The following is a 576,716-nucleotide window of genomic DNA, read 5'->3' as shown; positions in this document are numbered from 1 at the left end:
CACGATCACCCATCAGTCTCCTACATGTGCTGCTGAGGAGAGTGTTAATGAGGTTGGGTTTATTAGAGAGCGCCTCACGCTCACCCAGCAGTCTCCTACATGTGCTGCTGAGGAGAGTGTAAATGAGATTGGGTTCATTAGAGCGCCTCACGCTCACCCATCAGTCTCCTACATGTGCTGCTGAGGAGAGTGTAAATGAGGTTGGGTTTATTAAAGAGCGCCTCACGCTCACCCAGCAGTCTCCTACATGTGCTGCTGGAGCGTGTAAATGAGGTTGAGTTTATTAGAGTGCCTCACGCTTACCCAGCAGTCTTCTACATGTGCTGCTGAGGAGAGTCTAAAAGACTTTGGGTTTATTAGAGAGTGCCTCACGCTTACCCAGCAGTCTCCTACATGTGCTGCTGAGGAGAGTGTAAATGAGGTTGGGTTTATTAGAGAGCGCCTCACACTCACCCAGCAGTCTCCTACATGTGCTGCTGAGGAGAGTGTAAATGAGGTTGGGTTTATTAGAGATCACCTCATGCTTACCCAGGAGTCTCCTACATGTGCTGCTGAGGAGAGTGTAAATGAGGTTGGGTTTATTAGAGAGCGCCTCACGTTCACCCAGCAGTCTCCTACATGTGCTGCTGAGGAGAGTGTAAATGAGGTTGGGTTTATTAGAGAGCGCCTCACACTTACCCAGGAGTCTCCTACATGTGCTGCTGAGAAGAGTGTAAATGAGGTTGGGTTTATTAGAGAGCACCTCACGCTTACCCAGCAGTCTTCTACATGTGCTGCTGAGGAGAGTGTAAATGAGGTTGGGTTTATTAGAGAGTGCCTCACGCTTACCCAGGAGTCTCCTACATGTGCTGCTGAGGAGAGTGTAAATGAGGTTGGGTTTATTAGAGAGCACCTCACGCTTACACAGCAGTCTCCTACATGTGCTGCTGAGGAGAGTGTAAATGAGGTTGGGCTTATTAGAGAGCACCTCACGCTTACCCAGCAGTGTTCTACATGTGCTGCTGAGGAGAGTGTAAAAGAGTTTGGGTTTATTAGAGAGCACCTCCCGCTTACCCAGCAGTCTCCTACATGTGCTGCTGAGGAGAGTGTAAATGAGGTTGGGTTTATTAGAGAGCACCTCACGCTTACCCAGCAGTCTCCTACATGTGCTGCTGAGGAGAGTGTAAATGAGGTTGCTTTATTAGAGAGCGCCCCACGCTTACCCAGCAGCCTCCTACATGTGCTGCTGAGGAGAGTGTAAATGAGGTTGGGTTTATTAGAGAGCGCCTCACCCTTACCCAGCAGTCTCCTACATGTGCTGCTGAGGAGAGTGTAAATGAGGTTGGGTTTATTAGAGAGTGTCTCACGCTTACCCAGCAGTCTCCTACATGTGCTGCTGAGGAGAGTGTAACTGAGGTTGGGTTTATTAGAGAGTGCCTCACGCTCACCCATCAGTCTTCTACATGTGCTGCTGAGGAGAGTGTAAAAGACTTTGGGTTTATTAGAGGGTGCCTCACGTTCACCCATCAGTCTCCTACATGTGCTGCTGAGAAGAGTGTAAATGAGGTTGGGTTTATTAGAGAACGCCTCACGCTCACCCAGCAGTCTCCTACATGTGCTGCTGAGGAGAGTGTAAATAAGGTTGGGTTTATTAGAGAGCACCTCACGCTCACCCAGCAGTCTCCTACATGTGCTGCTGAGGAGAGTGTAAAAGACTTTGGGTTTATTAGAGGGTGCCTCACGTTCACCCATCAGTCTCCTACATGTGCTGCTGCGGAGAGTGTAAAAGACTTTGGGTTTATTAGAGAGTGCCTCACGTTCACCCATCAGTCTCCTACATGTGCTGCTGAGGAGAGTGTAAATGAGGTTGGGTTTATTAGAGAGCGCCTCACGCTCACCCAGCAGTCTCCTACATGTGCTGCTGAGGAGAGTGTAAATGAGGTTGGGTTTATTAGAGAGCGCCTCACGATCACCCATCAGTCTCCTACATGTGCTGCTGAGGAGAGTGTTAATGAGGTTGGGTTTATTAGAGAGCGCCTCACGCTCACCCAGCAGTCTCGTACATGTGCTGCTGAGGAGAGTGTAAATGAGATTTTGTTCATTAGAGCGCCTCACGCTCACCCATCAGTCTCCTACATGTGCTGCTGAGGAGAGTGTAAATGAGGTTGGGTTTATTAGAGAGCGCCTCACGCTCACCCAGCAGTCTCCTACATGTGCTGCTGGAGCGTGTAAATGAGGTTGAGTTTATTAGAGAGCACCTCACGCTCACCCAGCAGTCTCCTACATGTGCTGCTGCGGAGAGTGTAAAAGACTTTGGGTTTATTAGAGAGTGCCTCACGTTCACCCATCAGTCTCCTACATGTGCTGCTGAGGAGAGTGTAAATGAGGTTGGGTTTATTAGAGAGCACCTCACGCTTACCCAGCAGTCTCCTACATGTGCTGCTGAGGAGAGTGTAAATGAGGTTGGGTTTATTAGAGAGCGCCTCACGCTTACCCAGCAGTCTCCTACATGTGCTGCTGAGGAAAGTGTAAATGAGGTTGGTTTATTAGGGAGCACCTCACGCTTACCCAGCAGTCTCCTACATGTGCTGCTGAGGAGAGTGTTAATGAGGTTGGGTTTATTAGAGAGCGCCTCACGCTCACCCAGCAGTCTCGTACATGTGCTGCTGAGGAGAGTGTAAATGAGATTGGGTTCATTAGAGCACCTCACGCTTACCCAGCAGTCTCCTACATGTGCTGCTGAGGAGAGTGTAAAAGACTTTGGGTTTATTAGAGGGTGCCTCACGTTCACCCATCAGTCTCCTACATGTGCTGCTGCGGAGAGTGTAAAAGACTTTGGGTTTATTAGAGAGTGCCTCACGTTCACCCATCAGTCTCCTACATGTGCTGCTGCGGAGAGTGTAAAAGAGTTCGGGTTTATTAGAGAGCACCTCGTGCTTACCCAGGAGTCTCCTACATGTGCTGCTGAGGAGAGTGTAAATGAGGTTGGGTTTCTTAGAGAGCGCCTCACGCTCACCCAGCAGTCTCCTACATGTGCTGCTGAGGAGAGTGTAAATGAGGTTGGGTTTATTAGAGAGCGCCTCACGATCACCCATCAGTCTCCTACATGTGCTGCTGAGGAGAGTGTTAATGAGGTTGGGTTTATTAGAGAGCGCCTCACGCTCACCCAGCAGTCTCCTACATGTGCTGCTGAGGAGAGTGTAAATGAGATTGGGTTCATTAGAGCGCCTCACGCTCACCCATCAGTCTCCTACATGTGCTGCTGAGGAGAGTGTAAATGAGGTTGGGTTTATTAGAGAGCGCCTCACGCTCACCCAGCAGTCTCCTACATGTGCTGCTGGAGCGTGTAAATGAGGTTGAGTTTATTAGAGAGTGCCTCACGCTTACCCAGCAGTCTTCTACATGTGCTGCTGAGGAGAGTCTAAAAGACTTTGGGTTTATTAGAGAGTGCCTCACGCTTACCCAGCAGTCTCCTACATGTGCTGCTGAGGAGAGTGTAAATGAGGTTGGGTTTATTAGAGAGCGCCTCACACTCACCCAGCAGTCTCCTACATGTGCTGCTGAAGAGAGTGTAAATGAGGTTGGGTTTATTAGAGATCACCTCATGCTTACCCAGAAGTCTCCTACATGTGCTGCTGAGGAAAGTGTAAATGAGGTTGGGTTTATTAGAGAGCGCCTCACGTTCACCCAGCAGTCTCCTACATGTGCTGCTGAGGAGAGTGTAAATGAGGTTGGGTTTATTAGAGAGCGCCTCACACTTACCCAGGAGTCTCCTACATGTGCTGCTGAGAAGAGTGTAAATGAGGTTGGGTTTATTAGAGAGCACCTCACGCTTACCCAGCAGTCTTCTACATGTGCTGCTGAGGAGAGTGTAAATGAGGTTGGGTTTATTAGAGAGCGCCTCACGCTTACCCAGGAGTCTCCTACATGTGCTGCTGAGGAGAGTGTAAATGAGGTTGGGTTTATTAGAGAGCACCTCACGCTTACCCAGCAGTCTCCTACATGTGCTGCTGAGGAGAGTGTAAATGAGGTTGCTTTATTAGAGAGCGCCCCACGCTTACCCAGCAGCCTCCTACATGTGCTGCTGAGGAGAGTGTAAATGAGGTTGGGTTTATTAGAGAGCGCCTCACCCTTACCCAGCAGTCTCCTACATGTGCTGCTGAGGAGAGTGTAAATGAGGTTGGGTTTATTAGAGAGTGTCTCACGCTTACCCAGCAGCCTCCTACATGTGCTGCTGAGGAGAGTGTAACTGAGGTTGGGTTTATTAGAGAGTGCCTCACGCTCACCCATCAGTCTTCTACATGTGCTGCTGAGGAGAGTGTAAAAGACTTTGGGTTTATTAGAGGGTGCCTCACGTTCACCCATCAGTCTCCTACATGTGCTGCTGAGGAGAGTGTAAATGAGGTTGGGTTTATTAGAGAGCACCTCACGCTCACCCAGCAGTCTCCTGCATGTGCTGCTGAGGAGAGTGTAAATGAGGTTGGGTTTATTAGAGAGCGCCTCACGATCACCCATCAGTCTCCTACATGTGCTGCTGAGGAGAGTGTTAATGAGGTTGGGTTTATTAGAGAGCGCCTCACGCTCACCCAGCAGTCTCGTACATGTGCTGCTGAGGAGAGTGTAAATGAGATTGGGTTCATTAGAGTGCCTCACGCTCACCCATCAGTCTCCTACATGTGCTGCTGAGGAGAGTGTAAATGAGGTTGGGTTTATTAGAGAGCGCCTCACGCTCACCCAGCAGTCTCCTACATGTGCTGCTGGAGCGTGTAAATGAGGTTGAGTTTATTAGAGAGCACCTCGCGCTCACCCAGCAGTCTCCTACATGTGCTGCTGCGGAGAGTGTAAAAGACTTTGGGTTTATTAGAGAGTGCCTCACGTTCACCCATCAGTCTCCTACATGTGCTGCTGAGGAGAGTGTAAATGAGGTTTGGTTTATTAGAGAGCACCTCACGCTTACCCAGCAGTCTCCTACATGTGCTGCTGAGGAGAGTGTAAATCAGGTTGGGTTTATTAGAGAGCGCCTCACGCTTACCCAGCAGTCTCCTACATGTGCTGCTGAGGAGAGTGTAAATGAGGTTGGTTTATTAGAGAGCACCTCACGCTTACCCAGCAGTCTCCTACATGTGCTGCTGAGGAGAGTGTAAATGAGGTTGGGTTTATTAGAGAGCGCCTCACGCTCACCCAGCAGTCTCCTACATGTGCTGCTGAGGAGAGTGTAAAAGAGTTCGGGTTTATTAGAGAGCACCTCACGCTTACCCAGCAGTCTTCTACATGTGCTGCTGAGGAGTGTGTAAAAGAGTTCTGGTTTATTAGAGAGCACCTCACGCTTACCCAGCAGTCTTCTACATGTGCTGCTGAGGAGAGTGTAAAAGAGTTCGGGTTTATTAGAGAGCACCTCACGCTTACCCAGCAGTCTCCTACATGTGCTGCTGAGGAGAGTGTATATGAGGTTGGGTTTATTAGAGAGCACCTCACGCTTACCCAGCAGTCTCCTACATGTGCTGCTGAGGAGAGTGTAAATGAGGTTGGGTTTATTAGAGAGCACCTCACGCTTACCCAGCAGTCTCCTACATGTGCTGCTGAGGAGAGTGTAAAAGACTTTGGGTTTATTAGAGGGTGCCTCACGTTCACCCATCAGTCTCCTACATGTGCTGCTGTGGAGAGTGTAAAAGACTTTGGGTTTATTAGAGAGTGCCTCACGTTCACCCATCAGTCTCCTACATGTGCTGCTGCGGAGAGTGTAAAAGAGTTCGGGTTTATTAGAGAGCACCTCACGCTTACCCAGGAGTCTCCTACATGTGCTGCTGAGGAGAGTGTAAATGAGGTTGGGTTTATTAGAGAGCGCCTCACGCTCACCCAGCAGTCTCCTACATGTGCTGCTGAGGAGAGTGTAAATGAGATTGGGTTCATTAGAGCGCCTCACGCTCACCCATCAGTCTCCTACATGTGCTGCTGAGGAGAGTGTAAATGAGGTTGGGTTTATTAGAGAGCGCCTCACGCTCACCCAGCAGTCTCCTACATGTGCTGCTGGAGCGTGTAAATGAGGTTGAGTTTATTAGAGAGCGCCTCACGCTTACCCAGCAGTCTTCTACATGTGCTGCTGAGGAGAGTCTAAAAGACTTTGGGTTTATTAGAGAGTGCCTCACGCTTACCCAGCAGTCTCCTACATGTGCTGCTGAGGAGAGTGTAAATGAGGTTGGGTTTATTAGAGAGCGCCTCACACTCACCCAGCAGTCTCCTACATGTGCTGCTGAGGAGAGTGTAAATGAGGTTGGGTTTATTAGAGAGCGCCTCACGCTCACCCATCAGTCTCCTACATTGACTGCTGAGGAGAGTGTAAAAGACTTTGGGTTTATTAGAGAGCGCCTCACGTTCACCCATCAGTCTCCTACATGTGCTGCTGAGGAGAGTGTAAATGAGGTTGGGTTTATTAGAGAGCGCCTCACGTTCACCCATCAGTCTCCTACATGTGTTGCTGAGGAGAGTTTAAATGAGGTTGGGATTATTAGAGAGTGCCTCACACTCACCCAGCAGTCTACTACATGTGCTGCTGGAGCGTGTAAATTAGGTTGAGTTTATTAGAGAGTGCCTCACGCTTACCCAGCAGTCTTCTACATGTGCTGCTGAGGAGAGTCTAAAAGACTTTAGGTTTATTAGAGAGTGCCTCACGCTTACCCAGCAGTCTCCTACATGTGCTGCTGAGGAGAGTGTAAATGAGGTTGGGTTTATTAGAGAGCGCCTCACACTCACCCAGCAGTCTCCTACATGTGCTGCTGAGGAGAGTGTAAATGAGGTTGGGTTTATTAGAGATCACCTCATGCTTACCCAGGAGTCTCCTACATGTGCTGCTGAGGAGAGTGTAAATGAGGTTGGGTTTATTAGAGAGTGCTCACGTTCACCCAGCAGTCTCCTACATGTGCTGCTGAGGAGAGTGTAAATGAGGTTGGGTTTATTAGAGAGCACCTCACGCTTACCCAGCAGTCTTCTACATGTGCTGCTGAGGAGAGTGTAAATGAGGTTGGGTTTATTAGAGAGCGCCTCACGCTTACCCAGGAGTCTCCTACATGTGCTGCTGAGAAGAGTGTAAATGAGGTTGGGTTTATTAGAGAGCACCTCACGCTTACCCAGCAGTCTTCTACATGTGCTGCTGAGGAGAGTGTAAATGAGGTTGGGTTTATTAGAGAGCGCCTCACGCTTACCCAGGAGTCTCCTACATGTGCTGCTGAGGAGAGTGTAAATGAGGTTGGGTTTATTAGAGAGCACCTCACGCTTACACAGCAGTCTCCTACATGTGCTGCTGAGGAGAGTGTAAATGAGGTTGGGCTTATTAGAGAGCACCTCACGCTTACCCAGCAGTGTTCTACATGTGCTGCTGAGGAGAGTGTAAAAGAGTTTGGGTTTATTAGAGAGCACCTCCCGCTTACCCAGCAGTCTCCTACATGTGCTGCTGAGGAGAGTGTAAATGAGGTTGGGTTTATTAGAGAGCACCTCACGCTTACCCAGCAGTCTCCTACATGTGCTGCTGAGGAGAGTGTAAATGAGGTTGCTTTATTAGAGAGCGCCCCACGCTTACCCAGCAGCCTCCTACATGTGCTGCTGAGGAGAGTGTAAATGAGGTTGGGTTTATTAGAGAGCGCCTCACCCTTACCCAGCAGTCTCCTACATGTGCTGCTGAGGAGAGTGTAAATGAGGTTGGGTTTATTAGAGAGTGTCTCACGCTTACCCAGCAGTCTCCTACATGTGCTGCTGAGGAGAGTGTAACTGAGGTTGGGTTTATTAGAGAGTGCCTCACGCTCACCCATCAGTCTTCTACATGTGCTGCTGAGGAGAGTGTAAAAGACTTTGGGTTTATTAGAGGGTGCCTCACGTTCACCCATCAGTCTCCTACATGTGCTGCTGCGGAGAGTGTAAAAGACTTTGGGTTTATTAGAGAGTGCCTCACGTTCACCCATCAGTCTCCTACATGTGCTGCTGAGGAGAGTGTAAATGAGGTTGGGTTTATTAGAGAGCGCCTCACGCTCACCCAGCAGTCTCCTACATGTGCTGCTGAGGAGAGTGTAAATGAGGTTGGGTTTATTAGAGAGCACCTCACGATCACCCATCAGTCTCCTACATGTGCTGCTGAGGAGAGTGTTAATGAGGTTGGGTTTATTAGAGAGCGCCTCACGCTCACCCAGCAGTCTCGTACATGTGCTGCTGAGGAGAGTGTAAATGAGGTTGGGTTTATTAGAGAGCGCCTCACACTTACCCAGGAGTCTCCTACATGTGCTGCTGAGAAGAGTGTAAATGAGGTTGGGTTTATTAGAGAGCACCTCACGCTTACCCAGCAGTCTTCTACATGTGCTGCTGAGGAGAGTGTAAATGAGGTTGGGTTTATTAGAGAGCGCCTCACGCTTACCCAGGAGTCTCCTACATGTGCTGCTGAGGAGAGTGTAAATGAGGTTGGGTTTATTAGAGAGCACCTCACGCTTACACAGCAGTCTCCTACATGTGCTGCTGAGGAGAGTGTAAATGAGGTTGGGCTTATTAGAGAGCACCTCACGCTTACCCAGCAGTGTTCTACATGTGCTGCTGAGGAGAGTGTAAAAGAGTTTGGGTTTATTAGAGAGCACCTCCCGCTTACCCAGCAGTCTCCTACATGTGCTGCTGAGGAGAGTGTAAATGAGGTTGGGTTTATTAGAGAGCACCTCACGCTTACCCAGCAGTCTCCTACATGTGCTGCTGAGGAGAGTGTAAATGAGGTTGCTTTATTAGAGAGCGCCCCACGCTTACCCAGCAGCCTCCTACATGTGCTGCTGAGGAGAGTGTAAATGAGGTTGGGTTTATTAGAGAGCGCCTCACCCTTACCCAGCAGTCTCCTACATGTGCTGCTGAGGAGAGTGTAAATGAGGTTGGGTTTATTAGAGAGTGTCTCACGCTTACCCAGCAGTCTCCTACATGTGCTGCTGAGGAGAGTGTAACTGAGGTTGGGTTTATTAGAGAGTGCCTCACCCTCACCCATCAGTCTTCTACATGTGCTGCTGAGGAGAGTGTAAAAGACTTTGGGTTTATTAGAGGGTGCCTCACGTTCACCCATCAGTCTCCTACATGTGCTGCTGCGGAGAGTGTAAAAGACTTTGGGTTTATTAGAGAGTGCCTCACGTTCACCCATCAGTCTCCTACATGTGCTGCTGAGGAGAGTGTAAATGAGGTTGGGTTTATTAGAGAGCGCCTCACGCTCACCCAGCAGTCTCCTACATGTGCTGCTGAGGAGAGTGTAAATGAGGTTGGGTTTATTAGAGAGCACCTCACGATCACCCATCAGTCTCCTACATGTGCTGCTGAGGAGAGTGTTAATGAGGTTGGGTTTATTAGAGAGCGCCTCACGCTCACCCAGCAGTCTCGTACATGTGCTGCTGAGGAGAGTGTAAATGAGATTGGGTTCATTAGAGCGCCTCACGCTCACCCATCAGTCTCCTACATGTGCTGCTGAGGAGAGTGTAAATGAGGTTGGGTTTATTAGAGAGCGCCTCACGCTCACCCAGCAGTCTCCTACATGTGCTGCTGGAGCGTGTAAATGAGGTTGAGTTTATTAGAGAGCACCTCACGCTCACCCAGCAGTCTCCTACATGTGCTGCTGCGGAGAGTGTAAAACACTTTGGGTTTATTAGAGAGTGCCTCACGTTCACCCATCAGTCTCCTACATGTGCTGCTGAGGAGAGTGTAAATGAGGTTGGGTTTATTAGAGAGCACCTCACGCTTACCCAGCAGTCTCCTACATGTGCTGCTGAGGAGAGTGTAAATGAGGTTGGGTTTATTAGAGAGCGCCTCACGCTTACCCAGCAGTCTCCTACATGTGCTGCTGAGGAGAGTGTAAATGAGGTTGGTTTATTAGAGAGCACCTCACGCTTACCTAGCAGTCTCCTACATGTGCTGCTGAGGAGAGTGTAAATGAGGTTGGGTTTATTAGAGAGCGCCTCACGCTCACCCAGCAGTCTCCTACATGTGCTGCTGAGGAGAGTGTAAAAGAGTTCGGGTTTATTAGAGAGCACCTCACGCTTACCCAGCAGTCTTCTACATGTGCTGCTGAGGAGTGTGTAAAAGAGTTCGGGTTTATTAGAGAGCACCTCACGCTTACTTGTTGCACCAGTGCTGCTTCGGCTGCACCAGTGCTGCTTCGGCTGCACTGGTGCAGCTTCTCAGACTTGAGGCGTTGCACCAGTGCAGCATAGAAAAGAAACTTTTTAAGAAAAGGATTTAAAACTAATTCAAGATATACATTATCTAAGGAATGTTATAAAAACTCAGATATGGAGAATATTTTTCATTTTCGTCCATTTTTGACCGTTTTGGAGCACTTTGAAGCACTGATGCAGCTTTGGGATTTTTATGGTTATTTTGATCAGAGATGCTCCTAATGTGTTTAAAATTCATGTGGGATGTATCCAAGACACTGCCATCACACCTATATAGTTTTTAAATGATTTTGATGTATTACAATTTTGACCTCCATAAGGGGGGAAAGGTTGAACTTTTACCCCGCTCGGAGTTCCATGACTTTCGTGACCTTGTCCCCCTGAAATTTAAAATTGCATTTTCAAAGTAATGTGTACAACTATTCATTCTGTGTCATTCATTGTGTGTTTAGCATGCTATTGGGCCACTGTAGCACTTGTTTTTTTTCGTTTTTATGCATTTTTGACCGTTTTTGAACACTTTGATGCTCCAAATGGTCTTTGGACTTAGTCACTTTTTGCTTCATGGAGATTTCAAAAGTGTTAGAAAGTCACTTTGGAGGCACACAGGACAGTGCAAATGCACCTATATAGCAATCAGGACACTCCAATCACACCTATATAGTTTTTAAATGATTTTGATGAATTAAACATTTTGACCTCCATGAGGGGTGGAAAGTTTGAACTTTTACCACGCTCGGAGTTCCATGACTTCTGTGACCTCGTCCCCCTGAAATTTAAAATAGCATTTTCCAAGTAATTTGTAAATATATTCATTCTGGGTCATTCATTGTGTGTTTAGCATGCTATTGGGCCAGTGTAGCACTTTGTTTTTTTCATTTTTATGCATTTGTGACCGTTTTTAAACACTTTCATGCACCAATGATGTCTTTGTACTTCGTCATTTTTCACTTCATGGGGACTTCAAAAGTGTTAGAAATTCATTTTGGAGGCACACAGAACAGTGCAAATGCAGTTACATAGCATTCAGGAGACTGCAATTACACCTATATAGTTTTTAAAAGATTTTGATGTAATAACATTTTTGACCTCCATGGGGAGGGCCCTTAAGCTGAACTTTTACCCAGCTCGGAGTTCCATGACCTTGTCCCCCTGAAATTGAAAATCGAATTTTCAAAGTGTTTAGTAAAACTGTTCATTCTGTGTCATTCATTATGTCTTTAGCCTGCTATTGGACCACTGCAGCACTATGTTTTGTTAATTTTAACCCAATGTTGACCTTTTTTGACCACTTTGATGCACCAGTGAAGTTTTCGGACTTAGTCATTTTTCACTTTATGGTGACTTCAAAAGTGTTAGAAATTCATTTTGTAAATACCTAGAACGGTGCAAATGCAGCCATATAGCATTCAGGGCACAACAATTACACCTATATAGTTTTTAAATGATTTTGATGCAATAACATTTTTGACCTCCATGGGGAGGGCACTCAAGCTAAACTTTTACCTAGCTCCGAGTTCCACGACCTCGGGTGGAAAAAGTGACTTTGCCCCCTTAAACCCAAAAACTTCAAAAAGTCACCCCTGGAGGCCAGAAATGGGTCTTAGACACTCTTGGTATGTCATCTGAGGTATACTATGGTGTTCTTGGGTCCAGAACTAGAAATGTGATGTGACTCTGATATCTAGGGCCTATAATGGAAAAAATGAATTTGACACCAAACACCTCAAAATGTCTGAAATAGGACTCAGACATGTACTTGGAGGCTGGAAATGAGCCCTAGACACTCTTGCTATATCACCTGAGATATAATATAGGGTCCTGGTGGCCACAGGGACCCAAAAACAGTCAGGTGGGTTGATACTGAAAATTAGCAAAAATCGTCCCAAAAATTTTTTTGACAAGATTTGCTAATTTTCCAAATAGCTCAGAATGGATATCAGAGACACTGTCTGAGTGCGCAAGATATGAATACACTTGTCAGAAAGGTCAGCTCTGATGCTTTCATGTGATATATATAACTTTGATATTATATAAAGTTTTTTTTCCGCTACCAACCAAGGGAAACACCTGATATCGTACCCGATTTTGAGAACATTGGGCTGGGTGGAAAAAGTCACTTTGCCCCCTTAAACCCAAAAACTTCAAAAGGTCACCCCTGGAGGCCAGAAATGGGTCTTAGACACTCTTGGTATGTCATCTGAGGTATACTATGGTCTTCTTGGGTCCAGAACTAGAAATCTGATGTGACTCTGATATCTAGGAGCTATAATGGAAAAAAATGAATTTGACACCAAACACCTCAAAATGTCACAAATAGGAGTCAGACATGTACCTGGAGGCTGGAAATGAGCCCTAGCCACTCTTGTTATATAATCTGAGATATATTATGGGGTCCTGGTGGCTACAGGGACCTGAAAACAGTCATGAGGGTTGATACCGAAAATTAGCAAAAATCGTCAAAAAAAGTTTTTTTGACAAGATTTGCTAATTTTCCAAATAGCTCAGAATGGATATCACAGTCACTTTGTGAGTACCCAGGACCTAAATATACTTGTTAGAAAGCTCAGATCTGATGCTTTCATTTGATCTATCTACCTTTGCTATTATCTGAAGTTTTTTTTTCAGCTTCCAGCCATGGGAAAAACCTGACATTGTACCCGATTTTGAGCACCTTAGGCTGGATGGAAGAAGTGACTTTGCCCCCTTAAACCCCAAAACTTCAAAAAGTCATCCCTGGATGCCAGAAATGGGTCTTAGACACTCCTGGTATGTCATCTGAGGTATACTAAGGGGTCCTTAGGTCCAGAACTAGAAATTTGATGTGACTCTGAGCTCAATGTGATGTGACTCTGAGCTATATGGCCTATAATGGAAAAAATGAGTTTGACCCCAAACACCTCGAAATGTCACAAATAGGAGTCAGACATGTACCTGGAGGCTGGAAATGAGCCCTAGCCACTCTTGTTATATCATCTGAGATATATTATGGGGTCCTGGTGGCTACAGGGACCCGAAAACAGTCATGAGGGTTGATACCGAAAATTAGCAAAAATCGTCAAAAAAAGTTTTTTTGACAAGATTTGCTAATTTTCCAAATAGCTCAGAATGGATATCACAGTCACTTTGTGAGTACCCATGACCTAAATATACTTGTTAGAAAGCTCAGATCTGATGCTTTCATTTGATCTATCTACCTTTGCTATTATCTGAAGGTTTTTTTTCAGCTTCCAGCCAACGGAAGAACCTGACATCGTACCCGATTTTGAGCAACGTAGCCTGGATGGAAGAAGTGACTATGCCCCCTTAAACCCCAAAACTTCAAAAAGTCATCCCTGGAGGCCAGAAATGGGTCTTAGACACTCCTGGTATGTCATCTGAGGTATACTAAGGGGTCCTTAGGTCCAGAACTAGAAATTTGATGTGACTCTGAGCTCAATGTGATGTGACTCTGAGCTCTATGGCCTATATTGGGAAAAATGAGTTTGATCCCAAACACCTCGAAATGTCACAAATAGGAGTCAGACATGTACCTGGAGGCTGGAAATGAGCCCTAGCCACTCTTGTTATATCATCTGAGATATATTATGGGGTCCTGGTGGCTACAGGGACCTGAAAACAGTCATACAAAGCAATTTGAATCCATACGAGGCAATTTTTAATTTGCGGCCATCTGGTCACCCTTTGAAATGGATAGGATATACTACAGAGGATGTAGTGCACTCTATTTCTTGAAGCATATGATGTACTGACTTAATTTCAATTGCAGTATGTAGCTAAGACATTTACAATTCATAGTGGTAACTCTCATGGTTGTGGCTTATAGGGACAAGGTACAAATCAAGTGTAACCTTCAGGTAAGTTTTTATTTTTCACTTTCATGTGTGTTGTAGAACACTTTATACTTTTGGCTATAATTCATAGTCTGTACATTATAGAGACATAATTTAAACAGCACTTTGTTCCTAGTGATGTGCATCTTACCCATGTGAATTATTATGTGTGTGGCGTATTGTAAAGTTGTCAAAATTTGAGGTTGAATGTATGACGTTTTTCAATACCGTCGCATGTACGAAAAAGTATGCCTTACATTTTGTCCCATACTTCTAAAACCATACAATCTGGATCCATAATTGGAAGTGCAGCATTAAGCTAACATGATGCCACTGTCCTGTGTTCATTTTCATGCATGTGGAAAGCTTCAAAGTGGTGTGAATCTTTCAGCGATTAAACACATATTTTTTTAAAAATTCCTCCAGCTTTTGCAAAATGTGTCACGTATGTTATGTCATCAGTCAAGATCCATATTAGATAGAGCTTGATTTCCAACTGCAACACATTCTATAACATAGCCTACTACAGTGTGCCATTTTATATGCATGTGGCTCACACACAAGGTGCATACAAAGCAATTTGAATCCATACGAGGCGATTTTTAATTTGCGGCCATCTGGTCACCCATTGAAATGGATAGGATATATTACATAGTATGTGGTGCACTATAAATCTTGAACCATATGAGGTACTGACCTAATTTCAATCACAGTATGTAGCTAAGACATCTACACTTTATAGTGGTAACTCTCATATTTGTGGCTTATAGGGACAAGGTACAAATCAAGTGTAATCTTCAGGAAAAGTTTTTATTTTTCACTTTCATGTGTGTTGAAGAACACTTTATGCTTTTGGCTACTAAATGTGAAGTTGAATGTATGATGTTTTTCAATAACGTCACATGTGTGAAAAAATATGCCTTACGTTGTGGCCCATAATTCTAAAACCATACAATCTGGATCCATAATTCTGAGTGCAGCATACAGTTACCATCATGCCACTGCCCTGTGGTCATTGTCATGCCTGTGCCATGCTTAGAAGTGGTGAGAATCATTCAGTGATTAAACGCATGTTTTATAAAATTTGCCTCCATTTTTTGCAAAATGAGTCACGTATATTGTGTCATCAGTCATGATCCATACTAGATAGAGCTTGATTTCCAACTGCAACACATTCTATAGCATACCCTACTACATTGTGTCATTTTAAATGCATGTGGCTTACACGTAAGGTACATACAACGCAATATGAATCCATACGACGCGATTTTCAATTTGCGGCCATCTGGTCGTCCCATTGAAATGGATAGGATATTATACATAGCAGAATGTGCCCTATAATTCTTGAAGCATATAAGTTAAAGACTTAATTTCAATTGCAGATTCTAGCTAAGATTCGTATGCATTATTGTACCAATTCTTATGCATGTGGCCCACATAGAAAGTGCACGAAATGGAAGTTGAATCCATACGAGGCGATTTTCGATTTCCGGCCATCTGGTCACCCAAATCTCAAAGATTATTGTTAATAATTCAGTGTGTTTTTATGCTATTTAGCTAATAATGCATGAACCTGTTTATTAACATGTGCATAATGAGATACCAAAGAGAAAATAATGAAAATGTATTGGTAAACCGTATTTTGGTAGACTTTAAAAAACCCCATTGAAAAACACATGCATCACCAATGCTGCTTTTTGCTTGTGCCTAAAACGAAAATGTGTTATTAAAAAGTGAATATAACACATAGAGATGTTTTTTCTTTTGTTTATGAAGCCTAATGTGAAGGCAGGTCACACCTATGTTTTACTTTGAAAAAATCTCTTTTCTAAAATTTACGGCGTTACCTTGTTTTTTAATACAGCTAAAAAAACAATTGTTAAAGTCGCTTATAAAAAAGTGATCGTAAATGCTATTTTGTTTTTTTTTTCAGCTTGAGGTTCAGTTTAATTTGAGTCTTAATTTGATGTATCACTTGCCCTAGTAAACAATCCCCAAAGTCTATTTTTTTTCAATTTTCCCAAGCTCAATGTTAAACACATGCATCACCAATGATGCAAAAAGTGAAGTCAGAAATTTCAAACAGCAATAAAAAAGTGAGAAAAACAGATATTTGAAAAATTCCTTTTGTTTATGCGGCCTTATGTCCAAAGCCATCCAACAAGAGCATTTTTTTTTTATTCGGTCGATTTAAAAAAAATCTGCGAACTATTTTATTTCTCTCAAAAAAGTGCCAAAAAGTGACTTTTTGTGCAAAAAAGTGCCCGTACAATATTTTTTCATCTAATAAACTTTTTATGACTCAGAATACACTTAGGCTTCAGGTCAATGTGTTTTCGTTTGGGGGAGGGGCCCAGGGAAAAAAACACCTTTTTTTCTCGGATTGGTCAAAGGTCTGCTTCGGCTGCACCAGTGCTGCTTCGGCTGCACTGGTGCAGCTTCTCAGACTTGAGGCGTTGCACCAGTGCAGCATAGAAAAGAAACTTTTTAATAAAAGGATTTAAAACTAATTCAAGATATACATTATCTAAGGAATGTTATAAAAACTCAGATATGGAGAATATTTTTCATTTTCGTCCATTTTTGACCGTTTTGGAGCACTTTGAAGCACTGATGCAGCTTTGGGATTTTTATGGTTATTTTGATCAGAGATGCTCCTAATGTGTTTAAAATTCATGTGGGATGTATCCAAGACACTGCCATCACACCTATATAGTTTTTAAATGATTTTGATGTATTAAAATTTTGACCTCCATAAGGGGGGAAAGGTTGAACTTTTACCCCGCTCGGAGTTCCATGACTTTCGTGACCTTGTCCCCCTGAAATTTAAAATTGCATTTTCAAAGTAATGTGTACAACTATTCATTCTGTGTCATTCATTGTGTGTTTAGCATGCTATTGGGCCACTGTAGCACTTGTTTTTTTTTTCGTTTTTATGCATTTTTGACCGTTTTTGAACACTTTGATGCTCCAAATGGTCTTTGGACTTAGTCACTTTTTGCTTCATGGAGATTTCAAAAGTGTTAAAAAGTCACTTTGGAGGCACACAGGACAGTGCAAATGCACCTATATAGCAATCAGGACACTCCAATCACACCTATATAGTTTTTAAATGATTTTGATGAATTAAACATTTTGACCTCCATGAGGGGTGGAAAGTTTGAACTTTTACCCCACTCGGAGTTCCATGACTTCTGTGACCTCGTCCCCCTGAAATTTAAAATAGCATTTTCCAAGTAATTTGTAAATATATTCATTCTGGGTCATTCATTGTGTGTTTAGCTTGCTATTGGGCCAGTGTAGCACTTTGTTTTTTTTTCATTTTTATGCATTTGTGACCGTTTTTAAACACTTTCATGCACCAATGATGTCTTTGTACTTCGTCATTTTTCACTTCATGGGGACTTCAAAAGTGTTAGAAATTCATTTTGGAGGCACACAGAACAGTGCAAATGCAGTTACATAGCATTCAGGAGACTGCAATTACACCTATATAGTTTTTAAAAGATTTTGATGTAATAACATTTTTGACCTCCATGGGGAGGGCCCTTAAGCTGAACTTTTACCCAGCTCGGAGTTCCATGACCTTGTCCCCCTGAAATTGAAAATCGAATTTTCAAAGTGTTTAGTAAAACTGTTCATTCTGTGTCATTCATTATGTCTTTAGCCTGCTATTGGACCACTGCAGCACTATGTTTTGTTAATTTTAACCCAATGTTGACCTTTTTTGACCACTTTGATGCACCAGTGAAGTTTTTGGACTTAGTCATTTTTCACTTCATGGAGACTTCAAAAGTGTTAGAAATTCATTTTGTAAATACCTAGAACGGTGCAAATGCAGCCATATAGCATTCAGGGCACTACAATTACACCTATATAGTTTTTAAATGATTTTGATGCAATAACATTTTTGACCTCGATGGGGAGGGCACTCAAGCTAAACTTTTACCCAGCTCCGAGTTCCACGACCTCGGGTGGAAAAAGTGACTTTGCCCCCTTAAACCCAAAAACTTCAAAAAGTCACCCCTGGAGGCCAGAAACGGGTCTTAGACACTCTTGGTATGTCATCTGAGGTATACTATGGTGTTCTTGGGTCCAGAACTAGAAATGTGATGTGACTCTGATATCTAGGGCCTATAATGGAAAAAATGAATTTGACACCAAACACCTCAAAATGTCTGAAATAGGACTCAGACATGTACCTGGAGGCTGGAAATGAGCCCTAGACACTCTTGCTATATCACCTGAGATATAATATAGGGTCCTGGTGGCCACAGGGACCCAAAAACAGTCAGGTGGGTTGATACTGAAAATTAGCAAAAATCGTCCCAAAATTTTTTTTGAGAAGATTTGCTAATTTTCCAAATAGCTCAGAATGGATATCAGAGACACTGTTTGAGTGCGCAAGATATGAATACACTTGTTAGAAAGGTCAGCTCTGATGCTTTCATGTGATATATATAACTTTGATATTATATAAAGTTTTTTTTCCGCTACCAACCAAGGGAAACACCTGATATCGTACCCGATTTTGAGAACATTGGGCTGGGTGGAAAAAGTCACTTTGCCCCCTTAAACCCAAAAACTTCAAAAAGTCACCCCTGGAGGCCAGAAATGGGTCTTAGACACTCTTGGTATGTCATCTGAGGTATACTATGGTCTTCTTGGGTCCAGAACTAGAAATCTGATGTGACTCTGATATCTAGGAGCTATAATGGAAAAAAATGAATTTGACACCAAACACCTCAAAATGTCACAAATAGGAGTCAGACATGTACCTGGAGGCTGGAAATGAGCCCTAGCCACTCTTGTTATATAATCTGAGATATATTATGGGGTCCTGGTGGCTACAGGGACCTGAAAACAGTCATGAGGGTTGATACCGAAAATTAGCAAAAATCGTCAAAAAAAGTTTTTTTGACAAGATTTGCTAATTTTCCAAATAGCTCAGAATGGATATCACAGTCACTTTGTGAGTACCCAGGACCTAAATATACTTGTTAGAAAGCTCAGATCTGATGCTTTCATTTGATCTATCTACCTTTGCTATTATCTGAAGTTTTTTTTTCAGCTTCCAGCCATGGGAAAAACCTGACATTGTACCCGATTTTGAGCACCTTAGGCTGGATGGAAGAAGTGACTTTGCCCCCTTAAACCCCAAAACTTCAAAAAGTCATCCCTGGATGCCAGAAATGGGTCTTAGACACTCCTGGTATGTCATCTGAGGTATACTAAGGGGTCCTTAGGTCCAGAACTAGAAATTTGATGTGACTCTGAGCTCAATGTGATGTGACTCTGAGCTATATGGCCTATAATGGAAAAAATGAGTTTGACCCCAAACACCTCGAAATGTCACAAATAGGAGTCAGACATGTACCTGGAAGCTGGAAATGAGCCCTAGCCACTCTTGTTATATCATCTGAGATATATTATGGGGTCCTGGTGGCTACAGGGACCCGAAAACAGCCATGAGGGTTGATACCGAAAATTAGCAAAAATCGTCAAAAAAAGTTTTTTTGACAAGATTTGCTAATTTAACAAATAGCTCAGAATGGATATCACAGTCACTTCGTGAGTACCCATGACCTAAATATACTTGTTAGAAAGCTCAGATCTGATGCTTTCATTTGATCTATCTACCTTTGCTATTATCTGAAGTTTTTTTTTCAGCTTCCAGCCAAGGGAAGAACCTGACATCGTACCCGATTTTGAGCAACGTAGCCTGGATGGAAGAAGTGACTATGCCCCCTTAAACCCCAAAACTTCAAAAAGTCATCCCAGGAGGCCAGAAGTCATCCCTGGACTGCGGCCTTATGTCCAAAGCCATCCAACAAGAGCATTTTTTTTTTAATTCGGTCGATTTAAAAAAAATCTGCGAACTATTTTATTTCTCTCAAAAAAGTGCCAAAAAGTGACTTTTTGTGCAAAAAAGTGCCCGTACAATATTTTTTCATCTAATAAACTTTTTATGACTCAGAATACACTTAGGCTTCAGGTCAATGTGTTTTCGTTTGGGGGAGGGGCCCAGGGAAAAAAACACCTTTTTTTTCTCGGATTGGTCAAACCTCGTTTTTACTACCTTTAAAAAATATCAAAACCATAAACCAGGAGCCCTAATTATATTCTTGATACTGAGCGGCAGGCAGGCAACTAGAGCTACATTTCAGGGGGGGGCTAATTCTTCCAACCATAGACAGAGTGACTGAAAGAAGGGGCGAAAACACAACAAAAGCCTCATTTACAAGTAAATGGTCTTTTAAAGACCTGTTAAGTCCTCGGGTGCGGCTGCAACGAGATGGTCACCAGCCCCCGAAGCTGTCTCTGCCCGGGCTGACAGACACGACGGGGGGGGCTGAAGCCCCGTGAGCCCAATGGATGTTGCATAGACCCTAAACCTTATCTGCAGATGAACAGTACCACTCAGTGAGGGGTCCCGTTCATCTGCAGATAAGGTTTAGGGTCTATGAAATACTGCTGTTGTCTTGCGTACATTCTGAGTTCCATTGCAGGGGCCTCATTTATGAGAAATGACGCAACGCTGCGTGAAAGCAGCGATGCGTCACTTTTCAGTGCGCACTCCTTGCGACATTCCTGATGCGTCATATTTAATGTATGATGCATCATGTCGCAAGGAGTTACAGATACGTCAGTATTTCTGACGTATCTGTAAGCGCAAAAGTGAAGCATTGCTAGAGTGTGTCACAAAAGTGACGCAACTCCAGCAATGCGTCCTTTCACATGGGGCAAACCCCATGTGAAAGGGCCTGCGTCAGTCTTACGCCTGCTGTGAGGCAGGCTCAAGAATTTGACGCAACGGTGTCCTAAAAGTGACGCAGTGAAATCTCATAATTTCACTGCGTCACTTTTACGACCCTTCCTTGCGTCAATACACCACCCTTGCATACATATACCTGGCGCAGGTATAATGTGGCGCAGGGGTTTACAAAGAGACGATTCTACCTAGATGCGTCTCTTTGTAAATATGACTCAACAAGGCGCATTTTTTATGCCACTGGTGCGTCACAAAAAGTGACGCATCGGTGGCGTAAAAGTGAGGCATAGCCTTATAAATGAGACCCCAAGTACTTGCCTTCTCGTGGAGTCAAGTGAGCTGAAACCTTTGGCCAGACCAATTTTAAGATCTTCGAGAACAGTACTTGCCAGGAGCATCTTTGAATAATAAAACAACTTCTTTGAAGTCAGCCTTCTCATCCAGATTACCACATACCCTTTTGAGCGAGGATCGCTAAGACTAAAACACAACACGACTGTGTGAAACATTACGCGTTCCTTATTATTTTGTATTAATATGTCTATATCACAAAAGACGGGGACTGCGTAGCTGTGCCCTCAGCTGATAAAGTGACAAACTTGAACACTGTTTTTTTCTAAGACTTCAACCACAGACATTCAAAAGCAAATTATACATACACAGTGCAAGTTTATAAAATATTACAATTGATTGCGTTAATTGACTCGTTCACAAATAATGTCTTATTCAATCAGGTGAGGAGTTCTGATGGAGGGAGTATCATGCAACCCTTTCCCTACCCCTTATCCGAAATCCCACGTGTGCAGTACTGTCCCTGTGTTTCACAGTCTCTCTGCCTGAAGAGGAAGCTTCCATCTTTCCTTATGTCATTAAAGCTTGCAGGTTTAATGACGTTAGACTTCGCAAAGTATAAACTTGTATGTTTGCTTTTGGGGAAGACTTAGACCATGCAACACAGGAACATATTTTACAAAAGTTTGGATTGAATTCCATTATATCCGTTGGCAAGATGTCTAAAATCCCAAAAAATATATTAATATATTTTTACATCCTTGACTTCCAGTGATCAGTTACATCTGCTGACCAGTTTAATCACCAATGCCCCCAAATAAAATCTTAGATATTCTCTCTGCTTTAGTCGCTTCTGGACAGGTTCATTGAACATATTATTTTGTCAAACATTCTAGCCTCTAACATGTGTTTGGCAAGACTGATTTGCATATGTGTGGTCTCTGTCTGGAATGGCATAGTGTGTGAAAAACAATGACCTGGAATGCAGTCTAAGCAAAGGCAAGAAACTGGAATTAATAATATCATTCCCTTCATCGTATTGTCCCTTTGAAGGTTTGACCTGTGCGTGTTTTGTAAAGAAGTCTTCCCTTTAAAAACTTAGGCCCCCATTTCTGAAAGTCTGTGGTGTGCAGAACACTTCGTGCTGGAACAGTTACTGCTGGTGGTAGCAAACTCCACTTGGCTTGTGAAATACATTAGCATCGTTTTGCTTTTTGTGTAATAATGAAAATGAGCAAACATATTTTTTTGTTTCAGTCCATGCTACAGCAAGATTGTTGCACAATTGCAAAAATGAACAAGCTGGCTCCGTGGAGCCGACAGGGGGAGGGAACAGGAGATGTGCATGCGTACAGAGTGCACATCTCCTGTCCGTACACGTGCACATCTCCTGTCCGCGGAATTCAAGCTTTATTTCAGCAAGTAGGAAGAATCTTGCACAGGCCACCAGCCCCATGATTGTGGCCAGTCAGAGTGCGTCACAATGTGAAACTAATCTCATAAATATTAATGAGGTAGGCAGGATTGGGACCTACTCCAAATTAGCATTTTGTGAACTAACCTATTAGTATGTAAACAAGATGATATAAATCAACACTGGTATCAAACTGCAAGCAGTTTTTACTGCCAGTGTTACTGCATCGCTGGCCCGTAGTCACATACTCTGTAGCACCTCTTTTTCGGATGAGTCCCCCCACTTCTTTTTTTAGGACTTGAGCCCTGGTGAAGGGTCTCAAAATCCAGCAATAAAGGGAATGTGTGAAGCTAATTTAATAGTGACAAAAAGTAATCCTGCTGAAATAAACAAAACAAGCATTGGCATAGCCAATAGGTCTTGCCTTTGGGAACTAATAAGTGTTAAGGCAGAGATATTGAGTTTGTGTTTGTTTTTAAGCTGTGTTGTGCAGAAGTCTGCAGTATGCTGAAATGTTATAATAAAGAAGTGTGAGAAGCATTTTTGTTACTTATGATGTATAATGTACAACAAAATGACGATGATAAAAAACTATTAATTAGAAGTAATGATTTGTGTTTTTTTATGTTTGAATGCTGGCACCTTGTATCTGCCTGTTCTAATCGTTGCCTTTTTATGGTGTTTATTGTTAAAGGTGTGGTAAATAAATAATTAATTACCGGTTCTATTTTTCGGGATACTCATACAAACAGATAGCTCAATAAATAAGAGTCAAGATTCGAGGTAGCTAGAGTGTACAGGCTTTAATCAGGCATAAAAGGACAGGAACAGGACAGCCTGCATGGGAATGGGATGGCAGGGCCCGACAGCTGCCGGGGGCAGGATCTGGGAATGATGCGCATAACTTTTAATAACAGAACATTAGTATATATAGTTAAACAAAATACATTGCATTCAATACAGTAGGCGTAGCAGTAGGCGGAGTTTGTAGCAGTCGCGAAAGATAAGGGCAAAATGAGGTAACAAGAAGGCGTGTACAGGGCGTATACACAGACATGTGATGTAAACGTAACAGAATATGTCATAAACGGGGCGGAAACATGGAGGGGGCTACCTGAGCAGCTGGGACCTCTAACCTAGTGGTGCGCGCAAACTGACAATGACGTGTTACCAGGGAGAACTGGGGGGCTATGACTTCTGCGCTAGAAGAGGAGACTAAAGTCTGGAGTGTCAGAGCGACATGTACCCAGGCATATCTAGTATCTGGTGTTTAGAGTACATGTTGATAGAATCCAAAAGTTATCAGAGTAAAGGCTAACAGACATTAAGACTGGTGCATGCATAATTCTACATGTAGTGCGTGTGCGGGGAATATTCTATAAATATTAATACAGTATTTCTCTTACATGGAGACATAAAGGCTAGACCATGACGGAAACTATTGATGCGATTCAGTAGCTTAGGAATGCAGAGAAGGAGGGCTGGACTGATAACTAGAAACATAACATATTCTTGGCAGACTGGGAGGCAGAGCCAGGCCGAGCCGGGCACTGCGAGGCATGAAAGTAAGCTAAGAGTCAGGGATACAGGTGGGGGCTGTATCGCTCCTTGGAGAGGGTTCAGAAAACAGGAGCTGAATCTAAGTCCGGGCCCTTTTGAGGCCTAGAAACGGGGATAATTCAATGAATTAACGTGCACACTGTAAAACGTGGCAACGTAGCTTTACATAGGCCCGATATTCGTTGTATTCACGAAAACTGGAAACTGGCATACTAGAGATGGACACAACTATAATTGCGTCTTTAATCGATCATAGGGGAATACATGCATATCGATCATGCACATATAACATAACATAGGGAACACGTAGGCACATACAACATGGCAAAATTTACTTTTCCACATTCCCTCCTTGTGCCCTACGTTTCCATCAGGAAACATCTATATTCATGATACCATCTATCATTTCATACAGCATCATTTGCTCGTCTCGAATTGTCCTGGAACGGGACTTAGGACTAGGAATACAAGAGGTAGCACAAATGCCGCAAATCGCAGGGCCACATTGTATACAGAGGCAGCAACTGAATATGATCATTACTGCAATACCTAGGAATGACAATACTTTCCATCCCCAGGCAGATATGATACTCCAGAGCCAACCGGACCATGTCCAGGAGCCTGGATTCTGGTGTAACTGATGGGCACTTTTATGAAGTCTGGTTATAGCTGAATAAACAGACGGCGCGTTATTAGGAATGAAAATGCAGCAACTAGATCCGATGACTCTACATGCTCCTCCTCTATCGGCCAGTATGACGTCAAGAACGAGACGATTTTGGAGCACGACAAATCTCATAGCAGATTGCTCTTCGGTTAAGTTACCTAGAGCAGAAGTAGTCTCATTCACTACTGCTTCAAGGGTTCTGGTTAACCTACGGATTGACTTACTATTCTGGACAGGTCCTATAAAGAAAAAGAAACCTCTATTGAAATCTGTATACTGTTCTAGAGCAGTTTCAGTTTGATCGACAATTGGGGACTCAATCTCCCGTCTATTTCTGACGTGTACTAGATGTGTGTTTCTGTGATAATCAGATGGGGCTAGAAAAACTGGTGGCAGTAGGAAGGCAATATAACATGTTCCATCCCAATCGAGGGGCAGACGAACATATGCGGTCTGACCACAAACAAAATAAGAATGACGTGAAGCTTTGAAAATAGATTTCCCACTGTCACTATACTCGACAGTAGTAGTACAATCACTATGTCCTACATGTGCGGAACCATTCTTTCGGACACATAATTCGCCTTTGACTGGTAGTACTGAAATAGCAGGTAAGTCTGGAGTAGTATCAGACTGAACATTCAGGACCATAACATTCGAAGAATAATTACCTAAATTGTAAACTTCATTTTCTAGATCTAACCCTGTTCTATGGGGGAGACCTTGCTTGTCTGGAAAACATGTTCTATTCAGAAGGGACACATCATTTGAAGATGACGTTAACATGGACCATGCTCCACACGAACCATTATGTGAAAACGGATAAGGAAAGAGTGGCAGAACTCCCTTCGGTGTCTGGAAAGGGGGGAGTCGACCACACACCCAACAATTAGTAGCATTGCTGGTCTGGTGTGAATAGTGCAACATTCTTACAAATGTGTTATTTCTCATAGCAAGACGATAGGATAACTCGTGAGGAGGCAGATCACTAAATGTGTGCTCTACTGTAGCATTAGAAAACTTATTTACATGAGAAATTGGAAAACATAAATGCAATGCATAACTTGTGCAGGTAACCATCAAACTTAGAAACAATAGAAAACTTAGAAAAACGATACATCGGATAGAGTTTTGACTAACTCTCTCACTATGGGGGTCTATCTCATACATGTCAGATACCTGTCTAACCGTTTCACCCGAGAGGGACTTAGACAATTAAACTGGCTGACTTATTTTACTAGACCGGAGCTTTAACTTATACTCCTGTTGCGGAGTTTTCTCTAACAGAGGAACTTTCAGTTCAGGATTCAGATCAATGTCTGGTTTCAGGCAGTCTTTCAGACAGTCTTTAGAAATGTCCTTTAAAAATGTCTTTTTCCGGACTCCATGGAACTTCTTGATATGGGACAGATGGACCCAACCCTTGCGGCCCTCCAACTTCACGGCCGTACGGGTGGTCAGAAGGACAAGTCGTGGCTCCTTCCAACGAGGCTCCAGCGGACTTGAACGATCAAAATTCCTTACAAGGACGAGGTCGCCTGGAATGACCTCATGCGGTTTCACTTCAGTATTGTCTGGGAATGTAGCGGCAACCTGTGAACGACAAGAGTGTAGGGCAGACATCAAGGAAGCTAGGTAATCTGTCAACATATTACTGGAAACATCTGTAATACTGCGGGGTCTAGGTGTACCCCACATGTTTGGGGGGCGGCCGAATACGACCTCATAAGGGGACAGACCTGATCTGGAGTGTGCGACCATTCGCATAAAGAATAAAGCAACTGGCAGGGCAACTAGCCAGTCTACACCTTTCTCTTTACATGTCTTGGCAATACGGATTTTCAGGGTCTGATTATGTCTCTCTACGAGACCGGCTGCTTCAGGATGGCGCACACAATGGAACTTCCACTGGTACCCTAACAAGAGGGAAACATGTTTCATTAACTCGGATGAGAATGGCTGGCCGTTATCAGAATACACGACCCTAGGGAGTCCATAACGGGGGAAGAATTCACGAACCAACTGCTTGGCAGTGGTCGCTGCTGTGTAATCTGGAACTGGATATGCTTCTGTCCACCTGGACAAAGCGCATACAACTACAAGGACATACTTGAAACCTCGACATCGCTCCATCTGAATATAATCCATCTGGAGGACTTCGAAAGGGTGGTCAGGAGGTTGGAATCCACCTTGTTCCACCGGGACACTTTTACCTGGATTGAATTGACAACATATCATACAAGTACGGACTTTCTGCTTGGCTGCAGCTCGTAAGTGCTTGTTAAACCAAAGGTTCTGAATACTGTCTAACATGGCTTTTTCTCCTAGGTGTGCTGGACTATGTGCGGTATTGATAATGACTTGAACCATAGAGTCGGGGAGAAACCATGTGGCTTTTCCCTTCGTCAACCATCCCTGATCTGTCTGGACCCCTCCTTGTTCGGACCATTTCTTGATTTCTTCAGGAGTAGCATGTAACTGTATGTCTATGACATCTTGTGTAGGGTCCTTAACTGTCATACAAGTAATCTGTTCTGGAGTGGATGTCTGTGTCTTGTTAACTGGAATGTCTGGTGTCTGAGCTGTAAGCTTGGCTGTTCGGTCTGCTAGATCATTACCTTGGGAAATGATGTCAGTAACTTTCGTATGTGCCTTGCACTTCATGATAGCGATAGCTGTCGGTAAATGTATTGCATCTAACAGAGCTTGAATGAGGAGACCATGCTGAATCTTGGTTCCATGAGAAGTCATGAAACCTCTCTCCTGCCAGAGCACTCCGAAGTCGTGTACAACTCCGAATGCGTAACGTGAATCTGTATATATGTTTACTTTCAGGTTCTTGGCACGTATGCAGGCTTGGGTCAGAGCAACTAGCTCTGCTGCTTGAGCAGACAGTGTGTCAATACGGTGTGTTTCAATAACGTCAGTGTCAGTAGTCACTGCATACGCGGCTACTAGTTCTCCTGTACTCGTTCTCATACATGAACCATCCACATAAAGTGTCAGGTCGGGATCAGGTAATGCAATGTCTGTCAGGTCTTGTCTTGGCTTAGTCATAGTGTTAATGACTTCCACACAGTCATGTGTGGCAGGATTTTAAGTAACTGACGGTAACAGAGTAGCAGGATTTAGAACGTTGCAGCGTCTGATTTCTATGTGTGGCTGGAACAGTGTCAGTTCATAACCTGTTAAACGTGCAATGGTCAAGTGCTGAGTCTGTGTTCGGTTTAAAAGAACTTCCACGGAGTGTGGAACTTGTACTGTCAGGGAGTGTCCTAATACTATGGAATCACTTTGTCTGATTGCTAGAGCTGTGGCTGCAACTGACTTGAGGCACGCAGGCAAAGTCTGGGCTACTGGATCTAATGTGCTCGAAAAAAAAGCACAAGGCTTGTACTGTCCGGCTTGATCTTGTGTGAGAACAGATAATGCAGTACCATCACGTTCTGTGACAAAAAGTGTAAAAGGCTTACTGTAGTTCGGTGTAGCTAGAACAGGTGCTTGGCATAAAGCTTTCTTTAACTCATTAAAACTAAGTGTATGTTCAGATGTCCAAGGGAGGACAGTCGATATGGCTGCCTCCTGTGTCGTTAACTGTATCAGTGGCTTTGCTAGAAATGCATACTGAGGAATCCATTGTCTGCAATAAGAAGTGAGGCCAATAAAAGCACGTACCTCCTTCTGTGTCTTGGGCTGTGGAAGACTCGCTATTAACTGGATACGGTCTGGTGTCAACTGCCTACCCCACTTGGACAGTAAGTGGCCTAAGTAGATCACTTGCTGGACACAGAATTGAAGCTTCGAAGGGGACACCTTGTGCCCCATCTCGGCTAGGAAATACAGAACTGTAAGTGACGCTCGCTCGCAGTCACGTTCAGAACGGGCTGTGATCAGTAGATCATCTACATACTGGAGCAGGGCAGTGTCAGTTGGCATGTGAATATTGTCTAGTTGTCTTTTAAGTGCTTGACTGTAAATACTAGGGCTTTCTGTGAAACCTTGAGGAGCTCGTGTGAATTTATAGCTCCTTCCATTTAAACAAAAACCGAAAAGGTACTGGCTGTCTGGATGAATCGGGACACTGAAAAATGCATTCTTGAGGTCTATAACAGTAAAAAATGTAGCTTCAGAATCAATAGCTGTCAATAGAGATGAAATATCTGGGACTACTGGATACTGGGGTATGATACATTTATTAAGTTCTCGAAGGTCAATCACTAATCGATATACTGGAGGTGCATTTGGATCAGTACGTTTCATGACTGGAATGATAGGATAAATACATACATTGGAGTCAGTTTCTACGACTACTCCTTGAGCAATGAGCTCGTCAATAATTTTGGATAAGGCTGCTACAGCCTCAGGTGGCAATCTGTACTGTCTGATCCGTGGCAAGACTATACCTTGCTTGAGGGTCACACGATGGGGTGTGATTCGCATAAAACCTACATCAGTTGGACCTTGCGCCCATAAATGCTGTGGAACATTGGACAATCTTGGATCAAAATCACGTAATACATAATGACCTTTAAAGTCTCTTAAAAACAATCGTATTCCTTCTGGAGAGCAGCAAATAACTGCACCTAATTCTTTTAATGTTTTAATGCCTAACAAATTTTCTGGACATGACTTCGTAAGTAACAAATCAGTAGTTCGGGACAATGGACCAACTTCTAGAGTAACTGGCTTTGAAATCTCGTTAACAATAGGCTTTCCTGAAAATCCAAGGGAAACATTTCTAGAGCCTGAGAGCGGAGCCCCTGGAACCTCGTCATGACTGATAGTAGTCCTACTTGCCCCTGTATCAATCAAAAACTTTCTGTCTTTCCCCAATACTTGACTATGTACATAGGGACCCTCTTGATCTACAGGTATCTCGATGAGAGGCAAGCCTACCTCCCTCTCTAGGCTGTTTCATGAATACGGTTGATACTCTGGATACTCTGTCTGGGCATACTGGTACATCTGCTGTGTAACATGCTGTGTTGCAGCAATAGGCTGCGGTGCTGGAACTGTCTGTTGTGCATTCTGTGGTGTCTGGGAAGTCTGTGAAACTTGTTCTTGTCTAGGCGGACGTGGTCTTTCTTTAGTCTTACCAGTTGCTATGTTGTGTTTCAGAACTGCACACTCGTTTATAAAATGACCTGGTTGTTTACAATAATTGCATGTCCCTTTAACGGGAGCTGCAGGATGACTGGCTTGATTCGGACCCCTCTTCTGACTGTCTTGTGGAACAGATTGTGCAACTAGTACTTTCATTTTCGTGTCTTTCATACGTCTCCTTTCGTGTTCTTGCTCTTCCCTGATTCTATTCTGGTGATACTGGAGCATCTGTAACATTTGTGACGGGGTACTAGCTTGCCAGGTACTTTCGACTTTCAAAACTCGATTTTTAACTTGTGGGCTTGAATTCTCGACTAGTTTAGTAACAAAAAGATGAGGGTATGACTCGCTACCTGTCTTCAAACCACTGTTAATAATAAAACATTTTTCAAATCTAGAATAAAAATCACTAGTATCTTCATCCTGTTTCTGTTTACATGCTGAGATTGCATCCCAATCTTCCTTTTTCGTGGCTAATAACCTTGGCAAAACTTGTATCAATAACTCGGGCAATTCTTTACATTTGTCCCCAAGACCGGTACCTGGTACTCGTATTTTATCTTCAGCTTCTAGAGCTGTCCAATCAATCTTTTTCTCTCCCACCTCCCATTCCTTTTCCTTGAGTTTTTCATATACCCCTGCGGGCAACAGGACCTTTAACATTTTAATGATATCTGGATAAGTGTATTCTCCCATACGGAGCATGTCTTTTAATTCTCGATGGAACCCTGCTGGATCTTTGTCGTGACAGGGAATTAATTTCTTCATCTCTAAGAGTTCCATCTATGTGATAGGGGTGTAAACAAATACTCGTTGCATTTCACCACCCGGTGTCCTAACTGGGTGTACTTCTCGTAACGGATGCTGTCTATCTATGTAAAATGGTTTACTTTCTGGAGGTGAGACATGAACAAAATGCGGGTTCAGAAACGTTCTATATTTGTGGCGCTGTTCTAGAATGACACTACTTAAATCGGTACCTAAACCTTTCCATTTATACTGGAGTAACTCGTTCAGAATATCATGTAACGGATCTGGATCAGAATGTTGTCCTTCATATAGTGTAATGAGGTGCTGGATCATATACATACCCACCAGTCGTTGCTCGGCTGGGGGCAGTTTCAGAAACATTTGTGCCACTATTTCGTCTGGAAAAGTGGTAGAATCAGTAATCCATCGGACTGCTGATCGGGCTAGTTCTTGTTCATGCATGGTACTAAGTTCACTATAACCGATTCGTGATTTCAGAATGTGATCGGTAGCTTGAAATACTTGTTCTAGAGAATATTGTTCTGGTGCTGGAAGATGAAAGACTTTCTTGTGTTCTAGGCGTGAATGTCGGTCTGGAAATCTAGATTTACCTACATACGCTATTCTGCCGGTATTCTCGTCTTCTACTTCTTCAGTATCAGAGTTATCTTCTTTCTCGCTTACTTGTGCTGTTTTGCGTTTCTCGTGTAACCTTATTATTTCCTTACGAATTTTCTTGTACATACTGTCTATACTACTGAGTGTCTTGTGTCTTCCCTCGGCTATATGATCACTCCACTTTGTCAGGACTTTCATTTCGATTGGATCTTTGTCTGGATAATCTTGTTCCCTTATTAAACAATTGATTAGAAACTTTAATAGCATGAGCTGAGTCTCAGCTTTCCTTAGAGACATGATTTCGCCAATACTTTCTGGATCTTCTCCTGTACGGATGAAACGATATATTCTGTCTAGATCTTCTTTCATATTCGGTAGGGTGTCCAAATACTCGGTCACCCGTCTTGCGCGCAATGAATATATAACCATATTATCATCGCCTGGGACTGGATCATAACGGCATTCGGTGAGAGCTCGCCTGATATCTGCAACGGACTGATGTTTGGGCGTACGCTGTAACGCACGTTCATGTAACTCGACTAACGTTATACGTTTGTGTGGCGGCGGGGTACCCGGAGGACCTCCTCCCGCGGCCCCTAAACTGGAATCGTCGACTGATACTCTTCGTGCTGGCAGAGTGACCGATGTAGCGGGAACTTGTACTATGGACTGGACCGGGGGTACCGTAACAGGTGCTGTAACAGGTGCCCCGGTGGCTGGAGGAACAGGAATTACATTATTTACCGGAGCTGGCGGAGCAGGATTCGCATATTCTGGGACTGTGTCGTCCAAATAGGACGAGAGAAAAATATCAGCTGCGGTCGGTTTGTGACGTAGCTTAATCGGAACTAATGGCGGCGGAAAATTACATGGTGCTTCCGGGGTTGCTTTTGGCAAACCCTCGGCAAGAAGAGGATACATACCCTTAATGAGGGCATTTCTCTGTCTGTCTGACTGTTCGGCTTTAACTCGTTCACCTACTTCAATTAATTCCCTTTCTTGGGCTCTTTCTGAGGATTCTCTACTTAATTCAGACTTTATGATTTCTTTTTCTGTTCTTTTATGAGATTCTTTGCGCCATAACTCGATGGCATCTCTCTGGGACTGTCTGGCTTTCTTTTTCCATAATGCTTCTTCTACTCGCATGATGCACTCGGCATCCCACGTACCTGATACGGGCCATCTATACTTTTCCTCTAATTCCTTGGTGTACTCCACCCATAAATCTAGATATAATATGGCACTTATGCCATGCTTTTGATACATAAAATGACCTGGACTGTCCCTAGGCGGGACAGGAACTGCTTCCTCGAGCAGACCTTTTCTAGTTTTTAACTGACGTAACTTTGAGAACAGAGGCATAACTAGGCTGGAGTCTGGACACAATACAATACACGATAAACACAATAATAACTGAAAAACGAATCATTCATACCACGACATTGAAAACACATGAAATAACATTTTGGACAGAATATTACCTGAAATACTGAAAACAGAATACATGAATTTCTCAAAAACAGAACTTACTGGAACAGAAACTTACTAGAATGACTAGATGCACTGCTAAAACAGTACGAAACTTACCGGTCCCATAAAGAGACACGTCAGGACCCGCATCCACCTAAGTGGACACTTCGTGTTGGATCTGTGTACCCAAACCCACGGACCAGAGACAAATCAATTGACCCTGTCTAGATACTACCCCAGCAATGGTACTCACCGGGCAGCAAGAACGGAAGGCCTCGGACTGGACTGGACTGCTACGACGACGGACGGACGAACCTCGGACTTTAGTTACAGGTGGGCCTCCGGATACCTCGGACCTTGGACTCTCGGCTTGGGCTCTGGTCGGGACTCGCCGCGTTCCTCCACCACCTCGTCTGGACGCTGGACCGCAACCTCCGTCTCCTCCGTGGGCCTGAGGGATACTTGAAGCAGACATATCTGCACGTGCACGGTATGGTTCCGTCACGGCTGCAGAGGATCAGGGGGCCTGCGTGGCTTCTCCGGCGCGTGGGGAAAGGGCAAGTCCCTATTCGGGCGCCATTATGTGGTAAATAAATAATTAATTACCGGTTCTATTTTTCGGGATACTCATACAAACAGATAGCTCAATAAATAAGAGTCAAGATTCGAGGTAGCTAGAGTGTACAGGCTTTAATCAGGCATAAAAGGACAGGAACAGGACAGCCTGCATGGGAATGGGATGGCAGGGCCCGACAGCTGCCGGGGGCAGGATCTGGGAATGATGCGCATAACTTTTAATAACAGAACATTAGTATATATAGTTAAACAAAATACATTGCATTCAATACAGTAGGCGTAGCAGTAGGCGGAGTTTGTAGCAGTCGCGAAAGATAAGGGCAAAATGAGGTAACAAGAAGGCGTGTACAGGGCGTATACACAGACATGTGATGTAAACGTAACAGAATATGTCATAAACGGGGCGGAAACATGGAGGGGGCTACCTGAGCAGCTGGGACCTCTAACCTAGTGGTGCGCGCAAACTGACAATGACGTGTTACCAGGGAGAACTGGGGGGCTATGACTTCTGCGCTAGAAGAGGAGACTAAAGTCTGGAGTGTCAGAGCGACATGTACCCAGGCATATCTAGTATCTGGTGTTTAGAGTACATGTTGATAGAATCCAAAAGTTATCAGAGTAAAGGCTAACAGACATTAAGACTGGTGCATGCATAATTCTACATGTAGTGCGTGTGCGGGGAATATTCTATAAATATTAATACAGTATTTCTCTTACATGGAGACATAAAGGCTAGACCATGACGGAAACTATTGATGCGATTCAGTAGCTTAGGAATGCAGAGAAGGAGGGCTGGACTGATAACTAGAAACATAACATATTCTTGGCAGACTGGGAGGCAGAGCCAGGCCGAGCCGGGCACTGCGAGGCATGAAAGTAAGCTAAGAGTCAGGGATACAGGTGGGGGCTGTATCGCTCCTTGGAGAGGGTTCAGAAAACAGGCGCTGAATCTAAGTCCGGGCCCTTTTGAGGCCTAGAAACGGGGATAATTCAATGAATTAACGTGCACACTGTAAAACGTGGCAACGTAGCTTTACATAGGCACGATATTCGTTGTATTCACGAAAACTGGAAACTGGCATACTAGAGATGGACACAACTATAATTGCGTCTTTAATCGATCATAGGGGAATACATGCATATCGATCATGCACATATAACATAACATAGGGAACACGTAGGCACATACAACATGGCAAAATTTACTTTTCCACAAAGGGGTGGGTATAAATAACAGGAGAGTGAAGGTTACTTACTTTGTTATTGAGAGTGATAGATTTAGTGAGTTAATTAGTGGGAGATAGTTAGTGAGAGATTGAGAGAGTTAGTAAGAGTGATGAAATTAGTGAGAGAGTTAGTGAGAGTGAGAGAGTTAGCGAGTGAGTTAGTTAGTGAGAGAGAGTTATTGAGTTAGTGAGAGTGAGTGAGATTTAGTTAGTGAGAGTGAGAGAGTTAGCGAGTGAGTTATTGAGAGTGAGTTAGTTATGATCACCAATTATAAGTGAAATGGGAATGTCAGAATTTCATTGCTCCGGTTTACTCCACCCAGGAGTAAAGAAAAAACAACAACTCCACTAACCCATGTCATACACTAACTACAGACAGCCAGTAAAGTTGTACCGGGGCCACACCGGCGTGACGGTGAAGCACCCTCTACAGGGACAGGCTACAGACGGTAAATTCTCTACTCTGTCCACCCAACGGCAAGGACAGGATACAGCATCCAAGGCCGAGTCTACTCAGGACAGAGGTGAGGGACCCGAAGGCATGCACAAAATACAGCAATTTGTTAACATGCTTTGTAAGGTCCACCCCGGAGCAACAGGAGCTCCCCTAGCAGGGGTGGATAGCAGACCCTGCTCTGGGAGGAGTAAAGTTTAATAGATGACTGACTTGGAAGAGGGGTGCAGAGAAGGATCTGCTTTATTCCAAGCCCCATCCAGCGAAGATGTAATGGCAAGAAGAGGAATTTGCCTTTCTGCCATTCAACAGACACCAGAGCTCAACGCCCTGGCAGTGGCGGGCAGGTAGGGGCAGTGCAAGGATTTCAGTGGTGCAGGCGCGTAGTGCAAACAGTATGCATGGGAGGGGGTGGGCCAGGTGGATAGAAGGGACACCAGCAGGTAGCTACAAGGCCTTCAACACCCACTCCACTCAAAAACAGCCGGTGTGGAAGGAAAAAGCAGGATGCACCGCACAGCACACACGGACTACAACTCCCACTCCACTCAAAAGCAGCCGGTGTGAAGGAAAAAGCAGGATGCACCGCACAGCACACACGGACTACAACTCCCACTCCACTCAAAAGCAGCCGGTGTGGAAGGAAAAAGCAGGATGCACTGCACAGTACACACGGACTACAACTCCCCCTCTACTCAAAAGCAGCCGGTGTGGAAGGAAAAAGCAGGATGCACTGCACAGCACACACGGACTACAACTCCCACTCCACTCAAAAACAGCCGGTGTGGAAGGAAAAAGCAGGATGCACTGCACAGCACACACGGACTACAACTCCCACTCCACTGAAAAGCAGCGGGTGTGGAAGGACAAAGCAGGATGCACCGTACAATACACACAGACTACAACTCCCAATCCACTCAAAAAGAGCCGGTGTGGAAGGAAAAAGCAGGATGCACTGCACAGCACACACGGCCTACAACTCCCACTCCACTCAAAACAGCCAGTGGGGAAGGAAAAAGCAGGATGCACCGCACAGCACACACGGCCTACAACTCCCACTCCACTCAAAAACAGCCGGTGGGGAAGGAAAAAGCAGGATGCACCGTACAGCACGCACGGCCTACAACTCCCACTCCTTTCAAAAACAGCCAGTGTGAAAGGAAAAAGCAGGATGCACCGCACATCACACATGGACTACAACTCCCACTCCACTCAAAAACAGCCGGTGTGGAAGGAAAAAGCAGGATGCACCGCACAGCAAACACGGACTACAACTCCAACTCCACTCAAAAACAGCCGGTGTGGAAGGAAAAAGCAGGATGCACCGCACAGCACACACGGACTACAACTCCACTGTACATGTCGAAGTGACCGGTCACCTGTGGACTGCGGCAGCGCAAGCAAGCAGCATCTCGCCAACCTCTTAAGACACAGCAGAAGCCTTTCATGATCGTGGCCTCCACATAGCATGCACCTCACCCGATGAACAGCGCCTAGACGCCGGCGTAGCACTTCATAAAGGTTATTATTGTAGCAGACGAGACAGCTCTCGTGGTCTCACTTCACCAGATGGTGAATAGTGAGACTAGTACAATATAAGGCAAGGGAGACACTTCTAGGCATGGCTGGTCCCAAACAGATACTCTTGATGTTGAGGTTCAGTCTGCTGCCGGTGCTCGCCAGGTAGAGAGCGAGAGGTGCAGGACGAGACATTCGTGTCACAGGTTCATGCAATCGTGGTCAAGTGGGGAAGCCAAGGTTACGATCACACCCTTCAGACATCATCTCATCAACATCGCCTTTTACTGATCACCTTGAATGATGTACATTTAGGGGTCACCTGGGGTGGGGATTACCATCCACAGTGCCCCCTGAGAGCCCCCCCATGCAGGCCGAAGCAACAAACTCTGAGTTCCAGAAACAAAGTGGGGACTATAGGAAAAGCGCCACCTCGAGTCTGCATAAACATGCCACAGGCTGGCCAGCACAGACTTCATTGCACGTCTACAAATAACAAATCCCTCGATTCATGCCGCCCTTCGAGGCTCTAGCTTGCTGCAGGAGTTCTTACCAACAGTAGCTAATAACAAGATCAAGCAAGCATTTGCAAAACCAATGGTGCTAGTGTAGAAACTAAGGTCGGGGACAATCGGTATTTGCCCGGCGGTATCGCCTCTTTAACCCACGAAACATTAATCAATGAAGAGGCAGGCGCTGGAGACTGGAAGGCAGGAAACAAGGTTTATTCTCTCCGGAGGAGAACACGACAAATCAGACAGCAGGTATCGTCATGAGGTGCTCTAACTTATTTCTGAGGCCTGGCCCCTTATATACAGGTTTTTGTGGCTTTATTACAGTTTACATATTCATGGCAATGCTTTGATGTACGGAAAGACATTCCCGGAATCTCCCCTTCGGGCCCGTTCCCACACACATTTACAGTAGAAGTCCCCACCCCGGTCACAACAGGTGATGGTTATCGCGCAGCTGGATATTCCGCCGATTCATGGAGTGTGGGGGGTTCGATCGGATCTCGTGGGGTGGGGGCTCTGATCAACTCGGGGGTCCTTTGATGAGGGAAGCTTTCAACTGTACGGGGAGGGGCAAGGAATAGTATCGGCAGAGCTAGGTGTCGGCCTGGGAACAAGGAAGACAAACGGGCACAGGAAAAGGGGTTTTTTTTGTATCAAAGGGCCGGGGACTATGAAAAGAATGAAGGGAGGGGTCGCGCTGGGAACAGGATGGGGCTTTGAGGCAGAACTGCGCTGAAGAGGGGTTTATGACTCAAAGCATGTGCGAGCGAGGGGGGGTTGGTCAGCGTGCAGGCTTGGCGAGGGCGAAGGGCTATGTTGGGGGCCAGTGGCGTGCAAAAGGGATGGTCCTGATCGAGGCACCTAAAAAAATGGCGGGCGCGCACGACAAAAGTGTGGCATCAGGGGAAAAGGCAAGATGGCGCAGATAATGTTTACCAAACCGTACTAATTTTCCACAGTCCTCCCTTTAACATATTCAAGACATCTTGCTGATCTATTTCCTATTCAAGTCTATTATGGTGGGCATAAGAAAAAGCAGTAGGACCCCAGGTGAAGGAGTCGTAAACACTACATTTAAGATCTCTAGTTTTAGGAGGCGGGCCTATTGAAAAACTTTGATAAACTTGTTAGCAGGAAAGTCATAGTAAGGTAATACAAAAAATGATTCTGTAGCGAGCAGTCAGTACATTGCATACAGGTTATTATATACAGGCTCCGTATATATTTGGTTGGAGCATAATCAATACAATGGTGGCTGGGAGAGAAACGAGACGTAGCAGAAACGATGATTGAGGGTGTCAATGTTCGAAGTTACTGAGTTCTCAGTCCTTTGTTGGCGCTGTGGAGCACCGGCGGTGGAGCTAAGGGTCCAGCTCTATTCTAGGTCCCGTGTTGCAGGGCACGACCTTTTCCTCGCGTTTCTGGTCGAAAAGGTCTTTTTCGCCCTGTGTCTTTCGGAGTCGATAGTCAAAAAGTTCAGGTGGAAGAAGAGTGTACAAATAGTCCATAGGGTAGGTCGGAGAAAAAGGGGGGTGGAGCAATGGCCAGGTCGGGAACAAACTAGGGGAACGAGAGATTTCAGGTAGGCGGGCTTATGACCGAGTTTAGGGAGCGGGGACCTTTCGGCACACATTTGAACATTGGACAGGGGCATCAGGTCAGCCCTCTCCTCTTGTTTTGTCGGAAATAGTGCCTCGTCCTGCAGCTCCGTTCTGTCGCGGTCTCGCCTTGGCCCATGCCGCAGACGTTCCATAGTCTGTAGTCAGGCCACGTGCTCCCACATCCGGTCCTTCTTTCCTCCGACAGCTGTACCCTTGAAGGAGTTTGAAAAGACAGTCTTTAGAGAATGGGCAGAGGAAGGTAATCACACAAGTCTATTTCTCTCCCAGCTCCAGGTAAATGACAATAGAAACGTCCGTTATATTAGGGTTCACAACTGACATATAAATGATCGATGGTGGGCCTGCTGGATTTACTATGACTTTCCTTCACAACTGTTTACTATAGTCACGACAGTTCATCTGATGGAGACCCACCTTCGTAATACAAGCCTGACAAAGCTATACCGTTCTCTAGGGGTTTATATTTACAAAAGGGTGTTGTGAGCTATCAACATGGTACTAATAGGTATCTCGCTGAGGGACGAACATAGGCTAAACATCTTTCATTTTATCAATGCATCCTGCCTTTTAACTAAACATTTTCGCTTTCGACAAGGTTCATTGTAATGGTTTTCTTCGCTTCGGTCTAATCTTTAACTTTGTAAAACATCATTCTGGTTCCTATGCAGCCTCTCGCGGCCTGATTACTAAATTAGAAAAGACAGGGGTCTCATGGGAAAATAACTAGGGACATAGAAAACTGTGATGGGGGGGCATCATCTTACTTTGGGTTATAAGGGTACTATCGGCAGAAGGCCACAGTTCAGTTGGTGAGCGTTCAGTGGCATTTCTCGAATTCCAAACTCTGAAATTTGCCTATCGAAAAAATCATTTCTAGGGACCACAGCTGGCCTGCGTTAGTCGCAAGTCGACCCATCTCTTACGATCGGGGGGTGAAGGATAGTTAAAAACTCTTATCGGGGGCAACTGAACGCAATACTGGGTGCGTCCTGGGAAGATGGGGAGGTTTCGATTACCTTTACGGTTTGGGTATTGCGACAATTCGGAACGGGGAAGGTCGCGTCATCTGAGGCATTTTATCTCATAATAGGAGCCGCTGACATGTAGTTCCCTCATTACGGGTCAGATTAGGGAACCTCAGTCGTCTTACCTGTCCTTTCCCTTATGGCCAATTCTCGGTTTCGTCAATTTAGCAGAAAGGAGAGGTAGTGACACGGTCTCATGGTGATTTTATTAAAGACAAGTTTTGTGCAAATACTGGCGGTATTTGGAGCCAATTGGGTGGTGCGCTAGGGGTGGCAGTCTGCCAATTTCGGAGCTAATCGCTCGGAAGAGTGGGAGTGTGAAGGAGAGAGAGAGAGAGAGAGAGAGTGCAACAGCAGGCAAAATAGTACACGTGCGACATGGAGAGTGGCAGTGTATTTAAGAAAGGCTATTTAGTGCATTACACAGCAAAGGACATTTACGGGTCTGCGTTAGAATCTTGAAAGCATGCAGTTTGAGGTGGACGAGCATTAGACAGGGTAGAGGGGACATGCTTTGAGAAAAAGGAAAACGGGTACCACTGTGTCGCACTTTCTTGCATTCTTGGTCCTTCGACCAGTTGAGTCAACGCTTCAGTCACACACACACATTCTCTCATAGTTTCGAATCATACGTGACATGGGTTCATTCGTGCAGCATGGGTTAAGGGTGATCATTTTTCATCAGATCATACTAAATTTATGGGCTTGTTTGCTACGTGAGTAGTTTGTGGGCGTGCTTAGGCGCCACCTTGCAGCGTTGGTCCGCTTCGCGTATCAGACGGGGCAAGGCTTCAGATCTTCGCCATACCTCGGTTGCGGCCCCTGATGTAACCTGTAGAGGGAGGGAAAAGAGGGGAAGGGAGGGGGACAACATTCGCGCATATCAAATACATGGATTCGAGAGTCCTTTACTTACCTCATACTCGTCTTTCCTCCTCGGGGTAGAATCCCTGGGCTATGGTTTCTGGAGTCGGGGGGGGGCAGTGTGTCCTTATAGGTCGTGTGCAGGGAAACGTAAAAAGGAAACCAGAGGTACCTAGTGCGAGGTATCTAGTTAGTAGATGTATCTCACTATCGGGATCCTTAAATCTCCTTCAATGCTGTGACGTTCTAAGGTTCTTCAGTTCTTTGGTCAGCTCTGTTCCCTAATACCTTTGAGCGTCGTACTTTATAACATTTACATCGTTTTATTTTACCCTTCTTTTACATTCCATTATTTATACCGTTTCGTTTTACCCATCCTCAGAAGTCGAGGTCTTTTCTCCACGCGAGAGTTCATGAGTCAGTCGCGTACCTTGAAGGCAGAGTATCGTGTCGTAGATCCGATCCTTCCTCCGGGGCTGGGCAACCATCTTCTAATAACCTTAAAGAGAGAGCAGGGTAGGGTGCACAGAAAAGAACTCTCCCGCCGATCCCATATTTCAAATAAAGCATGCAATACCCGTTCATAATTTCGAAAACCTTTATTTTTGCAAAATCATAGTACGTGGATTTATGAGGGTGCAGTCGTATTTGGCCGGACACGGCAATGGCTAAAGTGCGTACAGTGGGGGGTGTTGTTTTGCAGCAATAAAAAACATTAGAAAGTTTTATCAATTCATTTGTAGCAAACTAAAACGTCTATCAACTGGCTGGGGGGGTTCGGGGGCATTTATTTCATAATTTAGAAGCATAGTCAGACTAGTTGCAATCAGATTTCCTATATGCATACCGTGTGCGTGCGTCATAAGCGAGGTTATACATCAGCTATATATATATAAAAAATATAATACATTGTACATTTGTAATCATCATTTTTAACGGGATCCTTTTTACATGTTCGTCGAGTGAGCTCTCCTTTCTTCTTGTCAAGTGTACAAAGGATCATATACATGTCTCAGAACATCAAGTTTTTTTTTATTTAGCAAAAAGAAACACCACGAGGTGTTCGTAAGTTCCTATTGATACCGGCGCCATTTTGGGCGGGGCCGGATCAGTCCGGAAGTAGCATCAGGAAAAAGTTTCCTACAACCGGCAGTTGGACCAGAGTCCTTTTCGGCAGTTCAAGAATTCATGCTAACAGAAGGAGTGGCAATGTCATGTTTATTTTGTTGGCGATCAAGGCAGTTGTCCCTTACCGGAAGCCTGCAGGGGCCGAGGGCTCCGCCGGGTACCTTTGCAGACTCTTCAAGGCTGTGGAGATGTTGTCGGAGGTGGGGGCTCGTGTCCCGGTGGGCAAGCGACCGAGTTACATTGCTGTTCAAAGTTACTCTAGCGGCCGAGACCCGCCTTCCAGCGGACCCAGACGCCATTTTGAGGCCCTGCAGCAGTCCCCTCTCATCGAGTCTGCAAGAGTGGAAGAGACCTTTCTGAGGACAAAATAGGGAGCAGAACTCTGTGTTGTGGAAGCGGGACATTCGGCTGGGGTGCGGCTGTGATGCCCCCGCCTGGGGGGGGCAAGGGAGACTCGTTCGCGCCGTCTCCTTCTCCCGGTGCACTCTAGGCCGTTCTCTTTCATGGGCATGCACGATGGTCTCTCCACACCCTGTGCTCCACAAGGCCCATGCCCAGTGCTACGGAGGTATGGCCACCTGCGGCGCACGTTCGGTGCTGCGCAAGTATCGGTGCAGTCATTGCATATTCGGTGCTCCGAAAATATGGGCACCGTTGCACGTTCGGTGCTGCGCAAGTACTGGGGCACCACCATGGTATGTTCGGTGCTACGAAAATATGGCACCACCGCCTGGCTGGGGGAGTTCGGCGTTGGGCCGGGGGCTGGGAGACCTCCTATCCGTGGAGGTGGGAGAGGCTCGTCCGCGTCGCCTCTCCCTCCCAGCCCAACTTGGACAAATTTCTGCAGAGGTATGGACAGGACATCCCGCCGCCCAGAGCTGCTGCGGCTGTCACGGAGGGGAAAAGGAAGAGGTGTCTCGTTCTTCTCTGGACCGGGCTTCCTTAGGTTATCGGCTGCAGCCGGCCTCAGTTGGCCCCCCGTCGGTCCCTGGCCATGGGTGGTCGGACCGGGTGGACATGTGGCGGGACTACCTGCAACTACCCAGGGCCGCTGCGGCTGGACTCCGCTGGCCCCTGCCTCTCCTCCGGCTCCCCCATATGTTAAGATTTCCTGACCAAGTGTTGGCAGCAGGGCCTGCCTTATATGGGTTGCCGCCAGTTGGGCGTAGCCGTAACCCTGCCCTACTTTGGAAGGTTCCAGAATGTGGGGGGGGGGGTGGGGGGGGGGAGGAATGTTCTGTTGACTTTCATTTTCTACAGTTTACCGTTCTTGTTTCTAGCGTTATTGTTCCTTGCTTGTTATGTTAATTAAAAGTTTGTGTTCATCAGTGGCTTACTGATTTCGTTTCCCATTCCTTTCTTTCCAGGTTGTTTCAAGCTAAATTTTCTTTCCATACAACGCGATTTTCAATTTGAGGCCATCTGGTCGTCCCATTGAAATGGATAGGATATTATACATAGCAGAATGTGCCCTATAATTCTTGAAGCATATAAGTTAAAGACTTAATTTCAATTGCAGATTCTAGCTAAGATTCGTATGCATTATTGTACCAATTCTTATGCATGTGGCCCACATAGAAAGTGCACGAAATGGAAGTTGAATCCATACGAGGCGATTTTCGATTTCCGGCCATCTGGTCACCCGAATCTCAAAGATTATTGTTAATAATTCAGTGTGTTTTTATGCTATTTAGCTAATAATGCATGAACCTGTTTATTAACATGTGCATAATGAGATACCAAAGAGAAAATAATGAAAATGTATTGGTAAACCGTATTTTGGTAGACTTTAAAAAACCCCATTGAAAAACACATGCATCACCAATGCTGCTTTTTGCTTGTGCCTAAAACGAAAATGTGTTATTAAAAAGTGAATATAACACATAGAGATGTTTTTTCTTTTGTTTATGAAGCCTAATGTGAAGGCAGGTCACACCTATGTTTTACTTTGAAAAAATCTCTTTTCTAAAATTTACGGCGTTACCTTGTTTTTTAATATAGCTAAAAAACAATTGTTAAAGTCGCTTATAAAAAAGTGATCGTAAATGCTATTTTGTTTTTTTTTTCAGCTTGAGGTTCAGTTTAATATGAGTCTTAATTTGATGTATCACTTGCCCTAGTAAACAATCCCCAAAGTCTATTTTTTTTTCAATTTTCCCAAGCTCAATGTTAAACACATGCATCACCAATGATGCAAAAAGTCAAGTCAGAAATTTCAAACAGCAATAAAAAAGTGAGAAAAACAGATATTTGAAAAATTCCTTTTGTTTATGCGGCCTTATGTCCAAAGCCATCCAACAAGAGCATTTTTTTTTAATTCGGTCGATTTAAAAAAAATCTGCGAACTATTTTATTTCTCTCAAAAAAGTGCCAAAAAGTGACTTTTTGTGCAAAAAAGTGCCTGTACAATATTTTTTCATCTAATAAACTTTTTATGACTCAGAATACACTTAGGCTTCAGGTCAATGTGTTTTCGTTTGGGGGAGGGGCCCAGGGAAAAAAACACCTTTTTTTTTCTCGGATTGGTCAAAGGTCAGGCTACCAGCTTGACTCTTGTTGCACCAGTGCTGCTTCGGCTGCACCAGTGCTGCTTCGGCTGCACTGGTGCAGCTTCTCAGACTTGAGGCGTTGCACCAGTGCAGCATAGAAAAGAAACTTTTTAATAAAAGGATTTAAAACTAATTCAAGATATACATTATCTAAGGAATGTTATAAAAACTCAGATATGGAGAATATTTTTCATTTTCGTCCATTTTTGACCGTTTTGGAGCACTTTGAAGCACTGATGCAGCTTTGGGATTTTTATGGTTATTTTGATCAGAGATGCTCCTAATGTGTTTAAAATTCATGTGGGATGTATCCAAGACACTGCCATCACACCTATATAGTTTTTAAATGATTTTGATGTATTAAAATTTTGACCTCCATAAGGGGGGAAAGGTTGAACTTTTACCCCGCTCGGAGTTCCATGACTTTCGTGACCTTGTCCCCCTGAAATTTAAAATTGCATTTTCAAAGTAATGTGTACAACTATTCATTCTGTGTCATTCATTGTGTGTTTAGCATGCTATTGGGCCACTGTAGCACTTGTTTTTTTTTTCGTTTTTATGCATTTTTGACCGTTTTTGAACACTTTGATGCTCCAAATGGTCTTTGGACTTAGTCACTTTTTGCTTCATGGAGATTTCAAAAGTGTTAGAAAGTCACTTTGGAGGCACACAGGACAGTGCAAATGCACCTATATAGCAATCAGGACACTCCAATCACACCTATATAGTTTTTAAATGATTTTGATGAATTAAAAATTTTGACCTCCGTGAGGGGTGGAAAGTTTGAACTTTTACCCCGCTCGGAGTTCCATGACTTCTGTGACCTCGTCCCCCTGAAATTTAAAATAGCATTTTCCAAGTAATTTGTAAATATATTCATTCTGGGTCATTCATTGTGTGTTTAGCTTGCTATTGGGCCAGTGTAGCACTTTGTTTTTTTCATTTTTATGCATTTGTGACCGTTTTTAAACACTTTCATGCACCAATGATGTCTTTGTACTTCGTCATTTTTCACTTCATGGGGACTTCAAAAGTGTTAGAAATTCATTTTGGAGGCACACAGAACAGTGCAAATGCAGTTACATAGCATTCAGGACACTGCAATTACACCTATATAGTTTTTAAAAGATTTTGATGTAATAACATTTTTGACCTCCATGGGGAGGGCCCTTAAGCTGAACTTTTACCCAGCTCGGAGTTCCATGACCTTGTCCCCCTGAAATTGAAAATCGAATTTTCAAAGTGTTTAGTAAAACTGTTCATTCTGTGTCATTCATTATGTCTTTAGCCTGCTATTGGACCACTGCAGCACTATGTTTTGTTAATTTTAACCCAATGTTGACCTTTTTTGACCACTTTGATGCACCAGTGAAGTTTTTGGACTTAGTCATTTTTCACTTCATGGAGACTTCAAAAGTGTTAGAAATTCATTTTTTAAATACCTAGAACGGTGCAAATGCAGCCATATAGCATTCAGGGCACTACAATTACACCTATATAGTTTTTAAATGATTTTGATGCAATAACATTTTTGACCTCCATGGGGAGGGCACTCAAGCTAAACTTTTACCGAGCTCCGAGTTCCACGACCTCGGGTGGAAAAGTGACTTTGCCCCCTTAAACCCCAAAACTTCAAAAAGTCACCCCTGGAGGCCAGAAATGGGTCTTAGACACTCTTGGTATGTCATCTGAGGTATACTATGGTGTTCTTGGGTCCAGAACTAGAAATGTGATGTGACTCTGATATCTAGGGCCTATAATGGAAAAAATTAATTTGACACCAAACACCTCAAAATGTCTGAAATAGGACTCAGACATGTACCTGGAGGCTGGAAATGAGCCCTAGACACTCTTGCTATATCACCTGAGATATAATATAGGGTCCTGGTGGCCACAGGGACCCAAAAACAGTCAGGTGGGTTGATACTGAAAATTAGCAAAAATCGTCCCAAAATATTTTTTTACAAGATTTGCTAATTTTCCAAATAGCTCAGAATGGATATCAGAGACACTGTTTGAGTGCGCAAGATATGAATACACTTGTTAGAAAGGTCAGCTCTGATGCTCTCATGTGATATATATAACTTTGATATTATATAAAGTTTTTTTTCCGCTACCAACCAAGGGAAACACCTGATATCGTACCCGATTTTGAGAACATTGGGCTGGGTGGAAAAAGTCACTTTGCCCCCTTAAAGCCAAAAACTTCAAAAAGTCACCCCTGGAGGCCAGAAATGGGTCTTAGACACTCTTGGTATGTCATCTGAGGTATACTATGGTCTTCTTGGGTCCAGAACTAGAAATCTGATGTGACTCTGATATCTAGGAGCTATAATGGAAAAAAATGAATTTGACACCAAACACCTCAAAATGTCACAAATAGGAGTCAGACATGTACCTGGAGGCTGGAAATGAGCCCTAGCCACTCTTGTTATATAATCTGAGATATATTATGGGGTCCTGGTGGCTACAGGGACCTGAAAACAGTCATGAGGGTTGAAACCGAAAATTAGCAAAAATCGTCAAAAAAAGTTTTTTTGACAAGATTTGCTAATTTTCCAAATAGCTCAGAATGGATATCACAGTCACTTTGTGAGTACCCAGGACCTAAATATACTTGTTAGAAAGCTCAGATCTGATGCTTTCATTTGATCTATCTACCTTTGCTATTATCTGAAGTTTTTTTCTTCAGCTTCCAGCCATGGGAAAAACCTGACATTGTACCCGATTTTGAGCACCTTAGGCTGGATGGAAGAAGTGACTTTGCCCCCTTAAACCCCAAAACTTCAAAAAGTCATCCCTGGAGGTCAGAAATGGGTCTTAGACACTCCTGGTATGTCATCTGAGGTATACTAAGGGGTCCTTAGGTCCAGAACTAGAAATTTGATGTGACTCTGAGCTCAATGTGATGTGACTCTGAGCTATATGGCCTATAATGGAAAAAATGAGTTTGACCCCAAACACCTCGAAATGTCACAAATAGGAGTCAGACATGTACCTGGAGGCTGGAAATGAGCCCTAGCCACTCTTGTTATATCATCTGAGATATATTATGGGGTCCTGGTGGCTACAGGGACCCGAAAACAGTCATGAGGGTTGATACCGAAAATTAGCAAAAATCGTTAAAAAAAGTTTTTTTGACAAGATTTGCTAATTTTCCAAATAGCTCAGAATGGATATCACAGTCACTTTGTGAGTACCCAGGACCTAAATATACTTGTTAGAAAGCTCAGATCTGATGCTTTCATTTGATCTATCTACCTTTGCTATTATCTGAAGTTTTTTTTTCAGCTTCCAGCCATGGGAAAAACCTGACATTGTACCCGATTTTGAGCACCTTAGGCTGGATGGAAGAAGTGACTTTGCCCCCTTAAACCCCAAAACTTCAAAAAGTCATCCCTGGAGGCCACAAATGGGTCTTAGACACTCCTGGTATGTCATCTGAGGTATACTAAGGGGTCCTTAGGTCCAGAACTAGAAATTTGATGTGACTCTGAGCTCAATGTGATGTGACTCTGAGCTATATGGCCTATAATGGAAAAAATGAGTTTGACCCCAAACACCTCGAAATGTCACAAATAGGAGTCAGACATGTACCTGGAGGCTGGAAATGAGCCCTAGCCACTCTTGTTATATCATCTGAGATATATTATGGGGTCCTGGTGGCTACAGGGACCCGAAAACAGTCATGAGGGTTGATACCGAAAATTAGCAAAAATCGTCAAAAAAAGTTTTTTTGACAAGATTTGCTAATTTTCCAAATAGCTCAGAATGGATATCACAGTCACTTTGTGAGTACCCATGACCTAAATATACTGGTTAGAAAGCTCAGATCTGATGCTTTCATTTGATCTATCTACCTTTGCTATTATCTGAAGTTTTTTTTTCAGCTTCCAGCCAAGGGAAGAACCTGACATCGTACCCGATTTTGAGCAACGTAGCCTGGATGGAAGAAGTGACTATGCCCCCTTAAACCCCAAAACTTCAAAAAGTCATCCCTGGAGGCCAGAAATGGGTCTTAGACACTCCTGGTATGTCATCTGAGGTATACTAAGGGGTCCTTAGGTCCAGAACTAGAAATTTGATGTGACTCTGAGCTCAATGTGATGTGACTCTGAGCTCTATGGCCTATATTGGGAAAAATGAGTTTGATCCCAAACACCTCGAAATGTCACAAATAAGAGTCAGACATGTACCTGGAGGCTGGAAATGAGCCCTAGCCACTCTTGTTATATCATCTGAGATATATTATGGGGTCCTGGTGGCTACAGGGACCTGAAAACAGTCATATAAAGCAATTTGAATCCATACGAGGCAATTTTTAATTTGCGGCCATCTGGTCACCCTTTGAAATGGATAGGATATACTACAGAGGATGTATTGCACTCTATTTCTTGAAGCATATGATGTACTGACTTAATTTCAATTGCAGTATGTAGCTAAGACATTTACAATTCATAGTGGTAACTCTCTTGGTTGTGGCTTATAGGGACAAGGTACAAATCAAGTGTAACCTTCAGGTAAGTTTTTATTTTTCACTTTCATGTGTGTTGTAGAACACTTTATACTTTTGGCTATAATTCATAGTCTGTACATTATAGAGACATAATTTAAACAGCACTTTGTTCCTAGTGATGTGCATCTTACCCATGTGAATTATTATGTGTGTGGCGTATTGTAAAGTTGTCAAAATTTGAGGTTGAATGTATGACGTTTTTCAATACCGTCGCATGTACGAAAAAGTATGCCTTACATTTTGTCCCATACTTCTAAAACCATACAATCTGGATCCATAATTGGAAGTGCAGCATTAAGCTAACATGATGCCACTGTCCTGTGTTCATTTTCATGCATGTGGAAAGCTTCAAAGTGGTGTGAATCTTTCAGCGATTAAACACATATTTTTAAAAAAATTCCTTCAGCTTTTGCAAAATGTGTCACGTATGTTATGTCATCAGTCAAGATCCATATTAGATAGAGCTTGATTTCCAACTGCAACACATTCTATAACATAGCCTACTACAGTGTGCCATTTTATATGCATGTGGCTCACACACAAGGTGCATACAAAGCAATTTGAATCCATACGAGGCGATTTTTAATTTGCGGCTGTAGGAGAGTAGGGTCTGCTATCCTATGGTCACCCCAAATTTTTGCTTTTTGCTTCACTGGTTTTCGACTACTGAGGCTGTGGGCCTGCTGATCAGACCCCCAGCCTGCTGTTCTCTCACTAAATTAATGACACATGTGCTATAGGCACATACCAATTGGAAATGGACTCCTTGTCAGCCCCTGTAGAATGCACTATAGGTGCACAGGGCACAGGAGCCACTAAGGCCTACCAGGGGCTGCAGCATATCTTTTGCCACCCCTGGCTGGTTCTTAAATTGACACAACTGGCTGATCACTCAGCTGGGGTAAGGTGGTGTACACACCCCTTGCTTAGATATAGTATACCTATGTCTAAAACCTATATCTGGACACATGTAAACCTGTGAGCCACTCCTATAGTCAGGCCTCACCAATCCTGGAGGCTGGGTGCATGGATTTTATGTGAGATGGAGCTCTAGCATGAGCTGAGCCTGTCTGCAGCCGTCGGGAACAAATCCCTAAGCTGTTTCAGGATAATGCCATACCATATACTATTAAGTGCCTTATAATCCTCGCGGTTATTTAGCAACTTTGGTTTGGCTTTATCAAAACATGTCGTGTAAGGTGTCATACGCTTTGGAATACCATCCCCTCGCCAGTTCTGGCAACGGGGATGGCATTCCACCCCTCTAGAGGGGTAAGACATGTTACTTCACTTTAATGCGGTTGATTTCGCCAAAGGCCTTAAGATCCACAAAATGGATGCCTCTGCCACAGACAAATGTCTGGACCCCTGGAGCTGACCGAAACTCAGTCAAGGGGGTCCTGGACAAAGGGTTTCCTGTCACAGGAGGGTGTCACCGCCCTCCAGACAGGAGATAGTGTATTGTAGCAGGGAGGTTTGAAAGAAACCAGACACTGCCTGGGGCGCACAAGGCTGCCCCTTGCATAATCCGGCCAAACCGGTTCTGGGGCACTCCAGCCCTCGTGCCAGGGCGGCCTGGATCAAAGGAAGGGGGTGTATCCACCCACTTCCTGGGTCCCACCCATAGGAGGGGACCTAGCAGGTAATCACGCCCACCAGATTCGAATAAGAGTGGGAGCAGTGCCAATGCACATCAGATTTCCTGGAAGAAACATTTGAAATGATATTCTGGACCCTTCGCCCTCCATCTCAACGTGGAAGCCCGAAGAATCTCCCTTGTGGTCAAGGAGTGACCACCCTGCAGCAGCAGGCACCATCCAGCCCTCGACAACTACTTAGTTGCAGTTCCCGCCGGAACTCGAGCGACTGAGATCGACGAGATCAAGCCTGCCCAGCTTCTAACAGCCCGATCCACAGTCCCTGCAAAGCTGAGACCCGTGGAGGCGACCGGAAGCGTGGGGCACGCCATCTTGAAGTGACCACGAGACGCTGACCGTGCAGCCCACGAGTGATCCTCGAAGCTGTGCACCGGGGTTTGAGAAGCCCCCACCCAGAGCTACTCCTGAGCCGAAGTTCAGCCCTCCACACTCGACGAGTGCTGCGTGGGGCCCTTTGGCACGATTTGGCTCAACGCGTTGGCCCGGTCACTTGCCAGCTGGCTTGTGGTCCCTGTGCCGACGAACTACCTAAGAAGACTTGTGATTCTGGTTGCTCTAGATCCACACCAGCTCCCCTGAAAAGGAGCCCCGACTTTGACCTTCCTGGTCCGAGTGAGAAGCCATCTTCCGATCCTGCGTGGATTGCTCTTACCAAGGCTTGTTTGCTCCAAACTTGAAGCCGACTGCACCGACGGTAAGAGCCTGCGTGGGACAGATCGTGACCTGCTCCTGGACGTCGCAGATGCCCCAGAGCCCACGTGACAGCGGAGAGAAGCTCCTCGACGACCACCTGATTGCGCCCGACATTGCCTGGTTCCGTCCTGGTTCCACCCTGGTCACTGCTGAGTGACCCAGACTCTGTCCCCTCTGCTTTCAGGTACTCTACAACTTGAGTCCACCCTTGGACTCCACCGGACACTTCATCTTTAACCCGCCTGCAGCCCTTTCAGGTCCAAGCACCAAGAGCCTGCGTGTCAAAACCCGACGCCACTTCGACCCTGTGCACCCACTTCCTGTGGGTGAGGTAACTTTGCTCCGCCGGTGTTCCCACACTGGTGCACACCTCTAGGGTCTGTGTGTTAAGTTTTGTTCCTCTAGGTTCAGCGGAAGTGTCCTTAAACTTTAACTCTTTGACTTTTACGCACCATTGGTTAACATTGGTGCATGCGTGCGCTTTCCGCACATCTCCCGAATCCCGAGGGCCATTCCCGACTTCAGCATTGCTTGTCCTGACTGCTCCCAGCGATTCCCTAGGCCCTAGGCCTAACCACTGTTCGAGTGGCCTCTCTTATACCACTTGTTTAGTATATGGTTTGAGTGGCCACCCGCCCTCTTCCATAATTGTGCAACTTGTATGTTTAAACAGTGCTTTTGATTTAACGCTTGTGCCCCTTTATTCATAAAGAATACTGGGGATTGTTTTTAGTAATAAACACATATATTTTTATAATATATACTTGTGTGGTGTCCTTTCATTTGGTATTACAGGATTGTATGAGGTAAAACAGCTCGCTTAACACGACCTCTTAAGTTAAGCCTTTAGGCTGCTTAGTCCATGCTACCCCTAGGATAGCTTGTCTAATAAGGTTGACTTACAACCAGACACCATAAGGGATTGTTTGGTCAGGTAGTAGGTGGTTCCAGAATTGGAAACATCCCCTACCAGGCCAACTTCTCACATTGGTGAGCAGCGGTGCGGATTTGAGCTTGCTGTTGTTTTACCATTGCAATCTTTATATCAAATTGAAAGATCACATCAAGTACCTCTAGGTACATATAAAATCAAAAGCTTAGCATATTAAGTTCTATTGAACTTAGTAGTTGTAGGTTGAAGGGAGTAGCACACCCCTGACTACAACTCACTAGCAAGGTCCAGTAGGAAAACACTTAGTGTAGGTAAGTGCACCACTTACACCTCACTAGTAACCATGTCCGACACAGGAAAGGCCTCAGGGTCTAGTCCTGTGACAGTTGACCCTACCCAGGCAACTTTTGGATATGACAAACTAACCCGCAGAGACTTGATTGCCTTGTGCAAAGCAAGAGGGTTAAAAAGGGGCAGAAGCCCCACCTGCCTAATCCTGGTAGAAATCCTAGAACAGGATGACTTAGAGAAGGCTAAAGCAGCTTCCCTAGACACAGGAAATGGAGAGAACCCCCCTGTAGTTGATCCCCTTGAAGAGGAGGATGATGATGACTTGGATGAGGACTCAGATGTTGAGGACTTAGGAGTACAGGATCAGGGTAGCCAGGTTCCAGTTGGTAGGCTTAGCCAGGCCAACTTGGACCTACTGGGGAATGGAGAGGGCCAGCACCTCCCCAGAACCCAACATGTGATTCTCCCAGGCAACAGAAGAGTGAGATCTCCCTCAGGGGACTCTCATCTTTCTAGTGCCTCCAGAGAATCAGAGAGAGGCATGAGTGCTTCTCAAAAAGCTGAACATAGGGCTAGAATGAGGGCTGTCAGACTCCAGATAGAGAGAGAGGAGGTAGCCCTGAGTCAAGCTAAGCTTACCTTAGCTCAAGCTAAACTTGCCTTGGCAAGAGAGCAGAAATTAAGTGGCTTAGATGTCACTGGTGGCAGCAATTTTCCAAGAGAAAAAGACAGGGCCTATGACAATAGAAACCTGACCAAAATTGTGCCCCCCTTTAAAGAAGGGGATGACATCCACAAATGGATGACTGCTCTTGAGAGAGCCTGCATGGTACAGCAGGTTCCTGAGGATCAGTGGGCTGCAATTTTGTGGTACTCCTTTTCTGAGAAAGGGAGGGACAGGCTCCTCACAGTTAGACCTGAGGATGCCAAAAACTACTCTGTTTTGAAGAGTGCTCTCATTGAAGGGTATGGCCTAACCACTGAGCAATACAGGTTGTTGTTCAGAGACACCCAGAAAGCACAGACTCAAGACTGGACTGATTTTGTGGAGTGTGCCACTAAGGCTTTGGAGGGTTGGTTGCAGGGAAGTAAAGTTTCAGACTATACAGGATTGTACAATCTTATGATGAGAGAACAGATCCTTAATAACTGTACAAACCAGCTGTTGCATCAATACCTTATTGACTCTGATCTGACCTCTCCCCAAGAATTGGGAAAGAAGGCAGACAAATGGGTCAGAACAAGGATTAAGCAGAAACCCCAGAACCAAGGTGGTGACCAGAAGAAAACAGACCAGAAGGGTGGTAATCAGAATCAGAAAGATAAAGAAAAAGACCAGAAGTCTTCAGGCCCCCAAACTAATAGTAAGGAGGGTGGTTCCCAAACTGGTAACAAGAAGAAGAAGAACAAAGGTCCAAAGACACCTTGGTGTAATACCTGCAAATCAGTTTCACACTGGGGCAGTGAGTGCACCAAGGCAAATCCAGTTCCCACCACTACAGCTCCTAAAGCAACTGCAACCCCAAGTACAGTAAGCAGTGGTGGAACACAGTCCAAGGGTGTAGCTGGGTTGACCCTGGGTATTGAAGTAGGATCTGGCCTAGTCAGAGTCCCTACACAGGCAGTTCCCCTGTATGATGTGGACATTGAGTTGCTCACTGCAGTAAGCCCCACTAACCTGGGCAAATACAGGCAGACTCCCTTAATAAATGAGAAACTGGCTCAAGCTTACAGGGACACATGTGCTAGTGTCACCATGGTGACCCCTGGCTTTGTGGACCCTGGACAGTTTGTACTAGGAGAGAGCTACCTAGTAACCAATGCAAGCAACTCCACTACCTCCCATAGTGTGGCAGTTGTGAACTTCTCCTGGGGAGGGGTTGATGGCCTAAAGAAAGTTGTGGTGAGTGCAGACCTACCAGTAGACTGTCTGTTAGGCAATGACCTTGAAAGCTCAGCATGGTCAGAAGTGGAGTACAGGACTCATGCAGAAATGCTAGGGATTTCAGAGCATGTCCTTGCCATGACAAGGGCTCAGGCTAAGAAGTGCCTTCCTGAACCAGTGGTGGATCTTGAGACAATAGACCAGCCACAACCCAAGAGAAGGAGCAAGAGAGGAAAGGCCTCGCCTTCCACCTTGCCCCAGGTTGAGGATCAGGTTTCAGAGGAAACTGATTCTGCAGTCCAAGAGGAGACTGTCTCTGAGGAGCTTGAACCTGACCAGGTTGAGTTTCTGGGGACAGGGGGACCCTCAAGGGCAGACCTGAGGCAGGCTCAATTAGATTGCCCTTCCCTTGAACCCCTCAGACAGCAGGCTGCTGCTGAGGCTGCTGGGGATGCTAAAGGTACCCATACTGTGTATTGGGATGAGGGACTCCTTTACTCAGAGGCTAGAGACCCCAAGCCTGGCATGACCAGGAGGTTGGTCATACCTCTGCAGTTTAGGGGGTTCCTTCTTACCTTGGCCCATGATATTCCCCTTGCAGGACACTTAGGCCAGAACAAGACGTGGGACAGGCTTGTTCCACACTTTCACTGGCCTCACATGTCAGAGGATGTCAAGGAGTTTTGTCGCTCCTGTGTCACTTGCCAAGCCAGTGGTAAGTCAGGTGGCACAACAAAGGCCCCCCTAATACCACTACCTGTGGTGGGGGTCCCCTTTGAGAGAGTTGGAATTGATATTGTGGGTCCAATGGACCCCCAAACAGCATCTGGGAACAGATTCATACTGGTGGTAGTGGATCATGCCACCAGATACCCAGAGGCTATTCCCCTAAGGACCACCACAGCACCTGTGGTGGCAAAAGCCCTCATTGCAGTTTTCTCAAGAGTGGGCTTTCCTAAGGAGGTACTATCAGATAGAGGGACGAATTTTATGTCCAGCTATCTAAAAGCAACGTGGAAGGAATGTGGAGTAAACTATAAGTTTACCACCCCATATCATCCACAATGCAATGGGCTTGTGGAGAGATTTAACAAGACCCTTAAAGGCATGATAAAAGGATTACCAGAGAAGCTCAGGCGGAAATGGGACATTCTTTTACCCTGCCTGCTCTTTGCTTACAGAGAGGTCCCACAGAAGGGGGTTGGCTACAGCCCTTTTGAACTTTTGTTTGGCCACCCTGTGAGAGGTCCATTGTGTTTGGTGAAGGAAGGATGGGAGTTACCTCTCAAAAAGCCCAAACTAGACATAGTGGACTATGTACTTTGTCTCCGCTCCAGGATGGCTGAGTACATGGAAAGAGCATCCAAAAACCTGGAGGCCAGCCAAGAATTGCAGAAAGCTTGGCATGACCAAAAGGCTGTGCTGGTAGAGTTCCAACCAGGACAGAAGGTATGGGTACTGGAGCCAGTGGCTCCAGCAGCACTCCAAGACAAATGGAGTGGACCCTATCCTATTATTGAGAAGAAAGGGGAAGTCACCTACTTGGTAGACTTTGGAACACCCAGGAGCCCTCACAGGGTAATCCATGTGAACCGCTTGAAAGCATTTGTGGACAGGGAGGACATGAGCTTGCTCATGGCCACAGATGGGGAACAGGAGGAAGAGAGTGACCCTCTCCCAGACCTGCTTTCTCAGAACCCTGATGATGGTTCAGTTGATGGAGTAGCCTTGGCAGGCAGCCTCACTGACCAGCAACAGAGGGACTGCAGACAAGTTTTGCAGGCTCACAGGCAAATGTTTTCACTCACACCCAGCCAAACTGACTGGTGTACCCATGTTGTGGACACTGGTGACAGTCTGCCTGTCAAGAATAAGATCTACAGGCAACCTGATCATGTCAGGGATTGCATCAAGGCTGAGGTGCAAAAGATGTTGGAGCTTGGAGTGATTGAGCCATCAGAGAGCCCATGGGCCAGCCCAGTAGTCCTGGTGCCAAAACCTCATACCCAAGATGGTAAGAGAGAAATGAGGTTTTGCGTGGATTACAGGGGTCTCAATGCTGTCACTAGGACAGATGCTCACCCCATTCCAAGAGCAGATGAGCTCATTGACAGATTGGCTTCTGCCAAGTTTCTGAGCACATTTGATCTGACAGCTGGCTACTGGCAAATCAGACTAGCTGAGGAGTCAAAAGCCAAAACAGCATTCTCTACCCCTAGTGGACATTATCAGTTTGTGGTAATGCCCTTTGGGTTGAAGAATGCACCTGCCACTTTCCAAAGGTTGGTGAACCAAGTCCTTACTGGGTTGGATGACTTTTGTGCAGCTTATCTAGATGATATTGCTGTCTTTAGCTCCACCTGGGAGGATCACCTGATCCACCTGAAGAAAGTTTTGGAGGCCCTGCAAAAGGCAGGCCTAACTATCAAGGCCACAAAGTGCCAGATAGGGCAGAGTAAGGTTGTATACCTGGGCCACCTAGTAGGTGGAGGCCAGGTTCAGCCACTGGAAAGCAAAATCCAGGCCATACAGGACTGGGCTCCTCCAGTTACCCAGACACAAGTCAGAGCCTTCTTGGGCCTGACTGGGTATTACAGAAAGTTTGTGAAAAACTATGGGTCTATAGTGACACCATTAAATGACTTGACATCCAAGAAGATGCCAAAAAAGGTTCAGTGGACAGTTAGCTGTCAGAAGGCATTTGAAGACCTGAAGAAGGCCATGTGCTCTGCTCCTATCCTAAAGAGTCCTGACTACTCCAAACAGTTCATTGTTCAGACAGATGCTTCTGAGTTGGGGGTGGGAGCTGTACTCTCACAACTTAATCAAGATGGTCAAGACCAGCCAATTGCTTTCATTAGCAGGAGGCTAACCCCAAGAGAAAAACGTTGGTCAGCCATTGAGAGGGAGGCCTTTGCTGTGGTTTGGGCATTAAAGAAGTTGAGGTCCTACTTGTTTGGAACTCACTTCCTGGTGCAAACAGACCATAAGCCCCTCTTGTGGCTTAATCAGATGAAGGGTGAAAATCCCAAACTGCTCAGGTGGTCCATTTCCCTACAGGGGATGGACTTTACAGTGGAGCACCGCCCAGGGACTGACCATGGTAATGCAGATGGTCTCTCCAGGTACTTCCACTTAGAACATGAAGACTTATCTGGTCAAGGTTAGTTTAATGTCCCTGCGTTTGGGGGGGGGTTGTGTAGGAGAGTAGGGTCTGCTATCCTATGGTCACCCCAAATTTTTGCTTTTTGCTTCACTGGTTTTCGACTACTGAGCCTGTGGGCCTGCTGATCAGACCCCCAGCCTGCTGTTCTCTCACTAAATTACTGACACATGTGCTATAGGCACATACCAATTGGAAATGGACTCCTTGTCAGCCCCTGTATAATGCACTATAGGTGCCCAGGGCATAGGGGCCACCAAGGCCTACCAGGGGCTGCAGCATATCTTTTGCCACCCCTGGCTGGTTCTTAAATTGACACAACTGGCTGATCACTCAGCTGGGGTAAGGTGGTGTACACACCCCTTGCTTAGATATAGTATACCTATGTCTAAAACCTATATCTGGACACATGTAAACCTGTGAGCCACTCCTATAGTCAGGCCTCACCAATCCTGGAGGCTGGGTGCATGGTTTTTATGTGAGATGGAGCTCTAGCATGAGCTGAGCCTGTCTGCAGCCGTCGGGAACAAATCCCTAAGCTGTTTCAGGATAATGCCATACCATATACTATTAAGTGCCTTATAATCCTCGCGGTTATTTAGCAACTTTGGTTTGGCTTTATCAAAACATGTCGTGTAAGGTGTCATACGCTTTGGAATACCATCCCCTCGCCAGTTCTGGCGACGGGGATGGCATTCCACCCCTCTAGAGGGGTAAGACATGTTACTTCACTTTAATGCGGTTGATTTCGCCAAAGGCCTTAAGATCCACAAAATGGATGCCTCTGCCACAGACAAATGTCTGGACCCCTGGAGCTGACCGAAACTCAGTCAAGGGGGTCCTGGACAAAGGGTTTCCTGTCACAGGAGGGTGTCACCGCCCTCCAGACAGGAGATAGTGTATTGTAGCAGGGAGGTTTGAAAGAAACCAGACACTGCCTGGGGCGCACAAGGCTGCCCCTTGCATAATCCGGCCAAACCGGTTCTGGGGCACTCCAGCCCTCGTGCCAGGGCGGCCTGGATCAAAGGAAGGGGGTGTATCCACCCACTTCCTGGGTCCCACCCATAGGAGGGGACCTAGCAGGTAATCACGCCCACCAGATTCGAATAAGAGTGGGAGCAGTGCCAATGCACATCAGATTTCCTGGAAGAAACATTTGAAACGATATTCTGGACCCTTCGCCCTCCATCTCAACGTGGAAGCCCGAAGAATCTCCCTTGTGGTCAAGGAGTGACCACCCTGCAGCAGCAGGCACCATCCAGCCCTCGACATCTACTTAGTTGCAGTTCCTGCCGGAACTCGAGCGACTGAGATCGACGAGATCAAGCCTGCCTAGCTTCTAACAGCCCGATCCACAGTCCCTGCAAAGCTGAGACCCGTGGAGGCGACCAGAAGCGTGGGGCACGCCATCTTGAAGTGACCACGAGACGCTGACCGTGCAGCCCACGAGTGATCCTCGAAGCTGTGCACCGGGGTTTGAGAAGCCCCCACCCTGAGCTACTCCTGAGCCAAAGTTCAGCCCTCCACACTCGACGAGTGCTGCGTGGGGCCCTTTGGCACGATTTGGCTCAACGCGTTGGCCCGGTCACTTGCCAGCTGGCTTGTGGTCCCTGTGCCGACGAACTACCTAAGAAGACTTGTGATTCTGGTTGCTCCAGATACACACCAGCTCCCCTGAAAAGGAGCCCCGACTCTGACCTTCCTGGTCCGAGTGAGAAGCCATCTTCCGATCCTGCGTGGATTGCTCTTACCAAGGCTTGTTTGCTCCAAACTTGAAGCCGACTGCACCGACGGTGAGAGCCTGCGTGGGACAGATCGTGACCTGCTCCTGGACGTCGCAGATGCCCCAGAGCCCACGTGACAGCGGAGAGAAGCTCCTCGACGACCACCTGATTGCGCCCGACATTGCCTGGTTCCGTCCTGGTTCCACCCTGGTCACTGCTGAGTGACCCAGACTCTGTCCCCTCTGCTTTCAGGTACTCTACAACTTGAGTCCACCCTTGGACTCCACCGGACACTTCATCTTTAACCCGCCTGCAGCCCTTTCAGCTCCAAGCACCAAGAGCCTGCGTGTCAAAACCCGACGCCACTTCGACCCTGTGCACCCACTTCCTGTGGGTGAGGTAACTTTGCTCCGCCGGTGTTCCCACACTGGTGCACACCTCTAGGGTCTGTGTGTTAAGTTTTGTTCCTCTAGGTTCAGCAGAAGTGTCCTTAAACTTTAACTCTTTGACTTTTACGCACCATTGGTTAACATTGGTGCATGCGTGCGCTTTCCGCACATCTCCCGAATCCCGAGGGCCATTCCCGACTTCAGCATTGCTTGTCCTGACTGCTCCCAGCGATTCCCTAGGCCCTAGGCCTAACCACTGTTCGAGTGGCCTCTCTTATACCACTTGTTTAGTATATGGTTTGAGTGGCCACCCGCCCTCATCCATAATTGTGCAACTTGTATGTTTAAACAGTGCTTTTGATTTAACGCTTGTGCCCCTTTATTCATAAAGAATACTGGGGATTGTTTTTAGTAATAAACACATATATTTTTATAATATATACTTGTGTGGTGTCCTTTCATTTGGTATTACAGGATTGTATGTGGTAAAACAGCTCGCTTAACACGACCTCTTAAGTTAAGCCTTTAGGCTGCTTAGTCCATGCTACCCCTAGGATAGCTTGTCTAATAAGGTTGACTTACAACCAGACACCATAAGGGATTGTTTGGTCAGGTAGTAGGTGGTTCCAGAATTGGAAACATCCCCTACCAGGGCAACTTCTCACAGCGGCCATCTGGTCACCCATTGAAATGGATAGGATATATTACATAGTATGTGGTGCACTATAAATCTTGAACCATATGAGGTACCGACCTAATTTCAATCACAGTATGTAGCTAAGACATCTACACTTTATAGTGGTAACTCTCATATTTGTGGCTTATAGGGACAAGGTACAAATCAAGTGTAATCTTCAGGAAAAGTTTTTATTTTTCACTTTCATGTGTGTTGAAGAACACTTTATGCTTTTGGCTACAAAATGTGAAGTTGAATGTATGATGTTTTTCAATAACGTCACATGTGTGAAAAAATATGCCTTACGTTGTGGCCCATAATTCTAAAACCATACAATCTGGATCCATAATTCTGAGTGCAGCATACAGTTACCATCATGCCACTGCCCTGTGGTCATTGTCATGCCTGTGCCATGCTTAGAAGTGGTGAGAATCATTCAGTGATTAAACGCATGTTTTATAAAATTTGCCTCCATTTTTTGCAAAATGAGTCACGTATATTGTGTCATCAGTCATGATCCATACTAGATAGAGCTTGATTTCCAACTGCAACACATTCTATAGCATACCCTACTACATTGTGTCATTTTAAATGCATGTGGCTTACACGTAAGGTACATACAACGCAATATGAATCCATACGACGCGATTTTCAATTTGCGGCCATCTGGTCGTCCCATTGAAATGGATAGGATATTATACATAGCAGAATGTGCCCTATAATTCTTGAAGCATATAAGTTAAAGACTTAATTTCAATTGCAGATTCTAGCTAAGATTCGTATGCATTATTGTACCAATTCTTATGCATGTGGCCCACATAGAACCTCAGATGACATACCAGGAGTGTCTGTTTGACCAATCCGAGAAAAAAAAAGGTGTTTTTGGGTCCCTGTGGCCACCAGGACCCTATATTATATCTCAGGTGATATAGCAAGAGTGTCATGAGGTATACTAAGGGGTCCTTAGGTCCAGAACTAGAAATTTGATGTGACTCTGAGCTCAATGTGATGTGACTCTGAGCTCTATGGCCTATATTGGGAAAAATGAGTTTGATCCCAAACACCTCGAAATGTCACAAATAAGAGTCAGACATGTACCTGGAGGCTGGAAATGAGCCCTAGCCACTCTTGTTATATCATCTGAGATATATTATGGGGTCCTGGTGGCTACAGGGACCTGAAAACAGTCATACAAAGCAATTTGAATCCATACGAGGCAATTTTTAATTTGCGGCCATCTGGTCACCCTTTGAAATGGATAGGATATACTACAGAGGATGTAGTGCACTCTATTTCTTGAAGCATATGATGTACTGACTTAATTTCAATTGCAGTATGTAGCTAAGACATTTACAATTCATAGTGGTAACTCTCATGGTTGTGGCTTATAGGGACAAGGTACAAATCAAGTGTAACCTTCAGGTAAGTTTTTATTTTTCACTTTCATGTGTGTTGTAGAACACTTTATACTTTTGGCTATAATTCATAGTCTGTACATTATAGAGACATAATTTAAACAGCACTTTGTTCCTAGTGATGTGCATCTTACCCATGTGAATTATTATGTGTGTGGCGTATTGTAAAGTTGTCAAAATTTGAGGTTGAATGTATGACGTTTTTCAATACCGTCGCATGTACGAAAAAGTATGCCTTACATTTTGTCCCATACTTCTAAAACCATACAATCTGGATCCATAATTGGAAGTGCAGCATTAAGCTAACATGATGCCACTGTCCTGTGTTCATTTTCATGCATGTGGAAAGCTTCAAAGTGGTGTGAATCTTTCAGCGATTAAACACATATTTTTAAAAAAATTCCTTCAGCTTTTGCAAAATGTGTCACGTATGTTATGTCATCAGTCAAGATCCATATTAGATAGAGCTTGATTTCCAACTGCAACACATTCTATAACATAGCCTACTACAGTGTGCCATTTTATATGCATGTGGCTCACACACAAGGTGCATACAAAGCAATTTGAATCCATACGAGGCGATTTTTAATTTGCGGCCATCTGGTCACCCATTGAAATGGATAGGATATATTACATAGTATGTGGTGCACTATAAATCTTGAACCATATGAGGTACCGACCTAATTTCAATCACAGTATGTAGCTAAGACATCTACACTTTATAGTGGTAACTCTCATATTTGTGGCTTATAGGGACAAGGTACAAATCAAGTGTAATCTTCAGGAAAAGTTTTTATTTTTCACTTTCATGTGTGTTGAAGAACACTTTATGCTTTTGGCTACAAAATGTGAAGTTGAATGTATGATGTTTTTCAATAACGTCACATGTGTGAAAAAATATGCCTTACATTGTGGCCCATAATTCTGAAACCATACAATCTGGATCCATAATTCTGAGTGCAGCATACAGTTACCATCATGCCACTGCCCTGTGGTCATTGTCATGCCTGTGCCATGCTTAGAAGTGGTGAGAATCATTCAGTGATTAAACGCATGTTTTATAAAATTTGCCTCCATTTTTTGCAAAATGAGTCACGTATATTGTGTCATCAGTCATGATCCATACTAGATAGAGCTTGATTTCCAACTGCAACACATTCTATAGCATACCCTACTACATTGTGTCATTTTAAATGCATGTGGCTTACACGTAAGGTACATACAACGCAATATGAATCCATACGACGCGATTTTCAATTTGCGGCCATCTGGTCGTCCCATTGAAATGGATAGGATATTATACATAGCAGAATGTGCCCTATAATTCTTGAAGCATATAAGTTAAAGACTTAATTTCAATTGCAGATTCTAGCTAAGATTCGTATGCATTTTGTACCAATTCTTATGCATGTGGCCCACATAGAAAGTGCACGAAATGGAAGTTGAATCCATACGAGGCGATTTTCGATTTCCGGCCATCTGGTCACCCAAATCTCAAAGATTATTGTTAATAATTCAGTGTGTTTTTATGCTATTTAGCTAATAATGCATGAACCTGTTTATTAACATGTGCATAATGAGATACCAAAGAGAAAATAATGAAAATGTATTGGTAAACCGTATTTTGGTAGACTTTAAAAAACCCCATTGAAAAACACATGCATCACCAATGCTGCTTTTTGCTTGTGCCTAAAACGAAAATGTGTTATTAAAAAGTGAATATAACACATAGAGATGTTTTTTCTTTTGTTTATGAAGCCTAATGTGAAGGCAGGTCACACCTATGTTTTACTTTGAAAAAATCTCTTTTCTAAAATTTACGGCGTTACCTTGTTTTTTAATATAGCTAAAAAAACAATTGTTAAAGTCGCTTATAAAAAAGTGATCGTAAATGCTATTTTGTTTTTTTTTTCAGCTTGAGGTTCAGTTTAATATGAGTCTTAATTTGATGTATCACTTGCCCTAGTAAACAATCCCCAAAGTCTATTTTTTTTCAATTTTCCCAAGCTCAATGTTAAACACATGCATCACCAATGATGCAAAAAGTCAAGTCAGAAATTTCAAACAGCAATAAAAAAGTGAGAAAAACAGATATTTGAAAAATTCCTTTTGTTTATGCGGCCTTATGTCCAAAGCCATCCAACAAGAGCATTTTTTTTTAATTCGGTCGATTTAAAAAAAATCTGCGAACTATTTTATTTCTCTCAAAAAAGTGCCAAAAAGTGACTTTTTGTGCAAAAAAGTGCCCGTACAATATTTTTTCATCTAATAAACTTTTTATGACTCAGAATACACTTAGGCTTCAGGTCAATGTGTTTTCGTTTGGGGGAGGGGCCCAGGGAAAAAAACACCTTTTTTTTTCTCGGATTGGTCAAAGGTCAGGCTACCAGCTTGACTCTTGTTGCACCAGTGCTGCTTCGGCTGCACCAGTGCTGCTTCGGCTGCACTGGTGCAGCTTCTCAGACTTGAGGCGTTGCACCAGTGCAGCATAGAAAATAAACTTTTTAATAAAAGGATTTAAAACTAATTCAAGATATACATTATCTAAGGAATGTTATAAAAACTCAGATATGGAGAATATTTTTCATTTTCGTCCATTTTTGACCGTTTTGGAGCACTTTGAAGCACTGATGCAGCTTTGGGATTTTTATGGTTATTTTGATCAGAGATGCTCCTAATGTGTTTAAAATTCATGTGGGATGTATCCAAGACACTGCCATCACACCTATATAGTTTTTAAATGATTTTGATGTATTAAAATTTTGACCTCCATAAGGGGGGAAAGGTTGAACTTTTACCCCGCTCGGAGTTCCATGACTTTCGTGACCTTGTCCCCCTGAAATTTAAAATTGCATTTTCAAAGTAATGTGTACAACTATTCATTCTGTGTCATTCATTGTGTGTTTAGCATGCTATTGGGCCACTGTAGCACTTGTTTTTTTTCGTTTTTATGCATTTTTGACCGTTTTTGAACACTTTGATGCTCCAAATGGTCTTTGGACTTAGTCACTTTTTGCTTCATGGAGATTTCAAAAGTGTTAGAAAGTCACTTTGGAGGCACACAGGACAGTGCAAATGCACCTATATAGCAATCAGGACACTCCAATCACACCTATATAGTTTTTAAATGATTTTGATGAATTAAAAATTTTGACCTCCATGAGGGGTGGAAAGTTTGAACTTTTACCACGCTCGGAGTTCCATGACTTCTGTGACCTCGTCCCCCTGAAATTTAAAATAGCATTTTCCAAGTAATTTGTAAATATATTCATTCTGGGTCATTCATTGTGTGTTTAGCTTGCTATTGGGCCAGTGTAGCACTTTGTTTTTTTCATTTTTATGCATTTGTGACCGTTTTTAAACACTTTCATGCACCAATGATGTCTTTGTACTTCGTCATTTTTCACTTCATGAGGACTTCAAAAGTGTTAGAAATTCATTTTGGAGGCACACAGAACAGTGCAAATGCAGTTACATAGCATTCAGGACACTGCAATTACACCTATATAGTTTTTAAAAGATTTTGATGTAATAACATTTTTGACCTCCATGGGGAGGGCCCTTAAGCTGAACTTTTACCCAGCTCGGAGTTCCATGACCTTGTCCCCCTGAAATTGAAAATCGAATTTTCAAAGTGTTTAGTAAAACTGTTCATTCTGTGTCATTCATTATGTCTTTAGCCTGCTATTGGACCACTGCAGCACTATGTTTTGTTAATTTTAACCCAATGTTGACCTTTTTTGACCACTTTGATGCACCAGTGAAGTTTTTGGACTTAGTCATTTTTCACTTCATGGAGACTTCAAAAGTGTTAGAAATTCATTTTGTAAATACCTAGAACGGTGCAAATGCAGCCATATAGCATTCAGGGCACTACAATTACACCTATATAGTTTTTAAATGATTTTGATGCAATAACATTTTTGACCTCCATGGGGAGGGCACTCAAGCTAAACTTTTACCGAGCTCCGAGTTCCACGACCTCGGGTGGAAAAAGTGACTTTGCCCCCTTAAACCCAAAAACTTCAAAAAGTCACCCCTGGAGGCCAGAAATGGGTCTTAGACACTCTTGGTATGTCATCTGAGGTATACTATGGTGTTCTTGGGTCCAGAACTAGAAATGTGATGTGACTCTGATATCTAGGGCCTATAATGGAAAAAATGAATTTGACACCAAACACCTCAAAATGTCTGAAATAGGACTCAGACATGTACCTGGAGGCTGGAAATGAGCCCTAGACACTCTTGCTATATCACCTGAGATATAATATAGGGTCCTGGTGGCCACAGGGACCCAAAAACAGTCAGGTGGGTTGATACTGAAAATTAGCAAAAATCGTCCCAATTTTTTTTTTTACAAGATTTGCTAATTTTCCAAATAGCTCAGAATGGATATCAGAGACACTGTTTGAGTGCGCAAGATATGAATACACTTGTTAGAAAGGTCAGCTCTGATGCTTTCATGTGATATATATAACTTTGATATTATATAAAGTTTTTTTTCCGCTACCAACCAAGGGAAACACCTGATATCGTACCCGATTTTGAGAACATTGGGCTGGGTGGAAAAAGTCAATTTGCCCCCTTAAAGCCAAAAACTTCAAAAAGTCACCCCTGGAGACCAGAAATGGGTCTTAGACACTCTTGGTATGTCATCTGAGGTATACTATGGTCTTCTTGTGTCCAGAACTAGAAATCTGATGTGACTCTGATATCTAGGAGCTATAATGGAAAAAAATGAATTTGACACCAAACACCTCAAAATGTCACAAATAGGAGTCAGACATGTACCTGGAGGCTGGAAATGAGCCCTAGCCGCCACTCTTGTTATATAATCTGAGATATATTATGGGGTCCTGGTGGCTACAGGGACCTGAAAACAGTCATGAGGGTTGATACCGAAAATTAGCAAAAATCGTCAAAAAAAGTTTTTTTGACAAGATTTGCTAATTTTCCAAATAGCTCAGAATGGATATCACAGTCACTTTGTGAGTACCCAGGACCTAAATATACTTGTTAGAAAGCTCAGATCTGATGCTTTCATTTGATCTATCTACCTTTGCTATTATCTGAAGTTTTTTTCTTCAGCTTCCAGCCATGGGAAAAACCTGACATTGTACCCGATTTTGAGCACCTTAGGCTGGATGGAAGAAGTGACTTTGCCCCCTTAAACCCCAAAACTTCAAAAAGTCATCCCTGGAGGCCAGAAATGGGTCTTAGACACTCCTGGTATGTCATCTGAGGTATACTAAGGGGTCCTTAGGTCCAGAACTAGAAATTTGATGTGACTCTGAGCTCAATGTGATGTGACTCTGAGCTATATGGCCTATAATGGAAAAAATGAGTTTGACCCCAAACACCTCGAAATGTCACAAATAGGAGTCAGACATGTACCTGGAGGCTGGAAATGAGCCCTAGCCACTCTTGTTATATCATCTGAGATATATTATGGGGTCCTGGTGGCTACAGGGACCCGAAAACAGTCATGAGGGTTGATACCGAAAATTAGCAAAAATCGTTAAAAAAAGTTTTTTTGACAAGATTTGCTAATTTTCCAAATAGCTCAGAATGGATATCACAGTCACTTTGTGAGTACCCAGGACCTAAATATACTTGTTAGAAAGCTCAGATCTGATGCTTTCATTTGATCTATCTACCTTTGCTATTATCTGAAGTTTTTTTTTCAGCTTCCAGCCATGGGAAAAACCTGACATTGTACCCGATTTTGAGCACCTTAGGCTGGATGGAAGAAGTGACTTTGCCCCTTTAAACCCCAAAACTTCAAAAAGTCATCCCTGGAGGCCAGAAATGGGTCTTAGACACTCCTGGTATGTCATCTGAGGTATACTAAGGGGTCCTTAGGTCCAGAACTAGAAATTTGATGTGACTCTGAGCTCAATGTGATGTGACTCTGAGCTATATGGCCTATAATGGAAAAAATGAGTTTGACCCCAAACACCTCGAAATGTCACAAATAGGAGTCAGACATGTACCTGGAGGCTGGAAATGAGCCCTAGCCACTCTTGGTATATCATCTGAGATATATTATGGGGTCCTGGTGGCTACAGGGACCCGAAAACAGTCATGAGGGTTGATACCGAAAATTAGCAAAAATCGTCAAAAAAAGTTTTTTTGACAAGATTTGCTAATTTTCCAAATAGCTCAGAATGGATATCACAGTCACTTTGTGAGTACCCATGACCTAAATATACTGGTTAGAAAGCTCAGATCTGATGCTTTCATTTGATCTATCTACCTTTGCTATTATCTGAAGTTTTTTTTTCAGCTTCCAGCCAAGGGAAGAACCTGACATCGTACCCGATTTTGAGCAACGTAGCCTGGATGGAAGAAGTGACTATGCCCCCTTAAACCCCAAAACTTCAAAAAGTCATCCCTGGAGGCCAGAAATGGGTCTTAGACACTCCTGGTATGTCATCTGAGGTATACTAAGGGGTCCTTAGGTCCAGAACTAGAAATTTGATGTGACTCTGAGCTCAATGTGATGTGACTCTGAGCTCTATGGCCTATATTGGGAAAAATGAGTTTGATCCCAAACACCTCGAAATGTCACAAATAAGAGTCAGACATGTACCTGGAGGCTGGAAATGAGCCCTAGCCACTCTTGTTATATCATCTGAGATATATTATGGGGTCCTGGTGGCTACAGGGACCTGAAAACAGTCATATAAAGCAATTTGAATCCATACGAGGCAATTTTTAATTTGCGGCCATCTGGTCACCCTTTGAAATGGATAGGATATACTACAGAGGATGTAGTGCACTCTATTTCTTGAAGCATATGATGTACTGACTTAATTTCAATTGCAGTATGTAGCTAAGACATTTACAATTCATAGTGGTAACTCTCATGGTTGTGGCTTATAGGGACAAGGTACAAATCAAGTGTAACCTTCAGGTAAGTTTTTATTTTTCACTTTCATGTGTGTTGTAGAACACTTTATACTTTTGGCTATAATTCATAGTCTGTACATTATAGAGACATAATTTAAACAGCACTTTGTTCCTAGTGATGTGCATCTTACCCATGTGAATTATTATGTGTGTGGCGTATTGTAAAGTTGTCAAAATTTGAGGTTGAATGTATGACGTTTTTCAATACCGTCGCATGTACGAAAAAGTATGCCTTACATTTTGTCCCATACTTCTAAAACCATACAATCTGGATCCATAATTGGAAGTGCAGCATTAAGCTAACATGATGCCACTGTCCTGTGTTCATTTTCATGCATGTGGAAAGCTTCAAAGTGGTGTGAATCTTTCAGCGATTAAACACATATTTTTAAAAAAATTCCTTCAGCTTTTGCAAAATGTGTCACGTATGTTATGTCATCAGTCTATCCATATTAGATAGAGCTTGATTTCCAACTGCAACACATTCTATAACATAGCCTACTACAGTGTGCCATTTTATATGCATGTGGCTCACACACAAGGTGCATACAAAGCAATTTGAATCCATACGAGGCGATTTTTAATTTGCGGCCATCTGGTCACCCATTGAAATGGATAGGATATATTACATAGTATGTGGTGCACTATAAATCTTGAACCATATGAGGTACCGACCTAATTTCAATCACAGTATGTAGCTAAGACATCTACACTTTATAGTGGTAACTCTCATATTTGTGGCTTATAGGGACAAGGTACAAATCAAGTGTAATCTTCAGGAAAAGTTTTTATTTTTCACTTTCATGTGTGTTGAAGAACACTTTATGCTTTTGGCTACAAAATGTGAAGTTGAATGTATGATGTTTTTCAATAACGTCACATGTGTGAAAAAATATGCCTTACGTTGTGGCCCATAATTCTAAAACCATACAATCTGGATCCATAATTCTGAGTGCAGCATACAGTTACCATCATGCCACTGCCCTGTGGTCATTGTCATGCCTGTGCCATGCTTAGAAGTGGTGAGAATCATTCAGTGATTAAACGCATGTTTTATAAAATTTGCCTCCATTTTTTGCAAAATGAGTCACGTATATTGTGTCATCAGTCATGATCCATACTAGATAGAGCTTGATTTCCAACTGCAACACATTCTATAGCATACCCTACTACATTGTGTCATTTTAAATGCATGTGGCTTACACGTAAGGTACATACAACGCAATATGAATCCATACGACGCGATTTTCAATTTGCGGCCATCTGGTCGTCCCATTGAAATGGATAGGATATTATAGATAGCAGAATGTGCCCTATAATTCTTGAAGCATATAAGTTAAAGACTTAATTTCAATTGCAGATTCTAGCTAAGATTCGTATGCATTATTGTACCAATTCTTATGCATGTGGCCCACATAGAAAGTGCACGAAATGGAAGTTGAATCCATACGAGGCGATTTTCGATTTCCGGCCATCTGGTCACCCAAATCTCAAAGATTATTGTTAATAATTCAGTGTGTTTTTATGCTATTTAGCTAATAATGCATGAACCTGTTTATTAACATGTGCATAATGAGATACCAAAGAGAAAATAATGAAAATGTATTGGTAAACCGTATTTTGGTAGACTTTAAAAAACCCCATTGAAAAACACATGCATCACCAATGCTGCTTTTTGCTTGTGCCTAAAACGAAAATGTGTTATTAAAAAGTGAATATAACACATAGAGATGTTTTTTCTTTTGTTTATGAAGCCTAATGTAGGCAGGTCACACCTATGTTTTACTTTGAAAAAATCTCTTTTCTAAAATTTACGGCGTTACCTTGTTTTTTAATATAGCTAAAAAAGCAATTGTTAAAGTCGCTTATAAAAAAGTGATCGTAAATGCTATTTTGTTTTTTTTTTCAGCTTGAGGTTCAGTTTAATATGAGTCTTAATTTGATGTATCACTTGCCCTAGTAAACAATCCCCAAAGTCTATTTTTTTTCAATTTTCCCAAGCTCAATGTTAAACACATGCATCACCAATGATGCAAAAAGTCAAGTCAGAAATTTCAAACAGCAATAAAAAAGTGAGAAAAACAGATTTTTTTTAACAACTGCTCCCGGCACTGGATGGTGCTGGGAGTGGAGACAGCTGCGGAACAGGTAGTCTCCTTAAGTAAGGAAATTGCGGACTTAAAAGCTGAAATCCTGGGAGATAACACACTCACCAAAGCCAAGGAAGCCCTAGATAGCTTGGAAGTAACCATTAAAGATTTTGACACCACAGCTCAAACAAAAAAATTGGAAAAATTAGCTCGAGATCTCAGACTCTTTGATAAAAAACTGGTCTATCCATACTTACAACCAGATTACTTTAAACAGGACAATCAAGGCCGTTTCACCAACCGCGGCCGCGGGGGGTACAGAGGACGACAGAATTACACCACTTTTTCGGACTCCTCGTATAGTTCTGGAAGTGAGGTGGAGGCAGGACCCAGCACTTCATATTCATACCCACCGTATCCCCCTCAAGATACAACCTACCAACAATATCCTCCTCAATTTCCACCCCATTTTTTAGATCAAGGTCGGGGGCAATGGCGCCCTCCACGTGGTCGGGGCAACAACTGGCCCAGAGGCCAATCAAGAGGACAGCAACAGCAACAGAATCAGGCAGGCTGGGAAGGGGGTCGGGGCAAACAACAGAAACGGGTAACCTTTCGACCAGAGGTGCACGGGGAGATCTCCACCCGCAGGAACACATACAGATGGTAGATACATCTGCAATACAAGATCCTATTCTACCAACCTCCAATAGTCCGGTGATCAATATTTCCAAACACCAACTTCAGGAGGAAGAACTTAAAGTCCTCGGCCGAGGTCTCTCCTATGTTCCCACTGCTCATGTCAATAAATTCCTGTTGAAAACAGAACTGTACAGTTTTTTCAGGAGGATAAGGTTGCGCTATTTCTTTCGAAATCAAACCACTAGACCACAGAGTTCGGTCACTGGCCTTAGGGTACCCTCAAGCTTCTTTCCACCTACATATGCTATGAGCAGCCGGATCCTTGCTTTTGAGGAAATTGTCACCTCTGCTATAGACCAATCTCTTAAACAACCAAAATTCTCAAGGCTCAATTTACCAAAAACTGAGAAGAAGGCTTTGGTGGATCTATGTAACAACAAGGAGATCATCATAAAGCCTGCGGACAAAGGCGGAGCCATTGTTGTACAAGATCTTCCAGATTACAAGGCAGAAATCCACAGACAACTGTCTGATGGTGTTAGCTACCGCCTTTTACCTAGTGACCCTTCACACGATTTGGCCAGCACTATCCTCAGAATTACCCAGAATGGTTTGGATACTGGTTTTTTGAGCAAACAGGAATTCGATTTCCTGAACCAAAAGTTCCCAAGACTCGCCACAATTTATACCTTACCTAAGGTACACAAGAACCTTAGTAAGCCTCCCGGACGACCGATCGTGTCCGGGTGTGGATCACTTTTAGAGCCCCTGTGCCAATACGTGGATTTTTTCCTAAAACCCATAGCCCTTAACACCAAGGCCTACCTAAGAGACACTACCCAAGTGATTAATCTGATTGATGGAACCCCTTTTAACCCAGAACGCACACTTCTAGTTACATGCGACATCATATCGCTCTATACTAGTATCCCCCAGCAAGATGCTTTGGACGTCATGAGAGTCGCTTTGGATACTCGACCTGGCCCGGTTCAGGTCCCCACTGAATTCATTATCGAACTTCTGGAAATAGCAATGATGCACAATTTCTTTATTTTTCAAGAATGTTTTTATTTGCAGACCCAGGGCGTAGCGATGGGGGCCACCTTCGCTCCCAATTTGGCTATCATTTATATGGATCATTTTGAACACCAGCATATTTTTCCATCCACTAATCCATTCAAGGCCAATCTGCCCCTATGGGTCCGATACATCGACGACGTCCTCTGCATCTGGGAAGGTGATGTTGAACAACTTAAAGTGTTCCACTCCTGGCTCAATTCTAGAAACCCTCACATCCAGTTCACGATGGAATCTAGTAACGACACAATACCCTTTTTAGACATTTCGATCTATGTTGAAATAGACCATCTACAGACAACTCTGTTTAGGAAGCCAACTGAGCGAAACTCCTTATTACAATACCAGAGCCATCACCCACGGGGGCTCAAGGACAACCTCCCAGTTGGTCAATTCTTCCGCATCAGGAGGAATTGTTCCACACGGGCTGATTATTTCAAAGAGTCTGAAATTTTGAGTGAACGCCTCATATCACGGGGGTACCCGACCAGGTTGGTGAAACGAGCCAGAAAACGGGCGTGGTACAACCCCCGAGAATCCCTATTGAACCCAGAAAACTCAGCACGGGCCAGCACCGACCGTGTCATCTGCGTCACTACTTTCTCCACACGCAGTAATGATATAAAGAGGATTATCAACCATAATTGGCCTCTTGTTGCTGATGTCATAAACCAAACAGAGCTGCCTCTCCACTCTTTCAAAAGGGCAAAAAATATAAGGGACATGGTGGTCCATTCATACTTGGAACCATTGTGTCAACCAACCCTTACATCACTCTGGAATTTTCCCCCTATAATTGGTCATTACAGGTGTGGTACGTGTACTGCATGTGAGACGACTATGCAGATAAAAACATTTGCCCACAATGGACGTACATTTCATCTGAAACACCATTCCAACTGTAACTCCACCGGAGTTATCTACATCATCCAGTGCCCATGCAGACAACTATATGTAGGGCAAACGCAACAGAAAATCAAGTCAAGAATATCTTCCCACTGCAGTAGGTTAAGATGCAAAGTGGCAGGTGCACCGCTGGTAGATCATTGGCAAACCGCGGGTCATTTGGTCACGGATTTGCGTTGGTTCGTTATTGAAAAGATCACTCTGGGGAGACGAGGAGGTAACCTCTTAACAATCCTTAACACACGTGAGTCCAAATGGATGTCACTTCTGGACTCCATAAAAAATGGGTTGAATGAGCAGGACAGTAGTCTTGCACAACTGGCAGCATTGGGTTAGAAGTGTAGCCCCCTTATATTATTCTGTAGTCTGAGATAAGAGGCCTTGTTCATTGCTGAGTTTGGACACAACAACCTTGTGGGAAACAATGTCTTTTGAGGATTGTTCTTTAATGTATGTCAATGTTCCATAACTAACTTTGAATTTGGGCAAATGCAATTGGTTTACATCCTCCTGCGAGAGAGATGCACCATCCTTCTGTGATTTGTTATTCTGTGTAGCACAACTTACATCACTTGCCAATTGTCTTGTATTTGATAATCTTACGGTTTGGTTACATCCCCCTGTGTGGGAGATGCACCAACGACTGTTTTTCGATCTGTGACTTGGTTTGCAAATAAGCAAAAGTTTTTTTGTATATACCCAAAGTTTAATACTGCGGCCAATTTTTCCCAAATATGGTAATTTAACTTTGGTTTTCTTAACTTTGCTCCAATTTGCCTTGTACCTAATGTAATTCTCCCAATTGTGGCTCCCATATCTTATTTGGTCGCGCTTCGCGCCCTCTAGAGAGTATGTCTTCTATTTCCTTGGGAATCGACATATGCTTTGGCTCCTCCCCCCCTCCTCCGCATTGCAGCCGCTGCGGAGTGTGACGAACAGCCTGACTAAGACAGCACCTTTCCCCGCCTTTTGTAAGTACGACTTAGACAGGGTGGGCTGTGCTAGTGGGGTCCAGGTCCCCTTGTAACTCTTGGATGTATTTACCCTAGATCATATGGATTGACGAGTCTTTGCAAAATCGACCTCGCTTCTGACCTCTTTTGAATTTCGCGCTCCACGCCACTGACGCGATGGAGCCTGCCGGAGCTTCCGCATAGATAGCGTGAACAGCTTCCAATTTTTCCGTGAGTAATTGCTATCTGGTTTGCAACTATTCGCGTACTGTGGGTTATCTGCTACTTCAGGCATTATAAATCAGCACATTGAGTTGTCTTCCCTTGTTACCCCCAGGTTTTGCGACTAACGAATGTGTGAATTCGTGGGTTCCAAGTGAGAAGTCACTGGATTCATCGCCGTATGCGATTGATGTGGCAGAGTTCCCCTCTCGCTTTCTCCCGTTTTTAAGAACAAGATTCCATATAAAACGTTTCTGTCTACAATCTCTTGTGAGTAATCTTTTACCGCCCAATCAAAATCCCTGAAGCCAATTTGCTTGCGAAAACTCCCAAACATGCAATTTATTTATTTATTTCAGCTCCTCGCCAGGGGAACTCCAGCAGTATTCTCTGCATTTTCTTTAATTACCCACCTACTCGTGACGTTCCTTCTGACCTCAGAGGTACTACTCTATTTTACCGTAACTACCCTCTCATGAGGTTATTTTGGCAGTAAGGCCCTAGGACCCTCTCAGGGCTCTGCCTTATTTTCCAAGAGATGGTTTTATATTCTGTTGTATAAACCCTTGGGACATATCAGTCAGCTGACACCTTTGTTTTTATCTCCTCTGTAGCGTAGTTCTTTGCCACTGACGACAGACCACGACTCCCTAGCGTGGCGTCTCATCCATGTACCGAGCCAGTCTTGGCCGTACCCCATGGTAATTTATTTTAATTATCATTCCACTCGTTGTTATAGTTTTTAGGATGATTTGCCGTCCTTACTATATACTAAAGTGAAACATTCTTCTTCACAGAACTGGCCCCCCTCCCTCACTTTCCCAGTGTGACGTCCTGATGAAGACCCCGTGAAAGGACTTTAATGAGCCTGTTGATAGGGGTCGAAACGTCGACTTTTCTCTGTTTGTATTCCGGCACATCCCCGATCAAATCTAGCAATCAGAAGTGCCTTGCGAATATGATTTATTGTAATGGTGTAATTTTGGTCTGATTGTTTGGCCATGATATTTTGAATTATCCTTACATTGTCAAGAAAACTGGAATGCTGTGTTATTCTTGTATATTGTGTTAATCTTCTAATTCTTATCACTCCTTTTGAGCACTCTCTCCTTCCCTTCCCCCCTTCGGGGCTTTTTCGCAAAATATTAATTGATACAACTGTTATTAATTTTGAAAACAACGCTTTGTTTGGTAATAAATCATTATTACCACTCCAATAAGTTTGTGAAAAATTTTGTTTAATTGTTCTTAGTAATTTGTGTATGCTTCTGACAATACACCTTCCTTACGGGGACCCTCCCTCATATGTACCGCATAGCGCCCAGGTCCCCGTGACTTTATGGGTTTAACCCCCTTTTCTGTAACACTTTCTGAGCAGGTGTTGACCTGCGAGGTTTTCCTAAATCAAGTTTACTTATACCATGGTGGAATCAGAATTACTTTCATATACAGAGGAGTATATAAATCAGCTCACAAAGGATTTGTCAACTACTTTTCTCTCTACTTCTGTCCCCCCAATTGACATCACCCTAAATGATAAGATAGCTCGTCTTGAAAGATTAGAGAAGAAACTTATCAGAACACGACTCCATGGGCACCTCTTCACGAGGTATTTGCAAGAGAACATAATCCCGGTGGGATTGCAAATTAAAATCGAGCCTGTGATATTTGTTGACGTGCCAAAATTTAAAGAGGGTTTCAGCTACGTGGCAAACAACTGCTCCCGGCACTGGATGGTGCTGGGAGTGAAGACAGCTGCGGAACAGGTAGTCTCCTTAAGTAAGGAAATTGCGGACTTAAAAGCTGAAATCCTGGGAGATAACACACTCACCAAAGCCAAGGAAGCCCTAGATAGCTTGGAAGTAACCATTAAAGATTTTGACACCACAGCTCAAACAAAAAAATTGGAAAAATTAGCTCGAGATCTCAGACTCTTTGATAAAAAACTGGTCTATCCATACTTACAACCAGATTACTTTAAACAGGACAATCAAGGCCGTTTCACCAACCGCGGCCGCGGGGGGTACAGAGGACGACAGAATTACACCACTTTTTCGGACTCCTCGTATAGTTCTGGAAGTGAGGTTGAGGCAGGACCCAGCACTTCATATTCATACCCACCGTATCCCCCTCAAGATACAACCTACCAACAATATCCTCCTCAATTTCCACCCCATTTTTTAGATCAAGGTCGGGGGCAATGGCGCCCTCCACGTGGTCGGGGCAACAACTGGCCCAGAGGCCAATCAAGAGGACAGCAACAGCAACAGAATCAGGCAGGCTGGGAAGGGGGTCGGGGCAAACAACAGAAACGGGTAACCTTTCGACCAGAGGTGCACGGGGAGATCTCCACCCGCAGGAACACATACAGATGGTAGATACATCTGCAATACAAGATCCTATTCTACCAACCTCCAATAGTCCGGTGATCAATATTTCCAAACACCAACTTCAGGAGGAAGAACTTAAAGTCCTCTGCCGAGGTCTCTCCTATGTTCCCACTGCTCATGTCAATAAATTCCTGTTGAAAACAGAACTGTACAGTTTTTTCAGGAGGATAAGGTTGCGCTATTTCTTTCGAAATCAAACCACTAGACCACAGAGTTCGGTCACTGGCCTTAGGGTACCCTCAAGCTTCTTTCCACCTACATATGCTATGAGCAGCCGGATCCTTGCTTTTGAGGAAATTGTCACCTCTGCTATAGACCAATCTCTTAAACAACCAAAATTCTCAAGGCTCAATTTACCAAAAACTGAGAAGAAGGCTTTGGTGGATCTATGTAACAACAAGGAGATCATCATAAAGCCTGCGGACAAAGGCGGAGCCATTGTTGTACAAGATCTTCCAGATTACAAGGCAGAAATCCACAGACAACTGTCTGATGGTGTTAGCTACCGCCTTTTACCTAGTGACCCTTCACACGATTTGGCCAGCACTATCCTCAGAATTACCCAGAATGGTTTGGATACTGTTTTTTTGAGCAAACAGGAATTCGATTTCCTGAACCAAAAGTTCCCAAGACTCGCCACAATTTATACCTTACCTAAGGTACACAAGAACCTTAGTAAGCCTCCCGGACGACCGATCGTGTCCGGGTGTGGATCACTTTTAGAGCCCCTGTGCCAATACGTGGATTTTTTCCTAAAACCCATAGCCCTTAACACCAAGGCCTACCTAAGAGACACTACCCAAGTGATTAATCTGATTGATGGAACCCCTTTTAACCCAGAACGCACACTTCTAGTTACATGCGACATCATATCGCTCTATACTAGTATCCCCCAGCAAGATGCTTTGGACGTCATGAGAGTGGCTTTGGATACTCGACCTGGCCCGGTTCAGGTCCCCACTGAATTCATTATCGAACTTCTGGAAATAGCAATGATGCACAATTTCTTTATTTTTCAAGAATGTTTTTATTTGCAGACCCAGGGCGTAGCGATGGGGGCCACCTTCGCTCCCAATTTGGCTATAATTTATATGGATCATTTTGAACACCAGCATATTTTTCCATCCACTAATCCATTCAAGGCCAATCTGCCCCTATGGGTCCGATACATCGACGACGTCCTCTGCATCTGGGAAGGTGATGTTGAACAACTTAAAGTGTTCCACTCCTGGCTCAATTCTAGAAACCCTCACATCCAGTTCACGATGGAATCTAGTAACAACACAATACCCTTTTTAGACATTTCGATCTATGTTGAAATAGACCATCTACAGACAACTCTGTTTAGGAAGCCAACTGAGCGAAACTCCTTATTACAATACCAGAGCCATCACCCACGGGGGCTCAAGGACAACCTCCCAGTTGGTCAATTCTTCCGCATCAGGAGGAATTGTTCCACACGGGCTGATTATTTCAAAGAGTCTGAAATTTTGAGTGAACGCCTCATATCACGGGGGTACCCGACCAGGTTGGTGAAACGAGCCAGAAAACGGGCGTGGTACAACCCCCGAGAATCCCTATTGAACCCAGAAAACTCAGCACGGGCCAGCACCGACCGTGTCATCTGCGTCACTACTTTCTCCACACGCAGTAATGATATAAAGAGGATTATCAACCATAATTGGCCTCTTGTTGCTGATGTCATAAACCAAACAGAGCTGCCTCTCCACTCTTTCAAAAGGGCAAAAAATATAAGGGACATGGTGGTCCATTCATACTTGGAACCATTGTGTCAACCAACCCTTACATCACTCTGGAATTTGCCCCCTATAATTGGTCATTACAGGTGTGGTACGTGCACTGCATGTGAGACGACTATGCAGATAAAAACATTTGCCCACAATGGACGTACATTTCATCTGAAACACCATTCCAACTGTAACTCCACCGGAGTTATCTACATCATCCAGTGCCCATGCAGACAACTATATGTAGGGCAAACGCAACAGAAAATCAAGTCAAGAATATCTTCCCACTGCAGTAGGTTAAGATGCAAAGTGGCAGGTGCACCGCTGGTAGATCATTGGCAAACCGCGGGTCATTTGGTCACGGATTTGCGTTGTTTCGTTATTGAAAAGATCACTCTGGGGAGACGAGGAGGTAACCTCTTAACAATCCTTAACACACGTGAGTCCAAATGGATGTCACTTCTGGACTCCATAAAAAATGGGTTGAATGAGCAGGACAGTAGTCTTGCACAACTGGCAGCATTGGGTTAGAAGTGTAGCCCCCTTATATTATTCTGTAGTCTGAGATAAGAGGCCTTGTTCATTGCTGAGTTTGGACACAACAACCTTGTGGGAAACAACGTCTTTTGAGGATTGTTCTTCAATGTATGTCAATGTTCCATAACTAACTTTGAATTTGGGCAAATGCAATTGGTTTACATCCTCCTGCGAGAGAGATGCACCATCCTTCTGTGATTTGTTATTCTGTGTAGCACAACTTACATCACTTGCCAATTGTCTTGTATTTAATAATCTTACGGTTTGGTTACATCCCCCTGTGTGGGAGATGCACCAACGACTGTTTTTCGATCTGTGACTTGGTTTGCAAATAAGCAAAAGTTTTTTTGTATATACCCAAAGTTTAATACTGCGGCCAATTTTTCCCAAATATGGTAATTTAACTTTGGTTTTCTTAACTTTGCTCCAATTTGCCTTGTACCTAATGTAATTCTCCCAATTGTGGCTCCCATATCTTATTTGGTCGCGCTTCGCGCCCTCTAGAGAGTATGTCTTCTATTTCCTTGGGAATCGACATATGCTTTGGCTCCTCCCCCCCTCCTCCGCATTGCAGCCGCTGCGGAGTGTGACGAACAGCCTGACTAAGACAGCACCTTTCCCCGCCTTTTGTAAGTACGACTTAGACAGGGTGGGCTGTGCTAGTGGGGTCCAGGTCCCCTTGTAACTCTTGGATGTATTTACCCTAGATCATATGGATTGACGAGTCTTTGCAAAATCGACCTCGCTTCTGACCTCTTTTGAATTTCGCGCTCCACGCCACTGACGCGATGGAGCCTGCCGGAGCTTCCGCATAGATAGCGTGAACAGCTTCCAATTTTTCCGTGAGTAATTGCTATCTGGTTTGCAACTATTCGCGTACTGTGGGTTATCTGCTACTTCAGGCATTATAAATCAGCACATTGAGTTGTCTTCCCTTGTTACCCCCAGGTTTTGCGACTAACGAATGTGTGAATTCGTGGGTTCCAAGTGAGAAGTCACTGGATTCATCGCCGTATGCGATTGATGTGGCAGAGTTCCCCTCTCGCTTTCTCCCGTTTTTAAGAACAAGATTCCATATAAAACGTTTCTGTCTACAATCTCTTGTGAGTAATCTTTTACCGCCCAATCAAAATCCCTGAAGCCAATTTGCTTGCGAAAACTCCCAAACATGCAATTTATTTATTTATTTCAGCTCCTCGCCAGGGGAACTCCAGCAGTATTCTCTGCATTTTCTTTAATTACCCACCAACTCGTGACGTTCCTTCTGACCTCAGAGGTACTACTCTATTTTACCGTAACTACCCTCTCATGAGGTTATTTTGGCAGTAAGGCCCTAGGACCCTCTCAGGGCTCTGCCTTATTTTCCAAGAGATGGTTTTATATTCTGTTGTATAAACCCTTGGGACATATCAGTCCGCTGACACCTTTGTTTTTATCTCCTCTGTAGCGTAGTTCTTTGCCACTGACGACAGACCACGACTCCCTAGCGTGGCGTCTCATCCATGTACCGAGCCAGTCTTGGCCGTACCCCATGGTAATTTATTTTAATTATCATTCCACTCGTTGTTATAGTTTTTAGGATGATTTGCCGTCCTTACTATATACTAAAGTGAAACATTCTTCTTCACAGAACTGGCCCCCCCTCCCTCACTTTCCCAGTGTGACGTCCTGATGAAGACCCCGTGAAAGGACTTTAATGAGCCTGTTGATAGGGGTCGAAACGTCGACTTTTCTCTGTTTGTATTCCGGCACATCCCCGATCAAATCTAGCAATCAGAAGTGCCTTGCGAATATGATTTATTGTAATGGTGTAATTTTGGTCTGATTGTTTGGCCATGATATTTTGAATTATCCTTACATTGTCAAGAAAACTGGAATGCTGTGTTATTCTTGTATATTGTGTTAATCTTCTAATTCTTATCACTCCTTTTGAGCACTCTCTCCTTCCCTTCCCCCCTTCGGGGCTTTTTCGCAAAATATTAATTGATACAACTGTTATTAATTTTGAAAACAACGCTTTGTTTGGTATTAAATCATTATTACCACTCCAATAAGTTTGTGAAAAATTTTGTTTAATTGTTCTTAGTAATTTGTGTATGCTTCTGACAATACACCTTCCTTACGGGGACCCTCCCTCATATGTACCGCATAGCGCCCAGGTCCCCGTGACTTTATGGGTTTAACCCCCTTTTCTGTAACACTCAGAATACACTTAGGCTTCAGGTCAATGTGTTTTCGTTTGGGGGAGGGGCCCAGGGAAAAAAACACCTTTTTTTTTCTCGGATTGGTCAAAGGTCAGGCTACCAGCTTGACTCTTGTTGCACCAGTGCTGCTTCGGCTGCACCAGTGCTGCTTCGGCTGCACTGGTGCAGCTTCTCAGACTTGAGGCGTTGCACCAGTGCAGCATAGAAAAGAAACTTTTTAATAAAAGGATTTAAAACTAATTCAAGATATACATTATCTAAGGAATGTTATAAAAACTCAGATATGGAGAATATTTTTCATTTTCGTCCATTTTTGACCGTTTTGGAGCACTTTGAAGCACTGATGCAGCTTTGGGATTTTTATGGTTATTTTGATCAGAGATGCTCCTAATGTGTTTAAAATTCATGTGGGATGTATCCAAGACACTGCCATCACACCTATATAGTTTTTAAATGATTTTGATGTATTAAAATTTTTACCTCCATAAGGGGGGAAAGGTTGAACTTTTACCCCGCTCGGAGTTCCATGACTTTCGTGACCTTGTCCCCCTGAAATTTAAAATTGCATTTTCAAAGTAATGTGTACAACTATTCATTCTGTGTCATTCATTGTGTGTTTAGCATGCTATTGGGCCACTGTAGCACTTGTTTTTTTTTCGTTTTTATGCATTTTTGACCGTTTTTGAACACTTTGATGCTCCAAATGGTCTTTGGACTTAGTCACTTTTTGCTTCATGGAGATTTCAAAAGTGTTAGAAAGTCACTTTGGAGGCACACAGGACAGTGCAAATGCAGTTACATAGCATTCAGGACACTGCAATTACACCTATATAGTTTTTAAAAGATTTTGATGTAATAACATTTTTGACCTCCATGGGGAGGGCCCTTAAGCTGAACTTTTACCCAGCTCGGAGTTCCATGACCTTGTCCCCCTGAAATTGAAAATCGAATTTTCAAAGTGTTTAGTAAAACTGTTCATTCTGTGTCATTCATTATGTCTTTAGCCTGCTATTGGACCACTGCAGCACTATGTTTTGTTAATTTTAACCCAATGTTGACCTTTTTTGACCACTTTGATGCACCAGTGAAGTTTTTGGACTTAGTCATTTTTCACTTCATGGAGACTTCAAAAGTGTTAGAAATTCATTTTGTAAATACCTAGAACGGTGCAAATGCAGCCATATAGCATTCAGGGCACTACAATTACACCTATATAGTTTTTAAATGATTTTGATGCAATAACATTTTTGACCTCCATGGGGAGGGCACTCAAGCTAAACTTTTACACAGCTCCGAGTTCCACGACCTCGGGTGGAAAAAGTGACTTTGCCCCCTTAAACCCAAAAACTTCAAAAAGTCACCCCTGGAGGCCAGAAATGGGTCTTAGACACTCTTGGTATGTCATCTGAGGTATACTATGGTGTTCTTGGGTCCAGAACTAGAAATGTGATGTGACTCTGAGCTCTATGGCCTATATTGGGAAAAATGAGTTTGATCCCAAACACCTCGAAATGTCACAAATAGGAGTCAGACATGTACCTGGAGGCTGGAAATGAGCCCTAGCCACTCTTGTTATATCATCTGAGATATATTATGGGGTCCTGGTGGCTACAGGGACCTGAAAACAGTCATACAAAGCAATTTGAATCCATACGAGGCAATTTTTAATTTGCGGCCATCTGGTCACCCTTTGAAATGGATAGGATATACTACAGAGGATGTAGTGCACTCTATTTCTTGAAGCATATGATGTACTGACTTAATTTCAATTGCAGTATGTAGCTAAGACATTTACAATTCATAGTGGTAACTCTCATGGTTGTGGCTTATAGGGACAAGGTACAAATCAAGTGTAACCTTCAGGTAAGTTTTTATTTTTCACTTTCATGTGTGTTGTAGAACACTTTATACTTTTGGCTATAATTCATAGTCTGTACATTATAGAGACATAATTTAAACAGCACTTTGTTCCTAGTGATGTGCATCTTACCCATGTGAATTATTATGTGTGTGGCGTATTGTAAAGTTGTCAAAATTTGAATGACCCAGCCCTCAGACTTGCATGTGCGGCAAGGGTCCCAGCGCCTCGGACTGGAGAATACATGAATGACCCAAGCCCTCAGACTTGCGTGTGCGGCAAGGGTCCCAACGCCTCACACTGGAGAATACATGAATGACCCAGCCCTCAGACTTGCCTGTGCGTCAAGGGTCCCAGCGCCTCAGACTGGAGAATACATGAATGACCCAGCCCTCAGACTTGCGTGTGCGGCAAGGGTCCCAGCGCCTGAGACTGGAGAATACATGAATGACCCAGCCCTCAGACTTGTGTGTGCTGCAAGGGTCCCAGCGCCTCAGACTGTAGAATACATGAATGACCCAACCCTCAGACTTGCGTGTGCGGCAAGGGTCCCAGCGCCTCAGACTGTAGAATACATGAATGACCCAGCCCTCAGACTTGCGTGTGCGGCAAGGGTCCCAGTGCCTCAGACTGGAGAATACATGAATGACCCAGCACTCAGACTTGCGTGACCGGCAAGGGTCACAGCGCCTCAGACTGGAGAATACATGAATGACCCAGCCCTCAGACTTGCGTGTGCGGCAAGGGTCACAGCGCCTCAGACTGGAGAACACATGAATGACCCAGCCCTCAGACTTGCGTGTGCGGCAAGGGTCACAGCGCCTCAGACTGGAGAACACATGAATGACCCAGCCCTCAGACTTGCGTGTGCGGCAAGGGTCACAGCGCCTCAGACTGGAGAACACATGAATGACCCAGCCCTCAGACTTGCGTGTGCGGCAAGGGTCACAGCGCCTCAGGCTGGAGAACACATGAATGAGCCAGCCCTCAGACTTGCATGTGCTGCAAGGGTCTCAGCGCCTCGGACTGGAGAACACATGAATGACCCAGCCCTCAGACTTGCGTGACGGCAAGGGTCACAGTGCCTCAGACTGGAGAATACATGAATGACCCAACCCTCAGACTTGCGTTTGCGGCAAGGGTCCCAGCGCCTCAGACTGGAGAATACATGAAAGACCCAGTCCTCAGACTTGCGTGTGCGGCTAGGGTCCCAGCGCCTCAGACTGGAGAATACATGAATGACCCAGCACTCAGACTTGCGTGAGCGGCAAGGGTCACAGCGCCTCAGACTGGAGAATACATGAATGACCCAGCCCTCAGACTTGCGTGTGCGGCAAGGGTCACAGCGCCTCAGACTGGAGAATACATGAATGACCCAGCCCTCAGACTTGCGTGTGCGGCAAGGGTCACAGCGCCTCAGACTGGAGAACACATGAATGACCCAGCCCTCAGACTTGCTTGTGCGGCAAGGGTCACAGCGCCTCAGGCTGGAGAACAACAGAATGACCCAGCCCTCAGACTTGCGTGTGCGGCAAGGGCCCCAGCGCCTCAGACTGGAGAACACAGAATGACCCAGCCCTCAGACTTGCGTGTGCGGCAAGGGTCCCAGCGCCTCGGGCTGGAGAACACATGAATGACCCAGCCCTCAGACTTGCGTGTGCGGCAAGGGTCACAGCGCCTCGGACTGGAGAATACATGAATGACCCAAGCCCTCAGACTTGCGTGTGCGGCAAGGGTCACAGCGCCTCGGACTGGAGAATACATGAATGACCCAAGCCCTCAGACTTGCATGTGGGGCAAGGGTCACAGCGCCTCGGACAGGAGAATACATGAATGACCCAAGCCCTCAGACTTGTGTGTGCGGCAAGGGTCACAGCGCCTCAGACTGGAGAACACATGAATGACCCAAGCCCTCAGACTTGCGTGTGCGGCAAGGGTCACAGCGCCTCGGACTGGAGAATACATGAATGACCCAAGAGGAGGGCACTATTTTACTCAGGTTTCTAGTATCAAAACCCCTTTCTCTATCCCTAGGGATATTGCTGCCACCAGTGGGGACTACCCCACTCAACTGTTGCTCTCTAGCAAAGGCAAGCTTCTCCTTGGCAAGGGCAAGTTCTTCCCTTTGGATCCTCAGATTAGCCTCCCTCATCTTTGCTTCATGCTCTCTCCTCTGAGGGGAAGTCATTCTCCTCTGAGCAGATGCATGAGAGTGCACAGATCTGTTGGAGTCCCTAGAATGAGATCTATCTCTTCTAACTCCAAAGTTAGGCCTGCTTAGGGTCACCAGTCCCTTCCCTATGCATGTCTAAGTTGGCCCTGGTTGGTCTGCTGACTACTACAGGACCTTTGTATGCCTCATCCCCAGAGGGTTCCTCATCCTCCTCCTCCTCATCTACATTCTCTGTTTCAGGGAGGTCTGGATCACCACGAGTACCTTCTAAGGCTGGCATGCTCCTATCTGGATTAGAGGGGTCTGTATCAGCAGCCCTTCTGGCATCATATGTCTCTAAAAGACCTAACAGAAAAGGAGTTGTAGGGTTAGAACCCTGTTTCAATTTCCTGAAGGTACACAATTGTCTCATCTCCTGGAGAGCTGCATATCTGGAATGGAAAGGACCTGTGGAGGGTCACTAACCACTAGGGGAGTCTCTGAAGTCTCTCAATGGGTGGACATGCTTCTAGTGTGGTGTAAGTGATGCACCTACCTACACTATGGGTTTTCCTACTGATCCCTTGCTAAGAGTTGTAGTCAGGGTGTGCTAGGCCCTTTCTACTACAACAGCTGGTTCAGTAGAACTCAGAGTATTTCTAAGCTTGTTATATGTACCTAGAGTACCTTATGTGATCTTTCAAATGATATTTCAAGATTATATGTGGTAAAAACAACAGCAAGCTCAAATCCCAACCGCTGCACACCAATGTGAGAAGTTGGCCTGATATATGATGCTCACTAGTTCTAGTGATCACCTTGTATCAGTCCAAACAACCCTTATGGTGATTGGTTGTAAATCAACTTTATAGACCAGCTATCCTAATGGTAGCATGGACAAAGCAGTCTTAGGCTAAACTCTTTTGGCATGTGAAGCCAGCTGTTTTACCACAATATAACCCCTTGAATACCAGATGAAAGGACACCACACAGGTTGTTATGAAAATAAACAGTATATTTATTAATAACACCACCTCTGAACTCTTTATGAGGTCAGAGGGCTAAGCACATGACAATATCTTAAGAAAAATACGACAAGTTGCACAAAATTACAATGGTGCCCTAGAGGCACGACAAACCATATACTAAGTAAGTGGAATGTGAAAGTCGATAGAAATAATAGAGCTGTCCAGAGGCTGTAGGATCGATGGGACCACGCTACACTAACTCTAGGTAAGTAATAGAAGGCCCACAGAACGCGTGTGCAGAGTGTGAACTCACACGCGAGATGCGAAACAACGTCTATGGACAGTACAGTTCAAGTTAAAGGTGAGTACGGACAATCCTGACTAGGTAGGACTAAAACGACTGTGGAACTGGGCACTAGGACAGTTAAACTACCCTTGAGCACCGAAATGCTCTTGTTACCTCACCCACGGACTGCGGGTGCATAGGTGCCAAAGTGTGTCGGGTTCTCGCGTTGAAGTCAATGGAGCCTGAAAGAAAAGATGCTGCAGGCGACCAGGAGGAAGATGTCCGGGGCGATCAAAGGGTGAATCGGTGAAGAAGAGGACCTGAAAGCAGAGGGGACAATGTTCACAGTCACTAGCCAGTGACTGGAGTGGAACCAGGAAGGAACCAGATGTCATCATCGCGATCAGGTGAAGAGTGTATGCTTGACCCTGCAGCCACGTAGACCAGGAGGTGTCTTCGATGACCAGGATGGAAGCACGAGCTGTCCCACGCAGGCTCTTGCTGTCGGCGGTGTTGGATCCGGAATCGGCGTCAACAGGCCTTGGCAAATGCAACGCACGAGTTGAGTGGTGAAGGCGTCTGGTGCGGACTAGGAGAGTCCGGGGTGCCCCTCTTTTGGAAGGGAGCAAGGGCCAGTCTGGAGCAACCAGACCAGCAGCAAAGATTCAAAGGTTCGTCATCTAGGAGGCCACTAGCCAGCCGGCAAGTGTCCAGACAACGTGTCGAGCAGCAAACAAGCAGAAGGGCCCCACGCAGATCTCGTGGATGCTGGAGGGCTGATCTTTGGTGCAGGGGCTGCCCGGGGCTGGGGCTTCTCAGTCCCCAAAGCACTTGGTCGAGTTTACCTCGGGAGTCGTGCTGGAAGCGAAGTGCAGGTTCGTTCAAGATGGCCGGTCCCACGAGTCTCGTCGCACCCACGGGTCTCAGCTGTGCTGCAGATGTAGGTAGAGGTCGGAGAGGTCTGGGAATCCATGTCTCGTTGGGCTCTGAAGTCTGGATCCTCAAGGGAAGACGACAAAGTGAAGCCGCTGGATGCTTGATGGTGCCTGCAGTTGCAGGGTGGACACTTCTTGCCCACAACTGAGATTTTCTTCAGTCTTCTGTGGAGCAGAACGTCGAAGTCCAGAGTTTTCTCTCGTAGAGTATGTAAGAAATGGGGTTATAAATGGGGTGGGGTCGCACACTACTCACGCACCGGCGGTGTCGCCCCTATGGACTCTGGTCAATGTAGTAAAGTGTTCGTGATGCATCATCTTTCGATCTTCTGCTATCTTCGCTGTCTTCGCGATCCCTGGACACGTGTTTCGGGGTATTACCCCTCATCAGCAGGGATAGGCCGTGTACTGGGGTTGCCGATGGCTGCCAATATCTGCCAGGTATAGTACCACTCAGGCGCGTATGTGCGGGATCCCAGGCTCGTCAGCCCGCTGCTCAAGGGAGCTTTAAAGTTACAAATGGGGGTGGGGTCGCACACTACTCACACACCGGCGGTGTCGCCCCTAAGGACTCTGGTCAATGTAGTAAAGTGTTCGCGATACATCATCTTTTGATCTTCTGCTATCTTCGCTGTCTTCGCCATCCCTGGACACGTGTTTAGGGGTATTACCCCTTATCAGCAGGGATAGGCCGTGTACTGGGGTTGCCGATGGCTGCCAATATCTGCCAGGTATAGTACCACTCAGGCGCGTAGGTGCGGGATCCCAGGCTCGTCAGCCTGCTGCTCAAGGGAGCTTTAAAGTTACAAATGGGGGTGGGGTCGCACACTACTCACACACCGGCGGTGTCGCCCCTAAGGACTCTGGTCAATGTAGTAAAGTGTTCGCGATGCATCATCTTTCGATCTTCTGCTATCTTCGCTGTCTTCGCCATCCCTGGACACGTGTTTCGGGGTATTACCCCTCATCAGCAGGGATAGGCCGTGTACTGGGGTTGCCATCGCGGAACACATAACTACATTAACCAGAGTCCTTAGGGGCGATACAGCCGGTGTGTGAGTAGTGTGCGACCCCACCCCCTCTTTGTAACTTTAAGCTCCCTTGAGCCGCCGGCTGACGAGCCTGGGATCCCGCACCTACGCGCCTGAGTGGTACTATACCTGGCAGATATTTGGCAGCCATCGGCAACCCCTGTACACGGCCTATCCCTGCTGACGAGGGGTAATACCCCGAAACACGTGTCCAGGGATGGCGAAGACAGCAGAAGATCGAAAGATGATGCATCCCGGAACACATAACTACATTAACCAGAGTCCTTAGGGGCGATACCGCCAGTGTGTGAGTAGTGTGCGACCCCACCCCCTTTTTGTAACTTTGAGCTCCCTTGAGCCGCCGGCTGACGAGCCTGGGATCCCGCACCTACGCGCCTGAGTGGTACTATACCTGGCAGATATTTGGCAGCCATCGGCAACCCCAGTACACGGCCTATCCCTGCTGACGAGGGGTAATACCCCGAAACACGTGTCCAGGGATGGCGAAGACAGCAGAAGATCGAAAGATGATGCATCGCGGAACACATAACTACATTAACCAGAGTCCTTAGGGGCGATACCGCCGGTGTGTGAGTAGTGTGCGACCCCACCCCCTTTTTGTAAGAAATGGGGTTACCCAAATCTCCAAGGGGGTAGCATGGAACCAAGCGGGCAGGCCAAACTTCGAAGGACATGTGAAGCACTCACACAGTACCCACAGTCAACACACCAGGCACACCACAAAAGAGGCAGGACACCAGTTTGAGTTGGAAAATTAAGAAGTTTAGTATCTCCAACCTGCAAAAGCAAAAATGCATAACAGTGGCATCGTAACACGGCGCCAACTGGCACCAGAGCCAAGTGTATCAAGGGGGATTATTTACGGGCGTGTCCCGACCTCCTTCGCTCTTGGTAGGGGAACGCGCCAGGGCTGCCCTTTGTCCCCTCTCTTGTTTGCCCTTGCTTTGGAGCCGCTGGCGGCCTGGCTGAGATGGGAGCCATCTCTGAAGGGCATTAGATGGTCTCCGGAGTTTGAAGATCGTATATCACTATACGCAGACGATCAGCTCTTGTACCTTACGTCGCCTCGGAAGTCGTTGATCATCTTTTTCGACGTTTTGACTTCTTTCCGTAAAACTCCGGTCTTGTCATCAACTGGTCGAACTCTTGCGTCTATGTCCTCTCCGGCGAGGCTCCTCTCCTGCCTCGTGACTGTCCTATCTCGGTGGAGCTGGAGGGATTCAACTACCTGGGAATCTTTATCACATTGGACCCTGTGCTTTGTTATGAACGCAATTTGCTGCTCCCTCTTCAGCGCCTCCGTGCTGATGTGACTGCGTGGGGTAGGCTCCCTCACTCGCCTCTGGGAAGAGCAGCGCTATTTAAGATGATGTCGCTCCCACGGTTTCTTTATGCGCTTCAAAACACACTTGACATTATACCAGCCAGTTACTTTCGGGAGATTGAAAGTCTACAGAGACAATTGATATGGGGGGGCCGTTCTCGTATTGCCCTTTCGAAGCTGACGCTCCCTTGGTACGACGGGGGCATCGCCCTCCCGGACATTCGTCGCTACTATTGGGCCTCTCAGCTGGGGGCTATCAACCACGGCACTTACGCTCCTCCGCCGAACCCGGCCTTTGAGATGGATAAATGGCTACTGCCCGGTAGAGATTACAACAGGGCTCTATACGCAAAATCTGCCGGCCGATCTCTCACGGGCCCCACTAAGACAGTGGTGCAGGTGTGGTATTGTGCTACAGCGGCTATGGGATGGGCTGACAAGCTGACCCGTGCTACTCCGCTTTATGCGTCGGAAAAACTTGGCTCCCTCTGGATGTCGAAGGGTTTTGATAGGTGGGACGAGATCGGTATCAGCAGGGTTAATGATGTATGGATCAAGGGTAGAGTCAAGACATTTGAGGAGCTGAAAGTTGAGTACGACCTGAATGATAGAGAATCCTTTCGGTATGCGCAAATCCGAAATGCGGTTCTGTCTGTTTTTCCCCTGGGCTCGGATATTCCGGAGGCGTCCCCGCTTGAAGATCGGATACTGGATGGGCACGTCCCTGATAGCACGATCTCGCTCATATATAAAAAGTTAATTAATACCAGACTTGACCTATTGGATAACCTTCGAGAGTTATGGACTAGTGATGGTCTGGAACTCTATGACGAAGACTGGCAGGCTGCGATCTTTTCCCCGAAGGAGGTGGCTATCCCGGCACGCCTCCGGTTTGTCCAGCTCAAAATTCTTCATAGGGTATACGTGACTGGTCCTCGTCTGGTACGCATGGGATTCTCAGCGGATGGATTGTGCAGGCGTGGCTGTGGTATGGTGGGCACGTTTCTCCATATTATTTGGGAATGTCCTGCTGTGTTACGCTATTGGACTCGCGTGCATGAAGGTATGAGTGAGGTCACGGGTGTGCAATCAATGCCTGAGGCGCGGAGGTGTCTGTTGAATGTCTGGGAGCCGAATGATTATGACCAGGCGCAGCTTCGATGGGTGACCTTGGGTAATATGATTGCCAAGAGAGACATTGCCCAGTTATGGGGCGCCCAGAGGCCTCCGACAGTTCTGGTGTGGCAACAAAACATGGACTGGTGCATGTTTAGAGAAAAGACTGTTTATGTTTCCCGTGGCACGCCCCGCAAATGGGGGAAAACTTGGACTCAATGGAACACATATTGTGGTAATATATGTACTCCCCCCCTTCCGGACCTGAATACTGACCTGTCATCCTCCCAACCTGATGTTTCCTCCGCAGGTGTTTAGATATTTTGTTTGCTTCTGGTCTCCTCCCCCCCCCCCAATCTCATCGAATACTTCTGACATTTGATTTGTGTATGTACCCCCCCCAGCAACGAAGTGACATATTTGTATTGTACTGCCTTGCTTTTGTTTTATTTCTATGTTTCTTGTTATTTGAATTCAATAAAAAGATTTTTTTTTAAAAAGGGGGATTATTTACATGGAAAGTAGGGGCTGAGTCTGTAAGTCCATCTGAAATAAAGAAGAATCAATTAACATTGAACCTGGGGCCAATATGGCGGGGCCAACTCAGGCTCTCATCCTTAGTAATAGACTGTAATGCAAAATACCATTAGTATGAGTACACATAACCTGCATTATCACTCCACCACAACCCCTGTAAGGGAAACTTCAGGGCATCACAGTAAATCCCAACATACAGGAACACCTGCAATAAATCAGCATGGGGATATCAAACATCAGGCGGGAAGCATTAATATGCATTGGCATCAGTAACCTCATATAACTGTAGGCCGTAAGTCAGCAGGTTCCTTTAGGCAGGCCTAAACACTTTAGTGAAAATCAGATAACCTCGTGCCATCCTAATCCTTTAGCATTCCTGTAACATCTCATTAGGAGAACAAACGCTGCATTAACATCAGGCAGGGGCCTGGTATTCAATCAAACCTTAGATATGCGCGCTAGGCATCAAAGGTAACCTGGGGAACATGACTCCTTAGCCCCCCAACCTGCAACACAAATATCAGGCAGTACATTGACATCAATAACATATGCACCAGGCCTGTATCACATTTTCCATGAGCACCCCTGAATATCTCCTCGGGCAAGCAACACTTCCTTAGAGGGGGGCAGTCAGCCTCATCAGCATAGCGCCTGGGGATGCCCACCACTAACAGGGGCATTAACTTCCAGGCCTAAGAACCTCAACCTAGGGCAAACCCTCCTCTGGCATACACATATAACTGGTGTGAGAAGTTGGCCTGGTAGGGGATGTTTCCAATTCTGGAACCACCTACTACCTGACCAAACAATCCCTTATGGTGTCTGGTTGTAAGTCAACCTTATTAGACAAGCTATCCTAGGGGTAGCATGGACTAAGCAGCCTAAAGGCTTAACTTAGGAGGTCGTGTTAAGCGAGCTGTTTTACCACATACAATCCTGTAATACCAAATGAAAGGACACCACACAAGTATATATTATAAAAATATATGTGTTTATTACTAAAAACAATCCCCAGTATTCTTTATGAATAAAGGGGCACAAGCGTTAAATCAAAAGCACTGTTTAAACATACAAGTTGCACAATTATGGATGAGGGCGGGTGGCCACTCAAACCATATACTAAACAAGTGGTATAAGAGAGGCCACTCGAACAGTGGTTAGGCCTAGGGCCTAGGGAATCGCTGGGAGCAGTCAGGACAAGCAATGCTGAAGTCGGGAATGGCCCTCGGGATTCGGGAGATGTGCGGAAAGCGCACGCATGTACCAATGTTAACCAATGGTGCGTAAAAGTCATAGAGTTAAAGTTTAAGGACACTTCCGCTGAACCTAGAGGAACAAAACTTAACACACAGACCCTAGAGGTGTGCACCAGTGTGGGAACACCGGCGGAGCAAAGTTACCTCACCCACAGGAAGTGGGTGCACAGGGTCGAAGTGGCGTCGGGTTTTGACACGCAGGCTCTTGGTGCTTGAAGCTGAAAGGGCTGCAGGCGGGTTAAAGATGAAGTGTCCGGTGGAGTCCAAGGGTGGACTCAAGTTGTAGAGTACCTGAAAGCAGAGGGGACAGAGTCTGGGTCACTCAGCAGTGACCAGGGTGGAACCAGGACGGAACCAGGCAATGTCGGGCGCAATCAGGTGGTCGTTGAGGAGCTTCTCTCCGCTGTCACGTGGGCTCGGGGGCATCTGCGATGTCCAGGAGCAGGTCACGATCTGTCCCACGCAGGCTCTCACCGTCAGTGCAGTCGGCTTCAAGTTTGGAGCAAACAAGCCTTGGCAAGAGCAATCCACTCGGGATCGGAAGATTGCTTCTCACTCGGACCAGGAAGGTCAGAGTCGGGGCTCCTTTTCAGGGGAGCTGGTGTGGATCTGGAGCAACCAGATTCACGAGTCTTCTTTGTAGTTTCGTCGGCACAGGGACCACTAGCTAGCTGGCAAGTGACCGGGCCAACGCGTTGAGCCAAATAGAGCCAAAGGGCCCCACGCAGCACTCGTCGAGTGTGGAGGGCTGAACTTCGGCTCAGGAGCAGCTCAGGGTGGGGGCTTCTCAAACCCCGGTGCACAGCTTCGAGGGTCACTCGTGGGCTGCACGGTCAGCGTCTCGTGGTCAATTCAAGATGGCGTGCCCCACGCTTCCGGTCGCCTCCACGGGTCTCAGCTCTGCAGGGACTGTGGATCGGGCTGTTGGAAGGCAGGCAAGCTTGATCTCGTTGATCTCAGTCGCTCGAGTTCCGGCGGGAACTGCAACCAAGTAGACGTCGAGGGCTGGATGGTGCCTGCTGCTGCAGGGTGGTCACTCCTTGACCACAAGGGAGATTCTTCGGGCTTCCACGTTGAGAAGGAGGTCCAAGGGTCCAGAGTTTCGTTTCTAATGTTTCTTCCAGGAAATCTGATGTGCATTGGCACTGCTCCCACTCTTATTCCAATCTGGGGGGCGTGATTACCTGCTAGGTCCCCTCCTATGGGTGGGACCCAGGAAGTGGGTGGATACACCCCTTTCCTTTGATCCAGGCCGCCCTGGCACGAGGGCTGGAGTGCCCCAGAATCGGTTTGGCCGGATTATGCAAGGGGCAGCCTTGTGCGCCCCAGGCAGTGTCTGGTTTCTTTCAAACCTCCCTGCTACAATCCACTATCTCCTGTCTGGAGGGTGGTGACACCCTCCTGTGACAGGAAACCCTTTTTCCAGGCCCCATCTGCTGAGTTTCGGTCAACTGCAGGGGTCCAGACATTTGTCTGTGGCAGAGGCATCCATTTTGTGGATCTAAGGTCTTTGGAGAAATCAACCGCATTTAAGCAAAGTAACATGTCTTACCCCTCTAGAGGGGTGGAATGCTATCTCCGTCGCCAGAACTGGCGAGGGGATAGTATTCCAAATCGTATGACACCTTACACGACATGTTTTGATAAAGCCAAACCAGAGTTGCTATATAACCGCGAGGATTATAAGGCACTTAAGAGTATATGGTATGGCATTATCCTGAAACAGCTTAGGGAGTTGTTCCCGACAGCTGCAGACAGGCTCAGCTCATGCTAGAGCTCCATCTCACATAAAACCACGCACTCTGCCTCCAGGATTGATGAGGCCTTCCATAGGAGTGGCTCACAGGTTTACATGTGTCCAGATATAGGTTTAGATATAGGTATACTATATCTAAGCAAGGGGTGCTTACACCACCTTACCCCAGCTGAGTGATCAGCCAGTTGTGTCAATTTAAGAACCAGCCAGGGGTGGCAAAATATATGCTGCAGCCCCTGGTAGGCCTTGGTGGCTCCTATGCCCTGAGCACCTATAGTGCATTATACAGGGGCTGACAAGGAGTCCATTTCCAATTGTGGTATGTACCTAAGGTACATGGAATCCATTTTACAGAGAGAGCAGATGGCCTGGGGCCCTGATTAGCAGGGAACCAGGTCAACTAAGTCAAAAAACCAGCTAAACACAGGCAAAAAATCCGGGGTAACCATAGTCAGGTAGCCACCTTCCTACATAACCCCCCCCCAAACGAAAGGAGATAAGGCTATCCTTGGCCAGGTAAGCCTATATTGCCTGAGTGGCCATATAAGGAAGTACCTGCACTAGCATGGGTACCCCCTGTCTCATGGTCCACTAAGCAGTCCCTCACCCTTTGGGTATTAGAGGGTCTCCACCATAGGGAATTACTACCTTGGGTGTGTTTATGCAAAGTTAAAGGCTGGTTTGGATATGGAGTATTGAAGTGAGGCTCTACTAAGTTAGGGCTTGGCTTCCTATAATTATCTTCCACCATGTGTGCCTTTCTTTCTTTAACTGAGTTGCACTGTGCTCTCAGGGTCAACCTCTGGCTACCTAAAGCTGGAGGCTGGGTCCCTCTGTTTGGCTTGCTGGAGGGACAGTTCAGGTTTGGGCCCCTTGGGTCCCAGGTTTGGCTGTGCCCAACAGAATCCATCTGTGGGAGGTCCCTAACTGTTTTTAAGGGGGCTCCCTCAGGAGTATTTAAAGTTTTCACCTTACTAGGGCTACTAGTTTTGGTGCACCTAATCTTTTGATGGGGGTGCTTTATTTGACAGGGGGCCCTCTGGGTCTCACTGTCCTTCTTGTCCTCTGCAGCCCTGGGCTGGCTAAGGAAAGGGAGAGAGGGGCAGGTTACCTGCTCCAGACTGGGTCCCACCTCCGAAGGGTCCACTGACATCAGGGGTTCTGTCAGGCTAGGCCCAACCACCTCTGGGGCAGTTTCTTCATCAGGGGTAAGATCAGTTCCCTGAGGAGGCTGATCCTGTCCTAAAGTCTGGTGAGGGGGAGATTTCTCTTCCTCCTCCATGCTCTCAGTTTGTGTGGAGTTATCCATCATTTCAGGTTTCACAACACACATTTCAGTTTGAGTTTGGGCTGTGGCCATCACAGCCCCACCAACCTTTTCAGGAGGAGACTCAGTTTGGGTTTCTGCTGTTACCATAACAGCTTTGCTATTCTGTTCAGGAAGAGCTTTTGCTAAAGATGGGGCAGAGAGTTTCTCAGCCCTACCAACCTTTTCAGGAAGGACATCTTCCATTGGGGCTGTAGCCATTACAGCCCCACTAACCTTTCCATTGGAATTTACCATTCTAGAATGGGTTTCCTGTTCAACCTCAGCCCAGGCTGAGATCTCCAAATCATTACCAAGTAGGCAGTCTACAGGCAAGTTTGGTGACACTGCCACTCTCTTTGGGCCAATGACACCTCCCCAGCTGAGACTTACTACTGCCATGGGATGATTTGTTTGGATTCCATCAATGTTTGTAACCTGGTATGTGGCACCAGGTAAAAGTTGCTTAGAGGGGACTATGCCATCAGCCACCATGGTGATGCTAGCCCCAGTGTCTCTAAAAGCTTCAACTTTCAAACCATTGATGATGGGTTCTTGTCTATACTTGCTCAAAGTATTTGGGCAAGCAGAGAAGTTGGCAAACCCCATGCCAGTCTCATAAACAAGATCATTGGGTGATGGGGACCTGGATAGGCCAGGGTCCACCTGAGCTCCAACAGTAAACCCACCCAGATTCCTGGGTGTGCTTCCACTTCCTGGGGGATTACTGCTGACAGTAACAGGAGGTGTTGAAGCTGGCTTTGGAGGTATATTTTCTTTATTGTTATTCTTGGGACAACAGTTGTCTGTTTTGTAATGCCCCACCTGTTTACAGGCATAACAATAAGGCTTTTTCTCAGTTGAAGAAGTGTCTTGGGACCCACCCCCATCCTTGGAGTTTTGGGGCCCTGGGGAAGTCTTTTCTTTATTTTTATCCCCACCCTTATCTTGAGGCTTGGTAGACTCCTTCTTCTGGTTACTGTCCTGATTCTTAGGCCTAATCCTGGTTCTGACCCATTTGTCTGCCTTCTTTCCCAATTCTTGGGGAGAGGTCAGATCAGAGTCCACCAGGTGCTGGTGTAAGAGCTGGTTCTGACAATTACTTAGGATCTGCTCCCTCATAATCAAATTATACAATCCTGTAAAGTCATGTACTTTGCTGCCATGTAGCCAACCCTCCAGAGCCTTAGTAGCACAATCTACAAAATCAGTCCAGTCCTGTGTCTGTGTCTTCTGGGTGTCTCTGAACTTCAACCTGTACTGTTCAGTGGTTAAGCCAAACCCATCTATTAGGACACTCTTCAGGACTTTGTAATTGTTTGCATCCTCATGTCTGACAGTGAGGAGCTTATCTCTCCCTTTCTCTGAAAAGGAGTACCATAAGATTGCTGCCCACTGTTCCTCAGGAACCTGCTGTACCATGCAGGCTCTCTCAAGAGCAGTTATCCACTTGTGGATGTCATCCCCTTCCTTGTAGGGGGGCACAATCTTTGTCAGGTTTCTACTATCATAGGACCTGGGTTTCTCTTTAGGAATATTGCTGCCACCAGTGGCATCTAAGCCACACAATTTCTGCTCGCTTGCCAAGGCAAGTCTAGCTTGAGCTAAGGTAAGTTTAGCTTGACTCAGGGCTACCTCCTCTCTCTCTATCTGGAGTCTGACAGCCCTCATCCTAGCCCTATGCTCAGCTTTCTGAGAAGCAGTCCTGCCTGTCTCTGATTCTCTGGAGGCACTAGAAATATGAGAGTCCCCTGAGGGAGATCTCACTCTTCTGTTGCCTGGGAGAATCCCATGTGGGGTTCTGAGGAGGTGCTGGCCCTCTCCATTCCCCAGTAGGTCCAAGTTGGCCTGGCTAAGCCTGCCAACTGGAACCTGGCTACCCTGATCCTGAACTTCTAAGTCCTCAACATCTGAGTCCTCATCTAAGTCATCATCATCCTCCTCCTCCTGAGGGGGATCAGTTTCAGGGGGGTTCCCTCCACTTCCTGTGTCTAGGGAAGCTGCTTTAGCCTTCTCTAAGTCATCCTGTTCTAGGATTTCTACCAGGATTAGGCAGGTGGGGCTTCTGCCCCTTTTTAACCCTCTTGCTTTGCACAAGGCAATCAAGTCTCTGCGGGTTAGTTTGTCATATCCAAAAGTTGCCTGGGTAGGGTCAACTGTCACAGGAGCAGACCCTGAGGCTTTTCCTGTGTCAGACATGGTTACTAGTGAGGTGTAAGTGGTGCACTTACCTACACTAAGTGTTTTCCTACTGTACCTTGCTAGTTAGTTGTAGTCAGGGTGTGCTAATCCCTTCAACCTACAACTACTAAGTTCAGTAGAACTTAATATGCTAAGCTTTTGATTTATATGTACCTAGAGGTACTTGATGTGATCTTTCAATTTGATATAAAGATTGCAATGGTAAAACAACAGCAAGCTCAAATCCGCACCGCTGCTCACCAATGTGAGAAGTTGGCCTGGTAGGGGATGTTTCCAATTCTGGAACCACCTACTACCTGACCAAACAATCCCTTATGGTGTCTGGTTGTAAGTCAACCTTATTAGACAAGCTATCCTAGGGGTAGCATGGACTAAGCAGCCTAAAGGCTTAACTTAAGAGGTCGTGTTAAGCGAGCTGTTTTACCACATACAATCCTGTAATACCAAATGAAAGGACACCACACAATTATATATTATAAAAATATATGTGTTTATTACTAAAAACAATCCCCAGTATTCTTTATGAATAAAGGGGCACAAGCGTTAAATCAAAAGCACTGTTTAAACATACAAGTTGCACAATTATGGATGAGGGCGGGTGGCCACTCAAACCATATACTAAACAAGTGGTATAAGAGAGGCCACTCGAACAGTGGTTAGGCCTAGGGCCTAGGGAATCGCTGGGAGCAGTCAGGACAAGCAATGCTGAAGTCGGGAATGGCCCTCGGGATTCGGGAGATGTGCGGAAAGCGCACGCATGTACCAATGTTAACCAATGGTGCGTAAAAGTCATAGAGTTAAAGTTTAAGGACACTTCCGCTGAACCTAGAGGAACAAAACTTAACACACAGACCCTAGAGGTGTGCACCAGTGTGGGAACACCGGCGGAGCAAAGTTACCTCACCCACAGGAAGTGGGTGCACAGGGTCGAAGTGGCGTCGGGTTTTGACACGCAGGCTCTTGGTGCTTGAAGCTGAAAGGGCTGCAGGCGGGTTAAAGATGAAGTGTCCGGTGGAGTCCAAGGGTGGACTCAAGTTGTAGAGTACCTGAAAGCAGAGGGGACAGAGTCTGGGTCACTCAGCAGTGACCAGGGTGGAACCAGGACGGAACCAGGCAATGTTGGGCGCAATCAGGTGGTCATTGAGGAGCTTCTCTCCGCTGTCACGTGGGATCGGGGGCATCTGCGACGTCCAGGAGCAGGTCACGATCTGTCCCACGCAGGCTCTCACCGTCGGTGCAGTCGGCTTCAAGTTTGGAGCAAACAAGCCTTGGCAAGAGCAATCCACGCGGGATCGGAAGATTGCTTCTCACTCGGACCAGGAAGGTCAGAGTCGGGGCTCCTTTTCAGGGGAGCTGGTGTGGGTCTGGAGCAACCAGATTCACGAGTCTTCTTTGTAGTTTCGTCGGCACAGGGACCACTAGCTAGCTGGCAAGTGACCGGGCCAACGCGTTGAGCCAAATAGAGCCAAAGGGCCCCACGCAGCACTCGTCGAGTGTGGAGGGCTGAACTTCGGCTCAGGAGCAGCTCAGGGTGGGGGCTTCTCAAACCCCGGTGCACAGCTTCGAGGGTCACTCGTGGGCTGCACGGTCAGCGTCTCGTGGTCAATTCAAGATGGCGTGCCCCACGCTTCCGGTCGCCTCCACGGTTCTCAGCTCTGCAAGGACTGTGGATCGGGCTGTTGGAAGGCAGGCAAGCTTGATCTCGTTGATCTCAGTCGCTCGAGTTCCGGCGGGAACTGCAACCAAGTAGACGTCGAGGGCTGGATGGTGCCTGCTGCTGCAGGGTGGTCACTCCTTGACCACAAGGGAGATTCTTCGGGCTTCCACGTTGAGATGGAGGTCCAAGGGTCCAGAGTTTCGTTTCTAATGTTTCTTCCAGGAAATCTGATGTGCATTGGCACTGCTCCCACTCTTATTCCAATCTGGGGGGCGTGATTACCTGCTAGGTCCCATCCTATGGGTGGGACCCAGGAAGTGGGTGGATACACCCCCTTCCTTTGATCCAGGCCGCCCTGGCACGAGGGCTGGAGTGCCCCAGAATCGGTTTGGCCGGATTATGCAAGGGGCAGCCTTGTGCGCCCCAGGCAGTGTCTGGTTTCTTTCAAACCTCCCTGCTACAATCCACTATCTCCTGTCTGGAGGGTGGTGACACCCTCCTGTGACAGGAAACCCTTTTTCCAGGCCCCATCTGCTGAGTTTCGGTCAACTGCAGGGGTCCAGACATTTGTCTGTGGCAGAGGCATCCATTTTGTGGATCTAAGGTCTTTGGAGAAATCAACCGCATTTAAGCAAAGTAACATGTCTTACCCCTCTAGAGGGGTGGAATGCTATCCCCGTCGCCAGAACTGGCGAGGGGATAGTATTCCAAATCGTATGACACCTTACACGACATGTTTTGATAAAGCCAAACCAGAGTTGCTATATAACCGCGAGGATTATAAGGCACTTAAGAGTATATGGTATGGCATTATCCTGAAACAGCTTAGGGAGTTGTTCCCGACAGCTGCAGACAGGCTCAGCTCATGCTAGAGCTCCATCTCACATAAAACCACGCACTCTGCCTCCAGGATTGATGAGGCCTTCCATAGGAGTGGCTCACAGGTTTACATGTGTCCAGATATAGGTTTAGATATAGGTATACTATATCTAAGCAAGGGGTGCTTACACCACCTTACCCCAGCTGAGTGATCAGCCAGTTGTGTCAATTTAAGAACCAGCCAGGGGTGGCAAAATATATGCTGCAGCCCCTGGTAGGCCTTGGTGGCTCCTATGCCCTGAGCACCTATAGTGCATTATACAGGGGCTGACAAGGAGTCCATTTCCAATTGTGGTATGTACCTAAGGTACATGGAATCCATTTTACAGAGAGAGCAGATGGCCTGGGGCCCTGATTAGCAGGGAACCAGGTCAACTAAGTCAAAAAACCAGCTAAACACAGGCAAAAAATCCGGGGTAACCATAGTCAGGTAGCCACCTTCCTACAACTGGGATGTCAGGCCTAAGTCCTTCCAGGAAAATCAGGCAGCAGGCAAAAATGTGCATGTCAATGAGCATCCCACTTGGCTATGCATATCAAACCGTTCCTCTGTGACTTCTAGGATGAGCAGGGGCTTCTGTAGGCAGTTCAGTAGGCCTTACTGGTATCCTGGGATTCTGAGGCAGCAGTCGCTAGGAGCCTTTACCCGGTTTCTGGGCACTTGGGCCCCACTCAGTCAACAGAGGGGATGGGGCGGACACCGACCCTGTGTCCCGTGGCCCTCTCCACCCTCCACACCGTATATTGTCGCCCGCACTCACCGGGCTGTCCAGGGGCTCCTTGGCAGTAGGGGCAGGCACCGACAATGTGCCTCGAGGCCCCTGCTGCACCGCGCTTCACTCGCGCCCCTCCCAGCGGGTTCTTCCTGCTTCTCCCAGGCCCCTCTGCCTCACGGGGACCCGGGGCTTCAATGCGGCGGGGGGAGGCACCAGCAATATGCCTCGAGGCCGGCCCCGCCGCGCAGCACTCTCCACACGGAGCTCTCCTCACAACCGAGGGCTCCCTCCAGATGGCCAGCCGCGCTTCTCTTGGGGCACAGACCGGCGGGGTCGGCTCCCACTCCGGTCGTTCTCTCGGCGGGGCTCCCCCTCGACCACGGGGGCCCGCACTGGTGCTTCACCCGGGTCCCCCCTTCCTCACGGGGACCCGGGGCTTAGGGTCGGCCTGTCCTTCACTGGCTGCCCGGCCGGCAGCCAATCCCTGTGCTCCCTTTCCGGGGGCACGGCCGCGCGGGCCAATCAGTGTGCGGCGTTGGCGGGGGGGCGGGCCGATGACGTGGCCGGTCGCCCCCGTCACGTGACGCGGGCCCTGACGGCCTCAGGGCCTAGCGCGGCCCTCTCTTCACCTCGGTGGCCCTCTCCTGGCACCGGGGGCCGCCGCAACGAGGCTCACCACAGCGGGGGTCCCTCCCTTACAGCGCCGGCCCGCGGCAGTGATTTTCGGCGATATCCCACCGGCGCAAGGCAGCGCCAAAACTCCTCGGGCTGCGGCGGTGAGGACGGCCACAATAAGGGGTAGGCTCCCTTTTATTAATTATTAATAATGCAGCAAGCGCGCCGCAACGAGGGTAGGCTCCTCCAGCGCTCTTTCCCTTCACAGTTCCTTCAGGCCACCCAGCCCCAGCGCTTAGTAGGCAGTCCAGGGGCAATTTTCTGAGGCAGGTCAGCAAGACACAGTTCCTCTGGGGCACAATTCTCCCCGGGCAGCTCCTCCCAGTCCAGCGCTTCCACAGGGACCACAACTTACTAAGGGGGGTAGACAGTCCCACTCCTCACCTCCTGGGCGCTTCTTCCTCGCAGCGCTGGCGTAATTCCCGGTCCCCACAGTGTCAGGGACCTGGGTGGGCCCTCCTAATTCAGGGGCCCAAGGGACAGCAGAGTAGGGGTGTTTTAGGGGTACAGGGCCCAGCTCACAGGCCCATGTGGCGTTAGCACCTCGCAGCAGGTCCCCTCTCTTTCTTGTCCCAGCTCTGCCTGACTCTCTGGTGGCACATCCCCCTTACTTATACCCTCCTCCCAGACAGTGCCAGAACCTTCTAGAATGTTGGCAAAACTGGCCTAAACTGGCTCAAGGGGAGGGGGTGAGCACCCTGGGTGCCAGGCTTTCCCTCCAAAAGCTAGGGGTAGCTGGGTAATAATAACTAGACCGCTGACCTATGGCAGTACAGTGGCAAAACAACCCATGGCCATGGCATCCATCTTACATACAGTACAGTTAGTCAGGTGCATTTCTAAAATGGGGAAATTTACAAGTGCTCACACCATTACTTGACGTTACATTTTTAACAAGGGGTCTCACACCACTCATGGCATATACAGGTTTAATCCCATGGGGGAGACATTTCAAATTAGGGGGGGAAAAGCGAAAAATTTGGGGGGAAAAGGCCAAGTCCAACACTTAGCTCTCTCAGTGGTTGCCCAGGGAGCATCCCCTGTCTGGATTTTAGAAATATGGGTCTTGGCTTGTTGATGGTATAGTTTGCGGGCTAGAAATGAGCAAACCTTGCTCTTCCCCTAATAATACTTCTGTTTTAAGGCCAGTGGAGAGCGTTCAGCCTTGTTGGTCCTATGCACTCTCAACTGTCCCCACAGGATTGCAAGTTGTCCTTTGATGTGTCTGGTGAGGGTGATTTGCTCAAGCATCTCAAGGGCCTTAACGTCTGCTGATATGTCCATTTCTACCAGTCCGGCCTCCCTCACTCTGGCTTTGGTAATAGAAGAAATAACCCTCCTAATGGGAGCCTTGTACATGCTCCAAAGCATCTGATGCAGTGTGTCCAGGAGGGCATTGAGATCAAAAGACTTTATAATCCCTTTTTGGATCTTTTCTGTGTCTACCGGGTCAGTAAGTAGATGCGGGGGAAGCTCCATTATGACGGTCACCTATGGGAGCTCGAGCCACTAGTCCATACCAGCTCCACTTGACCATAATCTGAGATTGAGATGTATGAGATGGTTGCGGTATCGAGATCCCGGAGTAAGGAGTATGTATGAAAGACATAATCAATAGGGGAGTAGGGGGCATGTACATGAGAGTAAAATGAGTAATCTTGCAAGACAGGATATCTATAACACCAAGCGTCTACTAACACCAGATCTGCTATGCCACGCTTCAGCTTAGCTGACTTTGTGACGGTGCCATGATATGAAGCCATGCTACAGACCAAGCTACAGACCAAGATAAGTCTCCTTCCACTATACCATCACCCACCACTTCTGCTTGTTGATCCCAAACGATGCTCCTAATGTAAATGTTAAACATTTGATTGGGGGAGTAAATGTTAGGCAAGGTGAGAGGGCGTGTGCCCCTTAAGATACTCAACTTTAAAAGGCGTCCTTCCTTATCCTTGACACCCTTGAAGGTTGTGGAGCTGGATCACCCCTTGCACAGTGTGTCCACTCACCACTCCCAGCGTTTCAGTAGGGGCATGTGCCCAGTAACAAAGGAGATATTTTGGGTGTGACATTTGGTGATTGTCTTCCCTCAGGAGATGTGTCTCTTGGAGAAGGATGATGTCCAGATCATGTCTCAGGAGGTATCGCCAAACCTGCTTACATTTGTTAGGCGACTTTAAGGCGCAAATGTTTGGGAGAGCAGTTTATTGTGTGGGACTGTCCCCAAGGCAGGGGTCAGTGCCCACAGCCACTAGAACAGAAGGTGGGCCCCTGTTATGGCTTGACAGGGGTAGGGCAAGGTGGCACAGGCAAGGGAATGCCATATTCCAAGGGTTTAATAACCAAGATGCTGCTGGTCTCGTGAACATTGTGTCTGTGGGCGGAGGGAGCGGGACAGGGAATCAAGGAGTGAATCACGAGCCGAAGTGTGGTTGTGTATAATTCAGACCATTAGAGAACTGAACATAGGCTCAGCAGTGCGCATGTGACCTAAGAAAGTAGGAAACAAACAGAGAAAACAAATAACAGAGGTCCCACAGTCCCCAACATCTCCAGCAAAGATCGGCGTGTAAGCGCACAGATCCCACTAGAGGTGTCAGGGATATTTTATTATAAGGGCAAACTCAGGTGATTTTCTACAACCTGCTCCTTCAAGAGTGTTTCTCAATGGTCACAAGAGCAGACGCCAGGTGTCTCCCAGGTGCACGCGGGTGTTGAAGGTGGTTTGGGTGGAAGGACGGAGGGAATTGCAGTTCAAGCAACAGTCCAGGTATTGCGCCGGCTCCTCAACCTCAAGGTGCGACTCTACACACACTGAAGGAGTCTTGTTACCAGCAGTCCTCCCAGCATCGGAGGCAGGTGAGGACCAGTTCAAGGCTGGAAGAGGCGACCTCCAGGGGCCCTAACGTGGGTGGTCCCGTGCAGGTGGGGCTGGTGATGCTGATTCTTGGCACTAGGTGAGATGCTTTCCAGTTACTACAGGGGGCCAATGCAAAACGTGACACAGACCACAAGAATTAAGAGGGGGGCCTCAGAAGTTTACAGGTCCCAGAGTTGCCCACAGGCCTGTCACAGTTTCACGGGCCAGCAAGCACTGTTGTTGCAACATGCGGGTGGGCAGCAACTGCTTCTCTCCTCTCAGGGCTTGCAGACGTAACCCTATGTCAGGGCCTTGATGTTGGCATTTACCAGCACCCTCTGTGTCGGCACAGCTACTCACTGTTGGGGTGGTCAGCAATTGATGCCTCACACTTTCCACTGGGTTTTATGCTGCAGGTCCAAGCCACCCATAGGCACACCCCCGGGATCAAACAGAGACCAGGGGCACCCAATTCCATGCAGGTCTGTATCCGCCCATCCCCCACATGGCGTAGCCATGTCGGATGAGCCCTGATGATCAGGCATTCACTCTCAGCAGGGCCTGAGGCGTCTCGCACAGCCCAGTCGCTCCCGCAAGATGGCAGACCTTGATAAACCCACCAGCTTCCAGGATCCGCGATCACCCTCGGGGGATCCCCTCTCGTCTGGCCCACAGAGCTGCCCCGCCTATGGAGGTGTCCAGGAAGATGCCCATGGGGAACTGCACAAACAAGCAGGTCCCGGTGCTTCAATACTGCATGAAAGGCCCACGGGGATCCAGAGCAGAGACAAAACATGTCACACTCCATTTCCGTCTTCGCCACGGCCCCTGGGAGGCTTCTTTTAGTGGTTGTCTCAGGACTCGGGTGTGAATTGTTACCACCACCAATGCCGCTATCATTTGTACTACACCCACAACCATTACTTCTCCTGTTACCATCTCCACCAACATCACCGTTACCAACCACGATTAAAATCATCAAAATATTAACCACTTGAAAGCCAGGCCTATTCTCTTTGCATTGATTGTTTGGTTTCTATTCAAAATATTTGGTAACTGTATTGATTGTTCTTCTTTATTGTTGCCCTTTTTGGGTTTCACCTGCCGAAGGCTGCGCTCTGCGCAGCTCTTCAGCGCAGGTGAAATCCTATGTCGTCAATAAGGACTCCTGGAACGTCCCCCGGCTCTCATTGGTTAGCTCCATAAATGGAGGCTAGCCATTGAGTGCCGGATCTGTCCGTCAAGGCCGGACCAGATTCGGGGGCGTTCCCGAGATTTTTTCCCAGGGCGGAGTTACGTTTTTTCCCGTTCCCTCCCCTTTCACTGAAAGTGAATTCAGATGCGCTGTCCATTCCCGCCCCCTCTGCTGCTGTCCTGCCTTGTGTCCCTCCTCCCGCCGTCCCCCCTCCCCCCTCCTCGCTGTCCCCCCTCCTCGCTGTCCTGTTATGGCCCGATCGAGTGGCCACCTCGACCCGGCATTGCCCCGTGTTCTCACCGCTGCGGCCCGGGGGCCTGAAAGTGATCAGAAGCTGAAGCGAGAGAAACGAAGGGGCCGCGACCTGATTGGTCCTCTGTTTACAGGAGGCGCGCTCTGATTGGCCGTTTGCAGTAGGCCTGTCCCGAGAGCCGCGCTCTCATTCGATGCCTTGCCCGCAGAAGCTGGGCGTGTATGGAGGCTCGCAGAGCCGCGACCGGATTGGGCCGCAGCAGTGGAGCCGCCCCAGCGAGGATCCGGAAGCCGAGTCAGCCGTTCGACCCCGTCCTCGCCGAGGGAATCTCCGAAGTGCCGGGTAATCACCGCCGGGTCCGGGGAGAAGAGGAAGAGTGATGGCAGCTGGACTGCAGGGCCCCCGTGAGCGGAGGGAGCCCTGCGGCGAGAGGAGCGGCCTTCAGAAGCGAGCGGAGGGGGCGCAAAGCACATTGCCGGTGCTTGCCCCCTCCCCCCCCCCTGAGGCTCCCCGACTGGAGGGAGAGCCCCGAGTGAAGACAGAGCCGCCGGCCGGTGAGTGAGCCGACGAAAGGGAGGGGCGCCGGGAGACATGACAACTTCCTGCAACCCATGAGCATCTATCACAAACCATGCTTAGGTGTGCATGTTTGAAAAACTTCATTGGGTCATCATGGCTCCTGCTCAAGAGACTATTGGGGGATGGAGGATGGGCCTCTCTGTGAATGGATGTGCAGGGGCTGGCCCTATAAAGTCTCACAAAGCACCCCTTGCAGGCATCCTTAGACTGGTGAGCCTTCTTTTACTCCCACACTCAGGCCACAGACAGGAGCATTGCTCTGGGTCCCCCCTTCTGATTCCAAATGCCCTCCAGTCTTATCGTTTCCCACCAGAGGGACAAATACACGATGCCCTTCACTTTAGCTGTGCCCAGGAACCCTTACTCGCCCACACTAATGGTAAAGGAAGGGAACTGAAACCCTAATAGGTGCCGCTCAGCATGCCTGCCTCATTAGTAACACAGCTGCCAGCATACAGTGAATATCAAACCCTTTAAGCACAGATTTCCTACATTTTTGTCACAGCTTTCCTGTTCATTCCACTCCAACAACCTCAAGAATCATCAGACAACCTGTGGCCCCAGTTTACCCATCACCACCTATCATGGTTAGCATAAGGACCGTTCAATAGTGGGCCTATAATGCACTTTCTGTATGATTTTAATGTTTGGCAATATATGGGGAGATAAAGCCAAATGTACAAATATGGTTTTCATCTGTATTGTGGCAGACATGTTAATAAATTCTCTTTGTGTGAAGGAGGTCATGGGCCTACATAGTTCCTAAATGGAACTTATGCTATGTGGATGGTCACCTATATCAGTACGTGACTGTAAAAAAGACTTTGCAGTGAATCGATTGTAGGGGCCTGATCAGAACAGGATCTGGGATGATGTCTTCTGGCATCCAGGGATCTTCACCTGGCAGAACAGCTGAGTTTGGCCTCTGCACAGCTGGGAAGGCCTGGGAGAGTTTAGGTACTGGACTCAATAAACCACTTTCCTGCCCAGATGGAGGCTCTGAAAGTACTTGGCCAATATGGTTATAGAAGTATCTGGAGGCTGCATACACTCATCAGCGACTAATAAAAGAAGAAATCCACACTGCGCAACATTGGTTGCCACATTTTACAGCTGGGTGGCCACACAACACTGACATAAAGGGTCAAACTCATGCTGTGAGATATAACTATCTTTCACGCTACTTAATCGGCATGTGCCTTGTGCAGGGTTGAGTTCTTCTAATAAACTTACTTGATAAGTGCTTTTGCACTTTGGTGTGACAGAAAGTTTACAATTCAGAGGCCAAGCGGTCGTAGCTCAAACTTTAATCAGTGATAGCCCTGTTGAATAACTACACCACCTTCCAAACAAAGTGTGCATTCTCCGTTAACTTCACTCTTAAATGCCTGATCTCACCCACATGTGTTCCCATACCTGGCGTGTCACGTAGTTTGATGCTTACTTCCCTCCATATTGAAAAACGGTAGATGTTTCAGCACCCAGGCTAATATGCTGCATTCCTAAATACATATAACGTCCCAAAGGTGAAACCGATGCATTGCAAATGCTTGTTCAACATGTTCTCTCTGGTTTTGCTCCTGCCTGCCCCTATGCATCTTTTCAGTCTTTGTGCTTTTGTCTTCGCCCCCAGGAAGATCCCCATTTTTTGTTGATTTCTACAGTTTTTCTCAGAGTTCCTTCATGTAAGTTTCCATTCTATACTCCTGCAAATCTTCTTATTAGCAGGATTATTGCCCTCTGTGAGAACCTATCATGGGCATATGGATTTTCGTCTAAAAATCCTTAGGGTTTCAACAAATAGAGGAGCAGGGATTCAGATTACACCCTACTGCACAGGGTAATTGGGGTGTTTGACGACTCTGTACCTCTTTCCAAAGTTGTGCCTCAGGGGGGCAAACTGATTGTACCTCACCTAATGTGTGTTGTCCTATCACTGCACCTACCAATGGCTTATCTGTCCTTGCTCCCACCTTTGTAATATCCCTTGGAGTACATGCAATAGGTTCCTTCAATTTCATGGGTCACATGCAGTTCAAATGAGGGGATACCTGCTAGTGACTGCACCAGCAGAAGACACGCACCAGCACAATTCATATTAAAGGGGCTACACAAGTGTCTCTGGCTCCTTCTGTAATACCATATTTCGCTCCGCACAAAGGCGTGCAGCATCATAAAGCACTATCTAAAACAAGACCACTGGATGAATAAAAAATGCTAGGAAAGGACTAGTCATTCTACAGAGACAGATTTCTCTTTTATCATTGTAAATGTAAATGTAGTTGAGCTTATATAGCGCACAGCTACCCGCAGTGGGTTTCCCGGCGCTTGCTTAGGGAACCCTTCCTGATATTCCCCTGTGAGATAGCAGGGTATCCACAAGGTGAAAGTCAGGCATCCCGCCGCGAGGGGCCGTTGTGGAGATTAAGCAAGCTGTTGCCCAGAGTCGCAGAGTGTGAACCCGTGAGTCGAGGAGGCACCGGGGCGAGAATTGTCGAGTCCGTGGAATTTTTAGCCCAAGACCCGCCGAGGCGGGGAATTGAACCCTGGTCCAGGACCGATCTCAGCTTCCGGGTCTGCCGCCTCTAACACCTGAGCCACACTTCTCCACGTTCACATTACTTTGCCAGTTATACCCCTTCTCTAGAAATGACATTTCCATTTTGATAAATGCCAATTCTCCAAACCTAAAGCCTGAACCAACTTACTTGCACTTTGGAAAAAATCTGATAATTGTGGGAAATGTTGCAATTTTTCTCAAGTGAAGAGCGCTCTGCGATGGTTGCTGTGATGAATAAGAGAATTGGGTCTGCCCGAAGATTACTCTAACTTGCGCCTCCATCATGTGTTGGTTTTCTGGTCCAGCCTTCTACAACTCTAATTTCTACTCTGATAATTAGCAAACGTTCATTTCCTTTACGTTCTTTTCTCAAATACTTCAGTCTGAAACAACAGTTCTTAACCTGTTGTCTACAACCCCTACTCATGGGAATTGTGACTATTTTGAAAATTAAATTAAAATACCAGATTAATAAAGTGCATTAACATAAAAAAGAAACATGTAAAATCGTTTTCTTTAAATGGTATATACATGTGAAGAAATTTGAAAAAGAGGGCTAATATTTGAGATGGTACCCACAGTCCCTATATCATTCTGTCCCCCAGGTAGCATCCCATTCTCCCTTGCCCCTCCTATGGATCAGTTAATGGCCCTGGATCTGTCCATCCTCTTCTTGGGTGGAGCAGTTGACTGGGAGAACATTGTGATTGTGTGCTGGTTCATTGACTGGCTAATGCTATAATGTGCACGAACACTCATGTGACAGCGGTGCTCTCGCACCATGTCGCTGATCTCATAATGACCAGTGCTGTGCCGATACCGCATCAGAAATTTCATAACTTCAATCGACGATACTGTAGTGTTTAAACATTCTACGATGCAGAATATTGCAATGCTAGGCACTTTCCTCTCAGCACGGGAGAATTATAGCTGATGTCCACCTTTCTGCCCAGATTTTGTTGGGTTTTTCCCAAGCACAGAGCTGTTTTCCATGGACAAGTTCCATAAAGTTTTACCTGACCAAATGTGTCCATGAGAAACCCACAAAGTGCAGTACTGTTACTCTTTTTGCAACACCCCTTAGATCAGAAACTCCAGTTTCAGCGCAAAATCGAATTTACAAACTTGTAATGAAGGTGTTTTTGGTGTCACAATGAAGGCATGATGTAATGTCAAGGCTTTCTGCTCAAATAACATTTGAGTTCTAAGATTGACAGTTCTATTTTGTAAAGGATGTTCTAAGTTTGGAATGAGAGTTCTAATTTGGAATTGAAAGAATTCCTTTAGAATGTAGATTGGAACAACGCTTCTAATTTGGAACGTTCGAACTATGTATGGAATGCAAATTCTACATTTGGAATGCTTCTTGCACAAAACATTCATTTTTTTAAGGTTGAAGCAGCCAGCAGCTTTGTGTGGTATCTTGATTTTGGGAGTAGAAAACAGTACATCCCAAGACTACAGATTCCTTGGGCACCTTGACGCCCCAGGGTACCCAGAACTACCTTCTATTGAATGCATGTGTGTGTGTGCTCTTGAAGCTGTGTGCAGTTACACAAGAAGGAGTCTATGGGAGGCCAGGCCAGCAGACAGGCTAACACAGACGAAGACTCAGAGCCCAGCCATAAGACCTCTGCCAGGCTCTGCTAGTCAGTGCAGAAGACTGATGTAAGGTGTCTTCTAACCCTTAGATCCCACCCTGCCATTTGAATACCTGAATCACACCTGTGAAATGGGCAGAGCAGATAGGAAGAAACAGAATGACAAGCTGTGCATTCCTGTGCAGTACACTAGGCCCATCTCACCATCGCCTTTACAGATTCTGTTAACATGTATGCAATAAAGAGAAAACAGGAAACCTTAATAATACGATTATTGTAACTGACTTCCTTCGCTCAATCTTCTGCTTCCGTGATGTTATGCGAAAGATGGACCTATATCTACCAACATAATGTATCACTGGTCCCCAAAGGCAGCCTTGAGTGTTATCAGCATTTCCCATCAATCGGTTGTGATGTCATCTCCTACACCACACCCCTGACCCTGGCAGGTTTGTGACATCATGTACTACATCACACCCCTGGGTCTGGCAGGCTTTATGACATCATTCACCTCTTTGGTATATATAGAGTTAATGAAGGTGTTTTTGGTGTCACAATGAAGGCATGATGTAATGTCCAGGCTTTTTGCTCAAATAACATTTGAGTTCTAAGATTGACAGTTCTATTTTGTAAAGGATGTTCTAAGTTTGGAATGAGAGTTCTAATTTGGAATTGAAAGAATTCCTTTAGAATGTAGATTGGAACAGCGCTTCTAATTTGGAACGTTCGAACTATGTATGGAATGCAAATTCTACATTTGGAATGCCTCTTGCACAAAACATTCATTTTTTTAAGGTTGAAGCAGCCAGCAGCTTTGTGTGGTATCTTGATTTTGGGAGTAGAAAACAGTACATCCCAAGACTACATATTCCTTGGGCACCATGACCCCCAGGGTATCCAGAACTACCTTCTATTGAATGCATGTGTGTGTGCAATGCTCTTGAAGCCGTGCATAGTTACACAAGAAGGAGTCTATGGGAGGCCAGGCCAGCAGACAGGCTAACACAGACGAAGACTCAGAGCCCAGCCATAAGACCGCTGCCAGGCTCTGCTAGTCAGTGCAGAAGACTGATGTAAGGTGTCTTCTAACCCTTAGATGCCACCCTGCCATTTGAATACCTGAATCACACCTGTGAAATGGGCAGAGCAGATAGGAAGAAACAGAATGACAAGCTGTGCATTCCTGTGCAGTACACTAGGCCCATCTCACCATCGCCTTTACAGATTCTGTTAACATGTATGCAATAAAGAGAAAACAGGAAACCTTAATAATAAGATTATTGTAACTGACTTCCTTCGCTCAATCTTCTGCTTCCGTGATGTTATGCGAAAGATGGACCTATATCTACCAACATAATGTATCACTGGTCCCCAAAGGCAGCCTTGAGTGTTATCAGCATTTCCCATCAATCGGTTGTGATGTCATCTCCTACACCACACCCCTGACCCTGGCAGGTTTGTGACATCATGTACTACATCACACCCCTGGGTCTCGCAGGCTTTATGACATCATTCACCTCTTTGCTATATATAGAGGCATAGTCGGGGATGCCTGCAGTGTGTGTGCAGTCTGTGGACTGGGCTATGAATGGTGTGAAAGACGGGTGAATGGGGGACTTGGGGGCACCGAGCTAACATCAGACTCACAGGATGGCCGCGGCAGTTTTGCTTCTCGTGGCCTCTGCCATGTGTTGTTTGGTCGTTCAGTGGGAGAAAACAGGCAGCACCTCGCAGACCGCCAGAGAGATGCACTTTGAGGTGGGGGCGGAGCCTTCCATAAGGTGTGGTAAGGGCTTATGAGGTTCCTTGTCGTTGCAGTAAACAGCTTTTAATAGCAATTCCTGGGGTTCTCTTTGCAGGTGAATTGAATTTTGCCTTGAGCGCCAGGAACTTTGGCACCGCCCCTATCTGGAGCTGGGTGCGGAATGTCTGTGGGTCTAATGGGAAGCACGGTAGTATGAATGAAGGTGTGAATGGGGGACTTGGGGGCACTGAGCTAACATCAGACTCACAGGATGGCCGCGGCAGTTCTGCCTCTCAAGGCCTCTGCCATGTGTTGTTTGGTTGTTCAGTGGGAGAAAACAGGCAGCACCTCGCAGACCACCAGAGAGATGCACTTTGAGGTGGGGGGGGACGGAGCTTTCCATAAGGTGTGGGAAGGCCTTATGAGGTTCCGTGTAGTTGCAGTAAACAACTTTTAATAGCAATTCCTGGGGTTCTCTTTGCAGGCAAATTGAATTTTGCCTTTCGCTCCAAGAACTCTGGCACCGCCCCTATCTGGAGCGGGGTGCGGAATGTCTGTGAGTCTAATGGGAAGCACGGTAGTATGAATGAAGGTGTGAATGGGGGACTTGACCAGATCAGATGCAATTTGTTTCCCTGACATAATTTTAGATTGAGTACAAAGAAATCAAATATTTCCCAAAAAACAATCATCCATGTTGTGTTTCATTATTTCATGATCACCAGGACCTCCCAGGGGCAAGGCGACGGCGACAGAGACTCCGGTGGCAGAAGGTGAACAGGAGCAGTCCCTTGCAGGCTCTTCTGCTGGCCCCAGTAAGTTGTTCTATTGTTATATTAATACTTATACTTCCCTAACTTTTACAGCTCCTATTCATTACAAACTGGTTCCTAATAATTCTATGTTTTACAAAATAGTCTTTGATCTTCTTCTAATGTGGACTACTTTCTACATTCTTATCCTGCCTCTACCATCACTCTCTGTGCTACTACTATTTACAATTATGAGTCGGTCTGTGTAGGTAGCTAAGCTTGTCCATTCGGCAAACGGTGTGAAACAAAACTCTGATACAGCAATAGCTCTAGGCACTGAGTGCAGTCCTCTGGGTTGCCCTTGCTGTCTATTCCAGTCTTCTTAATGTAAGTGCTTTGACAATTTCCAACAACAAAATGTCATTGTTTACACCAAGTAAAAGGTAGCAGTTGCCTTTTTGATTTGAGAGGAGCACATCCCATACCGCTACTGTTTCAGGGACTATTCTTCACACAAAGAAGTATGAACAAGATAAATAGGACATTGTTGATGATAGGTGCAGTTCGACTTTCGACATACCTCAGTCCGAACAGAAGTTGAACCCCCATTCCCCTGACCGACTATCTAGAATGTCTGACCAATGATTTTACGACCCAGAAGAACAGAAGAAGAGAGACTACCTCCGAGTCCTGGCCTATCTGAGTTACTGAAACATGACTGCCAAGTGCAGTAGTTCAAACCATTCCGCTCACTCACTCGTGAACAAAAACCACACAGTGTTTGTTAGTTTTTAATTTTTATTTTCAATTGAGAAATGAAAACATTATTTCTTTATTTTTAATAGCGTAGTATTCTTATGGATGAAGATGACGTTAAAGTTTACTTTAAACAACATTCCCATGAATGAAATTAGTATGACTCAAACTTAAAAATAGTTAACACTAACAGACACAGGAAATTAGTAGAATAACTGTGTGTGAGCCCCCACCTTCTTTAAAGTACTTAAGTACTGCTGGTGGTGACTCAGTAGTAGTTGGTGAATCGTCTGGCTGAAGGGCAATGGAATCTTCTTTCTGTAATGAGAAAAATGGTGCACGTTAAGCAAGCATTAATCAGTTGTCAAAAGAAGAAGTGTAGCATTTAATGGAATAAGCATCTAAAAGGTTAACACCCTCCCCAAAACCGTAACATTTTTTCAATCCCAGTAATACAAAATGTGTTATGTAACATTTCCTTCCATTACGAGACAAAATAGGGGGTTGTGTATGGCATCTGAAAATATGACATGTTTTTCCTAGACGTCACAACATCTGATGCGGCACAGATGACCATCCGTGCTGGGGCCAGCAGTGCGGAGGGGTCCACTCTGGATGCGGCGGTGCCAACAGGAGGAGCTGGGGGGGAAGGCTCAGCGGCGGCGGATGGTGGTAAGTTATTATACTACTTACTTATTATATTTTTTTTGAGTAGGCTCGTAAAGGAGTGTATGATGTACTGTACAGTAGTACACAGTACACTAGTATAAGTACACTGTACTGTCAAGAACATTTACTAATTTATAACTACTTTTTGGGCTATCACGGAGAAGACAGTCAACCTTGACTTGTAATAGCATTAGTGGCTGTACTTCTCTGGTAACCAATGGTCCCCTCTATTTCACTTGAACTCAGCTGGCCAATTTTTATTTTAAAGCCAAGTCATATCAGATCAGATGTAGTTTAGGGATGTGAAGAACGAAAAGCTAAAGAAGAGTGAAACGAAGGACGAGCGAGTCTTAATATTTATTTATGACTGTAAAAATGGTTTTGTTGAATGCAATTCAACATAAGAAAGAATACAGCGGTTTCCAAAACATAATGAAAAGGGTGTAAGTTGGTTGTTAACAAAAAGAAATTTTGGTATATTTGAGACATTAAGAAGAATCATAGACGTACTTTGTAAGCCTGGATGTTATCTTCTTTATCCTCCTCGTCGATAGCAGAGGTGTATGATGTAGTAGCGCAGACGCTGAGTGGATGAAGTATGGCCAGTGGCAGTGCCACCCCTATAGAAAAGTAAGACATTCCTATTCCCACCTGCATGTACTGCTTAAAGTACTGCGAGTCTGCATCATCATGGCCTGTGTCTGTATTTCTTGGGTTAAAGCTGAGTGAGCTGCCATTATGGCGGCTACCACAAGTTCACGTACCAGTAATTTCTTTTGCAAAACAAGAGAAAAAAGTAAAAAGGCATTTTTTAGTACTATCTGACTATGTATGTACTAGTAGTGAGTCCACCTATAGTGCTGCTTGTGGAATTCCTGAAACTCACAGTGTCACAGGCTTACAAAGACGGCGGAAAGATACAGGCCAAAATGTTTTTACTGTGTTTGCTACTTGCTGGTGTTACTGAGTGTCACAGGCTCTGTAGAAATGACTGTCCCCTTTTTGGAGCCTCGCTGGGCTCTGAATAAACAAATGGCCCCTGAGAATCTCTGGGCTCTCAAAGATAGTTGTGGCGCCTGAGCCCCTCGTGGGCTCTCAGTAAATCAAAATGCCCCCTTGAGCCTTTCAGGCTCATACACAAAATACGGCCGTTGGAGTCCCTCCGGGACTCAAGAGAACAAATGGCTCTGGGCGTTGGAGTCCCTCTTCGGGGGACTCGAAAGGAAATGATGCCACCCAGAGCCTCTCGCGGCCCTGAAGAAATGCCCCAGTAACGTAGGAGCCCGCCCGGGGCTCAAATCTGCAGGGAGGCCCCCCCGGGGCCTCTCAGGCTCTTTGACAACAAAGCCCTGGTACTGGAGGGGAGGGCGGGCGCCGGCAATGTGCCCCGACGCCCTCCTCCCTAGACGGGAACACCGAGCCCCACTTACCCGGTTTCTGGTGGGCGCTCCCAGGGTCTCCAGGCTCCTTCTCTTCCTCGGCAGCTGCGGGGCTCTCCCCACACCACGGTTGCCCCGCTGCTGGACAAAAGGCTTCTCTCTCTCCTGGGTGAGTGCACCGGATCCCAGGGTCGGCTCCCGGTAGCTTCCGGCTCCCTCCTTCCTGTCCCGGGCTGGCAGCCAATCAGAGCGCGGCCTGGGGAATGAGGTCACGGCCTGCCTGACTTCCTGTACGGCCGGGCGGCGACGGGGAAAACTTCACAGGGCAATGCCGGGTGGGCACCGGCCTTAAGCTCAATAAAGCGTTCCCAAAGCGCTCGTGACAGGGTAAAGCACAAGGTCCTTGGCAGGGTGGGCACCTGCCAGGGGACTGTCAAATCGGCAAAAAGTGGCGTGGGCAGCCACGAAAAGGGAAAGTAAAGCGCTCCCAGCGCTCAAAGACGATTCGCAGCGCTCTCAGCGCTAGGGGTGCAGGCACAGCGCTCCCAAGCGCTAGGGGCACAGCAAAGTTCCTTAAAGCAGGCAGGGGGCAAGGCTGGGCCCAGAGCCAGCTCACTGGGTCTCCAGGCAGGGAGATAATCCAAGTGGCGGTCTTCCTGGCCCCAGCAACAGCAGCAGCCCCCTCAGGCAGGATCCTGGCAGAGAACAGTTTGTGTGGCGACACAGCCCCATTTTTATGCACCACATTCCTTTGTCTGTAGGTGCAGGGTGGGGGAGAAAACAGTCACAGCTGGTTTTGGAGCACCCTTGATGTGCTCATCACCTCACTCTATTCACTGGCAGGGCTAGGGTCGTTAGACGCACCACAGGGGGCGGGGCCAGCATTGTGTGGGGAAAGCCCAGCCCCATCAGGAACCAGGTGCAGCCCTCCCCTCACATCAGCATGCTGATCTGAGCACTCACCACTGGGCAGACCCATCCAGACATCCTGGATCCTGGTATCCCAGCCAACTCCAGCCAATCACACACCAGCACCCTCACAGCCATCTACCACTTCGCCGCGCTGGCGCTGCTACTAGCGCTGCTACTAGCGCCGAGTACTTTTTAAAACTTCCTGTTTTGCATTTGGGTTAGTTTTTCTGTTTCATTCTTCCCTGATTTTAGCCTGCCTGCTTGCTGCCAGCGCCCCCTTCTCCCCTTACCTGCACCTTAAAAACGGCATTTTCTGCCTGCCAAGCACCACCACTTTGGTGGGTCCGGGTCCTGGGGGTCATTTTGGGCGCCATCTTTGTTTGGGCTACTTCAGCCAGCGGCGGCCGCCATCTTGGAGCGGACTCGCACGCTCAGGCTTGATTGGAGCGCCTACTGAAGGCGGGCTCTAGCGTGGTGCTGGTTAGACCATCTACCACTTCGCCGCGCTCGCGCTGCTACTAGCGCCGAGTACTTTTTAAAACTTCCTGTTTTGCATTTGGGTTCGTTTTTCTGTTTCATTCTTCCCTGATTTTAGCCTGCCTGCCTGCTGCCAGCGCCCCCTTCTCCCCTTACCTGCACCTTAAAAACGGCATTTTCTGCCTGCCAAGCACCACCACTTTGGTGGGTCCGGGTCCTGGGGGTCATTTTGGGCGCCATATTTGTTTGGGCTACTTCAGCCAGCGGCGGCCGCCATCTTGGAGCGGACTCGCACGCTCAGGCTTGATTGGAGCGCCTACTTAAGGCGGGCTCTAGCGTGGTGCTGGTTAGACCATCTACCACTTCGCCGCGCTCGCGCTGCTACTAGCGCCGAGTACTTTTTAAAACTTCCTGTTTTGCATTTGGGTTCGTTTTTCTGTTTCATTCTTCCCTGATTTTAGCCTGCCTGCTTGCTGCCAGCGCCCCCTTCTCCCCTTACCTGCACCTTAAAAACGGCATTTTCTGCCTGCCAAGCACCACCACTTTGGTGGGTCCGGGTCCTGGGGGTCATTTTGGGCGCCATCTTTGTTTGGGCTACTTCAGCCAGCGGCGGCCGCCATCTTGGAGCGGACTCGCACGCTCAGGCTTGATTGGAGCGCCTACTTAAGGCAGGCTCTAGCATGGTGCTGGTTAGACCATCTACCACTTCGCCGCGCTCGCGCTGCTACTAGCGCCGAGTACTTTTTAAAACATCCTGTTTTGCATTTGGGTTCGTTTTTCTGTTTCATTCTTCCCTGATTTTAGCCTGCCTGCTTGCTGCCAGCGCCCCCTTCTCCCCTTACCTGCACCTTAAAAACGGCATTTTCTGCCTGCCAAGCACCACTACTTTGGTGGGTCCGGGTCCTGGGGGTCATTTTGGGCGCCATCTTTGTTTGGGCTACTTCAGCCAGCGGCGGCCGCCATCTTGGAGCGGACTCGCACGCTCAGGCTTGATTGGAGCGCCTACTTAAAGTCGCTCCCTCACGCGCAGCGTGACGCGCAGGTGGACGCCCTCGCTTAGCCTGAGTCGTGCCGAAGTCCTGCCCGTCTGCGCCCGTCAGCGTCCCGGAGGCGTCGGGGCGGCGGGGGACCCCGGTCCGGCAATACTCTGGCTGAGATGATTTGCTATTCCTCTGCGTCATTGCGGGACATGCGGGGCCATTCTAGCTCTTGCCGCTCCATTTTCCCGGGGCGGTTTAGGGGCAAACGACGCTGTCCGGGCTGTGGTTGGACGCCTTCCTGGATTTGTGCTACGGTTCCTCACCCGGCAACAGCTGGCGTGAAGCATCTTTGCCTGCTGCTGAACACGAGGTCGGTAGGGCGCCACGCCCTGCACATTTACGATCTTCTGGTCAGGGAAAATCCCCTGTGCTTGCTACTGACCGAAACTTGGCTGGGAGAGGCTTCCAATCCGGACGTCTTCTCAGCCATTCCTCCTGCGTACAATATCTTCCGGCAGGACAGAGTTAAGGGCAGGGGAGGGGGAGTGGCGGTTGTGGTGAAAAAGAGCGTCTCCTGCTCGGTGCTTCCCCTGAACTCCATTGGGAATGCCGAGTCGCTCGCCTTCACGCTCAGACTGTCCCCAGGTCAGGCCTTGAAGGGGTTGTTGGTTTATAGACCACCAGGCCCGGTGGGTTCCTTTTTGGAGGATCTGCAGACAGCCGTCTCTGAGCTGGCGCTGACCACACAGCATTGTGTTGTGGCCGGTGATTTCAACTTCCACCTTGACACGGCGGACGACCCTGTTGCGGCCAAATTGCTGGATGTAGCCGTACGCTATATAAAAGCTACTTAACATAACAACATAACATAACATAACAGCACACGTACAGCCATGTCTAGAAGTGGTACTTCCCCACTAGACACTGTAGGAAGGTGGCTACCTGACTATGGTTACCCCAGATTTGTTGCCTGTGTTTAGCTGGTTTTTTGACTTAGTTGACCTGGTTCCCTGCTAATCAGGGCCCCAGGCCATCTGCTCTCTCTGTAAAATGGATTCCATGTACCCTAGGTACATACCACAATTGAAAATGGACTCCTTGTCAGCCCCTGTATAATGAACTATAGGTGCCCAGGGCATAGGAGCCACCAAGGCCTACCAGGGGCTGCAGCATATCTTTTGCCACCCCTGGCTGGTTCTTAAATTTACACAACTGGCTGATCACTCAGCTGGGGTAAGGTGGTGTAATCACCCCTTACTTAGATATAGTATACCTATATCTAAACCTATATCTGGACACATATAAACCTGTGAGCCACTCCTATGGAAGGCCTCATCAATCCTGGAGGCAGAGTGCGTGGTTTAATGTGAGATGGAGCTCTAGCATGAGCTGAGCCTGTCTGCAGCTGTCGGGAACAACTCCCTAAGCTGTTTCAGGATAATGCCATACCATATACTCTTAAGTGCCTTATAATCCTCGCGGTTATATAGCAACTCTGGTTTGGCTTTATCAAAACATGTTGTGTAAGGTGTTCTGGCGACGGGGATAGCATTCCACCCCTCTAGAGGGGTAAGACATGTTACTTTACTTAAATGCGGTTAATTTCTAAAAGGACCTTAGATCCACAAAATGGATGCCTCTGCCACAGACAAGAGTCTGACCCCCTGCAGCTGACCGAAACTCAGCCAAATGGGGCCTGGACAAAGGGTTTCCTGTCGCAGGGGGGTGTTACCACCCTCCAGACAGGAGATAGTGGATTGTAGCAGGGAGGTTTGAAAGAAACCAGACACTGCTTGGGGCGCACAAGGCTGCCCCTTGCATAATCCGGTCAAACCAGTTCTGGGGCACTCCAGCCCTCGTGCCAGGGCGGCCTGGATCAAAGGAAGGGGGTGTATCCACCCACTTCCTGGGTCCCACCCATAGGAGGGGACCTAGCAGGTAATCCAGCCCCCCAAATTAGTATAAGACTGGGAGCAGTGCCAATGCACTTTAGATTTCCTGATGAAACATAAGAAACGAAACTCTGGACCCTTCGACATCCTACTCAACGTAGAAGACTGAAGAATCTCCCTTGTGGTCAAGGAGTGACCACCCTGTGCAAACAGGCACCATCCAGCCATCGACATCTGCTTTGTCGCAGTTCCCGCCGGAACCCGCGCGACAGAGATCGACGAGATCAAGCTTGCCTGCCTTCCAACAGCCCGATCCACAGTCCCTGCAGAGCAGAGACCCGTGGAGGCGACCGGAAGCGTGGGGCACGCCATCTTTAATTGACCACGAGACGCTGACCGTGCAGCCCGTGAGTGACCCTCGAAGCTGTACACCGGGGTTTGAGAAGCCCCAATCCTGAGCCACTCTTGCACTGAAGTTCAGCCCTCCACACTCGACGAGTGCTGCGTGGGGCCCTTCTGCTCCATTTGGCTCAACGCGTTGGCCCGGTCACTTGCCAGCCGGCTAGTGGCCCCTGTACCGACGAACTTTGAAATTCGACCTGCAAATCTGGTTGCTCCAGATCTGCACCAGCTCCCCTGAAAAGGAGCCCCCACTCTGACCCTCCTGGTTCGAGTGAGAAGCAATCTCCCGGTTCCGCATGGATTGCTCTTGCCAAGTGTTGTTTGCTCCAAACTTGAAGCCGACTGCGCCGACGGTGAGAGCCCTTGTGGGACAGATCGTGACCCGCTCCTGGATGTCGCAGATGCCCCAGAGCCCACGTGACAGCGGAGAGAAGCTCCTCGACGACCACCTGATTGCGCCCGACATTGCCTGGTTCCGTCCTGGTTCCACCCTGGTCACTGCTGAGTGACCCAGACTCTGTCCCCTCTGCTTTCAGGTACTTTTCGACTCGAGTCCACCCTTGGACTCCACCGGACACTTCTCTTTCACCCCGCCTGCAGCCCTTTCAGCTCCAAGCACCAAGAGCCTGCGTGACGAAACCCGACTCAACTTCGACCCTGTGCACCCGCTTCCTGTGGGTGAGGTAACTTTGCTCCGCCGGTGTTCCCACACTGGTACACATCTCTAGGGTCTGTGTCTTAAGTTTTGTTCCTCTAGGTTCAGCGGAAGTGTCCTTAAACTTTAACTTTACAACTTTTACGCACCATTGGTTAACATTGGTGCACGCGTGCGCTTTCCGCACTGCTCCCGAATCCCGTGGGCCTCTCCCGACTTCAGCATTGCTTGTCTCGACTGCTCCCAGCGATTCCCTAGGCCCTAGGCCTAACCACTGTTCGATTGGTATCTCTTATGCCACTTGTTTAGTATATGGTTAGAGTGGCCCCCCGCCCTCATCCATAATTGTGCAACTTTGTATGTTTAAACTGTGCTTTTGATTTAACGCTTGTGCCCCTTTATTCATAAAGAATACTGGGGATTGTTTTTAGTAATAAATACATATATTTTTATAATATATACTTGTGTGGTGTCCTTTCATTTGATATTACAGGATTGTATGTGGTAAAACAGCTCGCTTAACACGACCTCTTAAGTTAAGCCTTTAGGCTGCTTAGTCCATGCTACCCCTAGGATAGCTTGTCTAACAAGGTTGACTTACAACCAGACACCATAAGGGATTGTTTGGTCTGATAACCGGTGGTTCCAGAATTGGAAACATCACCTATCAGGCCAACTTCTCACATTGGTGGCAGCGATGGGATTTGAGCTTGCTGTTGTTTTACCATTGCAATCTTTTATCAAATTGAAAGATCACATCAAGTACCTCAAGGTACATATAAATCAAAAGCTTAGCATATTTAAGTTCTACTGAACTTAGTAGTTGTAGATTAAAGGGATTAGCACACCCTGACTACAACTCACTAGCAAGGTACAGTAGGAAAACACTTAGTGTAGGTAAGTGCACCACTTACACCTCACTAGTAGTCATGTCTGACACAGGAAAAGCCTCAGGGTCTGCTCCTGTGACAGTTGACCTTACCAAGGCAACTTCCAGCTATGACAAATTAACCCGAAAGGACTTGATTTCCTTGTGCATATCAAGAGGGTTAAAAAGGGGCAGAAGTCCCACATGTCCTATCCTGATAGCCATTCTAGAACAGGATGACTTAGAGAAGGCGAATGAAGTTCCCTTAGAGTCAGGAGATGGAGTGAACCCCCCTGTAACTGATACCCCTCCGGAGGAAGGAGAAGAGGAGGAAGAAGAGGAGGAGGAGGACTCAGATGTAGAGGACCCAGAAGATCAGGATCAGAGGGGTAGCCAGGTCCTAGTTGCCAGGCTTAACCAGGCCAACTTAGACCTACTGGGAAATGGAGAGGGCCAGCACCTCCCCAGATCCCACCATATCATTCTCCCAGGCAACAGAAGAGTGAGATCTCCCTCAGGGGACTCTCATATTTCTAGTGCCTCAAGAGAATCTCAGAGAGGTATGACTGCCTCTCAGAAGATAGAGCATAGGTCCAGAATGAGGGCTGTCAAACTCCAAATAGAGAGGGAGGAGGTAGCCTTGGCTCAAGCTAGACTTGCCTTGGCAAGAGAGCAAAAATTGTGTGGCTTAGATGCCACTGGTGGCAGCAATATTCCTAAAGAGAAACCCAGGTCCTATGATAGTAGAAACCTGACAAAGATTGTGCCCCCCTACAAGGAAGGGGATGACATCCACAAGTGGATAACTGCTCTTGAGAGAGCCTGCATGGTACAGCAGGTTCCTGAGGAACAGTGGGCAGCAATCTTATGGTACTCCTTTTCAGAGAAAGGGAGAGATAAGCTCCTCACTGTTAGACATGAGGATGCAAACAATTACAAAGTCCTTGTAGGAAGGTGGCTACCTGACTATGGTTACCCCAGATTTTTTGCCTGTGTTTAGCTGGTTTTTTGACTTAGTTGACCTGGTTCCCTGCTAATCAGGGCCCCAGGCCATCTGCTCTCTCTGTAAAATGGATTCCATGTACCCTAGGTACATACCACAATTGGAAATGGACTCCTTGTCAGCCCCTGTATAATGCACTATAGGTGCCCAGGGCATAGGGGCCACCAAGGCCTACCAGGGGCTGCAGCATATATTTTGCCACCCCTGGCTGGTTCTTAAATTGACACAACTGGCTGATCACTCAGCTGGGGTAAGGTGGTGTAATCACCCCTTACTTAGATATAGTATACCTATATCTAAACCTATATCTGGACACATATAAACCTGTGAGCCACTCCTATGGAAGGCCTCATCAATCCTGGAGGCAGAGTGCGTGGTTTAATGTGAGATGGAGCTCTAGCATGAGCTGAGCCTGTCTGCAGCTGTCGGGAACAACTCCCTAAGCTGTTTCAGGATAATGCCATACCATATACTATTAAGTGCATTATAATCCTTGCGGTTATATAGCAACTCTGGTTTGGCTTTATCAAAACATGTCGTGTAAGGTGTAATACGATTTGGAATACTATCCCCTCGCCAGTTCTGGCGATGGGGATAGCATTCCACCCCTCTAGAGGGGTAAGACATGTTACTTCACTTAAATGCGGTTAATTTCTAAAAGGACCTTAGATCCACTGTAGGAAGGTGGCTACCTGACTATGGTTACCCCAGATTTTTTGCCTGTGTTTAGCTGGTTTTTTGACTTAGTTGACCTGGTTCCCTGCTAATCAGGGCCCCAGGCCATCTGCTCTCTCTGTAAAATGGATTCCATGTACCCTAGGTACATACCAATTGGAAATGGACTCCTTGTCAGCCCCTGTAGAATGCACTATAGGTGCACAGGGCACAGGAGCCACTAAGGCCTACCAGGGGCTGCAGCATATCTTTTGCCACCCCTGGCTGGTTCTTAAATTGACACAACTGGCTGATCACTCAGCTGGGGTAAGGTGGTGTACACACCCCTTGCTTAGATATAGTATACCTATGTCTAAACCTATATCTGGACACATGTAAACCTGTGAGCCACTCCTATAGACAGGCCTCACCAATCCTGGAGGCTGGGTGCATGGTTTTTATGTGAGATGGAGCTCTAGCATGAGCTGAGCCTGTCTGCAGCCGTCGGGAACAAATCCCTAAGCTGTTTCAGGATAATGCCATACCATATACTATTAAGTGCCTTATAATCCTCGCGGTTATTTAGCAACTCTGGTTTGGCTTTATCAAAACATGTCGTGTAAGGTGTCATACGCTTTGGAATACCATCCCCTCGCCAGTTCTGGCGACGGGGATGGCATTCCACCCCTCTAGAGGGGTAAGACATGTTACTTCACTTTAATGCGGTTGATTTCTCCAAAGGCCTTAAGATCCACAAAATGGATGCCTCTGCCACAGACAAATGTCTGGACCCCTGGAGCTGACCGAAACCCAGTCAAGGGGGTCCTGGACAAAGGGTTTCCTGTCACAGGAGGGTGTCACCGCCCTCCAGACAGGAGATAGTGTATTGTAGCAGGGAGGTTTGAAAGAAACCAGACACTGCCTGGGGCGCACAAGGCTGCCCCTTGCATAATCCGGCCAAACCGGTTCTGGGGCACTCCAGCCCTCGTGCCAGGGCGGCCTGGATCAAAGGAAGGGGGTGTATCCACCCACTTCCTGGGTCCCACCCATAGGAGGGGACCTAGCAGGTAATCACGCCCACCAGATTCGAATAAGAGTGGGAGCAGTGCCAATGCACATCAGATTTCCTGGAAGAAACATTTGAAACGATATTCTGGACCCTTCGCCCTCCATCTCAACGTGGAAGCCCGAAGAATCTCCCTTGTGGTCAAGGAGTGACCACCCTGCAGCAGCAGGCACCATCCAGCCCTCGACGTCTACTTAGTTGCAGTTCCCGCCGGAACTCGAGCGACTGAGATCGACGAGATCAAGCCTGCCCAGCTTCTAACAGCCCGATCCACAGTCCCTGCAAAGCTGAGACCCGTGGAGGCGACCGGAAGCGTGGGGCACGCCATCTTGAAGTGACCACGAGACGCTGACCGTGCAGCCCACGAGTGACCCTCGAAGCTGTACACCGGGGTTTGAGAAGCCCCCACCCTGAGCTACTCCTGAGCCGAAGTTCAGCCCTCCACACTCGACGAGTGCTGCGTGGGGCCCTTTGGCACGATTTGGCTCAACGCGTTGGCCCGGTCACTTGCCAGCTGGCTTGTGGTCCCTGTGCCGACGAACTACAAAAGAAGACTCGTGATTCTGGTTGCTCCAGATCCACACCAGCTCCCCTGAAAGGGAGCCCCGACTCTGACCTTCCTGGTCCGAGTGAGACGCCATCTTCCAATCCTGCGTGGATTGCTCTTACCAAGGCTTGTTTGCTCCAAACCGGAAGCCGACTGACCCGACGGTGAGAGCCTGCGTGGGACAGATCGTGACCTGCTCCTGGACGTCGCAGATGCCCCAGAGCCCACGTGACAGCGAAGAGAAGCGCCTCAACGACCACCTGATTGCGCCCGACATTGCCTGGTTCCGTCCTGGTTCCACCCTGGTCACTGCTGAGTGACCCAGACTCTGTCCCCTCTGCTTTCAGGTACTCTACAACTTGAGTCCACCCTTGGACTCCACCGGACACTTCGTCTTCACCCTGCCTGCAGCCCTTTCAGCTTCAAGCACCAAGAGCCTGCGTGTCAAAACCCGACGCCACTTCGACCCTGTGCACCCACTTCCTGTGGGTGAGGTAACTTTGCTCCGCCGGTGTTCCCACACTGGTGCACACCTCTAGGGTCTGTGTGTTAAGTTTTGTTCCTCTAGGTTCAGCGGAAGTGTCCTTAAACTTTAACTATTTGACTTTTACGCACCATTGGTTAACATTGGTGCATGCGTGCGCTTTCCGCACATCTCCCGAATCCCGAGGGCCATTCCCGACTTCAGCATTGCTTGTCCTGACTGCTCCCAGCGATTCCCTAGGCCCTAGGCCTAACCACTGTTCGAGTGGCCTCTCTTATACCACTTGTTTAGTATATGGTTTGAGTGGCCCCCCGCCCTCATCCATAATTGTGCAACTTGTATGTTTAAACAGTGCTTTTGATTTAACGCTTGTGCCCCTTTATTCATAAAGAATACTGGGGATTGTTTTTAGTAATAAACACATATATTTTTATAATATATACTTGTGTGGTGTCCTTTCATTTGGTATTACAGGATTGTATGTGGTAAAACAGCTCGCTTAACACGACCTCTTAAGTTAAGCCTTTAGGCTGCTTAGTCCATGCTACCCCTAGGATAGCTTGTCTAATAAGGTTGACTTACAACCAGACACCATAAGGGGATTGTTTGGTCAGGTAGTAGGTGGTTCCAGAATTGGAAACATCCCCTACCAGGCCAACTTCTCACATTGGTGGCAGCGGTGCGGATTTGAGCTTGCTGTTGTTTTACCATTGCAATCTTTATATCAAATTGAAAGATCACATCAAGTACCTCTAGGTACATATAAAATCAAAAGCTTAGCATATTAAGTTCTACTGAACTTAGTAGTTGTAGGTTGAAGGGATTAGCACACCCCTGACTACAACTCACTAGCAAGGTCCAGTAGGAAAACACTTAGTGTAGGTAAGTGCACCACTTACACCTCACTAGTAACCATGTCTGACACAGGAAAAGCCTCAGGGTCTGCTCCTGTGACAGTTGACCCTACCCAGGCAACTTTTGGATATGACAAACTAACCCGCAGAGACTTGATTGCCTTGTGCAAAGCAAGAGGGTTAAAAAGGGGCAGAAGCCCCACCTGCCTAATCCTGGTAGAAATCCTAGAACAGGATGACTTAGAGAAGGCAAAAGCAGCTTCCCTAGATACAGGAACTGGAGAGAACCCCCCTGTAGTTGATCCCCCTGAAGAGGAGGATGATGATGACTTGGATGAGGACTCAGATGGTGGGGACTCACAAGTACAGGATCAGGGTAGCCAGGTTCCAGTTGGTAGGCTTAGCCAGGCCAACTTGGACCTACTGGGGAATGGAGAGGGCCAGCACCTCCCCAGAACCCAACATGTGATTCTCCCAGGCAACAGAAGAGTGAGATCTCCCTCAGGGGACTCTCATATTTCTAGTGCCTCCAGAGAATCAGAGAGAGGCATGAGTGCTTCTCAGAAAGCTGAGCATAGGGCCAGAATGAGGGCTGTCCAACTCCAAATAGAGAGGGAGGAGGTAGCCTTGGCTCAAGCTAAACTTAGCATGGCCCAAGCTAAACTTGCCTTGGCAAGAGAGAAACAATTGTGTGGCTTAGATGCCACTGGTGGCAGCAATATTCCTAAAGAGAAACCCAGGTCCTATGATAGTAGAAACCTGACAAAGATTGTGCCCCCCTTCAAAGAAGGGGATGACATCCACAAATGGATGACTGCTCTTGAGAGAGCCTGCATGGTACAGCAGGTTCCTGAGGAACAGTGGGCAGCAATCTTATGGTACTCCTTTTCAGAGAAAGGGAGAGACAAGCTCCTCACTGTTAGACATGAGGATGCAAACAATTACAAAGTCCTGAAGAGTGTTCTGATAGATGGGTTTGGCTTAACCACTGAACAGTACAGGTTGAAGTTCAGAGATACCCAGAAGACACAGACTCAGGATTGGACTGATTTTGTAGATTGTGCTACTAAGGCTCTGGAGGGTTGGCTACATGGCAGCAAAGTACATGACTTTACAGGATTGTATAATTTGATTATGAGGGAGCAGATCCTAAGTAATTGTCAGAACCAGCTCTTACACCAGCACCTGGTAGACTCTGATCTGACCTCTCCCCAAGAATTGGGAAAGAAGGCAGACAAATGGGTCAGAACCAGGATTAGGCCTAAGAATCAGGACAGTAACCAGAAGAAGGAGTCTACCAAGCCTCAAGATAAGGGTGGGGATAAAAGTAAAGAAAAGACTTCCCCAGGGCCCCAAAACTCCAAGGATGGGGGTGGGTCCCAAGACACTTCTTCAACTGAGAAAAAACCCTATTGTTATCCCTGTAAACAGGTGGGGCATTACAAAACAGAAAGCTGTTGTCCCAAGAATAACAATAAAGAAAATATACCTCCAAAGCCAGCTTCAACACCTCCTGTTACTGTCAGCAGTACTCCCCCAGGAAGTGGAAGCACACCCAGGAATCTGGGTGGGTTTACTTTTGGAAATCAGGTGGACCCTGGCCTATCCAGGTCCCCATCACCCAATGATCTTGTTTATGAGGCTGGCATGGGGTTTGCCAACTTCTCTGCTTGCCCAAATACTTTGAGCAAGTATAGACAAGAACCCATCATCAATGGTTTAAGAGTTGAAGCTTTTAGAGACACAGGGGCTAGCATCACCATGGTGGCCGATGGCATAGTCCCCTCTAAGCAACTTTTACCTGGTGCCACATACCAGGTAATAAACATTGATGGCATCCAAACAAATCATCCCATGGCAGTAGTAAGTCTCAGCTGGGGAGGTGTCACTGGCCCAAAGAGAGTGGCAGTGTCCCCAAACTTGCCTGTAGACTGTCTACTGGGTAATGATTTAGAAATCTCAGCCTGGGCTGGGGTTGAACAGGAAATCCATTCTAGAATGGTAAATTCCAATGGAAAGGTTAGTGGGGCTGTGATGGCTACAGCCCCAATTCAAGATGTCCTTCCTGAAAAGGTTGGTAGGGCGGAGATACTCCCTGCCCCATCTTTAGCAAAAGCTCTTCCTGAACAGAATAGCAAAGCTGTTATGATAACAGCAGAAACCCAAACTGAGTCTCCTCCTGAAAAGGTTGGTGGGGCTGTGATGGCCACAGCCCAAACTCAAACTGACACGTGTGTTGTGAAACCTGAAATGATGGATAACTCCACACAAACTGAGAGCATGGAGGAGGAAGAGAAATCTCCCCCTCACCAGACTTTAGGACAGGATCAGCCTCCTCAGGGAACTGATCTTACCCCTGATGAAGGAACTGCCCCAGAGGTGGTTGGGCCTAGCCTGACAGAACCTCTGATGTCAGTGGACCCTTCTCAGGTGGGACCCAGTCTGGAGCAGGTAACCTGCCCCTCTCTCCCTTGCCTTAGCCAGCCCAGGGCTGCAGAGGACAAGAAGGACAGTGAGACCCAGAGGGCCCCCTGTCAAATAAAGCACCCCCATCAAAAGATTAGGTGCACCAAAACTAGTAGCCCTAGTAAGGTGAAAACTTTAAAAACTCCTGAGGGAGCCCCCTTAAAAACAGTTAGGGACCTCCCCCAGATGGATTCTGTTGGGCACAGCCAAACCTGGGACCCAAAGGGCCCAAACCTGAACTGTCCCTCCAGCAAGCCAAACAGAGGGACCCAGCCTCCAGCTTTAGGTAGCCAGAGGTTGACCCTGAGAGCACAGTGCAACTCAGTTAAAGAAAGAAAGGCACACATGGTGGAAGATAATTGGAGGAAGCTAAGCCCTAAATTAGTAGAGCCTCACTTCAATACTCCATATCCAAACCAGCCTTTAACTTTGCATAAACACACCCAAGGTAGTGATTCCCTATGGTGGAGACCCTCTAATACCCAAAGGGTGAGGGACTGCTTAGTGGACCATGAGACAGGGGGTACCCATGCTAGTGCAGGTACTTCCTTATATGGCCACTCAGGCACTATAGGCTTACCTGGCCAAGGATAGCCTTATCTCCTTTCGTTTGGGGGGGGGGTTATGTAGGAAGGTGGCTACCTGACTATGGTTACCCCAGATTTTTTGCCTGTGTTTAGCTGGTTTTTTGACTTAGTTGACCTGGTTCCCTGCTAATCAGGGCCCCAGGCCATCTGCTCTCTCTGTAAAATGGATTCCATGTACCCTAGGTACATACCAATTGGAAATGGACTCCTTGTCAGCCCCTGTAGAATGCACTATAGGTGCACAGGGCACAGGAGCCACTAAGGCCTACCAGGGGCTGCAGCATATCTTTTGCCACCCCTGGCTGGTTCTTAAATTGACACAACTGGCTGATCACTCAGCTGGGGTAAGGTGGTGTACACACCCCTTGCTTAGATATAGTATACCTATGTCTAAACCTATATCTGGACACATGTAAACCTGTGAGCCACTCCTATAGACAGGCCTCACCAATCCTGGAGGCTGGGTGCATGGTTTTTATGTGAGATGGAGCTCTAGCATGAGCTGAGCCTGTCTGCAGCCGTCGGGAACAAATCCCTAAGCTGTTTCAGGATAATGCCATACCATATACTATTAAGTGCCTTATAATCCTCGCGGTTATTTAGCAACTCTGGTTTGGCTTTATCAAAACATGTCGTGTAAGGTGTCATACGCTTTGGAATACCATCCCCTCGCCAGTTCTGGCGACGGGGATGGCATTCCACCCCTCTAGAGGGGTAAGACATGTTACTTCACTTTAATGCGGTTGATTTCTCCAAAGGCCTTAAGATCCACAAAATGGATGCCTCTGCCACAGACAAATGTCTGGACCCCTGGAGCTGACCGAAACCCAGTCAAGGGGGTCCTGGACAAAGGGTTTCCTGTCACAGGAGGGTGTCACCGCCCTCCAGACAGGAGATAGTGTATTGTAGCAGGGAGGTTTGAAAGAAACCAGACACTGCCTGGGGCGCACAAGGCTGCCCCTTGCATAATCCGGCCAAACCGGTTCTGGGGCACTCCAGCCCTCGTGCCAGGGCGGCCTGGATCAAAGGAAGGGGGTGTATCCACCCACTTCCTGGGTCCCACCCATAGGAGGGGACCTAGCAGGTAATCACGCCCACCAGATTCGAATAAGAGTGGGAGCAGTGCCAATGCACATCAGATTTCCTGGAAGAAACATTTGAAACGATATTCTGGACCCTTCGCCCTCCATCTCAACGTGGAAGCCCGAAGAATCTCCCTTGTGGTCAAGGAGTGACCACCCTGCAGCAGCAGGCACCATCCAGCCCTCGACGTCTACTTAGTTGCAGTTCCCGCCGGAACTCGAGCGACTGAGATCGACGAGATCAAGCCTGCCCAGCTTCTAACAGCCCGATCCACAGTCCCTGCAAAGCTGAGACCCGTGGAGGCGACCGGAAGCGTGGGGCACGCCATCTTGAAGTGACCACGAGACGCTGACCGTGCAGCCCACGAGTGACCCTCGAAGCTGTACACCGGGGTTTGAGAAGCCCCCACCCTGAGCTACTCCTGAGCCGAAGTTCAGCCCTCCACACTCGACGAGTGCTGCGTGGGGCCCTTTGGCACGATTTGGCTCAACGCGTTGGCCCGGTCACTTGCCAGCTGGCTTGTGGTCCCTGTGCCGACGAACTACAAAAGAAGACTCGTGATTCTGGTTGCTCCAGATCCACACCAGCTCCCCTGAAAGGGAGCCCCGACTCTGACCTTCCTGGTCCGAGTGAGACGCCATCTTCCAATCCCGCGTGGATTGCTCTTACCAAGGCTTGTTTGCTCCAAACCGGAAGCCGACTGCACCGACGGTGAGAGCCTGCGTGGGACAGATCGTGACCTGCTCCTGGACGTCGCAGATGCCCCAGAGCCCACGTGACAGCGAAGAGAAGCGCCTCGACGACCACCTGATTGCGCCCGACATTGCCTGGTTCCGTCCTGGTTCCACCCTGGTCACTGCTGAGTGACCCAGACTCTGTCCCCTCTGCTTTCAGGTACTCTACAACTTGAGTCCACCCTTGGACTCCACCGGACACTTCGTCTTCACCCTGCCTGCAGCCCTTTCAGCTTCAAGCACCAAGAGCCTGCGTGTCAAAACCCGACGCCACTTCGACCCTGTGCACCCACTTCCTGTGGGTGAGGTAACTTTGCTCCGCCGGTGTTCCCACACTGGTGCACACCTCTAGGGTCTGTGTGTTAAGTTTTGTTCCTCTAGGTTCAGCGGAAGTGTCCTTAAACTTTAACTATTTGACTTTTACGCACCATTGGTTAACATTGGTGCATGCGTGCGCTTTCCGCACATCTCCCGAATCCCGAGGGCCATTCCCGACTTCAGCATTGCTTGTCCTGACTGCTCCCAGCGATTCCCTAGGCCCTAGGCCTAACCACTGTTCGAGTGGCCTCTCTTATACCACTTGTTTAGTATATGGTTTGAGTGGCCCCCCGCCCTCATCCATAATTGTGCAACTTGTATGTTTAAACAGTGCTTTTGATTTAACGCTTGTGCCCCTTTATTCATAAAGAATACTGGGGATTGTTTTTAGTAATAAACACATATATTTTTATAATATATACTTGTGTGGTGTTCTTTCATTTGGTATTACAGGATTGTATGTGGTAAAACAGCTCGCTTAACACGACCTCTTAAGTTAAGCCTTTAGGCTGCTTAGTCCATGCTACCCCTAGGATAGCTTGTCTAATAAGGTTGACTTACAACCAGACACCATAAGGGGATTGTTTGGTCAGGTAGTAGGTGGTTCCAGAATTGGAAACATCCCCTACCAGGCCAACTTCTCACATCCACAAAATGGATGCCTCTGCCACAGACAAGAGTCTGACCCCCTGAAGCTGACCGAAACTCAGCCAAATGGGGCCTGGACAAAGGGTTTCCTGTCGCAGGGGGGTGTTACCACCCTCCAGACAGGAGATAGTGGATTGTAGCAGGGAGGTCTGAAAGAAACCAGACACTGCCTGGGGCGCACAAGGCTGCCCCTTGTATAATCAGGCCAAACCGGTTCTGGGGCACTCCAGCCCTCATGCCAGGGCGGCCTGGATCAAAGGAAGGGGGTGTATCCACCCACTTCCTGGGTCCCACCCATAGGAGGGGACCTAGCAGGTAATCCAGCCCCCAAAATTAGTATAAGACTGGGAGCAGTGCCAATGCACTTCAGATTTCCTGATGAAACATAAGAAACGAAACTCTGGACCCTTCGACATCCTACTCAACGTAGAAGACTGAAGAATCTCCCTTGTGGTCAAGGAGTGACCACCCTGTGCAAACAGGCACCATCCAGCCATCGACGTCTGCTTTGTCGCAGTTCCTGCCGGAACTCAAGCGACAGAGATCGACGAGATCAAGCTTGCCTGCCTTCCAACAGCCCGATCCACAGTCCCTGCAGAGCTGAGACCCGTGGAGGCAACCAGAAGCGTGGAGCATGCCATCTTGAATTGACCACAAGACGCTGACCGTGCAGCCCACGAGTGACCCTCGAAGCTGTACACCGGGGTTTGAGAAGCCCCAACCCTGAGCCACTCTTGCACCGAAGTTCAGCCCTCCACACTTGACGAGTGCTGCGTGGGGCCCTTCTGCTCCATTTGGCTCAACACGTTGGCCCGGTCACTTGCCAGCCGGCTAGTGGCCCCTGTACCGACGAACTTTGAAATTCGACCTGCAACTCTGGTTGCACCAGATCTGCACCAGCTCCCCTGAAAAGGAGCCCCCACTCTGACCCTCCTGGTTCGAGTGAGAAGCAATCTCCCGGTTCCGCGTGGATTGCTCTTGCCAAGTGTTGTTTGCTCCAAACTTGAAGCCGACTGCGCCGACGGTGAGAGCCCTCGTGGGACAGATCGTGACCCGCTCCTGGATGTCGCAGATGCCCCAGAGCCCACGTGACAGCGGAGAGAAGCTCCTCAACGACCACCTGATTGCGCCCGACATTGCCTGGTTCCGTCCTGGTTCCACCCTGGTCACTGCTGAGTGACCCAGACTCTGTCCCCTCTGCTTTCAGGTACTTTTCGACTCGAGTCCACCCTTGGACTCCACCGGACACTTCTCTTTCACCCCGCCTGCAGCCCTTTCAGCTTCAAGCACCAAGAGCCTGCGTGACGAAACCCGACTCAACTTCGACCCTGTGCACCCGCTTCCTGTGGGTGAGGTAACTTTGCTCCGCCGGTGTTCCCACACTGGTACACATCTCTAGGGTCTGTGTCTTAAGTTTTGTTCCTCTAGGTTCAGCGGAAGTGTCCTTAAACTTTAACTCTACAACTTTTACGCACCTATGGTTAACATTGGTGCATGCGTGCGCTTTCCGCACTGCACCCGAATCCCGCGGGCTTTTCCCGACTTCAGCACTGCTTGTCCCGACTGCTCCCAGCGATTCCCTAGGCCCTAGGCCTAACCACTGTTCGATTGGTATCTCTTATACCACTTGTTTAGTATATGGTTTGAGTGGCCCCCCGCCCTCATCCATAATTGTCAACTTTGTATGTTTAAACTGTGCTTTTGATTTAACGCTTGTGCCCCTTTATTCATAAAGAATACTGGGGATTGTTTTTAGTAATAAATACATATATTTTTATAATATATACTTGTGTGGTGTCCTTTCATTTGATATTACAGGATTGTATGTGGTAAAACAGCTCGCTTAACACGACCTCTTAAGTTAAGCCTTTAGGCTGCTTAGTCCATGCTACCCCTAGGATAGCTTGTCTAATAAGGTTGACTTGCAACCAGACACCATAAGGGATTGTTTGGTCTGATAACCGGTGGTTCCAGAATTGGAAACATCACCTATCAGGCCAACTTCTCACAGTCCTGAAGAGTGTCCTAATAGATGGGTTTGGCTTAACCACTGAACAGTACAGGTTGAAGTTTAGAGACACCCAGAAGACACAGACTCAGGACTGGACTGATTTTGTTGATTGTGCAACTAAGGCTCTGGAGGGTTGGCTACATGGCAGCAAAGAACATGACTTTACAGGATTGTATAATTTGATTATGAGGGAGCAGATCCTAAGTAATTGTCAGAACCAGCTCTTACACCAGCACCTGGTGGACTCTGATCTGACCTCTCCCCAAGAATTGGGAAAGAAGGCAGACAAGTGGGTCAGAACCAGGATTCGGCATAAGAATCAGGACAGTAACCAGAAGAAGGAGTCTACGATAAGGGTGGGGATAAAAATAAAGAAAAGACTTCCACAGGGCCCCAAAACTCCAAGAATGGGGGTGGGTCCCAAGACACTTCTTCAACAGAGAAAAAGCCTTATTGTCATGTCTGTAAACAGGTTCAACAAGTTCAAAAGGGCTGTAGCCAACCCCCTTCTGTGGGACCTCTCTGTAAGCAAAGAGCAGGCAGGGTAAAAGAATGTCCCATTTCCGCCTGAGCTTCTCTGGTAATCCTTTTATCATGCCTTTTAGGGTCTTGTTAAATCTCTCCACAAGCCCATTGCATTGTGGATGATATGGGGTGGTAAACTTATAGTTTACTCCACATTCCTTCCACATTGCTTTCAGATAGCTAGACATAAAATTCGTGCCTCTATCTGATAGTACCTCCTTAGGAAAGCCCACTCTTGAGAAAACTGCAATGAGGGCCTTTGCCACCACAGGGGCTGTGGTGGTCCTTAGGGGAATAGCCTCTGGATACCTGGTGGCATGATCCACTACCACCAGTATGAATCTGTTCCCAGATGCTGTTTGGGGGTCCATTGGACCCACAATATCAATTCCAACTCTTTCAAAGGGAACTCCCACCACAGGTAGTGGTATTAGGGGGGCCTTTGTTGTGCCACCTGACTTACCACTGGCTTGGCAAGTGACACAGGAGCGACAAAACTCCTTGACATCCTCTGACATGTGAGGCCAGTGAAAGTGTGAAACAAGCCTGTCCCACGTCTTGTTCTGGCCTAAGTGTCCTGCAAGGGGAATATCATGGGCCAAGGTAAGGAGGAACCCCCTAAACTGCAGAGGTATAACCAACCTCCTGGTCATGCCAGGCTTGGGGGCTCTAGCTTCTGAGTAAAGGAGTCCATCATCCCAATACACAGTATGGGTACCTTGGGCATCCCCAGCAGCCTCAGCAGCAGCCTGCTGTCTGAGGGGTTCAAGGGAAGGGCAATCTAATTGAGCCTGCCTCAGGTCTGCCCTTGAGGGTCCCCCTGTCCCCAGAAACTCAACCTGGTCAGGTTCAAGCTCCTCAGAGACAGTCTCCTCTTGGACTGCAGAATCAGTTTCCTCTGAAACCTGATCCTCAACCTGGGGCAAGGTGGAAGGCTGAGCCTTTCCTCTCTTGCTCCTTCTCTTGGGTTGTGGCTGGTCTATTGTTTCAAGATCCACCACTGGTTCAGGAAGGCACTTCTTAGCCTGAGCCCTTGTCATGGCAAGGACATGCTCTGAAATCCCTAGCATTTCTGCATGAGTCCTGTACTCCACTTCTGACCATGCTGAGCTTTCAAGGTCATTTCCTAACAGACAGTCTACTGGTAGGTCTGCACTCACCACAACCTTCTTTAGGCCATCAACCCCTCCCCAGGAGAAGTTCACAACTGCCACACTATGGGAAGTAGTGGAGTTGCTTGCATTGGTTACTAGGTAGCTCTCACCTAGTACAATCTGTCCAGGGTCCACAAAGTCAGGTGTCACCATTGTGACACTGGCACATGTGTCCCTGTAAGCTTGAGCCAGTTTCTCATTAATTAAGGGAGTCTGTCTGTATTTGCCCAGGTTACTGGGGCTTACTGCAGTGGGCAACTCAATGTCCACATCATACAGGAGAACTGCCTGTGTAGGGATTCTGACTAGGCCAGATCCTACTTCAATACCCAGGGTCAACCCAGCTACACCCTTGGACTGTGTTCCACCACTGCTTACTGTACTTGGGGTTGCAGTTGCTTTAGGAGCTGGAGTGGTGGGGACTGGATTTGCCTTGGTGCATTCACTGCCCCAGTGTGAAACTGATTTGCAGGTATTACACCAAGGTGTCTTTGGACCTTTGTTCTTCTTCTTCTTGTTTCCATTTTGGGAACCACCCTCCTTACTATTAGTTTGGGGGCCTGAAGACTTCTGGTCTTTTTCTTTATCTTTCTGATTACCACCCTTCTGGTCTGTTTTCTTCTGGTCACCACCTTGGTTCTGGGGTTTCTGCTTAATCCTTGTTCTGACCCATTTGTCCGCCTTCTTTCCCAATTCTTGGGGAGAGGTCAGATCAGAGTCAATAAGGTATTGATGCAACAGCTGGTTTGTACAGTTATTAAGGATCTGTTCTCTCATTATAAGATTGTACAATCCTGTATAGTCTGAAACTTTACTTCCCTGCAACCAACCCTCCAAAGCCTTAGTGGCACACTCAACGAAATCAGTCCAGTCTTGAGTCTGTGCTTTTTGGGTGTCTCTGAACAACAACCTGTATTGCTCAGTGGTTAGGCCAAACCCTTCAATAAGAGCACTCTTCAAAACAGAGTCGTTTTTGTCATCCTCAGGTCTAACTGTGAGGAGCCTGTCCCTCCCTTTCTCAGAAAAGGAGTACCATAAAATTGCAGCCCACTGATCTTGAGGAACCTGCTGTACCATGCAGGCTCTCTCCAGAGCAGTCATCCATTTGTGGATGTCATCCCCTTCTTTAAAGGGGGGCACAATTTTTGTCAGGTTTCTATTGTCATAGCCCCTGTCTTTTTCTCTTGGAAAATTGCTGCCACCAGTGGCATCTAAGCCACTTAATTTCTGCTCTCTTGCCAAGGTAAATCTAGCTTGAGCCAAGGTAAGTTTAGCTTGAGCCAGGGCTACCTCCTCCCTCTCTATTTGGAGTCTGACAGCCCTCATTCTGGCCCTATGCTCAGTCTTTTGAGAGGCAGTCATACCTCTCTCAGATTCTCTGGAGGCACTAGAAATATGAGAGTCCCCTGAGGGAGATCTCACTCTTCTGTTGCCTGGGAGAATAAGACTGTGGGATCTGGGGAGGTGCTGGCCCTCTCCATTTCCCAGTAGGTCTAAGTTGGCCTGGTTAAGCCTGGCAACTAGGACCTGGCTACCCCTCTGATCCTGATCTTCGGTGTCCTCAACATCTGAGTCCTCCTCCCCCTCCTCTCCATCTTCCTCCTGAGGGGTGTCAGTTACAGGGGGTTTCTCTCCACTTCCTGACTGTAAGGGAATTCCATTCACCTTCTCTAAGTCATCCTGTTCTAGGATGTCTATCAGGATTTGGCAGGTGGGACTTCTGCCCCTTTTTAACCCTCTTGATTTGCACAAGGCAATCAAGTCCCTTCGGGTTAGTTTGTCATAGCTGGAAGTTGCCTGGGTAAGGTCAACTGTCACAGGAGCAGACCCTGAGGCTTTTCCTGTGTCAGACATGACTCTAGTGTGGTGTAAGTGATGCACCTACCTACACTAAGTGTTTTCCTACTGTACCTTACTAGTGAGTTGTAGTCAGGGTGTGCTAATCCCTTCAACCTACAACTACTAAGTTCAGTAGAACTTAATATGCTAAGCTTTTGATTTTATATGTACCTAGAGGTACTTGATGTGATCTTTCAATTTGATACAAAGATTGCAATGGTAAAACAACAGCAAGCTCAAATCCGCACCGCTGCTCACCAATGTGAGAAGTTGGCCTGGTAGGGGATGTTTCCAATTCTGGAACCACCTACTACCTGACCAAACAATCCCTTATGGTGTCTGGTTGTAAGTCAACCTTATTAGACAAGCTATCCTAGGGGTAGCATGGACTAAGCAGCCTAAAGGCTTAACTTAAGAGGTCGTGTTAAGCGAGCTGTTTTACCACATACAATCCTGTAATATCAAATGAAAGGACACCACACAAGTATATATTATAAAAATATATGTGTTTATTACTAAAAACAATCCCCAGTATTCTTTATGAATAAAGGGGCACAAGCGTTAAATCAAAAGCACTGTTTAAACATACAAAGTTGCACAATTATGGATGAGGGCAGGGGGCCACTCAAACCATATACTAAACAAGTGGTATAAGAGAGGCCACTCGAGCAGTGGTTAGGCCTAGGGCCTAGGGAATCGCTGGGAGCAGTCAGGACAAGCAATGCTGAAGTCGGGAATGGCCCTCGGGATTCGGGAGAGGTGCGGGAAGCGCACGCACGCACCAATGTTAACCAATGGTGCGTAAAAGTTGTAAAGTTAAAGTTAAAGGACACTTCCGCTGAACCTAGAGGAACAAAACTTAACACACAGACCCTAGAGGTGTGCACCAGTGTGGGAACACCGGCGGAGCAAAGTTACCTCACCCACAGGAAGTGGGTGCACAGGGTCGAAGTGGCGTCGGGTTCTGACACGCAGGCTCTTGGTGCTTGGAGCTGAAAGGGCTGCAGGCGGGTTAAAGATGAAGTGTCCGGTGGAGTCCAAGGGTGGACTCAAGTCGAAGAGTACCTGAAAGCAGAGGGGACAGAGTCTGGGTCACTCAGCAGTGACCAGGGTGGAACCAGGACGGAACCAGGCAATGTCGGGCGCAATCAGGTGGTCGTCGAGGAGCTTCTCTCCGCTGTCACGTGGGCTCTGGGGCATCTGCGACGTCCAGGAGCAGGTCACGATCTGTCCCACGCAGGCTCTCACTGTCGGTGCAGTCGGCTTCAAGTTTGGAGCAAACAAGCCTTGGCAAGAGCGATCCACGCGGGATCAGAAGATTGCTTCTCACTCGGACCAGGAAGGTCAGAGTCGGGGCTCCTTTTCAGGGGAGCTGGTGTGGATCTGGAGCAACCAGATTCACGAGTCTTCTTAGTCGTTTCGTCGGCACAGGGACCACTAGCCAGCTGGCAAGTGACCGGGCCAATGCGTTGAGCCAAATAGAGCCAAAGGGCCCCACGCAGCACTCGTCGAGTGTGGAGGGCTGAACTTCGGCTCAGGAGCAGCTCAGGGTGGGGGCTTCTCAAACCCCGGTTGTAGGAAGGTGGCTACCTGACTATGGTTACCCCAGATTTTTTGCCTGTGTTTAGCTGGTTTTTTGACTTAGTTGACCTGGTTCCCTGCTAATCAGGGCCCCAGGCCATCTGCTCTCTCTGTAAAATGGATTCCATGTACCCTAGGTACATACCAATTGGAAATGGACTCCTTGTCAGCCCCTGTAGAATGCACTATAGGTGCACAGGGCACAGGAGCCACTAAGGCCTACCAGGGGCTGCAGCATATCTTTTGCCACCCCTGGCTGGTTCTTAAATTGACACAACTGGCTGATCACTCAGCTGGGGTAAGGTGGTGTACACACCCCTTGCTTAGATATAGTATACCTATGTCTAAAACCTATATCTGGACACATGTAAACCTGTGAGCCACTCCTATAGACAGGCCTCACCAATCCTGGAGGCTGGGTGCTTGGTTTTTATGTGAGATGGAGCTCTAGCATGAGCTGAGCCTGTCTGCAGCCGTCGGGAACAAATCCATAAGCTGTTTCAGGATAATGCCATACCATATACTATTAAGTGCCTTATAATCCTCGCGGTTATTTAGCAACTTTGGTTTGGCTTTATCAAAACATGTCGTGTAAGGTGTCATACGCTTTGGAATACCATCCCCTCGCCAGTTCTGGCGACGGGGATGGCATTCCACCCCTCTAGAGGGGTAAGACATGTTACTTTGCTTTAATGCGGTTGATTTCTCCAAAGACCTTAAGATCCACAAAATGGATGCCTCTGCCACAGACAAATGTCTGGACCCCTGGAGCTGACCGAAACCCAGTCAAGGGGGTCCTGGACAAAGGGTTTCCTGTCACAGGAGGGTGTCACCGCCCTCCAGACAGGAGATAGTGTATTGTAGCAGGGAGGTTTGAAAGAAACCAGACACTGCCTGGGGCGCACAAGGCTGCCCCTTGCATAATCCGGCCAAACCGGTTCTGGGGCACTCCAGCCCTCGTGCCAGGGCGGCCTGGATCAAAGGAAGGGGGTGTATCCACCCACTTCCTGGGTCCCACCCATAGGAGGGGACCTAGCAGGTAATCACGCCCACCAGATTCGAATAAGAGTGGGAGCAGTGCCAATGCACATCAGATTTCCTGGAAGAAACATTTGAAACGATATTCTGGACCCTTCGCCCTCCATCTCAACGTGGAAGCCCGAAGAATCTCCCTTGTGGTCAAGGAGTGACCACCCTGCAGCAGCAGGCACCATCCAGCCCTCGACGTCTACTTGGTTGCAGTTCCCGCCGGAACTCGAGCGACTGAGATCGACGAGATCAAGCCTGCCCAGCTTCTAACAGCCCGATCCACAGTCCCTGCAAAGCTGAGACCCGTGGAGGCGACCGGAAGCGTGGGGCACGCCATCTTGAAGTGACCACGAGACGCTGACCGTGCAGCCCACGAGTGACCCTCGAAGCTGTACACCGGGGTTTGAGAAGCCCCCACCCTGAGCTACTCCTGAGCCGAAGTTCAGCCCTCCACACTCGACGAGTGCTGCGTGGGGCCCTTTGGCACGATTTGGCTCAACGCGTTGGCCCGGTCACTTGCCAGCTGGCTTGTGGTCCCTGTGCCGACGAACTACAAAAGAAGACTCGTGATTCTGGTTGCTCCAGATCCACACCAGCTCCCCTGAAAGGGAGCCCCGACTCTGACCTTCCTGGTCCGAGTGAGACGCCATCTTCCAATCCCGCGTGGATTGCTCTTACCAAGGCTTGTTTGCTCCAAACCGGAAGCCGACTGCACCGACGGTGAGAGCCTGCGTGGGACAGATCGTGACCTGCTCCTGGACGTCGCAGATGCCCCAGAGCCCACGTGACAGCGAAGAGAAGCGCCTCGACGACCACCTGATTGCGCCCGACATTGCCTGGTTCCGTCCTGGTTCCACCCTGGTCACTGCTGAGTGACCCAGACTCTGTCCCCTCTGCTTTCAGGTACTCTACAACTTGAGTCCACCCTTGGACTCCACCGGACACTTCGTCTTCACCCTGCCTGCAGCCCTTTCAGCTTCAAGCACCAAGAGCCTGCGTGTCAAAACCCGACGCCACTTCGACCCTGTGCACCCACTTCCTGTGGGTGAGGTAACTTTGCTCCGCCGGTGTTCCCACACTGGTGCACACCTCTAGGGTCTGTGTGTTAAGTTTTGTTCCTCTAGGTTCAGCGGAAGTGTCCTTAAACTTTAACTATTTGACTTTTACGCACCATTGGTTAACATTGGTGCATGCGTGCGCTTTCCGCACATCTCCCGAATCCCGAGGGCCATTCCCGACTTCAGCATTGCTTGTCCTGACTGCTCCCAGCGATTCCCTAGGCCCTAGGCCTAACCACTGTTCGAGTGGCCTCTCTTATACCACTTGTTTAGTATATGGTTTGAGTGGCCCCCTGCCCTCATCCATAATTGTGCAACTTTATATGTTTAAACAGTGCTTTTGATTTAACGCTTGTGCCCCTTTATTCATAAAGAATACTGGGGATTGTTTTTAGTAATAAACACATATATTTTTATAATATATACTTGTGTGGTGTCCTTTCATTTGGTATTACAGGATTGTATGTGGTAAAACAGCTCGCTTAACACGACCTCTTAAGTTAAGCCTTTAGGCTGCTTAGTCCATGCTACCCCTAGGATAGCTTGTCTAATAAGGTTGACTTACAACCAGACACCATAAGGGGATTGTTTGGTCAGGTAGTAGGTGGTTCCAGAATTGGAAACATCCCCTACCAGGCCAACTTCTCACATTGGTGAGCAGCGGTGCGGATTTGAGCTTGCTGTTGTTTTACCATTGCAATCTTTATATCAAATTGAAAGATCACATCAAGTACCTCTAGGTACATATAAAATCAAAAGCTTAGCATATTAAGTTCTACTGAACTTAGTAGTTGTAGGTTGAAGGGAGTAGCACACCCCTGACTACAACTCACTAGCAAGGTCCAGTAGGAAAACACTTAGTGTAGGTAAGTGCACCACTTACACCTCACTAGTAACCATGTCCGACACAGGAAAGGCCTCAGGGTCTAGTCCTGTGACAGTTGACCCTACCCAGGCAACTTCTGGATATGACAAACTAACCCGCAGAGACTTGATTGTCTTGTGCAAAGCAAGAGGGTTAAAAAGGGGCAGAAGCCCCACCTGCCTGACCCTGATAGAACTCCTAGAACAGGATGACTTAGAGAGGGCAAAAGCAGCTTCCCTAGATACAGGAACTGAAGGGAACCCCCCTGCAGTTGATCCCCCTGAAGAGGAGGATGATGATGACTTGGATGAGGACTCAGATGCTGGGGACTTAGAAGTACAGGATCAGGGTAGCCAGGTTCCAGTTGGTAGGCTTAGCCAGGCCAACTTGGACCTACTGGGGAATGGAGAGGGCCAGCACCTCCCCAGAACCCAACATGTTATTCTCCCAGGCAACAGAAGAGTGAGATCCCCCTCAGGGGACTCTCATATTTCTAGTGCCTCCAGAGAATCACAGAGAAGCATGGGTGCTTCTCAAAAGCTAGAACATAGGGCCAGAATGAGGGCTGTCAAACTCCAGATAGAGAGGGAGGAGGTAGCCTTGGCTCAAGCTAGACTTGCCTTGGCAAGAGAGCAAAAATTGTGTGGCTTAGGTGCCACTGGTGGCAGCAATATTCCTAAAGAGAAACCCAGGTCCTATGATAGTAGAAACCTGACAAAGATTGTGCCCCCCTTCAAAGAAGGGGATGACATCCACAAATGGATGACTGCTCTTGAGAGAGCCTGCATGGTACAGCAGGTTCCTGAGGAACAGTGGGCAGCAATCTTATGGTACTCCTTTTCAGAGAAAGGGAGGGACAAGCTCCTCACTGTCAGACATGAGGATGCAAACAATTACAAAGTCCTGAAGAGTGTTCTGATAGATGGGTTTGGCTTAACCACTGAACAGTACAGGTTCAAGTTCAGAGACACCCAGAAGACACAGACTCAGGACTGGACTGATTTTGTAGATTGTGCTACTAAGGCTCTGGAGGGTTGGCTACATGGCAGCAAAGTACATGACTTTACAGGATTGTATAATTTGATTATGAGGGAGCAGATCCTAAGTAATTGTCAGAACCAGCTCTTACACCAGCACCTGGTAGACTCTGATCTGACCTCTCCCCAAGAATTGGGAAAGAAGGCAGACAAATGGGTCAGAACCAGGATTAGGCCTAAGAATCAGGACAGTAACCAGAAGAAGGAGTCTACCAAGCCTCAAGATAAGGGTGGGGATAAAAGTAAAGAAAAGACTTCCCCAGGGCCCCAAAACTCCAAGGATGGGGGTGGGTCCCAAGACACTTCTTCAACTGAGAAAAAACCCTATTGTTATCCCTGTAAACAGGTGGGGCATTACAAAACAGACAGCTGTTGTCCCAAGAATAACAATAAAGAAAATATACCTCCAAAGCCAGCTTCAACACCTCCTGTTACTGTCAGCAGTAATCCCCCAGGAAGTGGAAGCACACCCAGGAATCTGGGTGGGTTTACTTTTGGAAATCAGGTGGACCCTGGCCTATCCAGGTCCCCATCACCCAATGATCTTGTTTATGAGGCTGGCATGGGGTTTGCCAACTTCTCTGCTTGCCCAAATACTTTGAGCAAGTATAGACAAGAACCCCTCATCAATGGTTTAAGAGTTGAAGCTTTTAGAGACACAGGGGCTAGCATCACCATGGTGGCTGATGGCATAGTCCCCTCTAAGCAACTTTTACCTGGTGCCACATACCAGGTAATAAACATTGATGGCATCCAAACAAATCATCCCATGGCAGTAGTAAGTCTCAGCTGGGGAGGTGTCACTGGCCCAAAGAGAGTGGCAGTGTCCCCCAACTTGCCTGTAGACTGTCTACTGGGTAATGATTTAGAAATCTCAGCCTGGGCTGGGGTTGAACAGGAAATCCATTCTAGAATGGTAAATTCCAATGGAAAGGTTAGTGGGGCTGTGATGGCTACAGCCCCAATTCAAGATGTCCTTCCTGAAAAGGTTGGTAGGGCGGAGATACTCCCTGCCCCATCTTTAGCAAAAGCTCTTCCTGAACAGAATAGCAAAGCTGTTATGATAACAGCAGAAACCCAAACTGAGTCTCCTCCTGAAAAGGTTGGTGGGGCTGTGATGGCCACAGCCCAAACTCAAACTGACACGTGTGTTGTGAAACCTGAAATGATGGATAACTCCACACAAACTGAGAGCATGGAGGAGGAAGAGAAATCTCCCCCTCACCAGACTTTAGGACAGGATCAGCCTCCTCAGGGAACTGATCTTACCCCTGATGAAGGAACTGCCCCAGAGGTGGTTGGGCCTAGCCTGACAGAACCTCTGATGTCAGTGGACCCTTCTCAGGTGGGACCCAGTCTGGAGCAGGTAACCTGCCCCTCTCTCCCTTGCCTTAGCCAGCCCAGGGCTGCAGAGGACAAGAAGGACAGTGAGACCCAGAGGGCCCCCTGTCAAATAAAGCACCCCCATCAAAAGATTAGGTGCACCAAAACTAGTAGCCCTAGTAAGGTGAAAACTTTAAAAACTCCTGAGGGAGCCCCCTTAAAAACAGTTAGGGACCTCCCCCAGATGGATTCTGTTGGGCACAGCCAAACCTGGGACCCAAAGGGCCCAAACCTGAACTGTCCCTCCAGCAAGCCAAACAGAGGGACCCAGCCTCCAGCTTTAGGTAGCCAGAGGTTGACCCTGAGAGCACAGTGCAACTCAGTTAAAGAAAGAAAGGCACACCTGGTGGAAGATAATTGGAGGAAGCCAAGCCCTAACTTAGTAGAGCCTAACCTCAATACTCCATATCCAAGCCAGCCTTTAACTTTGCATAAACACACCCAAGGTAGTGATTCCCTATGGTGGAGACCCTCTAATACCCAAAGGGTGAGGGACTGCTTAGTGGACCATGAGACAGGGGGTACCCATGCTAGTGCAGGTACTTCCTTATATGGCCACTCAGGCAATATAGGCTTACCTGGCCAAGGATAGCCTTATCTCCTTTCGTTTGGGGGGGGGTTATGTAGGAAGGTGGCTACCTGACTATGGTTACCCCAGATTTTTTGCCTGTGTTTAGCTGGTTTTTTGACTTAGTTGACCTGGTTCCCTGCTAATCAGGGCCCCAGGCCATCTGCTCTCTCTGTAAAATGGATTCCATGTACCCTAGGTACATACCAATTGGAAATGGACTCCTTGTCAGCCCCTGTAGAATGCACTATAGGTGCACAGGGCACAGGAGCCACTAAGGCCTACCAGGGGCTGCAGCATATCTTTTGCCACCCCTGGCTGGTTCTTAAATTGACACAACTGGCTGATCACTCAGCTGGGGTAAGGTGGTGTACACACCCCTTGCTTAGATATAGTATACCTATGTCTAAAACCTATATCTGGACACATGTAAACCTGTGAGCCACTCCTATAGACAGGCCTCACCAATCCTGGAGGCTGGGTGCTTGGTTTTTATGTGAGATGGAGCTCTAGCATGAGCTGAGCCTGTCTGCAGCCGTCGGGAACAAATCCCTAAGCTGTTTCAGGATAATGCCATACCATATACTATTAAGTGCCTTATAATCCTCGCGGTTATTTAGCAACTTTGGTTTGGCTTTATCAAAACATGTCGTGTAAGGTGTCATACGCTTTGGAATACCATCCCCTCGCCAGTTCTGGCGACGGGGATGGCATTCCACCCCTCTAGAGGGGTAAGACATGTTACTTTGCTTTAATGCGGTTGATTTCTCCAAAGACCTTAAGATCCACAAAATGGATGCCTCTGCCACAGACAAATGTCTGGACCCCTGGAGCTGACCGAAACCCAGTCAAGGGGGTCCTGGACAAAGGGTTTCCTGTCACAGGAGGGTGTCACCGCCCTCCAGACAGGAGATAGTGTATTGTAGCAGGGAGGTTTGAAAGAAACCAGACACTGCCTGGGGCGCACAAGGCTGCCCCTTGCATAATCCGGCCAAACCGGTTCTGGGGCACTCCAGCCCTCGTGCCAGGGCGGCCTGGATCAAAGGAAGGGGGTGTATCCACCCACTTCCTGGGTCCCACCCATAGGAGGGGACCTAGCAGGTAATCACGCCCACCAGATTCGAATAAGAGTGGGAGCAGTGCCAATGCACATCAGATTTCCTGGAAGAAACATTTGAAACGATATTCTGGACCCTTCGCCCTCCATCTCAACGTGGAAGCCCGAAGAATCTCCCTTGTGGTCAAGGAGTGACCACCCTGCAGCAGCAGGCACCATCCAGCCCTCGACGTCTACTTGGTTGCAGTTCCCGCCGGAACTCGAGCGACTGAGATCGACGAGATCAAGCCTGCCCAGCTTCTAACAGCCCGATCCACAGTCCCTGCAAAGCTGAGACCCGTGGAGGCGACCGGAAGCGTGGGGCACGCCATCTTGAAGTGACCACGAGACACTGACCGTGCAGCCCACGAGTGACCCTCGAAGCTGTACACCGGGGTTTGAGAAGCCCCCACCCTGAGCTACTCCTGAGCCGAAGTTCAGCCCTCCACACTCGACGAGTGCTGCGTGGGGCCCTTTGGCACGATTTGGCTCAACGCGTTGGCCCGGTCACTTGCCAGCTGGCTTGTGGTCCCTGTGCCGACGAACTACAAAAGAAGACTCGTGATTCTGGTTGCTCCAGATCCACACCAGCTCCCCTGAAAGGGAGCCCCGACTCTGACCTTCCTGGTCCGAGTGAGACGCCATCTTCCAATCCCGCGTGGATTGCTCTTACCAAGGCTTGTTTGCTCCAAACCGGAAGCCGACTGCACCGACGGTGAGAGCCTGCGTGGGACAGATCGTGACCTGCTCCTGGACGTCGCAGATGCCCCAGAGCCCACGTGACAGCGAAGAGAAGCGCCTCGACGACCACCTGATTGCGCCCGACATTGCCTGGTTCCGTCCTGGTTCCACCCTGGTCACTGCTGAGTGACCCAGACTCTGTCCCCTCTGCTTTCAGGTACTCTACAACTTGAGTCCACCCTTGGACTCCACCGGACACTTCGTCTTCACCCTGCCTGCAGCCCTTTCAGCTTCAAGCACCAAGAGCCTGCGTGTCAAAACCCGACGCCACTTCGACCCTGTGCACCCACTTCCTGTGGGTGAGGTAACTTTGCTCCGCCGGTGTTCCCACACTGGTGCACACCTCTAGGGTCTGTGTGTTAAGTTTTGTTCCTCTAGGTTCAGCGGAAGTGTCCTTAAACTTTAACTATTTGACTTTTACGCACCATTGGTTAACATTGGTGCATGCGTGCGCTTTCCGCACATCTCCCGAATCCCGAGGGCCATTCCCGACTTCAGCATTGCTTGTCCTGACTGCTCCCAGCGATTCCCTAGGCCCTAGGCCTAACCACTGTTCGAGTGGCCTCTCTTATACCACTTGTTTAGTATATGGTTTGAGTGGCCCCCTGCCCTCATCCATAATTGTGCAACTTTATATGTTTAAACAGTGCTTTTGATTTAACGCTTGTGCCCCTTTATTCATAAAGAATACTGGGGATTGTTTTTAGTAATAAACACATATATTTTTATAATATATACTTGTGTGGTGTCCTTTCATTTGGTATTACAGGATTGTATGTGGTAAAACAGCTCGCTTAACACGACCTCTTAAGTTAAGCCTTTAGGCTGCTTAGTCCATGCTACCACTAGGATAGCTTGTCTAATAAGGTTGACTTACAACCAGACACCATAAGGGGATTGTTTGGTCAGGTAGTAGGTGGTTCCAGAATTGGAAACATCCCCTACCAGGCCAACTTCTCACACCGGTGCACAGCTTCGAGGATCACTCGTGGGCTGCACGGTCAGCGTCTCATGGTCAATTCAAGATGGCGTGCCCCACGCTTCCGGTCACCTCCACGGGTCTCAGCTTTGCAGGGACTGTGGATCGGGCTGTTAGAAGGCAGGCAGGCTTGATCTCGTCAATCTCAGTCGCTCGAGTTCCGGCGGGAACTGCAACTAAGTAGACGTCGAGGGCTGGATGGTGCCTGCTGCTGCAGGGTGGTCACTCCTTGACCACAAGGGAGATTCTTCGGGCTTCCACGTTGAGATGGAGGGCGAAGGGTCCAGAATTTCGTTTCAAATGTTTCTTCCAGGAAATCTGATGTGCATTGGCACTGCTCCCACTCTTATTCGAATCTGGGGGGCGTGATTACCTGCTAGGTCCCCTCCTATGGGTGGGACCCAGGAAGTGGGTGGATACACCCCCTTCCTTTGATCCAGGCCGCCCTGGAACGAGGGCTGGAGTGCCCCAGAACCGGTTTGGCCGGATTATGCAAGGGGCAGCCTTGTGCGCCCCAAGCAGTGTCTGGTTTCTTTCAAACCTCCCTGCTACAATCCACTATCTCCTGTCTGGAGGGCGGTGACACCCTCCTGTGACAGGAAACCCTTTGTCCAGGACCCATTTGGTTGAGTTTCGGTCAATTGCAGGGGTCCAGACATTTGTCTGTGGCAGAGGCATCCATTTTGTGGATCTTAAGGTCTTTGGAGAAATTAACCTCATTTAAGTGAAGTAACATGTCTTACCCCTCTAGAGGGGTGGAATGCCATCCCCGTCGCCAGAACTGGCGAGGGGATGCTATTCCAAATCGTATGACACCTTACACGACATGTTTTGATAAAGCCAAACCAAAGTTGCTATTTAACCGCGAGGATTATAAGGCACTTAAGAGTATATGGTATGGCATTATCCTGAAACAGCTTAGGGAGTTGTTCCCGACAGCTGCAGACAGGCTCAGCTCATGCTAGAGCTCCATCTCACATAAAACCACGCACTGTGCCTCCAGGATTGATGAGGCCTTCCATAGGAGTGGCTCACAGGTTTACATGTGTCCAGATATAGGTTTAGACATAGGTATACTATATCTAAGCAAGGGGTGTGTACACCACCTTACCCCAGCTGAGTGATCAGCCAGTTGTGTCAATTTAAGAACCAGCCAGGGGTGGCAAAAGATAGGCTGCAGCCCCTGGTAGGCCTTGGTGGCCCCTATGCCCTGGGCACCTATAGTGCATTATACAGGGGCTGACAAGGAGTCCATTTCCAATTGGTATGTGCCTATAGCACATGTGTCAGTAATTTAGTGAGAGAACAGCAGGCTGGGGGTCTGATCAGCAGGCCCACAGCCTCAGTAGTCGAAAACCAGTGAAGCAAAAAGCAAAAATTTGGGGTGACCATAGGATAGCAGACCCTACTCTCCTACACCTGCCTTCTGCAGGGCCTCCAAAACTTTCTTCAGGTGGATCAGGTGATCCTCCCAGGTGGAGCTAAAGACAGCAATATCATCTAGATATGCTGCGCAAAAGTCATCCAACCCAGTAAGGACTTGGTTCACCAACCTTTGGAAAGTGGCAGGTGCATTCTTCAAACCAAAGGGCATTACCACAAACTGATAATGACCACTAGGGGTAGAGAATGCTGTTTTGGCTTTTGACTCCTCAGCTAGTCTGATTTGCCAGTAGCCAGCTGTCAGATCGAATGTGCTCAGAAACTTGGCAGAAGCCAATCTGTCAATGAGCTCATCTGCTCTTGGAATGGGGTGAGCATCTGTCCTAGTGACAGCATTGAGACCCCTGTAATCCACGCAAAACCTCATTTCTCTCTTTCCATCTTGGGTATGAGGTTTTGGCACCAGGACTACTGGGCTGGCCCATGGGCTCTCTGATGGCTCAATCACTCCAAGCTCCAACATCTTTTGCACCTCAGCCTTGATGCAATCCCTGACATGGTCAGGTTGCCTGTAGATCTTATTCTTGACAGGCAGACTGTCACCAGTGTCCACTACATGGGTACACCAGTCAGTCTGGCTGGGTGTGAGTGAAAACAAATGCCTGTGGGCCTGCAAAACTTGTCTGCAGTCCATCTGTTGCTGGTCAGTGAGGCTGCCTGCCAAGGCTACTCCATCCACTGAACCATCATCAGGGTTCTGAGAAAGCAGGTCTGGGAGAGGGTCACTCTCTTCCTCCTGTTCCCCATCTGTGGCCATGAGCAAGCTCATGTCCTCCCTGTCCACAAATGCTTTCAAGCGATTCACATGGATTACCCTGTGAGGGCTCCTGGGTGTTCCAAAGTCCACCAAGTAGGTGACTTCCCCCTTCTTCTCAATAATAGGATAGGGTCCACTCCATTTGTCTTGGAGTGCTGCTGGAGCCACTGGCTCCAGTACCCACACCTTCTGTCCTGGTTGGAACTCTACCAGCACAGCCTTTTGGTCATGCCAAGCTTTCTGTAATTCTTGGCTGGCCTCCAGGTTTTTGGATGCTCTTTCCATGTACTCAGCCATCCTGGAGCGGAGACCAAGTACATAGTCCACTATGTCTAGTTTGGGCTTTTTGAGAGGTAACTCCCATCCTTCCTTCACCAAACACAATGGACCCCTCACAGGGTGGCCAAACAAAAGTTCAAAAGGGCTGTAGCCAACCCCCTTCTGTGGGACCTCTCTGTAAGCAAAGAGCAGGCAGGGTAAAAGAATGTCCCATTTCCGCCTGAGCTTCTCTGGTAATCCTTTTATCATGCCTTTTAGGGTCTTGTTAAATCTCTCCACAAGCCCATTGCATTGGGGATGATATGGGGTGGTAAACTTATAGTTTACTCCACATTCCTTCCACATTGCTTTCAGATAGCTAGACATAAAATTCGTGCCTCTATCTGATAGTACCTCCTTAGGAAAGCCCACTCTTGAGAAAACTGCAATGAGGGCCTTTGCCACCACAGGGGCTGTGGTGGTCCTTAGGGGAATAGCCTCTGGATACCTGGTGGCATGATCCACTACCACCAGTATGAATCTGTTCCCAGATGCTGTTTGGGGGTCCATTGGACCCACAATATCAATTCCAACTCTTTCAAAGGGAACTCCCACCACAGGTAGTGGTATTAGGGGGGCCTTTGTTGTGCCACCTGACTTACCACTGGCTTGGCAAGTGACACAGGAGCGACAAAACTCCTTGACATCCTCTGACATGTGAGGCCAGTGAAAGTGTGAAACAAGCCTGTCCCACGTCTTGTTCTGGCCTAAGTGTCCTGCAAGGGGAATATCATGGGCCAAGGTAAGGAGGAACCCCCTAAACTGCAGAGGTATAACCAACCTCCTGGTCATGCCAGGCTTGGGGGCTCTAGCCTCTGAGTAAAGGAGTCCATCATCCCAATACACAGTATGGGTACCTTGGGCATCCCCAGCAGCCTCAGCAGCAGCCTGCTGTCTGAGGGGTTCAAGGGAAGGGCAATCTAATTGAGCCTGCCTCAGGTCTGCCCTTGAGGGTCCCTCTGTCCCCAGAAACTCAACCTGGTCAGGTTCAAGCTCCTCAGAGACAGTCTCCTCTTGGACTGCAGAATCAGTTTCCTCTGAAACCTGATCCTCAACCTGGGGCAAGGTGGAAGGCTGAGCCTTTCCTCTCTTGCTCCTTCTCTTGGGTTGTGGCTGGTCTATTGTTTCAAGATCCACCACTGGTTCAGGAAGGCACTTCTTAGCCTGAGCCCTTGTCATGGCAAGGACATGCTCTGAAATCCCTAGCATTTCTGCATGAGTCCTGTACTCCACTTCTGACCATGCTGAGCTTTCAAGGTCATTGCCTAACAGACAGTCTACTGGTAGGTCTGCACTCACCACAACCTTCTTTAGGCCATCAACCCCTCCCCAGGAGAAGTTCACAACTGCCACACTATGGGAAGTAGTGGAGTTGCTTGCATTGGTTACTAGGTAGCTCTCACCTAGTACAATCTGTCCAGGGTCCACAAAGTCAGGTGTCACCATTGTGACACTGGCACATGTGTCCCTGTAAGCTTGAGCCAGTTTCTCATTAATTAAGGGAGTCTGTCTGTATTTGCCCAGGTTACTGGGGCTTACTGCAGTGGGCAACTGTAGGAAGGTGGCTACCTGACTATGGTTACCCCAGATTTTTTGCCTGTGTTTAGCTGGTTTTTTGACTTAGTTGACCTGGTTCCCTGCTAATCAGGGCCCCAGGCCATCTGCTCTCTCTGTAAAATGGATTCCATGTACCCTAGGTACATACCACCATTGGAAATGGACTCCTTGTCAGCCCCTGTATAATGCACTATAGGTGCCCAGGGCATAGGAGCCACCAAGGCCTACCAGGGGCTGCAGCATATCTTTTGCCACCCCTGGCTGGTTCTTAAATTGACACAACTGGCTGATCACTCAGCTGGGGTAAGGTGGTGTAATCACCCCTTGCTTAGATATAGTATACCTATATCTAAACCTATATCTGGACACATATTAACCTGTGAGCCACTCCTATGGAAGGCCTCATCAATCCTGGAGGCAGAGTGCGTGGTTTAATGTGAGATGGAGCTCTAGCATGAGCTGAGCCTGTCTGCAGCTGTCGGGAACAAGTCCCTAAGCTGTTTCAGGATAATGCCATACCATATACTATTAAGTGCCTTATAATCCTCGCGGTTATTTAGCAACTTTGGTTTGGCTTTATCAAAACATGTCGTGTAAGGTGTCATACGATTTGGAATACCATCCCCTCGCCAGTTCTGGCGACGGGGATGGCATTCCACCCCTCTAGAGGGGTAAGACATGTTACTTTACTTTAATGCGGTTGATTTCTCCAAAGACCTTAAGATCCACAAAATGGATGCCTCTGCCACAGACAAATGTCTGGACCCCTGGAGCTGACCGAAACTCAGCCAAAGGGGTCCTGGACAAAGGGTTTCCTGTCACAGGAGGGTGTCACCGCCCTCCAGACAGGAGATAGTGTATTGTAGCAGGGAGGTTTGAAAGAAACCAGACAGTGCCTGGGGAGCACAAGGCTTCCCCTTGCATAATCCGGTCAAACCGGTTCTGGGGCAGCCCAGCCCCAGCTCCAGTGAGACCTGGACAAAGGAAAGGGGGTGTAACCACCCCCCTTCCTGGTCCCACCCATAGGGAGGGACCTAGCAGGAGATCCACCCCTCAGATTGGAATAAGAGTGGGAGCAGTGCCCTAGCACAGCAGATCATCCTGAAATCACCTTTAAACTAAGAAGACGACTGGACTTCGACATTCTGATGAACAGAAGACTGAAGAGCATCTCCCTTGTGGCCTAGGAGGGGCCACCCTGTGAACACAGGCACCACCCAGCACCTCGACGTCTGATTTGCCGCCGCCTCCCGCCGGAGCCCGAGTGCAGAGCCTGACAAGACCCAGCTTCCCAGACTTCTCCCAGCCCGATCCACAGTCCCTGCAAAGAAGGGACCTGTGGAGGCACCGAGAGACGTGGGAGCGGACATCTTGAAAGACCCCCGAGACGCTGACTGCGCAGCACCCGAGGCACCCTCGACTCTGTGCTTTGGGGTTTAAGAAGCCCCACAATCGAGCAGCATTTGCACCAAAGATCAGCCCTCCAGCATCTCCACGATCTGCGTGGGGCCCTTTTGCTTTGTGCCACTCGACTCGCCATCCCGGCCGCTTGTCACATGGTCAGCGGCCATCTTGGCGACAAAACCTACGATTTACACTGTGGGTCTGGTTGCTCCAGACCTGCCCTCGCTCCTGTAGAAAGGAGTACCCGCTCTGACCTTGCTGGTCCGAGTATTAAGCCTTTTTCACTTTCCCCGTGGCTCTCATTAGCCAAGGCTTGTTTGCTTCAATCGAGTTGCCGACACCGCCATCAGCTAGAGCCTTTGAGGGACAGCTCGTGATCGACTCCTGGACGTCCTTGACCTCTTCGTGTCCACGTAGCTGCAGAGAGAAGCAACACCTCATCACCTGTTTGCACCCGACTTTGCCTGGTTCCAATCTGGTTCCACGGTGGTCACTGGTCAGTGACTTTGAACACTGTCCCCTCTGCTTTCAGGTCTTCACCACTTCAGATCCACCCTTGGATCCACCGGACACTTTTCCTTCACATCGCCTGCAGCATCTTCAGCTTCAAGCGCCAAGAACCTGCGTGTCAGAACCCGACGCCACTTCGACCCTGTGCACCCACTTCCTGTGGGTGAGGTAACTTTGCTCCGCCGGTGTTCCCACACTGGTGCACACCTCTAGGGTCTGTGTGTTAAGTTTTGTTCCTCTAGGTTCAGCGGAAGTGTCCTTTAACTTTAACTTTACAACTTTTACGCACCATTGGTTAACATTGGTGCATGCGTGCGCTTTCCGCACATCTCCCGAATCCCGAGGGCCATTCCCGACTTCAGCATTGCTTGTCCTGACTGCTCCCAGCGATTCCCTAGGCCCTAGGCCTAACCACTGCTCGAGTGGCATCTCTTATACCACTTGTTTAGTATATGGTTTGAGTGGCCCCCTGCCCTCATCCATAATTGTGCAACTTTGTATGTTTAAACAGTGCTTTTGATTTAACGCTTGTGCCCCTTTATTCATAAAGAATACTGGGGATTGTTTTTAGTAATAAACACATATATTTTTATAATATATACTTGTGTGGTGTCCTTTCATTTGGTATTACAGGATTGTATGTGGTAAAACAGCTCGCTTAACACGACCTCTTAAGTTAAGCCTTTAGGCTGCTTAGTCCATGCTACCCCTAGGATAGCTTGTCTAATAAGGTTGACTTACAACCAGACACCATAAGGGATTGTTTGGTCAGGTAGTAGGTGGTTCCAGAATTGGAAACATCCCCTACCAGGCCAACTTCTCACAGCAACTCAATGTCCACATCATACAGGAGAACTGCCTGTGTAGCATTGCTTGTCCTGACTGCTCCCAGCGATTCCCTAGGCCCTAGGCCTAACCACTGCTCGAGTGGCATCTCTTATACCACTTGTTTAGTATATGGTTTGAGTGGCCACCCGCCCTCATCCATAATTGTGCAACTTGTATGTTTAAACAGTGCTTTTGATTTAACGCTTGTGCCCCTTTATTCATAAAGAATACTGGGGATTGTTTTTAGTAATAAACACATATATTTTTATAATATATACTTGTGTGGTGTCCTTTCATTTGATATTACAGGATTGTATGTGGTAAAACAGCTCGCTTAACACGACCTCTTAAGTTAAGCCTTTAGGCTGCTTAGTCCATGCTACCCCTAGGATAGCTTGTCTAATAAGGTTGACTTACAACCAGACACCATAAGGGATTGTTTGGTCTGATAATAGGTGGTTCCAGAATTGGAAACATCACCTATCAGGCCAACTTCTCACACACAGCCTGGGGGACCAAGAGCAACCAGGGGGACCAAGCACAGCCTGGGGGACCAAGCACAGCCTGGTGGACCAAGAGCAACCAGGGGGACCAAGCACAGCCAGGGGTACCATGCACAGCCAGGGGGACCAAGAGCAACCAGGGGGACCAAGCACAGCCTGGGGGACCAAGCACAGCCCGGGGGACCAAGCACAGCCTGGGGGACCAAGCACAGCCTGAGGGACCAAGAGCAACCAGGGGGACCAAGCAGAGCCTGGGGGACCAAGCAGAGCCTGGGGGACCAAGCACAGCCTGGGGTACCAAGCACAGCCTGGGGGACCAAGAGCAACCAGGGGGACCAAGCACAGCCTGGGGGACCAAGCACAGCCGGGGGTACCAAGAGCAACCAGGGGGACCAAGAACAGCCAGGGGTACCAAGCACAGCCAGGGGGACCAAGAGCAACCAGGGGGACCAAGCACAGCCTGGGGGACCAAGAGCAACCAGGGGGACCAAGCACAGCCTGGGGGACCAAGCACAGCCTGGGGGACCAAGCACAGCCTGGGGGACCAAGAGCAACTGGAGGGACCAAGCACAGCCTGGGGGACCAAGCACAGCCTGGGGGACCAAGCACAGCCTGGGGGACCAAGAACAGCCTGGGGGACCAAGCACAGCCTGGGGGACCAAGAGCAACCAGGAGGACCAAGCACAGCCTGGGGTACCAAGCACAGCCTGGGGGACCAAGCACAGCCTGGGGGACCAAGCACAGCATGGGGGACCAAGCACAGCCTGGGGGACCAAAAGCAACCAGGGGGACCAAGCACAGCCTGGGGGACCAAGCACAGCCAGGGGGACCAAGCACAGCCTGGGGGACCAAGAGCAACCAGGGGGACCAAGCACAGCCTGGGGGACCAAGCACAGCCTGGGGGACCAAGAGCAACCAGGGGGACCAAGCACAGCCTGGGGGACCAAGCAACAGCCTGAAGGACCAAGAGCAACCAGGGGGACCAAGCAGAGCCTGGGGGACCAAGCAGAGCCTGGGGGTCCAAGCACAGCCTGGGGGACCTAGCACAGCCTGGGGGACCAAGAGCAACCAGGGGGACCAAGCACAGCCTGGGGGACCAAGCACAGCCTGGGGGACCAAGAGCAACCAGGGGGACCAAGCACAGCCAGGGGGACCAAGAGCAACCAGGGGGACCAAGCACAGCCTGGGGGACCAAGCACAGGCTGGGGGACCAAGAGCAACCAGGGGGACCAAGCACTGCCGGGGTACCAAGCACAGCCTGGGGGACCAAGAGCAACCAGTGGGACCAAGCACAGCCTGGGGGACCAAGCACAGCCTGGGGGACCAAGCACAGCCTGGGGGACCAAGAGCAACCAGGGGGACCAAGCACAGCCTGGGGGACCAAGCACAGCCTGGGGGACCAAGAGCAACCAGGGGGACCAAGCACAGCCAGGGGTATCACGCACAGACAGGGGGACCAAGAGCAACCAGGGGGACCAAGCACAGCCTGGGGGACCAAGCACAGCCTGGGTAACCAAGAGCAACAAGGGGGACCAAGCACAGCCTGGGGGACCAAGCACAGTCTGGGGGACCAAGCACAGCCTGGGGGACCAAGAGCAACCAGGGGGACCAAGCAGAGCCTGGGGGACCAAGCACATCCTGGGGTACCAAGCACAGCCTGGGGGACTAAGAGCAACTAGGGGGACCAAGCACAGCCTGGGGGACCAAGCACAGCCTGGGGGACCAAGAGCAACCAGGGGGACCAAGCACAGCCAGGGGTACCAAGCACAGCCAGGGGGACCAAGAGCAACCAGGGGGACCAAGCACAGCCTGGGGACCAAGCACAGCCTGGGGGACCAAGCACAGCCTGGGGGACAAAGCACAGCCTGGGGGACCAAGAGCAACCAGGGGGACCAAGCACAGCCTGGGGGACCAAGCACAAGCCTGGGGGACCAAGAGCAACCAGGGGGACCAAGCACAGCCTGGGGGACCAAGCACAAGCCTGGGGGACCAAGAGCAACCAGGGGGACCAAGCACAGCCTGGGGGACCAAGCACAGCCTGGGGGACCAAGCACAGCCTGGGGGACCATGAGCAACCAGGGGGACCAAGCACAGCTGGGGGACCAAGCACAGCCTGGGGGACCAAGCACAGCCTGGGGGACCAGGAGCAACCATGGGGACCCAAGCACAGCCTGGGGGACCAAGAGCAACCAGGGGGACCAAGCACAGCCAGGGGTACCAAGCACAGCCTGGGGGACCAAAAGCAACCAGGGGGACCAAGCACAGCCTGGGGGACCAAGCACAGCCTGGGGGACCAAGCACAGCCTGGGGGACCAAGAGCAACCAGGGGGACCAAGCACAGCCTGGGGGACCAAGCCCAGCCTGGTGGACCAAGAGCAACCAGGGGGACCAAGCACAGCCAGGGGTACCATGCACAGCCAGGGGGACCAAGAGCAACCAGGGGGACCAAGCACAGCCTGGGGGACCAAGCACAGCCCGGGGGACCAAGCACAGCCTGGGGGACCAAGCACAGCCTGAGGGACCAAGAGCAACCAGGGGGACCAAGCAGAGCCTAGGGGACCAAGCAGAGCCTGGGGGACCAAGCAGAGCCTGGGGTACCAAGCACAGCCTGGGGGACCAAGAGCAACCAGGGGGACCAAGCACAGCCTGGGGGACCAAGCACAGCCTGGGGGACCAAGAGCAACCGGAGGGACCAAGCACAGCCTGGGGGACCAAGCACAGCCTGGGGGACCAAGCACAGCCTGGGGGACCAAGAACAGCCTGGGGGACCAAGCACAGCCTGGGGGACCAAGAGCAACCAGGAGGACCAAGCACAGCCTGGGGTACCAAGCACAGCCTGGGGGACCAAGCACAGCCTGGGGGACCAAGAGCAACCAGGGGGACCAAGCACAGCCTGGGGGACCAAGCACAGCCTGGGGGACCAAGCACAGCATGGGGGACCAAGCACAGCCTGGGGGACCAAGAGCAACCAGGGAGACCAAGCACAGCCTGGGGGACCAAGCACAGCCTGGGGGACCAAGCACAGCCTGGGGGACCAAGAGCAACCAGGGGGACCAAGCACAGCCTGGGGGACAAAGCACAGCCTGGGGGACCAAGAGCAACCAGGGGGACCAAGCAGAGCCTGGGGGACCAAGCACAGCCTGAAGGACCAAGAGCAACCAGGGGGACCAAGCAGAGCCTGGGGGACCAAGCAGAGCCTGGGGGACCAAGCACAGCCTGGGGGACCAAGCACAGCCTGGGGGACCAAGCACAGCCTGGGGGACCAAGAGCAACCAGGGGGACCAAGCACAGCCAGGGGGACCAAGAGCAACCAGGGGGACCAAGCACAGCCTGGGGGACCAAGCACAGCCTGGGGGACCAAGAGCAACCAGGGGGACCAAGCACAGCCTGGGGGACCAAGCACAGCCTGGGGGACCAAGAGCAACCAGGGGGACCAAGCACAGCCAGGGGTATCACGCACAGCCAGGGGGACCAAGAGCAACCAGGGGGACCAAGCACAGCCTGGGGGACCAAGCACAGCCTGGGGGACCAAGAGCAACCAGGGGGACCAAGCACAGCCTGGGGGACCAAGTACAGTCTGGGGGACCAAGCACAGTCTGGGGGACCAAGAGCAACCAGGGGGACCAAGCAGAGCCTGGGGGACCAAGCACAGCCTGGGGTACCAAGCACAGCCTGGGGGACTAAGAGCAACTAGGGGGACCAAGCACAGCCTGGGGGACCAAGCACAGCCTTGGGGACCAAGAGCAACCAGGGGGGCCAAGCACAGCCAGGGGTACCAAGCACAGCCAGGGGGACCAAGAGCAACCAGGGGGACCAAGCACAGCCTGGGGACCAAGCACAGCCTGGGGGACCAAGCACAGCCTGGGGGACCAAGAGCAACCAGGGGGACCAAGCACAGCCTGGGGGACCAAGCACAGCCTGGGGGACCAAGCACAGCCTGGGGGACCAAGAGCAACCAGGGGGACCAAGCACAGCCTGGGGGACCAAGCACAGCCTGGGGGACCAAGAGCAACCAGGGGGACCAAGCACAGCCTGGGGGACCAAGCACAGCCTGGGGGACCAGGAGCAACCAGGGGGACCAAGCACAGCCAGGGGGACCAAGCACAGCCAGGGGGACCAGGAGCAACCAGGGGGACCAAGCACAGCCTGGGGGACCAAGCACAGCCTGGGGGACCAAGCACAGCCTGGGGGGACCAAGAGCAACCAGGGGGTCCAAGCACAGCCTGGGGGACCAAGCACAGCCTGGGGGACCAAGCACAGCCTGGGGGACCAAGCACAGCCTGGGGGACCAAGAGCAACCAGGGGGGCCAAGCACAGCCTGGGGGACCAAGCACAGCCTGGGGGACCAAGAGCAACCAGGGGGAACAAGCACAGCCTGGGGGACCAAGCACAGCCTGGGGGACCAAGAGCAACCAGAGGGACCAAGCACAGCCTGGGGGACCAAGAGCAACCAGGGGGACCAAGCACAGCCAGGGGTACCAAGCACAGCCAGGGGGACCAAGAGCAACCAGGGGGACCAAGCACAGCCTGGGGGACCAAGCACAGCCTGGGGGACCAAGCACAGCCTGGAGGACCAAGAGCAACCAGGGGGTCCAAGCACAGCCTGGGGGACCAAGCACAGCCTGGGGGACCAAGAGCAACCAGGGGGACCAAGCACAGCCTGGGGGACCAAGCACAGCCTGGGGGACCAAGAGCAACCAGGGGGACCAAGCACAGCCTGGGGGACCAAGAGCAACCAGGGGGACCAAGCACAGCCAGGGGGACCAAGAGCAACCAGGGGGACCAAGCACAGCCAGGGGGACCAAGAGCACCAGGGGGACCAAGCACAGCCTGGGGGACCAAGAGCAACCAGGGGGACCAAGCACAGTGTAGGAGAGTTGGGTCTGCTATCCTATGGTCACCCCAAATTTTTGCTTTTTGCTTCACTGGTTTTCGACTACTGAGGCTGTGGGCCTGCTGATCAGACCCCCAGCCTGCTGTTCTCTCACTAAATTAATGACACATGTGCTATAGGCACATACCAATTGGAAATGGACTCCTTGTCAGCCCCTGTAGAATGCACTATAGGTGCACAGGGTACAGGAGCCACTAAGGCCTACCAGGGGCTGCAGCATATCTTTTGCCACCCCTGGCTGGTTCTTAAATTGACACAACTGGCTGATCACTCAGCTGGGGTAAGGTGGTGTACACACCCCTTACTTAGATATAGTATACCTATGTCTAAACCTATATCTGGACACATGTAAACCTGTGAGCCACTCCTATAGTCAGGCCTCACCAATCCTGGAGGCTGGGTGCATGGTTTTATGTGAGATGGAGCTCTAGCATGAGCTGAGCCTGTCTGCAGCCGTCGGGAACAAATCCCTAAGCTGTTTCAGGATAATGCCATACCATATACTATTAAGTGCCTTATAATCCTCGCGGTTATTTAGCAACTTTGGTTTGGCTTTATCAAAACATGTCGTGTAAGGTGTCATACGCTTTGGAATACCATCCCCTCGCCAGTTCTGGCGACGGGGATGGCATTCCACCCCTCTAGAGGGGTAAGACATGTTACTTCACTTTAATGCGGTTGATTTCTCCAAAGGCCTTAAGATCCACAAAATGGATGCCTCTGCCACAGACAAATGTCTGGACCCCTGGAGCTGACCGAAACTCAGTCAAGGGGTCCTGGACAAAGGGTTTCCTGTCACAGGAGGGTGTCACCGCCCTCCAGACAGGAGATAGTGTATTGTAGCAGGGAGGTTTGAAAGAAACCAGACACTGCTTGGGGCGCACAAGGCTGCCCCTTGCATAATCCGGCCAAACCGGTTCTGGGGCACTCCAGCCCTCGTGCCAGGGCGGCCTGGATCAAAGGAAGGGGGTGTATCCACCCACTTCCTGGGTCCCACCCATAGGAGGGGACCTAGCAGGTAATCACGCCCACCAGATTCGAATAAGAGTGGGAGCAGTGCCAATGCACATCAGATTTCCTGGAAGAAACATTTGAAACGATATTCTGGACCCTTCGCCCTCCATCTCAACGTGGAAGCCCGAAGAATCTCCCTTGTGGTCAAGGAGTGACCACCCTGCAGCAGCAGGCACCATCCAGCCCTCGACGTCTACTTAGTTGCAGTTCCCGCCGGAACTCGAGCGACTGAGATCGACGAGATCAAGCCTGCCCAGCTTCTAACAGCCCGATCCACAGTCCCTACAAAGCTGAGACCCGTGGAGGCGACCGGAAGCGTGGGGCACGCCATCTTGAAGTGACCACGAGACGCTGACCGTGCAGCCCACGAGTGACCCTCGAAGCTGTACACCGGGGTTTAAGAAGCCCCCACCCTGAGCTACTCCTGAGCCGAAGTTCAGCCCTCCACACTCGACGAGTGCTGCGTGGGGCCCTTTGGCACGATTTGGCTCAACGCGTTGGCCCGGTCACTTGCCAGCTGGCTTGTGGTCCCTGTGCCGACGAACTACCTAAAAAGACTTGTGATTCTGGTTGCTCCAGATCCACACCAGCTCCCCTGAAAAGGAGCCCCGACTCTGACCTTCCTGGTCCGAGTGAGAAGCACTCTTCCGATCCTGCGTGGATTGCTCTTACCAAGGCTTGTTTGCTCCAAACCTGAAGCCGACTGCACCGACGGTGAGAGCCTGCGTGGGACAGATCGTGACCTGCTCCTGGACGTCGCAGATGCCCCAGAGCCCACGTGACAGCGGAGAGAAGCTCCTCAACGACCACCTGATTGCGCCCGACATTGCCTGGTTCCGTCCTGGTTCCACCCTGGTCACTGCTGAGTGACCCAGACTCTGTCCCCTCTGCTTTCAGGTACTCTACAACTTGAGTCCACCCTTGGACTCCACCGGACACTTCGTCTTCACCCTGCCTGCAGCCCTTTCAGCTTCAAGCACCAAGAGCCTGCGTGTCAAAACCCGACGCCACTTCGACCCTGTGCACCCACTTCCTGTGGGTGAGGTAACTTTGCTCCGCCGGTGTTCCCACACTGGTGCACACCTCTAGGGTCTGTGTGTTAAGTTTTGTTCCTCTAGGTTCAGCGGAAGTGTCCTTAAACTTTAACTCTTTGACTTTTACGCACCATTGGTTAACATTGGTGCATGCGTGCGCTTTCCGCACATCTCCCGAATCCCGAGGGCCATTCCCGACTTCAGCATTGCTTGTCCTGACTGCTCCCAGCGATTCCCTAGGCCCTAGGCCTAACCACTGCTCGAGTGGCATCTCTTATACCACTTGTTTAGTATATGGTTTGAGTGGCCACCCGCCCTCATCCATAATTGTGCAACTTGTATGTTTAAACAGTGCTTTTGATTTAACGCTTGTGCCCCTTTATTCATAAAGAATACTGGGGATTGTTTTTAGTAATAAACACATATATTTTTATAATATATACTTGTGTGGTGTCCTTTCATTTGGTATTACAGGATTGTATGTGGTAAAACAGCTCGCTTAACACTACCTCTTAAGTTAAGCCTTTAGGCTGCTTAGTCCATGCTACCCCTAGGATAGCTTGTCTAATAAGGTTGACTTACAACCAGACACCATAAGGGGATTGTTTGGTCAGGTAGTAGGTGGTTCCAGAATTGGAAACATCCCCTACCAGGCCAACTTCTCACATTGGTGAGCAGCGGTGCGGATTTGAGCTTGCTGTTGTTTTACCATTGCAATCTTTATATCAAATTGAAAGATCACATCAAGTACCTCTAGGTACATATAAAATCAAAAGCTTAGCATATTAAGTTCTACTGAACTTAGTAGTTGTAGGTTGAAGGGAGTAGCACACCCCTGACTACAACTCACTAGCAAGGTCCAGTAGGAAAACACTTAGTGTAGGTAAGTGCACCACTTACACCTCACTAGTAACCATGTCTGACACAGGAAAGGCCTCAGGGTCTAGTCCTGTGACAGTTGACCCTACCCAGGCAACTTTTGGATATGACAAACTAACCCGCAGAGACTTGATTGCCTTGTGCAAAGCAAGAGGGTTAAAAAGGGGCAGAAGCCCCACCTGCCTAATCCTGGTAGAAATCCTAGAACAGGATGACTTAGAGAAGGCAAAAGCAGCTTCCCTAGATACAGGAACTGGAGGGAACCCCCCTGCAGTTGATCCCCTTGAAGAGGAGGATGATGATGACTTGGATGAGGACTCAGATGTTGAGGACTTAGGAGTACAGGATCAGGGTAGCCAGGTTCCAGTTGGTAGGCTTAGCCAGGCCAACTTGGACCTACTGGGGAATGGAGAGGGCCAGCACCTCCCCAGAACCCAACATATGATTCTCCCAGTGTGAGAAGTTGGCCTGGTAGGGGATGTTTCCAATTCTGGAACCACCTACTACCTGACCAAACAATCCCCTTATGGTGTCTGGTTGTAAGTCAACCTTATTAGACAAGCTATCCTAGGGGTAGCATGGACTAAGCAGCCTAAAGGCTTAACTTAAGAGGTCGTGTTAAGCGAGCTGTTTTACCACATACAATCCTGTAATACCAAATGAAAGGACACCACACAAGTATATATTATAAAAATATATGTGTTTATTACTAAAAACAATCCCCAGTATTCTTTATGAATAAAGGGGCACAAGCGTTAAATCAAAAGCACTGTTTAAACATACAAAGTTGCACAATTATGGATGAGGGCAGGGGGCCACTCAAACCATATACTAAACAAGTGGTATAAGAGAGGCCACTCGAACAGTGGTTAGGCCTAGGGCCTAGGGAATCGCTGGGAGCAGTCAGGACAAGCAATGCTGAAGTCGGGAATGGCCCTCGGGATTCGGGAGATGTGCGGAAAGCGCACGCATGCACCAATGTTAACCAATGGTGCGTAAAAGTCAAATAGTTAAAGTTTAAGGACACTTCCGCTGAACCTAGAGGAACAAAACTTAACACACAGACCCTAGAGGTGTGCACCAGTGTGGGAACACCGGCGGAGCAAAGTTACCTCACCCACAGGAAGTGGGTGCACAGGGTCGAAGTGGCGTCGGGTTTTGACACGCAGGCTCTTGGTGCTTGAAGCTGAAAGGGCTGCAGGCAGGGTGAAGACGAAGTGTCCGGTGGAGTCCAAGGGTGGACTCAAGTTGTAGAGTACCTGAAAGCAGAGGGGACAGAGTCTGGGTCACTCAGCAGTGACCAGGGTGGAACCAGGACGGAACCAGGCAATGTCGGGCGCAATCAGGTGGTCGTCGAGGCGCTTCTCTTCGCTGTCACGTGGGCTCTGGGGCATCTGCGACGTCCAGGAGCAGGTCACGATCTGTCCCACGCAGGCTCTCACCGTCGGTGCAGTCGGCTTCCGGTTTGGAGAAAACAAGCCTTGGTAAGAGCAATCCACGCGGGATTGGAAGATGGCGTCTTACTCGGACCAGGAAGGTCAGAGTCGGGGCTCCCTTTCAGGGGAGCTGGTGTGGATCTGGAGCAACCAGAATCACGAGTCTTCTTTTGTAGTTCGTCGGCACAGGGACCACAAGCCAGCTGGCAAGTGACCGGGCCAACGCGTTGAGCCAAATCGTGCCAAAGGGCCCCACGCAGCACTCGTCAAGTGTGGAGGGCTGAACTTCGGCTCAGGAGTAGCTCAGGGTGGGGGCTTCTCAAACCCCGGTGTACAGCTTCGAGGGTCACTCGTGGGCTGCACGGTCAGCGTCTCGTGGTCACTTCAAGATGGCGTGCCCCACGCTTCCGGTCGCCTCCACGGGTCTCAGCTTTGCAGGGACTGTGGATCGGGCTGTTAGAAGCTGGGCAGGCTTGATCTCGTCGATCTCAGTCGCTCGAGTTCCGGCGGGAACTGCAACTAAGTAGACGTCGAGGGCTGGATGGTGCCTGCTGCTGCAGGGTGGTCACTCCTTGACCACAAGGGAGATTCTTCGGGCTTCCACGTTGAGATGGAGGGCGAAGGGTCCAGAATATCGTTTCAAATGTTTCTTCCAGGAAATCTGATGTGCATTGGCACTGCTCCCACTCTTATTCGAATCTGGTGGGCGTGATTACCTGCTAGGTCCCCTCCTATGGGTGGGACCCAGGAAGTGGGTGGATACACCCCCTTCCTTTGATCCAGGCCGCCCTGGCACGAGGGCTGGAGTGCCCCAGAACCGGTTTGGCCGGATTATGCAAGGGGCAGCCTTGTGCGCCCCAGGCAGTGTCTGGTTTCTTTCAAACCTCCCTGCTACAATACACTATCCCCTGTCTGGAGGGCGGTGACACCCTCCTGTGACAGGAAACCCTTTGTCCAGGACCCCCTTGACTGGGTTTCGGTCAGCTCCAGGGGTCCAGACATTTGTCTGTGGCAGAGGCATCCATTTTGTGGATCTTAAGGCCTTTGGAGAAATCAACCGCATTAAAGTGAAGTAACATGTCTTACCCCTCTAGAGGGGTGGAATGCCATCCCCGTCGCCAGAACTGGCGAGGGGATGGTATTCCAAAGCGTATGACACCTTACACGACATGTTTTGATAAAGCCAAACCAGAGTTGCTAAATAACCGCGAGGATTATAAGGCACTTAATAGTATATGGTATGGCATTATCCTGAAACAGCTTAGGGATTTGTCCCCGACGGCTGCAGACAGGCTCAGCTCATGCTAGAGCTCCATCTCACATAAAAACCAAGCACCCAGCCTCCAGGATTGGTGAGGCCTGTCTATAGGAGTGGCTCACAGGTTTACATGTGTCCAGATATAGGTTTAGACATAGGTATACTATATCTAAGCAAGGGGTGTGTACACCACCTTACCCCAGCTGAGTGATCAGCCAGTTGTGTCAATTTAAGAACCAGCCAGGGGTGGCAAAAGATATGCTGCAGCCCCTGGTAGGCCTTAGTGGCTCCTGTGCCCTGTGCACCTATAGTGCATTCTACAGGGGCTGACAAGGAGTCCATTTCCAATTGGTATGTGCCTATAGCACATGTGTCATTAATTTAGTGAGAGAACAGCAGGCTGGGGGTCTGATCAGCAGGCCCACAGCCTCAGTAGTCGAAAACCAGTGAAGCAAAAAGCAAAAATTTGGGGTGACCATAGGATAGCAGACCCTACTCTCCTACACAACCCCCCCCCAAACGCAGGGACATTAAACTAACCTTGACCAGATAAGTCTTCATGTTCTAAGTGGAAGTACCTGGAGAGACCATCTGCATTACCATGGTCAGTCCCTGGGCGGTGCTCCACTGTAAAGTCCATCCCCTGTAGGGAAATGGACCACCTGAGCAGTTTGGGATTTTCACCCTTCATCTGATTAAGCCATAAGAGGGGCTTATGGTCTGTTTGCACCAGGAAGTGAGTTCCAAACAAGTAGGACCTCAACTTCTTTAATGCCCAAACCACAGCAAAGGCCTCCCTCTCAATGGCTGACCAACGTTTTTCTCTTGGGGTTAGCCTCCTGCTAATGAAAGCAATTGGCTGGTCTTGACCATCTTGATTAAGTTGTGAGAGTACAGCTCCCACCCCCAACTCAGAAGCATCTGTCTGAACAATGAACTGTTTGGAGTAGTCAGGACTCTTTAGGATAGGTGCAGAGCACATGGCCTTCTTCAGGTCTTCAAATGCCTTCTGACAGCTAACTGTCCACTGAACCTTTTTTGGCATCTTCTTGGATGTCAAGTCATTTAATGGTGTCACTATAGACCCATAGTTTTTCACAAACTTTCTGTAATACCCAGTCAGGCCCAAGAAGGCTCTGACTTGTGTCTGGGTAACTGGAGGAGCCCAGTCCTGTATGGCCTGGATTTTGCTTTCCAGTGGCTGAACCTGGCCTCCACCTACTAGGTGGCCCAGGTATACAACCTTACTCTGCCCTATCTGGCACTTTGTGGCCTTGATAGTTAGGCCTGCCTTTTGCAGGGCCTCCAAAACTTTCTTCAGGTGGATCAGGTGATCCTCCCAGGTGGAGCTAAAGACAGCAATATCATCCAGATAAGCTGCACAAAAGTCATCCAACCCAGTAAGGACTTGGTTCACCAACCTTTGGAAAGTGGCAGGTGCATTCTTCAAACCAAAGGGCATTACCACAAACTGATAATGTCCACTAGGGGTAGAGAATGCTGTTTTGGCTTTTGACTCCTCAGCTAGTCTGATTTGCCAGTAGCCAGCTGTCAGATCAAATGTGCTCAGAAACTTGGCAGAAGCCAATCTGTCAATGAGCTCATCTGCTCTTGGAATGGGGTGAGCATCTGTCCTAGTGACAGCATTGAGACCCCTGTAATCCACGCAAAACCTCATTTCTCTCTTACCATCTTGGGTATGAGGTTTTGGCACCAGGACTACTGGGCTGGCCCATGGGCTCTCTGATGGCTCAATCACTCCAAGCTCCAACATCTTTTGCACCTCAGCCTTGATGCAATCCCTGACATGATCAGGTTGCCTGTAGATCTTATTCTTGACAGGCAGACTGTCACCAGTGTCCACAACATGGGTACACCAGTCAGTTTGGCTGGGTGTGAGTGAAAACATTTGCCTGTGAGCCTGCAAAACTTGTCTGCAGTCCCTCTGTTGCTGGTCAGTGAGGCTGCCTGCCAAGGCTACTCCATCAACTGAACCATCATCAGGGTTCTGGGAAAGCAGGTCTGGGAGAGGGTCACTCTCTTCCTCCTGTTCCCCATCTGTGGCCATGAGCAAGCTCATGTCCTCCCTGTCTACAAATGCTTTCAAGCGATTCACATGGATTACCCTGTGAGGGCTCCTGGGTGTTCCAAAGTCTACCAAGTAGGTGACTTCCCCTTTCTTCTCAATAATAGGATAGGGTCCACTCCATTTGTCTTGGAGTGCTGCTGGAGCCACTGGCTCCAGTACCCATACCTTCTGTCCTGGTTGGAACTCTACCAGTACAGCCTTTTGGTCATGCCAAGTGTGAGAAGTTGGCCTGGTAGGGGATGTTTCCAATTCTGGAACCACCTACTACCTGACCAAACAATCCCCTTATGGTGTCTGGTTGTAAGTCAACCTTATTAGACAAGCTATCCTAGTGGTAGCATGGACTAAGCAGCCTAAAGGCTTAACTTAAGAGGTCGTGTTAAGCGAGCTGTTTTACCACATACAATCCTGTAATACCAAATGAAAGGACACCACACAAGTATATATTATAAAAATATATGTGTTTATTACTAAAAACAATCCCCAGTATTCTTTATGAATAAAGGGGCACAAGCGTTAAATCAAAAGCACTGTTTAAACATACAAAGTTGCACAATTATGGATGAGGGCAGGGGGCCACTCAAACCATATACTAAACAAGTGGTATAAGAGAGGCCACTCGAACAGTGGTTAGGCCTAGGGCCTAGGGAATCGCTGGGAGCAGTCAGGACAAGCAATGCTGAAGTCGGGAATGGCCCTCGGGATTCGGGAGATGTGCGGAAAGCGCACGCATGCACCAATGTTAACCAATGGTGCGTAAAAGTCAAATAGTTAAAGTTTAAGGACACTTCCGCTGAACCTAGAGGAACAAAACTTAACACACAGACCCTAGAGGTGTGCACCAGTGTGGGAACACCGGCGGAGCAAAGTTACCTCACCCACAGGAAGTGGGTGCACAGGGTCGAAGTGGCGTCGGGTTTTGACACGCAGGCTCTTGGTGCTTGAAGCTGAAAGGGCTGCAGGCAGGGTGAAAACGAAGTGTCCGGTGGAGTCCAAGGGTGGACTCAAGTTGTAGAGTACCTGAAAGCAGAGGGGACAGAGTCTGGGTCACTCAGCAGTGACCAGGGTGGAACCAGGACGGAACCAGGCAATGTCGGGCGCAATCAGGTGGTCGTCGAGGCGCTTCTCTTCGCTGTCACGTGGGCTCTGGGGCATCTGCGACGTCCAGGAGCAGGTCACGATCTGTCCCACGCAGGCTCTCACCGTCGGTGCAGTCGGCCTCCGGTTTGGAGCAAACAAGCCTTGGTAAGAGCAATCCACGCGGGATTGGAAGATGGCGTCTCACTCGGACCAGGAAGGTCAGAGTCGGGGCTCCCTTTCAGGGGAGCTGGTGTGGATCTGGAGCAACCAGAATCACGAGTCTTCTTTTGTAGTTCGTCGGCACAGGGACCACAAGCCAGCTGGCAAGTGACCGGGCCAACGCGTTGAGCCAAATCGTGCCAAAGGGCCCCACGCAGCACTCGTCGAGTGTGGAGGGCTGAACTTCGGCTCAGGAGTAGCTCAGGGTGGGGGCTTCTCAAACCCCGGTGTACAGCTTCGAGGGTCACTCGTGGGCTGCACGGTCAGCGTCTCGTGGTCACTTCAAGATGGCGTGCCCCACGCTTCCGGTCGCCTCCACGGGTCTCAGCTTTGCAGGGACTGTGGATCGGGCTGTTAGAAGCTGGGCAGGCTTGATCTCGTCGATCTCAGTCGCTCGAGTTCCGGCGGGAACTGCAACTAAGTAGACGTCGAGGGCTGGATGGTGCCTGCTGCTGCAGGGTGGTCACTCCTTGACCACAAGGGAGATTCTTCGGGCTTCCACGTTGAGATGGAGGGCGAAGGGTCCAGAATATCGTTTCAAATGTTTCTTCCAGGAAATCTGATGTGCATTGGCACTGCTCCCACTCTTATTCGAATCTGGTGGGCGTGATTACCTGCTAGGTCCCCTCCTATGGGTGGGACCCAGGAAGTGGGTGGATACACCCCCTTCCTTTGATCCAGGCCGCCCTGGCACGAGGGCTGGAGTGCCCCAGAACCGGTTTGGCCGGATTATGCAAGGGGCAGCCTTGTGCGCCCCAGGCAGTGTCTGGTTTCTTTCAAACCTCCCTGCTACAATACACTATCTCCTGTCTGGAGGGCGGTGACACCCTCCTGTGACAGGAAACCCTTTGTCCAGGACCCCCTTGACTGGGTTTCGGTCAGCTCCAGGGGTCCAGACATTTGTCTGTGGCAGAGGCATCCATTTTGGGGATCTTAAGGCCTTTGGAGAAATCAACCGCATTAAAGTGAAGTAACATGTCTTACCCCTCTAGAGGGGTGGAATGCCATCCCCGTCGCCAGAACTGGCGAGGGGATGGTATTCCAAAGCGTATGACACCTTACACGACATGTTTTGATAAAGCCAAACCAGAGTTGCTAAATAACCGCGAGGATTATAAGGCACTTAATAGTATATGGTATGGCATTATCCTGAAACAGCTTAGGGATTTGTTCCCGACGGCTGCAGACAGGCTCAGCTCATGCTAGAGCTCCATCTCACATAAAAACCAAGCACCCAGCCTCCAGGATTGGTGAGGCCTGTCTATAGGAGTGGCTCACAGGTTTACATGTGTCCAGATATAGGTTTTAGACATAGGTATACTATATCTAAGCAAGGGGTGTGTACACCACCTTACCCCAGCTGAGTGATCAGCCAGTTGTGTCAATTTAAGAACCAGCCAGGGGTGGCAAAAGATATGCTGCAGCCCCTGGTAGGCCTTAGTGGCTCCTGTGCCCTGTGCACCTATAGTGCATTCTACAGGGGCTGACAAGGAGTCCATTTCCAATTGGTATGTGCCTATAGCACATGTGTCATTAATTTAGTGAGAGAACAGCAGGCTGGGGGTCTGATCAGCAGGCCCACAGCCTCAGTAGTCGAAAACCAGTGAAGCAAAAAGCAAAAATTTGGGGTGACCATAGGATAGCAGACCCTACTCTCCTACACAACCCCCCCCCAAACGCAGGGACATTAAACTAACCTTGACCAGATAAGTCTTCATGTTCTAAGTGGAAGTACCTGGAGAGACCATCTGCATTACCATGGTCAGTCCCTGGGCGGTGCTCCACTGTAAAGTCCATCCCCTGTAGGGAAATGGACCACCTGAGCAGTTTGGGATTTTCACCCTTCATCTGATTAAGCCATAAGAGGGGCTTATGGTCTGTTTGCACCAGGAAGTGAGTTCCAAACAAGTAGGACCTCAACTTCTTTAATGCCCAAACCACAGCAAAGGCCTCCCTCTCAATGGCTGACCAACGTTTTTCTCTTGGGGTTAGCCTCCTGCTAATGAAAGCAATTGGCTGGTCTTGACCATCTTGATTAAGTTGTGAGAGTACAGCTCCCACCCCCAACTCAGAAGCATCTGTCTGAACAATGAACTGTTTGGAGTAGTCAGGACTCTTTAGGATAGGTGCAGAGCACATGGCCTTCTTCAGGTCTTCAAATGCCTTCTGACAGCTAACTGTCCACTGAACCTTTTTTGGCATCTTCTTGGATGTCAAGTCATTTAATGGTGTCACTATAGACCCATAGTTTTTCACAAACTTTCTGTAATACCCAGTCAGGCCCAAGAAGGCTCTGACTTGTGTCTGGGTAACTGGAGGAGCCCAGTCCTGTATGGCCTGGATTTTGCTTTCCAGTGGCTGAACCTGGCCTCCACCTACTAGGTGGCCCAGGTATACAACCTTACTCTGCCCTATCTGGCACTTTGTGGCCTTGATAGTTAGGCCTGCCTTTTGCAGGGCCTCCAAAACTTTCTTCAGGTGGATCAGGTGATCCTCCCAGGTGGAGCTAAAGACAGCAATATCATCCAGATAAGCGGCACAAAAGTCATCCAACCCAGTAAGGACTTGGTTCACCAACCTTTGGAAAGTGGCAGGTGCATTCTTCAAACCAAAGGGCATTACCACAAACTGATAATGTCCACTAGGGGTAGAGAATGCTGTTTTGGCTTTTGACTCCTCAGCTAGTCTGATTTGCCAGTAGCCAGCTGTCAGATCAAAGGTGCTCAGAAACTTGGCAGAAGCCAATCTGTCAATGAGCTCATCTGCTCTTGGAATGGGGTGAGCATCTGTCCTAGTGACAGCATTGAGACCCCTGTAATCCACGCAAAACCTCATTTCTCTCTTACCATCTTGGGTATGAGGTTTTGGCACCAGGACTACTGGGCTGGCCCATGGGCTCTCTGATGGCTCAATCACTCCAAGCTCCAACATCTTTTGCACCTCAGCCTTGATGCAATCCCTGACATGATCAGGTTGCCTGTAGATCTTATTCTTGACAGGCAGACTGTCACCAGTGTCCACAACATGGGTACACCAGTCAGTTTGGCTGGGTGTGAGTGAAAACATTTGCCTGTGAGCCTGCAAAACTTGTCTGCAGTCCCTCTGTTGCTGGTCAGTGAGGCTGCCTGCCAAGGCTACTCCATCAACTGAACCATCATCAGGGTTCTGGGAAAGCAGGTCTGGGAGAGGGTCACTCTCTTCCTCCTGTTCCCCATCTGTGGCCATGAGCAAGCTCATGTCCTCCCTGTCTACAAATGCTTTCAAGCGATTCACATGGATTACCCTGTGGGGGCTCCTGGGTGTTCCAAAGTCTACCAAGTAGGTGACTTCCCCTTTCTTCTCAATAATAGGATAGGGTCCACTCCATTTGTCTTGGAGTGCTGCTGGAGCCACTGGCTCCAGTACCCATACCTTCTGTCCTGGTTGGAACTCTACCAGCACAGCCTTTTGGTCATGCCAAGCTTTCTGCAATTCTTGGCTGGCCTCCAGGTTTTTGGATGCTCTTTCCATGTACTCAGCCATCCTGGAGCGGAGACCAAGTACATAGTCCACTATGTCTAGTTTGGGCTTTTTGAGAGGTAACTCCCATCCTTCCTTCACCAAACACAATGGACCTCTCACAGGGTGGCCAAACAAAAGTTCAAAAGGGCTGTAGCCAACCCCCTTCTGTGGGACCTCTCTGTAAGCAAAGAGCAGGCAGGGTAAAAGAATGTCCCATTTCCGCCTGAGCTTCTCTGGTAATCCTTTTATCATGCCTTTAAGGGTCTTGTTAAATCTCTCCACAAGCCCATTGCATTGTGGATGATATGGGGTGGTAAACTTGTAGTTTACTCCACATTCCTTCCACATTGCTTTTAGATAGCTGGACATAAAATTTGTCCCTCTATCTGATAGTACCTCCTTAGGAAAGCCCACTCTTGAGAAAACTGCAATGAGGGCTTTTGCCACCACAGGTGCTGTGGTGGTCCTTAGGGGAATAGCCTCTGGGTACCTGGTGGCATGATCCACTACCACCAGTATGAATCTGTTCCCAGATGCTGTTTGGGGGTCCATTGGACCCACAATATCAATTCCAACTCTCTCAAAGGGGACCCCCACCACAGGTAGTGGTATTAGGGGGGCCTTTGTTGTGCCACCTGACTTACCACTGGCTTGGCAAGTGACACAGGAGCGACAAAACTCCTTGACATCCTCTGACATGTGAGGCCAGTGAAAGTGTGGAACAAGCCTGTCCCACGTCTTGTTCTGGCCTAAGTGTCCTGCAAGGGGAATATCATGGGCCAAGGTAAGGAGGAATCCCCTAAACTGCAGAGGTATCACCAACCTCCTGGTCATGCCAGGCTTGGGGGCTCTAGCCTCTGAGTAAAGGAGTCCCTCATCCCAATACACAGTATGGGTACCTTGGGCATCCCCAGCAGCCTCAGCAGCAGCCTGCTGTCTGAGGGGTTCAAGGGAAGGGCAATCTAATTGAGCCTGCCTCAGGTCTGCCCTTGAGGGTCCCCCTGTCCCCAGAAACTCAACCTGGTCAGGTTCAAGCTCCTCAGAGACAGTCTCCTCTTGGACTGCAGAATCAGTTTCCTCTGAAACCTGATCCTCAACCTGGGGCAAGGTGGAAGGCGAGGCCTTTCCTCTCTTGCTCCTTCTCTTGGGTTGTGGCTGGTCTATTGTCTCAAGATCCACCACTGGTTCAGGAAGGCACTTCTTAGCCTGAGCCCTTGTCATGGCAAGGACATGCTCTGAAATCCCTAGCATTTCTGCATGAGTCCTGTACTCCACTTCTGACCATGCTGAGCTTTCAAGGTCATTGCCTAACAGACAGTCTACTGGTAGGTCTGCACTCACCACAACTTTCTTTAGGCCATCAACCCCTCCCCAGGAGAAGTTCACAACTGCCACACTATGGGAGGTAGTGGAGTTGCTTGCATTGGTTACTAGGTAGCTCTCTCCTAGTACAATCTGTCCAGGGTCCACAAAGCCAGGGGTCACCATGGTGACACTAGCACATGTGTCCCTGTAGGCTTGAGCCAGTTTCTCATTTATTAAGGGAGTCTGCCTGTATTTGCCCAGGTTAGTGGGGCTTACTGCAGTGGGCAACTCAATGTCCACATCATACAGGAGAACTGCCTGTGTAGGGACTCTGACTAGGCCAGATCCTACTTCAATACCCAGGGTCAACCCAGCTACACCCTTGGACTGTGTTCCACCACTGCTTACTGTACTTGGGGTTGCAGTTGCTTTAGGAGCTGTAGTGGTGGGAACTGGATTTGCCTTGGTGCACTCACTGCCCCAGTGTGAAACTGATTTGCAGGTATTACACCAAGGTGTCTTTGGACCTTTGTTCTTCTTCTTCTTGTTACCATTTTGGGAACCACCCTCCTTACTATTAGTTTGGGGGCCTGAAGACTTCTGGTCTTTTTCTTTATCTTTCTGATTCTGATTACCACCCTTCTGGTCTGTTTTCTTCTGGTCACCACCTTGGTTCTGGGGTTTCTGCTTAATCCTTGTTCTGACCCATTTGTCTGCCTTCTTTCCCAATTCTTGGGGAGAGGTCAGATCAGAGTCAATAAGGTATTGATGCAACAGCTGGTTTGTACAGTTATTAAGGATCTGTTCTCTCATCATAAGATTGTACAATCCTGTATAGTCTGAAACTTTACTTCCCTGTAACCAACCCTCCAAAGCCTTAGTGGCACACTCCACAAAATCAGTCCAGTCTTGAGTCTGTGCTTTCTGGGTGTCTCTGAACAACAACCTGTATTGCTCAGTGGTTAGGCCATACCCTTCAATGAGAGCACTCTTCAAAACAGAGTAGTTTTTGGCATCCTCAGGTCTAACTGTGAGGAGCCTGTCTCTCCCTTTCTCAGAAAAGGAGTACCACAAAATTGCAGCCCACTGGTTCTCAGGAACCTGCTGTACCATGCAGGCTCTCTCAAGAGCAGTCATCCATTTGTGGATGTCATCCCCTTCTTTGAAGGGGGGCACAATCTTGGTCAGGTTTCTATTGTCATAGGCCCTGTCTTTTTCTCTTGGAAAATTGCTGCCACCAGTGACATCTAAGCCACTTAATTTCTGCTCTCTTGCCAAGGCAAGTCTAGCTTGAGCCAAGGCTACCTCCTCCCTCTCTATCTGGAGTTTGACAGCCCTCATTCTGGCCCTATGCTCTAACTTTTGAGAAGCACTCATGCCTCTCTGTGATTCTCTGGAGGCACTAGAAAGATGAGAGTCTCCTGAGGGAGATCTCACTCTTCTGTTGCCTGGGAGAATCATTTGTTGGGATCTGGGGAGGTGCTGGCCCTCTCCATTTCCCAGTAGGTCCAAGTTGGCCTGGCTAAGCCTACCAACTGGAACCTGGCTACCCTGATCCTGTACTTCTAAGTCCCCAGCATCTGAGTCCTCATCCAAGTCATCATCATCCTCCTCTTCAGGGGGATCAACTGCAGGGGGGTTCCCTCCAGTTCCTGTATCTAGGGAAGCTGCTTTTGCCCTCTCTAAGTCATCCTGTTCTAGGAGTTCTATCAGGGTCAGGCAGGTGGGGCTTCTGCCCCTTTTTAACCCTCTTGCTTTGCACAAGACAATCAAGTCTCTGCGGGTTAGTTTGTCATATCCAGAAGTTGCCTGGGTAGGGTCAACTGTCACAGGACTAGACCCTGAGGCCTTTCCTGTGTCGGACATGGTTACTAGTGAGGTGTAAGTGGTGCACTTACCTACACTAAGTGTTTTCCTACTGGACCTTGCTAGTGAGTTGTAGTCAGGGGTGTGCTACTCCCTTCAACCTACAACTACTAAGTTCAGTAGAACTTAATATGCTAAGCTTTTGATTTTATATGTACCTAGAGGTACTTGATGTGATCTTTCAATTTGATATAAAGATTGCAATGGTAAAACAACAGCAAGCTCAAATCCGCACCGCTGCCCACCAATGTGAGAAGTTGGCCTGGTAGGGGATGTTTCCAATTCTGGAACCACCTACTACCTGACCAAACAATCCCCTTATGGTGTCTGGTTGTAAGTCAACCTTATTAGACAAGCTATCCTAGTGGTAGCATGGACTAAGCAGCCTAAAGGCTTAACTTAAGAGGTCGTGTTAAGCGAGCTGTTTTACCACATACAATCCTGTAATACCAAATGAAAGGACACCACACAAGTATATATTATAAAAATATATGTGTTTATTACTAAAAACAATCCCCAGTATTCTTTATGAATAAAGGGGCACAAGCGTTAAATCAAAAGCACTGTTTAAACATACAAAGTTGCACAATTATGGATGAGGGCAGGGGGCCACTCAAACCATATACTAAACAAGTGGTATAAGAGAGGCCACTCGAACAGTGGTTAGGCCTAGGGCCTAGGGAATCGCTGGGAGCAGTCAGGACAAGCAATGCTGAAGTCGGGAATGGCCCTCGGGATTCGGGAGATGTGCGGAAAGCGCACGCATGCACCAATGTTAACCAATGGTGCGTAAAAGTCAAATAGTTAAAGTTTAAGGACACTTCCGCTGAACCTAGAGGAACAAAACTTAACACACAGACCCTAGAGGTGTGCACCAGTGTGGGAACACCGGCGGAGCAAAGTTACCTCACCCACAGGAAGTGGGTGCACAGGGTCGAAGTGGCGTCGGGTTTTGACACGCAGGCTCTTGGTGCTTGAAGCTGAAAGGGCTGCAGGCAGGGTGAAAACGAAGTGTCCGGTGGAGTCCAAGGGTGGACTCAAGTTGTAGAGTACCTGAAAGCAGAGGGGACAGAGTCTGGGTCACTCAGCAGTGACCAGGGTGGAACCAGGACGGAACCAGGCAATGTCGGGCGCAATCAGGTGGTCGTCGAGGCGCTTCTCTTCGCTGTCACGTGGGCTCTGGGGCATCTGCGACGTCCAGGAGCAGGTCACGATCTGTCCCACGCAGGCTCTCACCGTCGGTGCAGTCGGCCTCCGGTTTGGAGCAAACAAGCCTTGGTAAGAGCAATCCACGCGGGATTGGAAGATGGCGTCTCACTCGGACCAGGAAGGTCAGAGTCGGGGCTCCCTTTCAGGGGAGCTGGTGTGGATCTGGAGCAACCAGAATCACGAGTCTTCTTTTGTAGTTCGTCGGCACAGGGACCACAAGCCAGCTGGCAAGTGACCGGGCCAACGCGTTGAGCCAAATCGTGCCAAAGGGCCCCACGCAGCACTCGTCGAGTGTGGAGGGCTGAACTTCGGCTCAGGAGTAGCTCAGGGTGGGGGCTTCTCAAACCCCGGTGTACAGCTTCGAGGGTCACTCGTGGGCTGCACGGTCAGCGTCTCGTGGTCACTTCAAGATGGCGTGCCCCACGCTTCCGGTCGCCTCCACGGGTCTCAGCTTTGCAGGGACTGTGGATCGGGCTGTTAGAAGCTGGGCAGGCTTGATCTCGTCGATCTCAGTCGCTCGAGTTCCGGCGGGAACTGCAACTAAGTAGACGTCGAGGGCTGGATGGTGCCTGCTGCTGCAGGGTGGTCACTCCTTGACCACAAGGGAGATTCTTCGGGCTTCCACGTTGAGATGGAGGGCGAAGGGTCCAGAATATCGTTTCAAATGTTTCTTCCAGGAAATCTGATGTGCATTGGCACTGCTCCCACTCTTATTCGAATCTGGTGGGCGTGATTACCTGCTAGGTCCCCTCCTATGGGTGGGACCCAGGAAGTGGGTGGATACACCCCCTTCCTTTGATCCAGGCCGCCCTGGCACGAGGGCTGGAGTGCCCCAGAACCGGTTTGGCCGGATTATGCAAGGGGCAGCCTTGTGCGCCCCAGGCAGTGTCTGGTTTCTTTCAAACCTCCCTGCTACAATACACTATCTCCTGTCTGGAGGGCGGTGACACCCTCCTGTGACAGGAAACCCTTTGTCCAGGACCCCCTTGACTGGGTTTCGGTCAGCTCCAGGGGTCCAGACATTTGTCTGTGGCAGAGGCATCCATTTTGGGGATCTTAAGGCCTTTGGAGAAATCAACCGCATTAAAGTGAAGTAACATGTCTTACCCCTCTAGAGGGGTGGAATGCCATCCCCGTCGCCAGAACTGGCGAGGGGATGGTATTCCAAAGCGTATGACACCTTACACGACATGTTTTGATAAAGCCAAACCAGAGTTGCTAAATAACCGCGAGGATTATAAGGCACTTAATAGTATATGGTATGGCATTATCCTGAAACAGCTTAGGGATTTGTTCCCGACGGCTGCAGACAGGCTCAGCTCATGCTAGAGCTCCATCTCACATAAAAACCAAGCACCCAGCCTCCAGGATTGGTGAGGCCTGTCTATAGGAGTGGCTCACAGGTTTACATGTGTCCAGATATAGGTTTTAGACATAGGTATACTATATCTAAGCAAGGGGTGTGTACACCACCTTACCCCAGCTGAGTGATCAGCCAGTTGTGTCAATTTAAGAACCAGCCAGGGGTGGCAAAAGATATGCTGCAGCCCCTGGTAGGCCTTAGTGGCTCCTGTGCCCTGTGCACCTATAGTGCATTCTACAGGGGCTGACAAGGAGTCCATTTCCAATTGGTATGTGCCTATAGCACATGTGTCATTAATTTAGTGAGAGAACAGCAGGCTGGGGGTCTGATCAGCAGGCCCACAGCCTCAGTAGTCGAAAACCAGTGAAGCAAAAAGCAAAAATTTGGGGTGACCATAGGATAGCAGACCCTACTCTCCTACACCAAGCTTTCTGCAATTCTTGGCTGGCCTCCAGGTTTTTGGATGCTCTTTCCATGTACTCAGCCATCCTGGAGCGGAGACCAAGTACATAGTCCACTATGTCTAGTTTGGGCTTTTTGAGAGGTAACTCCCATCCTTCCTTCACCAAACACAATGGACCTCTCACAGGGTGGCCAAACAAAAGTTCAAAAGGGCTGTAGCCAACCCCCTTCTGTGGGACCTCTCTGTAAGCAAAGAGCAGGCAGGGTAAAAGAATGTCCCATTTCCGCCTGAGCTTCTCTGGTAATCCTTTTATCATGCCTTTAAGGGTCTTGTTAAATCTCTCCACAAGCCCATTGCATTGTGGATGATATGGGGTGGTAAACTTGTAGTTTACTCCACATTCCTTCCACATTGCTTTTAGATAGCTGGACATAAAATTTGTCCCTCTATCTGATAGTACCTCCTTAGGAAAGCCCACTCTTGAGAAAACTGCAATGAGGGCTTTTGCCACCACAGGTGCTGTGGTGGTCCTTAGGGGAATAGCCTCTGGGTACCTGGTGGCATGATCCACTACCACCAGTATGAATCTGTTCCCAGATGCTGTTTGGGGGTCCATTGGACCCACAATATCAATTCCAACTCTCTCAAAGGGGACCCCCACCACAGGTAGTGGTATTAGGGGGGCCTTTGTTGTGCCACCTGACTTACCACTGGCTTGGCAAGTGACACAGGAGCGACAAAACTCCTTGACATCCTCTGACATGTGAGGCCAGTGAAAGTGTGGAACAAGCCTGTCCCACGTCTTGTTCTGGCCTAAGTGTCCTGCAAGGGGAATATCATGGGCCAAGGTAAGGAGGAATCCCCTAAACTGCAGAGGTATCACCAACCTCCTGGTCATGCCAGGCTTGGGGGTTCTAGCCTCTGAGTAAAGGAGTCCCTCATCCCAATACACAGTATGGGTACCTTGGGCATCCCCAGCAGCCTCAGCAGCAGCCTGCTGTCTGAGGGGTTCAAGGGAAGGGCAATCTAATTGAGCCTGCCTCAGGTCTGCCCTTGAGGGTCCCCCTGTCCCCAGAAACTCAACCTGGTCAGGTTCAAGCTCCTCAGAGACAGTCTCCTCTTGGACTGCAGAATCAGTTTCCTCTGAAACCTGATCCTCAACCTGGGGCAAGGTGGAAGGCGAGGCCTTTCCTCTCTTGCTCCTTCTCTTGGGTTGTGGCTGGTCTATTGTCTCAAGATCCACCACTGGTTCAGGAAGGCACTTCTTAGCCTGAGCCCTTGTCATGGCAAGGACATGCTCTGAAATCCCTAGCATTTCTGCATGAGTCCTGTACTCCACTTCTGACCATGCTGAGCTTTCAAGGTCATTGCCTAACAGACAGTCTACTGGTAGGTCTGCACTCACCACAACTTTCTTTAGGCCATCAACCCCTCCCCAGGAGAAGTTCACAACTGCCACACTATGGGAGGTAGTGGAGTTGCTTGCATTGGTTACTAGGTAGCTCTCTCCTAGTACAATCTGTCCAGGGTCCACAAAGCCAGGGGTCACCATGGTGACACTAGCACATGTGTCCCTGTAAGCTTGAGCCAGTTTCTCATTTATTAAGGGAGTCTGCCTGTATTTGCCCAGGTTAGTGGGGCTTACTGCAGTGGGCAACTCAATGTCCACATCATACAGGAGAACTGCCTGTGTAGGGACTCTGACTAGGCCAGATCCTACTTCAATACCCAGGGTCAACCCAGCTACACCCTTGGACTGTGTTCCACCACTGCTTACTGTACTTGGGGTTGCAGTTGCTTTAGGAGCTGTAGTGGTGGGAACTGGATTTGCCTTGGTGCACTCACTGCCCCAGTGTGAAACTGATTTGCAGGTATTACACCAAGGTGTCTTTGGACCTTTGTTCTTCTTCTTCTTGTTACCATTTTGGGAACCACCCTCCTTACTATTAGTTTGGGGGCCTGAAGACTTCTGGTCTTTTTCTTTATCTTTCTGATTCTGATTACCACCCTTCTGGTCTGTTTTCTTCTGGTCACCACCTTGGTTCTGGGGTTTCTGCTTAATCCTTGTTCTGACCCATTTGTCTGCCTTCTTTCCCAATTCTTGGGGAGAGGTCAGATCAGAGTCAATAAGGTATTGATGCAACAGCTGGTTTGTACAGTTATTAAGGATCTGTTCTCTCATCATAAGATTGTACAATCCTGTATAGTCTGAAACTTTACTTCCCTGTAACCAACCCTCCAAAGCCTTAGTGGCACACTCCACAAAATCAGTCCAGTCTTGAGTCTGTGCTTTCTGGGTGTCTCTGAACAACAACCTGTATTGCTCAGTGGTTAGGCCATACCCTTCAATGAGAGCACTCTTCAAAACAGAGTAGTTTTTGGCATCCTCAGGTCTAACTGTGAGGAGCCTGTCCCTCCCTTTCTCAGAAAAGGAGTACCACAAAATTGCAGCCCACTGATTCTCAGGAACCTGCTGTACCATGCAGGCTCTCTCAAGAGCAGTCATCCATTTGTGGATGTCATCCCCTTCTTTAAAGGGGGGCACAATTTTGGTCAGGTTTCTATTATCATAGGCCCTGTCTTTTTCTCTTGGAAAATTGCTGCCACCAGTGACATCTAAGCCACTTAATTTCTGCTCTCTTGCCAAGGCAAGTTTAGCTTGAGCTAAGGTAAGCTTAGCTTGACTCAGGGCTACCTCCTCTCTCTCTATCTGGAGTCTGACAGCCCTCATTCTAGCCCTATGCTCAGCTTTCTGAGAAGCACTCATGCCTCTCTCTGATTCTCTGGAGGCACTAGAAAGATGAGAGTCCCCTGAGGGAGATCTCACTCTTCTGTTGCCTGGGAGAATCACATGTTGGGTTCTGGGGAGGTGCTGGCCCTCTCCATTCCCCAGTAGGTCCAAGTTGGCCTGGCTAAGCCTACCAACTGGAACCTGGCTACCCTGATCCTGTACTTCTAAGTCCTCAACATCTGAGTCCTCATCCAAGTCATCATCATCCTCCTCTTCAGGGGGATCAACTGCAGGGGGGTTCCCTCCAGTTCCTGTATCTAGGGAAGCTGCTTTTGCCTTCTCTAAGTCATCCTGTTCTAGGAGTTCTACCAGGATTAGGCAGGTGGGGCTTCTGCCCCTTTTTAACCCTCTTGCTTTGCACAAGACAATCAAGTCTCTGCGGGTTAGTTTGTCATATCCAGAAGTTGCCTGGGTAGGGTCAACTGTCACAGGACTAGACCCTGAGGCCTTTCCTGTGTCAGACATGGTTACTAGTGAGGTGTAAGTGGTGCACTTACCTACACTAAGTGTTTTCCTACTGGACCTTGCTAGTGAGTTGTAGTCAGGGGTGTGCTACTCCCTTCAACCTACAACTACTAAGTTCAGTAGAACTTAATATGCTAAGCTTTTGATTTTATATGTACCTAGAGGTACTTGATGTGATCTTTCAATTTGATATAAAGATTGTAATGGTAAAACAACAGCAAGCTCAAATCCGCACCGCTGCTCACCAATGTGAGAAGTTGGCCTGGTAGGGGATGTTTCCAATTCTGGAACCACCTACTACCTGACCAAACAATCCCCTTATGGTGTCTGGTTGTAAGTCAACCTTATTAGACAAGCTATCCTAGGGGTAGCATGGACTAAGCAGCCTAAAGGCTTAACTTAAGAGGTCGTGTTAAGCGAGCTGTTTTACCACATACAATCCTGTAATACCAAATGAAAGGACACCACACAAGTATATATTATAAAAATATATGTGTTTATTACTAAAAACAATCCCCAGTATTCTTTATGAATAAAGGGGCACAAGCGTTAAATCAAAAGCACTGTTTAAACATACAAAGTTGCACAATTATGGATGAGGGCAGGGGGCCACTCAAACCATATACTAAACAAGTGGTATAAGAGAGGCCACTCGAACAGTGGTTAGGCCTAGGGCCTAGGGAATCGCTGGGAGCAGTCAGGACAAGCAATGCTGAAGTCGGGAATGGCCCTCGGGATTCGGGAGATGTGCGGAAAGCGCACGCATGCACCAATGTTAACCAATGGTGCGTAAAAGTCAAATAGTTAAAGTTTAAGGACACTTCCGCTGAACCTAGAGGAACAAAACTTAACACACAGACCCTAGAGGTGTGCACCAGTGTGGGAACACTGGCGGAGCAAAGTTACCTCACCCACAGGAAGTGGGTGCACAGGGTCGAAGTGGCGTCGGGTTTTGACACGCAGGCTCTTGGTGCTTGAAGCTGAAAGGGCTGCAGGCAGGGTGAAGACGAAGTGTCCGGTGGAGTCCAAGGGTGGACTCAAGTTGTAGAGTACCTGAAAGCAGAGGGGACAGAGTCTGGGTCACTCAGCAGTGACCAGGGTGGAACCAGGACGGAACCAGGCAATGTCGGGCGCAATCAGGTGGTCGTCGAGGCGCTTCTCTTCGCTGTCACGTGGGCTCTGGGGCATCTGCGACGTCCAGGAGCAGGTCACGATCTGTCCCACGCAGGCTCTCACCGTCGGTGCAGTCGGCTTCCGGTTTGGAGCAAACAAGCCTTGGTAAGAGCAATCCACGCGGGATTGGAAGATGGCGTCTTACTCGGACCAGGAAGGTCAGAGTCGGGGCTCCCTTTCAGGGGAGCTGGTGTGGATCTGGAGCAACCAGAATCACGAGTCTTCTTTTGTAGTTCGTCGGCACAGGGACCACAAGCCAGCTGGCAAGTGACCGGGCCAACGCGTTGAGCCAAATCGTGCCAAAGGGCCCCACGCAGCACTCGTCGAGTGTGGAGGGCTGAACTTCGGCTCAGGAGTAGCTCAGGGTGGGGGCTTCTCAAACCCCGGTGTACAGCTTCGAGGGTCACTCGTGGGCTGCACGGTCAGCGTCTCGTGGTCACTTCAAGATGGCGTGCCCCACGCTTCCGGTCGCCTCCACGGGTCTCAGCTTTGCAGGGACTGTGGATCGGGCTGTTAGAAGCTGGGCAGGCTTGATCTCGTCGATCTCAGTCGCTCGAGTTCCGGCGGGAACTGCAACTAAGTAGACGTCGAGGGCTGGATGGTGCCTGCTGCTGCAGGGTGGTCACTCCTTGACCACAAGGGAGATTCTTCGGGCTTCCACGTTGAGATGGAGGGCGAAGGGTCCAGAATATCGTTTCAAATGTTTCTTCCAGGAAATCTGATGTGCATTGGCACTGCTCCCACTCTTATTCGAATCTGGTGGGCGTGATTACCTGCTAGGTCCCCTCCTATGGGTGGGACCCAGGAAGTGGGTGGATACACCCCCTTCCTTTGATCCAGGCCGCCCTGGCACGAGGGCTGGAGTGCCCCAGAACCGGTTTGGCCGGATTATGCAAGGGGCAGCCTTGTGCGCCCCAGGCAGTGTCTGGTTTCTTTCAAACCTCCCTGCTACAATACACTATCCCCTGTCTGGAGGGCGGTGACACCCTCCTGTGACAGGAAACCCTTTGTCCAGGACCCCCTTGACTGGGTTTCGGTCAGCTCCAGGGGTCCAGACATTTGTCTGTGGCAGAGGCATCCATTTTGTGGATCTTAAGGCCTTTGGAGAAATCAACCGCATTAAAGTGAAGTAACATGTCTTACCCCTCTAGAGGGGTGGAATGCCATCCCCGTCGCCAGAACTGGCGAGGGGATGGTATTCCAAAGCGTATGACACCTTACACGACATGTTTTGATAAAGCCAAACCAGAGTTGCTAAATAACCGCGAGGATTATAAGGCACTTAATAGTATATGGTATGGCATTATCCTGAAACAGCTTAGGGATTTGTCCCCGACGGCTGCAGACAGGCTCAGCTCATGCTAGAGCTCCATCTCACATAAAAACCAAGCACCCAGCCTCCAGGATTGGTGAGGCCTGTCTATAGGAGTGGCTCACAGGTTTACATGTGTCCAGATATAGGTTTAGACATAGGTATACTATATCTAAGCAAGGGGTGTGTACACCACCTTACCCCAGCTGAGTGATCAGCCAGTTGTGTCAATTTAAGAACCAGCCAGGGGTGGCAAAAGATATGCTGCAGCCCCTGGTAGGCCTTAGTGGCTCCTGTGCCCTGTGCACCTATAGTGCATTCTACAGGGGCTGACAAGGAGTCCATTTCCAATTGGTATGTGCCTATAGCACATGTGTCATTAATTTAGTGAGAGAACAGCAGGCTGGGGGTCTGATCAGCAGGCCCACAGCCTCAGTAGTCGAAAACCAGTGAAGCAAAAAGCAAAAATTTGGGGTGACCATAGGATAGCAGACCCTACTCTCCTACACCCAGGCAACAGAAGAGTGAGATCTCCCTCAGGGGACTCTCATCTTTCTAGTGCCTCCAGAGAATCACAGAGAGGCATGAATGCTTCTCAAAAGTTAGAGCATAGGGCCAGAATGAGGGCTGTCAAACTCCAGATAGAGAGGGAGGAGGTAGCCTTGGCTCAAGCTAGACTTGCCTTGGCAAGAGAGCAGAAATTAAGTGGCTTAGATGTCACTGGTGGCAGCAATTTTCCAAGAGAAAAAGACAGGGCCTATGACAATAGAAACCTGACCAAAATTGTGCCCCCCTTTAAAGAAGGGGATGACATCCACAAATGGATGACTGCTCTTGAGAGAGCCTGCATGGTACAGCAGGTTCCTGAGAATCAGTGGGCTGCAATTTTGTGGTACTCCTTTTCTGAGAAAGGGAGGGACAGGCTCCTCACAGTTAGACCTGAGGATGCCAAAAACTACTCTGTTTTGAAGAGTGCTCTCATTGAAGGGTATGGCCTAACTACTGAGCAATACAGGTTGTTGTTCAGAGACACCCAGAAAGCACAGACTCAAGACTGGACTGATTTTGTGGAGTGTGCCACTAAGGCTTTGGAGGGTTGGTTACAGGGAAGTAAAGTTTCAGACTATACAGGATTGTACAATCTTATGATGAGAGAACAGATCCTTAATAACTGTACAAACCAGCTGTTGCATCAATACCTTATTGACTGTGAGAAGTTGGCCTGGTAGGAGATGTTTCCAATTCTGGAACCACCTACTACCTGACCAAACAATCCCTTATGGTGTCTGGTTGTAAGTCAACCTTATTAGACAAGCTATCCTAGGGGTAGCATGGACTAAGCAGCCTAAAGGCTTAACTTAAGAGGTCGTGTTAAGCGAGCTGTTTTACCACATACAATCCTGTAATACCAAATGAAAGGACACCACACAAGTATATATTATAAAAATATATGTGTTTATTACTAAAAACAATCCCCAGTATTCTTTATGAATAAAGGGGCACAAGCGTTAAATCAAAAGCACTGTTTAAACATACAAGTTGCACAATTATGGATGAGGGCGGGGGGCCACTCAAACCATATACTAAACAAGTGGTATAAGAGAGGCCACTCGAACAGTGGTTAGGCCTAGGGCCTAGGGAATCGCTGGGAGCAGTCAGGACAAGCAATGCTGAAGTCAGGAATGGCCCTCGGGATTCGGGAGATGTGCGGAAAGCGCACGCATGCACCAATGTTAACCAATGGTGCGTAAAAGTCAAATAGTTAGAGTTTAAGGACACTTCCGCTGAACCTAGAGGAACAAAACTTAACACACAGACCCTAGGGGTGTGCACCAGTGTGGGAACACCGGCGGAGCAAAGTTACCTCACCCACAGGAAGTGGGTGCACAGGGTCGAAGTGGCGTCGGGTTTTGACACGCAGGCTCTTGGTGCTTGGAGCTGAAAGGGCTGCAGGCAGGGTGAAGACGAAGTGTCCGGTGGAGTCCAAGGGTGGACTCAAGTTGTAGAGTACCTGAAAGCAGAGGGGACAGAGTCTGGGTCACTCAGTAGTGACCAGGGTGGAACCAGGACGGAACCAGGCAATGTCGGGCGCAATCAGGTGGTCGTCGAGGAGCTTCTCTCCGCTGTCACGTGGGCTCTGGGGCATCTGCGACGTCCAGGAGCAGGTCACGATCTGTCACACGCAGGTTCTCACCGTCGGTGCAGTCGGCTTCAGGTTTGGAGCAAACAAGCCTTGGTAAGAGCAATCCACGCAGGATCGGAAGATTGCTTCTCACTCGGACCAGGAAGGTCAGAGTCAGGGCTCCTTTTCAGGGGAGCTGGTGTGGATCTGGAGCAACCAGATTCACGAGTCTTCTTCGGTAGTTCGTCGGCACAGGGACCACAAGCCAGCTGGCAAGTGACCGGGCCAACGCGTTGAGCCAAATCGTGCCAAAGGGACCCACGCAGCACTCGTCGAGTGTGGAGGGCTGAACTTCGGCTCAGGAGTAGCTCAGGGTGGGGGCTTCTCAAACCCCGGTGTACAGCTTCGAGGGTCACTCGTGGGCTGCACGGTCAGCGTCTCGTGGTCACTTCAAGATGGCGTGCCCCACGCTTCCGGTCGCCTCCACGGGTCTCAGCTTTGCATGGACTGTGGATCGGGCTGTTAGAAGCTGGGCAGGCTTGATCTCGTCGATCTCAGTCGCTCGAGTTCCGGCGGGAACTGCAACTAAGTAGACGTCGAGGGCTGGATGGTGCCTGCTGCTGCAGGGTGGTCACTCCTTGACCACAAGGGAGATTCTTCGGGCTTCCACGTTGAGATGGAGGGCGAAGGGTCCAGAATATCGTTTCAAATGTTTCTTCCAGGAAATCTGATGTGCATTGGCACTGCTCCCACTCTTATTCGAATCTGGTGGGCGTGATTACCTGCTAGGTCCCCTCCTATGGGTGGGACCCAGGAAGTGGGTGGATACACCCCCTTCCTTTGATCCAGGCCGCCCTGGCACGAGGGCTGGAGTGCCCCAGAACCGGTTTGGCCGGATTATGCAAGGGGCAGCCTTGTGCGCCCCAGGCAGTGTCTGGTTTCTTTCAAACCTCCCTGCTACAATACACTATCTCCTGTCTGGAGGGCGGTGACACCCTCCTGTGACAGAAAACCCTTTGTCCAGGACCCCCTTGACTGGGTTTCGGTCAGCTCCAGGGGTCCAGACATTTGTCTGTGGCAGAGGCATCCATTTTGTGGATCTTAAGGCCTTTGGAGAAATCAACCGCATTAAAGTGAAGTAACATGTCTTACCCCTCTAGAGGGGTGGAATGCCATCCCCGTCGCCAGAACTGGCGAGGGGATGGTATTCCAAAGCGTATGACACCTTACACGACATGTTTTGATAAAGCCAAACCAGAGTTGCTAAATAACCGCGAGGATTATAAGGCACTTAATAGTATATGGTATGGCATTATCCTGAAACAGCTTAGGGATTTGTTCCCGACGGCTGCAGACAGGCTCAGCTCATGCTAGAGCTCCATCTCACATAAAAACCATGCACCCAGCCTCCAGGATTGGTGAGGCCTGTCTATAGGAGTGGCTCACAGGTTTACATGTGTCCAGATATAGGTTTAGACATAGGTATACTATATCTAAGCAAGGGGTGTGTACACCACCTTACCCCAGCTGAGTGATCAGCCAGTTGTGTCAATTTAAGAACCAGCCAGGGGTGGCAAAAGATATGCTGCAGCCCCTGGTAGGCCTTAGTGGCTCCTGTGCCCTGTGCACCTATAGTGCATTCTACAGGGGCTGACAAGGAGTCCATTTCCAATTGGTATGTGCCTATAGCACATGTGTCATTAATTTAGTGAGAGAACAGCAGGCTGGGGGTCTGATCAGCAGGCCCACAGCCTCAGTAGTCGAAAACCAGTGAAGCAAAAAGCAAAAATTTGGGGTGACCATAGGATAGCAGACCCTACTCTCCTACACAACCCCCCCCCAAACGCAGGGACATTAAACTAACCTTGACCAGATAAGTCTTCATGTTCTAAGTGGAAGTACCTGGAGAGACCATCTGCATTACCATGGTCAGTCCCTGGGCGGTGCTCCACTGTAAAGTCCATCCCCTGTAGGGAAATGGACCACCTGAGCAGTTTGGGATTTTCACCCTTCATCTGATTAAGCCATAAGAGGGGCTTATGGTCTGTTTGCACCAGGAAGTGAGTTCCAAACAAGTAGGACCTCAACTTCTTTAATGCCCAAACCACAGCAAAGGCCTCCCTCTCAATGGCTGACCAACGTTTTTCTCTTGGGGTTAGCCTCCTGCTAATGAAAGCAATTGGCTGGTCTTGACCATCTTGATTAAGTTGTGAGAGTACAGCTCCCACCCCCAACTCAGAAGCATCTGTCTGAACAATGAACTGTTTGGAGTAGTCAGGACTCTTTAGGATAGGTGCAGAGCACATGGCCTTCTTCAGGTCTTCAAATGCCTTCTGACAGCTAACTGTCCACTGAACCTTTTTTGGCATCTTCTTGGATGTCAAGTCATTTAATGGTGTCACTATAGACCCATAGTTTTTCACAAACTTTCTGTAATACCCAGTCAGGCCCAAGAAGGCTCTGACTTGTGTCTGGGTAACTGGAGGAGCCCAGTCCTGTATGGCCTGGATTTTGCTTTCCAGTGGCTGAACCTGGCCTCCACCTACTAGGTGGCCCAGGTATACAACCTTACTCTGCCCTATCTGGCACTTTGTGGCCTTGATAGTTAGGCCTGCCTTTTGCAGGGCCTCCAAAACTTTCTTCAGGTGGATCAGGTGATCCTCCCAGGTGGAGCTAAAGACAGCAATATCATCTAGATAAGCTGCACAAAAGTCATCCAACCCAGTAAGGACTTGGTTCACCAACCTTTGGAAAGTGGCAGGTGCATTCTTCAAACCAAAGGGCATTACCACAAACTGATAATGTCCACTAGGGGTAGAGAATGCTGTTTTGGCTTTTGACTCCTCAGCTAGTCTGATTTGCCAGTAGCCAGCTGTCAGATCAAATGTGCTCAGAAACTTGGCAGAAGCCAATCTGTCAATGAGCTCATCTGCTCTTGGAATGGGGTGAGCATCTGTCCTAGTGACAGCATTGAGACCCCTGTAATCCACGCAAAACCTCATTTCTCTCTTACCATCTTGGGTATGAGGTTTTGGCACCAGGACTACTGGGCTGGCCCATGGGCTCTCTGATGGCTCAATCACTCCAAGCTCCAACATCTTTTGCACCTCAGCCTTGATGCAATCCCTGACATGATCAGGTTGCCTGTAGATCTTATTCTTGACAGGCAGACTGTCACCAGTGTCCACAACATGGGTACACCAGTCAGTCTGGCTGGGTGTGAGTGAAAACAAATGCCTGTGGGCCTGCAAAACTTGTCTGCAGTCCATCTGTTGCTGGTCAGTGAGGCTGCCTGCCAAGGCTACTCCATCAACTGAACCATCATCAGGGTTCTGAGAAAGCAGGTCTGGGAGAGGGTCACTCTCTTCCTCCTGTTCCCCATCTGTGGCCATGAGCAAGCTCATGTCCTCCCTGTCCACAAATGCTTTCAAGCGGTTCACATGGATTACCCTGTGAGGGCTCCTGGGTGTTCCAAAGTCTACCAAGTAGGTGACTTCCCCTTTCTTCTCAATAATAGGATAGGGTCCACTCCATTTGTCTTGGAGTGCTGCTGGAGCCACTGGCTCCAGTACCCATACCTTCTGTCCTGGTTGGAACTCTACCAGCACAGCCTTTTGGTCATGCCAAGCTTTCTGCAATTCTTGGCTGGCCTCCAGGTTTTTGGATGCTCTTTCCATGTACTCAGCCATCCTGGAGCGGAGACCAAGTACATAGTCCACTATGTCTAGTTTGGGCTTTTTGAGAGGTAACTCCCATCCTTCCTTCACCAAACACAATGGACCTCTCACAGGGTGGCCAAACAAAAGTTCAAAAGGGCTGTAGCCAACCCCCTTCTGTGGGACCTCTCTGTAAGCAAAGAGCAGGCAGGGTAAAAGAATGTCCCATTTCCGCCTGAGCTTCTCTGGTAATCCCTTTATCATGCCTTTAAGGATCTTGTTAAATCTCTCCACAAGCCCATTGCATTGTGGATGATATGGGGTGGTAAACTTATAGTTTACTCCACATTCCTTCCACATTGCTTTTAGATAGCTGGACATAAAATTTGTCCCTCTATCTGATAGTACCTCCTTAGGAAAGCCCACTCTTGAGAAAACTGCAATGAGGGCTTTTGCCACCACAGGTGCTGTGGTGGTCCTTAGGGGAATAGCCTCTGGGTACCTGGTGGCATGATCCACTACCACCAGTATGAATCTGTTCCCAGATGCTGTTTGGGGGTCCATTGGACCCACAATATCAATTCCAACTCTCTCAAAGGGGACCCCCACCACAGGTAGTGGTATTAGGGGGGCCTTTGTTGTGCCACCTGACTTACCACTGGCTTGGCAAGTGACACAGGAGCGACAAAACTCCTTGACATCCTCTGACATGTGAGGCCAGTGAAAGTGTGGAACAAGCCTGTCCCACGTCTTGTTCTGGCCTAAGTGTCCTGCAAGGGGAATATCATGGGCCAAGGTAAGGAGGAATCCCCTAAACTGCAGAGGTATCACCAACCTCCTGGTCATGCCAGGCTTGGGGGCTCTAGCCTCTGAGTAAAGGAGTCCCTCATCCCAATACACAGTATGGGTACCTTGGGCATCCCCAGCAGCCTCAGCAGCAGCCTGCTGTCTGAGGGGTTCAAGGGAAGGGCAATCTAATTGAGCCTGCCTCAGGTCTGCCCTTGAGGGTCCCCCTGTCCCCAGAAACTCAACCTGGTCAGGTTCAAGCTCCTCAGAGACAGTCTCCTCTTGGACTGCAGAATCAGTTTCCTCTGAAACCTGATCCTCAACCTGGGGCAAGGTGGAAGGCGAGGCCTTTCCTCTCTTGATCCTTCTCTTGGGTTGTGGCTGGTCTATTGTCTCAAGATCCACCACTGGTTCAGGAAGGCACTTCTTAGCCTGAGCCCTTGTCATGGCAAGGACATGCTCTGAAATCCCTAGCATTTCTGCATGAGTCCTGTACTCCACTTCTGACCATGCTGAGCTTTCAAGGTCATTGCCTAACAGACAGTCTACTGGTAGGTCTGCACTCACCACAACTTTCTTTAGGCCATCAACCCCTCCCCAGGAGAAGTTCACAACTGCCACACTATGGGAGGTAGTGGAGTTGCTTGCATTGGTTACTAGGTAGCTCTCTCCTAGTACAATCTGTCCAGGGTCCACAAAGCCAGGGGTCACCATGGTGACACTAGCACATGTGTCCCTGTAAGCTTGAGCCAGTTTCTCATTTATTAAGGGAGTCTGCCTGTATTTGCCCAGGTTAGTGGGGCTTACTGCAGTGGGCAACTCAATGTCCACATCATACAGGAGAACTGCCTGTGTAGGGACTCTGACTAGGCCAGATCCTACTTCAATACCCAGGGTCAACCCAGCTACACCCTTGGACTGTGTTCCACCACTGCTTACTGTACTTGGGGTTGCAGTTGCTTTAGGAGCTGTAGTGGTGGGAACTGGATTTGCCTTGGTGCACTCACTGCCCCAGTGTGAAACTGATTTGCAGGTATTACACCAAGGTGTCTTTGGACCTTTGTTCTTCTTCTTCTTGTTACCATTTTGGGAACCACCCTCCTTACTATTAGTTTGGGGGCCTGAAGACTTCTGGTCTTTTTCTTTATCTTTCTGATTCTGATTACCACCCTTCTGGTCTGTTTTCTTCTGGTCACCACCTTGGTTCTGGGGTTTCTGCTTAATCCTTGTTCTGACCCATTTGTCTGCCTTCTTTCCCAATTCTTGGGGAGAGGTCAGATCAGAGTCAATAAGGTATTGATGCAACAGCTGGTTTGTACAGTTATTAAGGATCTGTTCCCTCATCATAAGATTGTACAATCCTGTATAGTCTGAAACTTTACTTCCCTGTAACCAACCCTCCAAAGCCTTAGTGGCACACTCCACAAAATCAGTCCAGTCTTGAGTCTGTGCTTTCTGGGTGTCTCTGAACAACAACCTGTATTGCTCAGTGGTTAGGCCATACCCTTCAATGAGAGCACTCTTCAAAACAGAGTAGTTTTTGGCATCCTCAGGTCTAACTGTGAGGAGCCTGTCCCTCCCTTTCTCAGAAAAGGAGTACCACAAAATTGCAGCCCACTGATTCTCAGGAACCTGCTGTACCATGCAGGCTCTCTCAAGAGCAGTCATCCATTTGTGGATGTCATCCCCTTCTTTAAAGGGGGGCACAATTTTGGTCAGGTTTCTATTATCATAGGCCCTGTCTTTTTCTCTTGGAAAATTGCTGCCACCAGTGACATCTAAGCCACTTAATTTCTGCTCTCTTGCCAAGGCAAGTTTAGCTTGAGCTAAGGTAAGCTTAGCTTGACTCAGGGCTACCTCCTCTCTCTCTATCTGGAGTCTGACAGCCCTCATTCTAGCCCTATGCTCAGCTTTCTGAGAAGCACTCATGCCTCTCTCTGATTCTCTGGAGGCACTAGAAAGATGAGAGTCCCCTGAGGGAGATCTCACTCTTCTGTTGCCTGGGAGAATCATATGTTGGGTTCTGGGGAGGTGCTGGCCCTCTCCATTCCCCAGTAGGTCCAAGTTGGCCTGGCTAAGCCTACCAACTGGAACCTGGCTACCCTGATCCTGTACTCCTAAGTCCTCAACATCTGAGTCCTCATCCAAGTCATCATCATCCTCCTCTTCAAGGGGATCAACTGCAGGGGGGTTCCCTCCAGTTCCTGTATCTAGGGAAGCTGCTTTTGCCTTCTCTAAGTCATCCTGTTCTAGGATTTCTACCAGGATTAGGCAGGTGGGGCTTCTGCCCCTTTTTATCCCTCTTGCTTTGCACAAGGCAATCAAGTCTCTGCGGGTTAGTTTGTCATATCCAAAAGTTGCCTGGGTAGGGTCAACTGTCACAGGACTAGACCCTGAGGCCTTTCCTGTGTCAGACATGGTTACTAGTGAGGTGTAAGTGGTGCACTTACCTACACTAAGTGTTTTCCTACTGGACCTTGCTAGTGAGTTGTAGTCAGGGGTGTGCTACTCCCTTCAACCTACAACTACTAAGTTCAGTAGAACTTAATATGCTAAGCTTTTGATTTTATATGTACCTAGAGGTACTTGATGTGATCTTTCAATTTGATATAAAGATTGCAATGGTAAAACAACAGCAAGCTCAAATCCGCACCGCTGCTCACCAATGTGAGAAGTTGGCCTGGTAGGGGATGTTTCCAATTCTGGAACCACCTACTACCTGACCAAACAATCCCTTATGGTGTCTGGTTGTAAGTCAACCTTATTAGACAAGCTATCCTAGGGGTAGCATGGACTAAGCAGCCTAAAGGCTTAACTTAAGAGGTCGTGTTAAGCGAGCTGTTTTACCACATACAATCCTGTAATACCAAATGAAAGGACACCACACAAGTATATATTATAAAAATATATGTGTTTATTACTAAAAACAATCCCCAGTATTCTTTATGAATAAAGGGGCACAAGCGTTAAATCAAAAGCACTGTTTAAACATACAAGTTGCACAATTATGGATGAGGGCGGGGGGCCACTCAAACCATATACTAAACAAGTGGTATAAGAGAGGCCACTCGAACAGTGGTTAGGCCTAGGGCCTAGGGAATCGCTGGGAGCAGTCAGGACAAGCAATGCTGAAGTCGGGAATGGCCCTCGGGATTCGGGAGATGTGCGGAAAGCGCACGCATGCACCAATGTTAACCAATGGTGCGTAAAAGTCAAATAGTTAGAGTTTAAGGACACTTCCGCTGAACCTAGAGGAACAAAACTTAACACACAGACCCTAGGGGTGTGCACCAGTGTGGGAACACCGGCGGAGCAAAGTTACCTCACCCACAGGAAGTGGGTGCACAGGGTCGAAGTGGCGTCGGGTTTTGACACGCAGGCTCTTGGTGCTTGGAGCTGAAAGGGCTGCAGGCAGGGTGAAGACGAAGTGTCCGGTGGAGTCCAAGGGTGGACTCAAGTTGTAGAGTACCTGAAAGCAGAGGGGACAGAGTCTGGGTCACTCAGTAGTGACCAGGGTGGAACCAGGACGGAACCAGGCAATGTCGGGCGCAATCAGGTGGTCGTCGAGGAGCTTCTCTCCGCTGTCACGTGGGCTCTGGGGCATCTGCGACGTCCAGGAGCAGGTCACGATCTGTCCCACGCAGGCTCTCACCGTCGGTGCAGTCGGCTTCAGGTTTGGAGCAAACAAGCCTTGGTAAGAGCAATCCACGCAGCATCGGAAGATTGCTTCTCACTCGGACCAGGAAGGTCAGAGTCGGGGCTCCTTTTCAGGGGAGCTGGTGTGGATCTGGAGCAACCAGATTCACGAGTCTTCTTCGGTAGTTCGTCGGCACAGGGACCACAAGCCAGCTGGCAAGTGACTGGGCCAACGCGTTGAGCCAAATCGTGCCAAAGGGACCCACGCAGCACTCGTCGAGTGTGGAGGGCTGAACTTCGGCTCAGGAGTAGCTCAGGGTGGGGGCTTCTCAAACCCCGGTGTACAGCTTCGAGGGTCACTCGTGGGCTGCACGGTCAGCGTCTCGTGGTCACTTCAAGATGGCGTGCCCCACGCTTCCGGTCGCCTCCACGGGTCTCAGCTTTGCATGGACTGTGGATCGGGCTGTTAGAAGCTGGGCAGGCTTGATCTCGTCGATCTCAGTCGCTCGAGTTCCGGCGGGAACTGCAACTAAGTAGACGTCGAGGGCTGGATGGTGCCTGCTGCTGCAGGGTGGTCACTCCTTGACCACAAGGGAGATTCTTCGGGCTTCCACGTTGAGATGGAGGGCGAAGGGTCCAGAATATCGTTTCAAATGTTTCTTCCAGGAAATCTGATGTGCATTGGCACTGCTCCCACTCTTATTCGAATCTGGTGGGCGTGATTACCTGCTAGGTCCCCTCCTATGGGTGGGACCCAGGAAGTGGGTGGATACACCCCCTTCCTTTGATCCAGGCCGCCCTGGCACGAGGGCTGGAGTGCCCCAGAACCGGTTTGGCCGGATTATGCAAGGGGCAGCCTTGTGCGCCTGTGAGAAGTTGGCCTGGTAGGGGATGTTTCCAATTCTGGAACCACCTACTACCTGACCAAACAATCCCCTTATGGTGTCTGGTTGTAAGTCAACCTTATTAGACAAGCTATCCTAGTGGTAGCATGGACTAAGCAGCCTAAAGGCTTAACTTAAGAGGTCGTGTTAAGCGAGCTGTTTTACCACATACAATCCTGTAATACCAAATGAAAGGACACCACACAAGTATATATTATAAAAATATATGTGTTTATTACTAAAAACAATCTCCAGTATTCTTTATGAATAAAGGGGCACAAGCGTTAAATCAAAAGCACTGTTTAAACATACAAAGTTGCACAATTATGGATGAGGGCAGGGGGCCACTCGAACCATATACTAAACAAGTGGTATAAGAGAGGCCACTCGAACAGTGGTTAGGCCTAGGGCCTAGGGAATCGCTGGGAGCAGTCAGGACAAGCAATGCTGAAGTCGGGAATGGCCCTCGGGATTCGGGAGATGTGCGGAAAGCGCACGCATGCACCAATGTTAACCAATGGTGCGTAAAAGTCAAATAGTTAAAGTTTAAGGACACTTCTGCTGAACCTAGAGGAACAAAACTTAACACACAGACCCTAGAGGTGTGCACCAGTGTGGGAACACCGGCGGAGCAAAGTTACCTCACCCACAGGAAGTGGGTGCACAGGGTCGAAGTGGCGTCGGGTTTTGACACGCAGGCTCTTGGTGCTTGAAGCTGAAAGGGCTGCAGGCAGGGTGAAGACGAAGTGTCCGGTGGAGTCCAAGGGTGGACTCAAGTTGTAGAGTACCTGAAAGCAGAGGGGACAGAGTCTGGGTCACTCAGCAGTGACCAGGGTGGAACCAGGACGGAACCAGGCAATGTCGGGCGCAATCAGGTGGTCGTTGAGGCGCTTCTCTTCGCTGTCACGTGGGCTCTGGGGCATCTGCGACGTCCAGGAGCAGGTCACGATCTGTCCCACGCAGGCTCTCACCGTCGGTGCAGTCGGCTTCCGGTTTGGAGCAAACAAGCCTTGGTAAGAGCAATCCACGCGGGATTGGAAGATGGCGTCTTACTCGGACCAGGAAGGTCAGAGTCGGGGCTCCCTTTCAGGGGAGCTGGTGTGGATCTGGAGCAACCAGAATCACGAGTCTTCTTTTGTAGTTCGTCGGCACAGGGACCACAAGCCAGCTGGCAAGTGACCGGGCCAACGCGTTGAGCCAAATCGTGCCAAAGGGCCCCACGCAGCACTCGTCGAGTGTGGAGGGCTGAACTTCGGCTCAGGAGTAGCTCAGGGTAGGGGCTTCTCAAACCCCGGTGTACAGCTTCGAGGGTCACTCGTGGGCTGCACGGTCAGCGTCTCGTGGTCACTTCAAGATGGCGTGCCCCACGCTTCCGGTCGCCTCCACGGGTCTCAGCTTTGCAGGGACTGTGGATCGGGCTGTTAGAAGCTGGGCAGGCTTGATCTCGTCGATCTCAGTCGCTCGAGTTCCGGCGGGAACTGCAACCAAGTAGACGTCGAGGGCTGGATGGTGCCTGCTGCTGCAGGGTGGTCACTCCTTGACCACAAGGGAGATTCTTCGGGCTTCCACGTTGAGATGGAGGGCGAAGGGTCCAGAATATCGTTTCAAATGTTTCTTCCAGGAAAATCTGATGTGCATTGGCACTGCTCCCACTCTTATTCGAATCTGGTGGGCGTGATTACCTGCTAGGTCCCCTCCTATGGGTGGGACCCAGGAAGTGGGTGGATACACCCCCTTCCTTTGATCCAGGCCGCCCTGGCACGAGGGCTGGAGTGCCCCAGAACCGGTTTGGCCGGATTATGCAAGGGGCAGCCTTGTGCGCCCCAGGCAGTGTCTGGTTTCTTTCAAACCTCCCTGCTACAATACACTATCTCCTGTCTGGAGGGCGGTGACACCCTCCTGTGACAGGAAACCCTTTGTCCAGGACCCCCTTGACTGGGTTTCGGTCAGCTCCAGGGGTCCAGACATTTGTCTGTGGCAGAGGCATCCATTTTGTGGATCTTAAGGCCTTTGGAGAAATCAACCGCATTAAAGTGAAGTAACATGTCTTACCCCTCTAGAGGGGTGGAATGCCATCCCCGTCGCCAGAACTGGCGAGGGGATGGTATTCCAAAGCGTATGACACCTTACACGACATGTTTTGATAAAGCCAAACCAGAGTTGCTAAATAACCGCGAGGATTATAAGGCACTTAATAGTATATGGTATGGCATTATCCTGAAACAGCTTAGGGATTTGTTCCCGACGGCTGCAGACAGGCTCAGCTCATGCTAGAGCTCCATCTCACATAAAAACCAAGCACCCAGCCTCCAGGATTGGTGAGGCCTGTCTATAGGAGTGGCTCACAGGTTTACATGTGTCCAGATATAGGTTTAGACATAGGTATACTATATCTAAGCAAGGGGTGTGTACACCACCTTACCCCAGCTGAGTGATCAGCCAGTTGTGTCAATTTAAGAACCAGCCAGGGGTGGCAAAAGATATGCTGCAGCCCCTGGTAGGCCTTAGTGGCTCCTGTGCCCTGTGCACCTATAGTGCATTCTACAGGGGCTGACAAGGAGTCCATTTCCAATTGGTATGTGCCTATAGCACATGTGTCATTAATTTAGTGAGAGAACAGCAGGCTGGGGGTCTGATCAGCAGGCCCACAGCCTCAGTAGTCGAAAACCAGTGAAGCAAAAAGCAAAAATTTGGGGTGACCATAGGATAGCAGACCCTACTCTCCTACACAACCCCCCCCCAAACGCAGGGACATTAAACTAACCTTGACCAGATAAGTCTTCATGTTCTAAGTGGAAGTACCTGGAGAGACCATCTGCATTACCATGGTCAGTCCCTGGGCGGTGCTCCACTGTAAAGTCCATCCCCTGTAGGGAAATGGACCACCTGAGCAGTTTGGGATTTTCACCCTTCATCTGATTAAGCCATAAGAGGGGCTTATGGTCTGTTTGCACCAGGAAGTGAGTTCCAAACAAGTAGGACCTCAACTTCTTTAATGCCCAAACCACAGCAAAGGCCTCCCTCTCAATGGCTGACCAACGTTTTTCTCTTGGGGTTAGCCTCCTGCTAATGAAAGCAATTGGCTGGTCTTGACCATCTTGATTAAGTTGTGAGAGTACAGCTCCCACCCCCAACTCAGAAGCATCTGTCTGAACAATGAACTGTTTGGAGTAGTCAGGACTCTTTAGGATAGGTGCAGAGCACATGGCCTTCTTCAGGTCTTCAAATGCCTTCTGACAGCTAACTGTCCACTGAACCTTTTTTGGCATCTTCTTGGATGTCAAGTCATTTAATGGTGTCACTATAGACCCATAGTTTTTCACAAACTTTCTGTAATACCCAGTCAGGCCCAAGAAGGCTCTGACTTGTGTCTGGGTAACTGGAGGAGCCCAGTCCTGTATGGCCTGGATTTTGCTTTCCAGTGGCTGAACCTGGCCTCCACCTACTAGGTGGCCCAGGTATACAACCTTACTCTGCCCTATCTGGCACTTTGTGGCCTTGATAGTTAGGCCTGCCTTTTGCAGGGCCTCCAAAACTTTCTTCAGGTGGATCAGGTGATCCTCCCAGGTGGAGCTAAAGGCAGCAATATCATCCAGATAAGCTGCACAAAAGTCATCCAACCCAGTAAGGACTTGGTTCACCAACCTTTGAAAAGTGGCAGGTGCATTCTTCAAACCAAAGGGCATTACCACAAACTGATAATGTCCACTAGGGGTAGAGAATGCTGTTTTGGCTTTTGACTCCTCAGCTAGTCTGATTTGCCAGTAGCCAGCTGTCAGATCAAATGTGCTCAGAAACTTGGCAGAAGCCAATCTGTCAATGAGCTCATCTGCTCTTGGAATGGGGTGAGCATCTGTCCTAGTGACAGCATTGAGACCCCTGTAATCCACGCAAAACCTCATTTCTCTCTTACCATCTTGGGTATGAGGTTTTGGCACCAGGACTACTGGGCTGGCCCATGGGCTCTCTGATGGCTCAATCACTCCAAGCTCCAACATCTTTTGCACCTCAGCCTTGATGCAATCCCTGACATGATCAGGTTGCCTGTAGATCTTATTCTTGACAGGCAGACTGTCACCAGTGTCCACAACATGGGTACACCAGTCAGTTTGGCTGGGTGTGAGTGAAAACATTTGCCTGTGAGCCTGCAAAACTTGTCTGCAGTCCCTCTGTTGCTGGTCAGTGAGGCTGCCTGCCAAGGCTACTCCATCAACTGAACCATCATCAGGGTTCTGGGAAAGCAGGTCTGGGAGAGGGTCACTCTCTTCCTCCTGTTCCCCATCTGTGGCCATGAGCAAGCTCATGTCCTCCCTGTCTACAAATGCTTTCAAGCGATTCACATGGATTACCCTGTGAGGGCTCCTGGGTGTTCCAAAGTCTACCAAGTAGGTGACTTCCCCTTTCTTCTCAATAATAGGATAGGGTCCACTCCATTTGTCTTGGAGTGCTGCTGGAGCCACTGGCTCCAGTACCCATACCTTCTGTCCTGGTTGGAACTCTACCAGTACAGCCTTTTGGTCATGCCAAGCTTTCTGCAATTCTTGGCTGGCCTCCAGGTTTTTGGATGCTCTTTCCATGTACTCAGCCATCCTGGAGCGGAGACCAAGTACATAGTCCACTATGTCTAGTTTGGGCTTTTTGAGAGGTAACTCCCATCCTTCCTTCACCAAACACAATGGACCTCTCACAGGGTGGCCAAACAAAAGTTCAAAAGGGCTGTAGCCAACCCCCTTCTGTGGGACCTCTCTGTAAGCAAAGAGCAGGCAGGGTAAAAGAATGTCCCATTTCCGCCTGAGCTTCTCTGGTAATCCTTTTATCATGCCTTTAAGGGTCTTGTTAAATCTCTCCACAAGCCCATTGCATTGTGGATGATATGGGGTGGTAAACTTGTAGTTTACTCCACATTCCTTCCACATTGCTTTTAGATAGCTGGACATAAAATTTGTCCCTCTATCTGATAGTACCTCCTTAGGAAAGCCCACTCTTGAGAAAACTGCAATGAGGGCTTTTGCCACCACAGGTGCTGTGGTGGTCCTTAGGGGAATAGCCTCTGGGTACCTGGTGGCATGATCCACTACCACCAGTATGAATCTGTTCCCAGATGCTGTTTGGGGGTCCATTGGACCCACAATATCAATTCCAACTCTCTCAAAGGGGACCCCCACCACAGGTAGTGGTATTAGGGGGGCCTTTGTTGTGCCACCTGACTTACCACTGGCTTGGCAAGTGACACAGGAGCGACAAAACTCCTTGACATCCTCTGACATGTGAGGCCAGTGAAAGTGTGGAACAAGCCTGTCCCACGTCTTGTTCTGGCCTAAGTGTCCTGCAAGGGGAATATCATGGGCCAAGGTAAGGAGGAATCCCCTAAACTGCAGAGGTATCACCAACCTCCTGGTCATGCCAGGCTTGGGGGCTCTAGCCTCTGAGTAAAGGAGTCCCTCATCCCAATACACAGTATGGGTACCTTGGGCATCCCCAGCAGCCTCAGCAGCAGCCTGCTGTCTGAGGGGTTCAAGGGAAGGGCAATCTAATTGAGCCTGCCTCAGGTCTGCCCTTGAGGGTCCCCCTGTCCCCAGAAACTCAACCTGGTCAGGTTCAAGCTCCTCAGAGACAGTCTCCTCTTGGACTGCAGAATCAGTTTCCTCTGAAACCTGATCCTCAACCTGGGGCAAGGTGGAAGGCGAGGCCTTTCCTCTCTTGCTCCTTCTCTTGGGTTGTGGCTGGTCTATTGTCTCAAGATCCACCACTGGTTCAGGAAGGCACTTCTTAGCCTGAGCCCTTGTCATGGCAAGGACATGCTCTGAAATCCCTAGCATTTCTGCATGAGTCCTGTACTCCACTTCTGACCATGCTGAGCTTTCAAGGTCATTGCCTAACAGACAGTCTACTGGTAGGTCTGCACTCACCACAACTTTCTTTAGGCCATCAACCCCTCCCCAGGAGAAGTTCACAACTGCCACACTATGGGAGGTAGTGGAGTTGCTTGCATTGGTTACTAGGTAGCTCTCTCCTAGTACAATCTGTCCAGGGTCCACAAAGCCAGGGGTCACCATGGTGACACTAGCACATGTGTCCCTGTAAGCTTGAGCCAGTTTCTCATTTATTAAGGGAGTCTGCCTGTATTTGCCCAGGTTAGTGGGGCTTACTGCAGTGGGCAACTCAATGTCCACATCATACAGGAGAACTGCCTGTGTAGGGACTCTGACTAGGCCAGATCCTACTTCAATACCCAGGGTCAACCCAGCTACACCCTTGGACTGTGTTCCACCACTGCTTACTGTACTTGGGGTTGCAGTTGCTTTAGGAGCTGTAGTGGTGGGAACTGGATTTGCCTTGGTGCACTCACTGCCCCAGTGTGAAACTGATTTGCAGGTATTACACCAAGGTGTCTTTGGACCTTTGTTCTTCTTCTTCTTGTTACCATTTTGGGAACCACCCTCCTTACTATTAGTTTGGGGGCCTGAAGACTTCTGGTCTTTTTCTTTATCTTTCTGATTCTGATTACCACCCTTCTGGTCTGTTTTCTTCTGGTCACCACCTTGGTTCTGGGGTTTCTGCTTAATCCTTGTTCTGACCCATTTGTCTGCCTTCTTTCCCAATTCTTGGGGAGAGGTCAGATCAGAGTCAATAAGGTATTGATGCAACAGCTGGTTTGTACAGTTATTAAGGATCTGTTCTCTCATCATAAGATTGTACAATCCTGTATAGTCTGAAACTTTACTTCCCTGTAACCAACCCTCCAAAGCCTTAGTGGCACACTCCACAAAATCAGTCCAGTCTTGAGTCTGTGCTTTCTGGGTGTCTCTGAACAACAACCTGTATTGCTCAGTGGTTAGGCCATACCCTTCAATGAGAGCACTCTTCAAAACAGAGTAGTTTTTGGCATCCTCAGGTCTAACTGTGAGGAGCCTGTCCCTCCCTTTCTCAGAAAAGGAGTACCATAAAATTGCAGCCCACTGATTCTCAGGAACCTGCTGTACCATGCAGGCTCTCTCAAGAGCAGTCATCCATTTGTGGATGTCATCCCCTTCTTTAAAGGGGGGCACAATTTTGGTCAGGTTTCTATTATCATAGGCCCTGTCTTTTTCTCTTGGAAAATTGCTGCCACCAGTGACATCTAAGCCACTTAATTTCTGCTCTCTTGCCAAGGCAAGTTTAGCTTGAGCTAAGGTAAGCTTAGCTTGACTCAGGGCTACCTCCTCTCTCTCTATCTGGAGTCTGACAGCCCTCATTCTAGCCCTATGCTCAGCTTTTTGAGAAGCACTCATGCCTCTCTCTGATTCTCTGGAGGCACTAGAAAGATGAGAGTCCCCTGAGGGAGATCTCACTCTTCTGTTGCCTGGGAGAATCATTTGTTGGGTTCTGGGGAGGTGCTGGCCCTCTCCATTTCCCAGTAGGTCCAAGTTGGCCTGGCTAAGCCTACCAACTTGAACCTGGCTACCCTGATCCTGTACTTCTAAGTCCCCAGCATCTGAGTCCTCATCCAAGTCATCATCATCCTCCTCTTCAGGGGGATCAACTGCAGGGGGGTTCCCTCCAGTTCCTGTATCTAGGGAAGCTGCTTTTGCCTTCTCTAAGTCATCCTGTTCTAGGAGTTCTACCAGAATTAGGCAGGTGGGGCTTCTGCCCCTTTTTAACCCTCTTGCTTTGCACAAGACAATCAAGTCTCTGCGGGTTAGTTTGTCATATCCAGAAGTTGCCTGGGTAGGGTCAACTGTCACAGGACTAGACCCTGAGGCCTTTCCTGTGTCGGACATGGTTACTAGTGAGGTGTAAGTGGTGCACTTACCTACACTAAGTGTTTTCCTACTGGACCTTGCTAGTGAGTTGTAGTCAGGGGTGTGCTACTCCCTTCAACCTACAACTACTAAGTTCAGTAGAACTTAATATGCTAAGCTTTTGATTTTATATGTACCTAGAGGTACTTGATGTGATCTTTCAATTTGATATAAAGATTGCAATGGTAAAACAACAGCAAGCTCAAATCCGCACCGCTGCCCACCAATGTGAGAAGTTGGCCTGGTAGGGGATGTTTCCAATTCTGGAACCACCTACTACCTGACCAAACAATCCCCTTATGGTGTCTGGTTGTAAGTCAACCTTATTAGACAAGCTATCCTAGTGGTAGCATGGACTAAGCAGCCTAAAGGCTTAACTTAAGAGGTCGTGTTAAGCGAGCTGTTTTACCACATACAATCCTGTAATACCAAATGAAAGGACACCACACAAGTATATATTATAAAAATATATGTGTTTATTACTAAAAACAATCCCCAGTATTCTTTATGAATAAAGGGGCACAAGCGTTAAATCAAAAGCACTGTTTAAACATACAAAGTTGCACAATTATGGATGAGGGCAGGGGGCCACTCGAACCATATACTAAACAAGTGGTATAAGAGAGGCCACTCGAACAGTGGTTAGGCCTAGGGCCTAGGGAATCGCTGGGAGCAGTCAGGACAAGCAATGCTGAAGTCGGGAATGGCCCTCGGGATTCGGGAGATGTGCGGAAAGCGCACGCATGCACCAATGTTAACCAATGGTGCGTAAAAGTCAAATAGTTAAAGTTTAAGGACACTTCTGCTGAACCTAGAGGAACAAAACTTAACACACAGACCCTAGAGGTGTGCACCAGTGTGGGAACACCGGCGGAGCAAAGTTACCTCACCCACAGGAAGTGGGTGCACAGGGTCGAAGTGGCGTCGGGTTTTGACACGCAGGCTCTTGGTGCTTGAAGCTGAAAGGGCTGCAGGCAGGGTGAAGACGAAGTGTCCGGTGGAGTCCAAGGGTGGACTCAAGTTGTAGAGTACCTGAAAGCAGAGGGGACAGAGTCTGGGTCACTCAGCAGTGACCAGGGTGGAACCAGGACGGAACCAGGCAATGTCGGGCGCAATCAGGTGGTCGTCGAGGCGCTTCTCTTCGCTGTCACGTGGGCTCTGGGGCATCTGCGACGTCCAGGAGCAGGTCACGATCTGTCCCACGCAGGCTCTCACCGTCGGTGCAGTCGGCTTCCGGTTTGGAGCAAACAAGCCTTGGTAAGAGCAATCCACGCGGGATTGGAAGATGGCGTCTTACTCGGACCAGGAAGGTCAGAGTCGGGGCTCCCTTTCAGGGGAGCTGGTGTGGATCTGGAGCAACCAGAATCACGAGTCTTCTTTTGTAGTTCGTCGGCACAGGGACCACAAGCCAGCTGGCAAGTGACCGGGCCAACGCGTTGAGCCAAATCGTGCCAAAGGGCCCCACGCAGCACTCGTCGAGTGTGGAGGGCTGAACTTCGGCTCAGGAGTAGCTCAGGGTGGGGGCTTCTCAAACCCCGGTGTACAGCTTCGAGGGTCACTCGTGGGCTGCACGGTCAGCGTCTCGTGGTCACTTCAAGATGGCGTGCCCCACGCTTCCGGTCGCCTCCACGGGTCTCAGCTTTGCAGGGACTGTGGATCGGGCTGTTAGAAGCTGGGCAGGCTTGATCTCGTCGATCTCAGTCGCTCGAGTTCCGGCGGGAACTGCAACCAAGTAGACGTCGAGGGCTGGATGGTGCCTGCTGCTGCAGGGTGGTCACTCCTTGACCACAAGGGAGATTCTTCGGGCTTCCACGTTGAGATGGAGGGCGAAGGGTCCAGAATATCGTTTCAAATGTTTCTTCCAGGAAAATCTGATGTGCATTGGCACTGCTCCCACTCTTATTCGAATCTGGTGGGCGTGATTACCTGCTAGGTCCCCTCCTATGGGTGGGACCCAGGAAGTGGGTGGATACACCCCCTTCCTTTGATCCAGGCCGCCCTGGCACGAGGGCTGGAGTGCCCCAGAACCGGTTTGGCCGGATTATGCAAGGGGCAGCCTTGTGCGCCCCAGGCAGTGTCTGGTTTCTTTCAAACCTCCCTGCTACAATACACTATCTCCTGTCTGGAGGGCGGTGACACCCTCCTGTGACAGGAAACCCTTTGTCCAGGACCCCCTTGACTGGGTTTCGGTCAGCTCCAGGGGTCCAGACATTTGTCTGTGGCAGAGGCATCCATTTTGTGGATCTTAAGGCCTTTGGAGAAATCAACCGCATTAAAGTGAAGTAACATGTCTTACCCCTCTAGAGGGGTGGAATGCCATCCCCGTCGCCAGAACTGGCGAGGGGATGGTATTCCAAAGCGTATGACACCTTACACGACATGTTTTGATAAAGCCAAACCAGAGTTGCTAAATAACCGCGAGGATTATAAGGCACTTAATAGTATATGGTATGGCATTATCCTGAAACAGCTTAGGGATTTGTTCCCGACGGCTGCAGACAGGCTCAGCTCATGCTAGAGCTCCATCTCACATAAAAACCAAGCACCCAGCCTCCAGGATTGGTGAGGCCTGTCTATAGGAGTGGCTCACAGGTTTACATGTGTCCAGATATAGGTTTAGACATAGGTATACTATATCTAAGCAAGGGGTGTGTACACCACCTTACCCCAGCTGAGTGATCAGCCAGTTGTGTCAATTTAAGAACCAGCCAGGGGTGGCAAAAGATATGCTGCAGCCCCTGGTAGGCCTTAGTGGCTCCTGTGCCCTGTGCACCTATAGTGCATTCTACAGGGGCTGACAAGGAGTCCATTTCCAATTGGTATGTGCCTATAGCACATGTGTCATTAATTTAGTGAGAGAACAGCAGGCTGGGGGTCTGATCAGCAGGCCCACAGCCTCAGTAGTCGAAAACCAGTGAAGCAAAAAGCAAAAATTTGGGGTGACCATAGGATAGCAGACCCTACTCTCCTACAGCGCCCCAGGCAGTGTCTGGTTTCTTTCAAACCTCCCTGCTACAATACACTATCTCCTGTCTGGAGGGCGGTGACACCCTCCTGTGACAGAAAACCCTTTGTCCAGGACCCCCTTGACTGGGTTTCGGTCAGCTCCAGGGGTCCAGACATTTGTCTGTGGCAGAGGCATCCATTTTGTGGATCTTAAGGCCTTTGGAGAAATCAACCGCATTAAAGTGAAGTAACATGTCTTACCCCTCTAGAGGGGTGGAATGCCATCCCCGTCGCCAGAACTGGCGAGGGGATGGTATTCCAAAGCGTATGACACCTTACACGACATGTTTTGATAAAGCCAAACCAGAGTTGCTAAATAACCGCGAGGATTATAAGGCACTTAATAGTATATGGTATGGCATTATCCTGAAACAGCTTAGGGATTTGTTCCCGACGGCTGCAGACAGGCTCAGCTCATGCTAGAGCTCCATCTCACATAAAAACCATGCACCCAGCCTCCAGGATTGGTGAGGCCTGTCTATAGGAGTGGCTCACAGGTTTACATGTGTCCAGATATAGGTTTAGACATAGGTATACTATATCTAAGCAAGGGGTGTGTACACCACCTTACCCCAGCTGAGTGATCAGCCAGTTGTGTCAATTTAAGAACCAGCCAGGGGTGGCAAAAGATATGCTGCAGCCCCTGGTAGGCCTTAGTGGCTCCTGTGCCCTGTGCACCTATAGTGCATTCTACAGGGGCTGACAAGGAGTCCATTTCCAATTGGTATGTGCCTATAGCACATGTGTCATTAATTTAGTGAGAGAACAGCAGGCTGGGGGTCTGATCAGCAGGCCCACAGCCTCAGTAGTCGAAAACCAGGGAAGCAAAAAGCAAAAATTTGGGGTGACCATAGGATAGCAGACCCTACTCTCCTACATTGACTCTGATCTGACCTCTCCCCAAGAATTGGGAAAGAAGGCAGACAAATGGGTCAGAACAAGGATTAAGCAGAAACCCCAGAACCAAGGTGGTGACCAGAAGAAAACAGACCAGAAGGGTGGTAATCAGAATCAGAAAGATAAAGAAAAAGACCAGAAGTCTTCAGGCCCCCAAACTAATAGTAAGGAGGGTGGTTCCCAAACCAGTAACAAGAAGAAGAAGAACAAAGGTCCAAAGACACCTTGGTGCAATACCTGCAAATCAGTTTCACACTGGGGCAGTGAGTGTACCAAGGCAAATCCAGTTCCCACCACTACAGCTCCTAAAGCAACTGCAACCCCAAGTACAGTAAGCAGTGGTGGAACACAGTCCAAGGGTGTAGCTGGGTTGACCCTGGGTATTGAAGTAGGATCTGGCCTAGTCAGAGTCCCTACACAGGCAGTTCTCCTGTATGATGTGGACATTGAGTTGCCCACTGCAGTAAGCCCCACTAACCTGGGCAAATACAGGCAGACTCCCTTAATAAATGAGAAACTGGCTCAAGCTTACAGGGACACATGTGCTAGTGTCACCATGGTGACCCCTGGCTTTGTGGACCCTGGACAGATTGTACTAGGAGAGAGCTACCTAGTAACCAATGCAAGCAACTCCACTACCTCCCATAGTGTGGCAGTTGTGAACTTCTCCTGGGGAGGGGTTGATGGCCTAAAGAAAGTTGTGGTGAGTGCAGACCTACCAGTAGACTGTCTGTTGGGCAATGACCTTGAAAGCTCAGCATGGTCAGAAGTGGAGTACAGGACTCATGCAGAAATGCTAGGGATTTCAGAGCATGTCCTTGCCATGACAAGGGCTCAGGCTAAGAAGTGCCTTCCTGAACCAGTGGTGGATCTTGAGACAATAGACCAGCCACAGCCCAAGAGAAGGAGCAAGAGAGGAAAGGCCTCGCCTTCCACCTTGCCCCAGGTTGAGGATCAGGTTTCAGAGGAAACTGATTCTGCAGTCCAAGAGGAGACTGTCTCTGAGGAGCTTGAACCTGACCAGGTTGAGTTTCTGGGGACAGGGGGACCCTCAAGGGCAGACCTGAGGCAGGCTCAATTAGATTGCCCTTCCCTTGAACCCCTCAGACAGCAGGCTGCTGCTGAGGCTGCTGGGGATGCCCAAGGTACCCATACTGTGTATTGGGATGAGGGACTCCTTTACTCAGAGGCTAGAGCCCCCAAGCCTGGCATGACCAGGAGGTTGGTGATACCTCTGCAGTTTAGGGGATTCCTCCTTACCTTGGCCCATGATATTCCCCTTGCAGGACACTTAGGCCAGAACAAGACGTGGGACAGGCTTGTTCCACACTTTCACTGGCCTCACATGTCAGAGGATGTCAAGGAGTTTTGTCGCTCCTGTGTCACTTGCCAAGCCAGTGGTAAGTCAGGTGGCACAACAAAGGCCCCCCTAATACCACTACCTGTGGTGGGGGTCCCCTTTGAGAGAGTTGGAATTGATATTGTGGGTCCAATGGACCCCCAAACAGCATCTGGGAACAGATTCATACTGGTGGTAGTGGATCATGCCACCAGGTACCCAGAGGCTATTCCCCTAAGGACCACCACAGCACCTGTGGTGGCAAAAGCCCTCATTGCAGTTTTCTCAAGAGTGGGCTTTCCTAAGGAGGTACTATCAGATAGAGGGACAAATTTTATGTCCAGCTATCTAAAAGCAATGTGGAAGGAATGTGGAGTAAACTATAAGTTTACCACCCCATATCATCCACAATGCAATGGGCTTGTGGAGAGATTTAACAAGACCCTTAAAGGCATGATAAAAGGATTACCAGAGAAGCTCAGGCGGAAATGGGACATTCTTTTACCCTGCCTGCTCTTTGCTTACAGAGAGGTCCCACAGAAGGGGGTTGGCTACAGCCCTTTTGAACTTTTGTTTGGCCACCCTGTGAGAGGTCCATTGTGTTTGGTGAAGGAAGGATGGGAGTTACCTCTCAAAAAGCCCAAACTAGACATAGTGGACTATGTACTTGGTCTCCGCTCCAGGATGGCTGAGTACATGGAAAGAGCATCCAAAAACCTGGAGGCCAGCCAAGAATTGCAGAAAGCTTGGCATGACCAAAAGGCTGTGCTGGTAGAGTTCCAACCAGGACAGAAGGTATGGGTACTGGAGCCAGTGGCTCCAGCAGCACTCCAAGACAATGGAGTGGACCCTATCCTATTATTGAGAAGAAGGGGGAAGTCACCTACTTGGTAGACTTTGGAACACCCAGGAGCCCTCACAGGGTAATCCATGTGAACCGCTTGAAAGCATTTGTGGACAGGGAGGACATGAGCTTGCTCATGGCCACAGATGGGGAACAGGAGGAAGAGAGTGACCCTCTCCCAGACCTGCTTTCTCAGAACCCTGATGATGGTTCAGTTGATGGAGTAGCCTTGGCAGGCAGCCTCACTGACCAACAACAGAGGGACTGCAGACAAGTTTTGCAGGCTCACAGGCAAATGTTTTCACTCACACCCAGCCAAACTGACTGGTGTACCCATGTTGTGGACACTGGTGACAGTCTGCCTGTCAAGAATAAGATCTACAGGCAACCTGATCATGTCAGGGATTGCATCAAGGCTGAGGTGCAAAAGATGTTGGAGCTTGGAGTGATTGAGCCATCAGAGAGCCCATGGGCCAGCCCAGTAGTCCTGGTGTCAAAACCTCATACCCAAGATGGTAAGAGAGAAATTAGGTTTTGCGTGGATTACAGGGGTCTCAATGCTGTCACTAGGACAGATGCTCACCCCATTCCAAGAGCAGATGAGCTCATTGACAGATTGGCTTCTGCCAAGTTTCTGAGCACATTTGATCTGACAGCTGGCTACTGGCAAATCAGACTAGCTGAGGAGTCAAAAGCCAAGACAGCATTCTCTACCCCTAGTGGACATTATCAGTTTGTGGTAATGCCCTTTGGTTTAAAGAATGCACCTGCCACTTTCCAAAGGTTGGTGAACCAAGTCCTTACTGGGTTGGATGACTTTTGTGCAGCTTATCTGGATGATATTGCTGTCTTTAGCTCCACCTGGGAGGATCACCTGATCCACCTGAAGAAAGTTTTGGAGGCCCTGCAAAAGGCAGGCCTAACTATCAAGGCCACCAAGTGCCAGATAGGGCAGAGTAAGGTTGTATACCTGGGCCACCTAGTAGGTGGAGGCCAGGTTCAGCCACTGGAAAGTAAAATCCAGGCCATACAGGACTGGGCTCCTCCAGTTACCCAGACACAAGTCAGAGCCTTCTTGGGCCTGACTGGGTATTACAGAAAGTTTGTGAAAAACTATGGGTCTATAGTGACACCATTAAATGACTTGACATCCAAGAAGATGCCAAAAAAGGTTCAGTGGACAGTTAGCTGTCAGAAGGCATTTGAAGACCTGAAGAAGGCCATGTGCTCTGCACCTATCCTAAAGAGTCCTGACTACTCCAAACAGTTCATTGTTCAGACAGATGCTTCTGAGTTGGGGGTGGGAGCTGTACTCTCACAACTTAATCAAGATGGTCAAGACCAGCCAATTGCTTTCATTAGCAGGAGGCTAACCCCAAGAGAAAAACGTTGGTCAGCCATTGAGAGGGAGGCCTTTGCTGTGGTTTGGGCATTAAAGAAGTTGAGGTCCTACTTGTTTGGAACTCACTTCCTGGTGCAAACAGACCATAAGCCCCTCTTATGGCTTAATCAGATGAAGGGTGAAAATCCCAAACTGCTCTGGTGGTCCATTTCCCTACAGGGGATGGACTTTACAGTGGAGCACCGCCCAGGGACTGACCATGGTAATGCAGATGGTCTCTCCAGGTACTTCCACTTAGAACATGAAGACTTATCTGGTCAAGGTTAGTTTAATGTCCCTGCGTTTGGGGGGGGGTTGTGTAGGAGAGTAGGGTCTGCTATCCTATGGTCACCCCAAATTTTTGCTTTTTGCTTCACTGGTTTTCGACTACTGAGGCTGTGGGCCTGCTGATCAGACCCCCAGCCTGCTGTTCTCTCACTAAATTAATGACACATGTGCTATAGGCACATACCAATTGGAAATGGACTCCTTGTCAGCCCCTGTAGAATGCACTATAGGTGCACAGGGCACAGGAGCCACTAAGGCCTACCAGGGGCTGCAGCATATCTTTTGCCACCCCTGGCTGGTTCTTAAATTGACACAACTGGCTGATCACTCAGCTGGGGTAAGGTGGTGTACACACCCCTTACTTAGATATAGTATACCTATGTCTAAACCTATATCTGGACACATGTAAACCTGTGAGCCACTCCTATAGTCAGGCCTCACCAATCCTGGAGGCTGGGTGCATGGTTTTATGTGAGATGGAGCTCTAGCATGAGCTGAGCCTGTCTGCAGCCGTCGGGAACAAATCCCTAAGCTGTTTCAGGATAATGCCATACCATATACTATTAAGTGCCTTATAATCCTCGCGGTTATTTAGCAACTTTGGTTTGGCTTTATCAAAACATGTCGTGTAAGGTGTCATACGCTTTGGAATACCATCCCCTCGCCAGTTCTGGCGACGGGGATGGCATTCCACCCCTCTAGAGGGGTAAGACATGTTACTTCACTTTAATGCGGTTGATTTCTCCAAAGGCCTTAAGATCCACAAAATGGATGCCTCTGCCACAGACAAATGTCTGGACCCCTGGAGCTGACCGAAACTCAGTCAAGGGGGTCCTGGACAAAGGGTTTCCTGTCACAGGAGGGTGTCACCGCCCTCCAGACAGGAGATAGTGTATTGTAGCAGGGAGGTTTGAAAGAAACCAGACACTGCCTGGGGCGCACAAGGCTGCCCCTTGCATAATCCGGCCAAACCGGTTCTGGGGCACTCCAGCCCTCGTGCCAGGGCAGCCTGGATCAAAGGAAGGGGGTGTATCCACCCACTTCCTGGGTCCCACCCATAGGAGGGGACCTAGCAGGTAATCACGCCCACCAGATTCGAATAAGAGTGGGAGCAGTGCCAATGCACATCAGATTTCCTGGAAGAAACATTTGAAACGATATTCTGGACCCTTCGCCCTCCATCTCAACGTGGAAGCCCGAAGAATCTCCCTTGTGGTCAAGGAGTGACCACCCTGCAGCAGCAGGCACCATCCAGCCCTCGACGTCTACTTAGTTGCAGTTCCCGCCGGAACTCGAGCGACTGAGATCAACGAGATCAAGCCTGCCTAGCTTCTAACAGCCCGATCCACAGTCCCTACAAAGCTGAGACCCGTGGAGGTGACCGGAAGCGTGGGGCACGCCATCTTGAAGTGACCACGAGACGCTGACCGTGCAGCCCACGAGTGACCCTCGAAGCTGTACACCGGGGTTTGAGAAGCCCCCACCCTGAGCTACTCCTGAGCCGAAGTTCAGCCCTCCACACTCGACGAGTGCTGCGTGGGGCCCTTTGGCACGATTTGGCTCAACGCGTTGGCCCGGTCACTTGCCAGCTGGCTTGTGGTCCCTGTGCCGACGAACTACCTAAAAAGACTTGTGATTCTGGTTGCTCCAGATCCACACCAGCTCCCCTGAAAAGGAGCCCCGACTCTGACCTTCCTGGTCCGAGTGAGAAGCAATCTTCCGATCCTGCGTGGATTGCTCTTACCAAGGCTTGTTTGCTCCAAACCTGAAGCCGACTGCACCGACGGTGAGAGCCTGCGTGGGACAGATCGTGACCTGCTCCTGGACGTCGCAGATGCCCCAGAGCCCACGTGACAGCGGAGAGAAGCTCCTCGACGACCACCTGATTGCGCCCGACATTGCCTGGTTCCGTCCTGGTTCCACCCTGGTCACTGCTGAGTGACCCAGACTCTGTCCCCTCTGCTTTCAGGTACTCTACAACTTGAGTCCACCCTTGGACTCCACCGGACACTTCGTCTTCACCCTGCCTGCAGCCCTTTCAGCTTCAAGCACCAAGAGCCTGCGTGTCAAAACCCGACGCCACTTCGACCCTGTGCACCCACTTCCTGTGGGTGAGGTAACTTTGCTCCGCCGGTGTTCCCACACTGGTGCACACCTCTAGGGTCTGTGTGTTAAGTTTTGTTCCTCTAGGTTCAGCGGAAGTGTCCTTAAACTTTAACTCTTTGACTTTTACGCACCATTGGTTAACATTGGTGCATGCGTGCGCTTTCCGCACATCTCCCGAATCCCGAGGGCCATTCCCGACTTCAGCATTGCTTGTCCTGACTGCTCCCAGCGATTCCCTAGGCCCTAGGCCTAACCACTGCTCGAGTGGCAACTCTTATACCACTTGTTTAGTATATGGTTTGAGTGGCCACCCGCCCTCATCCATAATTGTGCAACTTGTATGTTTAAACAGTGCTTTTGATTTAACGCTTGTGCCCCTTTATTCATAAAGAATACTGGGGATTGTTTTTAGTAATAAACACATATATTTTTATAATATATACTTGTGTGGTGTCCTTTCATTTGGTATTACAGGATTGTATGTGGTAAAACAGCTCGCTTAACACTACCTCTTAAGTTAAGCCTTTAGGCTGCTTAGTCCATGCTACCCCTAGGATAGCTTGTCTAATAAGGTTGACTTACAACCAGACACCATAAGGGGATTGTTTGGTCAGGTAGTAGGTGGTTCCAGAATTGGAAACATCCCCTACCAGGCCAACTTCTCACACACAGCCTGGGGGACCAAGCACAGCCTGGGGACCAAGCACAGCCAGGTGTATCAAGCACAGCCAGGGGGACCAAGAGCAACCAGGGAGACCAAGCACAGCCTGGGGGACCAAGCACAGCCAGGGGGACCAAGAGGAACCAGGGAGACCAAGCATAGCCAGGGGGACCAAGAGCATCCAGGGGGACCAAGCACAGCCTGGGGGACCAAGCACAGCCTGGGGGACCAAGAGCAACCAGGGGGACCAAGCACAGCCAGGGGTACCAAGCACAGCCTGGGGGACCAAGAGCAACCAGGTGGACCAAGCACAGCCTGGGGGACCAAGCACAGCCTGGGGGACCAAGAGCAACCAGGGGGACCAAGCACAGCCTGGGGGACCAAGCACAGCCTGGGGGACCAAACACAGCCTGGGGGACCAAGAGCAACCAGGGGGAGCAAGCACAGCCTGGGGGACCAAGCACAGCTTGGGGACCAAGAGCAACCAGGGGGACCAAGCACAGCCTGGGGGACCAAGCAGCCTGGGGGACCAAGCACAGCCAGGGGTACCAAGCACAGCCAGGGGGACCAAGAACAACCAGGGGGACCAAGCACAGCCTGGGGGACCAAGCACAGCCTGGGGGACCAAGAGCAACCAGGGGGACCAAGCACAGCCTGGGGGACCAAGCACAGCCTGGGGGACTGTAGGAAGGTGGCTACCTGACTATGGTTACCTGTAGGAAGGTGGCTACCTGACTATGGTTACCCCAGATTTTTTGCCTGTGTTTAGCTGGTTTTTTGACTTAGTTGACCTGGTTCCCTGCTAATCAGGGCCCCAGGCCATCTGCTCTCTCTGTAAAATGGATTCCATGTACCCTAGGTACATACCAATTGGAAATGGACTCCTTGTCAGCCCCTGTAGAATGCACTATAGGTGCACAGGGCACAGGAGCCACTAAGGCCTACCAGGGGCTGCAGCATATCTTTTGCCACCCCTGGCTGGTTCTTAAATTGACACAACTGGCTGATCACTCAGCTGGGGTAAGGTGGTGTACACACCCCTTGCTTAGATATAGTATACCTATGTCTAAACCTATATCTGGACACATGTAAACCTGTGAGCCACTCCTATAGACAGGCCTCACCAATCCTGGAGGCTGGGTGCATGGCTTTTATGTGAGATGGAGCTCTAGCGTGAGCTGAGCCTGTCTGCAGCCGTCGGGAACAAATCCCTAAGCTGTTTCAGGATAATGCCATACCATATACTATTAAGTGCCTTATAATCCTCGCGGTTATTTAGCAACTTTGGTTTGGCTTTATCAAAACATGTCGTGTAAGGTGTCATACGCTTTGGAATACCATCCCCTCGCCAGTTCTGGCGACGGGGATGGCATTCCACCCCTCTAGAGGGGTAAGACATGTTACTTTGCTTTAATGCGGTTGATTTCTCCAAAGACCTTAGGATCCACAAAATGGATGCCTCTGCCACAGACAAATGTCTGGACCCCTGGAGCTGACCGAAACCCAGTCAAGGGGGTCCTGGACAAAGGGTTTCCTGTCACAGGAGGGTGTCACCGCCCTCCAGACAGGAGATAGTGTATTGTAGCAGGGAGGTTTGAAAGAAACCAGACACTGCCTGGGGCGCACAAGGCTGCCCCTTGCATAATCCGGCCAAACCGGTTCTGGGGCACTCCAGCCCTCGTGCCAGGGCGGCCTGGATCAAAGGAAGGGGGTGTATCCACCCACTTCCTGGGTCCCACCCATAGGAGGGGACCTAGCAGGTAATCACGCCCACCAGATTCGAATAAGAGTGGGAGCAGTGCCAATGCACATCAGATTTTCCTGGAAGAAACATTTGAAACGATATTCTGGACCCTTCGCCCTCCATCTCAACGTGGAAGCCCGAAGAATCTCCCTTGTGGTCAAGGAGTGACCACCCTGCAGCAGCAGGCACCATCCAGCCCTCGACGTCTACTTGGTTGCAGTTCCCGCCGGAACTCGAGCGACTGAGATCGACGAGATCAAGCCTGCCCAGCTTCTAACAGCCCGATCCACAGTCCCTGCAAAGCTGAGACCCGTGGAGGCGACCGGAAGCGTGGGGCACGCCATCTTGAAGTGACCACGAGACGCTGACCGTGCAGCCCACGAGTGACCCTCGAAGCTGTACACCGGGGTTTGAGAAGCCCCCACCCTGAGCTACTCCTGAGCCGAAGTTCAGCCCTCCACACTCGACGAGTGCTGCGTGGGGCCCTTTGGCACGATTTGGCTCAACGCGTTGGCCCGGTCACTTGCCAGCTGGCTTGTGGTCCCTGTGCCGACGAACTACAAAAGAAGACTCGTGATTCTGGTTGCTCCAGATCCACACCAGCTCCCCTGAAAGGGAGCCCCGACTCTGACCTTCCTGGTCCGAGTGAGACGCCATCTTCCAATCCCGCGTGGATTGCTCTTACCAAGGCTTGTTTGCTCCAAACCGGAAGCCGACTGCACCGACGGTGAGAGCCTGCGTGGGACAGATCGTGACCTGCTCCTGGACGTCGCAGATGCCCCAGAGCCCACGTGACAGCGAAGAGAAGCGCCTCGACGACCACCTGATTGCGCCCGACATTGCCTGGTTCCGTCCTGGTTCCACCCTGGTCACTGCTGAGTGACCCAGACTCTGTCCCCTCTGCTTTCAGGTACTCTACAACTTAAGTCCACCTTTGGACTCCACCGGACACTTCGTCTTCACCCTGCCTGCAGCCCTTTCAGCTTCAAGCACCAAGAGCCTGCGTGTCAAAACCCGACGCCACTTCGACCCTGTGCACCCACTTCCTGTGGGTGAGGTAACTTTGCTCCGCCGGTGTTCCCACACTGGTGCACACCTCTAGGGTCTGTGTGTTAAGTTTTGTTCCTCTAGGTTCAGCGGAAGTGTCCTTAAACTTTAACTATTTGACTTTTACGCACCATTGGTTAACATTGGTGCATGCGTGCGCTTTCCGCACATCTCCCGAATCCCGAGGGCCATTCCCGACTTCAGCATTGCTTGTCCTGACTGCTCCCAGCGATTCCCTAGGCCCTAGGCCTAACCACTGTTCGAGTGGCCTCTCTTATACCACTTGTTTAGTATATGGTTTGAGTGGCCCCCTGCCCTCATCCATAATTGTGCAACTTTGTATGTTTAAACAGTGCTTTTGATTTAACGCTTGTGCTCCTTTATTCATAAAGAATACTGGGGATTGTTTTTAGTAATAAACACATATATTTTTATAATATATACTTGTGTGGTGTCCTTTCATTTGGTATTACAGGATTGTATGTGGTAAAACAGCTCGCTTAACACGACCTCTTAAGTTAAGCCTTTAGGCTGCTTAGTCCATGCTACCACTAGGATAGCTTGTCTAATAAGGTTGACTTACAACCAGACACCATAAGGGGATTGTTTGGTCAGGTAGTAGGTGGTTCCAGAATTGGAAACATCCCCTACCAGGCCAACTTCTCACATTGGTGAGCAGCGGTGCGGATTTGAGCTTGCTGTTGTTTTACCATTGCAATCTTTATATCAAATTGAAAGATCACATCAAGTACCTCTAGGTACATATAAAATCAAAAGCTTAGCATATTAAGTTCTACTGAACTTAGTAGTTGTAGGTTGAAGGGAGTAGCACACCCCTGACTACAACTCACTAGCAAGGTCCAGTAGGAAAACACTTAGTGTAGGTAAGTGCACCACTTACACCTCACTAGTAACCATGTCCGACACAGGAAAGGCCTCAGGGTCTAGTCCTGTGACAGTTGACCCTACCCAGGCAACTTCTGGATATGACAAACTAACCCGCAGAGACTTGATTGTCTTGTGCAAAGCAAGAGGGTTAAAAAGGGGCAGAAGCCCCACCTGCCTAATCCTGATAGGACTCCTAGAACAGGATGACTTAGAGAGGGCAAAAGCAGCTTCCCTAGATACAGGAACTGAAGGGAACCCCCCTGCAGTTGATCCCCCTGAAGAGGAGGATGATGATGACTTGGATGAGGACTCAGAAGTTGAGGACTTAGAAGTACAGGATCAGGGTAGCCAGGTTCCAGTTGGTAGGCTTAGCCAGGCCAACTTGGACCTACTGGGGACTGGAGAGGGCCAGCACCTCCCCAGAACCCAACATATGATTCCCCCAGGCAACAGAAGAGTGAGATCTCCCTCAGGGGACTCTCATATTTCTAGTGCCTCCAGAGAATCACAGAGAAGCATGGGTGCTTCTCAAAAGCTAGAACATAGGGCCAGAATGAGGGCTGTCAAACTCCAGATAGAGAGGGAGGAGGTAGCCTTGGCTCAAGCTAGACTTGCCTTGGCAAGAGAGCAGAAATTGTGTGGCTTAGATGCCACTGGTGGCAGCAATATTCCTAAAGAGAAACCCAGGTCCTATGACAGTAGAAACCTGACAAAGATTGTGCCCCCCTTCAAAGAAGGGGATGACATCCACAAATGGATGACTGCTCTTGAGAGAGCCTGCATGGTACAGCAGGTTCCTGAGGAACAGTGGGCAGCAATCTTATGGTACTCCTTTTCAGAGAAAGGGAGGGACAAGCTCCTCACTGTCAGACAGGAGGATGCAAACAAATACAAAGTCCTGAAGAGTGTTCTGATAGATGGGTTTGGCTTAACCACTGAACAGTACAGGTTGAAGTTCAGAGATACCCAGAAGACACAGACTCAGGATTGGACTGATTTTGTAGATTGTGCTACTAAGGCTCTGGAGGGTTGGCTACATGGCAGCAAAGTACATGACTTTACAGGATTGTATAATTTGATTATGAGGGAGCAGATCCTAAGTAATTGTCAGAACCAGCTCTTACACCAGCACCTGGTAGACTCTGATCTGACCTCTCCCCAAGAATTGGGAAAGAAGGCAGACAAATGGGTCAGAACCAGGATTAGGCCTAAGAATCAGGACAGTAACCAGAAGAAGGAGTCTACCAAGCCTCAAGATAAGGGTGGGGATAAAAGTAAAGAAAAGACTTCCCCAGGGCCCCAAAACTCCAAGGATGGGGGTGGGTCCCAAGACACTTCTTCAACTGAGAAAAAGCCTTATTGTTATGCCTGTAAACAGGTGGGGCATTACAAAACAGACAACTGTTGTCCCAAGAATAACAATAAAGAAAATATACCTCCAAAGCCAGCTTCAACACCTCCTGTTACTGTCAGCAGTAATCCCCCAGGAAGTGGAAGCACACCCAGGAATCTGGGTGGGTTTACTTTTGGAAATCAGGTGGACCCTGGCCTATCCAGGTCCCCATCACCCAATGATCTTGTTTATGAGGTTGGCATGGGGTTTGCCAACTTCTCTGCTTGCCCAAATACTTTGAGCAAGTATAGACAAGAACCCATCATCAATGGTTTGAAAGTTGAGGCTTTTAGAGACACAGGGGCTAGCATCACCATGGTGGCTGATGGCCTAGTCCCCTCTAAGCAACTTTTACCTGGGGCCACATACCAGGTTACAAACATTGATGGAATCCAAACAAATCATCCCATGGCAGTAGTAAGTCTCAGCTGGGGAGGTGTCATTGGCCCAAAGAGAGTGGCAGTGTCACCAAACTTGCCTGTAGACTGCCTACTTGGTAATGATTTGGAGATCTCAGCCTGGGCTGAGGTTGAGCAGGAAACCCATTCTAGAATGGTGAATTCCAATGGAAAGGTTAGTGGGGCTGTAATGGCTACAGCCCCAATTCAAGATGTCCTTCCTGAAAAGGTTGGTAGGGCGGAGATACTCCCTGCCCCATCTTTAGCAAAAGCTCTTCCTGAACAGAATAGCAAAACTGTTATGATAACAGCAGAAACCCAAACTGAGTCTCCTCCTGAAAAGGTTGGTGGGGCTGTGATGGCCACAGCCCAAACTCAAACTGACACGTGTGTTGTGAAACCTGAAATGATGGATAACTCCACACAAACTGAGAGCATGGAGGAGGAAGAGAAATCTCCCCCTCACCAGACTTTAGGACAGGATCAGCCTCCTCAGGGAACTGATCTTACCCCTGATGAAGGAACTGCCCCAGAGGTGGTTGGGCCTAGCCTGACAGAACCTCTGATGTCAGTGGACCCTTCTCAGGTGGGACCCAGTCTGGAGCAGGTAACCTGCCCCTCTCTCCCTTGCCTTAGCCAGCCCAGGGCTGCAGAGGACAAGAAGGACAGTGAGACCCAGAGGGCCCCCTGTCAAATAAAGCACCCCCATCAAAAGATTAGGTGCACCAAAACTAGTAGCCCTAGTAAGGTGAAAACTTTAAAAACTCCTGAGGGAGCTCCCTTAAAAACAGTTAGGGACCTCCCCCAGATGGATTCTGTTGGGCACAGCCAAACCTGGGACCCAAAGGGCCCAAACCTGAACTGTCCCTCCAGCAAGCCAAACAGAGGGACCCAGCCTCCAGCTTTAGGTAGCCAGAGGTTGACCCTGAGAGCACAGTGCAACTCAGTTAAAGAAAGAAAGGCACACATGGTGGAAGATAATTGGAGGAAGCTAAGCCCTAAATTAGTAGAGCCTCACTTCAATACTCCATATCCAAACCAGCCTTTAACTTTGCATAAACACACCCAAGGTAGTGATTCCCTATGGTGGAGACCCTCTAATACCCAAAGGGTGAGGGACTGCTTAGTGGACCATGAGACAGGGGGTACCCATGCTAGTGCAGGTACTTCCTTATATGGCCACTCAGGCAATATAGGCTTACCTGGCCAAGGATAGCCTTATCTCCTTTCGTTTGGGGGGGGGTTATGTAGGAAGGTGGCTACCTGACTATGGTTACCCCAGATTTTTTGCCTGTGTTTAGCTGGTTTTTTGACTTAGTTGACCTGGTTCCCTGCTAATCAGGGCCCCAGGCCATCTGCTCTCTCTGTAAAATGGATTCCATGTACCCTAGGTACATACCAATTGGAAATGGACTCCTTGTCAGCCCCTGTAGAATGCACTATAGGTGCACAGGGCACAGGAGCCACTAAGGCCTACCAGGGGCTGCAGCATATCTTTTGCCACCCCTGGCTGGTTCTTAAATTGACACAACTGGCTGATCACTCAGCTGGGGTAAGGTGGTGTACACACCCCTTGCTTAGATATAGTATACCTATGTCTAAACCTATATCTGGACACATGTAAACCTGTGAGCCACTCCTATAGACAGGCCTCACCAATCCTGGAGGCTGGGTGCATGGCTTTTATGTGAGATGGAGCTCTAGCGTGAGCTGAGCCTGTCTGCAGCCGTCGGGAACAAATCCCTAAGCTGTTTCAGGATAATGCCATACCATATACTATTAAGTGCCTTATAATCCTCGCGGTTATTTAGCAACTTTGGTTTGGCTTTATCAAAACATGTCGTGTAAGGTGTCATACGCTTTGGAATACCATCCCCTCGCCAGTTCTGGCGACGGGGATGGCATTCCACCCCTCTAGAGGGGTAAGACATGTTACTTTGCTTTAATGCGGTTGATTTCTCCAAAGACCTTAGGATCCACAAAATGGATGCCTCTGCCACAGACAAATGTCTGGACCCCTGGAGCTGACCGAAACCCAGTCAAGGGGGTCCTGGACAAAGGGTTTCCTGTCACAGGAGGGTGTCACCGCCCTCCAGACAGGAGATAGTGTATTGTAGCAGGGAGGTTTGAAAGAAACCAGACACTGCCTGGGGCGCACAAGGCTGCCCCTTGCATAATCCGGCCAAACCGGTTCTGGGGCACTCCAGCCCTCGTGCCAGGGCGGCCTGGATCAAAGGAAGGGGGTGTATCCACCCACTTCCTGGGTCCCACCCATAGGAGGGGACCTAGCAGGTAATCACGCCCACCAGATTCGAATAAGAGTGGGAGCAGTGCCAATGCACATCAGATTTTCCTGGAAGAAACATTTGAAACGATATTCTGGACCCTTCGCCCTCCATCTCAACGTGGAAGCCCGAAGAATCTCCCTTGTGGTCAAGGAGTGACCACCCTGCAGCAGCAGGCACCATCCAGCCCTCGACGTCTACTTGGTTGCAGTTCCCGCCGGAACTCGAGCGACTGAGATCGACGAGATCAAGCCTGCCCAGCTTCTAACAGCCCGATCCACAGTCCCTGCAAAGCTGAGACCCGTGGAGGCGACCGGAAGCGTGGGGCACGCCATCTTGAAGTGACCACGAGACGCTGACCGTGCAGCCCACGAGTGACCCTCGAAGCTGTACACCGGGGTTTGAGAAGCCCCCACCCTGAGCTACTCCTGAGCCGAAGTTCAGCCCTCCACACTCGACGAGTGCTGCGTGGGGCCCTTTGGCACGATTTGGCTCAACGCGTTGGCCCGGTCACTTGCCAGCTGGCTTGTGGTCCCTGTGCCGACGAACTACAAAAGAAGACTCGTGATTCTGGTTGCTCCAGATCCACACCAGCTCCCCTGAAAGGGAGCCCCGACTCTGACCTTCCTGGTCCGAGTGAGACGCCATCTTCCAATCCCGCGTGGATTGCTCTTACCAAGGCTTGTTTGCTCCAAACCGGAAGCCGACTGCACCGACGGTGAGAGCCTGCGTGGGACAGATCGTGACCTGCTCCTGGACGTCGCAGATGCCCCAGAGCCCACGTGACAGCGAAGAGAAGCGCCTCGACGACCACCTGATTGCGCCCGACATTGCCTGGTTCCGTCCTGGTTCCACCCTGGTCACTGCTGAGTGACCCAGACTCTGTCCCCTCTGCTTTCAGGTACTCTACAACTTAAGTCCACCTTTGGACTCCACCGGACACTTCGTCTTCACCCTGCCTGCAGCCCTTTCAGCTTCAAGCACCAAGAGCCTGCGTGTCAAAACCCGACGCCACTTCGACCCTGTGCACCCACTTCCTGTGGGTGAGGTAACTTTGCTCCGCCGGTGTTCCCACACTGGTGCACACCTCTAGGGTCTGTGTGTTAAGTTTTGTTCCTCTAGGTTCAGCGGAAGTGTCCTTAAACTTTAACTATTTGACTTTTACGCACCATTGGTTAACATTGGTGCATGCGTGCGCTTTCCGCACATCTCCCGAATCCCGAGGGCCATTCCCGACTTCAGCATTGCTTGTCCTGACTGCTCCCAGCGATTCCCTAGGCCCTAGGCCTAACCACTGTTCGAGTGGCCTCTCTTATACCACTTGTTTAGTATATGGTTTGAGTGGCCCCCTGCCCTCATCCATAATTGTGCAACTTTGTATGTTTAAACAGTGCTTTTGATTTAACGCTTGTGCTCCTTTATTCATAAAGAATACTGGGGATTGTTTTTAGTAATAAACACATATATTTTTATAATATATACTTGTGTGGTGTCCTTTCATTTGGTATTACAGGATTGTATGTGGTAAAACAGCTCGCTTAACACGACCTCTTAAGTTAAGCCTTTAGGCTGCTTAGTCCATGCTACCACTAGGATAGCTTGTCTAATAAGGTTGACTTACAACCAGACACCATAAGGGGATTGTTTGGTCAGGTAGTAGGTGGTTCCAGAATTGGAAACATCCCCTACCAGGCCAACTTCTCACATTACCCCAGATTTTTTGCCTGTGTTTAGCTGGTTTTTTGACTTAGTTGACCTGGTTCCCTGCTAATCAGGGCCCCAGGCCATCTGCTCTCTCTGTAAAATGGATTCCATGTACCCTAGGTACATACCACAATTGGAAATGGACTCCTTGTCAGCCCCTGTATAATGCACTATAGGTGCCAAGGGCATAGGAGCCACCAAGGCCTACCAGGGGCTGCAGCATATCTTTTGCCACCCCTGGCTGGTTCTTAAATTGACACAACTGGCTGATCACTCAGCTGGGGTAAGGTGGTGTAACCACCCCTTACTTAGATATAGTATACCTATAACTAAACCTATATCTGGACACATATCAACCTGTGAGCCACTCCTATGGAAGGCCTAATGTGAGAAGTTGGCCTGATAGGTGATGTTTCCAATTCTGGAACCACCTATTATCAGACCAAACAATCCCTTATGGTGTCTGGTTGTAAGTCAACCTTATTAGACAAGCTATCCTAGGGGTAGCATGGACTAAGCAGCCTAAAGGCTTAACTTAAGAGGTCGTGTTAAGCGAGCTGTTTTACCACATACAATCCTGTAATATCAAATGAAAGGACACCACACAAGTATATATTATAAAAATATATGTGTTTATTACTAAAGACAATCCCCAGTATTCTTTATGAATAAAGGGGCACAAGCGTTAAATCAAAAGCACTGTTTAAACATACAAGTTGCACAATTATGGATGAGGGCGGGTGGCCACTCAAACCATATACTAAACAAGTGGTATAAGAGATGCCACTCGAGCAGTGGTTAGGCCTAGGGCCTAGGGAATCGCTGGGAGCAGTCAGGACAAGCAATGCTGAAGTCGGGAATGGCCCTTGGGCTTCGGCTGCACCAGTGCTGCTTCGGCTGCACTGGTGCAGCTTCTCAGACTTGAGGCGTTGCACCAGTGCAGCATAGAAAAGAAACTTTTTAATAAAAGGATTTAAAACTAATTCAAGATATACATTATCTAAGGAATGTTATAAAAACTCAGATATGGAGAATATTTTTCATTTTCGTCCATTTTTGACCGTTTTGGAGCACTTTGAAGCACTGATGCAGCTTTGGGATTTTTATGGTTATTTTGATCAGAGATGCTCCTAATGTGTTTAAAATTCATGTGGGATGTATCCAAGACACTGCCATCACACCTATATAGTTTTTAAATGATTTTGATGTATTAAAATTTTGACCTCCATAAGGGGGGAAAGGTTGAACTTTTACCCCGCTCGGAGTTCCATGACTTTCGTGACCTTGTCCCCCTGAAATTTAAAATTGCATTTTCAAAGTAATGTGTACAACTATTCATTCTGTGTCATTCATTGTGTGTTTAGCATGCTATTGGGCCACTGTAGCACTTGTTTTTTTTCGTTTTTATGCATTTTTGACCGTTTTTGAACACTTTGATGCTCCAAATGGTCTTTGGACTTAGTCACTTTTTGCTTCATGGAGATTTCAAAAGTGTTAGAAAGTCACTTTGGAGGCACACAGGACAGTGCAAATGCACCTATATAGCAATCAGGACACTCCAATCACACCTATATAGTTTTTAAATGATTTTGATGAATTAAACATTTTGACCTCCATGAGGGGTGGAAAGTTTGAACTTTTACCCCGCTCGGAGTTCCATGACTTCTGTGACCTCGTCCCCCTGAAATTTAAAATAGCATTTTCCAAGTAATTTGTAAATATATTCATTCTGGGTCATTCATTGTGTGTTTAGCATGCTATTGGGCCAGTGTAGCACTTTGTTTTTTTCATTTTTATGCATTTGTGACCGTTTTTAAACACTTTCATGCACCAATGATGTCTTTGTACTTCGTCATTTTTCACTTCATGGGGACTTCAAAAGTGTTAGAAATTCATTTTGGAGGCACACAGAACAGTGCAAATGCAGTTACATAGCATTCAGGAGACTGCAATTACACCTATATAGTTTTTAAAAGATTTTGATGTAATAACATTTTTGACCTCCATGGGGAGGGCCCTTAAGCTGAACTTTTACCCAGCTCGGAGTTCCATGACCTTGTCCAACTGAAATTGAAAATCGAATTTTCAAAGTGTTTAGTAAAACTGTTCATTCTGTGTCATTCATTATGTCTTTAGCCTGCTATTGGACCACTGCAGCACTATGTTTTGTTAATTTTAACCCAATGTTGACCTTTTTTGACCACTTTGATGCACCAGTGAAGTTTTTGGACTTAGTCATTTTTCACTTTATGGTGACTTCAAAAGTGTTAGAAATTCATTTTGTAAATACCTAGAACGGTGCAAATGCAGCCATATAGCATTCAGGGCACAACAATTACACCTATATAGTTTTTAAATGATTTTGATGCAATAACATTTTTGACCTCCATGGGGAGGGCACTCAAGCTAAACTTTTACCTAGCTCCGAGTTCCACGACCTCGGGTGGAAAAAGTGACTTTGCCCCCTTAAACCCAAAAACTTCAAAAAGTCACCCCTGGAGGCCAGAAATGGGTCTTAGACACTCTTGGTATGTCATCTGAGGTATACTATGGTGTTCTTGGGTCCAGAACTAGAAATGTGATGTGACTCTGATATCTAGGGCCTATAATGGAAAAAATGAATTTGACACCAAACACCTCAAAATGTCTGAAATAGGACTCAGACATGTACCTGGAGGCTGGAAATGAGCCCTAGACACTCTTGCTATATCACCTGAGATATAATATAGGGTCCTGGTGGCCACAGGGACCCAAAAACAGTCAGGTGGGTTGATACTGAAAATTAGCAAAAATCGTCCCAAAATTTTTTTTGACAAGATTTGCTAATTTTCCAAATAGCTCAGAATGGATATCAGAGACACTGTCTGAGTGCGCAAGATATGAATACACTTGTCAGAAAGGTCAGCTCTGATGCTTTCATGTGATATATATAACTTTGATATTATATAAAGTTTTTTTTCCGCTACCAACCAAGGGAAACACCTGATATCGTACCCGATTTTGAGAACATTGGGCTGGGTGGAAAAAGTCACTTTGCCCCCTTAAACCCAAAAACTTCAAAAGGTCACCCCTGGAGGCCAGAAATGGGTCTTAGACACTCTTGGTATGTCATCTGAGGTATACTATGGTGTTCTTGGGTCCAGAACTAGAAATGTGATGTGACTCTGATATCTAGGGCCTATAATGGAAAAAATGAATTTGACACCAAACACCTCAAAATGTCTGAAATAGGACTCAGACATGTACCTGGAGGCTGGAAATGAGCCCGAGACACTCTTGCTATATCACCTGAGATATAATATAGGGTCCTGGTGGCCACAGGGACCCAAAAACAGTCAGGTGGGTTGATACTGAAAATTAGCAAAAATCGTCCCAAAATTTTTTTTGACAAGATTTGCTAATTTTCCAAATAGCTCAGAATGGATATCAGAGACACTGTCTGAGTGCGCAAGATATGAATACACTTGTCAGAAAGGTCAGCTCTGATGCTTTCATGTGATATATATAACTTTGATATTATATAAAGTTTTTTTTCCGCTACCAACCAAGGGAAACACCTGATATCGTACCCGATTTTGAGAACATTGGGCTGGGTGGAAAAAGTCACTTTGCCCCCTTAAACCCAAAAACTTCAAAAGGTCACCCCTGGAGGCCAGAAATGGGTCTTAGACACTCTTGGTATGTCATCTGAGGTATACTATGGTCTTCTTGGGTCCAGAACTAGAAATCTGATGTGACTCTGATATCTAGGAGCTATAATGGAAAAAAATGAATTTGACACCAAACACCTCAAAATGTCACAAATAGGAGTCAGACATGTACCTGGAGGCTGGAAATGAGCCCTAGCCACTCTTGTTATATAATCTGAGATATATTATGGGGTCCTGGTGGCTACAGGGACCTGAAAACAGTCATGAGGGTTGATACCGAAAATTAGCAAAAATCGTCAAAAAAAGTTTTTTTGACAAGATTTGCTAATTTTCCAAATAGCTCAGAATGGATATCACAGTCACTTTGTGAGTACCCAGGACCTAAATATACTTGTTAGAAAGCTCAGATCTGATGCTTTCATTTGATCTATCTACCTTTGCTATTATCTGAAGTTTTTATTTCAGCTTCCAGCCATGGGAAAAACCTGACATTGTACCCGATTTTGAGCACCTTAGGCTGGATGGAAGAAGTGACTTTGCCCCCTTAAACCCCAAAACTTCAAAAAGTCATCCCTGGAGGCCAGAAATGGGTCTTAGACACTCCTGGTATGTCATCTGAGGTATACTAAGGGGTCCTTAGGTCCAGAACTAGAAATTTGATGTGACTCTGAGCTCAATGTGATGTGACTCTGAGCTATATGGCCTATAATGGAAAAAATGAGTTTGACCCCAAACACCTCGAAATGTCACAAATAGGAGTCAGACATGTACCTGGAGGCTGGAAATGAGCCCTAGCCACTCTTGTTATATCATCTGAGATATATTATGGGGTCCTGGTGGCTACAGGGACCCGAAAACAGTCATGAGGGTTGATACCGAAAATTAGCAAAAATCGTCAAAAAAAGTTTTTTTGACAAGATTTGCTAATTTTCCAAATAGCTCAGAATGGATATCACAGTCACTTTGTGAGTACCCATGACCTAAATATACTTGTTAGAAAGCTCAGATCTGATGCTTTCATTTGATCTATCTACCTTTGCTATTATCTGAAGGTTTTTTTTCAGCTTCCAGCCAAGGGAAGAACCTGACATCGTACCCGATTTTGAGCAACGTAGCCTGGATTGAAGAAGTGACTATGCCCCCTTAAACCCCAAAACTTCAAAAAGTCATCCCTGGAGGCCAGAAATGGGTCTTAGACACTCCTGGTATGTCATCTGAGGTATACTAAGGGGTCCTTAGGTCCAGAACTAGAAATTTGATGTGACTCTGAGCTCAATGTGATGTGACTCTGAGCTCTATGGCCTATATTGGGAAAAATTAGTTTGATCCCAAACACCTCGAAATGTCACAAATAGGAGTCAGACATGTACCTGGAGGCTGGAAATGAGCCCTAGCCACTCTTGTTATATCATCTGAGATATATTATGGGGTCCTGGTGGCTACAGGGACCTGAAAACAGTCATACAAAGCAATTTGAATCCATACGAGGCAATTTTTAATTTGCGGCCATCTGGTCACCCTTTGAAATGGATAGGATATACTACAGAGGATGTAGTGCACTCTATTTCTTGAAGCATATGATGTACTGACTTAATTTCAATTGCAGTATGTAGCTAAGACATTTACAATTCATAGTGGTAACTCTCATGGTTGTGGCTTATAGGGACAAGGTACAAATCAAGTGTAACCTTCAGGTAAGTTTTTATTTTTCACTTTCATGTGTGTTGTAGAACACTTTATACTTTTGGCTATAATTCATAGTCTGTACATTATAGAGACATAATTTAAACAGCACTTTGTTCCTAGTGATGCACATCTTACCCATGTGAATTATTATGTGTGTGGCGTATTGTAAAGTTGTCAAAATTTGAGGTTGAATGTATGACGTTTTTCAATACCGTCGCATGTACGAAAAAGTATGCCTTACATTTTGTCCCATACTTCTAAAACCATACAATCTGGATCCATAATTGGAAGTGCAGCATTAAGCTAACATGATGCCACTGTATTGTGTTCATTTTCATGCATGTGGAAAGCTTCAAAGTGGTGTGAATCTTTCAGCGATTAAACACATATTTTTTAAAAAATTCCTCCAGCTTTTGCAAAATGTGTCACGTATGTTATGTCATCAGTCAAGATCCATATTAGATAGAGCTTGATTTCCAACTGCAACACATTCTATAACATAGCCTACTACAGTGTGCCATTTTATATGCATGTGGCTCACACACAAGGTGCATACAAAGCAATTTGAATCCATACGAGGCGATTTTTAATTTGCGGCCATCTGGTCACCCATTGAAATGGATAGGATATATTACATAGTATGTGGTGCACTATAAATCTTGAACCATATGAGGTACTGACCTAATTTCAATCACAGTATGTAGCTAAGACATCTACACTTTATAGTGGTAACTCTCATATTTGTGGCTTATAGGGACAAGGTACAAATCAAGTGTAATCTTCAGGAAAAGTTTTTATTTTTCACTTTCATGTGTGTTGAAGAACACTTTATGCTTTTGGCTACAAAATGTGAAGTTGAATGTATGATGTTTTTCAATAACGTCACATGTGTGAAAAAATATGCCTTACGTTGTGGCCCATAATTCTAAAACCATACAATCTGGATCCATAATTCTGAGTGCAGCATACAGTTACCATCATGCCACTGCCCTGTGGTCATTGTCATGCCTGTGCCATGCTTAGAAGTGGTGAGAATCATTCAGTGATTAACAAATAGCTCAGAATGGATATCACAGTCACTTCGTGAGTACCCATGACCTAAATATACTCATTAGAAAGCTCAGATCTGATGCTTTCATTTGATCTATCTACCTTTGCTATTATCTGAAGTTTTTTTTTCAGCTTCCAGCCAAGGGAAGAACCTGACATCGTACCCGATTTTGAGCAACGTAGCCTGGATGGAAGAAGTGACTATGCCCCCTTAAACCCCAAAACTTCAAAAAGTCATCCCAGGAGGCCAGAAGTCATCCCTGGACTGCGGCCTTATGTCCAAAGCCATCCAACAAGAGCATTTTTTTTTTAATTCGGTCGATTTAAAAAAAATCTGCGAACTATTTTATTTCTCTCAAAAAAGTGCCAAAAAGTGACTTTTTGTGCAAAAAAGTGCCCGTACAATATTTTTTCATCTAATAAACTTTTTATGACTCAGAATACACTTAGGCTTCAGGTCAATGTGTTTTCGTTTGGGGGAGGGGCCCAGGGAAAAAAACACCTTTTTTTTCTCGGATTGGTCAAACCTCGTTTTTACTACCTTTAAAAAATATCAAAACCATAAACCAGGAGCCCTAATTATATTCTTGATACTGAGCGGCAGGCAGGCAACTAGAGCTACATTTCAGGGGGGGGGCTAATTCTTCCAACCATAGACAGAGTGACTGAAAGAAGGGGCGAAAACACAACAAAAGCCTCATTTACAAGTAAATGGTCTTTTAAAGACCTGTTAAGTCCTCGGGTGCGGCTGCAACGAGATGGTCACCAGCCCCCGAAGCTGTCTCTGCCCGGGCTGACAGACACGACGGGGGGGGCTGAAGCCCCGTGAGCCCAATGGATGTTGCATAGACCCTAAACCTTATCTGCAGATGAACAGTACCACTCAGTGAGGGGTCCCGTTCATCTGCAGATAAGGTTTAGGGTCTATGAAATACTGCTGTTGTCTTGCGTACATTCTGAGTTCCATTGCAGGGGCCTCATTTATGAGAAATGACGCAACGCTGCGTGAAAGCAGCGATGCGTCACTTTTCAGTGCGCACTCCTTGCGACATTCCTGATGCGTCATATTTAATGTATGATGCATCATGTCGCAAGGAGTTACAGATACGTCAGTATTTCTGACGTATCTGTAAGCGCAAAAGTGAAGCATTGCTAGAGTGTGTCACAAAAGTGACGCAACTCCAGCAATGCGTCCTTTCACATGGGGCAAACCCCATGTGAAAGGGCCTGCGTCAGTCTTACGCCTGCTGTGAGGCAGGCTCAAGAATTTGACGCAACGGTGTCCTAAAAGTGACGCAGTGAAATCTCATAATTTCACTGCGTCACTTTTACGACCCTTCCTTGCGTCAATACACCACCCTTGCATACATATACCTGGCGCAGGTATAATGTGGCGCAGGGGTTTACAAAGAGACGATTCTACCTAGATGCGTCTCTTTGTAAATATGACTCAACAAGGCGCATTTTTTATGCATCGGTGGCGTAAAAGTGAGGCATAGCCTTATAAATGAGACCCCAAGTACTTGCCTTCTCGTGGAGTCAAGTGAGCTGAAACCTTTGGCCAGACCAATTTTAAGATCTTCGAGAACAGTACTTGCCAGGAGCATCTTTGAATAATAAAACAACTTCTTTGAAGTCAGCCTTCTCATCCAGATTACCACATACCCTTTTGAGCGAGGATCGCTAAGACTAAAACACAACACGACTGTGTGAAACATTACGCGTTCCTTATTATTTTGTATTAATATGTCTATATCACAAAAGACGGGGACTGCGTAGCTGTGCCCTCAGCTGATAAAGTGACAAACTTGAACACTGTTTTTTTCTAAGACTTCAACCACAGACATTCAAAAGCAAATTATACATACACAGTGCAAGTTTATAAAATATTACAATTGATTGCGTTAATTGACTCGTTCACAAATAATGTCTTATTCAATCAGGTGAGGAGTTCTGATGGAGGGAGTATCATGCAACCCTTTCCCTACCCCTTATCCGAAATCCCACGTGTGCAGTACTGTCCCTGTGTTTCACAGTCTCTCTGCCTGAAGAGGAAGCTTCCATCTTTCCTTATGTCATTAAAGCTTGCAGGTTTAATGACGTTAGACTTCGCAAAGTATAAACTTGTATGTTTGCTTTTGAGGAAGACTTAGACCATGCAACACAGGAACATATTTTACAAAAGTTTGGATTGAATTCCATTATATCCGTTGGCAAGATGTCTAAAATCCCCAAAAATATATTAATATATTTTTACATCCTTGACTTCCGGTGATCAGTTACATCTGCTGACCAGTTTAATCACCAATGCCCCCAAATAAAATCTTAGATATTCTCTCTGCTTTAGTCGCTTCTGGACAGGTTCATTGAACATATTATTTTGTCAAACATTCTAGCCTCTAACATGTGTTTGGCAAGACTGCTTTGCATATGTGTGGTCTCTGTCTGGAATGGCATAGTGTGTGAAAAACAATGACCTGGAATGCAGTCTAAGCAAAGGCAAGAAACTGGAATTAATAATATCATTCCCTTCATCGTATTGTCCCTTTGAAGGTTTGACCTGTGCGTGTTTTGTAAAGAAGTCTTCCCTTTAAAAACTTAGGCCCCCATTTCTGAAAGTCTGTGGTGTGCAGAACACTTCGTGCTGGAACAGTTACTGCTGGTGGTAGCAAACTCCACTTGGCTTGTGAAATACATTAGCATCGTTTTGCTTTTTGTGTAATAATGAAATGGAGCAAACATATTTTTTTGTTTCAGTCCATGCTACAGCAAGATTGTTGCACAATTGCAAAAATGAACAAGCTGGCTCCGTGGAGCCGACAGGGGGAGGGAACAGGAGATGTGCATGCGTACAGAGTGCACATCTCCTGTCCGTACACGTGCACATCTCCTGTCCGCGGAATTCAAGCTTTATTTCAGCAAGTAGGAAGAATCTTGCACAGGCCACCAGCCCCATGATTGTGGCCAGTCAGAGTGCGTCACAATGTGAAACTAATCTCATAAATATTAATGAGGTAGGCAGGATTGGGACCTACTCCAAATTAGCATTTTGTGAACTAACCTATTAGTATGTAAACAAGATGATATAAATCAACACTGGTATCAAACTGCAAGCAGTTTTTACTGCCAGTGTTACTGCATCGCTGGCCCGTAGTCACATACTCTGTAGCACCTCTTTTTCGGATGAGTCCCCCCACTTCTTTTTTTAGGACTTGAGCCCTGGTGAAGGGTCTCAAAATCCAGCAATAAAGGGAATGTGTGAAGCTAATTTAATAGTGACAAAAAGTAATCCTGCTGAAATAAACAAAACAAGCATTGGCATAGCCAATAGGTCTTGCCTTTGGGAACTAATAAGTGTTAAGGCAGAGATATTGAGTTTGTGTTTGTTTTTAAGCTGTGTTGTGCAGAAGTCTGCAGTATGCTGAAATGTTATAATAAAGAAGTGTGAGAAGCATTTTTGTTACTTATGATGTATAATGTACAACAAAATGACGATGATAAAAAACTATTAATTAGAAGTAATGATTTGTGTTTTTTTATGTTTGAATGCTGGCACCTTGTATCTGCCTGTTCTAATCGTTGCCTTTTTATGGTGTTTATTGTTAAAGGTGTGGTAAATAAATAATTAATTACCGGTTCTATTTTTCGGGATACTCATACAAACAGATAGCTCAATAAATAAGAGTCAAGATTCGAGGTAGCTAGAGTGTACAGGCTTTAATCAGGCATAAAAGGACAGGAACAGGACAGCCTGCATGGGAATGGGATGGCAGGGCCCGACAGCTGCCGGGGGCAGGATCTGGGAATGATGCGCATAACTTTTAATAACAGAACATTAGTATATATAGTTAAACAAAATACATTGCATTCAATACAGTAGGCGTAGCAGTAGGCGGAGTTTGTAGCAGTCGCGAAAGATAAGGGCAAAATGAGGTAACAAGAAGGCGTGTACAGGGCGTATACACAGACATGTGATGTAAACGTAACAGAATATGTCATAAACGGGGCGGAAACATGGAGGGGGCTACCTGAGCAGCTGGGACCTCTAACCTAGTGGTGCGCGCAAACTGACAATGACGTGTTACCAGGGAGAACTGGGGGGCTATGACTTCTGCGCTAGAAGAGGAGACTAAAGTCTGGAGTGTCAGAGCGACATGTACCCAGGCATATCTAGTATCTGGTGTTTAGAGTACATGTTGATAGAATCCAAAAGTTATCAGAGTAAAGGCTAACAGACATTAAGACTGGTGCATGCATAATTCTACATGTAGTGCGTGTGCGGGGAATATTCTATAAATATTAATACAGTATTTCTCTTACATGGAGACATAAAGGCTAGACCATGACAGAAACTATTGATGCGATTCAGTAGCTTAGGAATGCAGAGAAGGAGGGCTGGACTGATGTGAGAAGTTGGCCTGGTAGGGGATGTTTCCAATTCTGGAACCACCTACTACCTGACCAAACAATCCCTTATGGTGTCTGGTTGTAAGTCAACCTTATTAGACAAGCTATCCTAGGGGTAGCATGGACTAAGCAGCCTAAAGGCTTAACTTAAGAGGTCGTGTTAAGCGAGCTGTTTTACCACATACAATCCTGTAATACCAAATGAAAGGACACCACACAAGTATATATTATAAAAATATATGTGTTTATTACTAAAAACAATCCCCAGTATTCTTTATGAATAAAGGGGCACAAGCGTTAAATCAAAAAGCACTGTTTAAACATACAAGTTGCACAATTATGGATGAGGGCAGGGGGCCACTCAAACCATATACTAAACAAGTGGTATAAGAGAGGCCACTCGAACAGTGGTTAGGCCTAGGGCCTAGGGAATCGCTGGGAGCAGTCAGGACAAGCAATGCTGAAGTCGGGAATGGCCCTCGGGATTCGGGAGATGTGCGGAAAGCGCACGTATGCACCAATGTTAACCAATGGTGCGTAAAAGTCAAATAGTTAAAGTTTAAGGACACTTCCGCTGAACCTAGAGGAACAAAACTTAACACACAGACCCTAGAGGTGTGCACCAGTGTGGGAACACCGGCGGAGCAAAGTTACCTCACCCACAGGAAGTGGGTGCACAGGGTCGAAGTGGCGTCGGGTTTTGACACGCAGGCTCTTGGTGCTTGAAGCTGAAAGGGCTGCAGGCAGGGTGAAGACGAAGTGTCCGGTGGAGTCCAAGGGTGGACTCAAGTTGTAGAGTACCTGAAAGCAGAGGGGACAGAGTCTGGGTCACTCAGCAGTGACCAGGGTGGAACCAGGACGGAACCAGGCAATGTCGGGCGCAATCAGGTGGTCGTCGAGGAGCTTCTCTCCGCTGTCACGTGGGCTCTGGGGCATCTGCGACGTCCAGGAGCAGGTCACGATCTGTCCCACGCAGGCTCTCACCGTCGGTGCAGTCGGCTTCCGGTTTGGAGCAAACAAGCCTTGGTAAGAGCAATCCACGCAGGATCGGAAGATTGCTTCTCACTCGGACCAGGAAGGTCAGAGTCGGGGCTCCTTTTCAGGGGAGCTGGTGTGGATCTGGAGCAACCAGATTCACGAGTCTTCTTTGGTAGTTCGTCGGCACAGGGACCACAAGCCAGCTGGCAAGTGACCGGGCCAACGCGTTGAGCCAAATCGTGCCAAAGGGCCCCACGCAGCACTCGTCGAGTGTGGAGGGCTGAACTTCGGCTCAGGAGTAGCTCAGGGTGGGGGCTTCTCAAACCCCGGTGTACAGCTTCGAGGGTCACTCGTGGGCTGCACGGTCAGCGTCTCGTGGTCACTTCAAGATGGCGTGCCCCACGCTTCCGGTCGCCTCCACGGGTCTCAGCTTTGCAGGGACTGTGGATCGGGCTGTTAGAAGCTGGGCAGGCTTGATCTCGTCGATCTCAGTCGCTCGAGTTCCGGCGGGAACTGCAACCAAGTAGACGTCGAGGGCTGGATGGTGCCTGCTGCTGCAGGGTGGTCACTCCTTGACCACAAGGGAGATTCTTCGGGCTTCCACGTTGAGATGGAGGGCGAAGGGTCCAGAATATCGTTTCAAATGTTTCTTCCAGGAAATCTGATGTGCATTGGCACTGCTCCCACTCTTATTCGAATCTGGTGGGCGTGATTACCTGCTAGGTCCCCTCCTATGGGTGGGACCCAGGAAGTGGGTGGATACACCCCCTTCCTTTGATCCAGGCCGCCCTGGCACGAGGGCTGGAGTGCCCCAGAACCGGTTTGGCCGGATTATGCAAGGGGCAGCCTTGTGCGCCCCAGGCAGTGTCTGGTTTCTTTCAAACCTCCCTGCTACAATACACTATCTCCTGTCTGGAGGGCGGTGACACCCTCCTGTGACAGGAAACCCTTTGTCCAGGACCCCCTTGACTGGGTTTCGGTCAGCTCCAGGGGTCCAGACATTTGTCTGTGGCAGAGGCATCCATTTTGGGGATCTTAAGGCCTTTGGAGAAATCAACCGCATTAAAGTGAAGTAACATGTCTTACCCCTCTAGAGGGGTGGAATGCCATCCCCGTCGCCAGAACTGGCGAGGGGATGGTATTCCAAAGCGTATGACACCTTACACGACATGTTTTGATAAAGCCAAACCAGAGTTGCTAAATAACCGCGAGGATTATAAGGCACTTAATAGTATATGGTATGGCATTATCCTGAAACAGCTTAGGGATTTGTTCCCGACGGCTGCAGACAGGCTCAGCTCATGCTAGAGCTCCATCTCACATAAAAACCATGCACCCAGCCTCCAGGATTGGTGAGGCCTGTCTATAGGAGTGGCTCACAGGTTTACATGTGTCCAGATATAGGTTTAGACATAGGTATACTATATCTAAGCAAGGGGTGTGTACACCACCTTACCCCAGCTGAGTGATCAGCCAGTTGTGTCAATTTAAGAACCAGCCAGGGGTGGCAAAAGATATGCTGCAGCCCCTGGTAGGCCTTAGTGGCTCCTGTGCCCTGTGCACCTATAGTGCATTCTACAGGGGCTGACAAGGAGTCCATTTCCAATTGATATGTGCCTATAGCACATGTGTCATTAATTTAGTGAGAGAACAGCAGGCTGGGGGTCTGATCAGCAGGCCCACAGCCTCAGTAGTCGAAAACCAGTGAAGCAAAAAGCAAAAATTTGGGGTGACCATAGGATAGCAGACCCTACTCTCCTACACAACCCCCCCCCAAACGCAGGGACATTAAACTAACCTTGACCAGATAAGTCTTCATGTTCTAAGTGGAAGTACCTGGAGAGACCATCTGCATTACCATGGTCAGTCCCTGGGCGGTGCTCCACTGTAAAGTCCATCCCCTGTAGGGAAATGGACCACCTGAGCAGTTTGGGATTTTCACCCTTCATCTGATTAAGCCATAAGAGGGGCTTATGGTCTGTTTGCACCAGGAAGTGAGTTCCAAACAAGTAGGACCTCAACTTCTTTAATGCCCAAACCACAGCAAAGGCCTCCCTCTCAATGGCTGACCAACGTTTTTCTCTTGGGGTTAGCCTCCTGCTAATGAAAGCAATTGGCTGGTCTTGACCATCTTGATTAAGTTGTGAGAGTACAGCTCCCACCCCCAACTCAGAAGCATCTGTCTGAACAATGAACTGTTTGGAGTAGTCAGGACTCTTTAGGATAGGTGCAGAGCACATGGCCTTCTTCAGGTCTTCAAATGCCTTCTGACAGCTAACTGTCCACTGAACCTTTTTTGGCATCTTCTTGGATGTCAAGTCATTTAATGGTGTCACTATAGACCCATAGTTTTTCACAAACTTTCTGTAATACCCAGTCAGGCCCAAGAAGGCTCTGACTTGTGTCTGGGTAACTGGAGGAGCCCAGTCCTGTATGGCCTGGATTTTGCTTTCCAGTGGCTGAACCTGGCCTCCACCTACTAGGTGGCCCAGGTATACAACCTTACTCTGCCCTATCTGGCACTTTGTGGCCTGGATAGTTAGGCCTGCCTTTTGCAGGGCCTCCAAAACTTTCTTCAGGTGGATCAGGTGATCCTCCCAGGTGGAGCTAAAGACAGCAATATCATCCAGATAAGCTGCACAAAAGTCATCCAACCCAGTAAGGACTTGGTTCACCAACCTTTGGAAAGTGGCAGGTGCATTCTTCAAACCAAAGGGCATTACCACAAACTGATAATGTCCACTAGGGGTAGAGAATGCTGTTTTGGCTTTTGACTCCTCAGCTAGTCTGATTTGCCAGTAGCCAGCTGTCAGATCAAATGTGCTCAGAAACTTGGCAGAAGCCAATCTGTCAATGAGCTCATCTGCTCTTGGAATGGGGTGAGCATCTGTCCTAGTGACAGCATTGAGACCCCTGTAATCCACGCAAAACCTCATTTCTCTCTTACCATCTTGGGTATGAGGTTTTGGCACCAGGACTACTGGGCTGGCCCATGGGCTCTCTGATGGCTCAATCACTCCAAGCTCCAACATCTTTTGCACCTCAGCCTTGATGCAATCCCTGACATGATCAGGTTGCCTGTAGATCTTATTCTTGACAGGCAGACTGTCACCAGTGTCCACAACATGGGTACACCAGTCAGTTTGGCTGGGTGTGAGTGAAAACATTTGCCTGTGAGCCTGCAAAACTTGTCTGCAGTCCCTCTGTTGCTGGTCAGTGAGGCTGCCTGCCAAGGCTACTCCTTCAACTGAACCATCATCAGGGTTCTGGGAAAGCAGGTCTGGGAGAGGGTCACTCTCTTCCTCCTGTTACCCATCTGTGGCCATGAGCAAGCTCATGTCCTCCCTGTCTACAAATGCTTTCAAGCGATTCACATGGATTACCCTGTGAGGGCTCCTGGGTGTTCCAAAGTCTACCAAGTAGGTGACTTCCCCTTTCTTCTCAATAATAGGATAGGGTCCACTCCATTTGTCTTGGAGTGCTGCTGGAGCCACTGGCTCCAGTACCCATACCTTCTGTCCTGGTTGGAACTCTACCAGCACAGCCTTTTGGTCATGCCAAGCTTTCTGCAATTCTTGGCTGGCCTCCAGGTTTTTGGATGCTCTTTCCATGTACTCAGCCATCCTGGAGCGGAGACCAAGTACATAGTCCACTATGTCTAGTTTGGGCTTTTTGAGAGGTAACTCCCATCCTTCCTTCACCAAACACAATGGACCTCTCACAGGGTGGCCAAACAAAAGTTCAAAAGGGCTGTAGCCAACCCCCTTCTGTGGGACCTCTCTGTAAGCAAAGAGCAGGCAGGGTAAAAGAATGTCCCATTTCCGCCTGAGCTTCTCTGGTAATCCCTTTATCATGCCTTTAAGGGTCTTGTTAAATCTCTCCACAAGCCCATTGCATTGTGGATGATATGGGGTGGTAAACTTATAGTTTACTCCACATTCCTTCCACATTGCTTTTAGATAGCTGGACATAAAATTTGTCCCTCTATCTGATAGTACCTCCTTAGGAAAGCCCACTCTTGAGAAAACTGCAATGAGGGCTTTTGCCACCACAGGTGCTGTGGTGGTCCTTAGGGGAATAGCCTCTGGGTACCTGGTGGCATGATCCACTACCACCAGTATGAATCTGTTCCCAGATGCTGTTTGGGGGTCCATTGGACCCACAATATCAATTCCAACTCTCTCAAAGGGGACCCCCACCACAGGTAGTGGTATTAGGGGGGCCTTTGTTGTGCCACCTGACTTACCACTGGCTTGGCAAGTGACACAGGAGCGACAAAACTCCTTGACATCCTCTGACATGTGAGGTCAGTGAAAGTGTGGAACAAGCCTGTCCCACGTCTTGTTCTGGCCTAAGTGTCCTGCAAGGGGAATATCATGGGCCAAGGTAAGGAGGAATCCCCTAAACTGCAGAGGTATCACCAACCTCCTGGTCATGCCAGGCTTGGGGGTTCTAGCCTCTGAGTAAAGGAGTCCCTCATCCCAATACACAGTATGGGTACCTTGGGCATCCCCAGCAGCCTCAGCAGCAGCCTGCTGTCTGAGGGGTTCAAGGGAAGGGCAATCTAATTGAGCCTGCCTCAGGTCTGCCCTTGAGGGTCCCCCTGTCCCCAGAAACTCAACCTGGTCAGGTTCAAGCTCCTCAGAGACAGTCTCCTCTTGGGCTGCAGAATCAGTTTCCTCTGAAAGCTGATCCTCAACCTGGGGCAAGGTGGAAGGCGAGGCCTTTCCTCTCTTGCTCCTTCTCTTGGGTTGTGGCTGGTCTATTGTCTCAAGATCCACCACTGGTTCAGGAAGGCACTTCTTAGCCTGAGCCCTTGTCATGGCAAGGACATGCTCTGAAATCCCTAGCATTTCTGCATGAGTCCTGTACTCCACTTCTGACCATGCTGAGCTTTCAAGGTCATTGCCTAACAGACAGTCTACTGGTAGGTCTGCACTCACCACAACTTTCTTTAGGCCATCAACCCCTCCCCAGGAGAAGTTCACAACTGCCACACTATGGGAGGTAGTGGAGTTGCTTGCATTGGTTACTAGGTAGCTCTCTCCTAGTACAATCTGTCCAGGGTCCACAAAGCCAGGGGTCACCATGGTGACACTAGCACATGTGTCCCTGTAAGCTTGAGCCAGTTTCTCATTTATTAAGGGAGTCTGCCTGTATTTGCCCAGGTTAGTGGGGCTTACTGCAGTGGGCAACTCAATGTCCACATCATACAGGAGAACTGCCTGTGTAGGGACTCTGACTAGGCCAGATCCTACTTCAATACCCAGGGTCAACCCAGCTACACCCTTGGACTGTGTTCCACCACTGCTTACTGTACTTGGGGTTGCAGTTGCTTTGGGAGCTGTAGTGGTGGGAACTGGATTTGCCTTGGTGCACTCACTGCCCCAGTGTGAAACTGATTTGCAGGTATTACACCAAGGTGTCTTTGGACCTTTGTTCTTCTTCTTCTTGTTACCATTTTGGGAACCACCCTCCTTACTATTAGTTTGGGGGCCTGAAGACTTCTGGTCTTTTTCTTTATCTTTCTGATTCTGATTACCACCCTTCTGGTCTGTTTTCTTCTGGTCACCACCTTGGTTCTGGGGTTTCTGCTTAATCCTTGTTCTGACCCATTTGTCTGCCTTCTTTCCCAATTCTTGGGGAGAGGTCAGATCAGAGTCAATAAGGTATTGATGCAACAGCTGGTTTGTACAGTTATTAAGGATCTGTTCTCTCATCATAAGATTGTACAATCCTGTATAGTCTGAAACTTTACTTCCCTGTAACCAACCCTCCAAAGCCTTAGTGGCACACTCCACAAAATCAGTCCAGTCTTGAGTCTGTGCTTTCTGGGTGTCTCTGAACAACAACCTGTATTGCTCAGTGGTTAGGCCATACCCTTCAATGAGAGCACTCTTCAAAACAGAGTAGTTTTTGGCATCCTCAGGTCTAACTGTGAGGAGCCTGTCCCTCCCTTTCTCAGAAAAGGAGTACCACAAAATTGCAGCCCACTGATTCTCAGGAACCTGCTGTACCATGCAGGCTCTCTCAAGAGCAGTCATCCATTTGTGGATGTCATCCCCTTCTTTAAAGGGGGGCACAATCTTGGTCAGGTTTCTATTGTCATAGGCCCTGTCTTTTTCTCTTGGAAAATTGCTGCCACCAGTGACATCTAAGCCACTTAATTTCTGCTCCCTTGCCAAGGCAAGTTTAGCTTGAGCTAAGGTAAGCTTAGCTTGACTCAGGGCTACCTCCTCTCTCTCTATCTGGAGTCTGACAGCCCTCATTCTAGCCCTATGCTCAGCTTTCTGAGAAGCACTCATGCCTCTCTCTGATTCTCTGGAGGCACTAGAAAGATGAGAGTCCCCTGAGGGAGATCTCACTCTTCTGTTGCCTGGGAGAATCATCTGTTGGGTTCTGGGGAGGTGCTGGCCCTCTCCATTCCCCAGTAGGTCCAGGTTGGCCTGGCTAAGCCTACCAACTGGAACCTGGCTACCCTGATCCTGTACTCCTAAGTCCTCAACATCTGAGTCCTCATCCAAGTCATCATCATCCTCCTCTTCAAGGGGATCAACTGCAGGGGGGTTCCCTCCAGTTCCTGTATCTAGGGAAGCTGCTTTTGCCTTCTCTAAGTCGTCCTGCTCTAGGATTTCTACCAGGATTAGGCAGGTGGGGCTTCTGCCCCTTTTTAACCCTCTTGCTTTGCACAAGGCAATCAAGTCTCTGCGGGTTAGTTTGTCATATCCAAAAGTTGCCTGGGTAGGGTCAACTGTCACAGGACTAGACCCTGAGGCCTTTCCTGTGTCAGACATGGTTACTAGTGAGGTGTAAGTGGTGCACTTACCTACACTAAGTGTTTTCCTACTGGACCTTGCTAGTGAGTTGTAGTCAGGGGTGTGCTACTCCCTTCAACCTACAACTACTAAGTTCAGTAGAACTTAATATGCTAAGCTTTTGATTTTATATGTACCTAGAGGTACTTGATGTGATCTTTCAATTTGATATAAAGATTGCAATGGTAAAACAACAGCAAGCTCAAATCCGCACCGCTGCTCACCAATGTGAGAAGTTGGCCTGGTAGGGGATGTTTCCAATTCTGGAACCACCTACTACCTGACCAAACAATCCCTTATGGTGTCTGGTTGTAAGTCAACCTTATTAGACAAGCTATCCTAGGGGTAGCATGGACTAAGCAGCCTAAAGGCTTAACTTAAGAGGTCGTGTTAAGCGAGCGGTTTTACCACATACAATCCTGTAATACCAAATGAAAGGACACCACACAAGTATATATTATAAAAATATATGTGTTTATTACTAAAAACAATCCCCAGTATTCTTTATGAATAAAGGGGCACAAGCGTTAAATCAAAAGCACTGTTTAAACATACAAGTTGCACAATTATGGATGAGGGCGGGGGGCCACTCAAACCATATACTAAACAAGTGGTATAAGAGAGGCCACTCGAACAGTGGTTAGGCCTAGGGCCTAGGGAATCGCTGGGAGCAGTCAGGACAAGCAATGCTGAAGTCGGGAATGGCCCTCGGGATTCGGGAGATGTGCGGAAAGCGCACGCATGCACCAATGTTAACCAATGGTGCGTAAAAGTCAAATAGTTAAAGTTTAAGGACACTTCCGCTGAACCTAGAGGAACAAAACTTAACACACAGACCCTAGAGGTGTGCACCAGTGTGGGAACACCGGCGGAGCAAAGTTACCTCACCCACAGGAAGTGGGTGCACAGGGTCGAAGTGGCGTCGGGTTTTGACACGCAGGCTCTTGGTGCTTGAAGCTGAAAGGGCTGCAGGCAGGGTGAAGACGAAGTGTCCGGTGGAGTCCAAGGGTGGACTCAAGTTGTAGAGTACCTGAAAGCAGAGGGGACAGAGTCTGGGTCACTCAGAAGTGACCAGGGTGGAACCAGGACGGAACCAGGCAATGTCGGGCGCAATCAGGTGGTCGTCGAGGAGCTTCTCTCCGCTGTCACGTGGGCTCTGGGGCATCTGCGACGTCCAGGAGCAGGTCACGATCTGTCCCACGCAGGCTCTCACCGTCGGTGCAGTCGGCTTCAAGTTTGGAGCAAACAAGCCTTGGTAAGAGCAATCCACTCAGGGTCGGAAGATTGCTTCTCACTCGGACCAGGAAGGTCAGAGTCGGGGCTCCTTTTCAGGGGAGCTGGTGTGGATCTGGAGCAACCAGATTCACGAGTCTTCTTAGGTAGTTCGTCGGCACAGGGACCACAAGCCAGCTGGCAAGTGACCGGGCCAATGCTTTGAGCCAAATCGTGCCAAAGGGCCCCACGCAGCACTCGTCGAGTGTGGAGGGCTGAACTTCGGCTCAGGAGTAGCTCAGGGTGGGGGCTTCTCAAACCCCGGTGTACAGCTTCGAGGGTCACTCGTGGGCTGCACGGTCAGCGTCTCGTGGTCACTTCAAGATGGCGTGCCCCACGCTTCCGGTCGCCTCCACGGGTCTCAGCTTTGCAGGGACTGTGGATCGGGCTGTTAGAAGCTGGGCAGGCTTGATCTCGTCGATCTCAGTCGCTCGAGTTCCGGCGGGAACTGCAACTAAGTAGACGTCGAGGGCTGGATGGTGCCTGCTGCTGCAGGGTGGTCACTCCTTGACCACAAGGGAGATTCTTCGGGCTTCCACATTGAGATGGAGGGCGAAGGGTCCAGAATATCGTTTCAAATGTTTCTTCCAGGAAATCTGATGTGCATTGGCACTGCTCCCACTCTTATTCGAATCTGGTGGGCGTGATTACCTGCTAGGTCCCCTCCTATGGGTGGGACCCAGGAAGTGGGTGGATACACCCCCTTCCTTTGATCCAGGCCGCCCTGGCACGAGGGCTGGAGTGCCCCAGAACCGGTTTGGCCGGATTATGCAAGGGGCAGCCTTGTGCGCCCCAGGCAGTGTCTGGTTTCTTTCAAACCTCCCTGCTACAATACACTATCTCCTGTCTGGAGGGCGGTGACACCCTCCTGTGACAGGAAACCCTTTGTCCAGGACCCCCTTGACTGGGTTTCGGTCAGCTCCAGGGGTCCAGACATTTGTCTGTGGCAGAGGCATCCATTTTGTGGATCTTAAGGCCTTTGGAGAAATCAACCGCATTAAAGTGAAGTAACATGTCTTACCCCTCTAGGGGGGTGGAATGCCATCCCCGTCGCCAGAACTGGCGAGGGGATGGTATTCCAAAGCGTATGACACCTTACACGACATGTTTTGATAAAGCCAAACCAAAGTTGCTAAATAACCGCGAGGATTATAAGGCACTTAATAGTATATGGTATGGCATTATCCTGAAACAGCTTAGGGATTTGTTCCCGACGGCTGCAGACAGGCTCAGCTCATGCTAGAGGTCCATCTCACATAAAAACCATGCACCCAGCCTCCAGGATTGGTGAGGCCTGTCTATAGGAGTGGCTCACAGGTTTACATGTGTCCAGATATAGGTTTAGACATAGGTATACTATATCTAAGCAAGGGGTGTGTACACCACCTTACCCCAGCTGAGTGATCAGCCAGTTGTGTCAATTTAAGAACCAGCCAGGGGTGGCAAAAGATATGCTGCAGCCCCTGGTAGGCCTTAGTGGCTCCTGTGCCCTGTGCACCTATAGTGCATTCTACAGGGGCTGATAAGGAGTCCATTTCCAATTGGTATGTGCCTATAGCACATGTGTCATTAATTTAGTGAGAGAACAGCAGGCTGGGGGTCTGATCAGCAGGCCCACAGCCTCAGTAGTCGAAAACCAGTGAAGCAAAAAGCAAAAATTTGGGGTGACCATAGGATAGCAGACCCTACTCTCCTACACTTGGGTTGTGGCTGGTCTATTGTTTCAAGATCCACCACTGGTTCAGGAAGGCACTTCTTAGCCTGAGCCCTTGTCATGGCAAGGACATGCTCTGAAATCCCTAGCATTTCTGCATGAGTCCTGTACTCCACTTCTGACCATGCTGAGCTTTCAAGGTCATTTCCTAACAGACAGTCTACTGGTAGGTCTGCACTCACCACAACCTTCTTTAGGCCATCAACCCCTCCCCAGGAGAAGTTCACAACTGCCACACTATGGGAAGTAGTGGAGTTGCTTGCATTGGTTACTAGGTAGCTCTCACCTAGTACAATCTGTCCAGGGTCCACAAAGTCAGGTGTCACCATTGTGACACTGGCACATGTGTCCCTGTAAGCTTGAGCCAGTTTCTCATTAATTAAGGGAGTCTGCCTGTATTTGCCCAGGTTACTGGGGCTTACTGCAGTGGGCAACTCAATGTCCACATCATACAGGAGAACTGCCTGTGTAGGGATTCTGACTAGGCCAGATCCTACTTCAATACCCAGGGTCAACCCAGCTACACCCTTGGACTGTGTTCCACCACTGCTTACTGTACTTGGGGTTGCAGTTGCTTTAGGAGCTGGAGTGGTGGGGACTGGATTTGCCTTGGTGCATTCACTGCCCCAGTGTGAAACTGATTTGCAGGTATTACACCAAGGTGTCTTTGGACCTTTGTTCTTCTTCTTCTTGTTTCCATTTTGGGAACCACCCTCCTTACTATTAGTTTGGGGGCCTGAAGACTTCTGGTCTTTTTCTTTATCTTTCTGATTACCACCCTTCTGGTCTGTTTTCTTCTGGTCACCACCTTGGTTCTGGGGTTTCTGCTTAATCCTTGTTCTGACCCATTTGTCCGCCTTCTTTCCCAATTCTTGGGGAGAGGTCAGATCAGAGTCAATAAGGTATTGATGCAACAGCTGGTTTGTACAGTTATTAAGGATCTGTTCTCTCATTATAAGATTGTACAATCCTGTATAGTCTGAAACTTTACTTCCCTGCAACCAACCCTCCAAAGCCTTAGTGGCACACTCAACGAAATCAGTCCAGTCTTGAGTCTGTGCTTTTTGGGTGTCTCTGAACAACAACCTGTATTGCTCAGTGGTTAGGCCAAACCCTTCAATAAGAGCACTCTTCAAAACAGAGTCGTTTTTGTCATCCTCAGGTCTAACTGTGAGGAGCCTGTCCCTCCCTTTCTCAGAAAAGGAGTACCATAAAATTGCAGCCCACTGATCTTGAGGAACCTGCTGTACCATGCAGGCTCTCTCCAGAGCAGTCATCCATTTGTGGATGTCATCCCCTTCTTTAAAGGGGGGCACAATTTTTGTCAGGTTTCTATTGTCATAGCCCCTGTCTTTTTCTCTTGGAAAATTGCTGCCACCAGTGGCATCTAAGCCACTTAATTTCTGCTCTCTTGCCAAGGTAAATCTAGCTTGAGCCAAGGTAAGTTTAGCTTGAGCCAGGGCTACCTCCTCCCTCTCTATTTGGAGTCTGACAGCCCTCATTCTGGCCCTATGCTCAGTCTTTTGAGAGGCAGTCATACCTCTCTCAGATTCTCTGGAGGCACTAGAAATATGAGAGTCCCCTGAGGGAGATCTCACTCTTCTGTTGCCTGGGAGAATAAGACTGTGGGATCTGGGGAGGTGCTGGCCCTCTCCATTTCCCAGTAGGTCTAAGTTGGCCTGGTTAAGCCTGGCAACTAGGACCTGGCTACCCCTCTGATCCTGATCTTCGGTGTCCTCAACATCTGAGTCCTCCTCCCCCTCCTCTCCATCTTCCTCCTGAGGGGTGTCAGTTACAGGGGGTTTCTCTCCACTTCCTGACTGTAAGGGAATTCCATTCACCTTCTCTAAGTCATCCTGTTCTAGGATGTCTATCAGGATTTGGCAGGTGGGACTTCTGCCCCTTTTTAACCCTCTTGATTTGCACAAGGCAATCAAGTCCCTTCGGGTTAGTTTGTCATAGCTGGAAGTTGCCTGGGTAAGGTCAACTGTCACAGGAGCAGACCCTGAGGCTTTTCCTGTGTCAGACATGACTCTAGTGTGGTGTAAGTGATGCACCTACCTACACTAAGTGTTTTCCTACTGTACCTTACTAGTGAGTTGTAGTCAGGGTGTGCTAATCCCTTCAACCTACAACTACTAAGTTCAGTAGAACTTAATATGCTAAGCTTTTGATTTTATATGTACCTAGAGGTACTTGATGTGATCTTTCAATTTGATACAAAGATTGCAATGGTAAAACAACAGCAAGCTCAAATCCGCACCGCTGCTCACCAATGTGAGAAGTTGGCCTGGTAGGGGATGTTTCCAATTCTGGAACCACCTACTACCTGACCAAACAATCCCTTATGGTGTCTGGTTGTAAGTCAACCTTATTAGACAAGCTATCCTAGGGGTAGCATGGACTAAGCAGCCTAAAGGCTTAACTTAAGAGGTCGTGTTAAGCGAGCTGTTTTACCACATACAATCCTGTAATATCAAATGAAAGGACACCACACAAGTATATATTATAAAAATATATGTGTTTATTACTAAAAACAATCCCCAGTATTCTTTATGAATAAAGGGGCACAAGCGTTAAATCAAAAGCACTGTTTAAACATACAAAGTTGCACAATTATGGATGAGGGCAGGGGGCCACTCAAACCATATACTAAACAAGTGGTATAAGAGAGGCCACTCGAGCAGTGGTTAGGCCTAGGGCCTAGGGAATCGCTGGGAGCAGTCAGGACAAGCAATGCTGAAGTCGGGAATGGACCTCGGGATTCGGGAGAGGTGCGGGAAGCGCACGCACGCACCAATGTTAACCAATGGTGCGTAAAAGGTGTAAAGTTAAAGTTAAAGGACACTTCCGCTGAACCTAGAGGAACAAAACTTAACACACAGACCCTAGAGGTGTGCACCAGTGTGGGAACACCGGCGGAGCAAAGTTACCTCACCCACAGGAAGTGGGTGCACAGGGTCGAAGTGGCGTCGGGTTCTGACACGCAGGCTCTTGGTGCTTGGAGCTGAAAGGGCTGTAGGCGGGTTAAAGATGAAGTGTCCGGTGGAGTCCAAGGGTGGACTCAAGTCGAAGAGTACCTGAAAGCAGAGGGGACAGAGTCTGGGTCACTCAGCAGTGACCAGGGTGGAACCAGGACGGAACCAGGCAATGTCGGGCGCAATCAGGTGGTCGTCGAGGAGCTTCTCTCCGCTGTCACGTGGGCTCTGGGGCATCTGCGACGTCCAGGAGCAGGTCACGATCTGTCCCACGCAGGCTCTCACCGTCGGTGCAGTCAGCTTCAAGTTTGGAGCAAACAAGCCTTGGCAAGAGCGATCCACGCGGGATCAGAAGATTGCTTCTCACTCGGACCAGGAAGGTCAGAGTCGGGGCTCCTTTTCAGGGGAGCTGGTGTGGATCTGGAGCAACCAGATTCACGAGTCTTCTTAGTCGTTTCGTCGGCACAGGGACCACTAGCCAGCTGGCAAGTGACCGGGCCAACGCGTTGAGCCAAATAGAGCCAAAGGGCCCCACGCAGCACTCGTCGAGTGTGGAGGGCTGAACTTCGGCTCAGGAGCAGCTCAGGGTGGGGGCTTCTCAAATCCCGGTGCACAGCTTCGAGGATCACTCGTGGGCTGCACGGTCAGCGTCTCGTGGTCAATTCAAGATGGCGTGCCCCACGCTTCCGGTCGCCTCCACGGGTCTCAGCTTTGCAGGGACTGTGGATCGGGCTGTTAGAAGGCAGGCAGGCTTGATCTCGTCAATCTCAGTCGCTCGAGTTCCGGCGGGAACTGCAACTAAGTAGACGTCGAGGGCTGGATGGTGCCTGCTGCTGCAGGGTGGTCACTCCTTGACCACAAGGGAGATTCTTCGGGCTTCCACGTTGAGATGGAGGGCGAAGGGTCCAGAATTTCGTTTCAAATGTTTCTTCCAGGAAATCTGATGTGCATTGGCACTGCTCCCACTCTTATTCGAATCTGGGGGGAGTGATTACCTGCTAGGTCCCCTCCTATGGGTGGGACCCAGGAAGTGGGTGGATACACCCCCTTCCTTTGATCCAGGCCGCCCTGGCACGAGGGCTGGAGTGCCCCAGAACCGGTTTGGCCGGATTATGCAAGGGGCAGCCTTGTGCGCCCCAAGCAGTGTCTGGTTTCTTTCAAACCTCCCTGCTACAATCCACTATCTCCTGTCTGGAGGGCGGTGACACCCTCCTGTGACAGGAAACCCTTTGTCCAGGACCCATTTGGTTGAGTTTCGGTCAACTGCAGGGGTCCAGACATTTGTCTGTGGCAGAGGCATCCATTTTGTGGATCTTAAGGTCTTTGGAGAAATTAACCGCATTTAAGTGAAGTAACATGTCTTACCCCTCTAGAGGGGTGGAATGCCATCCCCGTCACCAGAACTGGCGAGGGGATGGTATTCCAAATCGTATGACACCTTACACGACATGTTTTGATAAAGCCAAACCAAAGTTGCTATTTAACCGCGAGGATTATAAGGCACTTAAGAGTATATGGTATGGCATTATCCTGAAACAGCTTAGGGAGTTGTTCCCGACAGCTGCAGACAGGCTCAGCTCATGCTAGAGCTCCATCTCACATAAAACCACGCACTCTGCCTCCAGGATTGATGAGGCCTTCCATAGGAGTGGCTCACAGGTTTACATGTGTCCAGATATAGGTTTAGACATAGGTATACTATATCTAAGCAAGGGGTGTGTACACCACCTTACCCCAGCTGAGTGATCAGCCAGTTGTGTCAATTTAAGAACCAGCCAGGGGTGGCAAAAGATAGGCTGCAGCCCCTGGTAGGCCTTGGTGGCCCCTATGCCCTGGGCACCTATAGTGCATTATACAGGGGCTGACAAGGAGTCCATTTCCAATTGGTATGTGCCTATAGCACATGTGTCAGTAATTTAGTGAGAGAACAGCAGGCTGGGGGTCTGATCAGCAGGCCCACAGCCTCAGTAGTCGAAAACCAGTGAAGCAAAAAGCAAAAATTTGGGGTGACCATAGGATAGCAGACCCTACTCTCCTACACCTGCCTTCTGCAGGGCCTCCAAAACTTTCTTCAGGTGGATCAGGTGATCCTCCCAGGTGGAGCTAAAGACAGCAATATCATCTAGATATGCTGCGCAAAAGTCATCCAACCCAGTAAGGACTTGGTTCACCAACCTTTGGAAAGTGGCAGGTGCATTCTTCAAACCAAAGGGCATTACCACAAACTGATAATGACCACTAGGGGTAGAGAATGCTGTTTTGGCTTTTGACTCCTCAGCTAGTCTGATTTGCCAGTAGCCAGCTGTCAGATCGAATGTGCTCAGAAACTTGGCAGAAGCCAATCTGTCAATGAGCTCATCTGCTCTTGGAATGGGGTGAGCATCTGTCCTAGTGACAGCATTGAGACCCCTGTAATCCACGCAAAACCTCATTTCTCTCTTTCCATCTTGGGTATGAGGTTTTGGCACCAGGACTACTGGGCTGGCCCATGGGCTCTCTGATGGCTCAATCACTCCAAGCTCCAACATCTTTTGCACCTCAGCCTTGATGCAATCCCTGACATGGTCAGGTTGCCTGTAGATCTTATTCTTGACAGGCAGACTGTCACCAGTGTCCACTACATGGGTACACCAGTCAGTCTGGCTGGGTGTGAGTGAAAACAAATGCCTGTGGGCCTGCAAAACTTGTCTGCAGTCCATCTGTTGCTGGTCAGTGAGGCTGCCTGCCAAGGCTACTCCATCCACTGAACCATCATCAGGGTTCTGAGAAAGCAGGTCTGGGAGAGGGTCACTCTCTTCCTCCTGTTCCCCATCTGTGGCCATGAGCAAGCTCATGTCCTCCCTGTCCACAAATGCTTTCAAGCGATTCACATGGATTACCCTGTGAGGGCTCCTGGGTGTTCCAAAGTCCACCAAGTAGGTGACTTCCCCCTTCTTCTCAATAATAGGATAGGGTCCACTCCATTTGTCTTGGAGTGCTGCTGGAGCCACTGGCTCCAGTACCCATACCTTCTGTCCTGGTTGGAACTCTACCAGCACAGCCTTTTGGTCATGCCAAGCTTTCTGTAATTCTTGGCTGGCCTCCAGGTTTTTGGATGCTCTTTCCATGTACTCAGCCATCCTGGAGCGGAGACCAAGTACATAGTCCACTATGTCTAGTTTGGGCTTTTTGAGAGGTAACTCCCATCCTTCCTTCACCAAACACAATGGACCCCTCACAGGGTGGCCAAACAAAAGTTCAAAAGGGCTGTAGCCAACCCCCTTCTGTGGGACCTCTCTGTAAGCAAAGAGCAGGCAGGGTAAAAGAATGTCCCATTTCCGCCTGAGCTTCTCTGGTAATCCTTTTATCATGCCTTTTAGGGTCTTGTTAAATCTCTCCACAAGCCCATTGCATTGGGGATGATATGGGGTGGTAAACTTATAGTTTACTCCACATTCCTTCCACATTGCTTTCAGATAGCTAGACATAAAATTCGTGCCTCTATCTGATAGTACCTCCTTAGGAAAGCCCACTCTTGAGAAAACTGCAATGAGGGCCTTTGCCACCACAGGGGCTGTGGTGGTCCTTAGGGGAATAGCCTCTGGATACCTGGTGGCATGATCCACTACCACCAGTATGAATCTGTTCCCAGATGCTGTTTGGGGGTCCATTGGACCCACAATATCAATTCCAACTCTTTCAAAGGGAACTCCCACCACAGGTAGTGGTATTAGGGGGGCCTTTGTTGTGCCACCTGACTTACCACTGGCTTGGCAAGTGACACAGGAGCGACAAAACTCCTTGACATCCTCTGACATGTGAGGCCAGTGAAAGTGTGAAACAAGCCTGTCCCACGTCTTGTTCTGGCCTAAGTGTCCTGCAAGGGGAATATCATGGGCCAAGGTAAGGAGGAACCCCCTAAACTGCAGAGATATAACCAACCTCCTGGTCATGCCAGGCTTGGGGGCTCTAGCCTCTGAGTAAAGGAGTCCATCATCCCAATACACAGTATGGGTACCTTGGGCATCCCCAGCAGCCTCAGCAGCAGCCTGCTGTCTGAGGGGTTCAAGGGAAGGGCAATCTAATTGAGCCTGCCTCAGGACTGCCCTTGAGGGTCCCCCTGTCCCCAGAAACTCAACCTGGTCAGGTTCAAGCTCCTCAGAGACAGTCTCCTCTTGGACTGCAGAATCAGTTTCCTCTGAAACCTGATCCTCAACCTGGGGCAAGGTGGAAGGCTGAGCCTTTCCTCTCTTGCTCCTTCTCTTGGGTTGTGGCTGGTCTATTGTTTCAAGATCCACCACTGGTTCAGGAAGGCACTTCTTAGCCTGAGCCCTTGTCATGGCAAGGACATGCTCTGAAATCCCTAGCATTTCTGCATGAGTCCTGTACTCCACTTCTGACCATGCTGAGCTTTCAAGGTCATTTCCTAACAGACAGTCTACTGGTAGGTCTGCACTCACCACAACCTTCTTTAGGCCATCAACCCCTCCCCAGGAGAAGTTCACAACTGCCACACTATGGGAAGTAGTGGAGTTGCTTGCATTGGTTACTAGGTAGCTCTCACCTAGTACAATCTGTCCAGGGTCCACAAAGTCAGGTGTCACCATTGTGACACTGGCACATGTGTCCCTGTAAGCTTGAGCCAGTTTCTCATTAATTAAGGGAGTCTGTCTGTATTTGCCCAGGTTACTGGGGCTTACTGCAGTGGGCAACTCAATGTCCACATCATACAGGAGAACTGCCTGTGTAGCATTGCTTGTCCTGACTGCTCCCAGCGATTCCCTAGGCCCTAGGCCTAACCACTGCTCGAGTGGCATCTCTTATACCACTTGTTTAGTATATGGTTTGAGTGGCCACCCGCCCTCATCCATAATTGTGCAACTTGTATGTTTAAACAGTGCTTTTGATTTAACGCTTGTGCCCCTTTATTCATAAAGAATACTGGGGATTGTTTTTAGTAATAAACACATATATTTTTATAATATATACTTGTGTGGTGTCCTTTCATTTGATATTACAGGATTGTATGTGGTAAAACAGCTCGCTTAACACGACCTCTTAAGTTAAGCCTTTAGGCTGCTTAGTCCATGCTACCCCTAGGATAGCTTGTCTAATAAGGTTGACTTACAACCAGACACCATAAGGGGATTGTTTGGTCAGGTAGTAGGTGGTTCCAGAATTGGAAACATCCCCTACCAGGCCAACTTCTCACATTGGTGAGCAGCGGTGCGGATTTGAGCTTGCTGTTGTTTTACCATTACAATCTTTATATCAAATTGAAAGATCACATCAAGTACCTCTAGGTACATATAAAATCAAAAGCTTAGCATATTAAGTTCTACTGAACTTAGTAGTTGTAGGTTGAAGGGAGTAGCACACCCCTGACTACAACTCACTAGCAAGGTCCAGTAGGAAAACACTTAGTGTAGGTAAGTGCACCACTTACACCTCACTAGTAACCATGTCTGACACAGGAAAGGCCTCAGGGTCTAGTCCTGTGACAGTTGACCCTACCCAGGCAACTTCTGGATATGACAAACTAACCCGCAGAGACTTGATTGTCTTGTGCAAAGCAAGAGGGTTAAAAAGGGGCAGAAGCCCCACCTGCCTAATCCTGGTAGAACTCCTAGAACAGGATGACTTAGAGAAGGCAAAAGCAGCTTCCCTAGATACAGGAACTGGAGGGAACCCCCCTGCAGTTGATCCCCCTGAAGAGGAGGATGATGATGACTTGGATGAGGACTCAGATGTTGAGGACTTAGAAGTACAGGATCAGGGTAGCCAGGTTCCAGTTGGTAGGCTTAGCCAGGCCAACTTGGACCTACTGGGGAATGGAGAGGGCCAGCACCTCCCCAGAACCCAACATGTGATTCTCCCAGGCAACAGAAGAGTGAGATCTCCCTCAGGGGACTCTCATCTTTCTAGTGCCTCCAGAGAATCAGAGAGAGGCATGAGTGCTTCTCAGAAAGCTGAGCATAGGGCTAGAATGAGGGCTGTCAGACTCCAGATAGAGAGAGAGGAGGTAGCCCTGAGTCAAGCTAAGCTTACCTTAGCTCAAGCTAAACTTGCCTTGGCAAGAGAGCAGAAATTAAGTGGCTTAGATGTCACTGGTGGCAGCAATTTTCCAAGAGAAAAAGACAGGGCCTATGATAATAGAAACCTGACCAAAATTGTGCCCCCCTTTAAAGAAGGGGATGACATCCACAAATGGATGACTGCTCTTGAGAGAGCCTGCATGGTACAGCAGGTTCCTGAGAATCAGTGGGCTGCAATTTTGTGGTACTCCTTTTCTGAGAAAGGGAGGGACAGGCTCCTCACAGTTAGACCTGAGGATGCCAAAAACTACTCTGTTTTGAAGAGTGCTCTCATTGAAGGGTATGGCCTAACCACTGAGCAATACAGGTTGTTGTTCAGAGACACCCAGAAAGCACAGACTCAAGACTGGACTGATTTTGTGGAGTGTGCCACTAAGGCTTTGGAGGGTTGGTTACAGGGAAGTAAAGTTTCAGACTATACAGGATTGTACAATCTTATGATGAGAGAACAGATCCTTAATAACTGTACAAACCAGCTGTTGCATCAATACCTTATTGACTCTGATCTGACCTCTCCCCAAGAATTGGGAAAGAAGGCAGACAAATGGGTCAGAACAAGGATTAAGCAGAAACCCCAGAACCAAGGTGGTGACCAGAAGAAAACAGACCAGAAGGGTGGTAATCAGAATCAGAAAGATAAAGAAAAAGACCAGAAGTCTTCAGGCCCCCAAACTAATAGTAAGGAGGGTGGTTCCCAAAATGGTAACAAGAAGAAGAAGAACAAAGGTCCAAAGACACCTTGGTGTAATACCTGCAAATCAGTTTCACACTGGGGCAGTGAGTGCACCAAGGCAAATCCAGTTCCCACCACTACAGCTCCTAAAGCAACTGCAACCCCAAGTACAGTAAGCAGTGGTGGAACACAGTCCAAGGGTGTAGCTGGGTTGACCCTGGGTATTGAAGTAGGATCTGGCCTAGTCAGAGTCCCTACACAGGCAGTTCTCCTGTATGATGTGGACATTGAGTTGCCCACTGCAGTAAGCCCCACTAACCTGGGCAAATACAGGCAGACTCCCTTAATAAATGAGAAACTGGCTCAAGCTTACAGGGACACATGTGCTAGTGTCACCATGGTGACCCCTGGCTTTGTGGACCCTGGACAGATTGTACTAGGAGAGAGCTACCTAGTAACCAATGCAAGCAACTCCACTACCTCCCATAGTGTGGCAGTTGTGAACTTCTCCTGGGGAGGGGTTGATGGCCTAAAGAAAGTTGTGGTGAGTGCAGACCTACCAGTAGACTGTCTGTTAGGCAATGACCTTGAAAGCTCAGCATGGTCAGAAGTGGAGTACAGGACTCATGCAGAAATGCTAGGGATTTCAGAGCATGTCCTTGCCATGACAAGGGCTCAGGCTAAGAAGTGCCTTCCTGAACCAGTGGTGGATCTTGAGACAATAGACCAGCCACAACCCAAGAGAAGGAGCAAGAGAGGAAAGGCCTCGCCTTCCACCTTGCCCCAGGTTGAGGATCAGGTTTCAGAGGAAACTGATTCTGCAGTCCAAGAGGAGACTGTCTCTGAGGAGCTTGAACCTGACCAGGTTGAGTTTCTGGGGACAGGGGGACCCTCAAGGGCAGACCTGAGGCAGGCTCAATTAGATTGCCCTTCCCTTGAACCCCTCAGACAGCAGGCTGCTGCTGAGGCTGCTGGGGATGCCCAAGGTACCCATACTGTGTATTGGGATGAGGGACTCCTTTACTCAGAGGCTAGAACCCCCAAGCCTGGCATGACCAGGAGGTTGGTGATACCTCTGCAGTTTAGGGGATTCCTCCTTACCTTGGCCCATGATATTCCCCTTGCAGGACACTTAGGCCAGAACAAGACGTGGGACAGGCTTGTTCCACACTTTCACTGGCCTCACATGTCAGAGGATGTCAAGGAGTTTTGTCGCTCCTGTGTCACTTGCCAAGCCAGTGGTAAGTCAGGTGGCACAACAAAGGCCCCCCTAATACCACTACCTGTGGTGGGGGTCCCCTTTGAGAGAGTTGGAATTGATATTGTGGGTCCAATGGACCCCCAAACAGCATCTGGGAACAGATTCATACTGGTGGTAGTGGATCATGCCACCAGGTACCCAGAGGCTATTCCCCTAAGGACCACCACAGCACCTGTGGTGGCAAAAGCCCTCATTGCAGTTTTCTCAAGAGTGGGCTTTCCTAAGGAGGTACTATCAGATAGAGGGACAAATTTTATGTCCAGCTATCTAAAAGCAATGTGGAAGGAATGTGGAGTAAACTATAAGTTTACCACCCCATATCATCCACAATGCAATGGGCTTGTGGAGAGATTTAACAAGACCCTTAAAGGCATGATAAAAGGATTACCAGAGAAGCTCAGGCGGAAATGGGACATTCTTTTACCCTGCCTGCTCTTTGCTTACAGAGAGGTCCCACAGAAGGGGGTTGGCTACAGCCCTTTTGAACTTTTGTTTGGCCACCCTGTGAGAAGTTGGCCTGGTAGGGGATGTTTCCAATTCTGGAACCACCTACTACCTGACCAAACAATCCCCTTATGGTGTCTGGTTGTAAGTCAACCTTATTAGACAAGCTATCCTAGTGGTAGCATGGACTAAGCAGCCTAAAGGCTTAACTTAAGAGGTCGTGTTAAGCGAGCTGTTTTACCACATACAATCCTGTAATACCAAATGAAAGGACACCACACAAGTATATATTATAAAAATATATGTGTTTATTACTAAAAACAATCCCCAGTATTCTTTATGAATAAAGGGGCACAAGCGTTAAATCAAAAGCACTGTTTAAACATACAAAGTTGCACAATTATGGATGAGGGCAGGGGGCCACTCAAACCATATACTAAACAAGTGGTATAAGAGAGGCCACTCGAACAGTGGTTAGGCCTAGGGCCTAGGGAATCGCTGGGAGCAGTCAGGACAAGCAATGCTGAAGTCGGGAATGGCCCTCGGGATTCGGGAGATGTGCGGAAAGCGCACGCAGGCACCAATGTTAACCAATGGTGCGTAAAAGTCAAATAGTTAAAGTTTAAGGACACTTCCGCTGAACCTAGAGGAACAAAACTTAACACACAGACCCTAGAGGTGTGCACCAGTGTGGGAACACCGGCGGAGCAAAGTTACCTCACCCACAGGAAGTGGGTGCACAGGGTCGAAGTGGCGTCGGGTTTTGACACGCAGGCTCTTGGTGCTTGAAGCTGAAAGGGCTGCAGGCAGGGTGAAGACGAAGTGTCCGGTGGAGTCCAAGGGTGGACTCAAGTTGTAGAGTACCTGAAAGCAGAGGGGACAGAGTCTGGGTCACTCAGCAGTGACCAGGGTGGAACCAGGACGGAACCAGGCAATGTCGGGCGCAATCAGGTGGTCGTCGAGGCGCTTCTCTTCGCTGTCACGTGGGCTCTGGGGCATCTGCGACGTCCAGGAGCAGGTCACGATCTGTCCCACGCAGGCTCTCACCGTCGGTGCAGTCGGCTTCCGGTTTGGAGCAAACAAGCCTTGGTAAGAGCAATCCACGCGGGATTGGAAGATGGCGTCTCACTCGGACCAGGAAGGTCAGAGTCGGGGCTCCCTTTCAGGGGAGCTGGTGTGGATCTGGAGCAACCAGAATCACGAGTCTTCTTTTGTAGTTCGTCGGCACAGGGACCACAAGCCAGCTGGCAAGTGACCGGGCCAACGCGTTGAGCCAAATCGTGCCAAAGGGCCCCACGCAGCACTCGTCGAGTGTGGAGGGCTGAACTTCGGCTCAGGAGTAGCTCAGGGTGGGGGCTTCTCAAACCCCGGTGTACAGCTTCGAGGGTCACTCGTGGGCTGCACGGTCAGCGTCTCGTGGTCACTTCAAGATGGCGTGCCCCACGCTTCCGGTCGCCTCCACGGGTCTCAGCTTTGCAGGGACTGTGGATCGGGCTGTTAGAAGCTGGGCAGGCTTGATCTCGTCGATCTCAGTCGCTCGAGTTCCGGCGGGAACTGCAACCAAGTAGACGTCGAGGGCTGGATGGTGCCTGCTGCTGCAGGGTGGTCACTCCTTGACCACAAGGGAGATTCTTCGGGCTTCCACGTTGAGATGGAGGGCGAAGGGTCCAGAATATCGTTTCAAATGTTTCTTCCAGGAAATCTGATGTGCATTGGCACTGCTCCCACTCTTATTCCAATCTGGGGGGCGTGATTACCTGCTAGGTCCCCTCCTATGGGTGGGACCCAGGAAGTGGGTGGATACACCCCCTTCCTTTGATCCAGGCCGCCCTGGCACGAGGGCTGGAGTGCCCCAGAACCGGTTTGGCCGGATTATGCAAGGGGCAGCCTTGTGCGCCCCAAGCAGTGTCTGGTTTCTTTCAAACCTCCCTGCTACAATACACTATCTCCTGTCTGGAGGGCGGTGACACACTCCTGTGACAGGAAACCCTTTGTCCAGGACCCCCTTGACTGGGTTTCGGTCAGCTCCAGGGGTCCAGACATTTGTCTGTGGCAGAGGCATCCATTTTGTGGATCTTAAGGTCTTTGGAGAAATCAACCGCATTAAAGTAAAGTAACATGTCTTACCCCTCTAGAGGGGTGGAATGCCATCCCCGTCGCCAGAACTGGCGAGGGGATGGTATTCCAAAGCGTATGACACCTTACACGACATGTTTTGATAAAGCCAAACCAAAGTTGCTAAATAACCGCGAGGATTATAAGGCACTTAATAGTATATGGTATGGCATTATCCTGAAACAGCTTAGGGATTTGTTCCCGACAGCTGCAGACAGGCTCAGCTCATGCTAGAGCTCCATCTCACATGAAACCACGCACTCTGCCTCCAGGATTGATGAGGCCTTCCATAGGAGTGGCTCACAGGTTAATATGTGTCCAGATATAGGTTTAGATATAGGTATACTATATCTAAGCAAGGGGTGTTTACACCACCTTACCCCAGCTGAGTGATCAGCCAGTTGTGTCAATTTAAGAACCAGCCAGGGGTGGCAAAAGATATGCTGCAGCCCCTGGTAGGCCTTGGTGGCTCCTATGCCCTGGGCACCTATAGTGCATTATACAGGGGCTGACAACGAGTCCATTTCCAATTTGTGGTATGTACCTAGGGTACATGGAATCCATTTTACAGAGAGAGCAGATGGCCTGGGGCCCTGATTAGCAGGGAACCAGGTCAACTAAGTCAAAAACCAGCTAAACACAGGCAAAAAATCCGGGGTAACCATAGTCAGGTAGCCACCTTCCTACATAACCCCCCCCCAAACGAAAGGAGATAAGGCTATCCTTGGCCAGGTAAGCCTATATTGCCTGAGTGGCCATATAAGGAAGTACCTGCACTAGCATGGGTACCCCCTGTCTCATGGTCCACTAAGCAGTCCCTCACCCTTTGGGTATTAGAGGGTCTCCACCATAGGGAATCACTACCTTGGGTGTGTTTATGCAAAGTTAAAGGCTGGTTTGGATATGGAGTTTTGAAGTGAGGCTCTACTAAGTTAGGGCTTGGCTTCCTCCAATTATCTTCCACCATGTGTGCCTTTCTTTCTTTAACTGAGTTGCACTGTGCTCTCAGGGTCAACCTCTGGCTACCTAAAGCTGGAGGCTGGGTCCCTCTGTTTGGCTTGCTGGAGGGACAGTTCAGGTTTGGGCCCTTTGGGTCCCAGGTTTGGCTGTGCCCAACAGAATCCATCTGTGGGAGGTCCCTAACTGTTTTTAAGGGGGCTCCCTTAGGAGTTTTTAAAGTTTTCACCTTACTAGGGCTACTAGTTTTGGTGCACCTAATCTTTTGATGGGGGTGCTTTATTTGACAGGGGGCCCTCTGGGTCTCACTGTCCTTCTTGTCCTCTGCAGCCCTGGGCTGGCTAAGGCAAGGTAGAGAGGGGCAGGTTACCTGCTCCAGACTGGGTCCCACCTGAGAAGGGTCCACTGACATCAGAGGTTCTGTCAGGCTAGGCCCAACCACCTCTGGGGCAGCTCCTTCATCAGGGGTAAGATCAGTTCCCTGAGGAGGCTGATCCTGTCCTAAAGTCTGGTGAGGGGGAGATTTCTCTTCCTCCTCCATGCTCTCAGTTTGTGTGGAGTTATCCATCATTTCAGGTTTCACAACACACATGTCAGTTTGAGTTTGGGCTGTGGCCATCACAGCCCCACCACCCTTTTCAGGAGGAGACTCAGTTTGGGTTTCTGCTGTTATCATAACAGCTTTGCTATTCTGTTCAGGAAGAGCTTTTACTAAAGATGGGGCAGAGAGTTTCTCAGCCCTACCAACCTTTTCAGGAAGGACATCTTGGATTGGGGCTGTAGCCAGTACAGCCTCACTAACCTTTCCATGGGAATTCACCATTCTAGAATGGGTTTCCTGTTCAACCTCAGCCCAGGCTGAGATTTCTAAATCATTACCCAGTAGACAGTCTACAGGCAAGTTTGGGGACACTGCCACTCTCTTTGGGCCAGTGACACCTCCCCAGCTGAGACTTACTACTGCCATGGGATGATTTGTTTGGATGCCATCAATGTTTATTACCTGGTATGTGGCACCAGGTAAAAGTTGCTTAGAGGGGACTATGCCATCAGCCACCATGGTGATGCTAGCCCCTGTGTCTCTAAAAGCTTCAACTCTTAAACCATTGATGATGGGTTCTTGTCTATACTTGCTCAAAGTATTTGGGCAAGCAGAGAAGTTGGCAAACCCCATGCCAGCCTCATAAACAAGATCATTGGGGGATGGGGACCTGGATAGGCCAGGGTCCACCTGATTTCCAAAAGTAAACCCACCCAGATTCCTGGGTGTGCTTCCACTTCCTGGGGGATTACTGCTGACAGTAACAGGAGGTGTTGAAGCTGGCTTTGGAGGTATATTTTCTTTATTGTTATTCTTGGGACAACAGCTGTCTGTTTTGTAATGCCCCACCTGTTTACAGGGATAACAATAGGGTTTTTTTCTCATTTGAAGAAGTGTCTTGGGACCCACCCCCATCCTTGGAGTTTTGGGGCCCTGGGGAAGTCTTTTCTTTACTTTTATCCCCACCCTTATCTTGAGGCTTGGTAGACTCCTTCTTCTGGTTACTGTCCTGATTCTTAGGCCTAATCCTGGTTCTGACCCATTTGTCTGCCTTCTTTCCCAATTCTTGGGGAGAGGTCAGATCAGAGTCTACCAGGTGCTGGTGTAAGAGCTGGTTCTGACAATTACTTAGGATCTGCTCCCTCATAATCAAATTATACAATCCTGTAAAGTCATGTACTTTGCTGCCATGTAGCCAACCCTCCAGAGCCTTAGTTGCACAATCAACAAAATCAGTCCAGTCCTGAGTCTGTGTCTTCTGGGTGTCTCTGAACTTCAACCTGTACTGTTCAGTGGTTAAGCCAAACCCATCTATCAGAACACTCTTCAGGACTTTGTAATTGTTTGCATCCTCATGTCTGACAGTGAGGAGCTTGTCCCTCCCTTTCTCTGAAAAGGAGTACCATAAGATTGCTGCCCACTGTTCCTCAGGAACCTGCTGTACCATGCAGGCTCTCTCAAGAGCAGTCATCCATTTGTGGATGTCATCCCCTTCTTTGAAGGGGGGCACAATCTTTGTCAGGTTTCTACTATCATAGGACCTGGGTTTCTCTTTAGGAATATTGCTGCCACCAGTGGCATCTAAGCCACACAATTTCTGCTCTCTTGCCAAGGCAAGTTTAGCTTGAGCTAAGGTAAGCTTAGCTTGACTCAGGGCTACCTCCTCTCTCTCTATCTGGAGTCTGACAGCCCTCATTCTAGCCCTATGCTCAGCTTTTTGAGAAGCACTCATGCCTCTCTCTGATTCTCTGGAGGCACTAGAAAGATGAGAGTCCCCTGAGGGAGATCTCACTCTTCTGTTGCCTGGGAGAATCATATGTTGGGTTCTGGGGAGGTGCTGGCCCTCTCCATTCCCCAGTAGGTCCAAGTTGGCCTGGCTAAGCCTACCAACTGGAACCTGGCTACCCTGATCCTGTACTTCTAAGTCCTCAACCTCTGAGTCCTCATCCAAGTCATCATCATCCTCCTCTTCAGGGGGATCAACTGCAGGGGGGTTCCCTCCAGTTCCTGTATCTAGGGAAGCTGCTTTTGCCTTCTCTAAGTCATCCTGTTCTAGGAGTTCTATCAGGATTAGGCAGGTGGGGCTTCTGCCCCTTTTTAACCCTCTTGCTTTGCACAAGACAATCAAGTCTCTGCGGGTTAGTTTGTCATATCCAGAAGTTGCCTGGGTAGGGTCAACTGTCACAGGACTAGACCCTGAGGCCTTTCCTGTGTCGGACATGGTTACTAGTGAGGTGTAAGTGGTGCACTTACCTACACTAAGTGTTTTCCTACTGGACCTTGCTAGTGAGTTGTAGTCAGGGGTGTGCTACTCCCTTCAACCTACAACTACTAAGTTCAGTAGAACTTAATATGCTAAGCTTTTGATTTTATATGTACCTAGAGGTACTTGATGTGATCTTTCAATTTGATATAAAGATTGCAATGGTAAAACAACAGCAAGCTCAAATCCGCACCGCTGCTCACCAATGTGAGAAGTTGGCCTGGTAGGGGATGTTTCCAATTCTGGAACCACCTACTACCTGACCAAACAATCCCCTTATGGTGTCTGGTTGTAAGTCAACCTTATTAGACAAGCTATCCTAGTGGTAGCATGGACTAAGCAGCCTAAAGGCTTAACTTAAGAGGTCGTGTTAAGCGAGCTGTTTTACCACATACAATCCTGTAATACCAAATGAAAGGACACCACACAAGTATATATTATAAAAATATATGTGTTTATTACTAAAAACAATCCCCAGTATTCTTTATGAATAAAGGGGCACAAGCGTTAAATCAAAAGCACTGTTTAAACATACAAAGTTGCACAATTATGGATGAGGGCAGGGGGCCACTCAAACCATATACTAAACAAGTGGTATAAGAGAGGCCACTCGAACAGTGGTTAGGCCTAGGGCCTAGGGAATCGCTGGGAGCAGTCAGGACAAGCAATGCTGAAGTCGGGAATGGCCCTCGGGATTCGGGAGATGTGCGGAAAGCGCACGCAGGCACCAATGTTAACCAATGGTGCGTAAAAGTCAAATAGTTAAAGTTTAAGGACACTTCCGCTGAACCTAGAGGAACAAAACTTAACACACAGACCCTAGAGGTGTGCACCAGTGTGGGAACACCGGCGGAGCAAAGTTACCTCACCCACAGGAAGTGGGTGCACAGGGTCGAAGTGGCGTCGGGTTTTGACACGCAGGCTCTTGGTGCTTGAAGCTGAAAGGGCTGCAGGCAGGGTGAAGACGAAGTGTCCGGTGGAGTCCAAGGGTGGACTCAAGTTGTAGAGTACCTGAAAGCAGAGGGGACAGAGTCTGGGTCACTCAGCAGTGACCAGGGTGGAACCAGGACGGAACCAGGCAATGTCGGGCGCAATCAGGTGGTCGTCGAGGCGCTTCTCTTCGCTGTCACGTGGGCTCTGGGGCATCTGCGACGTCCAGGAGCAGGTCACGATCTGTCCCACGCAGGCTCTCACCGTCGGTGCAGTCGGCTTCCGGTTTGGAGCAAACAAGCCTTGGTAAGAGCAATCCACGCGGGATTGGAAGATGGCGTCTCACTCGGACCAGGAAGGTCAGAGTCGGGGCTCCCTTTCAGGGGAGCTGGTGTGGATCTGGAGCAACCAGAATCACGAGTCTTCTTTTGTAGTTCGTCGGCACAGGGACCACAAGCCAGCTGGCAAGTGACCGGGCCAACGCGTTGAGCCAAATCGTGCCAAAGGGCCCCACGCAGCACTCGTCGAGTGTGGAGGGCTGAACTTCGGCTCAGGAGTAGCTCAGGGTGGGGGCTTCTCAAACCCCGGTGTACAGCTTCGAGGGTCACTCGTGGGCTGCACGGTCAGCGTCTCGTGGTCACTTCAAGATGGCGTGCCCCACGCTTCCGGTCGCCTCCACGGGTCTCAGCTTTGCAGGGACTGTGGATCGGGCTGTTAGAAGCTGGGCAGGCTTGATCTCGTCGATCTCAGTCGCTCGAGTTCCGGCGGGAACTGCAACCAAGTAGACGTCGAGGGCTGGATGGTGCCTGCTGCTGCAGGGTGGTCACTCCTTGACCACAAGGGAGATTCTTCGGGCTTCCACGTTGAGATGGAGGGCGAAGGGTCCAGAATATCGTTTCAAATGTTTCTTCCAGGAAATCTGATGTGCATTGGCACTGCTCCCACTCTTATTCCAATCTGGGGGGCGTGATTACCTGCTAGGTCCCCTCCTATGGGTGGGACCCAGGAAGTGGGTGGATACACCCCCTTCCTTTGATCCAGGCCGCCCTGGCACGAGGGCTGGAGTGCCCCAGAACCGGTTTGGCCGGATTATGCAAGGGGCAGCCTTGTGCGCCCCAAGCAGTGTCTGGTTTCTTTCAAACCTCCCTGCTACAATACACTATCTCCTGTCTGGAGGGCGGTGACACACTCCTGTGACAGGAAACCCTTTGTCCAGGACCCCCTTGACTGGGTTTCGGTCAGCTCCAGGGGTCCAGACATTTGTCTGTGGCAGAGGCATCCATTTTGTGGATCTTAAGGTCTTTGGAGAAATCAACCGCATTAAAGTAAAGTAACATGTCTTACCCCTCTAGAGGGGTGGAATGCCATCCCCGTCGCCAGAACTGGCGAGGGGATGGTATTCCAAAGCGTATGACACCTTACACGACATGTTTTGATAAAGCCAAACCAAAGTTGCTAAATAACCGCGAGGATTATAAGGCACTTAATAGTATATGGTATGGCATTATCCTGAAACAGCTTAGGGATTTGTTCCCGACAGCTGCAGACAGGCTCAGCTCATGCTAGAGCTCCATCTCACATGAAACCACGCACTCTGCCTCCAGGATTGATGAGGCCTTCCATAGGAGTGGCTCACAGGTTAATATGTGTCCAGATATAGGTTTAGATATAGGTATACTATATCTAAGCAAGGGGTGTTTACACCACCTTACCCCAGCTGAGTGATCAGCCAGTTGTGTCAATTTAAGAACCAGCCAGGGGTGGCAAAAGATATGCTGCAGCCCCTGGTAGGCCTTGGTGGCTCCTATGCCCTGGGCACCTATAGTGCATTATACAGGGGCTGACAACGAGTCCATTTCCAATTTGTGGTATGTACCTAGGGTACATGGAATCCATTTTACAGAGAGAGCAGATGGCCTGGGGCCCTGATTAGCAGGGAACCAGGTCAACTAAGTCAAAAACCAGCTAAACACAGGCAAAAAATCCGGGGTAACCATAGTCAGGTAGCCACCTTCCTACACACCCTGTGAGAGGTCCATTGTGTTTGGTGAAGGAAGGATGGGAGTTACCTCTCAAAAAGCCCAAACTAGACATAGTGGACTATGTACTTGGTCTCCGCTCCAGGATGGCTGAGTACATGGAAAGAGCATCCAAAAACCTGGAGGCCAGCCAAGAATTGCAGAAAGCTTGGCATGACCAAAAGGCTGTACTGGTAGAGTTCCAACCAGGACAGAAGGTATGGGTACTGGAGCCAGTGGCTCCAGCAGCACTCCAAGACAAATGGAGTGGACCCTATCCTATTATTGAGAAGAAAGGGGAAGTCACCTACTTGGTAGACTTTGGAACACCCAGGAGCCCTCACAGGGTAATCCATGTGAATCGCTTGAAAGCATTTGTAGACAGGGAGGACATGAGCTTGCTCATGGCCACAGATGGGGAACAGGAGGAAGAGAGTGACCCTCTCCCAGACCTGCTTTCCCAGAACCCTGATGATGGTTCAGTTGATGGAGTAGCCTTGGCAGGCAGCCTCACTGACCAGCAACAGAGGGACTGCAGACAAGTTTTGCAGGCTCACAGGCAAATGTTTTCACTCACACCCAGCCAAACTGACTGGTGTACCCATGTTGTGGACACTGGTGACAGTCTGCCTGTCAAGAATAAGATCTACAGGCAACCTGATCATGTCAGGGATTGCATCAAGGCTGAGGTGCAAAAGATGTTGGAGCTTGGAGTGATTGAGCCATCAGAGAGCCCAAGGGCCAGCCCAGTAGTCCTGGTGCCAAAACCTCATACCCAAGATGGTAAGAGAGAAATGAGGTTTTGCGTGGATTACAGGGGTCTCAATGCTGTCACTAGGACAGATGCTCACCCCATTCCAAGAGCAGATGAGCTCATTGACAGATTGGCTTCTGCCAAGTTTCTGAGCACATTTGATCTGACAGCTGGCTACTGGCAAATCAGACTAGCTGAGGAGTCAAAAGCCAAAACAGCATTCTCTACCCCTAGTGGACATTATCAGTTTGTGGTAATGCCCTTTGGTTTGAAGAATGCACCTGCCACTTTCCAAAGGTTGGTGAACCAAGTCCTTACTGGGTTGGATGACTTTTGTGCAGCTTATCTGGATGATATTGCTGTCTTTAGCTCCACCTGGGAGGATCACCTGATCCACCTGAAGAAAGTTTTGGAGGCCCTGCAAAAGGCAGGCCTAACTATCAAGGCCACAAAGTGCCAGATAGGGCAGAGTAAGGTTGTATACCTGGGCCACCTAGTAGGTGGAGGCCAGGTTCAGCCACTGGAAAGCAAAATCCAGGCCATACAGGACTGGGCTCCTCCAGTTACCCAGACACAAGTCAGAGCCTTCTTGGGCCTGACTGGGTATTACAGAAAGTTTGTGAAAAACTATGGGTCTATAGTGACACCATTAAATGACTTGACATCCAAGAAGATGCCAAAAAAGGTTCAGTGGACAGTTAGCTGTCAGAAGGCATTTGAAGACCTGAAGAAGGCCATGTGCTCTGCACCTATCCTAAAGAGTCCTGACTACTCCAAACAGTTCATTGTTCAGACAGATGCTTCTGAGTTGGGGGTGGGAGCTGTACTCTCACAACTTAATCAAGATGGTCAAGACCAGCCAATTGCTTTCATTAGCAGGAGGCTAACCCCAAGAGAAAAACGTTGGTCAGCCATTGAGAGGGAGGCCTTTGCTGTGGTTTGGGCATTAAAGAAGTTGAGGTCCTACTTGTTTGGAACTCACTTCCTGGTGCAAACAGACCATAAGCCCCTCTTATGGCTTAATCAGATGAAGGGTGAAAATCCCAAACTGCTCAGGTGGTCCATTTCCCTACAGGGGATGGACTTTACAGTGGAGCACCGCCCAGGGACTGACCATGGTAATGCAGATGGTCTCTCCAGGTACTTCCACTTAGAACATGAAGACTTATCTGGTCAAGGTTAGTTTAATGTCCCTGCGTTTGGGGGGGGGTTGTGTAGGAGAGTAGGGTCTGCTATCCTATGGTCACCCCAAATTTTTGCTTTTTGCTTCACTGGTTTTCGACTACTGAGGCTGTGGGCCTGCTGATCAGACCCCCAGCCTGCTGTTCTCTCACTAAATTAATGACACATGTGCTATAGGCACATACCAATTGGAAATGGACTCCTTGTCAGCCCCTGTAGAATGCACTATAGGTGCACAGGGCACAGGAGCCACTAAGGCCTACCAGGGGCTGCAGCATATCTTTTGCCACCCCTGGCTGGTTCTTAAATTGACACAACTGGCTGATCACTCAGCTGGGGTAAGGTGGTGTACACACCCCTTGCTTAGATATAGTATACCTATGTCTAAACCTATATCTGGACACATGTAAACCTGTGAGCCACTCCTATAGACAGGCCTCACCAATCCTGGAGGCTGGGTGCTTGGTTTTTATGTGAGATGGAGCTCTAGCATGAGCTGAGCCTGTCTGCAGCCGTCGGGAACAAATCCCTAAGCTGTTTCAGGATAATGCCATACCATATACTATTAAGTGCCTTATAATCCTCGCGGTTATTTAGCAACTCTGGTTTGGCTTTATCAAAACATGTCGTGTAAGGTGTCATACGCTTTGGAATACCATCCCCTCGCCAGTTCTGGCGACGGGGATGGCATTCCACCCCTCTAGAGGGGTAAGACATGTTACTTCACTTTAATGCGGTTGATTTCTCCAAAGGCCTTAAGATCCACAAAATGGATGCCTCTGCCACAGACAAATGTCTGGACCCCTGGAGCTGACCGAAACCCAGTCAAGGGGGTCCTGGACAAAGGGTTTCCTGTCACAGGAGGGTGTCACCGCCCTCCAGACAGGGGATAGTGTATTGTAGCAGGGAGGTTTGAAAGAAACCAGACACTGCCTGGGGCGCACAAGGCTGCCCCTTGCATAATCCGGCCAAACCGGTTCTGGGGCACTCCAGCCCTCGTGCCAGGGCGGCCTGGATCAAAGGAAGGGGGTGTATCCACCCACTTCCTGGGTCCCACCCATAGGAGGGGACCTAGCAGGTAATCACGCCCACCAGATTCGAATAAGAGTGGGAGCAGTGCCAATGCACATCAGATTTCCTGGAAGAAACATTTGAAACAATATTCTGGACCCTTCGCCCTCCATCTCAACGTGGAAGCCCGAAGAATCTCCCTTGTGGTCAAGGAGTGACCACCCTGCAGCAGCAGGCACCATCCAGCCCTCGACGTCTACTTAGTTGCAGTTCCCGCCGGAACTCGAGCGACTGAGATCGACGAGATCAAGCCTGCCCAGCTTCTAACAGCCCGATCCACAGTCCCTGCAAAGCTGAGACCCGTGGAGGCGACCGGAAGCGTGGGGCACGCCATCTTGAAGTGACCACGAGACGCTGACCGTGCAGCCCACGAGTGACCCTCGAAGCTGTACACCGGGGTTTGAGAAGCCCCCACCCTGAGCTACTCCTGAGCCGAAGTTCAGCCCTCCACACTCGACGAGTGCTGCGTGGGGCCCTTTGGCACGATTTGGCTCAACGCGTTGGCCCGGTCACTTGCCAGCAGGCTTGTGGTCCCTGTGCCGACGAACTACAAAAGAAGACTCGTGATTCTGGTTGCTCCAGATCCACACCAGCTCCCCTGAAAGGGAGCCCCGACTCTGACCTTCCTGGTCCGAGTAAGACGCCATCTTCCAATCCCGCGTGGATTGCTCTTACCAAGGCTTGTTTGCTCCAAACCGGAAGCCGACTGCACCGACGGTGAGAGCCTGCGTGGGACAGATCGTGACCTGCTCCTGGACGTCGCAGATGCCCCAGAGCCCACGTGACAGCGAAGAGAAGCGCCTCGACGACCACCTGATTGCGCCCGACATTGCCTGGTTCCGTCCTGGTTCCACCCTGGTCACTGCTGAGTGACCCAGACTCTGTCCCCTCTGCTTTCAGGTACTCTACAACTTGAGTCCACCCTTGGACTCCACCGGACACTTCGTCTTCACCCTGCCTGCAGCCCTTTCAGCTTCAAGCACCAAGAGCCTGCGTGTCAAAACCCGACGCCACTTCGACCCTGTGCACCCACTTCCTGTGGGTGAGGTAACTTTGCTCCGCCGGTGTTCCCACACTGGTGCACACCTCTAGGGTCTGTGTGTTAAGTTTTGTTCCTCTAGGTTCAGCGGAAGTGTCCTTAAACTTTAACTATTTGACTTTTACGCACCATTGGTTAACATTGGTGCATGCGTGCGCTTTCCGCACATCTCCCGAATCCCGAGGGCCATTCCCGACTTCAGCATTGCTTGTCCTGACTGCTCCCAGCGATTCCCTAGGCCCTAGGCCTAACCACTGTTCGAGTGGCCTCTCTTATACCACTTGTTTAGTATATGGTTTGAGTGGCCCCCTGCCCTCATCCATAATTGTGCAACTTTGTATGTTTAAACAGTGCTTTTGATTTAACGCTTGTGCCCCTTTATTCATAAAGAATACTGGGGATTGTTTTTAGTAATAAACACATATATTTTTATAATATATACTTGTGTGGTGTCCTTTCATTTGGTATTACAGGATTGTATGTGGTAAAACAGCTCGCTTAACACGACCTCTTAAGTTAAGCCTTTAGGCTGCTTAGTCCATGCTACCCCTAGGATAGCTTGTCTAATAAGGTTGACTTACAACCAGACACCATAAGGGGATTGTTTGGTCAGGTAGTAGGTGGTTCCAGAATTGGAAACATCCCCTACCAGGCCAACTTCTCACAAGGTCCCTAACTGTTTTTAAGGGGGCTCCCTCAGGAGTTTTTAAAGTTTTCACCTTACTAGGGCTACTAGTTTTGGTGCACCTAATCTTTTGATGGGGGTGCTTTATTTGACAGGGGGCCCTCTGGGTCTCACTGTCCTTCTTGTCCTCTGCAGCCCTGGGCTGGCTAAGGCAAGGTAGAGAGGGGCAGGTTACCTGCTCCAGACTGGGTCCCACCTGAGAAGGGTCCACTGACATCAGAGGTTCTGTCAGGCTAGGCCCAACCACCTCTGGGGCAGCTCCTTCATCAGGGGTAAGATCAGTTCCCTGAGGAGGCTGATCCTGTCCTAAAGTCTGGTGAGGGGGAGATTTCTCTTCCTCCTCCATGCTCTCAGTTTGTGTGGAGTTATCCATCATTTCAGGTTTCACAACACACATGTCAGTTTGAGTTTGGGCTGTGGCCATCACAGCCCCACCAACCTTTTCAGGAGGAGACTCAGTTTGGGTTTCTGCTGTTACCATAACAGCTTTGCTATTCTGTTCAGGAAGAGCTTTTACTAAAGATGGGGCAGAGAGTTTCTCAGCCCTACCAACCTTTTCAGGAAGGACATCTTGGATTGGGGCTGTAGCCAGTACAGCCTCACTAACCTTTCCATGGGAATTCACCATTCTAGAATGGGTTTCCTGTTCAACCTCAGCCCAGGCTGAGATTTCTAAATCATTACCCAGTAGACAGTCCACAGGCAAGTTTGGTGACACTGCCACTCTCTTTGGGCCAGTGACACCTCCCCAGCTGAGACTTACTACTGCCATGGGATGATTTGTTTGGATGCCATCAATGTTTATTACCTGGTATGTGGCACCAGGTAAAAGTTGCTTAGAGGGGACTATGCCATCAGCCACCATGGTGATGCTAGCCCCTGTGTCTCTAAAAGCTTCAACTCTTAAACCATTGATGATGGGTTCTTGTCTATACTTGCTCAAAGTATTTGGGCAAGCAGAGAAGTTGGCAAACCCCATGCCAGCCTCATAAACAAGATCATTGGGTGATGGGGACCTGGATAGGCCAGGGTCCACCTGATTTCCAAAAGTAAACCCACCCAGATTCCTGGGTGTGCTCCCACTTCCTGGGGGATTACTGCTGACAGTAACAGGAGGTGTTGAAGCTGGCTTTGGAGGTATATTTTCTTTATTGTTATTCTTGGGACAACAGCTGTCTGTTTTGTAATGCCCCACCTGTTTACAGGGATAACAATAGGGTTTTTTCTCAGTTGAAGAAGTGTCTTGGGACCCACCCCCATCCTTGGAGTTTTGGGGCCCTGGGGAAGTCTTTTCTTTATTTTTATCCCCACCCTTATCTTGAGGCTTGGTAGACTCCTTCTTCTGGTTACTGTCCTGATTCTTAGGCCTAATCCTGGTTCTGACCCATTTGTCTGCCTTCTTTCCCAATTCTTGGGGAGAGGTCAGATCAGAGTCTACCAGGTGCTGGTGTAAGAGCTGGTTCTGACAATTACTTAGGATCTGCTCCCTCATAATCAAATTATACAATCCTGTAAAGTCATGTACTTTGCTGCCATGTAGCCAACCCTCCAGAGCCTTAGTTGCACAATCAACAAAATCAGTCCAGTCCTGAGTCTGTGTCTTCTGGGTGTCTCTGAACTTCAACCTGTACTGTTCAGTGGTTAAGCCAAACCCATCTATCAGAACACTCTTCAGGACTTTGTAATTGTTTGCATCCTCATGTCTAACAGTGAGGAGCTTATCTCTCCCTTTCTCTGAAAAGGAGTACCATAAGATTGCTGCCCACTGTTCCTCAGGAACCTGCTGTACCATGCAGGCTCTCTCAAGAGCAGTCATCCATTTGTGGATGTCATCCCCTTCTTTGAAGGGGGGCACAATCTTTGTCAGGTTTCTACTATCATAGGACCTGGGTTTCTCTTTAGGAATATTGCTGCCACCAGTGGCATCTAAGCCACACAATTTTTTCTCTCTTGCCAGGGCAAGTTTAGCTTGGGCCATGCTAAGTTTAGCCTGAGCCAAGGCTACCTCCTCCCTCTCTATTTGGAGTTGGACAGCCCTCATTCTGGCCCTATGCTCAGCTTTCTGAGAAGCAGTCATGCCTCTCTCTGATTCTCTGGAGGCACTAGAAAGATGAGAGTCCCCTGAGGGAGATCTCACTCTTCTGTTGCCTGGGAGAATCACATGTTGGGTTCTGGGGAGGTGCTGGCCCTCTCCATTCCCCAGTAGGTCCAAGTTGGCCTGGCTAAGCCTACCAACTGGAACCTGGCTACCCTGATCCTGTACTTCTAAGTCCCCAACATCTGAGTCCTCATCCAAGTCATCATCATCCTCCTCTTCAGGGGGATCAACTACAGGGGGGTTCTCTCCATTTCCTGTGTCTAGGGAAGCTGCTTTAGCCTTCTCTAAGTCATCCTGTTCTAGGATTTCTACCAGGGTTAGGCAGGTGGGGCTTCTGCCCCTTTTTAACCCTCTTGCTTTGCACAAGGCAATCAAGTCTCTGCGGGTTAGTTTGTCATATCCAAAAGTTGCCTGGGTAGGGTCAACTGTCACAGGACTAGACCCTGAGGCCTTTCCTGTGTCAGACATGGTTACTAGTGAGGTGTAAGTGGTGCACTTACCTACACTAAGTGTTTTCCTACTGGACCTTGCTAGTGAGTTGTAGTCAGGGGTGTGCTACTCCCTTCAACCTACAACTACTAAGTTCAGTAGAACTTAATATGCTAAGCTTTTGATTTTATATGTACCTAGAGGTACTTGATGTGATCTTTCAATTTGATATAAAGATTGCAATGGTAAAACAACAGCAAGCTCAAATCCGCACCGCTGCTCACCAATGTGAGAAGTTGGCCTGGTAGGGGATGTTTCCAATTCTGGAACCACCTACTACCTGACCAAACAATCCCCTTATGGTGTCTGGTTGTAAGTCAACCTTATTAGACAAGCTATCCTAGGGGTAGCATGGACTAAGCAGCCTAAAGGCTTAACTTAAGAGGTCGTGTTAAGCGAGCTGTTTTACCACATACAATCCTGTAATACCAAATGAAAGGACACCACACAAGTATATATTATAAAAATATATGTGTTTATTACTAAAAACAATCCCCAGTATTCTTTATGAATAAAGGGGCACAAGCGTTAAATCAAAAGCACTGTTTAAACATACAAGTTGCACAATTATGGATGAGGGCGGGGGGCCACTCAAACCATATACTAAACAAGTGGTATAAGAGAGGCCACTCGAACAGTGGTTAGGCCTAGGGCCTAGGGAATCGCTGGGAGCAGTCAGGACAAGCAATGCTGAAGTCGGGAATGGCCCTCGGGATTCGGGAGATGTGCGGAAAGCGCACGCATGCACCAATGTTAACCAATGGTGCGTAAAAGTCAAATAGTTAAAGTTTAAGGACACTTCCGCTGAACCTAGAGGAACAAAACTTAACACACAGACCCTAGAGGTGTGCACCAGTGTGGGAACACCGGCAGAGCAAAGTTACCTCACCCACAGGAAGTGGGTGCACAGGGTCGAAGTGGCGTCGGGTTTTGACACGCAGGCTCTTGGTGCTTGAAGCTGAAAGGGCTGCAGGCAGGGTGAAGACGAAGTGTCCGGTGGAGTCCAAGGGTGGACTCAAGTTGTAGAGTACCTGAAAGCAGAGGGGACAGAGTCTGGGTCACTCAGCAGTGACCAGGGTGGAACCAGGACGGAACCAGGCAATGTCGGGCGCAATCAGGTGGTCGTCGAGGCGCTTCTCTTCGCTGTCACGTGGGCTCTGGGGCATCTGCGACGTCCAGGAGCAGGTCACGATCTGTCCCACGCAGGCTCTCACCGTCGGTGCAGTCGGCTTCCGGTTTGGAGCAAACAAGCCTTGGTAAGAGCAATCCACGCGGGATTGGAAGATGGCGTCTCACTCGGACCAGGAAGGTCAGAGTCGGGGCTCCCTTTCAGGGGAGCTGGTGTGGATCTGGAGCAACCAGAATCACGAGTCTTCTTTTGTAGTTCGTCGGCACAGGGACCACAAGCCAGCTGGCAAGTGACCGGGCCAACGCGTTGAGCCAAATCGTGCCAAAGGGCCCCACGCAGCACTCGTCGAGTGTGGAGGGCTGAACTTCGGCTCAGGAGTAGCTCTGGGTGGGGGCTTCTCAAACCCCGGTGTACAGCTTCGAGGGTCACTCGTGGGCTGCACGGTCAGCGTCTCGTGGTCACTTCAAGATGGCGTGCCCCACGCTTCCGGTCGCCTCCACGGGTCTCAGCTTTGCATGGACTGTGGATCGGGCTGTTAGAAGCTGGGCAGGCTTGATCTCGTCGATCTCAGTCGCTCGAGTTCCGGCGGGAACTGCAACTAAGTAGACGTCGAGGGCTGGATGGTGCCTGCTGCTGCAGGGTGGTCACTCCTTGACCACAAGGGAGATTCTTCGGGCTTCCACGTTGAGATGGAGGGCGAAGGGTCCAGAATATCGTTTCAAATGTTTCTTCCAGGAAATCTGATGTGCATTGGCACTGCTCCCACTCTTATTCGAATCTGGTGGGCGTGATTACCTGCTAGGTCCCCTCCTATGGGTGGGACCCAGGAAGTGGGTGGATACACCCCCTTCCTTTGATCCAGGCCGCCCTGGCACGAGGGCTGGAGTGCCCCAGAACCGGTTTGGCCGGATTATGCAAGGGGCAGCCTTGTGCGCCCCAGGCAGTGTCTGGTTTCTTTCAAACCTCCCTGCTACAATACACTATCTCCTGTCTGGAGGGCGGTGACACCCTCCTGTGACAGGAAACCCTTTGTCCAGGACCCCCTTGACTGGGTTTCGGTCAGCTCCAGGGGTCCAGACATTTGTCTGTGGCAGAGGCATCCATTTTGTGGATCTTAAGGCCTTTGGAGAAATCAACCGCATTAAAGTGAAGTAACATGTCTTACCCCTCTAGAGGGGTGGAATGCCATCCCCGTCGCCAGAACTGGCGAGGGGATGGTATTCCAAAGCGTATGACACCTTACACGACATGTTTTGATAAAGCCAAACCAGAGTTGCTAAATAACCGCGAGGATTATAAGGCACTTAATAGTATATGGTATGGCATTATCCTGAAACAGCTTAGGGATTTGTTCCCGACGGCTGCAGACAGGCTCAGCTCATGCTAGAGCTCCATCTCACATAAAAACCATGCACCCAGCCTCCAGGATTGGTGAGGCCTGTCTATAGGAGTGGCTCACAGGTTTACATGTGTCCAGATATAGGTTTAGACATAGGTATACTATATCTAAGCAAGGGGTGTGTACACCACCTTACCCCAGCTGAGTGATCAGCCAGTTGTGTCAATTTAAGAACCAGCCAGGGGTGGCAAAAGATATGCTGCAGCCCCTGGTAGGCCTTAGTGGCTCCTATGCCCTGTGCACCTATAGTGCATTCTACAGGGGCTGACAAGGAGTCCATTTCCAATTGGTATGTACCTAGGGTACATGGAATCCATTTTACAGAGAGAGCAGATGGCCTGGGGCCCTGATTAGCAGGGAACCAGGTCAACTAAGTCAAAAAACCAGCTAAACACAGGCAAAAAATCTGGGGTAACCATAGTCAGGTAGCCACCTTCCTACATAACCCCCCCCCAAACGAAAGGAGATAAGGCTATCCTTGGCCAGGTAAGCCTATATTGCCTGAGTGGCCATATAAGGAAGTACCTGCACTAGCATGGGTACCCCCTGTCTCATGGTCCACTAAGCAGTCCCTCACCCTTTGGGTATTAGAGGGTCTCCACCATAGGGAATCACTACCTTGGGTGTGTTTATGCAAAGTTAAAGGCTGGTTTGGATATGGAGTATTGAAGCGAGGCTCTACTAATTTAGGGCTTAGCTTCCTCCAATTATCTTCCACCATGTGTGCCTTTCTCTCTCTAACTGAGTTGCACTGTGCTCTCAGGGTCAACCTCTGGCTACCTAAAGCTGGAGGCTGGGTCCCTCTGTTTGGCTTGCTGGAGGGACAGTTCAGGTTTGGGCCCCTTGGGTCCCAGGTTTGGCTGTGCCCAACAGAATCCATCTGTGGGAGGTCCCTAACTGTTTTTAAGGGGGCTCCCTCAGGAGTTTTTAAAGTTTTCACCTTACTAGGGCTACTAGTTTTGGTGCACCTAATCTTTTGATGGGGGTGCTTTATTTGACAGGGGGCCCTCTGGGTCTCACTGTCCTTCTTGTCCTCTGCAGCCCTGGGCTGGCTAAGGCAAGGTAGAGAGGGGCAGGTTACCTGCTCCAGACTGGGTCCCACCTGAGAAGGGTCCACTGACATCAGAGGTTCTGTCAGGCTAGGCCCAACCACCTCTGGGGCAGCTCCTTCATCAGGGGTAAGATCAGTTCCCTGAGGAGGCTGATCCTGTCCTAAAGTCTGGTGAGGGGGAGATTTCTCTTCCTCCTCCATGCTCTCAGTTTGTGTGGAGTTATCCATCATTTCAGGTTTCACAACACACATGTCAGTTTGAGTTTGGGCTGTGGCCATCACAGCCCCACCAACCTTTTCAGGAGGAGACTCAGTTTGGGTTTCTGCTGTTACCATAACAGCTTTGCTATTCTGTTCAGGAAGAGCTTTTACTAAAGATGGGGCAGAGAGTTTCTCAGCCCTACCAACCTTTTCAGGAAGGACATCTTGGATTGGGGCTGTAGCCAGTACAGCCTCACTAACCTTTCCATGGGAATTCACCATTCTAGAATGGGTTTCCTGTTCAACCTCAGCCCAGGCTGAGATTTCTAAATCATTACCCAGTAGACAGTCCACAGGCAAGTTTGGTGACACTGCCACTCTCTTTGGGCCAGTGACACCTCCCCAGCTGAGACTTACTACTGCCATGGGATGATTTGTTTGGATGCCATCAATGTTTATTACCTGGTATGTGGCACCAGGTAAAAGTTGCTTAGAGGGGACTATGCCATCAGCCACCATGGTGATGCTAGCCCCTGTGTCTCTAAAAGCTTCAACTCTTAAACCATTGATGATGGGTTCTTGTCTATACTTGCTCAAAGTATTTGGGCAAGCAGAGAAGTTGGCAAACCCCATGCCAGCCTCATAAACAAGATCATTGGGTGATGGGGACCTGGATAGGCCAGGGTCCACCTGATTTCCAAAAGTAAACCCACCCAGATTCCTGGGTGTGCTCCCACTTCCTGGGGGATTACTGCTGACAGTAACAGGAGGTGTTGAAGCTGGCTTTGGAGGTATATTTTCTTTATTGTTATTCTTGGGACAACAGCTGTCTGTTTTGTAATGCCCCACCTGTTTACAGGGATAACAATAGGGTTTTTTCTCAGTTGAAGAAGTGTCTTGGGACCCACCCCCATCCTTGGAGTTTTGGGGCCCTGGGGAAGTCTTTTCTTTATTTTTATCCCCACCCTTATCTTGAGGCTTGGTAGACTCCTTCTTCTGGTTACTGTCCTGATTCTTAGGCCTAATCCTGGTTCTGACCCATTTGTCTGCCTTCTTTCCCAATTCTTGGGGAGAGGTCAGATCAGAGTCTACCAGGTGCTGGTGTAAGAGCTGGTTCTGACAATTACTTAGGATCTGCTCCCTCATAATCAAATTATACAATCCTGTAAAGTCATGTACTTTGCTGCCATGTAGCCAACCCTCCAGAGCCTTAGTTGCACAATCAACAAAATCAGTCCAGTCCTGAGTCTGTGTCTTCTGGGTGTCTCTGAACTTCAACCTGTACTGTTCAGTGGTTAAGCCAAACCCATCTATCAGAACACTCTTCAGGACTTTGTAATTGTTTGCATCCTCATGTCTAACAGTGAGGAGCTTATCTCTCCCTTTCTCTGAAAAGGAGTACCATAAGATTGCTGCCCACTGTTCCTCAGGAACCTGCTGTACCATGCAGGCTCTCTCAAGAGCAGTCATCCATTTGTGGATGTCATCCCCTTCTTTGAAGGGGGGCACAATCTTTGTCAGGTTTCTACTATCATAGGACCTGGGTTTCTCTTTAGGAATATTGCTGCCACCAGTGGCATCTAAGCCACACAATTTTTTCTCTCTTGCCAGGGCAAGTTTAGCTTGGGCCATGCTAAGTTTAGCCTGAGCCAAGGCTACCTCCTCCCTCTCTATTTGGAGTTGGACAGCCCTCATTCTGGCCCTATGCTCAGCTTTCTGAGAAGCAGTCATGCCTCTCTCTGATTCTCTGGAGGCACTAGAAAGATGAGAGTCCCCTGAGGGAGATCTCACTCTTCTGTTGCCTGGGAGAATCACATGTTGGGTTCTGGGGAGGTGCTGGCCCTCTCCATTCCCCAGTAGGTCCAAGTTGGCCTGGCTAAGCCTACCAACTGGAACCTGGCTACCCTGATCCTGTACTTCTAAGTCCCCAACATCTGAGTCCTCATCCAAGTCATCATCATCCTCCTCTTCAGGGGGATCAACTACAGGGGGGTTCTCTCCATTTCCTGTGTCTAGGGAAGCTGCTTTAGCCTTCTCTAAGTCATCCTGTTCTAGGATTTCTACCAGGGTTAGGCAGGTGGGGCTTCTGCCCCTTTTTAACCCTCTTGCTTTGCACAAGGCAATCAAGTCTCTGCGGGTTAGTTTGTCATATCCAAAAGTTGCCTGGGTAGGGTCAACTGTCACAGGACTAGACCCTGAGGCCTTTCCTGTGTCAGACATGGTTACTAGTGAGGTGTAAGTGGTGCACTTACCTACACTAAGTGTTTTCCTACTGGACCTTGCTAGTGAGTTGTAGTCAGGGGTGTGCTACTCCCTTCAACCTACAACTACTAAGTTCAGTAGAACTTAATATGCTAAGCTTTTGATTTTATATGTACCTAGAGGTACTTGATGTGATCTTTCAATTTGATATAAAGATTGCAATGGTAAAACAACAGCAAGCTCAAATCCGCACCGCTGCTCACCAATGTGAGAAGTTGGCCTGGTAGGGGATGTTTCCAATTCTGGAACCACCTACTACCTGACCAAACAATCCCCTTATGGTGTCTGGTTGTAAGTCAACCTTATTAGACAAGCTATCCTAGGGGTAGCATGGACTAAGCAGCCTAAAGGCTTAACTTAAGAGGTCGTGTTAAGCGAGCTGTTTTACCACATACAATCCTGTAATACCAAATGAAAGGACACCACACAAGTATATATTATAAAAATATATGTGTTTATTACTAAAAACAATCCCCAGTATTCTTTATGAATAAAGGGGCACAAGCGTTAAATCAAAAGCACTGTTTAAACATACAAGTTGCACAATTATGGATGAGGGCGGGGGGCCACTCAAACCATATACTAAACAAGTGGTATAAGAGAGGCCACTCGAACAGTGGTTAGGCCTAGGGCCTAGGGAATCGCTGGGAGCAGTCAGGACAAGCAATGCTGAAGTCGGGAATGGCCCTCGGGATTCGGGAGATGTGCGGAAAGCGCACGCATGCACCAATGTTAACCAATGGTGCGTAAAAGTCAAATAGTTAAAGTTTAAGGACACTTCCGCTGAACCTAGAGGAACAAAACTTAACACACAGACCCTAGAGGTGTGCACCAGTGTGGGAACACCGGCGGAGCAAAGTTACCTCACCCACAGGAAGTGGGTGCACAGGGTCGAAGTGGCGTCGGGTTTTGACACGCAGGCTCTTGGTGCTTGAAGCTGAAAGGGCTGCAGGCAGGGTGAAGACGAAGTGTCCGGTGGAGTCCAAGGGTGGACTCAAGTTGTAGAGTACCTGAAAGCAGAGGGGACAGAGTCTGGGTCACTCAGCAGTGACCAGGGTGGAACCAGGACGGAACCAGGCAATGTCGGGCGCAATCAGGTGGTCGTCGAGGCGCTTCTCTTCGCTGTCACGTGGGCTCTGGGGCATCTGCGACGTCCAGGAGCAGGTCACGATCTGTCCCACGCAGGCTCTCACCGTCGGTGCAGTCGGCTTCCGGTTTGGAGCAAACAAGCCTTGGTAAGAGCAATCCACGCGGGATTGGAAGATGGCGTCTCACTCGGACCAGGAAGGTCAGAGTCGGGGCTCCCTTTCAGGGGAGCTGGTGTGGATCTGGAGCAACCAGAATCACGAGTCTTCTTTTGTAGTTCGTCGGCACAGGGACCACAAGCCAGCTGGCAAGTGACCGGGCCAACGCGTTGAGCCAAATCGTGCCAAAGGGCCCCACGCAGCACTCGTCGAGTGTGGAGGGCTGAACTTCGGCTCAGGAGTAGCTCTGGGTGGGGGCTTCTCAAACCCCGGTGTACAGCTTCGAGGGTCACTCGTGGGCTGCACGGTCAGCGTCTCGTGGTCACTTCAAGATGGCGTGCCCCACGCTTCCGGTCGCCTCCACGGGTCTCAGCTTTGCATGGACTGTGGATCGGGCTGTTAGAAGCTGGGCAGGCTTGATCTCGTCGATCTCAGTCGCTCGAGTTCCGGCGGGAACTGCAACTAAGTAGACGTCGAGGGCTGGATGGTGCCTGCTGCTGCAGGGTGGTCACTCCTTGACCACAAGGGAGATTCTTCGGGCTTCCACGTTGAGATGGAGGGCGAAGGGTCCAGAATATCGTTTCAAATGTTTCTTCCAGGAAATCTGATGTGCATTGGCACTGCTCCCACTCTTATTCGAATCTGGTGGGCGTGATTACCTGCTAGGTCCCCTCCTATGGGTGGGACCCAGGAAGTGGGTGGATACACCCCCTTCCTTTGATCCAGGCCGCCCTGGCACGAGGGCTGGAGTGCCCCAGAACCGGTTTGGCCGGATTATGCAAGGGGCAGCCTTGTGCGCCCCAGGCAGTGTCTGGTTTCTTTCAAACCTCCCTGCTACAATACACTATCTCCTGTCTGGAGGGCGGTGACACCCTCCTGTGACAGGAAACCCTTTGTCCAGGACCCCCTTGACTGGGTTTCGGTCAGCTCCAGGGGTCCAGACATTTGTCTGTGGCAGAGGCATCCATTTTGTGGATCTTAAGGCCTTTGGAGAAATCAACCGCATTAAAGTGAAGTAACATGTCTTACCCCTCTAGAGGGGTGGAATGCCATCCCCGTCGCCAGAACTGGCGAGGGGATGGTATTCCAAAGCGTATGACACCTTACACGACATGTTTTGATAAAGCCAAACCAGAGTTGCTAAATAACCGCGAGGATTATAAGGCACTTAATAGTATATGGTATGGCATTATCCTGAAACAGCTTAGGGATTTGTTCCCGACGGCTGCAGACAGGCTCAGCTCATGCTAGAGCTCCATCTCACATAAAAACCATGCACCCAGCCTCCAGGATTGGTGAGGCCTGTCTATAGGAGTGGCTCACAGGTTTACATGTGTCCAGATATAGGTTTAGACATAGGTTTACTATATCTAAGCAAGGGGTGTGTACACCACCTTACCCCAGCTGAGTGATCAGCCAGTTGTGTCAATTTAAGAACCAGCCAGGGGTGGCAAAAGATATGCTGCAGCCCCTGGTAGGCCTTAGTGGCTCCTATGCCCTGTGCACCTATAGTGCATTCTACAGGGGCTGACAAGGAGTCCATTTCCAATTGGTATGTACCTAGGGTACATGGAATCCATTTTACAGAGAGAGCAGATGGCCTGGGGCCCTGATTAGCAGGGAACCAGGTCAACTAAGTCAAAAAACCAGCTAAACACAGGCAAAAAATCTGGGGTAACCATAGTCAGGTAGCCACCTTCCTACAATACCTATATCTAAACCTATATCTGGACACATATCAACCTGTGAGCCACTCCTATGGAAGGCCTAATGTGAGAAGTTGGCCTGATAGGTGATGTTTCCAATTCTGGAACCACCTATTATCAGACCAAACAATCCCTTATGGTGTCTGGTTGTAAGTCAACCTTATTAGACAAGCTATCCTAGGGGTAGCATGGACTAAGCAGCCTAAAGGCTTAACTTAAGAGGTCGTGTTAAGCGAGCTGTTTTACCACATATGTGAGAAGTTGGCCTGGTAGGGGATGTTTCCAATTCTGGAACCACCTACTACCTGACCAAACAATCCCCTTATGGTGTCTGGTTGTAAGTCAACCTTATTAGACAAGCTATCCTAGGGGTAGCATGGACTAAGCAGCCTAAAGGCTTAACTTAAGAGGTCGTGTTAAGCGAGCTGTTTTACCACATACAATCCTGTAATACCAAATGAAAGGACACCACACAAGTATATATTATAAAAATATATGTATTTATTACTAAAAACAATCCCCAGTATTCTTTATGAATAAAGGGGCACAAGCGTTAAATCAAAAGCACTGTTTAAAACATACAAGTTGCACAATTATGGATGAGGGCGGGTGGCCACTCAAACCATATACTAAACAAGTGGTATAAGAGAAGCCACTCGAACAGTGGTTAGGCCTAGGGCCTAGGGAATCGCTGGGAGCAGTCAGGACAAGCAATGCTGAAGTCGGGAATGGCCCTCGGGATTCGGGAGATGTGCGGAAAGCGCACGCATGCACCAATGTTAACCAATGGTGCGTAAAAGTCAAAGAGTTAAAGTTAAAGGACACTTCCGCTGAACCTAGAGAAACAAAACTTAACACACAGACCCTAGAGGTGTGCACCAGTGTGGGAACACCGGCGGAGCAAAGTTACCTCACCCACAGGAAGTGGGTGCACAGGGTCGAAGTGACGTCGGGTTTTGACTCGCAGGCTCTTGGTGCTTGAAGCTGAAAGGGCTGCAGGCGGGTTGAAGATGAAGTGTCCGGTGGAGTCCAAGGGTGGACTCAAGTTGTAGAGTACCTGAAAGCAGAGGGGACAGAGTCTGGGTCACTCAGCAGTGACCAGGGTGGAACCAGGACGGAACCAGGCAATGTCGGGCGCAATCAGGTGGTCGTCGAGGAGCTTCTCTCCGCTGTCACGTGGGCTCTGGGGCATCTGCGACGTCCAGGAGCAGGTCACGATCTGTCCCACGCAGGCTCTCACCGTCGGTGCAGTCGGCTTCCTGTTTGGAGCAAACAAGCCTTGGTAAGAGCAATCCACGCGGGATCGGAAGATTGCTTCTCACTCGGACCAGGAAGGTCAGAGTCGGGGCTCCTTTTCAGGGGAGCTTGTGTGGATCTGGAGCAACCAGAATCACAAGTCTTCTTCGGTAGTTCGTCGGCACAGGGACCACGAGCCAGCTGGCAAGTGACCGGGCCAACGCGTTGAGCCAACTCGTGCCAAAGGGCCCCACGCAGCACTCGTCGAGTGTGGAGGGCTGAACTTCGGCTCAGGAGTAGCTCAGGGTGGGGGCTTCTCAAACCCCGGTGCACAGCTTCGAGGGTCACTCGTGGGCTGCACGGTCAGCGTCTCGTGGTCAATTCAAGATGGCGTGCCCCACGCTTCCGGTCGCCTCCACGGGTCTCAGCTTTGCAGGGACTGTGGATCGGGCTGTTAGAAGCTGGGCAGGCTTGATCTCGTTGATCTCAGTCGCTCGAGTTCCGGCGGGAACTGCAACTAAGTAGACGTCGAGGGCTGGATGGTGCCTGCTGCTGCAGGGTGGTCACTCCTTGGCCACAAGGGAGATTCTTCGGGCTTCCAAGTTGAAATGGGAGTCCAAGGGTCCAGAGTTTCGTTTCTAATGTTTCTTCCAGGAAATCTGATGTGCATTGGCACTGCTCCCACTCTTATTCGAATCTGGTGGGCGTGATTACCTGCTAGGTCCCCTCCTATGGGTGGGACCCAGGAAGTGGGTGGATACACCCCCTTCCTTTGATCCAGGCCGCCCTGGCACGAGGGCTGGAGTGCCCCAGAACCGGTTTGGCCGGATTATGCAAGGGGCAGCCTTGTGCGCCCCAAGCAGTGTCTGGTTTCTTTCAAACCTCCCTGCTACAATACACTATCTCCTGTCTGGAGGGCGGTGACACCCTCCTGTGACAGGAAACCCTTTGTCCAGGACCCCCTTGACTGAGTTTCGGTCAGCTCCAGGGGTCCAGACATTTGTCTGTGGCAGAGGCATCCATTTTGTGGATCTTAAGGTCTTTGGAGAAATCAACCGCATTAAAGTAAAGTAACATGTCTTACCCCTCTAGAGGGGTGGAATGCCATCCCCGTCGCCAGAACTGGCGAGGGGATGGTATTCCAAAGCGTATGACACCTTACACGACATGTTTTGATAAAGCCAAACCAAAGTTGCTAAATAACCGCGAGGATTATAAGGCACTTAATAGTATATGGTATGGCATTATCCTGAAACAGCTTAGGGATTTGTTCCCGACGGCTGCAGACAGGCTCAGCTCATGCTAGAGCTCCATCTCACATAAAACCACGCACTCAGCCTCCAGGATTGATGAGGCCTTTCTATAGGAGTGGCTCACAGGTTTACATGTGTCCAGATATAGGTTTAGACATAGGTATACTATATCTAAGCAAGGGGTGTGTACACCACCTTACCCCAGCTGAGTGATCAGCCAGTTGTGTCAATTTAAGAACCAGCCAGGGGTGGCAAAAGATATGCTGCAGCCCCTGGTAGGCCTTAGTGGCTCCTGTGCCCTGTGCACCTATAGTGCATTCTACAGGGGCTGACAAGGAGTCCATTTCCAATTGGTATGTACCTAGGGTACATGGAATCCATTTTACAGAGAGAGCAGATGGCCTGGGGCCCTGATTAGCAGGGAACCAGGTCAACTAAGTCAAAAAACCAGCTAAACACAGGCAAAAAATCTGGGGTAACCATAGTCAGGTAGCCACCTTCCTACATAACCCCCCCCAAACGAAAGGAGATAAGGCTATCCTTGGCCAGGTAAGCCTATATTGCCTGAGTGGCCATATAAGGAAGTACCTGTGTAGGAAGGTGGCTACCTGACTATGGTTACCCCAGATTTTTTGCCTGTGTTTAGCTGGTTTTTTGACTTAGTTGACCTGGTTCCCTGCTAATCAGGGCCCCAGGCCATCTGCTCTCTCTGTAAAATGGATTCCATGTACCCTAGGTACATACCAATTGGAAATGGACTCCTTGTCAGCCCCTGTAGAATGCACTATAGGTGCACAGGGCACAGGAGCCACTAAGGCCTACCAGGGGCTGCAGCATATCTTTTGCCACCCCTGGCTGGTTCTTAAATTGACACAACTGGCTGATCACTCAGCTGGGGTAAGGTGGTGTACACACCCCTTGCTTAGATATAGTATACCTATGTCTAAACCTATATCTGGACACATGTAAACCTGTGAGCCACTCCTATAGACAGGCCTCACCAATCCTGGAGGCTGGGTGCATGGTTTTTATGTGAGATGGAGCTCTAGCATGAGCTGAGCCGTCTGCAGCCGTCGGGAACAAATCCCTAAGCTGTTTCAGGATAATGCCATACCATATACTATTAAGTGCCTTATAATCCTCGCGGTTATTTAGCAACTCTGGTTTGGCTTTATCAAAACATGTCGTGTAAGGTGTCATACGCTTTGGAATACCATCCCCTCGCCAGTTCTGGCGACGGGGATGGCATTCCACCCCTCTAGAGGGGTAAGACATGTTACTTCACTTTAATGCGGTTGATTTCTCCAAAGGCCTTAAGATCCACAAAATGGATGCCTCTGCCACAGACAAATGTCTGGACCCCTGGAGCTGACCGAAACCCAGTCAAGGGGGTCCTGGACAAAGGGTTTCCTGTCACAGGAGGGTGTCACCGCCCTCCAGACAGGAGATAGTGTATTGTAGCAGGGAGGTTTGAAAGAAACCAGACACTGCCTGGGGCGCACAAGGCTGCCCCTTGCATAATCCGGCCAAACCGGTTCTGGGGCACTCCAGCCCTCGTGCCAGGGCGGCCTGGATCAAAGGAAGGGGGTGTATCCACCCACTTCCTGGGTCCCACCCATAGGAGGGGACCTAGCAGGTAATCACGCCCACCAGATTCGAATAAGAGTGGGAGCAGTGCCAATGCACATCAGATTTCCTGGAAGAAACATTTGAAACGATATTCTGGACCCTTCGCCCTCCATCTCAACGTGGAAGCCCGAAGAATCTCCCTTGTGGTCAAGGAGTGACCACCCTGCAGCAGCAGGCACCATCCAGCCCTCGACGTCTACTTGGTTGCAGTTCCCGCCGGAACTCGAGCGACTGAGATCGACGAGATCAAGCCTGCCCAGCCTCTAACAGCCCGATCCACAGTCCCTGCAAAGCTGAGACCCGTGGAGGCGACCGGAAGCGTGGGGCACGCCATCTTGAAGTGACCACGAGACGCTGACCGTGCAGCCCACGAGTGACCCTCGAAGCTGTACACTGGGGTTTGAGAAGCCCCCACCCTGAGCTACTCCTGAGCCGAAGTTCAGCCCTCCACACTCGACGAGTGCTGCGTGGGGCCCTTTGGCACGATTTGGCTCAACGCGTTGGCCCGGTCACTTGCCAGCTGGCTTGTGGTCCCTGTGCCGACGAACTACAAAAGAAGACTCGTGATTCTGGTTGCTCCAGATCCACACCAGCTCCCCTGAAAGGGAGCCCCGACTCTGACCTTCCTGGTCCGAGTGAGACGCCATCTTCCAATCCCGCGTGGATTGCTCTTACCAAGGCTTGTTTGCTCCAAACCGGAAGCCGACTGCACCGACGGTGAGAGCCTGCGTGGGACAGATCGTGACCTGCTCCTGGACGTCGCAGATGCCCCAGAGCCCACGTGACAGCGAAGAGAAGCGCCTCGACGACCACCTGATTGCGCCCGACATTGCCTGGTTCCGTCCTGGTTCCACCCTGGTCACTGCTGAGTGACCCAGACTCTGTCCCCTCTGCTTTCAGGTACTCTACAACTTGAGTCCACCCTTGGACTCCACCGGACACTTCGTCTTCACCCTGCCTGCAGCCCTTTCAGCTTCAAGCACCAAGAGCCTGCGTGTCAAAACCCGACGCCACTTCGACCCTGTGCACCCACTTCCTGTGGGTGAGGTAACTTTGCTCCGCCGGTGTTCCCACACTGGTGCACACCTCTAGGGTCTGTGTGTTAAGTTTTGTTCCTCTAGGTTCAGCGGAAGTGTCCTTAAACTTTAACTATTTGACTTTTACGCACCATTGGTTAACATTGGTGCATGCGTGCGCTTTCCGCACATCTCCCGAATCCCGAGGGCCATTCCCGACTTCAGCATTGCTTGTCCTGACTGCTCCCAGCGATTCCCTAGGCCCTAGGCCTAACCACTGTTCGAGTGGCCTCTCTTATACCACTTGTTTAGTATATGGTTTGAGTGGCCCCCTGCCCTCATCCATAATTGTGCAACTTGTATGTTTAAACAGTGCTTTTGATTTAACGCTTGTGCCCCTTTATTCATAAAGAATACTGGGGATTGTTTTTAGTAATAAACACATATATTTTTATAATATATACTTGTGTGGTGTCCTTTCATTTGGTATTACAGGATTGTATGTGGTAAAACAGCTCGCTTAACACGACCTCTTAAGTTAAGCCTTTAGGCTGCTTAGTCCATGCTACCCCTAGGATAGCTTGTCTAATAAGGTTGACTTACAACCAGACACCATAAGGGGATTGTTTGGTCAGGTAGTAGGTGGTTCCAGAATTGGAAACATCCCCTACCAGGCCAACTTCTCACATTGGTGAGCAGCGGTGCGGATTTGAGCTTGCTGTTGTTTTACCATTGCAATCTTTATATCAAATTGAAAGATCACATCAAGTACCTCTAGGTACATATAAAATCAAAAGCTTAGCATATTAAGTTCTACTGAACTTAGTAGTTGTAGGTTGAAGGGAGTAGCACACCCCTGACTACAACTCACTAGCAAGGTCCAGTAGGAAAACACTTAGTGTAGGTAAGTGCACCACTTACACCTCACTAGTAACCATGTCTGACACAGGAAAGGCCTCAGGGTCTAGTCCTGTGACAGTTGACCCTACCCAGGCAACTTTTGGATATGACAAACTAACCCGCAGAGACTTGATTGCCTTGTGCAAAGCAAGAGGGTTAAAAAGGGGCAGAAGCCCCACCTGCCTAATCCTGGTAGAAATCCTAGAACAGGATGACTTAGAGAAGGCAAAAGCAGCTTCCCTAGATACAGGAACTGGAGGGAACCCCCCTGCAGTTGATCCCCTTGAAGAGGAGGATGATGATGACTTGGATGAGGACTCAGATGCTGGGGACTTAGAAGTACAAGATCAGGGTAGCCAGGTTCCAGTTGGTAGGCTTAGCCAGGCCAACTTGGACCTACTGGGGAATGGAGAGGGCCAGCACCTCCCCAGAACCCAACATGTGATTCTCCCAGGCAACAGAAGAGTGAGATCTCCCTCAGGGGACTCTCATCTTTCTAGTGCCTCCAGAGAATCAGAGAGAGGCATGAGTGCTTCTCAGAAAGCTGAGCATAGGGCTAGGATGAGGGCTGTCAAACTCCAGATAGAGAGAGAGGAGGTAGCCCTGAGTCAAGCTAGACTCACCTTAGCTCAAGCTAAACTTGCCTTGGCAAGAGAGCAGAAATTGTGTGGCTTAGATGCCACTGGTGGCAGCAATATTCCAAAAGAGAAACCCAGGTCCTATGATAGTAGAAACCTGACAAAGATTGTGCCCCCCTTCAAAGAAGGGGATGACATCCACAAATGGATGACTGCTCTTGAGAGAGCCTGCATGGTACAGCAGGTTCCTGAGGAACAGTGGGCAGCAATCTTATGGTACTCCTTTTCAGAGAAAGGGAGAGATAAGCTCCTCACTGTTAGACATGAGGATGCAAACAATTACAAAGTCCTGAAGAGTGTTCTGATAGATGGGTTTGGCTTAACCACTGAACAGTACAGGTTGAAGTTCAGAGACACCCAGAAGACACAGACTCAGGACTGGACTGATTTTGTTGATTGTGCAACTAAGGCTCTGGAGGGTTGGCTACATGGCAGCAAAGTACATGACTTTACAGGATTGTATAATTTGATTATGAGGGAGCAGATCCTAAGTAATTGTCAGAACCAGCTCTTACACCAGCACCTGGTGGACTCTGATCTGACCTCTCCCCAAGAATTGGGAAAGAAGGCAGACAAGTGGGTCAGAACCAGGATTAGGCCTAAGAATCAGGACAGTAACCAGAAGAAGGAGTCTACCAAGCCTCAAGATAAGGGTGGGGATAAAAGTAAAGAAAAGACTTCCCCAGGGCCCCAAAACTCCAAGGATGGGGGTGGGTCCCAAGACACTTCTTCAACTGAGAAAAAACCCTATTGTTATCCCTGTAAACAGGTGGGGCATTACAAAACAGACAGCTGTTGTCCCAAGAATAACAATAAAGAAAATATACCTCCAAAGCCAGCTTCAACACCTCCTGTTACTGTCAGCAGTAATCCCCCAGGAAGTGGGAGCACACCCAGGAATCTGGGTGGGTTTACTTTTGGAAATCAGGTGGACCCTGGCCTATCCAGGTCCCCATCACCCGATGATCTTGTTTATGAGGCTGGCATGGGGTTTGCCAACTTCTCTGCTTGCCCAAATACTTTGAGCAAGTATAGACAAGAACCCATCATCAATGGTTTAAGAGTTGAAGCTTTTAGAGACACAGGGGCTAGCATCACCATGGTGGCTGATGGCATAGTCCCCTCTAAGCAACTTTTACCTGGTGCCACATACCAGGTAATAAACATTGATGGCATCCAAACAAATCATCCCATGGCAGTAGTAAGTCTCAGCTGGGGAGGTGTCACTGGCCCAAAGAGAGTGGCAGTGTCACCAAACTTGCCTGTGGACTGTCTACTGGGTAATGATTTAGAAATCTCAGCCTGGGCTGAGGTTGAACAGGAAACCCATTCTAGAATGGTGAATTCCCATGGAAAGGTTAGTGAGGCTGTACTGGCTACAGCCCCAATCCAAGATGTCCTTCCTGAAAAGGTTGGTAGGGCTGAGAAACTCTCTGCCCCATCTTTAGTAAAAGCTCTTCCTGAACAGAATAGCAAAGCTGTTATGATAACAGCAGAAACCCAAACTGAGTCTCCTCCTGAAAAGGTTGGTGGGGCTGTGATGGCCACAGCCCAAACTCAAACTGACATGTGTGTTGTGAAACCTGAAATGATGGATAACTCCACACAAACTGAGAGCATGGAGGAGGAAGAGAAATCTCCCCCTCACCAGACTTTAGGACAGGATCAGCCTCCTCAGGGAACTGATCTTACCCCTGATGAAGGAGCTGCCCCAGAGGTGGTTGGGCCTAGCCTGACAGAACCTCTGATGTCAGTGGACCCTTCTCAGGTGGGACCCAGTCTGGAGCAGGTAACCTGCCCCTCTCTACCTTGCCTTAGCCAGCCCAGGGCTGCAGAGGACAAGAAGGACAGTGAGACCCAGAGGGCCCCCTGTCAAATAAAGCACCCCCATCAAAAGATTAGGTGCACCAAAACTAGTAGCCCTAGTAAGGTGAAAACTTTAAAAACTCCTGAGGGAGCCCCCTTAAAAACAGTTAGGGACCTCCCACAGATGGATTCTGTTGGGCACAGCCAAACCTGGGACCCAAGGGGCCCAAACCTGAACTGTCCCTCCAGCAAGCCAAACAGAGGGACCCAGCCTCCAGCTTTAGGTAGCCAGAGGTTGACCCTGAGAGCACAGTGCAACTCAGTTAAAGAGAGAAAGGCACACATGGTGGAAGATAATTGGAGGAAGCTAAGCCCTAAATTAGTAGAGCCTCGCTTCAATACTCCATATCCAAACCAGCCTTTAACTTTGCATAAACACACCCAAGGTAGTGATTCCCTATGGTGGAGACCCTCTAATACCCAAAGGGTGAGGGACTGCTTAGTGGACCATGAGACAGGGGGTACCCATGCTAGTGCAGGTACTTCCTTATATGGCCACTCAGGCAATATAGGCTTACCTGGCCAAGGATAGCCTTATCTCCTTTCGTTTGGGGGGGGGTTATGTAGGAAGGTGGCTACCTGACTATGGTTACCCCAGATTTTTTGCCTGTGTTTAGCTGGTTTTTTGACTTAGTTGACCTGGTTCCCTGCTAATCAGGGCCCCAGGCCATCTGCTCTCTCTGTAAAATGGATTCCATGTACCCTAGGTACATACCAATTGGAAATGGACTCCTTGTCAGCCCCTGTAGAATGCACTATAGGTGCACAGGGCACAGGAGCCACTAAGGCCTACCAGGGGCTGCAGCATATCTTTTGCCACCCCTGGCTGGTTCTTAAATTGACACAACTGGCTGATCACTCAGCTGGGGTAAGGTGGTGTACACACCCCTTGCTTAGATATAGTATACCTATGTCTAAACCTATATCTGGACACATGTAAACCTGTGAGCCACTCCTATAGACAGGCCTCACCAATCCTGGAGGCTGGGTGCATGGTTTTTATGTGAGATGGAGCTCTAGCATGAGCTGAGCCGTCTGCAGCCGTCGGGAACAAATCCCTAAGCTGTTTCAGGATAATGCCATACCATATACTATTAAGTGCCTTATAATCCTCGCGGTTATTTAGCAACTCTGGTTTGGCTTTATCAAAACATGTCGTGTAAGGTGTCATACGCTTTGGAATACCATCCCCTCGCCAGTTCTGGCGACGGGGATGGCATTCCACCCCTCTAGAGGGGTAAGACATGTTACTTCACTTTAATGCGGTTGATTTCTCCAAAGGCCTTAAGATCCACAAAATGGATGCCTCTGCCACAGACAAATGTCTGGACCCCTGGAGCTGACCGAAACCCAGTCAAGGGGGTCCTGGACAAAGGGTTTCCTGTCACAGGAGGGTGTCACCGCCCTCCAGACAGGAGATAGTGTATTGTAGCAGGGAGGTTTGAAAGAAACCAGACACTGCCTGGGGCGCACAAGGCTGCCCCTTGCATAATCCGGCCAAACCGGTTCTGGGGCACTCCAGCCCTCGTGCCAGGGCGGCCTGGATCAAAGGAAGGGGGTGTATCCACCCACTTCCTGGGTCCCACCCATAGGAGGGGACCTAGCAGGTAATCACGCCCACCAGATTCGAATAAGAGTGGGAGCAGTGCCAATGCACATCAGATTTCCTGGAAGAAACATTTGAAACGATATTCTGGACCCTTCGCCCTCCATCTCAACGTGGAAGCCCGAAGAATCTCCCTTGTGGTCAAGGAGTGACCACCCTGCAGCAGCAGGCACCATCCAGCCCTCGACGTCTACTTGGTTGCAGTTCCCGCCGGAACTCGAGCGACTGAGATCGACGAGATCAAGCCTGCCCAGCCTCTAACAGCCCGATCCACAGTCCCTGCAAAGCTGAGACCCGTGGAGGCGACCGGAAGCGTGGGGCACGCCATCTTGAAGTGACCACGAGACGCTGACCGTGCAGCCCACGAGTGACCCTCGAAGCTGTACACCGGGGTTTGAGAAGCCCCCACCCTGAGCTACTCCTGAGCCGAAGTTCAGCCCTCCACACTCGACGAGTGCTGCGTGGGGCCCTTTGGCACGATTTGGCTCAACGCGTTGGCCCGGTCACTTGCCAGCTGGCTTGTGGTCCCTGTGCCGACGAACTACAAAAGAAGACTCGTGATTCTGGTTGCTCCAGATCCACACCAGCTCCCCTGAAAGGGAGCCCCGACTCTGACCTTCCTGGTCCGAGTGAGACGCCATCTTCCAATCCCGCGTGGATTGCTCTTACCAAGGCTTGTTTGCTCCAAACCGGAAGCCGACTGCACCGACGGTGAGAGCCTGCGTGGGACAGATCGTGACCTGCTCCTGGACGTCGCAGATGCCCCAGAGCCCACGTGACAGCGAAGAGAAGCGCCTCAACGACCACCTGATTGCGCCCGACATTGCCTGGTTCCGTCCTGGTTCCACCCTGGTCACTGCTGAGTGACCCAGACTCTGTCCCCTCTGCTTTCAGGTACTCTACAACTTGAGTCCACCCTTGGACTCCACCGGACACTTCGTCTTCACCCTGCCTGCAGCCCTTTCAGCTTCAAGCACCAAGAGCCTGCGTGTCAAAACCCGACGCCACTTCGACCCTGTGCACCCACTTCCTGTGGGTGAGGTAACTTTGCTCCGCCGGTGTTCCCACACTGGTGCACACCTCTAGGGTCTGTGTGTTAAGTTTTGTTCCTCTAGGTTCAGCGGAAGTGTCCTTAAACTTTAACTATTTGACTTTTACGCACCATTGGTTAACATTGGTGCATGCGTGCGCTTTCCGCACATCTCCCGAATCCCGAGGGCCATTCCCGACTTCAGCATTGCTTGTCCTGACTGCTCCCAGCGATTCCCTAGGCCCTAGGCCTAACCACTGTTCGAGTGGCCTCTCTTATACCACTTGTTTAGTATATGGTTTGAGTGGCCCCCTGCCCTCATCCATAATTGTGCAACTTGTATGTTTAAACAGTGCTTTTGATTTAACGCTTGTGCCCCTTTATTCATAAAGAATACTGGGGATTGTTTTTAGTAATAAACACATATATTTTTATAATATATACTTGTGTGGTGTCCTTTCATTTGGTATTACAGGATTGTATGTGGTAAAACAGCTCGCTTAACACGACCTCTTAAGTTAAGCCTTTAGGCTGCTTAGTCCATGCTACCCCTAGGATAGCTTGTCTAATAAGGTTGACTTACAACCAGACACCATAAGGGGATTGTTTGGTCAGGTAGTAGGTGGTTCCAGAATTGGAAACATCCCCTACCAGGCCAACTTCTCACAACCTGCACTAGCATGGGTACCCCCTGTCTCATGGTCCACTAAGCAGTCCCTCACCCTTTGGGTATTAGAGGGTCTCCACCATAGGGAATCACTACCTTGGGTGTGTTTATGCAAAGTTAAAGGCTGGTTTGGATATTGTGAGAAGTTGGCCTGGTAGGGGATGTTTCCAATTCTGGAACCACCTACTACCTGACCAAACAATCCCCTTATGGTGTCTGGTTGTAAGTCAACCTTATTAGACAAGCTATCCTAGGGGTAGCATGGACTAAGCAGCCTAAAGGCTTAACTTAAGAGGTCGTGTTAAGCGAGCTGTTTTACCACATACAATCCTGTAATACCAAATGAAAGGACACCACACAAGTATATATTATAAAAAATATATGTGTTTATTACTAAAAACAATCCCCAGTATTCTTTATGAATAAAGGGGCACAAGCGTTAAATCAAAAGCACTGTTTAAACATACAAGTTGCACAATTATGGATGAGGGCGGGTGGCCACTCAAACCATATACTAAACAAGTGGTATAAGAAAGGCCACTCGAGCAGTGGTCAGGCCTAGGGCCTAGGGAATCGCTGGGAGCAGTCAGGACAAGCAATGCTGAAGTCGGGAATGGCCCTCGGGATTCGGGAGATGTGCGGAAAGCGCACGCATGCACCAATGTTAACCAATGGTGCGTAAAAGTCAAAGAGTTAAAGTTAAAGGACACTTCCGCTGAACCTAGAGATACAAAACTTAACACACAGACCCTAGAGGTGTGCACCAGTGTGGGAACACCGGCGGAGCAAAGTTACCTCACCCACAGGAAGTGGGTGCACAGGGTCGAAGTGACGTCGGGTTTTGACTCGCAGGCTCTTGGTGCTTGAAGCTGAAAGGGCTGCAGGCGGGTTGAAGATGAAGTGTCCGGTGGAGTCCAAGGGTGGACTCAAGTTGTAGAGTACCTGAAAGCAGAGGGGACAGAGTCTGGGTCACTCAGCAGTGACCAGGGTGGAACCAGGACGGAACCAGGCAATGTCGGGCGCAATCAGGTGGTCGTCGAGGAGCTTCTCTCCGCTGTCACGTGGGCTCTGGGGCATCTGCGACGTCCAGGAGCAGGTCACGATCTGTCCCACGCAGGCTCTCACCGTCGGTGCAGTCGGCTTCCTGTTTGGAGCAAACAAGCCTTGGTAAGAGCAATCCACGCGGGATCGGAAGATTGCTTCTCACTCGGACCAGGAAGGTCAGAGTCGGGGCTCCTTTTCAGGGGAGCTTGTGTGGATCTGGAGCAACCAGAATCACAAGTCTTCTTCGGTAGTTCGTCGGCACAGGGACCACGAGCCACAATTGGAAATGGACTCCTTGTCAGCCCCTGTATAATGCACTATAGGTGCCCAGGGCATAGGGGCCACCAAGGCCTACCAGGGGCTGCAGCATATCTTTTGCCACCCCTGGCTGGTTCTTAAATTGACACAACTGGCTGATCACTCAGCTGGGGTAAGGTGGTGTACACACCCCTTGCTTAGATATAGTATACCTATGTCTAAACCTATATCTGGACACATGTAAACCTGTGAGCCACTCCTATAGTCAGGCCTCATCAATCCTGGAGGCTGAGTGCGTGGTTTTATGTGAGATGGAGCTCTAGCATGAGCTGAGCCTGTCTGCAGCCATCGGGAACAAATCCCTAAGCTGTTTCAGGATAATGCCATACCATATACTATTAAGTGCCTTATAATCCTCGCGGTTATTTAGCAACTTTGGTTTGGCTTTATCAAAACATGTCGTGTAAGGTGTCATACGCTTTGGAATACCATCCCCTCGCCAGTTCTGGCGACGGGGATGGCATTCCACCCCTCTAGAGGGGTAAGACATGTTACTTTGCTTTAATGCGGTTGATTTCTCCAAAGGCCTTAAGATCCACAAAATGGATGCCTCTGCCACAGACAAATGTCTGGACCCCTGGAGCTGACCGAAACCCAGTCAAGGGGGTCCTGGACAAAGGGTTTCCTGTCACAGGAGGGTGTCACCGCCCTCCAGACAGGAGATAGTGTATTGTAGCAGGGAGGTTTGAAAGAAACCAGACACTGCCTGGGGCGCACAAGGCTGCCCCTTGCATAATCCGGCCAAACCGGTTCTGGGGCACTCCAGCCCTCGTGCCAGGGTGGCCTGGATCAAAGGAAGGGGGTGTATCCACCCACTTCCTGGGTCCCACCCATAGGAGGGGACCTAGCAGGTAATCACGCCCACCAGATTCGAATAAGAGTGGGAGCAGTGCCAATGCACATCAGATTTCCTGGAAGAAACATTTGAAACGATATTCTGGACCCTTCGCCCTCCATCTCAACGTGGAAGCCCGAAGAATCTCCCTTGTGGTCAAGGAGTGACCACCCTGCAGCAGCAGGCACCATCCAGCCCTCGACGTCTACTTAGTTGCAGTTCCCGCCGGAACTCGAGCGACTGAGATCAACGAGATTAAGCCTGCCCAGCTTCTAACAGCCCGATCCACAGTCCCTGCAAAGCTGAGACCCGTGGAGGCGACCGGAAGCGTGGGGCACGCCATCTTGAAGTGACCACGAGACGCTGACCGTGCAGCCCACGAGTGACCCTCGAAGCTGTACACTGGGGTTTGAGAAGCCCCCACCCTGAGCTACTCCTGAGCCGAAGTTCAGCCCTCCACACTCGACGAGTGCTGCGTGGGGCCCTTTGGCACGATTTGGCTCAACGCGTTGGCCCGGTCACTTGCCAGCTGGCTTGTGGTCCCTGTGCCGACGAACTACCTAAAAAGACTTGTGATTCTGGTTGCTCCAGATCCACACCAGCTCCCCTGAAAAGGAGCCCCGACTCTGACCTTCCTGGTCCGAGTGAGAAGCAATCTTCCGATCCTGCATGGATTGCTCTTACCAAGGCTTGTTTGCTCCAAACTTGAAGCCGACTGCACCGACGGTGAGAGCCTGCGTGGGACAGATAGTGACCTGCTCCTGGACGTCGCAGATGCCCCAGAGCCCATGTGACAGCGGAGAGAAGCTCCTCGACGACCACCTGATTGCGCCCGACATTGCCTGGTTCCGTCCTGGTTCCACCCTGGTCACTGCTGAGTGACCCAGACTCTGTCCCCTCTGCTTTCAGGTACTCTACAACTTGAGTCCACCCTTGGACTCCACCGGACACTTCGTCTTCACCCTGCCTGCAGCCCTTTCAGCTTCAAGCACCAAGAGCCTGCGTGTCAAAACCCGACGCCACTTCGACCCTGTGCACCCACTTCCTGTGGGTGAGGTAACTTTGCTCCGCCGGTGTTCCCACACTGGTGCACACCTCTAGGGTCTGTGTGTTAAGTTTTGTTCCTCTAGGTTCAGCGGAAGTGTCCTTAAACTTTAACTCTTTGACTTTTACGCACCATTGGTTAACATTGGTGCATGCGTGCGCTTTCCGCACATCTCCCGAATCCCGAGGGCCATTCCCGACTTCAGCATTGCTTGTCCTGACTGCTCCCAGCGATTCCCTAGGCCCTAGGCCTAACCACTGCTCGAGTGGCATCTCTTATACCACTTGTTTAGTATATGGTTTGAGTGGCCACCCGCCCTCATCCATAATTGTGCAACTTGTATGTTTAAACAGTGCTTTTTTTGATTTAACGCTTGTGCCCCTTTATTCATAAAGAATACTGGGGATTGTTTTTAGTAATAAACACATATATTTTTATAATATATACTTGTGTGGTGTCCTTTCATTTGGTATTACAGGATTGTATGTGGTAAAACAGCTCGCTTAACACGACCTCTTAAGTTAAGCCTTTAGGCTGCTTAGTCCATGCTACCCCTAGGATAGCTTGTCTAATAAGGTTGACTTACAACCAGACACCATAAGGGATTGTTTGGTCAGGTAGTAGGTGGTTCCAGAATTGGAAACATCCCCTACCAGGCCAACTTCTCACATTGGTGAGCAGCGGTGCGGATTTGAGCTTGCTGTTGTTTTACCATTGCAATCTTTATATCAAATTGAAAGATCACATCAAGTACCTCTAGGTACATATAAAATCAAAAGCTTAGCATATTAAGTTCTACTGAACTTAGTAGTTGTAGGTTGAAGGGAGTAGCACACCCCTGACTACAACTCACTAGCAAGGTCCAGTAGGAAAACACTTAGTGTAGGTAAGTGCACCACTTACACCTCACTAGTAACCATGTCTGACACAGGAAAGGCCTCAGGGTCTAGTCCTGTGACAGTTGACCCTACCCAGGCAACTTTTGGATATGACAAACTAACCCGCAGAGACTTGATTGCCTTGTGCAAAGCAAGAGGGTTAAAAAGGGGCAGAAGCCCCACCTGCCTAATCCTGGTAGAAATCCTAGAACAGGATGACTTAGAGAAGGCAAAAGCAGCTTCCCTAGATACAGGAACTGGAGGGAACCTGTAGGAAGGTGGCTACCTGACTATGGTTACCCCAGATTTTTTGCCTGTGTTTAGCTGGTTTTTTGACTTAGTTGACCTGGTTCCCTGCTAATCAGGGCCCCAGGCCATCTGCTCTCTCTGTAAAATGGATTCCATGTACCCTAGGTACATACCACAATTGGAAATGGACTCCTTGTCAGCCCCTGTATAATGCACTATAGGTGCCCAGGGCATAGGAGCCACCAAGGCCTACCAGGGGCTGCAGCATATCTTTTGCCACCCCTGGCTGGTTCTTAAATTGACACAACTGGCTGATCACTCAGCTGGGGGTAAGGTGGTGTAAGCACCCCTTGCTTAGATATAGTATACCTATATCTAAACCTATATCTGGACACATATTAACCTGTGAGCCACTCCTATGGAAGGCCTCATCAATCCTGGAGGCAGAGTGCGTGGTTTAATGTGAGATGGAGCTCTAGCATGAGCTGAGCCTGTCTGCAGCTGTCGGGAACAACTCCCTAAGCTGTTTCAGGATAAGGCCATACCATATACTATTAAGTGCCTTATAATCCTCGCGGTTATTTAGCAACTCTGGTTTGGCTTTATCAAAACATGTCGTGTAAGGTGTCATACGCTTTGGAATACCATCCCATCGCCAGTTCTGGCGACGGGGATGGCATTCCACCCCTCTAGAGGGGTAAGACATGTTACTTCACTTTAATGCGGTTGATTTCTCCAAAGGCCTTAAGATCCACAAAATGGATGCCTCTGCCACAGACAAATGTCTGGACCCCTGGAGCTGACCGAAACCCAGTCAAGGGGGTCCTGGACAAAGGGTTTCCTGTCACAGGAGGGTGTCACCGCCCTCCAGACAGGAGATAGTGTATTGTAGCAGGGAGGTTTGAAAGAAACCAGACACTGCCTGGGGCGCACAAGGCTGCCCCTTGCATAATCCGGCCAAACCGGTTCTGGGGCACTCCAGCCCTCGTGCCAGGGCGGCCTGGATCAAAGGAAGGGGGTGTATCCACCCACTTCCTGGGTCCCACCCATAGGAGGGGACCTAGCAGGTAATCACGCCCACCAGATTCGAATAAGAGTGGGAGCAGTGCCAATGCACATCAGATTTCCTGGAAGAAACATTTGAAACGATATTCTGGACCCTTCGCCCTCCATCTCAACGTGGAAGCCCGAAGAATCTCCCTTGTGGTCAAGGAGTGACCACCCTGCAGCAGCAGGCACCATCCAGCCCTCGACGTCTACTTAGTTGCAGTTCCCGCCGGAACTCGAGCGACTGAGATCGACGAGATCAAGCCTGCCCAGCTTCTAACAGCCCGATCCACAGTCCCTGCAAAGCTGAGACCCGTGGAGGCGACCGGAAGCGTGGGGCACGCCATCTTGAAGTGACCACGAGACGCTGACCGTGCAGCCCACGAGTGACCCTCGAAGCTGTACACCTGGGTTTGAGAAGCCCCCACCCTGAGCTACTCCTGAGCCGAAGTTCAGCCCTCCACACTCGACGAGTGCTGCGTGGGGCCCTTTGGCACGATTTGGCTCAACGCGTTGGCCCGGTCACTTGCCAGCTGGCTTGTGGTCCCTGTGCCGACGAACTACCTAAGAAGACTCATGAATCTGGTTGCTCCAGATCCACACCAGCTCCCCTGAAAAGGAGCCCCGACTCTGACCTTCCTGGTCCGAGTGAGAAGCAATCTTCCGATCCTGCGTGGATTGCTCTTACCAAGGCTTGTTTGCTCCAAACTTGAAGCCGACTGCACCGACGGTGAGAGCCTGCGTGGGACAGATCGTGACCTGCTCCTGGACGTCGCAGATGCCCCAGAGCCCACGTGACAGCGGAGAGAAGCTCCTCGACGACCACCTGATTGCGCCCGACATTGCCTGGTTCCATCCTGGTTCCACCCTGGTTACTGCTGAGTGACCCAGACTCTGTCCCCTCTGCTTTCAGGTACTCTACAACTTGAGTCCACCCTTGGACTCCACCTGACACTTCGTCTTCACCCTGCCTGCAGCCCTTTCAGCTCCAAGCACCAAGAGCCTGCGTGTCAAAACCCGACGCCACTTCGACCCCTGTGCACCCACTTCCTGTGGGTGAGGTAACTTTGCTCCGCCGGTGTTCCCACACTGGTGCACACCTCTAGGGTCTGTGTGTTAAGTTTTGTTCCTCTAGGTTCAGCGGAAGTGTCCTTAAACTTTAACTCTTTGACTTTTACGCACCATTGGTTAACATTGGTGCATGCGTGCGCTTTCCGCACATCTCCCGAATCCCGAGGGCCATTCCCGACTTCAGCATTGCTTGTCCTGACTGCTCCCAGCGATTCCCTAGGCCCTAGGCCTAACCACTGCTCGAGTGGCCTTTCTTATACCACTTGTTTAGTATATGGTTTGAGTGGCCACCCGCCCTCATCCATAATTGTGCAACTTGTATGTTTAAACAGTGCTTTTTGATTTAACGCTTGTGCCCCTTTATTCATAAAGAATACTGGGGATTGTTTTTAGTAATAAACACATATATTTTTATAATATATACTTGTGTGGTGTCCTTTCATTTGGTATTACAGGATTGTATGTGGTAAAACAGCTCGCTTAACACGACCTCTTAAGTTAAGCCTTTAGGCTGCTTAGTCCATGCTACCCCTAGGATAGCTTGTCTAATAAGGTTGACTTACAACCAGACACCATAAGGGGATTGTTTGGTCAGGTAGTAGGTGGTTCCAGAATTGGAAACATCCCCTACCAGGCCAACTTCTCACAGAACCCCCCTGCAGTTGATCCCCTTGAAGAGGAGGATGATGATGACTTGGATGAGGACTCAGATGTTGAGGACTTAGGAGTACAGGATCAGGGTAGCCAGGTTCCAGTTGGTAGGCTTAGCCAGGCCAACTTGGACCTACTGGGGAATGGAGAGGGCCAGCACCTCCCCAGAACCCAACATGTTATTCTCCCAGGCAACAGAAGAGTGAGATCTCCCTCAGGGGACTCTCATGTTTCTAGTGCCTCCAGAGAATCACAGAGAGGCATGAGTGCTTCTCAAAAGCTAGAGCATAGGGCCAGAATGAGGGCTGTCAAACTCCAGATAGAGAGGGAGGAGGTAGCCTTGGCTCAAGCTAGACTTGCCTTGGCAAGAGAGCAAAAATTGTGTGGCTTAGGTGCCACTGGTGGCAGCAATATTCCTAAAGAGAAACCCAGGTCCTATGATAGTAGAAACCTGACAAAGATTGTGCCCCCCTTCAAAGAAGGGGATGACATCCACAAATGGATGACTGCTCTTGAGAGAGCCTGCATGGTACAGCAGGTTCCTGAGGAACAGTGGGCAGCAATCTTATGGTACTCCTTTTCAGAGAAAGGGAGAGATAAGCTCCTCACTGTCAGACATGAGGATGCAAACAATTACAAAGTCCTGAAGAGTGTCCTAATAGATGGGTTTGGCTTAACCACTGAACAGTACAGGTGGAAGTTCAGAGACACCCAGAAGACACAGACACAGGACTGGACTGATTTTGTTGATTGTGCAACTAAGGCTCTGGAGGGTTGGCTACATGGCAGCAAAGTACATGACTTTACAGGATTGTATAATTTGATTATGAGGGAGCAGATCCTAAGTAATTGTCAGAACCAGCTCTTACACCAGCACCTGGTGGACTCTGATCTGACCTCTCCCCAAGAATTGGGAAAGAAGGCAGACAAGTGGGTCAGAACCAGGATTAGGCCTAAGAATCAGGACAGTAACCAGAAGAAGGAGTCTACCAAGCCTCAAGATAAGGGTGGGGATAAAAATAAAGAAAAGACTTCCCCAGGGCCCCAAAACTCCAAGAATGGGGGTGGGTCCCAAGACACTTCTTCAACTGAGAAAAAGCCTTATTGTTATCCCTGTAAACAGGTTGGGCATTACAAAACAGACAACTGTTGTCCCAAGAATAACAATAAAGAAAATATACCTCCAAAGCCAGCTTCAACACCTCCTGTTACTGTCAGCAGTAATCCCCCAGGAAGTGGAAGCACACCCAGGAATCTGGGTGGGTTTACTGTTGGAGCTCAGGTGGACCCTGGCCTATCCAGGTCCCCATCACCCAATGATCTTGTTTATGAGACTGGCATGGGGTTTGCCAACTTCTCTGCTTGCCCAAATACTCTGAGCAAGTATAGACAAGAACCCATCATCAATGGTTTGAAAGTTGAAGCTTTTAGAGACACAGGGGCTAGCATCACCATGGTGGCTGATGGCATAGTCCCCTCTAAGCAACTTTTACCTGGTGCCACATACCAGGTTACAAACATTGATGGAATCCAAACAAATCATCCCATGGCAGTAGTAAGTCTCAGCTGGGGAGGTGTCATTGGCCCAAAGAGAGTGGCAGTGTCACCAAACTTGCCTGTAGACTGCCTACTTGGTAATGATTTGGAGATCTCAGCCTGGGCTGAGGTTGAACAGGAAACCCATTCTAGAATGGTGAATTCCAATGGAAAGGTTAGTGGGGCTGTAATGGCTACAGCCCCAATTCAAGATGTCCTTCCTGAAAAGGTTGGTAGGGCTGAGAAACTCTCTGCCCCATCTTTAGCAAAAGCTCTTCCTGAACAGAATAGCAAAGCTGTTATGATAACAGCAGAAACCCAAACTGAGTCTCCTCCTGAAAAGGTTGGTGGGGCTGTGATGGCCACAGCCCAAACTCAAACTGATATGTGTGTTGTGAAGCCTGAAATGATGGATAACTCCACACAAACTGAGAGCATGGAGGAGGAAGAGAAATCTCCCCCTCACCAGACTTTAGGACAGGATCAGCCTCCTCAGGGAACTGATCTTACCCCTGATGAAGGAACTTCCCCAGAGGTTGTTAGGCCTGGCCTGACAGAGCCTCTGATGGCGGTGGACCCTTCTCAGGTGGGACCCAGTCTGGAGCAGGTAACCTGCCCCTCTCTCCCTTGCCTTAGCCAGCCCAGGGCTGCAGAGGACAAGAAGGACAGTGAGACCCAGAGGGACCCCTGTCAAATAAAGCACCCCCATCAACAGATTAGGTGCACCAAAACTAGTAGCCCTAGTGAGGTGAAAACTTTAAAAACTCCTAAGGGAGCCCCCTTAAAAACAGTTAGGGACCTCCCACAGATGGATTCTGTTGGGCACAGCCAAACCTGGGACCCAAAGGGCCCAAACCTGAACTGTCCCTCCAGCAAGCCAAACAGAGGGACCCAGCCTCCAGCTTTAGGTAGCCAGAGGTTGACCCTGAGAGCACAGTGCAACTCAGTTAAAGAAAGAAAGGCACACATGGTGGAAGATAATTGGAGGAAGCCAAGCCCTGACTTAGTAGAGCCTCACTTCAATACTCCATATCCAAACCAGCCTTTAACTTTGCATAAACACACCCAAGGTAGTGATTCCCTATGGTGGAGACCCTCTAATAACCAAAGGGTGAGGGACTGCTTAGTGGACCATGAGACTGGGGGTACCCATGCTAGTGCAGGTACTTCCTTATATGGCCACTCTGGCAATATAGGCTTACCTGGCCAAGGATAGCCTTATCTCCTTTCGTTTGGGGGGGGGTTATGTAGGAAGGTGGCTACCTGACTATGGTTACCCCAGATTTTTTGCCTGTGTTTAGCTGGTTTTTTGACTTAGTTGACCTGGTTCCCTGCTAATCAGGGCCCCAGGCCATCTGCTCTCTCTGTAAAATGGATTCCATGTACCCTAGGTACATACCACAATTGGAAATGGACTCCTTGTCAGCCCCTGTATAATGCACTATAGGTGCCCAGGGCATAGGGGCCACCAAGGCCTACCAGGGGCTGCAGCATATCTTTTGCCACCCCTGGCTGGTTCTTAAATTGACACAACTGGCTGTTCACTCAGCTGGGGTAAGGTGGTGTACACACCCCTTGCTTAGATATAGTATACCTATGTCTAAACCTATATCTGGACACATGTAAACCTGTGAGCCACTCCTATAGTCAGGCCTCATCAATCCTGGAGGCTGAGTGCGTGGTTTTATGTGAGATGGAGCTCTAGCATGAGCTGAGCCTGTCTGCAGCCATCGGGAACAAATCCCTAAGCTGTTTCAGGATAATGCCATACCATATACTATTAAGTGCCTTATAATCCTCGCGGTTATTTAGCAACTTTGGTTTGGCTTTATCAAAACATGTCGTGTAAGGTGTCATACGCTTTGGAATACCATCCCCTCACCAGTTCTGGCGACGGGGATGGCATTCCACCCCTCTAGAGGGGTAAGACATGTTACTTCACTTTAATGCGGTTGATTTCTCCAAAGGCCTTAAGATCCACAAAATGGATGCCTCTGCCACAGACAAATGTCTGGACCCCTGGAGCTGACCGAAACCCAGTCAAGGGGGTCCTGGACAAAGGGTTTCCTGTCACAGGAGGATGTCACCGCCCTCCAGACAGGAGATAGTGTATTGTAGCAGGGAGGTTTGAAAGAAACCAGACACTGCCTGGGGCGCACAAGGCTGCCCCTTGCATAATCCGGCCAAACCGGTTCTGGGGCACTCCAGCCCTCGTGCCAGGGCGGCCTGGATCAAAGGAAGGGGGTGTATCCACCCACTTCCTGGGTCCCACCCATAGGAGGGGACCTAGCAGGTAATCACGCCCACCAGATTCGAATAAGAGTGGGAGCAGTGCCAATGCACATCGGATTTCCTGGAAGAAACATTTGAAACGATATTCTGGACCCTTCGCCCTCCATCTCAACGTGGAAGCCCGAAGAATCTCCCTTGTGGTCAAGGAGTGACCACCCTGCAGCAGCAGGCACCATCCAGCCCTCGACGTCTACTTAGTTGCAGTTCCCGCCGGAACTCGAGCGACTGAGATCGACGAGATCAAGCCTGCCCAGCTTCTAACAGCCCGATCCACAGTCCCTGCAAAGCTGAGACCCGTGGAGGCGACCGGAAGCGTGGGGCACGCCATCTTGAAGTGACCACGAGACGCTGACCGTGCAGCCCACGAGTGACCCTCGAAGCTGTACACCGGGGTTTGAGAAGCCCCCACCCTGAGCTACTCCTGAGCCGAAGTTCAGCCCTCCACACTCGACGAGTGCTGCGTGGGGCCCTTTGGCACGATTTGGCTCAACGCGTTGGCCCGGTCACTTGCCAGCTGGCTTGTGGTCCCTGTGCCAACGAACTACCTAAAAAGACTTGTGATTCTGGTTGCTCCAGATCCACACCAGCTCCCCTGAAAAGGAGCCCCGACTCTGACCTTCCTGGTCCGAGTGAGAAGCAATCTTCCGATCCTGCGTGGATTGCTCTTACCAAGGCTTGTTTGCTCCAAACTTGAAGCCGACTGCACCGACGGTGAGAGCCTGCGTGGGACAGATCGTGACCTGCTCCTGGACGTCGCAGATGCCCCAGAGCCCACGTGACAGCGGAGAGAAGCTCCTCGACGACCACCTGATTGCGCCCGACATTGCCTGGTTCCGTCCTGGTTCCACCCTGGTCACTGCTGAGTGACCCAGACTCTGTCCCCTCTGCTTTCAGATACTCTACAACTTGAGTCCACCCTTGGACTCCACCGGACACTTCGTCTTCACCCTGCCTGCAGCCCTTTCAGCTTCAAGCACCAAGAGCCTGCGTGTCAAAACCCGACGCCACTTCGACCCTGTGCACCCACTTCCTGTGGGTGAGGTAACTTTGCTCCGCCGGTGTTCCCACACTGGTGCACACCTCTAGGGTCTGTGTGTTAAGTTTTGTTCCTCTAGGTTCAGCGGAAGTGTCCTTAAACTTTAACTCTTTGACTTTTACGCACCATTGGTTAACATTGGTGCATGCGTGCGCTTTCCGCACATCTCCCGAATCCCGAGGGCCATTCCCGACTTCAGCATTGCTTGTCCTGACTGCTCCCAGCGATTCCCTAGGCCCTAGGCCTAACCACTGCTCGAGTGGCATCTCTTATACCACTTGTTTAGTATATGGTTTGAGTGGCCACCCGCCCTCATCCATAATTGTGCAACTTGTATGTTTAAACAGTGCTTTTTTTGATTTAACGCTTGTGCCCCTTTATTCATAAAGAATACTGGGGATTGTTTTTAGTAATAAACACATATATTTTTATAATATATACTTGTGTGGTGTCCTTTCATTTGGTATTACAGGATTGTATGTGGTAAAACAGCTCGCTTAACACGACCTCTTAAGTTAAGCCTTTAGGCTGCTTAGTCCATGCTACCCCTAGGGTAGCTTGTCTAATAAGGTTGACTTACAACCAGACACCATAAGGGATTGTTTGGTCAGGTAGTAGGTGGTTCCAGAATTGGAAACATCCCCTACCAGGCCAACTTCTCACAGAGACCATCTGCATTACCATGGTCAGTCCCTGGGCGGTGCTCCACTGTAAAGTCCATCCCCTGTAGGGAAATGGACCACCTGAGCAGTTTGGGATTTTCACCCTTCATCTGATTAAGCCATAAGAGGGGCTTATGGTCTGTTTGCACCAGGAAGTGAGTTCCAAACAAGTAGGACCTCAACTTCTTTAATGCCCAAACCACAGCAAAGGCCTCCCTCTCAATGGCTGACCAACGTTTTTCTCTTGGGGTTAGCCTCCTGCTAATGAAAGCAATTGGCTGGTCTTGACCATCTTGATTAAGTTGTGAGAGTACAGCTCCCACCCCCAACTCAGAAGCATCTGTCTGAACAATGAACTGTTTGGAGTAGTCAGGACTCTTTAGGATAGGTGCAGAGCACATGGCCTTCTTCAGGTCTTCAAATGCCTTCTGACAGCTAACTGTCCACTGAACCTTTTTTGGCATCTTCTTGGATGTCAAGTCATTTAATGGTGTCACTATAGACCCATAGTTTTTCACAAACTTTCTGTAATACCCAGTCAGGCCCAAGAAGGCTCTGACTTGTGTCTGGGTAACTGGAGGAGCCCAGTCCTGTATGGCCTGGATTTTGCTTTCCAGTGGCTGAACCTGGCCTCCACCTACTAGGTGGCCCAGGTATACAACCTTACTCTGCCCTATCTGGCACTTTGTGGCCTTGATAGTTAGGCCTGCCTTTTGCAGGGCCTCCAAAACTTTCTTCAGGTGGATCAGGTGATCCTCCCAGGTGGAGCTAAAGACAGCAATATCATCCAGATAAGCTGCACAAAAGTCATCCAACCCAGTAAGGACTTGGTTCACCAACCTTTGGAAAGTGGCAGGTGCATTCTTTAAACCAAAGGGCATTACCACAAACTGATAATGTCCACTAGGGGTAGAGAATGCTGTCTTGGCCTTTGACTCTTCAGCTAGTCTGATTTGCCAGTAGCCAGCTGTCAGATCAAATGTGCTCAGAAACTTGGCAGAAGCCAATCTGTCAATGAGCTCATCTGCTCTTGGAATGGGGTGAGCATCTGTCCTAGTGACAGCATTGAGACCCCTGTAATCCACGCAAAACCTCATTTCTCTCTTACCATCTTGGGTATGAGGTTTTGGCACCAGGACTACTGGGCTGGCCCATGGGCTCTCTGATGGCTCAATCACTCCAAGCTCCAACATCTTTTGCACCTCAGCCTTGATGCAATCCCTGACATGATCAGGTTGCCTGTAGATCTTATTCTTGACAGGCAGACTGTCACCAGTGTCCACAACATGGGTACACCAGTCAGTTTGGCTGGGTGTGAGTGAAAACATTTGCCTGTGAGCCTGCAAAACTTGTCTGCAGTCCCTCTGTTGCTGGTCAGTGAGGCTGCCTGCCAAGGCTACTCCATCAACTGAACCATCATCAGGGTTCTGAGAAAGCAGGTCTGGGAGAGGGTCACTCTCTTCCTCCTGTTCCCCATCTGTGGCCATGAGCAAGCTCATGTCCTCCCTGTCTACAAATGCTTTCAAGCGATTCACATGGATTACCCTGTGAGGGCTCCTGGGTGTTCCAAAGTCTACCAAGTAGGTGACTTCCCCTTTCTTCTCAATAATAGGATAGGGTCCACTCCATTTGTCTTGGAGTGCTGCTGGAGCCACTGGCTCCAGTACCCATACCTTCTGTCCTGGTTGGAACTCTACCAGCACAGCCTTTTGGTCATGCCAAGCTTTCTGCAATTCTTGGCTGGCCTCCAGGTTTTTGGATGCTCTTTCCATGTACTCAGCCATCCTGGAGCGGAGACCAAGTACATAGTCCACTATGTCTAGTTTGGGCTTTTTGAGAGGTAACTCCCATCCTTCCTTCACCAAACACAATGGACCTCTCACAGGGTGGCCAAACAAAAGTTCAAAAGGGCTGTAGCCAACCCCCTTCTGTGGGACCTCTCTGTAAGCAAAGAGCAGGCAGGGTAAAAGAATGTCCCATTTCCGCCTGAGCTTCTCTGGTAATCCTTTTATCATGCCTTTAAGGGTCTTGTTAAATCTCTCCACAAGCCCATTGCATTGTGGATGATATGGGGTGGTAAACTTATAGTTTACTCCACATTCCTTCCACATTGCTTTTAGATAGCTGGACATAAAATTTGTCCCTCTATCTGATAGTACCTCCTTAGGAAAGCCCACTCTTGAGAAAACTGCAATGAGGGCTTTTGCCACCACAGGTGCTGTGGTGGTCCTTAGGGGAATAGCCTCTGGGTACCTGGTGGCATGATCCACTACCACCAGTATGAATCTGTTCCCAGATGCTGTTTGGGGGTCCATTGGACCCACAATATCAATTCCAACTCTCTCAAAGGGGACCCCCACCACAGGTAGTGGTATTAGGGGGGCCTTTGTTGTGCCACCTGACTTACCACTGGCTTGGCAAGTGACACAGGAGCGACAAAACTCCTTGACATCCTCTGACATGTGAGGCCAGTGAAAGTGTGGAACAAGCCTGTCCCACGTCTTGTTCTGGCCTAAGTGTCCTGCAAGGGGAATATCATGGGCCAAGGTAAGGAGGAATCCCCTAAACTGCAGAGGTATCACCAACCTCCTGGTCATGCCAGGCTTGGGGGCTCTAGCCTCTGAGTAAAGGAGTCCCTCATCCCAATACACAGTATGGGTACCTTGGGCATCCCCAGCAGCCTCAGCAGCAGCCTGCTGTCTGAGGGGTTCAAGGGAAGGGCAATCTAATTGAGCCTGCCTCAGGTCTGCCCTTGAGGGTCCCCCTGTCCCCAGAAACTCAACCTGGTCAGGTTCAAGCTCCTCAGAGACAGTCTCCTCTTGGACTGCAGAATCAGTTTCCTCTGAAACCTGATCCTCAACCTGGGGCAAGGTGGAAGGCGAGGCCTTTCCTCTCTTGCTCCTTCTCTTGGGTTGTGGCTGGTCTATTGTCTCAAGATCCACCACTGGTTCAGGAAGGCACTTCTTAGCCTGAGCCCTTGTCATGGCAAGGACATGCTCTGAAATCCCTAGCATTTCTGCATGAGTCCTGTACTCCACTTCTGACCATGCTGAGCTTTCAAGGTCATTGCCTAACAGACAGTCTACTGGTAGGTCTGCACTCACCACAACTTTCTTTAGGCCATCAACCCCTCCCCAGGAGAAGTTCACAACTGCCACACTATGGGAGGTAGTGGAGTTGCTTGCATTGGTTACTAGGTAGCTCTCTCCTAGTACAATCTGCCCAGGGTCCACAAAGCCAGGGGTCACCATGGTGACACTAGCACATGTGTCCCTGTAAGCTTGAGCCAGTTTCTCATTTATTAAGGGAGTCTGCCTGTATTTGCCCAGGTTAGTGGGGCTTACTGCAGTGGGCAACTCAATGTCCACATCATACAGGAGAACTGCCTGTGTAGGGACTCTGACTAGGCCAGATCCTACTTCAATACCCAGGGTCAACCCAGCTACACCCTTGGACTGTGTTCCACCACTGCTTACTGTACTTGGGGTTGCAGTTGCTTTAGGAGCTGTAGTGGTGGGAACTGGATTTGCCTTGGTGCACTCACTGCCCCAGTGTGAAACTGAGTTGCAGGTATTGCACCAAGGTGTCTTTGGACCTTTGTTCTTCTTCTTCTTGTTACCAGTTTGGGAACCACCCTCCTTACTATTAGTTTGGGGGCCTGAAGACTTCTGGTCTTTTTCTTTATCTTTCTGATTCTGATTACCACCCTTCTGGTCTGTTTTCTTCTGGTCACCACCTTGGTTCTGGGGTTTCTGCTTAATCCTTGTTCTGACCCATTTGTCTGCCTTCTTTCCCAATTCTTGGGGAGAGGTCAGATCAGAGTCAATAAGGTATTGATGCAACAGCTGGTTTGTACAGTTATTAAGGATCTGTTCTCTCATCATAAGATTGTACAATCCTGTATAGTCTGAAACTTTACTTCCCTGCAACCAACCCTCCAAAGCCTTAGTGGCACACTCCACAAAATCAGTCCAGTCTTGAGTCTGTGCTTTCTGGGTGTCTCTGAACAACAACCTGTATTGCTCAGTGGTTAGGCCATACCCTTCAATGAGAGCACTCTTCAAAACAGAGTAGTTTTTGGCATCCTCAGGTCTAACTGTGAGGAGCCTGTCCCTCCCTTTCTCAGAAAAGGAGTACCACAAAATTGCAGCCCACTGATTCTCAGGAACCTGCTGTACCATGCAGGCTCTCTCAAGAGCAGTCATCCATTTGTGGATGTCATCCCCTTCTTTAAAGGGGGGCACAATTTTGGTCAGGTTTCTATTATCATAGGCCCTGTCTTTTTCTCTTGGAAAATTGCTGCCACCAGTGACATCTAAGCCACTTAATTTCTGCTCTCTTGCCAAGGCAAGTCTAGCTTGAGCCAAGGCTACCTCCTCCCTCTCTATCTGGAGTTTGACAGCCCTCATTCTGGCCCTATGCTCTAACTTTTGAGAAGCATTCATGCCTCTCTGTGATTCTCTTGAGGCACTAGAAAGATGAGAGTCCCCTGAGGGAGATCTCACTCTTCTGTTGCCTGGGGGAATCATATGTTGGGTTCTGGGGAGGTGCTGGCCCTCTCCATTCCCCAGTAGGTCCAAGTTGGCCTGGCTAAGCCTACCAACTGGAACCTGGCTACCCTGATCCTGTACTCCTAAGTCCTCAACATCTGAGTCCTCATCCAAGTCATCATCATCCTCCTCTTCAAGGGGATCAACTGCAGGGGGGTTCCCTCCAGTTCCTGTATCTAGGGAAGCTGCTTTTGCCTTCTCTAAGTCATCCTGTTCTAGGATTTCTACCAGGATTAGGCAGGTGGGGCTTCTGCCCCTTTTTAACCCTCTTGCTTTGCACAAGGCAATCAAGTCTCTGCGGGTTAGTTTGTCATATCCAAAAGTTGCCTGGGTAGGGTCAACTGTCACAGGACTAGACCCTGAGGCCTTTCCTGTGTCAGACATGGTTACTAGTGAGGTGTAAGTGGTGCACTTACCTACACTAAGTGTTTTCCTACTGGACCTTGCTAGTGAGTTGTAGTCAGGGGTGTGCTATTCCCTTCAACCTACAACTACTAAGTTCAGTAGAACTTAATATGCTAAGCTTTTGATTTTATATGTACCTAGAGGTACTTGATGTGATCTTTCAATTTGATATAAAGATTGCAATGGTAAAACAACAGCAAGCTCAAATCCGCACCGCTGCTCACCAATGTGAGAAGTTGGCCTGGTAGGGGATGTTTCCAATTCTGGAACCACCTACTACCTGACCAAACAATCCCCTTATGGTGTCTGGTTGTAAGTCAACCTTATTAGACAAGCTATCCTAGGGGTAGCATGGACTAAGCAGCCTAAAGGCTTAACTTAAGAGGTCGTGTTAAGCGAGCTGTTTTACCACATACAATCCTGTAATACCAAATGAAAGGACACCACACAAGTATATATTATAAAAAATATATGTGTTTATTACTAAAAACAATCCCCAGTATTCTTTATGAATAAAGGGGCACAAGCGTTAAATCAAAAGCACTGTTTAAACATACAAGTTGCACAATTATGGATGAGGGCGGGTGGCCACTCAAACCATATACTAAACAAGTGGTATAAGAAAGGCCACTCGAGCAGTGGTTAGGCCTAGGGCCTAGGGAATCGCTGGGAGCAGTCAGGACAAGCAATGCTGAAGTCAGGAATGGCCCTCGGGATTCGGGAGATGTGCGGAAAGCGCACGCATGCACCAATGTTAACCAATGGTGCGTAAAAGTCAAAGAGTTAAAGTTTAAGGACACTTCCGCTGAACCTAGAGGAACAAAACTTAACACACAGACCCTAGAGGTGTGCACCAGTGTGGGAACACCGGCGGAGCAAAGTTACCTCACCCACAGGAAGTGGGTGCACAGGGTCGAAGTGGCGTCGGGTTTTGACACGCAGGCTCTTGGTGCTTGAAGCTGAAAGGGCTGCAGGCAGGGTGAAGACGAAGTGTCCGGTGGAGTCCAAGGGTGGACTCAAGTTGTAGAGTACCTGAAAGCAGAGGGGACAGAGTCTGGGTCACTCAGCAGTGACCAGGGTGGAACCAGGACGGAACCAGGCAATGTCGGGCGCAATCAGGTGGTCGTCGAGGAGCTTCTCTCCGCTGTCGCGTGGGCTCTGGGGCATCTGCGATGTCCAGGGGCAGGTCACGATCTGTCCCACGCAGGCTCTCACCGTCGGTGCAGTCGGCTTCAAGTTTGGAGCAAACAAGCCTTGGTAAGAGCAATCCACGCAGGATCGGAAGATTGCTTCTCACTCGGACCAGGAAGGTCAGAGTCGGGGCTCCTTTTCAGGGGAGCTGGAGTTGATCTGGAGCAACCAGAATCACAAGTCTTTTTAGGTAGTTCGTCGGCACAGGGACCACAAGCCAGCTGGCAAGTGACCGGGCCAACGCGTTGAGCCAAATCGTGCCAAAGGGCCCCACGCAGCACTCGTCGAGTGTGGAGGGCGGAACTTCGGCTCAGGAGTAGCTCAGGGTGGGGGCTTCTCAAACCCCGGTGTACAGCTTCGAGGGTCACTCGTGGGCTGCACGGTCAGCGTCTCGTGGTCACTTCAAGATGGCGTGCCCCACGCTTCCGGTCGCCTCCACGGGTCTCAGCTTTGCAGGGACTGTGGATCGGGCTGTTAGAAGCTGGGCAGGCTTGATCTCGTCGATCTCAGTTGCTCGAGTTCCGGCGGGAACTGCAACTAAGTAGACATCGAGGGCTGGATGGTGCCTGCTGCTGCAGGGTGGTCACTCCTTGACCACAAGGGAGATTCTTCGGGCTTCCACGTTGAGATGGAGGGCGAAGGGTCCAGAATATCGTTTCAAATGTTTCTTCCAGGAAATCCGATGTGCATTGGCACTGCTCCCACTCTTATTCGAATCTGGTGGGCGTGATTACCTGCTAGGTCCCCTCCTATGGGTGGGACCCAGGAAGTGGGTGGATACACCCCCTTCCTTTGATCCAGGCCGCCCTGGCACGAGGGCTGGAGTGCCCCAGAACCGGTTTGGCCGGATTATGCAAGGGGCAGCCTTGTGCGCCCCAGGCAGTGTCTGGTTTCTTTCAAACCTCCCTGCTACAATACACTATCTCCTGTCTGGAGGGCGGTGACATCCTCCTGTGACAGGAAACCCTTTGTCCAGGACCCCCTTGACTGGGTTTCGGTCAGCTCCAGGGGTCCAGACATTTGTCTGTGGCAGAGGCATCCATTTTGTGGATCTTAAGGCCTTTGGAGAAATCAACCGCATTAAAGTGAAGTAACATGTCTTACCCCTCTAGAGGGGTGGAATGCCATCCCCGTCGCCAGAACTGGCGAGGGGATGGTATTCCAAAGCGTATGACACCTTACACGACATGTTTTGATAAAGCCAAACCAGAGTTGCTAAATAACCGCGAGGATTATAAGGCACTTAATAGTATATGGTATGGCATTATCCTGAAACAGCTTAGGGATTTGTTCCCGACGGCTGCAGACAGGCTCAGCTCATGCTAGAGCTCCATCTCACATAAAAACCATGCACCCAGCCTCCAGGATTGGTGAGGCCTGTCTATAGGAGTGGCTCACAGGTTTACATGTGTCCAGATATAGGTTTAGACATAGGTATACTATATCTAAGCAAGGGGTGTGTACACCACCTTACCCCAGCTGAGTGATCAGCCAGTTGTGTCAATTTAAGAACCAGCCAGGGGTGGCAAAAGATATGCTGCAGCCCCTGGTAGGTCTTAGTGGCTCCTGTGCCCTGTGCACCTATAGTGCATTCTACAGGGGCTGACAAGGAGTCCATTTCCAATTGGTATGTGCCTATAGCACATGTGTCATTAATTTAGTGAGAGAACAGCAGGCTGGGGGTCTGATCAGCAGGCCCACAGCCTCAGTAGTCGAAAACCAGTGAAGCAAAAAGCAAAAATTTTGGGGTGACCATAGGATAGCAGACCCTACTCTCCTACAGATATGGAGTATTGAAGCGAGGCTCTACTAATTTAGGGCTTAGCTTCCTCCAATTATCTTCCACCATGTGTGCCTTTCTCTCTTTAACTGAGTTACACTGTGCTCTCAGGGTCAACCTCTGGCTACCTAAAGCTGGAGGCTGGGTCCCTCTGTTTGGCTGGCTGGAGGGACAGTTCAGGTTTGGGCCCCTTGGGTCCCAGGTTTGGCTGTGCCCAACAGAATCCATCTGTGGGAGGTCCCTAACTGTTTTTAAGGGGGCTCCCTCAGGAGTTTTTAAAGTTTTCACCTCACTAGGGCTACTAGTTTTGGTGCACCTAATCTTTTGATGGGGGTGCTTTACTTGACAGGGGGCCCTCTGGGTCTCACTGTCCTTCTTGTCCCCTGCAGCCCTGGGCTGGCTAAGGCAAGGTAAAGAGGGGCAGGTTACCTGCTCCAGACTGGGTCCCACCTGAGAAGGTTCCACTGACATCAGAGGTTCTGTCAGGCTAGGCCCAACCACCTCTGGGGCAGTTCCTTCATCAGGGGTAAGATCAGTTCCCTGAGGAGGCTGATCCTGTCCTAAAGTCTGGTGAGGGGGAGATTTCTCTTCCTCCTCCATGCTCTCAGTTTGTGTGGAGTTATCCATCATTTCAGGTTTCACAACACACGTGTCAGTTTGAGTTTGGGCTGTGGCCATCACAGCCCCACCAACCTTTTCAGGAGGAGACTCAGTTTGGGTTTCTGCTGTTATCATAACAGCTTTGCTATTCTGTTCAGGAAGAGCTTTTGCTAAAGATGGGGCAGAGAGTTTCTCAGCCCTACCAACCTTTTCAGGAAGGACATCTTGAATTGGGGCTGTAGCCATTACAGCCCCACTAACCTTTCCATTGGAATTCACCATTCTAGAATGGGTTTCCTGTTCAACCTCAGCCCAGGCTGAGATCTCCAAATCATTACCAAGTAGGCAGTCTACAGGCAAGTTTGGTGACACTGCCACTCTCTTTGGGCCAATGACACCTCCCCAGCTGAGACTTACTACTGCCATGGGATGATTGGTTTGGATTCCATCAATGTTTGTAACCTGGTATGTGGCACCAGGTAAAAGTTGCTTAGAGGGGACTATGCCATCAGCCACCATGGTGATGCTAGCCCCTGTGTCTCTAAAAGCCTCAACTTTCAAACCATTGATGATGGGTTCCTGTCTATACTTGCTCAAAGTATTTGGGCAAGCAGAGAAGTTGGCAAACCCCATGCCAGTCTCATAAACAAGATCATTGGGTGATGGGGACCTGGATAGGCCAGGGTCCACCTGAGCTCCAACAGTAAACCCACCCAGATTCCTGGGTGTGCTTCCACTTCCTGGGGGATTACTGCTGACAGTAACAGGAGGTGTTGAAGCTGGCTTTGGAGGTATATTTTCTTTATAGTTATTCTTGGGACAACAGCTGTCTGTTTTGTAATGCCCCACCTGTTTACAGGGATAACAATAAGGCTTTTTCTCAGTTGAAGAAGTGTCTTGGGACCCACCCCCATTCTTGGAGTTTTGGGGCCCTGGGGAAGTCTTTTCTTTATTTTTATCCCCACCCTTATCTTGAGGCTTGGTAGACTCCTTCTTCTGGTTACTGTCCTGATTCTTAGGCCTAATCCTGGTTCTGACCCATTTGTCTGCCTTCTTTCCCAATTCTTGGGGAGAGGTCAGATCAGAGTCCACCAGGTGCTGGTGTAAGAGCTGGTTTTGACAATTACTTAGGATCTGCTCCCTCATAATCAAATTATACAATCCTGTAAAGTCATGTACTTTGCTGCCATCTAGCCAACCCTCCAGAGCCTTAGTAGCACAATCTACAAAATCAGTCCAGTCCTGAGTCTGTGTCTTCTGGGTATCTCTGAACTTCAACCTGTACTGTTCAGTGGTTAAGCCAAACCCATCTATCAGAACACTCTTCAGGACTTTGTATTTGTTTGCATCCTCATGTCTAACAGTGAGGAGCTTATCTCTCCCTTTCTCAGAAAAGGAGTACCATAAGATTGCTGCCCACTGTTCCTCAGGAACCTGCTGTACCATGCAGGCTCTCTCAAGAGCAGTCATCCATTTGTGGATGTCATCCCCTTCTGTGAAGGGGGGCACAATCTTTGTCAGGTTTCTACTATCATAGGACCTGGGTTTCTCTTTTGGAATATTGCTGCCACCAGTGGCATCTAAGCCACACAATTTCTGCTCTCTTGCCAAGGCAAGTTTAGCTTGAGCTAAGGTAAGTCTAGCTTGACTCAGGGCTACCTCCTCTCTCTCTATCTGGAGTTTGACAGCCCTCATTCTAGCCCTATGCTCAGCTTTCTGAGAAGCAGTCATGCCTCTCTCTGATTCTCTGGAGGCACTAGAAATATGAGAGTCCCCTGAGGGAGATCTCACTCTTCTGTTGCCTGGGAGAATACCATGTGGGGTTCTGGGGAGGTGCTGGCTGTAGGAGAGTAGGGTCTGCTATCCTATGGTCACCCCAAATTTTTGCTTTTTGCTTCACTGGTTTTCGACTACTGAGGCTGTGGGCCTGCTGATCAGACCCCCAGCCTGCTGTTCTCTCACTAAATTAATGACACATGTGCTATAGGCACATACCAATTGGAAATGGACTCCTTGTCAGCCCCTGTAGAATGCACTATAGGTGCACAGGGCACAGGAGCCACTAAGGCCTACCAGGGGCTGCAGCATATCTTTTGCCACCCCTGGCTGGTTCTTAAATTGACACAACTGGCTGATCACTCAGCTGGGGTAAGGTGGTGTACACACCCCTTGCTTAGATATAGTAAACCTATGTCTAAACCTATATCTGGACACATGTAAACCTGTGAGCCACTCCTATAGACAGGCCTCACCAATCCTGGAGGCTGGGTGCATGGTTTTTATGTGAGATGGAGCTCTAGCATGAGCTGAGCCTGTCTGCAGCCGTCGGGAACAAATCCCTAAGCTGTTTCAGGATAATGCCATACCATATACTATTAAGTGCCTTATAATCCTCGCGGTTATTTAGCAACTTTGGTTTGGCTTTATCAAAACATGTCGTGTAAGGTGTCATACGCTTTGGAATACCATCCCCTCGCCAGTTCTGGCGACGGGGATGGCATTCCACCCCTCTAGAGGGGTAAGACATGTTACTTCACTTTAATGCGGTTGATTTCTCCAAAGGCCTTAAGATCCACAAAATGGATGCCTCTGCCACAGACAAATGTCTGGACCCCTGGAGCTGACCGAAACTCAGTCAAGGGGGTCCTGGACAAAGGGTTTCCTGTCACAGGAGGGTGTCACCGCCCTCCAGACAGGAGATAGTGTATTGTAGCAGGGAGGTTTGAAAGAAACCAGACACTGCCTGGGGCGCACAAGGCTGCCCCTTGCATAATCCGGCCAAACCGGTTCTGGGGCACTCCAGCCCTCGTGCCAGGGCGGCCTGGATCAAAGGAAGGGGGTGTATCCACCCACTTCCTGGGTCCCACCCATAGGAGGGCACCTAGCAGGTAATCACGCCCACCAGATTCGAATAAGAGTGGGAGCAGTGCCAATGCACATCAGATTTCCTGGAAGAAACATTTGAAACGATATTCTGGACCCTTCGCCCTCCATCTCAACGTGGAAGCCCGAAGAATCTCCCTTGTGGTCAAGGAGTGACCACCCTGCAGCAGCAGGCACCATCCAGCCCTCGACGTCTACTTAGTTGCAGTTCCCGCCGGAACTCGAGCGACTGAGATCGACGAGATTAAGCCTGCCCAGCTTCTAACAGCCCGATCCACAGTCCCTGCAAAGCTGAGACCCGTGGAGGCGACCGGAAGCGTGGGGCACGCCATCTTGAAGTGACCACGAGACGCTGACCGTGCAGCCCACGAGTGACCCTCGAAGCTGTACACCGGGGTTTGAGAAGCCCCCACCCTGCGCTACTCCTGAGCCGAAGTTCAGCCCTCCACACTCGACGAGTGCTGCGTGGGGCCCTTTGGCACGATTTGGCTCAACGCGTTGGCCCAGTCACTTGCCAGCTGGCTTGTGGTCCCTGTGCCGACGAACTACCTAAAAAGACTTGTGATTCTGGTTGCTCCAGATCCACACCAGCTCCCCTGAAAAGGAGCCCCGACTCTGACCTTCCTGGTCCGAGTGAGAAGCAATCTTCCGATCCTGCGTGGATTGCTCTTACCAAGGCTTGTTTGCTCCAAACTTGAAGCCGACTGCACCGACGGTGAGAGCCTGCGTGGGACAGATCGTGACCTGCTCCTGGACGTCGCAGATTCCCCAGAGCCCACGTGACAGCGGAGAGAAGCTCCTCGACGACCACCTGATTGCGCCCGACATTGCCTGGTTCCGTCCTGGTTCCACCCTGGTCACTGCTGAGTGACCCAGACTCTGTCCCCTCTGCTTTCAGGTACCCTACAACTTGAGTCCACCCTTGGACTCCACCGGACACTTCGTCTTCACCCTGCCTGCAGCCCTTTCAGCTTCAAGCACCAAGAGCCTGCGTGTCAAAACCCGACGCCACTTCGACCCTGTGCACCCACTTCCTGTGGGTGAGGTAACTTTGCTCCGCCGGTGTTCCCACACTGGTGCACACCTCTAGGGTCTGTGTGTTAAGTTTTGTTCCTCTAGGTTCAGCGGAAGTGTCCTTAAACTTTAACTCTTTGACTTTTACGCACCATTGGTTAACATTGGTGCATGCGTGCGCTTTCCGCACATCTCCCGAATCCCGAGGGCCATTCCCGACTTCAGCATTGCTTGTCCTGACTGCTCCCAGCGATTCCCTAGGCCCTAGGCCTAACCACTGCTCGAGTGGCCTCTCTTATACCACTTGTTTAGTATATGGTTTGAGTGGCCACCCGCCCTCATCCATAATTGTGCAACTTGTATGTTTAAACAGTGCTTTTTGATTTAACGCTTGTGCCCCTTTATTCATAAAGAATACTGGGGATTGTTTTTAGTAATAAACACATATATTTTTATAATATATACTTGTGTGGTGTCCTTTCATTTGGTATTACAGGATTGTATGTGGTAAAACAGCTCGCTTAACACGACCTCTTAAGTTAAGCCTTTAGGCTGCTTAGTCCATGCTACCCCTAGGATAGCTTGTCTAATAAGGTTGACTTACAACCAGACACCATAAGGGGATTGTTTGGTCAGGTAGTAGGTGGTTCCAGAATTGGAAACATCCCCTACCAGGCCAACTTCTCACATTGGTGAGCAGCGGTGCGGATTTGAGCTTGCTGTTGTTTTACCATTGCAATCTTTATATCAAATTGAAAGATCACATCAAGTACCTCTAGGTACATATAAAATCAAAAGCTTAGCATATTAAGTTCTACTGAACGTAGTAGTTGTAGGTTGAAGGGAGTAGCACACCCCTGACTACAACTCACTAGCAAGGTCCAGTAGGAAAACACTTAGTGTAGGTAAGTGCACCACTTACACCTCACTAGTAACCATGTCTGACACAGGAAAGGCCTCAGGGTCTAGTCCTGTGACAGTTGACCCTACCCAGGCAACTTTTGGATATGACAAACTAACCCGCAGAGACTTGATTGCCTTGTGCAAAGCAAGAGGGTTAAAAAGGGGCAGAAGCCCCACCTGCCTAATCCTGGTAGAAATCCTAGAACAGGATGACTTAGAGAAGGCAAAAGCAGCTTCCCTAGATACAGGAACTGGAGGGAACCCCCCTGCAGTTGATCCCCTTGAAGAGGAGGATGATGATGACTTGGATGAGGACTCAGATGTTGAGGACTTAGGAGTACAGGATCAGGGTAGCCAGGTTCCAGTTGGTAGGTGTGAGAAGTTGGCCTGGTAGGGGATGTTTCCAATTCTGGAACCACCTACTACCTGACCAAACAATCCCCTTATGGTGTCTGGTTGTAAGTCAACCTTATTAGACAAGCTATCCTAGGGGTAGCATGGACTAAGCAGCCTAAAGGCTTAACTTAAGAGGTCGTGTTAAGCGAGCTGTTTTACCACATACAATCCTGTAATACCAAATGAAAGGACACCACACAAGTATATATTATAAAAATATATGTGTTTATTACTAAAAACAATCCCCAGTATTCTTTATGAATAAAGGGGCACAAGCGTTAAATCAAAAAGCACTGTTTAAACATACAAGTTGCACAATTATGGATGAGGGCGGGTGGCCACTCAAACCATATACTAAACAAGTGGTATAAGAAAGGCCACTCGAGCAGTGGTTAGGCCTAGGGCCTAGGGAATCGCTGGGAGCAGTCAGGACAAGCAATGCTGAAGTCGGGAATGGCCCTCGGGATTCGGGAGATGTGCGGAAAGCGCACGCATGCACCAATGTTAACCAATGGTGCGTAAAAGTCATAAAGTTAAAGTTTAAGGACACTTCCGCTGAACCTAGAGGAACAAAACTTAACACACAGACCCTAGAGGTGTGCACCAGTGTGGGAACACCGGCGGAGCAAAGTTACCTCACCCACAGGAAGTGGGTGCACAGGGTCGAAGTGGCGTCGGGTTTTGACACGCAGGCTCTTGGTGCTTGAAGCTGAAAGGGCTGCAGGCAGGGTGAAGACGAAGTGTCCGGTGGAGTCCAAGGGTGGACTCAAGTTGTAGAGTACCTGAAAGCAGAGGGGACAGAGTCTGGGTCACTCAGCAGTGACCAGGGTGGAACCAGGACGGAACCAGGCAATGTCGGGCGCAATCAGGTGGTCGTCGAGGAGCTTCTCTTCGCTGTCACGTGGGCTCTGGGGCATCTGCGACGTCCAGGAGCAGGTCACGATTTGTCCCACGCAGGCTCTCACCGTCGGTGCAGTCGGCTTCAAGTTTGGAGCAAACAAGCCTTGGTAAGAGCAATCCACGCAGGATCGGAAGATTGCTTCTCACTCGGACCAGGAAGGTCAGAGTCGGGGCTCCTTTTCAGGGGAGCTGGTATGGATTTGGAGCAACCAGAATCACAAGTCTTTTTAGGTAGTTCGTCGGCACAGGGACCACAAGCCAGCTGGCAAATGACCGGGCCAACGCGTTGAGCCAAATCGTGCCAAAGGGCCCCACGCAGCACTCGTCGAGTGTGGAGGGCTAAACTTCGGCTCAGGAGTAGCGCAGGGTGGGGGCTTCTCAAACCCCGGTGTACAGCTTCGAGGGTCACTCGTGGGCTGCACGGTCAGCGTCTCGTGGTCACTTCAAGATGGCGTGCCCCACGCTTCCGGTCGCCTCCAGGGGTCTCAGCTTTGCAGGGACTGTGGATCGGGCTGTTAGAAGCTGGGCAGGCTTGATCTCGTCGATCTCAGTCGCTCGAGTTCCGGCGGGAACTGCAACTAAGTAGACGTCGAGGGCTGGATGGTGCCTGCTGCTGCAGGGTGGTCACTCCTTGACCACAAGGGAGATTCTTCGGGCTTCCACGTTGAGATGGAGGGCGAAGGGTCCAGAATATCGTTTCAAATGTTTCTTCCAGGAAATCTGATGTGCATTGGCACTGCTCCCACTCTTATTCGAATCTGATGGGCGTGATTACCTGCTAGGTCCCCTCCTATGGGTGGGACCCAGGAAGTGGGTGGATACACCCCCTTCCTTTGATCCAGGCCGCCCTGGCACGAGGGCTGGAGTGCCCCAGAACCGGTTTGGCCGGATTATGCAAGGGGCAGCCTTGTGCGCCCCAGGCAGTGTCTGGTTTCTTTCAAACCTCCCTGCTACAATACACTATCTCCTGTCTGGAGGGCGGTGACACCCTCCTGTGACAGGAAACCCTTTGTCCAGGACCCCCTTGACTGAGTTTCGGTCAGCTCCAGGGGTTCAGACATTTGTCTGTGGCAGAGGCATCCATTTTGTGGATCTTAAGGCCTTTGGAGAAATCAACCGCATTAAAGTGAAGTAACATGTCTTACCCCTCTAGAGGGGTGGAATGCCATCCCCGTCGCCAGAACTGGCGAGGGGATGGTATTCCAAAGCGTATGACACCTTACACAACATGTTTTGATAAAGCCAAACCAAAGTTGCTAAATAACCGCGAGGATTATAAGGCACTTAATAGTATATGGTATGGCATTATCCTGAAACAGCTTAGGGATTTGTTCCCGACGGCTGCAGACAGGCTCAGCTCATGCTAGAGCTCCATCTCACATAAAAACCATGCACCCAGCCTCCAGGATTGGTGAGGCCTGTCTATAGGAGTGGCTCACAGGTTTACATGTGTCCAGATATAGGTTTAGACATAGGTATACTATATCTAAGCAAGGGGTGTGTACACCACCTTGCCCCAGCTGAGTGATCAGCCAGTTGTGTCAATTTAAGAACCAGCCAGGGGTGGCAAAAGATATGCTGCAGCCCCTGGTAGGCCTTAGTGGCTCCTGTGCCCTGTGCACCTATAGTGCATTCTACAGGGGCTGACAAGGAGTCAATTTCCAATTGGTATGTGCCTATAGCACATGTGTCATTAATTTAGTGAGAGAACAGCAGGCTGGGGGTCTGATCAGCAGGCCCACAGCCTCAGTAGTCGAAAACCAGTGAAGCAAAAAGCAAAAATTTGGGGTGACCATAGGATAGCAGACCCTACTCTCCTACACAACCCCCCCCCCCAAACGCAGGGACATTAAACTAACCTTGACCAGATAAGTCTTCATGTTCTAAGTGGAAGTACCTGGAGAGACCATCTGCATTACCATGGTCAGTCCCTGGGCGGTGCTCCACTGTAAAGTCCATCCCCTGTAGGGAAATGGACCACCTGAGCAGTTTGGGATTTTCACTCTTCATCTGATTAAGCCATAAGAGGGGCTTATGGTCTGTTTGCACCAGGAAGTGAGTTCCAAACAAGTAGGACCTCAACTTCTTTAATGCCCAAACCACAGCAAAGGCCTCCCTCTCAATGGCTGACCAACGTTTTTCTCTTGGGGTTAGCCTCCTGCTAATGAAAGCAATTGGCTGGTCTTGACCATCTTGATTAAGTTGTGAGAGTACAGCTCCCACCCCCAACTCAGAAGCATCTGTCTGAACAATGAACTGTTTGGAGTAGTCAGGACTCTTTAGGATAGGTGCAGAGCACATGGCCTTCTTCAGGTCTTCAAATGCCTTCTGACAGCTAACTGTCCACTGAACCTTTTTTGGCATCTTCTTGGATGTCAAGTCATTTAATGGTGTCACTATAGACCCATAGTTTTTCACAAACTTTCTGTAATACCCAGTCAGGCCCAAGAAGGCTCTGACTTGTGTCTGGGTAACTGGAGGAGCCCAGTCCTGTATGGCCTGGATTTTGCTTTCCAGTGGCTGAACCTGGCCTCCACCTACTAGGTGGCCCAGGTATACAACCTTACTCTGCCCTATCTGGCACTTTGTGGCCTTGATAGTTAGGCCTGCCTTTTGCAGGGTGTGAGAAGTTGGCCTGGTAGGGGATGTTTCCAATTCTGGAACCACCTACTACCTGACCAAACAATCCCCTTATGGTGTCTGGTTGTAAGTCAACCTTATTAGACAAGCTATCCTAGGGGTAGCATGGACTAAGCAGCCTAAAGGCTTAACTTAAGAGGTCGTGTTAAGCGAGCTGTTTTACCACATACAATCCTGTAATACCAAATGAAAGGACACCACACAAGTATATATTATAAAAATATATGTGTTTATTACTAAAAACAATCCCCAGTATTCTTTATGAATAAAGGGGCACAAACGTTAAATCAAAAGCACTGTTTAAACATACAAAGTTGCACAATTATGGATGAGGGCAGGGGGCCACTCAAACCATATACTAAACAAGTGGTATAAGAGAGGCCACTCGAACAGTGGTTAGGCCTAGGGCCTAGGGAATCGCTGGGAGCAGTCAGGACAAGCAATGCTGAAGTCGGGAATGGCCCTCGGGATTCGGGAGATGTGCGGAAAGCGCACGCATGCACCAATGTTAACCAATGGTGCGTAAAAGTCAAATAGTTAAAGTTTAAGGACACTTCCGCTGAACCTAGAGGAACAAAACTTAACACACAGACCCTAGAGGTGTGCACCAGTGTGGGAACACCGGCGGAGCAAAGTTACCTCACCCACAGGAAGTGGGTGCACAGGGTCGAAGTGGCGTCGGGTTTTGACACGCAGGCTCTTGGTGCTTGAAGCTGAAAGGGCTGCAGGCAGGGTGAAGACGAAGTGTCCGGTGGAGTCCAAGGGTGGACTCAAGTTGTAGAGTACCTGAAAGCAGAGGGGACAGAGTCTGGGTCACTCAGCAGTGACCAGGGTGGAACCAGGACGGAACCAGGCAATGTCGGGCGCAATCAGGTGGTCGTCGAGGCGCTTCTCTTCGCTGTCACGTGGGCTCTGGGGCATCTGCGACGTCCAGGAGCAGGTCACGATCTGTCCCACGCAGGCTCTCACCGTCGGTGCAGTCGGCTTCCGGTTTGGAGCAAACAAGCCTTGGTAAGAGCAATCCATGCGGGATTGGAAGATGGCGTCTCACTCGGACCAGGAAGGTCAGAGTCGGGGCTCCCTTTCAGGGGAGCTGGTGTGGATCTGGAGCAACCAGAATCACGAGTCTTCTTTTGTAGTTCGTCGGCACAGGGACCACAAGCCAGCTGGCAAGTGACCGGGCCAACGCGTTGAGCCAAATCGTGCCAAAGGGCCCCACGCAGCACTCGTCGAGTGTGGAGGGCTGAACTTCGGCTCAGGAGTAGCTCAGGGTGGGGGCTTCTCAAACCCCGGTGTACAGCTTCGAGGGTCACTCGTGGGCTGCACGGTCAGCGTCTCGTGGTCACTTCAAGATGGCGTGCCCCACGCTTCCGGTCGCCTCCACGGGTCTCAGCTTTGCAGGGACTGTGGATCGGGCTGTTAGAAGCTGGGCAGGCTTGATCTCGTCGATCTCAGTCGCTCGAGTTCCGGCGGGAACTGCAACCAAGTAGACGTCGAGGGCTGGATGGTGCCTGCTGCTGCAGGGTGGTCACTCCTTGACCACAAGGGAGATTCTTCGGGCTTCCACGTTGAGATGGAGGGCGAAGGGTCCAGAATATCGTTTCAAATGTTTCTTCCAGGAAATCTGATGTGCATTGGCACTGCTCCCACTCTTATTCGAATCTGGTGGGCGTGATTACCTGCTAGGTCCCCTCCTATGGGTGGGACCCAGGAAGTGGGTGGATACACCCCCTTCCTTTGATCCAGGCCGCCCTGGCACGAGGGCTGGAGTGCCCCAGAACCGGTTTGGCCGGATTATGCAAGGGGCAGCCTTGTGCGCCCCAGGCAGTGTCTGGTTTCTTTCAAACCTCCCTGCTACAATACACTATCTCCTGTCTGGAGGGCGGTGACACCCTTCTGTGACAGGAAACCCTTTGTCCAGGACCCCCTTGACTGGGTTTCGGTCAGCTCCAGGGGTCCAGACATTTGTCTGTGGCAGAGGCATCCATTTTGTGGATCTTAAGGCCTTTGGAGAAATCAACCGCATTAAAGTGAAGTAACATGTCTTACCCCTCTAGAGGGGTGGAATGCCATCCCCGTCGCCAGAACTGGCGAGGGGATGGTATTCCAAAGCGTATGACACCTTACACGACATGTTTTGATAAAGCCAAACCAGAGTTGCTAAATAACCGCGAGGATTATAAGGCACTTAATAGTATATGGTATGGCATTATCCTGAAACAGCTTAGGGATTTGTTCCCGACGGCTGCAGACAGGCTCAGCTCATGCTAGAGCTCCATCTCACATAAAAACCATGCACCCAGCCTCCAGGATTGGTGAGGCCTGTCTATAGGAGTGGCTCACAGGTTTACATGTGTCCAGATATAGGTTTAGACATAGGTATACTATATCTAAGCAAGGGGTGTGTACACCACCTTACCCCCAGCTGAGTGATCAGCCAGTTGTGTCAATTTAAGAACCAGCCAGGGGTGGCAAAAGGTATGCTGCAGCCCCTGGTAGGCCTTAGTGGCTCCTGTGCCCTGTGCACCTATAGTGCATTCTACAGGGGCTGACAAGGAGTCCATTTCCAATTGGTATGTACCTAGGGTACATGGAATCCATTTTACAGAGAGAGCAGATGGCCTGGGGCCCTGATTAGCAGGGAACCAGGTCAACTAAGTCAAAAAAACAGCTAAACACAGGCAAAAAATCTGGGGTAACCATAGTCAGGTAGCCACCTTCCTACATAACCCCCCCCCAAACGAAAGGAGATAAGGCTATCCTTGGCCAGGTAAGCCTATATTGCCTGAGTGGCCATATAAGGAAGTACCTGCACTAGCATGGGTACCCCCTGTCTCATGGTCCACTAAGCAGTCCCTCACCCTTTGGGTATTAGAGGGTCTCCACCATAGGGAATCACTACCTTGGGTGTGTTTATGCAAAGTTAAAGGCTGGTTTGGATATGGAGTATTGAAGCGAGGCTCTACTAATTTAGGGCTTAGCTTCCTCCAATTATCTTCCACCATGTGTGCCTTTCTCTCTTTAACTGAGTTGCACTGTGCTCTCAGGGTCAACCTCTGGCTACCTAAAGCTGGAGGCTGGGTCCCTCTGTTTGGCTTGCTGGAGGGACAGTTCAGGTTTGGGCCCCTTGGGTCCCAGGTTTGGCTGTGCCCAACAGAATCCATCTGTGGGAGGTCCCTAACTGTTTTTAAGGGGGCTCCCTCAGGAGTTTTTAAAGTTTTCACCTTACTAGGGCTACTAGTTTTGGTGCACCTAATCTTTTGATGGGGGTGCTTTATTTGACAGGGGGCCCTCTGGGTCTCACTGTCCTTCTTGTCCTCTGCAGCCCTGGGCTGGCTAAGGCAAGGTAGAGAGGGGCAGGTTACCTGCTCCAGACTGGGTCCCACCTGAGAAGGGTCCACTGACATCAGAGGTTCTGTCAGGCTAGGCCCAACCACCTCTGGGGCAGTTCCTTCATCAGGGGTAAGATCAGTTCCCTGAGGAGGCTGATCCTGTCCTAAAGTCTGGTGAGGGGGAGATTTCTCTTCCTCCTCCATGCTCTCAGTTTGTGTGGAGTTATCCATCATTTCAGGTTTCACAACACACGTGTCAGTTTGAGTTTGGGCTGTGGCCATCACAGCCCCACCAACCTTTTCAGGAGGAGACTCAGTTTGGGTTTCTGCTGTTATCATAACAGCTTTGCTATTCTGTTCAGGAAGAGCTTTTGCTAAAGATGGGGCAGGGAGTATCTCCGCCCTACCAACCTTTTCAGGAAGGACATCTTGAATTGGGGCTGTAGCCATTACAGCCCCACTAACCTTTCCATTGGAATTTACCATTCTAGAATGGATTTCCTGTTCAACCCCAGCCCAGGCTGAGATTTCTAAATCATTACCCAGTAGACAGTCTACAGGCAAGTTTGGGGACACTGCCACTCTCTTTGGGCCAGTGACACCTCCCCAGCTGAGACTTACTACTGCCATGGGATGATTTGTTTGGATGCCATCAATGTTTATTACCTGGTATGTGGCACCAGGTAAAAGTTGCTTAGAGGGGACTATGCCATCAGCCACCATGGTGATGCTAGCCCCTGTGTCTCTAAAAGCTTCAACTCTTAAACCATTGATGATGGGTTCTTGTCTATACTTGCTCAAAGTATTTGGGCAAGCAGAGAAGTTGGCAAACCCCATGCCAGCCTCATAAACAAGATCATTGGGTGATGGGGACCTGGATAGGCCAGGGTCCACCTGATTTCCAAAAGTAAACCCACCCAGATTCCTGGGTGTGCTTCCACTTCCTGGGGGATTACTGCTGACAGTAACAGGAGGTGTTGAAGCTGGCTTTGGAGGTATATTTTCTTTATTGTTATTCTTGGGACAACAGCTGTCTGTTTTGTAATGCCCCACCTGTTTACAGGGATAACAATAGGGTTTTTTCTCAGTTGAAGAAGTGTCTTGGGACCCACCCCCATCCTTGGAGTTTTGGGGCCCTGGGGAAGTCTTTTCTTTACTTTTATCCCCACCCTTATCTTGAGGCTTGGTAGACTCCTTCTTCTGGTTATTGTCCTGATTCTTAGGCCTAATCCTGGTTCTGACCCATTTGTCTGCCTTCTTTCCCAATTCTTGGGGAGAGGTCAGATCAGAGTCTACCAGGTGCTGGTGTAAGAGCTGGTTCTGACAATTACTTAGGATCTGCTCCCTCATAATCAAATTATACAATCCTGTAAAGTCATGTACTTTGCTGCCATGTAGCCAACCCTCCAGAGCCTTAGTTGCACAATCAACAAAATCAGTCCAGTCCTGAGTCTGTGTCTTCTGGGTGTCTCTGAACTTCAACCTGTACTGTTCAGTGGTTAAGCCAAACCCATCTATCAGAACACTCTTCAGGACTTTGTAATTGTTTGCATCCTCATGTCTAACAGTGAGGAGCTTATCTCTCCCTTTCTCTGAAAAGGAGTACCATAAGATTGCTGCCCACTGTTCCTCAGGAACCTGCTGTACCATGCAGGCTCTCTCAAGAGCAGTTATCCATTTGTGGATATCATCCCCTTCCTTGTAGGGGGGCACAATCTTTGTCAGGTTTCTACTATCATAGGACCTGGGTTTCTCTTTAGGAATATTGCTGCCACCAGTGGCATCTAAGCCACACAATTTCTGCTCTCTTGCCAAGGCAAGTTTAGCTTGGGCTAAGGTAAGCTTAGCTTGACTCAGGGCTACCTCCTCTCTCTCTATCTGGAGTCTGACAGCCCTCATTCTAGCCCTATGCTCAGCTTTCTGAGAAGCACTCATGCCTCTCTCTGATTCTCTGGAGGCACTAGAAAGATGAGAGTCCCCTGAGGGAGATCTCACTCTTCTGTTGCCTGGGAGAATCATATGTTGGGTTCTGGGGAGGTGCTGGCCCTCTCCATTCCCTAGTAGGTCCAAGTTGGCCTGGCTAAGCCTACCAACTGGAACCTGGCTACCCTGATCCTGTACTCCTAAGTCCTCAACATCTGAGTCCTCATCCAAGTCATCATCATCCTCCTCTTCAAGGGGATCAACTGCAGGGGGGTTCCCTCCAGTTCCTGTATCTAGGGAAGCTGCTTTTGCCTTCTCTAAGTCATCCTGTTCTAGGATTTCTACCAGGATTAGGCAGGTGGGGCTTCTGCCCCTTTTTAACCCTCTTGCTTTGCACAAGGCAATCAAGTCTCTGCGGGTTAGTTTGTCATATCCAAAAGTTGCCTGGGTAGGGTCAACTGTCACAGGAGCAGACCCTGAGGCTTTTCCTGTGTCAGACATGGTTACTAGTGAGGTGTAAGTGGTGCACTTACCTACACTAAGTGTTTTCCTACTGGACCTTGCTAGTGAGTTGTAGTCAGGGGTGTGCTACTCCCTTCAACCTACAACTACTAAGTTCAGTAGAACTTAATATGCTAAGCTTTTGATTTTATATGTACCTAGAGGTACTTGATGTGATCTTTCAATTTGATATAAAGATTGCAATGGTAAAACAACAGCAAGCTCAAATCCGCACCGCTGCTCACCAATGTGAGAAGTTGGCCTGGTAGGGGATGTTTCCAATTCTGGAACCACCTACTACCTGACCAAACAATCCCCTTATGGTGTCTGGTTGTAAGTCAACCTTATTAGACAAGCTATCCTAGGGGTAGCATGGACTAAGCAGCCTAAAGGCTTAACTTAAGAGGTCGTGTTAAGCGAGCTGTTTTACCACATACAATCCTGTAATACCAAATGAAAGGACACCACACAAGTATATATTATAAAAATATATGTGTTTATTACTAAAAACAATCCCCAGTATTCTTTATGAATAAAGGGGCACAAACGTTAAATCAAAAGCACTGTTTAAACATACAAAGTTGCACAATTATGGATGAGGGCAGGGGGCCACTCAAACCATATACTAAACAAGTGGTATAAGAGAGGCCACTCGAACAGTGGTTAGGCCTAGGGCCTAGGGAATCGCTGGGAGCAGTCAGGACAAGCAATGCTGAAGTCGGGAATGGCCCTCGGGATTCGGGAGATGTGCGGAAAGCGCACGCATGCACCAATGTTAACCAATGGTGCGTAAAAGTCAAATAGTTAAAGTTTAAGGACACTTCCGCTGAACCTAGAGGAACAAAACTTAACACACAGACCCTAGAGGTGTGCACCAGTGTGGGAACACCGGCGGAGCAAAGTTACCTCACCCACAGGAAGTGGGTGCACAGGGTCGAAGTGGCGTCGGGTTTTGACACGCAGGCTCTTGGTGCTTGAAGCTGAAAGGGCTGCAGGCAGGGTGAAGACGAAGTGTCCGGTGGAGTCCAAGGGTGGACTCAAGTTGTAGAGTACCTGAAAGCAGAGGGGACAGAGTCTGGGTCACTCAGCAGTGACCAGGGTGGAACCAGGACGGAACCAGGCAATGTCGGGCGCAATCAGGTGGTCGTCGAGGCGCTTCTCTTCGCTGTCACGTGGGCTCTGGGGCATCTGCGACGTCCAGGAGCAGGTCACGATCTGTCCCACGCAGGCTCTCACCGTCGGTGCAGTCGGCTTCCGGTTTGGAGCAAACAAGCCTTGGTAAGAGCAATCCACGCGGGATTGGAAGATGGCGTCTCACTCGGACCAGGAAGGTCAGAGTCGGGGCTCCCTTTCAGGGGAGCTGGTGTGGATCTGGAGCAACCAGAATCACGAGTCTTCTTTTGTAGTTCGTCGGCACAGGGACCACAAGCCAGCTGGCAAGTGACCGGGCCAACGCGTTGAGCCAAATCGTGCCAAAGGGCCCCACGCAGCACTCGTCGAGTGTGGAGGGCTGAACTTCGGCTCAGGAGTAGCTCAGGGTGGGGGCTTCTCAAACCCCGGTGTACAGCTTCGAGGGTCACTCGTGGGCTGCACGGTCAGCGTCTCGTGGTCACTTCAAGATGGCGTGCCCCACGCTTCCGGTCGCCTCCACGGGTCTCAGCTTTGCAGGGACTGTGGATCGGGCTGTTAGAAGCTGGGCAGGCTTGATCTCGTCGATCTCAGTCGCTCGAGTTCCGGCGGGAACTGCAACCAAGTAGACGTCGAGGGCTGGATGGTGCCTGCTGCTGCAGGGTGGTCACTCCTTGACCACAAGGGAGATTCTTCGGGCTTCCACGTTGAGATGGAGGGCGAAGGGTCCAGAATATCGTTTCAAATGTTTCTTCCAGGAAATCTGATGTGCATTGGCACTGCTCCCACTCTTATTCGAATCTGGTGGGCGTGATTACCTGCTAGGTCCCCTCCTATGGGTGGGACCCAGGAAGTGGGTGGATACACCCCCTTCCTTTGATCCAGGCCGCCCTGGCACGAGGGCTGGAGTGCCCCAGAACCGGTTTGGCCGGATTATGCAAGGGGCAGCCTTGTGCGCCCCAGGCAGTGTCTGGTTTCTTTCAAACCTCCCTGCTACAATACACTATCTCCTGTCTGGAGGGCGGTGACACCCTTCTGTGACAGGAAACCCTTTGTCCAGGACCCCCTTGACTGGGTTTCGGTCAGCTCCAGGGGTCCAGACATTTGTCTGTGGCAGAGGCATCCATTTTGTGGATCTTAAGGCCTTTGGAGAAATCAACCGCATTAAAGTGAAGTAACATGTCTTACCCCTCTAGAGGGGTGGAATGCCATCCCCGTCGCCAGAACTGGCGAGGGGATGGTATTCCAAAGCGTATGACACCTTACACGACATGTTTTGATAAAGCCAAACCAGAGTTGCTAAATAACCGCGAGGATTATAAGGCACTTAATAGTATATGGTATGGCATTATCCTGAAACAGCTTAGGGATTTGTTCCCGACGGCTGCAGACAGGCTCAGCTCATGCTAGAGCTCCATCTCACATAAAAACCATGCACCCAGCCTCCAGGATTGGTGAGGCCTGTCTATAGGAGTGGCTCACAGGTTTACATGTGTCCAGATATAGGTTTAGACATAGGTATACTATATCTAAGCAAGGGGTGTGTACACCACCTTACCCCCAGCTGAGTGATCAGCCAGTTGTGTCAATTTAAGAACCAGCCAGGGGTGGCAAAAGGTATGCTGCAGCCCCTGGTAGGCCTTAGTGGCTCCTGTGCCCTGTGCACCTATAGTGCATTCTACAGGGGCTGACAAGGAGTCCATTTCCAATTGGTATGTACCTAGGGTACATGGAATCCATTTTACAGAGAGAGCAGATGGCCTGGGGCCCTGATTAGCAGGGAACCAGGTCAACTAAGTCAAAAAACCAGCTAAACACAGGCAAAAAATCTGGGGTAACCATAGTCAGGTAGCCACCTTCCTACACAGGGCCTCCAAAACTTTCTTCAGGTGGATCAGGTGATCCTCCCAGGTGGAGCTAAAGACAGCAATATCATCCAGATAAGCTGCACAAAAGTCATCCAACCCAGTAAGGACTTGGTTCACCAACCTTTGGAAAGTGGCAGGTGCATTCTTTAAACCAAAGGGCATTACCACAAACTGATAATGTCCACTAGGGGTAGAGAATGCTGTCTTGGCCTTTGACTCTTCAGCTAGTCTGATTTGCCAGTAGCCAGCTGTCAGATCAAATGTGCTCAGAAACTTGGCAGAAGCCAATCTGTCAATGAGCTCATCTGCTCTTGGAATGGGGTGAGCATCTGTCCTAGTGACAGCATTGAGACCCCTGTAATCCACGCAAAACCTCATTTCTCTCTTACCATCTTGGGTATGAGGTTTTGGCACCAGGACTACTGGGCTGGCCCATGGGCTCTCTGATGGCTCAATCACTCCAAGCTCCAACATCTTTTGCACCTCAGCCTTGATGCAATCCCTGACATGATCAGGTTGCCTGTAGATCTTATTCTTGACAGGCAGACTGTCACCAGTGTCCACAACATGGGTACACCAGTCAGTTTGGCTGGGTGTGAGTGAAAACATTTGCCTGTGAGCCTGCAAAACTTGTCTGCAGTCCCTCTGTTGCTGGTCAGTGAGGCTGCCTGCCAAGGCTACTCCATCAACTGAACCATCATCAGGGTTCTGAGAAAGCAGGTCTGGGAGAGGGTCACTCTCTTCCTCCTGTTCCCCATCTGTGGCCATGAGCAAGCTCATGTCCTCCCTGTCTACAAATGCTTTCAAGCGATTCACATGGATTACCCTGTGAGGGCTCCTGGGTGTTCCAAAGTCTACCAAGTAGGTGACTTCCCCTTTCTTCTCAATAATAGGATAGGGTCCACTCCATTTGTCTTGGAGTGCTGCTGGAGCCACTGGCTCCAGTACCCATACCTTCTGTCCTGGTTGGAACTCTACCAGCACAGCCTTTTGGTCATGCCAAGCTTTCTGCAATTCTTGGCTGGCCTCCAGGTTTTTGGATGCTCTTTCCATGTACTCAGCCATCCTGGAGCGGAGACCAAGTACATAGTCCACTATGTCTAGTTTGGGCTTTTTGAGAGGTAACTCCCATCCTTCCTTCACCAAACACAATGGACCTCTCACAGGGTGGCCAAACAAAAGTTCAAAAGGGCTGTAGCCAACCCCCTTCTGTGGGACCTCTCTGTAAGCAAAGAGCAGGCAGGGTAAAAGAATGTCCCATTTCCGCCTGAGCTTCTCTGGTAATCCTTTTATCATGCCTTTAAGGGTCTTGTTAAATCTCTCCACAAGCCCATTGCATTGTGGATGATATGGGGTGGTAAACTTATAGTTTACTCCACATTCCTTCCACATTGCTTTTAGATAGCTGGACATAAAATTTGTCCCTCTATCTGATAGTACCTCCTTAGGAAAGCCCACTCTTGAGAAAACTGCAATGAGGGCTTTTGCCACCACAGGTGCTGTGGTGGTCCTTAGGGGAATAGCCTCTGGGTACCTGGTGGCATGATCCACTACCACCAGTATGAATCTGTTCCCAGATGCTGTTTGGGGGTCCATTGGACCCACAATATCAATTCCAACTCTCTCAAAGGGGACCCCCACCACAGGTAGTGGTATTAGGGGGGCCTTTGTTGTGCCACCTGACTTACCACTGGCTTGGCAAGTGACACAGGAGCGACAAAACTCCTTGACATCCTCTGACATGTGAGGCCAGTGAAAGTGTGGAACAAGCCTGTCCCACGTCTTGTTCTGGCCTAAGTGTCCTGCAAGGGGAATATCATGGGCCAAGGTAAGGAGGAATCCCCTAAACTGCAGAGGTATCACCAACCTCCTGGTCATGCCAGGCTTGGGGGCTCTAGCCTCTGAGTAAAGGAGTCCCTCATCCCAATACACAGTATGGGTACCTTGGGCATCCCCAGCAGCCTCAGCAGCAGCCTGCTGTCTGAGGGGTTCAAGGGAAGGGCAATCTAATTGAGCCTGCCTCAGGTCTGCCCTTGAGGGTCCCCCTGTCCCCAGAAACTCAACCTGGTCAGGTTCAAGCTCCTCAGAGACAGTCTCCTCTTGGACTGCAGAATCAGTTTCCTCTGAAACCTGATCCTCAACCTGGGGCAAGGTGGAAGGCGAGGCCTTTCCTCTCTTGCTCCTCCTCTTGGGTTGTGGCTGGTCTATTGTCTCAAGATCCACCACTGGTTCAGGAAGGCACTTCTTAGCCTGAGCCCTTGTCATGGCAAGGACATGCTCTGAAATCCCTAGCATTTCTGCATGAGTCCTGTACTCCACTTCTGACCATGCTGAGCTTTCAAGGTCATTGCCTAACAGACAGTCTACTGGTAGGTCTGCACTCACCACAACTTTCTTTAGGCCATCAACCCCTCCCCAGGAGAAGTTCACAACTGCCACACTATGGGAGGTAGTGGAGTTGCTTGCATTGGTTACTAGGTAGCTCTCTCCTAGTACAATCTGCCCAGGGTCCACAAAGCCAGGGGTCACCATGGTGACACTAGCACATGTGTCCCTGTAAGCTTGAGCCAGTTTCTCATTTATTAAGGGAGTCTGCCTGTATTTGCCCAGGTTAGTGGGGCTTACTGCAGTGGGCAACTCAATGTCCACATCATACAGGAGAACCGCCTGTGTAGGGACTCTGACTAGGCCAGATCCTACTTCAATACCCAGGGTCAACCCAGCTACACCCTTGGACTGTGTTCCACCACTGCTTACTGTACTTGGGGTTGCAGTTGCTTTAGGAGCTGTAGTGGTGGGAACTGGATTTGCCTTGGTGCACTCACTGCCCCAGTGTGAAACTGATTTGCAGGTATTGCACCAAGGTGTCTTTGGACCTTTGTTCTTCTTCTTCTTGTTACCGGTTTGGGAACCACCCTCCTTACTATTAGTTTGGGGGCCTGAAGACTTCTGGTCTTTTTCTTTATCTTTCTGATTCTGATTACCACCCTTCTGGTCTGTTTTCTTCTGGTCACCACCTTGGTTCTGGGGTTTCTGCTTAATCCTTGTTCTGACCCATTTGTCTGCCTTCTTTCCCAATTCTTGGGGAGAGGTCAGATCAGAGTCAATAAGGTATTGATGCAACAGCTGGTTTGTACAGTTATTAAGGATCTGTTCTCTCATCATAAGATTGTATAATCCTGTATAGTCTGAAACTTTACTTCCCTGCAACCAACCCTCCAAAGCCTTAGTGGCACACTCCACAAAATCAGTCCAGTCTTGAGTCTGTGCTTTCTGGGTGTCTCTGAACAACAACCTGTATTGCTCAGTGGTTAGGCCATACCCTTCAATGAGAGCACTCTTCAAAACAGAGTAGTTTTTGGCATCCTCAGGTCTAACTGTGAGGAGCCTGTCCCTCCCTTTCTCAGAAAAGGAGTACCACAAAATTGCAGCCCACTGATTCTCAGGAACCTGCTGTACCATGCAGGCTCTCTCAAGAGCAGTCATCCATTTGTGGATGTCATCCCCTTCTTTAAAGGGGGGCACAATTTTGGTCAGGTTTCTATTATCATAGGCCCTGTCTTTTTCTCTTGGAAAATTGCTGCCACCAGTGACATCTAAGCCACTTAATTTCTGCTCTCTTGCCAAGGCAAGTCTAGCTTGAGCCAAGGCTACCTCCTCCCTCTCTATCTGGAGTTTGACAGCCCTCATTCTGGCCCTATGCTCTAACTTTTGAGAAGCATTCATGCCTCTCTGTGATTCTCTGGAGGCACTAGAAAGATGAGAGTCCCCTGAGGGAGATCTCACTCTTCTGTTGCCTGGGGGAATCATATGTTGGGTTCTGGGGAGGTGCTGGCCCTCTCCATTCCCCAGTAGGTCCAAGTTGGCCTGGCTAAGCCTACCAACTGGAACCTGGCTACCCTGATCCTGTACTCCTAAGTCCTCAACATCTGAGTCCTCATCCAAGTCATCATCATCCTCCTCTTCAAGGGGATCAACTGCAGGGGGGTTCCCTCCAGTTCCTGTATCTAGGGAAGCTGCTTTTGCCTTCTCTAAGTCATCCTGTTCTAGGATTTCTACCAGGATTAGGCAGGTGGGGCTTCTGCCCCTTTTTAACCCTCTTGCTTTGCACAAGGCAATCAAGTCTCTGCGGGTTAGTTTGTCATATCCAAAAGTTGCCTGGGTAGGGTCAACTGTCACAGGACTAGACCCTGAGGCCTTTCCTGTGTCAGACATGGTTACTAGTGAGGTGTAAGTGGTGCACTTACCTACACTAAGTGTTTTCCTACTGGACCTTGCTAGTGAGTTGTAGTCAGGGGTGTGCTACTCCCTTCAACCTACAACTACTAAGTTCAGTAGAACTTAATATGCTAAGCTTTTGATTTTATATGTACCTAGAGGTACTTGATGTGATCTTTCAATTTGATATAAAGATTGCAATGGTAAAACAACAGCAAGCTCAAATCCGCACCGCTGCTCACCAATGTGAGAAGTTGGCCTGGTAGGGGATGTTTCCAATTCTGGAACCACCTACTACCTGACCAAACAATCCCCTTATGGTGTCTGGTTGTAAGTCAACCTTATTAGACAAGCTATCCTAGGGGTAGCATGGACTAAGCAGCCTAAAGGCTTAACTTAAGAGGTCGTGTTAAGCGAGCTGTTTTACCACATACAATCCTGTAATACCAAATGAAAGGACACCACACAAGTATATATTATAAAAATATATGTGTTTATTACTAAAAACAATCCCCAGTATTCTTTATGAATAAAGGGGCACAAGCGTTAAATCAAAAAGCACTGTTTAAACATACAAGTTGCACAATTATGGATGAGGGCGGGTGGCCACTCAAACCATATACTAAACAAGTGGTATAAGAAAGGCCACTCGAGCAGTGGTTAGGCCTAGGGCCTAGGGAATCGCTGGGAGCAGTCAGGACAAGCAATGCTGAAGTCGGGAATGGCCCTCGGGATTCGGGAGATGTGCGGAAAGCGCACGCATGCACCAATGTTAACCAATGGTGCGTAAAAGTCATAAAGTTAAAGTTTAAGGACACTTCCGCTGAACCTAGAGGAACAAAACTTAACACACAGACCCTAGAGGTTTGCACCAGTGTGGGAACACCGGCGGAGCAAAGTTACCTCACCCACAGGAAGTGGGTGCACAGGGTCGAAGTGGCGTCGGGTTTTGACACGCAGGCTCTTGGTGCTTGAAGCTGAAAGGGCTGCAGGCAGGGTGAAGACGAAGTGTCCGGTGGAGTCCAAGGGTGGACTCAAGTTGTAGAGTACCTGAAAGCAGAGGGGACAGAGTCTGGGTCACTCAGCAGTGACCAGGGTGGAACCAGGACGGAACCAGGCAATGTCGGGCGCAATCAGGTGGTCGTCGAGGAGCTTCTCTTTGCTGTCACGTGGGCTCTGGGGCATCTGCGACGTCCAGGAGCAGGTCACGATCTGTCCCACGCAGGCTCTCACCGTCGGTGCAGTCGGCTTCAAGTTTGGAGCAAACAAGCCTTGGTAAGAGCAATCCACGCAGGATCGGAAGATTGCTTCTCACTCGGACCAGGAAGGTCAGAGTCGGGGCTCCTTTTCAGGGGAGCTGGTGTGGATCTGGAGCAACCAGAATCACAAGTCTTTTTAGGTAGTTCGTCGGCACAGGGACCACAAGCCAGCTGGCAAATGACCGGGCCAACGCGTTGAGCCAAATCGTGCCAAAGGGCCCCACGCAGCACTCGTCGAGTGTGGAGGGCTAAACTTCGGCTCAGGAGTAGCTCAGGGTGGGGGCTTCTCAAACCCCGGTGTACAGCTTCGAGGGTCACTCGTGGGCTGCACGGTCAGCGTCTCGTGGTCACTTCAAGATGGCGTGCCCCACGCTTCCGGTCGCCTCCACGGGTCTCAGCTTTGCAGGGACTGTGGATCGGGCTGTTAGAAGCTGGGCAGGCTTGATCTCGTCGATCTCAGTCGCTCGAGTTCCGGCGGGAACTGCAACTAAGTAGACGTCGAGGGCTGGATGGTGCCTGCTGCTGCAGGGTGGTCACTCCTTGACCACAAGGGAGATTCTTCGGGCTTCCACGTTGAGATGGAGGGCGAAGGGTCCAGAATATCGTTTCAAATGTTTCTTCCAGGAAATCTGATGTGCATTGGCACTGCTCCCACTCTTATTCGAATCTGGTGGGCGTGATTACCTGCTAGGTCCCCTCCTATGGGTGGGACCCAGGAAGTGGGTGGATACACCCCCTTCCTTTGATCCAGGCCGCCCTGGCACGAGGGCTGGAGTGCCCCAGAACCGGTTTGGCCGGATTATGCAAGGGGCAGCCTTGTGCGCCCCAAGCAGTGTCTGGTTTCTTTCAAACCTCCCTGCTACAATACACTATCTCCTGTCTGGAGGGCGGTGACACCCTCCTGTGACAGGAAACCCTTTGTCCAGGACCCCCTTGACTGAGTTTCGGTCAGCTCCAGGGGTCCAGACATTTGTCTGTGGCAGAGGCATCCATTTTGTGGATCTTAAGGTCTTTGGAGAAATCAACCGCATTAAAGTAAAGTAACATGTCTTACCCCTCTAGAGGGGTGGAATGCCATCCCCGTCGCCAGAACTGGCGAGGGGATGGTATTCCAAAGCGTATGACACCTTACACGACATGTTTTGATAAAGCCAAACCAAAGTTGCTAAATAACCGCGAGGATTATAAGGCACTTAATAGTATATGGTATGGCATTATCCTGAAACAGCTTAGGGATTTGTTCCCGACGGCTGCAGACAGGCTCAGCTCATGCTAGAGCTCCATCTCACATAAAACCACGCACTCAGCCTCCAGGATTGATGAGGCCTTTCTATAGGAGTGGCTCACAGGTTTACATGTGTCCAGATATAGGTTTAGACATAGGTATACTATATCTAAGCAAGGGGTGTGTACACCACCTTACCCCAGCTGAGTGATCAGCCAGTTGTGTCAATTTAAGAACCAGCCAGGGGTGGCAAAAGATATGCTGCAGCCCCTGGTAGGCCTTAGTGGCTCCTGTGCCCTGTGCACCTATAGTGCATTCTACAGGGGCTGACAAGGAGTCCATTTCCAATTGGTATGTACCTAGGGTACATGGAATCCATTTTACAGAGAGAGCAGATGGCCTGGGGCCCTGATTAGCAGGGAACCAGGTCAACTAAGTCAAAAAACCAGCTAAACACAGGCAAAAAATCTGGGGTAACCATAGTCAGGTAGCCACCTTCCTACAACATACAATCCTGTAATATCAAATGAAAGGACACCACACAAGTATGTATTATAAAAATATATGTGTTTATTACTAAAGACAATCCCCAGTATTCTTTATGAATAAAGGGGCACAAGCGTTAAATCAAAAGCACTGTTTAAACATACAAGTTGCACAATTATGGATGAGGGCGGGTGGCCACTCAAACCATATACTAAACAAGTGGTATAAGAGATGCCACTCGAGCAGTGGTTAGGCCTAGGGCCTAGGGAATCGCTGGGAGCAGTCAGGACAAGCAATGCTGAAGTCGGGAATGGCCCTCGGGCTTCGGCTGCACCAGTGCTGCTTCGGCTGCACTGGTGCAGCTTCTCAGACTTGAGGCGTTGCACCAGTGCAGCATAGAAAAGAAACTTTTTAATAAAAGGATTTAAAACTAATTCAAGATATACATTATCTAAGGAATGTTATAAAAACTCAGATATGGAGAATATTTTTCATTTTCGTCCATTTTTGACCGTTTTGGAGCACTTTAAAGCACTGATGCAGCTTTGGGATTTTTATGGTTATTTGTATCAGAGATGCTCCTAATGTGTTTAAAATTCATGTGGGATGTATCCAAGACACTGCCATCACACCTATATAGTTTTTAAATGATTTTGATGTATTAAAATTTTGACCTCCATAAGGGGGGAAAGGTTGAACTTTTACCCCGCTCGGAGTTCCATGACTTTCGTGACCTTGTCCCCCTGAAATTTAAAATTGCATTTTCAAAGTAATGTGTACAACTATTCATTCTGTGTCATTCATTGTGTGTTTAGCATGCTATTGGGCCACTGTAGCACTTGTTTTTTTTCGTTTTTATGCATTTTTGACCGTTTTTGAACACTTTGATGCTCCAAATGGTCTTTGGACTTTTTGCTTCATGGAGATTTCAAAAGTGTTAGAAATTCATTTTGGAGGCACACAGAACAGTGCAAATGCAGTTACATAGCATTCAGGAGACTGCAATTACACCTATATAGTTTTTAAAAGATTTTGATGTAATAACATTTTTGACCTCCATGGGGAGCGCCCTTAAGCTGAACTTTTACCCAGCTCGGAGTTCCATGACCTTGTCCCCCTGAAATTGAAAATCGAATTTTCAAAGTGTTTAGTAAAACTGTTCATTCTGTGTCATTCATTATGTCTTTAGCCTGCTATTGGACCACTGCAGCACTATGTTTTGTTAATTTTAACCCAATGTTGACCTTTTTTGACCACTTTGATGCACCAGTGAAGTTTTTGGACTTAGTCATTTTTCACTTTATGGTGACTTCAAAAGTGTTAGAAATTCATTTTGTAAATACCTAGAACGGTGCAAATGCAGCCATATAGCATTCAGGGCACAACAATTACACCTATATAGTTTTTAAATGATTTTGATGCAATAACATTTTTGACCTCCATGGGGAGGGCACTCAAGCTAAACTTTTACCTAGCTCCGAGTTCCACGACCTCGGGTGGAAAAAGTGACTTTGCCCCCTTAAACCCAAAAACTTCAAAAAGTAACCCCTGGAGGCCAGAAATGGGTCTTAGACACTCTTGGTATGTCATCTGAGGTATACTATGGTGTTCTTGGGTCCAGAACTAGAAATGTGATGTGACTCTGATATCTAGGGCCTATAATGGAAAAAATGAATTTGACACCAAACACCTCAAAATGTCTGAAATAGGACTCAGACATGTACCTGGAGGCTGGAAATGAGCCCTAGACACTCTTGCTATATCACCTGAGATATAATATAGGGTCCTGGTGGCCACAGGGACCCAAAAACAGTCAGGTGGGTTGATACTGAAAATTAGCAAAAATCGTCCCAAAAATTTTTTGGACAAGATTTGCTAATTTTCCAAATAGCTCAGAATGGATATCAGAGACACTGTCTGAGTGCGCAAGATATGAATACACTTGTCAGAAAGGTCAGCTCTGATGCTTTCATGTGATATATATAACTTTGATATTATATAAAGTTTTTTTTCCGCTACCAACCAAGGGAAACACCTGATATCGTACCCGATTTTGAGAACATTGGGCTGGGTGGAAAAAGTCACTTTGCCCCCTTAAACCCAAAAACTTCAAAAGGTCACCCCTGGAGGCCAGAAATGGGTCTTAGACACTCTTGGTATGTCATCTGAGGTATACTATGGTCTTCTTGGGTCCAGAACTAGAAATCTGATGTGACTCTGATATCTAGGAGCTATAATGGAAAAAAATGAATTTGACACCAAACACCTCAAAATGTCACAAATAGGAGTCAGACATGTACCTGGAGGCTGGAAATGAGCCCTAGCCACTCTTGTTATATAATCTGAGATATATTATGGGGTCCTGGTGGCTACAGGGACCTGAAAACAGTCATGAGGGTTGATACCGAAAATTAGCAAAAATCGTCAAAAAAAGTTTTTTTGACAAGATTTGCTAATTTTCCAAATAGCTCAGAATGGATATCACAGTCACTTTGTGAGTACCCAGGACCTAAATATACTTGTTAGAAAGCTCAGATCTGATGCTTTCATTTGATCTATCTACCTTTGCTATTATCTGAAGTTTTTTTTTCAGCTTCCAGCCATGGGAAAAACCTGACATTGTACCCGATTTTGAGCACCTTAGGCTGGATGGAAGAAGTGACTTTGCCCCCTTAAACCCCAAAACTTCAAAAAGTCATCCCTGGAGGCCAGAAATGGGTCTTAGACACTCCTGGTATGTCATCTGAGGTATACTAAGGGGTCCTTAGGTCCAGAACTAGAAATTTGATGTGACTCTGAGCTCAATGTGATGTGACTCTGAGCTATATGGCCTATAATGGAAAAAATGAGTTTGACCCCAAACACCTCGAAATGTCACAAATAGGAGTCAGACATGTACCTGGAGGCTGGAAATGAGCCCTAGCCACTCTTGTTATATCATCTGAGATATATTATGGGGTCCTGGTGGCTACAGGGACCCGAAAACAGTCATGAGGGTTGATACCGAAAATTAGCAAAAATCGTCAAAAAAAGTTTTTGGGACAAGATTTGCTAATTTTTCAAATAGCTCAGAATGGATATCACAGTCACTTTGTGAGTACCCATGACCTAAATATACTTGTTAGAAAGCTCAGATCTGATGCTTTCATTTGATCTATCTACCTTTGCTATTATCTGAAGGTTTTTTTTCAGCTTCCAGCCAAGGGAAGAACCTGACATCGTACCCGATTTTGAGCAACGTAGCCTGGATGGAAGAAGTGACTATGCCCCCTTAAACCCCAAAACTTCAAAAAGTCATCCCTGGAGGCCAGAAATGGGTCTTAGACACTCCTGGTATGTCATCTGAGGTATACTAAGGGGTCCTTCGGTCCAGAACTAGAAATTTGATGTGACTCTGAGCTCAATGTGATGTGACTCTGAGCTCTATGGCCTATATTGGGAAAAATGAGTTTGATCCCAAACACCTCGAAATGTCACAAATAGGAGTCAGACATGTACCTGGAGGCTGGAAATGAGCCCTAGCCACTCTTGTTATATCATCTGAGATATATTATGGGGTCCTGGTGGCTACAGGGACCTGAAAACAGTCATACAAAGCAATTTGAATCCATACGAGGCAATTTTTAATTTGCGGCCATCTGGTCACCCTTTGAAATGGATAGGATATACTACAGAGGATGTAGTGCACTCTATTTCTTGAAGCATATGATGTACTGACTTAATTTCAATTGCAGTATGTAGCTAAGACATTTACAATTCATAGTGGTAACTCTCATGGTTGTGGCTTATAGGGACAAGGTACAAATCAAGTGTAACCTTCAGGTAAGTTTTTATTTTTCACTTTCATGTGTGTTGTAGAACACTTTATACTTTTGGCTATAATTCATAGTCTGTACATTATAGAGACATAATTTAAACAGCACTTTGTTCCTAGTGATGTGCATCTTACCCATGTGAATTATTATGTGTGTGGCGTATTGTAAAGTTGTCAAAATTTGAGGTTGAATGTATGACGTTTTTCAATACCGTCGCATGTACGAAAAAGTATGCCTTACATTTTGTCCCATACTTCTAAAACCATACAATCTGGATCCATAATTGGAAGTGCAGCATTAAGCTAACATGATGCCACTGTCCTGTGTTCATTTTCATGCATGTGGAAAGCTTCAAAGTGGTGTGAATCTTTCAGCGATTAAACACATATTTTTTTAAAAATTCCTCCAGCTTTTGCAAAATGTGTCACGTATGTTATGTCATCAGTCAAGATCCATATTAGATAGAGCTTGATTTCCAACTGCAACACATTCTATAACATAGCCTACTACAGTGTGCCATTTTATATGCATGTGGCTCACACACAAGGTGCATACAAAGCAATTTGAATCCATACGAGGCGATTTTTAATTTGCGGCCATCTGGTCACCCATTGAAATGGATAGGATATATTACATAGTATGTGGTGCACTATAAATCTTGAACCATATGAGGTACTGACCTAATTTCAATCACAGTATGTAGCTAAGACATCTACACTTTATAGTGGTAACTCTCATATTTGTGGCTTATAGGGACAAGGTACAAATCAAGTGTAATCTTCAGGAAAAGTTTTTATTTTTCACTTTCATGTGTGTTGAAGAACACTTTATGCTTTTGGCTACAAAATGTGAAGTTGAATGTATGATGTTTTTCCATAACGTCACATGTGTGAAAAAATATGCCTTACGTTGTGGCCCATAATTCTAAAACCATACAATCTGGATCCATAATTCTGAGTGCAGCATACAGTTACCATCATGCCACTGCCCTGTGGTCATTGTCATGCCTGTGCCATGCTTAGAAGTGGTGAGAATCATTCAGTGATTAAACGCATGTTTTATAAAATTTGCCTCCATTTTTTGCAAAATGAGTCACGTATATTGTGTCATCAGTCATGATCCATACTAGATAGAGCTTGATTTCCAACTGCAACACATTCTATAGCATACCCTACTACATTGTGTCATTTTAAATGCATGTGGCTTACACGTAAGGTACATACAACGCAATATGAATCCATACGACGCGATTTTCAATTTGCGGCCATCTGGTCGTCCCATTGAAATGGATAGGATATTATACATAGCAGAATGTGCCCTATAATTCTTGAAGCATATAAGTTAAAGACTTAATTTCAATTGCAGATTCTAGCTAAGATTCGTATGCATTATTGTACCAATTCTTATGCATGTGGCCCACATAGAAAGTGCACGAAATGGAAGTTGAATCCATACGAGGCGATTTTCGATTTCCGGCCATCTGGTCACCCAAATCTCAAAGATTATTGTTAATAATTCAGTGTGTTTTTATGCTATTTAGCTAATAATGCATGAACCTGTTTATTAACATGTGCATAATGAGATACCAAAGAGAAAATAATGAAAATGTATTGGTAAACCGTATTTTGGTAGACTTTAAAAAAACCCATTGAAAAACACATGCATCACCAATGCTGCTTTTTGCTTGTGCCTAAAACGAAAATGTGTTATTAAAAAGTGAATATAACACATAGAGATGTTTTTTCTTTTGTTTATGAAGCCTAATGTGAAGGCAGGTCACACCTATGTTTTACTTTGAAAAAATCTCTTTTCTAAAATTTACGGCGTTACCTTGTTTTTTAATACAGCTAAAAAAACAATTGTTAAAGTCGCTTATAAAAAAGTGATCGTAAATGCTATTTTGTTTTTTTTTTCAGCTTGAGGTTCAGTTTAATATGAGTCTTAATTTGATGTATCACTTGCCCTAGTAAACAATCCCCAAAGTCTATTTTTTTTCAATTTTCCCAAGCTCAATGTTAAACACATGCATCACCAATGATGCAAAAAGTGAAGTCAGAAATTTCAAACAGCAATAAAAAAGTGAGAAAAACAGATATTTGAAAAATTCCTTTTGTTTATGCGGCCTTATGTCCAAAGCCATCCAACAAGAGCATTTTTTTTTTATTTGGTCGATTTAAAAAAAATCTGCGAACTATTTTATTTCTCTCAAAAAAGTGCCAAAAAGTGACTTTTTGTGCAAAAAAGTGCCCGTACAATATTTTTTCATCTAATAAACTTTTTATGACTCAGAATACACTTAGGCTTCAGGTCAATGTGTTTTCGTTTGGGGGAGGGGCCCAGGGAAAAAAACACCTTTTTTTCTCGGATTGGTCAAAGGTCTGCTTCGGCTGCACCAGTGCTGCTTCGGCTGCACTGGTGCAGCTTCTCAGACTTGAGGCGTTGCACCAGTGCAGCATAGAAAAGAAACTTTTTAATAAAAGGATTTAAAACTAATTCAAGATATACATTATCTAAGGAATGTTATAAAAACTCAGATATGGAGAATATTTTTCATTTTCGTCCATTTTTGACCGTTTTGGAGCACTTTGAAGCACTGATGCAGCTTTGGGATTTTTATGGTTATTTTGATCAGAGATGCTCCTAATGTGTTTAAAATTCATGTGGGATGTATCCAAGACACTGCCATCACACCTATATAGTTTTTAAATGATTTTGATGTATTAAAATTTTGACCTCCATAAGGGGGGAAAGGTTGAACTTTTACCCCGCTCGGAGTTCCATGACTTTCGTGACCTTGTCCCCCTGAAATTTAAAATTGCATTTTCAAAGTAATGTGTACAACTATTCATTCTGTGTCATTCATTGTGTGTTTAGCATGCTATTGGGCCACTGTAGCACTTGTTTTTTTTTCGTTTTTATGCATTTTTGACCGTTTTTGAACACTTTGATGCTCCAAATGGTCTTTGGACTTAGTCACTTTTTGCTTCATGGAGATTTCAAAAGTGTTAAAAAGTCACTTTGGAGGCACACAGGACAGTGCAAATGCACCTATATAGCAATCAGGACACTCCAATCACACCTATATGGTTTTTAAATGATTTTGATGAATTAAACATTTTGACCTCCATGAGGGGTGGAAAGTTTGAACTTTTACCCCGCTCGGAGTTCCATGACTTCTGTGACCTCGTCCCCCTGAAATTTAAAATAGCATTTTCCAAGTAATTTGTAAATATATTCATTCTGGGTCATTCATTGTGTGTTTAGCTTGCTATTGGGCCAGTGTAGCACTTTGTTTTTTTCATTTTTATGCATTTGTGACCGTTTTTAAACACTTTCATGCACCAATGATGTCTTTGTACTTCGTCATTTTTCACTTCATGGGGACTTCAAAAGTGTTAGAAATTCATTTTGGAGGCACACAGAACAGTGCAAATGCAGTTACATAGCATTCAGGAGACTGCAATTACACCTATATAGTTTTTAAAAGATTTTGATGTAATAACATTTTTGACCTCCATGGGGAGGGCCCTTAAGCTGAACTTTTACCCAGCTCGGAGTTCCATGACCTTGTCCCCCTGAAATTGAAAATCGAATTTTCAAAGTGTTTAGTAAAACTGTTCATTCTGTGTCATTCATTATGTCTTTAGCCTGCTATTGGACCACTGCAGCACTATGTTTTGTTAATTTTAACCCAATGTTGACCTTTTTTGACCACTTTGATGCACCAGTGAAGTTTTTGGACTTAGTCATTTTTCACTTCATGGAGACTTCAAAAGTGTTAGAAATTCATTTTGTAAATACCTAGAACGGTGCAAATGCAGCCATATAGCATTCAGGGCACTACAATTACACCTATATAGTTTTTAAATGATTTTGATGCAATAACATTTTTGACCTCCATGGGGAGGGCACTCAAGCTAAACTTTTACCCAGCTCCGAGTTCCACGACCTCGGGTGGAAAAAGTGACTTTGCCCCCTTAAACCCAAAAACTTCAAAAAGTCACCCCTGGAGGCCAGAAACGGGTCTTAGACACTCTTGGTATGTCATCTGAGGTATACTATGGTGTTCTTGGGTCCAGAACTAGAAATGTGATGTGACTCTGATATCTAGGGCCTATAATGGAAAAAATGAATTTGACACCAAACACCTCAAAATGTCTGAAATAGGACTCAGACATGTACCTGGAGGCTGGAAATGAGCCCTAGACACTCTTGCTATATCACCTGAGATATAATATAGGGTCCTGGTGGCCACAGGGACCCAAAAACAGTCAGGTGGGTTGATACTGAAAATTAGCAAAAATCGTCCCAAAAATTTTTTTGACAAGATTTGCTAATTTTCCAAATAGCTCAGAATGGATATCAGAGACACTGTTTGAGTGTGCAAGATATGAATACACTTATTAGAAAGGTCAGCTCTGATGCTTTCATGTGATATATATAACTTTGATATTATATAAAGTTTTTTTTCCGCTACCAACCAAGGGAAACACCTGATATCGTACCCGATTTTGAGAACATTGGGCTGGGTGGAAAAAGTCACTTTGCCCCCTTAAACCCAAAAACTTCAAAAAGTCACCCCTGGAGGCCAGAAATGGGTCTTAGACACTCTTGGTATGTCATCTGAGGTATACTATGGTCTTCTTGGGTCCAGAACTAGAAATCTGATGTGACTCTGATATCTAGGAGCTATAATGGAAAAAAATGAATTTGACACCAAACACCTCAAAATGTCACAAATAGGAGTCAGACATGTACCTGGAGGCTGGAAATGAGCCCTAGCCACTCTTGTTATATAATCTGAGATATATTATGGGGTCCTGGTGGCTACAGGGACCTGAAAACAGTCATGAGGGTTGATACCGAAAATTAGCAAAAATCGTCAAAAAAAGTTTTTTTGACAAGTTTTGCTAATTTTCCAAATAGCTCAGAATGGATATCACAGTCACTTTGTGAGTACCCAGGACCTAAATATACTTGTTAGAAAGCTCAGATCTGATGCTTTCATTTGATCTATCTACCTTTGCTATTATCTGAAGTTTTTTTTTCAGCTTCCAGCCATGGGAAAAACCTGACATTGTACCCGATTTTGAGCACCTTAGGCTGGATGGAAGAAGTGACTTTGCCCCCTTAAACCCCAAAACTTCAAAAAGTCATCCCTGGAGGCCAGAAATGGGTCTTAGACACTCCTGGTATGTCATCTGAGGTATACTAAGGGGTCCTTAGGTCCAGAACTAGAAATTTGATGTGACTCTGAGCTCAATGTGATGTGACTCTGAGCTATATGGCCTATAATGGAAAAAATGAGTTTGACCCCAAACACCTCGAAATGTCACAAATAGGAGTCAGACATGTACCTGGAGGCTGGAAATGAGCCCTAGCCACTCTTGTTATATCATCTGAGATATATTATGGGGTCCTGGTGGCTACAGGGACCCGAAAACAGTCATGAGGGTTGATACCGAAAATTAGCAAAAATCGTCAAAAAAAGTTTTTTTGACAAGATTTGCTAATTTAACAAATAGCTCAGAATGGATATCACAGTCACTTCGTGAGTACCCATGACCTAAATATACTTGTTAGAAAGCTCAGATCTGATGCTTTCATTTGATCTATCTACCTTTGCTATTATCTGAAGTTGTTTTTTCAGCTTCCAGCCAAGGGAAGAACCTGACATCGTACCCGATTTTGAGCAACGTAGCCTGGATGGAAGAAGTGACTATGCCCCCTTAAACCCCAAAACTTCAAAAAGTCATCCCAGGAGGCCAGAAGTCATCCCTGGACTGCGGCCTTATGTCCAAAGCCATCCAACAAGAGCATTTTTTTTTTAATTCGGTCGATTTAAAAAAATCTGCGAACTATTTTATTTCTCTCAAAAAAGTGCCAAAAAGTGACTTTTTGTGCAAAAAAGTGCCCGTACAATATTTTTTCATCTAATAAACTTTTTATGACTCAGAATACACTTAGGCTTCAGGTCAATGTGTTTTCGTTTGGGGGAGGGGCCCAGGGAAAAAAACACCTTTTTTTTCTCGGATTGGTCAAACCTCGTTTTTACTACCTTTAAAAAATATCAAAACCATAAACCAGGAGCCCTAATTATATTCTTGATACTGAGCGGCAGGCAGGCAACTAGAGCTACATTTCAGGGGGGGGGCTAATTCTTCCAACCATAGACAGAGTGACTGAAAGAAGGGGCGAAAACACAACAAAAGCCTCATTTACAAGTAAATGGTCTTTTAAAGACCTGTTAAGTCCTCGGGTGCGGCTGCAACGAGATGGTCACCAGCCCCCGAAGCTGTCTCTGCCCGGGCTGACAGACACGACGGGGGGGGCTGAAGCCCCGTGAGCCCAATGGATGTTGCATAGACCCTAAACCTTATCTGCAGATGAACAGTACCACTCAGTGAGGGGTCCCGTTCATCTGCAGATAAGGTTTAGGGTCTATGAAATACTGCTGTTGTCTTGCGTACATTCTGAGTTCCATTGCAGGGGCCTCATTTATGAGAAATGACGCAACGCTGCGTGAAAGCAGCGATGCGTCACTTTTCAGTGCGCACTCCTTGCGACATTCCTGATGCGTCATATTTAATGTATGATGCATCATGTCGCAAGGAGTTACAGATACGTCAGTATTTCTGACGTATCTGTAAGCGCAAAAGTGAAGCATTGCTAGAGTGTGTCACAAAAGTGACGCAACTCCAGCAATGCGTCCTTTCACATGGGGCAAACCCCATGTGAAAGGGCCTGCGTCAGTCTTACGCCTGCTGTGAGGCAGGCTCAAGAATTTGACGCAACGGTGTCCTAAAAGTGACGCAGTGAAATCTCATAATTTCACTGCGTCACTTTTACGACCCTTCCTTGCGTCAATACACCACCCTTGCATACATATACCTGGCGCAGGTATAATGTGGCGCAGGGGTTTACAAAGAGACGATTCTACCTAGATGCGTCTCTTTGTAAATATGACTCAACAAGGCGCATTTTTTATGCCACTGGTGCGTCACAAAAAGTGACGCATCGGTGGCGTAAAAGTGAGGCATAGCCTTATAAATGAGACCCCAAGTACTTGCCTTCTCGTGGAGTCAAGTGAGCTGAAACCTTTGGCCAGACCAATTTTAAGATCTTCGAGAACAGTACTTGCCAGGAGCATCTTTGAATAATAAAACAACTTCTTTGAAGTCAGCCTTCTCATCCAGATTACCACATACCCTTTTGAGCGAGGATCGCTTAGACTAAAACACAACACGACTGTGTGAAACATTACGCGTTCCTTATTATTTTGTATTAATATGTCTATATCACAAAAGACGGGGACTGCGTAGCTGTGCCCTCAGCTGATAAAGTGACAAACTTGAACACTGTTTTTTTCTAAGACTTCAACCACAGACATTCAAAAGCAAATTATACATACACAGTGCAAGTTTATAAAATATTACAATTGATTGCGTTAATTGACTCGTTCACAAATAATGTCTTATTCAATCAGGTGAGGAGTTCTGATGGAGGGAGTATCATGCAACCCTTTCCCTACCCCTTATCCGAAATCCCACGTGTGCAGTACTGTCCCTGTGTTTCACAGTCTCTCTGCCTGAAGAGGAAGCTTCCATCTTTCCTTATGTCATTAAAGCTTGCAGGTTTAATGACGTTAGACTTCGCAAAGTATAAACTTGTATGTTTGCTTTTGAGGAAGACTTACACCATGCAACACAGGAACATATTTTACAAAAGTTTGGATTGAATTCCATTATATCCGTTGGCAAGATGTCTAAAATCCCAAAAAATATATTAATATATTTTTACATCCTTGACTTCCGGTGATCAGTTACATCTGCTGACCAGTTTAATCACCAATGCCCCCAAATAAAATCTTAGATATTCTCTCTGCTTTAGTCGCTTCTGGACAGGTTCATTGAACATATTATTTTGTCAAACATTCTAGCCTCTAACATGTGTTTGGCAAGACTGCTTTGCATATGTGTGGTCTCTGTCTGGAATGGCATAGTGTGTGAAAAACAATGACCTGGAATGCAGTCTAAGCAAAGGCAAGAAACTGGAATTAATAATATCATTCCCTTCATCGTATTGTCCCTTTGAAGGTTTGACCTGTGCGTGTTTTGTAAAGAAGTCTTCCCTTTAAAAACTTAGGCCCCCATTTCTGAAAGTCTGTGGTGTGCAGAACACTTCGTGCTGGAACAGTTACTGCTGGTGGTAGCAAACTCCACTTGGCTTGTGAAATACATTAGCATCGTTTTGCTTTTTGTGTAATAATGAAATGGAGCAAACATATTTTTTTGTTTCAGTCCATGCTACAGCAAGATTGTTGCACAATTGCAAAAATGAACAAGCTGGCTCCGTGGAGCCGACAGGGGGAGGGAACAGGAGATGTGCATGCGTACAGAGTGCACATCTCCTGTCCGTACACGTGCACATCTCCTGTCCGCGGAATTCAAGCTTTATTTCAGCAAGTAGGAAGAATCTTGCACAGGCCACCAGCCCCATGATTGTGGCCAGTCAGAGTGCGTCACAATGTGAAACTAATCTCATAAATATTAATGAGGTAGGCAGGATTGGGACCTACTCCAAATTAGCATTTTGTGAACTAACCTATTAGTATGTAAACAAGATGATATAAATCAACACTGGTATCAAACTGCAAGCAGTTTTTACTGCCAGTGTTACTGCATCGCTGGCCCGTAGTCACATACTCTGTAGCACCTCTTTTTCGGATGAGTTCCCCCACTTCTTTTTTTAGGACTTGAGCCCTGGTGAAGGGTCTCAAAATCCAGCAATAAAGGGAATGTGTGAAGCTAATTTAATAGTGACAAAAAGTAATCCTGCTGAAATAAACAAAACAAGCATTGGCATAGCCAATAGGTCTTGCCTTTGGGAACTAATAAGTGTTAAGGCAGAGATATTGAGTTTGTGTTTGTTTTTAAGCTGTGTTGTGCAGAAGTCTGCAGTATGCTGAAATGTTATAATAAAGAAGTGTGAGAAGCATTTTTGTTACTTATGATGTATAATGTACAACAAAATGACGATGATAAAAAACTATTAATTAGAAGTAATGATTTGTGTTTTTTTATGTTTGAATGCTGGCACCTTGTATCTGCCTGTTCTAATCGTTGCCTTTTTATGGTGTTTATTGTTAAAGGTGTGGTAAATAAATAATTAATTACCGGTTCTATTTTTCGGGATACTCATACAAACAGATAGCTCAATAAATAAGAGTCAAGATTCGAGGTAGCTAGAGTGTACAGGCTTTAATCAGGCATAAAAGGACAGGAACAGGACAGCCTGCATGGGAATGGGATGGCAGGGCCCGACAGCTGCCGGGGGCAGGATCTGGGAATGATGCGCATAACTTTTAATAACAGAACATTAGTATATATAGTTAAACAAAATACATTGCATTCAATACAGTAGGCGTAGCAGTAGGCGGAGTTTGTAGCAGTCGCGAAAGATAAGGGCAAAATGAGGTAACAAGAAGGCGTGTACAGGGCGTATACACAGACATGTGATGTAAACGTAACAGAATATGTCATAAACGGGGCGGAAACATGGAGGGGGCTACCTGAGCAGCTGGGACCTCTAACCTAGTGGTGCGCGCAAACTGACAATGACGTGTTACCAGGGAGAACTGGGGGGCTATGACTTCTGCGCTAGAAGAGGAGACTAAAGTCTGGAGTGTCAGAGCGACATGTACCCAGGCATATCTAGTATCTGGTGTTTAGAGTACATGTTGATAGAATCCAAAAGTTATCAGAGTAAAGGCTAACAGACATTAAGACTGGTGCATGCATAATTCTACATGTAGTGCGTGTGCGGGGAATATTCTATAAATATTAATACAGTATTTCTCTTACATGGAGACATAAAGGCTAGACCATGACGGAAACTATTGATGCGATTCAGTAGCTTAGGAATGCAGAGAAGGAGGGCTGGACTGATAACTAGAAACATAACATATTCTTGGCAGACTGGGAGGCAGAGCCAGGCCGAGCCGGGCACTGCGAGGCATGAAAGTAAGCTAAGAGTCAGGGATACAGGTGGGGGCTGTATCGCTCCTTGGAGAGGGTTCAGAAAACAGGAGCTGAATCTAAGTCCGGGCCCTTTTGAGGCCTAGAAACGGGGATAATTCAATGAATTAACGTGCACACTGTAAAACGTGGCAACGTAGCTTTACATAGGCCCGATATTCGTTGTATTCACGAAAACTGGAAACTGGCATACTAGAGATGGACACAACTATAATTGCGTCTTTAATCGATCATAGGGGAATACATGCATATCGATCATGCACATATAACATAACATAGGGAACACGTAGGAACATACAACATGGCAAAATTTACTTTTCCACATTCCCTCCTTGTGCCCTACGTTTCCATCAGGACACATCTATATTCATGATACCATCTATCATTTCATACAGCATCATTTGCTCGTCTCGAATTGTCCTGGAACGGGACTTAGGACTAGGAATACAAGAGGTAGCACAAATGCCGCAAATCGCAGGGCCACATTGTATACAGAGGCAGCAACTGAATATGATCATTACTGCAATACCTAGGAATGACAATACTTTCCATCCCCAGGCAGATATGATACTCCAGAGCCAACCGGACCATGTCCAGGAGCCTGGATTCTGGTGTAACTGATGGGCACTTTTATGAAGTCTGGTTATAGCTGAATAAACAGACGGCGCGTTATTAGGAATGAAAATGCAGCAACTAGATCCGATGACTCTACATGCTCCTCCTCTATCGGCCAGTATGACGTCAAGAACGAGACGATTTTGGAGCACGACAAATCTCATAGCAGATTGCTCTTCGGTTAAGTTACCTAGAGCAGAAGTAGTCTCATTCACTACTGCTTCAAGGGTTCTGGTTAACCTACGGATTGACTTACTATTCTGGACAGGTCCTATAAAGAAAAAGAAACCTCTATTGAAATCTGTATACTGTTCTAGAGCAGTTTCAGTTTGATCAACAATTGGGGACTCAATCTCCCGTCTATTTCTGACGTGTACTAGATGTGTGTTTCTGTGATAATCAGATGGGGCTAGAAAAACTGGTGGCAGTAGGAAGGCAATATAACATGTTCCATCCCAATCGAGGGGCAGACGAACATATGCGGTCTGACCACAAACAAAATAAGAATGACGTGAAGCTTTGAAAATAGATTTCCCACTGTCACTATACTCGACAGTAGTAGTACAATCACTATGTCCTACATGTGCGGAACCATTCTTTCGGACACATAATTCGCCTTTGACTGGTAGTACTGAAATAGCAGGTAAGTCTGGAGTAGTATCAGACTGAACATTCAGGACCATAAAATTCGAAGAATAATTACCTAAATTGTAAACTTCATTTTCTAGATCTAACCCTGTTCTATGGGGGAGACCTTGCTTGTCTGGAAAACATGTTCTATTCAGAAGGGACACATCATTTGAAGATGACGTTAACATGGACCATGCTCCACACGAACCATTATGTGAAAACGGATAAGGAAAGAGTGGCAGAACTCCCTTCGGTGTCTGGAAAGGGGGGAGTCGACCACACACCCAACAATTAGTAGCATTGCTGGTCTGGTGTGAATAGTGCAACATTCTTACAAATGTGTTATTTCTCATAGCAAGACGATAGGATAACTCGTGAGGAGGCAGATCACTAAATGTGTGCTCTACTGTAGCATTAGAAAACTTATTTACATGAGAAATTGGAAAACATAAATGCAATGCATAACTTGTGCAGGTAACCATCAAACTTAGAAACAATAGAAAACTTAGAAAAACGATACATCGGATAGAGTTTTGACTAACTCTCTCACTATGGGGGTCTATCTCATACATGTCAGATACCTGTCTAACCGTTTCACCCGAGAGGGACTTAGACAATTAAACTGGCTGACTTATTTTACTAGACCGGAGCTTTAACTTATACTCCTGTTGCGGAGTTTTCTCTAACAGAGGAACTTTCAGTTCAGGATTCAGATCAATGTCTGGTTTCAGGCAGTCTTTCAGACAGTCTTTAGAAATGTCCTTTAAAAATGTCTTTTTCCGGACTCCATGGAACTTCTTGATATGGGACAGATGGACCCAACCCTTGCGGCCCTCCAACTTCACGGCCGTACGGGTGGTCAGAAGGACAAGTCGTGGCTCCTTCCAACGAGGCTCCAGCGGACTTGAACGATCAAAATTCCTTACAAGGACGAGGTCGCCTGGAATTACCTCATGCGGTTTCACTTCAGTATTGTCTGGGAATGTAGCGGCAACCTGTGAACGACAAGAGTGTAGGGCAGACATCAAGGAAGCTAGGTAATCTGTCAACATATTACTGGAAACATCTGTAATACTGCGGGGTCTAGGTGTACCCCACATGTTTGGGGGGCGGCCGAATACGACCTCATAAGGGGACAGACCTGATCTGGAGTGTGCGACCATTCGCATAAAGAATAAAGCAACTGGCAGGGCAACTAGCCAGTCTACACCTTTCTCTTTACATGTCTTGGCAATACGGATTTTCAGGGTCTGATTATGTCTCTCTACGAGACCGGCTGCTTCAGGATGGCGCACACAATGGAACTTCCACTGGTACCCTAACAAGAGGGAAACATGTTTCATTAACTCGGATGAGAATGGCTGGCCGTTATCAGAATACACGACCCTAGGGAGTCCATAACGGGGGAAGAATTCACGAACCAACTGCTTGGCAGTGGTCGCTGCTGTGTAATCTGGAACTGGATATGCTTCTGTCCACCTGGACAAAGCGCATACAACTACAAGGACATACTTGAAACCTCGACATCGCTCCATCTGAATATAATCCATCTGGAGGACTTCGAAAGGGTGGTCAGGAGGTTGGAATCCACCTTGTTCCACCGGGACACTTTTACCTGGATTGAATTGACAACATATCATACAAGTACGGACTTTCTGCTTGGCTGCAGCTCGTAAGTGCTTGTTAAACCAAAGGTTCTGAATACTGTCTAACATGGCTTTTTCTCCTAGGTGTGCTGGACTATGTGCGGTATTGATAATGACTTGAACCATAGAGTCGGGGAGAAACCATGTGGCTTTTCCCTTCGTCAACCATCCCTGATCTGTCTGGACCCCTCCTTGTTCGGACCATTTCTTGATTTCTTCAGGAGTAGCATGTAACTGTATGTCTATGACATCTTGTGTAGGGTCCTTAACTGTCATACAAGTAATCTGTTCTGGAGTGTGTGTCTGTGTCTTGTTAACTGGAATGTCTGGTGTCTGAGCTGTAAGCTTGGCTGTTCGGTCTGCTAGATCATTACCTTGGGAAATGATGTCAGTAACTTTCGTATGTGCCTTGCACTTCATGATAGCGATAGCTGTCGGTAAATGTATTGCATCTAACAGAGCTTGAATGAGGAGACCATGCTGAATCTTGGTTCCATGAGAAGTCATGAAACCTCTCTCCTGCCAGAGCACTCCGAAGTCGTGTACAACTCCGAATGCGTAACGTGAATCTGTATATATGTTTACTTTCAGGTTCTTGGCACGTATGCATGCTTGGGTCAGAGCAACTAGCTCTGCTGCTTGAGCAGACAGTGTGTCAATACGGTGTGTTTCAATAACTTCAGTGTCAGTAGTCACTGCATACGCGGCTACTAGTTCTCCTGTACTCGTTCTCATACATGAACCATCCACATAAAGTGTCAAGTCGGGATCAGGTAATGCAATGTCTGTCAGGTCTTGTCTTGGCTTAGTCATAGTGTTAATGACTTCCACACAGTCCTGTGTGGCAGGATTTTAAGTAACTGACGGTAACAGAGTAGCAGGATTTAGAACGTTGCAGCGTCTGATTTCTATGTGTGGCTGGAACAGTGTCAGTTCATAACCTGTTAAACGTGCAATGGTCAAGTGCTGAGTCTGTGTTCGGTTTAAAAGAACTTCCACGGAGTGTGGAACTTGTACTGTCAGGGAGTGTCCTAATACTATGGAATCACTTTGTCTGATTGCTAGAGCTGTGGCTGCAACTGACTTGAGGCACGCAGGCAAAGTCTGGGCTACTGGATCTAATGTGCTCGAAAAAAAAGCACAAGGCTTGTACTGTCCGGCTTGATCTTGTGTGAGAACAGATAATGCAGTACCATCACGTTCTGTGACAAAAAGTGTAAAAGGCTTACTGTAGTTCGGTGTAGCTAGAACAGGTGCTTGGCATAAAGCTTTCTTTAACTCATTAAAACTAAGTGTATGTTCAGATGTCCAAGGGAGGACAGTCGATATGGCTGCCTCCTGTGTCGTTAACTGTATCAGTGGCTTTGCTAGAAATGCATACTGAGGAATCCATTGTCTGCAATAAGAAGTGAGGCCAATAAAAGCACGTACCTCCTTCTGTGTCTTGGGCTGTGGAAGACTCGCTATTAACTGGATACGGTCTGGTGTCAACTGCCTACCCCACTTGGACAGTAAGTGGCCTAAGTAGATCACTTGCTGGACACAGAATTGAAGCTTCGAAGGGGACACCTTGTGCCCCATCTCGGCTAGGAAATACAGAACTGTAAGTGACGCTCGCTCGCAGTCACGTTCAGAACGGGCTGTGATCAGTAGATCATCTACATACTGGAGCAGGGCAGTGTCAGTTGGCATGTGAATATTGTCTAGTTGTCTTTTAAGTGCTTGACTGTAAATACTAGGGCTTTCTGTGAAACCTTGAGGAGCTCGTGTGAATTTATAGCTCCTTCCATTTAAACAAAAACCGAAAAGGTACTGGCTGTCTGGATGAATCGGGACACTGAAAAATGCATTCTTGAGGTCTATAACAGTAAAAAATGTAGCTTCAGAATCAATAGCTGTCAATAGAGATGAAATATCTGGGACTACTGGATACTGGGGTATGATACATTTATTACGTTCTCGAAGGTCAATCACTAATCGATATACTGGAGGTGCATTTGGATCAGTACGTTTCATGACTGGAATGATAGGATAATTACATACATTGGAGTCAGTTTCTACGACTACTCCTTGAGCAATGAGCTCGTCAATAATTTTGGATAAGGCTGCTACAGCCTCAGGTGGCAATCTGTACTGTCTGATCTGTGGCAAGACTATACCTTGCTTGAGGGTCACACGATGGGGTGTGATTCGCATAAAACCTACATCAGTTGGACCTTGCGCCCATAAATGCTGTGGAACATTGGACAATCTTGGATCAAAATCACGTAATACATAATGACCTTTAAAGTCTCTTAAAAACAATCATATTCCTTCTGGAGAGCAGCAAATAACTGCACCTAATTCTTTTAATGTTTTAATGCCTAACAAATTTTCTGGACATGACTTCGTAAGTAACAAATCAGTAGTTCGGGACAATGGACCAACTTCTAGAGTAACTGGCTTTGAAATCTCGTTAACAATAGGCTTTCCTGAAAATCCAAGGGAAACATTTCTAGAGCCTGAGAGCGGAGCCCCTGGAACCTCGTCATGACTGATAGTAGTCCTACTTGCCCCTGTATCAATCAAAAACTTTCTGTCTTTCCCCAATACTTGACTATGTACATAGGGACCCTCTTGATCTACAGGTATCTCGATGAGAGGCAAGCCTACCTCCCTCTCTAGGCTGTTTCATGAATACGGTTGATATTCTGGATACTCTGTCTGGGCATACTGGTACATCTGCTGTGTAACATGCTGTGTTGCAGCAATAGGCTGCGGTGCTGGAACTGTCTGTTGTGCATTCTGTGGTGTCTGGGAAGTCTGTGAAACTTGTTCTTGTCTAGGCGGACGTGGTCTTTCTTTAGTCTTACCAGTTGCTATGTTGTGTTTCAGAACTGCACACTCGTTTATAAAATGACCTGGTTGTTTACAATAATTGCATGTCCCTTTAACGGGAGCTGCAGGATGACTGGCTTGATTCGGACCCCTCTTCTGACTGTCTTGTGGAACAGATTGTGCAACTAGTACTTTCATTTTCGTGTCTTTCATACGTCTCCTTTCGTGTTCTTGCTCTTCCCTGATTCTATTCTGGTGATACTGGAGCATCTGTAACATTTGTGACGGGGTACTAGCTTGCCAGGTACTTTCGACTTTCAAAACTCGATTTTTAACTTGTGGGCTTGAATTCTCGACTAGTTTAGTAACAAAAAGATGAGGGTATGACTCGCTACCTGTCTTCAAACCACTGTTAATAATAAAACATTTTTCAAATCTAGAATAAAAATCACTAGTATCTTCATCCTGTTTCTGTTTACATGCTGAGATTGCATCCCAATCTTTCTTTTTCGTGGCTAATAACCTTGGCAAAACTTGTATCAATAACTCGGGCAATTCTTTACATTTGTCCCCAAGACCGGTACCTGGTACTCGTATTTTATCTTCAGCTTCTAGAGCTGTCCAATCAATCTTTTTCTCTCCCACCTCCCATTCCTTTTCCTTGAGTTTTTCATATACCCCTGCGGGCAACAGGACCTTTAACATTTTAATGATATCTGGATACGTGTATTCTCCCATACGGAGCATGTCTTTTAATTCTCGATGGAACCCTGCTGGATCTTTGTCGTGACAGGGAATTAATTTCTTCATCTCTAAGACTTCCATCTATGTGATAGGGGTGTAAACAAATACTCGTTGCATTTCACCACCCGGTGTCCTAACTGGGTGTACTTCTCGTAACGGATGCTGTCTATCTATGTAAAATGGTTTACTTTCTGGAGGTGAGACGTGAACAAAATGCGGGTTCAGAAACGTTCTATATTTGTGGCGCTGTTCTAGAATGACACTATTTAAATCGGTACCTAAACCTTTCCATTTATACTGGAGTAACTCGTTCAGAATATCATGTAACGGATCTGGATCAGAATGTTGTCCTTCATATAGTGTAATGAGGTGCTGGATCATATACATACCCACCAGTCGTTGCTCGGCTGGGGGCAGTTTCAGAAACATTTGTGCCACTATTTCGTCTGGAAAAGTGGTAGAATCAGTAATCCATCGGACTGCTGATCGGGCTAGTTCTTGTTCATGCATGGTACTAAGTTCACTATAACCGATTCGTGATTTCAGAATGTGATCGGTAGCTTGAAATACTTGTTCTAGAGAATATTGTTCTGGTGCTGGAAGATGAAAGACTTTCTTGTGTTCTAGGCGTGAATGTCGGTCTGGAAATCTAGATTTACCTACATACGCTATTCTGGCGGTATTCTCGTCTTCTACTTCTTCAGTATCAGAGTTATCTTCTTTCTCGCTTACTTGTGCTGTTTTGCGTTTCTCGTGTAACCTTATTATTTCCTTACGAATTTTCTTGTACATACTGTCTATACTACTGAGTGTCTTGTGTCTTCCCTCGGCTATATGATCACTCCACTTTGTCAGGACTTTCATTTCGATTGGATCTTTGTCTGGATAATCTTGTTCCCTTATTAAACAATTGATTAGAAACTTTAATAGCATGAGCAGAGTCTCAGCTTTCCTTAGAGACATGATTTCGCCAATACTTTCTGGATCTTCTCCTGTACGGATGAAACGATATATTCTGTCTAGATCTTCTTTCATATTCGGTAGGGTGTCCAAATACTCGGTCACCCGTCTTGCGCGCAATGAATATATAACCATATTATCATCGCCTGGGACTGGATCATAACGGCATTCGGTGAGAGCTCGCCTGATATCTGCAACGGACTGATGTTTGGGCGTACGCTGTAACGCACGTTCATGTAACTCGACTAACGTTATACGTTTGTGTGGCGGCGGGGTACCCGGAGGACCTCCTCCCGCGGCCCCTAAACTGGAATCGTCGACTGATACTCTTCGTGCTGGCAGAGTGACCGATGTAGCGGGAACTTGTACTATGGACTGGACCGGGGGTACCGTAACAGGTGCTGTAACAGGTGCCCCGGTGGCTGGAGGAACAGGAATTACATTATTTACCGGAGCTGGCGGAGCAGGATTCGCATATTCTGGGACTGTGTCGTCCAAATAGGACGAGAGAAAAATATCAGCTGCGGTCGGTTTGTGACGTAGCTTAATCGGAACTAATGGCGGCGGAAAATTACATGGTGCTTCCGGGGTTGCTTTTGGCAAACCCTCGGCAAGAAGAGGATACATACCCTTAATGAGGGCATTTCTCTGTCTGTCTGACTGTTCGGCTTTAACTCGTTCACCTACTTCAATTAATTCCCTTTCTTGGGCTCTTTCTGAGGATTCTCTACTTAATTCAGACTTTATGATTTCTTTTTCTGTTCTTTTATGAGATTCTTTGCGCCATAACTCGATGGCGTCTCTCTGGGACTGTCTGGCTTTCTTTTTCCATAATGCTTCTTCTACTCGCATGATGCACTCGGCATCCCACGTACCTGATACGGGCCATCTATACTTTTCCTCTAATTCCTTGGTGTACTCCACCCATAAATCTAGATATAATATGGCACTTATGCCATGCTTTTGATACATAAAATGACCTGGACTGTCCCTAGGCGGGACAGGAACTGCTTCCTCGAGCAGACCTTTTCTAGTTTTTAACTGACGTAACTTTGAGAACAGAGGCATAACTAGGCTGGAGTCTGGACACAATACAATACACGATAAACACAATAATAACTGAAAAACGAATCATTCATACCACGACATTGAAAACACATGAAATAACATTTTGGACAGAATATTACCTGAAATACTGAAAACAGAATACATGAATTTCTCAAAAACAGAACTTACTGGAACAGAAACTTACTAGAATGACTAGATGCACTGCTAAAACAGTACGAAACTTACCGGTCCCATAAAGAGACACGTCAGGACCCGCATCCACCTAAGTGGACACTTCGTGTTGGATCTGTGTACCCAAACCCACGGACCAGAGGCAAATCAATTGACCCTGTTGTAGGAGAGTAGGGTCTGCTATCCTATGGTCACCCAAAATTTTTGCTTTTTGCTTCACTGGTTTTCGACTACTGAGGCTGTGGGCCTGCTGATCAGACCCCCAGCCTGCTGTTCTCTCACTAAATTAATGACACATGTGCTATAGGCACATACCAATTGGAAATGGACTCCTTGTCAGCCCCTGTAGAATGCACTATAGGTGCACAGGGCACAGGAGCCACTAAGGCCTACCAGGGGCTGCAGCATATCTTTTGCCACCCCTGGCTGGTTCTTAAATTGACACAACTGGCTGATCACTCAGCTGGGGTAAGGTGGTGTACACACCCCTTGCTTAGATATAGTATACCTATGTCTAAACCTATATCTGGACACATGTAAACCTGTGAGCCACTCCTATAGTCAGGCCTCACCAATCCTGGAGGCTGGGTGCATGGTTTTATGTGAGATGGAGCTCTAGCATGAGCTGAGCCTGTCTGCAGCCGTCGGGAACAAATCCCTAAGCTGTTTCAGGATAATGCCATACCATATACTATTAAGTGCCTTATAATCCTCGCGGTTATTTAGCAACTTTGGTTTGGCTTTATCAAAACATGTCGTGTAAGGTGTCATACGCTTTGGAATACCATCCCCTCGCCAGTTCTGGCGACGGGGATGGCATTCCACCCCTCTAGAGGGGTAAGACATGTTACTTCACTTTAATGCGGTTGATTTCTCCAAAGGCCTTAAGATCCACAAAATGGATGCCTCTGCCACAGACAAATGTCTGGACCCCTGGAGCTGACCGAAACCCATTCAAGGGGGTCCTGGACAAAGGGTTTCCTGTCACAGGAGGGTGTCACCGCCCTCCAGACAGGAGATAGTGTATTGTAGCAGGGAGGTTTGAAAGAAACCAGACACTGCCTGGGGCGCACAAGGCTGCCCCTTGCATAATCCGGCCAAACCGGTTCTGGGGCACTCCAGCCCTCGTGCCAGGGCGGCCTGGATCAAAGGAAGGGGGTGTATCCACCCACTTCCTGGGTCCCACCCATAGGAGGGGACCTAGCAGGTAATCACGCCCACCAGATTCGAATAAGAGTGGGAGCAGTGCCAATGCACATCAGATTTCCTGGAAGAAACATTTGAAACGATATTCTGGACCCTTCGCCCTCCATCTCAACGTGGAAGCCCGAAGAATCTCCCTTGTGGTCAAGGAGTGACCACCCTGCAGCAGCAGGCACCATCCAGCCCTCGACGTCTACTTAGTTGCAGTTCCCGCCGGAACTCGAGCGACTGAGATCAACGAGATCAAGCCTGCCCAGCTTCTAACAGCCCGATCCACAGTCCCTGCAAAGCTGAGACCCGTGGAGGCGACCGGAAGCGTGGGGCACGCCATCTTGAAGTGACCACGAGACGCTGACCGTGCAGCCCACGAGTGACCCTCGAAGCTGTACACCGGGGTTTGAGAAGCCCCCACCCTGAGCTACTCCTGAGCCGAAGTTCAGCCCTCCACACTCGACGAGTGCTGCGTGGGGCCCTTTGGCACGATTTGGCTCAACGCGTTGGCCCGGTCACTTGCCAGCTGGCTTGTGGTCCCTGTGCCGACGAACTACCTAAGAAGACTTGTGATTCTGGTTGCTCCAGATCCACACCAGCTCCCCTGAAAAGGAGCCCCGACTCTGACCTTCCTGGTCCGAGTGAGAAGCAATCTTCCGATCCTGCGTGGATTGCTCTTACCAAGGCTTGTTTGCTCCAAACTTGAAGCCGACTGCACCGACGGTGAGAACCTGCGTGGGACAGATCGTGACCTGCTCCTGGACGTCGCAGATGCCCCAGAGCTCACGTGACAGCGGAGAGAAGCTCCTCGACGACCACCTGATTGCGCCCGACATTGCCTGGTTCCGTCCTGGTTCCACCCTGGTCACTGCTGAGTGACCCAGACTCTGTCCCCTCTGCTTTCAGGTACTCTACAACTTGAGTCCACCCTTGGACTCCACCGGACACTTCGTCTTCACCCTGCCTGCAGCCCTTTCAGCTTCAAGCACCAAGAGCCTGCGTGTCAAAACCCGACGCCACTTCGACCCTGTGCACCCACTTCCTGTGGGTGAGGTAACTTTGCTCCGCCGGTGTTCCCACACTGGTGCACACCTCTAGGGTCTGTGTGTTAAGTTTTGTTCCTCTAGGTTCAGCGGAAGTGTCCTTAAACTTTAACTCTTTGACTTTTACGCACCATTGGTTAACATTGGTGCATGCGTGCGCTTTCCGCACATCTCCCGAATCCCGAGGGTCATTCCCGACTTCAGCATTGCTTGTCCTGACTGCTCCCAGCGATTCCCTAGGCCCTAGGCCTAACCACTGCTCGAGTGGCCTTTCTTATACCACTTGTTTAGTATATGGTTTGAGTGGCCACCCGCCCTCATCCATAATTGTGCAACTTGTATGTTTAAACAGTGCTTTTGATTTAACGCTTGTGCCCCTTTATTCATAAAGAATACTGGGGATTGTTTTTAGTAATAAACACATATATTTTTATAATATATACTTGTGTGGTGTCCTTTCATTTGGTATTACAGGATTGTATGTGGTAAAACAGCTCGCTTAACACGACCTCTTAAGTTAAGCCTTTAGGCTGCTTAGTCCATGCTACCCCTAGGATAGCTTGTCTAATAAGGTTGACTTACAACCAGACACCATAAGGGATTGTTTGGTCAGGTAGTAGGTGGTTCCAGAATTGGAAACATCCCCTACCAGGCCAACTTCTCACATTGGTGAGCAGCGGTGCGGATTTGAGCTTGCTGTTGTTTTACCATTGCAATCTTTATATCAAATTGAAAGATCACATCAAGTACCTCTAGGTACATATAAAATCAAAAGCTTAGCATATTAAGTTCTACTGAACTTAGTAGTTGTAGGTTGAAGGGAGTAGCACACCCCTGACTACAACTCACTAGCAAGGTCCAGTAGGAAAACACTTAGTGTAGGTAAGTGCACCACTTACACCTCACTAGTAACCATGTCTGACACAGGAAAGGCCTCAGGGTCTAGTCCTGTGACAGTTGACCCTACCCAGGCAACTTTTGGATATGACAAACTAACCCGCAGAGACTTGATTGCCTTGTGCAAAGCAAGAGGGTTAAAAAGGGGCAGAAGCCCCACCTGCCTAATCCTGGTAGAAATCCTAGAACAGGATGACTTAGAGAAGGCAAAAGCAGCTTTCCTAGATACAGGAACTGGAGGGAACCCCCCTGCAGTTGATCCCCTTGAAGAAGAGGATGATGATGACTTGGATGAGGACTCAGATGCTGAGGACTTAGGAGTACAGGATCAGGGTAGCCAGGTTCCAGTTGGTAGGCTTAGCCAGGCCAACTTGGACCTACTGGGGAATGGAGAGGGCCAGCACCTCCCCAGGACCCAACACATGATTTCCCCAGGCAACAGAAGAGTGAGATCTCCCTCAGGGGACTCTCATCTTTCTAGTGCCTCCAGGGAATCACAGAGAGGCATGAATGCTTCTCAAAAGTTAGAGCATAGGGCCAGAATGAGGGCTGTCAAACTCCAGATAGAGAGGGAGGAGGTAGCCTTGGCTCAAGCTAGACTTGCCTTGGCAAGAGAGCAGAAATTAAGTGGCTTAGATGTCACTGGTGGCAGCAATTTTCCAAGAGAAAAAGACAGGGCCTATGATAATAGAAACCTGACCAAAATTGTGCCCCCCTTTAAAGAAGGGGATGACATCCACAAATGGATGACTGCTCTTGAGAGAGCCTGCATGGTACAGCAGGTTCCTGAGAATCAGTGGGCTGCAATTTTGTGGTACTCCTTTTCTGAGAAAGGGAGGGACAGGCTCCTCACAGTTAGACCTGAGGATGCCAAAAACTACTCTGTTTTGAAGAGTGCTCTCATTGAAGGGTATGGCCTAACCACTGAGCAATACAGGTTGTTGTTCAGAGACACCCAGAAAGCACAGACTCAAGACTGGACTGATTTTGTGGAGTGTGCCACTAAGGCTTTGGAGGGTTGGTTACAGGGAAGTAAAGTTTCAGACTATACAGGATTGTACAATCTTATGATGAGAGAACAGATCCTTAATAACTGTACAAACCAGCTGTTGCATCAATACCTTATTGACTCTGATCTGACCTCTCCCCAAGAATTGGGAAAGAAGGCAGACAAATGGGTCAGAACAAGGATTAAGCAGAAACCCCAGAACCAAGGTGGTGACCAGAAGAAAACAGACCAGAAGGGTGGTAATCAGAATCAGAAAGATAAAGAAAAAGACCAGAAGTCTTCAGGCCCCCAAACTAATAGTAAGGAGGGTGGTTCCCAAACTGGTAACAAGAAGAAGAAGAACAAAGGTCCAAAGACACCCTGGTGCAATACCTGCAAATCAGTTTCACACTGGGGCAGTGAGTGCACCAAGGCAAATCCAGTTCCCACCACTACAGCTCCTAAAGCAACTGCAACCCCAAGTACAGTAAGAAGTGGTGGAACACAGTCCAAGGGTGTAGCTGGGTTGACCCTGGGTATTGAAGTAGGATCTGGCCTAGTCAGAGTCCCTACACAGGCAGTTCTCCTGTATGATGTGGACATTGAGTTGCCCACTGCAGTAAGCCCCACTAACCTGGGCAAATACAGGCAGACTCCCTTAATAAATGAGAAACTGGCTCAAGCTTACAGGGACACATGTGCTAGTGTCACCATGGTGACCCCTGGCTTTGTGGACCCTGGGCAGATTGTACTAGGAGAGAGCTACCTAGTAACCAATGCAAGCAACTCCACTACCTCCCATAGTGTGGCAGTTGTGAACTTCTCCTGGGGAGGGGTTGATGGCCTAAAGAAGGTTGTGGTGAGTGCAGACCTACCAGTAGACTGTCTGTTAGGCAATGACCTTGAAAGCTCAGCATGGTCAGAAGTGGAGTACAGGACTCATGCAGAAATGCTAGGGATTTCAGAGCATGTCCTTGCCATGACAAGGGCTCAGGCTAAGAAGTGCCTTCCTGAACCAGTGGTGGATCTTGAGACAATAGACCAGCCACAGCCCAAGAAAAGGAGCAAGAGAGGAAAGGCCTCGCCTTCCACCTTGCCCCAGGTTGAGGATCAGGTTTCAGAGGAAACTGATTCTGCAGTCCAAGAGGAGACTGTCTCTGAAGAGCTTGAACCTGACCAGGTTGAGTTTCTGGGGACAGGGGGACCCTCAAGGGCAGACCTGAGGCAGGCTCAATTAGATTGCCCTTCCCTTGAACCCCTCAGACAGCAGGCTGCTGCTGAGGCTGCTGGGGATGCCCAAGGTACCCATACTGTGTATTGGGATGAGGGACTCCTTTACTCAGAGGCTAGAGCCCCCAAGCCTGGCATGACCAGGAGGTTGGTGATACCTCTGCAGTTTAGGGGATTCCTCCTTACCTTGGCCCATGATATTCCCCTTGCAGGACACTTAGGCCAGAACAAGACGTGGGACAGGCTTGTTCCACACTTTCACTGGCCTCACATGTCAGAGGATGTCAAGGAGTTTTGTCGCTCCTGTGTCACTTGCCAAGCCAGTGGTAAGTCAGGTGGCACAACAAAGGCCCCCCTAATACCACTACCTGTGGTGGGGGTCCCCTTTGAGAGAGTTGGAATTGATATTGTGGGTCCAATGGACCCCCAAACAGCATCTGGGAACAGATTCATACTGGTGGTAGTGGATCATGCCACCAGGTACCCAGAGGCTATTCCCCTAAGGACCACCACAGCACCTGTGGTGGCAAAAGCCCTCATTGTAGTTTTCTCAAGAGTGGGCTTTCCTAAGGAGGTACTATCAGATAGAGGGACAAATTTTATGTCCAGCTATCTAAAAGCAATGTGGAAGGAATGTGGAGTAAACTATAAGTTTACCACCCCATATCATCCACAATGCAATGGGCTTGTGGAGAGATTTAACAAGACCCTTAAAGGCATGATAAAAGGATTACCAGAGAAGCTCAGGCGGAAATGGGACATTCTTTTACCCTGCCTGCTCTTTGCTTACAGAGAGGTCCCACAGAAGGGGGTTGGCTACAGCCCTTTTGAACTTTTGTTTGGCCACCCTGTGAGAGGTCCATTGTGTTTGGTGAAGGAAGGATGGGAGTTACCTCTCAAAAAGCCCAAACTAGACATAGTGGACTATGTACTTGGTCTCCGCTCCAGGATGGCTGAGTACATGGAAAGAGCATCCAAAAACCTGGAGGCCAGCCAAGAATTGCAGAAAGCTTGGCATGACCAAAAGGCTGTGCTGGTAGAGTTCCAACCAGGACAGAAGGTATGGGTACTGGAGCCAGTGGCTCCAGCAGCACTCCAAGACAAGTGGAGTGGACCCTATCCTATTATTGAGAAGAAAGGGGAAGTCACCTACTTGGTAGACTTTGGAACACCCAGGAGCCCTCACAGGGTAATCCATGTGAATCGCTTGAAAGCATTTGTAGACAGGGAGGACATGAGCTTGCTCATGGCCACAGATGGGGAACAGGAGGAAGAGAGTGACCCTCTCCCAGACCTGCTTTCTCAGAACCCTGATGATGGTTCAGTTGATGGAGTAGCCTTGGCAGGCAGCCTCACTGACCAGCAACAGAGGGACTGCAGACAAGTTTTGCAGGCTCACAGGCAAATGTTTTCACTCACACCCAGCCAAACTGACTGGTGTACCCATGTTGTGGACACTGGTGACAGTCTGCCTGTCAAGAATAAGATCTACAGGCAACCTGATCATGTCAGGGATTGCATCAAGGCTGAGGTGCAAAAGATGTTGGAGCTTGGAGTGATTGAGCCATCAGAGAGCCCATGGGCCAGCCCAGTAGTCCTGGTGCCAAAACCTCATACCCAAGATGGTAAGAGAGAAATGAGGTTTTGCGTGGATTACAGGGGTCTCAATGCTGTCACTAGGACAGATGCTCACCCCATTCCAAGAGCAGATGAGCTCATTGACAGATTGGCTTCTGCCAAGTTTCTGAGCACATTTGATCTGACAGCTGGCTACTGGCAAATCAGACTAGCTGAGGAGTCAAAAGCCAAAACAGCATTCTCTACCCCTAGTGGACATTATCAGTTTGTGGTAATGCCCTTTGGGTTGAAGAATGCACCTGCCACTTTCCAAAGGTTGGTGAACCAAGTCCTTACTGGGTTGGATGACTTTTGTGCAGCTTATCTGGATGATATTGCTGTCTTTAGCTCCACCTGGGAGGATCACCTGATCCACCTGAAGAAAGTTTTGGAGGCCCTGCAAAAGGCAGGCCTAACTATCAAGGCCACAAAGTGCCAGATAGGGCAGAGTAAGGTTGTATACCTGGGCCACCTAGTAGGTGGAGGCCAGGTTCAGCCACTGGAAAGCAAAATCCAGGCCATACAGGACTGGGCTCCTCCAGTTACCCAGACACAAGTCAGAGCCTTCTTGGGCCTGACTGGGTATTACAGAAAGTTTGTGAAAAACTATGGGTCTATAGTGACACCATTAAATGACTTGACATCCAAGAAGATGCCAAAAAAGGTTCAGTGGACAGTTAGCTGTCAGAAGGCATTTGAAGACCTGAAGAAGGCCATGTGCTCTGCACCTATCCTAAAGAGTCCTGACTACTCCAAACAGTTCATTGTTCAGACAGATGCTTCTGAGTTGGGGGTGGGAGCTGTACTCTCACAACTTAATCAAGATGGTCAAGACCAGCCAATTGCTTTCATTAGCAGGAGGCTAACCCCAAGAGAAAAACGTTGGTCAGCCATTGAGAGGGAGGCCTTTGCTGTGGTTTGGGCATTAAAGAAGTTGAGGTCCTACTTGTTTGGAACTCACTTCCTGGTGCAAACAGACCATAAGCCCCTCTTATGGCTTAATCAGATGAAGGGTGAAAATCCCAAACTGCTCAGGTGGTCCATTTCCCTACAGGGGATGGACTTTACAGTGGAGCACCGCCCAGGGACTGACCATGGTAATGCAGATGGTCTCTCCAGGTACTTCCACTTAGAACATGAAGACTTATCTGGTCAAGGTTAGTTTAATGTCCCTGCGTTTGGGGGGGGGTTGTGTTGGAGAGTAGGGTCTGCTATCCTATGGTCACCCAAAATTTTTGCTTTTTGCTTCACTGGTTTTCGACTACTGAGGCTGTGGGCCTGCTGATCAGACCCCCAGCCTGCTGTTCTCTCACTAAATTAATGACACATGTGCTATAGGCACATACCAATTGGAAATGGACTCCTTGTCAGCCCCTGTAGAATGCACTATAGGTGCACAGGGCACAGGAGCCACTAAGGCCTACCAGGGGCTGCAGCATATCTTTTGCCACCCCTGGCTGGTTCTTAAATTGACACAACTGGCTGATCACTCAGCTGGGGTAAGGTGGTGTACACACCCCTTGCTTAGATATAGTATACCTATGTCTAAACCTATATCTGGACACATGTAAACCTGTGAGCCACTCCTATAGTCAGGCCTCACCAATCCTGGAGGCTGGGTGCATGGTTTTATGTGAGATGGAGCTCTAGCATGAGCTGAGCCTGTCTGCAGCCGTCGGGAACAAATCCCTAAGCTGTTTCAGGATAATGCCATACCATATACTATTAAGTGCCTTATAATCCTCGCGGTTATTTAGCAACTTTGGTTTAGCTTTATCAAAACATGTCGTGTAAGGTGTCATACGCTTTGGAATACCATCCCCTCGCCAGTTCTGGCGACGGGGATGGCATTCCACCCCTCTAGAGGGGTAAGACATGTTACTTCACTTTAATGCGGTTGATTTCTCCAAAGGCCTTAAGATCCACAAAATGGATGCCTCTGCCACAGACAAATGTCTGGACCCCTGGAGCTGACCGAAACCCAGTCAAGGGGGTCCTGGACAAAGGGTTTCCTGTCACAGGAGTGTGTCACCGCCCTCCAGACAGGAGATAGTGTATTGTAGCAGGGAGGTTTGAAAGAAACCAGACACTGCCTGGGGCGCACAAGGCTGCCCCTTGCATAATCCGGCCAAACCGGTTCTGGGGCACTCCAGCCCTCGTGCCAGGGCGGCCTGGATCAAAGGAAGGGGGTGTATCCACCCACTTCCTGGGTCCCACCCATAGGAGGGGACCTAGCAGGTAATCACGCCCACCAGATTCGAATAAGAGTGGGAGCAGTGCCAATGCACATCAGATTTCCTGGAAGAAACATTTGAAACAATATTCTGGACCCTTCGCCCTCCATCTCAACGTGGAAGCCCGAAGAATCTCCCTTGTGGTCAAGGAGTGACCACCCTGCAGCAGCAGGCACCATCCAGCCCTCGACGTCTACTTAGTTGCAGTTCCCGCCGGAACTCGAGCGACTGAGATCGACGAGATCAAGCCTGCCCAGCTTCTAACAGCCCGATCCACAGTCCCTGCAAAGCTGAGACCCGTGGAGGCGACCGGAAGCGTGGGGCACGCCATCTTGAAGTGACCACGAGACGCTGACCGTGCAGCCCACGAGTGACCCTCGAAGCTGTACACCGGGGTTTGAGAAGCCCCCACCCTGAGCTACTCCTGAGCCGAAGTTCAGCCCTCCACACTCGACGAGTGCTGCGTGGGGCCCTTTGGCACGATTTGGCTCAACGCGTTGGCCCGGTCACTTGCCAGCTGGCTTGTGGTCCCTGTGCCGACGAACTACCTAAGAAGACTTGTGATTCTGGTTGCTCCAGATCCACACCAGCTCCCCTGAAAAGGAGCCCCGACTCTGACCTTCCTGGTCCGAGTGAGAAGCAATCTTCCGATCCTGCGTGGATTGCTCTTACCAAGGCTTGTTTGCTCCAAACTTGAAGCCGACTGCACCGACGGTGAGAGCCTGCGTGGGACAGATCGTGACCTGCTCCTGGACGTCGCAGATGCCCCAGAGCCCACGTGACAGCGGAGAGAAGCTCCTCGACGACCACCTGATTGCGCCCGACATTGCCTGGTTCCGTCCTGGTTCCACCCTGGTCACTGCTGAGTGACCCAGACTCTGTCCCCTCTGCTTTCAGGTACTCTACAACTTGAGTCCACCCTTGGACTCCACCGGACACTTCGTCTTCACCCTGCCTGCAGCCCTTTCAGCTTCAAGCACCAAGAGCCTGCGTGTCAAAACCCGACGCCACTTCGACCCTGTGCACCCACTTCCTGTGGGTGAGGTAACTTTGCTCCGCCGGTGTTCCCACACTGGTGCACACCTCTAGGGTCTGTGTGTTAAGTTTTGTTCCTCTAGGTTCAGCGGAAGTGTCCTTAAACTTTAACTCTTTGACTTTTACGCACCATTGGTTAACATTGGTGCATGCGTGCGCTTTCCGCACATCTCCCGAATCCCGAGGGCCATTCCCGACTTCAGCATTGCTTGTCCTGACTGCTCCCAGCGATTCCCTAGGCCCTAGGCCTAACCACTGCTCGAGTGGCCTTTCTTATACCACTTGTTTAGTATATGGTTTGAGTGGCCACCCGCCCTCATCCATAATTGTGCAACTTGTATGTTTAAACAGTGCTTTTGATTTAACGCTTGTGCCCCTTTATTCATAAAGAATACTGGGGATTGTTTTTAGTAATAAACACATATATTTTTATAATATATACTTGTGTGGTGTCCTTTCATTTGGTATTACAGGATTGTATGTGGTAAAACAGCTCGCTTAACACGACCTCTTAAGTTAAGCCTTTAGGCTGCTTAGTCCATGCTACCCCTAGGATAGCTTGTCTAATAAGGTTGACTTACAACCAGACACCATAAGGGATTGTTTGGTCAGGTAGTAGGTGGTTCCAGAATTGGAAACATCCCCTACCAGGCCAACTTCTCACACCTGTCTAGATACTACCCCAGCAATGGTACTCACCGGGCAGCAAGAACGGAAGGCCTCGGACTGGACTGGACTGCTACGACGACGGACGGACGAACCTCGGACTTTAGTTACAGGTGGGCCTCCGGATACCTCGGACCTTGGACTCTCGGCTTGGGCTCTGGTCGGGACTCGCCGCGTTCCTCCACCACCTCGTCTGGACGCTGGACCGCAACCTCCGTCTCCTCCGTGGGCCTGAGGGATACTTGAAGCAGAAATATCTGCACGTGCACGGTATGGTTCCGTCACGGCTGCAGAGGATCAGGGGGCCTGCGTGGCTTCTCCGGCGCGTGGGGAAAGGGCAAGTCCCTATTCGGGCGCCATTATGTGGTAAATAAATAATTAATTACCGGTTCTATTTTTCGGGATACTCATACAAACAGATAGCTCAATAAATAAGAGTCAAGATTCGAGGTAGCTAGAGTGTACAGGCTTTAATCAGGCATAAAAGGACAGGAACAGGACAGCCTGCATGGGAATGGGATGGCAGGGCCCGACAGCTGCCGGGGGCAGGATCTGGGAATGATGCGCATAACTTTTAATAACAGAACATTAGTATATATAGTTAAACAAAATACATTGCATTCAATACAGTAGGCGTAGTAGTAGGCGGAGTTTGTAGCAGTCGCGAAAGATAAGGGCAAAATGAGGTAACAAGAAGGCGTGTACAGGGCGTATACACAGACATGTGATGTAAACGTAACAGAATATGTCATAAACGGGGCGGAAACATGGAGGGGGCTACCTGAGCAGCTGGGACCTCTAACCTAGTGGTGCGCGCAAACTGACAATGAGGTGTTACCAGGGAGAACTGGGGGGCTATGACTTCTGCGCTAGAAGAGGAGACTAAAGTCTGGAGTGTCAGAGCGACATGTACCCAGGCATATCTAGTATCTGGTGTTTAGAGTACATGTTGATAGAATCCAAAAGTTATCAGAGTAAAGGCTAACAGACATTAAGACTGGTGCATGCATAATTCTACATGTAGTGCGTGTGCGGGGAATATTCTATAAATATTAATACAGTATTTCTCTTACATGGAGACATAAAGGCTAGACCATGACGGAAACTATTGATGCGATTCAGTAGCTTAGGAATGCAGAGAAGGAGGGCTGGACTGATAACTAGAAACATAACATATTCTTGGCAGACTGGGAGGCAGAGCCAGGCCGAGCCGGGCACTGCGAGGCATGAAAGTAAGCTAAGAGTCAGGGATACAGGTGGGGGCTGTATCGCTCCTTGGAGAGGGTTCAGAAAACAGGCGCTGAATCTAAGTCCGGGCCCTTTTGAGGCCTAGAAACGGGGATAATTCAATGAATTAACGTGCACACTGTAAAACGTGGCAACGTAGCTTTACATAGGCCCGATATTCGTTGTATTCACGAAAACTGGAAACTGGCATACTAGAGATGGACACAACTATAATTGCGTCTTTAATCGATCATAGGGGAATACATGCATATCGATCATGCACATATAACATAACATAGGGAACACGTAGGCACATACAACATGGCAAAATTTACTTTTCCACAAAGGGGTGGGTATAAATAACAGGAGAGTGAAGGTTACTTACTTTGTTATTGAGAGTGATAGATTTAGTGAGTTAATTAGTGGGAGATAGTTAGTGAGAGATTGAGAGAGTTAGTAAGAGTGATGAAATTAGTGAGAGAGTTAGTGAGAGTGAGAGAGTTAGCGAGTGAGTTAGTTAGTGAGAGAGAGTTATTGAGTTAGTGAGAGTGAGTGAGATTTAGTTAGTGAGAGTGAGAGAGTTAGCGAGTGAGTTATTGAGAGTGAGTTAGTTATGATCACCAATTATAAGTGAAATGGGAATGTCAGAATTTCATTGCTCCGGTTTACTCCACCCAGGAGTAAAGAAAAAACAACAACTCCACTAACCCATGTCATACACTAACTACAGACAGCCAGTAAAGCTGTACCGGGGCCACACCGGCGTGACGGTGAAGCACCCTCTACAGGGACAGGCTACAGACGGTAAATTCTCTACTCTGTCCACCCAACGGCAAGGACAGGATACAGCATCCAAGGCCGAGTCTACTCAGGACAGAGGTGAGGGACCCGAAGGCATGCACAAAATACAGCAATTTGTTAACATGCTTTGTAAGGTCCACCCCGGAGCAACAGGAGCCCCCCTAGCAGGGGTGGATAGCAGACCCTGCTCTGGGAGGAGTAAAGTTTAATAGATGACTGACTTGGAAGAGGGGTGCAGAGAAGGATCTGCTTTATTCCAAGCCCCATCCAGCGAAGATGTAATGGCAAGAAGAGGAATTTGCCTTTCTGCCATTCAACAGACACCAGAGCTCAACGCCCTGGCAGTGGCGGGCAGGTAGGGGCAGTGCAAGGATTTCAGTGGTGCAGGCGCGTAGTGCAAACAGTATGCATGGGAGGGGGTGGGCCAGGTGGATAGAAGGGACACCAGCAGGTAGCTACAAGGCCTTCAACACCCACTCCACTCAAAAACAGCCGGTGTGAAAGGAAAAAGCAGGATGCACCGCACAGCACACACGGACTACAACTCCCACTCCACTCAAAAGCAGCCGGTGTGAAGGAAAAAGCAGGATGCACCGCACAGCACACACGGACTACAACTCCCACTCCACTCAAAAGCAGCCGGTGTGGAAGGAAAAAGCAGGATGCACTGCACAGTACACACGGACTACAACTCCCCCTCTACTCAAAAGCAGCCGGTGTGGAAGGAAAAAGCAGGATGCACTGCACAGCACACACGGACTACAACTCCCACTCCACTCAAAAACAGCCGGTGTGGAAGGAAAAAGCAGGATGCACTGCACAGCACACACGGACTACAACTCCCACTCCACTGAAAAGCAGCGGGTGTGGAAGGACAAAGCAGGATGCACCGTACAATACACACAGACTACAACTCCCAATCCACTCAAAAAGAGCCGGTGTGGAAGGAAAAAGCAGGATGCACTGCACAGCACACACGGCCTACAACTCCCACTCCACTCAAAACAGCCAGTGGGGAAGGAAAAAGCAGGATGCACCGCACAGCACACACGGCCTACAACTCCCACTCCACTCAAAAACAGCCGGTGGGGAAGGAAAAAGCAGGATGCACCGTACAGCACGCACGGCCTACAACTCCCACTCCTTTCAAAAACAGCCAGTGTGAAAGGAAAAAGCAGGATGCACCGCACAGCACACATGGACTACAACTCCCACTCCACTCAAAAACAGCCGGTGTGGAAGGAAAAAGCAGGATGCACTGCACAGCAAACACGGACTACAACTCCAACTCCACTCAAAAACAGCCGGTGTGGAAGGAAAAAGCAGGATGCACCGCACAGCACACACGGACTACAACTCCACTGTACATGTCGAAGTGACCGGTCACCTGTGGACTGCGGCAGCGCAAGCAAGCAGCATCTCGCCAACCTCTTAAGACACAGCAGAAGCCTTTCATGATCGTGGCCTCCACATAGCATGCACCTCACCCGATGAACAGCGCCTAGACGCCGGCGTAGCACTTCATAAAGGTTATTATTGTAGCAGACGAGACAGCTCTCGTGGTCTCACTTCACCAGATGGTGAATAGTGAGACTAGTACAATATAAGGCAAGGGAGACACTTCTAGGCATGGCTGGTCCCAAACAGATACTCTTGATGTTGAGGTTCAGTCTGCTGCCGGTGCTCGCCAGGTAGAGAGCGAGAGGTGCAGGACGAGACATTCGTGTCACAGGTTCATGCAATCGTGGTCAAGTGGGGAAGCCAAGGTTACGATCACACCCTTCAGACATCATCTCATCAACATCGCCTTTTACTGATCACCTTGAATGATGTACATTTAGGGGTCACCTGGGGTGGGGATTACCATCCACAGTGCCCCCTGAGAGCCCCCCCATGCAGGCAGAAGCAACAAACTCTGAGTTCCAGAAACAAAGTGGGGACTATAGGAAAAGCGCCACCTCGAGTCTGCATAAACATGCCACAGGCTGGCCAGCACAGACTTCATTGCACGTCTACAAATAACAAATCCCTCGATTCATGCCGCCCTTCGAGGCTCTAGCTTGCTGCAGGAGTTCTTACCAACAGTAGCTAATAACAAGATCAAGCAAGCATTTGCAAAACCAATGGTGCTAGTGTAGAAACTAAGGTCGGGGACAATCGGTATTTGCCCGGCGGTATCGCCTCTTTAACCCACGAAACATTAATCAATGAAGAGGCAGGCGCTGGAGACTGGAAGGCAGGAAACAAGGTTTATTCTCTCCGGAGGAGAACACGACAAATCAGACAGCAGGTATCGTCATGAGGTGCTCTAACTTATTTCTGAGGCCTGGCCCCTTATATACAGGTTTTTGTGGCTTTATTACAGTTTACATATTCATGGCAATGCTTTGATGTACGGAAAGACATTCCCGGAATCTCCCCTTCGGGCCCGTTCCCACACACATTTACAGTAGAAGTCCCCACCCCGGTCACAACAGGTGATGGTTATCGCGCAGCTGGATATTCCGCCGATTCATGGAGTGTGGGGGGTTCGATCGGATCTCGTGGGGTGGGGGCTCTGATCAACTCAGGGGTCCTTTGATGAGGGAAGCTTTCAACTGTACGGGGAGGGGCAAGGAATAGTATCGGCAGAGCTAGGTGTCGGCCTGGGAACAAGGAAGACAAACGGGCACAGGAAAAGGGTTTTTTTTTGTATCAAAGGGCCGGGGACTATGAAAAGAATGAAGGGAGGGGTCGCGCTGGGAACAGGATGGGGCTTTGAGGCAGAACTGCGCTGAAGAGGGGTTTATGACTCAAAGCATGTGCGAGCGAGGGGGGGTTGGTCAGCGTGCAGGCTTGGCGAGGGCGAAGGGCTATGTTGGGGGCCAGTGGCGTGCAAAAGGGATGGTCCTGATCGAGGCACCTAAAAAAATGGCGGGCGCGCACGACAAAAGTGTGGCATCAGGGGAAAAGGCAAGATGGCGCAGATAATGTTTACCAAACCGTACTAATTTTCCACAGTCCTCCCTTTAACATATTCAAGACATCTTGCTGATCTATTTCCTATTCAAGTCTATTATGGTGGGCATAAGAAAAAGCAGTAGGACCCCAGGTGAAGGAGTCGTAAACACTACATTTAAGATCTCTAGTTTTAGGAGGCGGGCCTATTGATAAACTTTGATAAACTTGTTAGCAGGAAAGTCATAGTAAGGTAATACAAAAAATGATTCTGTAGCGAGCAGTCAGTACATTGCATACAGGTTATTATATACAGGTGTAGGAGAGTAGGGTCTGCTATCCTATGGTCACCCCAAATTTTTGCTTTTTGCTTCACTGGTTTTCGACTACTGAGGCTGTGGGCCTGCTGATCAGACCCCCAGCCTGCTGTTCTCTCACTAAATTAATGACACATGTGCTATAGGCACATACCAATTGGAAATGGACTCCTTGTCAGCCCCTGTAGAATGCACTATAGGTGCACAGGGCACAGGAGCCACTAAGGCCTACCAGGGGCTGCAGCATATCTTTTGCCACCCCTGGCTGGTTCTTAAATTGACACAACTGGCTGATCACTCAGCTGGGGTAAGGTGGTGTACACACCCCTTGCTTAGATATAGTATACCTATGTCTAAACCTATATCTGGACACATGTAAACCTGTGAGCCACTCCTATAGACAGGCCTCACCAATCCTGGAGGCTGGGTGCATGGTTTTTATGTGAGATGGAGCTCTAGCATGAGCTGAGCCTGTCTGCAGCCGTCGGGAACAAATCCCTAAGCTGTTTCAGGATAATGCCATACCATATACTATTAAGTGCCTTATAATCCTCGCGGTTATTTAGCAACTTTGGTTTGGCTTTATCAAAACATGTCGTGTAAGGTGTCATACGCTTTGGAATACCATCCCCTCGCCAGTTCTGGCGACGGGGATGGCATTCCACCCCTCTAGAGGGGTAAGACATGTTACTTCACTTTAATGCGGTTGATTTCTCCAAAGGCCTTAAGATCCACAAAATGGATGCCTCTGCCACAGACAAATGTCTGGACCCCTGGAGCTGACCGAAACTCAGTCAAGGGGGTCCTGGACAAAGGGTTTCCTGTCACAGGAGGGTGTCACCGCCCTCCAGACAGGAGATAGTGTATTGTAGCAGGGAGGTTTGAAAGAAACCAGACACTGCCTGGGGCGCACAAGGCTGCCCCTTGCATAATCCGGCCAAACCGGTTCTGGGGCACTCCAGCCCTCGTGCCAGGGCGGCCTGGATCAAAGGAAGGGGGTGTATCCACCCACTTCCTGGGTCCCACCCATAGGAGGGGACCTAGCAGGTAATCACGCCCACCAGATTCGAATAAGAGTGGGAGCAGTGCCAATGCACATCAGATTTCCTGGAAGAAACATTTGAAACGATATTCTGGACCCTTCGCCCTCCATCTCAACGTGGAAGTCCGAAGAATCTCCCTTGTGGTCAAGGAGTGACCACCCTGCAGCAGCAGGCACCATCCAGCCCTCGACGTCTGCTTAGTTGCAGTTCCCGCCGGAACTCGAGCGACTGAGATCGACGAGATCAAGCCTGCCCAGCTTCTAACAGCCCGATCCACAGTCCCCGCAAAGCTGAGACCCGTGGAGGCGACCGGAAGCGTGGGGCACGCCATCTTGAAGTGACCACGAGACGCTGACCGTGCAGCCCACGAGTGACCCTCGAAGCTGTACACCGGGGTTTGAGAAGTCCCCACCCTGAGCTACTCCTGATCCGAAGTTCAGCCCTCCACACTCGACGAGTGCTGCGTGGGGCCCTTTGGCACGATTTGGCTCAATGCGTTGGCCCGGTCACTTGCCAGCTGGCTTGTGGTCCCTGTGCCGACAAACTACCTAAAAAGACTTGTGATTCTGGCTGCTCCAGATCCACACCAGCTCCCCTGAAAAGGAGCCCCGACTCTGACCTTCTTGGTCCGAGTGAGAAGCAATCTTCCGATCCTGCGTGGATTGCTCTTACCAAGGCTTGTTTGCTCCAAACTTGAAGCCGACTGCACCGACGGTGAGAGCCTGCGTGGGACAGATCGTGACCTGCTCCTGGATGTCGCAGATGCCCCAGAGCCCACGTGACAGCGGAGAGAAGCTCCTCAACGACCACCTGATTGCGCCCGACATTGCCTGGTTCCGTCCTGGTTCCACCCTGGTCACTGCTGAGTGACCCAGACTCTGTCCCCTCTGCTTTCAGGTACTCTACAACTTGAGTCCACCCTTGGACTCCACCGGACACTTCGTCTTCACCCTGCCTGCAGCCCTTTCAGCTTCAAGCACCAAGAGCCTGCGTGTCAAAACCCGACGCCACTTCGACCCTGTGCACCCACTTCCTGTGGGTGAGGTAACTTTGCTCCGCCGGTGTTCCCACACTGGTGCACACCTCTAGGGTCTGTGTGTTAAGTTTTGTTCCTCTAGGTTCAGCGGAAGTGTCCTTAAACTTTAACTCTTTGACTTTTACGCACCATTGGTTAACATTGGTGCATGCGTGCGCTTTCCGCACATCTCCCGAATCCCGAGGGCCATTCCCGACTTCAGCATTGCTTGTCCTGACTGCTCCCAGCGATTCCCTAGGCCCTAGGCCTAACCACTGCTCGAGTGGCCTTTCTTATACCACTTGTTTAGTATATGGTTTGAGTGGCCACCCGCCCTCATCCATAATTGTGCAACTTGTATGTTTAAACAGTGCTTTTGATTTAACGCTTGTGCCCCTTTATTCATAAAGAATACTGGGGATTGTTTTTAGTAATAAACACATATATTTTTATAATATATACTTGTGTGGTGTCCTTTCATTTGGTATTACAGGATTGTATGTGGTAAAACAGCTCGCTTAACACGACCTCTTAAGTTAAGCCTTTAGGCTGCTTAGTCCATGCTACCCCTAGGATAGCTTGTCTAATAAGGTTGACTTACAACCAGACACCATAAGGGGATTGTTTGGTCAGGTAGTAGGTGGTTCCAGAATTGGAAACATCCCCTACCAGGCCAACTTCTCACATTGGTGAGCAGCGGTGCGGATTTGAGCTTGCTGTTGTTTTACCATTGCAATCTTTATATCAAATTGAAAGATCACATCAAGTACCTCTAGGTACATATAAAATCAAAAGCTTAGCATATTAAGTTCTACTGAACTTAGTAGTTGTAGGTTGAAGGGAGTAGCACACCCCTGACTACAACTCACTAGCAAGGTCCAGTAGGAAAACACTTAGTGTAGGTAAGTGCACCACTTACACCTCACTAGTAACCATGTCTGACACAGGAAAGGCCTCAGGGTCTAGTCCTGTGACAGTTGACCCTACCCAGGCAACTTTTGGATATGACAAACTAACCCGCAGAGACTTGATTGCCTTGTGCAAAGCAAGAGGGTTAAAAAGGGGCAGAAGCCCCACCTGCCTAATCCTGGTAGAAATCCTAGAACAGGATGACTTAGAGAAGGCAAAAGCAGCTTCCCTAGATACAGGAACTGGAGGGAACCCCCCTGCAGTTGATCCCCTTGAAGAGGAGGATGATGATGACTTGGATGAGGACTCAGATGTTGAGGACTTAGGAGTACAGGATCAGGGTAGCCAGGTTCCAGTTGGTAGGCTTAGCCAGGCCAACTTGGACCTACTGGGGAATGGAGAGGGCCAGCACCTCCCCAGAACCCAACATATGATTCCCCCAGGCAACAGAAGAGTGAGATCTCCCTCAGGGGACTCTCATCTTTCTAGTGCCTCCAGAGAATCACAGAGAGGCATGAATGCTTCTCAAAAGTTAGAGCATAGGGCCAGAATGAGGGCTGTCAAACTCCAGATAGAGAGGGAGGAGGTAGCCTTGGCTCAAGCTAGACTTGCCTTGGCAAGAGAGCAGAAATTAAGTGGCTTAGATGTCACTGGTGGCAGCAATTTTCCAAGAGAAAAAGACAGGGCCTATGATAATAGAAACCTGACCAAAATTGTGCCCCCCTTTAAAGAAGGGGATGACATCCACAAATGGATGACTGCTCTTGAGAGAGCCTGCATGGTACAGCAGGTTCCTGAGAATCAGTGGGCTGCAATTTTGTGGTACTCCTTTTCTGAGAAAGGGAGGGACAGGCTCCTCACAGTTAGACCTGAGGATGCCAAAAACTACTCTGTTTTGAAGAGTGCTCTCATTGAAGGGTATGGCCTAACCACTGAGCAATACAGGTTGTTGTTCAGAGACACCCAGAAAGCACAGACTCAAGACTGGACTGATTTTGTGGAGTGTGCCACTAAGGCTTTGGAGGGTTGGTTGCAGGGAAGTAAAGTTTCAGACTATACAGGATTGTACAATCTTATGATGAGAGAACAGATCCTTAATAACTGTACAAACCAGCTGTTGCATCAATACCTTATTGACTCTGATCTGACCTCTCCCCAAGAATTGGGAAAGAAGGCAGACAAATGGGTCAGAACAAGGATTAAGCAGAAACCCCAGAACCAAGGTGGTGACCAGAAGAAAACAGACCAGAAGGGTGGTAATCAGAATCAGAAAGATAAAGAAAAAGACCAGAAGTCTTCAGGCCCCCAAACTAATAGTAAGGAGGGTGGTTCCCAAACCGGTAACAAGAAGAAGAAGAACAAAGGTCCAAAGACACCTTGGTGCAATACCTGCAAATCAGTTTCACACTGGGGCAGTGAGTGCACCAAGGCAAATCCAGTTCCCACCACTACAGCTCCTAAAGCAACTGCAACCCCAAGTACAGTAAGCAGTGGTGGAACACAGTCCAAGGGTGTAGCTGGGTTGACCCTGGGTATTGAAGTAGGATCTGGCCTAGTCAGAGTCCCTACACAGGCAGTTCTCCTGTATGATGTGGACATTGAGTTGCCCACTGCAGTAAGCCCCACTAACCTGGGCAAATACAGGCAGACTCCCTTAATAAATGAGAAACTGGCTCAAGCTTACAGGGACACATGTGCTAGTGTCACCATGGTGACCCCTGGCTTTGTGGACCCTGGACAGATTGTACTAGGAGAGAGCTACCTAGTAACCAATGCAAGCAACTCCACTACCTCCCATAGTGTGGCAGTTGTGAACTTCTCCTGGGGAGGGGTTGATGGCCTAAAGAAAGTTGTGGTGAGTGCAGACCTACCAGTAGACTGTCTGTTAGGCAATGACCTTGAAAGCTCAGCATGGTCAGAAGTGGAGTACAGGACTCATGCAGAAATGCTAGGGATTTCAGAGCATGTCCTTGCCATGACAAGGGCTCAGGCTAAGAAGTGCCTTCCTGAACCAGTGGTGGATCTTGAGACAATAGACCAGCCACAACCCAAGAGAAGGAGCAAGAGAGGAAAGGCCTCGCCTTCCACCTTGCCCCAGGTTGAGGATCAGGTTTCAGAGGAAACTGATTCTGCAGTCCAAGAGGAGACTGTCTCTGAGGAGCTTGAACCTGACCAGGTTGAGTTTCTGGGGACAGGGGGACCCTCAAGGGCAGACCTGAGGCAGGCTCAATTAGATTGCCCTTCCCTTGAACCCCTCAGACAGCAGGCTGCTGCTGAGGCGGCTGGGGATGCCCAAGGTACCCATACTGTGTATTGGGATGAGGGACTCCTTTACTCAGAGGCTAGAGCCCAGAAGCCTGGCATGACCAGGAGGTTGGTGATACCTCTGCAGTTTAGGGGATTCCTCCTTACCTTGGCCCATGATATTCCCCTTGCAGGACACTTAGGCCAGAACAAGACGTGGGACAGGCTTGTTCCACACTTTCACTGGCCTCACATGTCAGAGGATGTCAAGGAGTTTTGTCGCTCCTGTGTCACTTGCCAAGCCAGTGGTAAGTCAGGTGGCACAACAAAGGCCCCCCTAATACCACTACCTGTGGTGGGGGTCCCCTTTGAGAGAGTTGGAATTGATATTGTGGGTCCAATGGACCCCCAAACAGCATCTGGGAACAGATTCATACTGGTGGTAGTGGATCATGCCACCAGGTACCCAGAGGCTATTCCCCTAAGGACCACCACAGCACCTGTGGTGGCAAAAGCCCTCATTGCAGTTTTCTCAAGAGTGGGCTTTCCTAAGGAGGTACTATCAGATAGAGGGACAAATTTTATGTCCAGCTATCTAAAAGCAATGTGGAAGGAATGTGGAGTAAACTATAAGTTTACCACCCCATATCATCCACAATGCAATGGGCTTGTGGAGAGATTTAACAAGACCCTTAAAGGCATGATAAAAGGATTACCAGAGAAGCTCAGGCGGAAATGGGACATTCTTTTACCCTGCCTGCTCTTTGCTTACAGAGAGGTCCCACAGAAGGGGGTTGGCTACAGCCCTTTTGAACTTTTGTTTGGCCACCCTGTGAGAGGTCCATTGTGTTTGGTGAAGGAAGGATGGGAGTTACCTCTCAAAAAGCCCAAACTAGACATAGTGGACTATGTACTTGGTCTCCGCTCCAGGATGGCTGAGTACATGGAAAGAGCATCCAAAAACCTGGAGGCCAGCCAAGAATTGCAGAAAGCTTGGCATGACCAAAAGGCTGTGCTGGTAGAGTTCCAACCAGGACAGAAGGTATGGGTACTGGAGCCAGTGGCTCCAGCAGCACTCCAAGACAAATGGAGTGGACCCTATCCTATTATTGAGAAGAAAGGGGAAGTCACCTACTTGGTAGACTTTGGAACACCCAGGAGCCCTCACAGGGTAATCCATGTGAATCGCTTGAAAGCATTTGTAGACAGGGAGGACATGAGCTTGCTCATGGCCACAGATGGGGAACAGGAGGAAGAGAGTGACCCTCTCCCAGACCTGCTTTCTCAGAACCCTGATGATGGTTCAGTTGATGGAGTAGCCTTGGCAGGCAGCCTCACTGACCAGCAACAGAGGGACTGCAGACAAGTTTTGCAGGCTCACAGGCAAATGTTTTCACTCACACCCAGCCAAACTGACTGGTGTACCCATGTTGTGGACACTGGTGACAGTCTGCCTGTCAAGAATAAGATCTACAGGCAACCTGATCATGTCAGGGATTCCATCAAGGCTGAGGTGCAAAAGATGTTGGAGCTTGGAGTGATTGAGCCATCAGAGAGCCCATGGGCCAGCCCAGTAGTCCTGGTGCCAAAACCTCATACCCAAGATGGTAAGAGAGAAATGAGGTTTTGCGTGGATTACAGGGGTCTCAATGCTGTCACTAGGACAGATGCTCACCCCATTCCAAGAGCAGATGAGCTCATTGACAGATTGGCTTCTGCCAAGTTTCTGAGCACATTTGATCTGACAGCTGGCTACTGGCAAATCAGACTAGCTGAGGAGTCAAAGGCCAAGACAGCATTCTCTACCCCTAGTGGGCATTATCAGTTTGTGGTAATGCCCTTTGGTTTGAAGAATGCACCTGCCACTTTCCAAAGGTTGGTGAACCAAGTCCTTACTGGGTTGGATGACTTTTGTGCAGCTTATCTGGATGATATTGCTGTCTTTAGCTCCACCTGGGAGGATCACCTGATCCACCTGAAGAATGTTTTGGAGGCCCTGCAAAAGGCAGGCCTAACTATCAAGGCCACAAAGTGCCAGATAGGGCAGAGTAAGGTTGTATACCTGGGCCACCTAGTAGGTGGAGGCCAGGTTCAGCCACTGGAAAGCAAAATCCAGGCCATACAGGACTGGGCTCCTCCAGTTACCCAGACACAAGTCAGAGCCTTCTTGGGCCTGACTGGGTATTACAGAAAGTTTGTGAAAAACTATGGGTCTATAGTGACACCATTAAATGACTTGACATCCAAGAAGATGCCAAAAAAGGTTCAGTGGACAGTTAGCTGTCAGAAGGCATTTGAAGACCTGAAGAAGGCCATGTGCTCTGCACCTATCCTAAAGAGTCCTGACTACTCCAAACAGTTCATTGTTCAGACAGATGCTTCTGAGTTGGGGGTGGGAGCTGTACTCTCACAACTTAATCAAGATGGTCAAGACCAGCCAATTGCTTTCATTAGCAGGAGGCTAACCCCAAGAGAAAAACGTTGGTCAGCCATTGAGAGGGAGGCCTTTGCTGTGGTTTGGGCATTAAAGAAGTTGAGGTCCTACTTGTTTGGAACTCACTTCCTGGTGCAAACAGACCATAAGCCCCTCTTATGGCTTAATCAGATGAAGGGGGAAAATCCCAAACTGCTCAGGTGGTCCATTTCCCTACAGGGGATGGACTTTACAGTGGAGCACCGCCCAGGGACTGACCATGGTAATGCAGATGGTCTCTCCAGGTACTTCCACTTAGAACATGAAGACTTATCTGGTCAAGGTTAGTTTAATGTCCCTGCGTTTGGGGGGGGGGTTGTGTAGGAGAGTAGGGTCTGCTATCCTATGGTCACCCCAAATTTTTGCTTTTTGCTTCACTGGTTTTCGACTACTGAGGCTGTGGGCCTGCTGATCAGACCCCCAGCCTGCTGTTCTCTCACTAAATTAATGACACATGTGCTATAGGCACATACCAATTGGAAATGGACTCCTTGTCAGCCCCTGTAGAATGCACTATAGGTGCACAGGGCACAGGAGCCACTAAGGCCTACCAGGGGCTGCAGCATATCTTTTGCCACCCCTGGCTGGTTCTTAAATTGACACAACTGGCTGATCACTCAGCTGGGGTAAGGTGGTGTACACACCCCTTGCTTAGATATAGTATACCTATGTCTAAACCTATATCTGGACACATGTAAACCTGTGAGCCACTCCTATAGACAGGCCTCACCAATCCTGGAGGCTGGGTGCATGGTTTTTATGTGAGATGGAGCTCTAGCATGAGCTGAGCCTGTCTGCAGCCGTCGGGAACAAATCCCTAAGCTGTTTCAGGATAATGCCATACCATATACTATTAAGTGCCTTATAATCCTCGCGGTTATTTAGCAACTTTGGTTTGGCTTTATCAAAACATGTCGTGTAAGGTGTCATACGCTTTGGAATACCATCCCCTCGCCAGTTCTGGCGACGGGGATGGCATTCCACCCCTCTAGAGGGGTAAGACATGTTACTTCACTTTAATGCGGTTGATTTCTCCAAAGGCCTTAAGATCCACAAAATGGATGCCTCTGCCACAGACAAATGTCTGGACCCCTGGAGCTGACCGAAACTCAGTCAAGGGGGTCCTGGACAAAGGGTTTCCTGTCACAGGAGGGTGTCACCGCCCTCCAGACAGGAGATAGTGTATTGTAGCAGGGAGGTTTGAAAGAAACCAGACACTGCCTGGGGCGCACAAGGCTGCCCCTTGCATAATCCGGCCAAACCGGTTCTGGGGCACTCCAGCCCTCGTGCCAGGGCGGCCTGGATCAAAGGAAGGGGGTGTATCCACCCACTTCCTGGGTCCCACCCATAGGAGGGGACCTAGCAGGTAATCACGCCCACCAGATTCGAATAAGAGTGGGAGCAGTGCCAATGCACATCAGATTTCCTGGAAGAAACATTTGAAACGATATTCTGGACCCTTCGCCCTCCATCTCAACGTGGAAGTCCGAAGAATCTCCCTTGTGGTCAAGGAGTGACCACCCTGCAGCAGCAGGCACCATCCAGCCCTCGACGTCTGCTTAGTTGCAGTTCCCGCCGGAACTCGAGCGACTGAGATCGACGAGATCAAGCCTGCCCAGCTTCTAACAGCCCGATCCACAGTCCCTGCAAAGCTGAGACCCGTGGAGGCGACCGAAAGCGTGGGGCACGCCATCTTGAAGTGACCACGAGACGCTGACCGTGCAGCCCACGAGTGACCCTCGAAGCTGTACACCGGGGTTTGAGAAGTCCCCACCCTGAGCTACTCCTGAGCCGAAGTTCAGCCCTCCACACTCGACGAGTGCTGCGTGGGGCCCTTTGGCACGATTTGGCTCAACGCGTTGGCCCGGTCACTTGCCAGCTGGCTTGTGGTCCCTGTGCCGACGAACTACCTAAAAAGACTTGTGATTCTGGTTGCTCCAGATCCACACCAGCTCCCCTGAAAAGGAGCCCCGACTCTGACCTTCCTGGTCCGAGTGAGAAGCAATCTTCCGATCCTGCGTGGATTGCTCTTACCAAGGCTTGTTTGCTCCAAACTTGAAGCCGACTGCACCGACGGTGAGAGCCTGCGTGGGACAGATCGTGACCTGCTCCTGGACGTCGCAGATGCCCCAGAGCCCACGTGACAGCGGAGAGAAGCTCCTCGACGACCACCTGATTGCGCCCGACATTGCCTGGTTCCGTCCTGGTTCCACCCTGGTCACTGCTGAGTGACCCAGACTCTGTCCCCTCTGCTTTCAGGTACTCTACAACTTGAGTCCACCCTTGGACTCCACCGGACACTTCGTCTTCACCCTGCCTGCAGCCCTTTCAGCTTCAAGCACCAAGAGCCTGCGTGTCAAAACCCGACGCCACTTCGACCCTGTGCACCCACTTCCTGTGGGTGAGGTAACTTTGCTCCGCCGGTGTTCCCACACTGGTGCACACCTCTAGGGTCTGTGTGTTAAGTTTTGTTCCTCTAGGTTCAGCGGAAGTGTCCTTAAACTTTAACTCTTTGACTTTTACGCACCATTGGTTAACATTGGTGCATGCGTGCGCTTTCCGCACATCTCCCGAATCCCGAGGGCCATTCCCGACTTCAGCATTGCTTGTCCTGACTGCTCCCAGCGATTCCCTAGGCCCTAGGCCTAACCACTGCTCGAGTGGCCTTTCTTATACCACTTGTTTAGTATATGGTTTGAGTGGCCACCCGCCCTCATCCATAATTGTGCAACTTGTATGTTTAAACAGTGCTTTTGATTTAACGCTTGTGCCCCTTTATTCATAAAGAATACTGGGGATTGTTTTTAGTAATAAACACATATATTTTTATAATATATACTTGTGTGGTGTCCTTTCATTTGGTATTACAGGATTGTATGTGGTAAAACAGCTCGCTTAACACGACCTCTTAAGTTAAGCCTTTAGGCTGCTTAGTCCATGCTACCCCTAGGATAGCTTGTCTAATAAGGTTGACTTACAACCAGACACCATAAGGGGATTGTTTGGTCAGGTAGTAGGTGGTTCCAGAATTGGAAACATCCCCTACCAGGCACACTTCTCACAACAGGCTCCGTATATATTTGGTTGGAGCATAATCAATACAATGGTGGCTGGGAGAGAAACGAGACGTAGCAGAAACGATGATTGAGGGTGTCAATGTTCGAAGTTACTGAGTTCTCAGTCCTTTGTTGGCGCTGTGGAGCACCGGCGGTGGAGCTAAGGGTCCAGCTCTATTCTAGGTCCCGTGTTGCAGGGCACGACCTTTTCCTCGCGTTTCTGGTCGAAAAGGTCTTTTTCGCCCTGTGTCTTTCGGAGTCGATAGTCAAAAAGTTCAGGTGGAAGAAGAGTGTACAAATAGTCCATAGGGTAGGTCGGAGAAAAAGGGGGGTGGAGCAATGGCCAGGTCGGGAACAAACTAGGGGAACGAGAGATTTCAGGTAGGCGGGCTTATGACCGAGTTTAGGGAGCGGGGACCTTTCGGCACACATTTGAACATTGGACAGGGGCATCAGGTCAGCCCTCTCCTCTTGTTTTGTCGGAAATAGTGCCTCGTCCTGCAGCTCCGTTCTGTCGCGGTCTCGCCTTGGCCCATGCCGCAGACGTTCCATAGTCTGTAGTCAGGCCACGTGCTCCCACATCCGGTCCTTCTTTCCTCCGACAGCTGTACCCTTGAAGGAGTTTGAAAAGACAGTCTTTAGAGAATGGGCAGAGGAAGGTAATCACACAAGTCTATTTCTCTCCCAGCTCCAGGTAAATGACAATAGAAACGTCCGTTATATTAGGGTTCACAACTGACATATAAATGATCGATGGTGGGTGGATTTACTATGACTTTCCTTCACAACTGTTTACTATAGTCACGACAGTTCATCTGATGGAGACCCACCTTCGTAATACAAGCCTGACAAAGCTATACCGTTCTCTAGGGGTTTATATTTACAAAAGGGTGTTGTGAGCTATCAACATGGTACTAATAGGTATCTCGCTGAGGGACGAACATAGGCTAAACATCTTTCATTTTATCAATGCATCCTGCCTTTTAACTAAACATTTTCGCTTTCGACAAGGTTCATTGTAATGGTTTTCTTCGCTTCGGTCTAATCTTTAACTTTGTAAAACATCATTCTGGTTCCTATGCAGCCTCTCGCGGCCTGATTACTAAATTAGAAAAGACAGGGGTCTCATGGGAAAATAACTAGGGACATAGAAAACTGTGATGGGGGGGCATCATCTTACTTTGGGTTATAAGGGTACTATCGGCAGAAGGCCACAGTTCAGTTGGTGAGCGTTCAGTGGCATTTCTCGAATTCCAAACTCTGAAATTTGCCTATCGAAAAAATCATTTCTAGGGACCACAGCTGGCCTGCGTTAGTCGCAAGTCGACCCATCTCTTACGATCGGGGGGTGAAGGATAGTTAAAAACTCTTATCGGGGGCAACTGAACGCAATACTGGGTGCGTCCTGGGAAGATGGGGAGGTTTCGATTACCTTTACGGTTTGGGTATTGCGACAATTCGGAACGGGGAAGGTCGCGTCATCTGAGGCATTTTATCTCATAATAGGAGCCGCTGACATGTAGTTCCCTCATTACGGGTCAGATTAGGGAACCTCAGTCGTCTTACCTGTCCTTTCCCTTATGGCCAATTCTCGGTTTCGTCAATTTAGCAGAAAGGAGAGGTAGTGACACGGTCTCATGGTGATTTTATTAAAGACAAGTTTTGTGCAAATACTGGCGGTATTTGGAGCCAATTGGGTGGTGCGCTAGGGGTGGCAGTCTGCCAATTTCGGAGCTAATCGCTCGGAAGAGTGGGAGTGTGAAGGAGAGAGAGAGAGAGAGAGAGAGAGAGAGAGAGAGAGAGAGAGAGAGAGAGAGAGAGAGAGAGTGCAACAGCAGGCTAAATAGTACACGTGCGACATGGAGAGTGGCAGTGTATTTAAGAAAGGCTATTTAGTGCATTACACAGCAAAGGACATTTACGGGTCTGCGTTAGAATCTTGAAAGCATGCAGTTTGAGGTGGACGAGCATTAGACAGGGTAGAGGGGACATGCTTTGAGAAAAAGGAAAACGGGTACCACTGTGTCGCACTTTCTTGCATTCTTGGTCCTTCGACCAGTTGAGTCAACGCTTCAGTCACACACACACATTCTCTCATAGTTTCGAATCATACGTGACATGGGTTCATTCGTGCAGCATGGGTTAAGGGTGATCATTTTTCATCAGATCATACTAAATTTATGGGCTCGTTTGCTACGTGAGTAGTTTGTGGGCGTGCTTAGGCGCCACCTTGCAGCGTTGGTCCGCTTCGCGTATCAGACGGGGCAAGGCTTCAGATCTTCGCCATACCTCGGTTGCGGCCCCTGATGTAACCTGTAGAGGGAGGGAAAAGAGGGGAAGGGAGGGGGACAACATTCGCGCATATCAAATACATGGATTCGAGAGTCCTTTACTTACCTCATACTCGTCTTTCCTCCTCGGGGTAGAATCCCTGGGGTATGGTTTCTGGAGTCGGGGGGGGCAGTGTGTCCTTATAGGTCGTGTGCAGGGAAACGTAAAAAGGAAACCAGAGGTACCTAGTGCGAGGTATCTAGTTAGTAGATGTATCTCACTATCGGGATCCTTAAATCTCCTTCAATGCTGTGACGTTCTAAGGTTCTTCAGTTCTTTGGTCAGCTCTGTTCCCTAATACCTTTGAGCGTCGTACTTTATAACATTTACATCGTTTTATTTTACCCTTCTTTTACATTCCATTATTTATACCGTTTCGTTTTACCCATCCTCAGAAGTCGAGGTCTTTTCTCCACGCGAGAGTTCATGAGTCAGTCGCGTACCTTGAAGGCAGAGTATCGTGTCGTAGATCCGATCCTTCCTCCGGGGCTGGGCAACCATCTTCTAATAACCTTAAAGAGAGAGCAGGGTAGGGTGCACAGAAAAGAACTCTCCCGCCGATCCCATATTTCAAATAAAGCATGCAATACCCGTTCATAATTTCGAAAACCTTTATTTTTGCAAAATCATAGTACGTGGATTTATGAGGGTGCAGTCGTATTTGGCCGGACACGGCAATGGCTAAAGTGCGTACAGTGGGGGGTGTTGTTTTGCAGCAATAAAAAACATTAGAAAGTTTTATCAATTCATTTGTAGCAAACTAAAACGTCTATCAACTGGCTGGGGGGGTTCGGGGGCATTTATTTCATAATTTAGAAGCATAGTCAGACTAGTTGCAATCAGATTTCCTATATGCATACCGTTTGCGTGCGTCATAAGCGAGGTTATACATCAGCTATATATATATAAAAAATATAATACATTGTACATTTGTAATCATCATTTTTAACGGGATCCTTTTTACATGTTCATCGAGTGAGCTCTCCTTTCTTCTTGTCAAGTGTACAAAGGATCATATACATGTCTCAGAACATCAAGTTTTTTTTTATTTAGCAAAAAGAAACACCACGAGGTGTTCGTAAGTTCCTATTGATACCGGCGCCATTTTGGGCGGGGCCGGGTCAGTCCGGAAGTAGCATCAGGAAAAAGTTTCCTACAACCGGCAGTTGGACCAGAGTCCTTTTCGGCAGTTCAAGAATTCATGCTAACAGAAGGAGTGGCAATGTCATGTTTATTTTGTTGGCGATCAAGGCAGTTGTCCCTTACCGGAAGCCTGCAGGGGCCGAGGGCTCCGCCGGGTACCTTTGCAGACTCTTCAAGGCTGTGGAGATGTTGTCGGAGGTGGGGGCTCGTGTCCCGGTGGGCAAGCGACCGAGTTACATGGCTGTTCAAAGTTACTCTAGCGGCCGAGACCCGCCTTCCAGCGGACCCAGACGCCATTTTGAGGCCCTGCAGCAGTCCCCTCTCATCGAGTCTGCAAGAGTGGAAGAGACCTTTCTGAGGACAAAATAGGGAGTGGAACTCTGTGTTGTGGAAGCGGGACATTCGGCTGGGGTGCGGCTGTGATGCCCCCGCCTGGGGGGGGCAAGGGAGACTCGTTCGCGCCGTCTCCTTCTCCCGGTGCACTCTAGGCCGTTCTCTTTCATGGGCATGCACGATGGTCTCTCCACACCCTGTGCTCCACAAGGCCCATGCCCAGTGCTACGGAGGTATGGCCACCTGCGGCGCACGTTCGGTGCTGCGCAAGTATCGGTGCAGTCATTGCATATTCGGTGCTCCGAAAATATGGGCACCGTTGCACGTTCGGTGCTGCGCAAGTACTGGGGCACCACCATGGTATGTTCGGTGCTACGAAAATATGGCACCACCGCCTGGCTGGGGGAGTTCGGCGTTGGGCCGGGGGCTGGGAGACCTCCTATCCGTGGAGGTGGGAGAGGCTCGTCCGCGTCGCCTCTCCCTCCCAGCCCAACTTGGACAAATTTCTGCAGAGGTATGGACAGGACATCCCGCCGCCCAGAGCTGCTGCGGCTGTCACGGAGGGGAAAAGGAAGAGGTGTCTCGTTCTTCTCTGGACCGGGCTTCCTTAGGTTATCGGCTGCAGCCGGCCTCAGTTGGCCCCCCGTCGGTCCCTGGCCATGGGTGGTCGGACCGGGTGGACATGTGGCGGGACTACCTGCAACTACCCAGGGCCGCTGCGGCTGGACTCCGCTGGCCCCTGCCTCTCCTCCGGCTCCCCCATATGTTAAGATTTCCTGACCAAGTGTTGGCAGCAGGGCCCGCCTTATATGGGTTGCCGCCAGTTGGGCGTAGCCGTAACCCTGCCCTACTTTGGAAGGTTCCAGAATGTGGGGGGGGGGTGGGGGGGGAGGAATGTTCTGTTGACTTTCATTTTCTACAGTTTACCGTTCTTGTTTCTAGCGTTATTGTTCCTTGCTTGTTATGTTAATTAAAAGTTTGTGTTCATCAGTGGCTTACTGATTTCGTTTCCCATTCCTTTCTTTCCAGGTTGTTTCAAGCTAAATTTTCTTTCCATACGACGCGATTTTCAATTTGCGGCCATCTGGTCGTCCCATTGAAATGGATAAGATATTATACATAGTAGAATGTGCCCTATAATTCTTGAAGCATATAAGTTAAAGACTTAATTTCAATTGCAGATTCTAGCTAAGATTCGTATGCATTATTGTACCAATTCTTATGCATGTGGCCCACATAGAAAGTGCACGAAATGGAAGTTGAATCCATACGAGGCGATTTTCGATTTCCGGCCATCTGGTCACCCGAATCTCAAAGATTATTGTTAATAATTCAGTGTGTTTTTATGCTATTTAGCTAATAATGCATGAACCTGTTTATTAACATGTGCATAATGAGATACCAAAGAGAAAATAATGAAAATGTATTGGTAAACCGTATTTTGGTAGACTTTAAAAAACCCCATTGAAAAACACATGCATCACCAATGCTGCTTTTTGCTTGTGCCTAAAACGAAAATGTGTTATTAAAAAGTGAATATAACACATAGAGATGTTTTTTCTTTTGTTTATGAAGCCTAATGTGAAGGCAGGTCACACCTATGTTTTACTTTGAAAAAATCTCTTTTCTAAAATTTACGGCGTTACCTTGTTTTTTAATATAGCTAAAAAACAATTGTTAAAGTCGCTTATAAAAAAGTGATCGTAAATGCTATTTTGTTTTTTTTTTCAGCTTGAGGTTCAGTTTAATATGAGTCTTAATTTGATGTATCACTTGCCCTAGTAAACAATCCCCAAAGTCTATTTTTTTTTCAATTTTCCCAAGCTCAATGTTAAACACATGCATCACCAATGATGCAAAAAGTCAAGTCAGAAATTTCAAACAGCAATAAAAAAGTGAGAAAAACAGATATTTGAAAAATTCCTTTTGTTTATGCGGCCTTATGTCCAAAGCCATCCAACAAGAGCATTTTTTTTTAATTCGGTCGATTTAAAAAAAAATCTGCGAACTATTTTATTTCTCTCAAAAAAGTGCCAAAAAGTGACTTTTTGTGCAAAAAAGTGCCTGTACAATATTTTTTCATCTAATAAACTTTTTATGACTCAGAATACACTTAGGCTTCAGGTCAATGTGTTTTCGTTTGGGGGAGGGGCCCAGGGAAAAAAACACCTTTTTTTTTCTCGGATTGGTCAAAGGTCAGGCTACCAGCTTGACTCTTGTTGCACCAGTGCTGCTTCGGCTGCACCAGTGCTGCTTCGGCTGCACTGGTGCAGCTTCTCAGACTTGAGGCGTTGCACCAGTGCAGCATAGAAAAGAAACTTTTTAATAAAAGGATTTAAAACTAATTCAAGATATACATTATCTAAGGAATGTTATAAAAACTCAGATATGGAGAATATTTTTCATTTTCGTCCATTTTTGACCGTTTTGGAGCACTTTGAAGCACTGATGCAGCTTTGGGATTTTTATGGTTATTTTGATCAGAGATGCTCCTAATGTGTTTAAAATTCATGTGGGATGTATCCAAGACACTGCAATCACACCTATATAGTTTTTAAATGATTTTGATGTATTAAAATTTTGACCTCCTTAAGGGGGGAAAGGTTGAACTTTTACCCCGCTCGGAGTTCCATGACTTTCGTGACCTTGTCCCCCTGAAATTTAAAATTGCATTTTCAAAGTAATGTGTACAACTATTCATTCTGTGTCATTCATTGTGTGTTTAGCATGCTATTGGGCCACTGTAGCACTTGTTTTTTTTCGTTTTTATGCATTTTTGACCGTTTTTGAACACTTTGATGCTCCAAATGGTCTTTGGACTTAGTCACTTTTTGCTTCATGGAGACTTCAAAAGTGTTAGAAAGTCACTTTGGAGGCACACAGGACAGTGCAAATGCACCTATATAGCAATCAGGACACTCCAATCACACCTATATAGTTTTTAAATGATTTTGATGGATTAAAATTTTTGACCTCCATGAGGGGTGGAAAGTTTGAACTTTTACCACGCTCGGAGTTCCATGACTTCTGTGACCTCGTCCCCCTGAAATTTAAAATAGCATTTTCCAAGTAATTTGTAAATATATTCATTCTGGGTCATTCATTGTGTGTTTAGCTTGCTATTGGGCCAGTGTAGCACTTTGTTTTTTTCATTTTTATGCATTTGTGACCGTTTTTAAACACTTTCATGCACCAATGATGTCTTTGTACTTCGTCATTTTTCACTTCATGGAGACTTCAAAAGTGTTAGAAATTCATTTTGGAGGCACACAGAACAGTGCAAATGCAGTTACATAGCATTCAGGACACTGCAATTACACCTATATAGTTTTAAAAAGATTTTGATGTAATAACATTTTTGACCTCCATGGGGAGGGCCCTTAAGCTGAACTTTTACCCAGCTCGGAGTTCCATGACTTCCATGACCTTGTCCCCCTGAAATTGAAAATCGAATTTTCAAAGTGTTTAGTAAAACTGTTCATTCTGTGTCATTCGTTATGTCTTTAGCCTGCTATTGGACCACTGCAGCACTATGTTTTGTTAATTTTAACCCAATGTTGACCTTTTTTGACCACTTTGATGCACCAGTGAAGTTTTAGGACTTGGTCATTTTTCACTTCATGGAGACTTCAAAAGTGTTAGAAATTCATTTTGTAAATACCTAGAACGGTGCAAATGCAGCCATATAGAATTCAGGGCACTACAATTACACCTATATAGTTTTTAAATGATTTTGATGCAATAACATTTTTGACCTCCATGGGGAGGGCACTCAAGCTAAACTTTTACCCAGCTCCGAGTTCCACGACCTCGGGTGGAAAAAGTGACTTTGCCCCCTTAAACCCAAAAACTTCAAAAAGTCACCCCTGGAGGCCAGAAATGGGTCTTAGACACTCTTGGTATGTCATCTGAGGTATACTATGGTGTTCTTGGGTCCAGAACTAGAAATGTGATGTGACTCTGATATCTAAGGCCTATAATGGAAAAAATGAATTTGACACCAAACACCTCAAAATGTCTGAAATAGGACTCAGACATGTACCTGGAGGCTGGAAATGAGCCCTAGACACTCTTGCTATATCACCTGAGATATAATATAGGGTCCTGGTGGCCACACGGACCCAAAAACAGTCAGGTGGGTTGATACTGAAAATTAGCAAAAATCGTCCAAAACATTTTTTTGACAAGATTTGCTAATTTTCCAAATAGCTCAGAATGGATATCAGAGACACTGTTTGAGTGCGCAAGATACGAATACACTTGTTAGAAAGGTCAGCTCTGATGCTTTCATGTGATATATATAACTTTGATATTATATAAAGTTTTTTTTCCGCTACCAGCCAAGGGAAACACCTGATATCGTACCCGATTTTGAGAACATTGGGCTGGGTGGAAAAAGTCACTTTGCCCCCTTAAACCCAAAAACTTCAAAAAGTCACCCCTGGAGGCCAGAAATGGGTCTTAGACACTCTTGGTATGTCATCTGAGGTATACTATGGTCTTCTTGGGTCCAGAACTAGAAATCTGATGTGACTCTGATATCTAGAAGCTATAATGGAAAAAAAAGAATTTGACACCAAACACCTCAAAATGTCACAAATAGGAGTCAGACATGTACCTGGAGGCTGGAAATGAGCCCTAGCCACTCTTCTTATATAATCTGAGATATATTATGGGGTCCATTATTGAGCATGGAGGCTGTCAAGGTTAAATATGATGTTGGTGCTCATGCCTGGCTCTAGACCAGTCTTGCCCAGACAGCACGCAGGAAGGCCCAGCTCATCAGAAATGTCATAACTTCAATCGACGATACTGTATTGTTTAAACATTCAACGTTGCAGAATATTGCACTGCTAGGCAATTACCTCTCAGCACGGGAGAATTATAGCTGATGTCCACCTTTCTGCCCAGATTTTGTTGGGTTTTTCCCAAGCACAGAGCTGTTTTCCATGGACAAGTTTCATAAGGTTTTACCTGACCAAATGTGTCCATGAGAAACCCACAAAGTGCAGTACTGTTACTCTTTTTGCAACACCCCTTAGATCAGAAACTCCAGTTTCTGCGCAAAATCGAATTTACAAACTTGTAATGAAGGTGTTTTTGGTGTCACAATGAAGGCATGATGTAATGTCAAGGCTTTTTGCTCAAATAACATTTGAGTTCTAAGATTGACAGTTCTATTTTGTAAAGGATGTTCTAAGTTTGGAATGAGAGTTCTAATTTAGAATTGAAAGAATTCCTTTAGAATGTAGATTGGAACACCGCTTCTAATTTGGAACGTTCGAACTATGTATGGAATGCAAATTCTACATTTGGAATGCCTCTTGCACAAAACATACATGTTTTTTTAAGGTTGAAGCAGCCAGCAGCTATGTGTGATATCTTAATTTTGGGAGTAGGAAACAGTACATCCCAAGACTACATATTCCTTGGGCACCATGACCCCCCAGGGTATCCAGAACTACCTTCTATTGAATGCATGTGTGTGTGCAATGCTCTTGAAGCCGTGCATAGTTACACAAGAAGGAGTCTATGGGAGGCCAGGCCAGCAGACAGGCTAACACAGACGAAGACTCAGAGCCCAGCCATAAGACCGCTGCCAGGCTCTGCTAGTCAGTGCAGAAGACTGATGTAAGGTGTCTTCTAACTGTAGGAAGGTGGCTACCTGACTATGGTTACCCCAGATTTTTTGCCTGTGTTTAGCTGGTTTTTTGACTTAGTTGACCTGGTTCCCTGCTAATCAGGGCCCCAGGCCATCTGCTCTCTCTGTAAAATGGATTCCATGTACCCTAGGTACATACCACAATTGGAAATGGACTCCTTGTCAGCCCCTGTAGAATGCACTATAGGTGCACAGGGCATAGGAGCCACTAAGGCCTACCAGGGGCTGCAGCATATCTTTTGCCACCCCTGGCTGGTTCTTAAATTGACACAACTGGCTGATCACTCAGCTGGGGTAAGGTGGTGTACACACCCCTTGCTTAGATATAGTATACCTATGTCTAAACCTATATCTGGACACATGTAAACCTGTGAGCCACTCCTATAGTCAGGCCTCACCAATCCTGGAGGCTGGGTGCATGGTTTTATGTGAGATGGAGCTCTAGCATGAGCTGAGCCTGTCTGCAGCCGTCGGGAACAAATCCCTAAGCTGTTTCAGGATAATGCCATACCATATACTATTAAGTGCCTTATAATCCTCGCGGTTATTTAGCAACTTTGGTTTGGCTTTATCAAAACATGTCGTGTAAGGTGTCATACGCTTTGGAATACCATCCCCTCGCCAGTTCTGGCGACGGGGATGGCATTCCACCCCTCTAGAGGGGTAAGACATGTTACTTCACTTTAATGCGGTTGATTTCTCCAAAGGCCTTAAGATCCACAAAATGGATGCCTCTGCCACAGACAAATGTCTGGACCCCTGGAGCTGACCGAAACTCAGTCAAGGGGGTCCTGGACAAAGGGTTTCCTGTCACAGGAGGGTGTCACCGCCCTCCAGACAGGAGATAGTGTATTGTAGCAGGGAGGTTTGAAAGAAACCAGACACTGCCTGGGGCGCACAAGGCTGCCCCTTGCATAATCCGGCCAAACCGGTTCTGGGGCACTCCAGCCCTCGTGCCAGGGCGGCCTGGATCAAAGGAAGGGGGTGTATCCACCCACTTCCTGGGTCCCACCCATAGGAGGGGACCTAGCAGGTAATCACGCCCACCAGATTCGAATAAGAGTGGGAGCAGTGCCAATGCACATCAGATTTCCTGGAAGAAACATTTGAAACGATATTCTGGACCCTTCGCCCTCCATCTCAACGTGGAAGCCCGAAGAATCTCCCTTGTGGTCAAGGAGTGACCACCCTGCAGCAGCAGGCACCATCCAGCCCTCGACGTCTACTTAGTTGCAGTTCCCGCCGGAACTCGAGCGACTGAGATCGACGAGATCAAGCCTGCCCAGCTTCTAACAGCCCGATCCACAGTCCCTGCAAAGCTGAGACCCGTGGAGGTGACCAGAAGCGTGGGGCACGCCATCTTGAAGTGACCACGAGACGCTGACCGTGCAGCCCACGAGTGACCCTCGAAGCTGTACACCGGGGTTTGAGAAGCCCCCACCCTGAGCTACTCCTGAGCCGAAGTTCAGCCCTCCACACTTGACGAGTGCTGCGTGGGGCCCTTTGGCACGATTTGGCTCAACGCGTTGGCCCGGTCACTTGCCAGCTGGCTTGTGGTCCCTGTGCCGACGAACTACCTAAGAAGACTCGTGAATCTGGTTGCTCCAGATCCACACCAGCTCCCCTGAAAAGGAGCCCTGACTCTGACCTTCCTGGTCCGAGTGAGAAGCAATCTTCCGATCCTGCGTGGATTGCTCTTACCAAGGCTTGTTTGCTCCAAACTTGAAGCCGACTGCACCGACGGTGAGAGCCTGCGTGGGACAGATCGTGACCTGCTCCTGGACGTCGCAGATGCCCCAGAGCCCACGTGACAGCGGAGAGAAGCTCCTCGACGACCACCTGATTGCGCCCGACATTGCCTGGTTCCATCCTGGTTCCACCCTGGTCACTGCTGAGTGACCCAGACTCTGTCCCCTCTGCTTTCAGGTACTCTACAACTTGAGTCCACCCTTGGACTCCACCGGACACTTCATCTTTAACCCGCCTGCAGCCCTTTCAGCTCCAAGCACCAAGAGCCTGCGTGTCAAAACCCGACGCCACTTCGACCCTGTGCACCCACTTCCTGTGGGTGAGGTAACTTTGCTCCGCCGGTGTTCCCACACTGGTGCACACCTCTAGGGTCTGTGTGTTAAGTTTTGTTCCTCTAGGTTCAGCGGAAGTGTCCTTAAACTTTAACTCTTTGACTTTTACGCACCATTGGTTAACATTGGTGCATGCGTGCGCTTTCCGCACATCTCCCGAATCCCGAGGGCCATTCCCGACTTCAGCATTGCTTGTCCTGACTGCTCCCAGCGATTCCCTAGGCCCTAGGCCTAACCACTGCTCGAGTGGCCTTTCTTATACCACTTGTTTAGTATATGGTTTGAGTGGCCACCCGCCCTCATCCATAATTGTGCAACTTGTATGTTTAAACAGTGCTTTTGATTTAACGCTTGTGCCCCTTTATTCATAAAGAATACTGGGGATTGTTTTTAGTAATAAACACATATATTTTTATAATATATACTTGTGTGGTGTCCTTTCATTTGGTATTACAGGATTGTATGTGGTAAAACAGCTCGCTTAACACGACCTCTTAAGTTAAGCCTTTAGGCTGCTTAGTCCATGCTACCCCTAGGATAGCTTGTCTAATAAGGTTGACTTACAACCAGACACCATAAGGGATTGTTTGGTCAGGTAGTAGGTGGTTCCAGAATTGGAAACATCCCCTACCAGGCCAACTTCTCACATTGGTGAGCAGCGGTGCGGATTTGAGCTTGCTGTTGTTTTACCATTGCAATCTTTATATCAAATTGAAAGATCACATCAAGTACCCCTAGGTACATATAAAATCAAAAGCTTAGCATATTAAGTTCTACTGAACTTAGTAGTTGTAGGTTGAAGGGATTAGCACACCCTGACTACAACTAACTAGCAAGGTACAGTAGGAAAACACTTAGTGTAGGTAAGTGCACCACTTACACCTCACTAGTAACCATGTCTGACACAGGAAAAGCCTCAGGGTCTGCTCCTGTGACAGTTGACCCTACCCAGGCAACTTTTGGATATGACAAACTAACCCGCAGAGACTTGATTGCCTTGTGCAAAGCAAGAGGGTTAAAAAGGGGCAGAAGCCCCACCTGCCTAATCCTGGTAGAAATCCTAGAACAGGATGACTTAGAGAAGGCTAAAGCAGCTTCCCTAGATACAGGAACTGGAGGGAACCCCCCTGCAGTTGATCCCCTTGAAGAGGAGGATGATGATGACTTGGATGAGGACTCAGATGTTGAGGACTTAGGAGTACAGGATCAGGGTAGCCAGGTTCCAGTTGGTAGGCTTAGCCAGGCCAACTTGGACCTACTGGGGACTGGAGAGGGCCAGCACCTCCCCAGAACCCAACATATGATTCCCCCAGGCAACAGAAGAGTGAGATCTCCCTCAGGGGACTCTCATCTTTCTAGTGCCTCCAGAGAATCACAGAGAGGCATGAATGCTTCTCAAAAGTTAGAGCATAGGGCCAGAATGAGGGCTGTCAAACTCCAGATAGAGAGGGAGGAGGTAGCCTTGGCTCAAGCTAGACTTGCCTTGGCAAGAGAGCAGAAATTAAGTGGCTTAGATGTCACTGGTGGCAGCAATTTTCCAAGAGAAAAAGACAGGGCCTATGATAATAGAAACCTGACAAAGATTGTGCCCCCCTTCAAAGAAGGGGATGACATCCACAAATGGATGACTGCTCTTGAGAGAGCCTGCATGGTACAGCAGGTTCCTGAGGAACAGTGGGCAGCAATCTTATGGTACTCCTTTTCAGAGAAAGGGAGAGATAAGCTCCTCACTGTTAGACATGAGGATGCAAACAATTACAAAGTCCTGAAGAGTGTTCTGATAGATGGGTTTGGCTTAACCACTGAACAGTACAGGTTGAAGTTCAGAGATACCCAGAAGACACAGACTCAGGACTGGACTGATTTTGTAGATTGTGCTACTAAGGCTCTGGAGGGTTGGCTACATGGCAGCAAAGTACATGACTTTACAGGATTGTATAATTTGATTATGAGGGAGCAGATCCTAAGTAATTGTCAGAACCAGCTCTTACACCAGCACCTGGTAGACTCTGATCTGACCTCTCCCCAAGAATTGGGAAAGAAGGCAGACAAATGGGTCAGAACCAGGATTAGGCCTAAGAATCAGGACAGTAACCAGAAGAAGGAGTCTACCAAGCCTCAAGATAAGGGTGGGGATAAAAATAAAGAAAAGACTTCCCCAGGGCCCCAAAACTCCAAGAATGGGGGTGGGTCCTAAGACACTTCTTCAACTGAGAAAAAACCTTATTGTTATCCCTGTAAACAGGTGGGGCATTACAAAACAGACAGCTGTTGTCCCAAGAATAACAATAAAGAAAATATACCTCCCAAGCCAGCCTCCACACCTCCTGTTACTGTCAGCAGTAATCCCCCAGGAAGTGGAAGCACACCCAGGAATCTGGGTGGGTTTACTGTTGGAGCTCAGGTGGACCCTGGCCTATCCAGGTCCCCATCACCCAATGATCTTGTTTATGAAACTGGCATGGGGTTTGCCAACTTCTCTGCTTGCCCAAATACTTTGAGCAAGTATAGACAAGAACCCATCATCAATGGTTTGAAAGTTGAGGCTTTTAGAGACACAGGGGCTAGCATCACCATGGTGGCTGATGGCATAGTCCCCTCTAAGCAACTTTTACCTGGTGCCACATACCAGGTTACAAACATTGATGGAATCCAAACAAATCATCCCATGGCAGTAGTAAGTCTCAGCTGGGGAGGTGTCATTGGCCCAAAGAGAGTGGCAGTGTCACCAAACTTGCCTGTAGACTGCCTACTTGGTAATGATTTGGAGATCTCAGCCTGGGCTGAGGTTGAACAGGAAACCCATTCTAGAATGGTGAATTCCCATGGAAAGGTTAGTGAGGCTGTACTGGCTACAGCCCCAATTCAAGATGTCCTTCCTGAAAAGGTTGGTAGGGCTGAGAAACTCTCTGCCCCATCTTTAGCAAAAGCTCTTCCTGAACAGAATAGCAAAGCTGTTATGGTAACAGCAGAAACCCAAACTGAGTCTCCTCCTGAAAAGGTTGGTGGGGCTGTGATGGCCACAGCCCAAACTCAAACTGATATGTGTGTTGTGAAGCCTGAAATGATGGATAACTCCACACAAACTGAGAGCATGGAGGAGGAAGAGAAATCTCCCCCTCACCAGACTTTAGGACAGGATCAGCCTCCTCAGGGAACTGATCTTACCCCTGATGAAGGAGCTGCCCCAGAGGTGGTTGGGCCTAGCCTGACAGAACCTCTGATGTCAGTGGACCCTTCTCAGGTGGGACCCAGTCTGGAGCAGGTAACCTGCCCCTCTCTACCTTGCCTTAGCCAGCCCTGGGCTGCAGAGGACAAGAAGGACAGTGAGACCCAGAGGGCCCCCTGTCAAATAAAACACCCCCATCAAAAGATTAGGTGCACCAAAACTAGTAGCCCTAGTAAGGTGAAAACTTTAAAAACTCCTGAGGGAGCCCCCTTAAAAGTAGTTAGGGACCTCCCACAGATGGATTCTGTTGGGCACAGCCAAACCTGGGACCCAAGGGGCCCAAACCTGAACTGTCCCTCCAGCAAGCCAAACAGAGGGACCCAGCCTCCAGCTTTAGGTAGCCAGAGGCTGACCCTGAGAGCACAGTGCAACTCAGTTAAAGAAAGAAAGGCACACCTGGTGGAAGATAATTGGAGGAAGCCAAGCCCTAACTTAGTAGAGCCTAACTTCAATACTCCATATCCAAACCAGCCTTTAACTTTGCATAAACACACCCAAGGTAGTGATTCCCTATGGTGGAGACCCTCTAATACCCGAAGGGTGAGGGATTGCTTAGTGGACCATGAGACAGGGGGTACCCATGCTAGTGCAGGTACTTCCTTATATGGCCACTCAGGCAATATAGGCTTACCTGGCCAAGGATAGCCTTATCTCCTTTCGTTTGGGGGGGGGTTATGTAGGAAGGTGGCTACCTGACTATGGTTACCCCAGATTTTTTGCCTGTGTTTAGCTGGTTTTTTGACTTAGTTGACCTGGTTCCCTGCTAATCAGGGCCCCAGGCCATCTGCTCTCTCTGTAAAATGGATTCCATGTACCCTAGGTACATACCACAATTGGAAATGGACTCCTTGTCAGCCCCTGTAGAATGCACTATAGGTGCACAGGGCATAGGAGCCACTAAGGCCTACCAGGGGCTGCAGCATATCTTTTGCCACCCCTGGCTGGTTCTTAAATTGACACAACTGGCTGATCACTCAGCTGGGGTAAGGTGGTGTACACACCCCTTGCTTAGATATAGTATACCTATGTCTAAACCTATATCTGGACACATGTAAACCTGTGAGCCACTCCTATAGTCAGGCCTCACCAATCCTGGAGGCTGGGTGCATGGTTTTATGTGAGATGGAGCTCTAGCATGAGCTGAGCCTGTCTGCAGCCGTCGGGAACAAATCCCTAAGCTGTTTCAGGATAATGCCATACCATATACTATTAAGTGCCTTATAATCCTCGCGGTTATTTAGCAACTTTGGTTTGGCTTTATCAAAACATGTCGTGTAAGGTGTCATACGCTTTGGAATACCATCCCCTCGCCAGTTCTGGCGACGGGGATGGCATTCCACCCCTCTAGAGGGGTAAGACATGTTACTTCACTTTAATGCGGTTGATTTCTCCAAAGGCCTTAAGATCCACAAAATGGATGCCTCTGCCACAGACAAATGTCTGGACCCCTGGAGCTGACCGAAACTCAGTCAAGGGGGTCCTGGACAAAGGGTTCCCTGTCACAGGAGGGTGTCACCGCCCTCCAGACAGGAGATAGTGTATTGTAGCAGGGAGGTTTGAAAGAAACCAGACACTGCCTGGGGCGCACAAGGCTGCCCCTTGCATAATCCGGCCAAACCGGTTCTGGGGCACTCCAGCCCTCGTGCCAGGGCGGCCTGGATCAAAGGAAGGGGGTGTATCCACCCACTTCCTGGGTCCCATCCATAGGAGGGGACCTAGCAGGTAATCACGCCCACCAGATTCGAATAAGAGTGGGAGCAGTGCCAATGCACATCAGATTTCCTGGAAGAAACATTTGAAACGATATTCTGGACCCTTCGCCCTCCATCTCAACGTGGAAGCCCGAAGAATCTCCCTTGTGGTCAAGGAGTGACCACCCTGCAGCAGCAGGCACCATCCAGCCCTCGACGTCTACTTAGTTGCAGTTCCCGCCGGAACTCGAGCGACTGAGATCGACGAGATCAAGCCTGCCCAGCTTCTAACAGCCCGATCCACAGTCCCTGCAAAGCTGAGACCCGTGGAGGCGACCGGAAGCGTGGGGCACGCCATCTTGAAGTGACCACGAGACGCTGACCGTGCAGCCCACGAGTGACCCTCGAAGCTGTACACCGGGGTTTGAGAAGCCCCCACCCTGAGCTACTCCTGAGCCGAAGTTCAGCCCTCCACACTCGATGAGTGCTGCGTGGGGCCCTTTGGCACGATTTGGCTCAACGCGTTGGCCCGGTCACTTGCCAGCTGGCTTGTGGTCCCTGTGCCGACGAACTACCTAAGAAGACTCGTGAATCTGGTTGCTCCAGATCCACACCAGCTCCCTTGAAAAGGAGCCCCGACTCTGACCTTCCTGGTCCGAGTGAGAAGCAATCTTCTGATCCTGCGTGGATTGCTCTTACCAAGGCTTGTTTGCTCCAAACTTGAAGCCGACTGCACCGACGGTGAGAGCCTGCGTGGGACAGATCGTGACCTGCTCCTGGACGTCGCAGATGCCCCAGAGCCCACGTGACAGCGGAGAGAAGCTCCTCGACGACCACCTGATTGCGCCCGACATTGCCTGGTTCCATCCTGGTTCCACCCTGGTCACTGCTGAGTGACCCAGACTCTGTCCCCTCTGCTTTCAGGTACTCTACAACTTGAGTCCACCCTTGGACTCCACCGGACACTTCATCTTTAACCCGCCTGCAGCCCTTTCAGCTCCAAGCACCAAGAGCCTGCGTGTCAAAACCCGACGCCACTTCGACCCTGTGCACCCACTTCCTGTGGGTGAGGTAACTTTGCTCCGCCGGTGTTCCCACACTGGTGCACACCTCTAGGGTCTGTGTGTTAAGTTTTGTTCCTCTAGGTTCAGCGGAAGTGTCCTTAAACTTTAACTCTTTGACTTTTACGCACCATTGGTTAACATTGGTGCATGCGTGCGCTTTCCGCACATCTCCCGAATCCCGAGGGCCATTCCCGACTTCAGCATTGCTTGTCCTGACTGCTCCCAGCGATTCCCTAGGCCCTAGGCCTAACCACTGCTCGAGTGGCCTTTCTTATACCACTTGTTTAGTATATGGTTTGAGTGGCCACCCGCCCTCATCCATAATTGTGCAACTTGTATGTTTAAACAGTGCTTTTGATTTAACGCTTGTGCCCCTTTATTCATAAAGAATACTGGGGATTGTTTTTAGTAATAAACACATATATTTTTATAATATATACTTGTGTGGTGTCCTTTCATTTGGTATTACAGGATTGTATGTGGTAAAACAGCTCGCTTAACACGACCTCTTAAGTTAAGCCTTTAGGCTGCTTAGTCCATGCTACCCCTAGGATAGCTTGTCTAATAAGGTTGACTTACAACCAGACACCATAAGGGATTGTTTGGTCAGGTAGTAGGTGGTTCCAGAATTGGAAACATCCCCTACCAGGCCAACTTCTCACACTAACCCTTAGATGCCACCCTGCCATTTGAATACCTGAATCACACCTGTGAAATGGGCAGAGCAGATAGGAAGAAACAGAATGACAAGCTGTGCATTCCTGTGCAGTACACTAGGCCCATCTCACCATCGATTTTACAGATTCTGTTAACATGTATGCAATAAAGAGAAAACAGGAAACCTTAATAATAAGATTATTGTAACTGACTTCCTTCGCTCAATCTTCTGCTTTCGTGATGTTATGCGAAAGATGGACCTATATCTACCAACATAATGTATCACTGGTCCCCAAAGGCAGCCTTGAGTGTTATCAGCATTTCCCATCAATCGGTTGTGATGTCATCTCCTACACCACACCCCTGACCCTGGCAGGTTTGTGACATCATGTACTACATCACACCCCTGGGTCTCGCAGGCTTTATGACATCATTCACCTCTTAGCTATATATAGAGGTGTAGTCGGGGATGCCTGCAGTGTGTGTGCAGTCTGTGGACTGGGCTATGAATGGTGTGAAAGAGGGGTGAATGGGGGACTTGGGGGCACCGAGCTAACATCAGACTCACAGGATGGCCGCGGCAGTTTTGCTTCTCGTGGCCTCTGCCATGTGTTGTTTGGTCGTTCAGTGGGAGAAAACAGGCAGCACCTCGCAGACCGCCAGAGAGATGCACTTTGAGGTGGGGGCGGAGCCTTCCATAAGGTGTGGTAAGGGCTTATGAGGTTCCTTGTCGTTGCAGTAAACAGCTTTTCATAGCAATTCCTGGGGTTCTCTTTGCAGGTGAATTGAATTTTGCCTTGAGCGCCAGGAACTTTGGCACCGCCCCTATCTGGAGCTGGGTGCGGAATGTCTGTGGGTCTAATGGGAAGCACGGTAGTATGAATGAAGGTGTGAATGGGGGACTTGGGGGCACTGAGCTAACATCAGACTCACAGGATGGCCGCGGCAGTTCTGCCTCTCAAGGCCTCTGCCATGTGTTGTTTGGTTGTTCAGTGGGAGAAAACAGGCAGCACCTCGCAGACCACCAGAGAGATGCACTTTGAGGTGGGGGGGGACGGAGCTTTCCATAAGGTGTGGGAAGGCCTTATGAGGTTCCGTGTAGTTGCAGTAAACAACTTTTAATAGCAATTCCTGGGGTTCTCTTTGCAGGCAAATTGAATTTTGCCTTTCGCTCCAAGAACTCTGGCACCGCCCCTATCTGGAGCGGGGTGCGGAATGTCTGTGAGTCTAATGGGAAGCACGGTAGTATGAATGAAGGTGTGAATGGGGGACTTGGCCAGATCAGATGCAATTTGTTTCCCTGACATAATTTTAGATTGAGTACAAAGAAATCAAATATTTCCCAAAAAACAATCATCCATGTTGTGTTTCATTATTTCATGATCACCAGGACCTCCCAGGGGCAAGGCGACGGCGACAGAGACTCCGGTGGCAGAAGGTGAACAGGAGCAGTCCCTTGCAGGCTCTTCTGCTGGCCCCAGTAAGTTGTTCTATTGTTATATTAATACTTATACTTCCCTAACTTTTACAGCTCCTATTCATTACAAACTGGTTCCTAATAATTCTATGTTTTACAAAATAGTCTTTGATCTTCTTCTAATGTGGACTACTTTCTACATTCTTATCCTGCCTCTACCATCACTCTCTGTGCTACTACTATTTACAATTATGAGTCGGTCTGTGTAGGTAGCTAAGCTTGTCCATTCGGCAAACGGTGTGAAACAAAACTCTGATACAGCAATAGCTCTAGGCACTGAGTGCAGTCCTCTGGGTTGCCCTTGCTGTCTATTCCAGTCTTCTTAATGTAAGTGCTTTGACAATTTCCAACAACAAAATGTCATTGTTTACACCAAGTAAAAGGTAGCAGTTGCCTTTTTGATTTGAGAGGAGCACATCCCATACCGCTACTGTTTCAGGGACTATTCTTCACACAAAGAAGTATGAACAAGATAAATAGGACATTGTTGATGATAGGTGCAGTTCGACTTTCGACATACCTCAGTCCGAACAGAAGTTGAACCCCCATTCCCCTGACCGACTATCTAGAATGTCTGACCAATGATTTTACGACCCAGAAGAACAGAAGAAGAGAGACTACCTCCGAGTCCTGGCCTATCTGAGTTACTGAAACATGACTGCCAAGTGCAGTAGTTCAAACCATTCCGCTCACTCACTCGTGAACAAAAACCACACAGTGTTTGTTAGTTTTTAATTTTTATTTTCAATTGAGAAATGAAAACATTATTTCTTTATTTTTAATAGCGTAGTATTCTTATGGATGAAGATGACGTTAAAGTTTACTTTAAACAACATTCCCATGAATGAAATTAGTATGACTCAAACTTAAAAATAGTTAACACTAACAGACACAGGAAATTAGTAGAATAACTGTGTGTGAGCCCCCACCTTCTTTAAAGTACTTAAGTACTGCTGGTGGTGACTCAGTAGTAGTTGGTGAATCGTCTGGCTGAAGGGCAATGGAATCTTCTTTCTGTAATGAGAAAAATGGTGCACGTTAAGCAAGCATTAATCAGTTGTCAAAAGAAGAAGTGTAGCATTTAATGGAATAAGCATCTAAAAGGTTAACACCCTCCCCAAAACCGTAACATTTTTTCAATCCCAGTAATACAAAATGTGTTATGTAACATTTCCTTCCATTACGAGACAAAATAGGGGGTTGTGTATGGCATCTGAAAATATGACATGTTTTTCCTAGACGTCACAACATCTGATGCGGCACAGATGACCATCCGTGCTGGGGCCAGCAGTGCGGAGGGGTCCACTCTGGATGCGGCGGTGCCAACAGGAGGAGCTGGGGGGAAGGCTCAGCGGCGGCGGATGGTGGTAAGTTATTATACTACTTACTTATTATATTTTTTTTGAGTAGGCTCGTAAAGGAGTGTATGATGTACTGTACAGTAGTACACAGTACACTAGTATAAGTACACTGTACTGTCAAGAACATTTACTAATTTATAACTACTTTTTGGGCTATCACGGAGAAGACAGTCAACCTTGACTTGTAATAGCATTAGTGGCTGTACTTCTCTGGTAACCAATGGTCCCCTCTATTTCACTTGAACTCAGCTGGCCAATTTTTATTTTAAAGCCAAGTCATATCAGATCAGATGTAGTTTAGGGATGTGAAGAACGAAAAGCTAAAGAAGAGTGAAACGAAGGACGAGCGAGTCTTAATATTTATTTATGACTGTAAAAAATGGTTTTGTTGAATGCAATTCAACATAAGAAAGAATACAGCGGTTTCCAAAATATAATGAAAAGGGTGTAAGTTGGTTGTTAACAAAAAGAAATTTTGGTACATTTGAGACATTAAGAAGAATCATAGACGTACTTTGTAAGCCTGGATGTTATCTTCTTTATCCTCCTCGTCGATAGCAGAGGTGTATGATGTAGTAGCGCAGACGCTGAGTGGATGAAGTATGGCCAGTGGCAGTGCCACCCCTATAGAAAAGTAAGACATTCCTATTCCCACCTGCATGTACTGCTTAAAGTACTGCGAGTCTGCATCATCATGGCCTGTGTCTGTATTTCTTGGGTTAAAGCTGAGTGAGCTGCCATTATGGCGGCTACCACAAGTTCACGTACCAGTAATTTCTTTTGCAAAACAAGAGAAAAAAGTAAAAAGGCATTTTTTAGTACTATCTGACTATGTATGTACTAGTAGTGAGTCCACCTATAGTGCTGCTTGTGGAATTCCTGAAACTCACAGTGTCACAGGCTTACAAAGACGGCGGAAAGATACAGGCCAAAATGTTTTACTGTGTTTGCTACTTGCTGGTGTTACTGAGTGTCACAGGCTCTGTAGAAATGACTGTCCCCTTTTTGGAGCCTCGCTGGGCTCTGAATAAACAAATGGCCCCTGAGAATCTCTGGGCTCTCAAAGATAGTTGTGGCGCCTGAGCCCCTCGTGGGCTCTCAGTAAATCAAAATGCCCCCTTGAGCCTTTCAGGCTCATACACAAAATACGGCCGTTGGAGTCCCTCCGGGACTCAAGAGAACAAATGGCTCTGGGCGTTGGAGTCCCTCTTCGGGGGACTCGAAAGGAAATGATGCCACCCAGAGCCTCTCGCGGCCCTGAAGAAATGCCCCAGTAACGTAGGAGCCCGCCCGGGGCTCAAATCTGCAGGGAGGCCCCCCCGGGGCCTCTCAGGCTCTTTGACAACAAAGCCCTGGTACTGGAGGGGAGGGCGGGCGCCGGCAATGTGCCCCGACGCCCTCCTCCCTAGACGGGAACACCGAGCCCCACTTACCCGGTTTCTGGTGGGCGCTCCCAGGGTCTCCAGGCTCCTTCTATTCCTCGGCAGCTGCGGGGCTCTCCCCACACCACGGTTGCCCCGCTGCTGGACAGAAGGCTTCTCTCTCTCCTGGGTGAGTGCACCGGATCCCAGGGTCGGCTCCCGGTAGCTTCCGGCTCCCTCCTTCCTGTCCCGGGCTGGCAGCCAATCAGAGCGCGGCCTGGGGAATGAGGTCACGGCCTGCCTGACTTCCTGTACGGCCGGGCGGCGACGGGGAAAACTTCACAGGGCAATGCCGGGTGGGCACCGGCCTTAAGCTCAATAAAGCCCTCCCAAAGCGCTCGTGACAGGGTAAAGCACAAGGTCCTTGGCAGGGTGGGCACCTGCCAGGGGACTGTCAAATCGGCAAAAAGTGGCGTGGGCAGCCACGAAAAGGGAAAGTAAAGCGCTCCCAGCGCTCAAAGACGATTCGCAGCGCTCTCAGCGCTAGGGGTGCAGGCACAGCGCTCCCAAGCGCTAGGGGCACAGCAAAGTTCCTTAAAGCAGGCAGGGGGCAAGGCTGGGCCCAGAGCCAGCTCACTGGGTCTCCAGGCAGGGAGATAATCCAAGTGGCGGTCTTCCTGGCCCCAGCAACAGCAGCAGCCCCCTCAGGCAGGAACCTGGCAGAGAACAGTTTGTGTGGCGACACAGCCCCATTTTTATGCACCACATTCCTTTGTCTGTAGGTGCAGGGTGGGGGAGAAAACAGTCACAGCTGGTTTTGGAGCACCCTTGATGTGCTCATCACCTCACTCTATTCACTGGCAGGGCTAGGGTCGTTAGACGCACCACAGGGGGCGGGGCCAGCATTGTGTGGGGAAAGCCCAGCCCCATCAGGAACCAGGTGCAGCCCTCCCCTCACATCAGCATGCTGATCTGAGCACTCACCACTGGGCAGACCCATCCAGACATCCTGGATCCTGGTATCCCAGCCAACTCCAGCCAATCACACACCAGCACCCTCACAGCCATCTACCACTTCGCCGCGCTGGCGCTGCTACTAGCGCTGCTACTAGCGCCGAGTACTTTTTAAAACTTCCTGTTTTGCATTTGGGTTCGTTTTTCTGTTTCATTCTTCCCTGATTTTAGCCTGCCTGCTTGCTGCCAGCGCCCCCTTCTCCCCTTACCTGCACCTTAAAAACGGCATTTTCTGCCTGCCAAGCACCACCACTTTGGTGGGTCCGGGTCCTGGGGGTCATTTTGGGCGCCATCTTTGTTTGGGCTACTTCAGCCAGCGGCGGCCGCCATCTTGGAGCGGACTCGCACGCTCAGGCTTGATTGGAGCGCCTACTGAAGGCGGGCTCTAGCGTGGTGCTGGTTAGACCATCTACCACTTCGCCGCGCTCGCGCTGCTACTAGCGCCGAGTACTTTTTAAAACTTCCTGTTTTGCATTTGGGTTCGTTTTTCTGTTTCATTCTTCCCTGATTTTAGCCTGCCTGCTTGCTGCCAGCGCCCCCTTCTCCCCTTACCTGCACCTTAAAAACGGCATTTTCTGCCTGCCAAGCACCACCACTTTGGTGGGTCCGGGTCCTGGGGGTCATTTTGGGCGCCATATTTGTTTGGGCTACTTCAGCCAGCGGCGGCCGCCATCTTGGAGCGGACTCGCACGCTCAGGCTTGATTGGAGCGCCTACTTAAGGCGGGCTCTAGCGTGGTGCTGGTTAGACCATCTACCACTTCGCCGCGCTCGCGCTGCTACTAGCGCCGAGTACTTTTTAAAACTTCCTGTTTTGCATTTGGGTTCGTTTTTCTGTTTCATTCTTCCCTGATTTTAGCCTGCCTGCTTGCTGCCAGCGCCCCCTTCTCCCCTTACCTGCACCTTAAAAACGGCATTTTCTGCCTGCCAAGCACCACCACTTTGGTGGGTCCGGGTCCTGGGGGTCATTTTGGGCGCCATCTTTGTTTGGGCTACTTCAGCCAGCGGCGGCCGCCATCTTGGAGCGGACTCGCACGCTCAGGCTTGATTGGAGCGCCTACTTAAGGCAGGCTCTAGCATGGTGCTGGTTAGACCATCTACCACTTCGCCGCGCTCGCGCTGCTACTAGCGCCGAGTACTTTTTAAAACATCCTGTTTTGCATTTGGGTTCGTTTTTCTGTTTCATTCTTCCCTGATTTTAGCCTGCCTGCTTGCTGCCAGCGCCCCCTTCTCCCCTTACCTGCACCTTAAAAACGGCATTTTCTGCCTGCCAAGCACCACCACTTTGGTGGGTCCGGGTCCTGGGGGTCATTTTGGGCGCCATCTTTGTTTGGGCTACTTCAGCCAGCGGCGGCCGCCATCTTGGAGCGGACTCGCACGCTCAGGCTTGATTGGAGCGCCTACTTAAAGTCGCTCCCTCACGCGCAGCGTGACGCGCAGGTGGACGCCCTCGCTTAGCCTGAGTCGTGCTGGAGTCCTGCCCGTCTGCGCCCGTCAGCGTCCCGGAGGCGTCGGGGCGGCGGGGGACCCCGGTCCGGCAATACTCTGGCTGAGATGATTTGCTATTCCTCTGCGTCATTGCGGGACATGCGGGGCCATTCTAGCTCTTGCCGCTCCATTTTCCCGGGGCGGTTTAGGGGCAAACGACGCTGTCCGGGCTGTGGTTGGACGCCTTCCTGGATTTGTGCTACGGTTCCTCACCCGGCAACAGCTGGCGTGAAGCATCTTTGCCTGCTGCTGAACACGAGGTCGGTAGGGCGCCACGCCCTGCACATTTACGATCTTCTGGTCAGGGAAAATCCCCTGTGCTTGCTACTGACCGAAACTTGGCTGGGAGAGGCTTCCAATCCGGACGTCTTCTCAGCCATTCCTCCTGCGTACAATATCTTCCGGCAGGACAGAGTTAAGGGCAGGGGAGGGGGAGTGGCGGTTGTGGTGAAAAAGAGCGTCTCCTGCTCGGTGCTTCCCCTGAACTCCATTGGGAATGCCGAGTCGCTCGCCTTCACGCTCAGACTGTCCCCAGGTCAGGCCTTGAAGGGGTTGTTGGTTTATAGACCACCAGGCCCGGTGGGTTCCTTTTTGGAGGATCTGCAGACAGCCGTCTCTGAGCTGGCGCTGACCACACAGCATTGTGTTGTGGCCGGTGATTTCAACTTCCACCTTGACACGGCGGACGACCCTGTTGCGGCCAAATTGCTGGATGTAGCCGTACGCTATATAAAAGCTACTTAACATAACAACATAACATAACATAACAGCACACGTACAGCCATGTCTAGAAGTGGTACTTCCCCACTAGACACTGTAGGAAGGTGGCTACCTGACTATGGTTACCCCAGATTTGTTGCCTGTGTTTAGCTGGTTTTTTGACTTAGTTGACCTGGTTCCCTGCTAATCAGGGCCCCAGGCCATCTGCTCTCTCTGTAAAATGGATTCCATGTACCCTAGGTACATACCACAATTGAAAATGGACTCCTTGTCAGCCCCTGTATAATGCACTATAGGTGCCCAGGGCATAGGAGCCACCAAGGCCTACCAGGGGCTGCAGCATATCTTTTGCCACCCCTGGCTGGTTCTTAAATTTACACAACTGGCTGATCACTCAGCTGGGGTAAGGTGGTGTAATCACCCCTTACTTAGATATAGTATACCTATATCTAAACCTATATCTGGACACATATAAACCTGTGAGCCACTCCTATGGAAGGCCTCATCAATCCTGGAGGCAGAGTGCGTGGTTTAATGTGAGATGGAGCTCTAGCATGAGCTGAGCCTGTCTGCAGCTGTCGGGAACAACTCCCTAAGCTGTTTCAGGATAATGCCATACCATATACTCTTAAGTGCCTTATAATCCTCGCGGTTATATAGCAACTCTGGTTTGGCTTTATCAAAACATGTTGTGTAAGGTGTTCTGGCGACGGGGATAGCATTCCACCCCTCTAGAGGGGTAAGACATGTTACTTTACTTAAATGCGGTTAATTTCTAAAAGGACCTTAGATCCACAAAATGGATGCCTCTGCCACAGACAAGAGTCTGACCCCCTGCAGCTGACCGAAACTCAGCCAAATGGGGCCTGGACAAAGGGTTTCCTGTCGCAGGGGGGTGTTACCACCCTCCAGACAGGAGATAGTGGATTGTAGCAGGGAGGTTTGAAAGAAACCAGACACTGCTTGGGGCGCACAAGGCTGCCCCTTGCATAATCCGGTCAAACCAGTTCTGGGGCACTCCAGCCCTCGTGCCAGGGCGGCTTGGATCAAAGGAAGGGGGTGTATCCACCCACTTCCTGGGTCCCACCCATAGGAGGGGACCTAGCAGGTAATCCAGCCCCCCAAATTAGTATAAGACTGGGAGCAGTGCCAATGCACTTTAGATTTCCTGATGAAACATAAGAAACGAAACTCTGGACCCTTCGACATCCTACTCAACGTAGAAGACTGAAGAATCTCCCTTGTGGTCAAGGAGTGACCACCCTGTGCAAACAGGCACCATCCAGCCATCGACATCTGCTTTGTCGCAGTTCCCGCCGGAACCCGAGCGACAGAGATCGACGAGATCAAGCTTGCCTGCCTTCCAACAGCCCGATCCACAGTCCCTGCAGAGCAGAGACCCGTGGAGGCGACCGGAAGCGTGGGGCACGCCATCTTTAATTGACCACGAGACGCTGACCGTGCAGCCCGTGAGTGACCCTCGAAGCTGTACACCGGGGTTTGAGAAGACCCAACCCTGAGCCACTCTTGCACTGAAGTGCAGCCCTCCACACTCGACGAGTGCTGCGTGGGGCCCTTCTGCTCCATTTGGCTCAACGCGTTGGCCCGGTCACTTGCCAGCCGGCTAGTGGCCCCTGTACCGACGAACTTTGAAATTCGACCTGCAAATCTGGTTGCTCCAGATCTGCACCAGCTCCCCTGAAAAGGAGCCCCCACTCTGACCCTCCTGGTTCAAGTGAGAAGCAATCTCCCGGTTCCGCATGGATTGCTCTTGCCAAGTGTTGTTTGCTCCAAACTTGAAGCCGACTGCGCCGACGGTGAGAGCCCTTGTGGGACAGATCGTGACCCGCTCCTGGACGTCGCAGATGCCCCAGAGCCCACGTGACAGCGGAGAGAAGCTCCTCGACGACCACCTGATTGCGCCCGACATTGCCTGGTTCCGTCCTGGTTCCACCCTGGTCACTGCTGAGTGACCCAGACTCTGTCCCCTCTGCTTTCAGGTACTTTTCGACTCGAGTCCACCCTTGGACTCCACCGGACACTTCTCTTTCACCCCGCCTGCAGCCCTTTCAGCTCCAAGCACCAAGAGCCTGCGTGACGAAACCCGACTCAACTTCGACCCTGTGCACCCGCTTCCTGTGGGTGAGGTAACTTTGCTCCGCCGGTGTTCCCACACTGGTACACATCTCTAGGGTCTGTGTCTTAAGTTTTGTTCCTCTAGGTTCAGCGGAAGTGTCCTTAAACTTTAACTTTACAACTTTTACGCACCATTGGTTAACATTGGTGCACGCGTGCGCTTTCCGCACTGCTCCCGAATCCCGTGGGCCTCTCCCGACTTCAGCATTGCTTGTCTCGACTGCTCCCAGCGATTCCCTAGGCCCTAGGCCTAACCACTGTTCGATTGGTATCTCTTATACCACTTGTTTAGTATATGGTTAGAGTGCCCCCCCGCCCTCATCCATAATTGTGCAACTTTGTATGTTTAAACTGTGCTTTTGATTTAACGCTTGTGCCCCTTTATTCATAAAGAATACTGGGGATTGTTTTTAGTAATAAATACATATATTTTTATAATATATACTTGTGTGGTGTCCTTTCATTTGATATTACAGGATTGTATGTGGTAAAACAGCTCGCTTAACACGACCTCTTAAGTTAAGCCTTTAGGCTGCTTAGTCCATGCTACCCCTAGGATAGCTTGTCTAACAAGGTTGACTTACAACCAGACACCATAAGGGATTGTTTGGTCTGATAACCGGTGGTTCCAGAATTGGAAACATCACCTATCAGGCCAACTTCTCACATTGGTGGCAGCGGTGGGATTTGAGCTTGCTGTTGTTTTACCATTGCAATCTTTTATCAAATTGAAAGATCACATCAAGTACCTCAAGGTACATATAAATCAAAAGCTTAGCATATTTAAGTTCTACTGAACTTAGTAGTTGTAGATTAAAGGGATTAGCACACCCTGACTACAACTCACTAGCAAGGTACAGTAGGAAAACACTTAGTGTAGGTAAGTGCACCACTTACACCTCACTAGTAGTCATGTCTGACACAGGAAAAGCCTCAGGGTCTGCTCCTGTGACAGTTGACCTTACCAAGGCAACTTCCAGCTATGACAAATTAACCCGAAAGGACTTGATTGCCTTGTGCATATCAAGAGGGTTAAAAAGGGGCAGAAGTCCCACATGTCCTATCCTGATAGCCATTCTAGAACAGGATGACTTAGAGAAGGCGAATGAAGTTCCCTTAGAGTCAGGAGATGGAGTGAACCCCCCTGTAACTGATACCCCTCCAGAGGAAGGAGAAGAGGAGGAAGAAGAGGAGGAGGAGGACTCAGATGTAGAGGACCCAGAAGATCAGGATCAGAGGGGTAGCCAGGTCCTAGTTGCCAGGCTTAACCAGGCCAACTTAGACCTACTGGGAAATGGAGAGGGCCAGCACCTCCCCAGATCCCACCATATCATTCTCCCAGGCAACAGAAGAGTGAGATCTCCCTCAGGGGACTCTCATATTTCTAGTGCCTCAAGAGAATCTCAGAGAGGTATGACTGCCTCTCAGAAGATAGAGCATAGGTCCAGAATGAGGGCTGTCAAACTCCAAATAGAGAGGGAGGAGGTAGCCTTGGCTCAAGCTAGACTTGCCTTGGCAAGAGAGCAAAAATTGTGTGGCTTAGATGCCACTGGTGGCAGCAATATTCCTAAAGAGAAACCCAGGTCCTATGATAGTAGCAACCTGACAAAGATTGTGCCCCCCTACAAGGAAGGGGATGACATCCACAAGTGGATAACTGCTCTTGAGAGAGCCTGCATGGTACAGCAGGTTCCTGAGGAACAGTGGGCAGCAATCTTATGGTACTCCTTTTCAGAGAAAGGGAGAGATAAGCTCCTCACTGTTAGACATGAGGATGCAAACAATTACAAAGTCCTTGTAGGAAGGTGGCTACCTGACTATGGTTACCCCAGATTTTTTGCCTGTGTTTAGCTGGTTTTTTGACTTAGTTGACCTGGTTCCCTGCTAATCAGGGCCCCAGGCCATCTGCTCTCTCTGTAAAATGGATTCCATGTACCCTAGGTACATACCACAATTGGAAATGGACTCCTTGTCAGCCCCTGTATAATGCACTATAGGTGCCCAGGGCATAGGGGCCACCAAGGCCTACCAGGGGCTGCAGCATATATTTTGCCACCCCTGGCTGGTTCTTAAATTGACACAACTGGCTGATCACTCAGCTGGGGTAAGGTGGTGTAATCACCCCTTACTTAGATATAGTATACCTATATCTAAACCTATATCTGGACACATATAAACCTGTGAGCCACTCCTATGGAAGGCCTCATCAATCCTGGAGGCAGAGTGCGTGGTTTAATGTGAGATGGAGCTCTAGCATGAGCTGAGCCTGTCTGCAGCTGTCGGGAACAACTCCCTAAGCTGTTTCAGGATAATGCCATACCATATACTCTTAAGTGCATTATAATCCTTGCGGTTATATAGCAACTCTGGTTTGGCTTTATCAAAACATGTCGTGTAAGGTGTAATACGATTTGGAATACTATCCCCTCGCCAGTTCTGGTGATGGGGATAGCATTCCACCCCTCTAGAGGGGTAAGACATGTTACTTTACTTAAATGCGGTTAATTTCTAAAAGGACCTTAGATCCACAAAATGGATGCCTCTGCCACAGACAAGAGTCTGACCCCCTGAAGCTGACCGAAACTCAGCCAAATGGGGCCTGGACAAAGGGTTTCCTGTCGCAGGGGGGTGTTACCACCCTCCAGACAGGAGATAGTGGATTGTAGCAGGGAGGTCTGAAAGAAACCAGACACTGCCTGGGGCGCACAAGGCTGCCCCTTGTATAATCAGGCCAAACCGGTTCTGGGGCACTCCAGCCCTCATGCCAGGGCGGCCTGGATCAAAGGAAGGGGGTGTATCCACCCACTTCCTGGGTCCCACCCATAGGAGGGGACCTAGCAGGTAATCCAGCCCCCAAAATTAGTATAAGACTGGGAGCAGTGCCAATGCACTTCAGATTTCCTGATGAAACATAAGAAACGAAACTCTGGACCCTTCGACATCCTACTCAACGTAGAAGACTGAAGAATCTCCCTTGTGGTCAAGGAGTGACCACCCTGTGCAAACAGGCACCATCCAGCCATCGACGTCTGCTTTGTCGCAGTTCCTGCCGGAACTCAAGCGACAGAGATCGACGAGATCAAGCTTGCCTGCCTTCCAACAGCCCGATCCACAGTCCCTGCAGAGCTGAGACCCGTGGAGGCGACCAGAAGCGTGGGGCATGCCATCTTGAATTGACCACAAGACGCTGACCGTGCAGCCCACGAGTGACCCTCGAAGCTGTACACCGGGGTTTGAGAAGCCCCAACCCTGAGCCACTCTTGCACCGAAGTTCAGCCCTCCACACTCGACGAGTGCTGCGTGGGGCCCTTCTGCTCCATTTGGCTCAACACGTTGGCCCGGTTGTGAGAAGTTGGCCTGGTAGGGGATGTTTCCAATTCTGGAACCACCTACTACCTGACCAAACAATCCCTTATGGTGTCTGGTTGTAAGTCAACCTTATTAGACAAGCTATCCTAGGGGTAGCATGGACTAAGCAGCCTAAAGGCTTAACTTAAGAGGTCGTGTTAAGCGAGCTGTTTTACCACATACAATCCTGTAATACCAAATGAAAGGACACCACACAAGTATATATTATAAAAATATATGTGTTTATTACTAAAAACAATCCCCAGTATTCTTTATGAATAAAGGGGCACAAGCGTTAAATCAAAAGCACTGTTTAAACATACAAGTTGCACAATTATGGATGAGGGCGGGTGGCCACTCAAACCATATACTAAACAAGTGGTATAAGAAAGGCCACTCGAGCAGTGGTTAGGCCTAGGGCCTAGGGAATCGCTGGGAGCAGTCAGGACAAGCAATGCTGAAGTCGGGAATGGCCCTCGGGATTCGGGAGATGTGCGGAAAGCGCACGCATGCACCAATGTTAACCAATGGTGCGTAAAAGTCAAAGAGTTAAAGTTTAAGGACACTTCCGCTGAACCTAGAGGAACAAAACTTAACACACAGACCCTAGAGGTGTGCACCAGTGTGGGAACACCGGCGGAGCAAAGTTACCTCACCCACAGGAAGTGGGTGCACAGGGTCGAAGTGGCGTCGGGTTTTGACACGCAGGCTCTTGGTGCTTGAAGCTGAAAGGGCTGCAGGCAGGGTGAAGACGAAGTGTCCGGTGGAGTCCAAGGGTGGACTCAAGTTGTAGAGTACCTGAAAGCAGAGGGGACAGAGTCTGGGTCACTCAGCAGTGACCAGGGTGGAACCAGGACGGAACCAGGCAATGTCGGGCGCAATCAGCTGGTCGTCGAGGAGCTTCTCTCCGCTGTCACGTGGGCTCTGGGGCATCTGCGACGTCCAGGAGCAGGTCACGATCTGTCCCACGCAGGCTCTTACCGTCGGTGCAGTCGGCTTCAAGTTTGGAGCAAACAAGCTTTGGTAAGAGCAATCCACGCAGGATCGGAAGATTGCTTCTCACTCGGACCAGGAAGGTCAGAGTCGGGGCTCCTTTTCAGGGGAGCTGGTGTGGATCTGGAGCAACCAGAATCACAAGTCTTCTTAGGTAGTTCGTCGGCACAGGGACCACAAGCCAGCTGGCAAGTGACCGGGCCAACGCGTTGAGCCAAATCGTGCCAAAGGGCCCCACGCAGCACTCGTCGAGTGTGGAGGGCTGAACTTCGGCTCAGGAGTAGCTCAGGGTGGGGGCTTTTCAAACCCCGGAGTACAGCTTCGAGGGTCACTCGTGGGCTGCACGGTCAGCGTCTCGTGGTCACTTCAAGATGGCGTGCCCCACGCTTCCGGTCGCCTCCACGGGTCTCAGCTTTGCAGGGACTGTGGATCGGGCTGTTAGAAGCTGGGCAGGCTTGATCTCGTCGATCTCAGTTGCTCGAGTTCCGGCGGGAACTGCAACTAAGTAGACGTCGAGGGCTGGATGGTGCCTGCTGCTGCAGGGTGGTCACTCCTTGACCACAAGGGAGATTCTTCGGGCTTCCACGTTGAGATGGAGGGCGAAGGATCCAGAATATCGTTTCAAATGTTTCTTCCAGGAAATCTGATGTGCATTGGCACTGCTCCCACTCTTATTCGAATCTGGTGGGCGTGATTACCTGCTAGGTCCCCTCCTATGGGTGGGACCCAGGAAGTGGGTGGATACACCCCCTTCCTTTGATCCAGGCCGCCCTGGCACGAGGGCTGGAGTGCCCCAGAACCGGTTTGGCCGGATTATGCAAGGGGCAGCCTTGTGCGCCCCAGGCAGTGTCTGGTTTCTTTCAAACCTCCCTGCTACAATACACTATCTCCTGTCTGGAGGGCGGTGACACCCTCCTGTGACAGGAAACCCTTTGTCCAGGACCCCCTTGACTGGGTTTCGGTCAGCTCCAGGGGTCCAGACATTTGTCTGTGGCAGAGGCATCCATTTTGTGGATCTTAAGGCCTTTGGAGAAATCAACCACATTAAAGTGAAGTAACATGTCTTACCCCTCTAGAGGGGTGGAATGCCATCCCCGTCGCCAGAACTGGCGAAGGGATGGTATTCCAAAGCGTATGACACCTTACACGACATGTTTTGATAAAGCCAAACCAAAGTTGCTAAATAACCGCGAGGATTATAAGGCACTTAATAGTATATGGTATGGCATAATCCTGAAACAGCTTAGGGATTTGTTCCCGACGGCTGCAGACAGGCTCAGCTCATGCTAGAGCTCCATCTCACATAAAACCATGCACCCAGCCTCCAGGATTGGTGAGGCCTGACTATAGGAGTGGCTCACAGGTTTACATGTGTCCAGATATAGGTTTAGACATAGGTATACTATATCTAAGCAAGGGGTGTGTACACCACCTTACCCCAGCTGAGTGATCAGCCAGTTGTGTCAATTTAAGAACCAGCCAGGGGTGGCAAAAGATATGCTGCAGCCCCTGGTAGGCCTTAGTGGCTCCTGTGCCCTGTGCACCTATAGTGCATTCTACAGGGGCTGACAAGGAGTCCATTTCCAATTGGTATGTGCCTATAGCACATGTGTCATTAATTTAGTGAGAGAACAGCAGGCTGGGGGTCTGATCAGCAGGCCCACAGCCTCAGTAGTCGAAAACCAGTGAAGCAAAAAGCAAAAATTTTGGGTGACCATAGGATAGCAGACCCTACTCTCCTACACAACCCCCCCCCCAAACGCAGGGACATTAAACTAACCTTGACCAGATAAGTCTTCATGTTCTAAGTGGAAGTACCTGGAGAGACCATCTGCATTACCATGGTCAGTCCCTGGGCGGTGCTCCACTGTAAAGTCCATCCCCTGTAGGGAAATGGACCACCTGAGCAGTTTGGGATTTTCACCCTTCATCTGATTAAGCCATAAGAGGGGCTTATGGTCTGTTTGCACCAGGAAGTGAGTTCCAAACAAGTAGGACCTCAACTTCTTTAATGCCCAAACCACAGCAAAGGCCTCCCTCTCAATGGCTGACCAACGTTTTTCTCTTGGGGTTAGCCTCCTGCTAATGAAAGCAATTGGCTGGTCTTGACCATCTTGATTAAGTTGTGAGAGTACAGCTCCCACCCCCAACTCAGAAGCATCTGTCTGAACAATGAACTGTTTGGAGTAGTCAGGACTCTTTAGGATAGGTGCAGAGCACATGGCCTTCTTCAGGTCTTCAAATGCCTTCTGACAGCTAACTGTCCACTGAACCTTTTTTGGCATCTTCTTGGATGTCAAGTCATTTAATGGTGTCACTATAGACCCATAGTTTTTCACAAACTTTCTGTAATACCCAGTCAGGCCCAAGAAGGCTCTGACTGGTGTCTGGGTAACTGGAGGAGCCCAGTCCTGTATGGCCTGGATTTTGCTTTCCAGTGGCTGAACCTGGCCTCCACCTACTAGGTGGCCCAGGTATACAACCTTACTCTGCCCTATCTGGCACTTTGTGGCCTTGATAGTTAGGCCTGCCTTTTGCAGGGCCTCCAAAACTTTCTTCAGGTGGATCAGGTGATCCTCCCAGGTGGAGCTAAAGACAGCAATATCATCCAGATAAGCTGCACAAAAGTCATCCAACCCAGTAAGGACTTGGTTCACCAACCTTTGGAAAGTGGCAGGTGCATTCTTCAACCCAAAGGGCATTACCACAAACTGATAATGTCCACTAGGGGTAGAGAATGCTGTTTTGGCTTTTGACTCCTCAGCTAGTCTGATTTGCCAGTAGCCAGCTGTCAGATCAAATGTGCTCAGAAACTTGGCAGAAGCCAATCTGTCAATGAGCTCATCTGCTCTTGGAATGGGGTGAGCATCTGTCCTAGTGACAGCATTGAGACCCCTGTAATCCACGCAAAACCTCATTTCTCTCTTACCATCTTGGGTATGAGGTTTTGGCATCAGGACTACTGGGCTGGCCCATGGGCTCTCTGATGGCTCAATCACTCCAAGCTCCAACATCTTTTGCACCTCAGCCTTGATGCAATCCCTGACATGATCAGGTTGCCTGTAGATCTTATTCTTGACAGGCAGACTGTCACCAGTGTCCACAACATGGGTACACCAGTCAGTTTGGCTGGGTGTGAGTGAAAACATTTGCCTGTGAGCCTGCAAAACTTGTCTGCAGTCCCTCTGTTGCTGGTCAGTGAGGCTGCCTGCCAAGGCTACTCCATCAACTGAACCATCATCAGGGTTCTGAGAAAGCAGGTCTGGGAGAGGGTCACTCTCTTCCTCCTGTTCCCCATCTGTGGCCATGAGCAAGCTCATGTCCTCCCTGTCTACAAATGCTTTCAAGCGATTCACATGGATTACCCTGTGAGGGCTCCTGGGTGTTCCAAAGTCTACCAAGTAGGTGACTTCCCCTTTCTTCTCAATAATAGGATAGGGTCCACTCCACTTGTCTTGGAGTGCTGCTGGAGCCACTGGCTCCAGTACCCATACCTTCTGTCCTGGTTGGAACTCTACCAGCACAGCCTTTTGGTCATGCCAAGCTTTCTGCAGTTCTTGGCTGGCCTCCAGGTTTTTGGATGCTCTTTCCATGTACTCAGCCATCCTGGAGCGGAGACCAAGTACATAGTCCACTATGTCTAGTTTGGGCTTTTTGAGAGGTAACTCCCATCCTTCCTTCACCAAACACAATGGACCTCTCACAGGGTGGCCAAACAAAAGTTCAAAAGGGCTGTAGCCAACCCCCTTCTGTGGGACCTCTCTGTAAGCAAAGAGCAGGCAGGGTAAAATAATGTCCCATTTCCGCCTGAGCTTCTCTGGTAATCCTTTTATCATGCCTTTAAGGGTCTTGTTAAATCTCTCCACAAGCCCATTGCATTGTGGATGATATGGGGTGGTAAACTTATAGTTTACTCCACATTCCTTCCACATTGCTTTTAGATAGCTGGACATAAAATTTGTCCCTCTATCTGATAGTACCTCCTTAGGAAAGCCCACTCTTGAGAAAACTGCAATGAGGGCTTTTGCCACCACAGGTGCTGTGGTGGTCCTTAGGGGAATAGCCTCTGGGTACCTGGTGGCATGATCCACTACCACCAGTATGAATCTGTTCCCAGATGCTGTTTGGGGGTCCATTGGACCCACAATATCAATTCCAACTCTCTCAAAGGGGACCCCCACCACAGGTAGTGGTATTAGGGGGGCCTTTGTTGTGCCACCTGACTTACCACTGGCTTGGCAAGTGACACAGGAGCGACAAAACTCCTTGACATCCTCTGACATGTGAGGCCAGTGAAAGTGTGGAACAAGCCTGTCCCACGTCTTGTTCTGGCCTAAGTGTCCTGCAAGGGGAATATCATGGGCCAAGGTAAGGAGGAATCCCCTAAACTGCAGAGGTATCACCAACCTCCTGGTCATGCCAGGCTTGGGGGCTCTAGCCTCTGAGTAAAGGAGTCCCTCATCCCAATACACAGTATGGGTACCTTGGGCATCCCCAGCAGCCTCAGCAGCAGCCTGCTGTCTGAGGGGTTCAAGGGAAGGGCAATCTAATTGAGCCTGCCTCAGGTCTGCCCTTGAGGGTCCCCCTGTCCCCAGAAACTCAACCTGGTCAGGTTCAAGCTCTTCAGAGACAGTCTCCTCTTGGACTGCAGAATCAGTTTCCTCTGAAACCTGATCCTCAACCTGGGGCAAGGTGGAAGGCGAGGCCTTTCCTCTCTTGCTCCTTCTCTTGGGCTGTGGCTGGTCTATTGTCTCAAGATCCACCACTGGTTCAGGAAGGCACTTCTTAGCCTGAGCCCTTGTCATGGCAAGGACATGCTCTGAAATCCCTAGCATTTCTGCATGAGTCCTGTACTCCACTTCTGACCATGCTGAGCTTTCAAGGTCATTGCCTAACAGACAGTCTACTGGTAGGTCTGCACTCACCACAACCTTCTTTAGGCCATCAACCCCTCCCCAGGAGAAGTTCACAACTGCCACACTATGGGAGGTAGTGGAGTTGCTTGCATTGGTTACTAGGTAGCTCTCTCCTAGTACAATCTGCCCAGGGTCCACAAAGCCAGGGGTCACCATGGTGACACTAGCACATGTGTCCCTGTAAGCTTGAGCCAGTTTCTCATTTATTAAGGGAGTCTGCCTGTATTTGCCCAGGTTAGTGGGGCTTACTGCAGTGGGCAACTCAATGTCCACATCATACAGGAGAACTGCCTGTGTAGGGACTCTGACTAGGCCAGATCCTACTTCAATACCCAGGGTCAACCCAGCTACACCCTTGGACTGTGTTCCACCACTGCTTACTGTACTTGGGGTTGCAGTTGCTTTAGGAGCTGTAGTGGTGGGAACTGGATTTGCCTTGGTGCACTCACTGCCCCAGTGTGAAACTGATTTGCAGGTATTGCACCAGGGTGTCTTTGGACCTTTGTTCTTCTTCTTCTTGTTACCAGTTTGGGAACCACCCTCCTTACTATTAGTTTGGGGGCCTGAAGACTTCTGGTCTTTTTCTTTATCTTTCTGATTCTGATTACCACCCTTCTGGTCTGTTTTCTTCTGGTCACCACCTTGGTTCTGGGGTTTCTGCTTAATCCTTGTTCTGACCCATTTGTCTGCCTTCTTTCCCAATTCTTGGGGAGAGGTCAGATCAGGGTCAATAAGGTATTGATGCAACAGCTGGTTTGTACAGTTATTAAGGATCTGTTCTCTCATCATAAGATTGTACAATCCTGTATAGTCTGAAACTTTACTTCCCTGTAACCAACCCTCCAAAGCCTTAGTGGCACACTCCACAAAATCAGTCCAGTCTTGAGTCTGTGCTTTCTGGGTGTCTCTGAACAACAACCTGTATTGCTCAGTGGTTAGGCCATACCCTTCAATGAGAGCACTCTTCAAAACAGAGTAGTTTTTGGCATCCTCAGGTCTAACTGTGAGGAGCCTGTCCCTCCCTTTCTCAGAAAAGGAGTACCACAAAATTGCAGCCCACTGATTCTCAGGAACCTGCTGTACCATGCAGGCTCTCTCAAGAGCAGTCATCCATTTGTGGATGTCATCCCCTTCTTTAAAGGGGGGCACAATTTTGGTCAGGTTTCTATTATCATAGGCCCTGTCTTTTTCTCTTGGAAAATTGCTGCCACCAGTGACATCTAAGCCACTTAATTTCTGCTCTCTTGCCAAGGCAAGTCTAGCTTGAGCCAAGGCTACCTCCTCCCTCTCTATCTGGAGTTTGACAGCCCTCATTCTGGCCCTATGCTCTAACTTTTGAGAAGCATTCATGCCTCTCTGTGATTCCCTGGAGGCACTAGAAAGATGAGAGTCCCCTGAGGGAGATCTCACTCTTCTGTTGCCTGGGGGAATCATGTGTTGGGTCCTGGGGAGGTGCTGGCCCTCTCCATTCCCCAGTAGGTCCAAGTTGGCCTGGCTAAGCCTACCAACTGGAACCTGGCTACCCTGATCCTGTACTCCTAAGTCCTCAGCATCTGAGTCCTCATCCAAGTCATCATCATCCTCTTCTTCAAGGGGATCAACTGCAGGGGGGTTCCCTCCAGTTCCTGTATCTAGGGAAGCTGCTTTTGCCTTCTCTAAGTCATCCTGTTCTAGGATTTCTACCAGGATTAGGCAGGTGGGGCTTCTGCCCCTTTTTAACCCTCTTGCTTTGCACAAGGCAATCAAGTCTCTGCGGGTTAGTTTGTCATATCCAAAAGTTGCCTGGGTAGGGTCAACTGTCACAGGACTAGACCCTGAGGCCTTTCCTGTGTCAGACATGGTTACTAGTGAGGTGTAAGTGGTGCACTTACCTACACTAAGTGTTTTCCTACTGGACCTTGCTAGTGAGTTGTAGTCAGGGGTGTGCTACTCCCTTCAACCTACAACTACTAAGTTCAGTAGAACTTAATATGCTAAGCTTTTGATTTTATATGTACCTAGAGGTACTTGATGTGATCTTTCAATTTGATATAAAGATTGCAATGGTAAAACAACAGCAAGCTCAAATCCGCACCGCTGCTCACCAATGTGAGAAGTTGGCCTGGTAGGGGATGTTTCCAATTCTGGAACCACCTACTACCTGACCAAACAATCCCTTATGGTGTCTGGTTGTAAGTCAACCTTATTAGACAAGCTATCCTAGGGGTAGCATGGACTAAGCAGCCTAAAGGCTTAACTTAAGAGGTCGTGTTAAGCGAGCTGTTTTACCACATACAATCCTGTAATACCAAATGAAAGGACACCACACAAGTATATATTATAAAAATATATGTGTTTATTACTAAAAACAATCCCCAGTATTCTTTATGAATAAAGGGGCACAAGCGTTAAATCAAAAGCACTGTTTAAACATACAAGTTGCACAATTATGGATGAGGGCGGGTGGCCACTCAAACCATATACTAAACAAGTGGTATAAGAAAGGCCACTCGAGCAGTGGTTAGGCCTAGGGCCTAGGGAATCGCTGGGAGCAGTCAGGACAAGCAATGCTGAAGTCGGGAATGGCCCTCGGGATTCGGGAGATGTGCGGAAAGCGCACGCATGCACCAATGTTAACCAATGGTGCGTAAAAGTCAAAGAGTTAAAGTTTAAGGACACTTCCGCTGAACCTAGAGGAACAAAACTTAACACACAGACCCTAGAGGTGTGCACCAGTGTGGGAACACCGGCGGAGCAAAGTTACCTCACCCACAGGAAGTGGGTGCACAGGGTCGAAGTGGCGTCGGGTTTTGACACGCAGGCTCTTGGTGCTTGAAGCTGAAAGGGCTGCAGGCAGGGTGAAGACGAAGTGTCCGGTGGAGTCCAAGGGTGGACTCAAGTTGTAGAGTACCTGAAAGCAGAGGGGACAGAGTCTGGGTCACTCAGCAGTGACCAGGGTGGAACCAGGACGGAACCAGGCAATGTCGGGCGCAATCAGGTGGTCGTCGAGGAGCTTCTCTCCGCTGTCACGTGGGCTCTGGGGCATCTGCGACGTCCAGGAGCAGGTCACGATCTGTCCCACGCAGGCTCTCACCGTCGGTGCAGTCGGATTCAAGTTTGGAGCAAACAAGCTTTGGTAAGAGCAATCCATGCAGGATCGGAAGATTGCTTCTCACTCGGACCAGGAAGGTCAGAGTCGGGGCTCCTTTTCAGGGGAGCTGGTGTGGATCTGGAGCAACCAGAATCACAAGTCTTCTTAGGTAGTTCGTCAGCACAGGGACCACAAGCCAGCTGGCAAGTGACCGGGCCAACGCGTTGAGCCAAATCGTGCCAAAGGGCCCCACGCAGCACTCGTCGAGTGTGGAGGGCTGAACTTTGGCTCAGGAGTAGCTCAGGGTGGGGGCTTCTCAAACCCCGGTGTACAGCTTCGAGGGTCACTCGTGGGCTGCACGGTCAGCGTCTCGTGGTCACTTCAAGATGGCGTGCCCCACGCTTCCGGTCGCCTCCACGGGTCTCAGCTTTGCAGGGACTGTGGATCGGGCTGTTAGAAGCTGGGCAGGCTTGATCCCGTCGATCTCAGTTGCTCGAGTTCCGGCGGGAACTGCAACTAAGTAGACGTCGAGGGCTGGATGGTGCCTGCTGCTGCAGGGTGGTCACTCCTTGACCACAAGGGAGATTCTTCGGGCTTCCACGTTGAGATGGAGGGCGAAGGGTCCAGAATATCGTTTCAAATGTTTCTTCCAGGAAATCTGATGTGCATTGGCACTGCTCCCACTCTTATTCGAATCTGGTGGGCGTGATTACCTGCTAGGTCCCCTCCTATGGGTGGGACCCAGGAAGTGGGTGGATACACCCCCTTCCTTTGATCCAGGCCGCCCTGGCACGAGGGCTGGAGTGCCCCAGAACCGGTTTGGCCGGATTATGCAAGGGGCAGCCTTGTGCGCCCCAGGCAGTGTCTGGTTTCTTTCAAACCTCCCTGCTACAATACACTATCTCCTGTCTGGAGGGCGGTGACACCCTCCTGTGACAGGAAACCCTTTGTCCAGGACCCCCTTGACTGGGTTTCGGTCAGCTCCAGGGGTCCAGACATTTGTCTGTGGCAGAGGCATCCATTTTGTGGATCTTAAGGCCTTTGGAGAAATCAACCACATTAAAGTGAAGTAACATGTCTTACCCCTCTAGAGGGGTGGAATGCCATCCCCGTCGCCAGAACTGGCGAGGGGATGGTATTCCAAAGCGTATGACACCTTACACGACATGTTTTGATAAAGCCAAACCAAAGTTGCTAAATAACCGCGAGGATTATAAGGCACTTAATAGTATATGGTATGGCATAATCCTGAAACAGCTTAGGGATTTGTTCCCGACGGCTGCAGACAGGCTCAGCTCATGCTAGAGCTCCATCTCACATAAAACCATGCACCCAGCCTCCAGGATTGGTGAGGCCTGACTATAGGAGTGGCTCACAGGTTTACATGTGTCCAGATATAGGTTTAGACATAGGTATACTATATCTAAGCAAGGGGTGTGTACACCACCTTACCCCAGCTGAGTGATCAGCCAGTTGTGTCAATTTAAGAACCAGCCAGGGGTGGCAAAAGATATGCTGCAGCCCCTGGTAGGCCTTAGTGGCTCCTGTGCCCTGTGCACCTATAGTGCATTCTACAGGGGCTGACAAGGAGTCCATTTCCAATTGGTATGTGCCTATAGCACATGTGTCATTAATTTAGTGAGAGAACAGCAGGCTGGGGGTCTGATCAGCAGGCCCACAGCCTCAGTAGTCGAAAACCAGTGAAGCAAAAAGCAAAAATTTTGGGTGACCATAGGATAGCAGACCCTACTCTCCTACACCGGTCACTTGCCAGCCGGCTAGTGGCCCCTGTACCGACGAACTTTGAAATTCGACCTGCAACTCTGGTTGCTCCAGATCTGCACCAGCTCCCCTGAAAAGGAGCCCCCACTCTGACCCTCCTGGTTCGAGTGAGAAGCAATCTCCCGGTTCCGCGTGGATTGCTCTTGCCAAGTGTTGTTTGCTCCAAACTTGAAGCCGACTGCGCCGACGGTGAGAGCCCTCGTGGGACAGATCGTGACCCGCTCCTGGACGTCGCAGATGCGCCAGAGCCCACGTGACAGCGGAGAGAAGCTCCTCGACGACCACCTGATTGCGCCCGACATTGCCTGGTTCCGTCCTGGTTCCACCCTGGTCACTGCTGAGTGACCCAGACTCTGTCCCCTCTGCTTTCAGGTACTTTTCAACTCGAGTCCACCCTTGGACTCCACCGGACACTTCTCTTTCACCCCGCCTGCAGCCCTTTCAGCTTCAAGCACCAAGAGCCTGCGTGACGAAACCCGACTCAACTTCGACCCTGTGCACCCGCTTCCTGTGGGTGAGGTAACTTTGCTCCGCCGGTGTTCCCACACTGGTACACATCTCTAGGGTCTGTGTCTTAAGTTTTGTTCCTCTAGGTTCAGCGGAAGTGTCCTTAAACTTTAACTCTACAACTTTTACGCACCATTGGTTAACATTGGTGCATGCGTGCGCTTTCCGCACTGCACCCGAATCCCGCGGGCTTTTCCCGACTTCAGCACTGCTTGTCCCGACTGCTCCCAGCGATTCCCTAGGCCCTAGGCCTAACCACTGTTCGATTGGTATCTCTTATACCACTTGTTTAGTATATGGTTTGAGTGGCCCCCCGCCCTCATCCATAATTGTCAACTTTGTATGTTTAAACTGTGCTTTTGATTTAACGCTTGTGCCCCTTTATTCATAAAGAATACTGGGGATTGTTTTTAGTAATAAATACATATATTTTTATAATATATACTTGTGTGGTGTCCTTTCATTTGATATTACAGGATTGTATGTGGTAAAACAGCTCGCTTAACACGACCTCTTAAGTTAAGCCTTTAGGCTGCTTAGTCCATGCTACCCCTAGGATAGCTTGTCTAATAAGGTTGACTTGCAACCAGACACCATAAGGGATTGTTTGGTCTGATAACCGGTGGTTCCAGAATTGGAAACATCACCTATCAGGCCAACTTCTCACAGTCCTGAAGAGTGTCCTAATAGATGGGTTTGGCTTAACCACTGAACAGTACAGGTTGAAGTTCAGAGACACCCAGAAGACACAGACTCAGGACTGGACTGATTTTGTTGATTGTGCAACTAAGGCTCTGGAGGGTTGGCTACATGGCAGCAAAGAACATGACTTTACAGGATTGTATAATTTGATTATGAGGGAGCAGATCCTAAGTAATTGTCAGAACCAGCTCTTACACCAGCACCTGGTGGACTCTGATCTGACCTCTCCCCAAGAATTGGGAAAGAAGGCAGACAAGTGGGTCAGAACCAGGATTAGGCATAAGAATCAGGACAGTAACCAGAAGAAGGAGTCTACCAAGCCTCAAGATAAGGGTGGGGATAAAAATAAAGAAAAGACTTCCACAGGGCCCCAAAACTCCAAGAATGGGGGTGGGTCCCAAGACACTTCTTCAACAGAGAAAAAGCCTTATTGTCATGTCTGTAAACAGGTTCAACAAGTTCAAAAGGGCTGTAGCCAACCCCCTTCTGTGGGACCTCTCTGTAAGCAAAGAGCAGGCAGGGTAAAAGAATGTCCCATTTCCGCCTGAGCTTCTCTGGTAATCCTTTTATCATGCCTTTTAGGGTCTTGTTAAATCTCTCCACAAGCCCATTGCATTGTGGATGATATGGGGTGGTAAACTTATAGTTTACTCCACATTCCTTCCGCATTGCTTTCAGATAGCTAGACATAAAATTCGTGCCTCTATCTGATAGTACCTCCTTAAGAAAACCCACTCTTGAGAAAACTGCAATGAGGGCCTTTGCCACCACAGGGGCTGTGGTGGTCCTTAGGGGAATAGCCTCTGGATACCTGGTGGCATGATCCACTACCACCAGTATGAATCTGTTCCCAGATGCTGTTTGGGGGTCCATTGGACCCACAATATCAATTCCAACTCTTTCAAAGGGAACTCCCACCACAGGTAGTGGTATTAGGGGGGCCTTTGTTGTGCCACCTGACTTACCACTGGCTTGGCAAGTGACACAGGAGCGACAAAACTCCTTGACATCCTCTGACATGTGAGGCCAGTGAAAGTGTGAAACAAGCCTGTCCCACGTCTTGTTCTGGCCTAAGTGTCCTGCAAGGGGAATATCATGGGCCAAAGTAAGGAGGAACCCCCTAAACTGCAGAGGTATAACCAACCTCCTGGTCATGCCAGGCTTGGGGGCTCTAGCCTCTGAGTAAAGGAGTCCATCATCCCAATACACAGTATGGGTACCTTGGGCATCCCCAGCAGCCTCAGCAGCAGCCTGCTGTCTGAGGGGTTCAAGGGAAGGGCAATCTAATTGAGCCTGCCTCAGGTCTGCCCTTGAGGGTCCCCCTGTCCCCAGAAACTCAACCTGGTCAGGTTCAAGCTCCTCAGAGACAGTCTCCTCTTGGACTGCAGAATCAGTTTCCTCTGAAACCTGATCCTCAACCTGGGGCAAGGTGGAAGGCTGAGCCTTTCCTCTCTTGCTCCTTCTCTTGGGTTGTGGCTGGTCTATTGTTTCAAGATCCACCACTGGTTCAGGAAGGCACTTCTTAGCCTGAGCCCTTGTCATGGCAAGGACATGCTCTGAAATCCCTAGCATTTCTGCATGAGTCCTGTACTCCACTTCTGACCATGCTGAGCTTTCAAGGTCATTTCCTAACAGACAGTCTACTGGTAGGTCTGCAAACCTGCCCAGCTTCAAACAGCCCGATCCACAGTCCCTGCAAAGCTGAGACCCGTGGAGGCGACCGGAAGCGTGGGGCACGCCATCTTGAATTGACCACGAGACGCTGACCGTGCAGCCCACGAGTGATCCTCGAAGCTGTGCACCGGGGTTTGAGAAGCCCCCACCCTGAGCTACTCCTGAGTCGAAGTTCAGCCCTCCACACTCGACGAGTGCTGCGTGGGGCCCTTTGGCACAATTTGGCTCAACGCGTTGGCCCGGTCAATTGCCAGCTGGCTTGTGGTCCCTGTGCCGACGAACTACCTAAGAAGACTCGTGAATCTGGTTGCTCCAGATCCACACCAGCTCCCCTGAAAAGGAGCCCCGACTCTGACCTTCCTGGTCCGAGTGAGAAGCAATCTTCCGATCCCTCGTGGATTGCTCTTGCCAAGGCTTGTTTGCTCCAAACTTGAAGCCGACTGCACCGACGGTGAGAGCCTGCGTGGGACAGATCGTGACCTGCTCCTGGACGTCGCAGATGCCCCAGAGCCCACGTGACAGCGGAGAGAAGCTCCTCGACGACCACCTGATTGCGCCCGACATTGCCTGGTTCCGTCCTGGTTCCACCCTGGTCACTGCTGAGTGACCCAGACTCTGTCCCCTCTGCTTTCAGGTACTCTACAACTTGAGTCCACCCTTGGACTCCACCGGACACTTCATCTTTAACCCGCCTGCAGCCCTTTCAGCTTCAAGCACCAAGAGCCTGCGAGTCAAAACCCGACGCCACTTCGACCCTGTGCACCCACTTCCTGTGGGTGAGGTAACTTTGCTCCGCCGGTGTTCCCACACTGGTGCACACCTCTAGGGTCTGTGTGTTAAGTTTTGTTCCTCTAGGTTCAGCGGAAGTGTCCTTTAACTTTAACTTTACAACTTTTACGCACCATTGGTTAACATTGGTGCATGCGTGCGCTTTCCGCACATCTCCCGAATCCCGAGGGCCATTCCCGACTTCAGCATTGCTTGTCCTGACTGCTCCCAGCGATTCCCTAGGCCCTAGGCCTAACCACTGTTCGAGTGGCCTCTCTTATACCACTTGTTTAGTATATGGTTCGAGTGGCCCCCTGCCCTCATCCATAATTGTGCAACTTTGTATGTTTAAACAGTGCTTTTGATTTAACGCTTGTGCCCCTTTATTCATAAAGAATACTGGGGATTGTTTTTAGAAATAAACACATATATTTTTATAATATATACTTGTGTGGTGTCCTTTCATTTGGTATTACAGGATTGTATGTGGTAAAACAGCTCGCTTAACACAACCTCTTAAGTTAAGCCTTTAGGCTGCTTAGTCCATGCTACCCCTAGGATAGCTTGTCTAATAAGGTTGACTTACAACCAGACACCATAAGGGATTGTTTGGTCAGGTAGTAGGTGGTTCCAGAATTGGAAACATCCCCTACCAGGCCAACTTCTCACATTGGTGAGCAGCGGTGCGGATTTGAGCTTGCTGTTGTTTTACCATTGCAATCTTTATATCAAATTGAAAGATCACATCAAGTACCTCTAGGTACATATAAAATCAAAAGCTTAGCATATTAAGTTCTACTGAACTTAGTAGTTGTAGGTTGAAGGGAGTAGCACACCCCTGACTACAACTCACTAGCAAGGTCCAGTAGGAAAACACTTAGTGTAGGTAAGTGCACCACTTACACCTCACTAGTAACCATGTCTGACACAGGAAAGGCCTCAGGGTCTAGTCCTGCGACAGTTGACCTTACCCAGGCAACTTTTGGATATGACAAGTTAACCCGCAGAGACTTGATTGCCTTGTGCAAAGCAAGAGGGTTAAAAAGGGGCAGAAGCCCCACCTGCCTAATCCTGGTAGAAATCCTAGAACAGGATGACTTAGAGAAGGCAAAAGCAGCTTCCCTAGACACAGGAACTGGAGGGAACCCCCCAGTAACTGATCCCCCTGAAGAGGAGGATGATGATGACTTAGATGAGGACTCAGATGTTGAGGACTTAGAAGTACAGGATCAGGGTAGCCAGGTTCCAGTTGGTAGGCTTAGCCAGGCCAACTTGGACCTACTGGGGAATGGAGAGGGCCAGCACCTCCCCAGAACCCAACATGTGATTCTCCCAGGCAACAGAAGAGTGAGATCTCCCTCAGGGGACTCTCATATTTCTAGTGCCTCCAGAGAATCAGAGAGAGGCATGAGTGCTTCTCAGAAAGCTGAGCATAGGGCCAGAATGAGGGCTGTCGAACTCCAAATAGAGAGGGAGAAGGTAGCCTTGGCTCAAGCTAAACTTACCATGGCCCAAGCTAAACTTGCCTTGGCAAGAGAGCAGAAATTGTGTGGCTTAGATGCCACTGGTGGCAGCAATATTCCAAAAGAGAAACCCAGGTCCTATGATAGTAGAGACCTGACAAAGATTGTGCCCCCCTACAAGGAAGGGGATGACATCCACAAGTGGATGACTGCTCTTGAGAGAGCCTGCATGGTACAGCAGGTTCCTGAGGAACAGTGGGCAGCAATCTTATGGTACTCCTTTTCAGAGAAAGGGAGAGATAAGCTCCTCACTGTTAGACATGAGGATGCAAACAATTACAAAGTCCTGAAGAGTGTTCTGATAGATGGGTTTGGCTTAACCACTGAACAGTACAGGTTGAAGTTCAGAGACACCCAGAAGACACAGACTCAGGACTGGACTGATTTTGTAGATTGTGCTACTAAGGCTCTGGAGGGTTGGCTACATGGCAGCAAAGTACATGACTTTACAGGATTGTATAATTTGATTATGAGGGAGCAGATCCTAAGTAATTGTCAGAACCAGCTCTTACACCAGCACCTGGTGGACTCTGATCTGACCTCTCCCCAAGAATTGGGAAAGAAGGCAGACAAGTGGGTCAGAACCAGGATTAGGCCTAAGAATCAGGACAGTAACCAGAAGAAGGAGTCTACCAAGCCTCAAGATAAGGGTGGGGATAAAAATAAAGAAAAGACTTCCCCAGGGCCCCAAAACTCCAAGAATGGGGGTGGGTCCCAAGACACTTCTTCAACTGAGAAAAAGCCTTATTGTTATCCCTGTAAACAGGTTGGGCATTACAAAACAGACAACTGTTGTCCCAAGAATAACAATAAAGAAAATATACCTCCAAAGCCAGCTTCAACACCTCCTGTTACTGTCAGCAGTAATCCCCCAGGAAGTGGAAGCACACCCAGGAATCTGGGTGGGTTTACTGTTGGAGCTCAGGTGGACCCTGGCCTATCCAGGTCCCCATCACCCAATGATCTTGTTTATGAGACTGGCATGGGGTTTGCCAACTTCTCTGCTTGCCCAAATACTCTGAGCAAGTATAGACAAGAACCCATCATCAATGGTTTGAAAGTTGAAGCTTTTAGAGACACAGGGGCTAGCATCACCATGGTGGCTGATGGCATAGTCCCCTCTAAGCAACTTTTACCTGGTGCCACATACCAGGTTACAAACATTGATGGAATCCAAACAAATCATCCCATGGCAGTAGTAAGTCTCAGCTGGGGAGGTGTCATTGGCCCAAAGAGAGTGGCAGTGTCACCAAACTTGCCTGTAGACTGCCTACTTGGTAATGATTTGGAGATCTCAGCCTGGGCTGAGGTTGAACAGGAAACCCATTCTAGAATGGTGAATTCCAATGGAAAGGTTAGTGGGGCTGTAATGGCTACAGCCCCAATTCAAGATGTCCTTCCTGAAAAGGTTGGTAGGGCAGAGAAACTCTCTGCCCCATCTTTAGCAAAAGCTCTTCCTGAACAGAATAGCAAAGCTGTTATGATAACAGCAGAAACCCAAACTGAGTCTCCTCCTGAAAAGGTTGGTGGGGCTGTGATGGCCACAGCCCAAACTCAAACTGATATGTGTGATGTGAAGCCTGAAATGATGGATAACTCCACACAAACTGAGAGCATGGAGGAGGAAGAGAAATCTCCCCCTCACCAGACTTTAGGACAGGATCAGCCTCCTCAGGGAACTGATCTTACCCCTGATGAAGGAACTTCCCCAGAGGTTGTTAGGCCTGGCCTGACAGAGCCTCTGATGGCGGTGGACCCTTCTCAGGTGGGACCCAGTCTGGAGCAGGTAACCTGCCCCTCTCTCCCTTGCCTTAGCCAGCCCAGGGCTGCAGAGGACAAGAAGGACAGTGAGACCCAGAGGGACCCCTGTCAAATAAAGCACCCCCATCAACAGATTAGGTGCACCAAAACTAGTAGCCCTAGTGAGGTGAAAACTTTAAAAACTCCTAAGGGAGCCCCCTTAAAAACAGTTAGGGACCTCCCACAGATGGATTCTGTTGGGCACAGCCAAACCTGGGACCCAAAGGGCCCAAACCTGAACTGTCCCTCCAGCAAGCCAAACAGAGGGACCCAGCCTCCAGCTTTAGGTAGCCAGAGGTTGACCCTGAGAGCACAGTGCAACTCAGTTAAAGAAAGAAAGGCACACATGGTGGAAGATAATTGGAGGAAGCCAAGCCCTGACTTAGTAGAGCCTCACTTCAATACTCCATATCCAAACCAGCCTTTAACTTTGCATAAACACACCCAAGGTAGTGATTCCCTATGGTGGAGACCCTCTAATACCCAAAGGGTGAGGGACTGCTTAGTGGACCATGAGACAGGGGGTACCCATGCTAGTGCAGGTACTTCCTTATATGGCCACTCAGGCAATATAGGCTTACCTGGCCAAGGATAGCCTTATCTCCTTTCGTTTGGGGGGGGGGGGGGTTATGTAGGAAGGTGGCTACCTGACTATGGTTACCCCAGATTTTTTGCCTGTGTTTAGCTGGTTTTTTGACTTAGTTGACCTGGTTCCCTGCTAATCAGGGCCCCAGGCCATCTGCTCTCTCTGTAAAATGGATTCCATGTACCCTAGGTACATACCACAATTGGAAATGGACTCCTTGTCAGCCCCTGTATAATGCACTATAGGTGCCCAGGGCATAGGGGCCACCAAGGCCTACCAGGGGCTGCAGCATATCTTTTGCCACCCCTGGCTGGTTCTTAAATTGACACAACTGGCTGATCACTCAGCTGGGGTAAGGTGGTGTACACACCCCTTGCTTAGATATAGTATACCTATGTCTAAACCTATATCTGGACACACGTAAACCTGTGAGCCACTCCTATAGTCAGGCCTCATCAATCCTGGAGGCTGAGTGCGTGGTTTTATGTGAGATGGAGCTCTAGCATGAGCTGAGCCTGTCTGCAGCCATCGGGAACAAATCCCTAAGCTGTTTCAGGATAATGCCATACCATATACTATTAAGTGCCTTATAATCCTCGCGGTTATTTAGCAACTTTGGTTTGGCTTTATCAAAACATGTCGTGTAAGGTGTCATACGCTTTGGAATACCATCCCCTCGCCAGTTCTGGCGACGGGGATGGCATTCCACCCCTCTAGAGGGGTAAGACATGTTACTTTGCTTTAATGCGGTTGATTTCTCCAAAGGCCTTAAGATCCACAAAATGGATGCCTCTGCCACAGACAAATGTCTGGACCCCTGGAGCTGACCGAAACCCAGTCAAGGGGGTCCTGGACAAAGGGTTTCCTGTCACAGGAGGGTGTCACCGCCCTCCAGACAGGAGATAGTGTATTGTAGCAGGGAGGTTTGAAAGAAACCAGACACTGCCTGGGGCGCACAAGGCTGCCCCTTGCATAATCCGGCCAAACCGGTTCTGGGGCACTCCAGCCCTCGTGCCAGGGCGGCCTGGATCAAAGGAAGGGGGTGTATCCACCCACTTCCTGGGTCCCACCCATAGGAGGGGACCTAGCAGGTAATCACGCCCACCAGATTCGAATAAGAGTGGGAGCAGTGCCAATGCACATCAGATTTCCTGGAAGAAACATTTGAAACGATATTCTGGACCCTTCGCCCTCCATCTCAACGTGGAAGCCCGAAGAATCTCCCTTGTGGTCAAGGAGTGACCACCCTGCAGCAGCAGGCACCATCCAGCCCTCGACGTCTACTTAGTTGCAGTTCCCGCCGGAACTCGAGCGACTGAGATCGACGAGATCAAGCCTGCCCAGCTTCTAACAGCCCGATCCACAGTCCCTGCAAAGCTGAGACCCGTGGAGGCGACCGGAAGCGTGGGGCACGCCATCTTGAAGTGACCACGAGACGCTGACCGTGCAGCCCACGAGTGACCCTCGAAGCTGTGCACCGGGGTTTGAGAAGCCCCCACCCTGAGCTACTCCTGAGCCGAAGTTCAGCCCTCCACACTCGACGAGTGCTGCGTGGGGCCCTTTGGCATGATTTGGCTCAACGCGTTGGCCCGGTCACTTGCCAGCTGGCTTGTGGTCCCTGTGCCGACGAACTACCTAAGAAGACTCGTGAATCTGGTTGCTCCAGATCCACACCAGCTCCCCTGAAAAGGAGCCCCGACTCTGACCTTCCTGGTCCGAGTGAGAAGCAATCTTCCGATCCTGCGTGGATTGCTCTTACCAAGGCTTGTTTGCTCCAAACTTGAAGCCGACTGCACCGACGGTGAGAGCCTGCGTGGGACAGATCGTGACCTGCTCCTGGACGTCGCAGATGCCCCAGAGCCCACGTGACAGCGGAGAGAAGCTCCTCGACGACCACCTGATTGCGCCCGACATTGCCTGGTTCCGTCCTGGTTCCACCCTGGTCACTGCTGAGTGACCCAGACTCTGTCCCCTCTGCTTTCAGGGACTCTACAACTTGAGTCCACCCTTGGACTCCACCGGACACTTCATCTTTAACCGGCCTGCAGCCCTTTCAGCTTCAAGCACCAAGAGCCTGCGTGTCAAAACCCAACGCCACTTCGACCCTGTGCACCCACTTCCTGTGGGTGAGGTAACTTTGCTCCGCCGGTGTTCCCACACTGGTGCACACCTCTAGGGTCTGTGTGTTAAGTTTTTTTCCTCTAGGTTCAGCGGAAGTGTCCTTAAACTTTAACTCTTTGACTTTTACGCACCATTGGTTAACATTGGTGCATGCGTGCGCTTTCCGCACATCTCCCGAATCCCGAGGGCCATTCCCGACTTCAGCATTGCTTGTCCTGACTGCTCCCAGCGATTCCCTAGGCCCTAGGCCTAACCACTGCTCGAGTGGCCTCTCTTATACCACTTGTTTAGTATATGGTTTGAGTGGCCACCCGCCCTCATCCATAATTGTGCAACTTGTATGTTTAAACAGTGCTTTTGATTTAACGCTTGTGCCCCTTTATTCATAAAGAATACTGGGGATTGTTTTTAGTAATAAACACATATATTTTTATAATATATACTTGTGTGGTGTCCTTTCATTTGGTATTACAGGATTGTATGTGGTAAAACAGCTCGCTTAACACGACCTCTTAAGTTAAGCCTTTAGGCTGCTTAGTCCATGCTACCCCTAGGATAGCTTGTCTAATAAGGTTGACTTACAACCAGACACCATAAGGGATTGTTTGGTCAGGTAGTAGGTGGTTCCAGAATTGGAAACATCCCCTACCAGGCCAACTTCTCACATTGGTGAGCAGCGGTGCGGATTTGAGCTTGCTGTTGTTTTACCATTGCAATCTTTATATCAAATTGAAAGATCACATCAAGTACCTCTAGGTACATATAAATCAAAAGCTTAGCATATTAAGTTCTACTGAACTTAGTAGTTGTAGGTTGAAGGGATTAGCACACCCTGACTACAACTAACTAGCAAGGTACAGTAGGAAAACACTTAGTGTAGGTAAGTGCACCACTTACACCTCACTAGTAACCATGTCTGACACAGGAAAAGCCTCAGGGTCTACTCCTGTGACAGTTGACCCTACCCAGGCAACTTTTGGATATGACAAACTAACCCGCAGAGACTTGATTGCCTTGTGCAAAGCAAGAGGGTTAAAAAGGGGCAGAAGCCCCACCTGCCTAATCCTGGTAGAAATCCTAGAACAGGATGACTTAGAGAAGGCTAAAGCAGCTTCCCTAGACACAGGAAATGGAGGGAACCCCCCTGTAGTTGATCCCCCTGAAGAGGAGGATGATGATGACTTGGATGAGGACTCAGATGTTGAGGACTTAGAAGTACAGGATCAGGGTAGCCAGGTTCCAGTTGGTAGGCTTAGCCAGGCCAACTTGGACCTACTGGGGAATGGAGAGGGCCAGCACCTCCCCAGAACCCAACATGTTATTCTCCCAGGCAACAGAAGAGTGAGATCTCCCTCAGGGGACTCTCATCTTTCTAGTGCCTCCAGAGAATCACAGAGAGGCATGAATGCTTCTCAAAAGCTAGAACATAGGGCTAGAATGAGGGCTGTCAAACTCCAGATAGAGAGGGAGGAGGTAGCCTTGGCTCAAGCTAGACTTGCCTTGGCAAGAGAGCAGAAATTAAGTGGCTTAGATGTCACTGGTGGCAGCAATTTTCCAAGAGAAAAAGACAGGGCCTATGATAATAGAAACCTGACCAAAATTGTGCCCCCCTTTAAAGAAGGGGATGACATCCACAAATGGATGACTGCTCTTGAGAGAGCCTGCATGGTACAGCAGGTTCCTGAGAATCAGTGGGCTGCAATTTTGTGGTACTCCTTTTCTGAGAAAGGGAGGGACAGGCTCCTCACAGTTAGACCTGAGGATGCCAAAAACTACTCTGTTTTGAAGAGTGCTCTCATTGAAGGGTATGGCCTAACCACTGAGCAATACAGGTTGTTGTTCAGAGACACCCAGAAAGCACAGACTCAAGACTGGACTGATTTTATGGAGTGTGCCACTAAGGCTTTGGAGGGTTGGTTGCAGGGAAGTAAAGTTTCAGACTATACAGGATTGTACAATCTTATGATGAGAGAACAGATCCTTAATAACTGTACAAACCAGCTGTTGCATCAATACCTTATTGAATCTGATCTGACCTCTCCCCAAGAATTGGGAAAGAAGGCAGACAAATGGGTCAGAACAAGGATTAAGCAGAAACCCCAGAACCAAGGTGGTGACCAGAAGAAAACAGACCAGAAGGGTGGTAATCAGAATCAGAAAGATAAAGAAAAAGACCAGAAGTCTTCAGGCCCCCAAACTAATAGTAAGGAGGGTGGTTCCCAAAATGGTAACAAGAAGAAGAAGAACAAAGGTCCAAAGACACCTTGGTGTAATACCTGCAAATCAGTTTCACACTGGGGCAGTGAGTGCACCAAGGCAAATCCAGTTCCCACCACTACAGCTCCTAAAGCAACTGCAACCCCAAGTACAGTAAGCAGTGGTGGAACACAGTCCAAGGGTGTAGCTGGGTTGACCCTGGGTATTGAAGTAGGATCTGGCCTAGTCAGAGTCCCTACACAGGCAGTTCTCCTGTATGATGTGGACATTGAGTTGCCCACTGCAGTAAGCCCCACTAACCTGGGCAAATACAGGCAGACTCCCTTAATTAATGAGAAACTGGCTCAAGCATACAGGGACACATGTGCCAGTGTCACCATGGTGACACCTGACTTTGTGGACCCTGGACAGATTGTACTAGGAGAGAGCTACCTAGTAACCAACGCCAGCAACTCCACTACCTCCCATAGTGTGGCAGTTGTGAACTTCTCCTGGGGAGGGGTTGATGGCCTAAAGAAAGTTGTGGTGAGTGCAGACCTACCAGTAGACTGTCTGTTAGGCAATGACCTTGAAAGCTCAGCATGGTCAGAAGTGGAGTACAGGACTCATGCAGAAATGCTAGGGATTTCAGAGCATGTCCTTGCCATGACAAGGGCTCAGGCTAAGAAGTGCCTTCCTGAACCAGTGGTGGATCTTGAGACAATAGACCAGCCACAACCCAAGAGAAGGAGCAAGAGAGGAAAGGCCCAGCCTTCCACCTTGCCCCAGGTTGAGGATCAGGTTTCAGAGGAAACTGATTCTGCAGTCCAAGAGGAGACTGTCTCAGAGGAACTTGAACCTGACCAGGTTGAGTTTCTGGGGACAGGGGGACCCTCAAGGGCAGACCTGAGGCAGGCTCAATTAGATTGCCCTTCCCTTTAACCCCTCAGACAGCAGGCTGCTGCTGAGGCTGCTGGGGATGCTAAAGGTACCCATACTGTGTATTGGGATGAGGGACTCCTTTACTCAGAGGCTAGAGACCCCAAGCCTGGCATGACCAGGAGGTTGGTCATACCTCTGCAGTTTAGGGGATTCCTCCTTACCTTGGCCCATGATATTCCCCTTGCAGGACACTTAGGCCAGAACAAGACGTGGGACAGGCTTGTTCCACACTTTCACTGGCCTCACATGTCAGAGGATGTCAAGGAGTTTTGTCGCTCCTGTGTCACTTGCCAAGCCAGTGGTAAGTCAGGTGGCACAACAAAGGCCCCCCTTATACCACTACCTGTGGTGGGGGTCCCCTTTGAGAGAGTTGGAATTGATATTGTGGGTCCAATGGACCCCCAAACAGCATCTGGGAACAGATTCATACTGGTGGTAGTGGATCATGCCACCAGGTATCCAGAGGCTATTCCCCTAAGGACCACCACAGCACCTGTGGTGGCAAAAGCCCTCATTGCAGTTTTCTCAAGAGTGGGCTTTCCTAAGGAGGTACTATCAGATAGAGGGACGAATTTTATGTCCAGCTATCTAAAAGCAATGTGGAAGGAATGTGGAGTAAACTATAAGTTTACCACCCCATATCATCCACAATGCAATGGGCTTGTGGAGAGATTTAACAAGACCCTTAAAGGCATGATAAAAGGATTACCAGAGAAGCTCAGGCGGAAATGGGACATTCTTTTACCCTGCCTGCTCTTTGCTTACAGAGAGGTCCCACAGAAGGGGGTTGGCTACAGCCCTTTTGAACTTTTGTTTGGCCACCCTGTGAGAGGTCCATTGTGTTTGGTGAAGGAAGGATGGGAGTTACCTCTCAAAAAGCCCAAACTAGACATAGTGGACTATGTACTTGGTCTCCGCTCCAGGATGGCTGAGTACATGGAAAGAGCATCCAAAAACCTGGAGGCCAGCCAAGAATTACAGAAAGCTTGGCATGACCAAAAGGCTGTACTGGTAGAGTTCCAACCAGGACAGAAGGTATGGGTACTGGAGCCAGTGGCTCCAGCAGCACTCCAGGACAAATGGAGTGGACCCTATCCTATTATTGAGAAGAAGGGGGAAGTCACCTACTTGGTAGACTTTGGAACACCCAGGAGCCCTCACAGGGTAATCCATGTGAATCGCTTGAAAGCATTTGTGGACAGGGAGGACATGAGCTTGCTCATGGCCACAGATGGGGAACAGGAGGAAGAGAGTGACCCTCTCCCAGACCTGCTTTCTCAGAACCCTGATGATGGTTCAGTTGATGGAGTAGCCTTGGCAGGCAGCCTCACTGACCAGCAACAGAGGGACTGCAGACAAGTTTTGCAGGCTCACAGGCAAATGTTTTCACTCACACCCAGCCAAACTGACTGGTGTACCCATGTTGTGGACACTGGTGACAGTCTGCCTGTCAAGAATAAGATCTACAGGCAACCTGATCATGTCAGGGATTGCATCAAGGCTGAGGTGCAAAAGATGTTGGAGCTTGGAGTGATTGAGCCATCAGAGAGCCCATGGGCCAGCCCCGTAGTCCTGGTGCCAAAACCTCATACCCAAGATGGTAAGAGAGAAATGAGGTTTTGCGTGGATTACAGGGGTCTCAATGCTGTCACTAGGACAGATGCTCACCCCATTCCAAGAGCAGATGAGCTCATTGACAGATTGGCTTCTGCCAAGTTTCTGAGCACATTTGATCTGACAGCTGGCTACTGGCAAATCAGACTAGCTGAGGAGTCAAAAGCCAAAACAGCATTCTCTACCCCTAGTGGACATTATCAGTTTGTGGTAATGCCCTTTGGTTTGAAGAATGCACCTGCCACTTTCCAAAGGTTGGTGAACCAAGTCCTTACTGGGTTGGATGACTTTTGTGCAGCTTATCTAGATGATATTGCTGTCTTTAGCTCCACCTGGGAGGATCACCTGATCCACCTGAAGAAAGTTTTGGAGGCCCTGCAAAAGGCAGGCCTAACTATCAAGGCCACAAAGTGCCAGATAGGGCAGAGTAAGGTTGTATACCTGGGCCACCTAGTAGGTGGAGGCCAGGTTCAGCCACTGGAAAGCAAAATCCAGGCCATACAGGACTGGGCTCCTCCAGTTACCCAGACACAAGTCAGAGCCTTCTTGGGCCTGACTGGGTATTACAGAAAGTTTGTGAAAAACTATGGGTCTATAGTGACACCATTAAATGACTTGACATCCAAGAAGATGCCAAAAAAGGTTCAGTGGACAGTTAGCTGTCAGAAGGCATTTGAAGACCTGAAGAAGGCCATGTGCTCTGCACCTATCCTAAAGAGTCCTGACTACTCCAAACAGTTCATTGTTCAGACAGATGCTTCTGAGTTGGGGGTGGGAGCTGTGCTCTCACAACTTAATCAAGATGGTCAAGACCAGCCAATTGCTTTCATTAGCAGGAGGCTAACCCCAAGAGAAAAACGTTGGTCAGCCATTGAGAGGGAGGCCTTTGCTGTGGTTTGGGCATTAAAGAAGTTGAGGTCCTACTTGTTTGGAACTCACTTCCTGGTGCAAACAGACCATAAGCCCCTCTTGTGGCTTAATCAGATGAAGGGTGAAAATCCCAAACTGCTCAGGTGGTCCATTTCCCTACAGGGGATGGACTTTACAGTGGAGCACCGCCCAGGGACTGACCATGGTAATGCAGATGGTCTCTCCAGGTACTTCCACTTAGAACATGAAGACTTATCTGGTCAAGGTTAGTTTAATGTCCCTGCGTTTGGGGGGGGGGTTGTGTAGGAGAGTAGGGTCTGCTATCCTATGGTCACCCCAAATTTTTGCTTTTTGCTTCACTGGTTTTCGACTACTGAGGCTGTGGGCCTGCTGATCAGACCCCCAGCCTGCTGTTCTCTCACTAAATTAATGACACATGTGCTATAGGCACATACCAATTGGAAATGGACTCCTTGTCAGCCCCTGTAGAATGCACTATAGGTGCACAGGGCATAGGGGCCACTAAGGCCTACCAGGGGCTGCAGCATATCTTTTGCCACCCCTGGCTGGTTCTTAAATTGACACAACTGGCTGATCACTCAGCTGGGGTAAGGTGGTGTACACACCCCTTGCTTAGATATAGTATACCTATGTCTAAACCTATATCTGGACACATGTAAACCTGTGAGCCACCCCTATAGTCAGGCCTCACCAATCCTGGAGGCTGGGTGCATGGTTTTATGTGAGATGGAGCTCTAGCATGAGCTGAGCCTGTCTGCAGCCGTCGGGAACAAATGCCTAAGCTGTTTCAGGATAATGCCATACCATATACTATTAAGTGCCTTATAATCCTCGCGGTTATTTAGCAACTTTGGTTTGGCTTTATCAAAACATGTCGTGTAAGGTGTCATACGCTTTGGAATACCATCCCCTCGCCAGTTCTGGCGACGGGGATGGCATTCCACCCCTCTAGAGGGGTAAGACATGTTACTTCACTTTAATGCGGTTGATTTCTCCAAAGGCCTTAAGATCCACAAAATGGATGCCTCTGCCACAGACAAATGTCTGGACCCCTGGAGCTGACCGAAACTCAGTCAAGGGGGTCCTGGACAAAGGGTTTCCTGTCACAGGAGGGTGTCACCGCCCTCCAGACAGGAGATAGTGTATTGTAGCAGGGAGGTTTGAAAGAAACCAGACACTGCCTGGGGCGCACAAGGCTGCCCCTTGCATAATCCGGCCAAACCGGTTCTGGGGCACTCCAGCCCTCGTGCCAGGGCGGCCTGGATCAAAGGAAGGGGGTGTATCCACCCACTTCCTGGGTCCCACCCATAGGAGGGGACCTAGCAGGTAATCACGCCCACCAGATTCGAATAAGAGTGGGAGCAGTGCCAATGCACATCAGATTTCCTGGAAGAAACATTTGAAACGATATTCTGGACCCTTCGCCCTCCATCTCAACGTGGAAGCCCGAAGAATCTCCCTTGTGGTCAAGGAGTGACCACCCTGCAGCAGCAGGCACCATCCAGCCCTCGACGTCTACTTAGTTGCAGTTCCCGCCGGAACTCGAGCGACTGAGATTGACGAGATCAAGCCTGCCCAGCTTCTAACAGCCCGATCCACAGTCCCTGCAAAGCTGAGACCCGTGGAGGCGACCGGAAGCGTGGGGCACGCCATCTTGAAGTGACCACGAGACGCTGACCGTGCAGCCCACGAGTGACCCTCGAAGCTGTGCACCGGGGTTTGAGAAGCCCCCACCCTGAGCTACTCCTGAGCCGAAGTTCAGCCCTCCACACTCGACGAGTGCTGCGTGGGGCCCTTTGGCACGATTTGGCTCAACGCGTTGGCCCGGTCACTTGCCAGCTGGCTTGTGGTCCCTGTGCCGACGAACTACCTAAGAAGACTTGTGAATCTGGTTGCTCCAGATCCACACCAGCTCCCCTGAAAAGGAGCCCCGACTCTGACCTTCCTGGTCCGAGTGAGAAGCAATCTTCCGATCCTGCGTGGATTGCTCTTACCAAGGCTTGTTTGCTCCAAACTTGAAGCCGACTGCACCGACGGTGAGAGCCTGCGTGGGACAGATCGTGACCTGCTCCTGGACGTCGCAGATGCCCCAGAGCCCACGTGACAGCGGAGAGAAGCTCCTCGACGACCACCTGATTGCGCCCGACATTGCCTGGTTCCGTCCTGGTTCCACCCTGGTCACTGCTGAGTGACCCAGACTCTGTCCCCTCTGCTTTCAGGGACTCTACAACTTGAGTCCACCCTTGGACTCCACCGGACACTTCATCTTTAACCGGCCTGCAGCCCTTTCAGCTTCAAGCACCAAGAGCCTGCGTGTCAAAACCCAACGCCACTTCGACCCTGTGCACCCACTTCCTGTGGGTGAGGTAACTTTGCTCCGCCGGTGTTCCCACACTGGTGCACACCTCTAGGGTCTGTGTGTTAAGTTTTGTTCCTCTAGGTTCAGCGGAAGTGTCCTTAAACTTTAACTCTTTGACTTTTACGCACCATTGGTTAACATTGGTGCATGCGTGCGCTTTCCGCACATCTCCCGAATCCCGAGGGCCATTCCCGACTTCAGCATTGCTTGTCCTGACTGCTCCCAGCGATTCCCTAGGCCCTAGGCCTAACCACTGCTCGAGTGGCCTCTCTTATACCACTTGTTTAGTATATGGTTTGAGTGGCCACCCGCCCTCATCCATAATTGTGCAACTTGTATGTTTAAACAGTGCTTTTGATTTAACGCTTGTGCCCCTTTATTCATAAAGAATACCGGGGATTGTTTTTAGTAATAAACACATATATTTTTATAATATATACTTGTGTGGTGTCCTTTCATTTGGTATTACAGGATTGTATGTGGTAAAACAGCTCGCTTAACACGACCTCTTAAGTTAAGCCTTTAGGCTGCTTAGTCCATGCTACCCCTAGGATAGCTTGTCTAATAAGGTTGACTTACAACCAGACACCATAAGGGATTGTTTGGTCAGGTAGTAGGTGGTTCCAGAATTGGAAACATCCCCTACCAGGCCAACTTCTCACACTCACCCAGCAGTCTCCTACATGTGCTGCTGAGGAGAGTGTAAATAAGGTTGGGTTTATTAGAGAGCACCTCACGCTCACCCAGCAGTCTCCTACATGTGCTGCTGAGGAGAGTGTAAAAGACTTTGGGTTTATTAGAGGGTGCCTCACGTTCACCCATCAGTCTCCTACATGTGCTGCTGCGGAGAGTGTAAAAGACTTTGGGTTTATTAGAGAGTGCCTCACGTTCACCCATCAGTCTCCTACATGTGCTGCTGAGGAGAGTGTAAATGAGGTTGGGTTTATTAGAGAGCGCCTCACGTTCACCCATCAGTCTCCTACATGTGCTGCTGCGGAGAGTGTAAAAGACTTTGGGTTTATTAGAGAGTGCCTCACGTTCACCCATCAGTCTCCTACATGTGCTGCTGAGGAGAGTGTAAATGAGGTTGGGTTTATTAGAGAGCGCCTCACGCTCACCCAGCAGTCTCCTACATGTGCTGCTGAGGAGAGTGTAAATGAGGTTGGGTTTATTAGAGAGCGCCTCACGATCACCCATCAGTCTCCTACATGTGCTGCTGAGGAGAGTGTTAATGAGGTTGGGTTTATTAGAGAGCGCCTCACGCTCACCCAGCAGTCTCGTACATGTGCTGCTGAGGAGAGTGTAAATGAGATTTTGTTCATTAGAGCGCCTCACGCTCACCCATCAGTCTCCTACATGTGCTGCTGAGGAGAGTGTAAATGAGGTTGGGTTTATTAGAGAGCGCCTCACGCTCACCCAGCAGTCTCCTACATGTGCTGCTGGAGCGTGTAAATGAGGTTGAGTTTATTAGAGAGCACCTCACGCTCACCCAGCAGTCTCCTACATGTGCTGCTGCGGAGAGTGTAAAAGACTTTGGGTTTATTAGAGAGTGCCTCACGTTCACCCATCAGTCTCCTACATGTGCTGCTGAGGAGAGTGTAAATGAGGTTGGGTTTATTAGAGAGCACCTCACGCTTACCCAGCAGTCTCCTACATGTGCTGCTGAGGAGAGTGTAAATGAGGTTGGGTTTATTAGAGAGCGCCTCACGCTTACCCAGCAGTCTCCTACATGTGCTGCTGAGGAGAGTGTAAATGAGGTTGGTTTATTAGAGAGCACCTCACGCTTACCCAGCAGTCTCCTACATGTGCTGCTGAGGAGAGTGTTAATGAGGTTGGGTTTATTAGAGAGCGCCTCACGCTCACCCAGCAGTCTCGTACATGTGCTGCTGAGGAGAGTGTAAATGAGATTGGGTTCATTAGAGCACCTCACGCTTACCCAGCAGTCTCCTACATGTGCTGCTGAGGAGAGTGTAAAAGACTTTGGGTTTATTAGAGGGTGCCTCACGTTCACCCATCAGTCTCCTACATGTGCTGCTGCGGAGAGTGTAAAAGACTTTGGGTTTATTAGAGAGTGCCTCACGTTCACCCATCAGTCTCCTACATGTGCTGCTGCGGAGAGTGTAAAAGAGTTCGGGTTTATTAGAGAGCACCTCGTGCTTACCCAGGAGTCTCCTACATGTGCTGCTGAGGAGAGTGTAAATGAGGTTGGGTTTCTTAGAGAGCGCCTCACGCTCACCCAGCAGTCTCCTACATGTGCTGCTGAGGAGAGTGTAAATGAGGTTGGGTTTATTAGAGAGCGCCTCACGCTCACCCAGCAGTCTCCTACATGTGCTGCTGAGGAGAGTGTTAATGAGGTTGGGTTTATTAGAGAGCGCCTCACGCTCACCCAGCAGTCTCCTACATGTGCTGCTGAGGAGAGTGTAAATGAGATTGGGTTCATTAGAGCGCCTCACGCTCACCCATCAGTCTCCTACATGTGCTGCTGAGGAGAGTGTAAATGAGGTTGGGTTTATTAGAGAGCGCCTCACGCTCACCCAGCAGTCTCCTACATGTGCTGCTGGAGCGTGTAAATGAGGTTGAGTTTATTAGAGAGTGCCTCACGCTTACCCAGCAGTCTTCTACATGTGCTGCTGAGGAGAGTCTAAAAGACTTTGGGTTTATTAGAGAGTGCCTCACGCTTACCCAGCAGTCTCCTACATGTGCTGCTGAGGAGAGTGTAAATGAGGTTGGGTTTATTAGAGAGCGCCTCACACTCACCCAGCAGTCTCCTACATGTGCTGCTGAAGAGAGTGTAAATGAGGTTGGGTTTATTAGAGATCACCTCATGCTTACCCAGGAGTCTCCTACATGTGCTGCTGAGGAAAGTGTAAATGAGGTTGGGTTTATTAGAGAGCGCCTCACGTTCACCCAGCAGTCTCCTACATGTGCTGCTGAGGAGAGTGTAAATGAGGTTGGGTTTATTAGAGAGCGCCTCACACTTACCCAGGAGTCTCCTACATGTTCTGCTGAGAAGAGTGTAAATGAGGTTGGGTTTATTAGAGAGCACCTCACGCTTACCCAGCAGTCTTCTACATGTGCTGCTGAGGAGAGTGTAAATGAGGTTGGGTTTATTAGAGAGCGCCTCACGCTTACCCAGGAGTCTCCTACATGTGCTGCTGAGGAGAGTGTAAATGAGGTTGGGTTTATTAGAGAGCACCTCACGCTTACCCAGCAGTCTCCTACATGTGCAGCTGAGGAGAGTGTAAATGAGGTTGCTTTATTAGAGAGCGCCCCACGCTTACCCAGCAGCCTCCTACATGTGCTGCTGAGGAGAGTGTAAATGAGGTTGGGTTTATTAGAGAGCGCCTCACCCTTACCCAGCAGTCTCCTACATGTGCTGCTGAGGAGAGTGTAAATGAGGTTGGGTTTATTAGAGAGTGTCTCACGCTTACCCAGCAGCCTCCTACATGTGCTGCTGAGGAGAGTGTAACTGAGGTTGGGTTTATTAGAGAGTGCCTCACGCTCACCCATCAGTCTTCTACATGTGCTGCTGAGGAGAGTGTAAAAGACTTTGGGTTTATTAGAGGGTGCCTCACGTTCACCCATCAGTCTCCTACATGTGCTGCTGAGAAGAGTGTAAATGAGGTTGGGTTTATTAGAGAACGCCTCACGCTCACCCAGCAGTCTCTTACATGTGCTGCTGAGGAGAGTGTAAATAAGGTTGGGTTTATTAGAGAGCACCTCACGCTCACCCAGCAGTCTCCTACATGTGCTGCTGAGGAGAGTGTAAAAGACTTTGGGTTTATTAGAGGGTGCCTCACGTTCACCCATCAGTCTCCTACATGTGCTGCTGCGGAGAGTGTAAAAGACTTTGGGTTTATTAGAGAGTGCCTCACGTTCACCCATCAGTCTCCTACATGTGCTGCTGAGGAGAGTGTAAATGAGGTTGGGTTTATTAGAGAGCACCTCACGCTCACCCAGCAGTCTCCTACATGTGCTGCTGAGGAGAGTGTAAATGAGGTTGGGTTTATTAGAGAGCGCCTCACGATCACCCATCAGTCTCCTACATGTGCTGCTGAGGAGAGTGTTAATGAGGTTGGGTTTATTAGAGAGCGCCTCACGCTCACCCAGCAGTCTCGTACATGTGCTGCTGAGGAGAGTGTAAATGAGATTGGGTTCATTAGAGCGCCTCACGCTCACCCATCAGTCTCCTACATGTGCTGCTGAGGAGAGTGTAAATGAGGTTGGGTTTATTAGAGAGCGCCTCACGCTCACCCAGCAGTCTCCTACATGTGCTGCTGGAGCGTGTAAATGAGGTTGAGTTTATTAGAGAGCACCTCACGCTCACCCAGCAGTCTCCTACATGTGCTGCTGCGGAGAGTGTAAAAGACTTTGGGTTTATTAGAGAGTGCCTCACGTTCACCCATCAGTCTCCTACATGTGCTGCTGAGGAGAGTGTAAATGAGGTTTGGTTTATTAGAGAGCACCTCACGCTTACCCAGCAGTCTCCTACATGTGCTGCTGAGGAGAGTGTAAATCAGGTTGGGTTTATTAGAGAGCGCCTCACGCTTACCCAGCAGTCTCCTACATGTGCTGCTGAGGAGAGTGTAAATGAGGTTGGTTTATTAGAGAGCACCTCACGCTTACCCAGCAGTCTCCTACATGTGCTGCTGAGGAGAGTGTAAATGAGGTTGGGTTTATTAGAGAGCGCCTCACGCTCACCCAGCAGTCTCCTACATGTGCTGCTGAGGAGAGTGTAAAAGAGTTCGGGTTTATTAGAGAGCACCTCACGCTTACCCAGCAGTCTTCTACATGTGCTGCTGAGGAGTGTGTAAAAGAGTTCTGGTTTATTAGAGAGCACCTCACGCTTACCCAGCAGTCTTCTACATGTGCTGCTGAGGAGAGTGTAAAAGAGTTCGGGTTTATTAGAGAGCACCTCACGCTTACCCAGCAGTCTCCTACATGTGCTGCTGATGAGAGTGTATATGAGGTTGGGTTTATTAGAGAGCACCTCACGCTTACCCAGCAGTCTCCTACATGTGCTGCTGAGGAGAGTGTAAATGAGGTTGGGTTTATTAGAGAGCACCTCACGCTTACCCAGCAGTCTCCTACATGTGCTGCTGAGGAGAGTGTAAAAGACTTTGGGTTTATTAGAGGGTGCCTCACGTTCACCCATCAGTCTCCTACATGTGCTGCTGTGGAGAGTGTAAAAGACTTTGGGTTTATTAGAGAGTGCCTCACGTTCACCCATCAGTCTCCTACATGTGCTGCTGCGGAGAGTGTAAAAGAGTTCGGGTTTATTAGAGAGCACCTCACGCTTACCCAGGAGTCTCCTACATGTGCTGCTGAGGAGAGTGTAAATGAGGTTGGGTTTATTAGAGAGCGCCTCACGCTCACCCAGCAGTCTCCTACATGTGCTGCTGAGGAGAGTGTAAATGAGATTGGGTTCATTAGAGCGCCTCACGCTCACCCATCAGTCTCCTACATGTGCTGCTGAGGAGAGTGTAAATGAGGTTGGGTTTATTAGAGAGCGCCTCACGCTCACCCAGCAGTCTCCTACATGTGCTGCTGGAGCGTGTAAATGAGGTTGAGTTTATTAGAGAGCGCCTCACGCTTACCCAGCAGTCTTCTACATGTGCTGCTGAGGAGAGTCTAAAAGACTTTGGGTTTATTAGAGAGTGCCTCACGCTTACCCAGCAGTCTCCTACATGTGCTGCTGAGGAGAGTGTAAATGAGGTTGGGTTTATTAGAGAGCGCCTCACACTCACCCAGCAGTCTCCTACATGTGCTGCTGAGGAGAGTGTAAATGAGGTTGGGTTTATTAGAGAGCGCCTCACGCTCACCCATCAGTCTCCTACATTGACTGCTGAGGAGAGTGTAAAAGACTTTGGGTTTATTAGAGAGCGCCTCACGTTCACCCATCAGTCTCCTACATGTGCTGCTGAGGAGAGTGTAAATGAGGTTGGGTTTATTAGAGAGCGCCTCACGTTCACCCATCAGTCTCCTACATGTGTTGCTGAGGAGAGTTTAAATGAGGTTGGGATTATTAGAGAGTGCCTCACACTCACCCAGCAGTCTACTACATGTGCTGCTGGAGCGTGTAAATGAGGTTGAGTTTATTAGAGAGTGCCTCACGCTTACCCAGCAGTCTTCTACATGTGCTGCTGAGGAGAGTCTAAAAGACTTTGGGTTTATTAGAGAGTGCCTCACGCTTACCCAGCAGTCTCCTACATGTGCTGCTTTGGAGAGTGTAAATGAGGTTGGGTTTATTAGAGAGCGCCTCACACTCACCCAGCAGTCTCCTACATGTGCTGCTGAGGAGAGTGTAAATGAGGTTGGGTTTATTAGAGATCACCTCATGCTTACCCAGGAGTCTCCTACATGTGCTGCTGAGGAGAGTGTAAATGAGGTTGGGTTTATTAGAGAGTGCTCACGTTCACCCAGCAGTCTCCTACATGTGCTGCTGAGGAGAGTGTAAATGAGGTTGGGTTTATTAGAGAGCGCCTCACGCTCACCCAGCAGTCTCCTACATGTGCTGCTGAGGAGAGTGTAAATGAGATTGGGTTCATTAGAGCGCCTCACGCTCACCCATCAGTCTCCTACATGTGCTGCTGAGGAGAGTGTAAATGAGGTTGGGTTTATTAGAGAGCGCCTCACGCTCACCCAGCAGTCTCCTACATGTGCTGCTGGAGCGTGTAAATGAGGTTGAGTTTATTAGAGAGCGCCTCACGCTTACCCAGCAGTCTTCTACATGTGCTGCTGAGGAGAGTCTAAAAGACTTTGGGTTTATTAGAGAGTGCCTCACGCTTACCCAGCAGTCTCCTACATGTGCTGCTGAGGAGAGTGTAAATGAGGTTGGGTTTATTAGAGAGCGCCTCACACTCACCCAGCAGTCTCCTACATGTGCTGCTGAGGAGAGTGTAAATGAGGTTGGGTTTATTAGAGAGCGCCTCACGCTCACCCATCAGTCTCCTACATTGACTGCTGAGGAGAGTGTAAAAGACTTTGGGTTTATTAGAGAGCGCCTCACGTTCACCCATCAGTCTCCTACATGTGCTGCTGAGGAGAGTGTAAATGAGGTTGGGTTTATTAGAGAGCGCCTCACGTTCACCCATCAGTCTCCTACATGTGTTGCTGAGGAGAGTTTAAATGAGGTTGGGATTATTAGAGAGTGCCTCACACTCACCCAGCAGTCTACTACATGTGCTGCTGGAGCGTGTAAATGAGGTTGAGTTTATTAGAGAGTGCCTCACGCTTACCCAGCAGTCTTCTACATGTGCTGCTGAGGAGAGTCTAAAAGACTTTGGGTTTATTAGAGAGTGCCTCACGCTTACCCAGCAGTCTCCTACATGTGCTGCTGAGGAGAGTGTAAATGAGGTTGGGTTTATTAGAGAGCGCCTCACACTCACCCAGCAGTCTCCTACATGTGCTGCTGAGGAGAGTGTAAATGAGGTTGGGTTTATTAGAGATCACCTCATGCTTACCCAGGAGTCTCCTACATGTGCTGCTGAGGAGAGTGTAAATGAGGTTGGGTTTATTAGAGAGTGCTCACGTTCACCCAGCAGTCTCCTACATGTGCTGCTGAGGAGAGTGTAAATGAGGTTGGGTTTATTAGAGAGCGCCTCACACTTACCCAGGAGTCTCCTACATGTGCTGCTGAGAAGAGTGTAAATGAGGTTGGGTTTATTAGAGAGCACCTCACGCTTACCCAGCAGTCTTCTACATGTGCTGCTGAGGAGAGTGTAAATGAGGTTGGGTTTATTAGAGAGCGCCTCACGCTTACCCAGGAGTCTCCTACATGTGCTGCTGAGGAGAGTGTAAATGAGGTTGGGTTTATTAGAGAGCACCTCACGCTTACACAGCAGTCTCCTACATGTGCTGCTGAGGAGAGTGTAAATGAGGTTGGGCTTATTAGAGAGCACCTCACGCTTACCCAGCAGTGTTTTACATGTGCTGCTGAGGAGAGTGTAAAAGAGTTTGGGTTTATTAGAGAGCACCTCCCGCTTACCCAGCAGTCTCCTACATGTGCTGCTGAGGAGAGTGTAAATGAGGTTGGGTTTATTAGAGAGCACCTCACGCTTACCCAGCAGTCTCCTACATGTGCTGCTGAGGAGAGTGTAAATGAGGTTGCTTTATTAGAGAGCGCCCCACCCTTACCCAGCAGCCTCCTACATGTGCTGCTGAGGAGAGTGTAAATGAGGTTGGGTTTATTAGAGAGCGCCTCACCCTTACCCAGCAGTCTCCTACATGTGCTGCTGAGGAGAGTGTAAATGAGGTTGGGTTTATTAGAGAGTGTCTCACGCTTACCCAGCAGTCTCCTACATGTGCTGCTGAGGAGAGTGTAACTGAGGTTGGGTTTATTAGAGAGTGCCTCACGCTCACCCATCAGTCTTCTACATGTGCTGCTGAGGAGAGTGTAAAAGACTTTGGGTTTATTAGAGGGTGCCTCACGTTCACCCATCAGTCTCCTACATGTGCTGCTGCGGAGAGTGTAAAAGACTTTGGGTTTATTAGAGAGTGCCTCACGTTCACCCATCAGTCTCCTACATGTGCTGCTGAGGAGAGTGTAAATGAGGTTGGGTTTATTAGAGAGCGCCTCACGCTCACCCAGCAGTCTCCTACATGTGCTGCTGAGGAGAGTGTAAATGAGGTTGGGTTTATTAGAGAGCACCTCACGATCACCCATCAGTCTCCTACATGTGCTGCTGAGGAGAGTGTTAATGAGGTTGGGTTTATTAGAGAGCGCCTCACGCTCACCCAGCAGTCTCGTACATGTGCTGCTGAGGAGAGTGTAAATGAGATTGGGTTCATTAGAGCGCCTCACGCTCACCCATCAGTCTCCTACATGTGCTGCTGAGGAGAGTGTAAATGAGGTTGGGTTTATTAGAGAGCGCCTCACGCTCACCCAGCAGTCTCCTACATGTGCTGCTGGAGCGTGTAAATGAGGTTGAGTTTATTAGAGAGCACCTCACGCTCACCCAGCAGTCTCCTACATGTGCTGCTGCGGAGAGTGTAAAACACTTTGGGTTTATCAGAGAGTGCCTCACGTTCACCCATCAGTCTCCTACATGTGCTGCTGAGGAGAGTGTAAATGAGGTTGGGTTTATTAGAGAGCACCTCACGCTTACCCAGCAGTCTCCTACATGTGCTGCTGAGGAGAGTGTAAATGAGGTTGGGTTTATTAGAGAGCGCCTCACGCTTACCCAGCAGTCTCCTACATGTGCTGCTGAGGAGAGTGTAAATGAGGTTGGTTTATTAGAGAGCACCTCACGCTTACCTAGCAGTCTCCTACATGTGCTGCTGAGGAGAGTGTAAATGAGGTTGGGTTTATTAGAGAGCGCCTCACGCTCACCCAGCAGTCTCCTACATGTGCTGCTGAGGAGAGTGTAAAAGAGTTCGGGTTTATTAGAGAGCACCTCACGCTTACCCAGCAGTCTTCTACATGTGCTGCTGAGGAGTGTGTAAAAGAGTTCGGGTTTATTAGAGAGCACCTCACGCTTACCCAGCAGTCTTCTACATGTGCTGCTGAGGAGAGTGTAAAAGAGTTCGGGTTTATTAGAGAGCACCTCACGCTTACCCAGCAGTCTCCTACATGTGCTGCTGAGGAGAGTGTATATGAGGTTGGGTTTATTAGAGAGCACCTCACGCTTACCCAGCAGTCTCCTACATGTGCTGCTGAGGAGAGTGTAAATGAGGTTGGGTTTATTAGAGAGCACCTCACGCTTACCCAGCAGTCTCCTACATGTGCTGCTGAGGAGAGTGTAAAAGACTTTGGGTTTATTAGAGGGTGCTTCACGTTCACCCATCAGTCTCCTACATGTGCTGCTGCGGAGAGTGTAAAAGACTTTGGGTTTATTAGAGAGTGCCTCACATTCACCCATCAGTCTCCTACATGTGCTGCTGCGGAGAGTGTAAAAGAGTTCGGGTTTATTAGAGAGCACCTCACGCTTACCCAGGAGTCTCCTACATGTGCTGCTGAGGAGAGTGTAAATGAGATTGGGTTCATTAGAGTGCCTCACGCTCACCCATCAGTCTCCTACATGTGCTGCTGAGGAGAGTGTAAATGAGGTTGGGTTTATTAGAGAGCGCCTCACGCTCACCCAGCAGTCTCCTACATGTGCTGCTGGAGCGTGTAAATGAGGTTGAGTTTATTAGAGAGCACCTCACGCTCACCCAGCAGTCTCCTACATGTGCTGCTGTGGAGAGTGTAAAAGACTTTGGGTTTATTAGAGAGTGCCTCACGTTCACCCATCAGTCTCCTACATGTGCTGCTGAGGAGAGTGTTAATGAGGTTGGGTTTATTAGAGAGCGCCTCACGCTCACCCAGCAGTCTCCTACATGTGCTGCTGAGGAGAGTGTAAATGAGGTTGGGTTTATTAGAGAGCGCCTCACGCTCACCCAGCAGTCTCCTACATGTGCTGCTGAGGAGAGTGTAAAAGAGTTCGGGTTTATTAGAGAGCACCTCACGCTTACCCAGCAGTCTTCTACATGTGCTGCTGAGGAGTGTGTAAAAGAGTTCGGGTTTATTAGAGAGCACCTCACGCTTACCCAGCAGTCTTCTACATGTGCTGCTGAGGAGAGTGTAAAAGAGTTCGGGTTTATTAGAGAGCACCTCACGCTTACCCAGCAGTCTCCTACATGTGCTGCTGAGGAGAGTGTATAAGAGGTTGGGTTTATTAGAGAGCACCTCACGCTTACCCAGCAGTCTCCTACATGTGCTGCTGAGGAGAGTGTAAATGAGGTTGGGTTTATTAGAGAGCACCTCACGCTTACCCAGCAGTCTCCTACATGTGCTGCTGAGGAGAGTGTAAATGAGGTTGGGTTTATTAGAGAGCACCTCACGCTTACCCAGCAGTCTCCTACATGTGCTGCTGAGGAGAGTGTAAAAGACTTTGGGTTTATTAGAGGGTGCCTCACGTTCACCCATCAGTCTCCTACATGTGCTGCTGCGGAGAGTGTAAAAGACTTTGGGTTTATTAGAGAGTGCCTCACGTTCACCCATCAGTCTCCTACATGTGCTGCTGCGGAGAGTGTAAAAGAGTTCGGGTTTATTAGAGATCACCTCGTGCTTACCCAGGAGTCTCCTACATGTGCTGCTGAGGAGAGTGTAAATGAGGTTGGGTTTATTAGAGAGCGCCTCACGCTCACCCAGCAGTCTCCTACATGTGCTGCTGAGGAGAGTGTAAATGAGGTTGGGTTTATTAGAGAGCGCCTCACGATCACCCATCAGTCTCCTACATGTGCTGCTGAGGAGAGTGTTAATGAGGTTGGGTTTATTAGAGAGCGCCTCACGCTCACCCAGCAGTCTCCTACATGTGCTGCTGAGGAGAGTGTAAATGAGATTGGGTTCATTAGAGCGCCTCACGCTCACCCATCAGTCTCCTACATGTGCTGCTGAGGAGAGTGTAAATGAGGTTGGGTTTATTAAAGAGCGCCTCACGCTCACCCAGCAGTCTCCTACATGTGCTGCTGGAGCGTGTAAATGAGGTTGAGTTTATTAGAGTGCCTCACGCTTACCCAGCAGTCTCCTACATGTGCTGCTGAGGAGAGTGTAAATGAGGTTGGGTTTATTAGAGAGCACCTCACGCTTACCCAGCAGTCTCCTACATGTGCTGCTGAGGAGAGTGTAAAAGACTTTGGGTTTATTAGAGGGTGCCTCACGTTCACCCATCAGTCTCCTACATGTGCTGCTGCGGAGAGTGTAAAAGACTTTGGGTTTATTAGAGAGTGCCTCACGTTCACCCATCAGTCTCCTACATGTGCTGCTGCGGAGAGTGTAAAAGAGTTCGGGTTTATTAGAGATCACCTCGTGCTTACCCAGGAGTCTCCTACATGTGCTGCTGAGGAGAGTGTAAATGAGGTTGGGTTTATTAGAGAGCGCCTCACGCTCACCCAGCAGTCTCCTACATGTGCTGCTGAGGAGAGTGTAAATGAGGTTGGGTTTATTAGAGAGCGCCTCACGATCACCCATCAGTCTCCTACATGTGCTGCTGAGGAGAGTGTTAATGAGGTTGGGTTTATTAGAGAGCGCCTCACGCTCACCCAGCAGTCTCCTACATGTGCTGCTGAGGAGAGTGTAAATGAGATTGGGTTCATTAGAGCGCCTCACGCTCACCCATCAGTCTCCTACATGTGCTGCTGAGGAGAGTGTAAATGAGGTTGGGTTTATTAAAGAGCGCCTCACGCTCACCCAGCAGTCTCCTACATGTGCTGCTGGAGCGTGTAAATGAGGTTGAGTTTATTAGAGTGCCTCACGCTTACCCAGCAGTCTTCTACATGTGCTGCTGAGGAGAGTCTAAAAGACTTTGGGTTTATTAGAGAGTGCCTCACGCTTACCCAGCAGTCTCCTACATGTGCTGCTGAGGAGAGTGTAAATGAGGTTGGGTTTATTAGAGAGCGCCTCACACTCACCCAGCAGTCTCCTACATGTGCTGCTGAGGAGAGTGTAAATGAGGTTGGGTTTATTAGAGATCACCTCATGCTTACCCAGGAGTCTCCTACATGTGCTGCTGAGAAGAGTGTAAATGAGGTTGGGTTTATTAGAGATCACCTCATGCTTACCCAGGAGTCTCCTACATGTGCTGCTGAGAAGAGTGTAAATGAGGTTGGGTTTATTAGAGAGCACCTCACGCTTACCCAGCAGTCTTCTACATGTGCTGCTGAGGAGAGTGTAAATGAGGTTGGGTTTATAAGAGAGCGCCTCACGCTTACCCAGGAGTCTCCTACATGTGCTGCTGAGGAGAGTGTAAATGAGGTTAGGTGTATTAGAGAGCACCTCACGCTTACACAGCAGTCTCCTACATGTGCTGCTGAGGAGAGTGTAAATGAGGTTGGGTTTATAAGAGAGCGCCTCACGCTTACCCAGGAGTCTCCTACATGTGCTGCTGAGGAGAGTGTAAATGAGGTTGGGTTTATTAGGGAGCACCTCACGCTTACACAGCAGTCTCCTACATGTGCTGCTGAGGAGAGTGTAAATGAGGTTGGGCTTATTAGAGAGCACCTCACGCTTACCCAGCAGTGTTCTACATGTGCTGCTGAGGAGAGTGTAAAAGAGTTTGGGTTTATTAGAGAGCACCTCCCGCTTACCCAGCAGTCTCCTACATGTGCTGCTGAGGAGAGTGTAAATGAGGTTGGGTTTATTAGAGAGCACCTCACGCTTACCCAGCAGTCTCCTACATGTGCTGCTGAGGAGAGTGTAAATGAGGTTGCTTTATTAGAGAGCGCCCCACGCTTACCCAGCAGCCTCCTACATGTGCTGCTGAGGAGAGTGTCAATGAGGTTGGGTTTATTAGAGAGCGCCTCACCCTTACCCAGCAGTCTCCTACATGTGCTGCTGAGGAGAGTGTAAATGAGGTTGGGTTTATTAGAGAGTGTCTCACGCTTACCCAGCAGTCTCCTACATGTGCTGCTGAGGAGAGTGTAACTGAGGTTGGGTTTATTAGAGAGTGCCTCACGCTCACCCATCAGTCTTCTACATGTGCTGCTGAGGAGAGTGTAAAAGAGTTTGGGTTTATTAGAGAGCACCTCCCGCTTACCCAGCAGTCTCCTACATGTGCTGCTGAGGAGAGTGTAAATGAGGTTGGGTTTATTAGAGAGCACCTCACGCTTACCCAGCAGTCTCCTACATGTGCTGCTGAGGAGAGTGTAAATGAGGTTGCTTTATTAGAGAGCGCCCCACGCTTACCCAGCAGCCTCCTACATGTGCTGCTGAGGAGAGTGTCAATGAGGTTGGGTTTATTAGAGAGCGCCTCACCCTTACCCAGCAGTCTCCTACATGTGCTGCTGAGGAGAGTGTAAATGAGGTTGGGTTTATTAGAGAGTGTCTCACGCTTACCCAGCAGTCTCCTACATGTGCTGCTGAGGAGAGTGTAACTGAGGTTGGGTTTATTAGAGAGTGCCTCACGCTCACCCATCAGTCTTCTACATGTGCTGCTGAGGAGAGTGTAAAAGACTTTGGGTTTATTAGAGGGTGCCTCACGTTCACCCATCAGTCTCCTACATGTGCTGCTGCGGAGAGTGTAAAAGACTTTGGGTTTATTAGAGAGTGCCTCACGTTCACCCATCAGTCTCCTACATGTGCTGCTGAGGAGAGTGTAAATGAGGTTGGGTTTATTAGAGAGCGCCTCACGCTCACCCAGCAGTCTCCTACATGTGCTGCTGAGGAGAGTGTAAATGAGGTTGGGTTTATTAGAGAGCACCTCACGATCACCCATCAGTCTCCTACATGTGCTGCTGAGGAGAGTGTTAATGAGGTTGGGTTTATTAGAGAGCGCCTCACGCTCACCCAGCAGTCTCGTACATGTGCTGCTGAGGAGAGTGTAAATGAGATTGGGTTCATTAGAGCGCCTCACGCTCACCCATCAGTCTCCTACATGTGCTGCTGAGGAGAGTGTAAATGAGATTGGGTTCATTAGAGCGCATCACGCTCACCCATCAGTCTCCTACATGTGCTGCTGAGGAGAGTGTAAATGAGGTTGGGTTTATTAGAGAGCGCCTCACGCTCACCCAGCAGTCTCCTACATGTGCTGCTGAGGAGAGTGTAAATGAGGTTGGGTTTATTAGAGAGCGCCTCACGCTCACCCATCAGTCTCCTACATGTGCTGCTGAGGAGAGTGTAAATGAGATTGGGTTCATTAGAGCGCCTCACGCTCACCCATCAGTCTCCTACATGTGCTGCTGAGGAGAGTGTAAATGAGGTTGGGTTTATTAGAGAGCGCCTCACGCTCACCCAGCAGTCTCCTACATGTGCTGCTGGAGCGTTTAAATGATGTTGAGTTTATTAGAGAGCACCTCACGCTCACCCAGCAGTCTCCTACATGTGCTGCTGCGGAGAGTGTAAAAGACTTTGGGTTTATTAGAGAGTGCCTCACGTTCACCCATCAGTCTCCTACATGTGCTGCTGAGGAGAGTGTAAATGAGGTTGGGTTTATTAGAGAGCGCCTCACGCTTACCCAGCAGTCTCCTACATGTGCTGCTGAGGAGAGTGTAAATGAGGTTGGTTTATTAGAGAGCACCTCGCGCTTACCTAGCAGTCTCCTACATGTGCTGCTGAGGAGAGTGTAAATGAGGTTGGGTTTATTAGAGAGCGCCTCACGCTCACCCAGCAGTCTCCTACATGTGCTGCTGAGGAGAGTGTAAAAGAGTTCGGGTTTATTAGAGAGCACCTCACGCTTACCCAGCAGTCTTCTACATGTGCTGCTGAGGAGTGTGTAAAAGAGTTCGGGTTTATTAGAGAGCACCTCACGCTTACCCAGCAGTCTTCTACATGTGCTGCTGAGGAGAGTGTAAAAGAGTTCGGGTTTATTAGAGAGCACCTCACGCTTACCCAGCAGTCTCCTACATGTGCTGCTGAGGAGAGTGTATATGAGGTTGGGTTTATTAGAGAGCACCTCACGCTTACCCAGCAGTCTCCTACATGTGCTGCTGAGGAGAGTGTAAATGAGGTTGGGTTTATTAGAGAGCACCTCACGCTTACCCAGCAGTCTCCTACATGTGCTGCTGAGGAGAGTGTAAAAGACTTTGGGTTTATTAGAGGGTGCTTCACGTTCACCCATCAGTCTCCTACATGTGCTGCTGCGGAGAGTGTAAAAGACTTTGGGTTTATTAGAGAGTGCCTCACGTTCACCCATCAGTCTCCTACATGTGCTGCTGAGGAGAGTGTAAATGAGGTTGGGTTTATTAGAGAGCGCCTCACGCTCACCCAGCAGTCTCCTACATGTGCTGCTGAGGAGAGTGTAAATGAGGTTGGGTTTATTAGAGAGCACCTCACGATCACCCATCAGTCTCCTACATGTGCTGCTGAGGAGAGTGTTAATGAGGTTGGGTTTATTAGAGAGCGCCTCACGCTCACCCAGCAGTCTCGTACATGTGCTGCTGAGGAGAGTGTAAATGAGATTGGGTTCATTAGAGCGCCTCACGCTCACCCATCAGTCTCCTACATGTGCTGCTGAGGAGAGTGTAAATGAGATTGGGTTCATTAGAGCGCATCACGCTCACCCATCAGTCTCCTACATGTGCTGCTGAGGAGAGTGTAAATGAGGTTGGGTTTATTAGAGAGCGCCTCACGCTCACCCAGCAGTCTCCTACATGTGCTGCTGAGGAGAGTGTAAATGAGGTTGGGTTTATTAGAGAGCGCCTCACGCTCACCCATCAGTCTCCTACATGTGCTGCTGAGGAGAGTGTAAATGAGATTGGGTTCATTAGAGCGCCTCACGCTCACCCATCAGTCTCCTACATGTGCTGCTGAGGAGAGTGTAAATGAGGTTGGGTTTATTAGAGAGCGCCTCACGCTCACCCAGCAGTCTCCTACATGTGCTGCTGGAGCGTGTAAATGATGTTGAGTTTATTAGAGAGCACCTCACGCTCACCCAGCAGTCTCCTACATGTGCTGCTGCGGAGAGTGTAAAAGACTTTGGGTTTATTAGAGAGTGCCTCACGTTCACCCATCAGTCTCCTACATGTGCTGCTGAGGAGAGTGTAAATGAGGTTGGGTTTATTAGAGAGCGCCTCACGCTTACCCAGCAGTCTCCTACATGTGCTGCTGAGGAGAGTGTAAATGAGGTTGGTTTATTAGAGAGCACCTCGCGCTTACCTAGCAGTCTCCTACATGTGCTGCTGAGGAGAGTGTAAATGAGGTTGGGTTTATTAGAGAGCGCCTCACGCTCACCCAGCAGTCTCCTACATGTGCTGCTGAGGAGAGTGTAAAAGAGTTCGGGTTTATTAGAGAGCACCTCACGCTTACCCAGCAGTCTTCTACATGTGCTGCTGAGGAGTGTGTAAAAGAGTTCGGGTTTATTAGAGAGCACCTCACGCTTACCCAGCAGTCTTCTACATGTGCTGCTGAGGAGAGTGTAAAAGAGTTCGGGTTTATTAGAGAGCACCTCACGCTTACCCAGCAGTCTCCTACATGTGCTGCTGAGGAGAGTGTATATGAGGTTGGGTTTATTAGAGAGCACCTCACGCTTACCCAGCAGTCTCCTACATGTGCTGCTGAGGATAGTGTAAATGAGGTTGGGTTTATTAGAGAGCACCTCACGCTTACCCAGCAGTCTCCTACATGTGCTGCTGAGGAGAGTGTAAAAGACTTTGGGTTTATTAGAGGGTGCTTCACGTTCACCCATCAGTCTCCTACATGTGCTGCTGCGGAGAGTGTAAAAGACTTTGGGTTTATTAGAGAGTGCCTCACGTTCACCCATCAGTCTCCTACATGTGCTGCTGCGGAGAGTGTAAAAGAGTTCGGGTTTATTAGAGAGCACCTCACGCTTACCCAGGAGTCTCCTACATGTGCTGCTGAGGAGAGTGTAAATGAGATTGGGTTCATTAGAGCGCCTCACGCTCACCCATCAGTCTCCTACATGTGCTGCTGAGGAGAGTGTAAATGAGGTTGGGTTTATTAGAGAGCGCCTCACGCTCACCCAGCAGTCTCCTACATGTGCTGCTGGAGCGTGTAAATGAGGTTGAGTTTATTAGAGAGCACCTCACGCTCACCCAGCAGTCTCCTACATGTGCTGCTGTGGAGAGTGTAAAAGACTTTGGGTTTATTAGAGAGTGCCTCACGTTCACCCATCAGTCTCCGACATGTGCTGCTGAGGAGAGTGTAAATGAGGTTGGGTTTATTAGAGAGCACCTCACGCTTACCCAGCAGTCTCCTACATGTGCTGCTGAGGAGAGTGTAAATGAGGTTGGTTTATTAGAGAGCACCTCACGCTTACCCAGCAGTCTCCTACATGTGCTGCTGAGAAGAGTGTAAATGAGGTTGGGTTTATTAGAGAGCACCTCACGCTTACCCAGCAGTCTTCTACATGTGCTGCTGAGGAGAGTGTAAATGAGGTTGGGTTTATAAGAGAGCGCCTCACGCTTACCCAGGAGTCTCCTACATGTGCTGCTGAGGAGAGTGTAAATGAGGTTGGGTTTATTAGAGAGCACCTCACGCTTACACAGCAGTCTCCTACATGTGCTGCTGAGGAGAGTGTAAATGAGGTTGGGTTTATAAGAGAGCGCCTCACGCTTACCCAGGAGTCTCCTACATGTGCTGCTGAGGAGAGTGTAAATGAGGTTGGGTTTATTAGAGAGCACCTCACGCTTACACAGCAGTCTCCTACATGTGCTGCTGAGGAGAGTGTAAATGAGGTTGGGCTTATTAGAGAGCACCTCACGCTTACCCAGCAGTGTTCTACATGTGCTGCTGAGGAGAGTGTAAAAGAGTTTGGGTTTATTAGAGAGCACCTCCCGCTTACCCAGCAGTCTCCTACATGTGCTGCTGAGGAGAGTGTAAATGAGGTTGGGTTTATTAGAGAGCACCTCACGCTTACCCAGCAGTCTCCTACATGTGCTGCTGAGGAGAGTGTAAATGAGGTTGCTTTATTAGAGAGCGCCCCACGCTTACCCAGCAGCCTCCTACATGTGCTGCTGAGGAGAGTGTCAATGAGGTTGGGTTTATTAGAGAGCGCCTCACCCTTACCCAGCAGTCTCCTACATGTGCTGCTGAGGAGAGTGTAAATGAGGTTGGGTTTATTAGAGAGTGTCTCACGCTTACCCAGCAGTCTCCTACATGTGCTGCTGAGGAGAGTGTAACTGAGGTTGGGTTTATTAGAGAGTGCCTCACGCTCACCCATCAGTCTTCTACATGTGCTGCTGAGGAGAGTGTAAAAGAGTTTGGGTTTATTAGAGAGCACCTCCCGCTTACCCAGCAGTCTCCTACATGTGCTGCTGAGGAGAGTGTAAATGAGGTTGGGTTTATTAGAGAGCACCTCACGCTTACCCAGCAGTCTCCTACATGTGCTGCTGAGGAGAGTGTAAATGAGGTTGCTTTATTAGAGAGCGCCCCACGCTTACCCAGCAGCCTCCTACATGTGCTGCTGAGGAGAGTGTCAATGAGGTTGGGTTTATTAGAGAGCGCCTCACCCTTACCCAGCAGTCTCCTACATGTGCTGCTGAGGAGAGTGTAAATGAGGTTGGGTTTATTAGAGAGTGTCTCACGCTTACCCAGCAGTCTCCTACATGTGCTGCTGAGGAGAGTGTAACTGAGGTTGGGTTTATTAGAGAGTGCCTCACGCTCACCCATCAGTCTTCTACATGTGCTGCTGAGGAGAGTGTAAAAGACTTTGGGTTTATTAGAGGGTGCCTCACGTTCACCCATCAGTCTCCTACATGTGCTGCTGTGGAGAGTGTAAAAGACTTTGGGTTTATTAGAGAGTGCCTCACGTTCACCCATCAGTCTCCTACATGTGCTGCTGAGGAGAGTGTAAATGAGGTTGGGTTTATTAGAGAGCGCCTCACGCTCACCCAGCAGTCTCCTACATGTGCTGCTGAGGAGAGTGTAAATGAGGTTGGGTTTATTAGAGAGCACCTCACGATCACCCATCAGTCTCCTACATGTGCTGCTGAGGAGAGTGTTAATGAGGTTGGGTTTATTAGAGAGCGCCTCACGCTCACCCAGCAGTCTCGTACATGTGCTGCTGAGGAGAGTGTAAATGAGATTGGGTTCATTAGAGCGCCTCACGCTCACCCATCAGTCTCCTACATGTGCTGCTGAGGAGAGTGTAAATGAGGTTGGGTTTATTAGAGAGCGCCTCACGCTTACCCAGCAGTCTCCTACATGTGCTGCTGAGGAGAGTGTAAATGAGGTTGGTTTATTAGAGAGCACCTCGCGCTTACCTAGCAGTCTCCTACATGTGCTGCTGAGGAGAGTGTAAATGAGGTTGGGTTTATTAGAGAGCGCCTCACGCTCACCCAGCAGTCTCCTACATGTGCTGCTGAGGAGAGTGTAAAAGAGTTCGGGTTTATTAGAGAGCACCTCACGCTTACCCAGCAGTCTTCTACATGTGCTGCTGAGGAGTGTGTAAAAGAGTTCGGGTTTATTAGAGAGCACCTCACGCTTACCCAGCAGTCTTCTACATGTGCTGCTGAGGAGAGTGTAAAAGAGTTCGGGTTTATTAGAGAGCACCTCACGCTTACCCAGCAGTCTCCTACATGTGCTGCTGAGGAGAGTGTATATGAGGTTGGGTTTATTAGAGAGCACCTCACGCTTACCCAGCAGTCTCCTACATGTGCTGCTGAGGAGAGTGTAAATGAGGTTGGGTTTATTAGAGAGCACCTCACGCTTACCCAGCAGTCTCCTACATGTGCTGCTGAGGAGAGTGTAAAAGACTTTGGGTTTATTAGAGGGTGCTTCACGTTCACCCATCAGTCTCCTACATGTGCTGCTGCGGAGAGTGTAAAAGACTTTGGGTTTATTAGAGAGTGCCTCACGTTCACCCATCAGTCTCCTACATGTGCTGCTGCGGAGAGTGTAAAAGAGTTCGGGTTTATTAGAGAGCACCTCACGCTTACCCAGGAGTCTCCTACATGTGCTGCTGAGGAGAGTGTAAATGAGATTGGGTTCATTAGAGCGCCTCACGCTCACCCATCAGTCTCCTACATGTGCTGCTGAGGAGAGTGTAAATGAGGTTGGGTTTATTAGAGAGCGCCTCACGCTCACCCAGCAGTCTCCTACATGTGCTGCTGGAGCGTGTAAATGAGGTTGAGTTTATTAGAGAGCACCTCACGCTCACCCAGCAGTCTCCTACATGTGCTGCTGTGGAGAGTGTAAAAGACTTTGGGTTTATTAGAGAGTGCCTCACGTTCACCCATCAGTCTCCGACATGTGCTGCTGAGGAGAGTGTAAATGAGGTTGGGTTTATTAGAGAGCACCTCACGCTTACCCAGCAGTCTCCTACATGTGCTGCTGAGGAGAGTGTAAATGAGGTTGGTTTATTAGAGAGCACCTCACGCTTACCCAGCAGTCTCCTACATGTGCTGCTGAGGAGAGTGTAAATGAGGTTGGGTTTATTAGAGAGCGCCTCACGCTCACCCAGCAGTCTCCTACATGTGCTGCTGAGGAGAGTGTAAAAGAGTTCGGGTTTATTAGAGAGCACCTCACGCTTACCCAGCAGTCTTCTACATGTGCTGCTGAGGAGTGTGTAAAAGAGTTCGGGTTTATTAGAGAGCACCTCACGCTTACCCAGCAGTCTTCTACATGTGCTGCTGAGGAGAGTGTAAAAGAGTTCGGGTTTATTAGAGAGCACCTCACGCTTACCCAGCAGTCTCCTACATGTGCTGCTGAGGAGAGTGTATATGAGGTTGGGTTTATTAGAGAGCACCTCACGCTTACCCAGCAGTCTCCTACATGTGCTGCTGAGGAGAGTGTAAATGAGGTTGGGTTTATTAGAGAGCACCTCACGCTTACCCAGCAGTCTCCTACATGTGCTGCTGAGGAGAGTGTAAATGAGGTTGGGTTTATTAGAGAGCACCTCACGCTTACCCAGCAGTCTCCTACATGTGCTGCTGAGGAGAGTGTAAAAGACTTTGGGTTTATTAGAGGGTGCCTCACGTTCACCCATCAGTCTCCTACATGTGCTGCTGCGGAGAGTGTAAAAGAGTTTGGGTTTATTAGAGAGCACCTCCCGCTTACCCAGCAGTCTCCTACATGTGCTGCTGAGGAGAGTGTAAATGAGGTTGGGTTTATTAGAGAGCACCTCACGCTTACCCAGCAGTCTCCTACATGTGCTGCTGAGGAGAGTGTAAATGAGGTTGCTTTATTAGAGAGCGCCCCACGCTTACCCAGCAGCCTCCTACATGTGCTGCTGAGGAGAGTGTCAATGAGGTTGGGTTTATTAGAGAGCGCCTCACCCTTACCCAGCAGTCTCCTACATGTGCTGCTGAGGAGAGTGTAAATGAGGTTGGGTTTATTAGAGAGTGTCTCACGCTTACCCAGCAGTCTCCTACATGTGCTGCTGAGGAGAGTGTAACTGAGGTTGGGTTTATTAGAGAGTGCCTCACGCTCACCCATCAGTCTTCTACATGTGCTGCTAAGGAGAGTGTAAAAGACTTTGGGTTTATTAGAGGGTGCCTCACGTTCACCCATCAGTCTCCTACATGTGCTGCTGCGGAGATTGTAAAAGACTTTGGGTTTATTAGAGAGTGCCTCACGTTCACCCATCAGTCTCCTACATGTGCTGCTGAGGAGAGTGTAAATGAGGTTGGGTTTATTAGAGAGCGCCTCACGCTCACCCAGCAGTCTCCTACATGTGCTGCTGAGGAGAGTGTAAATGAGGTTGGGTTTATTAGAGAGCACCTCACGATCACCCATCAGTCTCCTACATGTGCTGCTGAGGAGAGTGTTAATGAGGTTGGGTTTATTAGAGAGCGCCTCACGCTCACCCAGCAGTCTCGTACATGTGCTGCTGAGGAGAGTGTAAATGAGATTGGGTTCATTAGAGCGCCTCACGCTCACCCATCAGTCTCCTACATGTGCTGCTGAGGAGAGTGTAAATGAGGTTGGGTTTATTAGAGAGCGCCTCACGCTCACCCAGCAGTCTCCTACATGTGCTGCTGGAGCGTGTAAATGAGGTTGAGTTTATTAGAGAGCACCTCACGCTCACCCAGCAGTCTCCTACATGTGCTGCTGCGGAGAGTGTAAAAGACTTTGGGTTTATTAGAGAGTGCCTCACGTTCACCCATCAGTCTCCTACATGTGCTGCTGAGGAGAGTGTAAATGAGGTTGGGTTTATTAGAGAGCGCCTCACGCTTACCCAGCAGTCTCCTACATGTGCTGCTGAGGAGAGTGTAAATGAGGTTGGTTTATTAGAGAGCACCTCACGCTTACCTAGCAGTCTCCTACATGTGCTGCTGAGGAGAGTGTAAATGAGGTTGGGTTTATTAGAGAGCGCCTCACGCTCACCCAGCAGTCTCCTACATGTGCTGCTGAGGAGAGTGTAAAAGAGTTCGGGTTTATTAGAGAGCACCTCACGCTTACCCAGCAGTCTTCTACATGTGCTGCTGAGGAGTGTGTAAAAGAGTTCGGGTTTATTAGAGAGCACCTCACGCTTACCCAGCAGTCTTCTACATGTGCTGCTGAGGAGAGTGTAAAAGAGTTCGGGTTTATTAGAGAGCACCTCACACTTACCCAGCAGTCTCCTACATGTGCTGCTGAGGAGAGTGTATATGAGGTTGGGTTTATTAGAGAGCACCTCACGCTTACCCAGCAGTCTCCTACATGTGCTGCTGAGGAGAGTGTAAATGAGGTTGGGTTTATTAGAGAGCACCTCACGCTTACCCAGCAGTCTCCTACATGTGCTGCTGAGGAGAGTGTAAAAGACTTTGGGTTTATTAGAGGGTGCTTCACGTTCACCCATCAGTCTCCTACATGTGCTGCTGCGGAGAGTGTAAAAGACTTTGGGTTTATTAGAGAGTGCCTCACGTTCACCCATCAGTCTCCTACATGTGCTGCTGCGGAGAGTGTAAAAGAGTTCGGGTTTATTAGAGAGCACCTCACGCTTACCCAGGAGTCTCCTACATGTGCTGCTGAGGAGAGTGTAAATGAGATTGGGTTCATTAGAGCGCCTCACGCTCACCCATCAGTCTCCTACATGCGCTGCTGAGGAGAGTGTAAATGAGGTTGGGTTTATTAGAGAGCGCCTCACGCTCACCCAGCAGTCTCCTACATGTGCTGCTGGAGCGTGTAAATGAGGTTGAGTTTATTAGAGAGCACCTCACGCTCACCCAGCAGTCTCCTACATGTGCTGCTGTGGAGAGTGTAAAAGACTTTGGGTTTATTAGAGAGTGCCTCACGTTCACCCATCAGTCTCCTACATGTGCTGCTGAGGAGAGTGTAAATGAGGTTGGGTTTATTAGAGAGCACCTCACGCTTACCCAGCAGTCTCCTACATGTGCTGCTGAGGAGAGTGTAAATGAGGTTGGTTTATTAGAGAGCACCTCACGCTTACCCAGCAGTCTCCTACATGTGCTGCTGAGGAGAGTGTAAATGAGGTTGGGTTTATTAGAGAGCGCCTCACGCTCACCCAGCAGTCTCCTACATGTGCTGCTGAGGAGAGTGTAAAAGAGTTCGGGTTTATTAGAGAGCACCTCACGCTTACCCAGCAGTCTTCTACATGTGCTGCTGAGGAGTGTGTAAAAGAGTTCGGGTTTATTAGAGAGCACCTCACGCTTACCCAGCAGTCTTCTACATGTGCTGCTGAGGAGAGTGTAAAAGAGTTCGGGTTTATTAGAGAGCACCTCACGCTTACCCAGCAGTCTCCTACATGTGCTGCTGAGGAGAGTGTATATGAGGTTGGGTTTATTAGAGAGCACCTCACGCTTACCCAGCAGTCTCCTACATGTGCTGCTGAGGAGAGTGTAAATGAGGTTGGGTTTATTAGAGAGCACCTCACGCTTACCCAGCAGTCTCCTACATGTGCTGCTGAGGAGAGTGTAAATGAGGTTGGGTTTATTAGAGAGCACCTCACGCTTACCCAGCAGTCTCCTACATGTGCTGCTGAGGAGAGTGTAAAAGACTTTGGGTTTATTAGAGGGTGCCTCACGTTCACCCATCAGTCTCCTACATGTGCTGCTGCGGAGAGTGTAAAAGACTTTGGGTTTATTAGAGAGTGCCTCACGTTCACCCATCAGTCTCCTACATGTGCTGCTGCGGAGAGTGTAAAAGAGTTCGGGTTTATTAGAGAGCACCTCGTGCTTACCCAGGAGTCTCCTACATGTGCTGCTGAGGAGAGTGTAAATGAGGTTGGGTTTATTAGAGAGCGCCTCACGCTCACCCAGCAGTCTCCTACATGTGCTGCTGAGGAGAGTGTAAATGAGGTTGGGTTTATTAGAGAGCGCCTCACGATCACCCATCAGTCTCCTACATGTGCTGCTGAGGAGAGTGTTAATGAGGTTGGGTTTATTAGAGAGCGCCTCACGCTCACCCAGCAGTCTCCTACATGTGCTGCTGAGGAGAGTGTAAATGAGATTGGGTTCATTAGAGCGCCTCACGCTCACCCATCAGTCTCCTACATGTGCTGCTGAGGAGAGTGTAAATGAGGTTGGGTTTATTAAAGAGCGCCTCACGCTCACCCAGCAGTCTCCTACATGTGCTGCTGGAGCGTGTAAATGAGGTTGAGTTTATTAGAGTGCCTCACGCTTACCCAGCAGTCTTCTACATGTGCTGCTGAGGAGAGTCTAAAAGACTTTGGGTTTATTAGAGAGTGCCTCACGCTTACCCAGCAGTCTCCTACATGTGCTGCTGAGGAGAGTGTAAATGAGGTTGGGTTTATTAGAGAGCGCCTCACACTCACCCAGCAGTCTCCTACATGTGCTGCTGAGGAGAGTGTAAATGAGGTTGGGTTTATTAGAGATCACCTCATGCTTACCCAGGAGTCTCCTACATGTGCTGCTGAGGAGAGTGTAAATGAGGTTGGGTTTATTAGAGAGCGCCTCACGTTCACCCAGCAGTCTCCTACATGTGCTGCTGAGGAGAGTGTAAATGAGGTTGGGTTTATTAGAGAGCGCCTCACACTTACCCAGGAGTCTCCTACATGTGCTGCTGAGAAGAGTGTAAATGAGGTTGGGTTTATTAGAGAGCACCTCACGCTTACCCAGCAGTCTTCTACATGTGCTGCTGAGGAGAGTGTAAATGAGGTTGGGTTTATTAGAGAGCGCCTCACGCTTACCCAGGAGTCTCCTACATGTGCTGCTGAGGAGAGTGTAAATGAGGTTGGGTTTATTAGAGAGCACCTCACGCTTACACAGCAGTCTCCTACATGTGCTGCTGAGGAGAGTGTAAATGAGGTTGGGCTTATTAGAGAGCACCTCACGCTTACCCAGCAGTGTTCTACATGTGCTGCTGAGGAGAGTGTAAAAGAGTTTGGGTTTATTAGAGAGCACCTCCCGCTTACCCAGCAGTCTCCTACATGTGCTGCTGAGGAGAGTGTAAATGAGGTTGGGTTTATTAGAGAGCACCTCACGCTTACCCAGCAGTCTCCTACATGTGCTGCTGAGGAGAGTGTAAATGAGGTTGCTTTATTAGAGAGCGCCCCACGCTTACCCAGCAGCCTCCTACATGTGCTGCTGAGGAGAGTGTAAATGAGGTTGGGTTTATTAGAGAGCGCCTCACGCTCACCCAACAGTCTCCTACATGTGCTGCTGAGGAGAGTGTAAATGAGATTGGGTTCATTAGAGCGCCTCACGCTCACCCATCAGTCTCCTACATGTGCTGCTGAGGAGAGTGTAAATGAGGTTGGGTTTATTAAAGAGCGCCTCACGCTCACCCAGCAGTCTCCTACATGTGCTGCTGGAGCGTGTAAATGAGGTTGAGTTTATTAGAGTGCCTCACGCTTACCCAGCAGTCTTCTACATGTGCTGCTGAGGAGAGTCTAAAAGACTTTGGGTTTATTAGAGAGTGCCTCACGCTTACCCAGCAGTCTCCTACATGTGCTGCTGAGGAGAGTGTAAATGAGGTTGGGTTTATTAGAGAGCGCCTCACACTCACCCAGCAGTCTCCTACATGTGCTGCTGAGGAGAGTGTAAATGAGGTTGGGTTTATTAGAGATCACCTCATGCTTACCCAGGAGTCTCCTACATGTGCTGCTGAGAAGAGTGTAAATGAGGTTGGGTTTATTAGAGATCACCTCATGCTTACCCAGGAGTCTCCTACATGTGCTGCTGAGAAGAGTGTAAATGAGGTTGGGTTTATTAGAGAGCACCTCACGCTTACCCAGCAGTCTTCTACATGTGCTGCTGAGGAGAGTGTAAATGAGGTTGGGTTTATAAGAGAGCGCCTCACGCTTACCCAGGAGTCTCCTACATGTGCTGCTGAGGAGAGTGTAAATAAGGTTGGGTTTATTAGAGAGCACCTCACGCTTACACAGCAGTCTCCTACATGTGCTGCTGAGGAGAGTGTAAATGAGGTTGGGCTTATTAGAGAGCACCTCACGCTTACCCAGCAGTGTTCTACATGTGCTGCTGAGGAGAGTGTAAAAGAGTTTGGGTTTATTAGAGAGCACCTCCCGCTTACCCAGCAGTCTCCTACATGTGCTGCTGAGGAGAGTGTAAATGAGGTTGGGTTTATTAGAGAGCACCTCACGCTTACCCAGCAGTCTCCTACATGTGCTGCTGAGGAGAGTGTAAATGAGGTTGCTTTATTAGAGAGCGCCCCACGCTTACCCAGCAGCCTCCTACATGTGCTGCTGAGGAGAGTGTCAATGAGGTTGGGTTTATTAGAGAGCGCCTCACCCTTACCCAGCAGTCTCCTACATGTGCTGCTGAGGAGAGTGTAAATGAGGTTGGGTTTATTAGAGAGTGTCTCACGCTTACCCAGCAGTCTCCTACATGTGCTGCTGAGGAGAGTGTAACTGAGGTTGGGTTTATTAGAGAGTGCCTCACGCTCACCCATCAGTCTTCTACATGTGCTGCTGAGGAGAGTGTAAAAGAGTTTGGGTTTATTAGAGAGCACCTCCCGCTTACCCAGCAGTCTCCTACATGTGCTGCTGAGGAGAGTGTAAATGAGGTTGGGTTTATTAGAGAGCACCTCACGCTTACCCAGCAGTCTCCTACATGTGCTGCTGAGGAGAGTGTAAATGAGGTTGCTTTATTAGAGAGCGCCCCACGCTTACCCAGCAGACTCCTACATGTGCTGCTGAGGAGAGTGTCAATGAGGTTGGGTTTATTAGAGAGCACCTCACCCTTACCCAGCAGTCTCCTACATGTGCTGCTGAGGAGAGTGTAAATGAGGTTGGGTTTATTAGAGAGTGTCTCACGCTTACCCAGCAGTCTCCTACATGTGCTGCTGAGGAGAGTGTAACTGAGGTTGGGTTTATTAGAGAGTGCCTCACGCTCACCCATCAGTCTTCTACATGTGCTGCTGAGGAGAGTGTAAAAGACTTTGGGTTTATTAGAGGGTGCCTCACGTTCACCCATCAGTCTCCTACATGTGCTGCTGCGGAGAGTGTAAAAGACTTTGGGTTTATTAGAGAGTGCCTCACGTTCACCCATCAGTCTCCTACATGTGCTGCTGAGGAGAGTGTAAATGAGGTTGGGTTTATTAGAGAGCGCCTCACGCTCACCCAGCAGTCTCCTACATGTGCTGCTGAGGAGAGTGTAAATGAGGTTGGGTTTATTAGAGAGCACCTCACGATCACCCATCAGTCTCCTACATGTGCTGCTGAGGAGAGTGTTAATGAGGTTGGGTTTATTAGAGAGCGCCTCACGCTCACCCAGCAGTCTCGTACATGTGCTGCTGAGGAGAGTGTAAATGAGATTGGGTTCATTAGAGCGCCTCACGCTCACCCATCAGTCTCCTACATGTGCTGCTGAGGAGAGTGTAAATGAGATTGGGTTCATTAGAGCGCCTCACGCTCACCCATCAGTCTCCTACATGTGCTGCTGAGGAGAGTGTAAATGAGGTTGGGTTTATTAGAGAGCGCCTCACGCTCACCCAGCAGTCTCCTACATGTGCTGCTGGAGCGTGTAAATGATGTTGAGTTTATTAGAGAGCACCTCACGCTCACCCAGCAGTCTCCTACATGTGCTGCTGCGGAGAGTGTAAAAGACTTTGGGTTTATTAGAGAGTGCCTCACGTTCACCCATCAGTCTCCTACATGTGCTGCTGAGGAGAGTGTAAATGAGGTTGGGTTTATTAGAGAGCGCCTCACGCTTACCCAGCAGTCTCCTACATGTGCTGCTGAGGAGAGTGTAAATGAGGTTGGTTTATTAGAGAGCACCTCGCGCTTACCTAGCAGTCTCCTACATGTGCTGCTGAGGAGAGTGTAAATGAGGTTGGGTTTATTAGAGAGCGCCTCACGCTCACCCAGCAGTCTCCTACATGTGCTGCTGAGGAGAGTGTAAAAGAGTTCGGGTTTATTAGAGAGCACCTCACGCTTACCCAGCAGTCTTCTACATGTGCTGCTGAGGAGTGTGTAAAAGAGTTCGGGTTTATTAGAGAGCACCTCACGCTTACCCAGCAGTCTTCTACATGTGCTGCTGAGGAGAGTGTAAAAGAGTTCGGGTTTATTAGAGAGCACCTCACGCTTACCCAGCAGTCTCCTACATGTGCTGCTGAGGAGAGTGTATATGAGGTTGGGTTTATTAGAGAGCACCTCACGCTTACCCAGCAGTCTCCTACATGTGCTGCTGAGGAGAGTGTAAATGAGGTTGGGTTTATTAGAGAGCACCTCACGCTTACCCAGCAGTCTCCTACATGTGCTGCTGAGGAGAGTGTAAAAGACTTTGGGTTTATTAGAGGGTGCTTCACGTTCACCCATCAGTCTCCTACATGTGCTGCTGCGGAGAGTGTAAAAGACTTTGGGTTTATTAGAGAGTGCCTCACGTTCACCCATCAGTCTCCTACATGTGCTGCTGCGGAGAGTGTAAAAGAGTTCGGGTTTATTAGAGAGCACCTCACGCTTACCCAGGAGTCTCCTACATGTGCTGCTGAGGAGAGTGTAAATGAGATTGGGTTTATTAGAGAGCGCCTCACCCTTACCCAGCAGTCTCCTACATGTGCTGCTGAGGAGAGTGTAAATGAGGTTGGGTTTATTAGAGAGTGTCTCACGCTTACCCAGCAGTCTCCTACATGTGCTGCTGAGGAGAGTGTAACTGAGGTTGGGTTTATTAGAGAGTGCCTCACGCTCACCCATCAGTCTTCTACATGTGCTGCTGAGGAGAGTGTAAAAGAGTTTGGGTTTATTAGAGAGCACCTCCCGCTTACCCAGCAGTCTCCTACATGTGCTGCTGAGGAGAGTGTAAATGAGGTTGGGTTTATTAGAGAGCACCTCACGCTTACCCAGCAGTCTCCTACATGTGCTGCTGAGGAGAGTGTAAATGAGGTTGCTTTATTAGAGAGCGCCCCACGCTTACCCAGCAGACTCCTACATGTGCTGCTGAGGAGAGTGTCAATGAGGTTGGGTTTATTAGAGAGCACCTCACCCTTACCCAGCAGTCTCCTACATGTGCTGCTGAGGAGAGTGTAAATGAGGTTGGGTTTATTAGAGAGTGTCTCACGCTTACCCAGCAGTCTCCTACATGTGCTGCTGAGGAGAGTGTAACTGAGGTTGGGTTTATTAGAGAGTGCCTCACGCTCACCCATCAGTCTTCTACATGTGCTGCTGAGGAGAGTGTAAAAGACTTTGGGTTTATTAGAGGGTGCCTCACGTTCACCCATCAGTCTCCTACATGTGCTGCTGCGGAGAGTGTAAAAGACTTTGGGTTTATTAGAGAGTGCCTCACGTTCACCCATCAGTCTCCTACATGTGCTGCTGAGGAGAGTGTAAATGAGGTTGGGTTTATTAGAGAGCGCCTCACGCTCACCCAGCAGTCTCCTACATGTGCTGCTGAGGAGAGTGTAAATGAGGTTGGGTTTATTAGAGAGCACCTCACGATCACCCATCAGTCTCCTACATGTGCTGCTGAGGAGAGTGTTAATGAGGTTGGGTTTATTAGAGAGCGCCTCACGCTCACCCAGCAGTCTCGTACATGTGCTGCTGAGGAGAGTGTAAATGAGATTGGGTTCATTAGAGCGCCTCACGCTCACCCATCAGTCTCCTACATGTGCTGCTGAGGAGAGTGTAAATGAGATTGGGTTCATTAGAGCGCCTCACGCTCACCCATCAGTCTCCTACATGTGCTGCTGAGGAGAGTGTAAATGAGGTTGGGTTTATTAGAGAGCGCCTCACGCTCACCCAGCAGTCTCCTACATGTGCTGCTGGAGCGTGTAAATGATGTTGAGTTTATTAGAGAGCACCTCACGCTCACCCAGCAGTCTCCTACATGTGCTGCTGCGGAGAGTGTAAAAGACTTTGGGTTTATTAGAGAGTGCCTCACGTTCACCCATCAGTCTCCTACATGTGCTGCTGAGGAGAGTGTAAATGAGGTTGGGTTTATTAGAGAGCGCCTCACGCTTACCCAGCAGTCTCCTACATGTGCTGCTGAGGAGAGTGTAAATGAGGTTGGTTTATTAGAGAGCACCTCGCGCTTACCTAGCAGTCTCCTACATGTGCTGCTGAGGAGAGTGTAAATGAGGTTGGGTTTATTAGAGAGCGCCTCACGCTCACCCAGCAGTCTCCTACATGTGCTGCTGAGGAGAGTGTAAAAGAGTTCGGGTTTATTAGAGAGCACCTCACGCTTACCCAGCAGTCTTCTACATGTGCTGCTGAGGAGTGTGTAAAAGAGTTCGGGTTTATTAGAGAGCACCTCACGCTTACCCAGCAGTCTTCTACATGTGCTGCTGAGGAGAGTGTAAAAGAGTTCGGGTTTATTAGAGAGCACCTCACGCTCACCCAGCAGTCTCCTACATGTGCTGCTGAGGAGAGTGTATATGAGGTTGGGTTTATTAGAGAGCACCTCACGCTTACCCAGCAGTCTCCTACATGTGCTGCTGAGGAGAGTGTAAATGAGGTTGGGTTTATTAGAGAGCACCTCACGCTTACCCAGCAGTCTCCTACATGTGCTGCTGAGGAGAGTGTAAAAGACTTTGGGTTTATTAGAGGGTGCTTCACGTTCACCCATCAGTCTCCTACATGTGCTGCTGCGGAGAGTGTAAAAGACTTTGGGTTTATTAGAGAGTGCCTCACGTTCACCCATCAGTCTCCTACATGTGCTGCTGCGGAGAGTGTAAAAGAGTTCGGGTTTATTAGAGAGCACCTCACGCTTACCCAGGAGTCTCCTACATGTGCTGCTGAGGAGAGTGTAAATGAGATTGGGTTCATTAGAGCGCCTCACGCTCACCCATCAGTCTCCTACATGTGCTGCTGAGGAGAGTGTAAATGAGGTTGGGTTTATTAGAGAGCGCCTCACGCTCACCCAGCAGTCTCCTACATGTGCTGCTGGAGCGTGTAAATGAGGTTGAGTTTATTAGAGAGCACCTCACGCTCACCCAGCAGTCTCCTACATGTGCTGCTGTGGAGAGTGTAAAAGACTTTGGGTTTATTAGAGAGTGCCTCACGTTCACCCATCAGTCTCCGACATGTGCTGCTGAGGAGAGTGTAAATGAGGTTGGGTTTATTAGAGAGCACCTCACGCTTACCCAGCAGTCTCCTACATGTGCTGCTGAGGAGAGTGTAAATGAGGTTGGTTTATTAGAGAGCACCTCACGCTTACCCAGCAGTCTCCTACATGTGCTGCTGAGGAGAGTGTAAATGAGGTTGGGTTTATTAGAGAGCGCCTCACGCTCACCCAGCAGTCTCCTACATGTGCTGCTGAGGAGAGTGTAAAAGAGTTCGGGTTTATTAGAGAGCACCTCACGCTTACCCAGCAGTCTTCTACATGTGCTGCTGAGGAGTGTGTAAAAGAGTTCGGGTTTATTAGAGAGCACCTCACGCTTACCCAGCAGTCTTCTACATGTGCTGCTGAGGAGAGTGTAAAAGAGTTCGGGTTTATTAGAGAGCACCTCACGCTTACCCAGCAGTCTCCTACATGTGCTGCTGAGGAGAGTGTATATGAGGTTGGGTTTATTAGAGAGCACCTCACGCTTACCCAGCAGTCTCCTACATGTGCTGCTGAGGAGAGTGTAAATGAGGTTGGGTTTATTAGAGAGCACCTCACGCTTACCCAGCAGTCTCCTACATGTGCTGCTGAGGAGAGTGTAAATGAGGTTGGGTTTATTAGAGAGCACCTCACGCTTACCCAGCAGTCTCCTACATGTGCTGCTGAGGAGAGTGTAAAAGACTTTGGGTTTATTAGAGGGTGCCTCACGTTCACCCATCAGTCTCCTACATGTGCTGCTGCGGAGAGTGTAAAAGAGTTTGGGTTTATTAGAGAGCACCTCCCGCTTACCCAGCAGTCTCCTACATGTGCTGCTGAGGAGAGTGTAAATGAGGTTGGGTTTATTAGAGAGCACCTCACGCTTACCCAGCAGTCTCCTACATGTGCTGCTGAGGAGAGTGTAAATGAGGTTGCTTTATTAGAGAGCGCCCCACGCTTACCCAGCAGCCTCCTACATGTGCTGCTGAGGAGAGTGTCAATGAGGTTGGGTTTATTAGAGAGCGCCTCACCCTTACCCAGCAGTCTCCTACATGTGCTGCTGAGGAGAGTGTAAATGAGGTTGGGTTTATTAGAGAGTGTCTCACGCTTACCCAGCAGTCTCCTACATGTGCTGCTGAGGAGAGTGTAACTGAGGTTGGGTTTATTAGAGAGTGCCTCACGCTCACCCATCAGTCTTCTACATGTGCTGCTAAGGAGAGTGTAAAAGACTTTGGGTTTATTAGAGGGTGCCTCACGTTCACCCATCAGTCTCCTACATGTGCTGCTGCGGAGAGTGTAAAAGACTTTGGGTTTATTAGAGAGTGCCTCACGTTCACCCATCAGTCTCCTACATGTGCTGCTGAGGAGAGTGTAAATGAGGTTGGGTTTATTAGAGAGCGCCTCACGCTCACCCAGCAGTCTCCTACATGTGCTGCTGAGGAGAGTGTAAATGAGGTTGGGTTTATTAGAGAGCACCTCACGATCAACCATCAGTCTCCTACATGTGCTGCTGAGGAGAGTGTTAATGAGGTTGGGTTTATTAGAGAGCGCCTCACGCTCACCCAGCAGTCTCGTACATGTGCTGCTGAGGAGAGTGTAAATGAGATTGGGTTCATTAGAGCGCCTCACGCTCACCCATCAGTCTCCTACATGTGCTGCTGAGGAGAGTGTAAATGAGGTTGGGTTTATTAGAGAGCGCCTCACGCTCACCCAGCAGTCTCCTACATGTGCTGCTGGAGCGTGTAAATGAGGTTGAGTTTATTAGAGAGCACCTCACGCTCACCCAGCAGTCTCCTACATGTGCTGCTGCGGAGAGTGTAAAAGACTTTGGGTTTATTAGAGAGTGCCTCACGTTCACCCATCAGTCTCCTACATGTGCTGCTGAGGAGAGTGTAAATGAGGTTGGGTTTATTAGAGAGCGCCTCACGCTTACCCAGCAGTCTCCTACATGTGCTGCTGAGGAGAGTGTAAATGAGGTTGGTTTATTAGAGAGCACCTCACGCTTACCTAGCAGTCTCCTACATGTGCTGCTGAGGAGAGTGTAAATGAGGTTGGGTTTATTAGAGAGCGCCTCATGCTCACCCAGCAGTCTCCTACATGTGCTGCTGAGGAGAGTGTAAAAGAGTTCGGGTTTATTAGAGAGCACCTCACGCTTACCCAGCAGTCTTCTACATGTGCTGCTGAGGAGTGTGTAAAAGAGTTCGGGTTTATTAGAGAGCACCTCACGCTTACCCAGCAGTCTTCTACATGTGCTGCTGAGGAGAGTGTAAAAGAGTTCGGGTTTATTAGAGAGCACCTCACACTTACCCAGCAGTCTCCTACATGTGCTGCTGAGGAGAGTGTATATGAGGTTGGGTTTATTAGAGAGCACCTCACGCTTACCCAGCAGTCTCCTACATGTGCTGCTGAGGAGAGTGTAAATGAGGTTGGGTTTATTAGAGAGCACCTCACGCTTACCCAGCAGTCTCCTACATGTGCTGCTGAGGAGAGTGTAAAAGACTTTGGGTTTATTAGAGGGTGCTTCACGTTCACCCATCAGTCTCCTACATGTGCTGCTGCGGAGAGTGTAAAAGACTTTGGGTTTATTAGAGAGTGCCTCACGTTCACCCATCAGTCTCCTACATGTGCTGCTGCGGAGAGTGTAAAAGAGTTCGGGTTTATTAGAGAGCACCTCACGCTTACCCAGGAGTCTCCTACATGTGCTGCTGAGGAGAGTGTAAATGAGATTGGGTTCATTAGAGCGCCTCACGCTCACCCATCAGTCTCCTACATGTGCTGCTGAGGAGAGTGTAAATGAGGTTGGGTTTATTAGAGAGCGCCTCACGCTCACCCAGCAGTCTCCTACATGTGCTGCTGGAGCGTGTAAATGAGGTTGAGTTTATTAGAGAGCACCTCACGCTCACCCAGCAGTCTCCTACATGTGCTGCTGTGGAGAGTGTAAAAGACTTTGGGTTTATTAGAGAGTGCCTCACGTTCACCCATCAGTCTCCTACATGTGCTGCTGAGGAGAGTGTAAATGAGGTTGGGTTTATTAGAGAGCACCTCACGCTTACCCAGCAGTCTCCTACATGTGCTGCTGAGGAGAGTGTAAATGAGGTTGGTTTATTAGAGAGCACCTCACGCTTACCCAGCAGTCTCCTACATGTGCTGCTGAGGAGAGTGTAAATGAGGTTGGGTTTATTAGAGAGCGCCTCACGCTCACCCAGCAGTCTCCTACATGTGCTGCTGAGGAGAGTGTAAAAGAGTTCGGGTTTATTAGAGAGCACCTCACGCTTACCCAGCAGTCTTCTACATGTGCTGCTGAGGAGTGTGTAAAAGAGTTCGGGTTTATTAGAGAGCACCTCACGCTTACCCAGCAGTCTTCTACATGTGCTGCTGAGGAGAGTGTAAAAGAGTTCGGGTTTATTAGAGAGCACCTCACGCTTACCCAGCAGTCTCCTACATGTGCTGCTGAGGAGAGTGTATATGAGGTTGGGTTTATTAGAGAGCACCTCACGCTTACCCAGCAGTCTCCTACATGTGCTGCTGAGGAGAGTGTAAATGAGGTTGGGTTTATTAGAGAGCACCTCACGCTTACCCAGCAGTCTCCTACATGTGCTGCTGAGGAGAGTGTAAATGAGGTTGGGTTTATTAGAGAGCACCTCACGCTTACCCAGCAGTCTCCTACATGTGCTGCTGAGGAGAGTGTAAAAGACTTTGGGTTTATTAGAGGGTGCCTCACGTTCACCCATCAGTCTCCTACATGTGCTGCTGCGGAGAGTGTAAAAGACTTTGGGTTTATTAGAGAGTGCCTCACGTTCACCCATCAGTCTCCTACATGTGCTGCTGCGGAGAGTGTAAAAGAGTTCGGGTTTATTAGAGAGCACCTCGTGCTTACCCAGGAGTCTCCTACATGTGCTGCTGAGGAGAGTGTAAATGAGGTTGGGTTTATTAGAGAGCGCCTCACGCTCACCCAGCAGTCTCCTACATGTGCTGCTGAGGAGAGTGTAAATGAGGTTGGGTTTATTAGAGAGCGCCTCACGATCACCCATCAGTCTCCTACATGTGCTGCTGAGGAGAGTGTTAATGAGGTTGGGTTTATTAGAGAGCGCCTCACGCTCACCCAGCAGTCTCCTACATGTGCTGCTGAGGAGAGTGTAAATGAGATTGGGTTCATTAGAGCGCCTCACGCTCACCCATCAGTCTCCTACATGTGCTGCTGAGGAGAGTGTAAATGAGGTTGGGTTTATTAAAGAGCGCCTCACGCTCACCCAGCAGTCTCCTACATGTGCTGCTGGAGCGTGTAAATGAGGTTGAGTTTATTAGAGTGCCTCACGCTTACCCAGCAGTCTTCTACATGTGCTGCTGAGGAGAGTCTAAAAGACTTTGGGTTTATTAGAGAGTGCCTCACGCTTACCCAGCAGTCTCCTACATGTGCTGCTGAGGAGAGTGTAAATGAGGTTGGGTTTATTAGAGAGCGCCTCACACTCACCCAGCAGTCTCCTACATGTGCTGCTGAGGAGAGTGTAAATGAGGTTGGGTTTATTAGAGATCACCTCATGCTTACCCAGGAGTCTCCTACATGTGCTGCTGAGGAGAGTGTAAATGAGGTTGGGTTTATTAGAGAGCGCCTCACGTTCACCCAGCAGTCTCCTACATGTGCTGCTGAGGAGAGTGTAAATGAGGTTGGGTTTATTAGAGAGCGCCTCACACTTACCCAGGAGTCTCCTACATGTGCTGCTGAGAAGAGTGTAAATGAGGTTGGGTTTATTAGAGAGCACCTCACGCTTACCCAGCAGTCTTCTACATGTGCTGCTGAGGAGAGTGTAAATGAGGTTGGGTTTATTAGAGAGCGCCTCACGCTTACCCAGGAGTCTCCTACATGTGCTGCTGAGGAGAGTGTAAATGAGGTTGGGTTTATTAGAGAGCACCTCACGCTTACACAGCAGTCTCCTACATGTGCTGCTGAGGAGAGTGTAAATGAGGTTGGGCTTATTAGAGAGCACCTCACGCTTACCCAGCAGTGTTCTACATGTGCTGCTGAGGAGAGTGTAAAAGAGTTTGGGTTTATTAGAGAGCACCTCCCGCTTACCCAGCAGTCTCCTACATGTGCTGCTGAGGAGAGTGTAAATGAGGTTGGGTTTATTAGAGAGCACCTCACGCTTACCCAGCAGTCTCCTACATGTGCTGCTGAGGAGAGTGTAAATGAGGTTGCTTTATTAGAGAGCGCCCCACGCTTACCCAGCAGCCTCCTACATGTGCTGCTGAGGAGAGTGTAAATGAGGTTGGGTTTATTAGAGAGCGCCTCACCCTTACCCAGCAGTCTCCTACATGTGCTGCTGAGGAGAGTGTAAATGAGGTTGGGTTTATTAGAGAGTGTCTCACGCTTACCCAGCAGTCTCCTACATGTGCTGCTGAGGAGAGTGTAACTGAGGTTGGGTTTATTAGAGAGTGCCTCACGCTCACCCATCAGTCTTCTACATGTGCTGCTGAGGAGAGTGTAAAAGACTTTGGGTTTATTAGAGGGTGCCTCACGTTCACCCATCAGTCTCCTACATGTGCTGCTGAGAAGAGTGTAAATGAGGTTGGGTTTATTAGAGAACGCCTCACGCTCACCCAGCAGTCTCCTACATGTGCTGCTGAGGAGAGTGTAAATAAGGTTGGGTTTATTAGAGAGCACCTCACGCTCACCCAGCAGTCTCCTACATGTGCTGCTGAGGAGAGTGTAAAAGACTTTGGGTTTATTAGAGGGTGCCTCACGTTCACCCATCAGTCTCCTACATGTGCTGCTGCGGAGAGTGTAAAAGACTTTGGGTTTATTAGAGAGTGCCTCACGTTCACCCATCAGTCTCCTACATGTGCTGCTGAGGAGAGTGTAAATGAGGTTGGGTTTATTAGAGAGCGCCTCACGCTCACCCAGCAGTCTCCTACATGTGCTGCTGAGGAGAGTGTAAATGAGGTTGGGTTTATTAGAGAGCGCCTCACGATCACCCATCAGTCTCCTACATGTGCTGCTGAGGAGAGTGTTAATGAGGTTGGGTTTATTAGAGAGCGCCTCACGCTCACCCAGCAGTCTCGTACATGTGCTGCTGAGGAGAGTGTAAATGAGATTTTGTTCATTAGAGCGCCTCACGCTCACCCATCAGTCTCCTACATGTGCTGCTGAGGAGAGTGTAAATGAGGTTGGGTTTATTAGAGAGCGCCTCACGCTCACCCAGCAGTCTCCTACATGTGCTGCTGGAGCGTGTAAATGAGGTTGAGTTTATTAGAGAGCACCTCACGCTCACCCAGCAGTCTCCTACATGTGCTGCTGCGGAGAGTGTAAAAGACTTTGGGTTTATTAGAGAGTGCCTCACGTTCACCCATCAGTCTCCTACATGTGCTGCTGAGGAGAGTGTAAATGAGGTTGGGTTTATTAGAGAGCACCTCACGCTTACCCAGCAGTCTCCTACATGTGCTGCTGAGGAGAGTGTAAATGAGGTTGGGTTTATTAGAGAGCGCCTCACGCTTACCCAGCAGTCTCCTACATGTGCTGCTGAGGAAAGTGTAAATGAGGTTGGTTTATTAGGGAGCACCTCACGCTTACCCAGCAGTCTCCTACATGTGCTGCTGAGGAGAGTGTTAATGAGGTTGGGTTTATTAGAGAGCGCCTCACGCTCACCCAGCAGTCTCGTACATGTGCTGCTGAGGAGAGTGTAAATGAGATTGGGTTCATTAGAGCACCTCACGCTTACCCAGCAGTCTCCTACATGTGCTGCTGAGGAGAGTGTAAAAGACTTTGGGTTTATTAGAGGGTGCCTCACGTTCACCCATCAGTCTCCTACATGTGCTGCTGCGGAGAGTGTAAAAGACTTTGGGTTTATTAGAGAGTGCCTCACGTTCACCCATCAGTCTCCTACATGTGCTGCTGCGGAGAGTGTAAAAGAGTTCGGGTTTATTAGAGAGCACCTCGTGCTTACCCAGGAGTCTCCTACATGTGCTGCTGAGGAGAGTGTAAATGAGGTTGGGTTTCTTAGAGAGCGCCTCACGCTCACCCAGCAGTCTCCTACATGTGCTGCTGAGGAGAGTGTAAATGAGGTTGGGTTTATTAGAGAGCGCCTCACGATCACCCATCAGTCTCCTACATGTGCTGCTGAGGAGAGTGTTAATGAGGTTGGGTTTATTAGAGAGCGCCTCACGCTCACCCAGCAGTCTCCTACATGTGCTGCTGAGGAGAGTGTAAATGAGATTGGGTTCATTAGAGCGCCTCACGCTCACCCATCAGTCTCCTACATGTGCTGCTGAGGAGAGTGTAAATGAGGTTGGGTTTATTAGAGAGCGCCTCACGCTCACCCAGCAGTCTCCTACATGTGCTGCTGGAGCGTGTAAATGAGGTTGAGTTTATTAGAGAGCACCTCACGCTCACCCAGCAGTCTCCTACATGTGCTGCTGTGGAGAGTGTAAAAGACTTTGGGTTTATTAGAGAGTGCCTCACGTTCACCCATCAGTCTCCTACATGTGCTGCTGAGGAGAGTGTAAATGAGGTTGGGTTTATTAGAGAGCACCTCACGCTTACCCAGCAGTCTCCTACATGTGCTGCTGAGGAGAGTGTAAATGAGGTTGGTTTATTAGAGAGCACCTCACGCTTACCCAGCAGTCTCCTACATGTGCTGCTGAGGAGAGTGTAAATGAGGTTGGGTTTATTAGAGAGCGCCTCACGCTCACCCAGCAGTCTCCTACATGTGCTGCTGAGGAGAGTGTAAAAGAGTTCGGGTTTATTAGAGAGCACCTCACGCTTACCCAGCAGTCTTCTACATGTGCTGCTGAGGAGTGTGTAAAAGAGTTCGGGTTTATTAGAGAGCACCTCACGCTTACCCAGCAGTCTTCTACATGTGCTGCTGAGGAGAGTGTAAAAGAGTTCGGGTTTATTAGAGAGCACCTCACGCTTACCCAGCAGTCTCCTACATGTGCTGCTGAGGAGAGTGTATATGAGGTTGGGTTTATTAGAGAGCACCTCACGCTTACCCAGCAGTCTCCTACATGTGCTGCTGAGGAGAGTGTAAATGAGGTTGGGTTTATTAGAGAGCACCTCACGCTTACCCAGCAGTCTCCTACATGTGCTGCTGAGGAGAGTGTAAATGAGGTTGGGTTTATTAGAGAGCACCTCACGCTTACCCAGCAGTCTCCTACATGTGCTGCTGAGGAGAGTGTAAAAGACTTTGGGTTTATTAGAGGGTGCCTCACGTTCACCCATCAGTCTCCTACATGTGCTGCTGCGGAGAGTGTAAAAGACTTTGGGTTTATTAGAGAGTGCCTCACGTTCACCCATCAGTCTCCTACATGTGCTGCTGCGGAGAGTGTAAAAGAGTTCGGGTTTATTAGAGAGCACCTCGTGCTTACCCAGGAGTCTCCTACATGTGCTGCTGAGGAGAGTGTAAATGAGGTTGGGTTTATTAGAGAGCGCCTCACGCTCACCCAGCAGTCTCCTACATGTGCTGCTGAGGAGAGTGTAAATGAGGTTGGGTTTATTAGAGAGCGCCTCACGATCACCCATCAGTCTCCTACATGTGCTGCTGAGGAGAGTGTTAATGAGGTTGGGTTTATTAGAGAGCGCCTCACGCTCACCCAGCAGTCTCCTACATGTGCTGCTGAGGAGAGTGTAAATGAGATTGGGTTCATTAGAGCGCCTCACGCTCACCCATCAGTCTCCTACATGTGCTGCTGAGGAGAGTGTAAATGAGGTTGGGTTTATTAAAGAGCGCCTCACGCTCACCCAGCAGTCTCCTACATGTGCTGCTGGAGCGTGTAAATGAGGTTGAGTTTATTAGAGTGCCTCACGCTTACCCAGCAGTCTTCTACATGTGCTGCTGAGGAGAGTCTAAAAGACTTTGGGTTTATTAGAGAGTGCCTCACGCTTACCCAGCAGTCTCCTACATGTGCTGCTGAGGAGAGTGTAAATGAGGTTGGGTTTATTAGAGAGCGCCTCACACTCACCCAGCAGTCTCCTACATGTGCTGCTGAGGAGAGTGTAAATGAGGTTGGGTTTATTAGAGATCACCTCATGCTTACCCAGGAGTCTCCTACATGTGCTGCTGAGGAGAGTGTAAATGAGGTTGGGTTTATTAGAGAGCGCCTCACGTTCACCCAGCAGTCTCCTACATGTGCTGCTGAGGAGAGTGTAAATGAGGTTGGGTTTATTAGAGAGCGCCTCACACTTACCCAGGAGTCTCCTACATGTGCTGCTGAGAAGAGTGTAAATGAGGTTGGGTTTATTAGAGAGCACCTCACGCTTACCCAGCAGTCTTCTACATGTGCTGCTGAGGAGAGTGTAAATGAGGTTGGGTTTATTAGAGAGTGCCTCACGCTTACCCAGGAGTCTCCTACATGTGCTGCTGAGGAGAGTGTAAATGAGGTTGGGTTTATTAGAGAGCACCTCACGCTTACACAGCAGTCTCCTACATGTGCTGCTGAGGAGAGTGTAAATGAGGTTGGGCTTATTAGAGAGCACCTCACGCTTACCCAGCAGTGTTCTACATGTGCTGCTGAGGAGAGTGTAAAAGAGTTTGGGTTTATTAGAGAGCACCTCCCGCTTACCCAGCAGTCTCCTACATGTGCTGCTGAGGAGAGTGTAAATGAGGTTGGGTTTATTAGAGAGCACCTCACGCTTACCCAGCAGTCTCCTACATGTGCTGCTGAGGAGAGTGTAAATGAGGTTGCTTTATTAGAGAGCGCCCCACGCTTACCCAGCAGCCTCCTACATGTGCTGCTGAGGAGAGTGTAAATGAGGTTGGGTTTATTAGAGAGCGCCTCACCCTTACCCAGCAGTCTCCTACATGTGCTGCTGAGGAGAGTGTAAATGAGGTTGGGTTTATTAGAGAGTGTCTCACGCTTACCCAGCAGTCTCCTACATGTGCTGCTGAGGAGAGTGTAACTGAGGTTGGGTTTATTAGAGAGTGCCTCACGCTCACCCATCAGTCTTCTACATGTGCTGCTGAGGAGAGTGTAAAAGACTTTGGGTTTATTAGAGGGTGCCTCACGTTCACCCATCAGTCTCCTACATGTGCTGCTGAGAAGAGTGTAAATGAGGTTGGGTTTATTAGAGAACGCCTCACGCTCACCCAGCAGTCTCCTACATGTGCTGCTGAGGAGAGTGTAAATAAGGTTGGGTTTATTAGAGAGCACCTCACGCTCACCCAGCAGTCTCCTACATGTGCTGCTGAGGAGAGTGTAAAAGACTTTGGGTTTATTAGAGGGTGCCTCACGTTCACCCATCAGTCTCCTACATGTGCTGCTGCGGAGAGTGTAAAAGACTTTGGGTTTATTAGAGAGTGCCTCACGTTCACCCATCAGTCTCCTACATGTGCTGCTGAGGAGAGTGTAAATGAGGTTGGGTTTATTAGAGAGCGCCTCACGCTCACCCAGCAGTCTCCTACATGTGCTGCTGAGGAGAGTGTAAATGAGGTTGGGTTTATTAGAGAGCGCCTCACGATCACCCATCAGTCTCCTACATGTGCTGCTGAGGAGAGTGTTAATGAGGTTGGGTTTATTAGAGAGCGCCTCACGCTCACCCAGCAGTCTCGTACATGTGCTGCTGAGGAGAGTGTAAATGAGATTTTGTTCATTAGAGCGCCTCACGCTCACCCATCAGTCTCCTACATGTGCTGCTGAGGAGAGTGTAAATGAGGTTGGGTTTATTAGAGAGCGCCTCACGCTCACCCAGCAGTCTCCTACATGTGCTGCTGGAGCGTGTAAATGAGGTTGAGTTTATTAGAGAGCACCTCACGCTCACCCAGCAGTCTCCTACATGTGCTGCTGCGGAGAGTGTAAAAGACTTTGGGTTTATTAGAGAGTGCCTCACGTTCACCCATCAGTCTCCTACATGTGCTGCTGAGGAGAGTGTAAATGAGGTTGGGTTTATTAGAGAGCACCTCACGCTTACCCAGCAGTCTCCTACATGTGCTGCTGAGGAGAGTGTAAATGAGGTTGGGTTTATTAGAGAGCGCCTCACGCTTACCCAGCAGTCTCCTACATGTGCTGCTGAGGAAAGTGTAAATGAGGTTGGTTTATTAGGGAGCACCTCACGCTTACCCAGCAGTCTCCTACATGTGCTGCTGAGGAGAGTGTTAATGAGGTTGGGTTTATTAGAGAGCGCCTCACGCTCACCCAGCAGTCTCGTACATGTGCTGCTGAGGAGAGTGTAAATGAGATTGGGTTCATTAGAGCACCTCACGCTTACCCAGCAGTCTCCTACATGTGCTGCTGAGGAGAGTGTAAAAGACTTTGGGTTTATTAGAGGGTGCCTCACGTTCACCCATCAGTCTCCTACATGTGCTGCTGCGGAGAGTGTAAAAGACTTTGGGTTTATTAGAGAGTGCCTCACGTTCACCCATCAGTCTCCTACATGTGCTGCTGCGGAGAGTGTAAAAGAGTTCGGGTTTATTAGAGAGCACCTCGTGCTTACCCAGGAGTCTCCTACATGTGCTGCTGAGGAGAGTGTAAATGAGGTTGGGTTTCTTAGAGAGCGCCTCACGCTCACCCAGCAGTCTCCTACATGTGCTGCTGAGGAGAGTGTAAATGAGGTTGGGTTTATTAGAGAGCGCCTCACGATCACCCATCAGTCTCCTACATGTGCTGCTGAGGAGAGTGTTAATGAGGTTGGGTTTATTAGAGAGCGCCTCACGCTCACCCAGCAGTCTCCTACATGTGCTGCTGAGGAGAGTGTAAATGAGATTGGGTTCATTAGAGCGCCTCACGCTCACCCATCAGTCTCCTACATGTGCTGCTGAGGAGAGTGTAAATGAGGTTGGGTTTATTAGAGAGCGCCTCACGCTCACCCAGCAGTCTCCTACATGTGCTGCTGGAGCGTGTAAATGAGGTTGAGTTTATTAGAGAGTGCCTCACGCTTACCCAGCAGTCTTCTACATGTGCTGCTGAGGAGAGTCTAAAAGACTTTGGGTTTATTAGAGAGTGCCTCACGCTTACCCAGCAGTCTCCTACATGTGCTGCTGAGGAGAGTGTAAATGAGGTTGGGTTTATTAGAGAGCGCCTCACACTCACCCAGCAGTCTCCTACATGTGCTGCTGAAGAGAGTGTAAATGAGGTTGGGTTTATTAGAGATCACCTCATGCTTACCCAGAAGTCTCCTACATGTGCTGCTGAGGAAAGTGTAAATGAGGTTGGGTTTATTAGAGAGCGCCTCACGTTCACCCAGCAGTCTCCTACATGTGCTGCTGAGGAGAGTGTAAATGAGGTTGGGTTTATTAGAGAGCGCCTCACACTTACCCAGGAGTCTCCTACATGTGCTGCTGAGAAGAGTGTAAATGAGGTTGGGTTTATTAGAGAGCACCTCACGCTTACCCAGCAGTCTTCTACATGTGCTGCTGAGGAGAGTGTAAATGAGGTTGGGTTTATTAGAGAGCGCCTCACGCTTACCCAGGAGTCTCCTACATGTGCTGCTGAGGAGAGTGTAAATGAGGTTGGGTTTATTAGAGAGCACCTCACGCTTACCCAGCAGTCTCCTACATGTGCTGCTGAGGAGAGTGTAAATGAGGTTGCTTTATTAGAGAGCGCCCCACGCTTACCCAGCAGCCTCCTACATGTGCTGCTGAGGAGAGTGTAAATGAGGTTGGGTTTATTAGAGAGCGCCTCACCCTTACCCAGCAGTCTCCTACATGTGCTGCTGAGGAGAGTGTAAATGAGGTTGGGTTTATTAGAGAGTGTCTCACGCTTACCCAGCAGCCTCCTACATGTGCTGCTGAGGAGAGTGTAACTGAGGTTGGGTTTATTAGAGAGTGCCTCACGCTCACCCATCAGTCTTCTACATGTGCTGCTGAGGAGAGTGTAAAAGACTTTGGGTTTATTAGAGGGTGCCTCACGTTCACCCATCAGTCTCCTACATGTGCTGCTGAGGAGAGTGTAAATGAGGTTGGGTTTATTAGAGAGCACCTCACGCTCACCCAGCAGTCTCCTGCATGTGCTGCTGAGGAGAGTGTAAATGAGGTTGGGTTTATTAGAGAGCGCCTCACGATCACCCATCAGTCTCCTACATGTGCTGCTGAGGAGAGTGTTAATGAGGTTGGGTTTATTAGAGAGCGCCTCACGCTCACCCAGCAGTCTCGTACATGTGCTGCTGAGGAGAGTGTAAATGAGATTGGGTTCATTAGAGTGCCTCACGCTCACCCATCAGTCTCCTACATGTGCTGCTGAGGAGAGTGTAAATGAGGTTGGGTTTATTAGAGAGCGCCTCACGCTCACCCAGCAGTCTCCTACATGTGCTGCTGGAGCGTGTAAATGAGGTTGAGTTTATTAGAGAGCACCTCGCGCTCACCCAGCAGTCTCCTACATGTGCTGCTGCGGAGAGTGTAAAAGACTTTGGGTTTATTAGAGAGTGCCTCACGTTCACCCATCAGTCTCCTACATGTGCTGCTGAGGAGAGTGTAAATGAGGTTTGGTTTATTAGAGAGCACCTCACGCTTACCCAGCAGTCTCCTACATGTGCTGCTGAGGAGAGTGTAAATCAGGTTGGGTTTATTAGAGAGCGCCTCACGCTTACCCAGCAGTCTCCTACATGTGCTGCTGAGGAGAGTGTAAATGAGGTTGGTTTATTAGAGAGCACCTCACGCTTACCCAGCAGTCTCCTACATGTGCTGCTGAGGAGAGTGTAAATGAGGTTGGGTTTATTAGAGAGCGCCTCACGCTCACCCAGCAGTCTCCTACATGTGCTGCTGAGGAGAGTGTAAAAGAGTTCGGGTTTATTAGAGAGCACCTCACGCTTACCCAGCAGTCTTCTACATGTGCTGCTGAGGAGTGTGTAAAAGAGTTCTGGTTTATTAGAGAGCACCTCACGCTTACCCAGCAGTCTTCTACATGTGCTGCTGAGGAGAGTGTAAAAGAGTTCGGGTTTATTAGAGAGCACCTCACGCTTACCCAGCAGTCTCCTACATGTGCTGCTGAGGAGAGTGTATATGAGGTTGGGTTTATTAGAGAGCACCTCACGCTTACCCAGCAGTCTCCTACATGTGCTGCTGAGGAGAGTGTAAATGAGGTTGGGTTTATTAGAGAGCACCTCACGCTTACCCAGCAGTCTCCTACATGTGCTGCTGAGGAGAGTGTAAAAGACTTTGGGTTTATTAGAGGGTGCCTCACGTTCACCCATCAGTCTCCTACATGTGCTGCTGTGGAGAGTGTAAAAGACTTTGGGTTTATTAGAGAGTGCCTCACGTTCACCCATCAGTCTCCTACATGTGCTGCTGCGGAGAGTGTAAAAGAGTTCGGGTTTATTAGAGAGCACCTCACGCTTACCCAGGAGTCTCCTACATGTGCTGCTGAGGAGAGTGTAAATGAGGTTGGGTTTATTAGAGAGCGCCTCACGCTCACCCAGCAGTCTCCTACATGTGCTGCTGAGGAGAGTGTAAATGAGATTGGGTTCATTAGAGCGCCTCACGCTCACCCATCAGTCTCCTACATGTGCTGCTGAGGAGAGTGTAAATGAGGTTGGGTTTATTAGAGAGCGCCTCACGCTCACCCAGCAGTCTCCTACATGTGCTGCTGGAGCGTGTAAATGAGGTTGAGTTTATTAGAGAGCGCCTCACGCTTACCCAGCAGTCTTCTACATGTGCTGCTGAGGAGAGTCTAAAAGACTTTGGGTTTATTAGAGAGTGCCTCACGCTTACCCAGCAGTCTCCTACATGTGCTGCTGAGGAGAGTGTAAATGAGGTTGGGTTTATTAGAGAGCGCCTCACACTCACCCAGCAGTCTCCTACATGTGCTGCTGAGGAGAGTGTAAATGAGGTTGGGTTTATTAGAGAGCGCCTCACGCTCACCCATCAGTCTCCTACATTGACTGCTGAGGAGAGTGTAAAAGACTTTGGGTTTATTAGAGAGCGCCTCACGTTCACCCATCAGTCTCCTACATGTGCTGCTGAGGAGAGTGTAAATGAGGTTGGGTTTATTAGAGAGCGCCTCACGTTCACCCATCAGTCTCCTACATGTGTTGCTGAGGAGAGTTTAAATGAGGTTGGGATTATTAGAGAGTGCCTCACACTCACCCAGCAGTCTACTACATGTGCTGCTGGAGCGTGTAAATTAGGTTGAGTTTATTAGAGAGTGCCTCACGCTTACCCAGCAGTCTTCTACATGTGCTGCTGAGGAGAGTCTAAAAGACTTTAGGTTTATTAGAGAGTGCCTCACGCTTACCCAGCAGTCTCCTACATGTGCTGCTGAGGAGAGTGTAAATGAGGTTGGGTTTATTAGAGAGCGCCTCACACTCACCCAGCAGTCTCCTACATGTGCTGCTGAGGAGAGTGTAAATGAGGTTGGGTTTATTAGAGATCACCTCATGCTTACCCAGGAGTCTCCTACATGTGCTGCTGAGGAGAGTGTAAATGAGGTTGGGTTTATTAGAGAGTGCTCACGTTCACCCAGCAGTCTCCTACATGTGCTGCTGAGGAGAGTGTAAATGAGGTTGGGTTTATTAGAGAGCACCTCACGCTTACCCAGCAGTCTTCTACATGTGCTGCTGAGGAGAGTGTAAATGAGGTTGGGTTTATTAGAGAGCGCCTCACGCTTACCCAGGAGTCTCCTACATGTGCTGCTGAGAAGAGTGTAAATGAGGTTGGGTTTATTAGAGAGCACCTCACGCTTACCCAGCAGTCTTCTACATGTGCTGCTGAGGAGAGTGTAAATGAGGTTGGGTTTATTAGAGAGCGCCTCACGCTTACCCAGGAGTCTCCTACATGTGCTGCTGAGGAGAGTGTAAATGAGGTTGGGTTTATTAGAGAGCACCTCACGCTTACACAGCAGTCTCCTACATGTGCTGCTGAGGAGAGTGTAAATGAGGTTGGGCTTATTAGAGAGCACCTCACGCTTACCCAGCAGTGTTCTACATGTGCTGCTGAGGAGAGTGTAAAAGAGTTTGGGTTTATTAGAGAGCACCTCCCGCTTACCCAGCAGTCTCCTACATGTGCTGCTGAGGAGAGTGTAAATGAGGTTGGGTTTATTAGAGAGCACCTCACGCTTACCCAGCAGTCTCCTACATGTGCTGCTGAGGAGAGTGTAAATGAGGTTGCTTTATTAGAGAGCGCCCCACGCTTACCCAGCAGCCTCCTACATGTGCTGCTGAGGAGAGTGTAAATGAGGTTGGGTTTATTAGAGAGCGCCTCACCCTTACCCAGCAGTCTCCTACATGTGCTGCTGAGGAGAGTGTAAATGAGGTTGGGTTTATTAGAGAGTGTCTCACGCTTACCCAGCAGTCTCCTACATGTGCTGCTGAGGAGAGTGTAACTGAGGTTGGGTTTATTAGAGAGTGCCTCACGCTCACCCATCAGTCTTCTACATGTGCTGCTGAGGAGAGTGTAAAAGACTTTGGGTTTATTAGAGGGTGCCTCACGTTCACCCATCAGTCTCCTACATGTGCTGCTGCGGAGAGTGTAAAAGACTTTGGGTTTATTAGAGAGTGCCTCACGTTCACCCATCAGTCTCCTACATGTGCTGCTGAGGAGAGTGTAAATGAGGTTGGGTTTATTAGAGAGCGCCTCACGCTCACCCAGCAGTCTCCTACATGTGCTGCTGAGGAGAGTGTAAATGAGGTTGGGTTTATTAGAGAGCACCTCACGATCACCCATCAGTCTCCTACATGTGCTGCTGAGGAGAGTGTTAATGAGGTTGGGTTTATTAGAGAGCGCCTCACGCTCACCCAGCAGTCTCGTACATGTGCTGCTGAGGAGAGTGTAAATGAGGTTGGGTTTATTAGAGAGCGCCTCACACTTACCCAGGAGTCTCCTACATGTGCTGCTGAGAAGAGTGTAAATGAGGTTGGGTTTATTAGAGAGCACCTCACGCTTACCCAGCAGTCTTCTACATGTGCTGCTGAGGAGAGTGTAAATGAGGTTGGGTTTATTAGAGAGCGCCTCACGCTTACCCAGGAGTCTCCTACATGTGCTGCTGAGGAGAGTGTAAATGAGGTTGGGTTTATTAGAGAGCACCTCACGCTTACACAGCAGTCTCCTACATGTGCTGCTGAGGAGAGTGTAAATGAGGTTGGGCTTATTAGAGAGCACCTCACGCTTACCCAGCAGTGTTCTACATGTGCTGCTGAGGAGAGTGTAAAAGAGTTTGGGTTTATTAGAGAGCACCTCCCGCTTACCCAGCAGTCTCCTACATGTGCTGCTGAGGAGAGTGTAAATGAGGTTGGGTTTATTAGAGAGCACCTCACGCTTACCCAGCAGTCTCCTACATGTGCTGCTGAGGAGAGTGTAAATGAGGTTGCTTTATTAGAGAGCGCCCCACGCTTACCCAGCAGCCTCCTACATGTGCTGCTGAGGAGAGTGTAAATGAGGTTGGGTTTATTAGAGAGCGCCTCACCCTTACCCAGCAGTCTCCTACATGTGCTGCTGAGGAGAGTGTAAATGAGGTTGGGTTTATTAGAGAGTGTCTCACGCTTACCCAGCAGTCTCCTACATGTGCTGCTGAGGAGAGTGTAACTGAGGTTGGGTTTATTAGAGAGTGCCTCACCCTCACCCATCAGTCTTCTACATGTGCTGCTGAGGAGAGTGTAAAAGACTTTGGGTTTATTAGAGGGTGCCTCACGTTCACCCATCAGTCTCCTACATGTGCTGCTGCGGAGAGTGTAAAAGACTTTGGGTTTATTAGAGAGTGCCTCACGTTCACCCATCAGTCTCCTACATGTGCTGCTGAGGAGAGTGTAAATGAGGTTGGGTTTATTAGAGAGCGCCTCACGCTCACCCAGCAGTCTCCTACATGTGCTGCTGAGGAGAGTGTAAATGAGGTTGGGTTTATTAGAGAGCACCTCACGATCACCCATCAGTCTCCTACATGTGCTGCTGAGGAGAGTGTTAATGAGGTTGGGTTTATTAGAGAGCGCCTCACGCTCACCCAGCAGTCTCGTACATGTGCTGCTGAGGAGAGTGTAAATGAGATTGGGTTCATTAGAGCGCCTCACGCTCACCCATCAGTCTCCTACATGTGCTGCTGAGGAGAGTGTAAATGAGGTTGGGTTTATTAGAGAGCGCCTCACGCTCACCCAGCAGTCTCCTACATGTGCTGCTGGAGCGTGTAAATGAGGTTGAGTTTATTAGAGAGCACCTCACGCTCACCCAGCAGTCTCCTACATGTGCTGCTGCGGAGAGTGTAAAACACTTTGGGTTTATTAGAGAGTGCCTCACGTTCACCCATCAGTCTCCTACATGTGCTGCTGAGGAGAGTGTAAATGAGGTTGGGTTTATTAGAGAGCACCTCACGCTTACCCAGCAGTCTCCTACATGTGCTGCTGAGGAGAGTGTAAATGAGGTTGGGTTTATTAGAGAGCGCCTCACGCTTACCCAGCAGTCTCCTACATGTGCTGCTGAGGAGAGTGTAAATGAGGTTGGTTTATTAGAGAGCACCTCACGCTTACCTAGCAGTCTCCTACATGTGCTGCTGAGGAGAGTGTAAATGAGGTTGGGTTTATTAGAGAGCGCCTCACGCTCACCCAGCAGTCTCCTACATGTGCTGCTGAGGAGAGTGTAAAAGAGTTCGGGTTTATTAGAGAGCACCTCACGCTTACCCAGCAGTCTTCTACATGTGCTGCTGAGGAGTGTGTAAAAGAGTTCGGGTTTATTAGAGAGCACCTCACGCTTACCCAGCAGTCTTCTACATGTGCTGCTGAGGAGAGTGTAAAAGAGTTCGGGTTTATTAGAGAGCACCTCACGCTTACCCAGCAGTCTCCTACATGTGCTGCTGAGGAGAGTGTATATGAGGTTGGGTTTATTAGAGAGCACCTCACGCTTACCCAGCAGTCTCCTACATGTGCTGCTGAGGAGAGTGTAAATGAGGTTGGGTTTATTAGAGAGCACCTCACGCTTACCCAGCAGTCTCCTACATGTGCTGCTGAGGAGAGTGTAAAAGACTTTGGGTTTATTAGAGGGTGCTTCACGTTCACCCATCAGTCTCCTACATGTGCTGCTGCGGAGAGTGTAAAAGACTTTGGGTTTATTAGAGAGTGCCTCACGTTCACCCATCAGTCTCCTACATGTGCTGCTGCGGAGAGTGTAAAAGAGTTCGGGTTTATTAGAGAGCACCTCACGCTTACCCAGGAGTCTCCTACATGTGCTGCTGAGGAGAGTGTAAATGAGATTGGGTTCATTAGAGCGCCTCACGCTCACCCATCAGTCTCCTACATGTGCTGCTGAGGAGAGTGTAAATGAGGTTGGGTTTATTAGAGAGCGCCTCACGCTCACCCAGCAGTCTCCTACATGTGCTGCTGGAGCGTGTAAATGAGGTTGAGTTTATTAGAGAGCACCTCACGCTCACCCAGCAGTCTCCTACATGTGCTGCTGTGGAGAGTGTAAAAGACTTTGGGTTTATTAGAGAGTGCCTCACGTTCACCCATCAGTCTCCTACATGTGCTGCTGAGGAGAGTGTAAATGAGGTTGGGTTTATTAGAGAGCACCTCACGCTTACCCAGCAGTCTCCTACATGTGCTGCTGAGGAGAGTGTAAATGAGGTTGGTTTATTAGAGAGCACCTCACGCTTACCCAGCAGTCTCCTACATGTGCTGCTGAGGAGAGTGTAAATGAGGTTGGTTTTATTAGAGAGCGCCTCACGCTCACCCAGCAGTCTCCTACATGTGCTGCTGAGGAGAGTGTAAAAGAGTTCGGGTTTATTAGAGAGCACCTCACGCTTACCCAGCAGTCTTCTACATGTGCTGCTGAGGAGTGTGTAAAAGAGTTCGGGTTTATTAGAGAGCACCTCACGCTTACCCAGCAGTCTTCTACATGTGCTGCTGAGGAGAGTGTAAAAGAGTTTGGGTTTATTAGAGAGCACCTCACGCTTACCCAGCAGTCTCCTACATGTGCTGCTGAGGAGAGTGTATATGAGGTTGGGTTTATTAGAGAGCACCTCACGCTTACCCAGCAGTCTCCTACATGTGCTGCTGAGGAGAGTGTAAATGAGGTTGGGTTTATTAGAGAGCACCTCACGCTTACCCAGCAGTCTCCTACATGTGCTGCTGAGGAGAGTGTAAATGAGGTTGGGTTTATTAGAGAGCACCTCACGCTTACCCAGCAGTCTCCTACATGTGCTGCTGAGGAGAGTGTAAAAGACTTTGGGTTTATTAGAGGGTGCCTCACGTTCACCCATCAGTCTCCTACATGTGCTGCTGCGGAGAGTGTAAAAGACTTTGGGTTTATTAGAGAGTGCCTCACGTTCACCCATCAGTCTCCTACATGTGCTGCTGCGGAGAGTGTAAAAGAGTTCGGGTTTATTAGAGAGCACCTCGTGCTTACCCAGGAGTCTCCTACATGTGCTGCTGAGGAGAGTGTAAATGAGGTTGGGTTTATTAGAGAGCGCCTCACGCTCACCCAGCAGTCTCCTACATGTGCTGCTGAGGAGAGTGTAAATGAGGTTGGGTTTATTAGAGAGCGCCTCACGATCACCCATCAGTCTCCTACATGTGCTGCTGAGGAGAGTGTTAATGAGGTTGGGTTTATTAGAGAGCGCCTCACGCTCACCCAGCAGTCTCCTACATGTGCTGCTGAGGAGAGTGTAAATGAGATTGGGTTCATTAGAGCGCCTCACGCTCACCCATCAGTCTCCTACATGTGCTGCTGAGGAGAGTATAAATGAGGTTGGGTTTATTAAAGAGCGCCTCACGCTCACCCAGCAGTCTCCTACATGTGCTGCTGGAGCGTGTAAATGAGGTTGAGTTTATTAGAGTGCCTCACGCTTACCCAGCAGTCTTCTACATGTGCTGCTGAGGAGAGTCTAAAAGACTTTGGGTTTATTAGAGAGTGCCTCACGCTTACCCAGCAGTCTCCTACATGTGCTGCTGAGGAGAGTGTAAATGAGGTTGGGTTTATTAGAGAGCGCCTCACACTCACCCAGCAGTCTCCTACATGTGCTGCTGAGGAGAGTGTAAATGAGGTTGGGTTTATTAGAGATCACCTCATGCTTACCCAGGAGTCTCCTACATGTGCTGCTGAGGAGAGTGTAAATGAGGTTGGGTTTATTAGAGAGTGCCTCACGTTCACCCAGCAGTCTCCTACATGTGCTGCTGAGGAGAGTGTAAATGAGGTTGGGTTTATTAGATAGCGCCTCACACTTACCCAGGAGTCTCCTACATGTGCTGCTGAGAAGAGTGTAAATGAGGTTGGGTTTATTAGAGAGCACCTCACGCTTACCCAGCAGTCTTCTACATGTGCTGCTGAGGAGAGTGTAAATGAGGTTGGGTTTATTAGAGAGCGCCTCACGCTTACCCAGGAGTCTCCTACATGTGCTGCTGAGGAGAGTGTAAATGAGGTTGGGTTTATTAGAGAGCACCTCACGCTTACACAGCAGTCTCCTACATGTGCTGCTGAGGAGAGTGTAAATGAGGTTGGGCTTATTAGAGAGCACCTCACGCTTACCCAGCAGTGTTCTACATGTGCTGCTGAGGAGAGTGTAAAAGAGTTTGGGTTTATTAGAGAGCACCTCCCGCTTACCCAGCAGTCTCCTACATGTGCTGCTGAGGAGAGTGTAAATGAGGTTGGGTTTATTAGAGAGCACCTCACGCTTACCCAGCAGTCTCCTACATGTGCTGCTGAGGAGAGTGTAAATGAGGTTGCTTTATTAGAGAGCGCCCCACGCTTACCCAGCAGCCTCCTACATGTGCTGCTGAGGAGAGTGTAAATGAGGTTGGGTTTATTAGAGAGCGCCTCACCCTTACCCAGCAGTCTCCTACATGTGCTGCTGTGGAGAGTGTAAATGAGGTTGGGTTTATTAGAGAGTGTCTCACGCTTACCCAGCAGTCTCCTACATGTGCTGCTGAGGAGAGTGTAACTGAGGTTGGGTTTATTAGAGAGTGCCTCACGCTCACCCATCAGTCTTCTACATGTGCTGCTGAGGAGAGTGTAAAAGACTTTGGGTTTATTAGAGGGTGCCTCACGTTCACCCATCAGTCTCCTACATGTGCTGCTGAGAAGAGTGTAAATGAGGTTGGGTTTATTAGAGAACGCCTCACGCTCACCCAGCAGTCTCCTACATGTGCTGCTGAGGAGAGTGTAAATAAGGTTGGGTTTATTAGAGAGCACCTCACGCTCACCCAGCAGTCTCCTACATGTGCTGCTGAGGAGAGTGTAAAAGACTTTGGGTTTATTAGAGGGTGCCTCACGTTCACCCATCAGTCTCCTACATGTGCTGCTGCGGAGAGTGTAAAAGACTTTGGGTTTATTAGAGAGTGCCTCACGTTCACCCATCAGTCTCCTACATGTGCTGCTGAGGAGAGTGTAAATGAGGTTGGGTTTATTAGAGAGCGCCTCACGCTCACCCAGCAGTCTCCTACATGTGCTGCTGAGGAGAGTGTAAATGAGGTTGGGTTTATTAGAGAGCGCCTCACGATCACCCATCAGTCTCCTACATGTGCTGCTGAGGAGAGTGTTAATAAGGTTGGGTTTATTAGAGAGCGCCTCACGCTCACCCAGCAGTCTCGTACATGTGCTGCTGAGGAGAGTGTAAATGAGATTTTGTTCATTAGAGCGCCTCACGCTCACCCATCAGTCTCCTACATGTGCTGCTGAGGAGAGTGTAAATGAGGTTGGGTTTATTAGAGAGCGCCTCACGCTCACCCAGCAGTCTCCTACATGTGCTGCTGGAGCGTGTAAATGAGGTTGAGTTTATTAGAGAGCACCTCACGCTCACCCAGCAGTCTCCTACATGTGCTGCTGCGGAGAGTGTAAAAGACTTTGGGTTTATTAGAGAGTGCCTCACGTTCACCCATCAGTCTCCTACATGTGCTGCTGAGGAGAGTGTAAATGAGGTTGGGTTTATTAGAGAGCACCTCACGCTTACCCAGCAGTCTCCTACATGTGCTGCTGAGGAGAGTGTAAATGAGGTTGGGTTTATTAGAGAGCGCCTCACGCTTACCCAGCAGTCTCCTACATGTGCTGCTGAGGAGAGTGTAAATGAGGTTGGTTTATTAGAGAGCACCTCACGCTTACCCAGCAGTCTCCTACATGTGCTGCTGAGGAGAGTGTTAATGAGGTTGGGTTTATTAGAGAGCGCCTCACGCTCACCCAGCAGTCTCGTACATGTGCTGCTGAGGAGAGTGTAAATGAGATTGGGTTCATTAGAGCACCTCACGCTTACCCAGCAGTCTCCTACATGTGCTGCTGAGGAGAGTGTAAAAGACTTTGGGTTTATTAGAGGGTGCCTCACGTTCACCCATCAGTCTCCTACATGTGCTGCTGCGGAGAGTGTAAAAGACTTTGGGTTTATTAGAGAGTGCCTCACGTTCACCCATCAGTCTCCTACATGTGCTGCTGCGGAGAGTGTAAAAGAGTTCGGGTTTATTAGAGAGCACCTCGTGCTTACCCAGGAGTCTCCTACATGTGCTGCTGAGGAGAGTGTAAATGAGGTTGGGTTTCTTAGAGAGCGCCTCACGCTCACCCAGCAGTCTCCTACATGTGCTGCTGAGGAGAGTGTAAATGAGGTTGGGTTTATTAGAGAGCGCCTCACGATCACCCATCAGTCTCCTACATGTGCTGCTGAGGAGAGTGTTAATGAGGTTGGGTTTATTAGAGAGCGCCTCACGCTCACCCAGCAGTCTCCTACATGTGCTGCTGAGGAGAGTGTAAATGAGATTGGGTTCATTAGAGCGCCTCACGCTCACCCATCAGTCTCCTACATGTGCTGCTGAGGAGAGTGTAAATGAGGTTGGGTTTATTAGAGAGCGCCTCACGCTCACCCAGCAGTCTCCTACATGTGCTGCTGGAGCGTGTAAATGAGGTTGAGTTTATTAGAGAGTGCCTCACGCTTACCCAGCAGTCTTCTACATGTGCTGCTGAGGAGAGTCTAAAAGACTTTGGGGCTGATTTATGAAGGCCTTGCGCCGCCGGTGCGTCAATTTTTCCCATGTTAAAAATGACGCACCGGCGGCGCAAGGCCTTCATAAATCTGCCCCTTTGGGTTTATTAGAGAGTGCCTCACGCTTACCCAGCAGTCTCCTACATGTGCTGCTGAGGAGAGTGTAAATGAGGTTGGGTTTATTAGAGAGCGCCTCACACTCACCCAGCAGTCTCCTACATGTGCTGCTGAAGAGAGTGTAAATGAGGTTGGGTTTATTAGAGATCACCTCATGCTTACCCAGGAGTCTCCTACATGTGCTGCTGAGGAAAGTGTAAATGAGGTTGGGTTTATTAGAGAGCGCCTCACGTTCACCCAGCAGTCTCCTACATGTGCTGCTGAGGAGAGTGTAAATGAGGTTGGGTTTATTAGAGAGCGCCTCACACTTACCCAGGAGTCTCCTACATGTGCTGCTGAGAAGAGTGTAAATGAGGTTGGGTTTATTAGAGAGCACCTCACGCTTACCCAGCAGTCTTCTACATGTGCTGCTGAGGAGAGTGTAAATGAGGTTGGGTTTATTAGAGAGCGCCTCACGCTTACCCAGGAGTCTCCTACATGTGCTGCTGAGGAGAGTGTAAATGAGGTTGGGTTTATTAGAGAGCACCTCACGCTTACACAGCAGTCTCCTACATGTGCTGCTGAGGAGAGTGTAAATGAGGTTGGGCTTATTAGAGAGCACCTCACGCTTACCCAGCAGTGTTCTACATGTGCTGCTGAGGAGAGTGTAAAAGAGTTTGGGTTTATTAGAGAGCACCTCCCGCTTACCCAGCAGTCTCCTACATGTGCTGCTGAGGAGAGTGTAAATGAGGTTGGGTTTATTAGAGAGCACCTCACGCTTACCCAGCAGTCTCCTACATGTGCTGCTGAGGAGAGTGTAAATGAGGTTGCTTTATTAGAGAGCGCCCCACGCTTACCCAGCAGCCTCCTACATGTGCTGCTGAGGAGAGTGTAAATGAGGTTGGGTTTATTAGAGAGCGCCTCACCCTTACCCAGCAGTCTCCTACATGTGCTGCTGAGGAGAGTGTAAATGAGGTTGGGTTTATTAGAGAGTGTCTCACGCTTACCCAGCAGCCTCCTACATGTGCTGCTGAGGAGAGTGTAACTGAGGTTGGGTTTATTAGAGAACGCCTCACGCTCACCCAGCAGTCTCCTACATGTGCTGCTGAGGAGAGTGTAAATAAGGTTGGGTTTATTAGAGAGCACCTCACGCTCACCCAGCAGTCTCCTACATGTGCTGCTGAGGAGAGTGTAAAAGACTTTGGGTTTATTAGAGGGTGCCTCACGTTCACCCATCAGTCTCCTACATGTGCTGCTGCGGAGAGTGTAAAAGACTTTGGGTTTATTAGACAGTGCCTCACGTTCACCCATCAGTCTCCTACATGTGCTGCTGAGGAGAGTGTAAATGAGGTTGGGTTTATTAGAGAGCGCCTCACGCTCACCCAGCAGTCTCCTACATGTGCTGCTGAGGAGAGTGTAAATGAGGTTGGGTTTATTAGAGAGCGCCTCACGATCACCCATCAGTCTCCTACATGTGCTGCTGAGGAGAGTGTTAATAAGGTTGGGTTTATTAGAGAGCGCCTCACGCTCACCCAGCAGTCTCGTACATGTGCTGCTGAGGAGAGTGTAAATGAGATTTTGTTCATTAGAGCGCCTCACGCTCACCCATCAGTCTCCTACATGTGCTGCTGAGGAGAGTGTAAATGAGGTTGGGTTTATTAGAGAGCGCCTCACGCTCACCCAGCAGTCTCCTACATGTGCTGCTGGAGCGTGTAAATGAGGTTGAGTTTATTAGAGAGCACCTCACGCTCACCGAGCAGTCTCCTACATGTGCTGCTGCGGAGAGTGTAAAAGACTTTGGGTTTATTAGAGAGTGCCTCACGTTCACCCATCAGTCTCCTACATGTGCTGCTGAGGAGAGTGTAAATGAGGTTGGGTTTATTAGAGAGCACCTCACGCTTACCCAGCAGTCTCCTACATGTGCTGCTGAGGAGAGTGTAAATGAGGTTGGGTTTATTAGAGAGCGCCTCTCGCTTACCCAGCAGTCTCCTACATGTGCTTCTGAGGAGAGTGTAAATGAGGTTGGTTTATTAGAGAGCACCTCACGCTTACCCAGCAGTCTCCTACATGTGCTGCTGAGGAGAGTGTTAATGAGGTTGGGTTTATTAGAGAGCACCTCACGCTCATCCAGCAGTCTCGTACATGTGCTGCTGAGGAGAGTGTAAATGAGATTGGGTTCATTAGAGCACCTCACGCTTACCCAGCAGTCTCCTACATGTGCTGCTGAGGAGAGTGTAAAAGACTTTGGGTTTATTAGAGGGTGCCTCACGTTCACCCATCAGTCTCCTACATGTGCTGCTGCGGAGAGTGTAAAAGACTTTGGGTTTATTAGAGAGTGCCTCACGTTCACCCATCAGTCTCCTACATGTGCTGCTGCGGAGAGTGTAAAAGAGTTCGGGTTTATTAGAGAGCACCTCGTGCTTACCCAGGACTCTCCTACATGTGCTGCTGAGGAGAGTGTAAATGAGGTTGGGTTTCTTAGAGAGCGCCTCACGCTCACCCAGCAGTCTCCTACATGTGCTGCTGAGGAGAGTGTAAATGAGGTTGGGTTTATTAGAGAGCGCCTCACGATCACCCATAAGTCTCCTACATGTGCTGCTGAGGAGAGTGTTAATGAGGTTGGGTTTATTAGAGAGCGCCTCACGCTCACCCAGCAGTCTCCTACATGTGCTGCTGAGGAGAGTGTAAATGAGATTGGGTTCATTAGAGCGCCTCACGCTCACCCATCAGTCTCCTACATGTGCTGCTGAGGAGAGTGTAAATGAGGTTGGGTTTATTAGAGAGCGCCTCACGCTCACCCAGCAGTCTCCTACATGTGCTGCTGGAGCGTGTAAATGAGGTTGAGTTTATTAGAGAGTGCCTCACTCTTACCCAGCAGTCTACTACATGTGCTGCTGAGGAGAGTCTAAAAGACTTTGGGTTTATTAGAGAGTGCCTCACGCTTACCCAGCAGTCTCCTACATGTGCTGCTGAGGAGAGTGTAAATGAGGTTGGGTTTATTAGAGAGCGCCTCACACTCACCCAGCAGTCTCCTACATGTGCTGCTGAAGAGAGTGTAAATGAGGTTGGGTTTATTAGAGAGCGCCTCACCCTTACCCAGCAGTCTCCTACATGTGCTGCTGGAGCGTGTAAATGAAGTTGAGTTTATTAGAGAGTGCCTCACGCTTACCCAGCAGTCTTCTACATGTGCTGCTGAGGAGAGTCTAAAAGACTTTGGGTTTATTAGAGAGTGCCTCACGCTTACCCAGCAGTCTCCTACATGTGCTGCTGAGGAGAGTGTAAATGAGGTTGGGTTTATTAGAGAGCGCCTCACACTCACCCAGCAGTCTCCTACATGTGCTGCTGAAGAGAGTGTAAATGAGGTTGGGTTTATTAGAGAGCGCCTCACCCTTACCCAGCAGTCTCCTACATGTGCTGCTGAGGAGAGTGTAAATGAGGTTGGGTTTATTAGAGAGTGTCTCACGCTTACCCAGCAGCCTCCTACATGTGCTGCTGAGGAGAGTGTAACTGAGGTTGGGTTTATTAGAGAACGCCTCACGCTCACCCAGCAGTCTCCTACATGTGCTGCTGAGGAGAGTGTAAATAAGGTTGGGTTTATTAGAGAGCACCTCACGCTCACCCAGCAGTCTCCTACATGTGCTGCTGAGGAGAGTGTAAAAGACTTTGGGTTTATTAGAGGGTGCCTCACGTTCACCCATCAGTCTCCTACATGTGCTGCTGCGGAGAGTGTAAAAGACTTTGGGTTTATTAGAGAGTGCCTCACGTTCACCCATCAGTCTCCTACATGTGCTGCTGAGGAGAGTGTAAATGAGGTTGGGTTTATTAGAGAGCGCCTCACGCTCACCCAGCAGTCTCCTACATGTGCTGCTGAGGAGAGTGTAAATGAGGTTGGGTTTATTAGAGAGCGCTTCACGATCACCCATCAGTCTCCTACATGTGCTGCTGAGGAGAGTGTTAATAAGGTTGGGTTTATTAGAGAGCGCCTCACGCTCACCCAGCAGTCTCGTACATGTGCTGCTGAGGAGAGTGTAAATGAGATTTTGTTCATTAGAGCGCCTCACGCTCACCCATCAGTCTCCTACATGTGCTGCTGAGGAGAGTGTAAATGAGGTTGGGTTTATTAGAGAGCGCCTCACGCTCACCCAGCAGTCTCCTACATGTGCTGCTGGAGCGTGTAAATGAGGTTGAGTTTATTAGAGAGCACCTCACGCTCACCGAGCAGTCTCCTACATGTGCTGCTGCGGAGAGTGTAAAAGACTTTGGGTTTATTAGAGAGTGCCTCACGTTCACCCATCAGTCTCCTACATGTGCTGCTGAGGAGAGTGTAAATGAGGTTGGGTTTATTAGAGAGCACCTCACGCTTACCCAGCAGTCTCCTACATGTGCTGCTGAGGAGAGTGTAAATGAGGTTGGGTTTATTAGAGAGCGCCTCACGCTCACCCAGCAGTCTCGTACATGTGCTGCTGAGGAGAGTGTAAATGAGATTGGGTTCATTAGAGCACCTCACGCTTACCCAGCAGTCTCCTACATGTGCTGCTGAGGAGAGTGTAAAAGACTTTGGGTTTATTAGAGGGTGCCTCACGTTCACCCATCAGTCTCCTACATGTGCTGCTGCGGAGAGTGTAAAAGACTTTGGGTTTATTAGAGAGTGCCTCACGTTCACCCATCAGTCTCCTACATGTGCTGCTGCGGAGAGTGTAAAAGAGTTCGGGTTTATTAGAGAGCACCTCGTGCTTACCCAGGAGTCTCCTACATGTGCTGCTGAGGAGAGTGTAAATGAGGTTGGGTTTCTTAGAGAGCGCCTCACGCTCACCCAGCAGTCTCCTACATGTGCTGCTGAGGAGAGTGTAAATGAGGTTGGGTTTATTAGAGAGCGCCTCACGATCACCCATCAGTCTCCTACATGTGCTGCTGAGGAGAGTGTTAATGAGGTTGGGTTTATTAGAGAGCGCCTCACGCTCACCCAGCAGTCTCCTACATGTGCTGCTGAGGAGAGTGTAAATGAGATTGGGTTCATTAGAGCGCCTCACGCTCACCCATCAGTCTCCTACATGTGCTGCTGAGGAGAGTGTAAATGAGGTTGGGTTTATTAGAGAGCGCCTCACGCTCACCCAGCAGTCTCCTACATGTGCTGCTGGAGCGTGTAAATGAGGTTGAGTTTATTAGAGAGTGCTTCACGCTTACCCAGCAGTCTTCTACATGTGCTGCTGAGGAGAGTCTAAAAGACTTTGGGTTTATTAGAGAGTGCCTCACGCTTACCCAGCAGTCTCCTACATGTGCTGCTGAGGAGAGTGTAAATGAGGTTGGGTTTATTAGAGAGCGCCTCACACTCACCCAGCAGTCTCCTACATGTGCTGCTGAAGAGAGTGTAAATGAGGTTGGGTTTATTAGAGAGCGCCTCACCCTTACCCAGCAGTCTCCTACATGTGCTGCTGGAGCGTGTAAATGAGGTTGAGTTTATTAGAGAGTGCCTCACGCTTACCCAGCAGTCTTCTACATGTGCTGCTGAGGAGAGTCTAAAAGACTTTGGGTTTATTAGAGAGTGCCTCACGCTTACCCAGCAGTCTCCTACATGTGCTGCTGAGGAGAGTGTAAATGAGGTTGGGTTTATTAGAGAGCGCCTCACACTCACCCAGCAGTCTCCTACATGTGCTGCTGAAGAGAGTGTAAATGAGGTTGGGTTTATTAGAGAGCGCCTCACCCTTACCCAGCAGTCTCCTACATGTGCTGCTGAGGAGAGTGTAAATGAGGTTGGGTTTATTAGAGAGTGTCTCACGCTTACCCAGCAGCCTCCTACATGTGCTGCTGAGGAGAGTGTAACTGAGGTTGGGTTTATTAGAGAACGCCTCACGCTCACCCAGCAGTCTCCTACATGTGCTGCTGAGGAGAGTGTAAATAAGGTTGGGTTTATTAGAGAGCACCTCACGCTCACCCAGCAGTCTCCTACATGTGCTGCTGAGGAGAGTGTAAAAGACTTTGGGTTTATTAGAGGGTGCCTCACGTTCACCCATCAGTCTCCTACATGTGCTGCTGCGGAGAGTGTAAAAGACTTTGGGTTTATTAGAGAGTGCCTCACGTTCACCCATCAGTCTCCTACATGTGCTGCTGAGGAGAGTGTAAATGAGGTTGGGTTTATTAGAGAGCGCCTCACGCTCACCCAGCAGTCTCCTACATGTGCTGCTGAGGAGAGTGTAAATGAGGTTGGGTTTATTAGAGAGCGCCTCACGATCACCCATCAGTCTCCTACATGTGCTGCTGAGGAGAGTGTTAATAAGGTTGGGTTTATTAGAGAGCGCCTCACGCTCACCCAGCAGTCTCGTACATGTGCTGCTGAGGAGAGTGTAAATGAGATTGGGTTCATTAGAGCGCCTCACGCTCACCCATCAGTCTCCTACATGTGCTGCTGAGGAGAGTGTAAATGAGATTTTGTTCATTAGAGCGCCTCACGCTCACCCATCAGTCTCCTACATGTGCTGCTGAGGAGAGTGTAAATGAGGTTGGGTTTATTAGAGAGCGCCTCACGCTCACCCAGCAGTCTCCTACATGTGCTGCTGGAGCGTGTAAATGAGGTTGAGTTTATTAGAGAGCACCTCACGCTCACCCAGCAGTCTCCTACCTGTGCTGCTGCGGAGAGTGTAAAAGACTTTGGGTTTATTAGAGAGTGCCTCACGTTCACCCATCAGTCTCCTACATGTGCTGCTGAGGAGAGTGTAAATGAGGTTGGGTTTATTAGAGAGCACCTCACGCTTACCCAGGAGTCTCCTACATGTGCTGCTGAGGAGAGTGTAAATGAGGTTGGGTTTATTAGAGAGCGCCTCACGCTTACCCAGCAGTCTCCTACATGTGCTGCTGAGGAGAGTATAAATGAGGTTGGTTTATTAGAGAGCACCTCACGCTTACCCAGCAGTCTCCTACATGTGCTGCTGAGGAGAGTGTTAATGAGGTTGGGTTTATTAGAGAGCGCCTCACGCTCACCCAGCAGTCTCGTACATGTGCTGCTGAGGAGAGTGTAAATGAGATTGGGTTCATTAGAGCACCTCACGCTTACCCAGCAGTCTCCTACATGTGCTGCTGAGGAGAGTGTAAAAGACTTTGGGTTTATTAGAGGGTGCCTCACGTTCACCCATCAGTCTCCTACATGTGCTGCTGCGGAGAGTGTAAAAGACTTTGGGTTTATTAGAGAGTGCCTCACGTTCACCCATCAGTCTCCTACATGTGCTGCTGCGGAGAGTGTAAAAGAGTTCGGGTTTATTAGAGAGCACCTCGTGCTTACCCAGGAGTCTCCTACATGTGCTGCTGAGGAGAGTGTAAATGAGGTTGGGTTTCTTAGAGAGCGCCTCACGCTCACCCAGCAGTCTCCTACATGTGCTGCTGAGGAGAGTGTAAATGAGGTTGGGTTTATTAGAGAGCGCCTCACGATCACCCATCAGTCTCCTACATGTGCTGCTGAGGAGAGTGTTAATGAGGTTGGGTTTATTAGAGAGCGCCTCACGCTCACCCAGCAGTCTCCTACATGTGCTGCTGAGGAGAGTGTAAATGAGATTGGGTTCATTAGAGCGCCTCACGCTCACCCATCAGTCTCCTACATGTGCTGCTGAGGAGAGTGTAAATGAGGTTGGGTTTATTAGAGAGCGCCTCACGCTCACCCAGCAGTCTCCTACATGTGCTGCTGGAGCATGTAAATGAGGTTGAGTTTATTAGAGAGTGCCTCACGCTTACCCAGCAGTCTTCTACATGTGCTGCTGAGGAGAGTCTAAAAGACTTTGGGTTTATTAGAGAGTGCCTCACGCTTACCCAGCAGTCTCCTACATGTGCTGCTGAGGAGAGTGTAAATGAGGTTGGGTTTATTAGAGAGCGCCTCACACTCACCCAGCAGTCTCCTACATGTGCTGCTGAAGAGAGTGTAAATGAGGTTGGGTTTATTAGAGATCACCTCATGCTTACCCAGGAGTCTCCTACATGTGCTGCTGAGGAAAGTGTTAATGAGGTTGGGTTTATTAGAGAGCGCCTCACGTTCACCCAGCAGTCTCCTACATGTGCTGCTGAGGAGAGTGTAAATGAGGTTGGGTTTATTAGAGAGCGCCTCACACTTACCCAGGAGTCTCCTACATGTGCTGCTGAGAAGAGTGTAAATGAGGTTGGGTTTATTAGAGAGCACCTCACGCTTACCCAGCAGTCTTCTACATGTGCTGCTGAGGAGAGTGTAAATGAGGTTGGGTTTATTAGAGAGCGCCTCACGCTTACCCAGGAGTCTCCTACATGTGCTGCTGAGGAGAGTGTAAATGAGGTTGGGTTTATTAGAGAGCACCTAACGCTTACACAGCAGTCTCCTACATGTGCTGCTGAGGAGAGTGTAAATGAGGTTGGGCTTATTAGAGAGCACCTCACGCTTACCCAGCAGTGTTCTACATGTGCTGCTGAGGAGAGTGTAAAAGAGTTTGGGTTTATTAGAGAGCACCTCCCGCTTACCCAGCAGTCTCCTACATGTGCTGCTGAGGAGAGTGTAAATGAGGTTGGGTTTATTAGAGAGCACCTCACGCTTACCCAGCAGTCTCCTACATGTGCTGCTGAGGAGAGTGTAAATGAGGTTGCTTTATTAGAGAGCGCCCCACGCTTACCCAGCAGCCTCCTACATGTGCTGCTGAGGAGAGTGTAAATGAGGTTGGGTTTATTAGAGAGCGCCTCACCCTTACCCAGCAGTCTCCTACATGTGCTGCTGAGGAGAGTGTAAATGAGGTTGGGTTTATTAGAGAGTGTCTCACGCTTACCCAGCAGCCTCCTACATGTGCTGCTGAGGAGAGTGTAACTGAGGTTGGGTTTATTAGAGAGTGCCTCACGCTCACCCATCAGTCTTCTACATGTGCTGCTGAGGAGAGTGTAAAAGACTTTGGGTTTATTAGAGGGTGCCTCACGTTCACCCATCAGTCTCCTACATGTGCTGCTGAGAAGAGTGTAAATGAGGTTGGGTTTATTTGAGAACGCCTCACGCTCACCCAGCAGTCTCCTACATGTGCTGCTGAGGAGAGTGTAAATAAGGTTGGGTTTATTAGAGAGCACCTCACGCTCACCCAGCAGTCTCCTACATGTGCTGCTGAGGAGAGTGTAAAAGACTTTGGGTTTATTAGAGGGTGCCTCACGTTCACCCATCAGTCTCCTACATGTGCTGCTGCGGAGAGTGTAAAAGACTTTGGGTTTATTAGAGAGTGCCTCACGTTCACCCATCAGTCTCCTACATGTGCTGCTGAGGAGAGTGTAAATGAGGTTGGGTTTATTAGAGAGCGCCTCACGATCACCCATCAGTCTCCTACATGTGCTGCTGAGGAGAGTGTTAATGAGGTTGGGTTTATTAGAGAGCGCCTCACGCTCACCCAGCAGTCTCGTACATGTGCTGCTGAGGAGAGTGTAAATGAGATTGGGTTAATTAGAGCGCCTCACGCTCACCCATCAGTCTCCTACATGTGCTGCTGAGGAGAGTGTAAATGAGGTTGGGTTTATTAGAGAGCGCCTCACGCTCACCTAGCAGTCTCCTACATGTGCTGCTGAGGAGAGTGTAAATGAGGTTGGGTTTATTAGAGAGTGCCTCACGCTTACCCAGCAGTCTCCTACATGTGCTGCTGAGGAGAGTGTAAATGAGGTTGGTTTATTAGAGAGCACCTCACGCTTACCCAGCAGTCTCCTACATGTGCTGCTGAGGAGAGTGTAAATGAGGTTGGGTTTATTAGAGAGCGCCTCACGCTCACCCAGCAGTCTCCTACATGTGCTGCTGAGGAGAGTGTAAAAGAGTTCGGGTTTATTAGAGAGCACCTCACGCTTACCCAGCAGTCTTCTACATGTGCTGCTGAGGAGTGTGTAAAAGAGTTCTGGTTTATTAGAGAGCACCTCACGCTTACCCAGCAGTCTTCTACATGTGCTGCTGAGGAGAGTGTAAAAGAGTTCGGGTTTATTAGAGAGCACCTCACGCTTACCCAGCAGTCTCCTACATGTGCTGCTGAGGAGAGTGTATATGAGGTTGGGTTTATTAGAGAGCACCTCACGCTTACCCAGCAGTCTCCTACATGTGCTGCTGAGGAGAGTGTAAATGAGGTTGGGTTTATTAGAGAGCACCTCACGCTTACCCAGCAGTCTCCTACATGTGCTGCTGAGGAGAGTGTAAAAGACTTTGGGTTTATTAGAGGGTGCCTCACGTTCACCCATCAGTCTCCTACATGTGCTGCTGTGGAGAGTGTAAAAGACTTTGGGTTTATTAGAGAGTGCCTCACCTTCACCCATCAGTCTCCTACATGTGCTGCTGCGGAGAGTGTAAAAGAGTTCGGGTTTATTAGAGAGCACCTCACGCTTACCCAGGAGTCTCCTACATGTGCTGCTGAGGAGAGTGTAAATGAGGTTGGGTTTATTAGAGAGCGCCTCACGCTCACCCAGCAGTCTCCTACATGTGCTGCTGAGGAGAGTGTAAATGAGATTGGGTTCATTAGAGCGCCTCACGCTCACCCATCAGTCTCCTACATGTGCTGCTGAGGAGAGTGTAAATGAGGTTGGGTTTATTAGAGAGCGCCTCACGCTCACCCAGCAGTCTCCTACATGTGCTGCTGGAGCGTGTAAATGAGGTTGAGTTTATTAGAGAGCGCCTCACGCTTACCCAGCAGTCTTCTACATGTGCTGCTGAGGAGAGTCTAAAAGACTTTGGGTTTATTAGAGAGTGCCTCACGCTTACCCAGCAGTCTCCTACATGTGCTGCTGAGGAGAGTGTAAATGAGGTTGGGTTTATTAGAGAGCGCCTCACACTCACCCAGCAGTCTCCTACATGTGCTGCTGAGGAGAGTGTAAATGAGGTTGGGTTTATTAGAGAGCGCCTCACGCTCACCCATCAGTCTCCTACATTGACTGCTGAGGAGAGTGTAAATGAGGTTGGGTTTATTAGAGAGCGCCTCACGCTCACCCATCAGTCTCCTACATTGACTGCTGAGGAGCGTGTAAATGAGGTTGGGTTTATTAGAGAGCGCCTCACGTTCACCCATCAGTCTCCTACATGTGTTGCTGAGGAGAGTGTAAATGAGGTTGGAATTATTAGAGAGCGCCTCACGCTCACCCAGCAGTCTCCTACATGTGCTGCTGAGGAGAGTGTAAATGAGGTTGAGTTTATTAGAGAGCGCCTCACGCTTACCCAGCAGTCTCCTACATGTGCTGCTGAGGAGAGTGTAAATGAGGTCGAGTTTATTAGAGAGCGCCTCACGCTCACCCAGCAGTCTCCTACATGTGCTGCTGAGGAGAGTGTAAATGAGGTCGAGTTTATTAGAGAGCGCCTCACACTCACCCAGCAGTCTACTACATGTGCTGCTGGAGCGTGTAAATGAGGTCGAGTTTATTAGAGAGCGCCTCACACTCACCCAGCAGTCTACTACATGTGCTGCTGGAGCGTGTAAATGAGGTCGAGTTTATTAGAGAGTGCCTCACACTCACCCAGCAGTCTACTACATGTGCTGCTGGAGCGTGTAAATGAGGTCGAGTTTATTAGAGAGCGCCTCACACTCACCCAGCAGTCTACTACATGTGCTGCTGGAGCGTGTAAATGAGGTCGAGTTTATTAGAGAGCGCCTCACACTCAACCAGCAGTCTACTACATGTGCTGCTGGAGCGTGTAAATGAGGTCGAGTTTATTAGAGAGCGCCTCACACTCACCCAGCAGTCTACTACATGTGCTGCTGGAGCGTGTAAATGAGGTCGAGTTTATTAGAGAGTGCCTCACACTCACCCAGCAGTCTACTACATGTGCTGCTGGAGCGTGTAAATGAGGTCGAGTTTATTAGAGAGTGCCTCACACTCACCCATAAGTCTCCTCCAGATGCTCCAGGGGGTGTAAAAGTAGTTGAGATTACTATAAAGCGCCTCATTCTCACCTGTCAGTCTCCTACAGGTGATGCTGAAGAGCGTGTAAATGTGGTTGAGTTTAAATGAGTGCCTCACCCTCAGCTGGCAGTCTTCTACAGGTGCTGCAGGGAAGTGTGTAAAAGGGGTTTGGCTTTATTAGAGAGTATCTGACGCTCACCCAACAGTCTACTACAGGTGCTATGGGGGACATTGTAGAATAGGTTGGGTTTATTAGGAAGCGTCTCACACTCACCCCAGCAGTCTCCTACATGTGCTCCTGGAGCGTGTAAAAGAAGTTGGGTTTATTAAAGAGTGCCTCACCTGGCAGTCTCCTACTGGCACTGCTCCGGAGGTTGTAGAATAGGTGGTGTATGACTGAGAGAGTGTCTAGTGTTCATCTTCCAGGTGCTGCTGGAAAGGACGTTGAATCGGGTGGGTTTAACAGAGATTCTAGGCACAGATTACCTCTTTCATGAAGGGCACTCTTAGTGTATAAGTGTTTGAACTCCTGTTTAAAGTTCTTAATTATGAGGAGTCACACAGGACTTGGTGTTTTCCCCTTTCCTTTTTAATGCTTACTTGACTCTCCTAGCTAAACAACAAGAACTAGCTCTGTCAGTGTGCTATGTGTCTGTGTGGGAAACCATTTGTTTTTTTATGAAGGCCCTCACCCACCAAACTAGTTGGTGGCATGCTTCATCATCGGGCCCCACCCGAGGCACCAAGTGTGCTTCAGGTGTGCTGCGACGCCAGATTACTGTGGAGCAAGTTTTATTGAGTTGTGAGTGTGCTATGCGTGTGTGTTGCGTGAGATTTTAAAATACTGTCCTTGAGGTCCCAAAGATTGCTTTATTGGTGGGCCCCAGGCAGTAATTAAAAACAAAGGCTTTGGACGTGCATGGTAGACTTACGGTCTCCAACGTCCAGTGCGGTCAACTAGTTTCAGCCAGGCCTTTTCTTCTGCTGGCTTTCTTCAAGACCTATTATGTGTAAGGGTGTTACAGGGATCTATATGTTTGTTAGTGCCCTGTGTGTAAAGCACGCTCTAAGGTGCTTGTATATGCAAGAGGTATTTACTCTCAGTTTGTACCTGTTAGGGATTTAAAAGAGAGACAGACAAAAAACACATAATGTAAAGGCACATAGTATAGGCGGTAGTGTTGGCGCTGGTGGCGGAACGTGGCATGTAGCCGATCTCATAATATATGCGATATGGGTGCTAGTGCCTAAATGCTGTCAAACATTGTGGTGAAGGATTTATGAAGCACTGCTTACACATAAGCTCCATGGATCTCTGCCGGGGGCCGGGTCCTTTTTACACTCTGGAGTTAGTGGAGAGAAAACAAAAATTCATTGTGTGGGGGAGGCTTCAGCCATGTGCTACAAGCGGTAAAGTAATACACGCCCAGTCACGGCCGGAGGCAGCATGACTGGCGGCTGTACCGCGAGCAGGGCCGGCCTCTGTTACTTACTTTGCATGGCCTCCAGACCCAAAAGGAACCTGTTGTCCGGTCGTGAGCTCCGATGGAAATGAGCTCCTGGAGTTGCGCCATTTAAATACCTTAGCGGTATCACAGGTGTAGCTCATTGCTGGCAAGCAGGGACTGAGTGAGTAGTGTTCTCCCCGATCTCGTGCTGCTCACAGGAGGTGTGTCAGGCGGGGTCTGTGTGAGTAGCGTCCTTCTGGTGCTCGCGCTACTTGCAGGGGTGTGTTTTCCTGTAGGAATAAACAGAAAAAAGAGATGCACATGCTCATGCCCTGATGAATGATCCCGATATATACTATGGTAAATTGAATAGTGGTCAGTGTTAATAATGTCTCAAGAAAAATGTGAAGCGAATTTGGCGGGGTCTGCGTGAGTAGCGTTTTCCTGGAATTAGTGCTACTCACTGGGGCGTATCTTCCTGCGGGAATGGACAGGAAAAAAATGCACATGCTTGTGCCCCAATATACTATTCAATTTACCATAGTATATATCGGGATCATTCATCAGGGCATGAGCATGTGTATCTCTTTTTTCTGTCTATTTCTACAGGAAAACACGCCCCTGCGAGTAGCAGGAGGACGCTACTCACACAGACCCCGCCTGACACGCCTCCTGTGAGCAGCGCGAGATCGGGAGAACACTACTCACTCAGTCCCTGTTTGCCAGCAATGAGCTACACCTGTGATACCGCTAAGGTATTTAAATGCTGCAACTCCAGGAGCTCATTTCCATCGGAGCTCACAACCAGACAACAGGTTCCTTTCGGGTCTGGAGACCATGCGAAGTAAGTAACAGAGGCCGTACCCGCTCGCGGTACAGCCGCCAGTCATGCTGCCTCCGGCCATGACTGGGTGTGGATTCCTTATCCGGTTGTAGCAAATGGCCGAAGCCTCCCCCACACAATGAATTTTTGTTTTCTCTCCACTAATTCCAGAGTGCAAAAAGGTCCCGGCCCCCGGCACAGTCCATGGAGCTTTGTCCCCTGAGTATAGGTGTAAGCAGTGCTTCATAAATCCTTCACAGCAATATTTGACCGCATTTAGGCACTAGCACCCATATCACATATATAATGAGATCGGCTACATGCCACGTTCCGCCACCAGCGCCAACACTACCGCCTTATTCGCTGACACGTTTAGGCACCTGCCACTGACTCACTTCGTGTATATGGCCGAATACTATGTGCCTTTACATTATGTGTTTTTTGTCTGTCTCTCTTTTAAATCCCTAACAGGTACAATCTGAGAGGAAATACCTCTTGCATATACAAGCACCTTAGCGCGTGCTTTACACACAGGGCACTGGCAAACATATAGATCCCTGTAACACCCTTACACATAATAGGTCCTGAAGAAAGCCAGTAGAAGAAAAGGCCTGGCTGAAACTAGTCGACCGCACTGGACGTTGGAGACCATAAGTCTACCATGCACGTCCAAAGCCTTTGTTTTTAATTACTGCCTGGGGCCCACCAATAAAGCAATCTTTGGGACCCCAAGAACAGTATGTTAAAATCTCATGCAACACACACGCATAGCACACTCACGACTCAATAAAACCCGCTCCGCAGTAATCTGGCGTCGCAGCACACCTGAGGCATACTCAGTACCACGAGTGGGGCACGATGATGAAGCATGCCACCAACTTGGTTGGTGGGTGAGGACCTTCATAAAAAACCAAATGGTTTCCCACACAGACACATAGCACACTGACAGAGCTAGTTCTTGTTTTTTAACTACAATACCCTAGGGGAAAAGAACTACGTCTCTGGTTCCTCTTTCTCTTCTTTGATCATAAAACCTACGTGATTCCCTTGCCTTTATTGTTTACATCATGAAAACTGGATTTTACAATGTATGCTGAACCCAGCCAGCTAGAAGACAAGGGAGGAGGAAACTAGATCCAGTCATTTATTTCAATCAATGAGGATGAGTAGTATTGATAAACAGGTATGAGACTCAACCCCCCAGCTAGTGGACAAGGGAACCAGCTCCAGTCACTTATTTCAATCAGTGAGGATGAGTAGTATTGATGAACAGGATTGAAACTGAACCCCCCCCCCCCCGCTAGTGGACAAGGGAGGAGGGAACCAGATCCAGTCACTTATTTCAATCAGTGAGGATGAGTAGTATTGATAAACAGGTATGAGACTGAACCCACCCAGCTAGTGGACAAGGGAGGAGGGAACCAGATCCAGTCCCTTATTTCAATCAGTGAGGATGAAATCCTTCAGGGGAAAGGCCCTCCCATATTGAGGAAATTAGCGGTGCCTTATAAAGCTAATAGAACGCGGCGTTCTAATCAGAAACATCTTCTCCTAATCCCTAAAGTAAAAAGGACCCGTACTGGCGGGAGAAGATTTTCGGTCAACACAGCTAAGCTGTGGAACGCTCTCCCTTTAAAATTGCGATCCGAGACCTGCACCTTGCGATTTCGTAATTGTCTCAAAACGTATTTGTTTCCTGCTTGATCGCACTAAACTTGCCTTTGGTTAACTGCTGGCGTCTGGACAAGCGCTGGGATGCCCGAGGGTAACTGCGCGCTATATAAAATTTTAAATAAACAATAAAATAAATAATGAGTAGTATTGATAAACTGGTATGAGACTGAACCCCCCCCTCAACTAGTGGACAAGGGAGGAAGGAACTAGATCCAGTCACTTATTTCAATCAGTGAGAATGAGTAGTATTGATAAACAGGTATGAGACTGAACCCACCTAGAAAGTGGACAAGGGAGGAGGGAACTAGATCCAGTCACTTATTTCAATCAGTGAGAATGAGTAGTGTTAGAATTGGGGGTCTCTGGTTGGCACAGGTAAGTACTTGTGACAAGCAGAGACCCTCTCCTCTAGTCAGGGCAAGGGACTTACTCTGTAAAATAACCCCTGCTCACCCTCTAGGTTGCGTGGCGCGAGCAGACAAGGCTAATCTCAGAGCGTTATGGGTTAAGCATTTGTGAACACATACAGTAACTCAGTGACAACACCACAAAAGGATACCACACTAGGTTTTTATATAAAAAATAAGTATTTTATATAGGGCTTAACACAAGATCCAATAACGTCCAAAATATCCACAATACTATTGGCAGTTCTTTAAAAATGCGTATCTTAAACAGGCTGTGCGAGTCGTATTCCTTCAGTTCAACTCGTACGGTGATGAAATAACCAGCAGAGTCTCACATGAGCAGCGGACGCTTTGTGTCCAATGCGCTGCACACAAGGTGCGAGTCGTACACAGTACCTTGAATGGGGGAATGCGTCATGGATGATGCGGTGAAGAGCCAAGCGTCTCATGCGGCGGTATCCTCCTTTTGCGTTGCAAGCCACGGCTCGTAGGGCTCCAGGTCGCGTTACTCAAGGGGACGATGCTTTGTTAATCCGGGTGCACTTCATTGCGGCGTCCGCGCTGGACCTGGAGAGGGGGGTGCCTGAGAGCAGTGCGAGGTGTCCCCGCGAAAGGACTGGCCTCTCTGCTGGTACTGCCAGGACTGTTTTTGTTGCCCATGCTGTGTCTGGGTGTCTGCCTGGTGGGCCTGTTGGAATGCCTGGTCTCCCGTTAGGTCTCCGTGATGGGGTGCCTCTTTTAGTACCTCTGAACTGCAATGCCCCCATGGATCTTGCAGTCTCGTTGTCCTTCTTCAGCTGGCTGAGCTGAGCTTCTCATCTACCGGGGCCCCGAACAATGTTTCTCTGTTGAGCGGGGTGTTGAGGATGCTGTGTTGTACCTCTGGCTTGAAGCCTGAAATCTTGAGCCAGGCTTTGTCTCCTTTCCGTGATGCCCATAATCATGACTCTGGCGGTGTCTGCTCCGTCCAGGGCTATCTTGTTGCAGGAGATTGCCACATTCTTCCCTTCCTCGATCAGGTTTTCAGCTCTCTCCTTGAATTCCTGAGGCATGTTCTTAATTAACTGGCCTAGTTCTTCCAGGATCTGGTACTGGTGTCTGTTGAGCAGCGCGTTGGAATTTGCCATGCGCCAGTGCATTGCGGCATTCTGTTCAATACTCCTCCCCACGAGGTCCATTCTCTTGCTCTCCTTGTCTGGAGGTGGCCCTGAAGTAGTAGGCACATTGTCCCTCTTTCTTGCCGTGGCTGCAATGATGGAGTCTGCTGAGACCGAGCCCTGGATGTAGGGTGGCACCTTTGATGAATGTTTATACTTTTTCTCCGTCCTGGGAGTGACTGCTTTGCAGGTTGCAGGCTCCTTGAAAGCCTCCTTCCCCGGTGCCATGACGCTTTCGAGCATGGGCAGGTACTGGCTCCTGGTTTGTCTCTAGAAGGAACTCTGCCTGCTTGTCTTCATCGAGTTTTACCTTGAAAACTGCAGCTGCATTCCTGATGACTGTGTTGTAAGCCCCAATGTCATCGGGCGGCGAAGGCCTCGAAGGATACGTGTCGACGCTTTCCTCAGGGCTCTCGGTGTCGACGTCTTGCCATTGTATCTCCTACGTCTTCGAGGATGCAGACCCGAGGAGCGTCCTGCGGTCGTCGTCCCCTTCATAGTCGTAGTAGGAGGCCTCTTCATCTTCTGCATCGTCGAAAATCTCAACGTTCTCCGACTGTCCTTCGACGTCGTACTCCTCCTCCTCCGTTATCTCGACCACCTGTTGCTTGGGCTTCACAGGGATTACGAAGTCTTTCATCCTGGCGTCGAACTCCTTCTTCCGCTGCAGGATATTTTCCATCTCGGCCTCGAGCCGTCTCTTCTTTTTCTCCATTTCGGCAGCATGGTCTGCGTCGAATGGTTCGGCCGGTCTTTTCGGCGGACAGGTCGGCGCCGAGCCGACTTTCGGCATCGAAGGTTTTGGTGCCGAGCTGGCTTTCGGGTCCTTCGTCGGCGCCGAAGATCTCTTCGGGTCTTTTTCCCTCGGCGTCGAACGCTCCTTTTCGGGAACGTTTTTTGACGTCTTTTGCTGTTCTTCAGCTCTCGGCGCCGGGGACTCCTGCTCAGAGGATCCACTGGGCCTGGGTTTAGCAGTGGGCGACAAAGTCTTCTTTCAAACCACTGTGATAGAGAGGGAAATGAGCTGTGTAAGCCTAGTGTGCCTATGTACATCGTGTTAAAAACCGTACCAACCAGAGAACCTTAGCTTCTAGGGCTTAAAAGCATCCATAATCATTTTCAATGACCCGGTTTCAGCTCAACCTCATACGCTTTACGTGTTACGGTTCGCTGTTAGACTCAGGTCAAGCTGCGATTAACTTCTGTACTGTAATTCATGAATTTTTATCTTGTGTTTTGATTAACTTGTACATATAATATTTGTCAATCTGTACCTTGGAAAATGTTTCATCATTTTATGTATGACTTTTATGGTTTTCTTTTATAAAACCGAATAAAGTTTGTTGATAATAATCACTAGGGGATTAATTTACAGCGTAGCACGGTATCCCTCACAATAACTCCAGGAGTCACAGTCCACACATTGTACATGTGTTGTTCCCCCTACTTCCAACTTTACATGTATCCCCAATCACCTGCCCAAACCTCTCCCTCCTGATGCCAATGTGGTACTCCGTCAACCCGCAGACCATATTTTTGGCCCCTTTGAAAGTGCCCATACAATAAAAATGCTGCAGTTGTAAATACATATCAACTACCATTTGTTGTGTTTGAAACATTTTATTGAATAATAAAACCTAATAAACATAAGCTGATTATTAAAGCAAAACTAAACATCAGTTGCCATACACATAAGAGACAAAAGCTGTACATACAAATCAACAAACTGTAACACAGCAAAGTTATGTAGTTCTTAATTTCGGGCAGTCTTTAAAGTTCAACAATAGAAACGTTCATAAAGAACAGGAAAGGAAAGAAAGAAGGTGGGATACAGTGGTTTCATTAATGTAATGCTTCCTACATATAGAAAAACAAATACTAATTATTTTCCTTGAGCAATAAAGTCCTCACATTAAAATACTAAGAAATATATTGAACAATGAACATTTCATGTGTAATTAGAATTCAATTTGAATATTTTAACCTCCTCAGCATTATTTGACGCATGATTACAACCTGAATGCTTTCTGGAAAGGAACCGCCTCATGGGGTTCAAAATCACATCTTTTCCAACAATAGGATTAAAATGATAAACTTGAATTTCAATTCAATTTATTGATGTAGGCCTTTTTGGAGATCAGCAATTTTAAATATATACAACACCCATACACTTTTGTAAAATTGTCACCTAAACTTTAATTCAATCCACCTTCTAATTAAACACTACCCATTCCAGCAAGCATCACAGGACCACTTGTTGTTATCTTCCCAATTAGTGATAATTTTTCGGATGGCAACAACAATAATTATGTTTTGAATTTTACCTCCGAAAGCAAAAACATGCCATTTCTGATTCATGGTGCACAATAAAATGTAAGAACAGAAGGGCATCTTTAGGTAAAGCATTAATTAAGGTTTGACCAGGCTTGAAACCAGAATTCCTGAACTTTTGGACATTTAAATGTCATATTTTAAAAGTTTAAACAGAACCTGGACGAGTTCCGCAAAAAATAGAAGATGACTGAATTGTACTTAGAGAAAATGGGCTGATATGTAATCTATTGATGTAAAATACAGTGGTCAGGCAATGCCTGTGGATCTAATCTATTCAGATTTTAACTCCAGAGTTTGTTCAATACATTGACTGAGCATAATACTTGAAGGTCCATCTCTCAAGTCAGTTCTATTACAGTTTTATTTGCGATAACACTAAAAGAGATCAATGATACATTGGTTTTAAAAGCCATGGGTGGAATTGATCCTTGGTCTAAATCTAGATCATTGTCTGCAATAGAAACCAGTACAAACAGATCAAATCTAAAATCATTGAATATGTTTATTATGTTGGTTTAGAGTAAACACAGATGACACACATTGTTCCTGAAACTCAAAAAATGTATCGAAAGATTATGATTACAACCTATTGTATGTCCAGAGACCAGTTTAGATTCTTTCTTGTTTAAGTGACAACATTTGCAAATATATTTAACAAAACTTTAAAGCTGGATGTCAGAAATTCTGTCTTTAAGCATTGTGTAAGAGTTATGTGTGATGGTTTTTATTTGATCTGAAGCAACACTAACACTAAATAGGTACGTGCACCGGTTATCATTCAACTAACATTATTAGCAAACTTAATTTGGAGGGAACTGAGTAAAATTGACTCATGTACCAAGGGTTTTAATATTCAAAAATCCACTGGTTCGGTAATTCACAGAGTTTGCAAATGCTAAACCCCTTTTTGAAATGTACTAAGCCCATTTAACAATTAAGAATTTGGAAGGGGAATGTTAATAGTGTCCCTTCTGAATACGTAATACATCCTTAAGGTATGTATTAAGCTTCGAAACCATACGTGGGCTGAAAAACAGTAACAGGAGGTAGTAACCAAAGGGGACTTCTGTGAATCTGAAAGTAAAATGGGGTGCATTAAAATGCATTAATTTAAAAGCCATCACAGACACAGTAGTGTGCTGACTCCACAAGCAACTACTTTTAACAAATGGATTATTAATACATGAACCTCAGTATTTCCTACATATTGCTGAAATGTAGTCTCTAATATTTTTGTCATGTGGTGTAAATATTTGTTTCCATTATTTTATTTTCCATTTCAATATTGTCATGAAATGTACCTATTCTTTTTGTCAAACATATTGAAATATCTATGTCACAATTTTTAGGTAATTCTAAAAAGTGTTTTCACTCTCTACCTTAAAGCTTCCTAAGTAAAATACTTACGCGCAGTCCTGGTTTCTCCTAGATCATTTAGCTTTCTCACTAAACCAAGTACAATATTGATTTGAGAGAGGTGGTTGTTGCAGTCATACGCACTGGGGTTAGTTTAGAAAAGACAAATTTAGAACTTCCTTTATCTTTAGAAATAATACTTGCAAAAGTTTATGCCCAATAATTTCAGATAATTTACTGATAAAGATATCAGATAAAGATCCCCTAATTTCTTATACCTTTTGGTATCAAAAATCTGCTAGAATTAACATACTTCTCTTCTAGCTAAATCCAGGTAAGAGAAGGTATTAAATGCAATTATCAACTTTCCATTATTTTAACACATTTACTCAGTGCACAGAGTATTTTTCCTACATTTATCACAACATTTCAAGCAATGGTCTGTGCTTAAACGTACAATGAAGGGGTAAAAATGTATTTCTACCACAATCAAGAAACCCTTGTGTCTATGAGGATTACTGCTGCAAATGAAGACCTAGCTAAGATGAAATATCCCTTTAAAGGGAATATTTCCCTCACCCACCATAGTTGAATGCTTCCTCATTCGGAATCTCCTCCCACCATTACACCTAGTTACAGTACAGAGTACAGCCCCCTCACTGAGAGGGAGGAGTTCAGGCATGTTTTGTTATAGAGAATGGTATTCCACAAAAATGAGCTCAGGGTAGTAGAGGCAGCAGACTGAAAGTTAATAAGAGGTCAACATGTTTCAGCCTATGAACCCTCCAAAGAGGTGTTTGCGGCTTTCTTCAGGACCTAATCAAAAGAGTTGCTGCCCATTGTACTCAATCAATAGCTAGCATTGGCATAGCCTCTAGAGGGGGAGGTGTGCTGGGAGAGAGAGTGGGGAGGGGGCGGAGCGGAGCGGAGCGGGAGGAGCGTCGTGAGGGGAGAGAGAGTGGGGAGAGGGCGGAGCGGGAAGAGCTGCTCTCGGCAGGCTGGGGAACAGATGCTGCTGGGGAATGGATGAGGGGAGGTGCTGGCGGCTGGGGAGGCAGGGGGCGGAGAGCAAGGGGCGGAGCGGGAAGAGCTGCTGGCGGAGCTAAGTAACAGATATTTACACAAAAAGCCGATTTGATGCTGTGCACGTGCTTTAGGCCACGCCTGAAAGCCACGTGCACTGTATCAAATCAGCTTTTTGGTTAAACTCTGGTTAAGGCCCTATATCCTCACAAGCTCGATGTGTGCGCATCGAATAGCGAGACCTAAAAAGGATACTATTAATAATTTTTAATCTGGATTTCTGGGACGGGAATTTCCCCTCCATGAACAACAGGCATTTTTCCCCTGCCCTGAGTTACCACCTACTTGTATCTAGTATCCTGACTTTTGAGTTTGGCCTCTGCCGCACACAAATCTATTGTGTATTGCGAGGATTATGCCTAGACATATCCCTCAACTATGGTCCAAAATATGAATCGAGGGCAATGAAATTAAGGCGTACTTTCATGTGGTCATTTTATTCCACCTGATTATCCTTTGTTAGGTTTTGCTGCACCTGGATGTAACGGGTGCAGAAAAACAGGACACCATTTTTGTCCAGACAGGAAAATTAGACTGAAAAGACCCACAAGACTGTGGGTGCAGCAGAAGCAGCCAAGACGTATGCTGTTTTTTTACTAACTGGGGGAAACACACAATTCTTCCCTTTGTTAGACATTTCTTTACCCTTCCCTCCCCTGCTTCACCCATCGCCCCCCAACCAACCACATGCATATATCTACCACCTGCTTAAATCAAGTGGTAAATAAAAGCCCCAAAACATTGTGAAATAATGAATGGCATGCGGTTTAACAGGCAGAAGAATCTGTTCCTTGTGGCAACTCCCCAGTCAATTGCGTCAAACTGGTAATGGAATATGCTACTTACCAGTATGCATCTGTTCTTGGCATGTAGGGCCGCTAACATTCATATCTTGTGCATAGATCGCCGCCTAGTGTTGGGTCCGGATGATTGTTGTTGTCCTGGAAGAGTCTTTTGAGTATCACGAGATAGGTGGCTCCTCATCTGGACTACAGTGCGCATGGGCATCCTCTCCATCCTCAGATTGTTTTTCGCCATTGTGGCAGGGATGGAGTTTTAAATATCATAATTGATGACCATGCTTGCAAATAATTCTGACTGCTACAGCTGCGACAGGCACCGGGGAGGATGGGAGGGCAATATGAATGTTAGCGGCACTATACATGCCAAGAACAGATGCATACTGGTAAGTAGCATATTCCGTTCGAGGCATGTGGGCCGCTAAATTCATATCTTGTGCATAGAATGGATAGCAGTTTCTCCCCTAGCGGTGGTTGCCCGAGCCAGCTGCAGCAGCCTGAAAAAGAGACTTCAGAACAGCCTGTCCTACAGAAGCTTGCTGCTTGGAATGCACATCTACACAGTAGTGTTTTGTAAATGTATGTATGTTATTCCATGTGGCTGCTCTGCATATGTCCTCTAATGGAATGTTCCCCAGGAAAGCCATGGATGCCCCTAGCTTGCGTGTTGAATGCGCTCTCGGGGGGACTGTCAGTGTGCGTTTAGCTTTCTGATAACAAATCTGAATACACTTCACAATCCATCTGGCTATTCCTGCCTTGGAAATGGGTTTGCCTTTGTGCTGTGGTGAGAAAGCTACAAAGAGTTGTTTAGTCTTCCTGAGGAAAATTGAATTTTGCCCTGTTATGTGTCCCTACGTGTTCCCCAACATGTAATATATATGTGCATGATCGCTATGCATTTTCCCTTTATGACCGAAAATAAAGACGCATTTCCAGTTGCGTCCAACGTTAGTATGTCAGTTATCCAGTCCTTCGTGAAAGCAACCTGAATTAGGCTTTCAGGCCTATGTTGCCAACGTATTTACATGGTGCACGTTAAATCATCGAGATGCACCCGTTTCTAGGCCCCACAGGGCCCGGACACCAGATTCAGGCCTCAAGTCTCCTGAAATGCTCCGAGAGATACAGCCCCGCCCGCATCCCTGACCCTTCACTTACTTCCTGCCCAGCAACGCGGTGCCCGGCTCGGCCTGGCCTGCTTGCCAAGAATATGTTATGCCTACAGTTATCTGTTCAGCTCCCCGGCTTCACATTCCTAGCTAACGAACAGCATAAACATATCCATCTACAGTCTAGTCTTTCTGTCTCCATGCAAGTAATTTACTGAATTAGTATCCATAGAAGATCCATAGCTCACGCAATACATGAAGAAATATATGCATGCACTAGCCTTTAGTGACAAGCAGCCTTTGCCCTGATGACACTTAGAATCAAGCAACATGTACTCTAAACACAAGATATCAGATACGCTATAGGTACAGGTCGTTCTGACATCCCAGACTTTAGTCTCCTCTACTAGTGCTAGGAGTCAGCGCCCCCAGCTCTCCCCAGTTACACGTCATGACTCGTTTTGCGCGCACCAGTAGGTTAAAGGTTCCAGCTGCCCATGTAGCCCCCTCCATGTGTCCACCCACTTATGACACTTCTGTGACGTCTACATCACACACCTCCGTGCACGCCCTGTGCACGCCTTCTTTTCACGCCCATATGTTCTTATCTTTCGTTTGTCACTTGTTACGCCTACTGTATTCAATGCAACTGTATGGTTTTACTATATATATTGTATGATGTTAATGAAATGTTGAATGTCCCTTCCTGAACCTTAGTAAGTGATGGAACCCGATATCCATTGGCTCGAGCCACTTAATTAAAGCCCGTATGACTCAGATACCACGGACTCTGCCTCTTATTTATTGAGCTATCCTTTTCGTTTAATGCATAGAAAAATAGTACCGGTAATTTATTTATTTACCACATAATGGCGCCCAAATAGGGACGAGCCCCTTCCCCACGCGCCGGCGATGTAATGCAGGCCCCCTGACCCCTTCTACAGCCGTGACGGACCCCTACTGTGCACCTGCAGGTTTTCCTGCTTAAACTCCCTCAGGCCCACGGAGGAGACGGAGACTGCGGTCCGGCATCCAGACGAGGCGGTGAGGAATGCGGCGAGTCCCGACCAGAGCCCAAACCGAGAGAGCGAGATCCGAGGTATCCTGAGGCCCACCTGTTTCCGAAGCCCGAAGCGCATGCGTAGTGCGTAGCAGTAACCAGACGTCGTAGCAGTCCAGTCCAGTCCAGTCGAGTTTCCGAGGCCTTCAGTTTTGCTTCCCGGTGAGTACCATTGCTGGGGACGCATCTAGACGGGTTCATTAATTTGTGCCCGGTCAAGACGGGTTTGGGTACACAGATCCGGTCCGACGTGTTCACCTAGGTGGATACGGTATGACGTGTCTCTTTATGAGACCGGTATGTTCTGTACTGTTTGAGCAGTGCATCCAGTAATTCTGTTTTCTAGTATAGTCTCTCGAGATTTCCAGTATTATGTTTTCGATGTATTATGTTTTCAATGTATTAGGTAGTACCTGTTCGAACTGTTTTTAATGTGTTTTGATGTCGTGGTATGAGTGATTTGTTTGCTATTTCATTACTGTGTTTACTGTGTTCATTGTGTTTGAATTCAAGTACGTTCAAATATGCCTCTGTTTTCAAAGTTACGTCAGATAGGAACCAGAAAAGGGATACTCGAAGAATCAGTTCCTGTCCCACCTAGGGACAGTCCCGGACATTTCATGTATCATAAACATGGCTTAGATGCCATACTGTACTTAGACTTATGGGTAGACTATACCAAACATCTGGAAGAGAAATATAGATGGCCTGTTTCAGGAACTTGGGATGCTGAGTGCATCATGAGAGTAGAGGAAGCATTATGGAAAAAGAAAGCCAGACAATCCCAGAAAGATGCCATAGAGTTGTGGCGTAAAGAATCGCATAAAAGAACAGAAAAAGAATTCAGGAAAGCAGAACTAAGTAGGGAATCATCAGAAAAAGCCCAAGAAAGGGAATTACTAGAAGAAGGTGAACGAGTTAGAGCAGAACAGTCAGACAGACAAAGAAATGCCCTTATTAAAGGCATGTATCCCCTTCTCGCCGAGGGCCTGCCTAAGGCGACCCCGGAAGCACCCTGTAATTTCCCGCCACCATTGGTCGCGACTAAGCTACGTTATAAACCGACCGCAGCTGAAATTTTCCTTTCTTCCTATTTAGACGACACTGTCCCAGAATATGCTAATCCGAATCCTACCCCGTCTGTTCAACCTCACAACCCTGTTAATAACGCAATTACTGTTCCTCCAGCCACTGGTCCCGGGAATCCTTTTAATCCGCCAGTTACCCAGGACCAACCCACATTACATATGCCTACTTTACCAGTCACATTACCAGCAACGGCACATCCAGTATTAGTTGCCGATTCTAGTTCAGGAGGAGCAGGGGGAGGTATCCCTATCACCCCGCCTCAAGTAAAACGAATGACGCTGAGAGACGCAGCATTACAACGTACGCCAAAAATGGCTACATACGCAGCCCTCAAACAATACCTTACCGACTGTAGATATGATCCAGTGCCAGGCGAAGATCACATGATATTATATTCCGTACGTCTACGACGAGTTGCAAGTTATTTGACTATCATGCCAGAAATGAGGGAACATTTAGACAGAATATATCATTTCATCAGAACAGGAGAAGGACCAGAAAGCATTCACGAGGCTATGGCACACAGGAAAGTCGAGACTCAAAATATGATCTTGCAGTTTTTGATAAACTGTTTAATAAGAGAACAAGACCAGCCTGGTAAAGATAAAGATGAGATGAAGGCCCTGATAAAATGGAGTGACAATATAGCAGACGGAAAACACAGTAAACAAGGTAGTATAGAAACCATGTATAGAAAGATTCGTAAAGAAATTCTAGGCATACACGAAAGGGAGAAAGCAGCAAGAGGAACCGAGAAAGAGAATGACACTTCAGACGAAGATGTAGACACAGAGAACCCAGAAAGAATAGCGTACGTAGGTAGGACGAAACCTTTTGACAGACACACACGCCTAGAATGTAAGAAAACTTTTCTTCCTCCCGTACCAGAACAGTGTTCTCTTGAGCATTTATTCCAAGCTACCGATACAGTCCTGAAATTACGAATAGGTTACAGTGAGCTTAGTACCATGCATGAACAGGAACTAGCCCGATCAGCAGTTCAATGGACTAGTAATTCTAGCACATTTTCAGACGAAGTAGTGGCCCAAACATTTCTGAAACTATCCCCAGACGAACAGCGACTGGTGGGTATGTACATGATCCAGCACCTCATTACACTGTACGAAAGTCAGCATTCTGATCCAGGTCCCTTATATAATGTATTGGACGAGTTACTCCTAAACAGATGGAAAGGCCTAGGTACCGATTTGATTAATGTCATTTTAGAACAACGCCACAAATACAGAACGTTCCTGACTCCACATTTCGTTCCTGTTCCACCCCCAGTAAGGAAGACATTTTACATAGACAGACAGAATCCCTTGCGAGAAGTCCATCCTGTTAAGGGAACGGGAGGTACGCTTGAACGAGTATTTGTTTACACCCCTTTAACGAAAATAGAACTACTGGAAATGAAAAAGTTAGTGCCCTGTCACGATAAAGATCCAGCAGGATTCCATCGTGAATTAAAAGACATGCTCCGTATGGGAGAATACACGTATCCCGATATCATTAAAATGTTAAAGGTCCTGTTGCCTGCGGGCATATATGAAAAACTTAAAGAAAAAGAATGGGAGGTGGGAGAGAAAAAGATTGACTGGGCAGAATTAGAGAACGAAGATAACACACGAGTTCCTGGTACTGGTCTCGGGGAAAAAGCCAAAGCATTGCCCGAGTTGTTAATACAAATCTTGCCAAGATTACTAACCACGAAAAAGGAAGACTGGGATGCCATCTCAGCCTGTAAACAGAAACAAGACGAAGACACTAGTGATTTTTATTCCAGATTTGAGAAATGTTTCATTATTAACAGCGGCTTGAAAACAAGTAGTGAGTCGTATCCACATCTTTTTGTTACTAAATTAGTAGAGAATTCTTTACCGCAAGTTAAAAATCGAGTACTGAAAGTCGAGAGTACCTGGCAAGCTAATACCCCGTCCCAAATGTTACAAATGTTACAGTACCATCAGAACCGAATCAGAGAAGAGCAAGAACACGAAAGGAGACGTATGAAAGACACGAAAATGAAAGTACTAGTGGCACAGTCTGTTCCGGTGGATAGTCAAAAGAAGGGTACGACTCAGACTAGTCATTCTGCAGCTCCCGTTAAAGGGACATGCAATTACTGTAAACAGCCAGGTCACTATATAAACGAATGTGCCGTTCTGAAACACAACATAGCTACTGGTAAGACGAAAGAGAGACCGCGTCCTCCTAGACAGGAACATGTTCCACAGAATACGCAACCACCGCAGAACGCACAACAGACAGTAACAGTACCGCAGCCTATAGCTGCCACACAACACGTTACACAGCAGATGTACCAGTACGCACAGTCAGATTATCCAGAATATCAGCAGTATTCATGAAACAGCCTAGAGAGAGAGGTTGGCTTGCCTCTCATCGAGGTTCCTGTAGATCAAGAGGGTCCCTATGTACACAGCCAGGTATTAGGGAAAGACAGAAAATTTCTGATTGATACAGGGGCAAGTAGGACTACCATCAGTCATGACGAGGTTCCAGGGGCTCCTCTCTCAGGCTCAAGAAATGTTTCCCTGGGATTTTCAGGAAAGCCTATTGTTAATGAAATATCGAAACCAGTTTCCCTAGAAGTTGGTCTATTGTCCCGAATTACAGACTTGTTACTTACGAAGTCATGTCCAGAAAACTTACTTGGTATTAAAACATTGAAAGAACTAGGTGCAGTGATTTGTTGTTCTCCGGAAGGAGTGAGATTGTTTTTACGTGATTTTAAAGGACATTATGTGTTAAGAGATTTTGATCCAAGATTACTGAATGTACCACAGCATTTATGGGTGCAAGGTCCAACTGATGTAGGTTGTATGCACATTACACCATACCGTGTCACTCTGAAACAAGGAGTTGTACTACCACGAATCCGACAATACAAGTTGCCACCTGAGGCTGTAACAGCCTTATCAAAAATCATTGACGAGCTCATCGCTCAAGGAGTGGTTGTAGAAACTGACTCCAATGTATGTAATTCTCCTATCATTCCGATCCTTAAACGCACTGACCCAAATGCACCTCCAGTTTATCGACTAGTGATTGACCTTCGAGAACTTAATAAATGTATCATACCCCAGTACCCAGTGGTTCCAGACATCTCTTCCCTATTGACTGCCATTGATTCCGAAGCAGCGTTCTTTACTGTCATCGATCTCAAGAACGCCTTCTTTAGTGTCCCCATCCATCCGGACAGCCAGTTCCTTTTCGGATTCGGTTTAAATGGAAGAAGCTATAAATTCACACGTGCACCTCAAGGGTTCACAGAAAGTCCTAGTATTTATAGTCAAGCACTTAAACGACAACTAGATAGTATTCACATGCCAACTGACACTGCCCTGCTCCAGTACGTCGATGACCTATTAATTACAGCCCGTACAGAACGTGACTGCGAACGTGCGTCACTAACAGTCTTGTATTTTCTGGCTGAAATGGGGCACAAGGTGTCCCCTTCGAAACTGCAATTCTGTGTCCAGCAAGTGGTATACCTTGGACACTTGCTGTCCAAGAGGGGTAGACAGTTGACACCTGACCACATCCAGTTAATTGCACATCTTCCACAGCCCAAGACACAGAAGGAGGTACGAGCTTTTATCGGCCTCACTTCTTACTGCAGACAATTGTGGAAAAGTAAATTTTGCCATGTTCTGTGTCCCTACGTGTCCTCCATCTTATGTTATGTGTGCATGATTAATATGCATATATTCCCCCTGTTCGATTTAAGACGCAGTTACAGTTGTGTCCATCTCTAGTATGCCAGTTTCCAGTTCTCGTGAAAGCTACGAGTATTAGGCCTATGTAAAGTTACGTTGCCACGTTTCTCAGTGTGCACGTTATTTCATTGAAAAGTCCCCGTTTCTAGGCCTCAAAAGGGCCTGGACACCAGATTCAGCTCCTGTCTCTTGTACCCTCGCTGAGGAGCGATACAGCCCCCACCTGTATCCTCGACCCTTCACTTACTTCCTGCCTCACAGTGCCCGGCTCAGCCTGGCTCTGCCTACGAGTCTGCCAAGAGTATGTTATGATTCTAGTTATCAGTCCAGCCCTCCTTCTCTGCATTCCTAAGCTACTGAATCGCATCAATAGTTTCCGTCATTGTCTAGCCTTTACGTCTCCATGTAAGAGAAATACTGCATTTAATGGTCATTTAATATTCTTCATCACGCACTACATGTAGAATAATGCATGCTCCAGTCTTAGAGTCCGTTAGCCTTTACCCCGATAACTTTTGGATTCTATCAACATGTTCTCTAAACATCAGATACTAGATACTGTTTAGGTACATGTCGCCCTGACTCTCCAGACTTCAGTCTCTGCTCCTAGCACAGAGTTCATAGCCCCCAGCTTCTCCTAGTAACACGTCATTGTCAGTTTGCGCGCACCATTAGGTTAGAGGTCCCTGCTCCTTAGGTATCCCCCTCCATGTTTCCGCCCCATTTATGACATATTCTGTTACATTTGCATCACATGTCTATGTATACGCCCCTGTTACACCCATTTTCACCCTTATCTTTCGCGACTGCTATTGACCACACCCACTGCTCCGCCTACTGTAATTCATTGTAATGTAACTGTTTTAGTATATATATTTGTGCACTGTTATTAAATGTTACGCCGATTCTGATCCTGCCCCCGGCAGCGCTGCCATCCTGTTCCCGTGCAGGTTGTCCTGTTCCCGTCCTTTATGCTGTATTAAACCTGCAAACTCCTACTACCTCGAATCTTGACTCTTATTTATTGAGCTATCTGTTATTGCTATGTCCAGTAAAACCTAGATCCGGTATTATTTATTTATATACCACATAATGGCGCCCGAATAGGGACTTGCCCTTTCCCCACGCGCCGGTGAAGCCACGCCGGCCCCCTGACCCTCTGCAGCCGTGCGGAACCATACCGTGCACGTGCAGATATTTCTGCTTCAAGTATCCCTCAGGCCCACGGAGGAGACGGAGGTGGCGGTCCAGCATCCAGACGAGGCGGTGGAGGAACGCGGCGAGTCCCGACCAGAGCCCAAGCCGAGAGTCCAAGGTCCGAGGTATCCGGAGGCCCACCCGTAACAGAAGTCCGAAGTTCGTCCGTCCGGCGTCGAAGCAGTCCAGTCCAGTCCGAGGCCTTCCGTTCTTGCTGCCCGGTGAGTACCATTGCTGGGGTAGTATCTAGACAGGGTCAATCTAAATTGACTCTGGTCCGTGGGTTGGTGGTACACAGACCCAAAAACGAAGTGTCCACTTCGGTGGATGCGGGTCCTGACGTGTCTCTTTGTGAGACCGGTAAGTTTCGTACTGTTTTAGCAGTACATCTAGTTTCTGTTCTAGTCAGTTCTGTTCTCGAGAAATTCATGTATTCTGTTTTCAGTATTCCAGGTAGTATTCTGTTCGAACTGATATTTTAAATGTTCCTCATGTATTTTAATGTCGTGGTATGAATGTGGAGTAATTATCGTGTTCATTGTGTATTGTATTGTGTCTAGATCAACAGTTCAGTCATGCCGTTATTTTCCAGACTACGTCAGTTAAGAACTAGAAAAGGTCTGTTAGAAGAAGCAGTTCCTGTCCCGCCTAGGGACAGTCCAGATCATTTTATGTATCAGAAGCATGGCATAAGTGCCATATTATATCTAGATTTATGGGTAGAGTATACCAAACAGTTAGAGGAAAAGTATAGATGGCCCGTATCGGGTACATGGGATGCCGAGTGCATCATGCGAGTAGAAGAAGCATTATGGAAAAAGAAGGCCAGACAGTCACAGAAAGATGCCATCGAGTTATGGCGCAAAGAATCTCATAAAAGAACCGAAAAAGAAATCAGAAAGTCAGAACTAAGTAGAGAATCTTTGGAACGAGCCCAAGAAAGGGAACTAATCGAGATAGGTGAACGAGTCAAAACTGAACAGTCAGATAGACAGAGACATGCCCTCATTAAGGGTATGTATCCTCTTCTTGCCGAGGGCTTGCCAAAAGCGACCCCGGAGGCATCCAGTAATTTTCCGCCACCATTAGTTCCGACCAAGCTACGTCACAAACCGACCGCAGCTGATATTTTTATTTCGTCCTACTTGGACGACACAGTCCCGGAATATGCAAATCCTGTTCCGCCAGTCCCTGTAAATAATGTAAATCCTGCTCCTCCAGACACCGGAGTACCTGCCACGGTACCCCCGGTTCAGCCCACATTACAATTTCCCACTCTGCCAGCACGAAGAGTATCAGTCGACGATTCCAGCATAGGGGCCGCAGGAGGAGGTCCTCCTGGTACCCCGCCACCACACCAACGTAGAACGTTGGCCGAGTTACATGAATGTGCGTTACAACGTACGCCCAAATTTAAGTCCGTTGCAGATATCCGACGAGCTCTTACTGAATGCCGCTATGATCCAGTCGCAGGTGATGATAGTACAGTAATATATTCCATCCGTGTAAGACGGGTGACCGGGTATTTAGACACCCTACCAGATATGAAAGGAGATCTAGACAGAATATATCGTTTCATCCGTACAGGGGATGATCCAGAAAGTATTGGTGAAGCCATGTCCCAAAGGAAAGCTGAGATCCAGCTCATGATATTAAAGTTTCTGATTAATTGTTTAATAAGGGAACAAGATTATCCGACCAAAGATCCGGCCGAAATGAGAATCCTGACAAGGTGGAGTGGTAATATAGCCGAGGGTAAGCACAAGACTATCAGTAGTATAGAGAGTATGTACAAGAGAATTCGTAAAGAAATAATAAAGTTACATGAACAACGTAAAGCAGCACAAGTAAGCGAGAAAGAGAATGACTCTTCTACTGAAGAGGTAGACGACGAGAATACCACTAGAATAGCGTATGTAGGAAAATCTAGATTTCCAGACCGACATTCACGTCCAGACTACAAGAAAACTGTTCATCATCCGGCACCAGAACAAGGTTCTCTAGAACAAGTATTTCAAGCTACCGATCACATTCTGAAGTCACGAATCGGTTACAGTGAGTTAAGTACTATGCATGAACAAGAACTAGTCCGATCAGCAGTCCGATGGATTACTGATTCTACCACTTTTCCAGACGAAATAGTGGCACAAATGTTTCTGAAACTGCCCCCAGCCGAGCAACGACTGGTGGGTATGTATATGATCCAACACCTCATTACATTGTATGAGGATCAACATTCTGATCCAGGTCCGTTACATGATGTCCTGAACGAGTTACTCCAGTATAGATGGAAAGGTTTAGGTACCGATTTAATTAGGATCATTCTAGAACAGCGCCACAAATATAGAACGTTTTTGAACCCGCATTTTGTTCATGTCTCACCCCCAGAAAGTAAACCCTTTTACATAGATAGACAGAATCCGTTACGAGAAGTACACCCAGTCAGGACAACAGATGGTGAAATGCAACGAGTGTTTGTTTACACTCCGATTACAAAGATGGAACTCTTAGAGATGAAGAAATTAATTCCCTGTCATGACAAAGATCCAGCAGGGTTCCACCGAGAATTAAAAGACATGCTCCGTATGGGAGAATACACGTATCCAGATATAATTAAAATGTTAAAAGTCCTGTTGCCCGCAGGGGTATACGAGAAACTCAAGGAAAAAGATTGGGAGGTGGGAGAGAAAAAGATCGATTGGGCAGTCCTAGAAGCTGAAGATAAGATACGAGTACCAGGTACCGGTCTAGGAGAAAAATGTAAAGAATTACCAGAACTGTTAATACAAGTTTTGCCAAGATTATTAGCCACTAAAAAGGAAGACTGGGATGCAATCTCAGCCTGTAAACAGAAACAAGATGAAGACACTAGTGATTTTTATTCTAGATTTGAAAAATGTTTTATCATAAACAGTGGCCTCAAGACGAGTAGCGAGTCATACCCTCATCTTTTTGTTACTAAATTAGTCGAGAATTCAAGTCCACAAGTTAAGAATCGAGTTTTGAAAGTCGAAAGTACCTGGCAAGCTAATACCCCGTCCCAGATGTTACAGATGCTTCAGTATCACCAGAATAGAATCAGAGAAGAGCAAGATCATGAAAGAAAACGTATGAAAGACACGAAAATGAAAGTACTAGTTGCACAATCTGTTCCTCAAGACAGTCAGAAGAGGGGTACGAATCAAGCGAGTCATCCTACAGTTCCCGTTAAAGGGACATGCAATTATTGTAAACAGCCAGGTCATTTTATAAACGAGTGTGCAGTTCTGAAACACAATATAGCTACTGGTAAGACTAAAGAAAGACCACGTCCGCCTAGACAAGAACAAGTTTCACAGACTTCTCAGCCACAGAATGCACAACAGACAGTTCCAGCACCGCAGCCTATTGCTGCAACACAGCATGTTACACAGCAGATGTACCAGTATGCACAATCCGAGTATCCAGAGTATCAGCCATATTCATGAAACAGCCTAGAGAGGGAGGTAGGCTTGCCTCTCATTGAGATTCCTGTAGATCAAGAGGGTCCCTATGTTCATAGTCAAGTACTAGGGAAAGACAGAAAGTTTCTGATTGATACAGGGGCAAGTAGGACCACCATTAGTCACGCCGAAGTTCCAGGGGCTCCGCTCTCAGGCTCTAGAAATGTTTCCCTTGGATTTTCAGGAAAGCCTATTGTAAACGAGATATCTAAGCCAGTTACTCTAGAAGTAGGTCCATTGTCCCGCACTACTGATCTGTTACTTACGAAATCATGTCCAGAAAATGTGTTAGGTATTAAAACACTGAAAGAATTAGGTGCAGTTATTTGCTGTTCCCCAGAGGGAATACGACTGTTCCTACGTGACTTCAAGGGTCACTATGTATTACGAGATTTTGATCCGAGATTGTCTAATGTTCCGCAGCATCTATGGGCACAAGGTCCAACTGATGTTGGCTTCATGCAAATCACACCCCATCGTGTGACTCTCAAGCCAGGTGTAGTGTTACCACGAATCAGACAGTACAGATTGCCACCTGAGGCTGTAGCAGCCTTATCCCAAATTATTGACGAGCTCATGGCTCAAGGAGTAGTTGTAGAAACTGACTCCAATGTATGTAATTCTCCGATCATTCCAGTCATGAAACGTACTGATCCAAATGCACCCCCAGTATATCGATTAGTGATTGACCTCCGAGAGCTTAACAAATGTATTATTCCCCAGTACCCAGTTGTCCCAGATATCTCTTCCCTATTGACAGCCATTGATTCTGAAGCCTCATTCTTTTCAGTCATAGACCTCAAGAATGCATTTTTCAGTGTCCCCATTCATCCAGACAGCCAGTTCCTTTTCGGATTTTGTTTAAATGGAAGGAGCTATATGTTTACACGAGCTCCTCAAGGTTTCACAGAAAGTCCTAGTATTTACAGTCAAGCACTTAAGAGACAACTAGACAATATTCACATGCCAACTGACACTGCCCTGCTCCAGTATGTCGATGATCTACTGATCACAGCCCGTTCTGAACGTGCTTGCGAGCGAGCATCCCTTACAGTCTTGTATTTCCTTGCCGAGATGGGGCACAAGGTGTCCCCTTCTAAGCTTCAATTCTGTGTCCAGCAAGTGATCTACTTAGGCCACTTACTGTCCAAGAGGGGTAGGCAGTTGACACCTGACCGTATCCAGTTAATAGCGAGTCTTCCTCAGCCCAAGACCCAGAAGGAGGTACGTGCTTTTATCGGCCTCACTTCTTACTGCAGACAATGGATTCCTCAGTATGCATTTCTAGCCAAGCCACTGATACAGTTAACGACACAGGAGGCAGCCGTATCGACTGTCCTCCCTTGGACATCTGAACATACACTTAGTTTTAATGAGTTAAAGAAAGCTCTATGCCAAGCTCCAGTTCTAGCAACACCGAACTACAGTAAGCCTTTTACACTTTTCGTCACTGAACGTGAAGGTACAGCATTATCTGTTCTCACACAAGATCAAGCAGGACAATACAAGCCCTGTGCTTATTTTTCGAGCACATTAGATCCTGTAGCCCAGGCTCTGCCTGCGTGCCTCAAGTCAGTTGCAGCCACAGCACTAGCTATCAGACAAAGTGATTCCATAGTATTAGGACATTCCTTGACAGTACAAGTTCCACACTCCGTGGAAGTTCTTTTAAACCGAACCCAGACTCAGCACTTGACAATTGCACGTTTAACAGGTTATGAATTGACACTGTTCCAGCCACACATAGAAATCAGACGCTGCAACGTTCTAAATCCTGCTACACTGTTACCGTCAGTTAATTCGAATCCTGCCACACACGACTGTGTGGAAGTAGTTAACATTATGACAAAGCCAAGACAAGATCTGAGAGATATTCCATTACCAGATCCAGACCTGACACTTTATGTGGATGGTTCATGTATGAGAACAAGTACAGGAGAACTAGTAGCCGCGTATGCAGTGACTACAGACACTGAAGTTATAGAAACACACCGTATTGACACCCTGTCTGCTCAAGCAGCAGAGCTAGTCGCTCTGACTCAAGCCTGCATACACGCTAAGAACCTGAAAGTTAATGTTTACACAGATTCACGCTACGCATTTGGAGTTGTACACGACTTCGGAGTGCTCTGGCAGGAGAGAGGTTTCATGACTTCTCATGGAACCAAGATTCAGCATGGTCTCCTTATTCAAGCTCTGTTAGATGCCATACATTTACCGACATCTATTGCTATCATGAAGTGCAAAGCACATACGAAAGTTACTGACACTATTTCTCAAGGTAATGATCTAGCAGATCGCACAGCCAAGCTTACAGCACAGACACCAGACATTCCAGTTAATCCGACACAGACATACACTCCAGATCCGACTACATGCATGACAGTTAAGGACCCCACTCAAGATGTCATAGATATCCAGTTACATGCTACTCCCGATGAAATCAAGAAATGGTCCGAACAAGGAGGGGTCCAGACAGATCAGGGATGGGTAACGAAGGGTAAAGCCACATGGTTTCTCCCCGACTCCATGGTTCAAGTCATTATCAATACCGCACATAGTCCAGCACATTTAGGAGAAAAAGCTATGTTAGACAGTATCCAGAACATTTGGTTCAACAAGCATTTACGAGCTGCAGCCAAGCAGAAAGTCCGTACCTGTATGATATGTTGCCAGTTTAATCCAGGTAAAAGTGTCCCGGTGGAACAAGGTGGTTTCCAGCCCCCTGACCACCCTTTTGAAGTCCTCCAAATGGATTATATTCAGATGGAGCGATGTCGAGGTTTCAAGTATGTCCTTGTAGTGGTATGCGCTTTGTCCAGGTGGACAGAAGCATATCCAGTCCCAGATTACACAGCCGCGACCACTGCCAAGCAGTTGGTTCGTGAATTCTTCCCCCGTTATGGACTCCCTAGAGTCGTATATTCTGATAACGGCCAGCCATTCTCATCCGAGTTGATGAAACATGTTTCCCTTTTGTTAGGGTACCAGTGGAAGTTCCATTGTGTACGCCATCCTGAAGCAGCTGGTCTAGTAGAGAGACATAATCAGACCCTGAAAATCCGTATTGCCAAGATTTGTAAGGAGAAAGGTGTGGACTGGCTAGTAGCTCTGCCAGTCGCTTTATTTTATATGCGCATGGTCGCACACTCCAGATCAGGTCTGTCCCCGTATGAGGTCGTATTCGGCCGCCCCCCTAACATGTGGGGTACACCTAGACCTCGAAGTATTACCGATGTTTCAAGTAATATGCTGACAGATTACCTAGCTTCCTTGATGTCTGCCCTCAACTCTTGTCGTTCACAGGTTGCTGCCGCATTTCCAGACAATACCGAGGTGGCACCGCATGAAATCGTTCCCGGATCCATGGTTCTTGTCCGGAATTTTGATCGTTCAAGTCCGCTGGAGCCTCGCTGGAAGGAACCCCGACAGGTCCTCCTGACCACCCGTACTGCCGTCAAGCTGGAAGGCAGGAAGGGCTGGGTCCACCTGTCACATGTGAAAAGATTTTTTGGACTAAAGCCTGTTTCAAAGAACATTTCCGAGGATCTTAAAGACTGCCAAAGTACTATTCTTAAGGACTGTCCCGCAAAAGACATTGCTACGAACCCTTCCCTGTTAGAGAAAACTCCGCAGCAGGAGTATAAGCTTAAACTAAGGTCTAGTAAAATAAGTCAGCCAGTTTGATTGTCTAAGTCCTCCCCTAGGTGAAACGGTTAGACCGGTTTCTGACATGTATATAATAGACCCCCATAGTGAGAGAGTTAGTCAAAACTCAATCCGATGTATCGTTTTTCTAAGTTTCATATTGTTTTTCAGCCTTACGTTTAGTGATCTGCCTCCTCATGAACTCTCTTATCGTCTCGCTATGCGAAATAATTCTTTTATCCGCATGTTACATTATTCACACCAGACCAGCAATGCCACTAATTGTTGGGTGTGTGGTCGACTCCCCCCTTTCCAGACACCGAAGGGAGTTCTGCCACTCTTTCCTTATCCATTTTCACATAACGGTTCGTGTGGAGCATGGTCCACGTTAACGTCATCCTCAACAGATATGTCTTTTCTGAACAGTACATGTTTCCCAGACAAGCAAGGTCTTCCCCACAGAACAGGGTTAGATCTAGAAAATGAAGTTTATAATTTGGGTAATTATTCTTCGAATTTTATGGTCCTGAATGTTCAGTCTGATTCTACTCCAGACTTACCTGCCATGTCAGTACTACCAGTCAAAGGTGAATTATGTGTCCGAAAGAATGGTTCCGTACATGTAGGCCATAGTGATTGTACTACTATTGTCAAGTATAGTGACAGTAGGAAATCTATTTTTAAAGCTTCACGTCATTCTTATTTTGTTTGTGGTCAGACCGCATATGTTCGTCTGCCCCTCGATTGGGAGGGAACCTGTTACATTGCCTTCCTACTGCCACCAGTTTTTCTAGCCCCACCTGACTATCATAGGAATTCCCATCTAGTACATACTAGACACAAGAGAAACCTCCCGATTGTCGATTATACTGAAACTGCTCTAGAACAATACATAGATATCAATAAAGGTGTCTTCCCCTACTTAGGTACTGTCGTGAATAGTAAACTGATACGTAGATTAACCAGAACACTTGAAGCAGTAGTGATTGAGACTACTTCTGCTCTAGGTAACTTAACCGAAGAACAATCCTTTATGAGAATTGTCGTGCTCCAGAATCGTCTCGTCCTTGACGTCATACTGGCCGATAGGGGCGGGGCATGTAGAGTCATCGGATCTAGTTGCTGCATTTTCATTCCTAATAACGCACCGTCTGTTTATTCAGCTATTACCAGACTCCATAAAATTGCCCATATGTTACACCAAGATCCAGGCACCTGGACATGGTCCGGTTGGTTCTGGAATATAATCTCCGCCTGGGGATGGAAAGTATTGTCATTTCTGGGTATTGCAGTAGCGATCATATTCAGTTGCTGCCTCTGTATACAATGTGGCCCTGCGATTTGTGGCATTTGTGCTACCTCTTGTATTCCTAGTCCTAAGTCCCGTTCTAAATCCCGTTCCAAGAAAATTCGAGACGAGCAAATGATACTATATGAAATGATAGATGGTATCATGAATATTGATGTTTCCTGATGGAAACGTAGTGACAAGGAGGGAATGTGGAAAAGTAAATTTTGCCATGTTCTGTGTCCCTACGTGTCCTCCAGCTTATGTTATGTGTGCATGATTAATATGCATATATTCCCCCTGTTCGATTTAAGACGCAGTTACAGTTGTGTCCATCTCTAGTATGCCAGTTTCCAGTTCTCGTGAAAGCTACGAGTATTAGGCCTATGTAAAGTTACGTTGCCACGTTTCTCAGTGTGCACGTTATTTCATTGAAAAGTCCCCGTTTCTAGGCCTCAAAAGGGCCTGGACACCAGATTCAGCTCCTGTCTCCTGTACCCTCGCTGAGGAGCGATACAGCCCCCACCTGTATCCTCGACCCTTCACTTACTTCCTGCCTCACAGTGCCCGGCTCAGCCTGGCTCTGCCTACGAGTCTGCCAAGAGTATGTTATGATTCTAGTTATCAGTCCAGCCCTCCTTCTCTGCATTCCTAAGCTACTGAATCGCATCAATAGTTTCCGTCATTGTCTAGCCTTTACGTCTCCATGTAAGAGAAATACTGCATTTAATGGTCATTTAATATTCTTCATCACGCACTACATGTAGAATAATGCATGCTCCAGTCTTAGAGTCCGTTAGCCTTTACCCCGATAACTTTTGGATTCTATCAACATGTTCTCTAAACATCAGATACTAGATACTGTTTAGGTACATGTCGCCCTGACTCTCCAGACTTCAGTCTCTGCTCCTAGCACAGAGTTCATAGCCCCCAGCTTCTCCTAGTAACACGTCATTGTCAGTTTGCGCGCACCATTAGGTTAGAGGTCCCGGCTCCTTAGGTAGCCCCCTCCATGTTTCCGCCCCATTTATGACATATTCTGTTACGTTTGCATCACATGTCTATGTATACGCCCCTGTTACACCCATTTTCACCCTTATCTTTCGCGACTGCTATTGACCACACCCACTGCTCCGCCTACTGTAATTCATTGTAATGTAACTGTTTTAGTATATATATTTGTGCACTGTTATTAAATGTTACGCCGATTCTGATCCTGCCCCCGGCAGCGCTGCCATCCTGTTCCCGTGCAGGTTGTCCTGTTCCCGTCCTTTATGCTGTATTAAACCTGCAAACTCCTACTACCTCGAATCTTGACTCTTATTTATTGAGCTATCTGTTATTGCTATGTCCAGTAAAACCTAGATCCGGTATTATTTATTTATATACCACACAATGGATCCCTCAGTACGCATATCTAGCCAAGCCACTGATACAGTTGACAACACAGGAGGCAGCGACATCGACTGTCCTCCCTTGGACCCAGGAACATACACTTGTTTTCGAAGAATTAAAGAAAGCTTTATGTCAAGCACCTGTCTTAGCGACACCAAACTACAGTAAGCCTTTTACACTTTTTGTCACTGAACGTGATGGTACAGCATTATCTGTTCTCACACAAGATCAAGCAGGACAACACAAGCCTTGTGCTTATTTTTCTAGCACATTAGATCCAGTAGCCCAGGCTTTGCCTGCGTGCCTCAAATCAGTTGCCGCCACAGCTTTAGCTATCAGACAAAGTGATTCCATAGTGTTAGGACACTCCCTGACAGTACAGGTTCCACACTCCGTGGAAGTTCTTTTAAACCGAACACAGACTCAGCACTTGACCATAGCACGATTGACAGGATATGAACTGACACTGTTCCAGCCACACATAGAGATCAGACGCTGTAACATATTAAATCCTGCTACACTGTTACCCTCGATTACCCCAAATCCTGCAGCACATGACTGTGTGGAAGTTATTAACACCATGACGAAGCCAAGACAAGACTTGACAGACATTGCATTACCAGACCCAGACCTGACACTTTATGTGGACGGTTCATGTATGAGAATAAATACAGGAGAGTTAGTGGCCGCATATGCAGTGACTACTGAAACTGAAGTTATAGAAACACATCGTATTGACACTTTGTCTGCTCAAGCAGCAGAGCTCATCGCTCTGACCCAAGCCTGCATACGAGCCAAGAACCTGAAAGTAAACATATATACAGATTCACGTTATGCATTCGGAGTCGTTCACGACTTTGGAGTCCTCTGGCAAGAAAGAGGTTTTATGACCTCTCATGGAGCCAAGATTCAGCATGGCCCCCTCATTTAAGCTCTGTTAGAAGCAATACATTTACCTACAGCTATAGCCATTATGAAGTGCAAAGCACATACGAGAGTCACTGACACCATTTCCCAGGGTAACGACCTGGCAGATCGAACAGCCAAGTTTACAGCTCAGACTCCAGACATTCCAGCTGACACGACAAAGACAGACGTTTCAGTCCTGACGACTTGTATGACAGTCAAGGACCCTACACAAGATGTACTAGACATACAGACACATGCTACTCCAGACGAAATCAAGAAATGGTCTGAACAAGGAGGGGTCCAAACAGATCAGGGATGGTTGACGAAGGGAAAAGCCACATGGTTTCTCCCCGACTCTATGGTTCAAGTCATCATTAATACAGCACATAGTCCAGCACACTTAGGAGAAAAAGCCATGTTAGACAGCATCCAGAACCTCTGGTTTAACAAGCATTTACGAGCAGCAGCGAAGCAGAAAGTACGTACCTGCATGATCTGTTGTCAGTTCAATCCAGGTAAAGGTGTTCCCGTGGAACAAGGTGGATTTCATCCTCCTGACCATCCTTTTGAAGTCCTCCAGATGGATTATATCCAGATGGATCGATGTCGAGGATTCAAGTATGTCCTCGTAGTTGTATGCGCTTTGTCCAGATGGACAGAAGCATATCCAGTCCCAGATTATACTGCCGTGACCACTGCCAAGCAGCTGGTACGTGAGTTTTTCCCTCGATACGGTTTACCCCGTGTCGTGTATTCAGATAATGGACAGCCATTCTTGTCCGAACTCATGAAACAGGTATCACTTCTGTTAGGGTACCAGTGGAAATTCCACTGCGTACGACACCCCGAGGCAGCTGGCCTCGTCGAGCGACACAATCAAACTCTGAAAATACGAATAGCGAAGGTCTGTGCAGAAAAAGGTGTAGATTGGATGGTAGCCCTGCCGGTTGCCCTCTTCTATATGCGAATGGTCGCTCACTCCAGATCTGGTTTGTCACCCTATAAAGTAGTTTTCGGTCGTCCCCCGAACATGTGGGGTACACCTATGCCTCGTAAAATCACCGATGTTGACAGTAACATGCTGACAGATTACCTAGCTTCCTTGATGTCTGCACTACTCTCTTGTCGTTCACAGGTCGCGGCTGCCTTTCCAGACAACACCCAGGTGAAACCGCACGAGGTCGTTCCCGGAGATCTTGTATTGGTTAGAAATTTTTATCGCTCAAGCCCTCTGGAGCCCCGCTGGAAGGAGCCAAAACTCGTTCTGATGACCACAAGGACCGCCGTAAAGCTAGAAGGAAGGAAAGGCTGGCTCCATTCCAGTCACATCAAGCGTTTCCATGGACTGTGTCCAAAGACTTTTTTCAAGGACTGCCCCGATACTGACTCTAAACTTCCCCTGTTAGAGAAAACTCCGCAGCAGGAGTATAAAATGAAATTGAGGTCTAGTAAGTCAGACAGCGTTTAATTGTTTAAGTCCCCCAAGGGTGAAGCGGTTAGACAGGTTTCTGACATGTATGAGATAGACCCACATAGTGAGAGAGATAGACGAAACTTCAAAAAGATGAAATATTGTAAAAGTCTACAAAGCAGATGCATTGTTACCTTATTATTTATGTTTATTCTGATTCTTACGATCACATGTAGAAGTTATATGCTACATGTATTTTTTCCTCCTCTTGGTTCCCATTCACACCTTTCCTCTAATGATACTGTAGAGCACGCATTTAGTGAACTACCCCCTCACGAGTTATCCTATCGACTTGCAATGCGCAACAATACTTTTATTCGTATGTTACACTATTCGCACCAGACCAGCAATGCCACTAATTGCTGGGTATGTGGTCGACTCCCCCCTTTTCAGACAGTGAAGGGAGTTCTGCCACTCTTTCCCTATCCGTTTTCACACAATGGTTCGTGTGGAGCATGGTTTGCATTAACGACATCTTTAGACGATAAGTCCCTTCTGAATACAGTTATGAATGAAACCGGTTTCCCAGACAAGGACGGTCTTCCCCATAGGACAGGGATAGATCTAGAAAATGAAGTATATGATCTAGGCAATTTTTCCTCTAACCTCATGGTTTTGAATGTTCAGTCCGAGACCAATCCAGACTTGCCTTCTATAACAGTTCTACCAGTGAAAGGCGAATTATGTGTTAGAAAGAATGGTTCAGTACATCTAGGACACAGTGATTGTACTACTGTGGTCGAGTACAGTGACAGTGGGAAGTCTACTTTCAAAGCTTCACGTCATTCCTATTTTATATGTGGTCAGACCGCTTATGTACGTTTGCCCCCAGAGTGGGATGGAACCTGTTACATTGCATTCCTACTGCCACCAGTTTTCCTAGCCCCATCCGATTATCACCGAAATACCCATCTAGTACACGTCAGACATAAAAGGGAGATCGAGTCCCCAATAGTCGATCCGACTGAAACTGCATTGGAACAGTATACGGATTTCAATAAAGGTTTCTTTTTCTTCATAGGTCCCGTCCAGAATAGTAAATTAATACGCAGGTTAACCAGAACCCTTGAAGCAGTAGTGAATGAGACTACTTCCGCCCTAGGTAACTTAACAGAAGAACAGTCTGCTATGAGATTTGTTGTTCTTCAGAACCGCCTTGTCCTTGACGTCATTCTGGCCGATAGGGGCGGAGCTTGTAGAGTCATCGGATCTAGTTGTTGCATTTTCATTCCTAATAACGCACCGTCTGTGTATTCAGCAATAACTAGACTTCATAAAATAGCTCATCAGCTACACCAGAATCCAGGCACCTGGACTTGGTCCGGCTGGCTCTGGAGTGTAATATCTGCATGGGGATGGAAAGTACTGTCATTCCTAGGAGTAATAGTAATGATCATATTCAGTTGTTGTCTCTGTTTACAATGTGGCCCAGCGATTTGCGGCTTGTGCGCTACATCTTGTATTCCACGTCCACAGTCCCATTCCCAAATGAAAAGAGACGAGCAAATGATGCTGTATGAACAGATAGATGGTCTTATGAATATTGATGTTTCCTGAAGGGAACGTAGGGAACAAGGAGGGAATGAGGAAAATTGAATTTTGCCCTGTTATGTGTCCCTACGTGTTCCCCAACATGTAATATATATGTGCATGATCGCTATGCATTTTCCCTTTATGACCGAAAATAAAGACGCATTTCCAGTTGCGTCCAACGTTAGTATGTCAGTTATCCAGTCCTTCGTGAAAGCAACCTGAATTAGGCTTTCAGGCCTATGTTGCCAACGTATTTACATGGTGCACGTTAAATCATCGAGATGCACCCGTTTCTAGGCCCCACAGGGCCCGGACACCAGATTCAGGCCTCAAGTCTCCTGAAATGCTCCGAGAGATACAGCCCCGCCCGCATCCCTAACCCTTCACTTACTTCCTGCCCAGCAACGCGGTGCCCGGCTCGGCCTGGCCTGCTTGCCAAGAATATGTTATGCCTACAGTTATCTGTTCAGCTCCCCGGCTTCACATTCCTAGCTAACGAACAGCATAAACATATCCATCTACAGTCTAGTCTTTCTGTCTCCATGCAAGTAATTTACTGAATTAGTATCCATAGAAGATCCATAGCTCACGCAATACATGAAGAAATATATGCATGCACTAGCCTTTAGTGACAAGCAGCCTTTGCCCTGATGACACTTAGAATCAAGCAACATGTACTCTAAACACAAGATATCAGATACGCTATAGGTACAGGTCGTTCTGACATCCCAGACTTTAGTCTCCTCTACTAGTGCTAGGAGTCAGCGCCCCCAGCTCTCCCCAGTTACACGTCATGACTCGTTTTGCGCGCACCAGTAGGTTAAAGGTTCCAGCTGCCCATGTAGCCCCCTCCATGTGTCCACCCACTTATGACACTTCTGTGACGTCTACATCACACACCTCCGTGCACGCCCTGTGCACGCCTTCTTTTCACGCCCATATGTTCTTATCTTTCGTTTGTCACTTGTTACGCCTACTGTATTCAATGCAACTGTATGGTTTTACTATATATATTGTATGATGTTAATGAAATGTTGAATGTCCCTTCCTGAACCTTAGTAGGTGATGGAACCCGATATCCATTGGCTCGAGCCACTTAATTAAAGCCCGTATGACTCAGATACCACGGACTCTGCCTCTTATTTATTGAGCTATCCTTTTCGTTTAATGCATAGAAAAATAGTACCGGTAATTTATTTATTTACCACATTCCTAAAATCCTTTGTCCTGTCTATGTAATACAGGAGAGCTCTTTTCACGTCTAGCGTGTGCAGTGATCTTTCTGCAACTGAGTCTGGATTAGGGAAGAAAACCGGTAGCTCTATGGTCTGATTGATATGGAACTGAGAGACTACCTTGGGCATGAATTTAGGGTTGGTGCATAGAACTACCCTATTCGCATGAATTTGAATAAAGGGTTCCTGAACGGTTAGGGCTTGCAGCTCGCTAACCCGTCTTAGTGACGTAATCGCTATTAAGAAAGCCACCTTCCACGTTAAGAACTGAATCTCACAAGAGTGGAGGGGCTCGAAAGGAGGTCCCATTAGTCTGGTCAGAACTAAGTTAAGGTTCCAGACTGGAGAAGGTGGTCTTCTGGGAGGAATGACTCTTTTGAGTCCTTCCATGAAAGCCTTTATGGCAGGAACTCTGAACAGTGACAGGTGTTGTCTGTTCTGCAAGTAAGCCACTATTGCCACCAAATGTATACGGATGGAACTGTACGCCAGATTGCATCTGTACAAGTGTAACAGGTAACAAATGATGTTCTGCGTGGATGCATCTAGCGGGTTAATGTCATGGTTGGAACAATAAATGACAAAACGTTTCCATTTGGCGGCATAGCATGCTCGAGTCGTAGGCCTCCTCGCCTCCTTAATGATGTCCATACAATCAGGGGGCAGATTTAGATACCCAAATTCTATGACTTCAGGAGCCATATTGCAAGGTTTAACTGTTGCGGATCTGGGTGCTGAACCTCGCCATGGCTCTGGGTGAGAAGACTGGGTGTAAGACGCAGTCTTTGATGAGGCACCACGGAAAGTTCTAGGAACGTGGTGTACCATGCTTGCCTCACCCACGTTGGAGCAACCAGAATGAGGGTCATCGAGTGTTGTCTCAGTTTCTGCGCCACCAGAGGTATGAGAGGGGCTGGCGGAAAAGCGTACGCAAATCTGCCTGACCAGTTCATCCATATCGCATTGCCCTGAGACCGTGGGTGTGGGAACCTGGCGGCGAAGCTTGGGCATTTTGCGTTCTCGTTTGTGGCGAACAGGTCTATCTCTGGTTGCCCCCACTGCTGGAAGAACGGCTGCAGTACCGAGGGATGAATCTCCCACTCGTGCACCTGATGGCTGTGCCTGCTGAGCAGATCCGTCATCTGGCTGTCCTGTCCCGGGAGGTTCTCCGCCATGAGGAAGATGTTCCTCTGAATGGCCCACTTCCACATGCTCTGAGCCAGGTGAGACAGCTGTGGAGAGTGAGTGCCTCCCTGCTTCTAAATGTAATACATTGCGTCATGTTGTCCGTCCGGATCAACACGACCTTGTAGCACAGATGCATCTTGAAAGCCTTCATCGCCATGAAGATCGCCATCAGTTCCAACAGGTTGATATGCATCTTCTTCTGTTGGTCCGACCATAGTCCCTGCACTGTGTAATGAAGGAGATGCGCCCCCCATCCCAGGAGGGATGCGTCCCTCGTGAGCACTATTTGTGGTACAGGCTCCTGGAATGGTCGTCCCTTGCAAAGGTTGTGTGGGTTCCACCAATGCAGAGAGTTGTATGCACGACCGGTCACCAACACTAGGTCTTTCAAATGTCCTTGAGCCTGGTTCCACTGCCGTGCTAGACACTCTTGGAGCAGCCGCATGTGCCTATCAACTGCAAAAACACTCGCGCTTGAAGTGAGTGCTGAGGTCTGAATCTGCGAATCAGCATTTGCATGCTGTTGATCTGCACCTGAGTTGGCAGGGCTGACGCTGTCAGTGTCCAGTGTCGCTCCCAAGTACTGTTGCACTTGAGCGGGCTGCAGATGCGACTTGGGATAGTTTAGAGAAAATCCCAAGCTGTGCAGAAGATGAATTGTACGTGACACGTGGTCGACACACTGTTCGGGCGACTTTGCTTGAACAAGCCAGTCGTCCAGATAGGGATAAACATGATTATGTTGTCTCCGAAGGTGTGCCGCCACCGTCGCCAAGCACTTGGTGAACACTCGGGGAGCAGTGGTCACTCCGAAAGGCAGTACCTTGAACTGGTAGTGTTTGTTCTGTATAGTGAACCTGAGGTATTTCCTGTGTGCTTGATGTATAGGTATATGGAAATATGCATCCTTCAGATCCAAGGTTGCCAGAAAATCCCCTTGACTGAGCAGGGGCAGAACCTGCTGCAGAGTCAGCATATGAAAATGCTCTGAGAGGATGTACAGGTTCAGGGGTCTAAGGTCTAAAATGGGTCTGAGAGACCCGTCCTTCTTCGGGACTAAGAAATAGAGAGAGTACACCCCTGTTCCGTGCTCCTCTAAAGGTACCAGCTCTATGGCCCCCTTTTGCACCTCCTGCTGTAATAAGAGTATGTGCTCTGCGGACATAGGATGGTGTCTTGGTGGTATGTCGGGTGGAGTGGATGTCAGTTCTAAACAATACCCGAACTGGATACGTTTTCTCACCCACCTGTCTGTGGTAATGCCTTCCCAGACTGGCAGGAACTGTTGAAGTCACCCCCTGACCGGTGTTATGTGGTCCGGGGGCAGTGACAAGACGTCACTGTTTGTTATTTGCTGAGGACCTGGCGTTATTGTTACAGCGTCCTCTGCCCTTGGTGCTGTTACCACGGTATCCACCCCTGTTGTTCTTATTGAAGGTGTTCGGTGTAGCGCCTTTATTGAACTGTGTCTGCTGAGACGTTTGCCCCCTCGAGGTTCCTCTGTTATTTGAGCGACGAAAGGAACCACCCCTGAACTGCTGAGACTGTAAAGCTCCCATAGACTTAGCCGTCTCATTATCTTTCTTTATTTTTTCAAGGATGGTATCAACGTCAGGCCCAAATAGGGAATCTGGGTTTATGGGGTGATTCAGTAGACTTGTTTGTATTTCTGGCTTAAAACCTGAAATCCTCAACCACGCCTGTCTCCTCAACATTACGCTAGTGTTGATAGCCCTGGCTGCAGTGTCTGCTGCATCTAGCGCACACTTGATGGACGCATTTGAAATCAGTTTCCCTTCCTGAATCAACATGTCCGCCCCATCCTTATACTCGTCAGGCAAGTGTTGTAATAGTTGCTCTAGAGTGTCATAGTGTGCCCTGTCATATCTGGCCAGTAGGGCCTGTGTATTAGCTATCCTCCAAATGGTAGCCGCCTGCGCAGCAACCCGCTTCCCAGAAGCCTCTAGCACTTTAGACTCTTTGTCGGGGGGAGGAGCATCACCACTCGTCTGCGAGTTCGCCCTCTTCCAGGCATTGGACACCACCAGCGAGTCCAACGGCAGTTGACCCTTTATGTACGTAGGGTCCACAGGGGCAGGCCTGTATTTCCTCTCAATACGGGGGTTCACCACCCTTCCTCTGGTTGTGTCCTTGAAAATGTCAGTGGCATGCTTGAGGACACCCTTGAGCATCGGTAGTGTCTTCACTGATCTATCCATTGTAGCGAAAGTGTCAAACAAGAAGTCCTCTTCAATCGGGTCTGCATGCATGACCACATCGTGATTCAACGTCGCCCTTTCAATAAGGGCATTGAAGGCCGCAGTACCCTCCGTGGGTGCTGTCTTCACTTGGAACTGCTGTGTGTCCGACGTGCTTTGGTCGTCACCCACATCTTGAGATGCATCAGGGTAATTAAATTGTTCATCATTTTGTCCATCACCCCCACCATCGTCTGTGAGTGCGGGGGAATGCGTAAAGGCCTGCTCGTAAGGCCTTACAGGCTCGAAAAGTACTGGCGAGGCAGCAGAGCCTCGTTTCTTTTTGAGCGGAATTCGATATTATTCCATCCCCTTTTCCGGTAAGATCTTCCGTTTCACGAGGGTGAGTCTTCCGGTTGCAGAGTCAATGTACAAACCCTTTGACCCCTCGGAGGGGGGTTGGGTAAGACTAGCGCTTCAGGAGTGGAGTACCGTTCCTTAAAGCTGGACATCGTTTTCGCAGGGTCGGCGCCCTGCACTGGCTTAGACATCTTGGGTCTTGCGGTCGGAGGCAACCCAAATACTATCGGTGGGTGCCCCGATGTCTGTTTGACCTTCTTTGCGGCCGTCTCCAACTTCGATCTAGTTGGGGCGCCTTGTGTCCCAAAATGGCGGTGGCTTGATGAGTCACGTTCCAAAGCGGCCATTTTCTCCTTCTCGTCGAGAAGCTTCACCAGCATATCCCTGTATGCCTCCGGACTGAGGGGCTGCTGCGACTCAAGTCCGTCTTCAGTGTCCACGCCCCTCAGGGCTGCCTTAGATGATGACGATCCGTCTGTTTCGGCTTTCGACACCCTCTTGGGCATGCCGATCTTCGGGTTGGCACCCTTATGTGACCTCGAAAGGTCAATGACACTCTGAGCCTTAGTACAATCCGGAGGATCGAGGCTTTGAGAAACGAATCCTGGAGGAACCAGTTTCAGTTTCGATTTGTCCTTAGTCAGTTTCAGTTTCGTTTTCGAAGGCGCAACCACCGATGGCTCTGATATATTCTTAGCCGGGCAAGATAGAGGGGCTGTAGAATGAGTAGAAAGATCTTGGCTAAGGCCTTGCGGCGATGCTTCGACCTGAGCCTTTGACCAGACAGTGTCACTTTCGACCCCCGACACGTCGGTAGGTTCTTGTTCATCACTCGAGTCGCCCTCCGCGACTCCGATATCCATAACGACGTCTCTTACCTCGACGTCTTCATTGTCTTCTACATTTTCTACCTCTCCGTAGTAAGAGTCTTGATAGGAGGCCAGATCGGAGAGTTGTTCTGGTTCCTCCTCTTGGACGCCCTCGTCGTCCCCAGCCTCGAAGATATTCTCCGCTTCTAGCGCCTCTCGCGCCGGTGGTCTCGCCTCACGTCGAAGAGCGAGCGCCCCTTCCGACCTGAATTTCGCACAGGCCCGGCAACTCTCCTCATCGTGGTCTGGAGATAGACAATTGCTGCACACCGGGTGCACGTCTAATGAAGGGTACTTCGAGTCACAAAGTGGACAACGTTTCAACGGGGTCCCAGTTTCCATCGCCGATGTCAGAACTTCGGTCGGGCCTAAAAAGTTAATCAAAAGCACATGTGCTTAGGTATCCGGGAACCGGACAATATAACTCAGCACCGAACGAAGAACAATACCGACGCTTCAAAGGCCTTTTGGCCTGTAGAAACTAAAGTTTTTCCTTAGGTTCCGAACACGAGTCACGGAACACATCCGAACCCAATGGCGGAAAAAAACAATCTGAGGATGGAGAGGATGCCCATGCGCACTGTAGTCCAGGGGAGGAGCCACCTATCTCGTGATACTCAAAAGACTCTTCCAGGACAACAAGGTGCAATCATCCGGACCCAACACTAGGCGGCGATCTATGCACAAGATATGAATTTAGCGTCCCACATGCCTCGAACTGCATGTTACTGGGATAAATCTACCACAAAACAATTACATGAGATTTTTCTGCCACCCCAGTATTGTGCAACTTCTAAAAAGGGACTATGAGAGGTCTTGGACCGGTCCTGTGACCTGGAGGGTCACACCAAGTGTGCCCTTATTTAAGGCGGAGGACTGTCATGGGTTTAACAGCTAGAGCGGTGGTGGCAATGCACCCTGTTGTAAGGATCAATACCCTGATGAGATCTTTGCATCATGGTCAGTGTAGTGGCTTCCTACTGATACACCCATGTAATGCTCAATTTCTATGCCTGGGTGTTAAGGGTGTTGGTGCGCGTAGAATAAATGCAATGTGAGAGTGCGACAGAGTAAACAGCATCTCCTGCCTGCCAGTTGTGTATACAAGTGGGACCATCTGTCCCTCTTTTATACCCAAGTTCAAAGTCCTCTGTTACCAAGGAATTGAGTGCTCTACAAAGTACTCAGGTGCCTGCTGTGACACCAGAGATGGTGTCAGCCTATCTAAGTTGAGGGGACATCACCTGCAGGCTGAATTACTTAATGGAGAAGCTGTGTACCTGTCATGAAGAGCCTAGAAGTCTGCCTAGAAGCCTGCCTGTCTGGTAAGAAAGGGAAGGGAGGACAAGGCTGTCCTGGAAGAAGCAAGGTCCGACACATCCTCGTTATCTGTAGGGCGGGCCGGAAAGCCATCCAGCAGGACCAGCTAGTCTGAGGGACTTCCCCCCCCACCCCGCCAAGACTCTCCCAACAGTTCAAGGCAAAAAATAAAACTCTACAACAAAGTGATTGTTGAGGCCCAGTTGGACGATTGTGTGCTGCCAACGGCGTGTTCAAGGTTCCATTTGCCAAATTCCTAACACAACAGGGTCTGAATCTACTGACTTCCTGGAGAGAATGTGTTGGGCCTTTAGCTGCTGAATTTCTGACTACTCTGTGTCAGAGGCCCATGAGGGACTACAACTACTCAAGTGTCGACCACCCTGCCTAAGCTTACGCCTGTGGTCCAGCCGGCCACAGTGTGGGCTCAATTGCTGACGGTCGGGCCTCCAGAGGGGGCTGCACTTACAGACAGGCCAGGTGTGACTGCTACCTTGGGACTGCTGATCTTCAGGCAACTGTAAAGAAAAGACAGAGTGGGTGCCCTACGGAATGCAGCCCTACATCCAGGACAAAAGCACTCCACAACAAGCTGCCGGGAAACAGGCAAGAGACCCAGACAAGACTGACTCATCCTGTGAAAGGGTAAGACGCTTACGACAGAGCATATACGCATTGGGGTGACTGGAGTGACAGAACTGCACCTATACTATATTCATGATACTCCTAAATGCCCCTAGAGGGGAAGAGGGTATCAGAACCGGATGCACCTGTCTACAGCACCTGGTAGTCTGGCATGCCTGCACCATCCTTTCACCCAGACTGTCCATAAAGTTGATTTTAGAGCTGCTACGCACATAGCAGGGGGAATCTCAGACCATTCGCTGGTGGAGGTGCAACTCGATGGGCCGGTTGTGGACTTCACCCTACCCCCAATGGTTTATCCGTGATATTTAAAAGACAAGACGTTCAAAGGTCGTATGAGAGATAGAGCAGACTTCTATTTTAAGGAGAACGGGCGGCCTGTTGAATCAGCTTGCATGCTATAGGGTGAATTTAAGGCAGTGATTCGAGGCCAGACACAAGCCTTGATTGGGAGAATGTCGAAGGAACGTAAATTGAAGTGCGAGGATCAGGACAAGGAATGTGCTTTCCTGGAGGTTCGGTTTGCAAGTGGGGAATCAGTTTCTCTCCCATTACACCATCAACTGTAGCAGCACACATTAAGAGCACTAATGGAAAATAGCGTGCACTCATGCACTGGCTACCCAGCATTGTCTGTATGATGTCGTTGATAAAGCCAATGAGTTGCTTACATGGTTAGAGAGACAAGACAAAGGATGGAACTGGATCCTTGAGGACACTGACAACAAGGGGACGGAAATACTGGGAGAGACTCCCTGAAAGACCTGACCCTGCCAATGCTAATGAATGCGGACCGAGACGCACCAGACCAAGACCTGACAGTAGACTAAATAAATAAGACAACAGGAACCTTGCAAACAGGGTAAGCGACGGGGCCTCATGAGCTCCCGTTAGAATTATATAAAAGCATGATGGATAAAATCAGGGAGTACCTCCAGAGTAGGTTTCAGACTGCCTGAAAATAAGGGTGTCTCCCGGAGGACCAAAGAACGTCTAAGGTGGCGGTCATCCCAAAAAGGACGAACCAGCAACTGAGTGTGGGTCTTATAGATCTATCTCCCCGCTTAATATTGAGACTAAGGTCCTTGCGAACACCCTGGCGATCTGCCTGCGGACAGTAATTGCAACAGTGGTTCATCCTGATCAATCGGGCTTTATACCACACCAGGGAACGCGCTTAAATCTCCGACACCTTAAAGGAGTACCATATGCAATAGGGGATTCCTTTGCTGAACCAGTGGCGCTGCTGTCAAGCTCTTGTATGTGGCCCCTCTAGAGAGCATGCGCCGATGTTCCTTGTCTCCTATGCTCTTCACACATGTTTGGGTTCACCAGGACATCTCATATGGGGTATTCCAGTTGATAACAAGTGGGATGTGAGAATCTCCGTCTACTCAGACATTTTGTTATATGACACGTAGCCAGCCTTCTCAAGTGAACGAATCCTACACAGTTTTCAGATACTTGGAGATATTTCAGGATATAATATCAACTGGAAGAAGCCCTTAACATTCCTGCTGGTGGCAGGGACCCTGCGGCTGCACTCTAGGTGCGCAGTTCGGGAGGCACTACATGGCTTTAAATATTTGGTTGTGTTCATTACAAGAGAGCACAGGCAGGAACATACTCCCGAAATTAGGGACTTTGATGGGATGCCCCACACTTGCGGGCGCTCCCGCTCTCCTTACTGGGCTGGGTGGCCCTATTTAAAGTGATGACCCTCCAGGGCCTTCTGTACATTGTGCAACAAATTTCCTTTAAGATCCCACCAGACATTTTTTTTCAAAAGGTAGTCTGAGAACTTTGGCTCCTGTTGTGGGATGGCGGCACGTCACGCTGAGTAAGCTGCAGAGGGGAGTTCATTAAGGTGGACTGGCGGTCCGGAGCATTCACAAGTATTACTGGGTCACGCAGCTGGTGGCAGTCAACAACTGGGTTTTTGCGGACTGTGAGGATCCTGCTTACCGGGTAGATAGTTTGGCCATGGGCAAGAGAGGTTACCCCACCCCGGTGCTGTATCGAAGAAAGTATGAGTGCACCCTGCCTACTCAGACCCAAACATTGGTAAGGGCGTGGAAAGAAGCTACCAAGTGTTTAGGCTGAGAAGGTAAGCTGACTGAAATTACTCCACTGTAAGATGGTGATCTCGTAAGTGCAGCGGGAGGATTGCAGGGCTTCACAAAATGGCGATTGATTAGCTTAGAGTGGCTGGGCGATGTGTGGAGGGGACAGGCGCTTGTGTCCTTCACGATCCTACAACAAAAGTATACATTAGGTGACTAAAAACGGTTCTGACATTTGTAGTTGTCCACGCTCAGCAGAGTCACATCCGGGAAAGGGGGGCAGTTGCCTGATGCATCCCTACTGGAGGACCAGCTACTAATTGATCTCCTGACCGAAAAAGCAATCTCAACCATCTATAGGAAGTTGATCTACAATTCTCTGGATGCCTTGGGGATGCGGAGAGCTGTGTGGGAGAGGGATCTAGGCACGCTTGGCGATGGCGATTGGGTTGAGGCCATTCAGGGTGTCAGGGAGTTGGCAATTAGAACTAATTTTTGTCTAATTTAAGTACAGATACTGATACTGCCAAATCAATGACCCTGTTTACATTAAAGGGCAGCTTGAACTCAGAGCTCAACAACAGACTCGATTGAATAAATGACCAGCACACTTCTTATCTTGCCAAGACACAGGTACTTTGTAAATCTCTTTTTATTGAACAAGTGCTCAATCGATGGTGTTGACACCGAAAATATGGTGCACATTAATGAGAGTGATTAGACCAAAAACACAAAGTCTGCAAATATAGAGTGAGTAGCATAGCTTGGCTTGTCCTGACACTCCCTGGCCAAATCCCACTACATAAAACTAGATTGCCCTTTATCGAAGGCAGGTAGTCCTCCCAAGGTTCTGGAGGTCGCTGGGCTGCAAGACGACTTGACTTTTGGTTCTGGGATGCAGACAGGCCAGTAGGACTGGGACCAAGCCAATAGATCTCTACAGATCCTCACCAGCAGAGAAGGCTGCAGTGCCCTTAGGTCGCCAAGAACTGAAATTCAGGGTCTGGGGATGCCACCTAAAATCTTGATTTAAGGGTGTTACAAGGGAGTGACAGGTAGAGGCTAATGGGCCCCTTTCCTGGGGTGTCTATACCCTCTATCATGCCCACCTCCTGTGCGAAGGGGACACAGTCCTAGCCCTGATTGGATAAGTCCCATCATCTTCAAGACGGTGGGCACTGCAAAGTGTACTTCACCTCGCCTCCAGCACCTGAGGGATGGAGTTAACAGAGGGGGCGGGGGGCACACCTCCTGTTGTATCTAAGGTTTCCACCTGTCCTTGCGCCTAAAAGGGGGTGAGGACAGGAAGATCGCTTGTTCCCTCTAAGAGGAGAGGCTGGGGCCGCATTACAAAGGCGGCAAGGCCTTTGAAAATCCTTGCCACAGATGGCTCTTCCTGACCAGGGGAGGAGTGAGCACCTCCACCCAGGAAAGGCATCGCTATCGACCTCGAAGTGCACAGGCACTCTCCCCATGAGGACAGAACACACTCTGGTGGTAGCAGGCTGGCTTAGGCCAGTCGGTGACCACAATAAGGATTGGTAGATTTTAGGGGACCCCTCTAAGGGGTACTCTGTGTGCAATTTTTAATAAATCGGACACTGCAATCATCGCAGGTATATTTCCTAGGACAGCGAAAACTCTACAGCAGGTCTTGCTCATAGTCCTTATACTGTGACTGCCACTACTGAACATTAATCTTGAATTGTTAAAGCAGGGCCAGGATCTGGACGGGAGCCAATGAACAGGAGGGCAACTCACCAGATAATAGAAGTCTTCTGTCTTCACACTCACTCAGAGAGAACAATGCCATCCCATGTATTGCATGACAAAGAGGCCACAACCCTCAGTGAAACACTCACCTCTCAGATGTGATTCGTTAATAAGAATAAAATGAACAAAACGCGTCCCTGGGGACCCCGCAGATACACCGTTCCTACCAGTACTATAAATGCTTGGGGTCCCGCAGTTAAACCTAACAGTGCTACAAAGGCTTAGGGGCCCTACAGGGAAACCTTTCCCAACCCAGTGCTACAAATTGCATGTGCTCACTGCAGAAGGACTGGGCGCTCTAGGGCAGCAATTAAGTTGCTTGGCATTCATCTACCCTTAGCAAAGCCACGTGATAAAGGCAGTAGATCAGGATGATTCTCCTCGATCAGAAGTAGCTCTCACTATCGAAAAGATGAAGACCCTGGTATAACACAAACGCAGACTTGCGGTTCGGCTCTACCAGGACGTGTAGTAAACTATTCATTTATGTATCTGTAGGATTAGATTGCATTGCAAGTTAATTCTTATGCCACTATTTTCTGCATACAACATAGATTTCTCACGACGCCCCCTGATGAAGGGAGAACCCCCAAAATGAATTGGGCAGACTGAATTTGAATTTACTTGCGGAACAGTGGATTTTGAAAGTGATTCTATGAGAATAAATATGCTTAAACTGGAATACAGGTGGATTTGCTTCCAAGGGAAGGAGACATTGATGCACTTTTACGGGAACAAGCTGTGGTGCAGGAGACACAGACCAGATCTAGTCTGGAGCTATATAAACAACTGTAGCCAAATACATCTCCCTTCTGGCACGCGATTAGTGGATTACATAAATACTACAATAATGAATGAAAAATACACGGCATGCATAGACAAGGTTTGCTATGTAACCTCTGGACTCCTGTAAACCTAAACAAACACCAGTAAATCAGACACTAGGGACATCACCTGAAGCTCCTAAGATTATCCTTTTGTTGGTATCTTGTTTTTGGATGGTGGGTTTTTAGGATAAGCCATTTTTAGGTGTGTCTTCTTTTATTCCAGGATGGGGATTAGTTTTAGCATTGTCAGCTTTATACTCTGCATACCAAGGCAGTACATAAAATGCAGCCTGCATACCACAATCCATGGCTGTATCCCATAAAACATCCTTACCTTTTAACAAAAAGGATCCAAGACCTTCTGGACTTTATTCAGTTAACCCCTTCGACGCTGATGGCTGGGCTCGTCATGAGGTAGCCTCCTGCTACGCTGATGACGAGCCCAGCTCGTCGCGTAAAGTGCGCTTTGAAAAATCTCAGCGTACGAGCGGAATTCCGCCCGCACGCATGCGGTTAACCAGACGCATCTCCCAGTCGATTGACATTAGTTATAGGATCAGCGTTAAGAAACAATTGGTGAAATGCCTCACAGTAGCCAACAATCTAGCACCTAAAAAAAGAGCGCAATAAATGTGTCTGGTCTCTGTCGCAAGGGTTGGTAGTTAAATGCCACTCTAGATTTTTACATAGTGACTTTTCCGGGCTCAGCTCTGTAGGATACCAAAGGGCGCGAGTCCTGTGTGTATTATTAGAATACGTTCTAAAAGGAGCAATGTTATCAAAGGCAGAATTTAAAGCCGTACACTAGTCCACCAAGGCGTGCTTTATGTCTTGTTCCTTTGAGGTTACAGAGAAATCCAATTTTTCAGCGATAGGAGTAATGCGCGGCCATTGACAAGAGACTCTTTTGCTCAGGTCTTGTTTCTCAGGCAACCCAGCTTTAGGAATTTGAAAAAAGAGTAATGAGTGGTCAGTCCACGTCAAGGCATGGGCTTCACAAGGCAGTGCAGTAGAGGTGGTGAAGAGTAATGAGTGGTCAGTCCACGTCCAAGGCATGGGCTTCACAAGTCAGTGCAGTAGAGGTGGTGAAGATTAATGAGTGGTCAGTCCACGTCAAAGGCACGGGCCTCACAAGTCAGTGCAGTAGAGGTGGTGAAGAGTAATGAGTGGTCAGCCCACGTCAAAGGCATGGGCTTCACGAGTCAGTGCAGTAGAGGTGGTGAAGATTAATGAGTGGTCAGTCCACGTCAAAGGCATGGGCTTCACAAGTCAGTGCAGTAGAGGTGGTGAAGATTAATGAGTGGTCAGTCCACGTCAAAGGCATGGGCTTCACAAGTCAGTGCAGTTAAGGAGGTAAAGATTAATGAGTGGTCAATCCACGTCAAGGCATGGGCTTCACAAGTCAGTGCAGTAGAGGAGGTGAAGATTAATGAGTAGTCAGTCCACGTCAAAGGCATGGGCTTCACAAGTCAGTGCAGTAAAGGTGGTGAAGATTAATGAGTGGTCAGTCCACGTCAAAGGCATGGGCTTCACAAGTCAGTGCAGTTGAGGAGGTGAAGATTAATGAGTGGTCAGTCCACGTCAAAGGCATGGGCTTCACAAGTCAGTGCAGTAGAGGTGGTGAAGAGTAATGAGTGGTCAGCCCACGTCAAAGGCATGGGCTTCACAAGTCAGTGCAGTAGAGGTGGTGAAGATTAATGAGTGGTCAGTCCACGTCAAAGGCACGGGCCTCACAAGTCAGTGCAGTAGAGGTGGTGAAGAGTAATGAGTGGTCAGCCCACGTCAAAGGCATGGGCTTCACGAGTCAGTGCAGTAGAGGTGGTGAAGATTAATGAGTGGTCAGTCCACGTCAAAGGCATGGGCTTCACAAGTCAGTGCAGTAGAGGTGGTGAAGATTAATGAGTGGTCAGTCCACGTCAAAGGCATGGGCTTCACAAGTCAGTCCAGTAGAGGAGGTGAAGATTAATGAGTAGTCAGTCCACGTCAAAGGCATGGGCTTCACAAGTCAGTGCAGTAAAGGTGGTGAAGATTAATGAGTGGTCAGTCCACGTCAAAGGCATGGGCTTCACAAGTCAGTGCAGTTGAGGAGGTGAAGATTAATGAGTGGTCAGTCCACGTCAAAGGCATGGGCTTCACAAGTCAGTGCAGTAGAGGTGGTGAAGAGTAATGAGTGGTCAGCCCACGTCAAAGGCATGGGCTTCACAAGTCAGTGCAGTAGAGGTGGTGAAGATTAATGAGTGGTCAGTCCACGTCAAAGGCACGGGCCTCACAAGTCAGTGCAGTAGAGGTGGTGAAGAGTAATGAGTGGTCAGCCCACGTCAAAGGCATGGGCTTCACGAGTCAGTGCAGTAGAGGTGGTGAAGATTAATGAGTGGTCAGTCCACGTCAAAGGCATGGGTTTCACAAGTCAGTGCAGTAGAGGTGGTGAAGATTAATGAGTGGTCAGTCCACGTCAAAGGCATGGGCTTCACAAGTCAGTGCAGTAGAGGTGGTGAAGATTAATGAGTGGTCAGTCCACGTCAAAGGCATGGGCTTCACAAGTCAGTCCAGTAGAGGAGGTGAAGATTAATGAGTAGTCAGTCCACGTCAAAGGCATGGGCTTCACAAGTCAGTGCAGTAAAGGTGGTGAAGATTAATGAGTGGTCAGTCCACGTCAAAGGCATGGGCTTCACAAGTCAGTGCAGTTGAGGAGGTGAAGATTAATGAGTGGTCAGTCCACGTCAAAGGCATGGGCTTCACAAGTCAGTGCAGTAGAGGTGGTGAAGAGTAATGAGTGGTCAGCCCACGTCAAAGGCATGGGCTTCACAAGTCAGTGCAGTAGAGGTGGTGAAGAGTAATGAGTGGTCAGCCCACGTCAAAGGCATGGGCTTCACAAGTCAGTGCAGTAGAGGTGGTGAAGATTAATGAGTGGTCGGTCCACGTCAAAGGCACGGGCTTCACAAGTCAGTGCAGTAGAGGTGGTGAAGAGTAATGAGTGGTCAGCCCACGTCAAAGGCATGGGCTTCACAAGTCAGTGCAGTAGAGGTGGTGAAGATTAATGAGTGGTCATCCCACGTCAAAGGCATGGGCTTCACAAGTCAGTGCAGTAGAGGTGGTGAAGAGTAATGAGTGGTCAGTCCACGTCAAAGGCATGGGCTTCACAAGTCAGTGCAGTTGAGGAGGTGAAGATTAATGAGTGGTCAGTCCACGTCAAAGGCATGGGCTTCACAAGTCAGTGCAGTTGAGGAGGTGAAGATTAATGAGTGGTCATCCCACGTCAAAGGCATGGGCTTCACAAGTCAGTGCAGTAGAGGTGGTGAAGATTGATGAGTGGTCAGTCCACGTCAAAGGCATGGGCTTCACAAGTCAGTGCAGTAGAGGTGGTGAAGATTAATGAGTGGTCAGCCCACGTCAAAGGCATGGGCTTCATAAGTCAGTGCAGTAGAGGTGGTGAAGATTAATGAGTGGTCAGTCCACGTCCAAGGCATGGGCTTCACAAGTCAGTGCAGTAGAGGTGGTGAAGAGTAATGAGTGGTCAGTCCACGTCCAAGGCATGGGCTTCACAAGTCAGTGCAGTAGAGGTGGTGAAGATTAATGAGTGGTCAGTCCACGTCCAAGGCATGGGCTTCACAAGTCAGTGCAGTAGAGGTGGTGAAGAGTAATGAGTGGTCAGTCCACGTCAAAGGCATGGGCTTCACAAGTCAGTGCAGTTGAGGAGGTGAAGATTAATGAGTGGTCAGCCCACGTCAAAGGCATGGGCTTCATAAGTCAGTGCAGTAGAGGTGGTGAAGATTAATGAGTGGTCAGCCCACGTCAAAGGCATGGGCTTCACAAGTCAGTGCAGTAGAGGTGGTGAAGATTAATGAGTGGTCAGTCCACGTCCAAGGCATGGGCTTCACAAGTCAGTGCAGTAGAGGTGGTGAAGATTAATGAGTGGTCAGTCCACGTCAAAGGCATGGGCTTCACAAGTCAGTGCAGTAGAGGTGGTGAAGATTAATGAGTGGTCAGTCCACGTCCAAGGCATGGGCTTCACAAGTCAGTGCAGTAGAGGTGGTGAAGAGTAATGAGTGGTCAGTCCACGTCAAAGGCATGGGCTTCACAAGTCAGTGCAGTAGAGGTGGTGAAGATTAATGAGTGGTCAGTCCACGCCCAAGGCATGGGCTTCACAAGTCAGTGCAGTAGAGGTGGTGAAGAGTAATGAGTGGTCAGTCCACGTCAAAGGCATGGGCTTCACAAGTTAGTGCAGTAGAGGTGGAGAAGATTAAGTCCAAGATTATGGCCCGCCGAGTGAGTAGGGTCCGTAATCTTTTGTTGCAGTCCTCAAGTCTTTAAGTATGATAATAGTTTTGCTACTTCCATATCTAAAAAATCTTCTCCACGATAATTATAATCCCCAAGCAGAAGAAATGTTTGTGATGACTACACATAAGTCGCTAAATAAAATAGTCAGGTTGCAAACAACTAGTCTGCTAATTTGCCCCTACAGCTCTGGATGTGGGGCTTGAAAGACTTACTCTGCTCAATCGGGGAAGTCCTGCTGCAGATCGGGATGTCAAAAAGATACAGCACAGTCTATAAAAAAAACAAAGATGGTATATACAATAAAATCAGAAGCAGCCAAGTTTTTGTCTTTAAAAGTATTAAGAAGTACTAATGCTCTATTTTCATTTGCCTGCAAGGTAAGCTGTGTATTCCTTATATATTTCTCTGAGAGAAAGCACGAGTGACTGAGCGAAAGGGCTATAGATTTGTTACCACAATTCCTGGAGGGAGACGGGGAAGTCATGTTTGGTGGCTGCCAAAACCATTTTCTACCTTTCTAGGTTAGGGATGCTTATAGTTTTGTTGCTTGCTGTTGCATTATTTTTCTGCTTTACTGAGGGTGTTATACTCCTTTTTTTCCTGCACTTGTACTTTGAGGAGCTGTTCCTGCCCGGGTGGCCATTTTGTTCGGCTACACTCTCCCTCCGGGAAGCGCTCTAGTCGCTGCAGGCGTCCTGCCTAACCCCTACTCAATGGCCCCAGATCGGACGCGTGCAGCTCGCTTAATTTTCCCAATGGCCCCAAGCGCCGGGATGCCTCCAGGTAGCTGTGCGCTTTACAAATACTGGATTTACAAGTTACTATTTATTTAACGCAATGTTTCTTACTGAAACATGGCTGCACATGAGCTCCCGCCCTGATGTAGCTGCAGCTTTACTGTTTAACTATGCTATAGTCAGGAAAGACAGGAACTCCAAGACAGGTGGTGGCATTGCTATAATTTATAAAAAGTCCTACATGTGCAAATTTGAAGACCTGCCATTTACGAGCTGTGAGGCAGCTTTATTTAAGCTTGCCCTGACCCCTAAGTTCACCTTCTCAGGCATACTAGTTTATCGTCCACCAGGGCCATCCGGTCCATGGGCTTCATCCTTTCATGACCTAATAACCCCTTTTCTCTTATATGCCACCAACTTCTACTTCTTGGGTGACCTTAACTTACGCTTGGATGACTCTGCATGTACTAATAGCGCTACTTTTATCTGGCAGCATTGAATATTGCACTTTGCAACTCCGGTCCCATTCATGTGGCCGGCCACCCTATTTTCTCCAGTTTATCCAACATTCAAAGCCCACCAGCTCTTCACTTTTGTTGGTCTGATCACTTTGCGATCGGCTTGCATTTCGAGATCTCAGTGAACTCACCTGTAGCCGCACCTAGCATCAGGAAACCAACTATGAACTGGGGAAAACTGGACATTGAAGCTCTCAATAAGATTCTGTCTTCCAATGCTCCTATCACAAAACAAATGTCTGTCACTCTTTCGGGTGGCGTCCAAAAGTGGCTTTTACATGCCATTGATACCTGTCTCCCACCCTCTATTAAGAAGGTGAACAACCACAGCCCCCTGCCCCTTGGTTCACTGAGAATTTAAAAACAGAGAAAGCCAAATGCAAAGCTTTGGAAGGATGCTGAAGGAGGAACTATGCGCCTGACAACAAACTTGCATATAAAAGGGAAAAAAGAGAATACCACACTCTCTGTAAGTCAGCTCGTGCTGAATAGGTCTCCTCGACCATCTCTAGTGCGCTGAATTGTTCCAAGACATTATTTAAAATGGTCAAAGAACTTTCTGGATCTGAAACTCAATCTACTCCCCCTTCCCTGAATGGTTTACAATGTGAAGACATGGAGAAATTCTTCCTCCATAAAGTGGAGAAAATATACTCTGAAATGAAGGGCATAAAACCAGGTACCCCCCCATCAGCAAGCACCTACATCCCCTCAAGCAGCCAGAACTATCTCTCACAGTGACAACAGGATCGCTGAATCCACGAATAAACTGGAAATGTGGGCTCCATTAGATATGAACTCCCTTATACGACTCATAGCCAGGATTAAATCTGGCTCACCCTGTGACCCTCTTCCGATCTCGGTGCACCAGCAGCTTGAGTCGCTTTCACTCACAATAATCATGGAACTCTTGAATGCCTCCTTACAGGAGGCAATGGTTCCACCTGAGTGGAAACCCGCAATGGTGCTTCCTCTTCTGAAGAAGGCTAACTACCGGCCTCTTTCATTGCTCCCTGCAAAAAGAACAATGGATGGACAGAATGCAGAACAATGTCATATATTCACCCCAGTACAGCGATCTGGCATTAAATCCATCGTTTTATTCCTCACTATCCCATTCCAGTTTGGACCCAGCCGTATGGAAATCAGTCTTGAACCTGCACCCAATGGGAAAAGTCGAGCCCGAACTGCCAGGACAGGTCCTCCCTGGAATGGAAACAAGCATCCTAGGACCGGTGTCCAGCTTTCAGCCCCCATCAGCCAGGATAGCTTGACTCCAGTGGCATGGAGAGCACGGTACCAACGTCTCAGTATACCTGTCACACTCGGGGTGACAAATGCAAAAAGAACAATTGATGGACAGAATGCACAACAATGTCATACATTCACCCCAGTACAGCGATCTGGGCCTAAATCCATAGTTTTTTTGCTCACCATGCCATTCCAGTTTGGACCCAGCCATATGTAAATTTGTCTGACCCTGCAACCAATGGGAACAGTCCAGCCCGAACTGCCAGGCCAGTCCTCCCTGTACTGGAAACAAGCATCCATCAGCCAGGATAGCTTGACTCCAGTGGCATGGAGAGCAAGGGACCAATGTTTGGGCATACCCGTCCCACTTGGGGTGACAAATGCAAAAATAACAATTGATGGACAGAATGCATAACAATGTCTTACATTCACCCCAGTACAGCGATCTGTGCCTAAATCCATCGTTTTTTTTGCTCACCATCCCATTCCAGTTTAGATCCAGCCATATGCAAATCAGTCTTGACCCTGCACACAATGGGAACAGTCCCGTTCTGAATTCCGTCCATCAATTGTGTGTCTTTTGCTTTCTCGCCCTAAGTGCGCCGGGTATGCCCAGAAGCGGTTCCAGGCTCACTGTGCCACTGGAATCAAGCTATCCTGGCTGATGGGGGTTGAAAGCCCAAAACCGGTCCTAGGATGCTTGTTTCTGGCCCAGGGAGGACATGACTTGGCCTCCCATGAGGCACAGGGTCAAGACTGATTTGCATATGGCCAGGTCTAAACTGGGGTGGCATGGTGAGCAAAAGAATGATGGATTTTACCCAGAACTCTTGACTAGGGGGTGAATGTTTTGATTTGTTCTGCATTCCGTCCATCAATTGTGTGTCTTTTGCTTTCTCGCCCTAAGTGCGCTGGTAGTATGCCTATGCCTAGACATGGGTCCCAGGCTCAATGTGGCAGTGGAATCAAGCTATCCTGGCTGATGGGGGTTGAAAGTCCAAAACCGGTCCTAGGATGCTTGTTTCCGGTCCAGGGAGGACCTGGCTTGGCAGTTCAGACTGGACTGTTCCCATGAGGCACAGGGTCAAGACTGATTTGCATATGGCCAGGTCTAAACTGGGGTGGCATGGTGAGCAAAAGAATGATGGATTTAACCCAGATCTCTTGACTGGGGGTGAACGTTTGATTTGTTCTGCATTCTGTCCATCAATTGTGTGTCTTTGTTTTTTATTTCATTGCTCCTGGCCTTCTTGAAAATCCCAGAAAGACACATTAATTCACAGCTATCTCAGTTTGTCGAGTCACAACATTTTGTACACTCATCTCAGTTGGGCTTTAGAGCCAGCTTTTCAACTGAAACTACCCTTCTTGGAGTTACGGAAAGGCTGCAACATCGTTTAGATTCTGGAGACACGATGGCCCTCATATTACTTGATTTGAGAGCAGCTTTCGGCACGGTGTCTGACACCGTGTTAGTGAAAGCCTTACGATCTTTGGGTGTTACCAGGCCGGCACTCAACTGGCTTATCTCTTTTCTCACTGACTGAACGTTCCAGGTCTTCGCCCCAACGGCCAGTTCTGTTACTCATTCCTCTCCCTGCGGGGAACCCTATGGCTCCATTCTTAGCCCTTTGTTATTTAACATGAGTGTCAGACTTCTGGCTGACATTGCAGAGGAGGCGGGCTGACCCTGTTCACCTATGCTGACGACACCCAGATAGTCTTCTCTCTCTCTATGGAGAGGGTGTCTGAGACATCTGCTCTCCAGATGGGATTGAGTAAAATTGCATACTGGATGCAGGCCAATTTTCTCAAACTCAGTGGAGAGAAAACTAAGGTCCTGATTCTGGGGAAGAATAAAGAACTTTGGGGTCTGTGAGAAGTTGGCCTGGTAGGGGATGTTTCCAATTCTGGAACCACCTACTACCTGACCAAACAATCCCCTTATGGTGTCTGGTTGTAAGTCAACCTTATTAGACAAGCTATCCTAGGGGTAGCATGGACTAAGCAGCCTAAAGGCTTAACTTAAGAGGTCGTGTTAAGCGAGCTGTTTTACCACATACAATCCTGTAATACCAAATGAAAGGACACCACACAAGTATATATTATAAAAATATATGTGTTTATTACTAAAAACAATCCCCAGTATTCTTTATGAATAAAGGGTCACAAGCGTTAAATCAAAAGCACTGTTTAAACATACAAGTTGCACAATTATGGATGAGGGCGGGGGGCCACTCAAACCATATACTAAACAAGTGGTATAAGAGAGGCCACTCGAACAGTGGTTAGGCCTAGGGCCTAGGGAATCGCTGGGAGCAGTCAGGACAAGCAATGCTGAAGTCGGGAATGGCCCTCGGGATTCGGGAGATGTGCGGAAAGCGCACGCATGCACCAATGTTAACCAATGGTGCGTAAAAGTCAAATAGTTAAAGTTTAAGGACACTTCCGCTGAACCTAGAGGAACAAAACTTAACACACAGACCCTAGAGGTGTGCACCAGTGTGGGAACACCGGCGGAGCAAAGTTACCTCACCCACAGGAAGTGGGTGCACAGGGTCGAAGTGGCGTCGGGTTTTGACACGCAGGCTCTTGGTGCTTGAAGCTGAAAGGGCTGCAGGCAGGGTGAAGACGAAGTGTCCGGTGGAGTCCAAGGGTGGACTCAAGTTGTAGAGTACCTGAAAGCAGAGGGGACAGAGTCTGGGTCACTCAGCAGTGACCAGGGTGGAACCAGGACGGAACCAGGCAATGTCGGGCGCAATCAGGTGGTCGTCGAGGAGCTTCTCTCCGCTGTCACGTGGGCTCTGGGGCATCTGCGACGTCCAGGAGCAGGTCACGATCTGTCCCACGCAGGCTCTCACCGTCGGTGCAGTCGGCTTCAGGTTTGGAGCAAACAAGCCTTGGTAAGAGCAATCCACGCAGGATCGGAAGATTGCTTCTCACTCGGACCAGGAAGGTCAGAGTCGGGGCTCCTTTTCAGGGGAGCTGGTGTGGATCTGGAGCAACCAGATTCACGAGTCTTCTTTGGTAGTTCGTCGGCACAGGGACCACAGGCCAGCTGGCAAGTGACCGGGCCAACGCGTTGAGCCAAATCGTGCCAAAGGGCCCCACGCAGCACTCGTCGAGTGTGGAGGGCTGAACTTCGGCTCAGGAGTAGCTCAGGGTGGGGGCTTCTCAAACCCCGGTGTACAGCTTCGAGGGTCACTCGTGGGCTGCACGGTCAGCGTCTCGTGGTCACTTCAAGATGGCGTGCCCCACGCTTCCGGTCGCCTCCACGGGTCTCAGCTTTGCAGGGACTGTGGATCGGGCTGTTAGAAGCTGGGCAGGCTTGATCTCGTCGATCTCAGTCGCTCGAGTTCCGGCGGGAACTGCAACTAAGTAGACGTCGAGGGCTGGATGGTGCCTGCTGCTGCAGGGTGGTCACTCCTTGACCACAAGGGAGATTCTTCGGGCTTCCACGTTGAGATGGAGGGCGAAGGGTCCAGAATATCGTTTCAAATGTTTCTTCCAGGAAATCTCATGTGCATTGGCACTGCTCCCACTCTTATTCGAATCTGGTGGGCGTGATTACCTGCTAGGTCCCCTCCTATGGGTGGGACCCAGGAAGTGGGTGGATACACCCCCTTCCTTTGATCCAGGCCGCCCTGGCACGAGGGCTGGAGTGCCCCAGAACCGGTTTGGCCGGATTATGCAAGGGGCAGCCTTGTGCGCCCCAGGCAGTGTCTGGTTTCTTTCAAACCTCCCTGCTACAATACACTATCTCCTGTCTGGAGGGCGGTGACACCCTCCTGTGACAGGAAACCCTTTGTCCAGGACCCCCTTGACTGGGTTTCGGTCAGCTCCAGGGGTCCAGACATTTGTCTGTGGCAGAGGCATCCATTTTGTGGATCTTAAGGCCTTTGGAGAAATCAACCGCATTAAAGTGAAGTAACATGTCTTACCCCTCTAGAGGGGTGGAATGCCATCCCCGTCGCCAGAACTGGCGAGGGGATGGTATTCCAAAGCGTATGACACCTTACACGACATGTTTTGATAAAGCCAAACCAGAGTTGCTAAATAACCGCGAGGATTATAAGGCACTTAATAGTATATGGTATGGCATTATCCTGAAACAGCTTAGGGATTTGTTCCCGACGGCTGCAGACAGGCTCAGCTCATGCTAGAGCTCCATCTCACATAAAAACCATGCACCCAGCCTCCAGGATTGGTGAGGCCTGTCTATAGGAGTGGCTCACAGGTTTACATGTGTCCAGATATAGGTTTAGACATAGGTATACTATATCTAAGCAAGGGGTGTGTACACCACCTTACCCCAGCTGAGTGATCAGCCAGTTGTGTCAATTTAAGAACCAGCCAGGGGTGGCAAAAGATATGCTGCAGCCCCTGGTAGGCCTTAGTGGCTCCTGTGCCCTGTGCACCTATAGTGCATTCTACAGGGGCTGACAAGGAGTCCATTTCCAATTGGTATGTGCCTATAGCACATGTGTCATTAATTTAGTGAGAGAACAGCAGGCTGGGGGTCTGATCAGCAGGCCCACAGCCTCAGTAGTCGAAAACCAGTGAAGCAAAAAGCAAAAATTTGGGGTGACCATAGGATAGCAGACCCTACTCTCCTACACAACCCCCCCCCAAACGCAGGGACATTAAACTAACCTTGACCAGATAAGTCTTCATGTTCTAAGTGGAAGTACCTGGAGAGACCATCTGCATTACCATGGTCAGTCCCTGGGCGGTGCTCCACTGTAAAGTCCATCCCCTGTAGGGAAATGGACCACCTGAGCAGTTTGGGATTTTCACCCTTCATCTGATTAAGCCATAAGAGGGGCTTATGGTCTGTTTGCACCAGGAAGTGAGTTCCAAACAAGTAGGACCTCAACTTCTTTAATGCCCAAACCACAGCAAAGGCCTCCCTCTCAATGGCTGACCAACGTTTTTCTCTTGGGGTTAGCCTCCTGCTAATGAAAGCAATTGGCTGGTCTTGACCATCTTGATTAAGTTGTGAGAGTACAGCTCCCACCCCCAACTCAGAAGCATCTGTCTGAACAATGAACTGTTTGGAGTAGTCAGGACTCTTTAGGATAGGTGCAGAGCACATGGCCTTTTTCAGGTCTTCAAATGCCTTCTGACAGCTAACTGTCCACTGAACCTTTTTTGGCATCTTCTTGGATGTCAAGTCATTTAATGGTGTCACTATAGACCCATAGTTTTTCACAAACTTTCTGTAATACCCAGTCAGGCCCAAGAAGGCTCTGACTTGTGTCTGGGTAACTGGAGGAGCCCAGTCCTGTATGGCCTGGATTTTGCTTTCCAGTGGCTGAACCTGGCCTCCACCTACTAGGTGGCCCAGGTATACAACCTTACTCTGCCCTATCTGGCACTTTGTGGCCTTGATAGTTAGGCCTGCCTTTTGCAGGGCCTCCAAAACTTTCTTCAGGTGGATCAGGTGATCCTCCCAGGTGGAGCTAAAGACAGCAATATCATCTAGATAAGCTGCACAAAAGTCATCCAACCCAGTAAGGACTTGGTTCACCAACCTTTGGAAAGTGGCAGGTGCATTCTTCAAACCAAAGGGCATTACCACAAACTGATAATGTCCACTAGGGGTAGAGAATGCTGTTTTGGCTTTTGACTCCTCAGCTAGTCTGATTTGCCAGTAGCCAGCTGTCAGATCAAATGTGCTCAGAAACTTGGCAGAAGCCAATCTGTCAATGAGCTCATCTGCTCTTGGAATGGGGTGAGCATCTGTCCTAGTGACAGCATTGAGACCCCTGTAATCCACGCAAAACCTCATTTCTCTCTTACCATCTTGGGTATGAGGTTTTGGCACCAGGACTACTGGGCTGGCCCATGGGCTCTCTGATGGCTCAATCACTCCAAGCTCCAACATCTTTTGCACCTCAGCCTTGATGCAATCCCTGACATGATCAGGTTGCCTGTAGATCTTATTCTTGACAGGCAGACTGTCACCAGTGTCCACAACATGGGTACACCAGTCAGTTTGGCTGGGTGTGAGTGAAAACATTTGCCTGTGAGCCTGCAAAACTTGTCTGCAGTCCCTCTGTTGCTGGTCAGTGAGGCTGCCTGCCAAGGCTACTCCATCAACTGAACCATCATCAGGGTTCTGAGAAAGCAGGTCTGGGAGAGGGTCACTCTCTTCCTCCTGTTCCCCATCTGTGGCCATGAGCAAGCTCATGTCCTCCCTGTCCACAAATGCTTTCAAGCGGTTCACATGGATTACCCTGTGAGGGCTCCTGGGTGTTCCAAAGTCTACCAGGTAGGTGACTTCCCCTTTCTTCTCAATAATAGGATAGGGTCCACTCCATTTGTCTTGGAGTGCTGCTGGAGCCACTGGCTCCAGTACCCATACCTTCTGTCCTGGTTGGAACTCTACCAGCACAGCCTTTTGGTCATGCCAAGCTTTCTGCAATTCTTGGCTGGCCTCCAGGTTTTTGGATGCTCTTTCCATGTACTCAGCCATCCTGGAGCGGAGACCAAGTACATAGTCCACTATGTCTAGTTTGGGCTTTTTGAGAGGTAACTCCCATCCTTCCTTCACCAAACACAATGGACCTCTCACAGGGTGGCCAAACAAAAGTTCAAAAGGGCTGTAGCCAACCCCCTTCTGTGGGACCTCTCTGTAAGCAAAGAGCAGGCAGGGTAAAAGAATGTCCCATTTCCGCCTGAGCTTCTCTGGTAATCCCTTTATCACGCCTTTAAGGGTCTTGTTAAATCTCTCCACAAGCCCATTGCATTGTGGATGATATGGGGTGGTAAACTTATAGTTTACTCCACATTCCTTCCACATTGCTTTTAGATAGCTGGACATAAAATTTGTCCCTCTATCTGATAGTACCTCCTTAGGAAAGCCCACTCTTGAGAAAACTGCAATGAGGGCTTTTGCCACCACAGGTGCTGTGGTGGTCCTTAGGGGAATAGCCTCTGGGTACCTGGTGGCATGATCCACTACCACCAGTATGAATCTGTTCCCAGATGCTGTTTGGGGGTCCATTGGACCCACAATATCAATTCCAACTCTCTCAAAGGGGACCCCCACCACAGGTAGTGGTATTAGGGGGGCCTTTGTTGTGCCACCTGACTTACCACTGGCTTGGCAAGTGACACAGGAGCGACAAAACTCCTTGACATCCTCTGACATGTGAGGCCAGTGAAAGTGTGGAACAAGCCTGTCCCACGTCTTGTTCTGGCCTAAGTGTCCTGCAAGGGGAATATCATGGGCCAAGGTAAGGAGGAATCCCCTAAACTGCAGAGGTATCACCAACCTCCTGGTCATGCCAGGCTTGGGGGCTCTAGCCTCTGAGTAAAGGAGTCCCTCATCCCAATACACAGTATGGGTACCTTGGGCATCCCCAGCAGCCTCAGCAGCAGCCTGCTGTCTGAGGGGTTCAAGGGAAGGGCAATCTAATTGAGCCTGCCTCAGGTCTGCCCTTGAGGGTCCCCCTGTCCCCAGAAACTCAACCTGGTCAGGTTCAAGCTCCTCAGGGACAGTCTCCTCTTGGACTGCAGAATCAGTTTCCTCTGAAACCTGATCCTCAACCTGGGGCAAGGTGGAAGGCGAGGCCTTTCCTCTCTTGCTCCTTCTCTTGGGTTGTGGCTGGTCTATTGTCTCAAGATCCACCACTGGTTCAGGAAGGCACTTCTTAGCCTGCGCCCTTGTCATGGCAAGGACATGCTCTGAAATCCCTAGCATTTCTGCATGAGTCCTGTACTCCACTTCTGACCATGCTGAGCTTTCAAGGTCATTGCCTAACAGACAGTCTACTGGTAGGTCTGCACTCACCACAACTTTCTTTAGGCCATCAACCCCTCCCCAGGAGAAGTTCACAACTGCCACACTATGGGAGGTAGTGGAGTTGCTTGCATTGGTTACTAGGTAGCTCTCTCCTAGTACAATCTGTCCAGGGTCCACAAAGCCAGGGGTCACCATGGTGACACTAGCACATGTGTCCCTGTAAGCTTGAGCCAGTTTCTCATTTATTAAGGGAGTCTGCCTGTATTTGCCCAGGTTAGTGGGGCTTACTGCAGTGGGCAACTCAATGTCCACATCATACAGGAGAACTGCCTGTG

This window comes from Lissotriton helveticus (genome assembly GCF_964261635.1).
Source record: "Lissotriton helveticus chromosome 1_1 unlocalized genomic scaffold, aLisHel1.1 SUPER_1_unloc_51, whole genome shotgun sequence".
NCBI classification, from domain to species: Eukaryota; Metazoa; Chordata; class Amphibia; order Caudata; family Salamandridae; genus Lissotriton; species Lissotriton helveticus.
Note: the sequence above shows the minus strand (reverse complement) of the source record.